This window comes from Schistocerca piceifrons, chromosome 3 (genome assembly GCF_021461385.2).
Source record: "Schistocerca piceifrons isolate TAMUIC-IGC-003096 chromosome 3, iqSchPice1.1, whole genome shotgun sequence".
NCBI lineage: Eukaryota > Metazoa > Arthropoda > Insecta > Orthoptera > Acrididae > Schistocerca > Schistocerca piceifrons.
The window spans coordinates 285,344,610-285,921,325 of NC_060140.1; the positions used below are offsets into that span (position 1 = coordinate 285,344,610).

General features: G+C 42.5%; 1 protein-coding gene and 3 non-coding genes across 4 annotated transcripts; 1 reads left to right on the forward strand and 3 right to left on the reverse strand.

Annotated features, from left to right (window-relative positions):
* Window positions 1-50,591: 50,591 nt before the first annotated feature.
* On the reverse strand, window positions 50,592-446,323 carry LOC124788203 (ABC transporter G family member 20). Its single transcript, XM_047255380.1, has 17 exons — window positions 446,139-446,323; window positions 262,434-262,619; window positions 171,566-171,725; window positions 151,097-151,251; window positions 142,644-142,751; window positions 126,097-126,190; window positions 89,971-90,138; window positions 84,978-85,109; window positions 81,441-81,589; window positions 77,659-77,869; window positions 74,207-74,384; window positions 73,967-74,082; window positions 59,212-59,282; window positions 57,462-57,550; window positions 55,582-55,758; window positions 55,380-55,466; window positions 50,592-51,920 (listed from the first exon to the last, which is right to left on the reverse strand). Exons 1-17 carry the CDS (start codon window positions 446,147-446,149, stop codon window positions 51,706-51,708), a joined length of 2,307 nt encoding a protein of 768 aa, XP_047111336.1. The 5' UTR covers window positions 446,150-446,323; the 3' UTR covers window positions 50,592-51,705.
* Window positions 446,324-510,577: 64,254 nt separating this feature from the next.
* Window positions 510,578-510,649, reverse strand: Trnat-agu. The gene has a single exon. It is a non-coding gene; the product is annotated as a tRNA-Thr (tRNA).
* A 161-nt stretch (window positions 510,650-510,810) lies between these two features.
* Window positions 510,811-510,884, forward strand: Trnat-ggu. Its single transcript has one exon. It is a non-coding gene; the product is annotated as a tRNA-Thr (tRNA).
* A 15,657-nt stretch (window positions 510,885-526,541) lies between these two features.
* Trnat-ugu lies at window positions 526,542-526,616 on the reverse strand. The gene has a single exon. It is a non-coding gene; the product is annotated as a tRNA-Thr (tRNA).
* Window positions 526,617-576,716: the final 50,100 nt, after the last annotated feature.

A 576,716-nucleotide genomic window follows, 5' to 3' on the forward strand; every position in this document is an offset into this window, starting at 1 on the left:
CATCACACTTAGAAGACAGTACTCTAATTTACCACTGAATGTACCACAAGACTATGTCGTTGTACGACCCGCAATTCAGGTGAAATGACGTCAGAAATATTTAATTGTAAGGTACGTAAAAAGCTGTTTCCTTCGAATGGAGCGCAAATTACTCAGACTGTATTTATCACTCTGACTTCCAACGGACTTTAAGCATAACTTCAAACCTTTTCTCGTTTACATGATTAATGTAAAAAAATCCAACACATTGTCTTACACGTTTTAAATTGTTTAATATGTTTTATAAATCGCTATTCGATTCTTTAAAGAAAAGGGGGTGAACTGGTACTTGCTGCCCTCTCGGCACTCGCTCATCCATTTTTACCCGCTCGTGCCGCTAGAGGCGCTCTCAGTCCGCACGCTCCCTATACTCGTATATTGCACTGTTTTAAACATCAACTCGACGAATCAGTGCATGAAATCAAATGTTACAACAGCGTTCAATAAAATATTGAAGAGGCAGCCATTATTCAAATATTATTTCTATATTGTCTGCAGTTGACAATGAAGTAATTTTTTCTTTATATATTTTATTTATTGTTGTGTCGCTCAAAAGTAATATTTTAATTAATACAATAAAAATTCAGTTTTTTATTTAGACCTTGCGATTTCCAAAGTGGAATATGAAAACCGAAGCAAGAAAAAGAAGCTCAGAAAGAAGATTCTGACGAAGAATCATTTTTGGGATTGATTGAAATACGTGCAAAAGCTGTATCCTCAAATGATAGTACAATTTTAGAAAAATAACATTCAGATCATATTTCATTAAGAGACTGTAGATAACAATGTTATGCTAATGCTGCCGTGATGTCATGTCACATATCTGGCGTTAACCAAAGAATTATGGAAAAAAATAATGGAGCGTTGTTTGTAAATCGTGATAACCACTCCTTAAATTTAGCAAAGTTACTGCAGCTAAGCAAGATCCAGTCGTTGAAACATGTTTTGGAGTAACTGATAACATACACCTCTTTCCCTCGCTTTCAACATTACGATGGGAATTATTAACAAAACGCTTTAAATAAAATTATTAGATGTGAATTTGAAGCTCAATGGAGCGCCAGGGCACAAGCGGTTAGTGTTGTTGTCGACGGGCTGGACTATTATAAAAATTAGCGAAGGACGGCAGCACCACAAATAACACTAGAAATGAAGCTAAAGTTTTATCGCAAAATACACTGAATTTCAATTTCATAACTTTAGTCCAATTCTGGAATGAAATCTTGAGGAGAACCGATCGCATGCAGCTCAGATTACAAGATCCTAAAACTAATTTTAGAGAAACATTCCATGATCTTGAATCATTAACGACTGAACTTGCACAAATTCGAGACGAGGTTTGTGAAGAGGCAATAGAAAAGGCTAAGTCTCTCTGTGAAAAATGGAATATTGATACAACAATCCGTGTTATAAGACACCGAAAAATTTCAGGAGCATTGGCACTTGATGTTGACCTTCCCGCAAAAAGTAAAATTTCTCGCGTTTTGAAAAGCGTTCTTGATCTTCTGCAGCAAGTAATAAGTACATAATTTAAACAAAAATATGATCTTAATTCCATGTCTGGATATTTACTGGACGTTGAAAATTTATTAAACGAGGCAAATAATGATGATGGCCTGAAAAGCACTGTAAAAATTTGGGTGAATCTTATAAAACATATCTTAATGGAACACAGCTCTATATCGAAATATGTGACTGCAATATGTTACTCCGCAGCAAAAAGGCACTGAACCTAAAACTCCATCGGAGCCTCTTACTTTTATAACGTCATATGAAGAGTCGCACTTCAAATACTCCTTAATGTGACAAGATTGCCTATGTGACCTAGCATTTTTAAGTATATGGGAAAGAGAAAAGTGTGAAATGATCGCCTTTGATGCAGTAATTGATAGTTTTATTTCATCAAATGCAAGAAAAATGGATAATAGTAATTATTTGTATTAATGTACAGGGTGATTCAAAAAGAATACCACAACTTTAGGAATTTGAAACTCTGCAACGACAAAAGGCAGAGCTAAGCACTAACTGTCGGCGAATTAAGGGAGCTATAAAGTTTCATTTAGTTGTACATTTGTTCGCCATTTCAGCCAATAAAGTTTTTGGTCCCTTTTTCTTCGAAGGTGCTACTGTAACTGGACTACAGTATCTGGAGATGTTAGAGAATTGGCTGTTCCTTCAGCTCGAACAAGAAGCACAACAATTCATATTTCAGCAGGATGGAGCGCCACCACATTGGCACTTATCTGTCCGTAACTACCTGAACGTCAACTACCCGAGGCGATGGATCGGCCGCCAGGCAGCCCGTGACAGAGCACTTCATCACTGGCCTCCAAGAAGCCCTGATCTTACCCCCTGCGATTTTTTCTTATGGGGGTATGTTAAGGATATGGTGTTTCGGCCACCTCTCCCAGCCACCATTGATGATTTGAAACGAGAAATAACAGCAGCTATCCAAACTGTTACGCCTGATATGCTACAGAGAGTGTGGAACGAGTTGGAGTATCGGGTTGATATTGCTCGTGTGTCTGGAGGGGGCCATATTGAACATCTCTGAACTTGAAACTTCCTGGCAGATTAAAACTGTGTGCCCGACCGAGACTCGAACTCGTTCGAGGAGAGCTTCTGTAAAGTTTGGAAGGTAGGAGACGACGTACTGGCAGAAGTAAAGCTGTGAGTACCGGGCATGAGTCGTGCTTCGGTAGCTCGGTTGGTAGAGCACTTGCCCGCGAAAGGCAAAGGTCCCGAGTTCGAGTCTCGGTCGGGCACACAGTTTTAATCTGCCAGGAAGTGAAGTATCAGCGCACACTCCGCTGCAGAGTGAAAATCTCAATCTCTGAACTTGTTTTTGAGTGAAAAAAAACCTTTTTAAATACTCTTTGTAATGATGTATAACAGAAGGTTATATTATGTTTCTTTCATTAAATACACATTTTTAAAGTTGTGGTATTATTTTTGAATCACCCTGTATTATGACATTATACTGTTATTATTATACTGGTACATATATTTTCTTTTTTGTTGTTTAAAACTGTGTGTTTGTAAAACAGTTATGTAAGTATGTAAAATGAATGTTAAACATGTTGAGGATTGCATAAACATTGTATTCCAGCTGTTATCCACAGCTGCTCTTGTGTATCAGTAAAATGAAATGAGATGTGCGTATGCCTTTATTGGCCAGGACACCCGCGTTGGTATGTCCGGGAGCTTGGTGCAAGTCTTTTCACTTGACGCCACTTCGATGACTTGCATATTGATGGTGGTAAAGTAATGCTGAGGACAGCGCACACATCCAGACGCGAAGAGAAAAAAACCGGCCGCGGCTGGAATCGACCCCAGGCACCTGTCATCGTGAAACAGCAGTGCTAACCACATCACCAGAAGCTGTTCGCACAGATTTGACTACAATATTGAAATTATAAGGGAAGAATAACGCTACAGCGTCCAAAATGTGACGTACTTGCGACTGATATTAGCAGGGATGTATCGATTAGACATGTAGAGGTTTGTATAAGAATTTATTAACTATGTTGAACCATGTTATGTAGAACATACCAAACAACAACAGCGTCTTCATAAATATGATGAAGTTCCAAAGTCAACGAGTAATCAATGTTCCATATTTCGCGTTATGTTCTTCAAATCAGAAATATATTGTACAGGGTGATTCAAAAAGAATACCACAACTTTAGGAATTTAAAACTCTGCAACGACAAAAGGCAGAGCTAAGCACTATCTGTCGGCGAATTAAGGGAGCTATAAAGTTTCATTTAGTTGTACATTTGTTCGCTTGAGGCGCTGTTGGCTAGGCGTCAGCGTCAGTTGATGCTAAGATGGCGACCGCTCAACAGAAAGCTTTTTGTGTTATTGAGTACGGCAGAAGTGAATCGACGACAGTTGTTCAGCGTGCATTTCGAACGAAGTAGGGTGTTAAACCTCCTGATAGGTGGTGTATTAAACGTTGGTATAAACAGTTTACAGAGAATGGGTGTTTGTGCAAAGGGAAAAGTTCTGGACGGCCGAGAACGAGTGATGAAAATGTAGCAAGCATTTGTTCGCAGCCCAGGAAAATCGACTCACAGAGCTAGCAGAGAGCTGCAAATTCCACAATCAACTGTATGGAGAGTCCTACGAAAAAGGTTAGTTATGAAACCTTATCGTCTGAAATTGGATCAAGCACTGTCTGCAGCTGATAAGATTAAAAGAATCGATTTCTGTGATTTTATCCTTGTTCAAATGAAAACAGATGAATCTTTCATTTCAAAGATTGTGTTTAGTGATGAAGCAACTTCCCACACTAACGGGAAAGTCAACCGTCACAATGTCTGTATATGGGGCACTTTTCCTTCGAAGGTGCTACTGTAACTGGACTACAGTATCTGGAGATGTTAGGGAATTGGCTGTTCCCTCAGCTCGAACAAGAAGCACAACAATTCATATTTCAGCAGGATGGAGCGCCACCATATTGGCACTTATCTGTCCGTAACTACCTGAACGTCAACTACCCGAGGCGATGGATCGGCCGCCAGGCAGCCCGTGACAGAGCACTTCATCACTGGCCTCCAAGAAGCCCTGATCTTACCCCCTGCGATTTTTTCTTATGGGGGTATGTTAAGGATATGGTGTTTCGGCCACCTCTCCCAGCCACCATTGATGATTTGAAACGAGAAATAACAGCAGCTATCCAAACTGTTACGCCTGATATGCTACAGAAAGTGCGGAACGAGTTGGAGTATCGGGTTGATATTGCTCTAGTGTCTGGAGGGGGCCATATTGAACATCTCTGAACTTGTTTTTGAGTGAAAAAAAAACCTTTTTAAATACTCTTTGTAATGATATATAACAGAAGGTTATATTATGTTTCTTTCATTAAATACACATTTTTAATGTTGTGGTATTCTTTTTGAATCACCCTGTACTACACACTTTCTACAGTAGCCTATGTTTTTCCTCAGCGTTCGCTATCTCCACATCAAATTTTATCAAAATCTGTTCAGCAGTTTAGTCGTGAAACAGACACAGCTACTTTCACATTTATAATATTAGTATGGAAGTATGGATTATTTGAATTTATTTTTTTGGACTTCATTTTTTAAGACGTATATGCTATATTCTTTAATCTCTTCTGTGTGGTGGGCGATGCATCACGAGGTCTGCAGTGCATATACAAATCTATTGAGCTGACGGATGGCAAAGTTGTTTAATTTTCCTCGTAGGTTGTGAACTGAAATAATTGATCTGAAGATTTCAGGCTCTAGTGAGCTTCACCATAAGGTTGCTAAATTATAACCACTCTACACATATTAAACAGTTCACTTAACATGTATAATACTTTCTTGAGGTGATAAAGCCTTTTTAAGTACAGAAATGATAATATTTTCTATGTATAATTATCCCTGCATGTTATTTTATTGAATCCAATTTCACAAAATGATGTGCTGATAACAACGCCCCTTCAGGTATAGATCAAACACAAGCTATCCTATCCGAGTCCCGTATCAGAGCGAATAATACCTATCACTCAGCAGCAAGAAGCACTGTAACAACTGGCTGTTGGCAGTGGTGAAATAACGTTCTGCCTGTGCCTTTTGCCTGCTGCCTACAAACAATAGCTACAAGGGCGGCCATACCAATGGGGAAGGGTGGCGGGGGGGGGAGGGTGAACGCCCCACTCCCATCTCACAGCGAAAGGGAAAAATGTACAGTCGTCAGATGTTTTCCTTTCAAGAACGTGATGAAAAAGTTGATATTGCGCATGTTTTTAACATGGTCGGGACTGCAACCTTTTTACGACTTCTTACAGGTTGCTATTCATCTCCCAAATTTTAAAAATACTCCATATACCTACCTCACAAACCGTTGTATGGGCGCCCCTGAATAGATACTCTGAAACACTAGCACGTAGTGACTAACTTTCTTTTGAGGTACTTACTACAGGGTGAGTCAAAAAGGACTTTACAAATTTGGAATGATACAGAAATTTATTGAGACAACTTACAGAATCGGCGGATGTGTTTTTTTGTAGCAAGCAAGTTTCACATAAAAGTGGCAAGTGTAATTTTTATTCGATTTCACTATCATTTGCGATGCAGCAAATATCCCACAAGTAACCAATTTCTTCCCATACTCATTACAGCAAATTGGGCGTAACTTGTGCGATGACAGCGTAGATTCTGTTTTCCAGCTCGGCTAAATTATTTGGTTGAGGGGGAACAAACACACTGTCTTTAAGGAAACCCAAGAGAAAAACATCCAGTGGAGTCAAGTCTGGGGAGCAAGGTAGCCATGCTATTGGCCCCTCAGGGCCAGTTCACCGACCTGGGAAGCGATTATTGAGGAAACCTAGAACTTTTGTGAGGAAATGAGGTGGTGCACCGTCTTGCTGGTAGTAAACCAACCTATTTCGGTCATCTTCATCGATCTGTGGAATTAAAAAGTTTTCAAGCATAGTCCGTTCTTTTCATGAAACCATAATACACAGCACCAGTGACACCAGGGACGAGCAAGAAATCACATATGTTACAAATCACAGTGATTGTGAAGTCACAGATACTCAATAAAAACTTTACGGAATCAGGCAGCGATTTCAGTCACCACTATGAGTTGCAAGTAGCATTTAACATTCAACGCTGTGTGCCATCTGTTGGCCGAATTGCGTACTTCTTTCTGTGAACCTTTGTCAAGCTACCGAGTGTAGCTACGATTTCAGTGACGAGCGGCTCACTGGTTTTTTTTTTTTTGTTGTTTTTTTTTTTCTTTATTGTATTTCAATTCCCCATCGGGGCGGGCTGGCAGCAGCATATGCGCTGCTCTTCAGCCGAAAGACATAGAACAAACAATAGAAGACATTTAAAAATAACAAAGGAGAGAATACCGTGAACATAGATATAAAGAAGGAGGAACATCGTGGAAGGCAATAGACAAAAAAAGGGGTGACTGTAAAATGGAGATAAAAAAGTTCAAAAGTAGCACACACAAAAAGCCACACACTGCGACGATTAAAAGAACACAAGGCACAGTATGACTGGAGCATAAACGGTATCGACGGATGGGTAGCACAGAACAAACACCGACGGCGAATCACAAGGCAGTACACAATTAAAATCACACCTCTTGACGCACAGGAGAAACAGCACTAAACACAACACTGATGTGGCAAACCGACGATGATCAAAACGGAGGATCTGCCAGGCGCAAGGAGATGAGGGAGGCCGGAAGAAGGGAGGGAGGGGAAGAGGTGGGGGAGATGAGAGGGGGGCGCGCTGAAGAGGGCCAGGTAGGGAGGGATGTGGGAAGGAAAGAGGCAAGTATGGGGTGCAGGGTCTCAGGGGAGGGGGGGAGGAGGAAAATCCGCTCTGGGAGAAGGAGATGGAGGGTGTGGAGGTGGAGAGAGGGAGGGATACAGCGATAGAGGCGCGGCAATGGGCAGGGGGTGGAGAGGAAGGAGGAAACCAGAGGGTGGGGGGGATCAAGCCTGCAGACAATGTAAAGGATGCGGAGATGTTGGAGGAACAGGAGGAGGTGGGGGAAGGGGATCAGGTCATACAGGAGCCGTGTGGGGGAAGGAAGGCAGAGCGCATGGCGTTCAAGGATGTGGAGGGCCTTGTAAAAGCGGGTGGGGGCGGAGATCCAGGCAACGCTGGCATAGCGGAGGAGGCTCACTGGTGACAGGTCGTAAGCAGTAACTAAAAAGCACAGTTAACATGCAACGCCGTGTGCCATCTGATGGCCGTACTACTGTTTTTCTTTGCGGCTTGCTGTCGAGTCTAACTGTGATTTCTGTGACAAGTCGCAACTAGGAGTCGCAAGTAGCAACTAAAGAGCACAGTTAACATTAGATGCCGTGTGCCACCTGCTGACCAGTGTCCTTACTGTACTTCATTCTCAGACGTATTATACACTTCTGGTCGAAGAAATGAACCAAGAAGCTAATTTGCTCTAACAGTTACAAAAATTTTATACTCGGTTGAGAATTGGTGCAGCCGACGAATGTGAATGCCAAGTAAAAGTAGTGCCGATGGTTCTTCTTGGCCTGTTTGGGTGAAGTTTTCTTTAGTTTTTAGATAGATGTATACCGTATCCCGGAATTATCATGACATAGTTACACACACTTTTCATTCTAAAAGCTAAAACTGCAGGGTAATTTCAGAAAACATATTAGATAATGGACCAGGCTCCGATACGTATTTTGATATGTACCGGTATTACACACATACGAGTATTGTAAATAAACTACCAAAAATGCAATCTAGTGTCAGCTATGTAACTTTTACCAAATGTTTAACAACTGTATATGCTAGACATAACTTTTTCGGACACTACAACACACAGTTAAACTTCTCTCTGTATTTTCAAATATTGCATTAATACTATTCACGATGTCAACTTTTAAATGTAAGATCAGTGTTTTCACTTGCACATCATCAACCTTAAAACACGCAACCTTCCTAAACCTAGACCTTGGGCTATGCATGGGTCACGCTCTCATCACAGCCAAATTTCAAGGTGGGAGGGATGGATGGATAAATACCACACTCTGCCATGTCTTTGCCACTAACTACGTGTCAGAAAATTTTGGCTTATGGGTTGACTTAAACAAGGTGAGAATGGAATTTTCATTATTTGTTCACAGTGTAGTTTACATTTGTCCCTTTCAAATCACATTATGGCTTCAATTCCAAACTGTACCAGTACTTATTCTGCACACTTAAGCTATCAATTGTGGCCCTTTTAAAGTGCGAGTTCTTCAAGAGCCGTCTTGAATTTTCACGATTATTTCACCTATATGTGGAATGGAAAAACTGGTAGAAGCTGACCTCGGGGAAGATCAGTTTGGAACACGTGAGCCAATACTGACCACACGACTTATCTTAGAAAATAGATTAAGAAAAGGCAGACCTGCGTTTCTAGCATTTATACACTTAGAGAAAGATTTTGACAATGTTGACTGGAATATTCTCTTTCAAATTCTGGAGGTGGTAGGGGTCAAATACATGGAGCGAAACGCTATTTACAATCTGTACAGAAACCAGATGGCAGTTATAAGAGTCGAGGGGCATGAAAGGGAAGCAGTGGTTGACAAGGGAGTGAGACAAGGTTGTATCCTATCCCCGATGTTATTCAAGCTGTGTATTGAGCAAGCAGTAAAGGAAACAAAGGAAAACTTTGGAATAGGAATTAAAATCCATGTAGAAGAAATAAAAACTTTGAAGTATGTCGACGACATTGTAATTCTGTCACTGTTGACTGGCTATGGAAAGGAAAGCGTTTCTGACGAAGAGAAAGTTTTTAACATCGAGTATAGATTTAAGTATCAGGAAGTCGTTTCTGAAAGTATTTGTATGGACTGTAGCCATGTATGGAAGTGAAACATGGACGACAAATAGTTTGGACAAGAAGCGAATAAAAGTTTTCGAAATGTGGTGCTACAGAAGAATGCTGAAGTTTATATAGGTACATCACATAACTAATGAGGAGGTATTGAATAGAACCGGGGAGAAGAGAAATTTGTGGCGTAACTTGACTATAAGAAGGGATTGGTTGGTAGGACATGTTCTGAGGCATCAAGGGATCACCAATTTGGTAGTGGAAGTCAGCGTGGAGGGTAAAAATCGCACAGGGAGAGCAAGAGATGAATACACTAATCAGATTTAGAAGGATGTAGGTTGCAGTAGGTACTGGGAGATGAAGAAGCTTGCACAGGATAGAGTAGTATGGAGAGCTGCATCAAACCAGTTTTTGCACTGAAGACCACAATAACAACACGTGGGAGGGTACATAGAGCACCCAGTAATCAATATGAGAAATGCGTCTGGAAAATCACGAGGATTATTATACTTCTGTACTGTTACTGATTACTAGCAACATATTCACGTTATACAACTGCTGATATTTCTGGTAATGGAAGCAATTAAGGTGGGCGAGGTTTTGCATTCTGCGTTAACGGTGTCACTAAGTTCCTTCACAAACTTCGAAACTAACCTACTCTTGACGAAGACCGTGTAAAGACGCTGTGGCAACTTCTCCAGTTCTGCTGTCAATGATATTTTTGTTTTAATTATGGCTATATCAGCCGGCCGTTGTAACCGAGCGGTTTTAAGCGCTTCAGTCTGAAACCGCGCGACCGCTACGGTCGTAGGTTCGAATCATGCCTCAGGCTTGGAGGTGTGTGATGTCATTAGGTTAGTTATGTTTAAGTAGTTCAAAGTTCTAGGGGACTGACGACCTCAGATGTTAAGTCCCATAGTGCTCAGAGCCATTTGAACCATTTTTTATCGCTATATCGACTGACTGAAAATATGGTTCAGATACCCGTGAACATAAAAATGTGATTAGAATCCGTATTCTGAACATTAACTATTACGGTAGTGAGTGGTAATTTGTGTTATGATTCTCAACATCACACTTTGACACTTGTTCCTTTAATACAAAATTAAGGCCAAAGGAAGAACAACTGAAACATACTACTGACTGTTTTGTTGAGATGAAATTTTCTTTATGGGCAAGCGTATCTTTCGTATATCATGTAACAACCAAGGAAGAATCGTTAAAAATGTTAATAAAGCTATTTCACGCAACTTTTTGCCAGTTGGGTTACTGAAACGTTAACCTTGGTTCCTGACACGTAATCGCCTATACAGACGAGAACATATTTCTTGATTGTATTGGCACAGTTAACTTATTACATGCGATTAATGACAGTGTAATATCTACAGTGCTAGATCGCGTAAAGCGCCGAAATCGCGTAAGTCGCAGAAATCGCGTCAATCGGAGAAGTAGCATAAATCGTAGAAATCGCGTTGGTGACGTGTGGAGGGATATAAGTTATGAATTCGCTAACTGCAACAAATCGCAGTTAAGAATCACAGTTACCTAAATGTAGCGTTCACAGAAATCAATGATATCGGAAAATCGCTGTTTAGCCCACCCACAGACATGTCTATGACCCATCCCTAAATTTCAACTGTGCACTACGCTGGCGCTACTGGTGGCGGAATGGGGTACTGATGCACTAGGTGAATCAAACATGAGAGTGTTTGCTACAAAATGAAACAGCTACCAATTCTGTAAGTTATCTCAATAAATTTCTACATCATTCCAAAGTTGTCAAGTTCTTTTTGACTCACACTGCATAACAGGCAACCAATGACTTCAACTTAGAAGAAATTTTTATTCAGTTGTCATATGTACATTTTTTCCATACCTCAACTTGACATATAGTTTTTTTGACTAAAATAATTATTAACATTTTCATGGTGTTTCGTAACATCTTCTTTGAAGTAATCTTCATTTGTTTCACTTCCTTCCCATGGTGTTAGAAAATACATATTACAACTATCAACAACAGCTGAACTATACACTTCTAACAATCTAAAGTTAAAAATTGAACACACTGTAACAAAATGAATTACTTTGCGTAACAGTCTGCTGTCATTGAAGTCCAACCCCATTCGTGAAAAAAATACCCTTACTTACATTCTCGGGTACATGTTAAACTTTCTAGCATGTGTTCCCAGAGATTCAAACAAAGCTGTGAATATAATCTTACTTCTTATTTCTCGTTTATCTGTCTTTTTTTCCTTACAGCTGCAATAAAGACTACGACCGCCACTTCTGCGTTCATCTCACTGCACATTGAAAGTGAAAGCCCAGATTTTTTGCTCCCAACTTTCCATCTAGTTGTGCCTACTTTCGATTGCTGGTAACCATGTTTGCCAGCGACTGATCAACAATGATAACAGGTCTAACGGCATGCGTTCACTGGACACGTAGCAAGAGCTCTAAGAATCGCATTGTCGTGATCTCTAAGCAATTAATGAATGGAAAGGATAAAACCACAACAGTTCTAACAAATACATTTTAACAATTCCTGGAAAAACTGGTGCCTACACCTCCGAATACTTTGTGTTATCCAACAATGGTAGTTTTGAAACTCAAGTGGATAAGTGACTATCTCCAGGAGAACGATAAGTAATCTGTACAACTTAATACTGAATCTTACCATTCGTGATATACTCAGACGAGTATACAACGAAGACACAGCCGCTAGAGAGTCGTTTATGAATTTCAGAGATCACCGAGGCCTTGACAGACACAGTAAATCCGCAGTCTTCTCTGTCTCGGCAGCAATGTGTAGCCGGAAAAAACAAAACCACAGTAATAGCAATAGTATGGAGTGAAAACATTTTAACAATTCGTAGAAAATCAACGCCTACACCTTCGAATACTTTCTCTATTAGCCAGCAAGCACGGGGAACGGGAAAGGTCCAGTATTTGACAGCCCCCCGTCCCACACTCTTTTCCATGTCTCCATAAAATCTAGCGCCAACACTTCGCACAGTTATCGTCTTTCAAGAGCCATAAATTGCCACATAGCTCCGGGCACCGAGCTCAACGGAAACGAGAATTCTAAGCGAAAGCTAAAGTATAGTTGCAACATATAATTTTACGTCCCAATTATTGTGCTTAACGGCGGTAAAAGGAGAAAATACATTTTCACGGACCGGAGTAGGGGCACAATAAGCCCCCAGCTGCGGTTATTCGAATACTTAATGCGATCCAAGCCGTAAAAGCATGTGTCCTAACTGCGTGTTCATACAAGAAGTAGACACATTTACCTTATTTAGTAATTTAACGCTAATAAAGGCACGATAAATAACTGAACTATTACTTTTCGAAAAAGGGAAAAATTCAAGGAATTGCTATAAAAAAGTGAAGAGAAATCTACGTTTATATCTACGTCCGTACTCTCCGAACCACTGTTAATTCCATAGCATATTTTCTTCGTGCTCGCTGTAAGAGCGATCCAGCGTTGCCAACCTTTCAGCGTTACTGGATCACATAATCGCATCGAAATTGTACATGTCGTTAAGGTATCCTACAGATCTACAATCTACAGTATAAAATCCGGTTTTGGGTGTCTGTCCTGGACTTTTTGCTGCAATGGCCTATCTAACGGCTTCCAGGGGCAACAAAAAGTTCGTTTTCAATATTTCGCCTAATTACTGGTCGAATTTAAAAATTTAACATGCTATATAATCCACTCACTAAGAGTAAGTTAACACGTTAAGCATTACAATCACAAACTAAGTATTTGTCTTGCAGGTGATGCGCTCAAATATTCCAACTTCGATTATCCATTATTCGAAAATAACACTTAACGACTTCCAACAAACCTCACATACAATTTCAAACCTTTATAAAAGTTTTTCTCGCTGACAGCCCCCGCAAAATCATGAAAGGAAAAAGGCTTAGCGCTTACAGCATTTCCGCTGTTCATGTGGTCAAAGTTCAGCATCTGCCATGAATTTATAATTTTTTACTTATTAGCTACTAATGCTATTTGTAACACACTTTGCAGATAGTATCTACATATATCACTTGAGTGCACCTGCAAAATTATGTCACTGTACGGCAAATAGTTCGGGGGGGGGGGGGGGGGGGTCATGACGCGATAGGCACTTCCGCGTGTCAAACATCTACATCTACGTGTTTACTCTGCTATTCACCATAAAGTGCCTGGCAGAGGGTTCAATGAATCACCTTCAAGCTGTCTCTCTACTGTTCCACTCTCGAACGGCACGCGGGAAAAACAAGCACTTAAATTTTTCTGTGCAAGCCCTAGTTTCTCTTATTTTATCGTGATGATCATTTCTTCCTATGTAGGTGGGTGCCAAGAGAATGTTCTTCTTAAGCTTCTGCTTATATTGACATGCAGTAAAACTTCAACATCAGGCATGATGTTTTAATTTATCACTTCTTTACTGTTAATGCCAGTCGCTACGCATTTTGCTTATAGTATCTACATATATCACTGAATGCGCCTGCAACATAATATCACTGCACTGTTAATAGTTCAGGAGCTATGACGTCAGAAATAATGAGACGCTCAAAAACGCGCTTCTGCTTAAACTGGAGCCAAATTACCTATCCTATAATAGTCGAATGTTTCATAACGAAGACACTATAAAGCTACTGCCAACAAACTTTAAGTATAATTTTAACCCTTTTCTAAACTTTTTCTCGCTTACTTGCTTATCGTCAAGAATAACGGAATTAGAGCGCTATAATGGTTGTTTCAGGCATTGGGAAAAACTCATGCTCGTCCGCGACCGTACCATGTAAAAATAGGGTGTGTCCAATGAGCAGGAGAACTGCAAAAGGATGACCACGAATATTACTTAGATTTCTTAATGCTACTGAGCATATTTTCAGTGGGAACAGAGTTTTCGCATGAGCAGCTGCTTCTCACACACTGGCTGGCAAGCAAACATTCTTGCCTGTGGACGTAATGAGCCTATTCCTATTTTTCATTTTCATAAGATTCATCTCACTAAAAACTATTGCGTAGTCAGCATTTGAATGTGGAAGGGATTAACATGACACTGCGAGCTCTGATAGGTCTGGGAATTCTCTCTCGACAAATAAAGTTTTTATGTCAGGTATGTTCACCCAAAATATGTCAACTTCTGCACTGTTCTCAATATTTTCCTCTATTTTTACGACAAGAAGTTTCCTCCAGTCATTTGTTGCAGATGTTTATCACCATCTAGAGAGACTTCTTCGTAATTTTGACATAAGAGGCATAAGAGAGGGAGTTTCTTCTCTTTCATTGTTTGAGAAAGGCCTTTTCGGCGTCAAAACTGCAAGCAGTGGCAAAAATCTTCATCAAAGTTATATCTGTTTTTTTTTTTTTTTTTTTTAATCTGAACATCCCATCTGCATGAAATCCCTACATCTGCAGTAAAAGTCTTTCACGGCATCCCATTCACTTTATATTCCTGGTTTCTGAATTGCCTTCAGAACTTCAACTCTTAAATACACTTGGCTGTCAGGAAGAAACTTCGACCTTCTGTAGCTCGAAACCCAAAGGCAGGTAGTGTCAGTACATGAATGAATCTCCGAAGAACAAAACTGGAAGCTTTGTGTATGCCAGGATGTGTCATAGACCCTCCCTATTTCTTTTTTACGTAAATGATATAGATAGTAACAACCACTGATGCAACCGCACTTTTTGCCATAGGAAAAACTGCTGCACAAACTCCACTAGCAACAGATGTTCTCTTTGAAAGCATCAAAGAGTGGTTCATTCTCCCAAACTGCAGGGCTTCGTGACTGTCAGTGAGCTATCAATGTGTGCTTGTGTGTGGTGTGATTTCCAAGTGCTCCCATCTGATATACCTCATGAAGAGAATGTTAACTGCCAACTGTCTGGAACACAAGATAATTTTCCTGTTATCGTTCTAAAAATGTCAACACACTACCTCAAGAAGAGCAATGTTCATAATGACAGAAGTGATACAACAAAATAATATTGTTTTTCTATTATATATACGTCCTTGTTGTGAACAATTTTCTTTGTATGTTATATGACAAATTGCAAACAACTTACTAATGGTAAATAATGTAACTTTGATGCAATTGCTGCAGCAATGACTTGTAAATGATGCAGATCTAGTAAGAAAGTTATATTAGTGTTTCTTTCAGAGAAGATTCTTTATAGTGTCCTAGCATACATGCAACTGGCCTTGACTTCGCCATTTATTGTATTTTTATAGTTTTCTTCGAATGGCCCTGCATTAATTACACTAAAATTATGTTCTGATTAATGTTGCAGACACATACTTTGCAAATACTATTTGCATATGTTAAAATGCTTGATTTTGGGTAGAGTGAATAGGTTGTAGAAGAACATACTCTAGTTTCAGTATATTCATTTTTCAAATTCGAATACTCTTAGGATAAATTGCATAAATCTGGCCATTTAATTTCATTTCTTTCCCCTGCTGCATATCACATCTCCCATGCTTATTAAAACTCTGCCTGTTCATGACTTGGATAAAAATTCCATACTAAATCAATTACTTCAAGTTTTAGTTTTGTCCCACTTTTCAGGCTAGGTTCTGCAACATAACATCATTCTTTAAAAAGATTTGTGCTTGCTATACCAAGCTGAGTAATCAGGAACTTCACAAAAATTTTGTCAAGGCCATTTCATTGATACTGGGATAGTCACAAATGAATTTGTCTCACATTTGTAACTCTTTCTTATGTGGTCAGGTGGGAAATCTGTATTGACAGCTACAGTATTGTGTAATATAGTATCATTCCATTGCACTTCACCACCTAATGAAACTTTTAATTTTTTGCTCTCTGATTTTTGAAGTTTAAATTTAACATAGTCCTTTTTACAGTCCTCATTAAATGCATGCAATCTCCTGTTTCTGTGAAAGTGGCATTTAAAGAGTTTGTAAATCAGAAAACATGGCTACCAACCAGCAAATGTTGGCTTTTTCCCCTCTTGGTATCCAAACAAAATATTACCTAAAAAGGTTGATGATACTGAAAACGTGTAGTTCTAAATAATTATTTTTACAATAGAAATTTTATGAAGCTACTAATTAAAAAAATTGAACTGAAATTTCCATTTTAGCAGGAAGAACACCCTAGAGGAATGCTTTGGGCTTTGGGGATGGTAAAAATATTTTGGTCATTATCTCATTCCATTTACTTGATTTTTAATGTAATGCTGTGCTATGTTTTCTACAGAATCAAAAAAGAAAAAAAATAAGTATACATTTTTTCCTTTCTTGGTAAACTTGCTAAATAGGGTTAAGTGGTTTTGTTTACAATCATTACACTTCAGACTATATAATCTTCAAATAACAAATGCATTGGATGATAAGTGACACAACTGTCATTTTGCACTATTGTAGTGTTGAAAACACCAAAACTTCCAAACTTCATGCGTAAAATAAACTTTGCTATGGTTATTTTCTCTCAAGGGTGAGCAAAGAAGTCAGGTTCAAACAAAGTCAGAGATACTTTTAGTTGAAATGACATGAAATGACTTACAGGTCGGTTGAGTGTAGAATATCACTTTCTAGGTGAGTGTAGGATTTTGGGTGGGGTTTCCCTCATTTCAGGGCACAGCAATAAGTAGTCACAGTCAAGTATTTATTTAGTTTGTCAAGGCCTGCATGATATTGTGTGATAACAGAAGCAGTGGATGACAACTAGTTTACTTAAGTGACAAGATTTGTTGTGGTGATTATGTAATTATGTATAAGGCCTTTCTTTGCAGGATATTGTTTGTCTAAAAACCAGTGGCAGTCAGTTATCATGCGCTAATGTGCTACAGCACACTGTAAATATGACACAAAACTTATGCCATTTCTCTTCGAATGTGAGCCAGATATCGCACTAAAATTACACCATTCCTCTCTGAATACAAATTATAAATTGCACTAAAATTATGCCATTTCTCTTCGAATGAGTGCTAGTATGCAAATAAAATGGACAAAAACAAGTTTTGTAGGACACTCTCCACAATAACACAAAACTAATATGGAGTGCTCAAATAATGGTCAGCTGTGTTACAATCAACTCAGAGAAGAGAAGCAGCTGTCTCTTTACAGTTGTACATGCTATGATGTGACTTCATCCCTTCCAACACTAAGAATGCTATATTGTTCACAGTACCAGGTCAGTATTATCCTTTGAAACTGCGTGTACACTACTGTGCAAGCATAAAGTAAGGGGAATTTTTGAGAAGCCCTTGTTATAACAGTGGAATCGCCAAATGGTCTAGTGTAGTAATTGGCAGTTCGTCAGTTTTGGTTCAGTTCCTGCTGTTGATTTTTTTTTCTCCCCCTTGCAGTGTAAAACTGTTAATTACAAAATTAAAAAACCATAAAATAGTCCAATTTATATTTGTAAAATCAATATATTCAATTTAATTATGATTACTACTGTTGTAAGCCAAGTACATGAGGAAATTTTGCATGAAAGTGTTTTCTGTAGATGAAATGTGTGGATGATCTGCTAAGACTATACTAAACAGAAGAAACAACACTGGAGAGTAATTTAGCTCAATATCAAGGTGGTTCTAGGATGGGCAGATCTTTTTCAGAACATGTGTATCATCTGCAGTCAAATAATTTGCCACAGACTAATGAATTCAAAAGATATTTGTTGATTTTCAAAAGGCCATTTATTCAGTTGTCAGAGCCTATAGGTAATATAAAACTATGTGAGTAGAAGAGGTTGACGTGCCTTTCAAGTTCATAGAATATTTTGCCTGAATGGGTCATAAGTAAAGGTAGAACACTCCCTAAAGATTTATGCACAAAGTATGAGGTATTTATGAGCAGCAGTTCAAATAACAGTGTGGTAGTGCAGTGGTTAAGCACAGTGATTGGTAACATGTTGGCTCAGGTTTGATTTCCGATGCTGCCATAATAATAATAATTTCTTTTTCTTCGCAATGTTAAATGATTAATTATAAAATTTAAATATATTTAAACAGTTAAATTTATACGTGTAAAATTAATATATTCAGTTTAGTTATGATTACTGCCCTTGTTAGTCAAAAAGGGTATAGGCCAACACATTGTAATACATTGTTAAAATTTTGCATGAGCCACCACTCAAAAAACTGTGGCAAGGTTATCTGCATATTTGGGCACACCTGCACACTTTAGTGAGTGCAGTGTTCATACTTATCAAGTTTCTTCCTGGGTGACAAATGTCAAAGTTTAGGATCTCTTGGTGGCCACGAATTTGGTACAAAAACAAATTTTTACAGAACCGTGAGAGATGTGGAGATCAATGTAGATTGGTCATTCATCTGAGAAGAACCACATAGCACAGAAAGGAGAATTAGGTGTTAAAGAAATCAGGTATATTATTATTAAACAATGTTTTATGCATGCCATGGGTAGTATATGATCATTGTGGTGAGTAAATAGCAGTATGGGATGAAAATAAAGAGACAGAACCAGAACATCCATACTACAAAATGTGTTCAGTGCAATCAACTGCAACCATTACAATCAAATGCTACAGGTGATATGAGACAGTTTTTAATGCATGATTATGAAGAAATGTTTATTTACATATTTACTCTACAAGCCACTAACAAGGCTTGGTGAAGGTTCTTCTCCTCCTAGTGATTATCCATTTGAGATGTTGGTGACCATCATCTCTACATCACTACCACTTGTTCAATAAAGTTCCTTGGTAGGGTGTTAAGTCTATGTCCTTAAGGTCCCGAGCCAAGATGTACTTCTTCTTTCTCATGTTCTTTAACCAGGTATCTTTTCTTGAATAATGTTGGAGGAGTTTATACCTGTTTTCATTCTTCATTACATGGCCAAGATTGTAGTTTTCTGCATGTTACTGTATTTAGGACTTATTTTTCTTTCTTCATTTTGTGGAGAATGACATTGTCAGTAATTTTACATGTTCATGGCACTCTTGTCCACCCCTTGTGGTCTCGCGGTAGCGTTCTCGCTTCCCGAGCACGGGGTCCCGGGTTCGATTCCCAGCGGGGTCAGGAATTTTTCCTGCCTCGAGATGACTGGGTGTTATTGTGTCGTCTTCATCATTATCATTCATCCCCATTACGGTCGGAGGAAGGAAATGGCAAACCACCTCCACTAGGACCTTGCCTAGTAAGGCGGCGCGGTTCTCTCGAGTCGCTCCCCTACACTCTGTAAAAGAAGTATGGGACTCATCATCATCATGGCACTCTTAGCATTCTCCTGTGTGGCCATGTCTCAAATACCACAAGCAGTTTTCCTGTTGTCTCAGTAAAGCTTCAAGCCTCAGCTCCATAGAAAAGAATGAAAAATATGTATCAATGTAGAAGTCTTAATTTTGTTTTGATTGAGTGGTGACAGCACTTTAGCACATTAGTCATTTTGCAAGATGTTGCTCTGACTCTCTCAGAACAAACATTAATTTCTTGAAAGTTATCCTATTCGTAGTCAGTGTTATTTCCAAGATATGTGTATTTGTTTATTTGTTCAAACAATGGAAACTTCATGATGGAATGAATCAACATTGTGAAAGGGAAAGTTGCCACTCACCATATAGCAGAGATGCTGAGTTGCAGTTAGGTACAACAAAAAGACAGTTTCCTGAGACCGTGTGTAAGCTATATTAGTGAAAGTCTTTTTGTTGTACCTATCTGTGACTCAGCATCTCCACTATATAGTGAGGCAACTTTCCTTTTCACAGTATTGTTCATTTGTCCAGTAAGTTTACCATTAAAAATTAGATAATGATCTGGTATGTCTTTATTGCTGATGACCATCAATTTTGTTTTCCTCATGTTGATTTCTAGGCCTTAACATTGCTACTTCCATTGATTCGGCATACAAGATGTTGAAGGCTGTTCAGGCTGTCAGGAAATATTGCAATATCATCAGCATAGGAGAAATTTTTCAGCTTCTCTCCTTTTGAAATGATTTCTTCTTAGACATTTCCAAGGGCTTCTCTGAAGATACATTCCGAACAAAGACTAAATATCAGTGGTAACAAAATAAAGCCTAGTCTCACTCCTCAGCATATCTTTAACATGTTACATTTCTCATTTTCTAGGCTCACAGTAAAAAATTGAGTCCAGTATAGGTTAATTGTAAGATTAAAAACTCAGACACATTTTTGGGGAATTTTATTGAATAGTTTTGTTGGCCATTGTATCTGATCTACTTGAGGAATTTGGAATATGTCCTATCTGGTCCTGCTGTTTTCTCATTTTTCATTGCCCTTACTGCTTATTTCATTTCTTCTGCTATAACATCTGGTCCTGTTTCTCCATCAGCTTCATGTGAATCTGACCCATCGTCATGAAAATGTTCCTCCACACAGTTCTTCTTACATTTTTGTTTACTAGCAGCTTACCATTATCAGCTTACCATTATTACATACTAATGTAGGTCACAGTCTTGTGTAGAAGTTCCCAGTCATTTATTTTAGTTTCTTATGAACATTGAAGTTGATATATCTACTTCGTAAAGTTTCAATCTCAGAGCAGTTTTGCTTCAGCTCTTTTTACTTTGCTTCTCTGAGTTCTCCTTGATAATTTTTTTCATTCTTCTGTATTCACTTGGGTTTGCTTTGTAGCTTCTTTGTGGTCCATTAGTTGTAACATTTTGTCAGATATCCATGACTCCCTTTTTCTTGATTCAGGCTGTAACATTACTTTTTTGATGGCTTTACTCCTTCACATAAATAGGTTTCATTTCTTCTGTCATTGTAACATGAGATGGTGCTTTGAGATTTTCATTCAGTTTGACTTTCACCTCACTTTTTACCAATGGTTCTTTCAGTTCTCTTAGAGCATATTTTACTGTCACTTCCCTGTGATTCGTTTTAATTTAACCCTGAAAGCTCCAGTCTGAGGGAGGCGGATTACTGTATGTCAATTCCAAGACACGTTTTGACAAAAGTCAAACTGTTCCTTTATCATATATTTATTATCATGTAGTCAATCTGGGTTCAGATTATGTTATCAGGGCTATTTCCAGACTTACCATCTTCTTGGTTGAAGTTCGAAATATGTGTTTATATTGCAAGCTTATCTTCAGCAGCAAAATTACTTTGTTACTATGTTCATTTCTTTCAACAAGCTGATGAGGACATATGTTGTTACCAAGATGGACTTTTCCTACTTTGGCATTAATATCTCCCAGTATTATCAAAATGTCTTGTTTTGGTAATTTATGTACAACATATGAAATCTGATAAATTAATCCTATTTTTCCTCACTATGGGTAGTATTAGGTACATATACTTGTACAATATTAACACTATTCTCTCTGGCACCGGTACAAAATTAGTAATGCATTATGCAACCAATTTGGTGCAAAAACAAAGGATATATTTTATTTTTTGTTTGTATTAGTAAGAGATTGGTTTGTAATTGGAAACCAAAGATACTGTCTGTTATCTGTTTTAAGAGAATGCACTTTACTTTGTTCTTTTTTAATCCATTTGTTATTCTTCTTCTTCTGGCCATTGTATAACTATACATAAGTTTCATAAGCTGTACACTATCCATTCAATAATAATGTTGTTACATCCAAGGGATTGTGTAACTTTCTTAGAAATGATTACATTCCATCCCTGCCATGGTCAGACATTACCAAGCGATGATACCAGCTGACACTGAACAATGGCCCAATGCAATAATGTAATTGTGGCAGATATTTAATTAACATTCTTTATTTGAAGGAATCCCCATAATTTGAAAAATATTCAAATGAAAAATTATTGTTTTTCTGTTCCTTTGCCATTGGAATGTTTCATTTGGATGCGACAATTCACTATTACAATCAAGTCATTCTCATTTGTTTGGTCGCTGAAAAATCTTGCATGAAAATATCACAAGAATTATAGAAGGATGTGTTTCATCCCCGATGAGATAGTCCATCAGGCGTTCCTGAGTAGTAAACTCTCTGTTCAGCAGGGTCACAAAAGTTATAGCTACGCCATCTGTTCTAATTTATGTCCGCCTCGATAGCTGAGTGGTCTGCGTGGCCAAATTCTGTGCAAGTGGGCCTGGGTTTGATTCCTGGCTGGGTCACAGATTTTCTCCACTCGGGGACTGGGTGTTGTGCTATCTTCATCATCATATCATCCCCGTCGACACGCAAGTCACCAAAGTGGGGGCAGCTCAAAAGACTTGGACCAGGCAGCCAGTCTCCCTGATGGCAGGCCCTAGCCACATGACATTTCATTTCATCTAATTTATGTCCATGATCTTAAATTTCATCCTTTTCAGTTCTTTGAGGGCACTGTATATTTTCCCACTTTGTGCTGTTGTCTGTGCATTCCACATGTGCATCCTAGTGTCTGGATCAGGTAGTTTCTTTTTCCCTGAGAGAGGGTACTGTGCACCAAGTTAACCATTCTCTTTCTTGTCTTATTTCTCTGAGGAAACACATACTACCTGTATACCTTGGTAAGTACATTAAACCCATACCCATTAATGTCTATTGTATGATTTTTCATATGAAGGACCAACCTAATTTAAAAATTATATATCATGGAAATTTTTAGATTTCCAAACTTGCTTGTTCTGAGTGTCCTTGGGTCTTTTACAACTTAGGTGACAAGAAGGGATTCATTTGGTGTTAGTTTCTTAAATGAGAGACAGCTAATTATTTTGGGATCTGTACATTCCTACCATCATGGCATGGAAGCAAGTAATGAAAATAATTAAGTGCTCTTAAATGTTAGACAAATAAATCACAGTTTTATTCCTAATTGATTGACAATAATATTTCTTTAATAACTTACTTTAATTTGTTTTAAAACTGAGAAAACAGTAATTTATGATGTATCAAAGTGTGGGGATTATTGTGAAGTTCACTGTATTTTATAGTTATCATCCAGAAAATGTTTTGAAGTGGCTACCAGAAGGGGTGGTGGAAGAATATGCTGATATGTTTTAGGAAATTGATGCCCAGCAGTGGAGTTGAAGTTTTTCTGGTTCTGCCAGCAGACAGACAAGACAATAGCAGAGATGATGCTAACAGTGACAAAGGAATAGATTTCACCAAATCAGGCTATGGAGTGCTGTCTTAAAAAGCTGAACTCAGGACATAATAACCAATAATATATCATGAACATTTGTGACAAAAGTATATAAAATACAAACAAGAAGAACAAATACTGTATATGACTCAGCACCAAGTCCATCAAAGCAGAGATCAGTCAGTCATAGAAATATGAAAGGTAAAAGCAGAACATTTACAGATGAATTCACTTGGCAGTAAAATCATGTGCAGAAAGCTAATTCAATGGGACCTTTGAATTTAAATAGAGCAAACATCAACATTTCTCCAAAAACTGCAGAAAAACAATGCCACATCAATCATTTTATTCAGGATGATTTTTGACAATGACATATTGACTCATATTTGTAAAGAAAAATGTCAAGCATTCTCCTGTGAAAAGCTACACAAATTTTGAACCTTCAGTACTTTGGGATTCTCCTATTGTCTGGATATCAACCTTCTCCTCCAAAAGTGAAATTATTTTGTTGAGGCTGACATACACAGGAAGAAACAATCATCATTATAAAATATGGGAAATCAAAGCTTGCACAGAAAGATAAAGATGTTCTTTTTTATCTGCGTACTGTTCAAAATTGGAATAATAGAGAATTAGTGTGAAGCTGGTTCAATGAACCCTCCACCAGGTACTTAAGGGTGAGTTGCAGAGTATCCATGTAGATGAATATGTACCTTGTACTGCCATTTTGAATACTTGACTGGGAAAATAAAGAGGATACTAATAACTGTCTTGCCTCTACTGACACTGTGAGGAACAGATTTGAAGCTACACGTAGATGGTGAAATGTATTTGCATTTTGTGACTTTGTTATACAAGAGCTATACATTTCAACAGGAACATATGAAAATCTGTACTGTATCAGGACTCTAACCTGGATTTCTTGCATGGTGTGAGAGGTTGCCTTAATCACTTCGGCTGTGTGAAATGCTTCCAGGACTGAGCAAAACTCCATATGTCCCAGTGTCTACATTGTATAGTGGTCACACGAATTGTCATTCCTGCACAGGGAAACACTTATTTAGTTTTCTCATCCAGTTGCCTTCACTTTAGCATAAAATACATTAGCACAATATCTGTATTTTACAGTGCCTGTATTGTTTGATACAATGTTCCTCCAGACAATAGCTTTGTTCTTTCTTCATTGTCAGCTTACAATTATCTTTAGTGTTGGCAATCATGTATTCCAGTTAGAATTCTATATTATTTGTTTTAAAATTTCATTGTTACCATTTCCATTGTAAGAAATTTTAGCATATAGAAGCCCCATCAGCAACTGTGATAGACTAATATTTTGAGGAATCAGCCTCAGTTGCACAAATTTTCTGGTCTTTACGAGGTTTCAGTTAAATTAAGCTAGCCTTCTTCAGAAGCTCTGTCACACCTTAATTAATACACTTGACATATGTCTGTCAGTACTAGTTAAGTGCGATGACAGGGGCATTGTACACCCAGTTACACCCTAGTTATATTATAGATAATGATTAAGGTTCTAAATAAGTGAGACAAGTAAGGTCCACGCTATTAGGCATGTTCAATGGGGATACTTTACATGATGACCATATGTGCTTAAAGTCATAAAGATTATTCTTAAACTTTATATACCAAACCAAGTAAATTTCTTACCATTTAATACAATTTGCATATAGTTAATACACATAGGGACTTCATCTACATAAGGCCTAGTTTGCTTACAATTACGGTTATCAGTTACTAACACATGATATACAGACAGCCAACGATATACACCTTGACTCTCCTTATGCGCACGCGCACGAGTTGCTATATGCTCAGTGCAAGTCCACGTGCAATGGTCAGTGCCAACGTTAGTTGCCGCTGCCAACCGACCATGTGGTGAAGAGATGCCAGGGCTGGACTTCAGCCGAAGTAGTTTTCTTCGACATGGTACAATGGTACTACAGGTTTTAATTTTAATGGTCACTGTGCCTTACTCTGACATGTTATAGTAATTTTATGCTTCTGAAGAAGGCTAGATTAATTTAGCCAAAACCTGGTAAAGACCAGAAAATTTGTGCAACTGAGGCTGATTCCTCAAAATATTAAAATATCATTCCCATTGTGTTTGTGATGGTCTGTATTGTAGGAAGTTCTTTGACAATACCAACAGAGAATGTTGATGTGGAGTAAGTATTGTTTTATTAAGAACTTTGTTTTTCCAGGTAAAAGTGTTTGCAGTAAATCTAAGTGTGTTTATTGAGAGTTTCACTTGAGAAAACTTGATATCCATCAGTTCACCTCTTCATGAAGTGAGTATTTCAGTCATGTCCATATAGATATGTCAAGCTGTTATAGGGTCAAAAATGATTTCATTTATTTTTCTCTTTTATTTCATAATGACCCATAACAGACTCTTTACAACCAAGTTTGGCTATGCAGGTTGTCTTGGACATCCTGTTTAAGGAAACAAATGCTCCTCAGGCTGATGGAATTTACATAGCATCCTCTGATCCAGCAGTTTTCACAGATGAGGATTGGTGGAATACTAGACAATCTTAACCCTTGACAACTCCATTTTGAAGCTGAAATAAGATTGTAGATATGCAATAAGAAAAAGATTTCAGAAATTCAGTTTACACGAACAGAAATGAAAAGAAAATCTGGGTTCAAAGTGCACTAATTTGAAATTTGCAACCTTTTCCTGATTCAATCTTTTCGTATATGTTAAGTGTGCTGCAGAAATTTTTGAGTTATTCTTTGATTTAGATCTCATATGATTCTAGTTTATGAGTCAAACAACTATTTCTGTTCTTAAGAACTTCCTGAACCCAACATAACTTGTGAAGAAATTAGATATTTCCTTGGCATCCTCGTTCTACATAGTTACAACCCTCTTCCCAATAAGAGGCTATATGGGGGTTCAAATTTGGACACACATTGCATCCAACACCATGAGAAGCAGCGTTGTTCTTATGATGACTAAATGGTAAAATATTTTGCAAGGCATTCTTGTAAGCAATTTATCAAGGGAAAACAACACATTTTTTTTTAGCATGAAGCACAGATCAAGGAAAATCACCAAATGCAAACAGAGCACATGAAGAAGAGTTTGATAAGGTCACTGCCACACTCGTTCAGAAGACAGCTAAATTAACACTGGAAGTAAAGCAATTACTGCTCCTGTTCTTCTTTGACAACCTCCTTATAGGATTTGCTGTTCTGTCTTTCCTAAGAGAGGAAGGTTATTAAGGAACAGGCACTATTAGAGGAAATGGAGCTCCCAAATCTGATCTCATTTCTTCAAAGCAAGAGCTAGTTAAAAAGGAAAGGGTATATTTTGAATCTTCACTTTGCAAAGATGGTGGTATTATTGTCACAAAATGGGTGGACAATTAAGTAGTTTCTGTTACATCTACCTGTGAAGGAGTAGAACCTGTATTATCTTTAGAAAGATCCTCTGCAAAGGAAAAGAAGAGAGTGAAGTAAATGTCTTCAAATTATGGCAGCTTATAATATATGCATGGAAGGAGTGGATAGGATGGATGGAAATATTGCCATGTGCAGAATAAATATTCAAAACTAAAACTGGTATTGGGCTTTACTTTCTTGAGTGATTGAAATATCTATAGATAATGCCTGGCAGCTGAAGAAAGGAACAAGAGCTATGACTACTCAGCTTGAATTCGGGAGAGAAATTGTACAAGTTTGCTTAAAGGGATATATGAATCTCGTAAATGGAGCAGGCATGCCTTCTACCAGTCCTATATGCTCATACAAATCACATGCTCAGAGTGATGTTAGATATAATGGTAAAAAAAAGTAAATAAAAAAACTGAGAAAAAGAGAAGATGTGTAGGTTTATACTGCAAACAGAAGTCGTCAGTAGTTTGCATGAAATGTGGGAAATGTGAGATGGATTGTGTATAGAATGTTTTGAAGATTGCCACAAAAATCATAAAATGAAATGCTAGTGATTAAACTTTGTGCCTGTTGTCACAAATTTGCTTAAAAGAATTACTTTATTCAAATTTTTCCTTATTTGTCTTTAAATCTGGTTAATAACAATATCTGTAATTGAATTTCAATGTCACAGAAAAAATTAAAAATATGTGCCTAAGTTCCCAGCATGTCCATATGAACATGTAATGTCACAGACATACTAAGACAGAGAAATGTCAAATAATAGCTTATATCCATTATTTAGATGTATAAGAAGTCAATACATTTAAAAAAAGTAAAATATCCAGTCTTGAAAAATTTGGGCAATTAAGGGTTGAACTCTACAGACATTGCAAAATGCAGACACTGCACTAGTGTATACATATATTTCCAAATCTCAATACTAATTCAGAAACTGATTCATCTGATAAAGTGTATATAGTAAGACCACTGACTGATGATTTAAATAAGAAGTTAAAAGAATTTTGTAAATCTGTAGGTCCACTTTCTCTCCAAATGAGGCCATGGAACCATACTATGGACAGCATTCACTGAAGCATCATATTATGGGGGAAACTATCACATATGGTTTAAATTTCCCTGCCTTTCAAAGCCTAATGACAACCTATACAGGAAAAGATGATATTTCTGAGAGCAAAATGTTAATGTACTTCAGTCACTGAAAAGATTTGGTAAAATTTTGTTGCGCCAGAAAGATGCATTTTTCTTGACACCTACTTTAGTTCTTTGCTTCCATTGCATTTTATGTTGGAGCATAACTTATTTGTTATTGGTACAATGAGGCAAGATCACCCAAGAAATGCTTCACTTAGAAACCTAGCTAAATACAAATGGGAGAACCGTTGCATTACAAACTTCAGAGAAAAATATTAATCTTCAGTGATGGAATGATAACAGCAAGATGAGGTACAGACATGCACCAGAAAATACTGTAATTCTAACTCACCAGTGATGTAGTGGAAAATGTTGAAAGTGGATCAGCATTGTGCAGCCAACTATTGTTCAACATAAAAACATTAGTGTGGGAGGGATAGATATCTTCAATCAGCATCAAGGCCTCTACAGAGTCCAGATCATGTCAAAAAAATGCTGGTGGCTCTACTTCAGATTCCGCCACATGGTGCAACCATATGCATGTTGTTATTGTACAGGAACTGCTCACAAGATATTTCCTACTTATATAGTAATTCATCTGAAGATTAACACTGGCATTATTGACAGCTCTGAGGATTGGAACACCAAGTCTTGTAATCCCAAGAAGACTGGTGCCCAATGTCCATTATGATGGCTTGAACCACTTTGTTGAAAAACATTTACTCAGTGTTGTGGCACATTGTGTCATAAATGGGTTAAATTCCATTGTGTGAAGCACAATGAAGGGGTTACATCCTGAAAAATGTTTTGTGAACTACCATAGTTCAAATTAGACCTAAATTAAGAAAACACAGTCTTAAACAAAAAATCTGGTTACTGAATTGTATGTAGTTTATCAGTTTCTCTATTTACCATTTCTTACATGTTCATGACTGTGCTATACATTACTGCCTGTTGTATATAATATATTATTTGTAATGGTAAAGGGCCTAAATGAAATGCAACGTATTTACCATTTCTTTCATGTTCACTACTGTGCAATATGTTACTGCCTGTTGTATATAATATATTATTTGTAATGGTAAATGGCCTAAATGAAATGCAATTTTCAAAATAAGAATGAGTACCACATTAATGCACCAAAAAAGTTACAAAATAAAAGATTACTCAAAATCAGGAAAAAATATGTGTAGCCATTAATGGATTAATCTTTTCATCCCTACATGTGACATGCAAAGAGACAGCAGGTCTGTAAATCTGAACAACAGAATTTTGTGGAAACATCACCATATTTCCTCCCACAATTTTCAGTTAGGTTGCCTGACCACATCTGATGTATTTTTTGTATTGACTACAGCAGTCTGTTACAACTGTGTCTCTGAAGTATCTTGAGATCTGCTGTCAGATATTTTTAATAAGGTGTGTTGAAGCAAACTGGGATCTTTTTTCTTCCCCTTTTGTTTTGCCATCTGCCTCCTTAAATTCATTTTTTTCATTTCTGACTAATTATCATTAACATATGTGAGTATAATCTGCATTTTTTATAAAAGAGAAAGGTTGGCCCTCAGTTTTAATGAATAGAACACCAGATCTAATTTTGTGCTTAGTTTTGTGTATGTAATTAATTTCCTGGTACGAATATAATAGAAAGAAACATTCCACGTGGGAAAAATATTTAAAAAAAAGATGCTGTGACTTACCAAACGGGAAAGCGCAGGTAGATAGACGCAATAAAAAACACACAAACGCACACACAAATATCAAGCTTTTGCAACCCATGGTTGCTTCATCAGGAAAGAGGGAAGGAGAGGGAAAGACAAAAGGATGTGGGTTTTAAGGGAGAGGGTAAGGAATCATTCCAATCCCGGGAGCGGAAAGACTTACCTTAGGGGGAAAAAGGGACAGGTATACTGTCGCGCGCGCGCACGCGCGCGCGCGCGCCCACACACACACACACACACACACACACACACACACACACACACACACACAACACACACACAACCACACATATACAGACACAAGCAGACATATGTAAAGTTTTCTGGGAGTGGGGCTGAAGGTGAGGCCTTTGGATAGGACAGAGGTTTCGAATTGGGAGAGAGGTTTGGAGGAAAGGTTAACTACTGAATTGGGGTGTTGTGGTTCCAGATTGTGTTGACTAGAATTTAGAGGTTTTGGGGGGAGTGGAGCTGGAAGTGGAAGATTGAGTAGATGGGAGAGACTGGGTCTGTGTGCAATGAGAGGAGGTTGAGGTTTGTTGGAAAGGTTGTGGAGGGTGAGTGAGTTGCCTTTCCGGTGGTGGGAAACCAGGAGATTGGATAGTTTTTTGAGGTGGAGGGTGGCATGCTGTTCTAATTTGCGGTTGGCCTATAGGAGGATGCTCTGAACAGCCGGTGTGGACGCGGGAGAGGAAAGACTGAGGACTTTGATTAGGGATAGGAGTTGACGGGTGTGTTCATAGGCTGAGTTGATGTGTAGGTGAAGGATTAGGCAGGCGAGGGCTATGGACTGTTCAGTTTGGAACTGGTATAGGAACTGATGGAAAGAGGGTTGCAGCCATAGATGGGAACTTTAAGTGTGAGGCCTTTGGGGGTAGTGCCAAATGTCAGACAAGGCTGAGTGAATAAAATATGGGAGTGTAATCTGGCTAGGGTGAAGGAATGTTTGTGGAGGGAATGTAAATAAAACTTAGTGGGGCCGTTGTGGGGATGATGTGAGGGTGACATGGTATTAGAAGGAGGAAAGTGTAACATGAGGCTAAAGTGAAAATAAAAATATATGGGGAGAGGTAAAGGTGAAGTAGAAAGCAACTGGAGTTGTGGTGCGAAAAAAGTCGAAAAAGTGTTGGTTTAAGCTGAGCTATGTTGATCCTGTGGTGAACTTAGGTTGGTAAACAACTATGTGTACAAAGGTTAGGTAGTTGTGTTGCCTCCAAAACATGTTAAAGGGTGGAGAAATACATATGTCTGCTTGTGTCTGTATATGTGCGGATGGATATGTGTGTGTGTGTGTGTGTGTGTGTGTGTGTGTGTGCGACAGTATACCTTTTTCCCCCTAAGGTAAGTCTTTCCGCTCCCGGGATTGGAATGATTCCTTACCCTCTCCCTTAAAACCCACATCCTTTCGTCTTTCCCTCTACTTCCCTCTTTCCTGATGAAACAACCGTGGGTTGCTTGATATTTGTGTGTGTGTTTGTGTGTTTTTTAGTGTGTCTATCTACCTGCGCTTTCCCGTTTGGTAAGTCACAGCATCTTTTTTTTAATATAATTAATTTCCTGATTTGTTTTGACTACTCCTAGTTAATATCTTTTGTTATAGGGGGAAATCAGTAATTGTTCTGTGACTTAGCTTCTATTGTTGGCTTATAAAGAAATATAAATTCTGTAACAATGATAAACATTTGGAAAAAGAATCACTAGGATTCTTTAAGTATTTATTTCCTCTATTCAAAAACATATTAGCAAAACCAACTCTTATCAATTCCAAAGTAATTAACAGTTTTGTCAGAAGTATTGTTTGCATAACTATATCTGTTAATTTCATCATCTAAACAAATAATTTGGTCTAACCCTCATTGTAGAAGATACCATTAAAAAGATCCAATTTTTTTATTTAATTGTAATTTCTGTAAATTAAACATCAAGCAATGTATAGTTTCCATACCTATTATTGTGATGATATATAAAGGTCCAATTTTTGGTCCCAAGGCAGTCAATCCATGCCGAGTTTTAGACAAGAAACCCATATTGGTTAGATCAACAACAATGCATCAACTTAACTGTGAAATAGGTGTAACACAAATAAGACATGTGCTAAAACAATGGGTGTCTGATCAATACATACCGTATTATTCTGCAAGAACTGTGAACTGTGTGGTTCAGTATTTACTGCTCATAGAGATTCAGTAAACTAGTGTAGCAGTATGCTGACATATGCCTGCAAACTATTAATGAGGCTTAGCAAAATTTGCCTATAGTTCGCTGGCCATATAACTGTGTATTATTGGGGTGGGGGGGGATGTGGCGGGGGGGGGGGGGGGGGGGGGGTTTGAACAGTGGATGTAAAGAACTATGAAACGCAACTGTGCAACTTTCAGCTACATCATTTAAAGTGTTGAACTTCCACCTCCCTATTTTTCAGCCAGTGCAACAACGCAGTACATCGACACTGAGGACCATCAATGAAGAAATATAGCTGTTGAAGATCACATATGACACCCCTGGGTGGGCGATTATTTTATGTGGGGACAATAAACTAGGACTTGCAAACTTTGAACAGCGAACTCAAGTGCAGTTTACAGTGCAGTGATTTTAATGAAGGAAGTGCAACAGCCAATCAGTGATCGGGTTTCATGGCCACAGCAGGACAGCAGCTAACAAGTGATGGGTTCTATGGAAGCAGTCATTGAGTACATGAGCAGCCAATCAGTACAGCCAACTGGGATAAAAAAGATGCCTCATTGAGGAAATTACAACTTGCAGCAGCTGTGCAGATGACAAATCCAGATGACAGCTACAGCAGCAGCAGTAGACAAGTGAATAAGAGTAAGGTAATTTCATAGTAAAAGCTGTTTTATATTAAGTGATACATAATGACTCACCTTAACGAACAAGGCAGTGTGATAGGAGAGAAGGGACAACAGGGGACTGGTTCCATAGATGATAGTGGTTTTAAATCAGACATGAATGTAACTTTGAATGATGGGCATGAAAGTCCTATTGTTGATGAAATGATAAAAGTGCCATCTACATTTTATGGTGAGATGAGCAAAATAGATGAAAACAGTACTGGAGTGGATGAAATCATTAAGATTAAGGGGAAGGAATCTAGTAGCGAAAGCCAGCAAGGGCAACAGTTTATGACAGATGGAAAATTGGAAGCAATGTTAAGGCAAATTACGAGTAGTATGTGTATGAAAGAAGACATTAGTAGTATGAAAAAATACATTATCAGGGTGGAATAGAATTCAGATAGTATTAGAATTGATATGGTTAGCTTGAAGGATGAACTGAAGAAAGAAACTAAAAAGGAGACTAAGGTAGTCAGCTCCAGTGTTTCAGAATTAAATAAGAGGGTTGAGGCAGTAGTTAGAGAGTATGATGAGAAGATAAAGAAAGTAGACCAGAATACCAATGAGAAATTAACATTAATGAGTAGTAAATGTGCAGAAGAGAGACAGAATCTTTGTGATGACTATAGTAGGAGGGTGGAGGCTTCTGAAAATCAGTGTAAAGATGAAGGCAAAGCAACCAGCAAAATTTTGTGCTGAAAACAGAGTTAAACTTGAGAAACAAATCAATCAGGTTAAAAATGATTTTGAAATGGAAGTAGAAACCAAGTGTGCAGTAGCGGTAGAGAAAACGTGGCAAAAGTAAATAAAAATGTAGATTCAAAATTGGCTGAAATAGAGAAAAAGATGGAAGAGGAACAAAATCTAAAGCATAGAATATGTAGGGTTCCAAACAGTCTTTCATCAAACAGTCTTTCATTTGTTCGTGGTAAGAAATTTAATAATTTTGAACCATGTGGGGAAGTGCTTCCACTGGATTTCATTAGAAAATTTAATGATTTGCCTGCAACACGGAATGACAAAGAGAAAATGTCATTTTTGGGAGGTTTTTTGAAAGGGGATGCTTATGGATGGGCAGCTCAGGTAGCCAATAGCTGTACTTTGTGGCAAAGCTTTGAGAAAACATTTTTAGATGAATATTGGTGCAAAGAGAAAGCAGAGAATTTTGACTGAATTTTTGGGTGGAGAGAGATTTGACTCTAGGAAGGGTACTGTGAAAGGTTTCTGTCAGCTTTGGACAAACAAACTGAAATATTTGGACAAAGATCTAGGTAGTGAATCAATAATTATGGGTTTAGAAACTAAGTTGCCTCTGAAAGTTAGAGAATTGCTTTTATCTTCCACTAGAGGTAATATTAGTGATTTTTTGAATTATTTTGATGAAGTGGAGAGGATGAAGTCCTCAGTGAAAGATTGTAGGAGGAATTTTGATGACAATAATCAATCAGGGAGAAATTTTCAGGTAAATAGGATGAACAGGACTAATATAGTAAAATATTCAAGGAATGGTGGAGGATAGCAACAATGGGAACAGAAATGGTAGGAGAAATTCGAGTAACAGAAATGGAGGAGATGATTTTAATTCTGGATCAAACCATTTAAACTAGATAATGCTCCAGTTTTGGCTCACACTAGAGCAGGTAGTGGTGAAGAGCCACTTTTATACAAATGTGTTGTAGGGTAAGGTAATGTAAATAATAGTAACAGGGTAATGTAAATAATAGTAAAAAAACAAGTGTAAATTCTAATTCTACTGAGATGTTGAATGATGGTGTGAGTACCAATGTTTATCCCATAAAAGGAAAGGAGGGACCTACTATAATGTGCATTGAACCAGAAGTAAGTCCTACAAACAAGTAGGGGGTTCAACATTCTGTTTTGGATCATTATGTGGCAATAGTGCTTACTCCAGCTGTCTGTCTCATTTTTCGTGATTCCTGAGGCAGTCAGACTCTTCTCCTATCCTATCTGTAGTTTATAAGTGAATCACAAACATTCTGTCTTTGACTATTATTTGATTTTGTACAGCAGGATACTTAAGTATAGAAATATTTTAGAAAAGATTACTCCAGTGTTATTTATGTACATATTTTATTATGTTATGTTTGTAATGGTTCAAACGGCTCTGAGCACTATGGGACTTAACAGCTGAGGTCATCAGTCCCCTAGAACTTAGAACTACTTAAACCTAACTAACCTGAGGATGACACACACAACCATGCCCGAGACAGGATTCGAACCTGTGACCGTAGCTGTTGCACGGTTCCAGACTGAAGTGCCTAGAACTGCTCGTCCACTCCAGCTGGCTATGTTTGTAACAAGTAAGGGAGTAAGAGTATGGAAGAAAGTAAGTTGGTACCATTGTTAAAGAATTTCTGTCAAACAAAGAGTTAAGGTAAACTGAAAATGAGAAGTGTCAGCATATGTGGCGGAGAATGTGCAGATTATCTGAAAACTATAATTAACATCTGAAGTAATCAGCTCATGGGTGCAGCAACAGATGCAATATGCAGTAAAAACCATCTTGAATACTAGGTCTAAATATTAATTACAGTATATTAGGAGTGTTTGTGGTCAGTGCAATCAGTATATGAATATCTGTGTCATGGTACAGCTTTTTCTAACATCAAGAAAATAAAAATTTAAACATTGTTGCCTGGAGTTATGTGTGGAATGTATAAGCAAGAGTTGTATGTATATCACACTTCAGGCTAGAATCTCAAGCGATTTGATGGAATACAGTGAAATAATAGCTTTCTTAAGTGATAATTTTGTCTGATCGGTAATGAGAGTTAAGTTTGCCTTAGCATAAGGATCTGATAACTGTGGAGTGTTTTTCAGTAGACTCAATTTTGCGTTAGATAAGCAGAGCAGGTGCTTATTTATTAGATAATGAAACAATAATGAAATAATAAAATAATAAATAAAGTTAGGGAGCCTGTCTCTGCAGTGGGGATATTTTTTGAGAGTGCACTCCACTAGCTAATGAGGTAAGAAAGATAAGTAAAATAATGGAGCTGACAGACATGATTGAGTAATGAAAAAGATAACGGTATACAAACAGATGTGGTGTAACTGTACTGATGGTTTAATTTAGAACTAGGCAACATTAGGTACTGTGTATAAGAGCTGGAACTTAAATAGTGGCAACTATTTATTCACAATCGATACAAAAGAGTTACATGTTTACACCGGTTACTGTCCTTCAAAGTAGTCACCAGCAATGTGTAGAACCTGTTGCCAGTGTTGTGGAAGGCATAGATGCCATTAGCAGAGCCTGTTCTGTTGATGGTGCAAATGGAGCAGTCTACTACCTGTCAAATCTCTGGAACAGTTCTGAAGCAAATGCCATGAAATGGTTCCTTCATCTTTGGAATCAAATCAAAGTCACAAAGACTTAAGTCATATTACTGTTTGTTTTAGGAGCATCACCTGTGACCAGCTTTGTGAAAGAAGCGGCAACACTTTCTGCACAACACACACATCATTTCGCATGACAATGTGCAGGTGCATACAGTGCAAGCTGTGGCTACTCTGTTTGATCAGTGGGACTGGAAAGTACTGTACCAACCACCATACTCCCTGAACTTAAGTCCCTGTGACTTTGATTTGATTCCACAGATGAAGGAACCACTTCATGGCATTCACTTCAGAACTGTTCCAGAGATTCGACAGGCAGTAGACTGCTCCATTCGCACCATCAAGAGAACAGGCTCTGCTAAAGGTATATTACACCTTCCACATTGCTGGCAACAGGTTCTACACAATGCTGGTGACTACTTTGAAGGACAGTAACAGGTGCAAACATGTAACTCTTTTGTATCTGTTGTGAATAAATAGTTGCCACTATTTAAGTTCCAACCCTCATATATAGTGCAATTCATGACACTGCAGTTGGGAATGAGAGCTTAACATAAAGAGCAATACTTTAGTGAGGTAAAAGTCATATAATGCTGCATTATTGGATCTATAGGTTATCTGAAAACTTCTATTTTTGTTCTGAGGAATTATGAGCTTAAAGTGGTAATACTGGAACAAAGAAAAGTAATTTTTCTGATTAACTGTTAACTGTGGTGTTAGAGTGATGTGAGTATTTCTGACAGGTCAACTGTTTGGTATCATTTTTTGATATTGTGAAGATTTAATTTTCGGATTGAATGAGGGTAGTGCTCAGAGTTGAGTAGAGAAGTGGTGCAATGATTTAGTGCAACTTCCATCCCCTTAATTTTGATTTGAGTGGTAATTAATTTATGTGATGATGACTCCATTCTTTTTTCATAACATAATGATTAGTAAATCTATACTACTGCCAATCTCGAGTTTTGCTATTCTGAAAATGGGAAAGAGACCCAAATCTTTCAAGTGTAACCAGTTTATTCCACGGATGAATAAATAAATAAATAAATAAAATAAAAGTTATGATGTAGAGTAATCTTCGAAGTGTAATGTGCATTTGATTTTAAATTTTTACTAGACCCCACCTTTCGTACTACAGTCAATGTAAGTGCTGATTACTGTGATGTTATGAGGACTATGTAATGTATTTGTTTATGAAGTAATTACCATTATTTGACATTACTGTTAAACATTTTTTCTTATATTTAGAAGTATAAGTAAGTGTACTAAAGTAGCGTATTTTGTATAATTTTTTCATGTACTGTGGCGGAGGAGAACCACCTCCAAGGGAACTACGAGGGCGGTTCAGAAAGTAACCTCCGATTGGTCACAGTGCGCGTTGTGGGGGGAGTAGTGATGCCATCTGTGCGTTCACGCAGTCAACAGGTCAGTCGGCATCAAGCCGTGGTCGAGTGAACGTCGTACCTGCGCTAGTTTAGTTTTTGTGGCAGTTTGAAATGTGTGCTGCAATAGAAAACCCCGCCAAATGTGAAGTGCGTGCTGTCATAAGGTTTTTTACAGCCAAAGGATATTCTGCAGCAGCTATTCATCGTGAGCTTTGTGCCGTGTACGGACCAAGAGTTATGAGTGAAGGAGTTGTCCGTGAATGGGTATGTTTATTTAAAAGTGGACGAGAAAACGTTCATGATGAAGAGAGGAGTGGTAGACCATCATTGGTGACTGACGAACTCGTTCAGACAGTTGATGCAAAAGTTCGTGAAAATCGACGTTTCTCAATGTCGGAGTTGTCTACTGGTTTTCCACAGATTTCTAAGACTCTCTTGTACGAGATAGTGACAGCAAGATTGGGTTACCATTAAGTTCTGTGCACGATGGGTGCCCAAAATTCTTACCGACCACCACAAAACTCAAAGAATGGCCTCTGCATTAGACTTTCTGTCACGTTATGAGGACGAAGGAGAACCATTGTTAAACAGAATCGTGACCGGTGACAAAACCTGGATTAAGTACGTGAACCCTGAGACAAAAGAACAATCAAAGATGTGGGCACATTCAAATTCGCCTACCAAATCAAGAAAAGCCTCGCAAGATTTTTCTGCCAGAAAACTGATGGCAACGGTGTTTTGGGATGCCAAAGGGGTGTTGTTGGTTGAATTCATGGAACGTGGTATGACCATTAATCAAGACGTGTACTGTGAAACAATAAAAAAGTTATGACGGGCTATACAGAATAAACGCCGTGGTATGCTGACTTCCGGTATCGTTTTTTTGCACGATAACGCCCGTCCTCACTCTGCTCGCAGAACAACGGCCCTTCTTGAGTCCTTCAAGTGGGACGTTATCAACCATCCACCTTACAGCCCAGACCTGGTGCCAAGTGATTATCACCTCTTCGTGCATTTGAAGAAATGGCTCGGGTCACAGCGGTTTGATGACGACGAAGAGCTCAAAGATGTGGTCACAGGCTGGCTCCAGGCACAAGCGGGTAATTTTTATGCAGAAGGAATTTCAAAGCTTGTGAAGAGATACGATAAGTGCCTCAATCGCTATGGAGACTATGTAGAAAAATAGTGCAAAGATGTAGTTGTAAGATGTATATATTAAAATATTTTTATTTAACTTGGTGTATTTTTTTAAATCAACCGGAGGTTACTTTCTGAACGGCCCTCGTAATAGCAGTGCATTTCCCTACTAACTGCCACTTGAACATGTTGAAGGCATGGACAACTTGGTGAGAAAATGTGTAAAAGTTCATTAGAAGTGTGAAAGGGCTTGTGAAAAATACTAAACATTCAGCAAGTCAAATTTTCTGTCCTAAAAGTGAACAGCAATGCACAGTGTAATTTAACTTTTTGAAACCCATGAGAATTTTTTTTAAGCAAGACAGGGCTTGTATAAAGTGATATGTATCTTAGAATTTAATCCTTGTTTACCCAAAAAGGACATCACTTATGATGAAGATGCTCTAATCTTTATTAAGAATACAACTTGTGGATATTTTGTGCCATTGTACAATACAATGCATGTAAATATTTTGTATGGGAATTTTCATATGGCCAGTTCATATAAGTATAAATTTGAAAAAAACATATATACTGTAGTTTTGATTAGATTTTGTATGTAATATTTTTTTGTGTAGATTGTTAATCCAATTTCTGTCATGATTTGTGGTCACTGAATTGCCCAGTTAGCTATTTACAATATCTGTCTGGTCAGTCCAATGAAGGGATAATGCGATGAAGCAAGCTGGGATCTTTTCTCTTCCCCTCTTGTGCCATTTGCCTCCTTTAATTCATTTTTCATTTCTGACTAATTACCATTAACATACGTGAATACACAAACAGCTGCTAGCATGAGTTTTTTAGAAGTAGATACCTTAGGGGTTGTGAAGCAACTCAAATCGCTTGATACGGGCAAGTCTTCAGGTCCAGATTGTATACCGATTAGGTTCCTTTCAGATTACACTGATACAATAGCTCCCTACTTAGCAATCATATACAACCACTCGCTCACTGATAGATCTGTACCTAAAAAGTGGAAAATTGCGCAGGTCGCACCAGTGTTTAAGAAGGATAGTAGGAGTAATCCATCGAACTACAGACCTATATCATTGACGTCGGTTTGCAGTAGGGTTTTGGAGCATATACTGTATTCAAACATTATGAATCACTTCAAAGGGAACGATCTATTGATACGTAATCAGCATGGTTTCAGAAAACATTGTTGTTGTGCAACACAGCTAGCTCTTTATTCACATGAAGTAATGGCTGCTATCGACAGGGGATCTCAAGTTGATTCTGTATTTCTAGATTTCCGGAAAGCTTTTGACACCATTCCTCACAAGCAACTTCTAATCAAGCTGCGGGCCTACGGGGTATCGTCTCAGTTGTGTGACTGGATTCGTGATTTCCTGTCAGGAAGGTCGCAGTTCCTAGTAATAGATGGCAAATCATCGAGTAAAACTGAAGTGATATCAGGTGTTCCCCAGGGAAGCATCCTGGGACCTCTGCTGTTCCTGATCTACATAAATGACTTGGGTGACAATCTGAGCAGTTCCCTTACGTTGTTCACAGATAATTCTGTAATTGACCGTCTAGTAAGGTCATCCGAAAACCAGTATCAGTTGCAAAGCGATTTAGAAAAGATTGCTGTATGGTGTGGCAGGTGGCAGTTGATGCTAAATAACGAAAAGTGTGAGGTGATCCACATGAGTTCCAAAAGGGAATTCTATTACTCAATAAATAGTACAACTCTCAAGGCTGTCAATTCAACTAAGTACCTGGGTGTTAAAATTACGAACAACTTCAGTTGGAAAGACCACATAGATAATATTGTGGGGAAGGCAAGCCAAAGGTTGCGTTTCATTGGCAGGACACTTAGAAGATGCAACAAGTCCACTAAAGAGACAGCTTACACTACACTCATTCGTCCTCTTTTAAAATATTGCTGCGTGGTGTGGGATCCTTACCAGGTGGGATTGACGGAGGACATCGAAAGGATGCGAAAAAGGGCAGCTCGTTTTGTATTATCATGTAATAGGGGAGAGAGTGTGGCAGATATGATACGCGAATTGGGATGGAAGTCATTACAGCAAAAACTTTTTCAGCGCGGCAAGATCTATTTACGAAATTTCAGTCACCAACTTTCTCTTCCGAATGCGAAAATATTTTGTTGAGCCCAACCTACATAGGTAGGAATGATCATCAAAATAAAATAAGAGAAATCAGAGCTCGAACAGAAAGGTTTAGGTGTTCGTTTTTCCCGCGCGCTGTTTGTGAGTGCAATGATAGAGAGGTAGTATGATTGTGGTTCAATGAACCCTCTGCCAAGCACTTAAATATGAATTGCAGAGTAGTCATGTAGATGTAGATGTAGATGTAGATCTAATTTTGTGCTTAGTTTTGTGTATGTAATTAATTTCCTGATTTATTTTGACTATTCCTTGTTAATACCTTCTGTTATAGGGTGAAATAAATAATTGTTAGATTCTATTGTTGGCTTATAAACAAATATAAATTCTGTAATAACGATGAACATTTGGAAAAAGAATCACCATGTTTCTTTAAGTATTTATTTGGCTCTATTCAAAAACATCTTAGCAATGCCAGCCCTTAATTAATTCCAAAATAGTTACCAGTTTTGTCAGAAGGATTTTTTCATAACTATATCTGTTAATTTCATCACATAAACAAATAATTTAGCCTAACCCTCATTGTAGAAAATACCATTAAAAAGAACCAATTTTTAATGTATTCAGTTAATTTTATGAGTTATGCTTTAATTGTAACTTCTGTAAATTAAACATCAAACAATGTATACTTTTTCGGTCCCAAGACAGTCAGTCCACAGCCAAGTTTCAGACAAGGATCCCATAATGGTTAGATCAACAACAAGTCATCAACTTAACTGTGAAATAAGTGTAACACAAATAGGTTGTGTGTTAAAACAATGACAGTGTCTGTTCAATACGTACCGTACTATTCAGCAAGAACTGTGAACTGTGTGGTTCGGTTTTTACTGCACATAGATATTCAACAGTAAACTATTGTAGCAATATGGTGACATATGCCTGCAAACTATTAATGAGGCTTAGCAAAATTTGCCTATAATTAACTGGCCATATAACTGTGTATTATTGGGTGGAGGGTTGTGAACAGTGGATGTAAAGGACTATGAAATGCAACTGTGCAACTTTCGGCTACATCATTGAAAGTATTCAGCGTTGAACTTGCACCCCCCCTATTTTTCAGCCAGTATAACAACACAGTACATCGACACCAATGACCATCAATGAAGAAATAAAGCAGGCGAACTTCACAAAGGGCCCAAAATGTCGAGCACTAACTTAGAATAGTTTGCACTAGACATTTGTGTGGTTACCTTAACAGGTGATCAAAACATACTTTGTAGCCTCCTAACCACCTATGGCAAGCTAAAGTACACCCACAAGCAACAAAGTCAGCAAACCCCTGCATATCAGCAACATTGACTGGATATGCCAACTACTATTAAAGCTGAACAACAGGCTACAGCAGGGAACCTTCACACAATGACGCACAAACAAACTACCGACATCACCCTACACTGTGAATCTGATATATGACCTATCAGATACAAAACGATGATGAACCCAACTGTTACAGGTATGCTGATGCTGGCTGAGAAATCAACACCAGTACCCAGCGGCCGCCGCTGAGTAACACCCCCGCGCTACGTCAAAGGTATCGATCTGCATGATACCCACTATTAAAAAAGCCTACCCTTGCATGACCTGTTGCAGGCAGCAAGAAAACCACTACTGCTTGTACAACCCGATACAACTATTGCAGAGGCTTATTTCCCTTGGCTATTGCCTTGGCACTTTTTTCTCTCTGCCCTTCAAACTGCTACCCTTCATTCAACTTTGAACCCAATCTTTCTTCAGATGAGCACATATTAATGTTCAACCTTAACCAGATGTACACATCGTACATGACCTCACTTTAGTGAAAACTAACCCTTATGCAGAGATGGCAGTAGACCTTTTGTGTTGGCCATCATGCAGGTGTGGGTGAGGAGGGCCTCACCTCTTGAAAAAAACCTAACAAATCTAAACCTTTCACTTTCCTTACCTCCTACTGATTTCAAGTGTTTATTCCATTTCATTTCAGGTTGCCTTATTAATATTAAGTATTTAAATGCTGCAACAGTTCTCATAAGTCCACCATGAATGTTGCAGTGAGATACTATCAGACACTTTCTCTTGTAAATCAGCATTTCCTACATTTATCTAACATTTGAAGAAAGCTTCCAGTCAATATACCAACTGAAAACACTGTCTAAGTTATTCTACATTTACTATTATCCAGCACAGACACTTCCCTGTAGCCATTAACATCGCCAGTTCATTCATTCATTAACCCATTCATTCCCACAATTTTCTGTGAAGCCCATCACAGAGGAGAATCTTCAGGAGATATGGAACAAGTCGCATCATACATTAACAAGCAGAAGCAATCCTGCATGCAGTCTACTTCTGTAAAGTATACTAACAACAAATTATTGCTAGATACAATCTGTCCACATCGACAATAATAGAAATTACTTCTAGATTATTAGGTGCAAAAACATTGCTTTGACAGAAAGAAAGGAAGAAAGAAAGATGAAAAACCTCACCACTGTCGTTCCTCTTCAATCCTACACTTATCTAATACATCAGACCAAGTACTGTATTCACCCGAGTGTAAGACGACACTGAATGTAAGACAATCCCTCTTTTTTTGAGAGACTCCATGGGAAAAATTTATTTTTAACCTATTCTGACTAACTAAAATTACAAATTGTTTTATTGACATAAAATACCTGCCAAAAAACTAACCTTATACTTATTCTGAACTTAAGCCATTTGTTGATGGTCTACAGTTTGATAATACTAGCAGAAATAAAATAAAATAAAATAAATTACATTGACTTTTAGACTGTTTCTTTCCTACTATTTTTAGCCTACTAACCCTGTAGTCTATGGTATTACCGATTTTTAATCATTAGCCTCATCATCATGATAGCACAGATGTGAAATTTATATGTTCTTTGTCAGAAATATGTGTCTGTTTTTTTCCGAATATGTTGCTATTTTTGAGTCTGTCATTATGGTGGGACCTGAGAACACAGCTGTTTTTTTTTCTGTATAGATATCACATTTCACTTTGAAACTGACATGAGAGTGTAATGTCTCTTCCTTCCAAACGTACTGCCTGCCCACCACTCCCTTATTGGCTGTCCAGAACTAGCTGACGCAGCCTCTTACATTTCGTCATATGTCATGAACAGTGTCAACAACACTGCACCAAGAAACACATTAAGTACACTATTGGCCCTGTAGAAATGAATGCTATTGTTGAGTATTTGTCTAGTTTTAAAGTCAGTTCAGTTCCAATTACAAATGGATTCAGGTGAACTGTAGCTTAAATGTGGTAGATGTTCATAAAAAGCCAAAGTATGTGGTATAGTTCCCCATGTTTGGCAACATGATGAAATTTGTTGCTCACTCACTGCTCCCCCCTCCATAATCATCTTAGCTCTCAACCAAGCTGGTGTCACTGATCCCCTTCCAACCCTTCCATAGCAAAGACCTTTAAGTGCACTGGGCATATGTAACAACATCAATTCAGATAAAAGATTGCAATCCTGATTCAGTCCTATTCTTGATCTTTTGCTTATCCTGCAATGTTGTGATGTCTGTTTGTACTATCTCCACAATGAATCTTGCTGCTGTAATTTATCCTCATGATAACAATTACAGTCAATTTAGTATGATTTATTTCCTTTGTTTGACATCTCATTCTGGGTTAATTTTCCTTCTAGTTTCAACTGAATGTCACCATCATGTTTTGAAGCTGAATAAAAGCTGGCAAAGTTTCTACTCAGTATTCTAATACACGAACAGTGACTGAATTTCTCATTCGCAATCCACTTGGTGAATCACTGCAGTCTCTCATAGCCAAATAAAATATTGGTCTGGGTTCTGAATCAACTAATGTTTTGTGAAGGACAACATTTTCTTTTTCTAATGTTTCATTTATGTAAAAAAAAAAATCAGCATTAATGTTTGTGTAAGGTTTCCATACATGTATGTGAATGTTTATTACAAACCTGTTCAGCTACAACAAAAGTTTGTAAGATGATAGAATTTAATACTACTTCCTCCTGTGTTTCACAAAATTGTCAAATTTTAATCAGAGCAATAAGCTGTTGTGACTAGTTCATATTTTCTTGTGTATCTCTTGTGCTACTGCCTTGCAAGTCAGTGTCCTGTGACTGAGTACCATTGATACTGTATCAAGCACTTCAGGTTATCTGGACATCTCAATCCTGTTGGAACTCGAGTATCATTTACCAAGCCTTCCCCTTCCAAATTCTTCTAAATAAATTTGCTTGTGGCCTCAATAGCCAATGCTCCTTCTCTAAATATAAGATGATGTCTATGCACTGAAGAGCCAAAACATTATTACCACTGTCCAGTGTGATGTTGGATGCTGCCTGGTGGCATAACAGGTGTGGTAACAAAAGTATACAAGGAGAGTAGACATGAATGGGGCATCATCATTGCCAAGAAATTGGCTGCAAATGAGGAAACCTATCAAAATAAGTGACTTTGACAAAGCACAGATTGTTATTACACAGAACTTGTGAATGAGTACCTCAAAAACAGTGAAGCTGGTCAAATTTTCACATGCTACTATTGTGAGCATCTACAGAAAAAGGTAGAAGAACAGTGAAACTACCACTAGGCGATAAGTGGTTGGACATCCACAACTCTTCACAGAGCATGGGGTCTGGGTGCTTGTCTGCTCCATAAAGTAGGAGAGATGGTGGTCATAATACGAGGTCTGGCTACAAAGTATCCGACCTTTGATTTTCTCACGCTAAATAAAGATGATAGTACGGCACCATTGTACATAGTAAAGGAAGAGACCTTTATGCGCATGTGTGAATTTTGCCCCCGCCTTACAGCGTGTCAGTTGCTGCCTGTTGGTTACTGAGTAAGGTGCTACACAATGTGTTCGTCGGATTACCAATTCTCTCAAGATGACTGAACATGCTGAGTAAAGATACTGCATTGAATTTTGCCAAAAGCTTGGTGATTCTCAAAGTGAAACAGTTTGTAACATTCAGAAGTGTTTGGAGAAGATGCAATGGGTGTAACACAAATTAAGGACTGGTTCATCCAATTCAAAAATGACCGCACATCAGCAGAGAGTGACCAGCATTCTGGCAGGCCCCAAACTGCACAGAGTGCAGCTGTTGTTGAGAGGGTGCAAAATTTGGTGAGCGCAGATCATCATTTGATCATGCAGGAGATTGTCCAAGAGATTGGGGTGAGTAAAGATTCTGCACATGCAATTTTTCATGATGATCTGAACAGACACAGAGTGGCTGCGAAATTTGTGCCCAAGTTGTTATCGCTGGAAAAAAATACCTCCATTTTGACATTTCACAGGACCTTCCGGACACCACCAACACTGATCCTGGGTTTCTGAACACCATGATAACTGGAGATGAGTCATGGATGTACAGGTATGACCCAGAAAAAAAAGACAGTCGTTGCAATGGAAGCATCCCGAGTCTCCAAGGTCGAAGAAAATGCGGAAGGTATGAAGCAAAATCAAGCTGATGCTGATTGTCTTCTCTGATGTCCATGAAATTGTGCATCATGAATACACACCAGAAGGACAAACAGTGACAAAGGTGTACTATCAAGGTGTTCTGTGGCGATTCCATGACACAGTTCGGCGCAAAAGACCAGACATGTAGATGGCGAAAAACTGGCAACTGCATCACAACAACGCCCCCACATATTCATCCCACTTGATCCAAAATTTCTTGGTCAAACATGGAATTACAGCTGTTCACCAGCCTCCCTACTCTCCAGACATGGTTCCATGTGACTTCTGACTGTTTGCAAAATTGAAGACGTGACTGTAAGGATCCCATTTTGACAATAGGGAAGAGATAATATGAAACATGACGCCAGAGCTGAACACCATTCCAGAAGAAGACTTCCAGAGGGGTTTACAGCATTGGAAGGATCGGTGGGCTAAGTGTGTGCAAGCACAAGGGGCCTATTTTGAAGGGGATTAGGGTTCAAACCCTGTCAGGTATTTGAAATATTTTTTCTGGCCAAAGGTCGGATACTTTTTAGACAGGCCTCACATTCTGGTTCATCAGTGCAAATGTAAAACTACCCCTATTACTCTGCTAAATAATGTAAAAATATTGACATCAGTAGCAACAGTTTAATCTTCAAATATAAGATGACAGTGTTTTTTCCAATGACGAATTTGAGAAAAAAACCTCATCTTATAATCGGGTAAATACGGTGATTATTTAACATCAGCAGTTTATATACTGGAGAAGTCGGCATCTGTGTAATGCAAGCAATTATATCCCCTAACACCAAAATTTTAAGAAATTGTAGGGGTGGATGACTGCCTTGAGTGATCATTTAAATTAAGATAGTGGATTAGCAGGTGATCACCAGTACTTGGTGACAAGGAATGTAAATAAGTCAATTGGAGAAAAATTCTGTGGTGGTACATTTTGTCAACATCTGTGTCAAGTGACATACACATGCAGCTCATGGGTGCCCCATAGTCAACTTTCAGTGGAGTGACTAGTGAGCTATTTTGTTATTTTGTTCTTGAATATCTAGTTTGCTCTCTGTCTACCAGCAACTTGTTAAAGACTTTTTGCAGAATGTGAAACTCCACTCTGTACACTAAAGGGGGATGCATAGTCTGTATGGAAATTAAATGAGACTGCTGTGACCCTGTCTGAGTAATGTGTGTTAGAGGACATAACAACCCCATTATGCTTCCTTGGGACATGCTTAATGCTGCTTTTGTCTCTGATGAACATTTTCCATCCAATACTAGATTGTATCAAGCAAAAAAGTTTTTGATCCATGACCAGTTTGAGAAAATAGTCACTGTGTGCAGAAGCAAGCAGTAAAGGAAGTCAAATAAAAATTTGGAATAGGAATTAACGTTCAGGGAGAAGAAATAAAAATTTTGAAGTTTGCCAATGACATGTATTTCTGTCAGAGACAGCAAAGGACTTGGAAGTGCAGTTGAAAGGAAGGTGTAAGATGAACATTAAGGAAAGAAAAACAAGGATAACGAAATTAAACCAAGTGAGGCTGAGGGAATTAGATTAGGAAATGGGAAACTAAAAGTAGTTATGGGTTTTGCTAATTGGGAAGTAGAATAACATATGATGGGCAAACTAGAGTGGATGTAAAATGTAGAATGGGAAAGGCAAGAAAAGCATTTCTAAAGAACAGAAATTTGTTAATATCAAATACAAATTTAAATATTAGGAAGTTTTTTCTGAAATCATTTGTCTGGAATGTATCCTTGTATGGAAGTGAAACAGTAGAGAACAAAAGCCTTTGACATGTGATGCTACAGAAGAATGATGAAGATTAGATGGGTAGATCATGTAACTAATGACAAGGTACTGAACAGAATTGGGAGAAAAGAAATTTGTCACATAATTTGACTAAAAGAAGGGATCAGTGGATAGGACACATTCTGAGACATTAGTTATTTGGGAATGAAGAGGCTTGCACAGGACAGTGCAGTATGGAGAGATGCATCAAACCAGTCGTCAGACTACCGTAACGACCACTACAGTTATACCAACAGTTTGATACAGTGTTAAGACATCTTCCAGAGGAAGATGGAAGATATCTATTTGCAAGTGTCTGTTATTTGCAAGAGATCTCTTTGGAGAAAGCAAAAAAAGTTTCAGACAACGTGTATTTCATCTGTTGTGATTCTTTGAGAGAAATTTCTCTTCCTCATGAAATGTCATTATACTCTCCTGTAACAAACAGTTGTTGAGGATATTCATATGTTATATTGTACATACATTCTTCTACTATTGTTAAAAATATGAAAAACTTGTGTTCTTTTATTGTCAATCAGGCATGTTTGTGGCATGGGAGATTCCTGGTAAATTTGAGCTAAGAAAGGGGGTTAGTACCACTGTGCATCCAATGCAATTTCTGCCAGCATTTCTTTTAGAGCCTGTAGTTTGCTTTGCTTTGAGTAACTAATTTTTTCCAGAGTAGAAGGGCTTCCTCCAGTAGCATTCATGTATGAGTTCATACAGTGATCTGAGGGTAGTACAGCAATGCAATCCCCTTGATTGAATGCGCTCCTAATTATTGTCTGTTGCCTACCTTTGTGTATCCAACTGATCTACAAATGACTAGATGAAAGGTTTCAGTGCATTTGTAGATTTTAGATAGGACCATAACTTACAAAGACCTTTTTAAAAGCTTTTTGCTGGCATCAGAATTTGGAGAATTCTATATATATAAGATGAATATATGTTACAATATATCTTATTGGTGAGCTTTTTACTATGAAATTTTCTCTGTGGAATTTTCTACTCTCTCTTTTCAAGCAGAAGTGTAGCTTTTTTGCAAAATTCTTCAAATAAGGCCTCTAAATGAATAACCTTGATATTTTCTATTTATCTCCATGCAGTTATATGGATGAATGAGCTTTGACCATAACTGTGCTGTACTTTTCGTATTTGAAATAGATTTCTTATTTTCAGTTTTGAGTAGGAAATTGGTGACTGTAGCTTCTACCAAGCACAAATATTTCCTTAGTGTTGTTAATAGCTTTCTACCTTTCATGACAACAGACTAGTTGTTTGGGGAAGTTCAGCATTGTTTCATAAGACTTCTTGATTCAATACTAGGCAATTTTAGTAACCTTTGCCATTACCACATTGGTGGTATATTTCCGTGTTATGGGATTTAGACCATGCCCAAATGATCAAGTATAGTTTCTGAATCTGGGGTGGGGCAGGGAGGGGGAGGGGGTGGAGGGTGGTTGGGGGTGGGGGATAGGAGACGAATCAAGTTATTACCCCTTACTATTGAACATAGGACATGTTCAAATGAACATCTACATCTACATGGTTACTCTGCACTTCACACTTAAGTGCCTGGCAAAGGGTTCATCGAACCATTTTCATACTACTTCCCTACCATTCCACTCTCGAATGGCATGTGGGAAAAAGGAACACATAAATCTTTCCGTCTGAGCTCTGATTTCTCTTATTTTATTATGATGATCATTCCTCCCTACATAGGTGGATGTCAACAAAATGTTTACACATTCAGAAGAAAAAGTTGGTGATTGAAATTTCGTAAATAGATCTCCCCGAAAAGAAAACCACCTTTGTTTCAGTGACTGCCACCCCTACTCACATATCATACCAGTGACACTCTCACCCCTATTGCATGATAACACATAAGGAGCTGCCCTTCTCTGCACTTTTTCGATGTCCTCCGTCAATCCTACCTGGTAAGGATCCCCTACTGCACAACAATATTCCAGCAGAGAATGGACAAGTGTAATGCAGGTTGTCTCTTTAGTGGGTTTGTCACATCTTCTAAGTGTTCTGCCAACAAAGCGCAATCTTTGTTTCCCCTGAGTTATTGCTCTAAGTCCAGCTACACCAGAAACTGAAATTTTGTGGCAGATTAAAAATGTGGCTTACCAGGACATGGACCTGGGACCCTGGCCTTTTGTGGGAAAGTGCTCTACTGACTGAGCTATCCAATAATTACTCATGATCTGCCTTCCAGGCTTACTTCTGCCAGTACCTGATTTCCTACCTTCTGAGCAGGAAAGAAGTTCTCCTGCCTACCTGGTGTGTAGTGGGATTAATATTCCTGGAAAAAGGATATTGTGGAAACATGGTTTATTGACAGCCTTAGGGTTCCAGGATGAATTTTCACTCTGTAGTAGATTATGCACTGATGTGGAGCTATCTGGTAGATTAAAACTGTATGCCAGCACACATATTTGTGCACTAGGTTAGTTTGGCCGAAAGCCAGCAAAGACTATTCACAGTGATTAAGGAAGAACTAGTCAAATTATGCTTTCATTGTATCAGATCTTAGTGAAAAGCCTTCCCCTAATGACTAAGCACTGTAATAGTAGCAAGGTCATATTAGTTGGATGGCCCCACTTCTGTGAAATCAGCAGGAAAGGTGTCTGGAGACTAGGTCACATTGAAGATAATATTGAGTTCAATTGGAACTTGAGTTATTTAAAAATTATTTAGTTGGCTAGGATTTCATTTCATCTGTCTATAACAGAATTTAAAAATACTTTTGTCATTGTAGTATAACAAATATATTTATTGTTTCTGAGGTACAGTATGTAATGTTTGGATTCAGATAGAACAAACAATGTTAAGTACAACAGTATCAAGTATTCTCATATTTAAAGCAGTCACTGCTTAAAAGTAAATCACAGACTAAATATGAATAATGGTATTTATAAAAAATTAACAAAATGTTCTGTGAGAAGGAGCTGTTCCAAAGCTCATTTCCACAAAACAAAATTGTATCTGTTCTGAAAGCACATGGAAACAATTGGAACTGTATCTGCAGACCATATTGAGGATTTCACTTTTTAAAAAAAATATTACATAAAGTGCAATTTAAATTGACATAACATTTAAAATTGACTGCCTCCAGAGATATGTCAGAAAAAAAATATATCTACTGTGGGCCACATACAAATAGGGCAGAGGCCTCTGCAGCAATTACTGAATGAAGTACCATAGAATATCCATAAAAAATTCAGGTTTTTTGATAAAGTCTTTCTGGTGCAGTGGTATTTAATAATTTCAGAAATTTTTTGTAAACATTGTTTCATAAATATTTATTAAAATGCACCTTATACATTATATCCCACCTTTAGTTGCTCCTGATGGATACAGATTTTTACTCATATTCCCATAGTATGTAGGCTACCAAAAATGTAAAAGTCAAGTTTGTTCCTTTCCTTCCAATCCTGACAAAGTGAAATTAATTTTCATACAAATATGATGTGTGTAAATCCTTGCCATTTTTTCCAATGCCTAAATAAAAGTGGGATTTAAATGCTTCATATGAACTTTAAAATTATTATAAAACTGAAAAACAATATGGATGAATGATAGTAAATGGTCATACATTTGGCCATTCAGAACCAACACAATATATTGCAGTGATTGTTTCACTGCCACAAAGCACACAAAATATACACCATTAACACAGCCACACACTCACAGTCAGTGAGACTGTATCTTTAGTTTTGCAGTTTCACTATACCACACAGACAGTAAAACTGAGGAATCTTCGGCACACTTGTTGCTGTAGCAGTCTTTATTCTGTCCAGCAGCTGTTCAAATTTCTTTCATGTGTTTGTCATTCCACATCACTGGCACATTTGACAGACCAACAAGGAATGTGATGCTCATGGAGCAACACAAATATTAAGACTCCTACAAGGCTCCTTCTATACTGATTAACCTCTCTTCACTTTGAGGACAATCAAACTGATTGTGAGGAAGAGAACAATCCAGGTGATGGTGGCAATGAAACCATTGTAAACTTCTGGCTGAGTTATCGTCCAGCCTCTACTCAGCATACTTCTGAGGCCAGTGGTGGCCATGGTTAGAGGTAAACCCAGACTGATGTATTGCAGGACAATTGGCATGCCTTCAACTGGCCATATCACACCTGAAGTGAAAGATAATGAGAGTTAAATAGTTGATTCTTCTTGTTACACCACCTTTATACAACAGAGCACAATAAATATATTAATGTTATAATGATAGAAGTATCCTCAACATTTAGATTTTTTTAATTTTTTGGAGAATTAAAATTGTTTAGATATTATTGACATATAGCTTATTTAATTACTATCTAAGGAAATTTTTATGTGTCTTTACACACAAAGAAGCTAAATTATTCCCAATATATTATTACAGTTGTAGAAAAAAGATCCTAACAGTATGACACAAATCATATCAGGTTATAGAAAACAAAGAATGAACAGGATATTTGATCTATTGTATTTTGATATTTGATCTATTATATTTCAGACAACACCAACTGTCATTAAACCAGGACCTTCCATTTTAAACTCCAATGTGAGTTACTCATAGCAAAAGTAAGTAATTCTAATGCTCTACCAATTAGATCACGTTAAGTTTCATAGATTGATTTTATAAAGCAAATATCAAGTGATAAATGAAGAACTGTGACAGCTAACATAAAAGTTAAAATTTGCCTTGATTTATTTTTTGTTATATGGTTAAGTTATGAATTTCTTTTGTTTTTCACCTAATCTGCCGAGACTTTGTTATAACAGTGTATTTATTATAGATAATTAGTTGATAATGTTGAAATAACTCGTTAGTAGATAATGTTGAAATAACTCGTGAAAGACAAACCCAAATTATTGCTAGACAAAAATAAAGGAGATGAATGTACAGTTAGAAAAATTAAAAATCCATAGCCAAAATTTAACTTAGATTGATTGAGGAACAAAACCTGTATGTGTTGAAAACAATGAAAAATATTTTCAATGTTAAATGAAATGATGATATGACATTATTGGCTGGGAGACCCCATCTAGGATTGTTCAACTGCCTGGTGCAAGTCTTTCTGTTTGACACCACTTAGGTGACTTTCATGTCAGTGAAGATGAGATGAAATGATTAGAACAACGCAAAACACTCAGCTCCTGGTTGAAGAAAATCTCAGACATGGCAAAGGTTGAACAGAGGACCCTGTGATTCAGAGACAATGATGCTAACCACTAGACCACAAGCTATGGAGTTTTCAGTAGTGATAAATATGGACTGAATTCAGAAATTTCAAAATTGGATCAGCTGACCTAGCAGAACCATTGACAAATGTAGTGAGTACATGCATAATATAAGCTCAGTTCCCAAGGGCTGTGAAGTATGTAAAAGCTACTCCAGTTCATAGAAAACGAAGATTTTCAAGTTATAACAATTACAGTGCTACAAAAGTAATTGAAGCTATACTGAATAAACAGATTTGAATTATTTGGAAGAAAACAAGATGTTCAGTGACTGTCAGCTTAGTTTCAGTTGATGTGTTATTACAATTGAAGCTGCTGCATCATTTCTGAAATAATCCATTACACAAGTAGATAGCAAATCATTGGCTCAAAGTAGACATTGATTTATCAGTGCTTCTGACACAGCATCCCATAAAATATTAAATAAATTGTGTTTCTATGGCAGTATAGAGAAAGTTGATGAATTAGTGAAATCATATTTCAGTTGTACAATGCAGAAAATGATTATTAATACTGCACAGTCCAGGTCTTGTGGGCATTCCTCAAGGCTTGGTACTGGGTCCAATCTTATTTATAATTTACATTAATGACTTGCCAAATAATGTAATGGGAACATGCAGTTATGTCCTTGCTGATGATCTAGTGGTCTGTATAATGCTGGAGTCAATAGAAATGTTGAAATATGAAAGATATTTGACCACAGACAATGTTGTAGCTTTCCTTAATACAGACTCCCTCTGTAGTGATCAGGATAAAGTAAAATACCTTTATAATTATGTGGAATCATAACACACAACTGGAACAGGAATTAAGTGCCGCTAATTTCCTTGGGATAAAAATTGATTTGAAACTATCTTGGGATAAAAGAGAGGTAGTATGTAGATTAGTAAAGGTATATTTGCCCCAAGGTAGTACAATTTTGTGATGGTATTCCAGTGCTGAAAATTGTCTATTATTCCTTAAAACATTTTCAAGCAGTGTATGGCACCATTCTGTGGGCAACCACAAAAATATAACCAATGTGTTGAAATCACAAAAGAAAGCAGTGAGGATAACATGCAGCACAGCACCCAGAGTTGATCGTAGGCCTAGCAACAAGAACACTTAAAGAGACTTCAGTCTTAAAATTTTTCTTGCTATTGTAGTTAGTAACATAACACATTAAGAAAACTTCTTCATTTACTCTAGAGAATTAAAACACAGCAAAGTGAGACAAAATTTATATAAGCTCAGTGTAAACAGTAATATAAAGCACATTTTTCCAAAAGTTCAAAATGAGGTATAATTAATAATTTCTTGTATATGTAGCTCTTTTGACCCTTGTAATACCTCTGAGGTCTCTACAACAATAAAATTAATTCAGTTCAGTACAGAATGTGTGTGCGCATCACCCTTCCTGTCCTTTCCCCTGTCCTCCCTCACCCTTTCACACACACACACACACACACACACACACACACACACACACACACACACACACACCAGTAGCAGCATTTTTATTTTTACATATATCAATTGCAAATTTCTCAGCTAACTTTTGGAGAATAAAGCAGCATAAAACTAAGAGTCTCAAAAATTTTATATGCATGGTGAGCACATCTTATGATTTTTTGTTTTAATGTTTTGAAAGAACTGTAGACACTTATATCAGTTTTGATTTATCTAATGGAATCTATTACATGGAGAGAAATTCAGAGAGTACGCAATGACCTTGTGTTAATATTTTCTTGTCTTTTTAATAAATTTGTATTTCATTCCCACATGTTGAAACATGATGATACTGGTAGCTATCCCACAGTATAAGTAATGGAGGGAAGTGCAAGAGGTAAAAACTAGTAAGAGATACCAAGGCTTAAACACAGAAAGCTGGTTCAAATAGATGTAGACTGCAATAGTTACAAAGGGATAAGCAGACTGTCAGAGGAAAGACTAGTGAGGATACTTGTGTCAAACCAGTTTTTGCATTGAAGACTACAACAACAATGAAGTGTACAGTTAATTATTTTCTGACAAGTGCTTTCTTGGTTATCTTTCTGTGTGTTCTATTTCTGGGGCTTGTCCTCAGTGTAATCTTTGGAAGATGATGAATGAATGTGATTTATAGAATAAATATTATAATAATGTATTGCAGAACTTGTTGTGGATTGTAAATATGATATGTATTATACTGGCTCCAACTCTTTTTTTATAACTACACATCTGTTTTTGATGTGTATGTGAGAATTTTTTTATGAAGGACTTGAACAATAGAAGTAGTGGAAAAATAACAAGGTAAGGTGTAATTACACTAAAAATGTCAAAAGCTATCATAATGTCTTAAATAAGTGATTGCTGATTGTAATTAAAGAGTTTTTTTTTTAACTTACCACTGAGTAGTAGGGTGGGATAGAAACTACCCAGGGCCAGCTGAATAGCATTTCTTTCCAGTTCGCAAATTGCAGAAATAACAAATCCTGGAAACACAAGTAATTAAAGTTAAATTATTGCCTGGGTATTAATGTTACACAAACCAAATGCTTAATTCAGTTTAAATAGAATAGCAAAACCACAGTGCTATAGCCTACTTACCAAAACACATGCCACAGAGACCTTGCAGAATTGTCAGAACTACCACCCAACCAATGTCTCCTTTGCACTGAACACCAAATACTACAATCATAAATATTAGTACTAGAGCTGTTTGACCACACATCACCACAAACTGTGTTATTACATGTGAGAACAGTACTTCAAATGGTGTTACACCTGTAAAAGAAAATTAAAATCAACTTCAAAAATTAAGGAATAAATTAACAGTGTAAGAGCTATAATAGTTTTACAATCAACTAGCACTGATTTGTTAAAACTGTTTTGTTGTTGTTGACAAAAGTCTATTTGAAATTTTCAGTTACCGGACTTCTCAAGTCTTATGTATGGAAAAGTTTATCATCAAACCTTCCAGTTTGTGATACCATGGATTTTATCATAAGGAGTATGAAAATGTGAACCATCCAGTGAAGATGCCACATACTCATGTGTGAAGAATGGTTATCAGCAACTGACAGAGTCAGAAAGAGGCCTCACTGTGGATCTCCTTTTGGTCAACTGGTTGTATCATGCAATATCAAGATTTGTGGGGTTGTCTGTATGTGACAGTGATCCCATGTTGAGCAGCATGGGAATGTGAGGACAGGCATACTCCTCATTAATGCTCCACTTGATCACATTTGACTGCCACAAGGGAGGATCATTGTATTGTGCACCAAGCACATCTCAACCCCTTCACATCTTCACCTGCACTTAAACAAGTAATGGACTCCCTGTGACATTCTGTGGAATCCTAGATCATTCACTGGAGACTAGTAACAGAGAGACTATGGGGTTACTCTCCCATGTGTAGGCTGCTGTTAACACTAGAACACAAATTGCTGTGTTTGGAGTGGTGTCATGACTGGGAATTATGGACTTCTGATGAATGGCATCACATTGTGTTCAGCAATTAATCATAGTTCTGCACCATCCTGGATGCCAGTGAGCTGGTGAGAATGGTGGCAACCATGGGAGAATTCTCTTTCTTCCAATGTTCCAGAGAGGCACTGTGGCATTAACTTCTGAGATCATTGTGTTGGGAGCCATTGAGTATGACTTCAGGTCACAGTTGCTTGTGACTGAGGGAACTCTTATGGCACAACAGTGTTTCATGGACATCCTACATCCCCATATGACAGTACTGTGGTGCCTATTTTTGAAAGGACAGTGCTGACCCACACATGGCATGTGTTTCTGTGAACTGTCTGCATGATACTGAGGTACCCTTGTGTCCAGCAAGAAACACCCAGACCTGTCCCCATTAGTAAATGTATGGGACCAGCTTTGAGGTCAACTTGGTCGGAGTGCCAGTATCCAGGATATCAAAATCAGCTTGTGAGTCAGATTACTTCATAGAGGCTACATTGGCTTTATTTAACTCCTTGAAACTGCATCAGCTTCTGCAGCCAGGCCAGAGTAAATGTCATACTGATGAGTGAGCTAATATTGCCAAATTCTTTGTGTATTTTACTTGCGTTTGTAATCACTGAAATAACATCACCCATGAAGTCTCATTTTGTTTCCTCCTTGCCTTCTGGATACTTCACTTTTTTGTCCAGCACTGTATTTATGAGTAGCACAGCACCTTTTTCAATAAAATGGAACTACAATATATATATTGATTACAATGCAGCAACACTTTCATGGATTAGAGTAAAATGTAAAATCTCTATACTAAAAATCAGTCTAATTCTCTACTAGTGTCAAATTTTAAGGATTTTTTCATTTTTCCAGTGGACATCTACAGAACAACAAAATCCAGTGAAAAAAGGATTAAGCTTGTTTATTATGAAGCAACATTATGACAAACAGTGTTGGTTTTCCTGTCTGGTGCATGAAAAATAAAGTAACAGCAATCAAGTGACTGCTGTGCAGGTTACCTGCTACCCAGCTCCTGTCAAGAAGACCCTCCATTCGCTCAATAATAAGAACTGATGAGGTCAGAGCCACAGCCAAGAAAAACACAATCCTGAAATTAAAAAAAGAAAGATTGATCATTAATGTTCAACTCACTCAAGAAACCAGATGAGATAGATAAGGTGTAGATATTTATTGATTTTTCTTATATTCTGATCTAAATACTATTTTTTCGTTTGTATTGTTTTGTTCCATATATCTGGAAGAGTGAAAATCTGGAAGACTTCAGGCTATTAGCAAATGCCAACAGACAATTTTAGAACTGCATGCAGTATTCAATTAGTCACATAGTGAATGTTGTGCTGCACTGACAGTTTGTTTATGTACTTATTTCAAAATGAGTGAGGGAGTAATTCTTGGTCCTTCACACACACTGCCTTATACAAACTACATATTTATTCCCAGAACTGCATGAAATTTGAAGATTTTGTTCTCATGTCCTGCCCACCCTCCCCTCTGTGCATACTGTTCATACTTATGCAGCAGACTGCATACTGGGTGGAACTTGCTTCCTATGCTCGCTCCACACCTTCCATTACAGATAAAGAAAAGTTGAACAAATAATACATAAATTATCATATTGGAATTTTAAGCTCTGTTCCTGAGTCTGCCTTTTTCCAAGTACACAGTTATTGTTTTGCTTTAATGCCCAAACATGTTTCACTACAGTTGTGGCATCCTCAGTGTATTTTTTTTTTATTTTTCCTGAAACACATACATACAGTTTCAGTCACAGAATATGTTAAAGCTACTACAATGGGCAGTGAAAAGTGACATGTTTGCAAGTAATTAAATATTTAGTGCAGGTAGTTTCAACAAAATAAGCACTTTCCTTATAGCTACACACATTACCCTGCTCCCTCCCTACTGCTCGTTGTCCTCAATACCTGCCCCCTTCCTGCCCATTCCCTCTATATTTTCTCCATATCTATCTCATTTTTTCTGAGAAACATTACTCTCTCTAAACCTTTCAAATCCTTTCCACTAATATTACAATATCTTACACAATTCCCCTGTTGCATTTCTCACAATATTTTTTTTTTTTTTTTTTTCGTCATGTCCTCTATTATTCTGAAAAGTATGCAGAAAATGGAAATAACTTATGTCACAACTTTTGGCATACACTATGGAAAGAACAAGTAGGAGTCAGCTAAGTCAGTGAAAATTTTCATTAATATTTTAATCCACAGTGAAACACCAAAGGAAATTAGGTCTTACATGTTCAACACATAATTACATCTATGATTCCTAAAATTTTACAGATTGTATAACTGTCATTAGCTAAATGCAATTTTAGGACTCTTTCCATTAATTAAAAGAGCACAAACTGTATCCAATTAAAAAATAACTGGCAGTGTATTTTAAGAGGAACATATTAAAAACAACTTGAAATGGCAGTTACAAAGTTCACTTAATATCATATCCACAAAACAAGCACAAAAATGTAATCTGTAATGTTCTGAATGACTTTCATGTAGCTAGAAATTATTTTCATGATGTTTTCCATTGTTAAGACCATTTCAGTGACTATGGTAGTAGACTACTGTTCACAAGTTTTGAATGAAGGATGTAAATTGCTTTTGCTGTATTTAAATAAATGTACATAATTTGAATAAAAGATAACATTTGATATACTCACTTGCTATTTTATTCTTAATGGGGAACTATTCTGTATAAGTACAGTGAATGTTAACAATGCTAGAAAAGACTTACGTGAGTATAACACCAGGTGCTACAAAATCAGTGAAGCTTGGATCATTTGTGCCATAGACAGGTTCTTGGAACTGGAAAAGATAAGAAAATGCATTTATGAAAATAGATTCACAAAGAGAAAGCCAAAAAAGCAGGCTTTATTTATGACACAGAGATTTCAGTTACGTTCACTACATATTTGGGCTTACTATTTACATTTCCTTTATTTCTGTTCATTTGAAAATTAATAGGTAATCTTTCCAGCTATTCAAATACATAACTTATGTATTAAGTTATTCAGTTCATGAAATAAAAGAATTATTGTGAAGTTAGATGCAAGATTTGTTGTAGTGCTTGCAGAAAATTTTAATGTTTCACAATGATTTGTGCACCAATTTGAAATTCTAGATTCACATATTTTACTTTTTGCATCACTTCTGCTAATCTTAGCATTTGGCACCCCTCTTCTCCCCCTTCCCTCCCCCCTCCCCTCCACTTTTCTGGCATACATTTCACATGTATCAGGTTTTGCTTCTAAGTGGGATACAAATGTAAAAAAAATCTTGCACTTGGAGATCACTAGCACCCCACACAGCTTGGTACCCAAGGCACCACTACTGATAGTTTTATGTTCTGTATGGAAATTTTGCCTCTGTTGTGCCTCTGGTGGCCCTTGGAGCTTGGTGCCAGGGTGGCTTGTGTCTCTCGGGTCTTAAACCAGTCATTAATACTCATTTGTATTGTGATATATTGTGAAATTTTAACCATTTGCAAAAACCATGATAAACTCGTACTGTTATCATCAATCGTAAGCTTAAACTTATTTGTGCTCTTTAAAATGTTTGAGAACTGCAGGCCTATCCTCATTCAAAACAGCTGTTCTCTAATTTCATTGTATAATTACTTGAGGAATTGCTTATTTTTGAGAATTTTTGAGGTTACAAAATTATATTTTTGAAAATTTTACACTTAGTTTTCCGTTTCAAGAGCAGTATATATTATTCACATTTATTGTAAATTAACTCCTTTTTTGAAGTTTGTTAGTGACTATAATTAACCTCAAAAAGTTTTAGGAAACTAGTAATCTTTACCTCAGGTTTTTCAGTTGCCCCAATAAAAATCTCACTTTTTTTGGATTTGCTTCAATTCTTATATGGAATTAGTAATTTTTTTAACTCAACAGATAAAAAGATATTCAGCAAGCTTAGTTTAAAATTGCTTGTTCACTGTCCTTGTTATGCCAATCACAGTGGAGCCCCATTGTGAATGTAGTTCACAAACACGGGACGAGCTAGTCAACATTTATGAGTAACTGGAAATTGCCCTGACAAATGATTGGCAGATGCTGCAAATTGGTGCATTGGAAGAGTTCATGAGAGTCATGTAGCTGTGATACCAAAGGTGGCTCAAGCACTGTTCTTTCCTGCAGATCCTTTCTCCTCTGCAGGAAGTATGGATTATTCATCATTCATCATTATTCATCCACTTGACTATGAGCAGCATGTCAATGGTAGATCTAGGCATCCTGTAAGGGGTGTACAGGGGCCAGGGATACTAAGTGTGTGAGCTGCTGTAGGAAAGGTAGTTCAGGGGTTTTGTGCAGCTGTTGTGACAGGTGGTTTCATTGGGGAAATTGTAGCAGTGTGGGAATTGGGGAACCAAACGAGACTCTTCCATTCTTTTGTAGGGTTTGCTCAAGAGATAGGATTATAGCTGAACAGGAGGAGAAAATTAGATCCCCTTCAGGCTGATTTGGACAGAGCGAGGGAGGAACTGAAGAGGTTAAGTGGGGAGGAGGGTAAACAGCGGTGGAAAGTGGTAGCTGGGAACAGGGGCCACAGAAAGAGGACAGTGTCTGACAGTTTCCCAATTGGCACAACCAATAGATTTGCCTTGCTACCACAGTTAAGTAAGGAAGAGGCTCCAGTAGAAGTAGATGTAGTTAAGATGCAACAGAATCTCACTAGGAAACCAACTGTTTCAAAAAAAGTAGAAAGTAAGAGGAAAGTTCTATTGCTATGTAGCAGCCATGGAAGAGGTGTGGGCCAGATTTTGAAGGAAAAATTGGGTGACAGGTACCAGGTCACAAACTTTTTCAAGCCAAGTGCAGGTGGTAGAGGATATAGGTTCCTTGTGGAAGGGTTTCACAAAGCAGGATCATGTGATGATAGTGGGTGGAGTGGGAAGCAGTATCGACAGGGATCAGGGCTACAGTATTGAGTGTGACCTGGTGAAACCCATACCAATGTTGGGCTGGTGCCTGCTTTCTTGTGGCATGATCAGCCCCAGTTGAACCGCTCTGTCAGGAGGGTAAATATGGAATTGGATCAGTTGCGTAGGACGGCCACTCTGTCGAGGCTATTGATAGGGGGGATTTCACAGGGCATGGCCTACACCTCAATAGGAAAAGGAAGGGTAAACTGGCCAGGTTGTTAGTGAAATCCACAAGGGGGGACACTACTACTCATGGATGTACCTCTTTTTTAGACTAACATCAGTGTCCATTGAGAAGTTCAGGCAGGCAGGTGCTAAAGAGGTCCAAAACTCACAAAATTCTCACAACAGGAAAGTAAGTAATAATGTTACCATATTTAAACAAAATATTGGTGGATTAAAGAAAAAAGTAGATTCTCACAAAAGTAAAGTAAAAAATAATGTTACCATTTTTCACCAAAATATTCCGGGATTGAAGAATAAAGTAGATGAGCTCCTGGTTTGTTTAGATGACATTGAATCTGATAACATAATAGATATACTATGCCTGTCTGAGCATCACATTGTGTCTGATATGGAAAAGGTAAATATCAGTGGTTATAAACTAGCTGCACATATGAGTAGAGAGAATAAGGTGAGAGGAGGAGTTGCCATATATGTCAAAAGTTATCACTGTGTAGAAAGCTTAGATACAAAAAAGTTTTGTCTAGAGCAACATATAGAAGCAAGTGACTGTCAACTTAAACTGAAGGAGGGCTCTTTTATAATTGTAACAGTATATAGGTCCCCTTCACGAAACTTTCATTTATTCCTGGAAAACTTGGATGCCTTGTTGTGCTATCTGTCAGATAGGGGAAAGCAAATTATTATTTGTGGGGACTTCAATGTTGATTCACTGAAAGAGTGTAATAGGAAGAATGACCTGGAAGTCTTGCTCGGTTCATTCAATTTGACATCTGTCATTAATTTTCCTACTCGGGTGATGATGATGGCATGTGACGGGGGCCTCCCGTCGGGTAGACCGCTTGCCTGGTGTAAGTCTTTCGATTTGACGCCACTTCGGCAACTTGCGTTTCAATAGGTATGAAATGATGATGATTAGGACAACACAACACCCAGCCCCTGGGGAATCAAACCCGGGCCCTTAGGATTGACAGTCTGTCGCGCTGACCACTCAGCTACCGGAGGTGGACTCCTACCCGGGTAGTAAAGGACAACAGTACCTTGATAGATAAAATTTTTATAGATCAAGATAGGTTTTAAAAAAACATAAATTTTTGTCCTGTTGAGAATGGGCTTTCTGATCATGTTGCTGAGCTAGTTACAGTATATGACATAGCTCCATTCAGTAATTCAAAACTACCCTCCAAAGTTGTGCATTCAATTAATGACTCAACAATTAGAAATTTCAGAGAAAATCTTCAGCAGTTAGACTGGGATGAGGTGTACAAGGAACCCAATGCTAATTTAAAATATAACTTATTTCACGATACACTTGTAAGAGAATTTGAAAACTGTTTCCCCAAGAAAGTAGTTAAATCTAATTATAAGAAACCATGCAAAAAGCATTGGCTTACTAAAGGAATAAAAATATCCTGTAACCACAAAAGGGAACTGTATCTAACAACAAGAAAGAGTAATAACCCAGAAACAGCCAAATATTACAAAATCTACTGTGCTACGTTAAGAAAGGTTATTAAAAAGTCCAGAAGCATGTGCATCATGTCTGAGATTAATACCTCTGATAACAAAATCAAAGCAATTTGGAATATTATTACAAGGGAGACAGGGCAACCAAGATTACAGGATTATGGCATCACCATCAAAGCGAATGGAACCTTGATAAACAACAACCCGGAAGTCAGAAACATTTTGAATAATCATTTTTTAAATGTTGTAGAGAAAATAGGATCTAAATGTTCATTAGAAGAAGCAAGGCAGTTAATGGAAGAGGCCTTACCCACACCATTTGATACAATTGAAATTCCACCCACCTCTCCTTCTGAAATTAAGAAGGTAATAAACTCCCTCAAGAATAAAAGCTCACATGGAATTGATGGCATTTTCAGCAGGATAATAAAAGCTTGTTCCCAGGAAATAAGTGGGATTCTTAGCCACATATGTAATAGCTCTCTGAAGCAGGGTATTTTTCCAGATAGACTGAAGTATGACATTGTTAAACCACTGCATAAAAAAGGGGATACATCTGAAGTCAACAACTACTGCCCAATCTCTCTTCTGACTGCCTTATCCAAAATTCTTGAAAAAGTAATGTATTGTGGAGTATCTTCACACCTTTGTAAAAATAAAGTTTTAACAAAATGTCAGTTTGGTTTCCAGAAGGGTTTTTCAACAGAAAATGCTGTATATACTTTCACTAATGAAATATTAAATGCTCTGAGTAACCGGAAGTCACCCGTTGGGATTTTTTGTGATCTATCAAAGGCATTTGATTGTGTAAATCATGGAATACTTCTAGATAAGCTTAAGTACTGTGGTATTAATGGAACAGTGCTCAAATGGTTTAAATCATACCTAACTGGAAGAGTGCAGAAAGCTGAAATAAGCAGTTCACATAATATGCAAAAAACTGGTGATTTCTCAAACTGGGGAACAATCAAGGATGGGGTGCCACAAGGTTTGGTCTTGGGTCCTCTGCTGTTCTTAATATATATTAATGACGTGCCATTCTATATTCACGAAGATGCAAAGCTGGTACTTTTTGCTGATGATACAAGTATAGCTATCACACCCAACAGACAAGAATTAGCTGGTGAAATTGTAAACGATGTTTTTCAGAAAATCATTAAGTGGTTCTCTGCAAAGAGGTTCTCATTAAACTTTGACAAAATGCAGTATATACAGTTCCACACAGTAAATGGAATAACACCATTAATAAATATAGACTTCAATCAGAAATCGGTAACTAAGGTAGTATATCCAAAATTTCTAGGTGTATGCATTGATGAGGGGTTGAACCGGAAAAAACACACTGAGGATCTGCTGAAACATTTGAGTTCATCTACTTATGCTATTAGGGTCATTGCAAATTTTGGTGATATGCATCTGAGTAAATTAACTTACTACACCTATTTTCATTCTCTGCTTTCGTATGGCATCATATTCTGGCGTAACTCATCGTTGAGTAAAAGAGTGTTCATTGCACAAAAGCGCGTAATCAGAATAATTGCTGGAGCTCATCCAAGATCATCCTGCAGACACTTATTTAAAGAGCTAGAGATCTTCACTGTAGCCTCACAATATGTATATTCACTTACGAAATTTGTTATTAATAATCCGAACGAATTCAAAAGTAATAGCAGTGTACATGGCTACAACACTAGGAGAAAGGATGATCTTCACTACTCAAGGTTAAATCTAACTTTGGCTCAGAAGGGGGTAAATTATGCTGCCACAGAAGTCTTTGGTCACTTACCTAATAGCATCAAAAGTCTGGCAGATAGCCATATAGCATTTAAAAGAAAATTAAAAGAATTTCTTCATGGCAACTCCTTCTACTCATTAGATGAATTTTTGGATATAGTAAGTGGGTAATTTCCCCAACCCCCCTACAAAAAAAAAAAAAAAAAAAAAAAAAAAAAAATTACAAATATTAAGTGTCATGTAATATTTTGTGTAATGTAGTATCTTGTATGGACACCTTTTATGAACCTGACATGTTCCACATCATTACAAAATGTTGTATTCATGATCTATGGAACAAGTACTAATCTAATCTAATCTAATCTAATCTACCAATCCCCCTAACCAAACCATTTGAGGTGTCTTTCACTGAAACTGAAATTGAGCCAGTGGGGCTCACGTCGCCTCTTTTGGGGAAACCTGCTTTGTCCCACGTCAAGAGGAAGAAAATGCAAAAGGATAGGGCCTATTGATGGCCAGCAGTTCAAATGTATGGTGAATAATGGTACCGCTTAGGGAAATGGCCACTAAGACAGGGTGGAACACCAGGGTCACTCAGGGTGTATGCCTGGGAGACTCATTCAACATGTTGAAGAGTCTGTTCCAGCAGACACTGAGGGAACAGGGTGCAACCAACTACAGATTGTGGTGCACATGGGGGTGAATGCCTGTTGTCTGGTCTTCAAGGTCATACCTGGATCATTCCTGAGACTGGCAGAAAAGGTTGAGAAGACTAGCCTTGTGCATAGAGTTTCAACAAAGCTTGCAGTTTGCAGCATTGTCTCCAGAACTGATCATGGACTCCTAGTTGTGAGTCGAGTGGAAGGACTGAACTTTGAAGGTTCTGTGACTAGCTAGGCTGTGAAATTCTGGACTTGTGCTGTGAGGTTGAGAACTGTAGGACACCCCTAAAGGGTCAGGTGAGCACTAAAAATCAGAGGCTGATAAGCAGGTACATGACTCTGTGTGTGGGATGGACACAAGGGTGTTTTAGACTAGGCAACATGGCAGCTGCAGGAGACTGCGAGGTATAAGGCCCAAAAGAATGCCCCACAGAGATGAAAATATTAATAGCCTAGTAGTTTAACTGCTGAAACATTCACAACAAAGTGCCTGAGATCAAACAACTCCTGAAAAGCACTGAATCTCACATGATGTTAAGTACAGAAAGTTGATTAGAATCTGAAATTGGCAACAGTTAGATTTTTGGGGAGAATTTAAGTGTTTATAGAAAGGATAGGCTAATGGGAAATGGAGGGTATATGTCTGTCGCAGTAGTCAAGAAACTCAAATCCACCAAGACAAAAATTGAAGCTGAATGCCAGATTGTTTGGGGATGACTCAGTATCAGGGGTGGGCATAAAATGGTAACTGGATCCTTCTGTTGCCCACCTGACACACCTCCTATAGTAACTGAAAATTTTAGAGAACTTCTCAGTTTGGTAGTATGTAAGTTTCCCACTCATACAGTAATCATCAGTGGAGACTTAAATCATCCAAACATCAACTGGGAAAATTATACTTTTGATAGTGGTGGGTGTGACAAGACATCCCATGAAACATCAGTAAATGCCTTCTCTGAAAACTACCTAGAACAAATAGTTTGGAACCCTACTCATGATGGGAATATATGAGATCTAATGGCAATAAGTAAACCTGGTATGTTTGAGTGTGTCCACATCAAAACAGGTATCAGTGACCACAGTGCAGTTTTGGCACAATGATTACTAGAGTACAAAGGACAACTAAAACAAGTAGAATGATACAGATGTTCAATAAACTAGATCAGAAAGCAATAGTGTCACACCTCAATGAGGAACTTGAAATTTTCAGCACAGGACAGGAGCATGTAGATGACCTATGGCTCAGGTTAAAAAAAGTTGACCACACACTGGATTGATATGCATGTAGTATAATAGTTCCATGGTGTAGAGTCATTGTAAAGAATCTTAAAGAAACAGAGACTACTGCTTAATAGGTGTGAAACAAAGCATAGGGCTATAGATAGAGAGATGCTGAATGAAAAGCATCCAGCTGTCAAGAGAGCAGTATGTGGAGCCTTCAGTAACTACCATCACAGAATATTGTCAAATCATCTTTCACAAAACCTAAAGAACTTCTGCTCATATGTAAAGGTTGTTCAGTGGCACCTGATGTTAGTGTACAGTCACTTACGAATGAAGCAAGAACTGAAATTGAGGATAGAAAAACTGAAATACTCAACTCCCTTTTCAAACGTTCCTTTACAAAGAAAAATCCAGGAGAAAATGTCGCAATTAAATCCTTGTACCACTGGAAAGATGAGTGAAAAAAGTGTTACGGTCAGTAGTGTTGAGAAACAGCTAAAATGAAGGAAGCTTCAGGGTCCAATGGAAACCCTATCAGATTCTATATTGAATTTGCAGTTGAGTTTGCCACTCTAACTGTAATCTGTCACAGATACCTCAAACAAAAAACTGTATGCAGTTGCCGGAAGAAAGCACAGATCACACACATTTACAGCAAAGGTAGTAGAAGTGATCCACAAAACTACTGTCCAATATCCATTACATCAATTTGTTGAACATATTCTGGGCTAAAACATAATGAGTTATCTTGAACAGAATAACCTCCTCCATGGCAACCAGCATGGATTCCAGAAACACTGATCATGTGAAACGCAACTCACACTTTTCTCACATAACGTACTGAAAGCTTTGGATGAAGGTAATCAAGTAGATGCAGTATTTCTTATCAAAAAGCATTTGACTCAGTGGCATGTCTACACTTCTTGTCAAAAGTATGATCATATGAGGTTCAAGAAAAAAATTTTGTCTCGACTGAGGATTCTTTGACAGAGATGATGCAGCAGTTTATCCTGGATGGAGAGTTATTGTCAGATGTAGGATTAACTTTGAGTATGCCCCACAGAAATTTGTTGGGATCCTTGCTGTTCATTTTGTATATTAATGATTTTGTGGAGAATATTAATAGTAACCTCATACTACTTGCAGTTGACACAGTTATCTATAGTGAATCACTGCTGAAAAAACTGCATAAATATTCAGTCAAGTCTTGATAAGATTTCAAGGTGCTGCAAAGTTGGGCAACTTGCTTTAAATATTCAGAAATGTAAAATTTTGTACTTCACAAAATGAAGAAATGAAGTATCATATGACTATAACATCAACAAGTCACAGATGGAATCAGCCAATGCCTACAAGTACCTGGATATAACATTTTGTAGGAATATGAAATAGAATAACACATGGCTCACTCATGGGTGAAGCAGGTGGTAAACCTCAGTTTATTGCCAGAATACTGGGAAACTGCAATCGGTCTGCAAAAGAGATTGCTTACAAGGCACTCATCTGACTCATTCTGGAGTATTTCTCAAATGTATGGGATCTGTACCAAACAGGATTAACAGCAGATGTCGAACATGTACCGAGAAGGGCAGCACAAGTGTTGACCTAAGGGAGAGTGTCACAGAGATGATGAAGAACCTGAACTGAAAGACTCTCGAAGATAGATATAAACTATCATGAGACAACCTATTTACTAAGTTCCAAGAACTGCCTTTAAATGATGATATTAGGAATATGCCACAACCTCCTACTTATTACTCACAAAGAGGTCATGAGGGAAAGATTAGAGTAATTACAGCACACAAAGAGGCATTTAAACAAACATTCTTCCCATGCTCCATGTGTGAATGGAACCAGTAGGACCCCTAACAATTGGTACAATGAGATGCATCATATATCATTAAAATCCTGAGCTGGTTGTAGGGCCGAGCGAGGTGGCGCAGTGGTTAGCACACTGGACTCGCATTCGGGAGGACGTCGGTTCAATCCCATCTCCAGCCATCCTGATTTAGGTTTTGCGTGATTTCCCTAAATTGCTTCAGGCAAATGCTGGGATGGTTCCTTTGAAAGGGCACAGCCGATTTCCTTCCTCATCCTTCCCTCACCCAAGCTTGCGCTCCGTCTCTAATGACCTCGTTGTTGACGGGATGTTAAACACTAATTTCCTCCTCCTGGTTGTAGGGCCCTGCCCATAATACTCCAAACATTTTCAATTGGGAGAGATCTGGTGATCTTCCTGGCCAAAGTAGGGTTTGGCAAGCATGAAGACAAGCTGTAGAAACTCTTGCCATCTGCAGGTGAGCATTATCCTACTGAAATGTAAGCCCAGGATGGCCTTCAATTAAGGGCAACAGAACAAGGCATAGAATATTGTTGATGTACCACTGTGCTGTAAAGGTGCCATGGGAGGTTCTGCTATGAAAATAAATGGTAACCCAGACTATTGCTCCTGGTTATCTGGCTATATGGCAAGTGACAGTTAAGTTAGTATCCCACTATTGTGTCTCCAGGAATGTGTTCAGCTTTGAATCTCATTGACTGGAGTAGAATTTTCTTCAGTGATGAGCCCCACTTTGAACTGAGCCCTGATGACCAGTGAAGATGTCTCTGGAGAAGTCCTGGACAGCAGTGGAATACCAACCTGAGTGTTTCTTGCCATACAGTCTGGCAATGAGGGGCAATAGTCTGGGGTGCCATTTCTTTTCATAACAGGACCCTTTTGATTGTCATATCCTTATAGCACAGTGGTGGTAGTGGTAGTAGTAGTAGTAGTAGTAATAGTAGTAGTAGTATGTTAATCTGCATTACAGCTGGTCTTGTCATGGGTTAAGCATCTTCCACTTTTGTCTGTCCATAGCCAGTCTTTCCATTTCTGAATAATTGTCTCCATTGATATTGTCCAGCTTTTGATATCTTCTTTTTCCTCTTCCCCTTTTTCCCTCCACCATTTCTTCTATTCCTTCCTTCAATAAACAGACCCTCCTCAAACACTGTCCAATACAGTTCCATTTTCTCTTTCTGATGACTTTCAGCATGTTTATTTCTTCTCCAACTATTCTTAATACTTCTTCATTCCTTACTCAGTCTTTCCATTTCACTTTTTCCATTCCTCTCCATACCCACATCTCTAGCACCTCCAATCTTCTTTCATCTTCCTTCCTCAAAGTCCAGGTCTCCGCACCACACAGTGAAACACTCCAGATGTAACATTTGGCCAGTCTTTTCCTCAGATCTTTGTTTAGTAGTCTGCAAAGTGGTACATCAATCATATTAAACCCTCCCCCCCCCTTTTGTTGTTGTCCATGTTGAGCCAACTTGGACTTACATTTCAGCAAGATGATGCCTGCGCACACACAGCTAGACTTTCTACTGCTTGTCTTTGTGTTTGCAAAACCCTTCTTTGGCCAGCAAGGTTGCTGAATCTCTTCTCAGTGGAGAACATTTGATGCTTTAACATGCCAGTTGGACAGATTGTGGCATGATATTCCTCTGGACATCCAACAACACTGTCAATCAACAATTTTAGTGTACTGTATAAACATGTCCTAGCAGTGCTCGTCACGCCACTTTTATGCTATACAATGGACACCATAAGTTGTTCAAGAACCTGAGCAATATTTTGAAACCATGATGCTTGAGACAGTGAACTCCTGTGTTTTGCCTCTACTTTTGATGTAAATATGCCATTCTCACATGTTGATAATATTTGTTGTTTAGATAATGATTTAAGATGGAAGCTGGTTAAAAATAACAATTGGAAATTATACAAATTATTACTGTAATAGCTTTTGGTGATTTTAAGATGCATTTCCTGAACTGTCAGGAAATGTTTTTAACTTAAACAGGTTGTTAGAGAAATGTAATTTGGCAGTGTTGTGGGAGATAGAGGGATCAGAGTTATCAAGAAAGTACTGCATGTTAATGTTTTGTAATTTGTAGCAACAGAATTTCAGTTTCAACTGCATAAAATTATGTAAATGATTGTTACTTCCATGTGTCACCCATGCTTTCAGGGAGACACTTTGGCCTGTTTGTTTCATATCATGCTTGCCTCATGAGAATCATGTGTGGTGTAGGCAGTGTTTACAGCTTGCATTTCTCCCCTCTGTCTGTCTTATGTATTGGCACTATGATTACATTATTTCATCCTTCTGGTAACTTCTTTGTCCTCCAAATAAGGTAGGTAATGTTGATTGTGTTGTCTACCACCATTTTGCCTCCTCACATCAGTTACTGACTCATTGTCTCCATTTCTGTTATTATTATAGATGTCACTTATAGCCTGTGCAACCTCATCTTACTTGGAAGTTGTGACTGTTTTTGTTCTATGTTAAATCCTTTTCCAGTTTGCCTTCAGGTTGTTTACAAATCAGCAGACCACAAAAATACTTTGCAAGTATTCTGAAGTTCTCCTTTTCACTACTGGTCAGATCCTCTTTATTGTCTCATAAACAGCTCTCTGCCCACATATCCAGCGAGAATCTTTTGCAATTCCCAAAAAGATTCTACAGTTGTTTTTCCTAAGATTTCCCCAAGCATCATCCAGTTCTTGCTTCATCCTGTTATCTTGTTCATTTTGTTATTGTGGCCACTTTCTTGTTCATTGTAAGTACAAAATTGAATATTCCAGGCTATTCTTGTTGCTCCAGTCTCTTCAGACTTTCCTGCAGTTCTCTACTGTTTCATCACAGTCCTTGTTCTGATATCAGTGTTTCTTTTTCTTTTCTTTGTTTCCCTACACTTTAGCCTGCTTACCCTTTCATGTTTCCCTTTCATAGTAATTTCAATTCCCTTCTCACATTTGTCCTGATTACATATTAATTTGTGCGTCTTGGTGTTTCTGGTTGTTCTGTACAACTGCAGCTGCCTAATTCTGTTTGGAATCCAATGACAATAGACTTCTTTGAGATAATGATCAAATTCTATTTGCTTATTCTTGATCATAATGTTTATGATCCATTTAGTGTTTATTTGTCTGATTGCTACACAGTAAATACGGGATTCCTCAATACAGATGAATGGGCTTTCCCATGCCTTTCCATTACTGAGTTTGCTTCTTATTTGTGTTATCAATGCTCTCATTTTGTGCTCTCATCATAGTTCACTCAACCTTTCTCCACTTTCATTTCTTGTTAAATTTGCTTGGCACTCCCCTGTTATTCCCATATGTTGTTACTCTCTTGCCATCTGTGCATTATAATCATTGGCAAGTGTCCTCACTTGTCTATGTGGTATGCTTCTCAGTCCATCATCTAGTCTCTCCAAAAAATTCACTCCCAGTTTTGGGGTCTTTCCTGTTCTTGTCATTAGTTAGTGCATGTCTGTTAGTTTTCTATACTATTTGTTCCCTGCTTGGAAAGTGAGTGGTGATAGCCTCTTTGACTCAGACTTCACTTTAATTATGCTGTCCAAATATATCAAAGCATATAATTGTGTTGAAACTTCCTGGCAGATTAAAACTGTGTGCCTGACCGAGACTCGAACTCGGGACCTTTGCCTTCCGCGGGCAAGTGCTCTACCATCTGAACTACCAAAGCACGACTCACGCCTGGTACTCACAGCTTTACTTCTGCCAGTATCTCGTCTCCTACCTTCCAAACTTTACAGAAGCTCTCCTGCGAACCTTGCAGAACTAGCACTCCTGAAAGAAAGGATACTGCGGAGACATGGCTTAGCCACAGCCTGGAGGATGTTTCCAGAATGAGATTTTCACTCTGCAGTGGAGTGTGCGCTGACATGAAACTTCCTGGCAAGGTAGGAGGTAGGAGGTGGAAGGTAGGAGACGAGATACTGGCAGAAGTAAAGCTGTGAGTACCGGGCGTGAGTCGTGCTTCGGTAGCTCAGATGGTAGAGCACTTGCCCGCGAAAGGCAAAGGTCCCAAGTTCAAGTCTCGGTCGGGCACACAGTTTTAATCTGCCAGGAAGTTTCATGTCAGTGCACACTCCGCTGCAGAGTGAAAATCTCATTCTGGCATATAATTGTGTGTTTTTTTTCCCCCATTTTGTTTTCTAGTTTTCCTTCAGCACTATATAGCCTTCCAACCTCATTGTATCTTCTTCCCTGTAACTTGTATTTGCAAGGCTAGTATCCCAACGCTGCACTCTTTCATCTTGTGTCTTACTTGTTCAAGTTTACTGTCTTGGTTATTGTCTGTATGCATCTGGTTCCCATTCTAAAAATCCTTTTAACTTTAATCGTTTTTGATTCCAACACATGCTTCTCAGCTAGATCTTCAGAATCTTAAGGCTTGCTTGTATTGTCTTCATCAATACCAGACTGACCTCCTTGAGTAATCTTGATTAGACTGTGTGCTCCATCCCATGAGCTAACGAGGAATATTTGTTGGATGGTTTGTGGTTGTCAGTTAATGACTGAGACTGGTAGCACCAAAAGTTGAATTCAGGCTGACTGCTCATGGCATGGGGAACTGTTACCTTTGGTAGCCACCAGCCTGATATTTTTTGACGGCTCTTCCACAGCCTCTGCCCATTGGAAGTCCAATTTCTCTTTCAGCTTTGAGACTGTTAGCTAATCTTCACCTGTAATTCTAGACAGAGGTTCTTACTGGGTGCTATCATAGGAAGCTAGTCAGACACAAGTTTATTCATTTATTATTGTGAGGCTATCTGCTGATATGGAACTGCGAAAAATATATTATAACAGTTGGAAGTGTTTCATTTACATGAGAGTAATCCAGAGTAAAGTGCAAACACACACGTACACACATTCCACTTTCCTTCTCCATCACTTGTGAGTTGGGGCTCCTTATTTCCAATACATTAAAACAAGTAATCTAAAAGAAATTCCCTAGTTAACAATGTGTCTACATTGGTTGTGATTATGTTAGTTGTCAGTATTCATTTCAGATGTAAACTACAATGGCTGCTTCTGCCTGTTAAAATGTAAATTGCCCAATTCACATTCCTGAAGGCTCTGCTTTGTCATGGGATTTACACAACTTGATGAGTGAAAAAATCAATGAATGATTCAAATGTTGCTTCTTGTAACAACAAAATTTACAATGTTTTTCCTGACAAATTTTTGATTCAAACACATCAATAATACTGTGTTGTTTTGCTTGTTTTTGTTCAACAGCATATTGCAGAAAGGCACTTTACATTGCCTAAGACACTAGAAGTTACATTTCAACTATAAATGTACAAGTCGAAAGTGTCAGAATGGTTTGAGAAAGTTGTAACATTCAATAACATATCTGAAGCATAAAATAAACTTCACTTTTATGCAACATAAGTTTGAAAAAGAAACTGAACTTATGTAGGATATATATTACCTGAATGGGAACATCAGCTAGTTTAGGATTTTCTCCACAAGCTGTCAACAGATCCTTGGCAAAGTCTCTGTAAGCAAACTGTAAGTCTCTGTTTAGCATCAGTCCAATCTGCTGATCTGGAATTGCCAAAAATATATTACAACAGTTGGAAGTGTTTCATTTATATGAGAATAATGTTGAATAAATCACACACACACACACACACACACACACACAGGTTGATCTGTATTTTGTACTTACTGGACATGTCAAGCCATACATGTATTTCACTCTGATCTAATGTCTCCTCATCTGCAAGACGGCCTAAGCCCATCCTTGCAACAAGGGCATCAGTGAAGTTCTCAGTGAAATAAAGAGCACCCCACGCATCTCCATTTTTCACTGCATTAACAGCACTTTGCGGATCAGGATAATAATCCTGTAAAATGAATGAAACTATTAGACTGTGTTTTATCATGTCATAATTACTGATCTTATTTTATTATTATACATTAGTTATAAGTTTAAAAAACTCACTATTTGTACTTGTTTTCAAAAGTTTGTTTAAGTTTGATGATTCAGATATGGCTAAAATTTTAAATAAGAAGGGTTGTAACAAAATAACAGCTTTCATTATAGTTAGAATAGTTGGATTTATACGAGTATCACTGGCAGTATCAAATACTTAATATTAATAGCATAATTTTCTCACATGCAGTTGGGAAGTGTTCATCTTCTTGAGGATCGAACAGGTCAAGGCAGAAATAAAAAGTGACTCACGGGATTTTGTCATATGGAAGTACAGATGACAAAGGTGATGCACAGTGAACCACGTGAATTTTCTAACAAAACAGCAAGAAAGCTTTTAAAATAAATACCTTATTCCAAAATAACTAATACAGTGACAGACCTGATTGAAACGTGATTTGCAAACGACAGCAATAGTGGGATTTAACCTAGTATTTTTAAAACCTGACAGCCTACAAAACACAGGTGTGCGTAAATGAAGAAACACATTCAGTATCCCGTCCACACCCCAACCTTCTCTCACAACCCCCCCCCCCCCCCCCCCACTTTCCCAAAAAAAGAACATACATGTGTGTACAGGCCACATTACCCACAAGCTGGCAAAAGTCTTTCAACTAGATGCTAGTTGAATGTCTTGCATATCAGTATTTGTCTTTCTTTATTCTCACAGTCTCTGTGTTGATTTTCTGAGGCTCAGCTGGCTGTTGCAATTACTATTCACAGGTTGCAGAATGACAAAGTTTATCTCTTAAACTCACATCCAATAACTCCTAAACTCCTATTCAGTAAGTTACAATGCTAACCACTATGCAATGAAGATTGGAATATTGTGATGGAATTATAATGAGATTAAAATTTTATTGACAGATGAACTGCAGTGTGTTATTGTGATGGAAGTTTCAGCATCAAGCACAAAGTAAAGGAGTGTGTTCACTTCAGAACAACATATTAGACCACTACTGTTGACATCACAAGTTTGAAGCTGATGTTAGGTGTAACCTCAAAGTTTTCAGATATGGTGGGATCCAAAGAAAATGTCATGCATAACTAATCTGATCTTGAAAAAGATTTCAGTTTGTAGCAGGGTCTGAGAACAAGCTCTAAATGTAAACATGTGGGCAGCTACTCTCTTCATTAAATGTAAAAATTCAGTAAAGTTTTACTATAAAATTAATAAGCTACAACTGAAGGAAGTCACACTAATAAAATAATAAGTAACATACAGATAGTAGTTTTTTACATAATTTGTCAGAAACCCTTTTCCAGTGCATCTGGTAAATGGCTTAAAATTAGTTTTTCTTACAATTTAACTTAAAAACCTGTTCACAACCCTCTGTCCAACCTCCCAACTAGGTCCTGTTTCCTTGCAGAAAAAAGAACAGTGGCTTGGAAAGGCAGAAGTGTTATTATCTTTTTTACATATTTCTGTAAGTAGTAGTGTGACTTGAAGCTCCTGAAAGCAAATACTTTCTCTTTGTCAACTTTAAAGTTTTATCAACAGATTTTTTTCTTTTTACACAAGCAGTTTACATACAGTTTTAGGAACAATAGAGTGGAATTAATATATCACAGAGAAGAATATTTGAAGAGGTATATGATTGGATAAAGGAAGGAGACAGATGAAGCACAACCTCAGATTACAAGGATGGAAAGCAGTTGTGCCCTTCAACCAACACTCTCTTGAATGCAAGTCCAGTGTGCTGACTACTGCACCAACTCACTTGGTATGTACACACACACACACACACACACACACACACACACACACACACACACAACACACACACACACACACACACACACACACACACACACAGAGAGAGAGAGAGAGAGAGAGAGAGAGAGAGAGAGAGAGAGAGAGAGAGAGAAAGAGATGGAGAGAGAGAGAGAGAGAGTGTTTGGAAATCCAGTCCTTGGATTCATAACGTATAAGTAGTATTTGCACTTTTCTTGTGTGCAATAGTGTCTTTACAACATTTATAATGGTATAAAGAAGCCATTTGGACAGCACTTTGCAAGATAGACTACTTGGATACCTCAAAGCAGGTTAGGGACATACTGCGTTCTCTGTAGCTTAGAATGTACTACAAAGTATCACTTCAAGACTTTTGGAGTGATTCTGAGGAACAGAAATTGTTTGTTTTAGGTAAGTACTTGTTCCACCACAAGTAATCACTTCACTATGGGATCAACATGTAACCTCAACTGCATGATAATATTCAGTGCATATAAGACACTAGCCAATAGAGCAGAAATCTACTTCATAGGTTGCTGCTCCCTAACAGTTCTCCAGAGGCTTGAAGCAGTTATTTTGTATGCTACACATACTAAAATATTTGCACGCCACTGAAAAGACAAGTCCCTATATTGTAGAATTTGCATCATCAAGACTGGTCTATGAATGAATGCTCTCTTCATATATGAATCAAAATTCAATCTGCAAAAATATTCATTTAATTTTGTTGAGAGTATGGCATTTTGCTAATAATTTTTTGGAATTTCTAGAGAGATAGGAAGAGTGTTTCAATTGTTTGGATAGTTTTGGTTGTTGTTTTTGCTGTGAAGTATATTTGAATCATTTACACACTTTGGGGCATTATTCTCACTGGGAACTGGGAACTGTTTACACACTTTGGGCCTTTATTTTTTATTGTCATGCTGTAACCAATTGTGCACATGCATTCTGCTGGATCATTTGGTTTTTTTTTTTAAAAAAAATCACATTTAGACCTGGTAAACAGCTTTAGATATTTCTTGAAATGTCTATTTCTTTTATTTTTAAGATAAGTGATGCATTACCTCAGAATATTAACAACTAGCAGAAGACTTTTTGATTCTACATTTTCCTCTTCATTTCACATATACAACCACTGCAAACACTGTTTTTTACAACATAATTATAGCTTTTAGTCACATTAATATTACTCACTTGTGCACTTAACACCATCTTTAAATAACAAAATACTTAATTATACATTTTGGACACTGTTGTAGTATACTGAATTTCTTGTGGCTAAGCCTTATCTTGTTCTGCAACCCTTCTGATATTCTTTCTAAGAACTATGCTATTGTTCTTTGATTATCCTTAACTTTTAGAGAGGCATATGATTCCACATTTATCAGTATGTTATTAGAAGATGTATGCTCATGTCTTGCTCACATATCTATGAAAGATTCTCATTTACCTTTATTATAGTGTCTGATTTTAAATGCTTGAGATAACGACAACCTAGGTTGGAAACACTGCAGTTTCCATCAACAGGACAGTCTTCAACATTTGAAAAATTCATCTCATGGTTTACAATGGCCAAATGGAGACCAACAGGATCTCTACCAATGGCAAGACAGAAGAGAATAACTTGCATCACCGGCAGTGCAAAAATGAACAGCATTACCCTGCAACACAAATTATTGGTATCATTATAAAACAATAATTGCATCTAGCTTATTTTAAACTAATGACTCCATTAATTTCTTATTTTAATGTATACCATATAATTCAGTTGCTTTTAAATTAGTGTAAAAGAAATCAATGAAATACAATGTGGATAAAATTATTTTGTGTACTGGGGCATGTACAGCAAAATAAACAGAAATCAATAAAATACAATTTGAATATAATTATTTTGTGTACTGGGCCACTTACTGCAAAATAAGGCAAGATTTACAAAACAAAACTTTATTTTGTGCCATCTTGCAGCATCCCCCTCCATCATTCTCACCGCAAGTTTTGGCTTTTGTTTTGTAATCTGTATTTAATTTTCCACAAAGAGATTTCAATCAGGTTTGTAAGAGCTACAGAAGCCTATACACTTAAATAAAATTCACTGTATTCATAAACATTAATTGATAACAACAGGCAGAAACTTTTTACTGTATTGAAATGATTTAATACACTTTTAAAAAATATAAGCAATAGTTATGATGTCCCATAGTACTCATATGGAACTGGCCAGTCACATTATCAAATAAAAAGGTACATACAATTTCAACCTAAAAAGAAAGTTAGCAACCATTTGTGAAGAACCCAGAATTGAGTATCTAGTTTTTAGAAAAATTACTAGGAGAAAGTAAGAGATAGGAAATATCAAACAATGGAAAATCCAGGTAATAATTATAATATCAAAAATGTAGAAAAAGACGCATTGCTACTTATGACAAAGAAGAAACATCAAGCTGCAGACCATCACAATTAACAAACATTTGCATAAACTTTCATCCATAGTCTTCATCAGTAAAAGAGAGACACACACTATTCACACACACAAGCAAGCACACCGCATACACACACGACTGTCAACTGGAGCTGCAGATGCTGCTAGATGCTGGAGATGGCGATTGTGTGTGAGTCTATATCTAAGCTGGAGAGAAGCTTAATAAATAAGAAAATGATGAATAATATTGTATTGGAAATTGTGGTACAAAAAGCAGAAACCAGATATCATCATTATGATCCAGAACATCAGTTGACTGTGTGTGTATTTTGTGCAGGGACTGAATTGAAAAATGGATGAAGAATGTATCACTAGCTTTTCACATTTATAAATGTGTCTATACAGTCATAAATGTTGTGAAATTAGTGAACAGTGTTTCACAAGCTTTTTGTACAAGGTGCACAACTTTGTTTCCCCGTTTGCCGATAGGTGGTGACAACAGTAAGTAGCGGTCGAAAGAAACAGATTGCAGACATCAGGCAGGTAGCTTGGACCTCGGTCAACATAACCTCATTCAAACATTAGTCGATTTGTGTCTGCATCATAAAGTTGTTCTTTATTGAAAATGTCAGTTTACGAGCCTAATTCTTGTCATTTGCAGGAGGTGTTACTGTTTTGTTTCAATATGAAGAAAACAGTGGCTGAGTCTCATCAAATGCTCTCAAGTACATATGGTAAGAATGCTTTTAGTGAAAGAACATATCATGAGTGGTTTCAACACTTCAAGAATGGTGATTTTAATGTCATAGATGAGCATAGTAGTGGAAGAGAGAATGTTTTCAAAGATGCAGAATTGGAGACATTGTTGAGTGAAGACTCATGTCAAACTCAAGAAGAATTGGCATGATTAGTGGGAGTGACACAGCAAGCCATTTCAAAATGTCTCAAGGCTGTGGGCATGATCCAGAAAGAAGGAACTTGGGTCCCGTGTGAGCTGAAACCAAGAGACGTTGAATGGGGTTTGTGTGTTTGTGAACAGTTGCTTCAGAGGCAAAAATGGAAGGGATTTCTGCATCGCATTGTGACCAGGGATGAAAAATGGGTTCATTATGATAACTCTAAATGCAAAAAATCATGGGGATATCCTAGCCATGCCTCCACATCCAAGGCCAAATCAAATATTCGCAGCTCCAAGATCATGCTTTGCATTTGGTGGGACCAGATCAGTGTCATATACTATGAGGTGTTAAAACCAAGTGACACAATCACAGGTGCTCATTATCGAATGCAGTTAAGGCATTCGAGCACAGCATTAAAAGACAAACAACCACAATACAGCGATAGGCATGATAAAGTGACTTTGCAGCACAACAACGCTCGGCCCCAAGTTGCAAAAGAGGTCAAAACGGAAACATTAAAATGGGAAGTCCTACCCCACCCACCATATTCTCCAGACATTGCTCCCTCTGACTATCACCTGTTTAGCTCAATGGCGCATAGCCTGGCTGACCAACACTTCTAATCTCATGAAGAAGTTGCAAATTGGATCGATTCGTGGATTGCTTCAAAAGATTAACAATTTTTTTGACACAGGAGTTGAATGATACATGTGTAACCAATTTGTTTCATTAAAGCCTCAGATGTTGGGGAAAAAATGGTGGAAGCAAAGTTGTACACCTTGTATTATGAAATAATTGTAGTGTTAGAATGTACAAACAAAATGTATTGTACATTAGATGGGCATCCACAGGAATTTATCCAAGAGAGTGTACAATTCTAATATTACCTCTTTTCATTTAACTGTTTTCGCAAGAGAATGTGTTTTGCTCAACAACTAATTTGACAGGAAGTATAGAAGGCATATTGTATGTCGAACAATATTGGTAGTTTCAGTTCAATTACTTTGAAGATAGAGTATCTGGATACCTAAAATGTGAGCATATTTCATTATGCACATTATATTTTTCTGGTATTATCAATATGAGGCCACCAATTTAGTTCTGGAGAGCAGCGAGGAGGATAAAAATCATAGAGGAAGACCATGAGATGAATACACTAAGCAGATTCAGAAGGATGTAGGTTGCAGTACGTACTGGGAGATGAAGAAGCTTGCACAGGATAGCGCAGCACAGAGAGCTGCATCAAACCAGTCTCTGGACTGAAGACCACAACAACAACAACAACAACAACATCAATATGAAATGAGTTCCAACTCTTTAATTTAACAAAATTAAACTGCAGTTCCATAATATTAATCCAGTGTGTCCAATGTGTTGGGAAATAAAGCTACAAAATCTTAAAAAAGAAAGATTTTTTCTTCATAAACCAATAATGTTAGACTGAACCTGAAAATTAAAAACCTGAAGTAGAAAAAATTTGAACACTAAGGGAATCCTGTTGGTATTAACTAAAATAGCCAGCAAAAATGACGCTGATTACTTCTCCTCAAGCTGTATGCATTGGAAATAAAATGTAGCATTTGGGTAGATGAGGGCTGTAATTCCCATCTAGCCATCCTAATTTTTTCTGTCATTTTCCTAAAATGTTGCAGGCAAATTCCAGAATTGTTCCTATTATAAGGCCACAACTGACTACATATCCCATCATTGTTAAACTAGATTTGTAATAGTGTTATATTAATTATGCTTTTTGTTCTTAAACTTTAATGTTGTGATATGTTCAGTATCCTTGTAAAAGTGATCCACAGATGAGTAAACCTACTACTACTGCTGATGCTAAACATTTAGGGAATTTATGCACACACAGAAGGGGAAGGCAGAGAGAAAGGAAGTAATGAGTAATGTGAGCCATACCCAACATTTCGCCACATCCGTAAGAAATTCTTTTGTAAAAGAGCTCTCATCTTGCCTCTCGTTGTCAGGTTTCCACAATTAGAACAATCACCACAATCATCACAGTCAACTGCTGTGGTACTTCCCATGGCTTTGGTGCCACCATTCATCTGAAAATAAAAATAATAGTTGGCATGAGCACTCATCATTCACCTGACATTTAAAACATTCACATTCAGGATTAACATTACTCTAAAGAATCAAAATGAAATAAACCATAAAATGTAACTTCAACACAAACCATTTTTCCATTATTTATAAAAAGTATACCACCATCGCTCTTTTGCAGGACATGAAAGTTTATCTATCTGATATGTCAGTGGACTTCTGTATCCCATTAATTTAACACTATAAAGTTCAAACCAAAGGACCATAAGCTTTAATACAAACCTAGTATAAGGTTCTCAAATGTATAGTTGACCAAGAAATTTATTTCAACAAATACCTTACACAATTTTTTTCTGGTTAAAAGGGTGTAATTTGGTGAGAAAATTACTGGAGTGCTGAGGGTGGTTACTGGATAACATAGAGACAGAACCCTTAACCTTTGCCTTTGGTAAACTGTGGGCCAATGGAGGTAGCATTTTACCTGGCCTTTGCCAACACTTGTTCCTTACTTACAGCACATGGGGAGCATTGATGTAGGAGCAGATGATTTCAGGCTAGGGAGTTTCATGTAAGGACTTAGAATGAAAGAAATCTCAACCTTCTCTGGAAACATTTCTAGAGATATGCACTCCACACCCTAGTACCAATTATCAAAATGTTAAAAAATATTCGCACATGTTACCACAATAACAATTCTTAATGTAGTAAATATGTTTTAATTCCTTTTACAAAAGACTTTTCCTCTAATTTTGTGTGACATGGTTAAAGTGTCTTTCATAGGGTGTGCTCTTTTAACTGGGTTGTTCTGTAACACAAACCTGTATGAATGAATCTGTTTGCAGGATCAGTGTTGCTGTCTGAAATTGTAGAAATCTACAGGTTATCCCTAATGTTTAGGGTCTAAATTATACTAAATTGAGTAATTTGAAATAAGGAATGAATGATCAGGAATTACCACCACCACCACCATCATCATTATTGTTATTATTATTATTATTATTATTATTATTCTATCAACACAAAGTGCAAGATGGAATAACAGCAATATGAAAAGGATATATTGCTACTCACCACAGTCACAGACAGGTATAATGAAAAATACTGTTAAAATATTAAGCTTTCAGACAAAATCCTTTTCCAATACAGAAAAGACACAGGCATTCAACCAAGCAGCACTCACACAAACATGGCCGCTGTCTCCGGGAACTGGTGTCTGACTTCAACTGTGTCTGTCATGAACAGCAGTCTACTTGGGTGGGCGATAGAGGTAATGAGGAGGCCTGGTATGGGGAAGGGGAGACATAGAAGGTTAGGTGCAGGGGAAGATGCTGTGCAGCCTGTGAAAGTATGCAGAGATATGTTGGGGGCAGAACAGTGTCTCTAGATGCAGTGTTGGGAGGCTGTGCTTCTGTAGGCAAAGGAGGAGGGAGGGAGGGGGGGGATAACACGGAGGGGAAAAGACTAGTAGCTGAATTTGTGAGATAGAAGCTGTGTGTATTGCTGGTGTGGGACCAGGGAAAGAGACAGATATGTGGAGGATAGGGACTAGGGAAGGTGGAGGTCGGGATGACTAGGGGATATGCTGCTGTGAAATTTCACATCTATGCAATTAAAAAAATCTGATGTTGGCAGGAATCCAGATGGTGCAGGCTGTGAAACAGTCAGTAAAGAGAAGCATATTGTGTTAGGTAGAATATTCAACAACAAGGTGGTTCAGTTTTCTCTTGGCCAAAGGTTAGTTGTGACCATTCTTGCAAACAGACAGCTAACAAGTCATTATGCTCACATAGATAGCAGCACAGTGGTTGCAGTTTAGTTCATAGATCACATTCCTGCTTCTGCCCCCCCCCCCCCCCTCTCCGTTCTCCCAGCATAGCCTCCCAACCCAGCCGTGTCCTGTGCCCACCACATTCCTGCGTGTTCACACAGTCAGCAGAGCATCTTTCCCCAGTCCTACTGTACTATCCCTTCCTTTCCTTACCCCATGCCACCTGTTTACCCACAAGCATCCGCCCCACCAGATTGCTGGCTCATGTCAGATGCAGTCGCAGTTGAGCTGCAGTGGCCATGTGTGGCTGAGCTGCGCTTCTGTGAATGTGTTTGTGTTTTCTATTTTGGAAGACTGAAAGCTTAATATTTTAGCAGTCTTTCTTCATGCCCATCTGTGTCTCAACACCTCCTCTATGCAGTGAGTAGCACTCTATTCTTTCTATATTGCTAAACAATGGAAAATACAGGATGGAATAATGACAATATTATGGAAATGATAGTTGCTACTCAGCATATAGCGGAGATGCTGAGTGCAGATAGGCACAACAAAAAGACTGTCAAACATTGCTTCCAGCCAAACAGGCCTTCATCATAATTAGACAACACACACACACACACACACACACACACACACACACACACACACACACACACACACACAGCTCACATAAATATGACCACAGTCCCTGTCTTCCAAGACCAGAGTCTGACCTTGGCAGTCAGAGACTGTGGTAATGTGTGTGTAAATTGCATTTGTGTGTGTGTGTGTGTGTGTGTGTGTGTGTGTATTTTACCTAATTCTGGTGAAGGCCTGTTTGGGCAAAAGTTTTGTTTGACAGTCATTTCATTGTGCCTTTCTGTAATTCAGTTTCCCACACTGTTGTTATTTAGTTTTTTTATACTAACATAAACAAGTTATACCACATTCCAACAACTTACATTCATAGTAACAGTTCAAGATGACGCATCCATTGCGATAGCACTTAAAATTTTCCCTCATCCTGACAAATACCCCTGTTGTTTGTTGTACAAAGAGAAATACTTCTAGGATCCTTCCAACAAGTTCCTCTTCACTTTCATAAGCCAAAAAGTTTACATAATAGCAGAAGAAACGCTCCAACCTGGGTGCATCACAGATAATCAATTATTGTTTTCCAGGGTAGGGCCTTTCAATGCTGTAGCAAGTTATGAACACATGTATCACACATATAGCTCATTCATCATCGGTGCTGCCTGAAATATTCATTTCTGGCCATGGGTTCCTCAAACACTCATTTTAATATCCTTTGTCGCCTATATAATTTTGACCTCTAAGTTTTAGGAAGTTGATTAAGAAATGCAACTGCTTGGATTCAAATTTAAGGCCAACACACATTCCTAGTTCAGTGGATAAAATCAACACTGGAAATGTTACACCAAGAGTAAAAATCATGTCTGAATTTGTATTTGTTTATAAACTATGTACAGCATTAGGAAAAATATGTTTGGATACTATTTGTTCACCATTTCAGCTCATTATAAAGTAGCATGAAAGCTGTTTATAATTGGAAAGAATGTATTTAGTTTACAAAAGAAGGTATTGCCTACAAATGTTAAATCATCATACATATATTTTCTCACCTCATGATATCCAACGCCATTGCTTGTATCTTGAATGAGTACTTCTTTTGACTGGTGGAAGTTCAGTCCAACAACTCCACTTTCTTCTGTCACATACACTGGCCCATCTTTCTTTCCCCAGTGAAGAGATGCCTGCAATTTAATCAGTAGGATTACATGAAATCCCTCTTTTAAATCAGGTGTAATAAATAAGAAACATATACATATTGCATGTAAATTGAAGGTGGAGGTGAGGAGAAAGAAAGGAAAGGGATTACTGATGTCAGCTGCATTGGAACATTGTGCAAAATCAGTGGCAATGAGTGAAAATGTGTACTGGACGAGGATTCAACCCAGGATCTCCTGCTTACTAGGCAGGTGCGTTAAACAGTGTGTCATCTGGAACATATTGTCATTGCAACTGTGTGGACTATTTTGGCAAGCCTCATAGCCAATCTACTTTTCCATCTCGTGTGGTCTATCCCCAATCCCTGCCCATTTCTTCCATGCTCCCTCCTCTGAAATTCCTGCAGCAGGTCAGACATACTTGTGCATCTGTGCTGAAGAAGATGGATCCATTGCCCATCAAGATGAATCAATCATATGAAAGTGTGGTGTCTTTTCTTTCATATGTACAATATATTTATATATTCATATAAATATTTTCTTATTTATTCATTGCACAATTCACGGATTAAATTGTTATTAATGTAACTATTATTTAATACTATTTCATTTCATGTTCCTTAACACATTGTCTGAAAGGATATTCATAACTTTTCATATTAATATAGCAAGTAAGAAAGTCTGTTGGGTGTTATATTTGTCTTTAACAGGAATGGCATTTGTTTTACAAACAGTTTTATTCTACAAGTAGTCGGTAGAATAAATATTTGGCTGATACAGATACAGGCCAAGCTTCCAAATACACTTTATGTTTTATTGGGTTTCATTGTTTTCCTAGCTGTTCGAATGTGGTACATTTACATCGACAGTGTCACTAGGGTTCTCAGCAATGAGTGTGCAACAGTTAGTCAGTTCTGCAGTGTGAGAGTGTTCAATATTTAAATATTGATGTACATTGTATTTTATTGGAAAAAGTGTGTTTTGTGAAACTGGACACAGCTGACATTGGGGTTACAGTGTGTGATGGAGTGAGCTATGGGAACTGGAAAAGGCTAATGGAAAACTATCTGAAAATGAAGAAATTATATACAGTGTCACCAAGAACAAAAATGAATACTGAAGATGTAGGTACTTGGAATGAAAACAATCTGTCTGCAATGAGCTACATATGGAGCAATTTCCAAAAAGCAGATGGAGTTTGTGAGTGATACAGAAACTGTGTTTGAGAAAATGAAAAGTTTGATGAATTATACTTGAAGGAATTGACAACATTGCAAATTGTTTGCAGAAACAAGTTGGACGAACTGAGGTTAAGAGACTATAGAGACAAGGCAACATTCTTCATAATTTTTGTAAAACAGTGAATAAATTAAAATTAGCTGGCACAAAAGTGATAGATCAGCGGAAGCTAAACTATATATTGAGAACCTTGCCAGAGTCTTTGAGCTATATCAAGGACTTGGTTGATATTTTGAAAGAAGATCAGGCACATATGTTAAAAGTAAAATTCAAATGACGCAATTAAAAGACAAGGATGAAAGTGAAGGCATAAAATCCATGAAGGCATAAAATCCAATGCATTTCATGCTGAAAAGAAAACCAGTGTGAACTACAAATATGGCAAACTGGGACATTTCAAGATGGTCTGTTGCAGGTTAGAAACAAGTAGAGTTTTATGTACATGTGTTGGACATCACCAAGGAAGTGGTCATGGCAGTTGGCAATGTGGGCAAAATAATCTGCATAGCAGTAACAATGGGTTAAGTGGTCAAAATATGCAGTATGGCAAGAGGCACTGGCATGAGACTAAATCTAGATATTTTGAACGTTTTTGATGCAAAGTCTGACACGCCCATTAAAGTATCCAAAGATGACTCACAGGCAGTTAGTTTTGCTACATATTGTTGTGTCAGCAAAAATTCAAAGTATATTGAAGTACAGTGCCATTTTCTGAATGAATATTACACAAATGGACTTACAGACATTTGTGAAGTAGACTGAGAACAGGATTCAGCAGACATTTTTACTAAATCTTTGTAAACTTTAAAGAAATATTTAATGTAACTATTTAAGCTTTGTTATTGTAATTTGATTGTAATATGAATGAATGTAGGTCTGCTGGAATGTGGTATACATATATTGACAGTGTTGAGAGGGTTCTAAACAATGAGTGTATTTATGTTTATAGCACAACAGTCAGCCAGTGCCATGCCATTAGTGTTTTCACAAAGTAAATAATGAAGTATGTTGTATTTATTTTGTGAATAAATACATTAGTGCCATTGTTTGCAACATTATAATCATTGTCAGCAGTATTAACTTTTTCTTCATCACAATCAAATCATAATGTTATTTTTCCTCCAGTGGCAACAAAGTTTCTTGTCGTGTAGATCTTGAATGTCAGGCTACAACTGATAGCTCTTTGGATTGGTGGCCCAGTGAATTAATGTGAGACTAAACTTTAGAACTTGATCCCTGGTTGCTCAAAGATTTTATTCTCGAATTTAACTTGCATTTTACTTCTTTCTGTACTTGATGTAGGTGAACAGTCCCAATTTCATTCTGTGAGTTGAATGCTGCGTTTAACAGTAAGTCTGTCCATAACTGGTTGTGTGTTAGTCTTCAGATCATAAAAATAATATGCCATTAACACTTTCAGACTGTTGATGCCTTTACTTATGATACACAGATGGTAAATAAGATTGGTTCTAATTCATGGTATTTGAATAACTTGAAATGGACCATTTGTAATTCTGCACCCTACTGCTCTTTGAGAGGTTTATCTCTATCCAGCAACATGTGCTTCAGAAAATAATGCAGTAACACAATGCCCAGAACACCTCAATATATATTTGTGACCAAAATCTGGCTAACATACTGATGACACTAACCAACATAGTCACAGTTTTTCTTCAATCAAAAGTTGACCATAGACTTTTTCTGTATTCCATTCACTTGCCCACTTTATGTAACATGAAAAACGGCTCACAAGATGTTGCAACACAAATAATTATGAAGCTCATAAATAATTTAGTAGTAAAGGAGACCAATCATCAGAATATTTAAAGTGCTGAGTCACTGATAGGCACATAAAAAGTAATGGAAAGTTGTTACCTTTAGGATAAATCTTTTTAACAAGCTTGAGAACACACACACACACACACACACACACACACACACACACACACACACACACACGCGCATAGCTACATTGTGCCAGCTGTACACACAATGCACTTGCACAGTGTGTATCTTTGTATGTGTGTGTGGATGTGTGGTCTGTGTGTGTGTGTGTGTGTGTGTGTGTGTGTGTGTGTGTGTGTGTGTGTGTGTTCTCTAATTTGTCCAAAAGCTAGCAAGTTTTCAATCTTTATTGTGTGCTTGTTCACAACTAAATGCTTTTACTGTTCAGTGTGTCATCTCCTTTACTCCAAAATTATTTATATTCCACCACAAGTTTCCTTAACAGGATTATGAAGTTCCCTGACTTCATTGTGTCAGCATAACTATCACTTTCCGTAATCCTGTCCTGTGCTCTTGGTTTTCTGTGGAGGCCATCCTCACTTGTTCTGCACATATTCATATTAAGTATCTTTTAACTTTCTTAATGAATTACACAATTACACATTCCGTGTGTCAAGTCACACATTCTGTGTGTTTCTATACACACACACACACACACACACACACACACACACACCACACAGTCACACAGAGGGATGGAGGGAGGGAGGGAGGGAGGGAGGGAGGGAGGGAGGGAGAGAGGGAGAGAGAGAGGGAGAGAGAGAGAGAGAGAGAGAGAGAAGGAGAGAGAGACAGAGAGAGAGGTATAAGTGCAAATCAGTGTCTTGGCTGTTTTGTTTTTTCTGTGCACCAAACAGTCTTATCGTTGTGAACCAATAAGTGGACTATGCCTGCCAGTACCTATTAACTGTTTTGCATCCACATATCCACACTTCAACATCTAACATGCTACCCAGGGGTCACATGTACATGGAGATACTAAGCAACCTAAAAACATACAACTTGTAATGGCTGTAATTATTAGTCCAGAAATTATGTAAAAACTCATGTAATATTGTTCAGTACACTGTCCTCAGTCACCAACAGAAATATCTGCACTTATAGCCTTTACACCCTGTATACTTCAGTGTAAGTTATGTGGTAGATCTCAAATGCTAGCAAATGGGAAATAGGACAAAATTGAGGCATGTTGGTAGAAAGCATTTATTTCTTTATGATACTTATCAATTTAGTGGCAAAATGTATTTTATCTAGTTGTAAATCCTTTCTGTGCATACACAGTTTCTAGTACTGCTTATCTATAATGGTTTCCAATTTTGTCTCTACTCCTATATGAATCATATCTCTATTTTTGGATTAACTGATCATCCCTTTTAATTCTTACACCATTCCTTATGACACGTAATGGTGGTATATTTTTCTTGAAATGCCTTAGTATCCCTGCAATTTAAAATTTCTAGAGTTCTCTGAGTCCTACTATCAATTGTATGAACTTTCTGCTCATTGCAAAACGATGCACCTCAGAAAGAACACATGGAACGTTTCTTGTTGCTCAAGTTCTCTTTCCCAGCATGGGAAGGCAAAAGCCACTATCTAGCCATTCTTACTTTGATACAACATTTCACATGTGTTTAGCAAGCACTGATGCATGTCCGTGGCTGTGACATATGTATAACACACTCACACACACACACACACACACACACACACACACACATACACGAGCGCGCGCACGCACACAAGGGGGGGGGGGGGGGAGGCAGGCCTTTTGCTGTTGGTAGACTCATGCAGGTCCAATAAGGTGTAATGTGAAATGCACAAAAATTGCACTACAACAGCAATGTATAAGTTTTACTTCACTCACCAGTGATATGTTATTGGAGATGTTGAGGTTATCAGAGCCATTGGCACCATTGCCCTGGCGACGACTGAGCTTGAGGAAGACCTCCTCCAAAGACTGGCAGCCATACATGGACAGCAGCACATGTGGAGACTCCTCTGCTAGCAGGTGTCCACTTCTCATCAGCCCAATCTGTACAACAACAAATCAAGAATTACATCAGCAGAAAATATCCTAAACTGACTTTGTTACATTCTGGGGCAGAGAAGGGAGCATACTATCTCCACAATGCACTTTTAACTCTAAAAAGAAGTATGCTACAGTGAAACTTCTGACAGATCAGAACTAGTTTTCAGACTGGGCCTGAGACAATAGATCTTCATTCTTTGTGGGTAATGCTCTGCCAACTGGGCCACATGAGGATGCCTAAAAGACTAACACAAGCTGTTATCTGCCAGGTACTTCCCTGCTATTTTCCAAATGCCACAAGACTTTCCTACATGTGTTGTTGCTCTAGTACTCCAATGAGGAAGGGAGTGACAGACATTGTGGTAACTATGAAATTGGTAAAATAGAAGAGAGAGGAACTAATGGATCAAGTCCTTGTAGTCTGTGCTACATATTGTAGTGGTGACATTCTGTACGATTTTCCCCCTCTGCAGCTAGCACCATAATCAAACTACCTCAGTAGATGCCTCGGGCTCTAGCTCCCATTTTCATTTCCAAATACATTTTGTTCCTCTGTCCAAAGCCTTTTCATTCTCCACTTCTTAAGTCCAATTATCTTTCAGCATTATTCTATATAACCAGAATTCAGATCCACCCTTTTTTCCTTTTTCTCCAGTTTTCTTACTTTTCACAATTCTCCTTCTTACTTCAAACATAGTGTTTCAGAAACTAATTCTTTAATACTAAGTAGATGTTCGCAGTCAATAGATCTTGTTGAGTAAGGTAGCGCATTCCAGACACTGACACAATATTGAATATTTTCACAGAGTTGATTGTTGTGAGAAGTCATAAATGACACAAGACCACAGCTAGACTGAATTTTACGTAATGCAGTCGTAAAGTCTGAAAGCTTATAAGGAAACTTGCTGTAAATCCACACAAACGAAGAATAAGCTCACATGTAAATGTTAATGCAGATGCTGCCAGACTAATAAAAGTATGGAGAGAAGGCCTGATGCTCGAGATTGTTGTAATTCCATGTTAGAAGCTAACAAGTTTACTCAACAACATTCTTTCTGGTAGAACGTTTTTAGTTTTTCTGAACAGAAAAGCTAGCAGATGGAAAACCCTGAAAATGGTCAGCTCTGACTTCCATTCTGTTGCATTATTATGTCCATGACACACCAGCTACTAACTCCTGAGTTCCAGTTTGCAGATGATAAGTAGCACCGTTCTACTACAGATGGGTTAGTTGGGCCCGACCAACCGCCATGTCATCCATAAGCCAATGGCGTCATGGGCATGCGATGTGGAGGGATACGGGTGTGCACATTGCACTTCCAGCTGTTGTTGAGTTAGTAGGCTTGGTGCTGCTACCACTCGGTCAAGCAGCTGCTCAGATGGCTTCATGTGGCTGACTACACACTGTTCTGACCCTCCTGCCAAGGACAAATCCCTGACAGTAGCAGGAATTAAACCCAGGTCCTCCACATGGCAGTCAATCACGCTGGTGGTCACAATATGCAGATGAGCTGGCATTAATTTGTTTGAAGAAAGATATCAAGCATTGTGAGAATGCACTCTGAAGTGACCTCACTGTATTAAATGAATTTCAAATGAGGACTGCAGCCAGATTAAAGTAATACAGGGCCCACTGTTGCATCTCCATGATAAAGAGGCACACAGGAAGTTACACTTGTTATTTGACTGAGTCGAAGTTTTCCATAACTTCGTCCTTAAATATCTTGGTGTCACCCAAAATGCATAAAGCAGACAAAGAAGCTTGGCTCAAATATAAATCTAATCCGCAAAAAGCAAGAAACTTGTGGGGAGCAAATGGAAACAAATTAATACGCAACTTCACTTGAACTCAGAATCTGAATATTGTGCCTATGTATATGAAAGCTGCATGTAAACACACAACAATGGGTCTAAATGCGCTGTCACATTACTCCCATTCAGTTTGTACTTCTTTTATCAACTATTGCTCCTCTGGGTCTCAGAATAAAAGCTGCCAGGTGGAAATTCTTAAGAACGCAATTCTAACTAGCACTTTCCAGAATTCTCCAACTATATGTAAAGTAACACAAGCTACATTGGGTCATCTTCAGGTCACAGACGTATTCGACGAAACAAAGAAGTGGGAAGGTCGTTGGAGTGAATATCCACTCCAGAACACACACCTAATTCAAAACCGAACGACGAAGGTTGCATGGTCTGATCCCTTCCATTGAGACTGATTGAGACTCAATCGCATCCGAAAGTGACATGGGAGACGTGGCCACATTTTGAAGAAACTGAGTTATTCTGAACGTGTTGCACATGACTGGTGTGGAAGAATAGACAATATAGAGTATATTGCGGAGAACTGCCCGCTCAACGAGCGATGCTACATGTTGCCGGCGAGTACCAACACGACCACCTTTGGTTCGATTAGCCGATGATCTCGACATCAGGTTTTATATTAGTAGCATGGTAAGCCTTTAGGTCTCAACGACGTTACAAGGGGTACTCAAAAATATGGAAACACCGAAAACATTAGAATGCCTAATATGGTGTAGGAAAACTGTTGGCGTTCAAAATGAATAAAAACTGGCCCTGTATGGTTTTCAGGAGACTCTTATACCACATGTCCTGCAAAATAGTGGCGTGTTCAGGCAATTATGACAGAGGTGGATAGCGATCACGCTCTGTTCTCTCCAAAGTAGACCACAAAGGCTCACTAACATTCAGATCTGATGACTCTGGGCAGGGATATATGATAATTCACCCTCATGCTCACAAAACCAGTCCTGTATGGTTGCATTGTATTATATGTTAACCGGGGGCCTAGCAACGACAGAGAGGCTCCGTCCCCGCCACAGCCAGCGTGGCCCTCAACCTCACGACGACGACCGCAGTCCACTTATCCCTTTGCCGCCCCACACCGAACCACTCTTTCAGGGTTACGTGTACATGGAGAACTTGTTTACGCAGCAATCGCCGACGTAGTGTAGCTGAGGCAGAATAGGCGGAACCAGCCCGCATTCGCTGAGGCAGATGGAAAACCGCCAAAAAACATCCACAGACTGGTCAGCTCACCGGACCTCGACCCAAGTCCACAGGGCGGATTCGTGCCGGGGACCAGGCGCTCCTTCCCACTCCGGAAAGCCGTGCGTTGGACCGCTCGGCTAACCGGGCGGGCTCCTGTATGATACGAGATGTGTGAACTGGGGCCCTATGGTTCTGGAACACAGGATCACGAATGATGAAGAAGCTTTGTGCTATGGGATAGGTCTTAATCAGCCAAATTGTCACATAATCCGTGGCAGTAATGCGACCTTAGAGTGTAACCGTGTGACCTATGGAATACCACAATATGGATACTCAAATCATCAACGAACCCCCACCATTTTTCACTTTTGGGATGTAAACTTGGCTAGTAGTTGGAAACAATGTGAAACAAGCCTCACCCGACCACAAGACTTCCTTCCATTACTCGATCGTCTAAGTTCTATAACTTTCGCACCACGTTTTCCTGTTACGGGTATTTGAATCACTGACGAATGGCACTGAAATTGCAGCTCGCCCTGCAGTTCCTAGCGTATGGAGCTACCTTACTGTTGTTTTGGAGCTGGCAGGTTCGCGAGAGCGACATTCAGTTCTCAGTACTTTTGCAACTGTCCTCCTCCTGCTTTTCACCATAATCCCTTTCAATGACCGTGCTCCACGATCACTTAACACACATTTTCGTCCGTGTTGTGACTTACCGGATTATGTTTGTCCCTTTGCCTGTATGCGGTGTAAGTATTCGATACACTGCCACTTGAAACACCAAAATCTTCGTCTCCCTTGGTTGCGGAGGCAACCCCCCCTCCCACCTCCTTACACGAACACCAGCAATTTGTCCATGTTCGAATTCACATAGCTACGCCATAATCCACTCACAACTACGCATAACACTGTTCTGACCACGACTGGCAATGTGTTGAGGGCGTAGCACAGGTGCCGTGTGTGGTCAAATATAACAACAAAACCTGTAGCCTTAACATTCTCTGCGTTTATGCTCAAGCACGCAATTTTTCGCGGTTTACCATGTACTTGTCCAGCCCTTGTATGTATGTATGTTCTTATGATAATAACACATTGAAGAGCCAAAGAATCTGGTACATACATGCGTATTGAAATACAGAGATACAGAAACAGGTAAAATACGGCGCTGCGGTCGGCAACGCCTATATAAGACAACAAGAGTGTGGCGCCGTTGTTAGGTCGTTAACTGCTGATACAATGGCAAGTTATCTAAATTTAAGTGAGTATGAACGTGGTGTTATATTCGGCACACGAGCGATAGCATCTCCGAGGTAGCAATGAAGTGGGGAGTTTCCCTTACGACAATTTCACGAGTGTACCGTGAATATCAGGAACCCGGTAAAACATCAAATGTCTGACATCGCTGCGGCCAGAAAAAGACCCTGCAAGAACGGGACCAAAGACGACTGAACAAAACCGTTCAACGTGGCAGAAGAGCAATCTTTCCGCAAATTGCTGCAGATTTCAGTGCTGGGCCATCAACAAGTGTCAACGTGCGAACCATTCAACGAAGCATCATCTGTATGGGCTTTCAAAGCCGAAGGCCCACTCGTGTACCCTTGATGACAGCACGACACAAAGCCTTACGCCTCTCCTGGGCCCGTCAACACCGACAATGGACTGATGATGACTGGAAACTTGTTGCCTGGTCGAACGAGCCATGTTTCAGATTTTATCGAGCGGATGGACGTGTACAGATATGGAGACAACACCACGCATACATGGACCCAAGTCCATTGTGCATTCCGACGGACTTGAGCAATTCTAGCAGGACAATGCCACACCCCACACGTCCAGAATTGCTACATAGTGGCTTCAGGAACACTCTTCTGAGTTTAAACACTTCCGCTGGCCACCATACTCCCCAGACATGAACATTATTGAGCATATTTGGGATGCCTTGCAACGTGCTATTCAGAAGAAATCTCCACCACCTCGTACTCTTACGGATTTATGGGCAGCCCTGCAGGATTCATGGTGTCAACTCCCTCCAGCACTACTTCAGACATTCGTCGCGTCCATGCCATGTCATGTAGCGGCACTTCTTCGTGCTCGCGGGGGCCCTAAACGATATTAGACAGGTATACCTGTTTCTTTGGCTCTTGACTGTAGTAATCTCTACAGTTAGCTGATAGTCTGCGCCAAGCATTGTCTCTCTTACCTCACAGAGTAACAATTATCTAATGACCTGACGCACCCGTGTACAACTTTTAGAGAAACCCACATAATTCGTTCCGTTCTAAAAAACTTTTGCATTTATGCGAACCCCGTAGTCTCTGTACGGACAGCTTCAGGGCTCTCCGAAGGCCGAGGTCTAAAAGCAGAGGCCACGGGGGGAGAGGTGAAGAGCGGCTGTTCAGCGCCCAGCGGCGACAAGGCCCAAGGGGCCATTAGCGCGGGGACCACGTGCCACTGACTATGAGAGAGGGGCAGCCGATAACTGCTGCGACGTGACCGGGAGGCTGCCGCGTGGAATAACAAGGCTCCCGGCTGCAAAACAGCACACCATCGACACGGGCGCCAACTAACGGCGCTGAACCTGGGACCGACCACAGGCATCCTTCGGATACAGAGTCCGTCTTCCGAACCATACAACTGTACGAACCCGCCATGCACAGCCCCTCCCCGCTGGATTATATCCGCTGTTTTTCTTTCTACTAGGAATTAAACGTCTCATTGATGTATCCGTATTGAAAAGCCTGACCAAAAACGTGTACACAGCAGACAATGTCGTACTATCATCCTATAGACCATTGCCTCGTATTCTACGGTGTAATTGGGTAATATTAGGATACTTCCTGGCAGATTAAAACTGTGTGCCGCACCGAGACTCGAACTCGGGAGTCTCGAGTTCGAGTCTCGGTCCGGCACACAGTTTTAATCTGCCAGGGAGTTTCATATCAGAGCACACTCCGCTGCAGCGTGAAAATCTCATTCCGAAAACATCCCCCAGGCTGTGGCTAAGCCATGTCTCCGCAATATCCTTTCTTTCAGGAGTGCTAGTTCTGCAAGGTTCGCAGGAGAACTTCTGTTAAGTTTGGAAAGTAGAAGGCGAGGTACTGGCAGAAGTAAAGTTGTGAGGACGGGGCGTGAGTCGTGCTTGGGTAGCTCAGATGGTAGAGCACTTGCTGCGAAGGGCAGTAGGTCCCGAGTTCGAGTCTCGGTCCGGCACACAGTTTTAATCTGCCAGGGAGTTTCATATCAGAGCACACTCCGCTGCAGCGTGAAAATCTCATTCCGGAAACATCCCCCAGGCTGTGGCTAAGCCATGTCTCCGCAATATCCTTTCTTTCAAGAGTGCTAGTTCTGCAAGGTTCGCAGGAGAACTTCTGTTAAGTTTGGAAAGTAGAAGGCGAGGTACTGGCAGAAGTAAAGTTGTGAGGACGGGGCGTGAGTCGTGCTTGGGTAGCTCAGATGGTAGAGCACTTGCTGCGAAGGGCAGTAGGTCCCAAGTTCGAGTCTCGGTCCGGCACACAGTTTTAATCTGCCAGGGAGTTTCATACCAGCGCACACTCCACTGCAGAGTGAAAATCTCATTCTGTAAACATCCCCCAGGCTGTGGCTAAGCCATGTCTCCGCAATATCCTTTCTTTCAAGAGTGCTAGTTCTGCAAGGTTCGCAGGAGAGCTTCTGTAAAGTTTGGAAGGTAAGAGGCGAGGTACTGGCAGAAGTAAAGTTGTGAGGACGGAGCGTGAGTAGTGCTTGGGTAGCTCAGATTGTAGAGCACTTGCCCGCGAAAGGCAATAGGTCCCGAGTTCGAGTCTCGGTCCGTCACACAGTTTTAATCTGCCAGGAAGTTTCATATCAGCGCACACTCCGCTGCAGAGTGAAAATCCCATTCTGATATTAGGATACCTCTAAAATTTTATTGTTAAAAGAGACATTTTTCCTTCTTACAAAACTCCCGTTGCTTCTGTCATGAACACTAAGTTTGATTTCATGCACGTCTCCAATGATCTCGCTTCCAGCAACCGCCGCCTTCATTTCGAAACAATTGCAGCATCCCACTTCGTCATCTACCTCACACACTCATATCTCTGCCTGCTCCTGTGATTCTTTCCAACGGTCTACGAACTACAGTTGTCAGCAACGACTTATGTAATGCTTATTCAACCATTGTAACTCTTCATTTCATTACGTTTGTCAAAAGTGCAAGATTAGAAAATGGTTTCAGATCCCTGGCGTGTGTAGTAATATGAAAAGAAATTTGACTGGAATAGCTAGGAGCATCCGCTTTCGCCACTGAGCGACTCGCTACACGTAGCCCCTCTGTTCGATTTGGGTTTTGCCTAAGATTTTGCCTTGAAGTAGCAGCTTAGACTCAGCAAACCAACGTTAATGGTTGGGAGAGCAGTGTACCAGGCACAAGTTCCTCCGACATTGCCTCCCTTAGCTCCCTCTGAACCAGTAACACCTAAAAAAGAAGAAGAACCGGAGGCAAATACGCTGCTAATGCACAATAGAGCTGTAGCGCCAAAGAGCTCAATTTAGTACTAACAGAGACAGTGTAAAAGGATAGCTTTTATATATATATATTTTGGGGTGGTGTTCCATGCACAGGAGGAGGTCGGCATAGTGTACATAAGCCTAATTCACAATTACTGCGTAATCCGGTTTATCACTGAAGACAAACCCAGAAATAATTCTAGCTAGCATCGTCGGGCCACTGTACAAGCCACTGGGGGTTTGAAATAATAAGCTAAAGTAGCAAAGACAGGTAGCGTGACTGGCAAGCATAAAAACTTAAAAGTAATTGCGTTACGGAGTGGCTGTTCAGGAATCAGCCACTTAGCGATATTTAAGACGTCCTTCGGTTTTGTTTATCTCTCAAATCTGGAACTTCTTTAGGCAGTTATTCCAGTTTATACTGGTTGTGTTTGTCTCTCTTTCATTTCCTCGGTGACCTTCGCCCTGATTGCCACCTTGCGTGCATGTGCTCAAGTTTGCACAGGAAGCTATAAAGATTTCAGCTTGATAGCTGGGAGAGACGCCGATTCTCTGAGGGCACACTAAGCTACATTCATCTGAAAAATGTGACAGGCAAGAGAAGGGAAGCTGAAGCCCAGCACTTAATAGATTTCTCTCCAACACGGTAATAGCAGAACCAAGGTAATGGAAGTCCAATGCACAGGCTCCGATAGATCGTTCAGTGTTTACGAACTTCAGTTTGTGATTTTTAATGTATTAATGGGCATTCTTGCTTTTACGAAAAAAAAACCTTCACCTGTTCTGATACTGCCCTTTCCTGACGTCTGAAAGCACAAGAAAAGACTCCACGATTCGCTACTTTAGAAAGATTACGCTTCAAAGCTAAACAAAGCCATTTCGTGGAACAAATTCAAATTTACGAACGGTTTACTTCGCTTTTGGGAATACAAAAGTCTGTCGTGGTACAAGGAGTGGACAGTAAGGTGGGTGCAGAAGTCTCTCGATTCGGTACAAGAAATCCTTGCGTTTTTCATCCTTTTAGATCACGCCTTGTCATTACGGAGAAAGATCGCATAAGGCACGTATTTGCCTGCCTTCATCCGATTATTTCGAAATGTAACTATGTACCCAGGGAGAGGGTACTATTTCTGCAAAAAAGTTGCCGCTCTCCACATCTTTTTGACATCTGTAGAAATTATACACGAAACATACAAACAAATCAACCAGGACTGTTGTGGTATCCCAAATCATGGGGTCGTATATTTGTGTTTGAAACCGAATCCGGCTCTTTGATATCTCCGAAGTGAAGTCATGTAATCGTCATCTCACCGGTGAAATGCAAATAAGGGAAGTTAGTAATTGAACGTGAAAAATTACATTATTTAAAGCTGATTTTAGACTGATTTGGTTACAGTTGAAGGGAAGATAGGCAACTGAACCAGTGATGGAAGACCACACTTCTGCATGTTGACGTTTACGTTTATGGAGCTATTTGAGAGATGGTCTGAAATAGGCGTCATTGCCCTAAATGTTTCGTAAGTTAAACAATAACACAATAACTGTATAAAAAGTTTTTAATTCTTTCTTACTCCAGAAGAAACCGTGAATCATTTGTTAGCTGTTAAACGTGGACTGTACAAAGAATTGTCCGAAATCAGAAATACGTAAACAATTATAAGAAGGAAATAAAAAAATACAACGACGTTATCATTATTTTAGTCACGAAAGCTTGACAACTGAGCGACGGTTGGGAGTTTTAACATGAGATCAACGGTACAGTCTGTCATACTTTTGTCAAGTTCAAAAAGTTCAAATGGCTCTGAGCACTATGGGACTTAACTTCTAAGGTAATCAGTCCCCTAGAACTTAGAACCACTTAAACCTAACTAACCTAAGGACATCACACACATCCATGCCCGAGGCAGGATTCGAACCTGCGACCGTAGCGGTCGCGCAGTTCCAGACTGTAGCGCCTAGAACCGCTCGGCCACCCAGGCCGGCTTTTGTCAAGTGAACAATTTGGCTCTGATGGCTCTGAACACTATGGGACTTAACGCAAGTGAACAATTTATTTGTAGGTCTTCGACCTTGGTCAGTCTAGGTGAACCACATATATTATTCTAATAGTAACTAATACATTTCTCATTCTGTTACGTACAAATCAAAGCGCTTAATAGTTTGTTCATAACAGAGGCGAGAAAAGGAAATAGCACATAAAGTGAACGTGACCATAAGGATAAGAGCATAGGTCAAAAGACTGCCCATTCCACTAAACCTTGACTGGCTGCATCGTTTTCCTCATTGCTATTACGCAGGGAACTCCTCGGCGAGAAGCCGATCTGGCAAAGCACGCTTCGTTTTGCACACAAAGCACACGATTTAGCAACCAGGCTGTTGGAGGTGAGAGAACGACGTGCACAAAATTCTTGATAATTTCGTCTCGTTCGCTCAAACTCTCTGTAATAAAGCATTTTTTAGTTTTTTTGTTGAAAAGTAATTAAATTCCTTTCCGTAAACTGTAATAAATGGACAGCGATAAATAGTAGACGACTTGTGAAGTTCGCCAGACGTCAACAATCAGCTATTGTAATTTTGTTTCCAATGGGTCCGCAGCTTGATATAAGTCGTGTAAAGACATTATGAATTAAGTCCAAAAAGCTGCTTCTTTTTTTGAGATGTTTATTTAATCACGACAGGCCTTTTTCAGCACTATTGCCATCATCAGGCGACCTGAAAGTAATGGTTTTATTATATACTATTTTCTAGGGCAGACGGTAGCCTACTTATCGTATATGAGATTGTCAACCACACTTTTATGAAATTCTTAACTTACCTATAACATCGCTGGTTAGTCACCTAAGCGGTTTTATTACATCTTTTAAAGTTATTTTGTGACGTAGATTTCATAGGCTATATTTGTTGGAAGTTATAGCCTGAATTTTATTTGTTGTGTGTGACAACTTTTTGTTTGACGTTTAACCAACGATGTTATAAGTTTACATCAGAACAGTTACCTATCGATTTCCCTTAGTTACCGTGTTGTTTATTTTTATCTGTGAATGTGTAATTGGTTTGGCTTAGCTTATGTCTTTGGTTACAAGCACAGTAGTTTCACAGTAACAAAGCTGGATAAACAAAACTATTCAATTGTTAATTTTCCGTTAAAATTTTTAAAAAATGTGAAGTACAATTTACACAAATGTGAGTTTAACAATTTGTAAGAGCACGGCTACGTCGGTGTCATAATAGCACAGTCAATGAAAACAAACAAAAAGATCTAATATGGGAAATAATTCATGCAGTCGCCATCGACAACATACTAAAAATCTTGACCGATGGGGGGCTGAGTGTACATTTGAAGATCACTTTTGTATGTTTCTCTTGAACAGCTCGAAACCACAGTCTCTAGCGCAAACGTGTCTCAGTATAAAACGGAATTATGGTTCAAATGGCTCTGAGCACTATGGGACTTAACTTCTAAGGTAATCAGTCCCCTAGAACATAGAACTACATAAACCTAACTAACCTAAGCGCATCACACACATCCATGCCCGAGGCAGGATTCGAACCTGCGACCGTAGCAGTCACGCGGTTCCGGATTGAAGCGCCTAAAACCGCAAGGCCACCGCGGCCGGAAAAGCAGAAGTACATTAGCTTTCTATATAAAAAAAGACCTAGTCATTCTTCTCTATTATTATGAGTTAGCGTGAAGAGAGTGAGATAATATCGAAAATCTCTCGCGACCAGTAGGTTACGTGGTTTTGTAGGTAATTTTGAGGTTGTTTCCCGACACGATCGATCACAAGTTTTCTATATCGAGTTGTTTGTCTCGATTTCCTCTGCACCACCATCGTACGCTTTAAACAGTTATCATTTACACCCTATATATGCATTCCGACCATTTCACAGAGGGTCAATGAAATTAAACAGCTGTCTCTGAAAATTTAATTCTTGTGTGAAACAGATATTCTGTATTATGTTGTGTTCCACGTCCACGAGTATTTCCCCACTATGGATCTATGAAATGAACGTCATATTTAATCTAAGTAATATGAACGTACTTTCGTAGTGGGCGTCAGTGTGTAACTAATGGAAGACCTATCGAAAATATAGAAACACCGAATAGGATAGTTTATTTCCTTCTGTGGCTTTCAGGATATTGTCTAGGAAGAGCCTGATTTGGGTTTTGCTTGATTAAGGTTTTCGGTTCAAAATGGTTCAAGTGGCTCTGAGCACTATGGGACTTAACTTCTGAGGTCAACAGTCCCCTAGAACTTAGAACTACGTAAACTGAACTAACCTAAGGACATCGCACACCTCCATGCCCGAGGCAGGATTCGAACCTGCGACCGTAGCGGTCACGCGGTTCCAGACTGAAGCGCCTAGAACCGCTCGGCCACTCCGGCCGGCGGGGTTTTCGGTATCTGACCTCTCCTCAGCCTAATTAGAGGGTTACCATCACCTCGACACAGAAGAGGGTGTACTGCCACCAAAGGACCTTATCAGCACGCCTTTCTCCCCACATGAGAACAGTAGGACTCTTTAAGTGGAGAAAAGTGTCAGTCGCGTGCCCTTACGGATAGCGAAACGCCGCACACACGCCCCGCTCGGAGACGCTTTCTGCGGCCAGACACGCACTGGCTTCTCCGATTTCGCAAGCCTTGGGCAACGCACCGCCCGAGGCACCGACTATGGTGACGCGTTGCCCAACAGACGTGGTCGCCTCACCCGGCCAGACACAACACATCTCGTGCCCCTGACTCGCGCTCTCGCCGTTGTTTCCTACTGCGCATGCGCCCGAGTCTTCAGTGGACAACCGACCGTCCCACATATCCGCAACAGCATCATCCTCTGACATTTAGGATAAGATTACCCGCTCAAGTGTCGGTAGCTCCCCACAATGGCCATTGTCTGCAAGGCAAGGTATTGTTAACTTAATCTCGCTCTGAACGCGGCAGGTTAGGTCCCACCGGTGGAGCAAACTGTCTTTCCTGTACTTCGATTAGCCCACAGAAAGGGTAATATGTCTAGTCTTAAATGCTAACGCAATAGCAGTTAATTATACGAGAACTGTGAAAGTAACTTTTTAGTATTCCCGTGCTCCTGCAAAAATCAGGAACATCTACAAGACAATTGTTTGGGTCACTCGCTTTGTATTCTTTCACGAGACATCGGCATTTCTTTCCGTTTACAACTGTAACATCATATAACACGAGACCCTCTTGCACGGTCGACTATATGTAGTTCTGAAGTTAAGGTTTCTCGTACTGTATGGTGAGCTGCGTTATATCAAGTAGGTCTATAGTCCCTGTAAATTAGGGCATTGGTGTGTCTTATATCGCAACTATCGGGATATACGAAGGGACTTCAGAAAGAAAGAGAAGTACACTGAGGTGACAAAAGTCATGGGATAGCGATATGTATACACACAAGGTATAAAAGGGCAGTCGAGCTGACATTTGTACTCAGATAATTCATGTGAAAGAGTTTCCGCCGTGATTAATCGGCTCTCGATGAGAATTAACAGACTTAAAAAGTGGTATGGTATTTGGAGCTAGACGCTTGGGACATTCCGTTTCGGAAATAGTTAGGAAATTCAATATTCCGAGGTCCACAATGTCAACAGTGTGCCGACAATACCAAATTTCGGTATTACCTCTTACTACGGACAAGGCTGTGACCAACGGTCTTCACTTAAGGGGGGTAGGACGTCAAACGGGCCGACTTAGAGCAGGAGAGGCACCACATGACATTTTATTTTCTACTGTGTATACTTTTACAAATAAATTCATAAACCTTTGTGAGCATGACCAAGAAGGTTTCAGGATTCACACTCATGGCAGTGGAAGTGCAAAATCATAACAAAATAAATTTTTTTTAGATATGAAATTTCATCTTTTTCCATTTACTGTTGACTGCATTTCTTGCTATAGGTACATTTTTGTTCACAAGTAAGAGAGATTCTTTGACGAATTTTGCACAGCATACAAACCATACTTACAGGTGTATGAAACTCTAGAATTTTCCAAATCTATTAAAAACTGTGGTAAAAATTGTGGTAATTAACTACAAAATTTTATTTTTTCCTAAACATAAAGTTTAAAACGCAAAAGCTCATTCATTTTTTCATAAATTAAATAGATTCTAGAGTTCAGACACCTGTAAGTATGGTTTGTATGCAGCGCAAAATTCATCGAACAGTCTCTCTTACTTATGAAGAAAAGTGTACCTATAGCAACAAATGCAGCCAATAGCATGTGAAAAATGATGAAATTTCACATGTAAAAAAATTATTTTGTTATGTTTTTGAACTTCCACTGCTACAAGTGCGAATCCTGAATCCTTCCTGGTCATGCTGACAGTTTTATGAATTTACTTGTAAAAGTATAGACAGTGCAAATTAAAATGTCCTGTGGTGCCTCTCCTGCCCCAAGTCGGCCCGTTTGACGTCCAACCCCCTTTAACGACCGAGAACAGGGGCGTTTGCGTAGAGTTGTTGTTGCTAACAGGCAAGAAACACTGCGTGAAATGGCAGCAGAAATCAATGTGGAACGGACGACGATTGTATCCATTAGGACAGTGCGGCGACATTAGGCGTTAATGAGTTATGGCAGCAGTCTACCGACGCGAGTGCCTTTGCTAACAGCACGACACCGCCTGCAGCACTTCTCCTGGGCTCGTGGCTACATCGGTTGGACTCTAGATGACTGGAAACCCTTGGCCTGGTCACATGAGTTTTGATTTCAGTTGGTAAGAGTTGACTGTAGGGTTGGAGTGTTGCGCAGATACCATGTAGCCATGGATCCAAGTTGTCAGCAAGGCACTCTGCAAGCTGATGGTCCCTCCATAACGGTGTTAGCTGTGTTTACATAGAATAGGCTAGGTCCTCTGACGCAACTGCAGCGTTCATTGACGGGAAACGGCTGTTTTCCGCTACTTGGGGACCATTTTCAGCCATTCATGAACTTCATGTTCCCAAACAACGATCGAATTTTTGTGGATGGTACTGCGTCGTATCATCGGGTGGCAATTGTTCGCGATTGGTTTGAAGAACATTCTGGACAATTCGAGCGAATGATCTGGTCTCCCAGATAGCCGAACATGAACCCCATATAACATTAATGGGACACCTGTCGATAAACTTATTTCAGTATCTTGAATTCTCTATGAAATGGTATGAGCATCTATGTTACTTTGTATATAATGTTATTTTTTCAAGAGTCCTTAGTCATGTCAGAGAGTGAAATTGGGATCTAACGGTATTAGCCCTGGTCCCACAAGCGGGCCGCTAGAAATGTAATTTTTTTCTCATACTTTTTAGATTCAGCACATACTGTGTTGACAGAAGTCATGGGATACCGGTATGCACATATACAGGGTTATTACAAATGATTGAAGCGATTTCACAGCTCTACAATAACTTTATTATTTGAGATATTTTCACAATGCTTAGCACACACATACAAAAACTCAAAAAGTTTTTTTAGGCATTCACAAATGTTCGATATGTGCCCCTTTAGTGATTCGGCAGACATCAAGCCGATAATCAAGTTCCTCCTACACTGGGCGCAGCATGTGCCCATCAATGAGTTCGAAAGCATCGTTGATGCGAGCTCGCGGTTCTGGCACGTTCTTGGTAGAGGAGGTTTAAACACTGAATCTTTCACATAACCCCACAGAAAGAAATCGCATGGGGTTAAGTCGGGAGAGCGTGGAGGCCATGACATAAATTGCTGATCATGATCTCCACCACGACCGATCCACCGGTTTTCCAGTCTCCTGTTTAAGAAATGCCGAACATCATGATGGAAGTGCGGTGGAGCAGCATCCTGTTGAAAGATGAAGTCGGCGCTGTCGGTCTCCAGTTGTGGCATGAGCCAATTTTCCAGCATGTCCAGATATACGTGTCCTGTAACGTTTTTTACGCAGAAGAAAAAGGGGCCTTAAACTTTAAACCGTGAGATTGCACAAAACACGTTAACTTTTAGTGAATTGCGAATTTGCTGCACGAATGCGTGAGGATTCTCTACCGCCCAGATTCGCACATTGTGTCTGTTCACTTCACCATTAAGAAAAAATGTTGCTTCATCACTGAAAACAAGTTTCGCACTGAACGCATCCTCTTCCATGAGCTGTTGCAACCGCGCCGAAAATTCAAAGCGTTTGACTTTGTCATCGGGTGTCAGGGCTTCTAGCAATTGTAAACAGTAAGGCTTCTGCTTTAGCCTTTTTCGTAAGATTTTCCAAACCGTCGGCTGTGGTACGTTTAGCTCCCTGCTTGCTTTATTCGTCGACTTCCGCGGGCTACGCGTGAAACTTGCCCGCACGCGTTCAACCGTTTCTTCGCTCACTGCAGGCCGACCCGTTGATTTCCCCTTGCAGAGGCATCCAGAAGCTTTCAACTGCGCATACCATCGCCGAATGGCGTTAGCAATTGGTGGATCTTTGTTGAACTTCGTCCTGAAGTGTCGTTGCACTGTTATGACTGACTGATGTGAGTGCATTTCAAGCACGACATACGCTTTCTCGGCTCCTGTCTCCATTTTGTCTCACTGTGCTCTCGAGCGCTCTGGCGGCAGAAACCTGAAGTGCGGCTTCAGCCGAACAAAACTTTATGAGTTTTTCTACGTATCTGTAGTGTGTCGTGACCATATGTCAATGAATGGAGCTACAGTGAATTTATGAAATCGCTTCAATCATTTGTGATAGTCCTGTACAGAAGTGGCAGTGTGGCGTACACAAGGTATGAAAGGCAGTGCATTGGCAGAGCTGTCGTTTGTACTCAGGTAATTCATGTGAAAATGTGTCCGACGTGATTATGGTCGCACGAGGGGAATTAACAGATTTTGAACGCGGAATGGTATTTGGAGCCATCCGCATGGGATATTCCATTTCTGAAATAGTTAGGGAATTCAATATTTCGCGATCTACAGTGCCATAGAGTACCAAATTGCAGGCATTACGTGTCACCACGGACAACGCGGTGCCCAACAGCCTTCACTTAACGACCGAGAGCAGCTGCGTTTGCATAGGGTTTTAGTCCTAACAAACAAACAACATTGATTGAAGTAACTAAAGAAACCGATTTATCATTAAAGACATAGTAGCGAAATGTGGCGCTAATGGGCTGTGGCAGCAGAGGAATGACGCGAATGCTTTTGCTAACAGCACGATATCGCCTGGGCTCGTGACTATATCGGTCGGATCCTAGACGACTGGGAAACCGGGACCTCGTCAGATGAGTCCCAGTGTCAGTTGATAAGAGCTGATGATAGGGTTCGAGTGTGACACAGACCCGCGAAGCCATGGATCCAGGGTGTCACCGAGGCACTGTACAGCTCCATAATGGTGTGGGCTGTGTTTACATGGAATTGACTGGGTCCTCTCGTCTAACTGGACCGATCTTTGATTGGAAATGGATATGTTCAACTAATTGGCGACCATTTGCAATCATTTATGGGTTTCATGTTCCCAAACAGTTTTTACGGAGATATTGCGCCATGTCAGCGTGTCACGATTGTTGGCGACTGGATCTGAAGAACATTTTGAACAATTCAAGCTAATGTTTTGGCCACCCAATTCGCCCGACATGAATCCCATCGAATATTTATCAGACATAATCGAGATGTCGGATTGTGTACAGAATCCTGCACCGCCAACATTTTCGCAATTATAGACAGCTATAGAGGCATGGCTGCATAATTCTGCAGGGGACTTCCAACGACTTGTTGAGTCCATGTCACGTCGAGTTGCTGCGCTGCGCCGGGCAAAAGAAGATCCGAGACGATATTTGGACGTACACCACAACATCTGTCGTCTCAGTGTATTTAGTGACTTGTGTAAGCTTGTGCTGGGTACCTGTCATACCATTCCGATTACTTGCACCAGAGCAAAATAACTGATGATGGTCGAAGTAGAGAGGATACAAAATGTAGACTGTAAATGGCAAGGAAAGCATTTCTGAAGAAGAGAAATTTGTTAACATCGAGTATAGATTTAAGTGTCAGGAAGTCGTTTCTGAAAGCATTTGTACGGAGTGTAGCCACGTATGGAAGTGAAACACGGACGATAAATAGTTTGGACAAGAAGAGACTAGAAGCTTTCGAAATGTGGTGCTACAGAAGAATGCTGAAGATTAGATGGGTAGATCACATAACTAATGAGGAGGTATTGAATAGAATTGGAGAGAAGAGAAATTTGTGGCATAACTTGACGAGAAGAAGGGATCGGTTCGTAGGACATGTTCTGAGGCATCAAGGGATCACCAGTTTAGTATTGGAGGGCAGCATGGAGGGTAAAAATCGTAGAAGGAGACCAACAGATGAATACATTAAGCAGATTCAGAAGGATGTAGGTTGCAATAGGTACTGGGAGATGAAGACGCTTGCACAGGATAGAGTAGCATGGAGAGCTGCATCTAACCAGTCTCTGGACTGAAGACCACAACAACAACAGGGTTAGATATGGGGTCTCTAACGAGTTATTTAACTTATTAACTTGGTGGCGTAACTTAAAGATTTCGCATTTCATTCATTTTATATTGTTTTTTCTCTGTGTCTCTTTATGCTGCCTGTAATATAACGATGGTTATGGTTTCATGTCTGTCTTCTAATGTTACTTATTCCCGTATGGTAAACTAATTTACAAACAACACATGAGTTACTGAGGGAAATCAGTTTCGTACAGGGTGAATATTAAGTAAGAGAACGAGCTTTACAAAGTGATTACTGACAGGAAAAAGAACAAAAAAGTTCATATCAGCATAGGAAACGGACGGTGGGTCTCTTCTACACTTCAAAGAGTTCAAATAGCTTACGGGTCTGCTGCCGGGTGACGTCGTCGACCACCGCCGATATTTAGACAGGAGCAACCCTGCCCTGCATAGAGAATGGCAGGGTGTGCTTCTGCCGAAATATCGCCGGTGGTCGACGACGTCATGCGGCAGCAAACCCGTGATCTATTTGAACATTCAATTCGTCGGGAAAAGTTAAGGTTTCAAAAAAATTTCCCAACAATATAAATATGACGAGGGGGCCCTTGTGCCTGACCACCTCGACCACCGGACTTGCACCTTCTTGATTTCTACTTGAGGGAACCTTAGAGAAAGAGTTGTGCATGCTGAACCAGTTGCTAATGCATAGATCTTGAACAGAGTGAGACTATTCGGCTATGGCCTGGAATATTCGAAAGAGCGAGGTAAGTTATGATTGCGACGTGCGAAAGTTTGAAATGCTGAGGCAATCACAAGCAGTCCACGTTGGGGACAGAGTCTACGTTGCTGGCAGTCGCTCTCGGTGTGCTGGAAAATAACCCAAGTGTAAATGGCGGCCTGGTGTTGTTGACACTCCTGATAAAGTTGGAATCTTCGTAAGGCTGTTAGATCCGAATCTCTGGTCAGCTGCTTCTTCAGGTTTCTTATTCTAGTGGTGTGGTTGAGTGAAACTTACATTTGTGCCTCCCGTCTTGGTTTGGTGGTGCTATTGACCTCACTTTATTCTGTCACCTGGTTTCGCTCCTTTCCATACATTCCTCTGGGCGGTCAACTGGAACAGCTGCCAGTGTATCAGTCTACTGCCTTGCCTGCAATCAATGTAACCTGCGTTCAAAGGCGCGTATTTTCAGGTTCTGCTGCCGTGGAAGGAGCAGGCGGTTGTCTGCAATCTCTGGGTGAGCGGGCGGGCCTTTTGCCAGCCGGCGTGGCTCCTCTGAGGGGAAGTCCCATGCCAAGTGTAGAGAGAAGCGATGAGACGTGGAGCGCCATGTGTTTCATTGTCGTGCATTTACCGCTTTCGTTCTGTTTGGGTGATTCTTGAGTAACAATTTTCAGATTTTTGAGTAATGTCGGTAGTATTCTGGTCACATGAACTGCATCGGTCTTTGCTGTATGTAACATTGTTTACTCATATCAATATTCAATAATACCTACGTTCGAGGCGGCGTAAGGAGGCCGCAAGTGAAAACAATAGTCGTCTATAGAACTGTGACAATATTGAGGCGTTGCCATAGAGACGATTACAGAATCGCCTTACGTTATTGATTGAGGTTGGCGCGCGAAGCTGCCGCACCCAGCCCACTGCAACTGTCAGGATCAACTTAACGTCGACTCAAGCAGAGCTGGCCTTATGATCTTTTGATGTAAGTTCTGCAGTGAGGACAAAAGGTGTAAGTGGTACATACCCTGCGTGATCTTGGGAACCTAAGGTAGGAAAGGCGTACCCACCGAGGGACTACTGTCAGTAGTACAGTACATAACACGCCATCAACGATGCAGATGATAAGAGGGTGGAAATCAGTCGGTTCTGTGTGGTCTTAGTGTGTGAGTATGTGCCTTTACTGCAGGTAGTAAGCAGCACCATTACTGATAGTGCGTGTTGTGTGCAAAAGCCATGACTGCGATAATTCTACGAGGGAAACAGTTATCATGAGATGAAAAGGCGGAAATAGTGTGTGCAAGGAAATAGGGCTCTCCAATTGTACAGTCGCCAAGAAGTTCAATCGTTAGAGTGCAGTGATTGACAATTTCGTTAGATTGGGAGCGCTACATGGACAGAACGAAAAATATGGGATATGTAGAAAATTATCTGAGGCATCGAAACAGTTCCTTTTGCGCAAAACAGGGGCCACAAAGCATTATTCTTCTCGATTTGTTGCTGCTTTACAGTTATCAGTAACAGCCAGACGTATACGACAAATTTTGTCTAATGACAACCATATTGCATTCAAGAAACGACTGAATAAACTTGCTCTAACAGCCAAATATATGGAGGCAAGGTTGGAATTTGCTGAAAAACATTTGTCGGACTTCAGATTGGGATAAAGTGATCTTAAGTGATGAGAAGAAATTTAATGTAGATGGGGCGGACGGCCGGCCGCTGAGACCGAACGGTTCTAGGCGCTTCAGTCCGGAACCGCGCTGCTGCTACCGTCGCAGGTTCGAATCCTGCCTCGGGCATGGCTTTGTGTGATGTCCTTAGGTTAGTTAGGTTTAAGTAGTTCTAAGTTCTAGGGGACTGATGACCTCAGATGTTAAGTCGCTTAGTGCTTAGAGCCATTTGAACCATTTTGGGCCGGATGGATTTCAATGCTAGAAGCACGATCTGAGAACAGAGCAGCAGGTGAGAGTGAGCGGAAATGTTGGCAGTGAAAGTGTTATGATTTGGACAGCCTTTTGCCCTAAAGGTAAATCACGCATTGCATGGCCGAACGCTAAATGAATTCTAACATGTACACTGAACTGCTAGAGACAGAACTGATGAGGGCCTAGGGGACGAAAGTCTAATGTCTCAACATGATGACGCATCTGTGCATATTTCTGCTACAACGAAAAAGTCGTTTGAAGATAAATATATCGATGTCTTGCCCTGGCCTGCACTTAGCCCGAATTTGAACCCCGTGGAAAATCTTTTGGGAATACTTGCAATACGTTTTTATCGCAATGGAAGGCAATTTGAGGCTGTATGTGGGCTTATAAGAGCCCTACGAGAAGAGTGGGCGACAATTTTACTGCAAGAACTACGAACGCTAAGAAAAGCGCTGCCGAAGAGAATTTTTGAGGTAATTAGGAGGTTGGACGAAGTACTAACAATGCGATAACCAAACAGGACAATGAGTGCTTTGACACCACTTTCCACCCAGGAAACGCAAACGTCTTATTTTGTTACTCGTGTTATGAAAGAAACTACGTAATTCCGTCATTATTGTTTATGTTTATATGTATCTACTACAGTACTTTCATAACAAATTCGATACAGTATGCTACAGACATTGTACAGGGTGATTCAAAAAGAATACCACAACTTTAGGAATTTAAAACTCTGCAACGACAAAAGGCAGAGCTAAGCACTATCTGTCGGCGAATTAAGGGAGATATAAAGTTTCATTTAGTTGTACATTTGTTCGCTTGAGGCGCTGTTGACTAGGCGTCAGCGTCAGTTGATGCTAAGATGGCGACCGCTCAACAGAAAGCTTTTTGTGTTATTGAGTACGGCAGAAGTGAATCGACGACAGTTGTTCAGCGTGCATTTCGAACGAAGTATGGTGTTAAACCTCTTGATAAGTGGTGTATTAAACGTTGGTATAAACAGTTTACAGAGAATGGGTGTTTGTGTAAAGGGAAAAGTTCTGGACGGCCGAGAACGAGTGATGAAAATGTAGCACGCATCCAGCAAGCATTTGTTCGCAGCCCAGGAAAATCGACTCGCAGAGCTAGCAGAGAGCTGCAAATTCCACAATCAACTGTTTGGAGAGTCCTACGAAAAAAGTTAGTTATATACCTGAACGTCAACTACCCGAGGCGATGGATCGGCCGCCAGGCAGCTCGTGACAGAGCACTTCATCACTGGCCTCCAAGAAGCCCTGATCTTACCCCCTGCGATTTTTTCTTATGGGGGTATGTTAAGGATATGGTGTTTCGGCCACCTCTCCCAGCCACCATTGATGATTTGAAATGAGAAATAACAGCAGCTATCCAAACTGTTACACCTGATATGCTACAGAGAGTGTGGAACGAGTTGGAGTATCGGGTTGATATTGCTCGTGTGTCTGGAGGGGGCCATATTGAACATCTCTGAACTTGCTTTTGAGTGAAAAAAAACCTTTTTAAATACGCTTTGTAATGATGTATAACAGAAGGTTATATTATGTTTCTTTCATTAAATACACATTTTTAAAGTTGTGGTATTCTTTTTGAATCACCCTGTATTATTAATTTCGTAGGAACCCTGCCTTTATACTGATTTCCACTATAGTATTATTACTCCGCTAAGAGCCACAGGAGACCGCGGTTCCCTTATATTAAACTACTCAGAAAATATCCCCAATCAACCTCTGTAAATTTATAGGTGGAATTCGAGTTCACCCGGTAGAGAGGAGCGGTTTAAGACCCAAGCCACACAAGTTATCGTGTGGGGCGCCAAGCTGAAAGGGGCGCAAAGACGTCACAACTGTAACATCTCTATAAAGGACTTATCCAAGTGCACGATTTACATAAAACGTGTGTCACAATTAGTAGCGGAAACTGACATGGCCGAAAGTGCACGTGGGGAAACAGGGGCTCCACATGATAATCGCTTGTGCAAAAATCTTCTCGAACCGGCCGGCCTGTAGATGTTTGTTTGTGCATACTTGGTACACTCTTTAAATCTTCCTTGACTTCTCATATAACTATGTTATCCAGTCTGCTGTATACTCAAATGGCTGCATTATGTTATTTGTTCCACAAACAGGATGAACATTAATAAAATGGACAAACTGGAAGAATGGTTTCCTGACTGGTAATGGAGGGGAAAAGGTCCTGTGATGGACGGTATGCATGCAACGACAACAAATCGTCCCAGAACACATACAGAGGTGCATCTCATCAACGTCACAACAGATGTTCCAAGTGGCCTCCACGGAATTACAGGTGATATGGATGGTGACGGTTTATGTGCGAGATTATATAATCGTACTTTGGTTTACACCATGTTGGCGGGCTACTTACCTGGAGCTTATTCTGGGGTTTGTGTCAATATCCTTTGGTTTTATTAATGTTCACCCTGTGTAAGAGAAGGTCTTTTTATCCTCTTATAGTTCTTTTCCCTTTGAGGCCTTCAGAAAACCACCTGCCAATTGCAAGTCTCCGTCTTTTACTTTCCTTCATCATTTAGCTATGTTTCAGTTTTCTCACTCCTTGTTTTAGTTACAACCTATTTTACATCCATTTTTGCCTTTAAATACTTTAATAGGTGACTCTTTTGTCCTTGAAACCGATTTGTCATCGGCTTATTTTGGCTAAGGGATATGAAAATCTATTTGCTTAATCTCTTACCATCACTTCTATAGAAATGGTCAAAGAATGTTAACTCCTCTTCCTTTTCTGTTTATTTGTGGCATTTCAATAGTACTCTACCTTCAAGGGCCTGTTGGCTTTAGTCGAAAAAGTGTTTTCCTTATAATTCTCTTTTCCAAAACCACTAAGTTATCTGAATAGTCATTAGAAGCTAGGCATTCAGTATGACAAATCATAACTTTTAAATCAAATATTTTGCATTATTATTATTATTATTATTATTGTCAATTAATGGTTTGCCTGAATCATTAATTTTCAAACACATCGAAGGTGAAACCCTGTCAGCCTGATGTGATTTGTTTACGTCCTAACAGAAAGACGATATGAGTTGGAAATAGTTCCTCGCGACTAGCACTGCCGATTTACGAATATTTTTAGAAAATAAATGTATGACAAGTTGCCTGTTGGCTTCTGTTTCGGGTTCTTCGGCCGACTCGTCTTTGATGATTTTTCTGACGTTTCGCCAGAACAAGCGGCTGGCATTGTCAAAGCTTCAGCCTCAGTTGCTGTTGGTGGATAAGTGATTACTAATTTGATGACAAACGAGATATTACAGACTGAAAAAAAATGGTCAGCTACGACTGCACAGCAGGGCAGTGTTTCAGCTCTCGTCTTCAGCCGTCCTAGGAAAGATACAGAAAACTCAGTTTCTGTGTACAGTCTCGTTAGCCTTGCATACTATATACGCAGAACCGTGGCGTCATCTGTATTCTCAATAACAGGGATTGTCCCACCGAGGTCAGGTCATTGGGAATTCTGTGACAGCTCTCTGCGGATTCTTCTGTGCGCGCTCCCAACGCGATGCTTATGCACTGCTGTTGGCACGAGTTTCCCTACTGCCTATAAATTTCACCATTTCACTGCCCTTACTGTAAGATACGAGTGTTTGACATTAATACCATGCAGCCAGCATCTGTACTCACTAAAACTACTCAAAGCCGGGACAGAGGGTATTTTTCATCGCACCATATAGTTATATTTAGGTATCTTCCAGTTCCTTTCATGGATAGAGCGTAAGAAGAATGACTGCTTGGTTTGTCTTTCTGTGAGTGTATATTTGTCTAATTTTATCTGCACCGTCTCTTCGGAATAGATATCAAGCTCAATGAAGAATATACGTAGTTTCTGCCTTTAAAGCGTGCTCTGAATGTTTTCTAACAATGATCTTGCGGAAAGAGCAGCGCCTTTCTTCGAGTGTCGCCCTGATAACATTTTTCAATATGGGTCCAATACACCGTACCAGTATCCAAGTGTTCTCAGTACAAATGTTTCGTATACAACCTTTCTCCATAAAATGTAATTTCCTAGTACCCAACCAAGGGATTTCCATGTGCTTTCCCTCCAACTGAGACTATGCGGTTCGTATCTCCGCACACTGCTACTCGCAATAGCAGGCTGTTAAAAAAAAGTCAAACATTCCTATAGCTCGAAAGTAGAAGAGAGTTAATATGATTAAATGTCTGGAAACCAATGCCTGTTGAAATATGGACCAATGTGTCATCTCATTCCAGTCTGCCTGTTGCGTAGAAGTAGACATTGTAGGCAGTGATGCATGTTGTTGTCACGTATCCTGACACATGCTTCAGCCATTCTTCGCAGCAAGTCGCACACTCTTTCAAATACACTTGGATCCAGTCGGATTACGCCTGCTCATCGTCGATGGCTTGCGCGTACACCAACGGCTTTAAATATCACCACAGCCAGAAATGCGAAGTGTTCAGGTACGCCTCATCGTCGATGGGTTGCGCGTACACCAACGGCTTTAAATATCACCACAGCCAGAAATGCGAAGTGTTCAGGTACGCTGAATGGGGAGGTCATACTCTGAAGCTCTTCGAACGACCCATCACCCATGAAACGTTTCGGTAAGGTACTGTTGCACGGTCCCCCGTCGTGCATAAATCACTGTCGTTTCTTTCATTGCGCAGAAACCGACGATACACAGCACTTGTGTGGCCGTATGGGTCTGTCGCCTACATTAATTACTGGCCTTACGTTGACACTGAAGCAACCCTGATGCCTCACCTCCACGACTCATCGAGGATTTACGGCAGCCCACACATGCATATTGTGGTAATTTTCTGTGACATTCAGACACGCGCAGTGAACGCCAGCCGTAAGACGGTCCTATACCAGCGATTACTACCCATAATTAGTCACAAATAAAACCGCTCCTAGCTTATCACGTATTGGTTTTGATCAATACTACCTCCTGTAGGGGTAGGCAACTCATTTTTTTAACACCCCGAATTTGCGCGATATTACCGACTCGTATTGTGAGTCATTACGTCATTAACCTGCAGTCAAAGAATGCCGCACTTTCACGCGTCTTTAGGTGCACAACTTCGTATTTGTCTACATTAAGGACTAGTTGACAGTCTCTGCACCATTCTGATTTTTGTCGAGATCTGTCTGGATATTGCGCAATTTTTATCACATAGAATTTCGTCACAGATAACTGAATGATCTTCGGAAAGTCTAAGATTGCAAAAAAATACTAGCCGTAAGTCATTAATGTATGAAAGTCACTTGTGTTCTTTGTGATGAGAAGATGCCTATCCGTCTAAAATCAAAGAGATTATATATATGTATATACAGGGTGAGTCACCTAACGTTACCGCTGGATATATTTCGTAAACCACATCAAATACTGACGAATCGATTCCACAGACCGAACGTGAGGAGAGGGGCTAGTGTAATTGTTTAATACAAACCATACAAAAATGCACGGAAGTATGTTTTTTAACACAAACCTACGTTTTTTTAAAATGGAACCACGTTAGTTTTGTTAGCACATCTGAACATATAAACAAATACGTAATCAGTGCCGTTTGTTACATTGTAAAATGTTAATTACATCCGGAGATATTGTAACCTAAAGTTGACGCTTGAAACCTCCGACGTTCAGTTGCGTGTTGTAGCAAACACTTCATTGCAGGGGCCCAAACAGCTGCAACATACATCGCATTTCTACAGAATGATCTGCCAACGTTGCTCGAAAATGTCCCACTGGAAACGCGTCGACGTATGTGGTATCAGCATGATGGTGCACCTGCCCATTCCGCAATTAACACTAGGCTGACCCTTGACAGGATGTTCGACGGGCGTTTCATAGGACGTGGAGGACGCATAAATTGGCCAGCCCGTTCTCCTGATCTTACACCTCTGGACTTCTTTCTGTGGGGTACTTTAAAGGAGAATGTGTACCGTGATGTGCCTACAACCCCAGAGGATATGAAACATCGTATTGTGGCAGCCTGCGGCGACATTACATCAGATGTACCGCGGCGTGTACGACATTCATTACGCCAGAGATTGCAATTGTGTGCAGCAAATGATGGCCACCACATTGAACATCTATTGGCCTGACATGTCGGGACACACTCTATTCCACTCCGTAACTGAAAACGGAAACCAGGTGTGTACGTGTACCTCACCCCTCATGGTAATGTACATGTGCGTCAGTGAAAAAGACCAATAAAAAAGTGTTAGCATGTGGGCGTAATGTGCTGTTCCAGTCTCTTCTGTACCTAAGGTCCATCACCGTTCCCATTGGATCCCTACGTAATTCGGTGCTTTCCGATACACACGATCGAACAGCGGAGGAGTGGTGCTCAAGCGTCAACTTTAGGTTACAATATCTCCGGATGTAATTAACATTTTACAATGCAACAAACGGCACTGATTACGTATTTGTTTATATGTTCAGATGTGCTAACAAAACTAATGGGGTTCCATTTAAAAAAAACGTAGGTTTGTGTTAAAAATCATACTTCCGTGCATTTTTGTATGGTTTGTATTAACCAATTACACTAGCCCCTCTCCTCACGTTCGGTCTGTGGAATCGATTCGTCAGTATTTGATGTGGTTTACGAAATATATCCAGCGGTAATGTTAGGTGACTCACCCTGTATATGTGCCACATAATGGTGAGGTAATAGCGTTACGTGGTACCAAGTATAGGTCCGCACGTCGAAGCGCTGAACACTCACTACAGGTGGCGGAAATGCGGACAGTGAGAAAATCATTAGGCACTTCTCGCTCGACTGTATCAACAAGACAACGATTCGACAACGTGCTGAAACGGCTCCATGCAATGAGAAGATGGAAGTAAGGAGACTTGGCTGGAATCAACACATCGTACGGGCATCGCGCAGCTCAGTCGTCATCTCAGACCATCATCTCATTATAAGCTCAACCCAACATCGCCATTGTCAAAGGCCAGAGACAGCGTGGAAGGCCTAAATTACGGTGGCTGTATACTATAAATGCACATCATAAGTCTAGACCGTTTGATCGTAAGAAATGGCATGCACAGACCTGAGAAAGAGGACCCTGTTACAACGGCGCAGGGAAGAAGAAAAATCATTAATGCATAAAAATTAACAGTAACGGTCCTTTTACACTCTCCCGGGGCACAGTAGGCCTTACGTAAGCTACTGTAGATGACTCTCAATCCAGGATAACATGCTCCGTCTCGCCTGTAAAAAAATTTAGATCCAGGCGCAAATCGTGGCACTGCACTGACTTTACTATCGTACAATAAAGTGAAAGTGTCGCACTTGCAAGGCACAAATAATATCAGAAGGAATACCAAGTCATCCGTTTAAAAATGCACGGACGTATACCCAACAGAAAAGGACAGGAAGAAGAGGTTGTAATGCTACATTTACGAGGGTTGGAACTTTAGAAGTGGCAACTATTTATTTACAGCTCGTACAAAATAGATAAGTGTTCAAAATTTTACTGACCTTCAAAGTAGTCACCAGCATTGTGTATAACCCGTTGCGAGCGATGTGGAAGGCGTAGGATACACTTAGTAGTGCCAGTTGTGTTGACAGTTCGAGCGACGTGATCTACTGCCCGACTAATTTGTACCAGTTCTGAAGCGAATGCCGTAGTGTGTTTCCTTCAGTTTAGAAATCGAGTTGACCTCACGAGGGCTTATGGCTGGTGAGTGCAGTAGTTGGTATAGCACTTAGCAGCCCCATCAGCCAAACAAATCAGTAACAGCTTGCACTGTACGTGCTTCAGCATTGTCCTGCAAAATGATGGTCAGGTCCTGCAGAACGTTTCATGCTGTTATTTTTGGAACACAACCTACGACCAGCTTAGAAGTGATGACACTTTCTGCAGGACCTGGCCGTCATTTTGCAGGACAATGCTCAAGCACGTACAGTGCAAGCTGTTACTGCTCTGTTTGACTGATAGGGCTGCTAAGTGCTATACCACCTACTGCTCTCCCCTGACTTAAACCCTCGTGAGTTCAACTCGATTTCTAAACTGAAGGGAACACTTCACGGCATTCGCTTCAGAACTGCTACAAATTCGTCGGACAATAGACCGCGCCGCTGGAACTGTCAATACAACTGGCACTGCTAAGAGTATCCTACGACTTCTACATCGCTGGCAACAGGTTATACACAATGCTGGTGACTACTTTGAAGGTCAGTAAAACTTTGAAACACGTATCAGTAAATAAATAAATTATAATTAAAAAACCTAAGGATCCCAGAGCCGAGAGTGAGACGGAAATTATTTGATCATTTTCCTTCTGCAGAGGAGCAAATTTTGAGTCAAATTAATTTTAAGGCAACGACTTCCAAACTATAGTTACTGGTGGTCACCAAGAGGGTGGTGACAGAGAAGCTCCTTGGTTTGAAGAAGGATTCCAAGAGTGCAGGGATTCATTGCTGCGAGGTGGTTGTCTGTTAGGAACAGACAGGTAACGATAACCTAACAGATGTGGCAAAATTCACAGCCTTCTTTGTAGGAACAGTCGTTTAGGGTGGCAATAGGAAACAGTTCCTACTTCTACAGTATGTGTTTTCTTGCTTTTGTCGGCGTCCTGAGCAGTCAGTGTGTAATTTCCATGTCCATCACAGAGGACTTCGTGTACAACCGCCAGCCCCCATCGACAGAACACGGCGAGATGCTACGGCCAACTGCAGGGGTAGTCAATCTGTTACTTACCGCCCACTTTTGTGTCTCTGTTGGTAGTAAAATTTTCTAACCGCCCACCGGCTCTTCAGTAACGCTGCGACATGTAAAGTAGGGAAATAATTTTATTTTATAATATTTTTAAAGCAGTGTCACAGCAAGTTAAAGCATATAACAACAATTACTCACCAAATATTTCATGTCAAAAATTACAAAAACCTAACCAAAATGTTTTTAAGACACCTACCGCCTACCCGCCCACCATAAAAGCTGAAACGTTCACTATACTCCGATTAAAATTACTTTGCGAGTGACAGATTGCACTGGCGGGAGGCTGTGTTTCTAGCCAGCAGTCAGCTACGCTCCACAAGACGGTACATGTAAGCTACGAAACGGGCAACCCACCAAGCACGTGGTGCTCGAGAAAGAACTACGATTGGCTGGTGGCTTTCCCCTACCACTCGACTTGCTGAAATATCAATCATAAAGTAATTTTAAAAAGAGTGTAGAGGACGGAAGGGGCCAGGTTGAGTGCTACTGGCCTACAGGCTATGTAACGCGCCGTAATGATCCATTGTTGCTCCGCATTGCTAGCCATTCTCTCTCTACCTCGTCCTCAGTCTTACAGGGTTTTATTTGATTGCATGTTTCAAATGACGCTCGACAACATGTCAGCTTGATATTGAACACTAATGCATTCTTTCTTCCCGACTTCAGCGCTTAATATTCGTTCTATGTTGCTTTCTAAATCTTGATTTCAGGATATATCTCATTTCGGTTCTTCCTATTTTACGATTGTGGTATTGCGCCTCCAATTCACCTACATCTGATGGTCAGCTTCGATTAATTAACGATCAAAGTAACTGTCTGATCCACATCTCCAACTAGGTTCGAGTCAGATACTTTCAAGGTCACGTGGTATGGCATCGCCTTCGCTGTACTAGTCACGAGATGTTTAATACTACAAGGTCTCCTTCCACAGGGGAAAAGGGAAACGAGTCCCTAATATGCATCTTTTCTCTTAACAAGAAATGTGTCTGTACGTTATCCGAAGCTTTGGGTTTTTCGAGAATAAAGAAGTTGTCGTCATCCATCTGATGAAATGGCCAGTAAAAAGTGCTTAATTTAATCTACAAGCGTATTTGCTCGCTTCGTTTAAATATTTCGTTATCTATTGAAGTTTACAGCTATGAGTACAAATCACTTAATGACAAGCTGTCAAGTTGACAAATGGAAAAACATTTAGCCCTTAGGTCAGCAAACTCGTGCTAGAACGACGTTCTTCGCTGCTACGCAAACCATGCTACAGGCAAGCTTAACCCCGTGTGATAGTGTAATTGTCTGACAGCCTTCTCTCTCTGCGATTATTCGCGTCACCAACTAGAAGATTGTCGGAGTTTCTTCCTCAATAGTCTGTCTCTCTCCAAACTCTTATTCCAGTTCCGAAGCTCAAATCAGAAACACACTTTCCACTTCGAGCACACTAAAACATCACTAAATGTCCACACAAGAAAGCGGTCCAGCTTGTAGTAGGAGTGGGGTTATACGGCTTAACTTTTCACAGTAAAGAAATTCGTTAACAAGTTGAGAAGCAAAATTTTCCAGCACCTTCCCGATACTCTTAGTGCAAAAGTGTGCTATCGATTAGTGAGAAATTTGCGTGACGTCATTAGGTTTCTCTCACGCTGTCCTTGCGGCAAGTTACGATGCTGGTCGCCTTGTACTGCGCGACCCTACAACTACGTCACGAAGGCTTCACTCAGCTTGTCAGCTGGCCTTATGAAAGATCGTAGTTCTGTGAGGAGCCACGCCAACTGGAATTTCCTGTTTGATGCATGAGATGCAAATAGATTTGTAAAGCGATCCTCATCTTTCCGTCAGTTGCACGTTCTGCTGGGCTGCGAACAAGGCGCATGGTATATGCTTCTCAAACATTATCCGTTTTATTCTTGATAGTGCTCAATTACAAACAACGACTTTAATTGGAAACAACAGTGAAGGTGCACACTGTGAATTTTTAATAAATAAAGAAGTTACCGAAGGCGAAAATATAGAGACAGTAATTCACGACAGTGTCACATCGTTTGTCCGAAAAAGGAAGGTTACAGTTTAACTTGTCGTCGATGCTAGGTCATTGGATAAAGAGGATTATCACATACGAGGGTGAAGAAACGAATCGGTCGTGTCTTGTTTGAATATATGGTTTAGACGCAACCCACTAATTTTCTAGCATGCAGCCGTGTGAATTTCAACTCGGCCGAGTATATTTCATTTGTCTTTGGAGTGAGCCAGGAGGCTCGTTCTGTTGACTCACTCAGAGGTTAGTCGGAATTCACGCGCCCGAGATATCAGCGGAGGAGTTGAAATTTGCGTGGCTGCACGCAGGAAATTAATGGATTATCAGTTGAGACATGAAAAACTGAAAATGCACATCCTGGGGCACTCGGTTGAAATGATGAACAACGACATCAATACTCTTCAAGTCATTATGCGATATGTGGCGGAGTGACATAGTGCACTAACATCCCCAATACCACACTTTTCTGTCCCATTGGCGAATGGATCGCGTATGCTATCAAAACACATGGATTTCTTTAATATTTATTTCAAGACAATTACACAAAATGTAAGTTAAAGGGAATAATTTTTTTCTTGATTCATATCGAAAAGTATATTGTCAGCAATTGTCTCTGCGATGTGCTGGACCTTCCCTGCAGCGCATCCCGCTTGAGTTTGTTCAATTTTCCTGTGACAATATAACAAGTGAAATAGTGACAAACCAAATAACTCTCCTTTAAGTCTTTTCCACATATTTCACCTGGTGAGAATAACGCAGCGTCGTGCAATATTCAAGAAATGTCCGAACACGAGTTTTATTATGACGTCTTTCACGTGTGAATTTTAATTCGTTACGATTTTTTGCGAAATCCAGCCTCTGCCTTTCTCACTGTTAGATTTATGTGGTCGATATACTTGTAGATACTACACTGTCGTAATTGATTCCTGGGATGCACTTAAACAAGCTCGTGTCTTTGCAGGGCTTACATTACATAATTACTTATGTTGAGACACAGCTGCTAGTTTTGGTAGCGAGTGCATCAAATCTTGAATTTCGTAACAACATATACAACTTCATCTGTCGTGTCCAAACAAGCCATTTACACTGAAGCGCCTAAGAAACTGGTATAAGCATGCGTATTCAAATACAGTTATTTGTAAACAGTCAGAATATGGCGCTGCGGTCGGCAACGCTCATATAACACAAGTGTCTGGCGCAGTTGTTAGAGCTGTTACTGCTGCTACAATGGCAGGTTATCAAGATTTAAGTAAGTTTGAACGTGGAATTATAGTCGGCGAGCGAGCGATGGTGCACAGCATCTCCGAGGTAGCCATGAAGTGGGGATTTTCCCATACTACCATTCCACGTGAATATCAGGAATCCGGTAAATCATCACATCTGAGGCCGGAAAAATATCGTGCAAGAACGGGACCAGAGACGACCGAAGAGAATTGTTCAACGTGACAGAAGTGCAACCCTTCCACAAATTTCTGTAGATTTCAGTGCTGAGCTATCAACAAGTGTCAACGTGCGAACCATTCAACGAAACATCACCGATATGGGCTTTCGGGGCCGAAGGCCCACTCGAGCACCCTTGATGACTGCACGACACATAGCTTTACCCCTCTCCTGGCCCCATGAGCACCGATATTGGACTATTAGTGAGTGGAAACTTGTTGCCTGGTCGCACGAGTCTCGTTTCAAATTATATCAAGCGGATGAACATGTACAGGTATGGAGACAACGTTATGAATTCATGGGCTCTGTATGTCAGCAGGGGACTGTTCAAGCTGGTGGAGGCTCTGTAATGGTGTGGGGCGCATGCAGTTGAACTGATATGGGACCCTTGTACATCTAGGTACGACTCTGACAGGTGTCACGTACGTAAGCATCCTTTCTGATCACCTGCATCCATTCATGTCCATTGTGCGTTCCGACGGACTTGGGCAATGCCAGCAGGACAATGCGACACCCCAAGTGTCCAGAATTGTTACTGAGTGACTCCAGGAACACTCTTCTGAGTTTAAACACTTCCGATGGCCACCAAACTCCCCAGACATGAACATTATTGATCATATCTGGAATGCCTTGCAGTTGCTGTTCATGAACGATCTCCACCCGCTCATACTGCTATGGATTTGTGGACAGCCCTGCTGGATTCATGGTGTCAGTTCCCTCCAGCACTACTTCAGACGTTAGTCGAATCCATGCCACGTCGTGTTGCGGCACTTCTGCGTGCTCGCGGGAGCCTTACACGATATTACACAGGTGTACCAGTTTCTTTGGCTCTTCAGGGTATATACTTCGTAGACAAACTGGACAATAACAGTCCCATCTCATTTTCTTGAGGCATAGTGGACTTCAGTTTCAATTCTCACGAATCCTGCACTTTAAGATCTAATAACTAGAATCTGTTTACAAGGAAGTCTTCTGCCCATCGCATATCTGTTCTGATACTCCTTAATCACGTATTTTGTTTACTAGGCGATCTTGTGGAACTGTGTCGGAGATTTCCGAAAGTCAAGAAAGAAGACTTCTACTGTCGTCAGCCTACTGGACATCATCGGATTGCATACGGAATCTGCATCGATTCCCAAACATGATTTTACTTGCCAGTTGATCATTTAGTGCTGAAAAATGATGGAAGAACTGCCAGAATTTCTCGAAGATACTGACAGCTCAGCATGACATGGATAACCGAATGCGCTACATGTTTCAGATGGTACGGTGGCAAAACACTGAACTCTCATTCAGTATACGAGGGATTTAAGTCGCCGTTCGAAGACATTGATTCTAAGACGTTAATTTAGGTTTTCCGTGGTTTCCGTAAACAAGCTAAAGTGACTGCAAGGCTGGTTCCTCTAAAAAAAGGCAAACCATTTCTCTGGCAATCTTGTCCATTTTTAAGGCCGCATTTCATCTCTTGCGATCTCTCGGTTCGAAGAAGATAGATACTAATTTTCTTTCCTTCGCTCCTTTCAAGAATAGTTCTACGATCTCTGGCGAGAACTTAACCATCGACGCGTTCCTGTATGAAGGGCATACAATGTTCTTTGAACGAGATGTGGCAACCTCCCTCGGAAGATTCGTTTCCGGTGCACATACGACAAGTTTCTACCTTCATCTGCATACGAAAACGGTGAAGAAAGTACGGTGCAATTACCCTTTGACAGAGGGCAACAAAATCACTTTTCTAGCGCTATGCTTTCAATTGATTAAGATGATATGTTTATTTAGGCTTAATGAATCGCCTTCTCCTAACGTTGCAATATTTCACTTTTCCGATTTTTACTACGTTCCATTGTTGCCGGTTCCGAACAACGGTTGCAGTAATCGCATACGAGTGCGCTGCATTGAAGAAAGCGTGTATGCTGAAAATTATGCCTAGCTTATGCAGAATTTGTCGCTTACCATCATCATCAGACGTGAAAATTCGTAATGAATGGAATAAAAATTCACTAAATAATACGCTATGATCACGTCCCATCTTGTACTGGCTACGCCATCCATAGCAGGGTACTGAGAACACTACTGAATGCTCACTGGTTGCCAGAGAAGCGTGACGTAGAGGCGCAGAACAAGCCTAAACTCAAACGGCATCATTCGTAACTCCAGCTATAATACACCAAAATGAAAGTGTCCCAAAAATTTTGAATTTCAAGCTATGACGTGCAATAAATTAGCAATTTATCACACTAAAATGTATTTCGGAAAGGAAATTCTTCTGCTTTCACTTTGTGGTACAGTCTTTTTAATCCTTTTTCAACCTCAGACGAACCAAAATGTTAATTGGACATGATTATTTTCTGTGTTCATAGGTACTAGTACCACAGTTTTCTACTGTAGTCGCTTTCAAATTAGCCCAATGGCTTAGAGAGATTCATTTAATGGTGCAGTTAAAAAAGCTCAAATGTGTTTAATTCAATGTACACACTCCTGCATTTTTGTAGCCTTTGTATGGTAAACAGATGACATACTGTCGTATAACTTATCTCTGCGGTATTCTGCCGAGCGCTGTTGGCAAGTGGGGTGCACTCAGCCCTTGTGAGGCAAACTGAGGAGGTACTTGTTTGGGGACGAGCGGCTCCGGTCTTGTAAACTGACATACGGCCGGGAGAGCGGTGTGCTGAGCATATACCCCTCTGTATCCGCATCCAGTGACGCCTGTGCGCTGAGGATGACACGGCGGCCGGTCGGTACCGCTGGCCCTTCCAAGGCCTATTCGGACGGAGTTAAGCTTTTTTTTTTAATTGGACCTTTATTATACTGCGCCTAGATATTTTTAATGCCTCTTACTAACACAATAACCACAATTAGGCCTTTATGTTACTCACCTATGAAAAACCAATTTTCCTTCTATCTCTTTGCAGCCGTAGCAGCAACAATTATTCACCATTGCTGCTGATAATACATAAATTTGTAGAAAAATGGGAAATTCATGTAACATTAAAGTTTCCCTCTTAGCACGTAACGCAAGCAAACAGCATTGTAGGAAAGTAAAGTAAAAATCTCAATTTGACGTTTGGCAAAGAGCACATTTCACTGTGCTCAGTCTATAGATAGTCGTACTTTATTTCACTGACGCAGACTGCATACTAGACGGAGCCGCTAGGCCACATTTTGTCTGAGACCAAGGGCTTCTTTCAGTACGTACCACGTGCGCTTGCCGAGCCTCTTCTATGTAGTGCGTCGTGATGATGACCGTCTTGTTGCCGTCCTTGGTGATGTTCACCAGATGATTCCAGATACTGCAACATACACATACAAACGTCACTCAACCACCTGCAACAAAAAGTAATGACAAAAATGACTGCTAGCGAAAGATCCTCCGAATTCTCTATGTGAATTCTCTTAAAGCTTTTTCAATAAAACGAACGTTGTTAACATTCTACATATCTTTCATGTCTACATATTTACACTCATGCTCATAAATTAAGGATAATTGCAGAATGTGGTGCCACACAACGTGGCATTACACAAAACTGGCGCCAGTAGCGTAGGCACATAGGGAACAAACACGACATAGATCTGTAAGTCCACTGTATTGGTGATAAGTTGAGAAAACCGTACCGAAACACATTTGCTACAAAACGCTACTGTTTCCTGCCCATGTACCCCCACATCAATATGGGATATGATCACCATGCACACGTACACAGCCCGCACAACGGGTTGGCGTTCTCTGGATCAGGTGGTCGAGCAGCTGCTGGGGTATAGCCTCCCATTCTTGCACCAGTGCCTGTCGGAGCTTCTGAAGCGTAGTAGGGATTTGAAGACGTGCAGCGATACGTCAACCGAGAGCATCCCCGACGTGCTCGATGGGGTTTAGGTCTGGAGAACAGGCAGGCCACTCCAGTCGCCAGATATCTTCTGTTTCAAGGTACCCCTCCTCGATGACAGCTCGGTGGGGCCTTGCGTTATCATCCATCAGGAGGAAAGTGAGACCCACTGCAGCCCTGAAAAGGCGGACATACTGGTGGAAAATGACGTCCCGATACACCTGACCTGTTACAGTCCCTCAGTCAAAGACATGCAGGGGAGTACGTGCACCACCCCACACCATCAAACCACGTCCTCAGGCCCCTTTCAAGGACATCAAAGGGTTGGTCAGATGAAAACTCAGTGGGAATCACTGTTCAGACTATACCTGGACTCGTCCGTGAACGTAACATGGGACCACTGTTCCAGTAACCATGTACTGTGTTCTTGACACTAGGCTTTACGGGCTCTCCTGTGAGCAGGGGTCAGTGTAATGCACCTTGCAGGTCTCCGGTAGACTGTTTGTCTGGAGACAACTATTCCAGTGGCTGCGGTAAGGTCCCGAGCCAGGCTATCTGCAGTACTCCCTGGCTGTCTGCGGGCACTGATGGTGAGATATCGGTCTTCTTGTGGTGTTGTACACTGTGGACGTCCCGTACTGTAGCGCCTGGACACGTTTCCTGTCTGCTGGAATCGTTGCCATAATCTTTGTGGCACTCGGAGGGCCCGTGCTACGACCTGCTGTTTTTGACCATCCTCCAGTCGCCCCAGTATTCTACCCCTCATAACGTCATCAATATGTGTTCTTTGAGCCATTTTCAACACACAGTCACCATTAGCACGTCTGAAAACGTCTACACATTTACTCGCTGCACCGTATTCTGACATGCACCAACACACTCTCCCTATGTGGACTGCTGCCAGCGCCGCCATGCGACGACTGCACGTCATATGCACCACATGTTCACACCCCGAGGTAATTTAAACCCGCAAACCACCCACTAGAGCGTTGTTTCACCATGTATCAGCATTATCCTTAATTTATGAGCATGAGTGTATTTCTCATCTTAGTCACCCTGATGACGAACATATTTCTCCTAACGAGAGACCAGTTTGTCTATAGCGTCCTGTAGAATATTTGATTTTGTTGACGGAGCCACAACTTCACGTCTGCTTATACTGCTTCATTGCCATCAAAGTGATGTACTCGAAGATGTTCTTCGTTTTTGGGAACGGATGAAAATCGGATGGGGCCAAGTCAAAAGCTTATGGAGCATGATGGATGACAGGAACCCAAGACGTAGAATTGTCGCAGCGCTCGTGTGTGGACTGGCATTGTTATCCTGAAGGCGTGGGTGCTCCGTGTGTGGACGAACCCTTCCAAGTCGAAACTCGATTATAGCACGCTGCTCCGCATGCACCGACACACTTGTGATACACACCGCCATATTACAAGCTACAATTAGGAGCCAGCTAGCGGCAGAGGGCTGTAAATACGTGGATACGAAGAAGAAAGAGGTAGAATGTTAAACAAGTTTGTTTACTTTAAAATGGTTTATGAGTTTTCACATAAAAAATCAGAGGCATTACTTTTCAGTACCCCCTAAATATACTAAACAGCTAACCCGCCGCACAATATCAATTGCAGGTTGCCTACCTAACGTCTTTTAGGGGCTACAAAAGTTTGATTTTCTATATTTCATTCAGTCATAACCCAAATTAAAAATTTAAAATGCTGTTATGACCTACTCTGAAATAGCTACAATCTTATCTTAAAGCTTTAACACAATAATTATTACAGTTAGAAACTGTGTATATTCTAAGTCTTGAGGTAGCATAACCCAAACTATATCCATCCAGTACTTGAGAATGAGAGGATTTACCGACTTCCGACAAACTTCACGCATACTTTCAAGCCTTTAAGAAACTTTTTCTCGTTGACATCCCCCACAAAAAGGTGAAAAGGGAAACGTTTACCCTAACCACATTTTCCATGTTCATGTAGTAAAAGTGCAGCATCAAGCATGACGTTTTAATTTATTACTTCTTCACAACACATCTTGCAGACGGTATTCACATATGCTACTCATGTAACTGCAAAATTATTCCGTCTTACGGCACATAGTTCGGGAGATATGACGTTTCATGTACGGCAGTTCGGTTTCTTTAAAGCCTTAGGGGTGCCGGTTTACTTGCATAGTCTAACCCACGCAGCAAACAGGGGCATTCCTACCAGACGAGGCAATTTTTATTCGACATACTAATGCTGTTGGAAAAATATCCCTGTTCTATTCTATTCTTTTGATACATTGGATGTTTTCTTGACCACGATACAGACTTTCAGTAGTATGGAGGAAGGGATCCACACAACTTTGAGGTAAGAAGCCCTGTTCGGAAACGACTGAGTCTCGGAAGCTTTGAAGAGAATCGTGTGCCAAGGAAGTACAATTATTTACGAATTGTTGCTTCTACAATACAACAAACCGATTTATTATGCAGATAGTTGCTAAGATTGTAAGGGAGGTAACCTGACCAACAAGCAGACGTACATCATAAATAGTGGGGATGAGGCGTTCACGGTTTGAGCGGTATTGATAACGTACTGTCACGAAAGACAGGGATCAATGATCGAATCCAGGTCTGATACAAATTTTTAACTTTTTCATGTGTAATCGAAGCAATAAAAATACTGTACACAGAAAGAAGAATTTACGAAGCGCAGAGGACATTACTGGAGAAAAAGATAAAATGCTGCGTCGTAACGTAAATGTTGTCGTACCCTTTGCTCTTGCAATGCAATTCGTAATTTTTCGGTATAAGTATAGTCCAAACGATCTGTTCTTACTATTATAATCACTTTGCTCCTGTGCGAGTTAAAGAAAATAGTCAGCTGCGAAACACATACTGCTGCATGCGTCGAAATTATACGCTGTTCGGAGTGGATTAGATTGTGCCTGATAGTGTAGTGTGGATTAGCAGAAAAATAAACATGTGCATATATGTAATATTGGATACCAGGATTGATAGCAAATTTGTAAAAGCTGTAAGTGTACAACGTCCAGCTGAGCACTGCGGCCACCAACTTAACCATTTTTTCTATTCGGGATAGTAATTAAAAAAGACATTTTAAAGAGAGAGGAAATTCAGTAGCAGTATTTTTTACCTGATTAATTTTTTTACCTGATTAGACATCTTTTGTTACTGCCTGAAAATTGAAGAAGCCGACGTTGCGAATGTGAATATTTTCCTTTTCACCTCAAATATGAAAACTGTTGGCTTTTCAGATACTATGCAGAGCAGTTGAAACGTAGAAATTGTAAAAGAGAGATCAGTTGCAAGAGCGAAACACTGTATGGAGGCGGATTTATGTAGGTATAAATATGCAGCCCGCCGCTTTTTGAATTTTATATGATTTATTTTGCCATTAACTAGTTTTCTATACACTGCAGGCACATCGTTAGATGGAGCTGTTACAGTAACATTAGTTTCTGTACAATGTACAGCTAAACGCTAGATTTGCGGTGTTGTATGAAATAACGGAAATTTGTGCAAAAGTTTCCGAAATGCTTACGAAACGAAATGGTATCCACGACAAATTCATTCCTATTGCGTACAATTTATTCAGCTAAAACACACACACACACACACACACACAGACATACATACACACATACACTCAGTATTTAGGTGGACTTGGTTTCAAAGTAAACAAACACTGAACGTTAGTACAAGTAGTATGTAACATGTTAGATGTCTCTCTTTGCTACGTTGCAATGATGATAATTACAGAATAAAACATTTACAACCATAAGTAAGGGACGCAAGTAAACATTACAAGCGGCAAGTGTTTCCATGAGTTGACAGTATGGATATGATTTAAAAGTTTGATTTAAGTAATTAGAATGAGATATTTATTATATAATTAAAGGGTAAATGAGCTGTTGGTGTAAGTGACAGGCAGAAACGACCATGTAGAGCCGCAGGTGTGTCTACGAATAGTGAAGAACAAGCAGTGACAGGTAAATAGACTGAAATAGTTATTACTTGAATAAACGACTAAAGTAATTCGAAACATACGTGGCAGACACAAACGAAAATAAGCAGATGTAGGAGTTTATGTGAACTGAATTACTGGTTCTGTAATGGTAGAATAATCGGTGATGCAGGAAGATTCATACATCTAATTACTGTTGTTTTTAAAGGTTTTTGGTGCCAGGTCTTCTTGAAAATTCTGGTAGGAAAATAATCTGTTTTGATTCAGTTTTCTCGTTAAATATTTTTTGAGTTAATTTTCGCCAGTTTAAATTAGATTTGTAATTCGTCATACACAACGGATGTAGTGAATTACATGATCTTGTTTCAGCGAAAGAAATATAGATGTAAGTATCAGCGCGCGTTGTTAATTTTAGACTGGAGGGGAAATTAAAACGGAGGGGTTCCTTACTAACGCTAGACTATGTAGTTCCTACAACAGCAGACGCAAACTGAAAAATCCGTGGGTTATCGCGTGTACAGAAAGGCAACCAGTAGCTGAAAGGCGATGGTGGTCAGATGTTGGAAGAAGACTGCTTGCTAAACGAGAAACAGAACGTCCACGGTTATACGTATTTCTGTTTTAAACAGGAAACCATTCTGCCAGCGGGTAACGAAAGATCTCTTTACGACTTTATCGTGCTTTCATCTACACTAAGGCAACTCCAACAGACATTTCAAAGAAAATAGTTTTCAACGTATTCCTTGCCTTCATTTCGACGCCAACTGGGAGTAACGAATGATGGGAGCTTCTGGTGTCTTCTGAGGCGGCAGAACTGCATTACCGAGCTGAGACTTAACGACGTCCATTAGGTGGATAACGGCAACCGTAAGGATCTCACACATCAGAACTCGCGCTGAGCTCACTCGGTTTGTAGCAGTGGCACGGCCAGTAATGAACTGTAGCGTTCACTTACCAAGGCTTTAATTTTTTCTGGTCTAAGAAGCCCGATGGAAATATATGCTTCTAAGATACGTAACGAAGAGGATCAAATAAAAATGCAATAAAATCTTCAGGGACACCTTGCCGCACTAGATCGCAGTAAGAGCGCCGCTTTTATTTCCATTTTCTGGCGAAGTGTCAGTATATCACAGTCCGTCTCCGAATAAATATAGGTGTCGGCGACTGGAATTTTAATCTCACAACTGCCGCTCCACAACAGTTCAACGGCCCGGTTGAGTGTTTACGTAGATATTAACTTGGGTCCGCTGTCCACCACTGCGATGCAGACAGTTTGTGGCAACTCCCTTTCAAAGGCAGGTTGCCAAGCTGCTCTGGGGCAATAACCTTACCTCGATTAACAAGATTCGCTGACACTCGTGTCCCGATTGCGTCCTTAGTAATGCTGTCCTGGAATCCATTGACTGAGCAGATTGAGAGGCGTCGTTTCGAAATCGATCATATGCTTTCCGTTGCAGATCTATTTTCAGAATGTTTTCACTCTGCAGCGGGGTGTAAGCTGATCTGAAACTTTGGTGGTGATTGTAAGTTCATATGGGACCAAACTGCCGATGTCGCCGGTCCCCAGGCTTACACGCTACTTAATCTAACTTAAACTAACTTAATCCAAGGACAACACACACACACACACACACACACACACACACACACACACGCCCAATGGAGGACGGAGGACTCGAACATCCGGCGGATGGAGCCGCGCTAACCGTGCCAAGGCGCGATTACCCCGCGCGGCAGATTTGAAACTTTCCTGGTAAATGTGAGGGCAGGTTATGTGCCGTGCTTGGATAGCATAGTTAGTGGTGCAAATGCCAGCGAAAGACAAAGTTCCCAGGTTCGGGTCCCAGAGCGACCTACTTCCCCTACTAGGAGAATTTCAGATTTCTTTTCCTTTCACAGTCTACGTTACGTATGATCAGTGCAACACTGCACTTGTCCGACGTGAAATTTTCCACATTTGTACGGAATGTGATACACACCAAATATATGAAGTCCGAGATTTTCTTTTATGATGACCAGAAGGTTCCTTATTTTTGCAGGTTGTGAAATACCAGTTGATTCAAAAAGAAAGAACAGGTTTCAGTTGTTTATTACAGACAAACATATAAGATAGATGCACATTCCGCATGTCACTGGATAGAGGAAGATTCAAATTTCTAACACAGCTGCGCTGTCGTTTGTTTTTCTATCAAAAAGGCAACAACACCACAACAGATACCTTTTGTTTGTTGGGATCTGCGCGAAGTCAGTCCATTGTTCAAGTGCAGTGTGAATTCCGCCGTCGATTCAGCAACAAGCCGCCTCTACACAAGCAGATTTATGATTGACATAATTAATTCTTGGAAGCTGGTTCCATTTGCAAAGGAAGGAGGACTGGTCTGCCACGCACGTCTCACGAAAATGTCGTCAATATTCGAGATGCGTTCACACGGAATCCTCTCGGAAGCCCGCAAGACGGACAAGCCATTCACTATTTCCTCAAAGAACTGTGTGGCGTGTTCTGAAACGACGCCTGCTTACGAAGATCTACAAGCTGCAGTTACGGCAGCAATTGTGTCCCGGCGATCATTACAGAAGGTACGAATTTTGCATTTCAGTTCTCCAGGATCTGACAGAGAACACTGTTTCCGAACATCTTTTCGGATGAATCGACGTTTCATCTATCGGGTAAAGTAAACCGCTATAATGTAATAAACTGGGGGGTCATAAAATCCTGGGGTTGTTGTCGAACGTGAAAAAGCCTCTCCGAAACTGAATGCGTTTTGCGTCGTTTCTGTCCACAAAGTTTATGAATCTTTCTGATTTGCGGAGGAATTTGGGACAGGAGTGTCATACTTGGACTTGCTGCAAAATTGGTCGTTTCCGTAACTTCACGAAGATTCCATTGATTTCATTTGTATGCATGACGACGCCCAACCTCACTTTCGCCTTGAGGTGTGGCGTTATCTTAGCAAGACCATCGCACAGCATTGGAATGGAAAGGTCTGCAAGGTTTTGTTCATGGCTTTTGGCCTCTGATGTTAATAGACCTCACAACTTGTGATTTTTTTCTGTGGGGATACGTAACAGACAGAGTTTTTGTCCCATCTATGGCTACTCTTCAAGATCTGAGAAAACGAAGCGTTGACTCCGTCGATTAAATAAACAGGAACGCATTGATTCGTATGTGCAATGAAATGGAATACCGATTCGATGTTTCTCGAGCAACGCATGGTACTCATGTGTAGTGTAGGGTCTAGAGGCTGTGAAACATAAAACTCTGAAACTGCCTGTATCCAGTGAAATGCGCCATGTGTTTCTCTCTGTCGTAGTTTGTCTGAAATAAACAACTGAAATCTGTTCTTCGTTTTCGAACTGCCTTGTACGTGCTTGATAATTTTCTTGAGACAATAAGACGGTAGAGAAGCAGTCTGCTTCGATTAGGCAGCTATGGACGATGGACCCGAGTCGCCAGCTAGGCATAGCATTAAGGGGTCCGCCGGCTCCCATCTGATAATCCAATCATCCCATCTCTCATGACACCCATCACATACTCTCATTACATAAGACACGGTTTGGAAGTAAATTCAGGACACAGGTGCAAAGCTTAATGTCTTGGAACTTTTCGTCGTCAGCTCTCCTCCCTTTGTCGGCCAAATACTGGCAATCAAACTTTCTTCCGATACCAGGACTCGAACCGGCTATCCCGGCTCGTTCGCCACCTCACAGTTCACTACCGTTGTTCACACTGAGCGAGGTGGCGAAGTGGGTTGCGCACTGGACTTGCATTCGGGTGGACAGCGGTTTAAATCCCGCTCGGCCATGCAGGCTAGATTTTCCATTGTTTTCCTAAATCGTTGAAGATCGTTGAAGGCAAATGGCGAAATGTTTTCTGCGAAAAGGACACGGTCGATTTCCATCCACAGTCTTTTCCAGTCCAAGCTTGTACTTCATTTTTAATGATCTTTTCAACAACGAGAAATTAAAATTTACTCATTTTTTCCTTCTTTCAGTAAATTTTTCTGTAAATTGATCCATATTATTTCAGATAAGGGCAGTGTCTAAAATTTATTTTTCGTCTTTGCTTAAACAGTGCTGATGACTCATTAATGAAACTGTAATCTCCCCACGGAAAATTACCCTCTACCACGCAATAATTAATAATTATCAATCAAATCATCCACATTTATTCGCTTTTGGAAAGTATCTGATCGGATTTTCTAGTAATATATGCGCCAACAGCTCGTCGACGCCAAGGTATTTTTCTAGTACGTTTATTCTTTGGAAGAACAGAGATACATATATGTATTCTCCATGGTTGTTAGGGACGGATAACTAGGACAGCTTCGGAAGTATCTGTTGGAAGATTGTCGGGTTGCTAAAAGAGACATATTTGCTCTTCTTCTCGCTAAAGCGAGCTATTAACGTTTGTGCCACTAGCGGGTTATTTGAAGAGAGAGAAAAACTGTAAACGCAAATTAAGTAAGACTTGGAATCAACAGAAAACGGAACATATAATGGAGATGGATTGAATATACAATTTTCCTCAGAAATAAGGTTTGTGACCCTTTTATTCTAGAGTGAATGACGAATGAGTTCTCTGTCTGAATCATTGATGATTGTCTTGGCCCTGTAATTAGTGGGGAAGTTTCAGTTGTGACGAAGAGAGCCTGCAATCACCGAGATTTTATAAAATCGTCCAAAAAGGCTTCGGACACATCTGAAATTCTAAATCTGTCGTAAAATGAACGAATTGTTCAAACGATCGATTTTCCCAACTGAATGCAGCGCTTAACAATAATAATTGATATAAAGATCTTTTACAGCAAGCCAGCCGCTGAATATTAAGACGAAGGGCTCCACCAGAGATTCTATTGGGCTGAGTTCACGTAATGAAATATTATATTTAAAACTGTATATAGATAAAGGACAGAGAGAGAGAGAGAGAGAGAGAGAGAGAGAGAGAGAGAGAGAGAGAGAGCGAATGAAATTAGAGAAAATACGCAGAATCCTCCATTAGTATAATTGTTTGCCTGTCTTATCACGTATCAGCCTAAAGATAAAACAGGAGGCCCTTACTTTACTGTACAGGTTTATGTGTGAGAGACATTACACCAAGTTAGCGGCAAGCTGCATTCACATACTTTCATCATTTACAGTAGAATCCATTATAAAACTACTAACAAAAATAAATAGTGGACCAGTGAGACACTAGAGTAATACCGTGGTAATTACATGAATATCATTGATAGCCTGGAATGTGCAGTCGAAAGTCATTCCTCACACAGGAAATGTGAATACGAGATAGAAGAAAGAAATGAACTTCTCTAAGATAAACTTCGTACGGCAGGGGAATCTATTTATTCAGAAACTAGCAACGAAAGAATATATCGAATGTCAAAGTAACTGCGAAGGTGCATGCCGTTTTTAAAAGGAGTATCTCTAAGTAATGAAAAGTGTGAGGTTATCAACATGAGTAATAAAATGGTTCCGTTAAATTTCGGTTCCTCGATAAATAACGTGAATGTAAAGGCTGTGAACTTAACTAAATATTATAAAGACTTCAGTTACGAACAGCTTAAGTAGATAATGTTGTGGGGAAGGCGAACCAAAGACTACGTTTCACTGACAGTAAGCTTAGAACCGCGTTTCTCAATCTTTTTGTCCTTTGTGGCACACCACAGTTCGTTTCAAGTTTTCGTGACACCCGTACACGTGATATTTTTCCTAGAAGCAAAAAAGCAAACACATAAAGCACATACGTTTTTTGTTATTCGTGTAATCACGTATAATGATAACCAATCTCTTGCAAATTGCTTGTCTATTTCAATTTTTATGACCTAGATATTTTATCTGTGGAAGATTACGAGACACTAAAAATCTCGCGACAAACCTGAAATGTATTCACAACACATCAGTGTACCGCGACACGGTGTCCGAGAAACGCTGGCTTGTAACATACAACTGTCCAAAAAAAAAAACTACCTACACTACGCTTCTGCGTGCTCTGTTACTGTATTGCTGTGCAATATGGGATCCTTACCAGATAGGATTGACGGAGGACACCAAGAAAGCCAAAAGAAAGGCAGTTCATTTCGTATTATCACGAAACAGGGGAGAAGGTGTCACGGATGTGATACACGAGCCGGTGAGGGAGTCGTTAAAACAAGTGCGTTTTTCGTTGCGGTGAGATCTTTTCACGACTTTGCAATCACCTGCCTTCTCCTCCGAATTCAAAATTATTTTGCTGACGCACACGTACATAGGCAGAAATAATGATCGTAATGAAATAATAGAAATCAAAGATCATACAGAGAGATTTGAGTATTCATTTTTCCCGCGCGCTGTTAGACAATGGTAGAGATGTAGTTTGAAGATGGCTCAGCGAACCATCTGCCAGGCACTTAAGTGTGAATTACGAAGCAGTCTTGTAAATGTGAAAGGAAACGGCAAAGCTGTTCCGAAACAAAAGTGTGTTGATAGTGTTGTGACGAAGATCTTCAATTAGAAGATCATACTGACGCTGTGTAAAGCGCACATTTCTAAACGGACATTTTCCGAGCCGTTGGCAGGGCTCTAGAAGTATAACGTCAAGCAGGAACGACGAGTCAATGTTGAGTTTTTTGCTCAAACTGTCAATGTAATACGTATTCCTCATTGTAAGACAGTGGAATAAAGTGACAGCGAGATGACTGGCACGCACCATATGATTTGAACGAGGACTGTAAGGACGGCATCACTAATGTGACAGATTCTTCGCATCCGGTTCCAGCATCCGTGACAGGCACGGAAGATAACAATACCACCGTGAAGAATGTTATCTGAGAAGGCAGACACATTACTACTATGGATACAGCGTCTCTGTTACCAGCTCTGTTACGTACTTCAATCTGCTAAACCGATTTTCCGAAATATGCGTGACATATTAGTACCTAAATACGACTTTTGCAATAAGAATACACGTCTGTAGAATGAATTTTACACTTTGTAGCGGAATGTTCATTGTTTTGAAAGTTTCTGGCAGATTAAAACAGTGTATTGGGATCAAGTTTCGCTCCAGCGAACAGTTTTAATCTGCCAGGAAATTTCAGTACTCATGTTGATTATAATTAATTGGTTTGTCGTGTCCTCCAGTAATACTGTTCGCAGAATAATGATAGAGGTAATATCCACCTGTTCATGAAACAACAGAAAATTTCCAGTCTTCCTCCTCCACTTATACAAACAATTTGCCACACATATGTGTCATCATCAATGAGTCTTTACTTCAATCTGAAATTTTAAATGAAAAGCACAATATTGTCGATATTCTACAGTATTAATCTCTTTCATTTACTGGTTTTTGGCTGGCGAGGCCATCATCATACTTTAACTTACTATCCTCATCAAAGATGGTACAATGCTGGTGAAAAACATGGAAAAAGTATCATACATAGAGAGTGAGTTACAAACACAAATGTTATTGGCTAATGTTGTCCTCCTCCCTTCCACTTACCTGCGCACACACACACGAACGTAATGGTATTTTCGAGTTTTAGTTTCAATGTTTTTCTTTCTGATCTGTTCTCTTTATAGTTATTTGCTGTCGATTATTAACAGTTACTTTACTACTACACTATCAAAGATAACATTTACTCTACGTTTACACCTCACTCTGCGTTACACTCTTCTCAGTGTTGTTCATTAGTACTATACCCAAAATAACGACAGTTAGTTAAAGTTTGATGACGGCTTTGTGAGCAGAAAGCCGATTAACTAAATAAGTTAATACTATAGATCACCTACCATTTTGTGCTTTTCAGTTATACTTATGAAGTTATTCAACCAAGAAGTGATCGAAGACTCATTTAACATTATACTTGAAAGTTAAAAAATTATTGTTGAATTGTAATAATTTTAACTGTTAAAACATACTGCATTATATTCAACACTGTTACACAACTTATATTTTGGTTCAAGCCCTATACATTCGATGTGTGTTTCATTATTTTAGGTTTCATTTATAAACGGCCTATAAAGCCGAAAATGACCACTCTTGATAAGAAAATAAAATTTTGGCAAAAACCCTACTGCTCGGAGAGAACCGTGGTGTAACCTCTAACAGCTTCATACCTACTGTGGAATCAAATGTTGAACAATATTATTTATTTGTTCCAAGAGGATTGCTGAAGGCATTACTCTCTCACCTCAGGTAAATATTCTTGTTTCTTCTACGTCTTCTTCTCCTTCCTCCTTCCTTCTAGTTTTAGGCCTTTGCCTGTCATGTCCTATTATTCAGTGCCTCTATTATCTGAAGTTAGATTCTGTTTCATCTCTTTATCTCTTTCTTGGTCTACCTAATGATTTTTCCCTATTGACCGATAGTTCATTTTATTTTGGGAATTCTATTTTCATCTACTCTCTTTATACGGTTTCTCCATTTGTTTCTATACTCTCTGATCTGTTCATTTGTGCTTCTAAATCTATTTCTTGCCTGATTTTTGTGTTCCTTACCATATCAAACAATCTTGAGCCAGTTGTTCTTATCAAAAGCCTCGGTTTTGCAGATTCTATTCTTAGTTCAATTACGCCTATTATTAGTAAAGCCCAACATCTTCAGGAATGGAGAAAGCGGTCTTTATGTAAGTTATTAAAATTTAAAAACTGTGACAAAAAATCTTTTAACATCTAGACAGCTGTTGTGTCCACGTCTCACTGCCGTAAAACATATCTGACATTGCCATTACTTAGTAGAACGTTCTTAGCGCTTGTTCTCTCAACCTTTTATTCAGCGTTTTGCATATTGTCTCACTAATGCAACTGAATTTGCCAGTTTTTTGGTATATCTTTGTAGTTTGTGAAGAACGTTGAATTTATTCCACTCGCCCTATTTTTTGCAACGGCCTTGCAGCAGTGGATACACCGGTTCCCATGAGATCACCGAAGTTAACCGCTGTCGGGCGTGGCTGGCAATTGGATTGGTGGCCACCCGGCCCGCCATGCGCTGTTGCCATTTTCTGGGTGCACTCAGCCTCGTGATGCCAATTGAGGAGCTACTCGGCCGAATAGTAGCTGTCCGGTCAAAGAAAACCATCATAACGACCGGGAGAGCGGTGTGTTCATCACACGCCCCCTCTTATCCGCATCCTCAGCTGAGTATGACACGGCGGTCGGATGGGCCCAATGAGCCACTTGTAGCCTGCAGACGGAGTGCTTCCCTATTTTCTGGTAGTTTATTGCAAGTTGCATGGGACCGGATCTTGACCTTTAAACGCCATAATTTGTTTCTTTGGCTCGAGGCTCTTAAGTTATAGCTATTAGCGTTTACATTTAATTTATAAATGGATTTTTGAAGCGTGTCCTCAGTGTCAGCCATAAGAAGTTGGTCATTAGCAAAGAGTGTTCTTACTAAGTAATTTCTTTAATCAATGTTATGGGTGTAAAACTCTATTCTTTTAGCCATTGTCTCACCATATCATCAATATATGCTGTCCGTCCATTATGTTCCGAGATTGATTTTTTTTCGTAGCATGTAAGTGACCTCAGGGAAGTAACTACCATCGCAGCCTGAACTAATAATTGCAAACAACAAATGTACGTGCAGATAGTGAGCTATGAGCAGACGGTGTTAAGTAGTGGACGTGCGGCCGTTGTTGTCTTTCAAGTGTTCAAGAATTCTCCGGAATGTTTTGAAGAAGAGAAAAATGTGTGTGAAGTATTTCGTGCATACATTGACTGCAGACCAAAGACAACAACACCTGGACGCGTACCGGGACTTAAATGAACAGCAAAACACGTACAGTTCTGTTCGGTAAAAAATCATCACGGGTGACGACAAAGTGCAGGAATTTACAGGAAGGGACAATGCTCTGATGACATACCTCACATTCGAGCCAATGTGACATGCGATTTGAACAACATTCCAAAAAAGACTTTTCACAAAGTTTCACATGTCTGTCTGAATATACTGTGTGTTGTACTCAAGCAGGGGGGGGGGGGGGGGGGGGGGAGAGACTACGCAGAACACCTGTAGCATTAATCCATCACCTTAACGTTTCCTTGTGTTCTATTAATCCAGTCTCAGAACTTTTTGGACTGACGGGGATAGATACTGAAAAGTATCGAAAAAAACTGCCTACATTTGTTGTTGTATTCTGTTCTCCACCTACGGCAATTTCTGAGTCTGGATACAGTTATTGGGTTACTTTTAAGAAATGGTGTAGTATGCCTCTCCCATTTATTATTTCCCACCAGTTCTCCTGTCTACATTGTCAAAGGCTGACATTTAGTGAATAAAGAGCATGTGTGCTTCTGTATTAAATTTCACATACTTTTCAATTATTTGACACATGACGAATGTGTTGTCTGAGCAGGACTTACCGTTCCTGAACCCAGTTTCCTTCTCCAACAATATAGAGTCTTTGCGTTATTATCTCCGAAAATATTTTATATCCATCAAAAAAGAGGACGTAAGAGGAGAACTCCTAACAATTTAAAAAGGAAGAAACAGAAGAAGAAGAAGTAACAAAGCTATCTGCCTGAAGATGAGGGAGCAACAGCTTCCAAAATCTCTTGTTTCATTACTTAAACGTGGACGATGTGGACTTACGGAGTTCTTGGGGAGTGTGTGTTTTTTGCATATTACTAGAAATACAATTAACAGCTATGGTTCATGTACATGAAAACCATTAACTACACTAATGCTACCTGTTGCTTATTTACATTTCATATCACTATTAATATTACGAGGCGTGGTTTTTAAGAAAGTACCGATTTGAAATTAAAAAAAAGACGTGCTAAGATATCTCAATAATTTTATTTTTTACATGAAAGCCTGTACCTTAATCTACGCACTGATGCCATTACAGTCTGGTTCTTCCTTGTTTACGTTGTGTACTGAGTGTTTAAGATCCCTCCGATAATCGTGAGTCCCGTCGACTGTGAAGTACGGGCTGTTATAAGATTTCTTAGTGCTAAAGGCCTAAAAGCGATCGATATTCATCGTGAGATCTGTGCAGTTTACGGAGAAAACATTATAAGTGATGGAATGGTAAGAAAGTGGGTGAGAGCATTTAAAGATTGCCGTACAAATGTGCATGATGAACAACGGAATGGGCGTCCTTCGGTCGTTAATGAAAGTTTGGTGCAGGAAGTGGACAATAAGGTGAGAGAAAACAGACGCTTTACGATTTCCTCCTTGCGGGATGACTTTCCTAATGTTTTTCGTAGTGTTTTGTATGGCATTGTGACCGAGCACTTGAATTACCGCAAATTGTGCCCACGTGGGTACCGAAAATGTTGACGGGTGTGCACAAAACCAAACGTTTAGACAGTGCATTGACCTTCCTTGAGCGGTACCAAAACGACGGTGATGATTTCTTAAGCCAAATTGTTACGGGCGATGAAACATGGGTGGCCTACGTCACACCAGAATCAAAGCAACAGTCCATGGAAGTTGAGCAAGGGCATCGTTTTGCTGCAAGACAATGCCCGTCCGCATGTGGCGAATCAGACCAAAGATCTCATAACATATTTTCGATGGGAAACTCTAGATCATCCTCCGTACAGCCACGATCTTGCGGCCAGTGACTACCGTCTGTTCCTGCACTTGAAGAAACACCTGGGCGGTCAGCGTCTTCAAGACGATGACGAAGTCAAAACAGTGGTGATGCAGTGGTTAACAAGTCACGCGGCAGACTTCTATGAGGAGGGTATTCAAAAACTGGTACAACGTTATGGCAAGTGCCTCAATATTGACGGAAATTATGTAGAAAAGTAGATTAAGGTACAGGCTTTCATGTAAAATTAAAATTATTGAGATATCTTAGCGCGTCTTTTTTTTAATTTCAAAACGGTACTTACTTAAAAAAACATGCCACGTACAACATATAATTAATGTTCATGACGGCTGAGGTTTTGCATTGATTGCTCTAGAACTGTTGGTTGTTTGCGTGTACTAAATGGCAGAGAATGTCGCTGTTGACACTGACCTCTGTCGCAGCAGAGGGTCGACGCCGACCGTGGGCTCGTCCAGGATGAGCAGCTCCGGGTCGTGCATGAGCGCCACGGCGAACGACACCCGCCGCTGCTGACCGCCGCTGAAACAACACAAATGGCTCTGAGCACTATGGGACTTAACTTCTGAGGTCATCAGTCCTGAAACAACACAAAACGCCACGCTGCCGTCACACGAACTCTCTTGAAAGCGTTTTAATTTTCTCGTAATTTGATCTCAACAGAGCAGAACTCTCAGGCCCTCTCCTATACTTCACCAGAAACATTACAGTCTAGAATACAGGCACATATCCGTGAAGAACTGTATTCCTGGCAGCTTAAAACTACAGTTTAACACATACAGTGGTGACACATTTGCTACAGGAGCGGGCCAAGCGGACGTTAAGGTACAGTGTTAAATGCGATATTCGATGAATGCGAACATTACGCTATCGTTTATATTTATTTGTAACACGGTTTGTGCAAACGGAAGGGTGTACAGTGCAGTAAATTGGAGCAATAACTAAAAGAAGACACCGAAGTTGTCATTCCTTAGGTTTCCTAATGGACCACAAGAAGTACGAAACTGTACACTACAGGACTATTTATTTACAATTTTCTTGTGACCTATAAACATTTACTGGAGAACAATGTTGATGAGACGAGGTGATGTTTCACGTTTACGAACAAGCTACCTGTTGGCAAGCAGTGGGCACATTCTCGCTTGGAGAATGTTAACATGGGATGAAATGGGGCTCCGGATACGTCATCCACCATCTCTCATCCGCGGCTGCTACAGGAACCAACTGTCTGTTCATGTGTATCAGTTTGTTCTCCTACAGCAGCGGCGTAACTAGGATGCATCAGACGTGTCGTGTGCCGTGGATGCCGTTTCCGTCGCAGTTCTGTGACTTGCGTAAAAAATGGGGAGGAGCAAAATGAACGATCAAGACGGAACGCGAAGTAGGGGGGGGGGGAGGGGGAAGGGACGGAGAGAAGAGGAAGGGAATGGACAGAAAGGCACTAAAATGGAAAGCGGGCGGGAAAGTATGAGAGGCGATCTTGACTAGATTTGGACTGGGTCGTATTAAGAAACAGTTCCATACGACCTACCTTGCCCAGGTAGAGAGGCGCTAATTTTCGGTTACTAGATGCAGCCACTCTCGTTATACTAAGTGAGCCAAAACAACGAAAGTGTAAACATTACGTTTAGCGTCCTTTTTGTTTTGTTTGTTACGACTTTTGTATTGACTGGCTCTCTCTCTCTCTTTCTCTCTTTCTCTCTCTCACTGTGTATGTATATGTATGTGTGTGTGCATGTGTGTGTGTGTGTGTGTGTGTGTGTGTGCATGTGTGTGTGTGTGTGTGTGTGTGTGTGCTTGAACGTTGTACTAACGACGCAGGTACTTTCTGTTTGCAGCCTATCCCATTTGTTTACATATGTTGACACCTTAAGTAAGCTGCCTCTTGCGTAGGATTTTGTTTGAGTGCCGCCCATCTCTTGATGGTAGCTAATAGCATGAGGGCAAAGGTTCTGCGGAGTGTCTGAAATATCCTGTCAAATATAATAGTGTCGTTGATTTCTCGCGGACCTCCAAGATCGAGTTACTGTCATTCCGCGATCCATAACCAGCGACCAAGCCATCCTAGAAAGAAAATATGAAATACGATCCGTGGTTGCTGATTGTACCTCCATTATTACCAGATACGATGAGCAATCATATTGAGAGCTTTACTCTTATGTCGAGTTCTAAAATCGTTAGAAGAAGTCAGCAACGCTTGGCGAAATACACTGAAGAACCAAAGACACTGGTACACCTGTCTAATATCGTGTAGGGTCCTGTCGAACACGCAGAAATTCACAAACACGACGTAGCATGGATTCAACTAATGTCTGACGTAGTGCTGGAGGTAATTAACATCATGAATCCTGCAGGGCTGTCCGTAAATACGCAAGAGTACGAGGGAGTGGAGATCTCTTCTGAACAGAACGTTGCAAGGCATCCCAGATATGCTAAGTGATGTTCATGTCTGGGGAGTTTGGAATTTGAAATGGACATGAAAGGATGCAGGTGATCAGACAAGATGCTTACGTACGTGTCACCTGTCAGAGTCGTCCATAGACGTATCAGGGGCCCATATTACTCCAACTGCACACGCCCCACACCATTACAGAGCCTCCACCACCTTGAACAGTCACCTGCTGACACGCAGTGTCGATGTAGCCATGAGGTTTCTCCATACCCGTACATGTCCATCCGCTCGATACAATTTGGAACGGGACTCTTCCGACTACGCAATATGTTTCCAGTCAACAGCAGTCCAATGTCGGTGTTGATGGGGGCAGGCGAGACGTAAGGCTTTGTGTCGTGCAGCCATCAAGAGTACACGAGCTGGCATTCGGTCCCGAAACCCCTCATCGATTATGTTTCTTTGAATGGTGTGCACGCTGACACTTGTTCATGACCCAGCAATGAAATCTGCAGCAATTCGCGGAAGGGTTGCTCTTCTGTCACGCTGAACGATTCTCTTCAGTCGTCGTTGGTCCCATTCTTGCAGGATCTTTTTTTCCAGCCGCAGCGATGTGGGAGATTTGATGTTTTATCGGATTCCTGATATTGAAGTTACACTCGAGACATGGCCGTACGGGAAAGTCCCCACTTCATCGCTACGTCGGAGATACTGTGTCGCATCGCTCCTGCGCCGACTATAACACCACGTTCATACTCACTTCAATCTTGATAACCTGCCACTGTAACAGCAGTGACCGATCCAAATTCTTGTCTTATATACCGTTGCCGATCACAGCGCCGTATTCTGCCTGCTTACATATCTCCATATTTGAATACGCATGCCTATACCAGTTTCTTTGGCGCTTCAGTGTATATTTGCTTTAAATGATCTGTTGTTGTGGGATATCCAGTACAGTTCCCAGAAAACTGATTAAGTGTCGCATTATTTGCATACTGAAAAAGTTGTAACCAGATAAAGTGAACTAGCGATAAAAATTACTTTTCTTGACTGGAGTACGTCCACCTCCATAGCTTAGTTTTCAGCGCGTCAGAATGCCATGCGAAGGGGCCCGGGTTCGATTCCCGGCCGGGTCTGAGATTTTCTCCGCTCTGGCACTGTATGTTGTGTTGCCTTCATCATCATTTCATGTTCATATGACACGCAAGTCACCGAAGTGGCGTCCGCGAAAATGACTTGTACCATGGGGCCGGGCTCCTCGCAGGTGGAGCTCCCGGCCTAACGACACGCATAATCATTACATGCAGTGGAGTGTACGTTGAAGGAAATTAATTGTTCCCTGTTTCCTTTCATTTGCAGGTGTACGTGGATATAGTTTTGGCCATTCCCGTGGAATTTGTAACTGGCTGAGGAAATCGTAAAAATGGCGGCCAACTGATGCGTCGTTGTGGCACTGCTGCCACAGAATGATGGCAAGCTACTAGGTAGAAAACAGTGTGTTTACGTCTGTCTACATCACAACTTTACGATGCACTTCAGCCATAGAGAACTGGAGCTGCTGCTGAATGCTATTAAATGGCAAACATAGTTGGCTGTCGCAGCTGGCTGGAAAGCGATGTTCCGCCAAGGTTCTTGGAAGTTACCATCGTGTGCTATTGCTAGCCTTCCTTGTCGCTAGTACGTAATGAGAGCACTTACACACGATTTGTAATTACGACCTACTTTCAAAATCAGCAAAGCACTTTGAAGTCCTTGATATCGCCGCGTTTTACTGTTGCCCTTTTAGCTCACTGTCCGATCCACAGACTCTTTTAAGATAGCGACGAGCATAATTCTTTAGCAAACGATTAAAACCAAGGCCTCAGTGTCCATTAGTGATATGTAAAAGCCTTTACTGGGAAAATACTCGAACCGGATCCTGTAGCGGGTGCCTGGATACAAATTGTAGCTCAAAAATAGTTCAAATGGCTCTGAGCACTATGGGACTAACCATCTGAGATCATTAGTCCCCGAGAATTAGAACTACTTAAACCTAACTAACCTAAGGACATCACACACATCCATGCCCGAGGCAGGATTCGAACCTGCGACCGTAGCACCAGCGCGGTTCCGGACTGAAGCGCCTAGAACCGCTCGGCCACAATGGCCGGCAACAAATTGTAGTATCGGAGTATGTGTCAAGCATCGAAGTAGAGACTCAACTCGGCTCTAGATCCTCCGAGATCCAAGGAATGGAAAATGGGCTTTAGCGTCCCATTCACGGCGCGGTTTTTAGCGACGAAGTACAAGAACAAAAGCTGTGTGCTATTCAAGGGAAACTATCCCGACATTTGGCTTCATGAGTGAAAGAAAATTACGCAAAACTTAAATGAGAATGGTCAGAAGGAATTTGACCGTTGCTCTGCGTAAATCTGATTCCACTGCCAGGCGCTATCTCGATCAGTTGTGCCGTACGAATTCGTAACTTGTCACAGAGCAGTGTTTCAAACATTCCAGTTGACTATTTCACATAGTTTGTGCTTTTACATACCGGTTTCCTAAGATTTTATATTTGTACCATTGTAGAAGCAACACGTATGAAGGTGGATGTCCAGTCTCAAAAAGGTGGGTTCAAAATGGTTCAAATGGCTCTGAGCACTATGGGACTTAACATCTATAGTCATCAGCCCCCTCGAACTTAGAATTACTTAAACCTAACTAACCTAAGGACATCACACAACACCCAGTCATCACGAGGCAGAGAAAATCCCTGACCCCGCTGGGAATCGAACCCGGGAACGCGGGCGTGGGAAGCGAGAACGCTACCGCACGACCACGAGCTGCGGACGAAAAGGTGGGTTCAACATGTAAATTAAATTGTAAATTCTAATGTGATATTGAAAGTTACGGTTAGAACCGAAAGCCGTGCTCGGATGACGGAACTGGAAGTGCGCTGTTTGCGAATTACGGATTCAAGGGCGCAGACAAATATGAAATAGCAACAACGCAGCACATTACCATACCCGATAAAACGTGAGAAAACCGACGGTAGGCTATTTAAAAAAAGCTTCCAGTCGTCTCGGAAAGGATAAATGAAGGTCCTGTATGATTCTGAAGGGAATTTTATGCCATTCTTCCTGCAAAATAGTGGCAAGTTCCCGTAACGGTGATAGGGGTGCATAGCGATGAAGCACACTTCTCTCCAAAGTAGACCAGAGAGACTCAGTAATACTGAGATCTGGTAACTCTGGTGGTCAGGGGAGATGTGACAATTATCCTCGTGCTCACAAAACAAGTCGTGGACGATGCAAGCGTTATGAAAAGGGGTACTGTCGCCTTGGACCACAGCCTCACTGTCGGGGAACACACATTGTAGCATAGGATGAACCTGACCAACCAGACTGGTCACATTATCCTTCTCAGTAATGCGACCTTCCCGAGTAACCCTAGGGCCTACGGAATATCACGATATGGCTGCCCAAATAATCACCGAACTCCCGCCATGTTTGGCTCTTGGGACGTAAATCGGCCAGGAACTGGAACAGAGGGAAACAAGACTCACCCGATCAAATCACTTTCTTCCATTGCTCCATAGCCCAGGTTTTATGGCTTCAGCACCACATTCCCCCATTATTGGTGTATGCATCGCTGATGAGTGGTTCTGGAAGTCCACCTCGCCCTGGAATTCCATGCTTATGGAACTCCCTTCGTGTTGTTTTGCCGCTGACAGGGTTCGCGAGCGCGACATTCAGTTCTGCAGCGACTTTTGCAGCTGGCGTCCCCTTACTTTCCGTCACAATCCTTTTCAATGACCGTCCGACAGGATCGCTCAACGCTTTCGTCAGCGTTGTGACTTGGCGGACGACGTTTTTCCACTTTACCTGTAGGGGGTATAAATCTTCGATGTGGTGTCCTTTGAAACAGCAAATACTTCGTCTGTCTTGGCTACGGGACCATCCACCATAAGGGCACCAGCAATTTGCCTACATTCGATTTCATTTAGCTTCGACATAATGCACTCTCCCCTACACAGGATCCTGTTCTGACCACTACTGACACTTGCAACGTACTGAGCACACTGCACATGTGCCGTTCGTGATCAGATACAACAATGGAACCTGCAGGCTTGGGTAGCGTCTGCATTTATGTTCCAGCACACATTTCTCGCAATGTTTGCATATTTTTATCCGGCCCGTGAATCTAGATTCAGTTCGATACCCGTGCCTGCTAATACTGCTATTACAGAATTATCTCTGTGAACACAGCGTCACTGAATGAAGAAAAGAATCCAGATGAACTTCCTGATCGCGCGTATGAATCGGATAGGAACTTGTGAACACTCGACGGATGCTAATTGCTTTTGTTGTTTTTATTTTTAACATTTTTCACTGTCAACTGTCCTTCCCGGTTCTACATCTACATCCACATATACATACATACTCCGCAATCCACCATACGGTGCGTGGCGGAGGGTACCTCGTACCACAACTAGCATCTTCTCTCCCTGTTCCACTCCCAAACAGAACGAGGGAAAAATGACTGCCTATATGCCTCTGTACGAGTCCTAATCTCCCTTATCTTATCTTTATGGTCTTTCCGCGAAATGTAAGTTGGTGGCAGTAAAATTGTACTCCAGTCAGCCTCAAATGCTGGTTCTCTAAATTTACTCAGTAGCGATTCACGAAAAGAACGCCTCCTTTCCTCGAGAGACTCCCACCCGAGTTCCTGAAGCATTTGCGTAACACTCGCGTGATGGTCAAACCTACCAGTAACAAATCTAGCAGCCCGCCTCTGAATTGCTTCCATGTCCTCCCTCAATACGACCTGATAGGAATCCCAAACGCTCGAGCAGTACTCAAGAGTAGGTCGTATTAGTGTTTTATAAGCGGTCTCCTTTACAGATGAACCACATCTTCCCAAAAGTCTACCAATGAACCGAAGACGACTATCCGCCTTCCCCACAACTGCCATTACATGCTTGTCCCACTTCATATCGCTCTGCAATGTTACGCCTAAATATTTAATCAATGTGACTGTGTCAAGCGCTACACTACTAATGCAGTATTCAAACATTACGGGATTCTTTTTCCTATTCATCTGCATTAATTTACATTTATCTATATATAGAGTTAGCTGCCATTCTTTACACCAATCACAAATCCCGTCCAAAACATCTTGTATCCTCCTACAGTGACTCAATGACGACACCTTCCCGTACACCACAGCATCATTAGCAAACAACCGCACATTGCTATCCACCCTATCCAAAAGATCATTTATGTAGATAGAAAACAACAGCGGACCTACCACACTTCCCTGGGGCACTCCAGATGATACCCTCATCTGTGTATCTAGCAAGAGGTACACAACAAATACGGTGAAAGCCTACCACCACTCGCCTGGCATCTCTCAGTTACATGTAGCAGCCTCCAGATGGCACTCACAAACACGGTCGTCTCCCTGTTTCCAAGTCCTTCCTTCAGCGTGTCGTGTACAGCCAGTATGGGACGCTGTCAACTGCTGGCTACTTTCTTTCCGCCTCTCACTTGGGCACATGGAATTATTGCGCAGATAGGCACCAAAACATGACGCACGCAGGACACTCTGCCAGTTCCACACCAGCAGTTAGGCGTTTCAGATTTATTCCTGCAATTAGCTCAGTACAGTACTCCGAAGATTACCTTAGGATTTAGCAGCCGCTGTTTATGGAGAACTTTAATCAACCCAGACTGTCTCCAATATTATATCCAGTTATAGCGATAAGACCAAAGACGGCCAAGAGAAAGCAAAGTTATTTATACATCATTGTATTAGGTTCAAGAAAAATGAAATGATCGTATGGCATTGTTGGCCCGGAAGGCCCATTCGGGGGGCCGCCAAATGCAAGTCTTATTTCAGTCGACGCCACATTTGGGAGACTTTCGTGGCAATGAGAAGAAAGAAATTAGGACAACACAACACCCAGTCCACGAGCGGAGAAAATCTCTAACCCGGACGAGAATCGAGCCCGAGCAAGCTACATGGGAGGCATGCACGTTACCACTCAGCTAAGCAGGCGGTCTAGGTTTAGGAAATCAGGTGTCACAAATCAAACAGTACCAACGCTAAGTACCATTTTGCAACATGCTCTTAATAAATATTTTTTGCTATTTATTATTGTGTTGCAACATCTTTGTTACAGTGCCGCCCCATCAGACAATTGTTTATTTGCAAGTGTGCAAAGTAGCCACCATTAAAGAACTGTAGCAGTAAAAGAGTTTTGTGCTACCCTGGACGTTTGGATTTAATAGTAGCATTCAGTTATTATTGTATGTTCACAACACTCCCTCTCGCAATTGGTAACGTGGATTTTGTGTAGCAGGCAATTCCGATAAGACAAAATTATGGGTCTGTTATTGGACTCCAATGCTTTTCTTGCATCTCGTTGTAGTAAGGGATTTAGTGCTACTATAGGCCAACTTGTAGACGGTACCATTGGGGTTAAGCGATAGCGGCTCACCTGAGGTTCTTGACGAGCCGATTCTGGCTGGGTAGGTCCAGAAAGTCCAGCAGGAAGCGCAGCCGCTCGTGGATCTCGGAGGTGCTCATGCCGAAGATCCAGCCGAAGTACATCATCGTCTCCTTGATGGAGAACTCGCCGAACAGCGCGATCTCCTGCAAACCATTCAAAATAATTCTTTTACGGATACAGCACAGCACTGTCAATTGAGCGTTTTCACTGCATGCTATAAGATTAAAGTCAATAAATCGCGACAGTATGTGGTTGCTCGCAGTGACAACAGTGCAGAAAGGGCGAGAAAGTGAACAGTATAGCAGATCTCTGATCATATGTAAATGGAAGATGAAAGGGGGAGAAAGGAAAGGGACCATCGATTCAGTTGCATCCGGACTTTACACGGAATCAAGAGCGACGCGTAATAATGTGTGCCGGACCGGGATTCAAACTCCGAATCTCCTGCTTACTAGGCAATTGCGTTAACCCCTGCGGAACCCGGACACGGTACTTATCGCAACTTCGCTGACTATTTCGGCACGCTTCACACATTCCCACCCAGCGTCTCCTATCTGCAGTCTCTGTCCATATCCTCCACGCTCTCCAGTGTGATACACCGCAGGAGGTCAGGCATAAATGAGCATCCGCACTGTAGATGGTGGATCCATTGCCCATCAAGGCGAATCAGTTATATAAGATGAGGAAATAATAGACACCACACATTCATACACACATCAAAAAAAGTTTTGCATCGCCTCGGTTCCGGGAGTTCCGGAACCTGTACAGAAAATAGGAATAGAGATCAACATAAACATCATTTCCGAGCTTTTTACTGCTCATGAAAACCACACATTGAATGTTGTACCACCATACAGTGAGACCTTCAGAGGTGGTGGTCCAGATTGCTCTACACACCGATACCTCTAATACTCATACCCATAATACATCCTCTTGCATTGATGCATGCCTGTATTCGTCGTGGCATACTATTCACAAGCTGATCAAGGCACTTTTGGTCCAGATTGTCTCACTCATCAACGGCGATTCTGGTCAGATCCATCAGAGTGGTTGGTGGGTCACTTCGTCCATAAACAGCCCTTTTTAGTCTATCCCAGGCATGTTCGATAGGGTTCATGTCTGGAGAACATGCTGGCCATTCTAGTCGAGCGATGTCGTTATCCTGAAGAAAGTCATTCACAAGATGTGCAAGATGGGGGCGCGAATTGTCGTCCATGAAGACGAATGCGTCGACAATATGCTGCCGATATGGTTGCACTATCGGTCGGAGAAGGGCATTCACGTATCGTACAGGCGTTACGGTGCCTTCCATGACCACCAGCGGCATACGTCGGCCCCCTCATAATGCCACCCCAAAACAGCAGGGAACCTCTACCTTGACCTTGCTTCATTGGCTGGACAGTATGTCTAAGACGTTCAGCCTGACCGGGTTGCCTCCAAACACATCTCTGGTGATTGTCGGTTGAAGGCATATGCGACACGTGATGACAATCCTGAGCTGTCCATTCGTCATGTTGTTCGGCCCATCTGTACCGCGCTGCATAGGATCGTGCTTGCAAAGATGGACCTCACCATGGACGTCGGGAGTGAAGTTGCGCAGTATGCAGGCTATTGTGCACAGATTGAGTCGTAACACGACGTCCTGTGGTTGCACGAAAAGCAGTATTCAACATGGTGACATATGCTGTCAGGGTTCCTCCGAACCATAATCCGTAGGTAGGCGTCTTGCTGACTTTTATGTTAGGTCCTAGACTCGCTTTAGGGAATACAACAATATGTTTTGGGTAGACAGTAACAGAATGCCAGATACAGCTTTTCATCATCCGTGCCGATCTCTTTTCTGAAGGTAAACAAAGATAAAGGTATTCTGGGTATACTGAACCACAAGACGTTCCAAAATCCCCTGCTAGGTCCCCAGCACTATTGTGACGAGACGACAGATGGAAATGAGGCAAGTTGTTACAGCAACAAGCGAGAGTGGTCTGCCAGCCCGCGAGGAACGCACCGTGGGCGTACCAACAGCACAGCTCGGTGTCTCATTTTCGCGTATCGGGGCCGCTTTCCCCGGCAGCGGTTGCATACCGCTGCTGCGACGCACCGACCCTTCGCTTCGCGCAGTATACAATGATTCTGAGCGGGCGTCACCAGAGACCTGTGACCTCACACTTCGAGGCAGCGCGTGATTCACCTGCTCCACATCTATCGCTAGCACAGTCTTCCTTTTCCTCGCACTAACAGCCATTATTTTAGCCAAACGTTTGAGCGGAGCGACAGCAAAACTTCCTATACTCCGTAGAGAGAGAGAGAGAGAAAAAAAAATAGTGCACCTACCTATTATCGTGTAGGGCACCGCGAGCACGCTGTGGCATGAACTCGACTAACGTCTGAAGTAGTGCTTCAGGGAATTGAACCCAGAATCCAGTAGGGCTGTCCATAAATCTGTAAGAGTACGAACGGGTGGAGATGTCTTCTGTACAGCACGTTGCAAGGTATCCCAGATATGCTCAATAATATTCATGCCTGGGTAATCTGGTGGCCGGAAGAAGTGTTTAAACTCAGAAGATTGTTCCTGTAGTCACTCTGTAGCAATTCTAGACGTGTGGGGTGTCGCATTTTCCTGCTGGAGTTGCGTAAGTTCGTCGGAATGCACAATCCACACGAATAGATGCAGGTGATCAGACAGGACGCTTACGTACGTGTCACCTGTCAGAGTCGTACCTAGACGTATCAGGGGTCACATATCACTCCCAGGCCCCACACCATTACAGAGCCTCCACCAGCTTGAACAGCTCCTGCTGATATGCAGGGTCCATGGATTCATGAGGTTTTCTCCTTACCCGTACACGTCCATCCGCTCGATACAATTTGAAACGAGACTTGTCCGATCACATAACATGTTTCCAGTCATCAACAGTCCAATGTCGGTGTTGATGGGCCCAGGCGAGGCGTAGAGCTTTGTGTCATGCAATTATCAAGGGTACGCGGTTAGGCCTACGGCTCCGAAAGCCCGTATCGATGATGTTTCGTTGAATGGTTCGAAGGATGCCACATGTTGATGGCCCAGAATTGAAATCTGCAGTAATTTGCGGAAGAGTCGCATTGTTCTCACGCTGAACGATTCTCTTCAGTCGTCGTTCGTCCCGTTCTTGTAGGACCTTTCTTAGGCCGCAGCTATGTCGGAGATTTGATGTTTTATCGGATTCCTGATATTCGCGGAACACTCGTGAAATGGTCGTACGGGAAAGTCCCCACTTCATCGCTACCTCGGAGATGCTGTCCCATCGCTCGTGCGCCGTCTATAATACCACGTTCCAACTCATTTAAATCTTAACAACCCGCCATTGCAGCAATAGTGACCTATCTACCAACTGCGCCAGACATTTGTTGTCTTACATAGGCGTTGCCGACCGCAGCGCCGTGTTCTGCCTGTTTACATATCTCTGTATTTGAATACGCATGCCTATAGAAGTTTCTTTGGCGCTTCAGTGTATTACGCATTGTCCGAATTTTCATAGCCAAACGAAGAGTCGGAAATGGACAAATGGGGTGTTGAAATGAACAGAGTGAGGTCTACTTTCGTAAAAAAATATGTAATTTGTTTAGGAGAATTAGGTTATATGGAAAACTCAATTATTGGATTAAGGGAAAATTGAAGTATTACACGAATAGTTGCTGCTAGCTACGTAAATGAAGTGTCAAAAAGTTCATCTTTTCAAGATTAAGTGCAATTTTCAGCTTAAAAAGTTACATTGTTGCGATAATCAAGTGTCAAATTGTTCCTTAGAATCGAGTACTAAATGCAAGACACCTTGAGAACAGAAGAAGCTTGGAAAACAAATGTTTCATAGAGATAATACTTTCTGAACAAAACCCGACAATTAAAAAAAAATTCAGAGAAAGACCGTCAAATGTTTTATGAAATGATGTGTGTAAAAGTAAGAAATAAAACAGATTATAAAAACATCTGATGCGCGGTTGAATGATACTCCAAATCACGTACAACAAATGACGTGTCGACTGGAAATCTAAAGTTCAGTGTTTGACTTAGAATTTTAAAGAGTTCTAGAGAATTACATAGGCTGTGCAGTCTGCAGCAACGGGGCACTGAGAAGCTATTGCTATGTGAACTTAAACACTGAAGTTTAAATTCTGAATTGACACCTCATCTGCTGTCTACAATTTCGAGGATAGTTCAGATGTTTCTCTAATTTGTTTTATTTATTTACTTTTAGACAAATCAGTTCACAATAAATTTGACCAATGTTTTTTATTACGTAATGACATCGGTAGGAGCCACACTGGCCAACTATGGAATAACTCAAGATATTTCTGTACGTGTTCGGGAGTTGTAGGTGGGTCAGCTTTGCACCACTAGTGCCCATCGTTACTGTGTGACGCAAGTCGGGGAATTGGGCAGAGTGAAACAGGACGTTGTTCTTACAGGGACGAAATTGACAGATGTAATAAGACCGTTACTGTTTATAACACAAGGTGTCCTATTTATCGTGATCACTTCCAATAACTTTTTTGACGAAAAGTAAAATAAAAATGTATTAAGCAAATGTTGTTTAGCTGACAAAAGGACATCAACCAGAGCATTCGTTTTAATAATCCAAACGCCTTTTTCTCGTTGCTGTCTATTTCATTTGTTCCAGATGTGTTTCAACTTTTATCCTAACTGCAGCTTCAGTGGGTTTGATTTGGAATAATACAGTTTTGATTTTATATACAGTGTTAACAGATTAGGAAACAATTTACGTCATAATTTTTACATAACTAAATTACTACTTACTGTTGCTATAAAATGATAGAATAATAGCCCAAAAGATGATCGTCAGAATAGTTCCACAGAACCTTTTCCCCTTACTCTTGCAACTTCCCTTCCAAATAAGCTCTGAACCAAAAATCTAATCACCAGAACACCTACAACTTTTTACTAACTCTCTGTGAGCTATGAGATACAATGTCAACTTCCTACAACACACTTCCTGACTAGCCACAATTTCACTCTCCCAGATGTGTTAACGTAATAGTAACCTAAACAAATAAGAAAAGAGACATCAAATGACCACACAGTTACGACAAAAATTAAGAAAAATCTGCTGCTAGTGCAAGACCAGAAGTAGTGCTCCATAGCAGTTGGCTTACAAAAACTACAAAACAAAAAGATCGTGACATGGAAATGTGACCATATATTATAAATGAAGGGACAGTGCGACCTTTAACCTATGACCAAACATGAGGAGACGCAGATTTTGGGCGGAAAAACTAATGTCCGTAAGAAGCAATTTATTTGTGTTGTAATTATGACGTGATCTCTGTTGATCCACTTCCTCTCCTCAAGGTGAAATGGTTCAAATGGCTCTGAGCACTATGGGACTTAACATCTGAGGTCATCAGTCCCCTAGAACTTAGAACTACGTACACTGAACTAACCTAAGGACATCGCACACCTCCATGCCCGAGGCAGGATTCGAACCTGCGACCGTAGCGGTCACGCGGTTCCAGACTGAAGCGCCTAGAACCGCTCGGTCACACCGGCCGGCCTCCTCAAGGTCAGTTCAAAAACTTTATCACTTGTTCACCTATACAAAAAATTCTACTAAGAAACAAAAATGGGGATTCTTAATACCATTCTGCAGTACTGTAATCCGTCGTAGGCCAAAAAAGGATAGAACATTCAAAGGTACTCAAAGTGGGGATCGTGCACAGTGATCCACTGGTCCACATGTTGGATGAAAGAATTCATCGCTGCTTCCAGTGTTGCCCGCTAAAATGAATTAAAGCAAGCACAATACGTTCCTGTATGTTACCTGGAATTGTTGAAATATCGTGATAAACTACATTCTTTACGCATCCTCAAAGAAAAAAGTCCAGAAACTATAAGTCAGGAGACAGAACAGGCCAATCCACCGCTCCTCCGGGACCAATCCAATCCTTGTGAAAGTATACCTTCGGTTCAGAACACGACAGGCAGAGAGAGAGAGAGAGAGAGAGAGAGAGAGAGAGAGAGAGAGAGACAGGTGGAGGGAAGGGAGTGCGGCAACCTGTTGAAAAGTGTGTTTAGAGGATCCATCACTACTGTACTGGACACTACATTTTTGATACTTGTGAAGTCCTCTACACAAGTAGCAAACATGTAGTGTCCAGTACAGTGCCAATGAGTCACAAGTCGAGTCAGTCAAATCCCTAGGTAGAAAAATTTGTAGAAACATAAAAAGGAAAGAGTATGTACGCTCAGCCAAAGGTAAACCAATCGCTTACTATGATTCCTTCGTACGATACTGAGATAATTTAGTGAATCTACAAGTGAAATTACTCACACTCGGACGACCCATCGTTACTGCTCAAGTGTGTGGAACCCAAACAAACAACATTAACAGTAATATCGGACGTAAGCTGCAAAAATTGAACTGATAGAAGCTTGAAGATATACGTGTAGTACTTCGCGAAAGCATAAACCATTATTAATTTAGCATCTTAAGACTGCACTACAGCACCCAACGTATATCTTTCCGAGGGACTATGAAGACAAGATTAGTCTAATGGAATGGGAAACTCCCTTAATATGTAGTACAGTGGGCAGTACCGTAGATGCGCAGCGTTGAGTGAACTGGCACAGTATAAATGGAGCTAGTCGGAAACACACAGGGAAAGAAAACTTGGAATAAAGCTGTTTCCAGGAAAAAACGAACCCAGAATAAACTTCACATGAAGTATCTCCGTTGGTTTGTTAAAACTGCACTGCAGCTAAAAGTCCGAAGTTGATGCAGTCGATTACTGGAACATTTTGACGTAGCTGCTGCAAAATTCGTGCAATTGACGTAAAAGCGTCACGTTGCTCATAAAATGAAGACATTGGAAAGTTCCGTTGTCTGCAATTGTAACTGCCTAAGAGAGGCTGGAAATAAACAACAGATTCTTATGTACTTTCTATTTTCTTGCCATGTTTACAACACGAAGATGTGCAAAACATGAAATTTAATCGGTTGCATTCAAAACCTGAGAGGTAGTAGCACAGTGTTTGGATTAACAGTTGTTAACATTGCAAGCGGGTCAAAATTAGCGTTAAATACACGTCTTAGGTTATACAAATACATTTGAGTAGCAATAAATGTGAATACAATGTCGAGGTATTCGAATGGCACACAGAATCTGAACTGTGAACCTAAAAATCGTGACCCTGCTTATAACGCAAAAAACCGATAACTAAGTCCGTATTCTTTATTAAATGACTTTGTTGTCGACAGAACCTTAAGGAGTCAGGAAGGAAATAGTGTGCCAACAAGATTATTGATGATAATATCGTTAAGGCGAAATACCCACAGACTTCAAGAAGAATATAATAATTCCAATCCCAAAGAAAGCAGGTGTTGACAGATGTGAAAATTACCGAACTATCCGTTTAATAAGTCACAGCTGCAAAATACTAACGCGAATTCTTTACAGACGAATGGAAAAACTGGTAGAAGCGGACCTCGGGGAAGATCAGTTTGGATTCCGTAGAAATGTTGGAACACGTGAGGCAATACTGACCCTACAACTTATCTTAGAAGAAAGACTAAGGAAAGACAAACCTACGTTTCTAGCATTTGTAGACTTAGAGAAAGCTTTTGACAATGTTGACTGGAACATTCTCTTTCAAATTCTGAAGGTGGCAGGAGTAAAATACAGGGAGCGAAAGGCTGTTTACAATTTGTACAGAAACCAGATGGCAGTTATAAGAGTCGAGGGGCATGAAAGGGAAGCAGTGGTTGGGAAAGGAGTGAGACAGGGTTGTAGCCTCTCCCCGATGTTATTCAATCTGTATATTGAGCAACCAGTAAAGGAAACAAAAGAAAAATTCGGAGTAGGTATTAAAATCCATGGAGAAGAAATAAAAACTTTGAGGTTCGCCGATGACATTGTAATTCTGTCAGAGACAGCAAAGGACTTGGAAGAGCAGTTGCACGGAATGGACAGTGTCTTGAAAGGAGGATATAAGATGAACATCAACAAAAGCAAAACGAGGATAATGGAATGTAGTCAAATTAAATCGGGTGATGCTGAGGGGATTAGATTAGGAAATGAGACACTTAAAGTAGTAAAGGAGTTTTGCTATTTAGGGAGTAAAATAACTGATGATGGTCGAAGTAGAGAGGATATAAAATGTAGACTGGCAATGGCAAGGAAATCGTTTCTGAAGAAGAGAAATTTGTTAACATAGAGTATAGGTTTAAGTGTCAGGAAGTCGTTTCTGAAAGTATTTGTATGGAGTGTAGCCATGTATGGAAGTGAAACGTGGACGATAACCAGTTTGGACAAGAAGAGAATAGAAGCTTTCGAAATGTGGTGCTACAGAAGAATGCTGAAGATAAGGTGGGTAGATCACGTAACTAATGAGGAGGTATTGAATAGGATTGGGGAGAAGAGAAGTTTGTGGCACAACTTGACTAGAAGAAGGGATCGGTTGGTAGGACATGTTTTGAGGCATCAAGGGATCACAAATTTAGCATTGGAGGGCAGTGTGGAGGGTAAAAATCGTAGAGGGAGACCAAGAGATCAATACACTAAGCAGATTCCGAAGGATGTAGGTTGCAGTAGGTACTGGGAGATGAAGAAGCTTGCACAGGATAGAGTAGCATGGAGAGCTGCATCAAACCAGGCTCAGGACTGAAGACCACAACAACAACAACATCGTTAAGTAATTGTCAACATGAATGTAACAACTAATTAAAGTTTAGTTGTGGAAGTACGTACTACGCTAAACCCAAATCAGTATTAACTATTTGTGTGGTATTTCGTTTGCCCTAAAGAAACTGTTTGGCAGATAAATACCTCGAGAATATTCATGAGTACATACGACTGTCAGAATAAAAGCAAGTGAGAGAAGTCGAAAAAAGAGGAAATAAGAACAAGTACAAATAGGTATATGGCCGCTATGGGTGTTATTACGATGAAGACGTGGCTGCCCGTTACACAGCGAGGTCATCGACCGCGTCCACAGTGAGAAAGCGATAATGCGATGCATGACGTGCAATACTCAGGGGAAAACCTCTCCAAGTAAACAGTAAACTGTATCTAGAACACAAACACTTTGCGTCCTTGCATGCCAAGGGAACAGGAAGGCTCGTGCCAGTGATGGCTTCCCTACGGCAAAGTTCTCACAACAGTGTAGAAATGCTGCTAACGCTGATGCAAAGGTGCCGATAGACACAGAAAGAATTCCAGAGATTGTCACTGGATATAAACTCACATAAGGAAATTTTGTGTACTGATAACGTAAAATTACTCTCGGGGCAGGGATTTCCTTGAGTTATACGGACGATGCCTTCGAAAGATAGCCCAAAGAAATGAATTTGTTAAACACAATTTTTTTAACATGAAAAACTTTTACTGCCTGGACTGTAGTTTTCAGAATACAATTACAGTACGATGATTAGTTTCGACTGGTCTCTACAACCGTCTTCAGATCGTTCAATTCGTAAAAAATCTACTAACATACATTGAAAAGGATCATTAGCTGTAGTCACGCAGTGACATGCATTTGTATTAGGGACTAATACGACTATGACAGTATGTAGTTAAAAAATGCATCATGAGTGAGCCAGGTTGCAAACCATAATCTCGCACAAATGTTAATAAAAAACGAAAATGGCCTGTTGCATTGGTGAAAATTGCTTCCCATCCCCATGATTTGCAATTATACAGCAGCTATTTTTGCAAATTATGGACATTTGATGCAATTTTCACTACTGCAACTGTCCATTTTCCTTCTTTATTACCGTCAGGTTGCGCAGTTATGGTATACAACCCGTCTGAAGTCTTTAACTGCGTACTGCCAGTCATGTTGGTCCATAATACAAATACATGTCATTGCGTGACTACAGCTAATGATGACTTTTTCGCTGCATGCTCACCTTTCTTTAACAATTTGAACGAACTGAAGGTGATTGTAAAAAACTACGGAAACTAGTCATCCTGCTTTAGTAGTGTACTGAAAATTGCAGTCTAGGCATTAAAAGTTTTTCATATTAAAAATTTTTGCTTAATAATTACATTAAGACCGACATCTCCTTCGTGACAATGTCAGGCTCCATCTCCGAATAACTACTGCAAACTACGTACGTCTGAACCAGCTTACTGTATTCATCTCTCAGTCACACATATTTTGATACTCGCAAACTCAGTCATCAAAACGTACAAAGTACTTCTCGTTGGCATAGAACCATGAAATTTGCTAGGACAAACAAAGGCAAATAATCCCAAAATTATTAATCTATAATTATATCATATCACATTTTTCATTTATTATCAGACTGTATGTCTGTCCGTCTGTTAAGAACCCTTTTTCTTAGGTACGGGTGAACGTATCAAGTTGAAATTTAGGTCACTTACTGAGATCTATAGCCTTTTGGCGCTGTAAAAATGTTTAGCTTCTAAGTCAATCGAGTCAAAATATACGGCCATTTATGTCATATATTTTGATGCTTGCAAACTCACTCATTAAAACCCATAGGTTTGGCAAGAAGAAGGGCTTCACAATACAAGTAAAGGAAAAATTGGGTAACTGTTAATTTGAAATTATATCATACTAAAAAAATTTTCTTTGTTACGCGACCACAAAAATTGAAATTAGAACACTCTCGAAAATCTTGGAGCCGGCCGCGGTGGTCTAGCGGTTCTAGGCGCTTAGTCCGGAACGGCGCGACTGCTACGGTCGCAGGTTCGAATCCTGCCTCGGGCATGGATGTGTGTGATGTCCTTAGGTTAGTTAGGTTTAAGTAGTTCTAAGTTCTAGGGGACTGATGACCAGAGATGTTAAGTCCCATAGTGCTCAGAGCCATTTTTTTTGAAAATCTTGGAATCCCTGGGACCGATATCCTGCCAGTATCAATGTCGATAAAAGGAAAAAATCGTCTAGATCTTCGATTCTCGGAATGGATGAAGTGTCTATATACACTACTGGCCATTAAAATTGCTACACCACGAATACGACGTGCTACAGATGCGAAATTTAGCCGACAGCAAGAAGATGCTGTGATATGCAATAATTAGCTTTTCAGAGCATTCACACAAGGTTGGCGCCGGTGGCGGCGCCTACAACGTGCTGACAAGAGGAAAGTTTTCAACCGATTTCTCATACACAAACAGCAGTTGACCGGCGTTGCCTGGTGAAACGTTGTTGTGACGCCTCGTGTAAGGAGGAGAAATGCGTACCATCACGTTTCCGACTTTGATAAAGGTCGGATTGTAGCCTATCGCGATTGCGGTTTATCGTATCGTGACATTGCTGCTCGCGTTTGTCGAGATTCAATGACTGTTAGCAGAATATGGAATCGGTGGGTTAAGGGGGGTAACACGGAACGCCGTGCTGGATCCCAACGGCCTCGTATCACTAGCAGTCGAGATGGCTCTGAGCACTATGGGACTCAACTGCTGTGGTCATTAGTCCCTAGAACTTAGAACTACTTAAACCTAACTAACCTAAGGACATCACACACACCCATGCCCGAGGCATGATTCGAACCTGCGACCGTAGCAGCAGCGCGGCTCCGGACTGGAGCGCCTAGAACCGCACGGCCACCGCGGCCGGCAGCAGTCGAGATGACAGGCATCTTATCCGCACGGCTGTAACGGATCGTGCAGCCACGTCTCGATCCCAGAGTCAACAGATGGGGACGCTTGCAACACAACAACCATCTGCACGAACAGTTCGACGGCGTTTGCAGAAGGATGGACTATCAGCTCGGAGACCATGGCTGCGGTTACCCTTGACGCAGCATCACAGACAGGAGCGCCTGCGATGGTGTACTCAACGACGAACCTGGGTGCACTTACGGCAAAACGTCATTTTTTCGGATGAATCCAGATTCTGTTTACAGCATCATGATGGTCGCATCCGTGTTTGGCGACATCGCGGTGAACGCTCATTGGAAGCGTGTATTCGTCATCGTCATACTGGTGTATCACTCGGCGCGATGGTATGGGGCGCCATTGGTTACACGTCTCCGTCACCTCTTGTTCGCATTGACGGCACTTTTAACAGTGACGTTACATTTCAGATGTGTTACGACCCCTGGCTCTACCCTTCATTCGATCCCTCCAAAACCCTACATTTCAGTTGGATAATGCACGACCGCATGTTGCAGGTCCTGTATGGGCCTTTCTGGATACAGCGAATAGTGCAATGACGCAATTCCGCATTACATAGCGGTGTCCGAATACTTTTGACTAGATAGTGCATAATTACAGGTGATAGCAGAAAAAGGTAAGATATGAGAAGAAGAAATGGAAATGCAACGCTAGCTTTTTTCAGTGAAAGAGCTGGTACCAGATACTGACGGAAACTAGGAAGACGTTCCTTTAATTATACGTCAGCAGCACTGTCTTGTGTCGGAGTGTAACGTGGGCGATTGGAGATGTCGGGGTGTAACGTGGACGTTTGGAAATCCAGAAAAACAAAAACTGGAAACAACTGAAATATGATGCTATCGACGAATGTCGAAAACTAAGTTGACGAAGAAGTACAAAATTAGGAAATAAGAGAATACATGAGGAAAGATGTATATCGAAAACCACCACCAGAAGAGAGCCAGTTTAGTGGTAGATCTGTTGCGTATTTCTGGATAGTAGCTTACCTGCAACGTTAGCCATGAGTGGATAACATGATGCTCGGAGCAGGGGAAAATAATAGCGGCAGGCTAAGAATTAGAATGTGTTAAAGTCATTATTGAAGATAAAGCAGTTATATAGGGAAGAAAATCTTATTTTTGGATTCTTCTGTTGCTTCTTGGTAGAACAATTCCATATTTCCGGTTAAATAACAAATACACCTTTTGTTCTATCGATTAAAATATTTGCCCTGGACAGGAGGATTCCTTCAAACCAATAACATTGACGAGTTTAGAAAATACACTCTTTGTTGGAATATAAACAAATACGAGTTTGAGACAGACTTCCTCGTGATGTCATTCTGTTAGATCTCACACCAATGTATAGGTAATGATTCTACGTTTCAGTCACTAGTAAGCTCAATTTCCCGCGAATATGTAAAGACTCCTTGATCCGCAAGTAAATCAAACAAAAAGAAGGAAGGTTTGTGGCTGAGATCTCGTCAACGTCGAGGTCAGAACAGTTGTTCATACAAGGACACGGGTGGAATTTGCGGGGGGGGGGGGGGGGGGGCGGGAGGAAGCGGGAGTTTATGGCCATGGATCGATCAAGGAACTACTGTGGCATTCACCAGTAGTGATTTAGGGACATGAAGAAAGCGATAAACGTCATCCCAAGGACTGGTTGGGCCTGCTCACAACGATATGAATGATCCTTCACACATCGAACGACGTAGAGCAATGGCTGACATACTGGCCTCGTAGTTAGGGAGGACGACGGTTTAGATCCAAGTCCGACCATCCAGATTTTGGTCTTCAGTGATTCCCCTCAGTCGCTCCAGACAAATGCTTGGACGGTGTCATTGAATATTCAGATATTCGTAAACCCTAGAACATCCTGAAGAAGGTCCACGCAGAAGGGTGGAAACATCGATCGTCTAGAAGAAACTGAAAAGGGACATGTCGCGGCCTCAACAAACTAGAAGATCTTACCTTCAGGTTTATTTTGTTTACAGAATTTCTAACAAAGATGCTAGAGTCTGTTTGTAGAGGTACAGAAGTAGTAGAGCCGTTAAAGTAAGCCTCATTATGTGTGTATATAAACAGTAGTGACATGTGTACGCTATACGCGAAGAATTCCTCAGCAGCGATCAAGGACAAGGTCACGCGTAGCATAGCATCACGACTGCTGCAGCGGCGCCGTCTTGTCCTGCGTAAGGAAGCGGAAAAGATTGACGCCGGGCGTCCGCATTGTGAAACAAGGACGATGACGCCTCCAGATAGACACCGCAGCCATGCGCCGATCGCTTGCGTGCGATACATCGGAATCGAGACAGCTACCCGAGGATGAAGCATACACTTCCTTCCTCGCAATGACTGATTTCCGTCGAAGGCCACGAGGAAGCAACGGGACCGAATGTAGACAAGGAATATGTAAGAATGCGAGAACTATGCGCTGGTTCCGTGTCACAGAATATCTCCCCCCCCCCCCTCCCCCCAGATTCCACCCACTACTTTAGACTGGAATGTTTACAGGTTCTCACGTCAAAAAGTGGGAGGCGGCGGTGTCAACGGGGTTACTGATACGGCTCAAATGGCTCTGATTACTATGGGACTTAACTTCTGAGGTCATCAGTCCCTTAGAACTTAGAAATACTTAAACCTAACTAATCTAAGGACATCACACACATCCATGCCCAAGGCAGGATTCGAGCCTGCGACCGTTGCAGTCACGCGTTTCCGGACTGAAGTGCCTAGAACCGCATGGCCACCCCGGCCGGCGGTTACCGATACGAACTCACCGTCAAAGAACTAACCGTAGCTCAGTAACTGTGGAAGATAGAGACCGGTGAGCGTTATACTTACTGAGTTTCATAAAAATGACTCAGAGTATAAATAACTAACGATTATTAAGGATTGTTGACGGAGAGATAACTAGCCACAAATAATTAAAAAAATATTTGCGCTATTGACACTATCAATTTCAGGTTAAGAACCCCATCTTCAGATGGCTACGCCTGTTTTACTACAAAATTTTATTCGTCAGCTGCATGCAGTAAAACTAATGTAGCGATCTGGAGATAAGCTTGATATCACAAACAGGTAACGAAAATAAATTAAAGTTTTTTTTTTAAAGGTATTTTGTAGTGGGTTGCGTCTCCATTAATAATCCTGAATATAGCAACAGCCTCGAACTTCACAAGATACGGCATGGATAAAATACAAACAACAATCAAAGAGTAGGTCGAGCAACTAGAGAACACTGCAAAGAATATAACAAGCCTAAGATCAGCAGTGAGAAAGTTACGGGGACTAAGCAATCTGAAGTTCCAAGTGAAGATATAGATGAGGGTCGTAGACGTGGGTAGCAAACTTGCTTCGTGGACGCAAACGGAAAATGAAGACTGCAGAGTAATACCGCTCCCCACGAAAGTCACGATTTTTAAAAAACGACGCTAGTCCCCACCATCCGGATTCTTGAAAGAATCGAACACACATACATAAAAGAGATTCATTATCAAATACTGCATTAGTATAGTGTAGGTAATTTGCTCTTGTTTTTAAGATAAGCTAGTGTTTCACTCCTGTCAATGTTTATGACGTCTTACCTCCTGAACTATATGTTGTAAAATGATTCACTTTTTTACTAAATTCAGTGTTATATAAGGATACCGTCTGAAAAATATGTTACGAATAGAGTTAGTAGGCAAGAAGTAATAAATTCAAAATTCACGCCAGATGCTGCAGTTTTGTTACATGAACAGCGAAAATATAGTAAGCGATAAACTTTTTTTCTTTTATCATTCTGTGGAGCGTGTCAACGAGAAAAAGTTTCGCGGAGATTTTTAAATTATGTGTAAACGTCGTTGGAAGTATTTAACTGCTCTCATTCTGAAGTATTAGATGGACATAGTATGAGTATTTCCGCGTCACGAGTTATTCTGCTAACTTTAGTACACCTTGCTAACTTTAATACACTCTAAGGTAAGAAAGAAACCCGAACCACAAAGGAATTATCCGGATGGGACGGAATCGGTACATGTGAAGCAAACGTTCAGGAAAACTCAAGAGTAAGAGCTTCAGAAATTGAGCAAGTCAATAACGCGTTGGTCCATCTGTGGCCCTAATGCAAGCATTTATTCGGCTTGGCACTGATTGATGAGGTTACTGGATGTCCTACTGAGGGAGGGAGATTGTGCCAAATTCTGTCCGATTGGCGCGTTTGAGCGTCAAAATTACAAAATGGCCGTAGTGCTGGAAAAGTTCTCAACTAAGGGGGGGGGGGGGGGGGTTGGGGGGAGAGGTTCGGTGACCTTCCCTGTCAAGTTAGGCTTTGGCAAGGACGAAGACCAGCAGTAGAATCTCTCTCCGTGTGAGGACGGGCATTATCTTGCTGAAATGTAAGCCCAGGAAGGCCTGGCATGAAGAGCAACAAAACGGGGCGTGGAATATCGTCGACGTACCGCTGTGCCGTCAGACACCACGGATGACAGCCAAAGAGGTCCTACTATGAAATAAAATGAAACCCCAGATCATCACTGCTGCTTCGAACTGAGTCCCGATGACTAGTAAAGACATTGGACGATGGTAATCAAGCACAGAAAGACTTGGACATTATTTCCACTAGTGTAATGAATGGCAGATCTGGTTTAATGTGGACAAATGCTAGACGATGTCTGGAACAAAGCGAAAGAAATCGAACGTTTCTGATTAAAATTTCAGTGGCGAAAATCTGTACCTCGTCACACCGTTTTAATATTTAGGGTTAATACTAGAAAGCGAAATGAAATGGGACGATCATGTAAAATCAGTTTTAGGACAGGTGGAGGAAAAATTAGATTTGTCGGACGGGTTCTAGGAAACTGTAAGGCGTATGTAGAGAAAATAGTGTACAAGACGCTAATGCGAGCAGTTCTAAAGTAATTTGGAAGTCGTTATCAAACGGAGATCGTCAAATTGAAAAACGTGCTACTAGGATCGTAACCGGTTGGTGCAGTGCATGCGAAAGTTTAACTCACACACTCAGAAACTAAAACGGTAATCTTTGGAAGAAAGTTGAGATCCCGCGAAACCCTGTTAAATAACTTTACAGAACCGGTATCCAAAAAACGGTATGTGTCTCCTTCGTATGCCTCGTGTATAGGGACCATGCAAATAACACGAGAGAGAGATTAGGGTGCGTCCAGAGTTATAGAGAGTCATTTTTCCCCACTCAGTACACGAATGGAATAGGGCAGAACACACTAGTACTAGTACTACGTAACCACTGCGATGCACTGAAAAATGGTTTGGTGAGTATGTATTTTGATTCTGCGCTGACATGTTAACTAGTTCTTGTGTCCCAGCATATTCTTTCGACTCGGTTCAGTTTTGTGGAAAAAGTTATGCCAGTCATTTTTCCTTCTAATTTTTCATTTCACACTCTATCTACTATTATAATTCGTAACAATCACACAAAAAATGTTCTCAGCTTCTAGTTAACCAAAATGCCTTAGTCGGTGTTTCACTTCTACTTGGTGCCATCCTCCAAACATGTAATGATCTCCTTCATTAGCTCAGAGTCACTTTATAAGGATAAACTGATGTGAAGAGGTATGAGGGAAGGCCTCTGGATGCCCTGTGAGATAGAGACGGTAACGAGACTCCGATTTAGTTGCACATTTTCTCTGCAAGAAAAGTAACACAGACGTGTGCTCCCTTTCATTCACACAGAAGTCCCTTGTAAACTGAGGCTTCCTGCCAGAATTTTCTGCATATTTATTTTCAGCAGGTGCTGAAAAAACCTGCCTTCTTGGAACAGTCACTATCTCTTACAGAAGGTCAGAAGGCTCCAATGACAGCCCACTTTAAATTTAAATTTTTGCTGTTAGGACATCCACAACTGCTCGTGATTTAAACATCCGTAAAGACTTCAGTCAATAAATAGGTACACAAATATAGGGAATGTTTTAATCATGAGCAACTTTAAATTGTTGAGGCAGAGGTCGGTGCATCAGATCCAGTCTAGCCACACACCAAATCTACCGAAAGACTGCTCGTGAGTCACTAGCGGTAAAGGACCGTGCAGCGTGGCCGGAAGTCATACGTTACAGGGTAAAGGAAAGAAATATTATTATTTAATATCCTGTCGATGTTGAGGTCTCGTAGAAGCTGGAAGAAGCTCCGATTGGACCCGGCCGGGAAAGGACATCAATCTTGCCCGTTTCAGAAAAGCACCCGGCAATTGCATTAGCCGCTTTATGAAGAAACTAAATCAAGACTGCCGGCCGGGATATTGAACCTCGCTCCCCGAGGGTGCAAGTCCAGTGCGTTTACCACCAGGCACCTCACTCGTTAACAACCTGCAATGAAAACAAGTATGGAAATAGCTACGTGTGGAGGCACAAGGCAGGACCCTTGGCCTGTTGCACAAGGTCTCGCTTGCGTGATTACAGAGGCGGGGACAGTGCGTCATGCAGAGAAATCCCTGTTGCCCAACAGGTGGTTACGATACAATGCAGACTAATGATCACTACCTACTGTGCATCTCAAACTGTAGCTGTCTGACCGTGTCGGCCAAAGGTGGCCATGTTGCTGTAATACAAGAACTGAAATGCCACTACAGCGCAGAAGGAAGTACGTTTTCAATGTAAACCCACATGAGTACAAATCACTGAATGTTCAAGATTTTTGGCGAAGAACAAAATGAACTGATTTAAAACCACTGCAGAAAACGGTAACAGATCTGCTCTATCGTTTCAAAACTAGAGTGTGATCCGAATACCGAGAGGCTGGTCAGAAAAACTTATTCTACATAATTTTCATTTATGCTGTAATCATTCATTTCAGTGTCATGCAAAGCAACGACTTGAGGTGCAGTGTAAATTGATGAGTTAGCCATACTTATATAAGTAGGTACACTTAGCAAAACTACGCAACCAGAACTGTGCATGTATCTCTTGAACTGAGCTGATGGTTCAAATGGCTCTGAGCACTATGGGACTTAACTTCTGAGATCATCAGTCCCCTAGAACTTAGAACTACTGAAACCTAACTAACCTAAGGACAGGCCAGCCGGAGTGGCCGACCGGTTCTAGGCGCTACAGTCTGGAACCGCGCAACCGCTACGGTCGCAAGTTCGAATCCTGCCTCGGGCATGGATGTGTGTGTTGTCCTTAGGTTAGTTAGGTTTAAGTAGTTCTAAGTTCTAGGGGACTGAAGATCTCAGAAGTTAAGTCCCATAGTGCTCAGAGCCATTTGAACCATCAGCTCAGTTCAAGAGATACTTGCACAGTTCTGGTTGCGTAGTTTTGCGAAGTGTACCTACTTATATAAGTATGGCTAACTCATCAATTTACACTGCACCTCAAGTCGTTGCTTTGCATGACAGTGAAATGAATGAGTACAGCATAAATGGAATTTATGTAGAATAAGTCCCATAGTGCTCAGAGCCATCTGAAACATTTTGATTTTAACTTAAGGACATCACACACATCTATGCCCGAGGCAGGATTCGAACCTGCGGCCATAGCGGTCGCGCGGGAACTGAGTTGAGAGCGAATGTATAGTGTTGAAACGTCCCCTTAGAAAAATTATAAATGACTGTGCTTAAACTGACACAATATTTTTAGCGCAACGCAATCTGACTTTCAAAAATCCCTACAAAAGAATGGCCCTGGCTAACAACAATCTATACCTTTCATGAATCACTTACCTCACAAAAATCTTCGTTACTCAAACTACTGCAATACAGCGTGCGCCAATACTGCCAGCTAAATGAAAGATTCTAACTACTGAAGGCACTAACTACTGATAGGCATAGTTAGCAAATGAAAGATTTTGATAGAGAACAAACAATGTATTTACCTTAATAGTGTTCAAAAGTCATATATATCAGTTCATGACATCCAGTCTTACAAATTTACTGTCTCTGATGGACACACGTCCAGATCATCCGCTCTCAAAACTCCGCCATCTCTCTCCCCACATCCACCACTGCTGGCGGCTCACCTCCAACTGCGCAAAGCTACGCGCTGTTAATAGCCAACTGCCCAACACTACAATAGCAAATTACAACAATGCAAACCAGCCACAGACTGCACACAGCACAGTCAGTGATTTTCATATAGAGCGCTACGTGGTGTTACCAACATAAAAACCTAAACAGCCTGCTTACAGTGTGTCATTACCGACGATAAAAATGTAAATACTCGTTATGTAGAAATCGATATCAACATGTGCGAAGATCACTACTAACCTATCTAAAATGAAATACATTTCATCCGACATTACATATTTCCTTATTTTCGTATCATATCGCGAACTTCCGCAAAAGACAGCAATCGGTTTCATGTTCAGAACTAGCAAATCGTAAGTTCTAAATATTGCAATTACTCCAAAAATAATAGCGGATTTTGAAGAGTGAAACTGCTTTTAATTCGTCTCTTATGTAGCTACGGTGCTACTCAGCGACTTCAGAAAGTTGGTTTAACATGACGTCCCACCCTAAGACGCATTGTCAGAAATGGTATTGTTCCGGGTTTTCTGCACTGACTGTTCTGCGAAAGCGCAGATAGCATCTGAACTCTTACGGTAATAAGGATTTGCGAATAGTGAGTATAATGGAGGAGGTGCACTGCAATGCATTGTGCCATGAAAATCTGAGTGGGGCAGGGGCCGTGACCGGATGGCCGAAGCGGTTAAGGCAACCGCTCGTGAGGAGCCGTAAATTTTCAACTTTCACCATTGCGTTACCCCAATGCCCCGTCCGGCTAGGCGTCACAGTGTTTCGCCCATTCTTTACCTTTCCTTCCCCTTCTTACGTTTCGTGTTTACAAGCAAAGGAAAAGAGAGGGAGAGAGAGAGGCTACAGGTGGTGACTGACCTGTGGCATGTAGCCGACACGCCGGCCAGGCACTCCGCTGCCCTTGGAGCCGGGCCGGCCGCCCAGCACCCAGATCTCGCCCGTGTTGAGTCGCCGCCGGCCCACGATGCAGCTCAGCAGCGTCGTCTTGCCGCAGCCGCTGGCGCCCAGCAGGCCGTAGCTGCAACCACAAGACGCACCCTGTCATGGCACATGTCTCCCAAAAGGGTTCAACTGGTTCTAAGCACTATGGGACTTAACATCTGAGGTCATCAGTCCACTAGACTTAGAACTACTTAAACCTAACTAACCTAAGGACATCACGCACATCCATGCCCGAGGCAGGATTCGAACCTGCGACCGTAGCGGTCGCGTGGTTCCACACTGAAGCGCTTAGAACAACTCGGCCACAACGGCCCCCTGTGACCATATTGATCATAATCCAAAATCCGCACCGAACTCAGTACTGGCTTGGCGTCTTCTGCTCTTCAACAAGGTCTACAAAAAAAGTGTCACAGCTCCACAGAACACGAAGCATGTGATTTATAAAACTGGTTCTATTGGCTAGTGCGCTAGACGAAAACGGATCATTTTGGAAATAAATAACTAGAAACATTTCACTTTGGAAATCAATCTCGTGATACCTGTAGGATAACACCGCTCCAAAAAGGAAACAACTGATTTGACAGGAAAACATCTAACACCACTGTTTTGGCCCTACAAGCTGAATATTGAACTGAAATGCTAATATCTCAGTCTAGAAATTCGATCTTTAATGGTTGGTAACCAACGACCAAATAACCGCTTCCAGCTGCTAATTTTCACATGTACAGTATTACAGCAGTGAATTGAAACAGCTAACTTGGTTACTGGTTATCCAATATTTTGATTCTGTCTAAGATGTCCTAATAAAAATCGTTATTACCTGATCTTTATTTTTCCAAAACCATTTTCTGTTTCGAATTTGTTAGTGCGGATCAAAACAACTCGAAAAATAAATGAAATAAAAAGCAACCAGTCACTATTTCACATTCTTGAATGGAATTTTTGGAGCATTTCCGTGGTAACACGGTGTTGCAAATGTGATTCAGAATTATCTTTTACGCATACCCGTCAGGGTTTCCCGTTGCTCGCCAGTCTTCCAGCAGAGTACTATCTCTCTCGCTTTCCCACCTCAAGCAGTTATTTGTCTTTGTCGGAAACACTTGCAAGACACAGCTGAACACTTGCATTGGGACAAATTGAACTTGTCGAATAATGAGTAGATTACTAACGCCCCGAAGTCTAATAATATTCCTAACGGAGTGAGGCTACCTGTCGGATTTCCATTGTGACGGTGTTTGCTTTGTTACTTTCTAGTTAATTACCACTTTCAACCGGTTTCTTGTAATGCATAGTGCTTACGAGATCACGGCGTCGTTACTGCTTGGCATGAATGCGCCTTTGTAACGGAAGCGGTTTAATCTAACAACGAAGCAAGTGAGCCAGGTGAGGTGTCTAATCGAAGTATCGCATAGTATACAGTCTTAAAGATCTTGGATTTTTCTCTATATTACAAATTGGGAACATTAAAAGAGTGCCTGTAGTTTTGCTTGATAAGTATAACGTTTCAGTCAAACTCAGTGGTCAAATATACTCGTATGTGGATAAATTTGTCGTGGATGAAAATCTAAAAAATGGCTCTGAGCACTATGGGACTTAATTTCTGACGTCATCAGTCCCCTAGAACTTAGAACTACTTAAACCTAACTGCCCGAGGCAGGATTCGAACCTGCGACCGTAGCGGTCGCGCGGTTCCAGACTGAAGCGCCTAGAACCGCTCGGCCACTCCGGCCGGCACGAAAATCTAAGCTCAGTCCCTTCCAGATACGTATTTGACGCTCTAAACTAAAATCTTTGTAGGCCTCCTCTGAGTTCAATTAATTACCCTTCATGGTAATAAACGCCGAGTCAGTCAGGAGTGAGAAGTGAAGGAGGGCACAGAGAAATAAGCGCCAACGGAAAAGTGTAATAATCATGAGGAAATTATCTTTTTTCAGAAATTATCCTACAGCAAATAATAATCTGAGAGAACTGTGATTGAAAACGCCATACCTAGAAGGGTGCATCGATAAGAAAAATTCTCTCCGCATCCATATGGCGTTCGCAGGTGTCTTATCCGCATCTGTAACCGCCAGTCTCTTATCCCTATTCATATCCATGGATATTAAAGCACTGCAAACCTCCTAAGCCCGTTCGACAAGCCGGTACTCCGATGTGGGCTCGCGCCTGGCCGGAATTTTTGTCTGTTGAAGTCGGGCCTCGTCATATAGGGTATTAGGGGCATAAGTGCAGATAGTTCTAATGATGACCGAGAACAGCGTACTGAACAAAGATATATTAGAATTTGCTTCATTTGCAGACTAACAATTATAGATGTTACGAGTAGTACGTTTTTAGTTTGGCTTGTACCTCTAAGAACATGTGGCACAAGAAAGCAATTGAAGTTTATTTTCCGCCGGGCAGCAGATCGGGTGTTAAACTATGGACACGTGTACTCCATGGCGTAGTGTACTCCATGGCGCAGATACGATCATGCAGAAAACATTAGGTAGTAAATTAAATGATAATTTGGCGGGAAGACTGTTAGATGCAGAGAAAAAACAACTAATACATTTTAGTGGATACATATTAAGGTACGAATTATTAAAATATCTTTATGTAAAATGCTGTATATATTCCATAACTAAAAGCATAATGGCCAATCACGACCACGTTTTCATACAAAATAGCCTGCCATGTTCTTGATTCGTTCCGTAAGTCAGCTCTCTCGAAAAATTTTCATGCAGAAGATTATCGGTTTCCTTTAAATTTATCGAAAAGGTAGATGAATGAAACAGGATTTTCTTAGAACTCAGCATCTTTCTTCGCTGCAGCATGATAACCATCTCCACATACAACGTCTGAAAGAGAAAATAAAAATCTCCACTAACAAGGCAGATGTGTTTGTTTTATGGCGCTGCACCTTGATAGTCGGGAAAACTTCAAGAATGTTGACATTTCTATTAGTGTTAAACTAATTATACTATTTCGTCCGTCCTCACACTTTTGTTTTAACATTTTTGAGTTCCCATTTTTGTGTCTGCTGTGAGAACAGAGTTTTCTGTACGAAAAACTACGAACTACAACTCCTTTCCATCAAAAAAGTAGCCAAATTTTTGTCAAACCGTCAATTCTCATTTGGGCTTTCGTATTACCTTATAGTCATCTTGTTTCATCTTAAAGGTAGATATGCCCGTGTTGTCGATGTTATTAACACATTCCCAGTAGTCGTAACTCCGATGCCTTCTCTAGCTCTTTATCAAACTCGTACTTCGTAGGTTGTCAGCGGACAGGGATGTCTCCAGGACACACTTCTTAAATTCCACGAAAAAAGAGGCCTCCCGAGCAAGTCATTCTCCATTTTGTTTACTGAGTCATTAGTCTTCTCACTCCTTATATGCGAATTCCATTAATGTGCCAACCTCTTCGTCCCAGAGTAACACATTCACCCTCAATTATTTGTTGGATGTGTTCCAATCTGTGTCATCTTCTATAGTTTTTACCCTCTGTAACTCATTCAAGTAACATGAAAGTTATTTCTTGATGTCATAACAAACGTCCTGCCATCCTGTCCCATCCTCTTCTTAGTGTTTTCCACATTTTCCTCTACTCGCCGGTTCTGAGGAGAACCTCCACATTCCTTACCTTATCAGTCCATCTAATTTTCAGCACGCAAAGGGCGGTCTTCGTCACAGCAGGTATTTGCTCCCTCAAGGATTTTTCTTCCGACTGTTGCTGTACGGACCATTCGGGCGGCTTCGCGGCTGGGTCTGTGGAGACGTGGAAACTGTCCCGGAGGCAGTGCGAAGAGCGAGTCGTACGCCAGGAACCGGTTCGGGGCAACGTAATAAACGCCTACCATTATACGTACCGCCGCAGAGGAGATAAAATACTTTTTTTCCTTTTTCACCGTTGCACAGGCAGGTTCGTAGTTACCACCCGCCCAGGGCTGGTTTAATTTGTCTCTCGAACGCAGCTGCGTGTAGTTAGCGCAGCACTTCGTTGCTGCCTGTGTTCCTCGTCTCCATACAGAGGAGGAAGACCACGTTGGACGAGTCGCAGTGGGCGTTTTCGCAAGATTATTACCAAATCCAATAACACTTTGAATTACTGCTGTACCAAAGGAGAAACGAAGACCAACGCAGTACCTTGCAATTCGGCGAAAATAATAAATGCCATGATTCTAGTAGATCCACAACGCGATACCGTCATGATCAGCAGAAAAATACAGTATGTTTCAAAAAGACTCATCAGCTTTCACAAATCTATGCTTTGTGACGCATTACCTATCGGCTTTTGTCGCCGGGTCTTCAACCGCCGTTTGAATAATGATTTCTTTTTTTCTGACGTTTCGCCAGCACGAGAGGCTGCCGTCTGTAGTATACATATTAGAAAATGGATAAAAATCAGCCACTCTCATTTGCAGGTTGCCTATCTAACGGCTTCCAGGGGCAAAAAATTTGTTCATTTGATAAGTGAGTAAATTAAGAAATTTAAAGTGCTGTCATAATCTGCTTATTAAGAGGTATAGTCTTAAGTTGGAGGTTGAACACAGTAAGTCACGTATTAAAAAAAAAGGCTCTGGGCACTATGGGACTTAACATCTGAGGTCATCAGTCCCCTAGAACTTAGAACTACTTAAACCTAACTAACCTCAGGTCATCACACACATCCATGCCCGAGGCAGGATTCGAACCTGCGGTCACAGCGGTCGCGCAATTCCAGACTGTAGTGCCTAGAACCGCTCGGCCACCACGGCCGGCCACGTATTAAAGCTAGAAACAGTGTTCAGGTAGCATAACGCAAAGGCGCTGAGATTACCCGGATTGTATTCGTCCAGTATTTCAGAAGGAGAGTGGTTTGAGAGTTCCCACAAACTTTATAGTAATTTAAAATCTTTTGGAAATAATTTTTACCACTGTTACTCCACCGCCTTCCCCCTCCTCCCCTCCCCCCCCACCCACCCACCCCAAACCCCACAAAATTATGAAATGAAGGAAGTTTATCTGTTCAAATCAGATGGTTCAAATGGCTCTGAGCACTATGGGACTTAACATCTGAGGTAATCAGTCCCGTAGAACTTAGCACTACTTAAACCTAACTAACCTAAGGACATCACACACATCCATGCCCGAGGCAGGATTCGAACCTGCGACCGTAGCGGTCACGCGGTTCCAGACTGAAGCGCCTAGAACCGCTCGGCCACAGTGGCCGGCAAAGTTTATCTGTAACATTTTCGCTGTTTGTGCAGTAACACGTATGCTTCAGCCTTGACGTTTGAATTTATTACTTCCTTACTACTGATTCTAATCGCAATACATTTTTGCAGACGGTATCCACACATACCAAACGAGTATAAAGGTTGAATGGAGATCAACTAGAAGAAGACCGAGACAGAGAGGGAAGCCACGAAATCGGTGGCCAGACCATGTGGAGGATGCCGAAGAACCACGCTAGGGAGAGGGCAGATTGGGGGAAATTTGTTGAAGAAGCTGAGACCCAAAGGTGTTGTAAGGTCTCGAGAAGAAGAAGAAGAAGAATAAGAAGAAGAAGATCCACAGATAGCACTGAATGCAAATGCAAAATTATATCACTGTACGGCACATTATTCAGGATATACGACGTCATAAGCGTGAAAAAGTGTCTCTTCTTAAAAATGCAGATTTCCTTGGCTACACTCATGCAGTGTTTGACATTTTATACATCGCACTTTTTGAACGTAATCTGATGATGCACTAAGAGAGGGAAACGCGTTATTAATAAGCGTTGCATCAGAAATTTGTATTGAGATAGGAGTTTCAGACTTAGACAAAGTACAACTATCTGAAACTTCGTAGCCTCTGGTGAACTAGTCAGCATTAGGAGACTGTAGTGGTACTTGAATTACGTAACCATTACGGCACCTCACCTCAACCTCTCGATACCAGCAATAGTGTGTTTCTGTAAAGTAGTTAATATATTTCTGAGACAACATTCCGATTTGATTTCATTAATGTAGAAGTACTTTGATACATCGATATGTTTATATTGCAATGATATTATTCTTATGTGTATTCTTTCTTTTGTCACTATGATCTTTGTCGTACTTGTAACTCTGATTTTTGGGAGCGTAGCGGTTATTAGAGAGTCAAGTCTTGGTCGTCATGTTGAAAAGACGCAAATTGTAGTCAGTTTATGTAATGTGAACTTTAACAGTGAGGAAGATATTTGCAAGTATGTTTTATATTGTGAAGTGATGTTTTGTGTGTTACGTGATATTGCAACAAAAGTAATAAAAAAGAAGTGTAACTTAATTTCGGAGTGCTGATTACTTCTTTACATCACCATTGTGCTAACTTGCAAAAGTTTAATCTTCAAGAATGGTTTATGAAACACAATTATAAAACTTTTGAATATCGCAGAATAATACCTAGGCCTCTTTGCATCCGAGCTTGGAATCATCACCACCTAGATTTTGAGTCATGAGTTCACAACGAGACCAGCGTGGGAAACACGAAAAGATGAGTGCCTAGTTTATCCATTATTTCACGAGATGACTTTATTAACTTTGTTCTAATGACAGCTGCCACGTAATATGACGTTGTTGTTGCCCGAAAATGCAATATTTAGTAGCGTGAGCAACACTACAATCATAATTAATTTTGTACCTTTGTTGTGGTAGGGTTGTTAGAAGACGAAACATTAAGCAAAGAAATTAGCCTTAAACCACGCGCAAATAATCATTAAAAAATAATGACCAAGGCCGCAATAGCGGCCGTGAAAGCCTACATTTTAATACTCTTTCGTCTATTGGACTCATGATGTCAGTTTCCAACCGTAACAAATCTAAAATTGGCACTATCCAACACAGATACATTACTGTGAGTCACGGGATGAACGAGACGTCTAGGGAAATACTCGCCTTACTCGTAAACTCGTGGGCACTTCCTGGAGGAGCAGTAAACACAGGACGTAAATACGAGGCGATGACGCGGCTAAGTATGGGCGGGTTGCGTGGAAGCCGGCAGCTGCCTCGTGTACTTTTTCTTCTTCATTGGCGGCTGGAATGGAGATCGAGGCCGGACGGTGGAAAACTCCATGACCCCGGCGCAGCGGGCTCTCCGCAGAACAGGTTGCGGGCCGCGGAAATCCCGACAGTCTCCCAACATGCGGGCCAAGATTCCGTGTCGTCTTTCCTGGAGGTGCGCAACAGGCGATCTCCACATCACCGCCCTCTGACTCTGCCGCTATACGGTCTTCTGTCCGCTGCCGTTAGTTTCCTCCAAATACAGAACGAATTTTGCTGCCTACAGCGTCAAAGCGCTAACCCATTAATCACAACACATTCCTGGGCAGAAACTTTACTCCAGTACGGTGTGCGGACATTTGCCACGGCGGACATTTGCCACGATTTTAGCTGCTCCTAAGGGTTGGGTCCCTTGTCTCCCCCTCCTCCTGCTCCCCCTCCTCCCTCGCCGCCCGACCCTCGGTAAAGGTACTTACTGAGCCTTTCCGCTGCTTTTCTTAACATAGGACCAGAATCTCTATGGATTTTTCGCCACATTTTTAGAGAGAGCTTCGTTGTGGAAATCATTAAAAGCATCTCGCATTGAAATCCGCACAAAATTTCGAGCCACAGTAAAACTTCACCAATCTTGGAGATTTTGAGCTCGTCTAAATTATACATGCCTTTTTCGGTGCTCCTGCAGCAGCTTTCTGTCGTGTTTTGTGTATCATGTGGGATCAGTTCCGTCTGATATTAATTTATTTGGTATGAATCTCTCGAGTGCTGTTGATACTATTTCTTTGAACTTAAGCCACATATGGTCTTCACGTACATAGTTTGGAAGGATTGAAGACTCTCCCTTAGAAAGACGTCAACCGAATTTTTTATAAATATACATATTTTGCGTTTAGTTTTGGTGAATTTCTTTGTAACGGAATTGAGCCTCGCTACGGCCGTGTGTTCACTAATTCCTGTACCCGTCGTGATGCTCAGGATTATTTGTGGCTAAGAGGTCAAGTGTGTTTTCGTAACCATTTACAATTTGAATGGCCTCGTGAACTAATTGTTCAAAATAATTTTAAAAAAATATTTAGAACAATTATGGAAGTTGTCTTCTATCTATAGTAGGGTCTGAAAATGTATTTTTGTCAACATACGGAAGGTAGACTGAAGTCACTGCCAACTATAATTGTATGAGTAGGGTACCTATTTGCGATGAGACTCGAGTTTTCTTTGAAATGTTCAGCAACTGTTTCATCTGAGACCGGGGGTCGGTAAAAAGAGCAAGTTATTAATTTATTCTGTTTGTCGAATATAACCTCTGCCCATACTAACAAGGGAACCTCCCCATCGCACCCCCCTCAGATTTAGTTATAAGTTGGCACAGTGGATAGGCTTTGGAAAACTGAACACAGATCAATCGAGAAAACAGGAAGAAGATGTGTGGAACTATGAAAAAAATAAGCAAAATATACAAACTGAGTAGTCCAACATAGGCAACACAAGGAAAAAGTGAGCTGAGGAGCGCGGTGGTCCTGTGGTTAGCGTGAGCAGCTGCGGAACGAAAGGTCGTAGGTTCAAGTCTTCCCCCGAGTGAAAAGTTTAATTTCTTTATTTTCGCAAAGTTATGATCTGTCCGTTCGTTCATTGACGTCTCTGTTCACTGTAATAAGTTTAGTGTCTGTGTTTTGCGACCGCACCGCAAAACCGTGCGATTAGTACACGAAAGGAGGTGCCTCTCCAATGGGAACCGAAAACATTTGATCGCAAGGTCATAGGTCAAACGATTCATCCACGGGAAAACACGTCTGATATATTCTATACGACACTGCTTACGGCATGTGCGTCACATGACAGGACCATGTCGTCGACCCACCTAACTTGTACACTTGGCGAATGGCTAAAAAGATTCTTCTACCTTGCCCGATTTAGGTTTTCTTGTGGATGTAATAATCACTCCCAAAAAAGTGATGAAAACAAGAGTTTGTCACATGAACTGCAACAAATGACTGCAACAGTTTCACAGTCGCACAGTTTTCCCTGTGCTCTGTCAAAACATATGTTTTTAACGTTTTCAAATTTTTCCGTGTGTAGACTGTCAAATCCTGCATGTGTCCAAGCAAATCTGAACATGTCCTGGAATTTTGGAGAGCGAAGTTGATTATGTGTGAGTGCCTGAACTTTGATAATTGACACGGACGGACAGATAATAATTGTCTGAAAATAAAAAATTAAACTTTTCACTCGAGGGAAGACTTAAACCAAGGCCCTCTCGTTCCGCATCTCCTCACGCTAACCACAGAACCACGGCGCTCCTGAGTTCACGTTATCCTTGATGTTTCCTATCTTGCGCATGGACTACTCAGTTCGTATATTTTGCTTATTTTTTTCATAGTTCCACACAATTTCTTCCTGTTTTCTCGATTGATCTATGTTCAGTTTTTCAAGGCCTATCCACTGTGCCAACTTATAACTAAATCTGAGGGGAGTGCGATGGGGAGGTTCCGTTGTAAGTCACAGGAACTACCTGCATCAATGTCGCTTGTGAGCTAGAATACACATAACATTATTTTTCCTTAAGTTGTGCTTCTTGTTTCTGTTGTAGTAGAGATCATTACAATTACGCCTTCTCCCTCCAAAACCTAGGATGCTTTCTCTGTGACCCTGTAAATACCAGAGCTAAACAATGTAGAACAACAACGTACATTACAAGCATAGCATTCTGTATTACTTCATTTCCTTATTTCTAACATTTTAAAATTGTACGTCGACTTTATATGACATGTCAATCATAGTTGTTCTTATCTCTGTTTATGAACGTACTTCCAATCATGTTTTGAACATTGTCCCGCTACACTTTATTAACTAATGTTTCGCCGGAAGGAATATCGGATTTTAGAGAGTAAATTAATATGTCGTTCTTCTTTTCAAACCTTCGCATACCCATTTCTTCTTTCCTTATTGTCTTTTGGGCATGCAGTTGTAGTAATTAAAGTAGGCACAAATGCAGCGATCAAAAAGAAATGATTAGCGTACATTCGCATTCTCTTTACTGCATTCCTTTCTTGTTGCTCCCATGGCGATAGACTCTTTCTATCGCAATCAGTAAGCGTGAAAGGAAGCTACCGTACAGACAGAGGGATCTATATTTATACTTGGCAGAACTAATTACATACTGACATAATCGTCGGAATTGCTTTCGTTTCCCAAAAGATATAAATATTTCGATTTCGGAAAAGAAGCTCTGTATTTTGCCAAGATGTCGAAGAAGAAGGTCCCTTACTTACTAGTTGTATCGAGTAAGATGTGGAGACGGCGGTTTGAAAGCGGACGGAAGAAGTACGAGGAAGGGCGTCCCTTACCCGAGGGATCGCTACCTGGCGAAGGGGCAAGTGTGGCAAATGTCCGGCGTGGCAAATGTCCGGCATTCCTCCAGTACACGCTTGAACTGTTCAGTTAGATACTACGGTACCACTACTGTATAGCATCGCACACCAGCCTGACGACGGTTTTACGCCTTGTAGCAATAGACTCCACGAGACACTGAAGGCGCTGGAGAACCATTCTGAGCAGTGGCTGCTAACCAAGATACTATCATACGGAATGTCTTCAGAAACGTATGAATATTTCACTAGTAGAGCCCAGAACGTTATACTGCACGGCAAATGTTGTATAGAAACGAAACTTGCAACGGTTGCGCCCCAAGGAAGCGTTATAGAATGATGTAACATTTCTCTGTGTCATTATCACATTATTAGTTGCAATTAGAAATTACTTTTTATTATGAATAATTACAAAGTGCTCAATGTCACGTTAGCTAACTTTCCATCTTATAATCTCTTGCAATTTCAAACAACCTCTCACGCGTGCAGTGACTGTTGTCGCTTTCAGTAACTACTACATAATAAATCAAACACTTTCTGCCTGAGTCACTTGTTTATTTTGCCACTACGCCTTCCGATGGTTCACACATCATCTTCAAGTGGAAAACTTCTTATTTACATTGCTGGTGTTCGTGAACAGTACAGCCCTCTTTTCACAGTCGCAGACCAAGGACTGTGTAGGTTATTTAGCGCCTTTTGCTTTCTAAATAAACAATTTTTATCATTAGCAAAAGACGTCAAATAAATTACACTGCACTTGGTCTGCGACTGTGAAAAGACGTTTGTACTCTTCACCAACACCGGCCATGTAAATAAATAATTCCTCACCTGATGATTGTGTGAACCACTGAAACGCGTAGTGGCAAAATGAACAAGTGACTGACGCAGAAATTGTTTTATACGTATTCATCAATTGTTGCAGCCCTCATAATGCCTCCTTTATGGACGAAATATTCAACCGTTACATAAATTCAAAATTTAACTTTTGTTCTCAAAGGGACCGGAAACTGTATTATTTCAACTACAGCTTTGCTAAATTTCAGTTCATAATCAATAACACGTTCGTTAACTAATTAAAATTCGTAAAAAATTACAAATATTATAGTTTTTCTATAATTATTAGTGAATCTGCGGTCTGACGGCACAAATTCTTCGGAATTGATGCCTTTTCTGGAAACTGCACACATTAGGTTCACGGGCCGTTGATTACCGGAGAGTGTGGGTAGGTTACAATAGGAGCTACAATGTTTTCATTATATATGAAAGAAAAAAAACGATTTCTCACATACTCACAGCTTCAGGGATACAGGAAGACAAGCCTTCCCCAGATTGAACGCGTCTCGCGGATTAACGAGAATGTCTGGAGAGACGGCAACCCTGGATGTGGGTTTCAGGTGGTTCCCCACATCCAGTGGGCTAGTACACACGTCCCGCCTCTTATATACGCTATGCGAACATTTAAAATTGCTCTTAATTTGGAACAGAATTCAGAGTCACGCCGATAGGACTGTTATGGGCCGGAGTAGCTCATACGAAAGTGATAGCAGAAATATTTGGAGAATTTAAATGGCAGTTCTTAGAAGAAATACTACATAATTCGCTCCAAACTGTTGGATAGATTTAGAATACAGGTATTCGGAGAAGAGTGTGTGAGGGCTATGTTGTCACCGTCCTTTATTTCCCGCAGGGACCGTGGGAATAAGAGATTAGGGCGCTTACGTACACATTAGGACAGCCATATTTCTCTCACTCAGTAGCGAATAAAGGAGGACAGAAAATACTATGTATTTATCAGACGTATAAAGACGATCTGGCAAGTGCTAACCCAATTCGGGCTCCGAAGCCAGAATAGTAGCCAGTTGCAAGCACGCCCGCCCGCCCGCACACACACACACACACACACACACACACACACACACACACACACACACACACACACATAAACACGCCAAAACGTTGCAAAACTGTGTTCACGTATACCTTTCACCAGTCGACACACGTCGAACGATTCCGGGCGCTTGGCCGATGTTGACGTGTTTCGCTGCCAAGTCACTAGAGCGTAACCACGACTTGTTCCACAACGTGTGGGTGAGGTTCACAGTTATAAGGGGCAGCGCTCCTTAGTGTTTCAACTTGGACCAAGCGCTGCAGAACGTTCAGCTGATGTACTTTTTGAAAACCTTAAAAAAATCAAAAAGCTCACTTTAAGCATGTCCTCCTACGTAGTGCTTCTGGCTGCTATATGGAAGATCCGGGTTCGATTCTCGGTACTGCTAGTGTTTTACTTGGTGGGAAGATTGGAACGAAGTGCAGTCAGCCTAGTGATGCCAACTGAGGACCTGCTTGAGTGAAAAATTGCTGCTACTACGCCCAGAAAGCCGACAACGGCTGAGAGAATGGTGTACAGATCTCAAACCCTCCAAACTGCATCCATATGACGCCATGCGGTAGAAGATGGCACGCAGTAGGTCGGTCCCTATTGGGGAATAGATGCGAATGCTAATGTACCGCACGATGTAGCCCTTATTGCCGGACGGGAGAAAGAGTTACTGATTTTACCATAAGAATAAAAAAGCAAAGGTGAAAAGTAGTACTAGAAAGGAGAGTAGCCGCTTGTATAACATCCAAATTGAGAACAAAATAGTTGTGCAGAAGTGCTGCTGTCTAGGAAGGAAGATTACACATGTTGAATGATGCAAGGAAGGTATTAGAAGTGAGCTAGCACAGGCGAAGAAAGCTTTCTTCAATATAAGAACTGTACTGAAATAATGATATCGATATGGGACAGAGGAGGAATTTTCTGAAAATGCATGAAGAGAGCACATCAATGTATGGAAGTGAAACGAGACTGTCGGAAATTCAGAGGAAAAAGTAGAATCATTTGAAATGTGGTATTAACAAAAAATCTAAAAAATGAGTGAAGAGGTAAAGAGAGGGCATGTTAGTGTGTCCCCTTTTATGGCATCCAGGAATAACTGGCATGGCGGTGGGATGAGCAGAGATGGAAAGCTTAGCGCAAGATAGGAAATGAAAGAGGACAGTATGAAATCAGTCAAAATTTCAGTAAAAAACATCTTGCTCCCTCGAGTGTAATTATTATTTATTTTGCACTGTTGACCAGTTTCGGCTCTCATACAGTTTTCAAACGGTAGCTGATGTACATTAGCACAAGCCGCCACGCTGTCGAGCAACTGGCAAAGAACGGCTAAGCGTAAAACTTAGGGCAATCAGTTATCCGTAAAATTGCTGCAAAAGCACAAAGGCACTTTACCAGTAATACAAGTACACTGCCCACTACGATTCAACTGTAGTAAAATGTACTGGCGTAGGACCGTGCAGCAAAACGTAAACAACGTCTCAATGTGCTCTTGCCTGTTGATGTTACTTCCTTTTAGGCAACTGTTGGTGGTATGAAAAAGTTTATTTTGTTTTTTTACAACTGATGTGCGCTGGTCCGTGTTCTCTTTTCAGCTACTAGGCCCACTTTTAAATTCTTTTCATACGAACTGTACACATAACTACTTACTTAAGTTTTATGTTTCCCCTCCATATGCTGGTGGCTGGACAGCTTGATACCTTTTGCTGATATTGTCAGATACCGCCTGAAAACGGTGTAATAGCTAATCGTAGAAGTAAAGAATAATAGCTAAACAGCCGTCAAAGGCGGAAAATGTTGTCATTTAAGAAATTTTATACAACTGTGGCTCCTGCCAGGACGAAAGTAATCGTCAATAATACACTTTAAGACGAAGAAAACGAAGCAGCACGAAGGAGATATGCAGACTGGTTAGAAATTGAATTTCACACAGGTATCGACGGAAAATATACGGTGAACTTTGGCGGTCGACGACGCTGCAACGCAATTTCACCGCACAGCTGGGAAGAGTGATAAACAGAAGACTTTTCGATACAGAGCATAAAGTCTTCGCGAATTTCATTCCGTGCACTCAGTTGGACAACAACTATGCCTCGCAGACAAAATACGCGGACGTCAGTGCTAGAGACGTGAAGTTGGGCTCAAAGAAGCCGGATGGAGTAAACGGTGAATCGCTCGATATCTGAGTAGGAGCGATGCCACTATTCAACGATGTTGGCAGGAGAGGGTGAACCATGGCCGAGTACAGGATCAAGAAGGAAGCGGTCGACCTAGAGAGACGACAGAATGTGAGTACCGACGAACGGTCATAGTCCCATATATTCATCATTATCACCGATTCGACGTTCAACTGGTGCTTCAGTACATTTCAGCAAGATAATGTCCACTAGGACACGGCGAAAATTATTACTACGTGTTTTCGTGCTTGTTCAACCGAACCTTGGCCAGCACGGTCGCTGGATCTCTAACCAGCTGAGAACGTTAGGACTATTAGGGACAGGGATCTCCAGTGAGCTTGGGATTTTGACGATCTAAGCGACAGGTGGATATAATTAGGCAGGATATCCCTAAGGAGGATATCCAACAAATCTATCAATCAACGCGAAGCCGAATAACTCCTTGCATGAGGGTCAGAGATGGACCAGTGCACTATTGACTTGCTCAGTTTGTGAAGCACTTTCTCTAGAATAGACCATCCAATTATTTCTGATATTGTAGTCATCTGTTTGTCTTAACGTGTGCATCTACGGATAATTCCTTCGTGGTGTGTATTTTTTTGTTGTTATTGTGTACTGTCCACTAATTCCAATCCCAAAGAAAGCAGGTGTTGACAGATGTGAAAATTATCGAACTATCAGTTTAATAAGCCACGGCTGCAAAATACTAACACGAAATATTTACAGACGAATTAAAAAACTGGTAGAAGCCGACCTCGGAGAAGATCAGTTTGGATTTCGTAGAAATGTTGGAAACGTGAGGCAATACTTACCCTACGGCTTATCTTACAGAATAGATTATGGAAAGGCAAACCTACGTTTCTAGCATTTGTAGACTTAGAAAAAGCTTTTGACAATGTTGACTGGAATACTCTCTTTCAAATTCTGAAGGAGACAGGGGTAAAATACAGGGAGCGAAAGGGTATTTACAAATTGTACAGAAACCAGATGGCAGTTATAAGAGTACAGGGCATGTAAGGGAAGCAGTGGTTGGGAAGGGGGTGAGACAGGGTTGTAGTCTATCCCCGATGTTATTCAGTTTGTATATTGAGCAAGCAGTAAAGGAAACAAAAGAAAAATTCGGAGTTGGAATTAAAACCCATGGAGAAGAAATAAAAACTTTGAGGTTTGCCGATGACATTGTAATTCTGTCAGAGACAGCAAAGGACCTGGAAGAGCAGCTGAACGGATGGGCAGTGTTTTGAAAGGAAGATATAAGATGAACATCAATAAAAGCAAAACGAGAATAATGGGATGTAATCGAATTAAATCGGGTGATGCTGCGGTAATTAGAGTAAGAAATGAGACGCTTGAAGTAGTAAACGAGTTTTGCTATCTGGGGAGCAACATAACTGATGATGGTCGAAATAGAGAGGATATAAAATGTAGACTGTCAATGGCAAGGAAAGCGTTTCTGAAGAAAAAAAATTTGTTAACATAGAGTACAGATTTAAGTGTCAGGATGTCTTTTCTGAAAGTATTTGTATGGAGTGTAGCCATGTATGGAAGTGAAACGTGGACGATAGATAATTTAGACAAGAAGAGAATAGAAGTTTTCGAAATGTGGTGCTACAGAAGAATGCTGAAGATTAGATGGGTAGATCACATAACTAATGAGGAAGTATTGAACAGGTTTGGGGAGAAGAGAAGTTTGTGGCACAACTTGACCAGAAGACGGGATCGGTTGGTAGGACATGTACTGAGGCATCAAGGGATCACTAATTTAGTATTGGAGGGCAGCGTGGAGGGTAAAAATCGTAGAGGGAGACCAAGAGATGAATACACTAAACAGATTCAGAAGGATGTAGATTGCAGTAGGTACTGGGAGATGAAGAACCTTGAACAGGATAGAGTAGCATGGAGAGCTTCATCAAACCAGTCTCAGGACTGAAGACCACAACAACAACAGTGTACTGTCCTGTGCTTGACCCAGTGACTCATTAAGAATTAAGAGTTAAATGTAGCTAGTAAACGACTACTGGGCTGTGAGTCCATTTGATGGAAACTTGTGCGTATAGGGACAGGTGTGTACTCCATCCATTATTGTTTGAGCGTTTGTGAACCAGTCTGAGTAGCTCTGGTTGCTAAAGCACAGCATTGCTGAAGTGTTCGGCCCGGTAGGGCCCAGATCGAGATCGAGGCCTGGTGATGGAGTGAATTTTCATCACTTTGTGCCTGAAGTAGCTATTTCATGACGCATTTTAATTCTCGTCTCAACGAGCATTTCGCGCCAGTGTTGGTCAGGCGCTCCTTTCGCGCCAGAAGCCGCTGATATCGGTGAGTAGCGCACGCAGCGCCAAGCTGAGGTTACCTGTGACAGTGCAACACACAAAAAACAGTTGCACGACCAAAATGGAATCGGACGCATCTTCTGGCAGCCAACATCGAGTCGCCGTGGAGAGCGAGGGACAATTCTGCGGTGTATCGCTGGGGACCGGGCAACATAGTGAGGACCGAGCTTGTTCGCTTTCGGCGGGGCAGGTGTAGGATGTTGTGATATCCGTAAGGTTACGTGTAGCGAAGAAAAGGCGACCACCGGTGAGTGTGAGACGGACACCGTGGACCGGGAGTTGGACGTATGGGCCTGGAGTGGCAACTTGAACCGAGAGCCAGCAGCAGGCTGTGAGCACAACGGACAAGGCTTCGGTGCGGCGTCAGGGGCCTTGGCCGGTGCGCCGGCCAAACTCGTTTTGCGTCGGCATGGCAGGTCCATGCGGTTGTAACGGAATCTCAACAGTGCCACCTGAGTAGGAGCGGATAGTGTAGAGTCAGAAAGGCAGTACGATGAGGGACTGTCAACAGTGGATGTGACTTGCTGTTAATGAGAGGCATCGTCTGGTTGGAGTAGCAGACTGGGTTTGCCTCCGTACGTCCTGAGGATACAGCAGCTGGGAGCCAAGAAGCGTATGCAGAAGAAATGTTTCCGTTACACGGACTGGAAGGCCGTGCATCAGACTGACTGCTGTCGTTTTAATTGAAATAACCAGCAAGCAGTTGCATAAAGTATTTTATTTCCTTTACCAGTTTCAGGCAGCTAGTGCCCTTCTTCAGAAGGTTATAATTATCGCATTATTTGCGAGTGTCAAAAATAAAGTGCATGCAGAATGTTGCTGTGGTCCTAAAAAATACAAGAACAAAATTTAATACAATGATGAATCTGTTATTGCAAAAATACTTGTAAATGCTTACAAGTGGCACTAAGAACCACGTGTAAGCGTTTATTAACTTTTTGCCGTAACGGTTCATTATTGTATTAAATATTGTGGTATTTTTTAGGACCACAGCAGTATGCTGCCTGCATCTTATTTTTGACGCTCGCAAATAATGAGATAGTTATAACTTTACGAAGAAGGGCACAAGCTGCCTCTAACCGGTGAAGGAAGTTAAGTTTCTTTTGTGTAACTGGTTGCTAATTATTTCGAATAACAGAATTACAGTTGCTGAAGATGGATGAAACGCTATTCTGTCGTTTTGTTATACTGCCCTTTGAGTCTGTGGTGGCAGTAATGTACTGCCAAGATTTTGATGAACCGGCGGCGCTGGTATGGGGCTTGTAAATTGAAGAGCAGAACCTTCTTCATAAGTGTATTGTATTTTGATGAACCACGGTGAGGCTGTGTGAAACAGGGAGTTATCTGAGGAATTCTATTTTAATGATAAGCTTTTAGTGCTTCAAGTTGCCTTTCTGTGTGCCTTGATAGATAATGCGCACTGGGTTACTGAGTCGCTGTAAATTAGTGGTGTATCATTGCGCCAACTTCTTCACAAGTAGGTATTATTGTAGGTTATATTTAATGCCCCATTCATATAGTTAATCTAAATGTGGCGAAGTTTTATATTGGATGACTCCTAAGTATATTAGATTAAGTTTTTCTGATTGTATATTCGTTTGTGTCCCCTTAAGGTTTATTATTTTTGTGGGACAAGAGCTTATTTTCCATAATTTTTATTTTATTGAAAGTCATTTGGAAGATCGAGCGCGATGTTCTGGTGCTTTAAGAATGCGTCCCGGTACTGTTACTTAACTGAAATTACAATTGGTTGCGAGTCCACCCTTGCACAACACCCAGCCAAACTCCACTCCCACCAAAATCCAGAGCCACAACCTGCATACGACGAAAAGATGACGAGGGAGCATTTTGCGCACTCCCACTATGCTCGGATGTCCTGTATTTAACCCCAACCCCTCTACTGACGGCGGCGGTTTGTGGTACAGCTGGAGGGGTGTAGGCCATCCGTCGGCAGGCGACGTAACTTTCGCACCCATTGGTGCTAATCGAGAAGAGTGGATGTGATAGACGCTAGGTTTCATCCTCTTCCTGTTTTTCATTGCCATAGTCAATCGTAACAACACTACACTGCACACCTACCACAGTGGTTCACAACTTACAGGTGTATGCTGGACATACGGTACTGAAGAATGGAGAGGAAAGGTATTTCAGCATATTCGACAACATCCTGCAAACTTTATCAAATGTGACCTAATGGCAGGGTCAAGAGTGGGCATTACATTCCAAAAGACTTCTACTTGTGACGTCGTATGACATGAATCCCTATTGCCTTCCACTTACGTGCGAACCACCAGTTTTACCGTTATCCTGGTAGCCGAGGGCATCACTTTGCAGTTTCTCAGAAAGTTATAACAGATCCTGCCAGTAACAGTTGTACTTGCACGCTTGGTGGGCATGAGCGTATCCCCGCCGTTTCATAAGCGGTCTTGGAGTGACGTAACCTCTCCGTTGAAAGCAGCAGTGAATTGCTCTGGTCTATCCAGCTGCCGTCTACGTACCGAGTTAGCAAACTGGGCTTACAACATCGTTTTTGGTTACTTTTATGGCAGCCGGTAGGAAGGGCTTGTAAACTTTGCACCAGTGTCCGTCTACGGACGAAACCTAGTTGCTCCTTTTACGATATCGTGAATTGAAGGTGTTGGTACGGTAGGGGATAATTCTCGCAGACAACACGCAGCCCCAGATTTTCTTTTTACCTGCGGTCAGTGAACTTCGACAACAAAGTATATGGAAGGGGAGACCATAAGGGTTTCAGAAAAGGTAGAAATTCTTGAGCCTGCTCCGGATAGTGATCTACACTGGCCATGGAAGCCTTACATTTTTGTTACTGCTCTCCTCCTCTAGAGAACACTTGTCTCACAGTTGCATCCTCTGAACTTGAGTCAGACAGTGTCCTAAATCTTGAAGGTGTAGTTTTCAACTGTTAATAATTTCTGCGCCTTGTTCATGACCTGACTATTATTTTAATTTTTAATAAAAAACCCTCAGCTCTAGTATTATACATTTATTGTATTACAACCTTTGACACTCGTTGAACATCTTCAGGTTTCCTGCTGTTGAACAGAACGGGAAATTAGGCTACAGTTACAGCATCCTAACGAATAAACTAGAAAACTCACACTGATAACAGCCTTATACTAAATCCCCACCGAGTATTTCTAAAATCGTGACATAAATGGGCTGGTTGTCCTAGTATTTAGTCTCCGACCCTGACGAGTATGTTAGCCGACTGAATGGTCACAGTCGTTACAAGCAATGCAAAACCTTAAGTACAGAACTGGTATTATAGAGTACACAGTGAATCCGAACGATTGAAAAGTGGAAATGAACAGAATTTAACAGCACAATTATGCACAACAACAAAAGAACAGGTGACAGAGTTTACACTAAGCTAAATCGTCATTTAACAGCTATGCTAGTAAGTGAATAATGATTAAGTACATTTTCAAAACAGTTATGTAAAACACATCAGAAACGGTAATTATAATCTCACAGAAAGATCATTAGTCATTCATAACGCAGTTATAAGTGCTGTATTGTCTTTGAATATGTAAAAGAGCTAAAGGAATCAGACTAGTGGTTATCGTATATTGTTGATAAGAATACAAGAGAGATGTGTTCAGCTATCCACAGTTATTTTCAACAGAGGAGAACAAACACCATTGGTTATACAAATCTGTATCATAATTAGGCTGATAATGTCATACGACTTATTATACAATCGATTCTAAAGTAATTACAAGTAATACAACAGAACCCGACCTGTAATTGTGATCACACAAGTGATCCTGACTACAGAATAAAAGCAGTTACAACAAACGATGTCTTGTCATTGAACGTATAAAAGAACTGATAATAACTGCTTTATTAGCGACTTATGACCGTTGTGTGAAAACGTAATTCTCATTTCTGATATATTTTACATAAATATTTTCCAGTTGTACTTTGTGATTATTGCCGGGCGCGGTGGTCTCGTTGTTCTAGGCGCTCAGTCCGGAACCGCGCGACTGCTACGGTCGCAGGTTTGAATCCTGCCTCGGGCACGGATGTATGTGATGTCCTTAGGTTAGTTAGGTTTAAGTAGTTCTAAGTTCTAGGGGACATGTACTTTGCAGTGAGCACTGACACCTGTTCCATTGTTATTGTGCATAACTGTGTTAACTTTTGTGCGGCTCTCCTTTTCAACTGTTTGATTTAATTGTGCATTCTTTAACATCAGTTCTGAACTTAAGGTTTCGTCATTGCTTCTAACGATTGTGACGATGGCACTCGACGGGGCCAAGTACTACGTTTACATGTTTATGTCTGCCGTGCAGCAGATGGCCAATTTACTGTGACTAGCATGCCGTGTCTGTTCACGATAATTCCGACGGCGGTTGGCAGAATGTTTATGATTAGTGTTTACGGATTTGCTTTTCAACATTACCTGCTAAAAGCAGACCATTTTACGTCATGACTTCAGCACAACTGGGTGACGATTTGGTATGAGGCTGTTATCAGTGAGAGTTGCCCATTTTATTTGTTAAGATACTGTAGCTTTAGCCGAATTTCCTCTTTTGGTTACCTGCAGGCAACCTGAAGACGTTCAGCGAACGAAACGGGTCGTAGCACATTAAATGTGTAAAAATAGAGCTGACGTGATATTTATTTATTAATTAACATTAGTGTCAGTTGTGGTGCTCATCATGATCAAGATTACTTCATTCTTAATTGATGCATCTTTCTTATCGATCTGCTGATAGTACATTAATTTAGTGTTTTTATAATTATAACGATTTATTTAGTACAGCCAAAGTTGCGATTTTTCCTATTGTACCTAATCTAAGTATTTTCTTTCCCAGTTCTCATGTTCAGTTTTATAAAAATTGTTAGTTTCTCTCAAGGCTTCACAAGTCGTAAGGCCAGACATAATTTCTGTCGAGTGTCTAGCGGCTGCCGTTGTTATGTTACTGTACCTGATAGTCTGATGCCTTTTAATACTTACTCTATTAAATCGTTCTGTTTGTTAATGTAAACTTATCTACACCAAAAGCAAGCGGTACAAGTGTTTCAGACCTGCTACATTAACATGTTGTCCTTGATCGTTCTTCCACTTTTAAGATCGGAAATTTTCTTCTACCGCTGCTGAGAAAGGGTGTGGTGAAATGAAATTGTTTCGAAACTGTTCTTTCGGTTCTGAATTTCCATATTATTATTCTTATCAATTCTGGTGAGAAGTGGGATATTCTCTCTCTCTCTCTCTCTCTCTCTCTCTCTCTCTCCCTCTCTCACTCACTCACTCACTCTCGCTCTCATAAACACACACACACACATACACACACACACACACACACACACACACACACACACAATGGTCCCACGGCTCTCGCTAGCCGTCCACACGGATATGGGACTTTCGTCGACGAGGATGTCATTAGAAGTGGAATATTTCAGCTGGGAGTAAACAAGGTAAAACAACGTCCCAGACCAGTAAGCCTAGAGCAGCCTTCGTCTACACCTGTTCTAAGAACTCTGGAGAAAACTGTGGTCACTGAATTTGTATCGAAAAGATTTCGTATAACAACTGCAGGCGTGCTTAGAAGTAGGAGTATTTCAGAGCAGCGGGCTGTAATGATGTTTTCATCCATTTGTATCACTGAAAAATGTTCTGATTTAGGTGCCTTTTCATATCAGTGCACGTGGCGGCTCATTCCACTACCAAGTAGCTTTGTATGCGATAGACAGACAAATCAAAATAAGAAAAACTTAAGTCAATAACGTAAAATAATAGGATTAGATTCCCTTCGGAGTGTGTCGATGAAATAGCTTCATTTCTAAGTCATCCTAACCAGTTTCTCGACGAACGACTGGAAAGTTGCACAGGTCACACTTGCGTGCAGAAAAGGAAATAGATCTAATCCGTTGAATTATACACCCATACCACTGACACTGATTTTTAGTGAGATCTTGGAACATATATTATGTATCAGCATTATGAAATATCTCAAAGATATCTAACTATTGGCCGGCCGAAATGGCCGAGCGGTTCTACATATTTATGTATTTCGAGAAGACTTTCGTAACCGTTCCTTACAAGTGGCTTCTAATCATATTACGTGCTTATTGAGTCAGAAAGGTCATAGTTTTTAATAGCTGACCGTAAGTGATCAGTAGAAACAGGAGTAGCAACTTATGTTTCCGAAGAAAGTGTTATAGCCCCCCCCCCCCCCCCCTACTCTTAATCTACATAAACGATATGGAAGACTGTTTACAAATTGTTTGCCGATCCGATAATGTTGTCGTTTACCCTCTGTTACAGCTCTCAATAAATTAAAAAGAAAAAACAACAAAATAATTTCGACAGGGTATGTACATGATACGAACAGTGGCTATTGACCCTAAAAAAAATAAAAAAAAAGTTGAAGTCCTTCACACGAGTACTAAAAATTTTCTGTTAAATTTCTGTCACACAATAAATCACACAGATTTAAAGTCTGTCAATTTAATATCTGGAAATTATCATTGCCAACAACTTCAATTTGAACAAAGGTGTAGAACAATAATCGTTAAAGGTCACAATAGAAGGTTATTTTACTCAATGCACGGCCGGTTTCGGGCTTGTGCCCATCTTCAGGTGGTTGCACATTCAGTTGCACGTTTCAGTGTTCAGTGTTGGAGATCAGCACAGGCTGGAGTATCGACGTTTTCTCCATTATATTCATCACATTCTTCATGTAAAACATCTCCATTTTTTACAGTTTTACTGTGCATTATATTGTACATCATGGTAAATATTGGCACTTACATGTTATGCCTTTGATACAATAGATGTTATTAACTTCAGAAGCACACACATTCACAACATCTAATGATAGATATCACAATCAGGTCTTCGATGGAAGCACTTGGGATATGGTTTAGAATTCAAGACATCCAGGAACGTATGACCCAGTATGCCAATATCGTAATTTTTCAGAGGTGCATACGGGGCCTGAAGATGGCATAATGGAGTGCCGAAACTGGTAGTAAAAGTAAAATTAAATAGCATCTCAACTGCAGGGCTGTTGGAGAATTTCATTGTTAAATATCTAACGTTAGACGAACATGAATAACACTATACCCAGGCACTTGGGGAATACTTATTCCGTCCAAAGGGAGGACGGGGGTGGTGGTAATTGGGAGGCAACAGGTTCAAATGGCCCTGAGCACTAAGGGACTTAACTTCTGAGGTCGTCAGTCCCCTAGAACTTAGAACTACTTAAACCTAACTAACCTAAGGACATCACGCACACCCATGCCCGAGGCAGGATTCGAACCTGCGACCATAGCGGTCGCGCGTTTCCAGACTGTAGCGCCTAGAACCGCTCGGCTACCCCGGCAGGCGGAGGCAACACGAAGAGTATCCGGCCACCCCTTAAACTAAGCATAAAAATATTGGTTGCTTAATCGTACCGACCTTGCGCCGATGCGGGACGAAGGTACGAGAAAAACAAGAAAAATAAAATTATTTCTTCTGAAAAACTGGTTGAATATCCTGAATTTAAGTATAACGAAAGATGTAAATTCAGATCTCTGAATGTAACTGACGGTATTCATATTAATGATATATTCTTTGCATACACTAATGAAATATTACTTACTGTTTTGGTGTCGAAATACCTTACCTAAGCCGGCCGGAGTGGCCGTGCGGTTCTAGTCGCTACAGTCTGGAACCGGGCGAACGCTACGGTCGCAGGTTCGAATCCTGCCTCGGGCATGGATGTGTGTGATGTCCTTAGGTTAGTTAGGTTTAATTAGTTCTAAGTTCTAGGCGACTGATGACTTCAGAAGTTAAGTCGCATAGTGCTAAGAGCCATTTGAACCACCATTCGAACCTTACCTAAAAACATTGACTTATACGTGTCACTCCTTTGAGACACGATATTTTGTGTGATTCCGTCAAGTTTGGTTGTATACCTTCCCATGCTTACTAAACCAGACATATAGAAAACGACAATAAGAATCTTGACCCCTTCTGGATTAATTCCTGCGGACGCCCATGACTACTGTTGGTCGTTTTTACTACGCCCCATTCACGGGGAAGGGGGGAAACGGTAGTGGTACGCAGTGACCCCTCAGCTACACTCCGTAAGATGGATTGCGAGGCACGCAAGTAATCGGTGGAGAAGGCGGGTTGTTCACTTGTGACATTAATTATATAAACTCCTCGAAAATCTTTCGTTACGTCACCGTAAGCTTCGCATTTTAGGCAAGGTGGCAGTGAACGTCCTTAGTGGCAGGTTTCACCAAAAGAACAAGAAAAACTAGAATGAAACCGCGGCATGTTGCAGCTTCGCTGGTTACCTGAAATAAACAATTTTTTTAAACGCGTTCCGTGTGACGGAAAAATAATTACAGAGCCTCTCTAAGTGGCGAGAAGTCACGGCGGAAACTGCTTGGCTTCACTCACATGTTTTTGCGAGCAGCAACAGCAGGTTTGCTTGTTAAACACGTATACACCTGCCCAACATAAATACAGCCAGTCATCCCACAAGCATCTCACGTACTTGTAAGTAAGAGAGAGGTTTGAGAAGTAAACATTCTTCTGTCAGGGAATTCTTTGTTCTACATCTAATTCTATAGAAGTTTCCTGAAAGAGCGCTTCTGGTACAGTGTACCCTTTGTTTCAGAGTGAAAATCTCTTTCATAATCTATATACGAGGGGTGTTTGGAAATTAAGGCCAGATCGAGTGCGAAATAGAAACCGCAATGAAAATCTGATGAAATTTTGCACAGATGTGTTGGATACTGCCTCTAGTATGCCTGTAGATCGCGTCACGTCACGTCACTCTTTGCAGTTCTGAACGCACAGTGAGCATGTGAAGGTGCCTAGAAAATGATATCCCCGCGTAGTATGGGTGCCTGCAGTGAGATTTCGCCTGATTTCATGCAACCCACACAACATAGGTGTCATGCATTTCCTTCTTCATGACAATTCTCGGCAGCACACTGCAGGGGCAATGAAGACGCTCCAGCAGCGTTTACTTTGGGAAGTGTTTCATCGCCCATCTACAGTCCGGATGTGGCTCCTTCTGATTTTCGTCTTTGCTCAAATGAGCCGCTGGCTATGAAGAAAATATTTTGGTACAGACAACCAGCGACAGATCAGCATAGAGAATTGGCGGAAAGTTGGTACAACGCTACGAAAAATGTGTAAGTCGGTGCGGTGACTATGTAGAGAAGTATGTGCAAAGTGTAGCCAACTTTTGCAAATAAAATATTTTTGATTTTCACTGCGGATTCCATACTTTCCTTATAGCTCTCGTATCATTAATGTCACACGTAAACGCAAAAAAGCACTAGTATTAGTAGTAGAACGTTTGTAGTACCAGGTTCATTTGCTCTTTAATATTACATTTGTTAGTAATGAGAAAGAATTTACAAATGGTTACTTGTGTTTCACTAGTTTCGTGGACGTCGTTTAATGTTAGTCAGTGTTGTTAAAAATTTTCACTATGCTTCGAATACTCCAACAGTCTCGTTCAGCAAACCTGTTGCCCATCACGCAGATCTTCTCTGAGATTTTTATGTATTTCTTCTTGCTTCAGATTGGAACAGACGGTTGGAGGACAAGAACTGATGTAGGGAGTATTTTATAAGGAATCATTGGTCTTTTGTATCGAGATGGCCACCCACCTCCCATAACCCTGGTAATTTCCTACTGCTGATATCGTTGTTACTTGTTGTGAAAACATCTCAATGGCAAATTCGACTCTGGAGGTGTTAAGAGTTTCTAGTTTTCTAATGCTGTTCGCAGTTGATGCATCTGAATACAGTTTGGTCGCGTTGTGACAAAACAGTTATGAAATGTAGAGAGACCTGATGGTCAACAGTCGTTGTAAAGTCTGGCAACTGAGCATCTACATGAAGAGGAAGGAAGATTTCGAGTTCAACGTCCCACCGATAGCGCGCTCATTACAGAAAGAGCCAAAGCTCCGATTACTAACGAATGGGAAAGGAAATCGGCAGTACCCTTTTTAAAGGAACTTCCCGGCATATACTTCGAGCGATTTAGGAAACTCACGGAAAACCTGAATTTGGATGGCTGGACGGGAATTTGAGTCGTCGACTTCCAGGGTCGCAGGTTCGAATCCTGCCTCGGGCATGGATGCGATGTGATGTCCTTAGGTTAGTTAGGTTTAAGTAGTTCTAAGTTCTAGGGGACTGATGACCCCATAGTGCTCAGAGCCGTCGACTTCCAGAATGCGAGTACAGTGTGCTAACATAAGCGTCACCTCGCTCGGCCAATCCATATAAATGAAATGTGAGTAAATGTGCGAAATGGGCTGAAATCGTTTGATTACATCATGGACGATCAAATGTGTGTATTCCTAAGGGACCAAACTGCTGAGATCATCGGTCACTAGACTTACACACTACTTAAACTAAGTTAAACTAACTTATGCTAAGAAGAACACATACACCCAAGCCCGAGGGAGGACTCGAACCTCCGGCGGGAGGGGCCGCGCAATCCGTGACATGGCATGGATGATCAGATCAGTCAGTGGCATTGTTTACATTCGTCACAGTACTTAGACTTGACGGGAGCGTTTAAGGGTGGAACAGTCACGTAAACCTATCCCTAGGGCAGACAAACATCAGATTAATATTTACCACAAGAATCTTATTAAAGCTTAATTCACTTGTAAGCGAAGTCACTTGAAAACCAACATTCGACGAATTCTTGAGTATTGTTCGTCGGAATGGAACCACACCAAGTTGAATTAAATTGATAGGAAAGAGCTATATCTTTCGTCGCTCGTTTATATGTAGTCAGTACGAGAGCGCCACAGAAATGCTAATTCCAACGCGAGAAGTTATATGAATGTCATAGTACATCTCTGGAAGCCTTATTCCAAAATTTTAAAGGGCGCACGAATCAATGGCTGTTAGGACACGTATTACTTCTCTTAAAGCGCATCGCTCATAAAGGCCATGTGAGTAAAGTCTGGAAATTTATGGTGTATGAATGAGGTAAATGTAAATGTCGTGTGACTAGAACCTCCCGTCGGGTACACCGGTCGCCGGGTGCAAGTCTTCCGATTTGACGCCACTTCGGCGAATTGCGCGTCGATGGGGATGAAACGATGATGATTAAGACAACACAACACCCAGACCCTGAGCGGAGAAAAATCTCCGACCCAGCCGGGAATCGAACCCGGGCATTTAGTATTGACATTCTGTCGCGCTGACCAGTCAGCTACCGAGGGTGGAATATAAATGAGGTAAGGACAGCCTCTATTCTAGCGCAGCATCTCCAAACGAAACAGGGAGATTGGAAAATAGTTCTTCCTGTACCACATGCCTTCTGCTACCATTGTAGAGTGGCTTGACTGTGAACAGATGTGAATTTGTCTCTCGCAATAAGATAAACATGTAAGATATCAATGGCAAACGAGACTTATTCGAGTGAGGCGTAGGAAGTCGTTACAGAGGAGGATGAATCGGAGAAGTTACCCTTCTCTCACGTGAGTGTAGTAAATAAATGGATTGGAGAGCATGAGAACAAAGTATGGAGTTAGAATGTAGGTATGGTTGTGAGTGAATCAAAAACGTGAAGCACTGTATAATTTTCCCAGTCACATAGTTGTATGTGAGTTCACAACAGCCTGTCTTTTTTGGTAAGTTTCAGTTGGGTTCGGATTGCTGAGTATGCCTAATACAACATAATATGAGCACGAGTGAACACCACACTCACCGAAATTTAATGGCTGACGTGATAGTCGACGATGACAGTTGGTACTGTGATTGATCCTAGCGGTTTTAGGTCGTACGTTAAACAAATTTCGTTAAGTTATTATTATTTGTTCCCAGTGACGCAGTTTTCACAATTTCTTATTTCAGAATCTTCAACGATCGTGAAAAATGCTTTGATAAAAGGGAGTCCTCATTACTGTACGTAACCTTAGGTGTTCAGTGTTATCTGATCTGTGATGACATCTCTAACACATTGGTGACGCTTTGCACTTATCAGTGCATATTGTAAAGCAAAATAATGCATGGGCAGGTGGTACATTACAAACTGTGAGAACAATGAGGCCCACGGGACTTTGATTTTGTGGATAAATGGGTCTGCACACATTCAATATTTATTGACAATGTTAGTTTATCAAACCTTCAATATACTGAAGTACTCCTTACACCATCACTTGGCAGCGTGATTAGACAAGACTAAGATCTCAGACACTCAAAAGAAAGCGTAGGGCGGAGTTATATTTGCTGTAACTGACAAGAAGCAATAGAAAAAAAAAAAAGAAAAGAGGAAATGTCCGAGAATGGCTGAAAAAAGGAGCGACTCGTCGCTTGTTAATTTACTGTCTTACCAAGAACCACGAACCCGAAATATTTTATAAACTATTTTTGGACGAGTCTTGCATCGTACGACAAATTATTAATGTCAATACGATATAAAATGGGGGAGCGAAATACGTTAATGAGAAAGGCAGTCGCTATCAATGAGAGATAAGGAGTGCTTTGACCTTATTGGCGACAAGTTGGCCACTCGAATGCTTGAAGCTTAATGCTGTAACAACAACAAACACAATGTCAACGGCCTTACCGAGGTGGAAACACCGGTTGCCATGAGATCGCCGAACTTGAATACCGTCGGGCGTGGCCAGTACTTGGATGGGTGACCCCCTGGTAGGTCACACGCTACTGACAATTTTCCCTTTGCCTTTAAGGGAGAACGGCAGGAGGGTTGGTAGCGTAAAGGCCGTGTTCACCTGTTTTTGCGCCAATGTCCTGGATTGGATTCCAAACCTTTCCGCAGTATTTCCTCAAGTGAGGGCATGCGACGATGTTAATGGCGATCCGCCCGTCGGATGGGGACGTTCAGCTTGGTGGCTTCCTTGGTGATACTGGAGAGCTTTAGGCTACGTACCACCACTGGGCTTCATCCTGTCCCCCCTCTCATCACCTCCAACCGAAAATGACGGCTGCACTACACACACACACACACACATCACAGTCACCCACACTTAGTTCGCCCCTAGTAGCTGAGTGGTCAGCGCGAGGGAATTTCGTACCTAACGGCTAGCGTTCGATTCCCGGCTGGGTCAGAGATATTCTCCGCTCAGGGACTGGATGTTGTCCTTATCATCATCGTTTCATTCCCATCGATACGCAAGTCTCTGAAGTGGCGTCAACTCTAAAGACTTGCACCAGGCGAGCGGTCTACCGGACAGGAGGCCCTAGCCACATGGCATTTCCATTTACCTACACTTAACAAATACACTTCCCCAGACGATTATAATACTTCACGGAGGCGTCTGCGGGCGCTAACGATAGGAGAAATCTTTCCAATTAGGCAGCTGAACATGCCCTTCGGTCTCCGAGCCGAATATGCCATACGACTTCACTTGACTTTACTTTAGCAAACACAACTGGCAAAATGGTTCTGGGAACCTGTCGAGTAATTACAATTGCTCTGTAAAGATATATCCAGGAAATTAACGTAAAACATATTTTACAGTCTATGATGATTTGGTGAGATTGACATTTATTTCGAAGACCTCTTACTAGTAATTGCGTATATGACGTACTTTTCGAAGCAGAAGTGTTTTTCCGCACGGTTGCATAATTCAAAAAGCTAATACTATTTTTTTCTAACCAATAATGAGAGGAATGCAGAGAGAAGCTTCCACAGACCGTCCTAAAGTGGTAAGTGCAATGACTATACCTGCATCTACATCAGCCTGTCATCGTCGGTCTACGTATTAAGACTGTTTCGTGTTAAAAGGCTACTTGAAAAATTGAATCTCGCATGTACGATATGCACAAAGACGAACTGAAAACACAAAAAGCTCTGTCAAGATCTGAATGGCAAGTATTGTTAAACTGCCATATTCGAGTTCATACACTCCTTACTTATTGGGAATACTGAGAATATTCTTGGGGGCTATCAACAGTGGTCGACAGTATTTCTAGTACTGACAACATGTCAATACGAGCCCTCATGCAGCCATTTTATAGACAGTTTGACAATATTATTGACCGTTTGAGGGCCGACAAAGCTGAAGCGGCTTCATAAGCGGGCCACGTGAAGAGGAACTGTAGAGACGTGTGGCACCTGCTCGGGAGGAATGAGTGCCTTTCGTAACGGTCGAGATGCTCTGGTAGGGCTGTTGCCGCGTGATGCAACAGGTGCTGGCTGCAAGTGCTGTGTCAGCCGGGGCAGTGGGTTACCGCTGCGAGAGCCCAGCCCCTGGAATGGGCCAGCGGGCAGCTAGCACACTAACGCTACCTGCCGCGCACTCACGTCGATGGGTACAGAATTTTTTGTACTGCGTCCGGTAATGACGGTACGATGTGGGGTGGGATGTCATCACGACCGTCACCAATCAACAGTCTCTGATGCCTTTGGGTATGACGCTAACAGCAGTCTTTTACCACTTTTATCTTTGTCACCGTTACCACGCCCATGCGTAAGGGTTCTAACTCTATCTTACCACCGATAGTTTTTACTCACGGTAGCTGGTTGTGTAAAACTGTTCTGAGTGATAACAATCTGCAGCATTGGCTTTTGGGCTGGTGTGGCCGAGCAGTTCTAGGCGATTCAGTCTGGAACCGCGCGACCGCTACGGTCGCAGGTTCGAATCCTGCCTCGGGCATGGATGTGTGTGATGTCCTTAGGTTAGTAAGGTTTAACTAGTTCTAAGTTCTAGGGGACTAATGACCTCAGCAGTTGAGTCCCATAGTGCTCAGAACCATTTGAACCATTTGATGTCCTTAGGTTAGTTAGGTTTAAGTAGTTCTAAGTTCTAGGGGACTGGTGACCTCACATGTTAAGTCCCATAGTGCTCAGAGCCATTTGAACCATTTTTGAACCATTGGCTTTTGTTTGATTAAAATCTCCTTATAACTATGAAGTCTTTTGCTGTTCTCGTAATTCAAAAAGCTAATACTATTTTTTTCTAATCAATAATGTGAGGAATGCCAGAGTGACGACTCCACTGACCGTCGTAAAGAGATAACTACAATGACTATCGCTGCATACACATCAGCACAAGTACACTTGCCGCTTTTCGACATAATCCACTATTGTATTTAATTCAAATGACCGTTGAAGAAGTAAAGGTATCTCTCAGCTGCAGAAGTGCCCAATGCGATTAAAGATCATATCGAAGCTAAAGATGAAACTCCACTCGCAGCGCATTCGTATCGATCATGACGTAAAATTCTCATGACACTAAGTGTTTTGACACTGACAGTTTCCTATAGGACTATACAGCATTTATTGTAGAACAGTGGTGCTAATCTACTCACAATGTTAATAATGACAATTTTTTCTAAATTACTTCTTCAATGTGCTATAAATAAGGATATTATGCAAAGTCTACATCAATATTATAAATTTTATTGCTCAGGTAGTGAACTTTACACTCACTTGTATCTCTGACCACAAATAGAGTACATTCATTGGCAAGGCAGTGTAGAAACCCTCAAGGTCCCTGAAGAAGGTTCTTGAAAATATTCAGTTATCAAATTTATACAGGGTGAGCCACTAAATATTACCACCAAGAATAGCTCCGAAAGTATGATTGGAGCTGAAAAGTTTGTGGTGCAAAAGGTGCATGGGACAATGGGGGCCATAATATGACCTTTTTTTTTTTTTTTTTTTTGCTAGGTGGGGCCGGCCGGTGTGGCCGAGCGGTTCTAGGCGCTTGAGTCTGGTACCGCGCGACCGCTACGGTAGCAGGTTCGAATCCTGCCTCGGGCATGAATGTGTGTCATATTCCTAGGTTAGTTAGGTTTAAGTAGTTCTAAGTTCTGGGAGACTGTTGACCTCAGGTGTTTAAGTTATTTTCTGATAACGACTGTCGAACCGAATTCGATGATGTGCAACCGTAAGGTCTTTATAGGTCAACGAAGGTCACAAAGGTGCTATGAACGTTTACAGAACGTGTTTGAAGTCATGACTATTGGTATCAATGCAGTGCTGAAATCTTCTTGTCATGGACTGAGTGGTATTCCTTATTACATCGGCACTTATCAAAGCACATACTCTGACAGCTATCTCTCGCATATCTTCATGTGTACTTGAACGTCTTTATAAACAATGTCTTTCACGAATCCCCACAAGAAAAAATCCAGAGGCGTCAAGTCTGGCCGAACAAGCCGGCCACGACACATCACCTTCACGTCCAATCCAACGATTTGGGAATTGTCTCTGCAACTCATTTCTAGCTATTAGCGAAAAATGTGCCGTACACCCATCATGTTGATACCACATTCTGTTCCTTGTTCTTAAAGGTATTACTTCCAATAACAGACCTAATGTTCCTTGCAGGAATGTGGTGTACTTCCGATCATTAAGATTTCCTTCGATGAAGTAGGGGCCTATAATTCTGTCCTACAGAATCCCACACCATACATTCACCGGCCACGGTTTGGTGTGCAACTTGCCGTAGCCAACATGGATTTTCAGTTGCCCAATAATGCATGTTATGCAAATTAACATTTACATGGTTCGTGAATGTAGCCTCGTCAGTAAATAAAATCACATTAATAAATGTGTCATCCCTCTGAATCTGAAGTGGAGCCCATCGGCAGAATTTAATGCGACGCATAAAATCCGTACCAGTTAATTCTTGGTGGAGACTGGTATTGCAAGGCTGATATTTATGGCGATGTAGAACACGGACTACTCTGGCTCATGTCAGATTACCTTGCCATTTGACGCGAACTAACACAAGGACCTCGAACCACAGTGGCAAGAGTACCAACTTCCTTTTCCTCATTAGTAACTTTCCTTCGCCGGATATGTTTCAGATGCGTAGAAGATCCATTTGTTCTCAATTTATCATACACATATTTAAATGTACGACGTGTAGGGTGAGTACGTTAAGGACATATTTCAGCGTATGTCTCTAGGTCTCACTGAATTTCGTTGGCATTCTTTGTAAATGAGAAGCATGTCGACTTGCTCTTCGAAGGAATACATCATTCACATTTGCTTGATTCGACGATACTAGTCTTACCGTTCCTATTAGTGTTGTACTGCGAAACCGTCGAATGGTGTTTACATGTGAATGGCACGTTAGACTGATACGTCGTATTTGGCGTATTTGCACGATTTACCTGACAGAATTGTCAGAGTATGTGCTTCGGTAAGTGCCAAAGTGATAAGTAATTCTACTCAATCCATGGTAAGCAGATTGCAGCACTGCACTGATACCAATGGTCATCACTTCGAAGACTTTCTGTAAACGGACGTTCATGCCACCTTTTTGACCTTCTTGACCTTCAAAGACCTTACTGTTACACATCACTGGATTCGTCTCAATAGCAATCAGAAAATAAGTACCGAACTATAGCATCCCATTAAAAAAAATAGTTGACCTTCATATCTCTGACGCGACCCGACCTAGCAACAAAAACCCAACGTCCTATTATGACCCCCGTTGTCCCACGCAACATTTGTCCCACAAACGTTTCAGCTACTATCATACTTTCGGAGTTTTCTAGGTGGCAATATTTAGTGACTCACCCTCTATAACATTCTTACTGCGCGCTGCTGTAGGACAAATTCTTTTTCACCTAGCTTTATTGTCACAGATTATTATGCTATAGGACAGTATGGTATGCAAAGCACCGTAGCTGTTACGACTGCAAGTCAACACAACGAGAGGCGGAGTTCAGCTTTTGGTTAACATATCTACGAGCTGGTGTCACCTCAGTTTATTATCTACTTGGCTGCCTACGAATTTAGTGTGCGCCCGCTGGTCTGTATATCTGGTGCATGTGCCTAATTTTTATTCGTCTATGATTTAAAAAAAGAGCTTTTATAAGATTAAGAGGTGTAAAATCAGTTTTAGGCGCTATTCTCCTGGTTCTCTCTCTTACGGGCCATAAATCAGTATTCTCGTATAATTAGCAAACAAGATATTTTTTTGTAAAATTGCCAGAGGTCCTTGGTAACCTTTTTATGTCAGGAAAAGAATTGGATTAAGTATTGAACCTTGCGGGACACCATACATAAGGATTCTTCACAACCAAATTAGTTTTATTCCTGTAGCGTCATGTTAACATTCCCGTTACAAACTTCTAGGACTTGTAGAAGGCAATGAGTACATAATATTTTCAATAGGAGCCCATGTCCAGAAACGTCGTCCAGTGGTGCCACGAAGCGTCAAAGTTACAGGTGACGGCCGCTGCAAATGTATGTATGTACAGTGATTCCGTGATGATGTCACAAAATTTCGAGGTAACTGAGAAGGATAAATGTATCAATTTAAGCTATGGGTCCCTGTACCGGAAACGAACGAGTTGAAAGTTATAAAAGGTATGTATTTTAAAGCCAATGTTTACTGGATATTTTGTTCTTGTTTTGGTCCATGCTAACACCTCTGAAAGTTGCCTACCCTACAGTCTTAGCAACAACAGTACCAGTACTTGTACTCCACTGCCAGATGTATCAGAATGGTTTTAGCTTCTTGCTTTCGACTCGTTTGTTTCAGGGACAGGTACACTTATCTCTGATACGTTTATCGTTCTCCATCATCCTAGAAAGTTTGTAACATCATCACGAAATCTCCCTGTATACACATAAATTTATAGCCACTGGAGCCTATAACTTTGATGGTATGTAGCGTCGATTGATGACATTTCCGGTCATGAGTCCCAATGTAAAATATTATGTACTAATTGCCCTCTACAAGTCCTAGAAGTTTGTAATGGGAATCTGGGAACATTCTGTATGTGGATCGAGAAAACTACAACCGGTATTGACTGTTACAGTACGAAAAGGTGAACTACGTGCTGTTACGTAGTTGTTGATAGCTCGGTATTTTGAACTACCGACGAGTTACGTAGTAATGTGAGGCAGTGACCAACAGTTGGTGCTGGAAGGAAGCCTACGTCTCAGTATCGATCACGGCGGGGACGACTGCTGGAGGCGCGTCTCCTTCTCCGCGCAGTGAAACGCCGGTCGCTGCTTGTTTGCAGTTCCCGCTTGCGCTGTCCGCCGAATTGCCGCCAGGGAGTGGCCCCTATTTGCGAAACGCGCCGTCTCACGTGTCTTGTCCGTGGACTAACACAGCCGCACGTACAAGCACGAAGGCGGAGTTTCTCCACTCACCTACCGAGTCACGGGGACGGTCCGTAACGTTTCTTTATCATTTCAGTGACGGATCTTCGGCACAGTTAATAAGTTTTCACTTTGAAAAACACTCGAGAACTTTGTATTAACGAAACTGACAACGCAAAAAGTATGATACTTTCTTTGAAGCATTAAATACACAAGCTTTTCTCCACCTCGTCATAGGATATCACAGCCTCTGCTCGATGAAACACTCAATAAAACTACAATATATCCATCACTTTTCGGTCATTTTCTCGGGACGTCCGTAACTTCATTTCCGGTATATCGCCTGAGAACCAAAACCCTATGACTCAAAATTATATGAAGTTGCGGACTGCCGTCTGATGAACAAAGTATCTGATGATCAAAATACCACCCACTGAATATCAGACCAGGCCTGCAGTTCGACAGACGGCGTGCTTGCAATATCACCGCTGCGCGTGCGCCTGCGCGCCCTAGATTGACCTATATTCGACAGGAGCGCAAAATTCGACAGAGGGACCATATAGCGATAGCTGATTCGCATCCGCCACCGGGCCAATTTTCGTTATAAACTCAGCAACGTTGGCCAGCAATCTCTAGTTGTTTTGCCAGGTCCAAAATAGAAAACACGGATTACCTTGTTTAAATGAAGATAGTCAGCTGGGAATGTTCAGTTGTTTATTTACAGTCAATTACAGTCACTTTATTTGTGCGATCAACCTTAAGTGTACTTCTAGTAAAAAACCATCGGTTAACAGTCTTATAATTTGGCAGTTGTGATAGCGACTCAGTGCGCAGCCTGCTTCCTAAGGTAACCTTACGTCAAAAGATACTAAAAGTCCTTCATGAAACAAACTAAACAATTATCTGTTCTTATCGGACGGAAAACGAATACATACGCAGTGACTTCCGTGATTTCAATTACAGTTACAAAGAAAAAACAGTAACGCGTTGTTGAGTACCATATTAATATTTTTCTTTTGAATACGCTTTAACAGAAACGTTATTTGTCTTTTACATAATTTCATAGAACTCTTGACAGGATATATTTAAATTACACAACAAAATCATTTTTGTAACTATCCGCCCCTGGCAGCTGAGTGGTCAGCGCTCAGCGCGACGGAATGTTGTACCTAACGGCCCGGGTTCGATTCCCGGCTGGGTCGGAGATTTTCTCCGCTCAAAGACTGGGTGTTGTGTTGTCCTAATCATCATCATTTCATCCCCATCGACAAGCAAGTCGCCAAAGTGGCGTCTAATCGAAAGACTTGCACCAGGCGAACAGTCTACCCGACGGGAGGCCCTAGCCACACGGCATTTCCGTTTTTGTAACTGTATCGGTTTGCAATTTATTGCGTTGCTTTGTCCACTGGGCGTTTATGAAAGAGAACACCCTTTCGACGTATGCATGACGGCCTGGAATTGAAAAGCAACATTTTGGCAACTTCAGTTATTCCGAAGAAAATTCTTCATTATGATATAATTTGAAACGTCTACTTTTCATGTGCCAAAAGCTTTTTAAAGACAGACTCGTTTTTTCTGTTGCATGAATTTCGTGAAATTTTGCCGTTGATCAAAGAATTTGCTATAAACCAACTGTTCTTTCTTTTCTGCAATAGCACTGGTTGTTGTACCTATATATCTTTATGGTATATTCCTAATCCCTCCTTATACCAATTCCTCGCGTTTACGCCATTACCTTGGAAGTGCCCTTAGTTGTGCGTTCTCTGTATCATGGCGCGAAAATCCTAACAAAAGCTGGACATGCTGGACTTGTATATTTTGGCAGGACACGACGGAAAGAAGCTGGACATGTCCGGCTGAAACCGGACACCTTTCAGCCTTATCTGCAGTGTCTACTCACCTGGAGATGGCTGAATGGTTGTCGGCAGAAATATCACGGAGTATCGGACCACCTCTGTGATAAATAACCTAATAGATAACAAAAAAAAGCGCCATGAGGCTATCACGGATGACCCTGTTGTGTATAGGGAAGTCAGATCGCTAGAAAATTGTAACTAAATGCAGAAACACCTGTATCGATGCTTGATGCAGAGATCTGCAGTTGACTCTTACCATAAACCAATGTAAATTGTTGCGCATAAGTAGGAGGAAGCGCCCGCTATTGTAAGTTTACACAATTCCCGAATAAGCTCTGGAACAGATACAACCATTAAATATTTGGCTGTATGCGAATGCACGACTTAAAGCAAAACCGTCACATCAAACTAACAGTAGGAAAGGAAATGTAGTCAACCCACGAAGAAAATAATTACAAAATGACCGGCACTCGGGTCTCTCTTCTCAGCCAAGCAACCTAACCCTGTAGGATTGATAGATACAGAAAAGAACTGCACGCATCGTCGCGATTCGTTTAATTAGTGCGAAAGCGTCACAGAAATGCTGAAGTGTTACTTCATTACAATGGCATAGCATCATGTTATACTGTTCTTACTCAGGAGTATCTCGAGATAATATTCTGACAAAAATGGACAGCTCGAAATGGATCAGACACTTTCGTGGTATAGTGCAGAGACCCCTTTAGATTTTTCTTGTGAGACTACTACGTGATCGGTGCTTACGGGAGCTCAAAATTGGGCCTAAGCACTATGGGACTTGAACATCTGAGGTCATCAGTCCCCTAGACTTAGAACTACTAAACCTATCTAACATAAGGACATCACACACATCCATGCTCGAGGCAGGATTCGAACCTGCGACCATAGCAGCAGCGCGGTTCCGGACTGAAGAGCCTACAACCGCTCGGGCATAGCGGTCGGCCTTACGGGAGCCATAAACAGAGGAAGACCTGTTACCAGCGGTGTAAATGTAGTCACTGAAATTACTATAGGTAACTAAATCAGATAATCGAATGACACGGACGTAATGTACTGTATCGATCATTCCAAGTATGCGAGAGGACGGACATGTCCTAAGAAAAACTGCGTTTCCCTCGAATAAGGTTTACTTACACATGGAACATTCAACAAACAGTGTTCACCTAACTACATACATCAGAAGATCCTAAAGAATATACAAGCAGAACGGTCGAAACGTCGATCGTGTAGAAGCAATGAAAAGGAATACGACGTTGCCTAACATGCTACAAGATTTCACCATCAACAAACAATGTTCACACCTGAGTCTGAAGAGATCCACATTCTCCCACACGCCTTATGGGAAATGACATTGCCCTTTACGACTCGGACGAGCGGTTCTAGGCGCTACAGTGTGGAACCGCGCGACCGCTACGGTCGCAGGTTCGGATCCTGCCTCGGCCATGGATGTGTATGATGTGCTTAGGTTAGTTAGGTTTAAGTAGTTCTAAGTTCTAGGGGACTGATGACGTCAGAATTTAAGTCTCGTAGTTCTCAGAGCCATTTTCTATGACTCGGAGACGTGGAAGTAGGGGAAACAGAACAGAAAAGACTACGGGTTTCTGAGGCGTGGTGTTGGAGAAGGGTCCTAAATATTTCGTGGGCAGAGAGAAAGATCAATGAAGAAGTCGTGAACAACATAGCACAGAAAAGATGCTTCAGGCAACGGAGCGACCGATAGCCGTGCGGTATTAGCTGAGCGGTCTTAGGCGCTGCAGTCATGGACTGTGCGGCTGGTTCCGGCGGAGGTTCGAGTCCTCCCTCGGGCATGGGTGTGTGTGTTTGTCCATAGGATAATTTAGCTTAAGTAGTGTGTAAGCTTAGGGACTGATGACCTTAGCAGTTAACTCCCATAAGATTTCACACGTATTTGAATATTTTTGAGCGACCGATAGGCATGAGTGTGTGTGTTTGTCCTTAGGATAATTTAGGTTAAGTAGTGTGTAAGCTTAGGGACTGATGACCTTAGCAGTTAACTCCCATAAGATTTCACACATATCTGAACATTTTTGAGCGACTGATAGGCATGGGTGTGTGTGTTTGTTCTTAGGATAATTTAGGTTAAGTAGTGTGTGAGCTTAGGGACTGATGACCTTAGCAGTTAAGTCCCATAACATTTCACACACATTTGAACATTTTTGAGCGACCGATAGACCGCACACATAAACAGACATTGTCCACATATTGTGAAATTAAAAGAAGGAACAATGCCAGAGACAGACCAAGGTTTCAGTATATCAGGCAGATAAGACCTGAAACTGAAAACATATTCGATACTGAAAAGATGCGCTCATGATAAACGTTACGTGCAATCAGAAGTTTCTTACTTTCAGAAGACACAGACAAGAGGAAAAATTTACCTTGCCTAAAAATGTCTGTATTTGTCACCTCCACCTCTATTAGTAGACCATGAAACGACGTCTTTTTTCCAGCAAGAATCTAAGCGTTGGCTCCTTGAAATAAGACAGATATTTCCATTTTGTTGCCATGATAGATGTGGTTGATTACCTCATCTTCTCCACGTCTTCCCTCCCCCTTTCCCAGACCTTGCAATCTTGGAGCTTCTTCTCTAAGGTTAACAACTACCTTTACCAAACTCACATCTTAGATATCGGTTAGCTGAAGTGCAAAACCAGACGAGCAGTGGCCAAATGTGAAAGTGAGCCACAGAGAAATTCTCGCTGAGATGGGGCACCAGATGGGGGAGAAGTGGTTCTCCTCTGGGAGAAGACCAGTGGGCACGGCGTACGACACGGTGAAGACGATCGGGACACAGTTGTAAACATCGGACGGAGTACCATATGTGGGTAGTGCCCAGCCCCGCTCTCGGGGAGCAAAAGTGGTGAATGGGAGGGAGCGGCCGGCTGCACCAAAGCCGGAGGCTGCACTTCCTTCCCATTGAGCGCCGCGGTTGCGGAAACCGGCTGAATGGGCGAGCGTGTCGCGAGGAGGGCGCTTTCGATCCGCCGCTGCCTCGCCTCGGCTGGCCGCTGCCAGGTTAGGTAACGGCAGCCTCAGCCACAGCCTTCCACTTTCTCCGTGTGGCTGGCGCGCCCACCAGCCGTCGCGCTCACGTGTTCCTCCGCGTTACAACAAAGGAAAGCACGTCTGCCACGGAACACACTGGCCGTGACCTCAAACAACAGCTCACATTCCACTGCTACCCTAACAGACACACTATCTGACCGAAAGTCTCCAGATAGCCCTATATAATACGGAATTGACCTCAAGATGTAACGATATGCAAACGCCAGTGTAAAAGGAAACCGGGAAACAACACAATGGGCACAATGGGTCACTCAGGAGAGATCACTTACTTGCGATCACAGACTACTAATTGGATGTCAACAGACCACTAGTCCGTCCCGATAGCTGAGTGGTCAGCGTGACGGATTGCCGACCTAAGGGCCCGGGAATTTGCCAACTACTCACGATTATTTTTAAATGATCTCCTTTACTATGTGCCCTACAAAATTTATATTGTTTACTCACACTTTCCTCTCTGCTTCTCTTATATAATATGACATAATTTTCTCTCTTTTTGCCGCGCGGGATTAGCCGAGTGGTCTAGGGCGCTGCAGTCATGGACTGCGCGGCTGGTCCCGGCGGAGGTTCGAGTCCTCCCTCGGGCATGGGTGTACGTGTTTGTCCTTAGGATAATTTAGCAGTTAAGTCCCATAAGATTTCGCACACATTTGAAAATTTTGAACATTTTTCTCTTTTTCAATTTACGTATAATCTGTAGTATATGTAAAAAAGTTTCTTCCACCTCTGCTCCATCTATCATGCTGATGTTTCCCTCATACTGTCCCACCTAACAGTGCAAACTAGACGAAGAGATCAAACCAGAATGCACAATGTGCCTGTGGAATCACAAGTGCATGACATACAGAAACATGAACTCAAAATCGATCCTACATATAAATTATTATGCCTGTCCTGCAATTTTTTACCCAGAAAAAAGATGACAAATGGACATGTTAAAGGCTTCAAGGAACAACAATTAGAGAAAACGAAGAAGAAAAGAATATACAAACGAAAACCAATAAATAAAAAATGTTCAAATGTGTGTGGAATCTTATGGGACTTAACTACTAAGGTCATCAGTTCCTAAGATTACACACTACTTGACATAAATTATCCTAAGGACAAACACACACACCCATGCCCGAGGGAGGACTCGAGCCTCCGCCGGGACCAGCCGCACAGTCCATGACTGCAGCGCCTTAGACCGCTCGGCTAACCTATAAAATAACAGTAATGTTAACTAACACTACGAATATAATAGGTTAATAGAATAAATTATTTTAAAATGTATCCTTGTTAATATACTTACATAAATATATATGGTTAAAAAAAAGGTTCGATTCCCAGCTGGGTCAGAGACTTTCTCCGCTCAGGGACTGGGTGTTGTGCTATCTTCATCATCATTTCATCCCCATCCGGCGCGCAGGTCGCCCAATGTGGCGTCGAATGTAATAAGACCTGCACCAAGGCGGCCGGACCTGTCCCGCAAGGGACGCCAGACGTTCATTTCCATTTTTTACCTGAGTAATAAAGCCACCATGGACGTTTCTACCCCTCCCATTCTCGTGTAACAGAATATTTTCTTTATTATAGTTTAGACCAGATGATGGAATTTTGAGTGCTGCGAAATCGGACGTGTACACAATAAAAGAGAGTAGATTAAGCAACTGTTGTGAGGTTTCTTCATTTTACAAAATCAGATGAGGCCACTTATTGTATCCGACGCATGTATGTTGATTTGTAAATTATTTTGGTGCACAAAAAATACTGTGTACATGAACAATGTTGACTTTTCTGCTGTATGAATATATATGTATTACGATGTACGCCATACGGTAAGCAAATAAAATAACGACTTTTCAAAATGCATTTTAAGTTGTTAGATTCTTGACAGAGGCTGCCTTCTTGTTCTTTCAAAATTATTTCATGTGTTTCCTACATTATTTCTTCCTTTCGTCCGACAATTTACTACCACCTTTGTTTTTAACATTATGTTTCAATATATCCTTCACTGTCAATGTTCGAAGGTTGGATAGTATCTTATCAATTCTCTTGTGATATTCACTTCTTGTAGCTCTTCCAGTGTTTATTCTAGTCAGTGTTGACCTTTACTGATTTATTGCCGGCCAGAGTGGCCGGGCGGATCTAGGCGCTACAGTCTGGAACCGCGCGACCGCTACGGTCGCACGTTCGAATCCTGCCTCGGGAATGGATGTGTGTGATGTCCTTAGGTTAGTTAGGTTTAAGTAGTTCTAAGTTCTAGAGGACTGATGACCTCAGATGTTAAGTACCATAGTGCTCAGAGCCATTTTTTGTTTCTGATGCGTATAACGCATGTATCTTCTCGCACTTACTTTATTGTTGTACTAACGATATTGATTACAAAAGTTATGATCATCTTGGCGCTATTCCACTATGAAGGGCAAGGAGGACGTTCAAATGCTGAACACAGTCCATCAAAGCATACAGGTATATGCGGCATTTCTTGATGTTGAAAAGCATTTGACTCAAGTCCACACCAACAATTATTATCGAAAATACGAACCTACGGAGGGTTGAATGTTGCGACGTTCAGTCCGAAAACTTGTCTGATTCAGCTCTTCAAGCTACATCCAGTGCAAGCCTCTGTATCTCTGCATGACTTCTACAGCCTTATATTCATATGAACCTGCCTACTGTAGTCAAGCTTGACTTACCCCCCCCCCCCCCACCGCCCACACACACTCAGGGAAGTAGTGGAGAATGGAGAGGTGGGGGTAGTTCCCCGCACCCTCTACTACTTCCATCAGTTAGCAAATTGACGAATCTTTTATCTTGATTGAGTTGTCTACGTGACAGCTGAATTAGTTAAGCGAATGTCTGAACTTTACTTGTCTAATTAAATCAGTAAACAGTTTCTTGCGCTGCCCTCGTATACGGGAAAATATGCTCTGCCTTCCTTCTAACTTCGCTCTATATAGAGACGTTCTGTTAGAGTGTGGTGACTTTCTACAATCTCCAACTGAGACAGCCAGGGAGGACTGCAGCCTCGGCCTGCGGTGGCCGGTATTTCGGGGTGTCGGCGCCGTCTCTAGAAAGCTCGGCGAGCGTGCTAAGTGGGTCAGCGCGCGGCTAAAGGTATCGCGAAACCACCGGTGCGCCTAGCCCGAGTGCAAGTCGATGGCGCCGACTGCGACGTCGAAAGCTCCGGTACTGCAGGGCACCTCAGACGAACGCCTGCGAGGAGTGAAGAGGCGACACTAGGGGCAGACATGGCTTTCCAACACTCCCGTCCGCCCCTGACTACAAATGGTCCGTGTTACTGGTCGTCCGGGAAACTCTGCCTTACCAGTAAACTTCAAAAAATGGCTCTGAGCACTATGGGACTTAACTTCTGAGGCCATCAGTCCCCTAGAACTTAGAAGTACTTAAACCTATCTAACCTAAAGACATCACACACACCCATACCCGAGGCAGGATCCGAACCTGCGACGCAGCGGTCGTGCGGTTCCAGACTGTAGCGCCTAGAACCGCTCGGCCACCCCGTCCGGCAGTAAACTTCATTGTGAGTCTTACTTTGCTTTATTGTTCATCGTTTACGGTCGCCCATCTTTTATTTCTAATGTACCGCACCAATGCCAAAGAGGAAAATTCCAATGAAACGTGCATACAGATACCACATCCTCATTGTAAACAAGAAAGAGACGAGAAAACTCTGTCACTGGTTAACACAATAAAACTAAACCCTGGCGAGATACTTTTCCGGACTCCTCAATTGCCCTGAACCTTCTTCAAGATTCCATCAAGAAACTGCTGTCTACACAAATCCAGAATCCCCACCACCTACACTAGAGGAGATCCAAAGACATATTCATAGACTGAAAAACAACAAGGCATCCGGAGAAGATAATATCACTGCAGAACTACTTAAAAATCTTGGACCGAATTCCCTCAAAGAACTCACTCAAATCATCACAGACATTTGGCAGACAGAAAAACTACCAGAAGATTGGAAATGCGCCCTAATTCATCCACTGCATAAAAAGGGAGACATGGCAGACATAAACAACTATCGAGGAATCTCCCTTCTCCAAGTCACTTATAAAATCCTCTCAGCTTGTCTTCTTCAACGAACACAAGAACAACTCGAACACAGTATTGGTGAATACCAAGCTGGCTTTCGCCCTCACCGATCCTGTGCAGAACAAATTTTCAATTTGAAGACAACACTAAAATACAAAGCAGTCAGAAACAGTCCGATCATTTGTTCCTTTGTTGATTTCGCAAAGGCTTATGATTCAATCGATAGGCAATCTCTCTTTATTATCCTTGAGGAGCTAGGACTCGATCCGAAAACCCTAAACCTTATCAAAGAAACGCTCACAAACACAACTTCTAAGATAAAATTCCTGGGTGAAATATCAGAGCCCTTCCTGATCAAAACCGACGTCAGACAAGGTGACGGCTTGTCTCCACTCCTCTTCAACCTTGTCTTAGACAAAGTCATCCGAGAATGGGAAAAAGAACTCAAGAATCAAAATTACTGGAAGCCTATACAACTAGGAAGATCGAAAGATGGTATTAAAATTTCATGCTTTGCAATTGCAGATGACGTGGCCATTCTAGCAGAAGACGAGACCACAGCAATTAAACAGATAGACATTCTTAAAGAATGCGCCGAAAAAGTTGGGCTACAAATTTCCTTCCAAAAAACCAAATTCATCTGCTCAAAATTTGAAACTCAAAAACTGACTACAAAATATGGACAAATTGAGAGAGTTCCATTCTTTAAATACTTAGGCGAGGTCCTAGAACCCAAAGGGGGAGAGAAAACTGCACAAAAAGTTCGACTGCAAAAACTGAAAAGAGCATACTGGAAAACCCACAACATCTACAATAAAAAGTGTCTCTCCATTCACTCAAAAATACGACACTACAATACAGTAATCAAGCCCGAAGCACTATATGCCAGCGAAACACTCACACTCCATAGAAAAGGCGACCTGGAAGGCATCCTGAAAGAGGAACGCAAAATTATCAGAAAGATTCTTGGCCCAAAAAGAACTGAAGATGGATACAGGTTACAGTCTCGGAAAACTACAGAAAAATTATCTAACCTCGCCGCAGACATCCGGAAAAGAAGACTAAAATTTTACGGTCATATCCACAGACTCCCAACACCCAGACCCTCCCACAAAATTTTAATATACATTGAAAAATTGAAAACCATACCCTGGATAAAAGAAACCAAAACAGATCTAGCAAATGCACAAATAAATTCTTCAGAAGTTATAAACAGAAATGTATACAGGCAAAAAATCAATAGTTGGAAAGTACAACCCGAGAATGAAGTTTGCAAGAGACAGGGGACAAAATGGACAGAGGACAGAAAGAGAATTCATGGGGAAAGAATGAGAGAAGTTTGGAGAATTAAAAAATTGAATCGGAAAAGCTTTGCGTGATCCGTATGGGTCCAATCGCACATAATAATAATAATAATAATAATAATAATAATAATAATAAATCCTTCATCTTAACTCCTCGATATTTTTGAAGGAATGCTGAATCGCATACCAGAATACTTCAAATTCATTCCCTTACAGAGACTTTTCGTACTCATCTTCGTTTGGTTTGGAAGCTTTAAAAGGAGTCGTGTTTTTAGACGAAATTATGAGGAGTCTGCTCATTATGCAAATGATTAATCTTTTCAACTCTCAAACTTGTTTCGGCGGATTTGTGCCATTATCAGTGAATACTTTTATCCGCTCTTAGAATTGCGGACGTCAGACTGCGGCCCGAACCAAATATTCTCGCAGCTCGCGCTTCTCAACCGTATTTTATAATAATACACGCCTAGCAACTGACAGCCGAATTAAAAAAAGTCAACTAACATTAAGAGCTTCTTAACAGTGTAGTTTCCCAGATCAAATGGTTCAAATGGCTCTGAGCACTATGGGACTTAATATATGAGGCCATCAGTCCCCTAGAAATTTTTTTTTTTTTTGGTCATCAGTCTACTGACTGGTTTGATGCGGTCCGCCACGAATTCCTTTCCTGTGCTAACCTCTTCATCTCAGAGTAGTACTTGCAACCTACGTCCTCAATTATTTGCTTGGCGTATTCCAATCTCTGTCTTCCTCTACAGGTTTTGCCCTCTACAGCTCCCTCTAGTACCATAGAAGTCATTCCCTAATGTCTTAGCAGATGGCCTATCATCCTGTCCCTTCTCCTTATCATTGTTTTCCACATATTCCTGTCCTCTCCGATTCTGCGTAGATCCTCCTCATTCCTTACCTTATCAGTCCACCTAATTTTCAACATTCGTCTATAGCACCACATCTCAAATGCTTCGATTCTCTTCTGTTCCGGTTTTCCCACAGTCCATGTTTCACTACCATACAATGCTGTACTCCAGACGTACATCCTCAGAAATTTCTTCCTCAAATTAAGGGCGGTATTTGATATTAGTAGACTTCTCTTGGCCAGAAATGCCTTTTTTGCCATAGCGAGTCTGCTTTTGATGTCCTCCTCGCTCCGTCCGTCATTGGTTATTTTACTGCCTAGGTAGGAGAATTCCTTAACTTCATTGACTTCGTGACCATCAATCCTGATGTTAAGTTTCTCGCTGTTCTCATTTCTACTGCTTCTCATTACCTTCGTTTTTCTCCGATTTACTCTCAAACCATACTGTGTACTCATTAGACTGTTCATTCCGTTCAGCAGATCATTTAATTGTTCTTCACTTTCACTCAGGATAGCAATGTCATCAGCGAATCGTATCATTGATATCCTTTCACCTTGTATTTTAATTCCACTCCTGAACCTTTCTTTTATTTCCATCATTGCTTCCTCGATGTACAGATTGAAGAGTAGGGGCGAAAGGCTACAGCCTTGTCTTACACCCTTCTTAATACGAGCACTTCGTTCTTGATCGTCCACTCTTATTATTCCCTCTTGGTTGTTGTACATATTGTATATGACCCGTCTCTCCCTATAGCTTACCCCTACTTTTTCTGAATCTCGAACAGCTTGCACCATTTTATATCGTCGAACGCTTTTTCCAGGACGACAAATCCTATGAAAGTGTCTTGATTTTTCTTTAGCCTTGCTTCCATTATTAGCCGTAACGTCAGAATTGCCTCTCTCGTCTCTTTACTTTTCCTAAAGCCAAACTGATCGTCACCTAGCGCATTCTCAATTTTCTTTTCCATTCTTCTGTATATTATTCTTGTAAGCAGCTTCGATGCATGAGCTGTTAAGCTGATTGTGCGATAATTCTCGCACTTGTCAGCTCTTGCCATCTTCGGAATTGTGTGGATGATGCTTTTCCTAAAGTCAGATGGTATGTCGCCAGACTCATATATTCTACACACCAACGTGAATAGTCGTTTTGTTGCCACTTACCCCAATGATTTTAGAAATTCTGATGGAATGTTATCAATCCCGTCTGCCTTATTTGACCATAAGTCCTCCAAAACTCTTTTAAATTCCGATTGTAATACTGGATCCCCTATCTCTTCTAAATCGACTCCTGTTTCTTCTTCTATCACATCAGACAAATCTTCACCCTTATAGAGGCTTTCAATGTATTCTTTCCACCTATCTGCTCTCTCCTCTGCATTTAACAGTGGAATTCCCGTTGCACTCTTAATGTTACCACCGTTGCTTTTAATGTCACCAAAGGTTGTTTTGACTTTCCTGTATGCTGAGTCTGTCCTTCCGACGATCATATCTTTTTCAATGTCTTCACATTTTTCCTGCAGCCATTTCGTCTTAGCTTCCCTGCACTTCCTATTTATTTCATTCCTCAGCGACTTGTATTTCTGTATTCCTGATTTTCCCGCAACATGTTTGTACTTCCTCCTTTCATCAATCAACTGAAGTATTTCTTCTGTTACCCATGGTTTCTTCGCAGCTACCTTCTTTGTACCTATGTTTTCCTTCCCAACTTCTGTGATGGCCCTTTTTAGAGATGTCCATTCTTCTTCAACTGTACTGCCTACTGCGCTATTCCTTATTGCTGTATCTATAGCGTTAGAGAACTTCAAACGTATCTCGTCATTCCTTAGTACTTTCGTATCCCACTTCTTTGCGTATTGATTCTTCCTGACTAATGTCTTGAACTTCAGCCTACTCTTCATCACTACTATATTGTGATCTGAGTCTATATCTGCTCCTGGGTACGCCTTACAATCCAGTATCTGATTTCGGAATCTCTGTCTGACCATGATGTAATCTAATTGAAATCTTCCCGTATCTCCCGGCCTTTTCCAAGTATACCGCCTCCTCTTGTGAATCTTGAACAGGGTATTCGCTATTACTAGCTGAAACTTGTTACAGAACTCAATTAGTCTTTCTCCTCTTTCATTCCTAGTCCCAAGCCCATATTCTCCTGTAACCTTTTCTTCTACTCCTTCCCCTACAACTGCATTCCAGTCGCCCATGACTATTAGATTTTCGTCCCCCTTTACATACTGCATTACCCTTTCAATATCCTCATACGCTTTCTCTATCTGTTCATCTTCAGCTTGCGACGTCGGCATGTATACCTGAACTATCGTTGTCGGTGTTGGTCTGCTGTCGATTCTGGTTAGAACAACCCGGTCACCGAACTGTTCACAGTAACACACCCTCTGCCCTACCTTCCTATTCATAACGAATCCTACACCTGTTATACCATTTTCTGCTGCTGTTGGTATTACCCGATACTCATCTGACCAGAAATCCTTGTCTTCCTTCCACTTCACTTCACTGACCCGTACTATATCTAGATTGAGCCTTTGCATTTCCCTTTTCAGATTTTCTAGTTTCCCTACCACGTTCAAGCTTGTGACATTCCACGCCCCGACTCGTAGAACGTGGACTGCTGTGGCCGAGCGGTTCTAGGCGCTTCAGTCTGGAACCGCCCGATAGCTACGGTCACAGGTTCGAATCCTGACTCGGGCGTGGATATGTATGATGTCCTTAGGTTAGTTAGGTTTAAGTAGTTCTAAGTTTTAGGGGGCTGATGACGTCAGATGTTGTCCGCCCCCGGTAGCTGAGTGGTCAGCGTGACAGACTGTCAATCCTAAGGGCCCGGGTTCGATTCCCGGTTGAGTTGGAGATTTTCTACGCTCACGGACTGGGTGTTGTGTTGTACTAATCATCATCATTTCATCCCCATCGACGCGCAAGTCGCCGAAGTGGCGTCGAATCGAAAGACTTGCACCCGGTGAACGGTCTACCCGACGGGAGGCCGTAGTCACACGACATTTACATTATTTATTTACTTCAGATGTTAAGTCCCATAGTGCTCAGAGCTATTTGAACCTCGCTGTCGACGGGACGTTAAACACTAGACTCCTCCTCATCCTCAAAAGCGGTACATACTTGTAATAAGGACTATCAAATTAAATTAAGGCTATCATAACACAACGCAATGACTGGAAGAAAAGTCACATTCAAAACAATTATTAAATATTTGTTATTGTGTCTCTTATTTATAATGCTTTTACGAGGATTAGAACTTTAATAGTGGTAACTATTTATTTACAGCTCGTACAAAAGAGATACGTGTTTCAAAGTTTTACTGACCTTCAAAGTTGCTACCATCACTGTGTATAACCCGCTGCCAGCGATGTGGAAGTCGTAGCAGTGCCAGTTGTGTTGACAGTTCGAGCGGCCCGGTCAATTGCCAGATGAATTTGTAGCTGTTCTGAAGCGAATTCCGTGAAGTGTTACCTTCAGTTTAGAAATCGAGTAGACCTCACGAGGGCTTATGTCAGGGGAGTGCAGTAGGTGGTATAGCACTTAGCAACCCCATCAGTCAAACAAATCAGTTACAGCTCGCACTGTACGTACTTCCGCATTGTCCTGCAAAATGATGGCCAGGTCCTGCAGAAAGTGTCACCACTTCTGTTTCTAAGCTGGTCGCAGGTTGTGTTCAAAAATGATCAGCATAGAGACAGAAGTGATGACACTTTCTGCAGGACCTGACCATCATTTTGTAGGACAATGCCCAAGCACGTACAGTGCAAGCTGTAACTGATTTGTTTGACTGATGGGGCTGCTAAGTGCTATACCACCTACTGCTCTCCCCTGAGGTCCTCGTGAGGTCAACTCGATTTCTAAACTGAAGGAAACACTTCACGGAATTCGCTTTAGACTTGTTACAAATTAGTCGGGCAATAGATCGCGCCGTTCGAACTGTCAACACAACTGGCACTGCTAAGAGTATCCAACGACTTCCACATCGCTGGCAACGGGTTGTACACTGCTGGTGACTACTTTGAAGGTCAGTAAAACTTTGAAACACGTATCCATTTTGTACGAGCTGTACATAAATATTTGCCGCTATTAAAGTTCCAACCCTCGTACATATAAGTACAGTTACTGTTGTTAATTAATTAATCATACGCTGGTACTGACACCACAAGAACACTTCGTAAGCAGTTACAGAATAGTAACTTGGCGGTCGCTGTGGATGGCCGCAGTGTGAAACGGAGAACAGCCGAAACAAAGTGTTCCAAATGGCGTCGACTTAGCGATCAGTACTGGGGGCAGGCGGCCAACTTAACGCGCATTCGGTATAACTTTTCTATTTGGGGCTCACAACATACTAATTTATGTAGGTTACCATTTAATAATAAGATCTGTATACATGTGGCCCGAGGTGTTACCTCAGTGTCAGTGTTGGCTCTTGAGCAAAAAAGATTCACGACCTCTAGAATTTTAGTAGTAGGGCATTCTGTAAACCATTATATAGTTTGTTGGATTCAATTACTAGCATTTGGTGATACCACGGTCTGTGGACTGATTAAGAGACCTATATTTTGTTGTGTTTGTTTAGTAATGTATTGTTTCATACAGGGTGTTTCAAAAATGACCGGTATATTTGAAACGGCAATAAAAACTAAACGAGCAGCTATAGAAATACTCCGATTGTTGCAATATGCTTGGGACAACAGTACATTTTCAGGCGGACAAACTTTCGAAATTACAGTAGTTACAATTTACAACAACAGATGGCGCTGCAAGTGATGTGAAAGATATAGAAGACAGCGCAGTCTGTGGGTGCGCCATTCTGTACGTCGTCTTTCTGCTGTAAGCGTGTGCTGTTCACAACGTGCAAGTGTGCTGTAGAAACATGGTTTATTCCTTAGAACAGAGGATTTTTCTGGTGTTGGAATTCCACCTCCTAGAACACAGAGTTGTTGCAACAAGACGAAGTTTTCAACGGAGGTTTAATGTAACCAAAGGACCGAAAAACGATACAATGAAGGATCTGTTTGAAAAATTTCAACGGACTGGGAACGTGACGGATGAACGTGCTGGAAAGGTAGGGCGACCGCATACAGCAACCACAGAGGGCAACGCGCAGCTAGTGCAGCAAGTGATCCAACAACGGCCTCGGGTTTCCGTTCGCCGTGTTGCAGCTGCGGTCCAAATGGCGCCAACGTCCACGTATCGTCTCATGCGCCAGAGTTTACACCTCTATCCATACAAAATTCAAACGCGGCAACCCCTCGGCGCCGCTACCATTGCTGCACGAGAGACATTCGCTAACGATATAGTGCACAGGATTGATGACGGCGATATGCATGTGGGCAGCATTTGGTTTACTGACGAAGCTTATTTTTACCTGGACGGCTTCGTCAATAAACAGAACTGGCGCATATGGGGAACCGAAAAGCCCCATGTTGCAGTCCCATCGTCCCTGCATCCTCATAAATAACTGGTCTGGGCCGCCATTTCTTCCAAAGGAATCATTGGCCCATTTTTCAGATCCGAAACCATTACTGCATCACGCTATCTGGACATTCCTCGTGAATTTGTGGCGGTACAAACTGCCTTAGACGACACTGCGAACACCTCGTGGTTTATGCAAGATGGTGCCCGGCCACATCGCACGGCCGACGACTTTAATTTCCTGAATGTATATTTCGATGATCGTGTGATTGCTTTGGGCTATCCAAAACATACAGGAGGCGGCGTGGATTGGCCTCCCTATTCGCCAGACATGAACCCCTGTGACTTCTTTCTGTGGGGACACTTGAAAGATCAGGTGTACCGCCAGAATCCAGAAACAATTGAACAGCTGAAGCAGCACATCTCATCTGCATGTGAAGCCATTCCGCCAGACACGTTGTCAAAGGTTTCGGGTAATTTCATTCAGAGACTACGCCATATTATTGCTACGCATGGTGGATATGTGGAAAATATCGTACTACAGAGTTTCCCAGACCGCAGGGTCATCTGTTGTTGAAAATTGTAACTACTGTAATTTCGAAAGTTTGTCTGCCTGAAAATGTACCGTTGTCCTAAGCATATTGCAACAAACGGTGTATTTCTATCGCTGCTCGTTTAGTTTTTATTGCCGTTTCAAATATACCTGTCATTTTTGAAACACCCTGTATATATTTAGCCATTTGTGTATGAAGTCATTATATGTCAATGTAAAATAATCATGTAAGCCATAACGATAATAACAGCTTGTGACAGGTATTTTCGCGTTATCTGTCACCATCTGCATGCACATCTGTAATAGAAATACGCACGGAAACACGGTACGGTGCAGCTATACAAACTTCATGTTTTGTGATGTTCGAAGATGTACCTTTCGAGTGCGGTTCATTAAAAATATGTAGCGTGTTTTTAAGTGCATTTTAAAACAGACACACAAGCAGATGAGGACAAGAACCGCGAAAATAATTATGACAAGGTATATAATAATGTCAAGAAGGAATTTAGATAGGAGATCTAATTGAAAATTTACAAGTGATTTTGTTATTCAATGCGTCTAAACGACTATGGACTTAAACCTACACAGAAAGTAATGTATGACACACAAAGAAGTTACAAACCTACGTCTTTCCTGTATCTGTACACCAAAAATATTCATATCAGATTACACTGACGACAGAAGTTGACGGTGTTCCGTAAATGTCAAGGTGCGCCGACGTTGCAAACTACGTGCCAAGAAATATGTTTGTCCGTAACTTAGCGTGTGAGACTTTTATGATTTTCACTTCTTCTCGCTTATGGATTTTTTGCGGCCTGGTTAAAAGTTCACGTACCCTACAGTTACATCTGCTGTTAAAATACGCTGGACCAGCAGCGCAATAGTGGAACTTTTTATTAATAACATTGCAGGTTTCATCCCTGCCTAGCTTTAGAGTAATTAGAAGTACTCACATAAACGTTCGTCTTAGATCTTGTCTAGTGCTCCCGCGACTCTCAGAACAGGACGTTAAATTCTTTACGGTTGATAATTAACTGCAGCATAACGGCACAGTTTAAGCGAGGATGTTACCTTAACACTATCATTTCAGAAACATAACTAGAAGGCGGAAGACTTTGATAAATATTTATTCCAAAATGAATCGTTTGTTGAGTTGTTCCTGGCAGTATAAAAAACTGTGTCCCAGACATGACCATGAAATTATTTCCTTGACAAGGGTGAGTGAGCAATAAGAAAGAAATTGAGTCATTCCGTGTGACCTACTCGGGTGACACATGACAAAATTTTCCCCGGAGGCACTTATTAATACATTAATATGTGTCTAAGAGCGCTGCTTTTTGCATCAGTTGACATGGACACAGAGCCGCTTTCCCAGTCTCACATACATGCTGTACGATCATTTAAAGCTGAAGAAGAAGCATAGAGAGAGAAGGAGAGGGAAGGAGGGAGGGAGAGAGAGAGAGAGAGAGAGAGAGAGAGAGAGAGAGAGCGGCGAGGCGGGGGGAGGGAGAGAGATGGAGAGATTAATTTACACAAACTTATCTTCTGTTAAAGCAATTCTCAAGTCCAGCCGGCCGGGGTGGCCGAGCTGTTTAGGCGGTACAGTCTGGAACTGCGCGACCACTACGGTCGCAGGTTCGAATCCTGCCTCGGGCATGGATCTGTGTGATGTCCTTAGGTTAGTTAGGTTTAAGTAGTTCTAAGTTCTAGAGGACTGATGACCTCAGAAGTTAAGTCCCATAGCGCTCAGAGCCATTTTTGAAGTCCAGACAGAGTACCGTGGTATTTTATTTGGGTACGGCCTTGAATAGGGTGAGACTTGGTACCTAAGCATAGCTGCCCACAATAATAAAGAAGAGATAACGTATATCAAATTTGCACTAGAATAAAAGTTTCTCCCTGCCTGCTACATATTTCGTGGCAGGTGAAAAGTGGTTTAGTATCCTTAAAGGGTGTAATACCTTCTTGCGACATACAGCACAATAGTTGATTTCGTAATCATGATTCTCCTCAGATGCTGCTCCATCGGCTCTGCGTTATGTGGTTAATATATGCAGCTCTTCTTCTTCAATTGCTGCTTCAGTGCCGTGTATCCTGTAAATAATACTAACTACTAAACTTGCTAACAGTTTAAAAGTGAATGTGTGACCCAAACTCGGGACCTCTGCTTTCGCAGGCAAATGCTCCTACACAGTAAGCCATCCTTTCAAGACTCACGACCGGTCTCCCATCTTTACTTCCACCCGTATCCATCTCCTAACCTCCAAGCCTCACAAAAACTCCTCTGTATGGCTGGCTGGACTAACACTTCCGGAAGAAAGAATATTGCGCAGGAATGCTTAGCCACAGGCGTTCACTCACCAGCGGATTGTGCTCTGTTTTGAAAAGAGATGGCGAAAGCTTTTGAACTAACTCACTGGCTCTTTTTGGGACTCCTTCATCTTCACTCATTCAGTGTTACTTTTTTTTGAAACATGTTTCATACCGTATATCTGTATAAAATTTTAATTTAGTTGTATATGAATAGTAATAAAAATATAAATTGTTATATATTATTGAAAATTGTAATTCAGAACTCGTTAACTCAAATTAATGTTTCTCAATATTTGGATTTTAATGGTTCAAATGGCTCTGAGCACTATGGGACTTAACTTCTGAGGTCATCAGACCCCTAGAACTTAGAATTACTGAAACCTAACTAACCTAAGGACATCACACACGTCCATCCCGAGGCAGGATTCGAACCTGCGATCATAGCGGTCGCGCGGTTCCAGACTGTATCGCCTAGAACCGCTCGGCCACCCCAGCCAGCCATTTGGATTTTAAATAAAAGTAAAAAAAAGTATTACCGTTAGTGAGATTCGAACCAGCGACTTCACAGTAATAAAAATTCTTCGTTACACACTTTTTTTTTTTTTTTTTTACACGCACACCCACGTCAGCTACTGGCGACTACGCTGATGAGCACCAATTATATTGTACAACAAAAAAATGGCTCTGAGCACTATGGGACTTAACTTCTGAGGTCATCAGTCCCCTAGAACTTAGAACTACTTAAACCTAGCTAACCTAAGAACATCACACACATCCATGCCCGGGGCAGGATTCGAACCTGCGACCGTAGTGTTCGCGCGGTTCCAGACTGTAGCGCCCAGAACCACTCCGCCACTCCGGCCGTCTAACCATTTGAACCTTTACCAGTCCTTCCACCAAGGAAAACTCCCTGGCAGTACCGGGAATTGACCCAAGTCCTGTGCATGGCAGTCATGTTAGCTGACAATTCAGTTCCGGTGGCGGACGTACGCAGGAGAAATGGAAGATAGATGAGAGGCATGTCGGACGTAAAGTTTTGAAGACAGGGAATAAATCGGGTAGTTTAATGAATGCAAAAGCAAGAGCCTGAGTTGGAATCCCGATCAAGTACAAAGTTTTAATCTTCCGGGAAGTTTCAAAACAGCTCACATTCTACTGCAGAATAAAAGATTCATTCCAGAATGAGTAACTATTCCTTATATCTTACGGACTGAGTTTTTTAATTATTTCCTTTTGTACTCTACTGAAGATGTCTAATATCTGAAACATGTTTGGTTAAGAAGCAAAATAAAATTTAGATTCAAAAGACGACTAATAATTATCCTAATAGGATACACAGCTTCCTATAGTTTCCTCAGTTTTACTCGCATCTCTGTGATTTCCAAATACACATATTTAAAAAAACTTTTGCATCACACCGGTTCCCAGAACTCCTGAAGATACACGTTGACTGTGGATATTGTATCACACACACAGTCTCTTTGACTGTTCATAGATGTCACTAAACCCGCACAAAGATGTAAACAACCATGTATCAGCGGCGCCTATTAGACGGAGGAGGTCCGACTGCCGATCGGTTCCAGTCATTCCACCAAGAAGGAGGTACACGGCTCGTGTTGTCTGTGGTTCAACCGTCCGCATTTACTTTGTATCAGGAAGGGCTATCAACAAGGGAAGTGTCCAGGCGTCTCGGAGAGAACCAAAACGACGTTGTTCGGACATGGAGGAGATAAAGAGAGACGGGAGCTGTCGATGTCATGCCTCGCTCAGTCCGCCCAAGAGCTATTACTGCAGTGGATGACCACTACCTACGGATTATGGCTCTGAGGAACCCTGACATCAACGCCACCATCTCGTATAATGCTTTTCGTGCAGCCACAGAACGTTGTGTTACGACTCAAACTGTGGCAATTGGCTGATGATGTGCAACTTCACTCCCGATGTCCATAGCGAGGTCACCACGACACCACGCAGCGTCGTACAGATGGGCCCAACAACTTGCCCAATGGACCGCTCAAGATTGGCATCACGCTCTCTTCACCGATGAGCGTCGCATAATCTTTCAACTAGACAATCGTCGGAGACGTGTTTAGAGGCAACCCTGTCAGGCTGAACGCCTTAGACACACTGTCCAGCGAGTGCAGCAAAGTGGAGGTTCCCTGCTGTTTTTGGGTGGCATTATGTCGGACCGAGGTACGCCACTGGTGGTCATGGAACGCCTCGTAACGGCTGTACGGTACGTGAATGCCATCCTCCGACCGAAAGTGCAACCATATCGGCAGCATATTGGCGAGGAATTCGTCTTCATGGACGACAATTCGCGCCTCCATCGTGAACATCTTGTGAACGACTTTCTTCAGGATAACAACATCGCTCGACCAGAGTGGCCAGCATGTTCTCCAGACATGAACCCTATCGAACATGCCTGGGATAGATTTGAAAGGGCTGTTTATGGACGACATGACCAACCATCCACTCTGAGGGATCTACGCCGAATCGCCGTTGAGGAGTGGGACAATCTGGACCAACAGTGCCTTGATGAACTAGTGGATAGTATGCCATGACGAATACAGGCATGCAGCAATGCAAGGGGACGTGCTACTGAGTATAAGAGGTACCTCTGTGTACAGCAATCTGGACCGCCACCTCTGAAGGTCTCGCTGTATGTTGGTGCAACATGCAATTTGTGGTTTTCATGAGCAATAAAAAGGGGAGAAATGATGTTTATCTTGATCTTTATTCACGTTCAGGCACTCCTGGAACCGAGGTGGTGCAAAACCATTTTTGATGTGTGTAGCTCTAGAGAATGTAGGGATGCTTCTTGAATATCTTGATGCATGATGTATGCAATCATAGTCCGACCTGTGGAAGTGGGCATTGCCTAATGAGAGTTTGTAACGGGGTGGACAGAAACAGGTGTAAAGGAAGGGTACAGTGGCCGTGTCCGGCTCGCGAGATACGTCCGAATCGAGCTGCCTCAGGGACAGTCATCCCACATATGCGCGAGGAGGAGTTCGTACCCAGCACGGCAGAGCAAGTTGCGCAATCACCGGATGCACGCTAGTCCGACCTGGCGCCCGAGACACAAACTGCCCCCACAGGCGCCTCCTCTTCATTCAGTCATAACGAATTTGATGGATCGAACTCCTGGGGCTGCCCTTTAGCTGCACTGAAAAATTTCTATTTCTAGAATTTATTTCCCATATTAACAGAAAGTGATATAATTAAAATTTACATATTTTTCTATGTATAGATTCTTTGGTGTGTCACTCGATGTAATCATAAGAAACTATTATCACAACTCTTTTTGACAATGTAGTATAATCTCGTTTCGTCGGGCTGCTAAGTGATAAACTCGAACGGAAATGTTATGTCGCAGTTGCTGTGTACAGAATGTACCTGTTCGCCGCATCTACTAACCTAACAATCAAATATCAAAGGAACTGGCTACCCGACATCTCCGTGCTCGAAGACAGCAATACGAAGGGTCGTCCGGACCGTAATCGTGTGTGATTGGTCTAAAATTTTCGCCAAAACTGCCTGCAGGAATACAACCATGGCCATTGCCGATACGTAATGCGTTAATGAAATCCATAAACCCGTCCGTTACCTCGGAAATGTGTTTCTAATTTATGAGAATGTTTCCCCATCAAGGAGACGCCCGTTTCCTCTCTCCGGCGACCTCTAGTTCAGTGGAGCTTATATTTCGGACTTCCCTTTTTCATTAATCTGCAACAAAGGGAAAAATATTACGTTGTAAAGAGGAGGAGAAGGCATCGGTTGTGTAAACGTGGCCGCGGCGAAAGCACGATTGAAGACGGCGGTCAGAGATTTATGTGCGGTTGTTTCCTCAGATAAAGAGAAATATGTTTTATTCACACTCCAGCATATCGTCGTGAAGATTCATGTATAGTTCTGAGAAGCGTTTGAAGTCATGTTGCGACATCAGGTGCGAACTCTCCGGTAAACTAATGGCAATCATGTGCACAGCATGCTTCTTAAATACTCTTCAAAGATGTTAAGATTGATACCTCTCGCCAAATATTTGACTATTTTGCTACCTCTGTTCGCGATTACGATGAGACCTTCTCGATACTACATGGTAAAACGCGATAGCTCTTTAAACACTTTTCTTCATGATATGCATTACAAAGACCTTGAAGGAAAAGAAAGACGAAACCATTCGAAGCTTTTCAGTATCTGCTAGGTGTTTCTCCTCCCAGCTCCCTACTATTAAATTTGAATCACAGTAATATAGCTACACAATCACCTGACATGCGCTCTTCTTCTTATAGCATCTAATAGAGGGCGTTTCAAAGGATTGTCGCAAATGTATAGGAGTGATATATCACGTCGGGGAGAACAACTTTTGTTAGAGAAAAAATGTTCGCTGACGCTTCCATGCAAAAACAGGCGCCCTTTAGTATTCGCTGGCCCTGGGACGACGACATTTCACCGAAATAGTACTCTACTAACCAGGTGTGTAGCGTACTACCTATGGAAGTTTATGGAAAAACTTGACTGAAAGAAGGGATGAGTTGATACGACTTACCATGATGCATCTAGGAATTGCCAATTTGATAACGGAGGGAAGTATCGACGGTAAGATTCGTAGAGGAAGATCAAGGTTAGGATAAATTAATCAAGTTAAGCGAATATAGGTTGCAATAGTTCTGCCGAGATGAGGACGCTTGCACGGGACAGACTCCTATGGTAAGCAGCATCAAAAAACCAGTCTTCAGACTGAAGCCCATAACAATAACAAAAACTAATTTCGCATTTTTTTTCGGACACTTCTGGTACGTTAGAAATGTCGTCTGTAGAAATGACGCAAAGTCTCGTCCTCGATTTTTGCTAGTTGACAGCTTCCTGCCGCTTCCGGTTGCTGGACCAATTGCCCCCAGACGCAGTGTTACTGCAACTAGGCAGCATCGATCTCAGATCCGAGTAATCTCACGCAGCAGTGATTGAGTCCCTTCCTGCTACTGACTTTCGATAGCTCTCGTCGCAGTAGTCGTAGAGTGCTCAATGTTCCTCTTTACGGAGAGCGGCGTAACAAGAGACGTCGGTGGTGGTGTGTGTGGTGACCCGCCAACGACCCACAGTCCCCAGCAAGGCCGCACCTGCTGCTGCCCGGGGGGACGGATGCTGGCGACGCCGCAGCCGCTGGTGACCCACTTGGGGGACGGCCGTTGCGCAACGGGTGTAGGGCTGCCGCCGCCGCGGAAGGAGCAGGAAATTCTCCGGATGACTGGTGGAAAGCGGCGGCCGCTTCTTACACAATCCGTAGAAAGGTAAAAGCGAAAGTGATCTGCCCACGTGGGTTCGGCCTGGAGAGCCGCTGGAGCTGCAGCCTGGATCTCCAGAGGCGTGCGAGAGTGGCCGCGAACACTCCAGAACTGAAGAGTTGCCGTGTACTTTCTTGTGTGACCCATTTTAACAAATGGATTTTGGCTGTTCAACTGTACTTATTCACACCGAAGAGCCGAAGAAACTGGTACACCTGCCTAATATAGTGTAGGCACCTCGCTGGCAAGCAGAAATACCGCAGCACGATGTGGCATGGACTCTACTAACGTCTGAAGTGGTGCTGGAGGGAACTGACACCATGAATCCTGAATCCTGCAGGGCTGTCCATAAATCCGTAAGAGTACGAGAGAGAACTCTTTTGAACAGCACGTCACAAGGCATCCCAGAAATGCTCAATAATGTTCATATCTGGGGAGTTTGGTGGCCAACGGAAGTGTTTAAAATCACAAGAGTGTTCCTGAAGCCACTTTGTAGCAATTCTGGACGTGTAGGGTGTCGCATTGTCCTGCTGGAATTTCCCAAGTCCATCGGAATGCCGGCCGAAGTGGCCGCGCGGTTTTGGCGCTGCAGTCTGGAACCGCGAGACCGCTACGGTCGCAGGTTCGAATCCTGCCTCGGGCATGGATGTGTGTGATGTCCTTAGGTTAGTTAGGTTTAACTAGTTATAAGTTCTAGGGGACTAATAACCTCAGCAGTTGAGTCCCATAGTGCTCAGAGCCATTTGAACCATTCCATCGGAATGCGCAATGGACATGAATGGATAAAGGTGATCAGACAGGATGCTTACGTGCGTGTCGCCGGTCAAAGTCGTATCTAGACATATCAAGGGTCCCATATCATTGCAACTGCAAACATCTCACACCATTACAGAGCTTCCACCAGCTTGAACAATCCCCTGCTAACATGCAGTGTCCATGGATTCACGAAGTTGTCTCCATACCCGTACACGTCCATCCGCTCGATACAATTCTAAACGACAATCCTCCGACCAGGCAACACGTTTCCAGTCATCAACAGTTCAATGTCGGTGTTGATAGGACCAGGCGAGGCGTAAAGCATTGTGTCAAGCAGTCAACAAGGGTACATGAGTGGGGCTTCGTCTCCGAAAGCCGATATCGATGATGTTTCAAAATGGTTGAAGTGGCTCTGAGCACTATGGGACTTTGTAGCAGCTGTAATAGATCTGAGGTCATCAGTACCCTAGAACTTAGAACTACTTAAAGCTAACTAACCTAAGGACATGACACACATCCATACCCGAGGCAGGATTCGAACTTGCGACGGTAGCGGTCGCGCAGTTCCACACTGAAGCGCCTAGAACTGCTCGGCCACAGCGGCCGGCGATGATTTTTCATTGAATGGTTTGCACGCTGACACTTGTTGATGGCCCAGCATTGAAATCTGCATCAATTAGTGGAAGGGCTGCAGTTCTGTCACGTTGAACGATTCTCTTCAATCGTCGCTGGTCTCGTTCTTGCAGGACCTTTTTCCGGCCGCAATTATGTCGGAGATTTGATGTTTTACCGGATACCTGATATTCACGGTACACTCGCTAAATGGTCGTACGGGAAAATCCCCACTTCATCGCTACCTCGGAGATGCTGTGTTTCATCGCTCGTGTGCCGACTAATAGCACCAAGTTCAAACTCACTTAAATCTTGATAACCTGCCTTTGTAGCAGCAGTAACAGATCTAACAACTGCTCCCTACACTTGATGTCTTACATAGGCGTTGCCGACCGCAGCGCCGTATTCTGCCTGTTTACATATCTCTGTATTTGAATACGCATGGCCGGTCGGAGTGGCCGAGCGGTTCTAGGCGCTACAGTCTGGAACCGCGCGACCGCTATGGTCGCTGGTTCGAATCCTGCCTCGGGTATGGATGTGTGTGATGTCCTTAGGTTAGTTAGGTTTAAGTAGTTCTAAGTTCTAGGGGACTGACGACCACAGCAGTTAAGTCCCATAGTGCTCAGAGCCATTTGAACCATTTGAATACGCATGCCTATACCAATTTCTTTGGCGCTCTAGCGTACCTGATATACGTTTGAAATGCTCCAGTTAGTTTTTTTATACTGAGGCGTAACAAAAATGCATCGCCAAACTTCCCAGAAACACTCCTCACACATGTTGGAATAACGTGTTTTACGGACGTGAGTGCAGAACTGCTTCATTTCCTTGTTAGAGTTCATTTTCTGCTTCTCTTCATAATCACATTAATAATGCAAATTCATGCAGGAACAGAACGCACCAAATTACATGAAACTTTTCCTTACATTAGATGCTCAAAATATGCCACATGTTACGTTTGGATGGATGTACAGTACGTTGTGATTTCTAAGTTCACCGGAAGTAATGTTGACAGGTGAGTCACTTCATTGCTCTTGCTGACTTGTGACTAATTTCGTTGATCTCCTGGCATCAGACACTCAGCGTCAACTGTTTAGTGTTCATCATGTGTAGTAGCAGACTTGAACATCGCATGCTCCCTAAGACGACGATCATTTACTTTGAACGTCGTCCTGTTGAAGCACCGCCGCTCAACAGACCTCTACCGATGCAAACTTTGAGCGCCACTGGCATTACCATCTGCTAATTCGTACAGCAAATGAGCTTTTCCCAACTCCACATGAGAGTACACTTCCGCTGAACTGCATCGGAAATCAAGTCCGTTTTGAACACTGAACAGTTCATGCTACGTGCTTGAACAGCCCATGATCAGCGCTAAACAGCTACGTGGCTAAGTTAGGAGAGCAGTGATGTTTTTCGTATCTCAAAAAATGGTTCAAATGGCTCTGATCACTATGGGACGAAACTTCTGAGGTCATCAGTCCCCTAGAACTTAGAACTACTTAAACCTAACTAACCTAAGGACATCGCAAACATCCATGCCCGAAGCAGGATTCGAACCTGCAACCGTAGCGGTCGCGAGGTTCCTGACTGTAGCACCTAGAACCGCTCGGCCACTCCAGCCGGCTATTCGCATATCAATTCGAGCGCTGAAGTGAGTCACATGTCAGCATTACCTTCATTCCATTGTAACAATAAACACTGGCGATGAAACTACGAATTAAAACTTACTGTACATTCTAATCAAACGTAACCAAGAGCGTATTTTGAACATTTCTTATCATATAATGCTGGTACTTTCTGTTTGTGTGTGTTTCTCACAGTGAATGTGATTTGAAGAGAAGTAGAAAATGAGATCTATTATGGAAATAAAGCATTTTCAGACCCATGTTCACAAGAAAATCATTTCTTTTTTCCTCTGTACCTGAGGAATGTTTCCTGAAAGTTTGTCCATACCTTTTTTTCCATCCTGTATAATTCCATCCGCAGATGTCTGTCTACGTCTGACTGTCGAAATCAGTCGACATAGAGTACAGAAAGCAAATCATGCTGCGTATACATAGAAGATATATTACGTGCGCGAATATCAGAAACACGTTCGAGCAGTACGCATAAAATTTTAACTATCACCGTGTAAAGCATCAGAGAATAAGCTAAATTTCATACATTAATATACGATACCGAACATAAACTGTACAACGTTATACACTTTGGATAAGTTTTCCTTAGATGTTTATGTCGCAATTTACCCTATACATTTGATATAATAGTGAAACAAAAATTATTTGAAATTGTCAGCAATTAACACGAGCATTGCATTCAGCTATGATTTTGCACGGTACGTAATCATAGTACTTCTCAAACAAAGTTCGTTACTATCATTTCATTTGAAATAAACAAAAGCAATAAAAGGGTAGAGTTGCAATGTGTGTGCAAGAATAGTGGGTTTCTTTTTGAACGCGCTGCCAAATATGTTGTATTCTTTGTTTTTTGGTCTCTCTTTCCCGCACTTGCACATATACAAGTTGTATAGGTTAATTGCCGTCTTTAGTACCTGTAATAAAAGTCTTATTTATAAGAGACATGTTTTGCGTCTGGTCTTAATTTTTATTACAGTTACTAAAGATGGAAATTGTGTTATACAACTAAATATGTTATTTGGAACACGCTAGTTTAAGAGATTATAAAATTTTATTTAATAAGTTTTACTTGAAAATTTATTGGACATGATGCACTTTTCACTTCACTGAATACAATACATTATGTTTCTTGAAAAACAATTTATCTAAAGAAATATTAATGAAAATCAATAGCCAAATGAATTACGGAACAATTACACAAAATAAAATGTTGTAAATATTAATGATCACATAAAAATTTGAAAATTATCATTATCTTCTTGTAATCAAACGTTTTATTTTGTCAAAAATTAATTTATTCGGAAGCAACTGTCCTTTGAAATTGATATTTTCTAGAAGATTCTAATCCAAAAATTCAACGTTTAAGACATTTAATGTCACTGTTCAACATCTCTAATTTTTCTGTTTATAAAAATATATACTGTTATTGTAGTTATGTTCTTAATTGTAGTAACACGAAAAAAAACTGTTCGAAGACATTAGCGAGTGGAACCGTGAATTTGCAATAGGCGGAAACCGCGCCAACACTACTCTTAAGTAGCTCAGTAGTTTGTGTAGAGACAGCCCTGCGGCATTTCCTGGAAACCACTGTCATTTATTTCTGCGGATTTTTTAAAAAAATTTTTTTATTATTTTTTTTAAGGAGCCATAGACATCGAAATTAAAAAAGTTTCTGTAAACTTGCTTCGAGTCGCCAACAGAGAAGCTAGGCACCAAAACGGAATGCTGTTTATGAATTTCACTTTCACAAAGAAATATTAATTGCTCATATAGCTGTAATTTATTCTAAAGTGGGACGTAAAAGTGATCATATGACATGGTTTCTGAAATACTGATTAACTAAGTGAAATCACTTGTAGGACCGAGCGAGGTGGCGCAGTGGCTAGCACACTGGACTCGCATTCGGGAGGACGACGGTTCAATCCCGTCTCCGGCCATCCTGATTTAGGTTTTCCGTGATTTCCCTAAATCGTTTCAGGCAAATGCCGGGATGGTTCCTTTGAAAGGGCACGGCCGATTTCCTTCCCAATCCTTCCCTAACCCGAGCTTGCGCTCCGTCTCTAATGACCTCGTTGTCGACGAGACGTTGAACACTAACCACCACCACCATCACTTGTAGGTTATGCAGAAGTAGCCTTTACAATGTATTTAACGTATGCGGGAAGTGGAGTCATGCTGCGACCATAAAACATTGCGATGGTTTAGTGCTTCTCTACGTATTCACCGTTCAGCGCGACACGTTTTTTTCAGTGGTGGTTGACTTGGCGCGTAGACCACGGATGTGGCAGTAGCTGAGGGTGGGTTCCAGATGTTGCCGAATTTGATGAATACGACGGATATTCCAGCAATTTGTTCCTCAAATCCTTAACTCTTCCTGTTGACTCTATATCTATGTGTGAAAGTGCATTACCCTGCTAAAAGACTGCATTTTTTAAAATCTTTATTTGACAGCTGTTTTGCTGTTTACGACGTAATCAATAATAATATACCGTTTTGCATCCCACAAAACACCCTCAGTAGCCTAAGTTGCTAACGCATGCTTGTGAGGTGACTGTCTGTAGTAGCTGGTTAGAAAGCTGGTGGCGTGACAATTTTCACCAGCAATGTTTGACCGCACTCGGATGAAAGATGCTGGCGCAAAGTTACGGATCACCATACTTTACACAGTTTTCTGGATTAAATTCCAAATCTTCACACAGTCTCTCATGAATTGAGGACGTATGCCACTGCTGGTCATGATCCGTTTGTCGGATGCAGATGTTAAGAACCAACACCTCCTTAGATGGTGGTGCGTTAATCTCGGCGTACCCCTGATGCTCTTCGAGAGAGATAACGTATGTGTCGGTACCGGATTTCACCATCTCCATTCTTTCATCACACAGAAAAAACGTGACACCACACACCCATTAGTCACCTGCACTCAACAGATACACGTAAACCGCAATATTCGTACATCGCGTGGAAAATGGACATTGTGCTCGAAGGAGGATAACTTTTTTGATTACGCGGCTTAACAATACCTCAGGGTCCACCACTGAAGAATGTCATACAATTCTTTAAAGTTAAGCTTTCATCAACAGGAAAAGTTTCTCTTCATCAATAACGAAAAAACAGTCGCTATGCTAAATCAGTTAAAATCTTCACAGATTAATTTCATTTTATCAAATATTAGCCGATAAAAGTGCTCTGACAGATCTGTAAGTGCGTTCACAAATTTTTACTGCTTACAAGTTCGAATATAAGCAAATATTTAAGGTACGACATGAAGTTGCGTCGGAAGCAAGCGACCATAAAGAGAACTTGAAACTGGAAAGGTCGCTAAATCATTATTCACTTTGATGACCAGAAATGATTTATTGAAGCGTTTCCGAGTTAAGTTTCGATACAGAACAGCAAAGTGAATAATTATTTGGTGACCTAACCAGCAGTGGATAAAGTTTCTAGAAGCAAATATTACTTAATGGTGTAACCACACCTTATTACGTTTTAGCTCTAGTGTAAAATAAAAGACGTCCCTTCCTCCCGCCCCCCCCCCCCCCCCGTCTCTCTCTCTCTCTCTCTCTCATTCTCGTTTCTTTCTCCCTACGTTTCTCCATAATCTATAGCTCCCTGACTGGTATCCTAAATGCTACACAATTTTTGTGGTGTTCTATGACATTTCAGTTTCCTGTAAATCTTCCTTTATTTGATCTAGTCATTGAATAATGACGGAGTTTGTAACGATTGTCTTAATATTTTGGTGACCCTGTTGTAAAGAAGCCTACTTCGATACACTCTTACGGTTTTTGTTTAGATTCTGGCGTACGTTGATGGACTCTCGTAACAAATGGATGCACAGAATCCGTTGGTTTACTTTTAAATGGTCGAAACATTGCTGAGAAACAGATTACCCCATTAGCTCCTCGTCAGAATTTAAATACACCTGCACTATTAGAAAATTAAGATTAAAAATATTTTTAGCTTCAGTCCAGAACGCGAATGCCAGCTTATAGAATGATTTCCAAATGTGCGTCGCCTCAGTAACGTAGAACGTCTGTATAGAGGTGTGGCTCTCAGCACACGAAACATATTATGGAGCAAAGAACACAGTTTTGACTGAATGCGAAGGCTTTCATTTTAAATTTCTAATAAAATTGTTTGTTGAATTGGAACTTAACTGCGGAGCTTCAGCACAGATCGATCCTTTCGCTATGATCCGTCGAGCGCGTGACACTGGAAAGGAAGCAAGTGGAAAATTTTGAAAGTGGTGCTACAGAGTGATGTTAGGTATTATGGGCAGAGGTAAGTACAGAATGAAGTGCTTCAAGAGCGAATTCTGTGAAAAACTCGTATGAAAGGGAAGGATACGATGTAGCACATGTACTGAGGTGAACTTTGTATTGGAAGAAGTCGTGGAGGAGAAAAAGAATTGTTGAGGCAAACACTCATTAAAGTAATTTTAACAGATTGTGGAAAATGCTGGGTGTAGCAGACGTAAGAAGGTAGAAGGATTAGCAAAGGATAATAGCAGCATGAAATAGAGTCGACAATCTGACAAAAACAGAAACTAATGTAATCGCAATTACACGGTTCCCAAGCGCACAAACAAGCATTAGGTGCGGTTTCAGTGAGGCATGGCCTTCCATTGTTCATTCCCAAAAAGAAAGACAACACACTCCTTTCTCTCAGTCGCGAACGAAATGGACTTCTTCGTCTCTGCTAGTCTAATACAGTCAGAAGAAGCCGAGAGTGAAAGTAAACTCACAATGGAAAAGAAAGCACGCAAATATTCAGTTTAGGCATCTGGTCTGCTTTTACAGCTGCATAGAATTCGTTTTTCCTAATGTTTTATGGACGACAACAACAATTTATTTCCCTTTACATATTTGTCGTTTCAGGGAGAAGGCACTATCATTATAAACAGCACAGCATCTTATCTGTCCCCCACAAAAATACTTTGAAACTGCGTACCCATAAAGACACTTTCCTAGCCCAAAGATTTCGGAACTGGTATGATCAAATATTTTTCTTGTTCAGAACTGCAAGCATAGTGCTATGTGCAACAAGAAAGCGAAACAGGATAGTATGTCTTAGGTTGAGTACGCACACGGATTAGTTATCACGAAGGTATTCTTTGTAGAAATAATACAGCCTATCGTAGGAAAAAAATGGTGAAATTTGAGACCACCGCATCCGAAACATATGAGAATAGCAGCCAATACGTGCTGCCACGAAAAATTTATGATTATATTCAATTTCATTATGACAGTGGATGAAAAATGTTAACAAAATGCCTAGTTACAACGGTGAAATGAAAAATGATTGATAATGAACCTACGAGACTAACTGCAGGGAAGGAACAGCTAAAAAGCTTTTCTCGTAGGAAGGACGATGGGAAGACGTCGCGAATTTGCGAACGACAACGCTTACCCAGCTTCTGTTCTATCCACAGGCGAATATTGTGACACTAAATCTAATATCAATATAGTCTCAAAGAGGACATAGAACGAATTTCAATATAAAAGTTTGTGTATTTATCGTATTGAGTCTGTGCTTTTATAACTATAAATGCACTTGCTGCTATCAGTCGTGATAACTCAACTGCGTTCTTTGGGTTATTGTTTTCTGAAAATACAATGATACTTCACTGACTTATTTACAGTTGTTTCGCCCTAAATCAGTTTTGATGTCAACTGTACTTGCCCGAAAAAATTAGTGACTTATACCCTCAAAAGACATTGCTTCTCTTTTATCTACCGACCATAATCACATTCTCGCGTGATAACTGATCTGGAACGAAGCGTTATACTAATCTGCAGAACGTAAACGATGACTTTTTATGATATACCACATGATACAGGAGAAGTTGAAACGAATAGTTTAATATGAGACACCTGTGCTCTCTGAAGCTGAGAAACAACCTCAAATTGGCGTACGAAAGCCACCTAAACTGCGGCGCATGCTCACAGCGCGAGATGTTGAATATCTTCTTGTGCTCTTTTGCCACTGGCTTTCGTTAGCATTACTGAGGTAACATTCCCTGTGACGTTGATGAAAGAAAATGACTTCTGAACATGTTATGCGAAAACAAATTGGTTTCCAGTTTAATCTAAACTTAGCCGTTACAAGAACAGTTGTCTCGTAGTAGGAAGGCCAGAGAGACAAAATTGTTTAATTGTTAATATCACGCCGTTAAAAGTGACAAAGTTGTCAGATAAAATTTAAACAAAAGTCAATTTCACAATTCGTAAGAGCACGATTACGCCGGTGGCATGAATAGACTAGAGGATGTTCCAAATTCTTGCACAACGCGCATGCGTTGTGGCTTGGATGGCTTTTGAAGGCCACTTTGAGGTAAATGTAAATGACGTGTGACTAGGGCCTCCCGTCGAGTAGACCGTTCGTCGGGTGCAAGTCTTTCGATTTGACGCCACTTCGGCTACTTGCGCGTCGAGTTTGATGTTATTTCCGGACTGGTAGATCACAAGTGGCCCATATCAACTTGTTCGCCTTTCCTTCCCCTACACCACTGTGGTATACGTTGTAAGCAGTTATCGCTTACACCCTGCATAGTAACGTATTATGACCAACGCCTGTCCCTCTCCGTGAGTCGTTTGGTATCCACGAAACATCCAGTGTTCCTTTCCAAGCTGTTTCTTCGTTCCTCTCGCATTTCCTTTTCAACAGATCGGTTCCACGAGTATCTACGTCTTTCACACTCTGCCACGTGTTTGATTCATCACTACCTTTAATACTATGGCATCTGGTTTTCTTAATACACGGCTAAATAATTCTTAAATAATGAAATAATAAGCAACCAGCTGCATAAAAGAAATTTAATTTCTTTACCAGTTTCTAGCACTTAGTGCCCTTCTTCAAGAGGTTAAATCTATCGCATTATTTGCGCCAAGAACAAGATGCATAGAACAAAATGCCACGATCCCAAAAAACATACAGGAACAATAAGTAATACAATTACTGTGTATTGTATTACTTATAACTCCTGCATATTTTCTAGGACCATGTTCTTTTGCTGTATGCATCTTATTGTTTACACTAGCAAATAATGCGATAGATTTAAACTTCTGAACAAGGGCACTAAATTCCCGAAACGGGTAAAGAAATTAAATTTCTTTTACGCAGCTGGTTGCTTATTATTTCATTATATACGACTACAGCTGCTAAGGCTGGATAAAATACTAAGTAATTCTTATTCGATTTTGATAAGATAGTTTTTCATAGTCACTCACTTTGGCTGACAATAATGTTTCGCTTAAGTCAACTACTTATGAGAGCGTGGACTTGGCTTGTGAGGCTTTGAAGTTGATGGATTATATGTTGACGTTCCCTGTTTCACAACGATAGACTATGGAGTTGACAGTGGGCCTTCTGATGTACTTTTGCGTAGTTCAGCGAGATAATCTCTATAAAGGAAATATCTCTTATAAACAGAAATGAATCGAACAATATTGCGTATGTCTTTCGGTTGCTGAGTTAAAAGACACACAGATATAAGGAAGTGACCGCAGATCTTACCTTTGCCACGAGATTTTGTACTATTCGCTACTGATACGAATCATCAATGTTTAGTGAGGGCACAAAACTGAACAAGATGATATTTGCTTGTGTGAGTGTGTGTGTGTGTGTGTGTGTTGGTTGGTTGGTTGGTTGGTTTGGGGAAGGCGACCAGACAGCGAGGTCATCGGTCTCATCGGATTAGGGAAGGACGGGGAAGGAAGTCGGCCGTGCCCTTTGAAAGGAACCATCCCGGCATTTGCCTGGAGCGATTTAGGGAAATCACGGAAAACCTAAATCAGGATGGCCGGACGCGGGATTGAACCGTCGCCCTCCCGAATGCGAGTCCAGTGTCTAACCACTGCGCCACCTCGCTCGGTGTGTGTGTGTGTGTGTGTGTGTGTGTGTGTGTGTGTGTGTGATGGTTGCTATTTCAGAGTACTAAAAAGCAAGGTCGTCAGCGTCCTGTATGTTTGAAGATCGAAGCTTTGTACCAGCTGTACCAGTGTCGAGCTGAACATTCAGATATCAATTTTAACGTTAATTTTCTATACAAATCTACGGCACCCTGCCTACACATATACTCAGCAAACCACTGTATAGTGCACGGCGGAGGGTACAGCGTAACCTCATTATCGATTTTATTTCCGATTCCATTTGCGCAGTGAGAGATGGGAAAACGACTGCTTATAAATGCTTCTGCACGCACGTTAACCTGACTCTCACAAGCCAAAATTAGATGCAGGAACAGACATGTAACGTTACAAGTTCGATGAATGCCCGTTTAACTTCCTCATTCATTTGTTTTCATAGCTGTTCTCCCTTCATTCAAAGGCTGTTACCTCTCACCAGGAGTGACACCGAAAAGGGAACATTAACTAAATTGATCAGATACCGCATTGAAAAGAACGGATTAAGAAGGTAGATATTTAAGACGCAGCTGTGTGGCACTGATCTATTCCACTGTGAACAACAATGCGTGGAAGTAAGTGTGACGCAGGCGAAACAAGTTTTTATCAGATAAACATGACGCACAAAATCACAAGAGCCAAGGTAACATCTCGAAAGAAACACTACAACGCACGATGTTGGACTGACCTCTGGAAAGAACAAAGTTTTTATTTCTTGTGTAGAAATATACAGTGGCGCACGTGCAGCTGTTAGGATACTCTGCTTTAAGTGCTGCAGTGACTTGCACATTTTATAATTATCGGCAGTGGTATCAGCGCAATGATGGAAATATCTGCAGTGATTCTGCGCTTTTTTCACTGACAGATGAACCTGTAGACGTAATAAGCCTTTTAACAGCGTCACCTTATTTTACGTAATTCGTTTTACGCAAATGGCAGAAGCTATCAAACCTCAACCGTGAAGTGTTTTGGTTCAAAATGGTTCAGATGGCTCTGAGCACTATGGGACTTAACATCTGAAGTCATCAGTCCCCTAGAACTTAGAACTACTTAAACCTAACTAACCTAAGGACATCACACACATCCATGCCCGAGGCAGGATTCGAACCTGCGACCGTAGCAGTTGCGCGGTTCCAGACTGAAGCGCCTAGAACCGCTCGGCCACCGCGGCCGGCTGAAGTGTTTTGTCAGAATTTATTATGTTCTTGCACTTCTCTGAACGATTCCTCTTATTCAGTTTCTTTTTATAGAAATGTGTATCAGAATCTACCATGACTAATACGAACGTGAGATAGTGTCATTGTGAGTCTTCTATAACATTCTTCTAGACTGCAGAGCGCATCATACTGTGAAACGGTGCACTGTCTTTGCACCTACTGCTGCTAGCAGCCTTGGTCAGGGCGTTGGATACGATGAATGTCCAGGCATATTTTGTGCGTACAAAAATAGTCTCTAATATACTGACAGCTTAGAAGCACGTTACTGTCACCATCGCTGTAAACGACGTCTTCTGTAGAGAAAACGTGGGCCGGCCACTGTGGCCGAGCGGTTCTAGGCGCTTCAGTCTGGAACCGCGGGAAACCGCCCGACCGCTACGGCCGCAGGTTTGGCTCCTGCCTCGGGCATGGATGTGTGAGATGTACTTAGGTTAGTTAGGTTTAAGTAGTTCTAAGTTCTAGGGGACTGATGACAACAGCAGTTAAGTCCCATAGTGCTCAGAGCCATTTGAACCATTTTAGAAAACGATGCAAGGAATCTCGAGTTTGCACCTTACGCCTTGAGCACAAAATTTGAAAAGATGCACAGAAATAAACTGTACTTAAAAATCGTAGATCTCAGATTATATCTGGCCTGTTTGTACTCGTATAACCAATTTCATTACATCCAGAATGGATCTTTCACTGCGCAGCAGATCGTGCGGTGATTGCAACTTTATGACAGTTAAAACTGTGTGCCGCGCCCTGACTCGGGCTCGATCCAGAAACCTCGCTTTTGGCTGTCTGTGCTCTTACTGACTAAGCTACCCGCCCTCACAGTTTTACTTTCGCCAACACCTCCCCGCTACCTTCGGAACTTCAAACAAACGTTCTCGTGCACATACCTCGTGGCACTAGCGCTAGGTTCCCAGTTGAAATCCCGGTCCAGCATACAGTTTTAATCTGCCAGGAAGTTTCATATCAGCGCAAAGAGAGAGTTTAGTTCTGGAAACAATCCTCCAAACTGTTCAAATGGGTCAAATGGCTCTGAGCACTATGGGACTTAAGTACTGAGGTCATCAGTCCCCTAGAACTTAGAACTACTTAAACCTAACCTAAGGACATCACACACATCCATGCCCGAGGCAGAATTCGAACCTGCGACCGTAGCGATCACGCGGTTCCAAACTGACGCGCTTAGAACCGCACGGCCACACCGGCCGGCCCTCCAAACTGTGGCTGAGAAATATCTCCGCAATATTCTGACTTGCAGGAGTGTTAGTGGCACAAGGTATGCAAGAGAACTTCTGTGAAATATACGAGGGGCGTTCAGTAAGTAATGAAATATATTTTTTTCTGAAATCCGGTTAGTTTTATTCCAATAGTCCATATTAATCTCCACTCTTTTAGCTACAAAACCCTATTTTTCGAAGTAACCTCCGTTCAATGCCAGGGTCTTCCACCACCTTTCTGGGAGGACCTGTTTGCTCCCATGGTACCACTCTACTGGTCTACGTCGGAACCAACGTCCTGCTGCATCGATAACCTTCCCACCATACACGTATTGCTCCAACGTCTTGCTGCATCAATCCTTCTGACTTCCCACCATACACGTATTGCTTCCCGCGGAGTGCATTCTCATTGGGCCAGACGGAAGGTGCGTGATCCGAGCTGTAGGGTGGATGAAGAACCCAGCGGGACCACACCTTTCAGTACCCAAACTGGTGGACGAGTGTGCCAGCACTACCAACAAAGACGTCCAATTGGGAAGCGAGGTGTTTGATTGCGATCCGACAATGGTTATATTCGGCTACTTGGAGACCATTTTCAGTCACTCATGGACTTCATGTTCCCAAACAACGAACGGATTTTTATGGATGACAATGCGTCATATCATCAGTCCACAATTAATCGCGACCGGTTTGAGGAATGAGAGTATCCGAACGTTCCAACACTGGAGGAGTCACAGCTGTATGCGACCAGCTGGCACGCGGGAAATCGGAGAGCTTTACGCGACCTTGTTGCGATGATAACACACGCCTCGCCCAATGGCTCACCGTGCTTTTGTTTACTGGCAGGTCTCCTTCGTTACTCTTTATGCTCTTCTGACAGGTCGCGCGGAAACCAGTGAGCACACACCTTTCAGTACCCCAACTGGTGGACGAGAGTGTTAGAACTACCAACAGAGAAGTCCAGTTGCGTAGCGATGTGTTTGTGACCCGTTGACCACCTCGAAAAGCAGAGCCCGCACGTTCCAACATTGCAGGGATCACACCTGTGTGTGACCGGCCGGCGCGTCGAAGATTGGACGGATTTGGGCGCTTTGCTACGGTGATAACAGACTCCTCACCGTGCTTTTGTTGACAGCTAAGTCTCTGTAGACATCCTACAAGCGCCTATGAATATCTGCGATGCTCCGTTTTTCCACCAAAAGAAACTCAATGGCAGCTGTCTGCTTAGAACACTCCTTGTTACAGATGCCATTTTGAAGGCTACGTATAGCGCCGCCACCTATCGGAACTTCGTGAAACTAAAGGGGATGAACTGGCAATATTCCACGATGCCCCAAACAAATTCAGCATTTTTCAACCAAAGTTTGCCAAGAAAAGAAATGTGTTGCATTACTTACTGAACGCACCTCGTAAAAGGTAGAGGTGAAGTAAACCTGTGACTGCGAGTCGCATTCCGCACCTGGCCAGCACAGTCGGCAAAAGTATTGGCTACCAAAGACAAGTTACGAGTGCGAGTCCTGATCCGACATACAGTTTTAATCTGCCAGGATGTTTCAGTTTTTTATAAACAATTCCAGACATTGCAGATCTACCATACAATAATGTTTGCAAGCCGGCCGGTGTGGCCGTGTGGTTCTAGGCGTTTCAGTCTGGAACCGCGTGACCGCTACGGTCGCAGGTTCGAATCCTGCCTCGAGCATGAATGTGTGTGATGTCTTTAGGTCAGTTAGGTTTAAGTAGTTCTAAGCTCAAGGCGACTGATGACCTCATAAGTTAAGTCGCATAGTGCTCAGAGCCATTTTAGAATGTCTGCAAACTATAAACATGTATTGGTTCAAATGGCTCTGAGCACTATGGAACTTAACTTCTGAGGTCATCAGTCACCTAGAACTTAGAACTACTTAAACCTAACTAACCTAAGGACATCACGCACATCCATGCCCGAGGCAGGATTCGAACATGCGACTGTAGCGGTCGCGCGGTTCCAGACTGTAGCGCCTAGAGCCGCTCGGTCACTCCGGCCTGCAGATATGTATTTTAACTGTCATTAAGTTAGCGTCCCGATAATATAAATGCTACAGTTTGCTGTTGTAGAGCCTGTAAAAGAATGGTAACTTTCCTGAGACACAGTTAATATAGGCAAGAGCACTCATAATGCACATTGTAAGCAATCGTGGCCAGTCAGTTCCTTTTACATCGTTGTGGAATGTATATCTTCACGTATTGTAAAATGATAAATCAAAGTACAGCCATTATTGTAACAGTCCTCCATGACGGCATTTAATTTCAATATTTACTTCAAGTCCTCATGGAAACAGACGACAATCTTCGGAATCGAAGTAGAACCCTCGAACGTTGACCATGAACGTGTCTTCCGGCATTTCGTGGCGATGTTATATCGACACGGGCTCCCCGTAAATTGCCTCGTGTGGTGTCACCGCCAGACACCACACTTGCTAGGTGGTAGCCTTTAAATCGGCCGCGGTCCATTAGTATACGTCGGACCCGCGTGTCGCCACTGTCAGTGATCGCAGACCGAGCGCCACCACACGGCAGGTCTAGAGAGACGTACTAGCACTCGCCCCAGTTGTACAGCCGACGTCCATAGCAAAGGTTCACTGACAAATACGCTCTCATTTGCCGAGACGATAGTTAGCATAGCCTTCAGCTACATTTGCTACGACCTAGCAAGGCGCCGTATTCAATTGATATTTATTATGTGAAGCATGTATCATCAAGAGAGATGTTCTACAATTGTGGATTAAAGTTAAGTATTATATCAACTACGTACTTTATTTGCAATTCTCAAGATATTGTCCTGTTCCAGACCTCACGCCAGTCATCGTGTAATTAAACGCGTGCATTTCGGCCTCCTGTAGCGCCTGCACACTTACTGAGAGAGTCGCTTATGACGCATGAGCGCGTGCAGAGGGCGGCCAACTGAGCAGAGCAGGTGTGTGGCCGGGTTATTGCAGTGCTGCGGGATGCCTATCCCTTTGGGGCCGGTCAGTTCGTTCACCCACGACCCACACCAAGTCCGTCCCAGGACGCATCCGCAGGGGACACAGCACAGCTGGCGCGGAGGTTCTTGGCGGCCGACTCGCTACTGCCAACATCTTGCTGCGAGTGCATCTGACAGGCACTTTGCCAAAAGATAGGCGTCCCTGCAAGAATGCAGCAATTATTCAGTCGTGCGCGTTTCGAAGATGCCGTCCTACATCTCTTACTACAATTATGCCTACCTTTACACTCGTACCGAATCTCCTCCATAATCCTTTCTGCATATTCTAAAATTTATTTATACATACTTTATTAACTCTCTACTGTTCGTTTCAGTTCAATGGCGTACCCACCGAGGGCCAAGTGAGGACATTTATGCCCCCCCTCCCCTCAATCCCTTCCGAATAAGAAAATCTTAGCAAACCCAAATTGCTTCATATCCCACCGAAAAGACAGACGAATTAATTAATTCAGTATTGGTCTGAAGAAAGTTGGAACACGTAATGAATACTGACTAGTAGCAAATGATGTAGAGCAATTTGTGATGAAATCTCAAGACCATTAGGTCATTCGCTGCGAAAATTTTTCAGTCCTGAGTTAACGATGCTTCTACACCTTAGCATACATGGAAAATAATGCCCTCTCCCTGACTCTCTTACTGCTTGTACGGCTTTTCAACAAATTTCGTAGCTTGCCTGTAATTTTAACTGTGTTCATACTTTAGCTGTTCACGTGATTTTGAAAACCTCCTGTTCCACCACATTTCAAATGCTTCTGGGTCTCATTTCACTGCTGAGCATTATGTGCTGTAAACGTAAATAACCTTCTTCCTCAGTCCTGCGTGAATAATCTTCTATTAAAGAAAACATTCCTCGTTTGTGCCGTTTTCGACGTTCGCTTACCTTCAGGCAGCTTGTATAATCTTGCTCTCTAGACAGCTAACATTTCTGTTCTTCCGCTGTGTGTGTTCTTCGCTTTTAACAAGAGCGTGTGTTCTTCGCTTTAAACAAGACACTACTCTCATTCTAATATTCATCACTTTGCTTTGCTTACCGTTGATCTAAATTCTTTAACTTTGGTGTCCATACCACTCAAAAATTCTTCCCAGTCTTCATAATTTACGATTAATAGTACACGATTGTGTTCCTTTTCACTTTCATTTCTGTTTTGAGGTGTTCTGTCACTTTACTCATACCGCATACACTTTCTGATCAAAAGTATATGGACCCTTCTCCTTTATGACGGCTCGAACTCTGCTGGAGGTACTTCTAATCAAATGTCTCAATGTCTGTGAAGGAATGGCACCCCATTCTTCCTCAGGAGCCGAAACTAGAGAAGGTAATGATGCTTGACGCTCAGGTCTGGAGCGAAGTCGACGTTTTAACACATCTCAAAGATGCTTCACTGGGTTCAGGGCCGCCTCTGCATAAATTATGTATCCTGTTTAGTTATTATTCAAATATTGACACATAGCTTTCTGAATTGTATCTTAACTTTTCCATTCAACTTCCGAAATATAATATACATGTCCGGATCTCCAGTACGCACTAGACAGAGTTGAGTATTACATATTCATTACTAAGTAATGCACGATACTGAGACACGTGTCAGACCCTCCAGAGAGGCCAAAACAGAGTTACGGGGTCCGGCCCTCCAGAATTCCCGAAACAGAGATGTGTGTCCGACTCTCCAGAACGCCCGAAACATAATAACTGTCACAGCTGAAGGACTTCGTCTCCCAGGCATGCCAAAACGACCCGAGGGTGTCCGAAGCACTTCGGCTGTAATATCGTTACTCTTATGTTTCTCAAAACTAGTGAAATTTAATAAACAAAAAGACAGACTCGTAGGGTAACCATGAGAGATTGTTGTACTCAAAATTGGGTTAAATACAATGGAAAATGTATAAATAATTAATAATTAAGTTAGGGGTTTTGACTCCTAGCACCCGAACGTGCCGACAAATCAGAAGCACGTTCAGTACAGTTGGCGGACTCTCCCACGGGACTGGTACATACTGATACATCTGTCGCTTGTACCTCACTCCACTTTTGTACGATATGCTACTTCACGTGTATGAAGCTGCATTAAGGCGAGCTTCTAGCGAAATAAAACTTTGTCGTCCACGGCCAGGGACATCACACCTTGGCAGGCCATCCATTTCGGGATGTTATTGCCCACAAAGCGCCGTCTCACAGGTGCTGCTTTATGACAGGGTGCAAGGTCATGCTGATACAGTCATCTTATGCGAACGATTACTTTTCTATCCTCTTCCATATACAGTACATAATGTTATCAAATGTGTCCATACCCTCCCGCAGTTTGCACTTTCTTCAGCGCAATGAAGGGTCAACATCCTAACCGTGAAAAACACCCCTGTATTGTAACACCACCTCCGTACTTCAGTGATGACACTACACATTGGCCGGTAACGTTCTCCAGGCATTCGCCAAACCCAAACGCTTCCGTCGTCATGCCGCAGGACATAGCGGATTCATTACTGCGAATCCCTCGATTCCAATCATCCATTGCCTAGTGCCGTCGCTCTTTAGTGTGTGGGCATACAAGGTGAGGATGTGGGTCTCGCGGGAGGCGTGCGCGAGAAGGCGTGCGCGAGATAGTTCCTGGCTGTCGCACTATCCTCTGTGTCCTGGGTTCAAGTCAGACCCTGTATAAATTACGTATCCTGTTTGGTTATTATTCCTGCTCTGCCATGTAAGCAGGAGATCCCGGGTTCGAGTCCCAGTCGGGGCGCACATTTTCACCTGTCCCCGTTGATATATATCAACGCCCGTCAGCAGCTGAAGGTATTAATATGTAGTTCTAATTTCGTTCTAGACGGCTGCAGGTCACCATGTTCGACATGTCCGAAAGAACAGACACCATATCCATATATGTCCCAAAAATGTTCGATGGGATTCATATCGGACGATCTGGGTGGCCAAATCATTCATTCGAACTGTCCAGAATGTTCCTCAAACCGATGGCGATTAATTGTGGACTGATGGCGTGACGCATTGTCATCCATAAAAATCCGTTCGTTGTTTGGGAACATGAAGTCCATGAATGACCGAAAATGGTCTCCAAGTAGCCGAATATAGCCAATTTTAATCAGTGATCTGTTCAGCTGGACCAGAGAAACGTATCCACTCCATATAAACACAGCCCACACCTTTATGGAGCCACAGCCAGCTTAAATGGTGACTCGTAGACAACTTGGGTCCATGGCTTCGTGGGATCTGCGCCAACCTCGAACCCTGTCATCAGCTCTTACCAACTGAAACCGGGACTGATCTTACAGACCACGGGTTTCTAGTCATCTAGGGACCAAACGATATGGTCACGATCCCAGGAGAAGCGCAGCATGCGGCGTCGTGCTGTTGGCAAAGGCACCCGCGTCGGTCGTTCTGTGCCATATCCCATTAACCGCAAATTTTGCGGCACTGTCCTAACGGATACGTTCGTCGTACGTCCCACATTGATTTCTGCGGTTATTTCACGCAGTGTTGCTTGTCTGTTATCACTGACAAATCTACGCAAACGATGCAGCAATTGGTCGTTAAGTGAAGATCGTCGGCCACTGCGTTGTCTGTGGTCAGAGGTAGCGCCTGAAATTTTATACTCTCGGTACAGTCTTGAAACTGTGGATTTCGGAATATTGAATTCCCTAACGATTTTCGTAATGGAATGTCCCATGACTTTAGCTCCGACTACATTCACCGTCAAAGCCTATTAATTCCCGTCGTGTGGTCACAATCACGTCGGAAGACTTTTCACGTGTATCTCCTGATTAAAAATGACTGCTCCGCCAATGCACTGCTCTTTTTATGCCTTGTGTACGAGGTCGAACCGCCATCTGTATACGTGCATACCGCTATCCGATGAATTTTTGTCAACTATGTTCTTGTAAACTCTATTTGAGATGCACTTCTTTTTATTTCTTTTTATTTCCTCCACTGGTCGTGTAATATTATTGGCTTCGATCGGTTTGTATTACCTGGGTTCACAAATTAGCGGGTTATTAGTAGGAGGCCGCAAGCTGTGATCCATTTACAAAGATATTCGTCTCCGAAGGTGAATACTAATGTAGAGTACTTATTCCCTCATGCGATCATGGAGTGTGTTATGGATGTTCGTGATGAGTGCATGCGGAGGTCTTTATTAGATTGTTTTGTTTCTGTAGATTGTTACGTAATGAAGAGTAAGCTACAAAGCACCAGACACTCACAAAGGCAGTTTGATCGAGTGTTTCTATAAATATTGTAAACTAAAATCCCCAGCTCGTATTTCCTTCTGTATGTCAAGGCGAAACTCAGCAACTACTGTAGGGATTTTGATATGTTTTTCACTAATGGACCGATTCACGAGAAAGGAGTATATATTTTATTACCACTCCGACAAACAAGTTGTCCGGCTGTAGAAACTTGGTCGTACAAGTGCGAAGCCGAGGCAGGTCGCTAATGAAACACTATACATCCACTTAACGTAGTTGAATGAAATTTAAGCCGAGAAATTTCATTTGCCTAGCGGCCGTAGGACAGTCTGCTCAGTGAATCGCCGATTCATAAAGAAAATTGGAAAGTGGATTGGTCTATCTCTTTCGTGTACAAAAATATCCGCTGGAAGTAAAACCTTATACAAGGACTTGTTTTTGGCACCCGAGAAGCGCGGTTTGTATGTGATGCATGTGGTTTAAGGAGAGATTGGGGACCTGTGCCAGCCAGATTCACAGTATAGATATCTCCAAAAATGGCTCTGAGCACTATGGGACTTAACATCCGAGGTCATCAGTCTCCTAGAACTTAGAACTACTTAAACCTAACTAAGGACATCACACACATCCATGCCCGAGGCAGGATTCGAATCTGCGACCGTAGCAGTCGCGCGGTTCCGGACTGAAGTATAGAACTCTCACATTTTATGGCTAGGAAGGGGCAAAGATTACATTCAGTTGAATTCCGCGCTGCCTATGCCTACGGTGGAATCCAGCACCGTGGTCACTGTCTCCAGTAAGATACCTTAAACGCGGGTCACGTTTGACACCGAGGTCGCTAGGCAGTAGAGGTGGTGGGGGGCAGGGGGGAGCATTAGCGGAGCCGGTCTGGTAATCTGGTCACGTGGCCTGGAGTACCTTAGCCTGGCCTAGCCCAGCCCAGCCTTCCTGGTCGACGGCACTGGCGAAGCGAGCCGGGAGGACAACACGTGACTGCACTGCTGACTCACAACAACAGTGTTTCAACTGTGAGTCAGCAAGCGCCGTACCAGGATACCTGGAGTTTCTGACCCATCGCAAAAATTTCATTAAAATGTCTACTTTCAAATTTATCATTTCCTTCGCGAGCTCTGAGTCGCAAGTACGTTGCAAAGACATCCTGTACTAGGTGATCGATTACTTAATGTATCACAGTGTTTAACTGCCTATGGTGGCAGTATGATGCTATCGAGAACTCCCTGGCTTTCCACAAGTCCTGCTGTAGTAACCGAAGGCACCATGATAGCTACGGACTATAGCTCCAAGTTTCAAACGTCTGTGATGTATGTATGCAGCATGAAGCGAAAAATGAAAACATGTGCGAAGCCCAGGATTCGAACCCGGGTCTCCTGCTCACAAGGCAGATGCGACCACTGCACCACTCCGTCAGAGGGGCTTTACACAGTTCACGGACTACCCTAGCAAGCCTCCCTCGTCAATTCAAATTCCCATTCATGCCTCGGCCCACTTGGTATTACCGCTAAACTCTAACGCCACTGCAGAGGCTCTTCAAATGTATTAGCCCTAGCACCAAACGAAACCGAAGATTGAAACCCAAGCATAGATTCTTTTTAATAAAATGAAACTATATGGTCTTGCGGTAGCCTTCTAGCGTCCCGCGCACGGGGTCCCGGGTTCGATTCCCGGCGGGGTTGTTGTGTCGTCTTCATCATCATCATCATTCATCCCCATTACGGTCGGAGGAAGGCAATGGCAAACCACCTCCGCTAGGACCTTGCCTAGTACAGCGGTGCGGATCTCCCGCATCGTCCCCAACGCTCCTCGGAGTATGGACCTCATCATCATCATCATGGTTCCAGAGACCTCTTCCAGTCTCAAGCATCTATGATATATACATAATACATGTTTGAGACTCGGAAAGGTCTCTGGAGCCACATAATTTCATTATTACATTGCAGAGCCAAAGTAACTTGTATACCTGCCTAATATCATGTAGAGCCCCCGCGAGCACGCAGAAGTGCCGAAACGCAACGTGGCATGGACTCGATTAATGTGTGAAGTAGTGCTTGAGGGAACTGACACCATTAATCCTGCAGGGCTCTCCATAAATCCGTAAGAGTATGAGGGGCTGGAGATCTCTTCTGAACAGCACGTTGCAAGGCATTCCAGATTTCCTCAATAATGTTCACGTCTGGGGAGTTTGGTGGCCAGCAGAAGTGTTTGAACACAGAAGAATGTTCCTGGAGCAACTCTGTAGCAATTATGGACGTGTAGCGTGTCGCACTGTCCTCATGGAATTGCCCAAGTCAGTCGGAATGCGCAATGGACATGAATGGATAAAGGTGATCAGAATTCTTACGTACGTGTCCCCTGTCAGAGACGTATCTAGTCGTATGAGTCCCATATCACTCCAATTGCACAGCCTCACACCATTACAGAGCCTCCACCAGCTTGAACAGTTCCTTGCTGACATGGAGCGTCATGGGTTCATAAGGCTGTCTCCATATCCATACGCGTCGATCCGCTCGATGCAATTTCTAACGAGACTCGTCCGACCAGGAAACGTGTTCCCAGGCATCAACAGTCCAGTGTCGGTGCTGACGGGCCCAGGCGAGACGTCAAGCTTTGTGTCGTGAAGTCATCAATGGGAAACGAGTGGGCCTTCTGCTCCGAGAGCCCATATCGATGATGTTTCGTTGAATGGCTCTGGCTCTGAGCACTAGGGGACTCAACTGCTGAGGTCATTAGGCCCCTAGAACTTAGAACTAGCTAAACCTAACTAACCTAAGGACATCACAAACATCCATGCCCGAGGCAGGATTCGAACCTGCGACCGTAGCGGTCTTGCGGTTCCAGACTGCAGCGCCTTTAACCGCACGGCCACTTCGGCCGGCGTGTTTCGTTGAATGGTTCGCACGCTGACGTTGATACTCCAGCATTGAAATCTGGAGCAATTAGCGGAAGGGTCGCACTTCTGTCACGTTTAACGATTCTCTTCAGTCGGCATTGATCCCGTTCTTGCAGGGACTTTTTCTGGTCAAAGCAATGTCGAAGATTTGTTGTTTTACCGGATTCCCGATATTCATGGTACACTCGTGAAATGGTTGTACGGCAAAATCCCCACTTCATCGCTACCTAGGAGAGGCTGTGTCCAATCGCTCGTGCGCCGACTATAACACCACGTTCAAACTCACTTAAATCTTGACAACCTGCCATTTTAGAAGCAGTAACCGATCTAACAACTGCGCCAGACACTTATCTTATGTAGGCGTTGCAGACCGCAGCGCGTATTTTGCCTGTTTACATATCTCTGTATTTGAATACGCATGCCTATACCAGTTTATTTGGCTCTTCAGTGTACATAAAGATGTTTGGGTACTTGAAAAGGTCTCTGGAGCATACAGTTTCGTATGATTAAAATCACTTATGCCTGTGTTTCAGGCAGCATCGCCCGTTTCGTTCGATGGTGAGGTGCTATTCCACTGCAGTTGGAGAGCCTCTGCAATGCTGTTCAAGTTTAACGGTTAATACCAAGTGGGCTGAGGCGTGAATGGTAATTTGGATTGAGTAGGAAGCCGTGCTAGGGTAGTCCTTGCAGTCTTACAAAGCCACTATGGCGGGATACGTAGTCGTTAACGCGTCTGCCTACGGAGCAGGACGCCTGGGTTCGAATCACAGCCTTGGTGCAAATTTTCATCCATCGCTTCAGTCAGCACATACGCATCACAGTTGTTTGCTGTTTCCAGATGTCTACGGAACCACATAGCTTCATTTTATTAAAAAGAAATACTGATTCGTTTTGGGCCACGTCGCATCGTAACTGCTCTTTATCTTATCCTTCGAGGAAGGAAGTGACACTGTATCGAAGTCTATCTTAAATATTAGTTCTCCATGTTTAACCAACAGCAGATGGCTCTGAGCACTATGGGACTTAACATCCGAGGTCATCAGTCCCCTAGAACTTCGAACTACTTAAACCTAACTAACCTAAGGACATCACACACATCCATGTCCGAGGCAGGATTCGAACCTGCGACCGTAGCGGTCTCGCGGTTCCAGACTGAAGCGCCTAGAACCGCTTGGCCACTCCGGCCGGCATAACCAACAGCATTTCATACTTATAATACACTACTCGCCATTAAAATTGCTACACCACGAAGATGACGTGCTACAGACGCGAAGTTTAACAGGCAGGAAGAGGATGCTGTAATAAGCAAATGATTAGCTTTTCAGAGCATTCACTCAAGGTTGGCGCCGGTGGCGACACCTACAACGTGCTGACATGAGGAAAGTTTCCAACCGATTTCTCATACACAAACAGCAGTTGACCGGCGTTGTCTGGTGAAACGTTGTGATGCCTCGTGTAAGGAGGAGAAATGCGTACCATCACGTTTTCGACTTTGATAAAGGTCTGATTGTAGCCTATGCGATTGCGGTTTATCGTATCGCGACATTGCTGCTCGCGTTGGTCGAGATCCAATGACTGTTAGGAGAATATGGAATCGGTTGGTTCAGGAGGTTAATAAGGAACGCCGTGTTGGATCCCAACGGCCTCGTATCACTAGCAGTCGAGATGGCAGGCATCTTATCCGCATAGCTGTAACGGATCGTGCAGCCACTTCTCGTTCCCTGAGTCAACAGATGGAGACGTATGCAAGACAACAACCATCTGCACGAACAGTTCGACGACGTTTGCAGCAGCATGGACTATCAGCTCGGAGACCTTGGCTGCGGTTACTCTTGACGCTGCATCATAGACAGGAGCGCCTGCGATGGTGTACTCAACGACGAGCCTGGGTGCACGAATGGCAAAACGTCATTTTTTCGGATGAATCCAGATTCTGTTTACAGCATCATGATGGTAACATCCGTGTTTGGCGACATCACGGTGAACGTACATTGGAAGCGTGAATTCGTCATCGCCAAACTGGCGTATCACCCAGCGTAGTGTCCGCCCTGGTAGCTGAGTGGTCTGCGTGACAGACTGTCAATCCTAAGGGCCCGGGTTCGATTCCCGGCTGGGTCGGAAATTTTCTCCGCTCAGGGACTGGGTGTTGTGTTGTCCTAATCATCATCATTACATCCCCATCGACACGCAGGTCGCCGAACTGGCGTCAAATCGAAAGACCTGCACCAGGTGAACGGTCTACCCGACGGGAGGCCCTAGCCACACGACATTTCCATTTACCCAGCGTAGTGGTATGGGGTGACATTGGTTACACGTCTCGGTCACCTCTTATTCGCATTGACAGCACTTTGAACAGTGTGCATTACATTTCAGAGGTGTTACGACCCGTGGCTCTACCCTTCATTCGATCCCTGCGAAACCCTACATTTCAGCAGGATAATGCACGACCACATATTGCAGGTCCTGTACGGGACTTTCTGGATACAGAAAATGTTCGACTGCTGCCCTGTCCAGCACATTCTCCAGATCTCTCACCAACTGAAAATGTCTTGTCAATGGTGGCTGAGCAACTGGCTCGTCACAATATGCCAGTCTCTACTCTTAATGAACTGTGGTATTGTGTTGAAGCTGCATGGGCAGATGTACCTGTACACGCCATCCAAGCTCTGTTTGACTCAATGCCCATGCGTTTGAAGGCCGTTATTACGGCCAGAGGTGGTTGTTCTGGGTACTGATCTCTCACGATCTATGCACCCAAATTGCGTGAAAATGTAATCACATGTCAGTTATAGTATAATATATTTGTCCAATGAATACCCGTTTATCATCTGCATTTCTTCTTGGTGTAGCAATTTTAATGGCCAGTAGTGTATCTAGTTTACGTTCAGGCTATCATAGCCGGAGCTACGTTTAGGTTACACAGGTAGTTGAGAAGGAATCGACAGTGGACTTGTCGGAACAATCAGCACAGTACTTGATCAAGCTAATGGATGGAGATACAGACGTGCTAAATCAATTTCGAGACGTGGAATTGAACCCCGCTCCTCTTAAATGCGAGATTCGTGTCCCAACCAGTTTGTTGCCTCACTCAGTAGATCACAGGTAGAGCTTTCTTAATATCTCAGTGTGCGAGGGATTTCAGTTCTCGTCCAGAACGCTGATGTGGGTAATCGCCGCAGTCTGCTGGCGCTCTATCACCAGCCTGTGAAGCGCCAAGACTCGGCGACGACCGCACACGTCGCTAGCTGCGCCTTCTGGAAGCTTCGGCGTCCTTGGCCGGAGGCAGAATTCTTAAGGAGGCCACCGTGCGGCTGAAGGACGCTACCAGGTCGTCTGTTAGCATCTGTTAACACTGCAGTGGCTCGGGTATTCCTGTTCTTGCGGCGGCGCTGGACCAGCAATATTTCGACCCATATTTCCATCACGCCAGTCCACTGTTTCTCGACTGAGTACTGCCTTGTATGCCCCCTTCGAGAGGCTTACACTGAATGATGTAACCGGTAGTTTCGACTGGATACTCGTAATCGACATTACTGACTACAAGAGTATGGGAAACTGGTCAGGTAACTACCGAAGCATTTTCATAATAGTTTACGTGCCTCCTCTGAAGGTACGAGAGAACGCAAAAGTAATTTAAGTTCTCGTACGTGGAAGAGCAACATTTATTCCTTCAGGAAATTCTTTCTTAGACATTTTTCACACTTTCGCAAGTGTGGAAACTACCATTTATTGATATATAAAGATAGTATAGAATTTCCGATGCATTACCAACAATGGCTAGTATTACAGTCACTGATATGCACCGAGTCGAGATGCAGCTCAGTTTTATTGACAATAAGCGTCAACACCACATCTTCAACCCCAAAAAGCGTAACAATATGAAGTGTGCCGTAAAATAATGTAACTGATAATACAGTGTTTAGAGCATTAGCGAATACCATGAACCCATTTGGTAAGTCTATTGAGATATTACAGATTTCGGACTACCAACAATCCACCTTCACTTTCAGTAACGGTAAAATAAACCACTGAGATACACAACCCTGGTAAGTTGACTTGATGTAAAAGTTAAACATAACGATCCTTGTATCAAATTCAGATCTGAACATTAAAAAGTGCAAGCAAGAATCGCAAATAAGAAATTTTTACTTGTTATGCGTACGCAGTAGAGCAGAAAGAGTATATGAATAAGTTTGTAGGTGGTTTCGGATTATAAATGGTGCGAAATTTTGTAAACGGAGCTGCCGCCTCTGGCAGTGGTTGGGTATTGAGTCCAACTGAACATAGATGACAGATTGTCATTCCATGGTGCTTCAGCTCTGTTCCACATCGAACTGGCTTGTGAATCGTGACGTGACAGTCTCTTGACAAACCACTGCTCAGTGTTTTCAGTGGGTAAGAGATCTGGAGAAAGACTTGGCCATAAGATCACTAGAACACTCACTACACGAAGATAGTCCAGGACAGCATATGCAACAAGTGGTCTTGCGTTATCTTGTTGAAAGATGAGGTCATGCAAACTTTGAAGATGAGCCATAGCAACCGATGCAACACATTAGAAACGTAACAGATGCTGTCCAGTTACGGGCTATGCGAGCCAAAGGATATCGTTTACGGTATGTTGATAGTTTTTACTTTGAATGAAGCACAATTTTTGTGCCCTAAGAGTTTCGCGTTTATTCCTTGCGACGCATCTTCAGTGCCCTGTAATACATACACAGATTTATTTATACTGTTGTTTACATTTCGGACGTTGTATATATTGGTTAAAAATATTTCTGACACTTTTTTGTTTTTCTGTGATGAGGCAATAATTTAAAATTCAACTTGCAGATTTCCCGGATGTTAATCCATATGTAGTGCTCTTGTTCCTGTGTTACCACTGTTCTTCTTCTTCTAACTACCATTTCAAAATTCGTTTCAGATTTCACAGCAGAAGGGTCTTAACACTCGTTTTGTTGTTATGTTTTGGTTGGTGTTGCCGACTGTCGAATGGTATTTCGAACTATCGAATATTATTGCCAAGTATTGACCGTATTTTTGTGATATCTGTGATCTGTTTGTGTTTTGTGCGTGCGCGCGCGCGCGCGTGTGTGTGTGTGTGTGTGAGAGAGAGAGAGAGAGAGAGAGAGAGAGAGGAAAGAGAGAGAGAGAGAGAGAGAGAGAATATGAAGGGCTTATTTCAATAGTGGGTCAAGTCCATTTTGTTCATTCTGAGATACAGAGTCCTAAAGTTAAATGAGCGCTGAAAAATTTGCAGTTGAGATACCAGAAATATTTAAGTATATATACTTGCAGTATGTATACTTGAATATTTCTGGCGTCTCAACTGCAGATTTTTCAGCGCTCATTTAACTTTAGGACTCTGTATCTCAGAATGAACAAAAATTGACTTGTACCACTATTGAAGTAAGCCCTTCATATGTGTGCATGTACAGGTGGAATGGTTTCCTTCGTTAATTTTGATAGAGAGCCTGTGTTGATGTGTGTGTGTCTGCTCGTTTATCACATGTTTGTCCTCTGCAATCGCTTTCTGGATGTGATAGTTTTCATACATTTGTATAAGGTATTTGTTGTGGTTGTTTATTCTGATTAATTGTTTTCATATCTTGTTCCGTATTTATAGAATGTTGGTTGTGATGTTTTAATTGCTCTGCAAATGTGGAATGGTTTGTTTCATACTTAGAAAGCGTAATGAGTTCTTTGTTCCGCGTTTCAAAACTTCCTGCCTGTCATGCCTTTCACACGGTCCGGAACTAAATGTTATTAACATACCATAATATCTCTCTGACGCTAGTCGCGTGGAGCCACTGAGATTCCACATGGCGCTGTGTGTGGTCCTCCTGAAACCATCGATTCCATATTGGCAGGAGGCGACCGATCCCCACCAAAGCGAGCAGCAGAATCGCAGAACCATAAACCACAGTCTCGACTGGGCACGATCCTGCTGCTGTCGAATATTGAGAAGTGCAAGTAGACTTTTCTTGATTTTACACAACGTTAACACGGTCTTGTCACAAACAATCCATATTCAGATGCGTTCTGTGTGTGAGAAACCAGCTATATAATTTAGTTTCCTGCCTACTTTATGCAGCTGCGCTGAAATGCTAATAATTTACATATCCACTTGTATACTATACTTCACGCCAGTTAGACATTTCTTGAGTACAACATTTCGTTGATGGGCAACACCAACTTTATTTAAATTCCTTAAAGTTTCTATTAATGGTTCTGTCAACAGTTGTAGTATTCATTAGACGACTAGTTTATAACCTTACAAGTACCTTTTCATGCCTGATCTACTGAGGTTGCACTGACAGTGCCTGATCTTAATAATGAACATTGAGTGGTAACACATGCTCTATAAATGTTTGCAAGATGACTGCCACAATCCACACATACTTGTTACCAAGCCAAAATCAAACCGGAGGTCAGCATAGCCAACAGCACCAAGAAACTTTCGATGATTGGTGCTGTTATGTTGACCTCCAATTTGATTTTGACGTGGGAACAGGCACGTGTGGATTGAAGCATTCATCCTACAAACATTTACACAGAATGTGTTGCCACCCAATGTTTGTTATTAAGATCAGGCACTGTCAGTGCAGCCTCCGTAGATCAATGAATCTGTAAGGTTCGAATCTAGTCGCCTAATAAATACAGGAAATGTTGACAGGACCATTAATAAACGCTTTAAAGAATTAGACGTTTGCTGCATACTTCCTCTGTGGGGTTGCCATTTTAACGGGCGCTAGAGTATGAGCCACTTGGCAGTGAGGAGAGGGGTAGTGTTTCGGGTGGTACTCACATGGTGCCCTTGGCGACGGTCATGTTGAGGTTGGTGAGCACGTGGTTGGGGTTCTTGTTGGAGCCGTAGTGCTTGAAGGCGTGCCGCACGCAGACCGCCTGCTGCCGGCGCGCCCACACACTCGACTGCTGCGACATCAGCTGCGGCCGCGCCGGCGGGCCCGCCTCCGCGCTGCTGTTCACCTCCCTGCGGGCACAGGCAGAAGGAACCACACCGTTAGGATCGTATTACAGCGGCTGTACTCACCACACACTTGTACTCTACTTCTGAAAGCGTGCAGTCTCCATGGTACATGATGGAAGGTGTACGAAATTTTGAGGAAGGTAAGGGTAAGCTTTACCGAAAGGCACGTAATACCGGATGATCAAAAAGTCAGTATAAATTTGAAAACTGAATAAATCACGGAATAATGTAGATAGAGAGGTACAAATTTACACACATGCTTGGAATGACATGTTATTAAGTTTTCAAGTTTATATTGACTTTTTGATCACCCGGTATACAATATGTACGAGAACCAAGACTTGGAAACCAAGAACGAAGTGCGCGAACTAAAAAGTGTGTAAGATATGGATGTAGTCCTTCTCCCCTACTGTTCATTCTATGACAGAAATAAAAGAAATGTTCAAGAGTGTGATTCAAATTCAAGATGAAAGGATACAAATGGTAGGATTCGCTGGTGACATTGCTATCCTCAGTTAAAATGAAGAAGGCTTACAGGATCTGTTGAATGTGACGAACAGTCTAATGAATACAGATTACGGATTGATTGTACATTGAAAAAAAACGAAAGTAATGAGAAACAGTAGATATGAGAACAGCGAAAAATCTAACATCAGGATTGGTAATCACGAAAAGGATGAAGTTAACGAATTCTGCTACATAGGTAGTAAAAGAACCCATTTTGGGTGGAGCAAGGACGAAATAAACACCAGACTAGCACTGAGCGTTCCTGGTCAAGGGAAGCTTACTAGCATCAGTCATAGGTCTTAATTTGAGGAAGAAATTTCTGAGACTGTATGTTTGGAGCACAGCATTCTGAGGTAGTGAAATACGAACTGTGGGAAAACCGTAACGGAAGGGAATCGAACCATTTGATACGTGGTGCTACAGAAAACGTTGAAAATTAGGTCGACTGACAAAGCAAGGAATGAGGAAGCGCTCCGCAAAATTAGTGAGGAAAGGAATATACGGAAAATGCTAACAAAAAGAAGGGACAAGGTGATAGGACATGTTTTAAGACATCGGGGATAACATCATCAGTAGTACTAGATGGAGCTGCAGAGGGTAGAAACTATAGAGGAATATAGATATTAGAGTACGTCCAGCATATAATTGAGGACGTAAGCTATAAATGCTACTCTGAAATGAAACGTTTGACATAGGAGAGGGATATGTGGCTGGCTGCATCAAACCAGTCAGAAGACTGACAAGTCAAAAAAAAAAAGAAAACGTTACATTTTGGAGGGCACTGACTTTCTGTTGGAAGAATGCTGTTTACAACATTCTCTTACTTTGGTGATAGTAGTCTCCAGAACAAAAATGTCTGAGAAGTAGCAGAGTAGGTTTTTACCTCACCTAGAATCATTTCTTCTTGACAAATCTTATTCCATAAATGAATTTTTATTCAAAACCAGTAGCTTGTAAAAGAAGCATATTTCTGTATATAGTTGCAGGAATAAGGCTGAAAGACATATGTGTCCTTTATGTCAAATGGATCTGTAAACTAAGTCGTTTCACATCATTTCATATATATATATATATATATATATATATATATATATATATATATATATATATATATATATATATATATATATATATATATCTGCGAACATGTAACAGCCATGTAAGGTTCGTGTATACCTACACGTAATACATGCATTTTGTATTATTTGCTCTTTCATTTTTATATTTTTATTGGCATTTTTTCATTCAGAGTCTGTCTGGCTATCGATGGCAGATCAAATGATATTTAGTTGACTACAGAACAAGTCACGTATACTGCTGATCGTCATAGGTGTATTGTTAGAGCTTCCTGCATTCATAGTTCGTGGCAGGCCACGATAAGTAGTGGCTGTGAAAGAAGGTTGTGTTGTTATGATTTGGTCAGCTGAACAGAGCATGAGAGAATCGAATAGCAAAAGTTCGCGAAGGCAAAAGATACGCTATCTAGAATGTCACGGTGACAAATTTTAGTTGTACTACATATGGTGATGGATGACAAATAATCAAATAAAAGAATGTACATGATCCTCAATATCAGAGTTCTTATATTAGACCCTTCTTTATTTAATTCACCATGGAACAACCTTTTCTATGTATGTATGTATTTATTTATTTATTTAGTAGGGGTAGGAATACTATTAAAAATACCCTGAAGACACTGGGAGCAGTGATTGACAGGAGTAGCTGCATACATAGAAGTCTGTACCATCACTGTATTTAGAGCGTCTACGTACTCGTAAAGGAGAGCAGACGTAACACGTGGACTTGGAGTTCACAGAAATGATGCATGTAATTTAATTTGAAACAGTTCATTTTTATTCATATATTTAAAGAAGATGTTGTTTGCTTATAGCACTGAAAGCTATGGCTGGTAGCGGCTAGAAACAAGTGAACATCGGAATGAAGTCATATGCCGACTTCTGTAGAAACAGCTATTTCAACCAGCCATCTTGCCGAGAGTGAATGATTATACTGTGGATCTAAAGGGATATCGTAACTCCTTGTGAAACACATAGACAAAGTACAATAAAGGATAATTATCACTTACCAGTGGACAGACGTTAAAGGAAATTTGAAACATACGTGAAGAAAAGAGGAACTGGCTACGACTAAATAACCTAAAAGAAAAGTGAGTGGAGTGACGCTCTATTCGAGTATCGTTTTGTAATGCTGCTATAAGTAAGAGCAATTTACGTAATGCGATAAACTATATGCCTCGTAAAGAATAAAATTTGTCTCTAAAGATAGTCATATATACTGCTAACTCGAACATAACTGTAGTAGAAAACTACAATACAATAGGAATTAATCCAGTAGTTGACTATCACACAAAACAAGCCGTGTGAACTTCTCCATGACTATGAAAACAAGCGAAATCATATCAGTTTCAAAATTTAGTGGAAATCTTACTTTATTTCTGTTTTCAGGATCTAGTCTTCAATCCTTTTGCTTTAAATGTGGATATAAAGATATAAACCCGGACCGGAAGTCAAGTTAAAGCAGAACTGCAAGTACCGTGGTTTACAATAAGACTTAATCTGTATTTTACATGAAGTTCTTGGAAGTAAATGAGCCAGGCAGCCGGAAGAAATCCACTCTACATTGGATTATTTTAGATCACGGAAGAGAAGAAGCGAAATCTGTTAGATAAAATTTGTAACTGCCTAAAACCGGAGACTTATGGGATTCACCCTCCAGTCATTCAGTTTACTTTGCACGGTTCAAAAGAGGAATGAAGAGTGAGGGACGACGCTCAGAAATGCTCTCCATAATGCACTCTGCAGTGGGTTGTGGAATATTTGTACAGATGCCGATGACAGACGTGTAAGGAAGAAACATTACAGATGGAACACGCACTAGAAAAATAATAACATCATGGAACATTGTAATTTAACATTTTGAAAAGTGGTAGTCGCTTATGAATTTGACAACGAAAGAAAATCATCGTAATAATTTGTTGCAGCGCACGTCCTCAGTGTTTACTGTGCGCAGCGACCGCGAACACAGATAAACTGCACGTATGTAATTGCTTAAATGCTCCGCTACTAAAGAAACACGAGAGTAGATTGTCAACAGTCGCAGTAAGTATAATTGAAGCCGTACACATAGATCATATCTCTGAAATACCTTGTGAATTAATGCCACCAACGCAATAATTTCCTTGCGGTAATCAAAGAAACGGTAGGGATCAGATCTATACATATGTGTCAATTTTAGTTGGCACTTGAAAATGAATCTACAGGTATGCAAATTCATTGTGCTCTAATAAAAAGTATTTTTATCTCTAAATATCGTAGTAAATACTAGTATCATTGTTAAAATTAAATTTCCGAAGTTCTGTGAAGCTTTAAATAATCTAGTCCTATGGCAATAGATTATATGTCATTGCGTCTGTAGGTAATCATAAAGTTTGTGTAAAGATATGAAAAACTAACAGATTGCTTCACATAAAACTGTAATACGCCGCTCTCAGGTTGTACATTAACCTCACTTCTTCCTCATTTGTCCGTTTGATGGTACGCGTCAGCTTTCAGATTACCCATTTACCATGAGCACACAAGCATCCTATAACTCTGGACATGGGAGTCCTGTACCCTAGACACAGTTAGGTAAAGAGCGCTCTCTGTTCAGTGTAGTCTCCGTTAGTCAACAATCATAAAGCAATTATCCCCGTTTTCATTTCTCTGGTACAAATTAATGGTCCAGGCTTTACTTCCACTCTGTCACAAAAACATAGTACACGATGTCTAAGCAGACATATGCAACTAAGCACTATCAATCCAAAAAAATCCGAGTACAGTGGTGTTTGAAACTTAACACCAACCCTATATTAAAAGCAGAAATTTCGTGTTGTGTGGAGAGGAATACTTGTACGCCAATTTACCTTCCTTCTAATATCTCATGGGGAGATCTGAAACATTTATCTTGTTGGTACATGTATTCATGGCAGAATTTGGTGCTCAACCTGACAACATTGCTACTACTTTTCCTCTTGCCTCGTACGGGACAGAAGCATAATATCTGTCTCTTTCCCACCATACTGAAGCTACAAAACATTCTGTAAATACTGCAGCTGTAGTGTTATCCGTAAAATATTAATCGTATAGCCAACTAGCAAGCGAGAGACCACGATCTCTTGAAAGTAAGTGCGAGGCAAACGGTATTTATTGTTACATGTGTGCAAACGCCTACACGAGTAACGGTGCTGGTAAACACCAGAAATCATGTGGTTACTGGGAAGTAAACTGTCGTTTCGAAGTGAAGGTGGTGATTCATTCGAGAAAATTGGACTAAGATCTCAAGTCGAGCATATGCAGTATTTTACATACATCGTTTATTAAATTCATATACAGGGTGGGCAAAGTGATAGTGATCCGGAAAATATTTCATGCAACTTAAGACAGACAGCTTACATTGTCCTCCTCGGGGGAGTGAAATATGTAAATTGTGTTGCCTGCCTTAAAATGCATGAAATATTTTCCAGGCCGGTATCACTTGGCCCACCCTGTATATACCCCAACGCTGTGGAAGCCTTTTCCCCGCCGTATCCTTTCTTCAAGAAGTGCTAGTCCTGCAAGGTATGTGCAGCTTTCGCGAAGCTTGGGATGTAAGATATGAGGCATTAGCGGAACTGAAGTTGAGAGGGAGGCTTACGAGTCGTGTCTGAATAGCTCATCCACTTAGGGCAGTGACCGGGAAAGGATAGCTTTCCCGTTAAAATACCGATCTGATACACAGTTTTAAACTGGCAGTAAATTTCATAACATCTCACCCTCGCTGCAGAGTGAAACATTCCCAGATTACAACCCCCCCCCCCCCCCCAGCTTTAATTTGCCAGGAAGTTTCACTTGCACTGTATTTCTTTTTAAAGAAATAAGGATCGAAAAAAATATTTATCCTTCTCACGTGATTCAAGATAAGAAGTTGACAGCTATTCGATTATTCTCACTAGTACTGTACAATATTATGGTAAACCGTAAAAACTGAAACCCATAGATCCATGAGGGTGGCTTCACTCTGTGACTTCACATTTCTGCAATATCCAAAGATAATTTCTAAATAAATTTTTTAGAGTGTCGGTAGCCACATGTTTCACGGTTGCCTGTAGGCGCTCGTCTGTGGGTCATCCATCGACGCTCATTCAGTGATTTCTCTGAAGTTTCGTCTGCACAAGTGGCTACCATTGCCAAGGAGTCGCCCTTCGTTGCTGGTGGCGTACCGGAGTCGAGACTGGGGCCGGAGAATGTGCGTTTTTGGGCACCATCGTCTGAGGACATTACCTTTGTAATGTTGTCGTTCTCGAACTGCTACCTACAATGCCCGTCAGCCTCTGTGGGGGAATCGAGGCTCCATTTATCTTTACACTTTCACCATTTTCGTTCAAACAATTGTCTTATTATTGATTTTTAAAAAAATGTACAAAATGTGTGTGAAATCTTATGGGACTTAACTGCTAATGTCATCAGTCCCTAAGCTTACACACTACTCAACCTAAATTATCCCAAGGACAAACAGACGACCGCGCGACTACTACGGTCGCAGGTTCGAATCCTGCCTCGGGCATGGATGTGTGTGATGTCCTTAGGTTAGTTAGGTTTAAGTAGTTCTAAGTTCTAGGGGACTGATGACCACAGATGTTTAGTCCCATAGTGCTCAGAACCATTTGAACCATTTTTGACAAACAGACACACCCATGCTCGAGGGAGGACTCGAACCTCTGCCGGGACCAGCCACACAGACTGTAGCGCCTTAGACCGCTCGGCTAATCCCTCGCGGCTATTATTGATTTCAAGAGCTTCGATGAACTAGCGGGGGTGGTATTTTTCTCCACAGTGAGACCCTGTGTGCCAGCGAATTTCATTACATGGTCGTGCTCATATAGTGTGTGCTCCACCACAGTCGTTTTCTCCACCTGTTTCAAACACTGATTTGTACGATAGTCCAGATGTTGGTTTTTAATCTTGTAGTTCCATCATAGCCATTTCCAGATGTAAACGGTATCCACTATACTCCTGTCTGGCTTTCGCCGATCTGCGGCAGTCTCTAATCTTCTGGTCGGTTTGTACATATTCTGTACGCAATACACGACGTTATGCAATAAGCAACCGATTCAGTCCGTCACCCCGGGCATTTGTAGTAACAAGGCAGTGCCTGGCATTTCTCCTTACGTGTCATCTGGCTCCTCTGCACAAAGCTTTCTGCGCGTGGTTGGCGGGTACATGTTCGGAGGTTGTACCGATTCACACATTAACTGTGCAAAGCATACGGTTATGTCATACATTTACGCGGGTGATATTCTCACATCTGATTGTACACGTGAGAGTCACCACACGCTCTAAGCTAGCAATGGAGTGTTTCACAAATTAGCCATTTAATCTAACACACTGGTGTGGATGTCGCAATTGTTTATACACTAAAGCGCCAAAGAAACAGTTACAGGCATGCGTATTCAAATACAGAGATATGTAAACGGGCAGAATACGGCGTTGCAGTTGGCAACGTCTATATAAGACTACGAGTATCTGGCGCAGTTGTTAAATCTGTTACTGCTGCTACGATGGCAGGTTATAAAGATTTAAGTGAGTTTGAACTTGGTGTTATAGTCGGCGCACGAACGATGGGACACAGCGTCTCCGAGATAGCGATGAAGTGGGCATTTTCCCGTACGACCATTTCACGAGTGTACCGTGAATATCAGGAATCCAGTAAAACGTCAAATCTCAGATATCGCTGCGGCCGGAAAAAGATTCTGCGAGAAAGGGACCAATGACGACTGAAGAGAATTGTTCAACGTGACAGAAGTGGAACCCTTCGGCAAACTGCTGCAGTTTCATAGTTGGGCCATCTACAAGTGTCAGCGTGCGAACCATTCAACGAAACATCATCGACATGGGCTTTCGGAGCCGAAGAGCCAATCGTGTACCCTTGTTGACTGCACGACACAAAGCTTTACGCCTCGCTTGGGCCCTTCAACACCGACACTGGACTGGAAACATGTCGCCTGGTCGGACCAGTCACGTTTCAAATTGTATCAAGCAGATGGACGTGAACGGGCATGGGGACACTCATGAATCCATGGACCCTGCGTGTCAGCAGAGGACTGTTCAAGCTGGTGGAGGCTCTGTAATGGTGTGGGACGTGTGCAGTTGGAGTTAAATGGGACCCCTGATATGTCGGGATACAACTCTGACAGGTGACGCGTACGTAAGCATCCTGTCTGATCATCTCTATGCATTCATGTCCATTGTGCATTCCAACGGACTTGGAAATTTTAGCAGGACAATGCGACACACCACACGCCTCTGGACATCAAACTCTCCAGACATGAACATTATCGTGCATCTTGGATGACTTGCAACGTGTTGTTCAGAACAGATCTCCAACCCCTCGTACTCTTACGGGTTTATGGATAGCCCTCCAGGATTCGTGGTGTCATCTCCCTCCAGCACTACTTACGACATTAGTAAAGTCCATGCCACGTCCTGTTGTGGCACTTCTGCGTGATCGTGGGGGCCCTACACGATATTAGGCAGGTGTACCCGTTTCTTTGGCTCTTCAGTGTCTTAATCGCGGCTGTGGTGCCTAACCAGTAGATCTCAAACGTTATGAGTACCGCGAAAGATATTACACTTACTATCCAGTTTCTCCCTGGTACCCATTAAAAGACAACAAATTGAAAAAGAAAAACAGATTCGGTGAGTCGGCTGCGCGAGCCGTTTTCGGGTTTCCACCTACTGCGGCCCTTGCAGTGTTACGCGCGCGGCCGACTTCCAAGGCGCTGGTGACAGCACTTTCACTCGGCATGTAGTCGCGCCATTCGGCGACTGATACCGCCGCCTTCTTTCTACACCCTGCGCCGCAGAGAGAGAGAAAAGAGATCAGCAAACCACAGAGCCGGGAGGTCTGCGCGCAAGTACGGCCTGAGGACTAAACACTACAAATATCTGGTTTCCATTTCACTACAACCCAGAACGCTGCTCACCCTCTCTCATCATATCGCGAATAGCATGGAGAGAATTTTTAATAGGGGCCCAATGACATGATAGTAGAAGTCCCAGTTAGTAACCAAATTTGGTTGGCAGTAGATACGTTGAAGTTGTGTCAGGCCAATCCTGATGATGTCATTAGCCGCCTAATGACTGTAGACGAGAGCTGACTATCACCATGACGCCGAGGCAGAGGAGAAAAATTAATGGCGGAGAAATGTGGATTCACACCACCGAAGGATCATGGGGAACGTAGCACTGAGTATATTTTGGGACTATCATGGTGTAGTGTAAACTGCCGAAGTCTCCTAACGAGGTTACAGGAGGCAGTCAAGATGTAACACTGCAAGATGCTGACCAAGGTGATGATTTTGCTACACGAAAACTGCCTAGCGCCTCTCTCTCTCTCTCTCTCTCTCTCTCTCTCTCTCTCTCTCTCTCTCTCTCTCTCTTTGCTACGTATTCTTCTTACATGGCATCCAGTCACACCTTCCTTGGATGAAAAACTGTTGCGAATGGGCAGGCATATACAGAATAACAACGAGGAGATTTTCCAGGTGGACGGTTCCTGAATAACCAAAATTGTGGTCTGCCGCAAATCAATCATCGCGCGGAAAAGGTGTCGCATTGACTTGTGAATCGGTACGCATGCGTACGCATGCGACAGCATGCGCTACCAAATATGTTTCAAAACGCCGCCCTTAATATCGGGATTCTTTAGAGGCTCATATCTCGGATGCTATTGGAGACAGAATGGTAGGGTCAAGAAATTTGGACTAGAGACGATTTGTACACTTAACAGAAGGATCATCTTAAAGTCACTATCCTACGGTACAGGGTCAAAGTATGAATGTTACACATATCCTCCTGCTTAGGGAAATGTGGTAAATCAATTGATTCTTTCTGCATTTGAGGTGATCTACGGTGGGTCTTGAGGGGCTTATGGAGGCACTATTATCTCATGGGAAGTTCCTTAGCAAACCCGAAAAGGATTTTTAACATTTCTCCGTACCAGAAACAAAAAAGCGGATTCCAACACGGCTGTTCACAGTAAATACCAAAAAGTTTTACGATATATTCCTAAGATGCGATCTCGAACAACCTTCAGAATTTTCTGGATATTTTTATTAGTTTCCTAGGTGCAAAGGTTCAAAATTGCCTTCTTTGTATACGTGTAGTACGTACTTAAATCCGGTGTGAGGCGGAAACTTAGTTTATAAAGTGACATATCACGGAGGAAAATGCTGTAACCTGTCTCCGTTATCATCAGAAGGGCTCTGGAAATCCAATGTTGTAGTACTAAAGCACATGTAAATTTTTTGTGCACGTAAAATCTGGTGAGACAGATAAAATTAGTTTTGCGTTATTTAAATTGTGACATACGTAAATTACCAAAATTTTTCTGACCTACAACGTTCTTTTTATACGACACACACTGCTGTGGAAGGGTAAAAAAGGGAACCAGCGGAAAAATGCTACTATCCTATACTTATGTTTAATAGACTGACTGAGAAGTCGATTGCCTGCTGCCTCGTTCTACCTTCCTCAGCATTTAAAAAAAAAATCCAAAAAACTGTGGCCTGCGAAGATATCCGAGCTGTTTTTATGACGAGAGAGACGGAAACAGTGGCTGTGGGAAAGAGAGGGAAAAGTAATGAACGGTCGAAAATAGTAGACATGGTTGTGCTATAGAAAGCACAAAGGAGACTTTGGCAGTGTGAGAAAAAGAGGGAGACAGTGGCAGAGGAACGTAGTTGACAGCGACAGAACAGTGCTAGGAAAAGAGTGAAGGGGACAGTAAAAGTGGGAGAGAATGAAGAGAAGGAGAAAGTGGAACTGGGTGGGAGCCAGTGATAATGACAGACAGAGTCTATGACAATGACATCGAAGAAGACAGAGGTAGTGACAAAGAGCAGAGACAGCAACAGAAGGAAGAAATGAATCAGGTAGCAGCAGTAAGAGAGAATAAGAGGGACACTGACAACGAGAGAAGACCGTACAAGTAGGAAGGAGGGAAGGAGACTGTCGCTGTGAGAGAGGAAACAGTGGCAGAGGCACAAAGAGATAATGAGTTGAGCTGAATGAGTAAGTGAGAATAGGTAAGTAGGAGTACATGGGCGTGAGCGACTAGTGGGTGTAAGTGAATCATAGTTAGGAAAGCTTGTGGGAGTGAGAGTTGAATTGCATATTAAAAGAAGTGCGAACAAGCTGGCAAGCCAAAACTTTTGGGGACATTTTAAAGGTGCTGAGGAAGGTACAATCAGGCAGCTGGTACCCCACTTTTCAGCCAGTCTTTTAAACAGTATTATATTCCCATTTTTGAGCTCCGATAGGACCACTTTTCCGCAGGTACATAGAGATGCTCTAACAAGTTCCACAGTCGCTGCTTGATTTTTTTATTTATTTGAGGTGATAATTCAATGTTCATGGCTACTGCTCGTATCTGCTGCACGAATCTTACCACATTCGCGAAATAAACGACTGCTACAGATAGTTCCCTTAGATAGTTATTTCATTAGATAGTTACGTTAGTGATTTCAGTGATAGACAGTCCACATAGTCGCTCAGCTATTTTACTAAACTACCATTTTTTCAGTGTTTGTTTTGCGATAAGCACCATTCGCGACTGAAAGCGTGAAAGAAACATTATAACTGTTGCCTGTTTCTCTTTGTTCATACGTTGACGTATCTCAGCGGCGCCCCATGAGTCTCGAGGTCTTTCTTCTTTTGTCACACCAACAATCCGTTTTGTTGGCACGCTGCAGTACCAGAAAAAGAAAATCCTTCAGTCTAACAACGACTATTGCGAAATACCATTGTTCATGTCTTTTTTTTCTCACCAGCACTTTTCCAGCACAGGTCACGAGCTGTGACATTTTGCCCTGCTGGGCATTCCCTGATCCCACAAAGAATGACGCAGTCATACAGCACACGGGAGAGGTGTACTTTCTCCGTTCAGAAAGAAACGCCTACAGGTTTTGCTAGTTGTGAGCCCTGCCGCTGCCACTGTGCGCCTTGGGAGAACCCAGACCGCCAAGCAAGACGATGCCCGCCTTGCAGCAGTGGAATTTATTTGTCACTGCTACAACCACTTCGCTGTGACGGTTTCTTCCAACTCTCTCTGCAGAGGACTGCAGGTAACTTTACTTCGCTTGCAACAGGGAGCTGATTCATTCAAAATAATATAAAAGTGGTTCTTTTCTTTTGAATTACAAAAATGATCCGCGAAGACTACAATTCTGATATTACCATATACACTCAAATACGACTTTTTTTCGCCTCAGCACGAGAATAATCTCACCGCACAAAACATTAGTCACCCCTTTAATGGGACAGACTGGTCGCATAGGAAACGTGTAGACGGGATGAAACTGGTTGTACGTTGCCATGCGACTATCCAACGCTATCTTAAGCCGTGGCAGTGGTGTGTGTATAAGCCAATCGGTTGTATGGGATCAGCGCAGTAAGATGCGTAGGAGTGAAAGAGAGGCAGAATCGAAGAAAGGAGCTCTAATCTGTGGACTTGCCCAAGATCACACCGTGAATTAAGTTACTCGATATGTTGGAGTATGAACGTGGAATGTACTAGTCGTCTGCCACTCGGAGCCGTGTAAGACAGTTGTCACGCCTTGTTGGTGACAACTGGTTTAAAACCCGACAAGCATAGTTGTCGTGTGTGAATGCAGATCCATCTCAAACAGTTTCCGAGCGAACATTGCGAAGGAAACTGCGTATAACCAACATTTGAAGTTGAATACCCCACAAAGAGTGATGAGAAGCACCGGAAATGAGAACAGCGAGACACTTAACATCGGAATTCGTGACTACGAAGTATATGAAGTTAACGAAATCTGCTACCTAGAGCCAGCAAAATAACCCACGGCAGACGCAACGAGGAGACCATAAAAAGCAGACTAGCACTGGCGAAATGAGCACTCCGGGCCACGAGAAGTCTACTAATATCAAACATAAGCCTTCATTTGAGAAAGAACCTGGTGCCCAGGGCTACACAGATACATTCCTTGTTTTACGAATACTTAAAATTGAATTTTTAAATTTGTGGTAAGGTCTTATGGGACCAAACTGCTGAGGTCATCGGTCCCCAGCTTACACACTACTTAACCTAACTTAAACTAACTTACACTAAGAACGACACACACACACATGCCCGATGGAGGACTCGAACCTCCGACGGGGGGAGCCGCGAGGACCGTGACAAAATGCCCTAGACGAATACTCCGAGACTTAATTGCACCTCAACTGGCACACTAAACTACCCCACACTAATTCCACAAATAAATGTTTGTGTCTATTTGGTACAGAAGTTGAAAAAACATATCAGTCATCACCCCGGTAACGGGGTAGCTCAACAAGATCTAATCATCAATGGGAGGCTTAAGCTGCCTTCCTTTGGTCACTGAACTGACTTATCCAAGCAATTAGAGGGGGACCAACAGTTTAAAGAGTATTACGAACATCGGTGCAACTTTGAATTTTTTAAATACACAATTCCTTGCAACGGTGGAAAGAGGCGATAAGTGACATAAAAAAGTCCTAGGAGCCGCTGATATCTGAATCCCGGATATTTGTCCCGGCTGTTTATAATGGGAGTGCAGCTTCTCACGGAGATTCAGTGTCGGCTGTAATAATCGTATGGCAGCGAAACTTGGTGGACATGCTAATGCATTGTAAAACATAAGTTCCCGTTTTGGCCACCGGGTACAAATCTAGCGCAGTACAGCATCTCGTCGACGTTCCTGTGGTAATACTGAACGAATTCCGTAAGCGGTGGTTAGTAATAAAATCAACATTTTACCTTTCCAACTTGTTTGACCTTTTCTGCTCACGTCCCGTTCTTAATCCATTACATATGGAAACATTTCTATACGTCTTTCTTGCATTCACAGTGCCAGATTTGCACCTGGTGGCCAAAATTGGAATTAATTTTTCTCCACCGTAAGTCGACCGGCATTAACGCATTAGATATCTACCAAGTTTCGTTGTCACACGGCCTACACTGGACCTCTGTGAGTAACTGCACTTTCATTATACTTACAGTCTGACATTTGCCTAGCCACCTAAATACACGACCAAACAAAATTGTTGCTTACCACCAGCAAAGTTAAAAAACTCAAAATCCTATCAAATAGAGCACAGCACATGCTTTCACTTGTGTTAAGGTATACAAGCTAGTTACAAAATGACATGATGCTACTCCTCGCAGATACACACATCAAAAAAAGTTTTGCACCACCCCGGTTCCCAGAACTCCTGAAGATAGACGTTTGCTGTGGTTATTGTATCACAGACACAGTCCCTTTGAAAAAAGATGTCACTACACCCGCCCAAAGATGTAAACAACCATGCACGAGCAGCGCCTTTTAGACGGAGGGGGTCCGACTGCCGATCGGTTCCAGTCATTCCACCAAGAAGGAATTATTAGAGGTATCAATAGGTACAGCAATCTGGACCACCACCTCTGCAGGTCTCGCTGTATGGTGGCACAACATGCAATGTATGGTTTTCATGAGCAATAAAAAGGGCGGAAATAACGTTTATGTTGATCTCTATTCCAATTTTCTGTACAGGTTCTGGAACTCTGGGAACCCAAGCGATCCATTTTTTTTCTTATGTGTATATTAAGCGAAATGTAAAACTGCAGCAGCTGTGCTGGAAATGTCTACAAGAACGTTCTTTGTATATCGGGAATTAATAAATCCTGGAGCAAGCTCTTGAAATTCTGTGTGTACCTCTTGTATCACAAAGGAAAAAGCAGAAATTTTGCATTTTTAGATATTTTACTCTTTCCTCTAGCCTTAAAGTTATAACACGGACAGCCGCGCAGGATTAGCCAAGCGGTCTAGGGCGCTGCAGTCATGGACTGTGCGGCTGGTCCCGGCGGAGGTTCGAATCCTCCCTCGGGCATGGCCGTGTGAGTTTGTCCTTAGGATGATTTAGGTTAAGTAGTGTGTAAGCTTAGGGACAGATGACCTTAGCAGTTGAGTCCCATAAGATTACACACACAATTGAAATTTTTTTTTTATAACACGCACTTACAACGAAGTAACATGTTGTTGTGTTGCATTGCAGAAAATTTACTTGTTCGAATCACCGCAATGTACAGTCGCGACTCACATGCCTAGTTTTGTGAACATACGCTAAAATAACTTTTTGTATGGAATTCATCCCAAATCTCTCGAGCAAGGATGAAATGAAATACGAAATCAGACGTGTCGAAAGCTTCTCTCCTATCTAGCATTGTTCTCGTTTTCAGAGGCCGTACATGATGCGTACTCGACTATCGTGTATTTTGAAATTACTCCACTTCTGTTGCTACACTGATTTCAATTACAATTATTTCTTCTAGTCTAAGATTGAATGGAAAATGTTGTATGTCATTTACTGGATATGACAAAGGAGTTAATTTTGTTTTCTACGCTTTCGTGTTTCAGCTTTTTGGCTCTTCAGAGAAGCATCCACTCACGCTGTCGGAAACTGATACCATTCCCAGGCTGACCAGTGTACCACATGAACCGTTGTTAATGCGATCCGTGGAATCTGTTGAGGTGTAGTCCAGAAACAGCGTTTTACGCGTTGCGCTGCTATGCGACCAGGTCGAAGAATTAAACTTCGTTAGTATGCTTTCTGGGGCCCTCGGTTTCATATATGCTTTGACTATGAACTGTTTCTACCTTCGATCGTACTGGATAAGTCTTTCTAACTATTTGGCTGACGACACATTCGACTGACTCATCACTGGTGGTAAAAACAGCATTTCGCCTATTTACGTGGTAAGCAGTGTATATGTTTAAGTTAAGGGTGAGCCGCCATTCTTTGCGCCAAGTGTTTATCATATTGCTGCATTTTGCAATGACAAAGGTAGGAAGAGACAAGAAAGCAAGTTTCCGTCTTCAAGGAAAAGCTTCTTACAGCAACGGTACTTAGCTTCCGGTGAGAAAGTGCCTACAGTTGAAACGATGCTCATTATTGATGTGTAACGGTTGTTCTCTTCTGTCAGTAATGACACACTGCAGGTTACCACACGAGAAAGTCGCCAGTCTGTGTTATCAAATCACAATATATGACCACACACTTGAGATAAGATACTTTCTATTTCAGCCTTCCCCTTCACCATTAACAATCTAAAAGAAACACTTCTCTATGCACACACTCACAGCCGTCTGCAGGAAAACACATCTAAGATGCCAGAGTTGCAAGTCGCATAGGTGCCAAATGTGTGGAGAACTAAGACGCCCTCTTCAGATTGGAGGGTGCACATCCCCTGACTCCCGACTCACCATCTCACTGACTCTTGCTCAACATCTCTTCTTGCGTTGTACAGGGCGATTCAGCTACCTCTACAAATGTCGTTTTTTGTACCCCGCAATTCTATACCTGGCCCTCAAAAACCACGTGCGAGATTTTTATATTCTATCGTTCGCTAGGTGCAGAAAAATGAACAGGATCTTTTTGCATGGAATCTAATTTAGTTAAATCTTACATTACGATACTTTTCGTTGGAGGCTACGGTTTTCGAGTTACTCAAGAAAAACGTATAAAAGTGACCCTCAGACGCATCTCCGCCCCCACACTCATCCCTCACCAGTCAGGATTTCTAGTATGTTGCTGGTGGCAATGTCTCCTGCCACTCTAAAAAAAAATTCCGACTACACGAACTATTCCCGATATTCGAACTTTTTTGGTCCCAACTGACTGAGATATTACACCATCAACATAGCTGGCTATTTCGTTAACATTGTTAATTTAAACGTGGCTGTAAGTGTAATGAAAGAAAGATGACTTTTGTAAACGTTACACTAAAATTAGTGATACTGACAATTCGGTCCAAACTTAATCCTTACAAGGGCAGTAGTTTCGTATTTAGAAGGCGTGGCGAATACAGCGATGTAATGTTATGTAAAATTTACACAAGTACCAATTTTACAATTTGTTAGTGCTCGATTAAGCTGGTGGCGTAATGAGACAGGTCACGAAGACCAAAAAGGTGAAAAGAATGTGGAAAGGTCGAATGTGGGAAGTAATACATGAAGTCTCAATTTTTTTTTTTTTACAATGGTAGGAAGCAGAGTCATGAACAACATACTAGAAATACTGACCGGTGGAGGCTGCGTGTGCGAATGGGGGTGAAAATTAAGCTTACTTTGGCACGTTCTTCTCGAATAAATAAAAAACAACGGCCTCTAGCGAAAATGTATCCCAGTGACAAACTGTGCATAAAATTTCATACAAAAAGTTTCTGGTTTTTTTTTTCTGTAGAACTAAAAGTTTGCGTGCAGCGAGCGAAAGAATACGAGATTCTTGCGCGTGGTTTTTGAAGGCTCGATATAGAATTGCGGGTCGTATTAAACTCCATCTATAGGGGCAGCTGCATGACGCTTTGTGTCAGATAAACAATGCCGACTGTCCCTGTGCGTGGACACCACCTCACTTTGAGCACCTTGCGGCAAACAGTGACTGCTGCGACCGATATTTCGTTCCCTTGGCGCGACAGTCAGCCTCTATGGCGTCCCACAACTAACCAAAGTCGTTCGCTGTCAGAGGCAGTCTCAGGAGAAATACGTTGTATTTATGAAACATTTCAGATAAATGGTCAAGAAGAACATAGCAAATGCTACAGTAAGCGAAAGGCAAACTCAATTGACGCCCGAACAACAGGGAAATAACATGCATCGAGATTAAAAAATAGTGCATTGGCTAGGCACTAACCGAAATCTGGATTTGCGTAATAAAACCTGCAAAAAAATAAAAAGGGTGACTCATTGATGCGCTCTATCATTTATAAATTCAATAAGAGATTAATTACCAGTTTCCAGGAACGCGGGTCAGTTACATACAAGAAGAGAACTGCGAGGCCGTCCATTTTGACTAACGCTAAACTGGTTGGGGTGAGAAATGTGATATTGCATTCGCCTTCAGAAAATTTGAGGCTATTGTCTGTCCAATCTCAAATTTCGTATGGTAGTGCTCAGAAAGCGATGCAGAAGCTGAAATTTCGTGCTTATCATGTTCGTAGTGTGCAGCAATTGAAGATGCTGGAACTAGACAGACGTCTAACGTACGACATATGGCACGTTGATATCCATGCGATCGCAGGACTGGATCGTGTTTTCTTCACTGACGAAATGTGGTTTCACCTTGACGGATACCTAAGTCATAAAAACACAAGAATTTGGTCAACCGACCGTCCTCATATCATGCACTCTGAGAAAATTGGAGCGTCGGCTCTCTACTTTCTTCGAAGTTATAGTGAACAGTTTTGTGTACCAAGACATCATCACAAACTTTATTTTCCTTCTTCAGGCAGTTTGGTTTCAGCTAGGTGGTGCCACTTGCCACACATCTAATGAAACAAATCATTTTTTATGAGAATTATCTGGTGATCAAATCATCTTCAAAGGATTATGATGTCCACTTTTGCCCGATTTAATATCTCCAGACTTCTTCCTGTGCATCTACCTTAAAGAGACGGTATATACAGTCCGCACCCATTGGCCTCACCATGTTTAGTCTGCTATCACCTAGCGGCAGTTTTGTCTTCCTATCCCCGTTTTGTAGTCTCATGTGGTAACGCTCTTGTACTTGTGCTATCTTTGCACTTGGGTAGGTACGAATGGATCGTGTTTGCAGTTATGTTTAATGTTGTTTAGTTATTGCTTTCTAAAATAATTATTGTAATGCATTTTTGTACACCAGTCACATTGTTATATTTCTGTTTCAGATTACTCAAGATGGAAGTAATTTCGAAACGCTCCATCTATACTTTGTGATCAATGAAGTCATTCTTCACGCTGAACTGCAGATCTACGCATATTTAGTAGAACGGCCGCTAGTCTCCTACGTGACTTCAGGTCACACCTTTATTACTAATGTTTAAAGCAACAAGAGATATTAACAACATCAGTGCCCAAGTGCTCCACAAAGTGACCTCAAACGAGGTAAAACGTGTTCGTGTGTCCATTACTAAACAGGGCAACCAGTCTGAGCATGTGTTATAATGTGTAACATTTTATCAGATAAAATACATATTACAAACACATATATATTTGATTACCTTGTGATTTTCGCGACTTTTCGATCACTCAGTATTATCGTATATTTTCACCTGTATCAGCTTCCGCTCTTAACTGTCATACACTCTATATAAACCCTACTCCCATAATCTTGCCCCAGACAACTCCTACGCCTGATGCAACGTACATTGAATCACACTGTAGCGCCATCAATCTGAGAAGCTCCTTCCTGAATGTAAACTTGGGGGCGGTGGCAGAGTTTTTCCCGGGACGCCCCGCGCGGACAGGTAGCTTACATAGCCGCGCATCGACTACGCATGCGCTTGCGCCAGCGACCGGCTGGCCAGTTGAGTGGGCAGTTTCCAGTCGCCGAGCTCGCGAGTCGCCAACGACCTCCTTCCACCGCTTGCCCAACGCGCAGCGCGCATTGTTTGTTTACAAGCGCGGCGCGCGCAGCGCACAGCATTGCTTGTCCAGCGGCGAGAGGTGTCTACAGTGCCCGTCATCCGACTCCGCACTCACTGTAGCCCTCTGATGCCAATGTGCCATTGTGCCCATTTATTATTTTACACCTTAATGTTATGACCCCGTTTTCAGGAGTGCTTCTCATTTTCTGTACGTTGTGTGTCAAATTTAGCATCCTTGTCGTGAGGACAGCCGGTGAGTGCTTGCGTAGTGTCAGCGTGTGTGACAGCTGTCACTGACATAGGTGTATCCACACTTCGAAGACAAAAATGAGGTAATGACTGGCGGAATAAGCATGAAACCATAGTGGACAAGAGCGTTACTGCAAGTGTGACCTCTTGGAGAATTCTGCTGTTACATAAACACTACGATGATCAGGATTTTTTTTCCAGATGGAAGCCTCTTGAAGGAGTAAGAGAGATACGCACGTTGCGACGTTTTGATCCGTCAGTCTTCTCTTGGGCCAACGACTGTCTTTTCTTCCTTTTGGGAGGTAACGTGGCATACTTCTCGTTATTTTTACTACCTAATTCGACATCTTCAGGTGACAGGTGTATTGGACCTTGTCGAGTGCTTCGGTACACACTGAACGTACCCCCGTAGTGAAGAAATATTTCTTAACAGCAGCTGACGTGGTGACCGACATATACCAAAGAGTATTATCAGCTGTTGCATCAATATGGCGAAAACGCGTAACATTACTGCTCATACAGTCTAAAGATGCAATAGGTTACGATCAAGAGGCCGGACAGGCCATTAAAGAGAGTTTATTTAGAGTAGCAAAGGTGTTGTCCAAAGCCGAACATCCGACTGCTGGGAAGTCCCTATTATATGGTACGGCGAATAGTTAACAGCACATTTTCAATTATAACGGAAGAACTGTTTGGATCAAAATGGAGTGAGAAGCCATCAGGTATGACTGTCATGGTTGATAGCGATTGAGGAAACTCTGAGGTACAATGGTATGTCACGAACATCCTGCATCCTGAAACTTCCTGGCAGATTAAAACTGTGTGCCGGACCGAGACTCGAACTCGGGACGGGAAGGTACGAGACGACGTACTGACAGAAGCAATGCTGTGAGGACGGGCCGTGAGTCGTGCTTGGGTAGCTCAGATGGTAGAGCGCTTTCTCGCGAAAGGCAAAGGTCCCGAGTTCGAGTCTCAGTCCGGCACACAGTTTTAATCTGCCAGGATGTTTCATAACAGCGCACACTTCGCTGCAGAGTGAAAATCTCACCCTGCATCCTATGTACTACGTTTCATGCAACAGGACCGTGGTGCCAGTTTTCAACATGATAACGCTTATCCAAAATCGTAAATGTCTCTATCAACTATCTGCATTATGTTGAGGTACTCCCGTGTCCATCAACATCCTCATACCTGACCCTGATACAACATGTGTGACATGGGATTCCCAGTGCCAGTATCCAAGATATCAAGGACCAGCTACAACAGTTGCGGGCCACCTTGCCTCAGGAGAAGGTAGTAACTATTTTATGACAGCCTTCCCTAACGAAGGAGGACATGCATGCAGACCGTACGGTGTTTAACACGCTATGATCAAAACTAGGATCATACTGCAAAGTTCTCTGTAAATCTGACGCGTTACTGTAATCACTGAAATCAACTCGCATTCACTCTTAACTCGTGAAGTTTCATTTACTTTCCTCCTTAGTCTGGGTGCTTCAGACTTTTTTATCACAGAGTGTATGATGATTTTTACATTCACTTGACTCTTCCACTTCGGCAGTATCGTTCTGTAAATAGCTGAGGAGTTTCGAACATTATTCTCGTTTGAGTATACTATACTAGTAGTCATGCACTGTAGAGCCAAAAAACGTGGTACACCTGCCTAATATCGTGGAGGGCCCCCGCAGGCACGCAGAAGTGCCGCAACACGACGTGGCACCGATTCGACATCTGAAGTAGTGCTGGAGGAAACTGACACCATGAATCCTGCAGAGCTGTCCATAAATCCGTAAGAGTACGAGGGGGAGGAGATCTCTTCTGAACACCACGTTGCAAGGGATCCCAAATATGCTCAATCATGTCCTGGTGTGGGGAGTTTGGTGGCCAACGGAAGTGTTTAAACTCATAAGAGTGTTCCTGGAACCACTTTAACAATTCTGGACGTGTGGTGTGTCGCATTATCCTGCTGGAATTACCCAGATCCGTCGGAATGCACAATGGGCATGAAAAGATGCAGGAATCAGAAAGGATGCTCACGTACGTGTCACCTGTCAGTGTGTATCTAGAAGTATCTGGGGCTTATTATCACTCCAATTGCACACAGCCCATATCATTACAGAGCCTCCACAAGCTTGAACAGTTCCCCGCTAACATGCAGGGTCCATGGATTTAACAGGTTATCTGCGTACCGGTACACGGCCATCTGGTCGATACAATAAGAAACGAGATTCGTCCAACCAGGCAGCATGTTTCCAATCATCAACGGGCCCAGGCGAGGTGTAAAGCTTTGTAACGTGTACTCATCAAGCTCATATCGATGATGTTTCACTGAATGGTTTTCACGCTGACACTTGTTGATGACCCAGCTTTGAAATCTGTCGCAATTTGCGGGAGGGTCGCACTTCTGTCACGTTGAACGTTTATCTTCAGTTGTCATTGGTTCTGTTCTTGCAGGATCTTTTTCCGGCCACACCGATGTTGGAGATTTGATGATTTACCGGATTTCTGATATTCGCGTTACACTTGTGAAATGGTCGTACGAGAAAATCCCCGCTTCATCGCTACCTCGGAGATGCTTTCCCATCGCTCGTGCGCCGACTATAATACCACGTTCAAACTCACTTAAACCTTGATAACCTGCCAGTATAGCAGTAGTAACGGATCAAACAACTGCACTAGACACTTGTTGTCTTATATAGACGTTGCCGACCGCAGCGCCGTATTCTGCCTGTTTACATATCTCTGTAATCGATGCCTATACCAGTTTCTTTGGCGCTTCAGATCAAAATGATTCAAATGGCTCTGAGCACTATGGGACTTAACATCTGAGGTCATCAGTCCACTAGAACTTAGAACTACTTAAACCTAACTAACCTAAGGACATCACACTGACTGAAGCGCCTAGAACCGCTCGGCCACACTGGCCGGTGGCGCTTCAGTGTATATTAAAATAACAGCCGACAAATGGTGACTTTATAAAATTAGGAGGATGTGATTAAGCACGCAAAAAATGCACATTGCCGAAATCAGCTGACTGTTTGAGGTAAATGACTGTAATCATAGTACAGCCCCGGATGGAATATAAAATAGTTCTCAACAAATGTGTGGCAATGGTATCCGATATAAAAAAGTCTTTGATTTTTAGATAAGTTAGCGTTAATGAAGACTAAGTACGTCGTAAAACTTAAGTTCTGTGCCTCCGGCTTCCAGGATAGAACAGTGGAGATCTCTCGTATGGTTGACAGTGTGACTGTGAAAGTGGTCCTGACTACAGGCGAGCTCAGCTGTCTTGAATTCCAAGCGAACCGCAGCTGCCAATCCACTTCGCATCATCCGACCGCAGAGAAAACAAACTGAACGTCGAAATTCGTGAGGGCAATAAGCAACGAAAGTCACTGACGGTTGATGACAGCAGACGGACCAGACGCGGGCGTGAGACGGAGGAAATACAGCAGAGCGGCCGTTACGTAATCAGGTGACCTGGCAGAGACAGGGGACGAGCCAAAGAGGCCAAGGTCGCCTGGTTGACCACAGCGTCTCACTGACAGAGGCCGCGGAGTGTTCCCCGTAACACTGCGTGACGGGAAATCGGAGGTGCTGGGGGTAAAACACAATAGCAGAGGCATCAGGTTACAACGGAGTAATTCTATTCTGATGCTGCCTCAAAATTGCCCTCTTATAACTTGTCTCGTCATTCGAGCGCGATGTAAAGGATTTTTCTCTCCTTAGTAACCTACCACTGAAAGTAAGCAAACCAAACATAAAATTAGTCACATCCAGAAGTAGTCAGGGTGACCCGCCCGGAGAGCCGAGTGAGCTAATATATCGCTCCTAGTTTGGAGAATCTGAGCCTGCCCATGTACATGAGTTTTACTCTAGACGCAGACAGATGGGGTACACAAATACCCTTTCTGGTGTAGTAGTGGCGTTAGGAACAGCACCCAACTGCCAAGTGACACTATAATTGCCTCAAACCGTATAACTATGCCCACGCTGCAGGGAACTGGTACAGTTAAGAAAGAAGAGGAGACTTCGGGATGATTATAATACCATCTCTAGAACTAATAATGCTTCAGTTCGGCGAAGAAGAGAATCTGCAAGTTTCTTCATATGTGGAATATCCAGCTAAATGGTTAGATACCAAAATATGGTTATTGAGGATATGAAGAGGAGCAAGTAGTTAATTTACCGTACATTTTTGTAACTATTCCATCGAGACATTTGAGCAATTATATTTCCTTTTTTTCTTTTAATGAAGTAAATTCTATAGTCTTTAGCCTTTGCAGTTAAACTAAAACTGAGGGCAATGTATTGATAGGAGCACAGACATGTTGTATTTACGAGGCACTAGAGATGAAATTAATTTATGCAGTCAATGTTGTATTGAAAATAACGAGGTATTGAACTGCTTTCTGACTTATAAAGGGATCTTAACAACCCATTCCATCTACGAAAAATGTGTGACGTCGACCGTGGCGTAATTTCACCGCGTCATTTATTTCACACCGTCAGTATTACGTATACATCGATGGCTATAAAGATGAGCATAAGCCCTTCAGATGAAGCCTACGCGTATAACATATCGGCCATAATTCGAAGAAGAAATTTCTGAAAACGTTTGTTCGGAGCACAGCACTGTATGGTGATGAATCGTGGACTGTCGGAAAACCAGAAATCGAAGGGTTTGAGATATAGTTCTAAACAAGAATGTTCAAATTAGGTGGACCGATAAGGAATGAGCTTTTTGCCATTCCCACTGAACCACTTTCTGTGTTTATCCTGTTCCTGGTCCATCTGCCATTCTTTCATGCCCCGGTATTGTACATTACGCTGCTGTAGCAGGAAGAAATTTTATTGATCCTCTTGTACAGCATTCAGTATGTATTTCTAGGCAAAGCCTGGGTTTTACTGTTTGAATACAATCTTGTTGCTCATTCTGAACCTGTGGCTGTTAGTTTCGTAAAGTTAGACTGGGGTATCGCTAGCTGCCTGCTTTAGGGTGTATTTACGCCACCTTTTCCTACTGCCCGGTGTTGACTGGAAAGTCGCCCAACAATTGGTCGCGTGCTGAGTGGAAAATTGTCGGGCACTCACGTTCCGCCTTAATGTGGCTCGTGAAGGCCCGGAGGATAAATAAGGAAACACCGGTTTTGTGGCCACCCAGGACTGCCAACGCACTGCGCCGAGGGGTTACCAGTGCGCATCGCTACTCGGCGGGTGCGGTGCTTGGGATGGCGTGATGGAGTGCGTGCCACTGGGTCACGGACACCGCTTGACACGAAAGCGGCGAGGACGCTTGCAACAGGTGATGGCTGGACCACGGGCCGCCATGCTTGCCAACACCTGCGATCCCAGTGGCCTTGAGGACTCAACGTCTCCAGCAAACCCGCGTTATTCAACATGCTACTGTGCACTTGATGCAGGCCGACCTCATCTTCAACAACAGAACACCACAAGCACTTCGGTTTGGCTGGACCATCTTATAAGATCGAAATTAAACTATTGCTTAAGGCTTATTCTTCTCGTACACCCTATTTTCCACTCTAAAAGCCACACTAACGTTAGTTAGTTCTCAGACGTCAATTAAATATGATGTCACGGTGTGCATCAGGCTAAGGGAAAATCACAGATAACTGCTCAATTGAGAGATGTGTTGTTAAGAGGGAAAACTCGCTTTCGGCCAGTAAAAGGTGTTTTAGATGTCTTCGAGAAACTGTAAAACCAAACGTAACTGCTGTTTGCTAGACAAGAGTGGAATTGTCTACCGGAATTTTTTTCCACTGTGAAATATTTGGTGGCACTGCCTTATCTTCAAAGCGTTCACCCGACTCCACCAGTTTTGACTTCTTCAAATCGTGAATGTTACGTATACTGTGTAATTCTCTTGTATTCATGTGGTATTTTTTTTATGTTCCGCTTGATAATGCCCCTGTCACCGTCAACTCGATGTTCCATCCAGTGCTCTGTTTTCCGCTCGGATGAGCACCTGTCGTATGACGTGCCTGCCCAGATTTTTTATCAGACCACATCAAAATGGTTACAGAGCTGTTCGTAATGCTACCTCAGGAATGCAAAGAAGTACATGTAGACACTACCAAATTGGAACGAGATGTCGTAATACCTGCAAGTGGTGGAACCTACGCATACAGGCAGCACATGTTACTGTAAACTTACAACGCGCTTCTGAAGCTCTTCCTGGTGTGGTATCTGTAACAAAAACCTTGAAGGTAGAAGTGGTCTTGCGGTAGCGTTCTCACTTTCCGCGCACCGGGTCCCGAGTTCGAGTCCCGGCGGGGTCAGGAATTTTCTCTGCCGCGAGATGACTGGGTGTTGTGTGTGTCCTTTATCAACATTGACTCGCAAGTCACCGAAGTGGTGTCAAATAAAAATGACTTGCAATACGGCAGCCGACCTCTCCGGCATGGGGCCTCCCGGACGACAATGCCATACAATCATTTCATTCAGGCAAAGGGAAACCTAAGATTACTTTGTCTCAGCTTGTAATTTGGTGTTATTATTAAGTCGTTTGCTATGTCAAATATAATCGTGAAATCTGGGCTGTTCCGTTGCCGACAACAGTGCAGCTGTTTGGATGATTCAGGGCGAAAACAGATTGTTTAAGTGTACAAATTTACATATGTAGAAAGCGATTTGTGTATTCCGTAGAAATTACCGAGGCATAGTTTGAAAATACGTACGCCAGATATACAACATATTTTCTCCTTTGCGTATATAGAGTCACATCTTGCAGTCATAACTGGATTACGAATCGACGTCGGGAAGCCAATTCACCAATAACAATAGGCAACTTAATGAGAATGCAGACTTTTTCGACAAATTTCATTGTAGAAATCTTCTTTGTACGTCAGTTAAGTAAGAATATCGTCTTGAAAGAACGTGTCGACAAATACTATACATTTATCAGGAGAAGGCACCGTTGGAATATAAAGAAAACTCTTAATTTTCCAACATATAGTCGCAAATGGGAACTACGTTTTCTTTATAGCGCGTGACTCTTAGTGTTGTTATCGATGTGAGACACTTCACGATGATATCTCTGGTGAAGCCCATCATTCTATTATGTATCTGTTACAGTCAAATTCTCTGTAGGAGAAGGCTACAGCTTAACGTTGTACCTTCGACGAGATTATTAGAGAAATGCGTAAGCTCGGATTGGACAACGATAAATATGAAAGTTAGCTTAGTAAAGGAACCAACCTCGTCTTAACCAACAGTTACAGTTGGAAAACGACGCAAATTGTAAATTAATATGGATGGAACGAAATGTAAAGTACAGTGCTGTCGAATATGAGTCCATCTGCAAACGATCCTTAACGAATGCCAAAATCCTTTTCTTCCCTCTCCTTAATAGGCTTTTCTCAGTGATACTGAACATATCGTTATCATGGCACCAACATCCTCCTGGCTCATACTCAGATCCCATCGAACCATTTAAGGCAGTTTTTGCATGGCTTTGGCAACTCACTTCGGGCCAATAATGATGATTATGTCCCATACTAGTTGTCAGAGCGTAAGGGAACGATGCGGGAGACTCGCACCGTCGTACTAGGCAAGGTTCTGGTAGAGGTGGTTTGCCATTGCCTTCCTGCGACCATAATGGGGATGAATGATGATGATGTAGACGACACAACAACACCCAGTCATCACGAGGCAGGTGAAAATCCCTGATCCAGCCGGGAATCGAACCCGGGACCCCATGCTCAGGAAGCGAGAACGCTACCGCGAGACCACGAGTTGCTGACTCAGACCAATAGCAGGAAGGTTAATTCGTTACGACTACTGTCGATTCAGTACCATATCGCCGTACTCGATCTAGGCAACAAGCTCGTAGAAGCTAACCATTCGCCGTTCGATAGAATCGGATAGGGTGTAAATCGAGCAAGTGAAGAATAAACTGAATACACAAACATTTGAGAAATTCCATTTTTAATGTTCGTATTGGCAGAATGCCGACAGCACGACTCGGAGGCAAGCAATAGTGTGAATATCATGGACGACGAATTCCAGGAAGCCTCTAAGTGAACCTGCAGTGGCACTTTATAGCTGCGACCAGAAAATGGTGAAGGAGAGAGAGGCGTTGGTTACGCCAACTCGATGCGGTATGCAATAGTTAGATGTTCGTAATTGATTCTGAGCAAATTTTCGACACTGAGGTTCATGGCAATGGACTAAATAACTTGAAGAAATACAGCAAGCAGGCACTTTAGACGATTGCTGTATTTCTTAAAGTTTTTTCACACAAAACATGGCGTAATCCAGATCCAACCAAACTTTCTCAAGTTGTTCTGTATTTTATTTTCATTAATTTCGCCTATTTATCGAGTTCCTCTAGTTTTGCTGTCGCAAAAGTCATCAGTCCTACTCCAGTGATGAGCTTGGTAGTTTCCCGTGGAATACCCAGGCTGCTACACAACAGCACAAGTCGTCGCTCGCTGGGTTTCTCTGTCTGGGAGAAATTCGGAAAGCTCGTATCGCAGAAGACTGTGTTTTCCGTTATGTGTTACAGCCAGACTGTGATTAATACCCGACGCGTGAAAGTAAACCAAGAGTATCAGCGACTGGTTATGTCGCAAGGAAGCGGTGCTGGAAGGCCAACGTAGGCAAAGGCTGCATCCAGGAGGGAGAGTGTGTTTTTGACGTGTAGTTTTGTGGACCAATAACGCGATGAAACTGATCCGTCCAAGCAATGCAACACGCTGAGTGTCAGTATGGGAAAAAGGCAGGAGGAATGGATCCGGATCGAAAATACGCACGGGACTAACCGCCTTCGACATTACGTTGTAGTCATTTGGTAAGTCGTTTTTAAATGGATCTCCGAATCTATTAAGTGAAACTCTTGCTTGGCTCGCATCAGATACACTGAATAGAAAAGCACAAATGATAAGATATGATAACCAACACAAATTCATAAACCCCTTGTCTCTAAGATTACGTTTAAATTGGGGGGGGGGGGGAGGGGGGCACCGACCATCAAAGACTCTCTCTCAGCTCTTGAAATACCTCAGAGACCATTCGTGTCATGTTTGGCACCAGCCGTAACTCCTACTACGTGGAAGAAACCTTGTTGTTATATTACATATCTTTGAAATTTGTTTGTTTAGTGAGAGAACTTCTGCTAACAACATCTCTTTGGACAATGATGTAACGCCTTGCAGTTGTTCTGTGACCCTATGGTACCTTTTTTTTACGCTCGGCCACTACTATATTAATAATTATTCTTCTTCTGTCATGCGTTAGCCCTTGGTCGGCACGTTGCAGCCACATTTGGTCCTTCCGTGCCTTAGGTGGCCTGTCAGTGCATCTGATACCTTGCGGAATATATTGCCAAAAATATAGAGGTAATCTTGATTCCTCCATTCACAACAGATGGGATATCCATTTTTGCCTAGTTGCTACAAGCTTTTAATTTATATAAAAGATTTTCAATCCCTATCACCTCTACGAAAATGGTAGTTGCTCTCACCATATAGTGGAGACGCTGACTCGCAGACTGACTGCCGGAAAATGAGCTTTCCGCCAACAAGGCCTTTGTCGAAAATGGACAACATGCGCACACATACATTCTCAGAAATTTATTCCTCAAATTACGGCCGATGTTTGATAGGATTCTCTTTGCCTGTAGTTGGTTCAAATGGCTCTAAGCACTATGGGACTTAATATCTGAGGTCACCAGTTGCCTAGAATTAGAACTACTCAAACCTAATTAACCTAAGGACATCACACAAGTCCATGCCCGAGGCAGGATTCGAACCTGCGACCGTAGCAGCAGCACGGTTCCGGACTGAAGCGCCTAGAACCGCTCGGTCATAGGGGCCTGCTTTGCCTGTACTAGTCTGCTGTTTATGTCCTCCTTGCTTCATCTGTCATTTGTGATTTTTCTTTCCAAGGAAGCAGAATTCCTTATTTTCTTCTACTTTGTGCTCAGCAATTTCGATTTTAAAGTTTATCAGTAATCTAATTTCAGCTACTCCTCATTACTATCTTTTTTTTTGACCAGTTTACTTTCAATCCCTCTCCGTACACATTAGAATGTTCATCCATTCAACTGTTTTCCTCACTTTCACTGAGGATAGCAATATCATCACCGAATCTTATCACTGATATCCTTTCAGCATGTAAATTCTACCTTTTTCTCATTTTAGTCAATGCTTCGTCGGTGTATAAATTGAAGAATATGGGCAACATCCTTTTTAATCCGAGTACTTTGTTCCTGGTATTCCATTCTTATTGTGTCACCTTGGTTGCTTTGTTACAGTCTATTAAAGATAGTCAACTGCCCTTAAAAGAGTTGTTCGGGCTCAAATGAAGGCTGAAAATGTGTATCTGCTGCAATACACCTTCCTAGAGTTAAGATTGAGTCGCGCTCAGATAGTATTCGTGTCGTACGAGGGATAGTCGGAAAGTAAGGTCCGATCGGTCGGGAAATGGCAACCACTGTGAAAATCAAAAATGTTTTATTTGCAACAGTTAGCTCTACCTTCCAGCAACTTCCCTACGTAGTCGCCGCTCCGTCTTAGACATCTGTCGTAATGTTGTACTAACTTTCCAATATCCTCGTCGTAGAAAGGTAGCCGCCTGTACTTTCCGGCAATTCTCTGCGCTGGTCTATAGCTCATTGTCTGAGCCAAAATGTCTTCATATCCAATGGTTCATATGAGCAGAGACGGAACTCAAGGAGAGGCAATTACGGTCTGTATCCGTGGGTGATTTAACACTTTCCATCGAAAACGCTGCAGGAATATCCTCACTGCCCCTACAGAGCGCGGCAGCGAATTATTATGAAGAAGGAAACGCATGACGTCGTATGTGGGCTGCAAGACATCAGGCGAAATCTCACACCTGACCCTTATACTTGGGGAGAGACATTTTCTAGGCATCTTCAAGTGCTCACTGTGCGCTCAGAAGTGAAGACAACGACTTGACGCGATCGACAACCATACTAGAGACACTGCCCAACTCACCCGTGCAAAGCTTCATTGGATTTTTACTATGGTTTTCATTTGGCACCCGAGCTGCCCTTAGTTCCCGAATGGCCATCGTATCTTAATACTACGTCATAAAAAAAATTATGATAACGCATTCAGTAGCACAGACTATGCAAATGATCTTCCCTTTTTGTAATTTCAAAGTGATGAAAAATATCGTTTTCAGCGAGACCAGTGTTCTAATGAAATTTTCCTGATGGCATAACAGACTTCTCAGTTCAGTGAAGAATGACTCATAATAACGAGCCACCTGCCTCTACCATAATTTGCAATCAGCCCATCCATATGCAGAAAAGAAGACAGTGTTGGCCCAGGCCTTGTCTGCGCTAGCTCATATGTAACGTGCACACACAACTGTAATCCACATGTAGCACTCTGTGATACAAATCTAACAGGCAGGTCAGTCACTCCCAATGACGTCATCCATTAACGTCCATTATCTTGAAGGCAGAATCATTATGTTATGGCGGAGGCTCCATTCAGGTTCGTGATAACATCATCTAGCTCGTACGAATACTTCAGAACGGGATGCAGATTTTGAGAATCGCGCGTGATTATCTACTAAAGATGAGAAACGAATCGCCACTGTTTTCAGAAAGCTGCTTAAAGTAATCTGTATAATCACAGATAGAATCTCAGGCTGACAATAACACAGCGACAGTGGCTATCTGCAAATTTTCGAGTCAGAAACGAATTAGGTCCAAGATTATTGGATAGCATATTGATTAACAACTGTACCTCAGAGGACAAAGAAAATATTAAAAGCATCTGTGAAACAACCCGTTTAAAGACAACCTACAAATATAGGAAATTTCTTTTCAGGCAGTTACATAACAAACTACACCATAACTGTAGGAAATGATGCAATGTTCTAACTTTACCCAGAAAATGGGGACCTGTGGACTTCAGTGGCAAGGATATGTAACTTGCATGTCTGGACAACTTCTAAACAAGTTACGATGGTGGCAAGGCGAACAGGAATACGTTTGGTTCGTAGATTCTGAAAGCAATGAGTCTACGAAGTCGTAATACAGCTAAGACGGATTTAGATGACTCGATGGAATATCACAACTACTTATTACTGGAAGCACATTCTGATGTCGATACGTGACCTGAAAGGGCCACAGATACTGAAATGGCTTAACAAAAATATCATTAATTTTCCTCGTAGTTTTTTTAACTCCTAACAGATGTGCAAGGCGAGAATAATGATGGTAGGCGGTTGAGCGTTGCTTCAAGTCTCATTCTCGAACTATCTATAGGCTGCGGAATGCTATCGTAAACGCTGAAGGGAGAGAGGGGGAAACGGAATAGAAGCAGCCGAAGCAGATATAAGTTGCTCTTCGACAGGACAGAAACACGAAGGAAGAACGCAGGAAAACCACCGGTTACCTTCTGCCTCCAGCAGACCTTGAGACAGAGCAGACACGAGACTTTCGAAAGAGCAAACAAGCAACAGAAAAAGCTGGTCGTGAAGTTGCGTAGCAAGCGTCAGCCACACGGAAGGTTTCGCTACATAATTATACGGCAAAAATGCGCCATTAAACTGAAACGCTCGTAAAATGTAATTGGGCTTAAAACGCACAGTGAGACGAAAACGAGAGTGGCACGTTTCTATACATAACAACACATAACATTCCCATACGATTATGGTGTCTAGAAATGCGTAAATCAGCGGATATATGTTAGAAATTTTCAATGCCTCGTCTAATACAGTGGAAAGATTAATTAACCTTGTTCTCTACATCAATTTACAACGTTCGGAAACAAACTGTCATACACTAAAGTGCCAAAGAAACTGGTATAGACATGCGTATCCAAATACAATGTAAACAAGTGTCTGGCGCAGTTGTTGGAACGGTTACTACTCCTAAAATGGCAGATTTAAGTTATTTTGAACGTGACGTTACAGTCGGCGCACGAACGATGGGACACAGCATTTCCGAGGTAGCGACAAAATTGGGATTTTCCCGTACGACCATTTCACGAGTGTACCGTGAATATCAGGAATATTAAATCTCCGACATCGCTGCGGCCGGAAAAAGATCTTGCAAGAACGGGACCAACGACGACTGAAGACAATCTTTCAACGTAACGGAAGTGCAACCCTCCCGCAAATTGCTGCAGATTTCAATGCCGGGCCATCAACAAGTGTCAGCGTGCGAACCATTCAACGAAACATCATCGATATGGGCTTTCGGGGCCAAAGGCTCACTCGCGTACCCTTGATGACTGCACGACACAAAGCTTTAAGCTTCGCCAGGGCCCGTCAACACCGACATTGGGCTGTTGATGATTGAAAACATGTCGCCTGGTCGGACAAGTCTCGTTTCAAATCGTAGCGGGCTGATGGACGTGTACGGGTATGGAGACAACCTCATGAATCCATGGACCCTGCATGTCAGCAGGGGTTGTTCAATCTGGTGGGACCTCAAAAATGGTTCAAATGGCTCTGAGCACTATGGGACTTAACATCTTAGGTCATCAGTCCCCTAGAACTTAGAACTACTTAAACCTATCTAACCTAAGGACATCACACGCATCCATGCCCGAGGTAGGATTCGAACCTGCGACCGTAGCAGTCGCGCGTTCCGGACTGAGCGCCTAGAACCGCGAGACCACCGCGGCCGGCAGGTGGGAACACTGTAATGGAGTGGGGCGTATGCGGTTGCAGTGATATGGGACCCCTGATACGCCTAGATACGACTCTGACAGGTGACACTGCATAAGCATCCTGTCACCTTTATCCACACATGTCCACTGTGCATTCCGACGGACTTGGGCAAATCCAGTAGGATAATGCGACACCCGACACGTCCAGAATTGCTACAGGAACACTGATTTTAAACACTTCCCCTGGCCACCAAACTCTCCAGACATGAACGTCATTGAGCATATCGGGGCTGCCTTGCAACGTGCTGTTCTGAAGAGAAGGGGTAGCCCTTGTACTCTTACGGATTTATGGAGAGCTCCGCAGGATTAATGGTGTCAGTTCCTTCCAGCACTACTTCAGACATTAGTCGAGTCGATACCACGTCGTGTTGCGGCACTCCCGCGTGCTCGCGGGGGCCCTGCACGATATTAGGCGGGTGTACGAGTTTCTTTGGCTCTTCACTGTAACACACGACAGGTGCGAGAAATACAAAAATCTATGTGATTTGAGCATGAAATTCTTTCACTCCTCGCACATTTCTTTTCTAAATCATTTATCATTCATTAGTATTGATCATTTGTAACAAAGCATGAGTAAAATTGCGAAATGAAGTCAGCAGTTGCGTTTTCCACCGACTGCAGAGAGTGGGGTATCAGTTCAAGCCTGGTGTCCTACACCGTTTAAACACGGCGCACACGACGAACGCAGCGTAACATGACGTGAGTAAAATAATCTCATCTCTGCATGTATGTTGTAACGGTAGCAGTGATGTTCTGTGATGATAGAATGTTCGTTATTTTTTTGGATTTTTTGTAATGTGTTAGTTGGTTTCCCGACTGAACAGTTATGTTCACCACTAATGTTAAGCAACAGTTTGGTTTTGCGTCATCAGTCTTTCGTCCGATTTGATGCTTTTGTCCCATATCTGCTATCTTGAATTAATCTTTTCACCTCTACGTAACATCCTCTCCAACGCTTTTCGCATATTCCAGTGTTTTTCCAAGCCTAGTACACAGAGAACACGTCATTGCTGACGAGAGCAGTCTGCAGGATGCTTGAGAAGAGTTTTTGAAGCCAACTGGAGTTCTCCACAGCAGATACATACGGCACGACGAAAGAAACGAACAGTGGGCATAAGGAATGCAGAGCAAGACACGCAAAGTTTTAAATCTAGGACTTTTCTGCCAAACGTGGGAAGCCTGTCGTCAAAAATAGGACGGATCCTCAGTAAACACAAAGTGAAAGTGATTTTTCGGCATCTGCCAAAGGCAGTAGCACTCCCGGGTTCCGTTAAAGATGATTTGGTGCTTCGGAAGCGTGGGGTTAACAAGATTCCCTGTGAGTGTAAACGTTCATACATCGGATGGACGACATGTACAGTCTATGAGAGATGAACAGAGTATCGTAGGTACACCCGACTCTTACAACCTAATAAATCGGCGCTGACAGAGCACTGTATTGACACTGGGCACTCTGTGGCCGGCCGTGGTAGCCGAGCGGTTCTAGGCGCTACAGTCCGGAGGCGCGCGACCGCTACGGTCGCAGGTTCGAATCCTGCCTCGGGCATGGATGTGTGTGATGTCCTTAGGTTAGTTAGGTTTAAGCAGTTCTAAGTTCTAGGGGACTGATGACCTCAGAAGTTAAGTCCCATAGTGCTCAGAGCCATTGGAACCATTGCCACTCTGTGGTGTACGATAACGTCATTCTTCTGGGACTCAGTAGTGAAAGAAAAGATTGAAATTCGGTTAGCGATGAATTTAATTAATGCAGATAACGGCTTCAACTTGGACAAATCATGAAATGCGGTACTTTCCGTAATAAAGTCACAAAGACGTCGCAACGGTGCAGCTCGCAATGATGCATCGATTTCACGGTGTGTATCGATCGTGCAGCAATAGATCTAATTTCATGCATATGTTGTACCTATTTGCCGCCCATCAACGTCTTTGGCGCCTTGTGTATCCATGCCCACCTACGCAGTAGCGCGGTCCGAGGGTTTAAGAGGACGGAGCCAGTGCTGGAGCGCCAGTCACGCGGCTCGCTCTAGTTGGCTGGACGGTATACAGTCGAAATAGCAGAGGAAGAAGAAGCGAAATGTATGCGGCCCGAAATTTCATGGAACAGTAGAGGAACAGTTCGGAGACGATGACTGTATCAGTATGAGAATGCGCCCTCTCATAAAGCAGCATGTGTGATGCAATGGTTTGTGGATAATAAGATTATTGAAATGGGCTTGTCTGCCCACTTGCACTCTAGCAGTTGGGGACTCTTATACACCAATGTACGACTCTAGTGTCGCAACCGAAGTGCCTTGTCGAATGACGGCCACAAAATTTCATTTTCTAGTCCCATAAGAAGAAAGACGATTTTTAATACAGGACGTACTTAAAACAGTAAACAGTAAATAGGTCAAGTCAGATTTCCCCGTAACAGGAAGAAACGAAGTTCATAATTAAATGTATCGAGAACTGATTGTTTATGAGTTAAGAGGAATTCAGTTGTGGCTACCGAGCCATTTGTATTAGGTCTACAACTTTGATTCCGCCGTTTTGCAATAGATTACAGTAGGGGCATGTGGCGGTGCAGGAGGTAGGTCGTATCATACGATAAGGTTAGGCATCTGTAAACATAGCATCAAAATATTAGTCGGTTTATGGTTGCATCATAAAGCTCAGCTTGATTGAATGTGTCAGCTTACGAGCCCAGTTCTCGTCACTTGCGGCAAGTTTTAATTTTCTGCTTTAACATGAAGAAATCTGCGCCTGAGGCTCACAAAATGCTGGGTAGGACCTATGATGAGGCACCTATTAGTGAAAGAACTTGCAGAGAATGGCTTCAACTCTTCAGGAACGGTGACTTCGATATTGAAGCTTGTCCCGGCGGAGGTTCGAGTCCTCCCTCGGGCATGGGTGTGTATGTATTTGTCCTTAGGATAATTTAGGTTAAGTAGTGTGTAAGCTTAGGGACAGATGAACTTAGCAGTTAAGTCCCATAAGATTTCACACACATTTGAACGTTTGATATTGAAGGCCGGCGTAGCGGAGGACGACAGAAGGCTACTGGAACTGACGGAAATAATCACAGGAGATGCTTATCGAAGTCAACTGATGCGTTTGAACCAAGTACTGAACGACAAACGGATACAATACGGCGACAGACATGAGAAGGTAGTTTTGATGCATGACAACGCTCGACCTCCTGTCGCAAAACCCGTCAAAACATACGTGGAAACGTTGGAATGGGAAAGTCTACCTCTACTCCCCCCTCCCCTACCGTATTCACCAGTCATTGCCCCACGTGAGTGCCTCCCTTTCCGATCAATGGCATACAGACTGGCTGGCCAGCATCTTTGGTCGCATGAACAGGTGCAAAATTGAATCGATTCATGGATCTACTGAGGAGCCACGCAGTTCTTCCGCCGCAGGATTCGTATGTTGCCGGAAAGAAGGGAGGGAACAGTGGCCAGCTATGGCCAACACTTTTAATCGTAACTGGACTGGACTGGGATGGACTTGTTGGGGGAGGAGACCAGACAGCGAGGTCATCGGTCTCATCGAATTAGGGAAGAACTGGGAAGGAAGTCGGCCGTGCCCTTTCAAAGGAACCATCCCGGCATTTGCCTGAAGCGATTTAGGGAAATCACGGAAAACCCAAATCAGGATGGCCGGACGTGAGATTGAACCGTCGTCCTCCCGAATGCGAGTCCAGTGTGCTAGCCACTGCGCCACCTCGCTCGGTAATCGTAACTCTTTTCCAAGTTTTTCAAAATAAAGCCTCGAACTTCGAGAAAAAAATACGGTATAAGCAAAGTTGTAGACCTAATATGTAATATTCAGTTACTTTTGGCCCCTCCGTACCCGCATCCTGAGATGCCAAAAGCGCCGTTCGGCGCCGTTGGGCCTCCATGATCTGTTCGGACGGTTTATATGGCTCTGAGCACTGTGGGACTTAACATCTGAGGTCATCAGTCCCCTAGAACTAACCTAAGGACATCACACACATCCATGCCCGAGGCAGGATTCGAACATGCGACCGTAGCGGTCGCGCGGTTCTCGACTCGGCCACTGCTGGTGGCGTTCGGACGGTGTTTGTTTGTTTGTTTTCTCTTGAAAGTTTCTGATATATGTGCTCATGTTCGCGCAATATGTCGAGGGATGTTCTTAATTAGACATGGCGCTGCTACACACTTTATTATGTGTGTCTTAGCAGAATGCACATAACAGTACTCAACGGATAGCAGCTGTGGACAAATTCCGTGCTCTCCGCGCTCATTTAACGTAGCCCAGTGGAGGGCGACAGATGTTTTTATTTCAGATCGGTGGTTTGCGCAAACATCTGTTAATGATGACTCTCACTGTGGAAACATTATACGCTTTCTGCCAGGTGTATTTCATCGTGTTTGAAACTTACTACGGCGAGGAGCTGAAGGCCGAAGACGTGCCGAAATTGCATGCATAATTAATAGTTTTTTAGGGTTGGTAAAGTATGCATGGGAATCGCATAATTTAAGCTTTCCCGGACTCGGTTTGACAGATACCGTTCTCTTTATTTTTACTCTTAGAATCCGAGCCCCATCTATTTTGGTTTTATGCTCAAATGCGTGAACCCCTACGTAAGGAAAGTGTTGTATGAGCGTACCGTGTGTTAAAAATTGAGGAAAACAAAACTGTAATTCCAATCACATGTGTTTCGGATACCACGTCGACAAGCTCCACTGCCTGGTCAGCTTTTTCTCTGCCCCCATTCAAAGACAATCGCAGTCGTGTTCGGGTCTGCGGCATAGTTCTCATTTGACTCACGACCACTCGATAACGTAACTCGGCCAGCATGTTGACTACGCTAGGACTTCCCTTGATTTTTAAGCAGAACCAATCGTTGACACAGCCCCTTTACTCAAGCGTAGTTTCATCAGTTTCTAGTGTACCTACGAGAAGCAGCATTTGCAATGAGCGTTATCAGCTTCTATTGACAAATCGCCCGTATTTTCCGTGATTCCAAAATGGTTCAAATGGCTCTGAGCACTATGGGACTCAACTGCTGAGGTCATTAGTCCCCTAGAACTTAGAACTAGTTAAACCTAACTGACCTAAGGACAACACAAACATCCATGCCCGAGGCAGGATTCGAACCTGCGACCGTAGCGGTCCGTGATTCCATATCGGTGTCCTTTAGATGAAGTGTGGTATTTCATCAGCAGCACTGTCATTCCTAATTTCTGATTTGTTGGGGTGTAGGTCAACCACGCATTTTCCGGAGCACCTTATGGGGTTCGCCTCTTACACCCAAACCTCCTGATGAAAGACATTCAGATCGGTACGAAACGTTGTGTTGATAGAGTATCAACAAAAACACCGATATGGTTCCTGCTATGTGCAGTCGGCCTATAGAACATGTATAAACAGTAATTAAAAGTAATACCAGAACTACGCAGCACATGAAAAGCTTATCTGTGAGAAACTGTTTTGCAGATTTTGAATGGGTGAGTTGGTAGAGCGTGTCGTTATCATACCAAGGATCATGCATTCAAACCCCGCAAATGACTTCTTTTTTTAACTGTTCACCCGTGAAAGCATTGTATGGGAGAATATTTTCCTTACCTGCAAAAGGACTTTTCGGAGTTTGTGGCAATGTTCTTTTGGCAGTCTGCTTTCGCTTCGTTAGTTGAAACCTATAGAGTGCATTCGTATAAATAGGTGTGGCGTTCTGCCGGACATTTGCGAAATAACACCACACTTATGTATAAGGTTTGCTACTTTCAGCAAACGAAGCGAAAGCAGACTGTCAAAAGAACGTAGCCACAAACTACGGAAAGTCCTTTTACAAGCCAGAAAAATGGTCTCCCATATAACAGTTTAACGAGAAAAAAGTTGAAAAAATGTTTCTCAACAGTGGGGTTTGAACACGGGACCCTTGATACGATGACCAACTCACCCACGTGAAGTGTAGGTAACAGTGTTTCACAGATACGCTTACGGTTTTCCTGTGCTTCGTAGTTCCTGTGTTACCTTTAATTACTGTTTACGAATATTCTATCTAACGAAATTCATAGCACGAACTAAATTGGCGTTTTCGTTGGTACTCTATCGACACACAACGATTGGTACCGACCTGAGCGACTGACGTCTGGAGGCTTGGGTATTAGCAGGAACAATTTCATCATCATTTCAGCTTTATCGTAACTGAAATCACTATACTCTCATTCCTTCAACTATCTTTGCGACTCACTGAAGGATTTATTCCCACCATCGCCGACCAGCTTACGATACTATTAGCAGTGAACGCACAGAATGTGAAACCCTGTACAGTGGAAGAACGTCGTGCAGCATGGAGGGAAGTGGCAAGGCAAGAAGGATTTACGTTCAAACCTTATGTTATATTTCAATATCAGCTTTACAGAATGTAAATAAATGTAAATGTCGTATGACTAGGGCCTCCCGTCGGGTAGACCGTTCGCCGGGTGCAAGTCTTTCGATTTGACGCCACTACGGCGATCTGCGCGTCGATGGGGATGGAATGATGATGATGAGGACAACACAACACCCAGTCCCTGAGCGGAGAAAATCTCCGATCCTACCGGTAATCGAACCCGTGCCCTTAGGATTGACTTTCCGTCGCGCTGACCACTCGGCTACCGGGGGCGGACAGCTTTACACAATTAATTCATGCGAGTTTTGAGTGGAACAGATTCCATGTAGATAAATGCCGTTACCTTTTTATTTTTCGGAACTGTAGTTTCTGTGAGAGTGTTCTGCTGCTGATGTAATTCTCTGTACTCGATGATCCAAATAACTACGCACCGGGGTAGTTACACCGTAATTCCGGTGGCGGAAACAATCATGAATAGTTCATATAAGTTCCCCAAGGGAAGAATTGTGGTGTAGTATTCCCAGAAGCAGTATAAGAGACAATGATTATTTGATAGTCAAGGGTAGTTTTGTAAAGGCAAGATTTGGTTTACTTGCTTCGTCTTATAAATATCTAGTAAACAGAATTGTTACACAAGTTGCGTAAACTGCGACATGAACACGAATAAAAATTTGTGTCTTTTGTTCAAGTCTCTGATCATAATAGAAACTGTCCTCAGACTATCGATTTCGCTCAGTGATGGCCATCTCCAGATCTGTTGTAAACATGTCTTTTATTATATAATGATATGAAACACACTGGTCTGAAGATGGTCATCACTGACCGGAATCGACAGTCTCAAGACAATTTTTCTTTGTGGTCATAGTCTATTATATAAGCAATCACTAACTAGAAATATATGGAATATATAGCCGTTTCCAGTTATCAGCATGACTGGCTGCAACTGTAAAACAATAAACAAAGAAGTAAAACCTCGATCGCCCTTTTCTATATTTTAAAAACATATCGTGCTTTCAGTATCAAAGATGTTTCTCTCTCTCTCTCTCTCTCTCTCTCTCTCTCTCTCTCTGTGTGTGTGTGTGTGTGTGTGTGTGTGTGTGTGTGTGTGTGTGTGTGAGAGAGAGAGAGAGAGAGAGAGAGAGAGAGAGAGAGAGGAGTGGGTGGGGTGGAGGGAGTAACTATAAAGACATAGATACTGGTGAAATAAGAGAAGGAGAGGTAATAGAACGTTATACAGGAAGAAGAGATGGAGAGAAAAATCCAAAGACAGAAAACAGGGAAAATATACACAGTACGCACCGAGGAACAGAGGGGGTTGGGCTGTTTGGGGGGAAGGGACCAAACAGCGAGGTCATCGGTCTCATCGGATTAGGGAAGGACGGGGAAGGAAGTCGGCCGTGTCCTTTCGAAGGAACCATCCCGGCATTTGCCTGGAGCGATTTAGGGAAATCACGGAAAACCTAAATCAGGATGGCCGGACGCGGGATTGAACCGTCGTCCTCCCGAACGCGAGTCCAGTGTGCCAACCAATGCGCCAACTCGCTCGGTGAGAAACAGAGAAGTGTTTGAATATTCTGGTGCAAAATCTTAGCGTCATGTAAAATGCCTCTTGCATATTGTCTATATGAAACACCAAAGTAAGAAATGTTTACCTTCCGTCTACGTCGATAGAAAAAAAAAGTCAAGGAAGAAAGAGCCCATGATATGGATATGATGGATCAAATGTTCAAATGTGTGTGAAATCTTATGGGACTTAACTGCTAAGGTCATCAGTCCCTAAGCTTACACACTACTTAACCTAAATAAATCCTAAGGACAAACACACACACCGATGTCCAAGGGAGCACTCGAACCTCCGCCGGGATGAGCCACACAGTCCATGACTGCAGCGCCATAGACCGCTCGGCTAATCCTGCGCGGCTATGATGGATCAATTAGGGAAAAACAAAAATCAGAGCATCGTTACGACATCAAGAGGATACGCAACAGTTCGAAAGCTGACGCACTGGCCTGTTTTCCAGTTTCCCCTGCGGTGACCGATGACCGATGGCCGGTGGGCGGCGGCCTTGGAATCCCACCCTGATGCACTGTTGACGCTCTTGGCATACTGTACTGAGGTGCGCACAGTGGAGCGGCAGTTGTTTGTTGCTGGGTCTTGTGTCACTCTGCTGACACCACGCTGACGTCTGCGGCGACACTCCGACCCGGCAGCTGGCACGCCGCCCCACTTGGAAACTAGATGCTGGACGTTCCAGCAGCGACCAACTCCATGATTCCTGCTCATAACCGATCTTCTTCCCCATCCTCCCTCCCCCAGTCACAGCTGTACTCGGCTGTGATGGCCTCTTTGTGCGGAACGCTATACCCTGGCCGCTACGGTCGCAGGTTCGAATCCTGCCTCGGGCATGAATGTGTGTGCTGTCCTTAGGTTAGTTAGGTTTAATTAGTTCTAAGTTCTAGGTGACTGATGACCTCAGATGTTAAGTCGCATAGTGCTCAGAGCCATTTCGCTATAACCTCGTTCCTTCGCCAACTCCTTCGAAGTTCTTAGAGAGTAGTGAAGCGACTTAAATCACTTAATAAAAGCAAGTCTTCTGGTCCAGGCTGCATACCAATTAGGTTCCTTTCGGAGTATGCTGATGCATTAGTTCCATACTTAACAATCATATACAAACGTTCGCTCGACGAAAGATCCGTACCCAAAAACTGGAAAGTTGCACAGGTTGGTTCAAATGGCTCTGAGCACTATGGGACTCAACTGCTGTGGTCATTAGTCCCCTAGAACTTATAACTAGTTAAACCTAACAAACCTAAGGACATCACAAACATCCATGCCCGAGGCAGGATTCGAACCTGCGACCGTAGCGGCCGGCAGTTGCACAGGTCACACCAATATTTAAGAAAGGTAGTAGGAGTAATCCACTAAATTACAGGCCCATATCGCTAACGTCGATATGCAGCAGCGTTTTAGAACATATATTGTGTTCGAACATAATGTATAACCTCGAAGAAAACAGTCTATTGAAACACAGTCAACATGGGTTTAGAAAACATCGTTGCTGTGAAATACAACTAGCTCTTTATTCACATGAAGTGGTGAGTGCTATTATCAAGGGATTTCAGATCGATTCCGTATTGCTGGATTTCCAGAACGCTTTTGACACTGTACCACACAAGCGGCTCGTAGTGAAATTGCGTGCTTATGGAATATCGTCTTAGTTATGTGACTGGAACTGTGATTTCCTGTCAGAGAGGTCACAGTTCGTTGTAATTGACGGAAAGTCATCGAGTAAAACAGAAGTGATTTCTGGCGTTGCCCAAGGTAGTGTTATAGGCGCTTTGCTGTTCCTTATCTATATAATCGATTTGGGATATGAGCAGCCGTCTTCGGTTGTTTGCAGATGCCGCTGTCGTTTATCGACTACTAAAGTCATTAGAAGATCAAAACAAACTGCAAAACGATTTAGAAGAAATATCGGAATGGTGCGAAAAGTGGCAGTTGACCTCAAATAACGAAAAGTGTGAGGTCATCCACATGAGTGCTAAAAGGAACGCGCTAAACTTCGGCTACACGATAAATCAGTCTAATCCAAAAGCCGTAAATTCAACTAAATACCTAGGTATTACAATTACGAACAATTTAAATTGAAAGGAACACACAGAAAATGTTGTAGGGAAGGCTAACCAAAGACGGATACTTAGAAAATGTAACAGACCTACTAAGGAGACTGCCTACACTACGCTTGACCGTCCACTTTTAGAATACTGTTGCGCGGTGTGGGATCCTTACGAGATAGGACTGACTGAGTACATCGAAAAAGTTCAAAGAAAGGCAGCACGTTTTTTATTATCGCGAAATATGGGAGAGAGTGTCACAATGATACGGGATTTGGGATGGACATCATTAAAAGAAAGGCGATTTTCGTTGCGACGGAATTTTCTCACGAAATTCCAATCACCAACTTTCTCCTCTGAATGCGAAAATATTTTGTTGATACCAACTTACGTAGGGAGGAACCATCACCATGATAAAATAAGGGAAAGCAGAGCTCGTACGGAAAGATATAGGTGTTCATTCTTCCTGCGCTATACGAGATTGGAATAACAGAGAATTGTGAAGGTGGTTCGATGAACCCTCTGCCAGGCACTTAAATGTGATTTGCAGAGTATCCGTGTAGATGTAGATGTAGATGAGACTAGCTACGTGCTGGCACCTATTCTATCTTCCGCCACATCCGCCCCCACACACATTCTTTATGTTTCCGTAACAATTATGATTCGAAAGAATACAGGGTGTTTATAAACTAGTTATACAAAAGTAATCTTTAACTGTGGAGAGGGCAAATAATTCACAGAAGTGTTTGACACAGCACTGAATGCATCACATCTTCAAGTTTAATTCCCACCTAACACTGGTAATTCCCGATGTTTCCGCTAGGCGGCATGCGCAAATGAGTTACTCCAACAGCCGCCTTGGAGTCGCATAATGGTGGGGAGCGTGCGAAGTGTTGCTTTTGCTTATACGAATCCAAACCCGCTACGGCAGTTCAGAGGAAATTCAGACTAAATATCTGAACTCACCACCTCAAAGGCAAACTGTCATTAATTGGTACAATAGTTTCGCCGAAACTGGCTTTGTATCGCACAGGACACTGGGTCAGGGTCGGCCAGCAGTGTCTGTAACTGTAATTTGCATATCGTATCTTGACATGGTTAAATCCCTCAGTTACAACAGGATAAGGAAACAGAATTTATTTTCCAGGGAGATGGCGCGTCTTCACGTTATCATCGTGAAACTGTCGCGCATCTCCATAGGAATATGCCAGTTTGATTGGATGTGGTGGAACAATATCCTGGTCGTCAAGATCGCCGGATTTAACCTCAACGCACTTCTGCGTATGGGGTTACACTAAGGGCAGATTGTTTGTTCCTCCGCTTCGAGGAAACTAGTTGCGAGAAAATACAATACATGCAGTTGCCACCATACCTCAAGCACAAATTCATAGGGTTTGGCAGGAAACCGATTACAGCTGGGACTTTTCTCCTCTTGCAAAAGGTAGCCACACTGAACGTTTGTAAGTAAAACTTGACGATATACTGCATTCAGTACTGTATCAAACACTTCTGTAAGTTATTTACCTGTTGTACAATTAAAGGTTACTTTTGTATAACTAATGTATAAAAAACCTGTACACAGTCGTGATGTAGCGTCACCATTGTCATCCGTGCGCCAAAACACCACACCTGACACTCTTTGCTAAAAAAAGAAAGAAAGCAAAAAATAGGCCACATCTCAATACGTCAGCCACGTATGCCTAAGTATAGCGGAAGTATAGTGAAAGTAAGGCATAACTGTATGATATGTTGAATGGGATGGAACAATGTACCGAATACACGTGGCGGACTGAGACTAAACACAGGAAAGACGAAATAAAACTAGCAGAAAATGAGATAAGCAATAGTCGTCAAATTGGCGACCACGCAGAAGACAAAGGAAATCAGATACCTTTGAAGGAAAATAGCACGTAACGGACAAAGCAAGGAGGACATAAAAAGCAAACTAGTACAGACAAAGAGGGCATTCCTGGCCAAAAGAAGTTCTACTGGTATCAAACATAGGCCTTAATTTGAAGAAAAAATTTCTGAGAACGTACGCTTGGAGCACAGTATTGTATCCACTATGGGAAAACTGTTAGTAAATGGCGTGGAAGCGTTTGAGATGTGCTGCTATAGAAGGATACTTGAAATTGGGTGGATCGATATGTTAAGAAATGAGGAGATTCTCCTCAAACGATGATAAGAGTACGTGGAAACTGAAGAAAGTGGGGTGTGCTTGAAGACACAGGAATAGCTTCCAGAATGCTAGAGGAAGCTGTAGATGATGATGCAGTGGCTACAATGCATCCAACAAATAATTAAGGACGTTGGGTGCAAATGCTACTCTGAGGTGAATAGGAGAGGATTTTCTCGCCGGTCTGCATCAAAGCAATCTTGGTGTTATCACCAGACGAAATTACAGTCATCCAGCCATAACTGTGGGTTCTTTGATTCCTCTGGCAGATGGCTCATGTGAAGTACAATATATGAAACATAAGTTCACTTCGTTACAAGAATGAATAAAAACATTCACTTACCTTGATACAATCCTTTGCCACAAGAGTGCTTCATAATTTGCAAGTATCATTGGCTGTTAAACCATCCCTTGGTGTGTGCAGCCACAAATTCTTCTTTTGGAGTACAATGTTCAACACTTACAAAAGTAAATTTCCATCTGAGAATTGAATAACTCTTTACTCCTACTCATTGTGAAGTGAGGTCATGAACTTTGAGAGAACGTTTCCAGGATCTGCTTTATAGTGACTTCCATGAGTAGACTCTGCTGTGTCGAGAGAGGGGGCGTGTCTCCCTCGGCCTCTGCCATTCGTCGTGGCGGATTGCAGCGAAACATCACTAATGTCTGTGGTGTCGATGTGCGTTACCGACTTTGATGTGGCTCCATTTTCTTATGACGATACCACAATAAGACTGATGACTCAAAAAAAAAAGTGGTTTAGCTTTCGAAAAAATGTCTAGATAGCCCCCCTCCACCCCCCCCCCCCCCCACCCCCCCCCCCGCCCATCCCCCCATAGACTGCCTCAATTAGATGTTACACACTTCTAAGAGAACACCAGTTCAGGAATAGTTGATTTGCTTATGGAGGAAAATGTACGGGTAAAAATCATAGACAGAGAGGCTAAGGCTTGACTACAATGAGTTCAAATGGATGTACGTTGCGACAGTCATGAAGGAATGACCTTCACAGGATAGACAGAAGTGGAGAGCTGCATCAGACAGTCTGAAGATCACGGCTAGGACATAGCTATCAGGAGAAATGGTCAGGAATTGCGATAACAGAACGCTATTGATAGTGTATTACAGGTTTATGGATCTTGGTCTATCTTCTTAGCTAAACCATCTTGGGCACTTAATACTCTGATTCAATTCCTGCAAGGGCCATAGATTTTTTTCCTTCTTAGGGAGACTGTAACGGCGTGCACTTATTCTCGTAAGGAGAACAACGAGATGAAAAGTAACGTCTGTGGACTAGAGAAGCCAATATAAACGACAGGAAGAGAGGTCTGTTAATCGTATGCAACCACCATCCCTTGCCGGGTTGATATCTAGTGAGAAAATCAGCTTCATGACATTGTCTTTTTCCGGTGGAAGAATTCCAGGAATACTGTAAGAATCAATGACAGTTGTTTTATCCGTCATTAATATTCAATTACAAATAATAAAATACTGTCGCAACGTGGTTGCGAGACTGTAAACATACGTCGACATTGCGTTGCCTGAAGTATCGTGCAGTGAATACCAATTACGAAGCACAAGGGAATGCATTCAAGTCGACAGTCACGTTCGCGTGTGGGAATTACGTCCACTATTTTTTTTTTCTCTCGCGATAGATCAGTTTTTAATTACAGCCACCCATAAGTAACTACTTTGCTATCTTTAGTTTTACTCGAGCTTGCGATTAACTGTTTCCAAGTCTATCACTCTCTTCAACAGTCAATTAAAAGTTGTTATTTTGTGCGTCATTTTAATACCTGTCTCGGTGCGCATGTAATAAAATATTCCGTTTTAATGCGGACATATTTATTGTTTTAAATGTATTCCCTTATTCTCATATTCAAACAATGCTCTTATATTCTACTACAATTATGGGCGAGCCAGCCGTGGTGGCCGAGCGGTTCCAGGCGCTTCAGTCTGGAACCGCGCGACCGCTGCGGTCGCAGGTTCGAATCCTGCCTCGGGCATGGATGTGTGTGCTGTCCTTAGGTTAGCTAGGTTTAAGTAGTTCTAAGTTCTAGGGGACTGATGACCTCAGATGTTAAGTCCCATAGTGTTCAGAACCATTTGAATTATGGGCGATGACGGCAGTGTTTCGGCGCACAGGTTACGACTGGTCAAAGTTTCGGCTGAGTTACGAGACATACAGCGAGGGAATTTACTACGACGCAGCAGGGCCTTCAGCATCATCACTACAGACGTCATAACTATATTAATGGGCGTGTGGCCTCTGGACCTACAATTGGGATAAAAGGCTACCATCTGTTAGCTGAAGAAGACAGAATATGAAAAAATAGATGCTATTCTCGGAGAATCGGCAACCATTCCAGTAGTAATAAAGAATTCATTATTTTCAAAATGGCAGTAGAAAAGAACTCATCAGACACAGGAAGGAAAACGTTTGAATTGCTACCTGATGTAACTGAAAAGATGGACACATTTTGAGCCAAGTAGGTCATTAGTACACTCACTGTCTTTCCGGACACGGGCCACACTATACGTATCTGAATACAATTAACAGAACGGCAACGACCAGCTGTGACTGCGCTAAAAACTGTACACAATATCCTGTCCTAAAGGAATGTCTTCTTCTTGAAGATGTAGAAAAAAGCGCCAGATAGCCTTTAAGAGGTAAAACTGTTTGTGACACAAGAGTAAAATAATACTTTGATACCTTAAATCTTGTAGCTGATGCTATCTTAGAAAAAGCAAGAAGCAGCTACAGACAACGGACACCACAGCAGAGACGAATAAAGCCTATCTACGATCCCAGGGAATGTGAACAAAGCCAACAGCTCAACGATCATTTGGCCCTGTAACAGAGTAAGTGAAGAGAGGTGGTCACAAGCGTACCCAAGTAGACTAAATCATTGAAGTGATACGCTCTGATCCGTCGCAATTCGGTCTGGAGACACCAAAATATTGTCATGGAACGTAGCGAGAAACTACATACATTTCGACAGTACTAAAGTATATGTATGTATATTTGTCCATCTGAGACTCCTTAAAGAGAAATAGTGGTCATTTGTAACATCACATTAGAAATTTATTGAGAGATTAGTGTTACTGTTAACAATAGTAACTTAATTTTCAGTAGTAGTAGTAGCATTTACTGAAAAGAAAAGAAAATTCTTGGTGATGGTAGTATTACTAGAGACTTTTTTGATAAGTGTAATACTTACATTGTTTGTTATTGTATCAGTAGTATATGGTGTTTTGACAGTAGTAATAGCATTAGGTATCATGATAACTATCAACTAATCACGATGATATGAAATGAGCAAAATCCATGGAACTCTTTCTGTCACAGTATAGCAAGACGCGACTGAGGGTGAACAGAGATGCCATAGGAAAACGACAGGAAGCCATCTAACTGTTAGAGCGATAGTAGTACAAAAAATAAAGAACAGAAAAGATAGTATTGTAACAGTGTAGATTTAATTCATGTGCAGAACAGAAAAACGGGATGAGAAAATAAGTAGTTTACCATGTAAATTCACGTAGTTGTTATTCTTTATGTAACGGTTCATTATTTTGACCAAGAAGGCTGACTCTCGTAAATAAATGCTTCAGAATATTTAGCACAATATTATTTTTTTAGGTGTCGCATTTGGTTATGAACATCTCATTAGATAATGCGATAAAATGAAAAGCTTTTAAAAACGTTTAAAAACATTAAAATGCCCAATCAACCACAGAACTACTGTTTACCACAAAAAACACGTGCGCTGAAGGATCGGATGATTCTGCATATTTGTCGATAATCTCACACCTCCGTATGTAACATCACGTCAGAAACAAAACATACGCTGCGCGACAAGAACTTAATTTTTAATGTGAACGATGTATCTTTCTTTTCTCGTGGCCTTACTATCCTGCTTTTTTCCTGAGTGCGCAACTCAGTTCTGGAGAATAAAGCGGAGACAAATATTCCGGGACAGGTTATGTATCCAATCCAGAAATTTGCAAACTTTGCGAATTACAGCTACCCAGCTACATCAAAAGCCATTCTCATCTGTCGCTCAACTTGAAAAGACAGAAAACAGATTTCCTATGAATCTTACGGTGTAGTTTATCGTATACTTGTCCACAAAATCACCAGCCATTTGGGCAATTACCTGAATTCCAACAATTAATCATAAAATCTCCCAAAAGCTATCTTTATAAGTAAGCATTACGAGGGCGGCTCATTTCACTGTTTGCTGATTACACTCTAGGATACGGGAAAACGTCGAGCAGAATGGAGGATAACACAGATAGAATATGTATTTGTTGTGATGAGCGGCAGTTTGATCTCTTCTCCCGCAAAGGCCATGAAGGCCCAAGGGTACCGACCGCCCGCCGTGTCATCCTCAACCACAGGCGCCACTGGATGAGGATATAGAGGGGCATTTGGTCAGCACGCCGTTCTCCCGGCCGTATGTCAGTTTCCGAGACCGAAGCCGCTACTTCTCAATCAAGTAGCTCCTCAGGTTGCCTCACAAGGGCTGAGTGCACCCCGCTTGCCGACAGCACTCGGCAGACCGGATGGTCACCCATTAAAGTGTTAGCCCAGCCCGACAGCGCTTAACTTCGGTGATCTGACGGGAACCGGTGTTACCACTGCGGCAAGGACGTGTGGTAGATTGATCTAACTGTAGAAAAATATCAGTAAACGGAAATGAGTAGGGGAAACAATCCTCTAATAGTCAATACAGTATCAGTAGTGTGCTGCCTGACACAGTCAGATGAAGTCATTTAAATATCTAGACGCAACGTTGCAAAGCGATAGGAAATGGACGAGCACGTAAGGACGGTAGTAGGGAAGGAGAATGGACGACTTCGGTTTGTTGGGAAGATTTCAACAAAGTGTAGCTCTCCATTGGCAAAAGATTCCGGAATAGTCCCCCATTCGGATCTCCGGGAGGGGACTGCCAAGGGGGAGGTTACCATGAGAAAAAGATTGAATAATCAACGAAAGGATAACGTTCTACGAGTCGGGGCGTGGAATGTCAGAAGCTTGAACGTGGTAGGGAAACTAGAAAATCTGAAAAGGGAAAAGATATAGTAGGGGCCAGTGAAGTGAAGTGGAAGGAAGACAAGGATTTCTGGTCAGATGAGTATCGGGTAATATCAACAGCAGCAGAAAATGGTATAACAGGTGTAGGATTCGTTATGAATAGGAAGGTAGGGCGCAGGGTGTGTTGCTGTGAACAGTTCAGTGACCGGGTTGTTCTAATCAGAATCGACAGCAGACCAACACCGACAACGATAGTTCAGGTACACATGCCGACGTCGCAAGCTGAAGATGAACAGATAGAGAAAGTGTATGAGGATATTGAAAGGGTAATGCAGTATGTAAAGGGGGACGAAAATCTAATAGTCATGGGCGACTAATTGAGTTCTGTAACAAGTTTCAGCTAGTAATACCGAATACCCTGTTCAAGAATCACAAGAGGAGGAGGTATACTTGGAAAAGGCCGGGAGATACGGGAAGATTTCAATTAGATTACATCATGGTCAGACAGAGATTCCGAAATCAGATACTGGATTTAAGGCGTACCCAGGAGCAGATATAGACTCAGATCACAATATAGTAGTGATGAAGAGTAGGCTGAAGTTCAAGACATTAGTCGGGAAGAATCAATACGCAAAGAAGTGGGATACGGAAGTACTAAGGAATGACGAGATACGTTTGAAGTTCTCTAACGCTATAGATACAGCAATGAGGAATAGCGCAGTAGGCAGTACAGTTGAAGAGGAATGGGCATCTCTAAAAAGGGCTATCACAGAAGTTGGGAAGGAAAACATAGGTGCAAAGAAGGTAGCTGCGAAGAAATCATGGGTAACAGAAGAAATACTTCAGTTGATTGATGAAAGGAGGAAGTACAAACATATTCCGGGAAAATCAGGAATACAGAAATACAAGTCGCTGAGGAATGAAATAAATAGGAAGTGCAGGGAGCTAAGAGAAATGGCTGCAGGAAAAATGTGAAGACATCGAAAAAGATATGATTGCCTGAAGGACCGACTCAGCATACAGGAAAGTCAAAACAACCTTTGGTGACATTAAAAGCAACGGTGGCAACATTAAGAGTGCAACGGGAATTCCACTGTTAAATGCAGAGGAGAGAGCAGATAGGTGGAAAGAATATATTGAAAGCTTCTATGAGGGTGAATATTTGTCTGATGTGATAGAAGAAGAAACAGGAGTCGATTTAGAAGAGATAGGGGATCCAGTATTAGAATCGGAATTTAAAAGAGTTTTGGAGGACTTATGGTCAAATAAGGCAGACGGGATTGAAAACATTCCATCAGAATTTCTAAAATCATTGGGGGAAGTGGCAACAAAACTATTCACGTTGGTGTGTAGAATATATGAGTCTGGCGACATACCATCTGACTTTCGGAAAAACATCATCCACACAATTCCGAAGACGGCAAGAGCTGACAAGTGCGAGAATTATCGCACAATCAGCTTAACAGCTCATGCATCGAAGCTGCTTACAAGAATAATATACAGAAGAATGGAAAAGAAAATTGAGAATGCGCTAGGTGACGATCAGTTTGGCTTTAGGAAAAGTAAAGGGACGGGAGAGGCAATTCTGACGTTACGGCTAATAATGGAAGCAAGGCTAAAGAAAAATCAAGACACTTTCATAGGATTTGTCGACATGGAAAAAGCGTTCGACAATATAAAATGGCGCAAGCTGTTCGAGATTCTGAAAAAAAGTAGGGGTAAGCTATAGGGAGGGACGGGTCATATACAATATGTACAACAACCAAGAGGGAATAATAAGAGTGGACGATCAAGAACGACGTGCTCGTATTAAGAAGGGTGTAAGACAAGGCTGTAGCCTTTCGCCCCTACTCTTCAATCTATACATCGAGGAAGCAATGATGGAAATAAAAGAAAGGTTTAGGAGTGGAATTAAAATACAAGGTGAAAGGATATCAATGATATGATTCGCTGATGACATTGCTCGTCTATAAAGGAGACCGCGAACAGAACAATGGTGTGCTCCATTCTGGAGTACTGGTCGAGTGTTTGGGATCCGTACCAGGTCAAATTAAAGGAAGATATCGAAGAAGTCCAGAAGTGGGCTGCTAGATTCGTTACCAGTATGCTCGATCACTACGCAAGTACCACGGAGACGCTTCGGGAACTCAAATGGCTAGCATTGGAGGTGAGGCGACGTTCTTTTCGTGGAAAATTATTTAGAAAATTTAGAGAAACGGTATTTTTGCTTGACTGCAGAACCGCGAAGATGAGAGAAATTAGGGCTCATATGGAAGCATACAGACAGTCATTTTTCCGTAGTTCCATTTGCGAATGGTAACATGGAAGGGAATGACTAGTAGTGGTACAACATACACCATGTGGTGGCTTGCGGAGTATGTATGTAGATGTAGAAACATTTTTGCAGCTCATTTTCCATCACACAGCACTATGCGACGAGCCATGGGATTTTCCAGGCGAGTTCCGAAACGGAAATGAGTAACTACCTCACAGGAATTTTGTGAGACATGCATTAAGCAAGAGCGGCAACTGCTCAGCGGAAAATCGAACGTCAGTGTACGCAACGCCTTCCTCTGGCGCACGCCTCACAGACGCGACGCCGTGCTTTTCCACACTCAGTAGCAGACGGACAGCGGTGAATAAACTGGCTTCCGGAAAGGAAGTTCTCGGCAGAAAAAGGCTCCTGATGTCAGCAGACCACGGGGACCTTGGATATATTCCTCACTGATCCTCAAGTTCGCGTTTGATGGTCGCTCTCTTTGGTTAAAGAAATATTCTTCTTTGCTGTGGTACATTTTTCAGTGGTTATCCTGGACTGTGGAATGCTAGAAAGGAACTCATTGTCCCATTTGCAACTAAATGGCTGTTAATACATGTCTCTCGGGTCCGCTATGTTTTGCAAATACCACAATATTTCTTGGAGGCAACTCTTGGACACTGCTGGCAAGTAGGAACCCTGCTGTGGTAGTAAGTGACTGACTTTCGAGTTAACCACATAATGGTGGGAATCCTACTCTTTTTCCGGAGGCGTGTCGAAGGAGTTAGCACAAGCTGCACTGTTTCATATAAGGTATACGCAAAAAGGCGTAGGCTACTTTTTCGAGTCGAAAGAAGCAAGCGTTTATTAGGGATAAGAAAAATGTGCAATTTCTGCTATCGAGCAAGCCAAGCCAACATGTCGACACTCGGTAGAACATGTTGCGTTACAACGGTGGTATGTGGACGAGTGTTATCCTGTTGGAAAACAGCCTGCTTCTAACCAATATACGGCCATCACTGGCACCGAGGCAGAATCAATTTCATCAGAAGACACAACAGACCTCCATCCGCATTCCAATGAACTCTCGCTTGACATGACTGAAGTCGCAAACGGCGGTGACTTGGGGTCAGGAGAATGCACGCTACAGGGCGTCTGGCTCAGAGCTTTCCTTGACGTGACCAATTTCTAACCGTTGTGTCGCTGTGGGCCAATTGCTGCTCGAATTGTTGCTGCAGGTGCAATACGATAGGCCAGAATCATACGCCCAACACGAAGGTCCCCCCCCCCCCCCCCCGGTAATATCACAAGTGCTGGCCGCTGTGGCCGAGCGGTTCTAGGCGCTTCAGTCCGGAACCGCGCTGCTGCTATAAGGTCGCAGGTTCGAATCCGGCCTCGGGCATGGATGTGTGTGATGTCCTTAGGTTAGTTACGTTTAAGTAGTTCTAAGTCTAGTGGACTGATGACCTCAGATGTTAAGTCCCATAGTGCTTAGAGCCATTTGAACCATGAATATCATGTGACCGTCCAGAACCCGATCTTCTTGAGACCGTACATTCTCGTGACAACCGCTGCCAGCAATCACATACAGTGACTACATCCCTGGCAAGTCTGTCTTGAGTATCGCAGAAAGAACATTCAACTTCTCGTAGCCCTAATTCACGACCACGTTCAAACTCAGTGAGGTGTTGATCATACCGCCTTTGTCGCCTTAAAGGCTTTCTTGACTGATATCAACCCACCGCGTCCAGTGTCAAAGGTAACAAATGCTCACGCCCGTATCACAGTGTATTTAAAGCAAACCTGATTTGCATCCTCACAGTGAGTCTACGAAGGCCATTCGTATGCAACTGGCGCGAAATTTAAATGGACGTCATCTTTAAGACGTAGAAACATGTCTACCAACTTTCGTTTATGTCGCACAACTCCTTCTTGGTATAACGATTTTTTTCTGTCAGTGTAGTTTACATCTGAATCTCCTGTTTCTTTTTCTAGCCAGTAATTTATCAAGTTCGTAGAACGTTTGTTCTCGAATTCTAATACATATCTAAATTTTTCCCCATAAACTCTTTTATGACTTTAAAAGTTATCTCTGTTCCTTCCTGAATTTCTTCTAACCTAGAATATTTTGAGATTTTAATTTTGCCTCTTATTTCCTTCACAAAAGTGCTGTTAAACGTCTCCACGTCTGCCTGGGTGTATGTTGCAGCTCTTATAGTCCACATTCCTGAGGAATTTCCGTGAACAACTACTGTCGTATGGTGGATGGTCGAGGCCTGGGATGTGCTGTCCCAACTGTCGAGCAGGCACTGGGGTTTAGCTCGGGAAAAACTGATGCCATATTAGCCAAATGCCGCAGATAACAATGTCTTGTTGAGGGCGGTAGTTGTCAACTATCGTCGAATCGACACAGTGCAGTAACACACTCGGCAGTTTAGAGACGAATAACGCAATCACGAGCAGATGTACCATCTGCTCTCTATGAGATGCAGAAGTAGCAGACGTCACAAGTGTATTCCTGCACACTCGACAATTCAAAGAAATTAGCGTTGACACTAGAACATCATTAGAATCTTAGGAAAACAGGAGTCTGGAATGTTGAGTCACGGTGCGCGTAGACACATCGATGGTGGACTTCGACTGCGACGGAAACCAGAAGAATTGATCGATACCGTTCGTCAAAAGGTAACGGTTAGCACAGGACGAAATGGAGCCGTAGTCTCTTACCTATGAATAATGGACGGACTTGCTGTTCGATAATGTGCATCCTACAGCGCTAGCCGTGTTTGTTTCGGAGGAAGCTCGTCGGCATCTGCCTTAAGCGTCTTCGGGAAATCATGGAAAAATTTAGCTTTCGAGCCCCGTTACGATGCCACCTCGCGTTTCGTAAGAAATCGTGGTAAGTCCATGCTGAACGCTGTTCATTGTTTTTAGTTTCTAAGCTGAGGAGCGAAAGCAGAGATTAAATGTGGTACCTCCTTATAGCCTAGTCTAGAACAGCAGCACAGAATCTTGACTTCATCTTGCGACGTTCTTTTCCTTCACAGCGTAAAATGTAGTGATTAGAAAATTCCTGGCAGATTAAAACTGTGTAGCGGACCGAGACTCGAACTCGGGACCTTTGCCTTTCGCGGGCAAGTGCTCTACCAACTGAGCTACCCAAGCACGACTCACGCCCCGTCCTCACAGCTTTAATTCCGCAAGTATCCCGTTTCCTACCTTCCAAACTTCACAGAAGCTCTCCTGCGAACCTTGTAGAACTAACATTCCTGGAAGAAAGGATACTGCGGAGACATGGCTGCCGGCCGGAGTGGCCGTGTGGTTCTAGGCGCTACAGTCTGGAGCCGAGCAACCGATACGGTCGCAGGTTCGAATCCTGCCTCGGGCATGGATGTGTGTGATGTTCTTAGGTTAGTTAGGTTTAATTAGTTCTAAGTTCTAGGCGGCTGATGACCTCAGAAGTTAAGTCGCATAGTGCTCAGAGCCATTTGAATCATTTTTGAAGACATGGATTAGCCACAGCCTGGAGGATGTTTATAGAATGAAAGAGGTTCGTAAGTTGGTTCAGAACAAAACTAAGTAATGAGAAGAAACTAATGAGACAAATAACATGTTTTATTCGAAGGGATAAATTATTTAAAAAATGATACAGCCATTTTCTGTCCGTCGACCTCCTTCACTCCATTGTCATTGACCAAAATTTTGCACGTCCAAAGGTGTTGAACCGCTGGATTGGACCCTTCTTGTTTCAACAGCGCCACGTCACCAGAAGCTCAACGTTAAACAGTTATCAAAAAGCGGAATGAAATCTATTACGGCTGTTTGTTCCTAAGCAACTGAGCACTCGGATGGTTTGAGGTGCTAAATAGGCACAGAGAGCTACGTAAGAACCTCACGTAAAGATGGACGAAAGCACAACAAATGCTTATCTGTCTTGCTACTTGGCAGTGTACCAACACGTTCGCAAAGAAGTAGTAAGAGCGCTTGCCTTCCAAGCGACTACGCAAGGATGAATGTCGAAAAATAATGAAAACATTACGGTTGCCGATTGCTGATTTCTACTAATGGCTAAGAATGTATAATCCAGCAAGAATTTCAACAGATGTCGAACGATTTCGGTGGCGGTCTTCCAGGATCGAAACAGGTTGGTATAGCCCGTACGGAAAAGAAGAAATGCTCGGGGAACTTAAATGGGAATGCTTAGAGAAAATGCAAAGTAGTTCTCGCGAAATCCTTGAGACCATTACGCTACTACCATCGTGTGAAAATTGGAAATGTCAAATATTCTAAGTGCCCGATTTCAAATTTGTCAGGGGAGTAAGAAAACAACGTGTTTTTTTTTTCGTGCAAACTTTTTCGTGTCAAAGAATTCAGAAAACATTCTGAAAAATTTAAGCTGTTCACCTTATTACTGAAAAAATAATGAGACAATTTGGAAGATAAACGATTTAAGAGCGTTTAGGGTGCGATACCAGGAACTGACTGACTCTGCGTAGCAATAGGGTTTGTTTGGAGTCTGGGCATGCTGCCACCAGATGGCGGATCCGCAGCTGATCAGTATTGAAGAAATTGCATAATACCTTAACTTCATTCGTCTCAGTTGCATTAATATACAGTTCCTTCTCCCGGGGTGTTTGGGTTCTGGCTCACACGCCAATTCTGAAGTCGCACAACTTGTTATTAACAGTACTAGGAACACAATATGCTGCAAGAAGCTATTCGTGCCTTTTGGCACCATATTGTATGACTAGCTACAGTTAATAACAAGGTGTGTCAGCCCAAAACAGGTAACCACTGCAGCAAAAATTGTATGTTAATGCAACTGAAACGGACCAAATAAAAAAAAAAATTCCAGTTTCCTCAAAAATGTTTTTGTTTCGAGTTCCAGTGATACTAAAGCCCTACGTTTTACATGTGATAATGGAAACAGAGAAAAACAACATCAATGTTTAACTATTGAAAGTCAACAAAAACCATTCCTCATGTCTTAATTGTTTACAAGGCCATAACAAAACTGAATTCAAGAAAAAAACTCTTAGTGTTGACTTTTCTTTGTTACACAGCTCCACTTTTTTTTTTTTTTAGATCAGATCTTGCAAAATGTACTGCAAAACTCCCTGTGCTGTTAAGGGAGAAATGCAACATTATCAACAGGTCTTTCTGCAACTGATAAAGATGGCTGCTCTTTCAGAGTACATCAGCCATGGTTTTTTCTCTTTTGAACACACTGACGTTCGTTCATTTTTCTGTTTCAAAGTAAGAGATGACAGTGGCTTTTTGAGATGAATGAATATGAGACGGTTTGAGAATAGTGAATTTGGAGATCTTCCACGCTTGCATTGACAACAACGTTTTGTCTTTTCACTTCTGGAACTTTTTTCACTATTTTGAAACCCAAATTACCTCCTTCCATTACAAAGGTGTTTCACGGACAAAAATAACAACTTACGGGCACTCTGCTTACTCCACAAGCTGTGCGTCAGTTAAAGGAGGAGTTCTTGATGCGTGGCACTTGAACTTAAAAGGGAAGCACTGCTTGGCAGACAGACCATGCGTTATGGATGAAACATTTTTTCCATGATTTGGCACTTTAGACAAGTCTAGGGACATTGAACAGGCAACTGAAAACACAATAGGACTGAAAGAGTGTTTTGTGAAAGAAGCGTAGAATGTTTGAAATATCCTTTCTTCTTTTATTTCACATGGAACATGAGAATGAGATGAGAGATAAGGGCACGTACAGACGCATGCAGACCGTCATTTTCCCCCTCTCAGTTCTGCTCTAATGGAATAAGAAAAGAAAATCGGAAATATCCGTACGATGTAACCTCCGCCATGCACTGTGCAATGGCTGCGCAGTATTTACGCTCGGTAAGTGTGATGTGCATTTTAAAACGTACAAATAGTTACGGTTTCAGAAAAATTGCATGACTTATTGAAGAGAAGAGCTTTACAATTTGAGCAAGTCGAGAAAGCTGTTGGATGTCCTCTTGAGGGATAGTGTGCCAAAATCTGTCCAACTGGTGCCTTAGATCATCAAAAATCCACGCTTGTTGGAGGGCCCTGCCCATAATGCTCCAAACGTTATCAGTCGTGGAGGGACCTGGTGACCTCGCTGACCAAGGCAAGGTTTGGCGAGCACGACGACAAGCTGTACAAACTGTTGCCGTGTGCGGACGGCCTTTATCTTGGACGGCTTGCCTTGAAGGGCAACAAAACGGGACGTAGAACATCGCCGACGTACCTCTGCGCTGGAAGGGTGTCGCGATGACAAAGAAATGGGTCCTGCTATGAAAAGAAATGGCTTCTCAAACCATCATGTCTGACTGTCGGCAGGTTGGCATCCCTCTATTCTATGCAACATCTCCAGACATGTCTTCGCCTGTCATCAGCGGTCAGTTCGAAGCCGGATTCATCTCTACTTCAGTCAACGAGATTTCAGGCCGAATGTGCGAGACACCGCCGCAAACGGCCTTTTTGGTGTACAGATTCAATGATACGAGAGGCGTTTGAAAAGCCCGTGCAAAAATAAAACTACTTACGTGTTTGGGGTAAACCTTTTTTTTTATTTTTCGACGCAGTCTCCTTTTAGACTTATACACTTCGTCCAACGCTGTTCTAATTTGTTGATTCCTTCCAAATAATAGGAACTGTCCAAGTCTGAAAAATAGCTATTGGTTGCTGCGATCACATCCTCGTTTGAATAAAATCTTCGTCCCGCCAGCCATTTCTTCAAATTGGGGAACAAATAGTAGTCCGAGGGAGCCAAGTCTGGAGAACAGGGGGGATGTGAAACGAGTTGGAATCCTATTTCCATTAATTTTGCGACCACAACTGCTGAGGTGCGTGCTGGTGCATTGTCGTGATGGACTTTTTTGCAGTCCAATCGCCGGCGTTTTTCTTGCAGCTCGGTTTTCATACGGTCCTATAACGATGAATAATATTCATCTGTAATAGTTTTACCCTTTTCCAGATAGTCCTTGCGAATCCCAAAGACAGTCGCCATAACCTTTCCGGCCGAAGGAATGGTCTTCACCGTTTTTGGTGCAGATTCTCCCTTGGTTCCATGTCCCATGTTTGTTCTCAGGAGTATAGTAATGTATTCACGTTTCATCCACATTGACGAAACAACGTTTAAACTCCTGCGGATTCTTCCTGAACAGCTGCAAACCATCCTTGCAACACTTCACACGATTCCGGTTTTGGTCAAGCGTGAGCAATCGCGGAACCCATCTTGCGGATACCTTTCTCATGTCCAAATGTTTATGAGAAATATTATGTACCCGTTCATTCGAGATGCCCACAGCACTAGCAATCTGGAGCACCGTAACTCTTCTGCTATCCATCACCATAACATGGATTTTATCAATGATTTCTGGAGTACTAACCTCCACAGGGCATCCAGAACGTTCAGCATCACTTGTGCCCATCTGCCCACTCCGAAAATTTTGAAACCACTTATAAACTGTTCTAACCGAAGGTACAGAGTCACCGTAATGTTTGTAAAGCTTGTCTTTAGTCTCCTGAGGCGTTTTGCCTTTCATAAAGCAATGTTTAATCACCAAACGAAATTCTTTTTCGTCCAGTTTTTGACAATCACTCGACTTCCTTGAGTCGCACGAATGCCAAATACAAAGAAATATGAAACTTCCTGGCAGATTAAAACTGTGCGCTGGACCGAGACTCGAACTCGGGACCTTTGCCTTTCGCGGGCACGTGCTCTAGCAATTGAGCTACCCAAGCACGACTCACGCCCCGTCCTCACAGCTTTACTTCTGCCAGTACCTCGTCTCCTACCTTCCAAACTTTACAGAAGCTCCCCTGTGAACCTTGCAGAAAGTTTGGAAGGTAGGAGACGAGGTACTGCCAGAAGTAAAGCTGTGAGGAGAGGGCGTGAGTCGTGCTTGGGTAGCTCAGTTGGTAGAGCACTTGCCTAAGAAAGACAAAGGTCCCGAGTTCGAGTCTCGGTCCGGCACACAGTTTTAATCTGCCAGGAAGTTTCATATCAGCGCACACTCTGCTTCAGAGTGAAAATATCATTCTGGAAACAAAGAAACAGACCAATATGGCTGAAACTTGGTGTGCGTTCTTTCCAAAGATGCTACTAAGTAAACGTGACCTCGGTACGCACCGGTGGTGCCATCTCTCGGACTTTGCACGCACTTTTCAAACGCCCCTCGTAGTAGGCACAAGGGTAGCAGTGAGCTGAAGCCGCTTTCTGTGAGCCGCCTGTTAATGATGTTTGTGGTCACTGAAGTACCAGTTGCACGTCGGATGGATGAAAATGATGAATCCGGTACTATGAGTACATCTCTGGCTAGTGCTCGATCCCTCACGTTCTGTCGTCTCTCTAGGTCGATCGCTCCTTCTTTGACACTGTGTTCGGGGTGATTTACTCATTGCTGTCAACATCATCGAATAGTGGTGCAGCGCTACAGTCTGGAACCGCGCGACCGCTACGGTCGCAGGTTCGAATTCAGCCTCGGGCATGGATGTGTGTGATGTCCTTAGGTTAATTAGGTTCTAAGGGGACTGATGGCCTCAGAAGTTAAGTCCCATAGTGCTCAGATCCATTTGAATAGTGGTGTAGCTCCTATTCAAATATGAAGCGATTCGCAGACTGCAGCCGGCTCCTTTGAGCCCAACAACACGTCCTCTCTCAAATGCTGAAAGCTGCGTATAACTGTTCATGCGCCTGTCTGTGCGCATAGTTACAGTCCAGCTGAGAACCCGGAATGAAATTCACAAAGAGTTTATGCCCTAGTATCGACGTGTCCCCCTGTTGGGATGTTGACTATCCTTGCCAGCTGCGAGTGGAAATTATGCTGCAGCTTCCCAAACTCATCCATCGTCCGCCAAAGTTTACAATTTTGCATTTTTCATGGACACTGGTATGAATATCAGTTTGTGACCAGTTTACATAACTCCTTCGTGTTGCGTTATTATTTTTTTTTTTTCTTAGAGTGAATGTAGATTTCGATGTAGATTACAATTATCAATGCGTTGCGATTCAAACGGATAGGCCGAGTCCGTCACCGTAAACATTTCCAGCGCTAAGACACGGGCTCCAGGTGCTAACTGGGAGATCGCGTTTCCAGCTGGGGCGCCTGGCAGCGGCCGTGCGTTACGCAAGCGCAGCGCGTGGTGACGATGCACTGCGTTCTGCGACGCGTGCGTAACGCAGGCCTGGTTGGCTCAGCGCGCCGCTCCAGGAATCGGGTCACGACGGCCGACTCACTGGAAGGCGTCTGTCGTGCCCCCTTCCTCACCCCCCCCCCCCTACCGCCCCCCTTACCGGCCCCTCTGTCACCACTCACACGTCCGCTACGACAATGCTTCACCATTGCTCAGCACAATCATTGCGTAAGCGCGTCTTTTCCACAGGTATGGAATCAGAGCGTGTAGTGAGTGGACAACTCTACAACTCTACGTATGTCACGCGGACTGAAGGTCACCGTCCGACGTATTTTTCTCCGCCATCGGTGGCCTGCTTTCACATGAGACTGTTGCGAATAGAGCAGCATTTAACCTAAACAAAAGTATCGCCGAATAGTGATCAAGAATGGCAAGGTGCCACATGCCCGCTGTAGCCGATGACTAAAGTCTACTACAAATGACTAACGTCGTAACAACCATTGACACCTGAATTGTATACACTACAGTTGAGAATGTCACCACAGATTAGCGACTCGGTCGTGGAATACGCCTTGTACACGTTGTCCGTGTTTTGTGGATTCTGTAGCCTAACCGAGAAAAAATTTAAGTGCCGGATGAAACAGGAAATGAAATGGTTAGGAATGTTATCGTGTACCGTCCACCCCGCACCCTATAGTAGCTGGCGGAGTATATAAAGAGATGTAGATGTAAATGTAAAATAGCAAGCGACTTGGGGATGTAGCAAAGATATTAAGTCGAGAAATATTAAATAGAGAATAGAACACCAATTTAAGTATTATTTACGAGGGAGGAGGATTTTATGCAACATTATAGAAATGGGATTCAGGAAAATTTTCATAAATTGATTAGCCTGGAGTGCCGCACGGTACGGTGCCGAAACTTGGACGCAGTTGGAGGATTCTGAAATGCGGACATTGGAAGAAATAAAATGGGTTAGCAGAGTGACAAACAAATAGGTGCTGAGGAGCAGAAAGCAAATAACTGAACGTCACTGAACATAGAAAAATAATAATTGAGAGTAACTCGACGGCTGGATGAAAATCTTTCTATTGGATACCACTTCAGCGGCTTGGGTGTCTCTAATCTGCCACAGTTGTTCAACCTGGAAAGGGAACCTACAGTTTAACGTTGAATCCGAACCGTATTTGGTCCATCGTTCAGAGCTAAAGTTTAGATCAAACGCTGGCTGAAAACTTCCTTGGGATTCGAAACCGCTACTTCTCGTTTCCAGTCACGCTCTTTACCGCTCGACCACCAAGTCCCACAGAACAAAAATACAGAACTCGGCTTACAGAGTATTAAAGAATTTTAAAAACCGGTTTATAATGATACGTGCAGGGAAACAAGAGGTAAAAGCGGAAGAGGAAACTGATCCTTGACCATCATCTTAAATACAACCACTTGAAGAAGTTTGTTACAGACGGCAAACAGGAGAGACATAAATATTCGCTCACTGAGCAGACAACTGATGATGACACTTTGCGAAACGTTCGAGCGTTATTTACATAGAACCGACTTGATGGGGAAAAGAGAAACAAGGTGCCTGAGAAAATGCAGTCTGGCATTTACGCTCCAATTGGAGAGTGACTTGTCGAAAGTGGAACGGAAACTGCCTATGAAATTTTCGATCATTGACTCATACAAAATATTATTATTTATTAATAAGTGGGGCGGTCGTGGATTTTCAAGTTAATGCATGGTATAAAATCAACTAGTAATTCAAATAAAATTTCCCAACAATACACTATCTGATCAAAAGGTATTGGTGGACATTAACATGCGGTGCGTCCCGACTTCGCCTTTATGACGGTGAACTCTGCTGGGGACACTTTCAGTGAGATGTCTGAATGTTGTAGAGTACAGGCAGCCAATTCTTGCTCACGAGCCGAAACCCGACAAAGTACATCTACATGGATACTTTGCAAATCACATTTAAGTGCCTGGCAGAGGGTTCATCGAACCACCTTCACAATTCTGTATTACTCCAATCTCGTATAGCGCGCGGAAAGAACGGACACCTGTCTCTTTCCGTACGAACTCTGATTTCACTTATTTTATAATGGTGATCGTTTCTCCCTATGTAGGTAGGCGTCAACAAAATATTTTCGCATTCGGAGGAGAAAGTTGGTGATCGGAATTTCGTGAGGAGATTCCTCCGCAACTAAAAACGCCTTTGTTTAAATGATGTCCATCCCAAATCCTGTATCATTTCAGTGACCCTCTCCCCCCTAATTCGCGATAATACAAAACGTGTTTCGCTTCTCTGAACTTTTTCGATGTACTCCGTCAATCCTATCTGGTAATGATCCCACATTGCGCAGCAGTATTTTAAAAGAGGACGGACAAGCATAGTGTAGACAGTCTCCTTAGTAGATCTGTTACATTTCCTAAGGGCCCTGCCAATAAAACGCAGTTGTTCGTAAATGTAATTACTAGGTATTTAGTTGAATTTACGGCCTTCAGATTTGACTGATTTTTGTGTAACCGAAGTTTAATGGATTCCTTTTAGCACCCATGTGGATGACCTCACACTTCTCCTTGGGTCAATTGCCAATTTTCGCACCATACATATATCTTTTCTAAATCATTTTTCGATTTGTTTTGGTCTTCTGATGACTTTACTAGTCGATAAACGACAGTGTCATCTGCAAACAACTTAAGATGGCTGCTCAGATTGTCTCCCAAATCGTTTATATAGATAAGGAACAGCAAGGAGCCTGTAACGCTACCATGAGGAACGCCAGAAATCACTCCTGTTTCACTAGATGACTTTCAGTCAATTACTACGAACTGTTACCTCTCTGACAGGAAATCACGAATCCAGTCACACAACTCAGACGACATTCCACAGGCAAGCAATTTCACTACAAGCCGCTTGTGTGGTACAGTCTCAAGAGCCTTCCGGAAATTCAGAAATACGGAATAAATTTGAAATCCCTTGTCGGTAGCACTCAGAACTTCGTTCGAGTAAAGAACTAGTTGTGTTTCACAAGAACGATGTTTACTAAATCCGTGTTGATTGTGTTTCAGTACACCGGTTTCTTAGAAGTAATTCATAACGTTCGAACACAATATATGTTCCAAAAGGTAGTGATCTAGGACGCCGGGGTCTTGAGCGAAGTTAGCATTGTAACTCACCCCGAAGATATTTCACTGAGTTCAGTTCTGCATTCTAGATAGGCCACCCCAATTCAGGGTTGTTATTGCCCGCAAACCATTTTCTTACGATCACCAGATTCATTGTTATGCTAATACAACCATCATTTCCGAACTGTTCCTCTACTGAAGCCATTACATAAAGCTGCAAAATTTGTTAATATCCTTCCGCAATTAGAGTTTTCTTAAACGCAAAAAGGGGACGACAACCTAACCACGAAAAACACTCTCCATATCTCAACACCATCTCCTCCACACTTCAGTGTTGGCACTACACGTGATGACAGGTACAGTTCTCCAAGCGTTCGCCAAACCCAAGCTCTTCCACCGGATTGCCACAGGATATAAGGCGATTCATCACTCCACATCATTAGTTTCCTGTCGTACACTGTCCAGTCGAGTCCCTCTTTACACTACGTCACACTTTGCTTAGCACTGACTATAGAATTCAGCGGCTTAAGAGAAGCTGCTCGATTATTGTGCCCCAATGTCTCCAGCTGAACTGTTGTTAGTACTTTGGAACTAGCGAGCGATCCCTTCCCCTTACTTCATGCTTTTTTTTTTTTAACTACTCCGCAGCGTGGAGTGGCTGTGCGGTTTGAGGCGCCATGCACGGATTGCGCGGCCTCTCCCTCCGGAGGTTCGAGTCCTCCTTGGGGCATGGGTGTGTGTGTGTGTGTGTGTGTGTGTGTGTGTGTTGTCCTTAGCATAAGTTAGTTTAAGCAGTGTGTAAGTCTAGGGACCGATGGCCTCAGTAGTTTGGTCCCTTAGGAATTCACACACATTTGAACACTTGAACAACTATTCCCTATACTCAACGGCCCCTGTCCATCAATACATGGGCTCTGCCCGGTGTTGGTTTAGCTATTGTCATTCCTTCGCGTTTCCACTTCACAATATCTCCAATAGTCGATTTGTGGATTTATTAGATGACATCCAGTGACCTCGTTCGAAGTCACTGATCTCATCTGACTGACACAGTCCGCTGCTGTTGCTACTTCTCTACTGACAACAAAACACTTCGCGCCCACTTTTATACTCACAGGTCCGCGTCTCGTGACATCTAATGGCCAGTTCTGCATTACATGGGAGTGTTCGGATGCATTTGATAACATATTTACTAGAGACTAGATACCAGTATGCTAGATACTGGTCATTTAAAAACCAGTCAACCTTCCGTAGCCGGTGGGTGAGAGGCACAGCAGAGACTTCCGTTTACTGGGTGTCAGGCGCCGCTCACAGAAGTAATTTTCCGAAGGCGCTGCCGTACACTGCCATTAATCTCTCTCTCTCCCTCCCTCTCTCTCTCTCTCTCTCTCTCTCTCTTTCTCTTACAGCTTGATTTGTTCCTCCTGCAACAACTCTGCAGACTTGGTCACACTGCATTAACTGCTAACCGTGCCGTATTACAAGCGACAGCAGTGCACGAATATCATTTACAATCGGAAGCTTAACTCCAAAACATTAAAGCACGCTATTTTCGTGACGACTATGATGCGTAAGTGGGTCGGTACTAGTTAACGGGAAATGTACCGTCCAGATAGACTGAGCCTACTTCTCTAAGTGTTACACTTGCTTAGTCGACTATTACTTATTCCTCAGGTTTTGGCAGAACAGCTGGCGTTTAACGGAACTGTGTGCAAATTAGCTTCACATGCTGACTTGGGGGCTGACTTGAATTAATTTGTTTTTGTAGGCACGAAGATTACGGTTTAACATAGTGTACATGACCATAAGAAACGATCGCAGGATAGTAACTTAGAAGGAGTGGGAAGGGCAAGTGCTTTGCCGTCCCCAGAAGAATGTCCCTTGCGTTTGCCTTAAACGATTCGGTTAACGTAAATAAGGATGGCAAGATGGAGATTTGAACTGCAGTTATCCCAAACGGAAGTTCAATTTCTTACCACTGCGCCACCTCGCTTCGTTGTTACTGTGGAGAAAATTTCTTTACTTTTTAAATATTCTTCGGAGTTTATTTTAGTTCTGCCATCAACTACCACATGGGGAAAAGTCGTGCGCACCAGCTGTGAATTACGTAAACTTAGTTCGGTGTGTCTTGATGTTGTCATTGGCTTTGTTCTGCGCTTTTTATGTGGAGTCAAGGAATCATCCTGGCATTTGCCCAGAGGAGAGTGGGAAAACCACCTAAAAGCCACACTCAGGATAGCCGATGTAAGAGACCAACAATTAGTCAAGGGGATTAAATTTGAGTCTGAACGAGTACGATGCGCGTTAAGTAAGAGGAGTAAGTCTTTTTTTATTCTCTTTTGGATAATGTATTATAGTGCATCTGCCGTGAACAAACAACATAATTATTAGACGTTATGACGTAAGTGTTTGTTGCTGATATAACACCCTGCAAATATGTGGATAGTACTGGTGTTCACATAACGCGTCATTGGATAAATTCACTGTAGGCACAGTGTCTCGTATTAGTGAAAGAGGTGGCTATAATGCAGCATGTTTTGTAGGGTCCAAGGAACCGTACACCGTGCAGTCACAAACAGCCCATTCCAACGCAACCTCATTCGTCCCACAACAGAAATGTCAATTGTTCATCAACTGATTTAGTAACAAACCAGTAAACCCTCTATTGTTTAAAGAATCGACACCCCGTGTATAAAACGACTTGAGACGTCTGGTTACTTTAAAAATGAGTTAAAGTGTTAAATATTAGACATAAGCGAGACAAAATTTGGAAAAGATATGAAATTATGCTTAAAGTTTGTTGGAAGCCACTAAGTGCTCTCATTACGAAACACTGAATGAATGTAGTCTGAGGAAGCTAACTTTTTCACCTCAGTGTTTATTGCCGGCCGGTGTGGCCGAGCGGTTCTAGGCGCTATAGTCTGGAACCGCGCGACCGCTACGGTCGCAGGTTCGAATCCTGCCTCGGGCATGGATGTGTGTGATGCCCTTAGGTTACTTAGGTTTAAGTAGTTCTAAGTTCTAGGGGACTGATGACCTTAGAAGTTAAGTACCATAATGCTCAGAGCCATCAGTGTTTATTACATCATTTCGCCTGAACTATGTCTCGTGCAATATGTAATCTTGCAGGTACATTCAGTAAAACATGTTGAAACGTCTGCAAAGTGCGTTCCGAGTTAAGTCAGTAGTAGAGAAGTAGTAAATTAAAACGACTGACTGATGCTGAATATTTACTGCGCGCCATTTTTAAACAGAAGGTAGTTTTTCACCCATCCAAATGCCTGTCTTCGTGTCTGCTGAACTATTTATGGTAAAAGTGTTATAATTTTGCAGGTAGGGCCTACAGTGAGTGTATACGTGTAAATTAAAATGTCATATCTGACGCTGAAGTTTTCCCCATGAACAGCAAAAATGTACTAAGCGATACATCTTTTCCTCCATTTTGTAGGGTGTATCACGGTCCGCCCCCGGTAGCTGAATGGTCAGCGTGACGGATTGTCAATCCTCTGGGCCCGGGTTAGATTCCCGGCTGGGTCGGTGAACTTTCTCCGGTCAGGGAATGGGTGTTGTGCTGTCCTCACCACCATCCTATCATCCTCGTACGTTGCACTTTTCACAAACAGTAGTGAAGCTCACCAAGTCAGTTATTCGACACTGATGGATGGTACGTGGGGAGAAAGACTGCGGGTAGCCCGGTGGTGAGGAGCTGGTGGAGCCGCCTACGGGGTGTCGCAGCGGCTGTTGGGCAACGCGCGCTGGCAGGGGCCGTCCGTGTCCTCATGCAGGAAGTGCGCGGACGCACTTTCCCTGCTGGCGGCTCCCGCAGCGCGGCCGGTTCTGCACGGCGAGAGCGCGACATCGCTACTGACCACTAATACTGTCCCTCTATCGCATGCACACTCTGTGTGAGGCCACTTGCGTGATATCCGAAAAAGCTAAAAGCTCTCCTAATGGCACGGTGATAACCTCGCAGAGGAATGATTTGTGATCGAAAGCCTTCCAGTAGACTAGTTTTCGTACGATCTTTGTGACTCATGGCTTGCGGTACTTCGACCGTTCAAAATGAACACCTGCAGCTGTCGTTTTAGTATATTGCAACCAGTCTACTCCGTACACCATCTTCAGGCCTTAAGTGACGCTGAGGAAGTTAACTCCAATCCCATCAACATCTATGAACTGGCTTACGGTATCCCACAGAAGCCCGTTCATAAATATTGGCCACTGATAGTATCGTGTATACGATTGTAATTCACCCGCTGAGCGTCAGTGACATCTACATTTAAATGATTATTCTGCTATTCACAATTATGTGCCCGGCAAAGGGTTCATAGAAGCCTGTGCTCAAACTCTCAGTACACATTTGACAGTTCGTGCAGTGCGGTGTTAGACGAAGGTTGTTATGGAACCGAGTAGTGCACATTCCTTGTGCTACGCCAACATGTCTGCCAGACATCATTTGAGCGCTTACGATCGTGAACGAGCGGCTGGATGACTCGAAGGCGGTTTAAATGTCACTACGAGGTGCATTCAAGTTCTAAGGCCTCCGATTTTTTTTCTCCGGACTGGAAAGAGATAGAAACATGCGCATTGTTTTAAAATGAGGCCGCGTTCATTGTCAATACGTCCCAGGGATGGCAACACCGTACGGCAGATGGAATTTTACCGCCAGCGGCGAAAATGAGAACTGTTTTAAATACCCAAAATGGCGACGTTTTCCTTACTTGAACAGCGTGCAATCATTCGTTTTCTGAATATGCGTGGTATGAAACCAATTGAAATTCATCGACAGTTGAAGGAGACATGTGGTGATGGAGTTATGGATGTGTCGAAAGTGCGTTCGTGGGTGCGACAGTTTAATGAAGGCAGAACATCGTGTGACAACAAACCGAAACAACCTCGGGCTCGCACAAGCCGGTCTGACGACATGATCGAGAAAGTGGAGAGAATTGTTTTGGGGGATCGCCGAATGACTGTTGAACAGGTCGCCTCCAGAGTTGGCATTTCTGTGGGTTCTGTGCACACAATCCTGCATGACGACCTGAAAATGCGAAAAGTGTCATCCAGGAGGGTGCCACGAATACTGACGGACGACCACATGGCTGCCCGTGTGGCATGTTGCCGAGCAATGTTGACGCGCAACGACAGCATGAATGGGACTTTCTTTTCGTCGGTTGTGACAATGGATGAGACGTGGATGCCATTTTTCAATCCAGAAACAAAGCGCCAGTCAGCTCAATGGAAGCACACAGATCCACCGCCACCAAAAAAATTTCGGGTAACCGCCAGTGCTGAAAAAATAATGGTGTCCATGTTCTGGGACAACGAGGGCGTAATCCTTACCCATTGCGTTCCAAAGGGCACTACGGTAACAGGTGCATCCTACGAAAATGTTTTGAAGAACAAATTCCTTCCTGCACTGCAACAAAAACGTCCGGGAAGGGCTGCGCGTGTGCTGTTTCACCAGGACAACGCACCCGCACATCGAACTAACGTTACGCAACAGTTTCTTCTTGATAACAACTTTGAAGTGATTCCTCATGCTCCCTACTCACCTGACCTGGCTCCTAGTGACTTTTGGCTTTTTCCAAAAATGAGAGACACTCTCCGCGGCCGCACATTCACCAGCCGTGCTGCTATTGCCTCAGCGATTTTCCAGTGGTCAAAACAGACTCCTAAAGAAGCCTTCGCCGCTGCCATAGAATCATGGCGTCAGCGTTGTGAAAAATGTGTACGTCTGCAGGGCGATTACGTCGAGAAGTAACGCCATTTTCATCGATTTCGGGTGAGTAGTTGATTAGAAAAAAAAATCGGAGGCCTTAGAACTTGAATGCACCTCGTACTGTGGCTACAGTCATGGGTATGCCCAAAAGTGACATCTGACGATTAAAAACGGCCGCTAAAGATGGAAATGCTATGGAAAGCTTGTCTGTGGTCACAGACGGACCACAACACCTCAAAAGGATCGATATGTAGCCCTGATGGCGAAAGGGCACAGATATCTCACTCTTACGCTCACCGCGGCAAGCCTTGCAACGGCTACCGGTAAACGTGTCTCTTACAGAACCTTTTCGCGGCTATTAAATCAGGCTGGTTTCTATGCTCGGAAGCTACTTAAATGCATCCCACATCAACCACGCCGTCGTAGACACAGAATTCGTCGGTGTAGGAAACGTTGGTTGGGGGTCAGGATCAGTGGTCCAGAGTGATGTTCTCCGACGAATCCCGCTTCACTGTGGCAAGTGATTCTAGCGGGTGTGGAGACGGAGAACAACACGTTACACACCACAGAATGTTCATCAACGGAATGGTCTAGGCGTTATGGTGTGGACAGGCGTTATGCACAACGACCGAACATCGGGGCATATTTTTGCACGAGGTACCGTTTCAGCACAGCGGTGTTACGGGGGGATTATTCTGGATCATATCTGTCTCTTTAGGAGTGCGGTAGGTCCCAGCTTTCTGTTTATCGGCGACAATGCCCGCCAACACAGGACTGCTGAGATGTTGGACTACGGAAAGTGAAGGTGTTGAATGTATGGAATGGCCTGCGTAGCCCCACCCCCCACCCCCTGGCCTAAACCCTGCAGACTATGCCTGGGATGCCCGCCCGGCTAGCCGCGCGGTCTAACGCGCTGCTTCCAAAGCGGGAAGGTGTGCCGCTCTCCAGCACGAATCCGTCCGGTGAATTAGTGTCGAGGTCCGGTTGCCGGCCAGCCTGTGGATGGTTTTTAGGGCGGTTTTCCATCTACCTCGGTGAATGCGAGCTGGTTTCCCTTATTCCGCCTCAGTTACACCATGTCGGCGAGTGCTGCGCAAACACTGTAACCACGTAGGCGTACACCATAATTACTCTACTACACAAACATTTGGGGTTACACTCGTCTGGTATGAGACGTTTCCTGGGGCGGGTCCACTGGGGGCCGAACCGCACAATAACCCTGGGTTCGGAGTGGGGCGGCAGTAAGGTGGGTGGACTGCGGTGGCCTGTTGTGGGGTTGTGTACCACTGAGGGATACAGCAGGACGAATCCTCCCGTCTTTTCTAGATCCCCGGTTTACTATACAATACACAATGCCTGGGATGCTCTTGGGAGACGTCGTGTTTCTCAACGATCACCTCCTGCCGGAACCGTGCAAGAACTGAAAATTGCCTTGAGTGAGAAATGGGATAGTATCCCACAAGGAGTCGTCAACAGATTGGTAGATAGCAAGAACAACAGGTGCAAAATGTGCATTAATGAACGACGAGGGCATATTCATTAAAGGGAGGAGGAGGAGGATATTGGTGTTTAACGTCCCGTCGACAACGAGGTCATTAGAGACGGAGCACAAGCTCGGATTAGGGAAGGATGGGGAAGGAAGTCGGCCGTGCCCTTTCAAAGGAACCATCCTGGCATTCGCCTGGAGTGATCTAGGGAAATCACGGAAAACCTAAATCAGGATGGCCGGACGCAGGATTGAACCGTCGTCCTCCCGAATGCGAGTCCAGCGTGCTAACCACTGCGCCACCTCGCTCGGTATTCATTACATGGAGTCCGATATCGACAGTTATGTTGGGAGTCTGACCTGTGTCGAACATGAGCGTTATTTATATCTGTAATCCTGCTTTTCCATGTGGTGAAATCTGTACCATTTTTCGCTACAAATATTCCACTCCACCTCTATTACATATGTACTGTTTTTCAGTCTTTCTTCATTCCCTGTGATTATTCCTGTCCAACAACGTTCCTTATCGAATGTCAAGCAGCGTACAATGTATTCCTTCACTATTGGCTTTTATTCCCTTCATGATCAGAATAGCTTCTTCAGTGAACACATTAAATAAATGCGGGGGTATGGTACATTCTTATCTAACTCCTTTTACACCAAGCAAACGTTAAATAATTAAAAAATTCCAAATACGTTTTTCTGTTGTTATTCTGTTACAGGTACCAGATCGCAAACCTCGACGCAGTCACACTTTGGAAGCGTTTGTGCGCCGACTTGCTCAAGAACTAGTACTCGTTCCTGGACGTTTCTACGTCTTACCATCGTCCACGCACAGCAGGCCTCTGCTGCAGCAGCAGCAGCGCACTCGCTCGCCTTCATTCCGCCGCGGGCTGAACTGCGAACACTTCCGCTTCCTACTGCATGGCCGGAGCCAGCCATCGCACAGTCTCCAGCCGCCTGTTTTTCTTTTACTAGTCAGCGCTCCAGTTCTGTTGCAGTAATGGACACCTGCTCAAACTGACCACCTGTGCCTTCGATTCAACTATGCAGTCATCGTTTTGAACTTCACCTAGCAAGTAAGAAATGAAAAACCGCACCAACTGTTGTAACACAGTAACGAGAGCACTATATTGGAGAATGCGAGAATTATAGTAGTGGGATAGCTATTTCACATCCGCTACTTTTTCTCTATAATAAGCTCTGATTCGAGCCTGTTAATTATATAACATAACAAGATCGGAGGAAAAAGCGTTTATAACAACAAAACTATTCAAATTTGTTCTACCGATAATCGTCGTTTGGATGCTGTGTTTGTAAAGGAAATAGTTGGACAGAAATTCCACTTCGCAAAAGACGCATATTTCACCACTTTATGTGTTATTTTCAGTGGATTTTTCTTTATTATTCTGTCCCACGTAACGCTACCACTTCAAAAAATGTGTGTGAAATCTTATGGGACTTAACTGGTAAGGTCATCAATCCTTAAGCTTACACACTACTTAACCTAAATTATCCTACGGACGAACACACACACCGATGCCCGAGGGAGGACTCGAACCCCCGCCCGGACAAGCCGCACTACCACTTATTAACACTGTTAGTTTCATACGTACCATCCATTGAATAGAGTGTCATGGTTTATTGTGCTGTAGTAATTTGTCCCGTTGTTTTATACCTGTCAAAACATGTATTTTCTTCGTTAGTGACGTTTCTAATCGTTTCTCTCGCATTTTAAACTAAACGTTTCTGCCGTAGGCGCACATCTTATTGTACTTATCAAACCTGAGGGCAATTCTAACTCTCGGACCGACAAATACCTTTAGACACACATCAAAAAAAATTTTGCATCACTTCGATTCCGAGAGTTTTGGAACCTGTACAAAAAATTGGAACAGAGATCAACATAAACATCATTTCCGCCCCTTTTTATTGCTCATGAAAACACATTGCATGTTGTACCAGCATACAGCGAGACTTTCAGAGATGGTGGCCCAGATTGCTGTACACACTGGTACCTCTAATACCCAGTAGCATCTAATACACAGTAACACGTCGTCTTGTGTTGTCCATGCCTGTATTCGTCGTGGCATACTATCCACAAGTTCATCAAGGCCTTGTTGGTCCAGATTTTCCCACTCTTCACCGGCGATTCGGAGAAGATCCGTCAGAGTGGTTGGTGGGTCACGTCGTCCATAAAGAGCCCTTTTCAATCCATCCCAGGCATGTTCGATAGGTTTTGTGTCTGGAGAACATTCTGGCCACTCAATTCGAGCGATGTCGTTATCCTGAAGGAAGTCATTTGCAAGATGTGCACGATGGGAGCGCGAATTGTCGTCCGTGAAGACGAATGCCTCGCCAATATGCTACCAATATGTTTGCACTATCGGTCGGAGGATGGCATTCACGTATCGTACAGCCGTTACGGGGCATTCCATGACCCAGCGGCGTATGTCGGCCCCACATAATGCCATCCCAAGACAGCAGGGAACCTCCACCTTGCTGCACTCGCTGGACAGTGTGTCTAAGGCATTCAGGCTGATCGGGTTGCCTCCAAACACGTCTCCTACGATTGTCTGGTTGAAGGCATAGGCAACACTCATCGGTGAAGAGAACGTGATGCCAATCCTGAGCGGTCCATTCGCCATGTTGTTGTGCCCATCTGTACCGCGCTGCACGGTGTCGTGGTTGCAAATATGGACCTCGCCAAGGACATCGGGAGTGAAGTTGCGCATCATGCAGCCTATTGCCACAGTTAGAGTCGTAACACGATGTCCTGTGGCTGCACGAAAAGCATTATTCAACATGGTGCCGTTGCAGTCAGGGTTCCTTCGAGACTTAATCCGTAGGTAGCGGTCATCTACTGCAGTAAGAGAGCTTGGGCGACCTGAGGGAGGCATGTCATCGACAGTTCCTGTCTCACTGTATCTCCTCCATGTCCGAACAACATCGCTTTGGTTCACTCCGAGACGCCTGGATACTTCCTTTGTTGAGAGCCCTTCGTGGCACAAAAAACAATGCGGACGCGATCAAACCGCGATATTGACCGTCTAGGCATGATTGAACTACAGACAACACGAGCCGTGTACCTCCTACCTGGTGGAATGACTGGAACTGATCGGCTGTCGGACCCCCTCCGTCTAATAGGTGCTGCTCAATCATGGTTGTTCACATCTTTGAGCGGGTTTATTGAAATCTCTGAACAGTCAAAGGGACTGTGACTGTGATACAGTATCCATAGTGAACGTCTATCTTCAGAAGTTCTGGGAACTTGGCTCATGCAAAACCTTTCGTGATGTTTGTACCTGACAAGTTGCCGTAGACAATGGCGGAGTGTATGTTGTTGATAAGTATAAATGTTGATAAGTATAAATGTGTACCGACTTAAATCTTTTGCCACAACGGGAAAAAATAATTGAAAATAATAACAAATTAAAATATGTGAATACATCTTAAGGTAAGTCAGTTACGGGAATCAGTCGTAGGTTGTGTTCCAGCATAGGGACAGAAGAGATGACACTTTCTGCAGGACCTGATCATCATTTTAGCCGGCCGCGGTGGTCTCGCGGTTCTAGGCGCGCAGTCCGGTACCGCGCGACTGCTACGGTTGCAGGTTCGAATCCTGCCTCGGGCATGGATGTGTGTGATGTCCTTAGGTTAGTTAGGTTTAAGTAGTTCTAGGTTCTAGGGTACTGATGACCACAGCTGTTAAGTCCCATAGTGCTCAGAGCCATTTGAACCATTTGAACCATCATTTTGCAGGACAATGCTCACGCACGTACAGTGCAAGCTGATACTGATTTGTTTGACTGATGGGGCTGCTAAGTGCTATACCACCTACTGCACTCCCCTGACATAAGCCCTCGTGAGTTCAACTCGATTTCTAAACTGAAGGAAACACTTCACAGCATTCGCTTCAGAACTGCTACAAATTCGTCGGGCAACAGACCGCACCGCTCGAACTGTCAACACAACTGGCACTGCTAAGAGTATCCTACGACTTCCACATCGCTGGCAGCGGGTTATACACAATGTTGGTGACCACTTTGAACGTCAGTAAAACTTTGAAGCACGTATCTATTTTGTACGAGGCGTAAATAAATAGTTGCCACTATTAAAGTTCCAACCCTCGTATATTAAGCTAAGGATCGATTATTTTCCGGGTCGATCAAGCAAAATTAAAAGTAATAGTCGCCGCAATTGTCAGTTTGAGATTATAAGTATAGTGGTAATTATAATAATAAAACTATTTACATTTGGTCATCACCATACAGTCATCGCGCTGATGAGTTACCTCAGACTCTTATACTCAGGAGTAGAAACGTACAAGATATGTTAGGATAATAAGGAGCTCCTCGTGTAGCCCTTCAAGGCGCAACGGATGTCGAGCGTTCGCCTTGTCATGCTCTGCCTTGCGGCGTGATACGGATGCGGTACGCAAGGGCGTGTGGTCAGCACATCGCTCTGCGGCCATTCTACCGACTTTTCAGACAGTGTAACCGCTACTTTTCATTCAAGTAGCTCGTCAGTTGGCATCAGGAGGTTGAGTGCACCCCATAGCATTCCTCTCACCAAGGAAAAATCCTTGGCAGTACCGCGAGTCGCAGCCATCTACGCTGACCGCTCAGCAACGAACGTGGACTGGTGCGATACTGCTGTTTCTTTCCAAGACGAGAAATAAATGTTGTAGGTAGCTGTCTGAGAAATTCAGTAATGTTTCTTCCCTCTCAAACATTCATCAGTATGAGTGTCCAAAAAATTCGGAGTATTATGTCTACTCAAAAATTCCTATTCTGAAACGCAGCAGACGATCACAAATAATCCGTCAAACATAGGGTTTTATTTCTTTCTTTTAATATTCAATATTTGCTACGATTTACCGTATCCGGCAGCATACTATACTTGAGTTGACGTAAGTTGATCCTTGACATTTGCAGAGATCTGGAAACGGCAGCTTCGCCCGTCTACCCCAACCAATCACGCAACGCGATTCTGTAAACGTCTCTATAGCAACGCATCATTGTTGTCACAGCTCTACTGTAGTCGCCTGCAGCCATTCGCATTTGGCAGTTGAAAGCTGGCAACAGCGCCACTTCTTATGCCGACTCAACTATAGCATAAGTTGCTGTAGTGAAAGAAAGAGGAGCCACATGCGGGTCGAATACGCACTGCGGATTAACCACCGTGACAAGTCCACCGGCCACCCAGAGAGTGGGTTTTAGGCGGTTTCCCACGCTCGTTTAGGCAAATTCTGGACTGGTCTCCAATTTTCACTTTAGAAAATACGAGACACAAACAAAACAGAGTTCGTAGTTTACACAGTTCATAGATCGGTGGTGCACACGACTTCCAAACCTTAGATGTCTACGGTGGTAGAAGACCACAAAGTTAAATAAAATAATCTTGCCAGATTATGAGTACAGCAGATCTCGTACTAGACGGGATTGGTTCAAATGGCTCTGAGCACTATGGGACTTAACATCTGTGGTCATCAGTCCCCTAGAACTTAGAACTACTTAAACCTAACTAACCTAAGGACATCACACACATCCATTTCGAGGCAGGATTCGAACCTGCGACCGTAGCGGTCACGCGGTTCCAGACTGTAGCGCCTAGAACCGCACGGCCACACCGGCCGGCTAGACGGGATTAACTCTCGCAATGTAACCACCTGGTAAAGAGATTTTTTATAATTTTAATACTTATGGGACGTGAAGTTCACGACTCAACCATTAATCCGCCAGAGTAGTTCAATCCAGATCTTAAAAATTCTCGAGAAAATGTCTTAGAACATTTACGAGGAGATTTTTAAGACTCTAAAGTTAAAGCGATTTCCACAACCTGCTACGTTCCTCGGTAGCTTTGGTGAACGGTAATCGGGTAATCAGTGGACAGCTGGTTCGAATCTCGCTGCGGTCTTTTCTTCGTTGTATTTTTTTCTTTCAGTTCGAATACCTACATCACATAACTATAAAACTCATCAAATGTATGCTAACTGACACATATCTGATCATTGTTTTGTATGAAAAACGCACGTCCACTTGTTTCTAATTACATATCATACGTTTTGCAAAAACCGATTCTTAATCATCGGTATTTTATAAAAGACTGTTAGTAAAGATTGTTCAAGCTAAAAAAAAAAATTCTTGATTCTAAGCCAACAGTAAGTACCCCACAGTTTTTGATGAGTGAGTTTGCGAGTATCAAAACCTGTGACTTAAATGACCGTATCTTTTGTCTGCATTGACTTAGAAACTTAATTTTTTGTACACCACCAAGGAATCGTAGACCTCAGTACGTGACATAAATTTGAACTTGATACGTCTACACATTCCTGAGAGAAAGGATTCTTAATAGTCAGATAGACAGGCAAACAAATGGAAAGTGATCCTATAAGGACTCCGTTTTTATCAACTAAGGTGCGGAACCGTAAAAAACATTACAAGTTTATTAATAATTTTTTACCAAATATCGCAAATTAAAAATTTGTATTTGCAATGAAAGCCGGAATTTTGCGTATGGTATATAATTAGAAACAAGAAGACTTGTAGTTTTCATATACATGATGATTTTTAAAAAATCTCTTAATTACCATATATTTGATGAATTTTATATTTAGATGATGTAAGTATTCGAACTGAAAGAAAAAATAAAACGAAAGAAAGATCATAGCAAGATTTAAACCAGTGATCTACTGATTACCCTATTATCATTCGTAAACGCTACCGAGTGAGTCACGCAGCCCGTCCTGAAAATCGCTCTAATTTTAGTAAATTAAAAGTTCGTAGGAGAACTCTGAAGTCAGTTTTCTCGAGAATTTTTGAGAGTTGCATCTAACTGCTTTGGCAGATTTATATTTCAGTTCTGAAGTTCAGGTACCATAAATATAAAAATTTACAAAAATCCTTTTGTCGGGTGATCTCCTTGTCAGCAACAATAAAAAAATAGATAAATAAAAGAATATTTGGTTAAGAGTTCATGGCGAATAGTATCCTAAAAAAATGGTTCAAATGGCTCTGAGCACTATGGGACTTAACATCTGTGGTCATCAGTCCCCTAGAACTTAGAACTACTTAAACCTAATTAACCTAAGGACAACACACACATCCATGCCCGAGGCAGGATTCGAACATCTGTCCAGAAGACTACACTCTTACAGAGATTAAACTGTGTCAGACAAAGCGTTATCGACAGTACTATGTGGACACTAAGTCAGTAACTGCGTCAAAATGGCGGTCCCGTGCCTTCGGCTCGGCTCCCCTATACGCAAACCGGACTGGGTCCAGCTGCTGTCATGGCCGACCACTCGTGACGCAAGTCACAGACGTCAGCACAGGCAGGGCTTTTTTACAGCTCAATATTCCAGCAATTAAACCTGAGAACTCTGTTTTTCGCTACGCCTTCAGTGGCCGTGGCTGCAACCTGCGCAACAAAATTACTCTAGTGGTAGGAGATCATAATGATAATTTCAGATAAACTCGTGAGACAGACAATGGACTCCTAAGCGAGAACTACTACTCTCTGCGGTAAGTGGAAGACAAATAGTGTTTAGACTCACGTTCAGTAAAGAAAACTTCAGAGAATACAGTGTCTGTTAAAAAACTACTTTTGTCTTTTGCTGTAGGTGTAAAGATGATTTATTTGTTATTCATGAGTAGAACCTTTTTGCATCAGCTGACAGAATGTTTACTATAGTCTACGGGGCGACCAAAAATTTTCCATTCGCAGGCTACACTAATCCCTTGCCTCCCAGTCGCACTTCCATTTTATCAATAAAAGAAGGAACAGAAGTTAGGATTTAACGTCTAGCGACGAAATTTTTAGAGGCGGAGCATTAATTCCTTTTCCAAGGAATCATGGCGGTATTTGTCTTAAGCAGTTAAGGAAAAGAACGGAACACTTCGATCTGGATAACCGTAAGGAGATGCGAATCACCGCCCTCCAAATTAGAAGTCCGTTGTCTTAACAATGCCTCGTCTCGCCTGCTTTTACTAATAATACGAGGGCTATCCACAAAGTACATTACGTTTTGGAATTAAAAATAAATAAAGTATTGGAATTTTTTTTATTATATACAGATGAAAGCCACACTTAAATACTACTTTTCTATATAGTTTCCATTTAAATTAAGGCACTTATCGTAGCGATGGACGAGCTTGGAAATTCCTTCGTCGTAAAATTCGGCCGCCTGCGCCTTCAACCACGTGGTTACCTCTTCTTGAAGCTGTGCGTCGTCATCAAAACGCTGCATAGCCAACCACTTCTTCATTGCTAGGAATAAGTGGAAGTCACTTCGGTGCCAGGTCGGGACTGTACGGCGGATGAGGAAACAACTCCCACTTAAAAGATTCGAGAACTTCACGAGTGCCATTTGCCGTGTGGGCCCGGGCGTTGTCGTGAATCAGCAAGGTCTTTGAGCCCAACTTTCCCCTGCGCTTGTTTTGTATTGCTCTTCTGAGGTTGTGCAGAGTTTGGCAATACCTTTGAGAGTTTATTGTAGTGCCTCTTTCCAGGAAATCCACAAAATCACACCTTTTCTGTCCCAAAAGACAGTCGCCACGTGGTTGAAGGCGCAGGCGGACGAATTTTACGACGAAGGATTTTCCAAGCTCGTCCATCGCTACGATAAGTGCCTTAATTTAAATAGCAACTATGTAGAAAAGTAGTATTTAAGTGTGGCTTTCATCTGTATATAATTAAAAAAAATTCCAATACTTTATTTATTTTTAATTCCAAAACGTAATGTACTTTGTGGATAGCCCTCGTATCTACTTCTGAAACATGACTGCACTTCACATTTATAGAAACTATTTCAGCTTGCGTAATTACATGAAACCAGTTTTCCACTTTCAAAACCTCGTTCAACAACATTTTATGAAATTTCAAGATTTTTAATTTATCTACTGTCGGCGATATTAACTTTACAAATCAAATACTAATACAATGCCACATTTTAGATAAAACTGATTTTCTTAAAATAATAGTTACACATCATGCAAGCCCTGGAACAGCCCATGATATTTGTGCGAATTTCATTTGCAACATGTAATTATTTGACTGTGTCAGTGCTTCGTACGCCAGTTTAGGATGGTTGGGTCAGACTAGTTAAGTGATTATCAGACGCTGTCTCCTTCATCGACTGCTCTGTGATTATACATCCCAACACCTCGTATCAGTGTTAAAGTACTTGTCATCCTCTTCTCAGCTGTTACTGTCTGCCTCTGGAAGAAGCCATCCTGTTGGATTTGAGAAAAAGTTGAACTACTTCCTTCTATCAACCTGATAACTTTTCCCTTAAATCAATTAACTTACATAGTGTGTTTCCTCCAATCAACCATCTTCTTTTTAGTTTCGTTTCCCAGTCTTTCAACTTACTTCCTCTTCCCCTCTCTTCATTACTTGTGTTCTAACACCCCCTCTTTCTCTCTCTCTCTCTCTCTCTCTCTCTCTCTCTCTCTCTCTCTCTCTTACTCTTTTCTCATGTCTTCCTCTAATTTGTCTTCGTTGTTCTACTTTTTTTCCTACTACTATTTCCATTTTTATGTCATACTAGGCCGGCAGTTGTGGCCGAGCGGTCCTAGGCGTTTCATTATGGAACTGCGCGATCGCTACGGTCGCAGGTTCGAATCCTGCTTCGGGCATGGATGTATGTGATGTCCTTAGGTTAGTTAGGTTTAAGTAGTTCTAAGTTCTAGGGAACTGATGACCTCAGATGTTAAGTCCCATAGTACTCAGAGCCATTGGAACCATTTTTGTTCATACTAGCTGTTTCCATGCGGCTTCGCACGGTCCAGTCACATTCATTTGGCCACCTGTTAAAAGCCTGAATAACAGTTTTCTTCAGCACGGACGTGCAGGAAGAGAGTCATTGAGGTAGTGGCAGGTACTGACAGGGATATGGAGCCATACCGACTTCAGTGCCACAGCCAGTTGTGCTAGGTTTCTCAGTTGGATACTGTGGTGTGCGTACTGTAAGACCTTCAGTACACACACCATCAGATTATTTGACTTGTCGCTCTAACGAAGTAGGTGAGTGTCAGCAATATGTCTCGTGAGCTTATCGTGGCTTGTTTATCTTCTGCCGTTAGGTCAGACGATAGAAATGCCACTTGCACGCTTAGAGTAGCAGATTGACAGTGACCAACTTTAAACAGAACTTGATTAATTTTCACACACATTTATTAAAATAATAACAAGCACAAAAATTACTTAACTTGGTTCTGGATGCTATTTACAATTGACAATCGGAAGTTCCTTTTGTATTGGTACGTTAATCTTATTCGCACATATATCTCTGATACTTGACAAAAGTGCCTATACATTTATCTTCATGGATATGTACAGGAATATGGTAATCTTATTAGGCGCAGACTGAAACTTGACTATAGACTGGTACAGACAAATGTAGAACTCGTACAGACTGCTACAAATCCAGACTGGTACAGACTGGTGCAGACAGACTGACTAATCAGAGGTCTGTACACTCGTTGTAATACCTCGCACGTACATGTATCACTGCGCGAGTGTGATCTGCAATGAGAAAAGGTTCTACGTTAGCAGCAATCTCATTGGCTGCGTTACATATTAATACGCGGATCGGCGGAAGCAGAATTTGGTCTGTGTCTATGGCAGCGCCATCTCGTAGTGCGGAGACGGACGAGCGCTGTGCCTGCGCTGTTGTGCTTAGCGTGGCGTGCTCTATTGGGAAAGTTGTGTACGCGCTGACTACGTGGAACTATGTACACAACAGATATCCGTGGCGCAAAGAGCCCGGTCAAAGTGTTCCCACAGATTCTGAATTGGGTTTAAATCCTTAGGGATTTGGTCTCCAGGGGAGTAAGATAAAGTCATCTTGGTGCTCTTCGAGTCACGGACGTACACTGCGAGCTGTATGACACGTTGCATTGTCCTGCTGGTAGATGCCATCGTGCCGAGGAAAAACAGGTGCATGTAGGGGTAGACATGATCCCCAAGGATAGATACATGCTTGTGATGATCCATTCTGCCTTCCAAAATGATGATTCAGGGTACGCCATGAAAACAGTCCCCAGACCATAATGCTTCCTCCTCCGCCCTGGACCCTTCGGCTAATTATTGCAGGGTCATACACGCCAACGGACATTTGTCCGATGGAACACAAAAGGCCACCTGTTGCCACTCAGTGAACTCCAATTGCTATATTGGCGTGCACATTCCACGCTTCGTCGCCAATGAACAGCACCCAGAATGAGTGGTTGAACCAGGCACCAGCTGCGGAAGCTCATACGCAGCAACGTTCGCTGAACGGTCATTGATGAGACTTTTTGGTAGGCCCTTCGTTGATCTGGGCAGTTAGTTGCTCAACATTTACATGTCAATTCGCCAGCAGACATCTCTGGAGCCGTCATTTACCCCAGTTCTCTACGGCCCGTGGTGCAACACGGGTGCCTCGTCGCCAGTTTTAGATAGCGCCATTTTGCCATGCACGGTATACATTAACCACTGAGGCAAGCGAACAATTTCCAAACTTAGCCGTTTAGGATATGCTTCCAGTACTTGCCCGAAAGCCAATGACAGTGCCCTTTTGGACGTCAGATAAATCGCTCTGTTTCTGCATTATGACAACCGCTGCACTATTTTCCAAAACCCTTCTTTCTCGTCCTTCCCCCTCCGCGACACGCTTTTTATAGCCTCCACTGCTAATGCTGCCATCTGCCGTCCGTGAGTCCTTACAGCACGTTGACGTCAAACGTAGGAGGCAGTCACATTAATCAGTCACATTAATACCTCTGGACAGCGTATTTCACACATATATAAATGTTACTTACAGTACAACGAACTAGTTGCACCACGATTTTACTTTAATCTGGTTTCAACACCGATCTTGGGTCTCTTCATCAGGAAATCTAAGCAATTACATGCAGTAACATATGAATACATTTAATAGCGAAATGCTGTACTTCAGAAGAACTTATTATTTAAACTATATAAAATTACAGATGTTGGAACATAAAGCTAGCAATTGTCAGTAAAAAAATAACTGTAAGAGGAAACACACATACATACATACATAATACATATTTGTGCATATATTCATCTGAAACTGCAGTGAACTTCGGCTTTCTCTTGTAGTTGAATCATGAAGAAACTGTCCCATTCTCTGTTATAACAACATGCGTCTCCAGAGAGGACGTTAAATATACACTCCTGGAAATTGAAATAAGAACACCGTGAATTCATTGTCCCAGGAAGGGGAAACTTTATTGACACATTCCTGGGGTCAGATACATCACATGATCACACTGACAGAACCACAGGCACATAGACACAGGCAACAGAGCATGCACAATGTCGGCACTAGTACAGTGTATATCCACCTTTCGCAGCAATGCAGGCTGCTATTCTCCCATGGAGACGATCGTAGAGATGCTGGATGTAGTCCTGTAAAACGGCTTGCCATGCCATTTCCACCTGGCGTCTCAGTTGGACCAGCGTTCGTGCTGGACGTGCAGACCGCGTGAGACGACGCTTCATCCAGTCCCAAACATGCTCAATGGGGGACAGATCCGGAGATCTTGCTGGCCAGGGTAGTTGACTTACACCTTCTAGAGCACGTTGGGTGGCACGGGATACATGCGGACGTGCATTGTCCTGTTGGAACAGCAAGTTCCCTTGCCGGTCTAGGAATGGTAGAACGATGGGTTCGATGACGGTTTGGATGTACCGTGCACTATTCAGTGTCCCCTCGACGATCACCAGTGGTGTGCGGCCATTGTAGGAGATCGCTCCCCACACCATGATGCCGGGTGTTGGCCCTGTGTGCCTCGGTCGTATGCAGTCCTGATTGTGGCGCTCACCTGCACGGCGCCAAACACGCATACGACCATCATTGGCACCAAGGCAGAAGCGACTCTCATCGCTGAAGACGACACGTCTCCATTCGTCCCTCCATTCACGCCTGTCGCGACACCACTGGAGGCGGGCTGCACGATGTTGGGGCGTGAGCGGAAGACGGCCTAACGGTGTGCGGGACCGTAGCCCAGCTTCATGGAGACGGTTGCGAATGGTCCTCGCCGATACCCCAGGAGCAACAGTGTCCCTAATTTGCTGGGAAGTGGCGGTGCGGTCCCCTACGACACTGCGTAGGATCCTACGGTCTTGGCGTGCATCCGTGCGTCGCTGCGGTCCGGTCCCAGGTCGACGGGCACGTGCACCTTCCGCCGACCACTGGCAACAACATCGATGTACTGTGGAGACCTCACGCCCCACGTGTTGAGCAATTCGTCGGTACGTCCACCCGGCCTCCCGCATGCCCACTATACGCCCTCGCTCAAAGTCCGTCAACTGCACATACGGTTCACGTCCACGCTGTCGCGGCATGCTACCAGTGTTAAAGACTGCGATGGAGCTCCGTATGCCACGGCAAACTGGCTGACACTGACGGCGGCGGTGCACAAATGCTACGCAGCTAGCGCCATTCGACGGCCAACACCGCGGTTCCTGGTGTGTCCGCTGTGCCGTGCGTGTGATCATTGCTTGTACAGCCCTCTCGCAGTGTCCGGAGCAAGTGTGGTGGGTCTGACACACCAGTGTCAATGTGTTCCTTTTTCCATTTCCAGGAGTGTATTTATCGTAACCAGCATTGTGGCATGACCTTTGATCCCGAAACATTCAGACAGAATTATTGACTCACTGCTGTCGTCATTCTAGTGGCTTGGCTGACGTCGAACAACACAAATAACAGACAGATTGCACTTCATGCTTTCGAAACGTAGGAAATAAATACTAATAGCGCATCTTCGAACATTTTCACATTTCACACTTTTCGTACCCTTGCCAAACTGTGGGTGTAGCAGCAGTATCTTACTCCCACAGTATTTTATTCATTTTAGTCATGTACTCACCAAATTTGGTTGAAATTGCCATAGGCGTTCCTAAGTTATGGTTGTATGTCACCACCTCTTCGCCCCTACCCAAATACCCATGGGAAGGAGATGCTTCTTACCACATAGTGTTATTTTTCCGATAGTAAATGATACGTGAATCAAGTTGGTACAGGTCGATCGAGTAACTTAGGAGGATACCGGAACATACGCACCTAGGTGCATACATTTTTATAATATGCAGGGTGAAGCAGAATTACTCAGGCAAATTTTCAGATGTTGTTGAAGGATATCTACTCAATATTTTGGTATAAGGGGACCCATGATTCCGACGGTTAGTTAAGAGTAATAATTTAATTACGATTTTTTATCAGTTTGTTACATCTGTTACCTTCATTTCTGTGGAAATACCGTCGCGACAATGAAAAATTACAGTCACAATTACGAGCGACTTAAATTGGAAAGACCACATAGATAATATTGTGGGGAAGGCGGATCAAAGACTGCGCTTTGTTGGCAGAACACTTAGAAGATGCGACAAACCTACCAAAGAGACATCCTACACTACACTTGTCCGTCCTCTGCTGGAATATTGCTGCGTAATATGGGATCCTTACTAGGTAGGACTGACGGAGGTCATCGAAAAAGTGCAAAGAAGGGCAGCTCGTTTCGTGTTATCACGCAGTAGGGGTAAGAGTGTCACTGATATGATACGCGAGTTGGGGTGGCAGTCACTGAAACAAAGGCGGTTTTCTTTGCGGAGAGACCTATTTACGAAATTTCAATCACCAACTTTCTCTTCCGAAGGCGAAAATATTTTGGTGACACCCACCTACGTCACCTACGTAGTGAGAAATGATCATCATAATAAAATAAGAGAAATCAGAGCTCGAACGGAAAGATTTAGGTGTTCCTTTTTCCCACGCGCCATTCGAGAGTGGAGTGGTAGACAAGTAGTATGAAAATTGTTCGATGAACCCTCTGCAGGCACTTAAGTGTGAATTGCAGAGTAACCATGTAGATGTAGAAAAAACTGTAATACGCAACCACAAAACTGTGCAAAACATCCAGTTTCTCGCAGAAGCCTGTGATGTGGTTGTCGTCGCTGTTGCTGAACATATCGTTGTTTTGTTGGTCTTCCACTGTATTCAATGAACGCATACGTGAAGTGAATATCGGTCAACTCTTCATCAGCAAACCTTTAAATACTGCTAGGTGTCACTGTTAACGTACAGCTAACATTGCCGGAAAAACAGGCCCAAGACAGCACCGAGCAGGACTGAATGCAAGACTGCACACGAAGAGTAAAGCGAGCACTACTGTTGCCAGCAAGAACCGCAAGTGAGTGGAACAGTTTCTTTCTTTTGAAAGCATACAGCCGAATACGTTTCCATGCTTCCACAATCCGAATCTGTGCTCCGTCTCTAATTACAGTACGTAAAGCCCAAAATTTCCTTTCTTTATCTCATCTATGGTCTCAGGTGCGACGTAACTGCGTCTACCATTAAGAAGTGGTGAAAGGTCGAGTCAACGCTGCTGCCATCGCTGAGAGGCGTCAGCTACCAGCACTGCTCGGAGGAGGCTGTAAGAAACGGGACATACCAGTCGGTGACCTCGCAGGATCCCGACGTTGCAAGGCCCTTAGGAGCAAGGACTTCCTCCCCAGGGACGATGTCTCTTACACGTGCGCCCGAGCAACACGTGGCGCGACCAGACGTGGTAGCTTGGACGTTTCTTGGCAAGTGTACGCTGGCCCTGCATAGAGACATGAGACCGCTGTTGTGGTCTCTACGCCCGCGTCCCTAGCGCGTCTGACAGCCATGTAATGGATCAACGTTCAATTTCTGTTACTTCTAGAATGAGAGGACTGGAGAGCAATGCATTCAGCCACGTGTGCCAATTGAGGAGCTATCTGAGTGGCAAATAGGGCACAGGATTCTGAAAGTCGACAACAGCCGAGACGGCGGTGTACTGCACCATGTCTTCGCACACCCCATCAAAATGTCGTCATAAGACAAAGTCTGAGACAGCCGCTGGTCAACCTTTGTCACGAAATTGGGTCATGCACCTACCTCTGTCAGATATCGGAGAATACGATACTCACATTAAATTCATAGCACGACTCAACGGAATCAAAACTGTAATTTTGTATTTGTTGTTTGTGAACAATGTAAATCGCTTATGTTTTATAAACAGAAATAAAACATGGGAAATTGACGTCAGATTTACTTTCAGAATACATAACTAGTTTTCATATTTCCAGTTCAATTTGAAATTGTGATTATATTCGTAATTATTGTCGTTATTCCTGTTTTTAAAATTTATTCTGAAAGTATTTGTAAAAGAAGTAAATCAATTGTGTATGAAACTGCTTGTATGTAAAAGACAGATACTTCGTAAAATCGTCGAGCTGAGATTTTGTATTATCTCTGTTCTTCTTCGAGTCAGTAGCAGCAGTTTTGAGGGCGTGTCATGGTGTTCTTCTTGTCATGAAGTTAATATGAAACTGATACGTACAAATGAATGGATGCTATCAGAATGCAAACCGATGTGTGACATTTTATTGAAATATGAGGTGAAGAAAGTAAAAGTAATTATGAAGAAAATAAAAACCTGCAACGTTCAAATTTTAAGAGCAAACGCGATCGTACCACCTAGACGTTAATTGTTTCCAACGAGTCATATTTTCGACGAAGATGCACGAGATCCAGATGGTTTCATTTTAGTTTTAAGTATTGTTTCTACGTAACTTCTTTCTCCCTTCAAATGGCTGCACCGACTGAGAGATATTATTCCTAAAGAAGTGAGCACCACTAATTGACGACTTTTAGAAAGAACAGAGAGAAGTTCGTAATACCGTGGATGTTCCTTTAGGGTAAAGACACGGAGCCGGTACTATAATACCTAAGATATTCCAAGCATAAGGCGTAACACATCTTTCATTCCGTGAGTGGTTAAGGTATCCATACGTGGTTTCGGCAATCGAGATATTGAAGTCGTTATTAGAGCTTTCAAATGCCACTAGAAGGTACGTCATCTTTCTGTTTATATTTGTTACTGTCCTGCATTGAGTACAGGCTTGTTTTACAGCTTCCTATTACGTAAGTGCTAACTGACATCTCTCGCCTGCAGCAAAACTGACCAGTAACATCAAATCCTATTTCATAATTCCGCAAATATCGATTAGCTCTCCCCTGAAATTAGCTGTATTAGATATATTGTATGATGTGAACTTGCTAGTGCGGGTAATCTATTATGCCATCGGTACGTCACAAATTGCTCAATTTTATCCGATGGTGCTGGCAACCATCCATGACAATTTACTGCATACTGTTCCTTTTATATTTATATTTTGTGTAAACTTTGTCGTTATGATTACTTGGTGTATATGACGTTGATGTTACATTTCTTTTGTTAATTCCACTTTAAACAAAAGCGTAATCGTGTTACCATAGTTGTACTTGACGTCAGGCAGTGGTGGTACCTCTCAGCAGTAGCTTCCGCTATACTCCAAACCCAGTCGTCAGTTATTATGTCGCAGCCAACATGGCTTTGTACCACGCAGCGGCAATATGTGGCACGTATCTGTCTTGCTCGTGCCTCAAAAATGTTTGCACTTTACGATACAACATCTGGCACGTCATTGCAAGGTCTCGATTTTTATGGTATGTTTTTTATTTGAATATTTCTGCCATAATCGACGGAATTATGAGGGCTGCGAGTGTTGATAAATACAAATAAAACATAGATTGCAACGATCAGTCGTCCTTTTTAAATTTTATTGTGCAGATCTATATTTCGGCTAGCAGCTAGCCATTCTCATTGTACTATTATTTTCGCTCAATGCATGTACTGCCTGTTGGTCGGGCTTCATCCACAGTTCTTTGAGTATTCAATGAACTATGGATGAAGTCCGACCAACAGGCATTATATGCATTGATCGAAAATAATAGTGCATTGAGAAGGGCTAGATTCTAGCCGAAATATAGATCTGCAAAATAAAATTTTAAAAGGACGATTGATCGCTGCAATCTATAATTTACAAGTCAATATAGCAGTCGCCGGCCGGTGTGGCCGTGCGGTTCTAGGCGCTTCAGTCTGGAACCGCATGACCGCTACGGTCGCAGGTTCGAATCCTGCCTCGGGCATGGATGTGTGTGATGTCCTTAGGTTAGTTAGGTTTCAGTAGTTCTAAGTTCTACGGCACTGATGACCACAGACGTTAAGTCCCATAGTGCTCAGCGCCATTTGAACCATTTGAATATAGCAGTCGCTGAGTGCAACAGCTTTTTGAATTGAAGGTAACCTGACAAATGAAACGTTTTCTGCGTCAGTCACTTGTTTATTTTGCCACTGCGCGTTTCGATGGGTCACACTATTATCTTCAGGTGGAGAATTGCTTATTTACATGGCTGGTGATGGTGAAGAGTACAGAAATCTTTTCAGTCTTAAACCAAGGTCAGCGTAGGCAATTTTTCGTCTTTTGAGGGAAAGTAGTGTTGTAAAAGGCCTGCATACTGTTGCTTGATGTACGTCCTTTCCACTGCCCTTGGTCTGCAACTGTGGAAGGACGTCTGTACGCCTCACCAACACCAGCCTTGTTAGTAAACACTTCATCAACTGAGGATGGTGGTGTGAACCATCTAAACGCAAAGCTGCAAAATAAACAAGTGACTGACAAAAAGCCGGCCTTGATGACCGAGCGGTTCTAGGCGCTACAGTCTGGAACCGCGCGACCGCTACGGTCGCAGGTTGGAATGCTGCCTCGGGTATGGATGTGTGTGATGTCCTCAGTAAGGTTTAAGTAGTTCTAAGTTCTAGGGGACTGATGACCTCAGAAGTTAAGTCCCATAGTGCTCAGAGCCATTTCAACCATTTTCAACTGACGGAAACAGTTTTGTTTGTATGTTCTTATTTAAAAAAAAAAACTTAATAGACGTATTCATTATTAAATATTGACTTTAGATTGTATCCGTCCATATGAGCAGAATTTTATGAGAGTTGTTATTTTGCGGGATACTGTATAGTCCTTATGTGAAAGAGTGGTGTAAGCTTTTATTTAATAATGAATACTAATAATAAGTAATTTTTAATAAAAACATACAACTAAAAAAGTTTTTGTGTCAGTCATTTATTTATTTTGCCACTACGCCTTTCGATGGTTCTCACTATCGTCTGCAGGTAGATAATTGTTTATTTTATGGCTGGTGTTGGTGAAGATTAAAGTCGCTAATCAAGGGCAGTGGAGAGGACGTACATCAAGCAACGCTATGCAGTCCTTTTACAACAAGACCGTCCCTCAAAAGACTGCCCGATTTTACGGGTACGTAATCTTTGTCACTGAGCTGTCGTGTGTGGGCTACTCCGTGCTATTGCAGCTCACACAGGTTATCAACAAATTACTGAGTAATGAAAACTGAATGTTGGAATCATCAACACGGCCACATTAAAGCATTAATTACTTCATCAACATTTATCACAGAAAAATTTTTATCCCGTATACAGCCACTGCATACAAAATGCAAGTGATTTATTTTTAAAAGTCACCATTATCGGATGTCACCTGCACCGACCTCATGCCTTTCTCTTTGTCATTATACAACAAATCAGTGTGGGACTACGAAAGTAGAATAAAGTAGTTTGGAGTCAGTTTTACATGATAACATGCATGAGGACATCAGAGATGTAGTGAACGGGCCTGCACTGGAAGAGACGACTTGCTTCCAGATGACGGCTTCATTTGCGCTCCCTCATGGTCCCGAACAGAACGGACTTCCTGGTCCGCTACCACGAGACGGGCGGTCGGGTGTCTACGTATCCTGGTGCGTGTCCTGCTCCTCTAACGACCTGCATTCTGCGCCTCAGACACATCAGCTGTGATTACTCTTTGTGACTAACTGATTTGGTAACACCGTGGCCTTGTACCTCTTCTTCCCTATTCGTTAATTTTTCTTTCCTGAATTTGTTTTCCACATACACGCTACATACTCCTCTCATCGTCAGACTGTTAACATTGGCTGACAAAAACAGTGAAACTCCCATAATGGGAGGAGGAAGTGAAATGAAACTTTCCAGGCTGAGAGGGCACGCCGTGTTAATTAACTCTTTCAGCCTATTAATACAAAAAAAACTTAAAATTTTAAATTTTTTCACAAACTTTACCTTTTATGATTATGGCAAGCAACGAATACAAGTAGTGATTGGTAAAAAGTAAATAGCCAGGTATTTTAAGGAGGTAGTTTCACTTTGGAATATAATTTTAAGTTATTTCACAAAATTGTGCTTTATCGTCGTAGCAGGGAGAAAGAAAACTGGCGTTCTACGGATCGGAGCGTGGAATGTCAGATCCCTTAATCGGGCAGGTAGATTAGAAAATTTAAAAAGAGAAATGGATAGGTTAAACTTAGATATAGTGGGAATTAGTGAAGTTCGGTGGCAGTAGGAACAACACTTTCGGTCAGGTGAATACAGGGCTATAAATACAAAATCAAATAGGGGTAATGCAGGAGTAGGTTTAATAATGAATAAAAAAATAGCAATGCGGGTAAGCTACTACAAACAGCACAGCGAACGCATTGTTGTGGCCAAGATAGACACGAAGCCCACGCCTACGACAGTAGTACAAGTTTATATGCCAACTAGCTCTGCAGATAACGAAGAAATTGAAGAAATTTATGATGAGATAATTGATTGGAATATTCTCTTTCAAATTCTGAGGGTGGTAGGGGTAAATACAGGGAGCGAAAGGCTATTTACAATTTGTACAGAAACCAGATGGCCGTTGTAATAGTCGAGGGACATGAAAGGGAAGCAGTGGTTGGGAAAGGAGTGAGACAGGGTTGTAGCCTCTCCCCGATGTTATTCAATCTGTATATTGAGCAAGCAGTAAAGGAAACAAAAGAAAAATTCGGAATAGGTATTAAAATCCATGGAGAAGAAATAAAAACTTCAAGTTTCGATGACATTGTAATTCTGTCAGAGACAGCAAAGGACTCTGGAAGAGCAGTTGAACGGAATGGACAGTGCCTTGAAAGGAGGGCATAAGATGAACATCAACACAAGCAAAACGAGGATAATGGAATGTAATGATGCTGAGGGAATTACATTAGGAAATGAGACACTTAAAGTAGTAAAGGAGTTTTGCTATTTGGGGAGCAAAATAACTGATGATGGTCGAAGTAGAGAGGATATAAAATGTAGACTGGCAATGGCAAGGAAAGCGTCTCTGAAGAAGAGAAATTTGTTAACATCGAGTATAGATTTAAGTGTCAGGAAGTCGTTTCTGAAAGTATTTGTATGGAGTGTAGCCATGTATGGAAGCGAAACATGGACGATAAATAGTTTGGACAAGAAGAGAATAGAAGCTTTCGAAATGTGGTGCTACAGAAGAATGCTGAAGATTATATGGGTAGACCACATAACTAATGAGGAGGTACTGAATAGGATTGGGGAGAAGAGAAGTTTGTGGCACAACTTGACTAGAAGAAGGGATCGGTTGGTAGGACATGTTTTGAGGCATCAAGGGATCACAAATTTAGCATTGGAGGGCAGCGTGGAGGGTAAAAATCGTAGAGGGAGACCAAGAGATGAATACACTAAGCAGATTCAGAAGGATGTAGGCTGCAGTATGTACTGGGAGATGAAGAAGCTTGCACAGGATAGAGTAGCAAGGAGAGCTGCATCAAATCAGTCTCAGGACTGAAGACCAGAACAACAACAACGTCGTAGTAAGCAACGAACACCAGTAGAAATCGGCAAAATGTAAACAATCAGTTGTTTCAAGGAAGTAGTTTCACTTTGGAGCCACTGGGACAGCCGGCCGAGGTGGCCGAGCGGTCCTAGGCGCTACAGTCTGGAACCGAGCGACCGCTACGGTCGCAGGTTCGAATCCTGCCTCGAGCATGGATGTGTGTGATGTCCTTAGGTTAGTTAGGTTTAAGTAGTTCTAAGGTATAGGGGACTGATGACCTTAGAAGTTAAGTCCCATAGTGCTCTGAGCCATTTGAACCATCTGAACCACTGGGACACACACAGTTTTCAACCACCCATCATTTCATGACGTATAAGGAATGTGTGAGATGAATACACCAAGCAGATTCAGAAGGATGTAGGCTGTAGTAGGTACTGGGAGATGAAGCAGCTTGTATAGGAAAGAGTAGCATGTAGAGCTGCATCAAACCAGTCTCAGGACTGAAGACCACAACAACAACAATGGAATATGTTCGCAGCTGCGAGTGTGGACTATCATCAGCTGTGCAATGGAATGACGACAACGACAATTTGTGCCCCACCGGGGCTCAGACCCAGATTTCCCGCTTATCGCGAGAGCTCGCCTTATCAATAGGCTATCCGAGCACAACTCCCGGACAGAGCCAAACTTCCATAAGGCGTCAACTATGTGTCCACAACCTCCTATATCCATTACCTATATTCCCGCACAGATTAGACATTTTACTTGGAAGTCGCTTGCCCCGATTTCGGCGGATAAAGACGATATTGTAGTGCCTGTGTTGTTCAGATGCACGACGCAATGTTCCTTCGGACAGGCATGCATGTCCAAAGAAACATTGCATCGTACATCTGAAAATGCACGCATGTTCGAAGGAGCATTGCCTCGTTCTTCTGAACAACACACTGTAATGAACTCATAATCCCTGAAACAAATTATAGTGCTAAATAATAAGCAAAAATAGGCCTAAAATTAAAAATATGGGACTTAACCGCTAATGTCATTAGTCCCTAAGCTTACGCACTACTTAACCTAAATTATCCTAAGGACAAACACCCATGCCCGAAGGAGGACTCGAATCTCCGCCGGAACGAACCGCACAGTCCATGACTACAGCGTCTTAGACCGCTCGGCTAATCCCGCGCGGCACTTCTTTATTCATTAGCATCGGTTAATTACACTGGTTCTCAAATTCGACGAAATTTTAATTTTCCTATGTTTCAGACAACATATTATGTGAATCGGGTGGATACGTCACTTCTTGATACCGATCAGAACTGAAGAACACTGAGACCGGTTGTTGCAATATATTTCCGCAATAAATTTTTTGCCTTATCGTCTCATCGCAACATGTGATATATATGTACATATTGATCCAGTGGTTTCATTTCGAACATTTCGAAAACACTCATAAAAGCAAAGGAGGAAACTCAGCTTTATTTTACAATATATACACTTACTTTCACTGTCAGTTATCTCCTCAATATGATCGCTCAAAAAAACAGGTCATAATCTCCTACAATCACGTAGCACGCTCTCCGCACCGACTGATATTTTGAACGACAAGTAATGCACCATATTCGCAGAGGTACCTCAGTATATGACTAGATGTCTCTGTTTCGCAGTAGCACTTGTATTGCGAAAGGCACAGGTAATTAAAAAAATTAATAAAACAGTTGTTTCAGGCAGAAACCACTGGGAACAAAGGGATAAGTGATTACAAAATCGAGCCAAATGTACAAAGAACTTGGCGGTATTAGCTCAGTTATTAGTATGACATTCCCTCTGGCCTGCATATGTACACTGATTCGGTTCGGAAGCGAGTCATAAAGCCACTGTACACTTTCCTGAGGCAAGCTCGCCCACAACTGGTCCTTAATATTCTGTGTACTGGCACTGGGGAAGAGAGTACCTGCGAACTGGACCCACGCATATTCTATCGGAGGCGGAGCTAAGGATCTGGCTGGCCACGGGAGAACCTTTGTATCGCACGGACAGTCCGTACACACACGTGTCATGCGTGGACAGGCATTTTCTTGCTGCGAAGGCACCATCATACTGTCGTGCAAAAGCTAACACATCGGGATACAGGATACTCGCAGCGCACCGTCGATTTGTTCAAAATGTTCAAATGTGCGTGAAATCTTATGCTTTCTCTGCCTCGTGATGACTGGGTGTTGTGTGATGTCCTTAGGTTAGTTAGGCTTAAGTAGTTCTAAGTTCTAGGGGACTGATGACCATAGATGTTAAGTCCCATAGTGCTCAGAGCCATTTGAACCAAATCTTATGGAACTTAACTGCTAAGGTCATCAGTCCCTAAGCTTACACACTACTTAACCTAAATGATCCTAAGGACAAACACACACATCCATGCCCGATGGAGGACTCGAACCTCCTCCGGGACCAGCCGCACAGTCCATGACTGCAGCGCCTAAGACCGCTCGGCTAATCCCCCGCGGCGCACCGTCGATTTCAAACGAAATGTAGCGAGTAAATTTATCTGTAAAACACTGTACGATTTCTTATTTATCCATCACAGCTTTTGAAATCACGGCTATTCACTAGTGGCTACCCCAAAAGGGAATGCTGCATTGCTCTGCAACTGAATTATTCGAAATCCGCGTCACGACTCTGGCAAAACGTGCCTGCACTAGCATGCAGTGTTCCCTGTACAAATACGAGGGAAACAAAAACTCATGCAGCTTTATTGAAATCTAGTAGCCCAGTTAAGTAGGTAAACCTGAAAGTGACGCAAGAATTGTACATTTTTTTCTGGCTCAACATTGTTACAGAGAAATACTTTGTTCTTGTTTATGTATTCCTAAAGATCACCTCCATTAGCTGGGAATGCATTATTTCAGTTGACTATCCAACAAACGAATGTGATGCCGACATGTATACGCAATAAAAAAAATTTAGAGCTCTTTCACTTGAAGCACAGTGTGAGTATCGTATTATTTTATAATGTAATTGCCATTCGCAGGACTTGCATCGATTCTAAGGTGGCCTTGAGTGTTTCTAATGCTTGTGTTCGTGCTTGCCGAACCCTAACTTGGCCAGCAAGGTCGCCGGATCTCTCCCCAATCGCGAACGTTTGGAGCATTATCGGCAAGGCCTTCGAGAGAGCTCGGGCCTTGGCGATCAAACGCGCTATCTGGGCAGCATTTGGCACGATATCCCTCATGAGTGCTACCAACAAGTCTACCAAACAATGGTTGCATAAGGGTCAGAGGTGGGCCAATGCGTTACTGACTTGTTCAATTTATGTCCTTTCTCTTGAATAACTCATCCAATTTTTCTGAAATTGTAACCATTTGTTTGTCTGTACCTCTACATCACATCTACCGGTTTCCGTCCCATTCAGAGACTTCCATCGTGGTTCGCCGTATTATTTTATTTTGTGTTACATTTTATTGTCAACACCTGACGGAATAAAGCTGTTTGAACTGTGACTCTGTACGTAACTTCCTCCTTCCACTCCTACGACGTGCACAATCGTTGCGTGGACCCCTTGACAGGAAGCGTCCGAGCATCATCCCGTGCAACGACGGGGAACTCCCCGCCTCTGGCTGAGTCTCCAGGGCTCGTTTCGTTACATAAACTCGCTCTCAAATTGAGCTCGTGAGCAAGCAACAAGCACGAACACGCCAATACCAGACACAACAAAGGCACCCGCGCCGCGCTCGACTGCCCTTCCCACAGAAATACCTCCACATCGCCTCCGTCGCGTCCCCTTTCCCACGTAACGTTTACTCTCCCCCAGCTTGCCAGCAAGTTATTACCCGGTCATAAATCCCTCTATCGTCCTTTCCCGACTGCGGACTTTTCTGTAGTTTTATCTTACTGAAGGCTGTCAATTACTGCATGAAAATGGACTCACACTCAGTCAATTTTTCACCCTTTGCGATGAGACGATCAGGCAAAAAATTTGTCGCGGTAATATATTGGAAGAACCGGTCTCAGTGTTCTTCAGTTCTGATCTTTATCAAGAAGTGACGTATCCATCCGATTCACATAATGGGTTGTCTGAAACCTCTTTATAGGAAAATTAAAATTTCGTCGAATTTCAGAACCAGTATAATTAGCCAATGCTAACAAATAAAGAAGTTGCACAGTGGTCTGTAGCCCATACACTTTTATTCTACATACATACTGACTCTGTAATACCTCAAGAATATACAAACTACAGGCGACCTATAAGCATTCAAGCAAATGACTTTCCTCAACTACAATTCGCTGGTTATACTGCCTCACTGCCGGATACTGAAGTTGACGACTGTAGTGAATGATGGCATATCAGTCTACACAGCATATGATATTGGTCTGTTTAAATGAAGAAACAGAACGATAAACAATGCCGCCTGACAAAAAGTGACGCTTGAATTTTCTCATTTTGAGAATACTTAAGGGCGAGCTGTTTTAATTGTAAAAAGCCACTCAACAGCCAAAATCGCATAAAATATGTCTTTATTTAAGACAACCGCTTTAGAGAGACCGTGCTGTGATCTTCAGATCTAAAATCTTTTGGTTGTATCATATGTTCATTTTTCACTGAACCTCACGCAAAAAATGTCAAGTGGATAAAAAACATTACATAACAAAAACGAAGACAAACCTGAACAAAAACGAAGACAAACCTGTTATTGTGTGCTGTTCTTTAGCCACTTGACATTTTTTGCGTGACGTTCAGTGTAAAATGAGTATATGATACAACAAAACCATTTTAAGACCTGGAGATGACCGCGCCCCCATCGTGCACATCTTGTGACTGACTTCCTTCCGGAGAACGACATCCCACGACTAGAGTGACCAGCACGTTCTCCAGGCATGAACCCTATCGAACATGCCTGGGATGGATTGAAAAGGGCTGTTCATGGACGACGTGACTCACCAACCACTCTGTGGGATCTGTGCCGAATCGCCGTTGAGGAGTGGGACAATCTGGACTAACAGTGCCTTGATGAACTTGTGGATAGTATGCCACGACGAATACAGGCATGCGTCAATGCAAGACGGCGTGCTACAGGGTATTAGAGGTACCGGTGTGTACAGCAATCTCGACCACCACCTCTGAAGGTTTCGCTGTATGGTGGTACAACATGCAATGTGTGGTTTTCATGAGCAATAAAAAGGGCGGAAATAATGTTTATGTTGTTCTCTATTCCAATTTCCTGTACAGGTTCTGGAACTCTCGGAACCGAGGTGATGCAAAACACTTTTTGATGTGTATTTTATGCGATCTTGGCTGCTGAATGTTTCTTTTTCTACAAAAAGGGAAGCTCCCAAAACGGAAGGATGAAACGGAAAAGTCGACTTGTGTGTATGACGATGCGCTCTCTGTGAACTGCATGCATCCACTCATTAGGCTCGGGATGGCATCATAAAGCCGTTGTAGCCTGTTCTGAGACAACCTGACACACAACAGTTCTAACAGGTCACTGCATTTCTGGATACTGGCATTGGGACGGACTTGACGTTTAGGCTGGTCCCACACATGTTGTTTCGGGGACTGATCTGGAGACCGTGCTAGTCACGGGAGTTCACAGAGACACTTGTAATGTGTGGACGAGCATTGTCCTCCTCTCGAGAAATGGTTCCACGATACTGCTGCATGACAAGTCACATGTGAAGATGCACGATGTTTGTGATGCACGGTTCTGCCGCCAGAGTTCTCTCAACCACTACCAGCCGTGACCTGAAGTCGTACCCAATGCCTCCCCACTCCAGGATTCTAGAAGTAACATGGCCTCTGTTGAGCACTGGAAGAGCTGGACCTCATTCCAGGTCGCCATGATACTCGCCACGGTGGTCATCCGGGGTAGTGCAGAACTGCGATTCATTGCTGAGCGCAATGCGAAGCCATTCTTCAGCAAAAAAATGGTTCAAATGGCTCTGAGCACTATGGGACAACATCTGAGGTCATCAGTCCCCTAGGACTTAGAACTACTTAAACCTAATCAACCTAAGGACATCACACACATCCATTCCCGAGGTAGGATTCGAACCTGCGACCTTAGCGGTCGCGCAGTTTCAGTCTGAAGCGTCTAGAACCGCTCGGACACAGCGGCCGGCCATTCTTCAGCAGTCCATGCTTCCCTGTCACTGCACCTCTCCAGACACAGCCCTTTGTGTTGTGGTTGTGGTGTTTATGACAACGTACAGTAATTCTCCAGTCTAGCTTCTGCTAGTCTCCGAATACTGGTGCACGATGACGGAGAATGCTGCGGGATGACATAAAATCTTGCAAGGGTCTATTACTTGTCTTCGAATGACAGACGCGGATGTGAAAAGTTTGCGATGGGCTTGGTGCACAGTGTGCCGACCCTCTGTTGAGGAGAAGCACAATGAGGTCTCTGTCAGTTGCTGATAACGTTGTCTCGTCTGAGTACGGTGCATGTCTGTGTCATTGACAATGATCTCTCAACATCTGATAACGTTCAAGCCCTTTATACTACCCTACAGGACTAGTAACAATACTAAACATGGACATCATTAATACGCCCTGCTGGCCATTCTACCTGTCACAAAGAATTGCAACTCGAACGATTTACATACCCGCCAATGGTGTGTACGTATATTTAGTTACGACCTTTTACCCGAAAATCGGAAGTTGAGACATTTGGAAGTTTGTCCTAGGCTTACAGTAAGTTTGTAAAGGAAGGTACCGGCCGGTGTGGTCAAGCGATTCTATGAGCTTCAGTCTGGAACCACGCTACCGCTACGGTCGCAGGTTCGAATCCTGCCTCGAGCATAGGTGTGTGTGATGCCCTTAGGTTAGTTAGATTTGAGTAGTTGTAAGTTCTAGGGGACTGATGACCTCAGATGTTAAGTCCCATAGTACTCAGAGCCATTTGAACCATTTGTTAAAGGAAGGTGATAGATTTTTGAGACGGAGCGTCACCAGCGACGAAACGTGGGTCCACCACTACACTACCGAATCCATACGAGCTAGTAAGGAGTGGAGGGGGAAAAGGGAGGGAGATTCAGTGAAGATCAGGACTCAACTGTCAGCTGGCAAAGTTCTTTCAACCATTTTTCGACCGGCGAGGCATTTTGCTCATTGATATTTGAATGAGCAACGGGCAATTAATGCTGTGTACTACTGCGAGCTGTTGAGCAACGTGAAGGATGTATATCGCCGCAAAAGACTAGTGCAACCGATCGACGATGCCAGGACCCGTACTGGAGCTCTAACGGTCTCCAAACTATAGGAAATCCACAGGACTCAACCTGATCATCCTTCTTAAAGCCCGGACCTATCGCCCCGCCATTTCCATTTGTTTGGACCGCTTGAAGCAGCTCTACGAGGGCGTGAAGGAATTCGTGCGCAGTTGGCTCCTGACGCAACGAGATTCCTTCTACGATGTTCGCTTGGAAAAATGTTTATCTGTACAGGGAAACTACGTGGATAGGTAAACTGTTACTTCTTTTTGTATTTCAATTTTTTTAAATAAATTTGGTTCATCCTCGTACGATGGCTTCCGGCCATTATTATGTGTGACTCACTTTTTTTTTTTTGTTGGGCAGTGTATTTAACAAAAACAGAAGAGCTCCTTTATAGATCACAGGCGTTTTGTTTTTTTATTCGACACAACAGACACTTTTGTATAATGGAGAAATTCTGAAGACGCCAATCTGTCCATAGATTACCGCAAAGTTTGTGTAATTCACCGAACTTAATCGACGTCTCAGGCATAATGCGATACACTGGCTGACAAATGAACGTATCGTCAGGTTGTTACTGAAAGTTAACTCACGCCATGTTTTTTCAACAAACGGTTCTTTTTTTTCCCGTTGTCGTCCTTTTCTTGCGAACATTCGCGGTATGTAATTGTTTTGTCCCATACATGGTGATATCATTAGATCATTAGGCGAGACAAAAATACATTGCTGAAGAAGGTTGTCACTTTCGACATTACTTGGAGGAACAGGCGGTACTTACTTGTGATACAAAAAAATGTTCAAATGTGTGTGAAATCTTATGGGACTTAACTGCTAAGGTCATCAGTCCCTAAGCTTACAGACTACTTAACCTAAATTATCCTAAGGACAAACACACACACACCCATGCCCGAGGGAGGACTCGAACCTACGCCGGGACCAGCCCCACAGTCCATGACTGCAGCGCCTTAGACCGCACGGCTAATCCCAAGCTTCGTTTTTTTATATTTTTATTATGATTACAATAGTTCGCACCTATCAAATGAGTACAGGTCTTCCAGCTTCTGACACTATGATTACTGCTAATCGTTCCACTGTAGTAGGGACTGATGAAACAGGAGCAACATCTCCTCCTTTAATAATTCATGTCGTTCGTCTTCTAATTCTTCCACGAAGACAACTATCGCAATAACTAAGATAAAGGAGCCACATCCGGAAGCAACAGGCATGAGAGAACGGTGCACCCCTCCTCGTTTAACTTCTCTGTTATTCTGTAGGGAGCATATCGTAGAACAAACTATCTGAATATAAAAATCTTCCGTCATATTAACACTGCTGTGAATCATTCCTGACCACGTCGTACTCTCAGAAAGAATTAAATGTAAGCACAGCGTTTTAATGCTCGACAGCCTTCGCCTCTACCAGGACGCGACGGAGACAGCAGTGGCGGATTGCGACGTACGCGGCCTAACTTTCACGAGACGGTTAACCGCAAGCACCAACAGCCGGCAGTAAACGAAAGCTCGTGAGGCCTCGAGCAAAGAGCGTCTACAACCTCGCAACAAACGTTCTTCAGAGGGGGACTTCCTGGCAGCGACTGTTGGAACAACAGCTCCAGTGGCATCTCATCTATTTCTTGTTAGATCATGAGTGCTCCCGACGTCATGTAAGGCCTTTATCAAATACGATTCCTGCTCCGGGAACATGTAGCTCAACTTCATTCCTAAATGCTATGAGAATTACTGAAATAGGAGTCCCTCCCCGTTGTGTGCTAGATAGACTGATTTTACCCATAATGGATATGAGAGTGTGGTTGTAAAAGTCAGGGGTAAAATTTCAGTTCAGTCACCTGTTTACAGTGTAAAAAAAAATACTACACTACTGGCCATTAAAATTGCTACACCAAGAAGAAATGCAGATGATAAAAGAGTATTCATTGGACATATATATTATACTAGAACTGACATGTGATTACATTTTCACGCAGTTTGGGTGCATAGATCCTGAGAAATCAGTACCCAGAACAACCACCTCTGGCGTAATAACTGCCTTCATACGCCTGGGCATTGAGTCAAACAGAGCTTGGATGGAGTGTATAGGTACAGCTGCCCATGCAGCTTCAACACCATACAACAGTTCATCAAGAGTAGTGACTGGCGTATTGTGGCGAGCCAGTTGCTTGGCCACCATTGACCAGACTTTTTCAATTGGTGAGTGATCTGGAGAACGTGCTGGCCAGAGCAGCAGTCGAACATTTTCCGTATTCAGAAACGCCCGTACAGGACCTGCAACATGCGGTCGTGCATTACCCTGCTGAAATGCAGGGTTTCGCAGGCATCTAATGAAGGGTAGAGCCACGGGTCGTAAAACATCTGAAATGCAACGTCCACTGTTCAAAGTGCCGTCAATGTGAACAAGAGGTGACCGAGACGTGTAACCAATGGCACCCCATACCATCACGCCAGGTGATACGCCAGTATGGCGATGACGAATACACGCTTCCAATGTGCGTTCACCGCAATGTCGCCAAACACGGATGCCGCCCATCATGATGCTGTAAACAGAACCTGGATTCATCCGAAAAATTGACGTTTTGCCATTCGTGCAACCAGGTTCGTCGTTGAGTACACCATCTCGAGCAACGCGAGCAGCAATGTCGCGATACGATAAGCCGCAATCGCGATAGGCTACAATCCGACCTTTATCAAAGTCGGAAACGTGATGGTACGCATTTCTCCTCGTTACACGAGGCATCACAACAACGTTTCACCACGCAACGCCGGTCAACTGCTGTTTGTGTATGAGAAATCGGTTGGAAACTTTCCTCATGTCAGCACGTTTTAGTTGTCGCTACCGGCGCCAACCTTGTGTGAATCCTCTGAAAAGCTAATCATTTGCATATCATAGCATATTCTTCCTGTCGGTTAAATTTCGCGTCTGTAGCACGTCATCTTCGTGGTGTAACAATTTTAATGGTCAGTAGTGTAGAATTTGAGCGTTTCGAGAGTCAAGCATTCATTATCAGAACAACTACTTACAAGAACCTCTAAAATCAACCAGTATAAAACAACAGTAATGAGAATAAAATAACGTGGCTATTTTCCTTGCAGCTGTTTGTTGTTAAGATATGTTTTATCAGTTGACAGCGTTGTGGATGATCATCTTAAGGAGACACAACTGGAAGGGAAGCAGCCACGTTACTCTACTTTTATTGTTTTGTTCATGTTTTATATTGGTTGCTTTTAGACGTCCTTGTACTGTAATTACTCGGATGATGAAGAGGCTTGACCTTCGAAACCCTTGAATTCGTGTTTTTTACATTTTAAACACGTGTATGAGCTGACATTTTAACGTCGTGGTAGACAGCACCACATTTTCAATATAGTGTACTGGGAAGGTACATTCATAACCTGCAGTCTAAAATATTACACCATCCTTGTGACATGATCTTGTAGTTGTGTGTTGTGAATTCTCGAATGAGTGCTTAATTTCTTCGGTGGTTACTTGTTTGATTACGAGAAAATATGACTAACAGCTTTGGAACAGTAACACTGAAAAATAGGTTTCGCACCAGAAACCCAAATCGTAACGATGAAAATTTGCGTAACATAGTGTGATGTAATTCAGCTCGTTGCGCTTTTTATAAATCCAAGATCGACAGCGACTAATCGACATACTGCAAATTGCTGCTTGAGATGAAAACTGCATTGATCGTCAGAATCTAAATTCTACGTAATGAAAGTTATTTTCTGATATAACATCGCAGACACTTTCGATCACTACACAAAATTGCTTGAAATTTTACGTCCCTTACTATATCGCTGTTTTATTATATTTATCAGCTTTCTTCATGTGTTTCAAGTTTTCATATTTGGTTTGTCTTTCAGAAATTATCATCAGCTGTATTAACAGGCATCGGAAGTCAGGACCACTTCTCATTCGCAAGATGTGGTAGATGGCTCACGTGAACTAATCGTAGAAAGCCTGTTACGAGAACACTGCTCATGTTACTTTTGACACTTATTTAAAAAAACCTTCTGGAGTAACTGATGTTCAGTTGAACCCGGAAGTGAAAATACCTCGTTTCTACAACTATTTTCACTCGAAAGACAATGTTTTGATTATTGTTAATTAATTAAAACATCGATAGAGAAATATCAGTAAGTTTCACAATACTCTGTCTCGATAAGAACCAATTACTGTGTTGCAATCTTCTGATCAAACGTAATGTACATGATGGTAACATTCTGCTTGAATATTTTGGCATTTTATAGTGATTTTTGTTTTTGTACACTTATAGGCCTTTCCAGTCCTGGTTTTCGATAGTGCTTTATTTCACTTACTGATTATTGGTTTGTAGCAGAATAATAATGCAACAGATAGACAAACATTATACTGAGAAGATGTTCTAAATTGCGACTTTTTTAAATTCATATAGAGTATTTGTTCCTAGGTACATGACCATTTTTTATCTTGAAACAATTTTTCACGTTTGTGAAAACTTTTCTTTTATAGAAAAATTCTTGTAATTTCAGAAAAAGACTGCAGCAAAGTGAATACTGTCATTTAAAAACGGAGTGAGAAAGTAAGTAAAACCTCTACTGCAGGACTTGCTAGAAGCGAAAGTCTGAAAGTGTTCGAAGATATAATACTCTTCCGTATTATACAAACATAATCTGAATTCAGGCAGAACCGGCAATTTTTGAGGGACTTTCAATACCGTTGGGATACAGTGAACTATCTGTATTATTAGCCATCATCACAACTCAAATTTATACAATAATTAGTTTTGTAATTCCGACATAGGTCTTGCCCGACACCGTGACACCGTGAGGATGACGGCTGTAGCCAGTAGAATAATAATAATAATAAAAGCCTTAGCTGAAGGAGTCAGTCACCATAAACAGTCCAGAGAAAATTCCAGACGACATACCATAGACAGCCATGATACGGTAAAATCGTCAAGATGTGGTATGGGAAGTTTAAGGAAATAGGCAGCGTCTGTGATTTCGCTAGAGCAGACAGGCCTGGACCGTGTGCACAAACAATGCATAGTGAGACAGTGAGAGGCGCCCAGCAAGAAATCCCAAGAAGTCAGTCCGCAGAACCTCTCAGTAGTTACAGATTCCGAAGACATCACTGCACTGCATCCTACATAACAATTTCTTCTCCGTGCGTACAAAGTCCAGATCGTGCAGTCCCTCCAACCGAAGAATTACAGTGCCCATTATGACTTTCCTGATGCTAAGCTGGCTGAGATCGAGGAAGATGATGATTAGCTGGAACATGTCTTTTTCTCAGATGAGGCCATATTTCATTTGAAGGTGTTGTCAACAGACACAGTGCTAACATCTGAGGTCCGAAAATCACCACTCTGTATTTGAGACTGTCAGAGACAGACCTAAGGTGAAAGTGTGGTACTGTCTTATGCACCTCAAAATCACAGGACCTTTTTCCTTCAGTGAAACGAAAAAAAAATGGTTCAAATGGCTCTGAGCACTATGGGACTTAACATCTGTGGTCATCAGTCCCCTAGAACTTAGAACTACCTAAACCTAACTAACCTAAGGACATCACACACATCCATGCCCGAGGCAGGATTCGAACCTGCGACCGTAGCAGTCGCGCGGTTCCGGACTGCGCGCCTAGAACCGCGAGACCACCGCGACCGGCGTGAAACGAAAATCACAGCCAATAACTATCTTGATTAGTTGCACTTATTCGTTGAGCCACAGATTCAGGACATTCCGTCCGCAGCTCGTGGTCGTGCGGTAGCGTTCTCGCTTCCCACGCCCGGGTTCCCGGGTTCGATTCCCGGCGGGCTCAGGGATTTTCTCTGCCTCGTGATGACTGGGTGTTGTGTGATGTCCTCAGGTTAGTTAGGTTTAAGTAGTTCTAGGGGACTGATGACCATAGATGTTAAGTCCCATAGTGCTCAGAGCCATTTGAACCATTTTTTTTTTCAGGACATTCCACACTTAATCTTTCGACAAGACTGTGTGCCACCCCATTGGGTTTAGATGTTCGCGAATATTTGGATACAACACTTCCGGGGAGATGGATCGGGCGTGGTGGGCCCATCAGCTGGCCTCCGCGATCGCCGGACATCAAGGACCAGGTTTACCAAACACCAGTGTACAACAACGCAGCATTACGGCGTAGAATTACTGACACCAAATAACATCCATCCTTCAAGAAATGTTGACCTACATGTTTTTCGAATTGAAATATCGCCAGGATATTCTCTGGGGAACGAAAAGAGCACAAGTCGAAATTTTTTAATTGTGTGTGTGTGTGTGTGTGTGTGTGTGTGTGTGTGTACAGAAGAACTTAAATATGTTACCTGCACTTCAAGATAAAGAATATGTGCCTGTGTGTCATATTTTCTGCCTTATGCATATTTGTAATGAGGGAAAGACTTCTAGGACGCACTGTATACAGGGTGTTACAAAAAGGTACGGCCAAACTTTCAGGAAACATTCCTCACACACAAATAAAGAAAAGATGTTATGTGGACATGTGTCCGGAAACGCTTAATTTCCATGTTAGAGCTCATTTTAGTTTCGTCAGTATGTACTGTACTTCCTCGATTCCCCGCCAGTTGGCTCAATTGAAGGAAGGTAATGTTGACTTCGGTGCTAGTGTTGACATGCGACTCATTGCTCTACAGTACTAGCATCAAGCACATCAGTACATAGCATCAACAGGTTAGTGTTCATCACGAACGTGGTTTTGCAGTCAGTGCAATGTTTACAAATGCGGAGTTGGCAGATGCCCATTTGATGTATGGATTAGCACGGGGCAAAAGCCGTGGCGCGGTGCGATTGTATCGAGACAGATTTCCAGAACGTATGTGTCCCGACAGGAAGACGTTCGAAGCAATTGATCGGCGTCTTAGGGAGCACGGAGCATTCCAGCCTATGACTCGTGACTGGGGAAGACCTAGAACGACGAGGACACCTGCAATGGACGAGGCAATTCTTCGTGCAGTTGACGATAAGGTAACGTTGACCACGTCACTGTATGGAGAGTGCTACGGGAGAACCAGTTGTTTCCGTACCATGTACAGCGTGTGCAGGCACCATCAGCAGCTGATTGGCCTCCACGGGTACACTTCTGCGAATGGTTCCTCCAACAATGTGTCAATCCTCATTTCAGTGCGAATGTTTTCTTTACGGATGAGGCTTCATTCCAACGTGATCAAATTGTAAATTTTCACAATCAACATGTGTGGGCTGACGAGAATCCGCACGCAATTGTGCAATCACGTCATCAACACAGATTCTCTGTGAACGTTTGGGCAGGCGTTCTTGGTGATGTCTTGATTGGGCCCCATGTTCTTCCACCTACGCTCAATGGAGCGCGTTATCATCGTTTCATACGGGATACTCTACGTGTGCTGCTAGAACATCTGCCTTTTCAAGTACGACACAACATGTGGTTCATGCACGATGGAGCTCCTGCACATTTCAGTCGAAGTGTTCGTACGCTTCTCAACAACAGATTCGGTGACCGATGGATTGGTAGAGGCGGGCCAATTCCATGGCCTCCACGCTCTCCTGACCTCAACCCTCTTGACTTTCATTTATGGGGGCATTTGAAAGCTCTTGTCTACGCAGCCCCGGTACCAAATGTAGAGACTCTTCGTGCTCGTATTGTGGACGGCTGTGATACAATACGCCATTCTCCAGGGATGCATCAGCGCATCAGGGATTCCATGCGACGGAGGGTGGATGCATGTATCCTCACTAACGGAGGACATTTTGAACATTTCCTGTAACAAAGTGTTTGAAGTCACGCTGGTACTTTCTGTTGCTGTGTGTTTCCATTCCATGATTAATGTGATTTGAAGAGAAGTAATAAAATGAGCTCTAACATGGAAAGTAAGCGTTTCCGGACACATGTCCACATAACATATTTTCTTTCTTTGTGTGTGAGGAATGTTTCCTGAAAGTTTGGCCGTACCTTTTTGTAACACCCTGTTTATGCACAGGAGTTGTGGATTTTGGAATCTACGTTATTATTGGAGGCTCGAGTTAATACCGGTTAACATAAACTGTAAGTATATCCCATTAGCCAGGAATGTGTCAATTCGAATGTAATAATGAAATCATTAAATTACGATCTCCCTTTGATAAACGATCTTGACACATATCCAGCACCTTCACAAAGATGTTTGTTCGTCTTACACTTTGCAAAGAGTTTTAATGGTTTACCCCACATATTCCAGTTCAGAGGGCATTGGTGTCTTACCCCATGAGGAACGTAGTGCATTTTATTTGAAAGTTACACTTATTAGATAGCGAAACATGCAGCTTTCTTACCGTGAAAGATTTTCATATAACCGCATCGTTTATCTTGAATCCGATGTTTATTTGTTAGTGCTGAATGATGATCATTCACTTACCTGAAAAACAAAGAAAAGTAAATTAGTGAAGGCGATAACAGCGTTTGACAAAATAAACTATCATATTCAGAACATTTTTCAGAAAACAAGAATCTGATGCTCTATGTACAAATACTGGCGAGGACAGGTTGTTAATACAGACGGATGTATGAATGAACAGAGACGACATCATTAGGTTGCTGGAGTAGCCATATCCCGCAGCAGGTTCATAAACTGCCGTGCAGAACGTGGATGGGTTTTTGATTATTATAAACGAGCACACAGGCATTTTATTCTCGCCTCGAAAAAGACTTTTCTTTTTTACTGTGGTGTATTAAAAGGAACTTCGTAAAATTCTTTGTTCCATGCAGCTTCTCACAGCTATCAGTTCATTTTTCCTTGACCGTCACAACCCATTACGCTGTTATTGGACATTCAGGAGTTCCCATGTTATGACAGCAATTATAGCAACAAATAATGGATCGTCGCAAGCGAACAGCAAATTGTTCACGTTCGAGATATCAACTTGTTTCATCGATATTTCGAGAAGTACATAGAGTGTCGAATATTTATGTTCGGATCTTTTAACACTTCTGTTGTTATACAACCGGCGCCATGACATCCAGATTTGAGTCAATTTGTCAGGGAGCTACATATATACGAAAGTAACTTAAATCCAATCGTACCTCAACTTTACATACTCACTAAATCCTCAAACCGCATTCTACAAGCCATATTAATTGATTACAGTTCGCCTTTCGTCTGTGGAACTATATTTAGTACAGATTCTTGAGTTACTCATTTTTGTACCTCCTTCTGCGCCCCTTTGATAAACACTTTGTCACACATGTTCTTCTGCAGCGCTACATGTTTTGCAAATTTTAATCTTAATCCAGTTCCCACTTCGTCTGAGCGAACTAATATTTCATTTCTGAATTGTCGCTGTTGCTGATAATTACAGCTGCGACGACATGCACAGACAGACGCACAAAAAACAGCAGCCTGCTTTTCGAATGATTTGTTGTCTTGTGCTAGACTTTTCACCTCTAAGTAGCTATTGCATCCAATGTCTCGTCTGTTTTATTTTGCATATATTAATCTTGATCTACCCTACAATTTTTTTCCTTTACTGCTTTTTCCAGTGCCTGGTTATTTATTTCGATACCTGTCTTTTGTTCTCGACTTTCTTCCATAGATTTATTTCCTCACCGATTCCTTCATTTCGAATATTATATGTCCGCTTAATTTACACCATTCCGTACATAGAGTGAAATTTTTCATTAAAATAACAAAACAAAAGATTTCATTGACACCCATTTCATTTTTACTAATGTATTTCATAGTGAAAACCAAGTCCTTACAGACCGCTACATTTTTACAATTGTTATTTTTAATAGTTTTAGAAATTTCACACACACGCACACCTTACTTTTCTTGAGTCACATTACGTAGTTTCATTATTTTATTCTACACAATGTTTTCCATCTTATTTAACTCCTGTAGATAGTGACATTGCTGTCTTCAGCGGAAATGAAGAAGAATTAAACGATATTTTGACTGGGATGAACAGTCTAATGAGTACAGAATAAGAACTGAGAGTAAACTCAAGAAAGACGAAAATAGTTAGAAGTAACAGGAACGAGACCGGCGAGAAAGGATCAGAACTGGGGATCAGGAAGCAGACGGAGTTAAGATGTTCTGGTATCTAGGCAGCAAAATAATTTAGGATGGACAGAGCAAGAATGATAAAAAGGCAGACTAGTACCGGCAAAAAAGGTCATCTCTGGCCAAGAGAAATTTACTAGTACCAAACATAGGCCTTACTTTGAAGAAAAAATTTCTGAGAATGTCCGTTTGGAGCAGAGCATTGCATGGTCGTGAAACATGGACTGTGGAAAAACAGAAGAGAATCGAAGCGTTTGAGATGTGATGCTACAGAAGAATGTTGAAAATCATATGAACTGGTAAGATAAGGAATGAGGAGGTTCTCCGGAGAAACGGGAAAGAAGAAACATGTGAAAAACACTGCAGGAAGATGGGCAGAGTGATAAATAATAAGCTCCAGGGTACTGGAGGGGATTGTAGAGGGTAAAAACTATAGGTGAAGATAGAAATTTGGATACATACAACAAATAATTGAATACTCAGTTTGCAAGTGCTACTCTGAGATGAGGAGGTTAGCGCAGGTGAGCTGTTCGTGGCTGGCCGCATCAAACCAGTCAGAAGATCCAGCCGTAAAATCTCATGTGTGCTTATAACCATTGAAACCTACACTGTCAAAGATTTTTTTGTCTCCGCTTTCAAGTGGGTGTACTTCTCTAGGACCGCATTTCCGGCCCTATGTCCATAAACCTCTTCTTCTCCCTATATTCTTAGGGTTCGTTTCCTTCATTTTGTTCTCATTTAGCAAAATCGCTCTTAGAAAGAAAATATTGTTACTATTTAGTAACAAAACGCTCAGCTGTACCGTAACGCGAAGGATAGAGACATCAACAGAATTGCAATGACTTTGTTAACATAACAGCTCAAGGTTATCGAGAGGGAAACCAGCAACAAGTGACGGTCAATTTATTTTCTTGGAAATCGGGAGCGTATGCTAGGGAAACAACGGAAACTGTTAGCAATTAACGAAGGCCTTTCGCGATAAGTAGCAGTTCAGAGAATGTTCCTGACGGTCTAAACAAACTAGTTGATCAGCACGCACACGATAATCCGGAATAGTAACGCAAATTGTGAGAAGACGTAAGGGTTACCCAACATTACATCCTCTGCAGTGCTGGCTTTCAGGTGGAAAAATATTAACGACCAATGTACTTGCTAGTTGTCCTCAGCTACAACGACTTCCTGGATACTACTATGAACTAAGACTGCTATCTCGGACAGTGCAGAGAGAACGGGCCCCACATTTAGAGGGACAGATGAGGAACAGAATGAAAAGGCGAAGTTAACGTCGCGGGTACGACGAGATCATTAGACAAAAACCATCTTCAAATTACCATCTTCAATTTACAATTCACAGGTGTTCAGTGTAGCGGCAGCGAGTGTCGAAAGCTGGAGTTTACTTTATTCACGTCATATCATTGGATTTATTGGCACATAACATGTTAGCACAGGTTAGTTACATGTTGCACAATCATTTGAACGATTCTTTTATCAAAATGATTTGGAACGAGTCAGTTTACAGGTATACATGATTCATGATTAGTGTTAATATTACTGAAGACAGTGTTAGTCCTACACATGCCACTACACCATGAAACTAGCTTTCTTTGGAGGATGCCATTTTTGGAAAAGAAATTCGTCCATGGAATGGGAGGAGTTGCCCAAGAGAAATGATTTTAGGTCAGATTTGAAACTTGCTTTTGTACCTATCAAACATTTTATGATATTGAACAAATGATCAAAAAATTTTGTTGCTGCATACTGAACTCGTTTCTGAGCCACAGACAGCTATAGTAATGGGTAATAATTGCCATTTTCTTATAGTACTGAAGGTATGGATATAACTATTCTTTCCAAACTGTGACGGATTATGTACGAATATATGTATTGTTTTGGTGCAGTGAAAAGTGATCAACTCCTTGAAGATGTACCTGCGTGACACCGCTGGTGAAAACTATATACTATTGTTATTGCTCGCTTTTGTGCAATCAATACTTTCTTTCTAAGTTACGAGTTACCACAGAAAATTATTCCATAAGAAGAGATCGGTGAGTGGAAATATGCAAAATATTTCAAGAGGTTCATTCGTTTGTTTCCAAGGTTAGCAATTACACAAAGACCAAAAGCAGCCAAGTTAATTGTTTGGGAAACTCAGTATTATGTTTCTACCAGTTCACGTTTTTATCAACATGTACTCCGAAAAATTTGGAGCATTCTGTTTACTGACTGCTGTTCATGTGCTACATAAACTGTTCGTATAACTCTTCTTTGTTGAACAGAACTGAAAAAAGTGTTTCTCGCAATTTGAGGATAGTCCATTCTGAGAGAAACACTTGATAATTCTTTGTGAAACATGAGTAACAATTTCTTCTGTTGCTTTCTCTCTTATGGGATTTTTTATAGTACTAACATCGTCCGCAAAAAGTAGCATCTCTGGTTTTGGACCGTTGAGTGGAACGTCATTCACTTATATAATGGACTGGAGTGGACCCAAAATTGAACCCTACAAGAGTATGCTTGTAATTTCTCCCCAGTCACTAAAATTTTCTACCTTCACAACATTGTAATAGTTATTTATCACAACTTTTTGCATTTTGTTTGCTAAGTATGATTCAAACAAGTTGTGTGTAATATCATATGCCCTTCCTCCGTACACACACACACACACACACACACACACACACACACACACTGAGAGAGAGAGAGAGAGAGAGAGAGAGAGAGAGAGAGACATACACACACTCGCCATTGAAAAATAAATGGATGCATACGGCTGGTCGCAAGGACTCGTTTCTTTGTCTCTAGGCAGACTTAACTGGACATGTAAGTGAATACTATGAATACGTTCGAACACCTTCACCAGTCGTTCGTGCTTATTTGCGGCTGCAGCCGGTTCCGGCCCGTTGGCCAGTTTGGCGGTCTAGAGCACAAATCAGGACACAAGTTAAGTAGACAAATACTACAGAGCAGCCAGAAAAAGATGTTCACGTTTATAAAATGAAGTCGTCAGATATTGACCGAAGGTCGATATTGCGCGTTCCAGTGGAACTGGAGATGGAGTTAGTTAGTTGCCTTAATATTGCGATATCTCGTCTAATCGACTGACTGTGTTCACCAGCGTACCACGACAGCGCGTAGCCGACTGGTTGAACTGGTTCAGCAGGTGCATACAAGGCAACACAGCACGACCTTCGTGAGGACCAAGCCGTAGGAAGGCATTTTGTGGCGTTTTTTCACTGCTGCAACATATGGAGACCGCGCCCGTGGATGATAAACATAGGCAGTATTTTTATGACACGACGATGGAATTTGTTTTCCAGGCGCTGGCTTACGTAAAGTGCCGTTAGCGTGAGCCAGGCGGTATCTGACCATTAGCAACACGAGCGGAGAAGTATACCTGGGCAGTGGCTACACACTATCTGACCGGCGAAGCACTAGGGTGGGGGGGGGGGGGGGGCGCTGAAGTGTTCCTCATAAACAGTCTTCCATAAATCAAGGGAAAAAACACAACCCGTAAAGCTATGTTTTAGATTTGATGAAAGTCAGCATAGGGATCAAAATTCACTGTGAAAAGATGTCAATGACAAGATTCACTGATGACATTGCTGGTCTCATCGAAAGCAAGGAATAGTTAAAGGGTTAAAGATATGTTGGATGGAATGAACAATGTGGAGGACGTGGCATGGACTCGACTAATGTCTGAAGTAGTGCTGGAGGGAAATGACACCATGAATCGTGCAGGGCTGTCCATAAATCCATAAGATTGCAAGGGGTGGAGGTACCAGATATGCTCAAAAATGTTCATGTCTGGAGAGTTTGGTGGCCAGCAAAGTATTTAAACTCAGAAGAGCGTTCCTGGAGTAACTCCGTAGCAACTCTGGATGTGTGGGGTGTCGCATTGTCCAGCTGGAATTGTCCAAGTCCGTCGGAATGCAAAATGGGCATGAATGGATGCAGGTGATCAGATAAGATGCTTACGTACGTGTCACCTGTTAGAGTCGTATCTAGACGTATCAGAGATCCCAGATACTCCAACTGCACACGCCTCACACCATTACAGAGCCTCCATCAGTTTGAACAGTCCACTGCTGACATGCAGGTTCAATGGATTCGGGAGGTTGTTTCCACGCCCGTACACGTTCGTCCTCTCGAAACGAGACTGGTCCGAGCAGGCAACATGTTTCCTGTCATCAACAGCCGAAAGTCGGTGTTGACGTGCCCAGGCGAGCTGCAAGGGTACACGAGTGGGTCTTCGGCTCCGGAAGACCAAATCGATGATATTTCGTTTAATGGTTCACACGATGACACTTGCAGATGGCCCAGCATTGAAATCTGCAGCAATTTGCGAAAGGGTTGCGCCACTGTCACGTTGAACGATTCTCCTCAGTTGTCGTTGGTCCCGTTCTTGGAGGATCTTTTTCCAGCCCCAGCGATGTCGGAGGTTTCATGTTTCACCGGATTCCTAATATTCACGGTGCACTCGTGAAATGGTCGTAGCCGCGGAGGGTAGCAGCATGGTATTGGGCGCCTTGCCACGGTTCGAGCGGCTCTCCCCATCGGAGGTTCAAGCCCTCCCTCGGGCATGGATGTGTGTGTTGTCCTTAGCGTAAGTCAGTTTAAGTTAGATTAAGCAGTGTGCACGCCTAGGGACCGATGACATCAGCAGTTTGGTCCCATAAGACCTTACCACAAATTTCCAAATTTCCCAGTGACGTAGCCGTTTTCAGAAGCTAGTATCATGCTTCCTGCATGTGGTAAGACGTGCCTGTTTGCGACCACTTTCTACTATGACATCTTACAACAGCGTCTAGTTGGTATAAGCAGATACCGATTAATTCTCTGAACTGAAACTCCTACCATGGAGCAGCTGCCCGGAGCATTTGCAGTTCGCACCCCTTGAGCCTGCCCTCTGCATTCTGTCTCTGGTTTCCTGTCTTGGAGTGCCTTAGGTAGCTTTCTTCAGCCTCAAGCTAAAAAATACAATAGTCAAGTACATGACACGGAATACGGCTGAGAATAAATTAAAGAAAGACGAATGTAATGAGGAAGAGAAGAAATAAAGTTACCGATCATGTGACTGCGTAGGTTTTCCCGGGCTAGTGATTCGTGGCGCGTTTGTCAGGTTTGCAGCCGGATAAAAAGCCAAACTAGCAAAATCTAGCAGAAACATTTATCAAACAATGGATAGCAGATGACTGGAGTAAATAACATAATGGTCATGGTGCTGATGCTGTTGACGATGATGAACTTAATAATGGCAGCGTCATCAAATATGATTCACTTTTATCGATGATACCTAAAGAAACTGTAACTTTTTTTTTCCAGAGCCAACCATGGCTGTTTTATGCACACATGTAAGAAATGTGTTTAGTTCGTCTCTCCACTGACAACGAATGAATCTTAGCGTCAGAAAACAACATGTTAATATAGAAGGCTAGTGACACTTTTTGCTCTTTTCAAGAGCGCGTATGTTTTGTGGCTGTGTGATGCAAGGCACAACAAACAGGTAATATTCCGCGGGTCCTGTCCTTGGCTGAGGACAGCCGCTGCGGTAGACATGACGTCCACGCCGCCATGTCAAAGATGAAGGACTGTGCTCTCCGTAGTGTGTTTTAACACGGCTTCGGAGTGTCGACACTTCTGTTTAACTTAGCGAAAGTTTGATTGTTGTCAAGCCTTTTGATTCTCTAAGTATAGAAAGCAAGACCTGTGCTCGTATCTGTTGTGTCTGCTTTTACAACAGCTTGCTTTATATCGCTGTCAACTCTCGTCCGTTTGTATACAAAGTACAACAAAAATGTTTCAGGGAACACTCCTCGCACGGAGAGAAAGAAAATATGTTACACGGACAGGGGTTCGAAAGTGCTTTATTTCTATATTATACAGCTCCGTTTCTGCAACTGTCCAACATGTTACTCATTTACTTTTAAACGAAGCCTCATCCGTGAGCAGCAAATCTGCTCAAGTGAGGGGTGACGCATTGTTGAATGACACATTCGCAGAATAGTACCCGTTCAAGAAAATCAGCTGCTGATAGTGCCTGCACACGCTGTATATGCTGCGATAAAGCAGGTTCTCATGTAGCACTCTCCAGACAGTACATTGTCACTAGGGTTGTCGTCAACTATACGAAGAAGCTCTTCCTCCATATGTGATGTCTTCGTCCCTCTAGGCCTCTCCCAGTTGCGAGTAGTAGGCGTAAACGTCCCAGTTTTTGCTTAAAACATCCTCCTGTCGAGGCACTGACGTTCGAAATCTCTCCCGATACAAACGTTGAGAGTAACTGCCATTACCATCTGGTAACCCATACAGCAAATGGGTATGTACTAGATGCCAATTTAAGCACACTTCTATTGGACTGTACCGGAAACCAAGTCCGTGATGAATAGTAAACAATTGATACTACGGGCTTGATGCTAATAAAGCAATGAAGTTAGCTGCTTGTCAACACAAACAGCGAAGTGAGTCACACTTCAACATTACTTTCGTTCAATTGGAGCAAAGAGCACTAGGAGTGAACCTAAGAATTACAACTGTACCTTCAAACCATAGGAAACTAAGGGGGTATTTTGAATATTCCATGTATGTACGAAAACGTTTCATGTAATGCTGGAACCGTTTGCAGACCCATGTTTCTCCTGTGAACGTGTACGAGTTAAGCAGGTCTTGGACTCACACACGCCCATCTAGAAAATATTTACTGAGGTTAACGAAGGCCATGTTGGCCTGATGTACTCGACGATGCCCTTTAGCTAAACTGTCTAAAGGATCGTCCTAAGAAATACAAAATTAAAGATTGTCCTGAAGATGCCTAAATAAGGTGAAACGCGTAGTTGATAAATAAAAAAACTGAAACTGGAACCAAGACTGTTTTCAACTAATACTTCAAGTTTATGATCGTCATAAACTGTAGAGATTACCAAATATTGTAAGAGCCAAGGCAGATCCAAGTTGTAGTGTAGTGCCACTGCGCTGATACGTACGTCACCAGTGTCCAGCTTTCCCTGAAATGATGGTGGTTTTATAAACCGAAACAGGTAGAAGAATAAAGTTCTGCTGGTACATCTCATGGTTTGCAAGCCATTATTTCAGAAGCAAAAATATGGGTTACGTCAACTACAGAACTTACGGAGCACGAACATAGATATATTGAATGGTAGATATGACAAAACTGTGAAACGCAAACTAAACGTGACAACAAGGCGGGTAGGAAAACGTATGTGGACTGTTTACAAGTCATAGCGCGGAAAGGTAGACAATTCTGTCTATTTACTGATTGAAATTTATTCAGCTATTTCGTTGAATTTTAAAACGGTGTCGCTCTCTTACGAAGATGGACTTGATGCCATTTGAGCCACTGATTGAACGTCACCATTCGCTACACATTTTAATGCCGACTGGCATACACGAAGCTATCCCTCGTCGGCAGGTGTGTTTAAATTTTTTACTAAGTACGTTGAATACAAAGTTCTTTCCTTATCACGGTGTACAGAGTGTTTTAAATAAAGTTTCCGATGTTCCAACAAGCAATAATATTAGTGAAAACAACATCATTGCTTCTGAATCCCCCCATAACCACATCCAACTGAACGTTCGCTCCATGCTATAGACCTTCTCGACCAATCCATCGATTACTACACTTTTCGGTTAGATACTGCCATCCAAGACATAGGAAATGCAGCAGATCACGAAAGCGAGGCATTAGGTTCGCTTCCGTCATTGTATATTTGCTCCTACACACACTACTAAAGTCCCACGCCAAGTTCGTCTGTCTGTATGTGGAAGCTAATCTCAGGAACTGATGTAGGAGTTTTCATACGGTTTTCACTAATAGATAGACTGGCTGAAGAGAAAGGTTTGTGTACGTAAGTTATTGCCGCTGTAGATACAGTATCTGGAGTTTCCTAATATCTGTTGGCGCACATTATCACGGGATGTGTCCTCCCCTTGCCTATATGACTGCTTGAATTCTGCTGGGGACACTTTCAATGAGGCGTATGAATATCTGTGGACGAAAGGCGACCTCGACCAAACGAAATATGGGTAGCTGAACACAGTGATTTCTGGGGAAGCTTGTAAGAAGCCCCTCCACTGAACAGTCGACCAAAAAGTGGCTGATAGTAATAAAGCCTTCATAAATTTGTCACCTTTCGAAACGTGTCATTGTATGGGGTAGTTAGCCGCCATTTGAGGCAACATATAATGCCAAGGCAACATAACATTGAGCATGTTGTTCGCACAATCCTCCAGCGCAGCCGTTTATAATCTTGTGAGCTATCTGCATGCTCAAGTTTCGAAATTGCTGTGTTCACTGTTCGTAAATATATCATTTGTTAAATATTTCACTTGAGAGTCAAAGCCAAGAACGTAAATATTTGATGCAAGCCTGATCAGTAATCATAACGGACCACTTGTCACGACCTTGAAAACAAAGGAGGAGTAACGAAATATCATGGCTACCGAACTGACAAAACAGAAGCTAATGAGTTCTGATGGGAATGCTCTCCTTGGAGCATCGCACGATTATATCTCTCTCTATTTAAGGGGCCCAGTTCAAGACAACGTCTGTTATCTGCAAGAGAATCATGGGGCTTGCAACATATCCGGTTAGGTATCCCGTGGAAAAGTATCTTTTTCTTTAACCGGAAAAGAGGGAATGATAAGTTACACAAGTTAAGGTACCGAAGGCATTACCTACGTAAATGCCACAGCATTCATAACGTCTGATGAGAGACACTGAGGCCAGTTTTTGAAGACTGGCGAGTTGGATCTTATTTATTATTACGAAGGAATTTGTCCCCTTCGAGAAAGCTTCTTATTTTCAATCTCAAACGCACATCCGAAATTCAGCAATATTTCGGCGCTATCGTCCGACAGTTATGTCGCTTTAATCTTCAGTGCAAAGAAATCACATGACGCTATTATTCAGTGTTCAAGTCAAATCTGCTGCTTCTATGTGATGCTGTGATACTTACTAAGCTTTAGTTATTCGTTTTCTACAGGAACAGTTCATATTACGTGGTTCTGTGGTAAAAAATATATTGAATTCATAGATCTTCTCTCCCAAGAAAGCTGTAATATCTCAGTTGTATGTGACCATAAAGGAAGAGCAGTTATTTTCTGTGTAGCCATGTACACTACTACACTGAATGTGGTGTGGATATGCAGAGTATCTGGCTGAGTAAATGCGACGTCATAAACAATTACATGTTACTAACAGTGATACAAAAGAATAATTCAAGGATGATACGAACACAATCAATATTCTGCAAGCTAACATCGGCTGTACTGATAACTGCCTAATGCCGCAGATCGAATCTAAGAAGTATGTTTAACAAGATATTACTTGCAGGTAACCACGCTCGAATTTCGTATGTACTTATTACTGGATACTTACAGACGGGCTGAAAGAGGTATGTTTCCTGTATGAGTAAACAGTGTGTCTAATTGGATGTTCTGGGAGCTAACATCGTATTCAATGAGAAATGCCAAAGGCCACAAAACGAATCGAAGAAGTATGATTTTACGAGATATTGCTTGGAAATATTCATGCTGAAATTTTATAGGTACTTATTACTGGGTACTTACAGACTGGCTGAAAGAGCTACGTTTCGTACATGAGTAAAGAGCGTGGGTAATGGATAAGCTAGGAAGAAACGGAAAAAGGTTGAATATTTCGGCTAATGTATGATATCATGTTTTGTTGTTGGAAGAAGTCACATGCAGTGCACTGCAAAATTTTATATTTTTCCTTTCATGATTTTGGAGTTATAGTGGATGCAATTATATGGTTAATGTGGCTCTGAGCGCTATGGGATTTAACATCTGAGGTCATCAGTCCCCTAAAACTTAGAACTACTTAAACCTAACTAACCTAAGGACATCACACACATCCATGATTCGAACCTGCGACCGTACCGGTAGCGCAGTTCCATACAGAAGCGCCTAGAACCGCTCGGCCACCCCGGCCGGCTAGTGGATGCCACTATCAGAGTCCACAATTCGTTTACAGTCAACCTCTCTCCACCCTATTACTTGAGTTGTTAACTTAATCTTTTATCACTACATAAATATATATTAAAAACAGATGTAACAAAACACCTGAGAGCGCAGTGCTGCCCTTAGGAAAGCGTGCATGTACCATAGACCACTATTCAGTGCATATGCATTCAATGCATTACATGTTCTATGTATAGACCTGAACGGCCACATATGGAGTCATCAAGTATACTGTATAATATTCCAGCGTCAAATTACTAAAGTCTTCATTCCCTTCATCGCGCAATGAGCTTTTGGAGATATTGTTGGACGCGCCGGATTTGAACCAGTAAAATGGACTAGATTGTGATCCACTATAGGCAAGAAGATTAGCAGCGTATGAGGGTGCAGGGACAAAGTCGATACTACTGTTAATTTTACATAAGGCTGCACACACTTTAGACGACAATGAGTTGAACACAGCATCGCAGTTTCACGTATGATAGTGCAGAAACCATTTGTTACTGTAAGCGAAACCGTTTGAAGTAAGTTGATTTCCCTACAACAACCGCTAACACAAGAACGCGGTGGACACCAAAGTCTTATCTTTCATCTGGCACAGTTGCTGAACTCATTTAATTTTCCCAGATGCTTCGTCTGAATGCCTTTTTGTTTACGTTGAAAAGCCCACGACCTGTTCCTTCGCTCCATCCTTTGTAATTATCTTATTGTCTACATTAAGCCAAATTCTTGCCTTCGATGCTGGTTCATATTCCAACTTGGAAGCAGGTTGGTTGTATTCAGAACTCCAATTTACAGTTTTATTCCCCACTCTACAGGCTACAACACCCTCTTTTCCAACATGACCGCCATTCTAAGCGACGACTTTATGTCACCTTACTGGGAGGGCCTATATGCCCGCATGGTACCACTCCACCGGTCGACGTCAGAGCCAACGTCTTGCTACATCAATTACTTGCCCATCATCCACGTACTGCTTCTTGCGGTGTGCATCCTTCGTAGGGGCAAATAGATGGAAGTCGGAAGGTGCGAGATTCGGAGAAAGAGCAATCTAATGAAATTTGTGAGCTCCTCTCGACCTCACACAGTTGTGTGAGACCTTGAACTGTCATGAAGACGGAGAAGTTCGTTTGCATTTTGGTGACAACGAACATGCTGAAGTCGTTTCTTCAGGTTCCTGAGGATAACACACTTCCGAGTTGATCATTGGACCATGAGGGAGGACATCAAATAGAATAACCCCTTCAAAGTCCGAGAAAGACCGTCGCCATTACTTTACCAGCTATGGACGCGGAGGAAAGGTGGTGTGGTGTCACTCCATGGACTGACGTACTGTCACCGGTTCTATGTGATCTGCTCATGTTTCATCGCCTGTGGTGATGTTCGACGAAAATTGGCACGATCAGCCTCGTAACGCACAAGCAATTGCGCACAGATGGTCCTTTCTTGCTCTTTATGGTCTTCCATTAGGCGGCGAGGAACCCAGCAGGAGCACACCTTTAAGTACCCGGACTATCGGCACTACCAACAGAGACGTCCAGTCGTACAGCGAGATTTTTGATTGTGATCGGACGATCTCCTCCTATGAGAGTGTCCACACGTTTCAACACTCCAGGAGTCACAGCTGCATGCGGCCGGCCGACTCGGTCAGGTTTGTTGCAGTGATGACAAACATCCGGCCCAACGACTCACCGTGCTTTCGTTCAATGCCAGGTCTCCGCAGACATTTTACAAGCTCCCATGAATATCTGAGATGCTCTGGTTTTCCCCCAAAATAAATTCACTGACAGTTCTCTGCTTGGAACGCACATCCGTTACAGGTGCCATTTTGAAGGCTACGTATAGCGCCACTACCAACTGGAAGTTCATGACACCATAGGGGCTGAACCGGGATTATTCCGTGATGTCCCGCAACAAATTCCGCATTTTTTTTTTTTCAAACGAAACTGGCCGAGAAAAAAAAGTGTTGCATTACTCTTTGAGTGACCCTCGTCCAGCTTTGCTGCTCAGGCGCTTCTTTCTTCTTACTTGTTACGAGATGGAAACGATTACGATATGGTTAGTCATCTATAGGCCAATGATGACTTTCATGATGATACTAATCTATTTGCGCGACACAGTGAACGAAATACTGAAAGAAGTCCACATCCTGTGTGGTATGTGTCTACAACAAGCTAGCTTTGCATATGTGGTATGTGTCTACAACAAGCTAGCTTTGCATATGTGGTATGTGTCTACAACAAGCTAGCTTTGCATGTGTGGTATGTGTCTACAACAAGCTAGCTTTGCATATGTGGTATGTGTCTACAACAAGCTAGCTTTGCATATGTGGTATGTGTCTACAACAAGCTAGCTTTGCATATGTGGTATGTATCTACAACAAGCTAGCTTTGCATATGTGGTATGTGTCTACAACAAGCTAGCTTTGCATATGTGGTATGTGTCTACAACAAGCTAGCTTTGCAGCTACTGAGTGTGACCAGTAATGGCGTTGTTTTGGTCAGGAACTGTAATCGTTTCTTAGTGGCTCCATTAGTCGTATATCGCGCAGAGCTGATGCCATCCTGGCGATTAGTACGCTGAAATGTAACTTAGTCAGCCATATATATTGAAATATGCGATACATGGGACAAATGTCCCTGTGTATTTCATGATCAAGAGCTTGTGTTTTAGAGAATTTAGTATTTTAATGTTGTGTTGAGGAGTAGGATAACATTTTCGAGTGTACATAAGAGGAGGCTTTCACGACCGGATGTTTCAGCTGCCGAGAATTCTTCCGGGTTGTACGGCAGTGGTTCGTGGAATTCTTCTATCCCTGACGTTTTGTCCAAAGCTACGTTGGACATCTTCGGAGGTGCTCCTGGTTGTACCGAGTCGGCGAGATGTCCAACGTAGCTTTGTACGAAGCTTCAGGGATAGAAGAATTCCATGGACCACGGCCGTACAACCCGGAAAAATTCTCTACAGCTGTAAATAATAGAGTTTTACTTTATTTTGAAATTTCATTGACGTAAATGTGCAAGTTAATATTGCAAGACAAAAATACGCACTTACTGGGCATTTCATTGTTAACGGAACATAAATCTTCAGTTTCAGTCTAAAACAGGGACTACCGGAAGAAAACTAAAATCTTACCCAACTAATTGTAATATATAAGCAATGCAAATGTGTGCGTGAGTATTAAGGATAGATGTGAAATATAGTAACCATCTCGTGGCAGTGGCCCTAGAGTACATACAGTCTTTGGTGATTTTGATGTTGTATGAAGGTCTCTGCCATAATTTTGGTTGGCTGGATGTCATGAATTAAAGCACGCCTGTGATAACAAAAGTGATTTACCAATTCGAAATTTGAGAACCTGCGACGTACTATTTAGCGCACGTATTTTTTTTAAAAAAATTTACGTTGTAATGAGATGCACTCCCAAGTATGCATGTGTTACAACTCACATTTCGCAATTGTAGCGAAACAAAAAGTACCAAGACAGATTTAACAATTAATGCATTATAAGCTGTAGGCACATTTCAACGAGATACCTTTTTCATGCAGTGAAATAAAAGCAGGTACCCAAAAGATAGAGCGCCAAATCATGAAAAGTACTTGTAATGCAAATGACTCGCACACTTTGTCCACATAAACGTGGGAAATGTCTATTGACGCGGCATGGAACGTGACAGTGTCATGTGGCGGCGTATCCCAATAAATACACTCTGAGACAACAAAAAACGACGCACCACAAAATTTTCCAAATGGAACGGAAACTGATAGATGAGACGTACATGCACAGACAAACAGATGATTACAATTAAAAATTGGAAGATTTTTTGAAGAGAAAATTTTTCACAAATTGAGAAAATCCATAACGCTTGCTACGCTCCTGGCGCTTATGCAAGTAGTTATTCGGCTTGGAAATGACTAACATATTTGATGGATGTCCTCCTGAGGGATATAGTGCCAAATACTGTCGAATTGGAATGCTAGTTCGTCAAAATCTCTAGATGGTTTTAGGTCCCTGCCCATATTGCTCAAAACATTCTCAACTGGAGAGAGATCGGACGACCTTGCTGGTCAAGGTAGGATTTGGCGAGCACGAAGACAAGAAGTAGAAACTCTCGCCGTGTGCGAGCGGGCATTACCTTGCTGAATGTAAGCCCAGAATTCCTTGCCATGAAGGTCAACAAAACGGGCCGTAGAATATCGTCGACGTACCGTTGTGCTGTAACGGTGTCGCAGATGACAACCAAAGTGGTCGTACTATGAACAGAAATGGCATTCAGACCGTCACTCATGGTTGTCTTTGACCTGGAAGCTCACTAAATGGAGTAGAATTGTCTTCAGTGAAGAGTCCCTTTTCGAATGGAGCCCCGATGAGCAGCGAAGATATGTCTAGCCACGTTCCGTCATACGACCTGACACCAGGATTGATGGTCTGGGTCTTTTCATAGCAGGACCCTTTTGGTTGTCACCGGCGCACTTTTATAGCACAGCGCTACGACATTATACACCCTGTGCTGTTACCCTTCATGACAACCAATCCCGCGCTTCCATTTCAGCGAGATAATTCCCTCCAGCACACGACGAAAGTTTCTACAGCTTGTCTTCGTGGTTGGCAAACCCTACCTTCGCCATCAAGGTCTCCGAATCTTTCCCAACTGCCGATTGCGGTGGCCGAGCGGTTCTAGGTGCTTCAGTCCGGAACCGCGCGACTGCTACGGTCGCAGGTTCGAATCCTGCCCCGGACATGGATGTGTGTGATGTCCTTAGGTTGGTTAGGTTTAACTAGTTCTAAGTTCTAGGGAGCTGATGACCTCAGATGTTAAGTCTCATAGTGCTCAGAGCCATTTGAACTATTTTCTTTCCCAATTGAGAACGTTTGGGGCAATATGGGTAGGGCCCTGAAACCATCCAAGGGCTCTGAGGATCTAACGCGTCGATTGAAAGAATTTGGCATGATGTCCCTCAAGAGGACATCCAACAACTCTTTCACTCAGTGCCAAGCCGAATAACTGCTTGCTTCAAGACCAGTGGTGGAGCAAGCGTTATCGACTTCTCAATTTGTGAAGGTCTTTCTCTTGACTAAATCATCCTTTTTTTATTTGAGATTGTAATCATTTTTTTTCCTTACATGTATATCACATCTACCTATTCCAGTTTCTTTCGGATACTTCTTGCGTCGTGTGTCTTTCTTTGTCTCTTTCTCCTCAGAGTATATTTTTATTTATGGCGAAGATCACTTCATTTTTTTTTTCATTTAGTGGAAAACAACTGGACGTGACGGATGCGAAGCGACAGAGTGACATGACAATGACATTCGACTCCCGCTGACGTAGCAGCCTGTTGTTCCTTCGCCCGTCCTTAACCGTGCGCAACAAAAAGTTTCAGGTGTCACGGCTCTGAAAAAGGACCAGCTAGACCTACACCTAATCAAGGCTCGGCGCCGCACGCAACAGCCAATCACCGCGCGGAACAGCACTTTAATTAGCGTTGCTGCATACTCTTTGTACTCGCCTCCCATAACGATCCGTGAAGTGGCGAACAGCAATCAACGTATGATTCGCCATTGAAAGCTTGCTCATTAGGCGACCGACGCTAGAATCTTTGGAGGTGAGGAGCAATACAAAGTTAATTCCGTGTTCTGACAAATCAGTTTAGCGCCGCTGTGCGAAAGCTTGTCGTGTTTGAAAGTGTCGCTTTCGTACTAGTTACGGTTTCTTCCAATCCATATGTAGCATACAGCAAACCAGTGCTTAACATTACTGGTTAAAAACAGTCTGAGTTGCAATTTTATTTTTTTATTTTTCATCGACGCGTTTTGCCTTATGTAGGCATCTTCAGCTTATTTTACTTTGGCATTTCTTAGGATAATCCGTTGCTCAGTGTAGCCAAAGGGCATCGTCGAATATATCAGGCCAACATCGCCTTCGTTAAACTCAGACGGCCTGATATATTCCACGATGCCCTTAGGCTACACTGACTAAAGAGTTCTTCTAAGAAATACCAAATTAAGATAACCTGAAGACGCCTAAGTAAGGCGAAACGCGTCGTTGAAAAATAAAAAAATAAAATTGCAAGAAAGACTGTTTTTAACCAATATAGTTACGTTTCTCTGGCGCTTTCCTCAAAATTGTAATGTTAACAAGCAGACTACATCTGACAAGTCAGCTGAAGCGCTATACTTAGTCTCAACACGTAATGAAATTAAGTACAAATATTGATCTCTCAATTTTTCTCAGAGCAGTTGATAAATAACAACTCAGCTAAACACCCGGAAGCGCACAGTTGAGTAAAAATACCGTAGCAACAAAATAACGAAAATGCAGTGGTGTTCTTACTTCGCCCCATTATACGCAAGAAAAAGAAATGAATAAGACAACTTATCATGGCGGAACTCCCCTGAAATATTACGTATAAGAAGCTATATATTTTTCGTTGAGGCGCACCTACAAATCCCATATTGTGAAACGGTCCTTACGGTTTCTCGTTATGCTCTCACATACGAAGCAGAGTTGTTGAAAAGTTTGATAACCGGCTGATTATCGTCATTCCAATAACACCAGAATAAAAATAGTCTTGGTTGCGAAATTATTTAATATCCAATGACGCGTTTCACCCTGTTGGGTTATCATCAGATAGTGTAAAACTTATTTTCTCTAGCGTATTACTCCTTTCTTTCAATACTTCACCCCTATCAAATGTAGAATCAGGAGTATCTTTTCAGCTGTGCTTTCGCAAACCACAAATGTCGCATAGTTAAAATTTCTTCATTATTCTTGATACTACTAACAGAAAAAATGGTTCAAATGGCTCTGAGCACTATGTGACTTAACAGCTGAGGTCATCAGTCCCCTAGAACTTAGAACTACTTAAACCTAACTAACCTAAGGACATCACACACGTCCATGCCCGAGGCAGGATTCGAACCTGCCCCCGTAGCGGTCGCGCGGTTCCAGACTGAAGCGCCTAGAGCCGCTCGGCCACTCCGGCCGGCAACAGAAAAACTAAAGATTGTTCCTCTCTTACTTTCACAATTACCCGAAGGTTACTTCCGTGTTATTTTCGTGATTTACGAAACATCACTATGAACCGTTAGAGAACAAAGGTTTATATTTAAATCGTAAATGAAATGTAGAATCAAATGCGTCGGTTCTTAACTGCAAAAACAGGCACACTTCATATCTGTCGATTACAGCGCCATCTACCACGAATGGAAAACAATGGTCTGAGTAAACCATACGTATTTGTGGTGTACGATCCTAATATGTAATGAAATGGGGGGGGGGGGGGTCCCATTTGAAAATCCAAAGCTGACCCCCAACCATGCAGGAGATATTGTCAGGAGATGGACAGATGAAGCACAGACAGGTGTTCCTATAATAATATCATCTTTTCACCCAGAACATTTACTTCGTACGATGCGTGGTTTTCGAGATCTTTAGCTGTCGCAAGTTAAAGTTAGCGTCCTGTATCCGTTTGGTTTTGTTATTCAGTAAAGCAGTCAGCGTCGCAGCAGAGAAATATGCTTGAGAAAGCCGTGACAAAAGACGTTAACAGCAAATCAAAGACGGGGCAATTCGCTTGTGAACTTCACTGAAAGAAGGTGTTCGTAGTGAAATTCGTAAGGTGGTAGCAGCTAATAAACAACGCCTTTATCGGAAACACGCGCTTCTTTTCCTTAGCTTGTGAATTACACTATTTAAAGAGTTTCATCACTGACTGAAAACGTCAAGTTCTTTGTTTTGTTGGTGGAGATAAGACGTATGTAGGATAGGTAAAGTTCCGCGTTCTCGTCCTAGACGGGCCAATAGGATCCAGCCGACCACCGCACTGGGTTTTGTCAATGACGTCTTTGGACGTGGTTCGAAGGGTCATGTGGTCACCACACCGCTGTCCCCGTCGATGTCGTGTTTCTCGACGTTGGAACCGCTACCAATAGGTCGAGTAGCGGCTCAGTTGGCCTACGAGGCTGAGTGCTTCCCTCTCCAGTCCTCTCACCAAAGAAAAATCCTTGGCAGTAGTGGGAATCGCACCCGTGTCTCCTACATGGCAGTCAGCGGCGCTGACCACCAAGGTACGGTGGCAAATGATGGTTAGAGGTAATTCCATTAAGTAGTAACTGCAGTGAAACTTACTGGCAGATTAAAAATGTGTACCAGACCGAGACCTTTGCCTTTCGCAGACAAGTGTTGCTGTACCATCTGAGCTACTCAAGCACGACTCACGACCCGTCCTCACAGCCTTACTTGTGCCAATATCTCGTCTCCTACCTTCCAAACGCCATCTGGATATAACTGCAGTTTCTGGAACGTCTCAGGTTTGAAACAACACTTACGCACTGAAAATTATCGCTTGCCACCAACGACATAAACTAAATATAATTTCCATGACGCCATCCTTCAACACACACTCTTCTCATTTCATATGAACATGTTTAACGCGGAGCATTCAACAATTAATGCAACACACTTTTTTTCTAAAAACCGGTTGGTTTTAACCAGGATTCAAATACCCCATATTATTCCCCACTCTTTTGGCTACAAGACTTTATTTTTCAGTATAATCTCCGTTCAATGTGACAGCCTAATGCCACCGGAAGGTCTGTGTGAGCGCACGTTACCACTCCTCTGGTCGACGTCCGAGCCAACGTCATGCTGCATCAATAACTTCCCCGTCATCTACGTACAGCTTCCTTCGGAGTGCATCCTTCATTGGGCAAAAAAAAAAATGGAAGCCGGAAGCTGCGAGATCCGGGCTGTGGGGTGGATGAGGAAGGAAAGTCCAGTCAAGTTTTGTGAGCTCCTCTCGGGCGCGCAGACTTGTATGAGGCCTTGCGTTGTCATGAAGAAGGATAAGTTCGTTTGCATTTTTTGTGGCGACAAATATGCTGAAGCTGTTTCTTCAGTTTCCCCGCGTTAGTGCAATATACTTCACAGTTGATCGTCAAACAGAATAATCCCTCCAGAGTCCCAGAAGACCGTCGCCATGACTTTACCCGCTGAGGGAGAGTTTGTGGGGCGCTACTCCATGGATTACCGTTTTGTTCCCGGTTCTAAGCCATAAACCCATTTGCTTAGCCTGTGACGACGTTCGACGAAAAATGTTCAGTGTCAGGCTGTTAACGCACAAGCTATCCTGCACAGATGGTCCTACTTTGCTCTAAAGGGTCTCTGGAGTTAAGAGGCAAGGAATCTAGCGGGTACATACCTTAGAGTACCCCAACTGATGGACTAGTGTGTCAGCACTACGGACAGAGACGTCCAGTTGTGCAGTGAGCTGTTTGATTACCTTGAATGAGAGAGTCCGTATGTTCCAACATTGCAGGAATCACAGCTGTGTGCGGTCGGCCGGCACGCGGGAGAATTAACAGGTTTGCGCGACCTGATGACAGATGCCTCGCCCAACGACTCACGGAGCTATTGTTCACTCCTAGGCCTCCATAGACATCCTGCAAGCTCTATCTTCCCAAGCATTTATCCCGACTATTGGGGTCTACTGGTTAATCGGATGTGGCATGTTAATTTTAAGGGGTGGCTGGATGCCCTTCCGGTCATCACCCCGTACCCCCCCCCCCCCCCCCCCCACGAAGGAATTAGTGTAGCCCAAATGTCTGTGTCTAGTGCAATCCATGAAATACTGTGAATGTGTTCAGATGTCTGCAAGCTGTGTAACTGAGGCGGAACGTGGGAACCAGCCCGGTATTCACCTAGCAGGATGTGGAAAACCGCCTAAAAACCACATCCAGGCTGGCCGGCACGCCGGCTCTCGTCGTTTATCCGCCGGGCGGATTCGATCCGGGGCTGGCGCGCCTACCCAAGTCCAGGAAGCAGCGCGTTAGCGCTCTCGGCTACCCTGGCACGTGCAGGCATTTTGCAAAGCGTCTACGAATATTTGCGATGCTCCGACTTTCAGCCATAAGAAAATGACAACTGTCTGCTTGGAACACACGTCCGTTACAGACGCCATTTTGAAGACTACGTAAAGCAGCAGCACCTGCCGGAACTTTAAAAACTATAGGGACTGATGCGAGAATATTCTCCATTTGTCCCACAACAAATTCTGCATTTTTTCAACCGAAATTAGCCGAGCAAAAAACTGTTGCATTACTTCTTGAACGCCACTGGTACTGTTTTACTGCTTAGACGCATCTTCCTTCATACATGTTACGAGATGGAAACGATTGCGATATGGTTAGTCATCTACAGGCCAAGATGCCTACAAACAGGTAGCCAGAACTAGTTTTATTGTTTTTCTTCCCACACATTTCCTAACGTGTGGAGCACCTGCCACCACGCACCTGTGTTAGTGACCTTTCTAACATGCCACGCCAGTGACGACACCTCAGATTACAAGCGCAAGTACCGCTCTATAGGGAAACCACAGTGTGCGCTATGAATCATATACTGTCCGCAGAGGTCCGTTATTGCGCTGGTCATATGCATATTAAGGCGGCCACAATGCTAAAAATAAAATTCGCAATAAGCGTACCGGTTTCTCCAGTGGCTGACCTCTTGGTATGCTCATGCAGAATTCCGCTATGTTTGATGACACAACGGACAGCCTTACCTAATAGTCGATAGCACTACTCGCTCCACTGCTCAGCTGCTTTCACCGTGGACAGAAGTGTGAGTTTTTCTTGTTGAGCCGTTTTAGTTCCGCATTCTGGAGGAAGAAGCTTTTAAAATAGGTTCCAATGTAGTTAGTTAGAAAAAGCATTAATTTACATAGTGGTGACGTTTGTCCTTTAAGTAAAAATAGTAAAATGCATATGGGCTCCAAAGCTATATTATCGTGGCTGGAGCGATGGCACAACCCAGTATGGGTAGGCTTCACGTGGTTCTGATATTTTTAAAATAGGTGATTGTTTGTAGGAACTGGCGGAACGAAAGAGATGTTTTTCATTATTGTTCCATGTTTTGGAGAACAAGTAAGTACATGGCAGTGTGGCCAACAGTTGTACGTTCTAATGTGTGGGAATATTCAACTGACACATTAACGCACACAGTTGGTGTGACGTAATAAAAGTGTTCATTCAGTATGATGCTACTAGCTCAGAAGCTTATGATTAAGCACATGCTCCAATTTAAATCTGTTTTCTGGCGTAGCTATTTGTAACACCAATTCATGAACTAAGTTGCTTTCAAAGTCGTTCGAAACTAATGTATAGAACTATACGGAACTCTCAATAAAGTGTTAAAATCAAATTAGAATGAATATTAATGTTACATAATGTTACTGGTAATATTTATATAGGTGCTGATCGATTAAACCCTATTAAGTGCAGCGCGGGGTAACCGCGCGGTCTCGGGCGCCTTACCACAGTTCCCGCTGCTCCCCCCGCCGAAGGTTCGAGTCCTGCCTCGGTCATGGGTGTGTGTGTGTGTGTGTGTGTGTGTGTGTGTGTGTGTGTGTGTTTGTGTGTGTGTGCTGTCCTTAGCGTAAGTTAGTTTAAGTTAGATTAACTAGTAAGTAAGCCTAGGGACCGATGACCGCAGCAGTTTGCTCCCATAGGAACTTACCACCACCTTTATTAAACAAACATGAGAGCACGTGGTGCTCCTACACGCGTGCTTTAAGAAGATTTTCGGAGAGACGACCGGCGTACGAGGCTAAATCGATATAAATCGATTGATGTCGATGTCGATGAAAGTAAAATCGACATGCAAAAATACTTGTCTATGTTATTCTTACTTTTACGTTATGTTTATTTATTGACATATTAGGTGCATTGAAGTCTGCTTTCTCTGATATTTAAAACTGGTAGAGGCCGAGAAGCGTTCAATCCCTTCAATGTACTTCGATTAGTAATGCGGCAGCTACTCGCATCTGCCATCACGCAGACAGTCTTCTTAGAATGCGATTATAGCGCACACTACTAGATATCAGTCCCTAATTCATGTGCTGGTAAGTATATATTTTTTTGGGGATAAAACAAAAACTTCAGCAGCTGGTGATATGTGCATCCATGGGACATTTGGAGAACAACAACACTGTTGTTATGTATGAATTTCATGTAATATCTCCACCAAATCTTGGAAATGCTACAATTACCAGATATATCATAGATAATATTTCTTCAAACAAATGGTTACTGGTTGACAAGTGGTTCAAATGGCTCTGAGCACTATGGGACTTAACATCTATGGTCATCAGTCCCCTAGAACTTAGAACTACTTAAACCTAACTAACTTAAGGACATCACACAACACCCAGTCATCACGAGGCAGAGAAAATCCCTGACCCCGCCGGGAATCGAACCCGGGAACCCGGGCGCGGGAAGCGAAAACGCTACCGCACGACCACGAGCTGCGGTCTACTGGTTGACAAACGCATGCATAAACAGTCGACTTGCTTATCATATCGATGGTCAGTTAAAAGTTTGTTCAAATAGATGAGATGTTTGACAAACATATCAAACAAAGCAGCACACACACTAATAATTTGAGAAACACACGAAGTTTGACAAGTTGTTTGATCATCTACGGAGACTTTACCCGTGTGTTAAACCGAGCTCATGTAACACTGTGCCTCAACTGCTGAAAAATATGGATGTTCATGGGATACTATCCACAGTAAATTTTCAGTAACAAAACACCGTGGTGTTCAGATCACTGTCACAATCCCTGTTTTATGCAAGTCAAATGTGAATGTAATAAATTTGCTTGCTAATCGACCGTTGTTTTCCTTATAGCCGTCACGAGACGTCATCGTTTCTCCGACTTAACAGCTCACAAGAAATTCGTCAAGGCAAAGACAAGCGCCGCGTCATACTCATACACATGAAACCACGCTGGGCGTGCGCTACCGTGTCTGTGGGTTGAAACAGAAAGAGCAGAGACTAGAAAGGTGGGAGAAGGAAGCAGAAGAGCACGAGGACGGGGAAGAACAGCCGGAGGAGGACACATGGCTATCGACGGCCAAGTATCGGTTAACTGCTCGCGGCACGTGAGTGGATTCACAACCGTGGGTGCGAGACTCGACGCACACACTCAAGCAGACAACTGGCAGACGACGTCGCACACTTGCTCATTAAACGACTCTCTTTCCACTTTTTTTAATCTTATGTTATGAGACTTTTATCAGAAATTCATATCCTACTTGTTGGCAAAAGAAAACATGGAATCAAGAAGACGAATACAGGCTACAGACGGAATGGAATTTTTTTTTTTTTTATTCTTAGTGTGATGTTCTCCACGCAAATGGAAAAGTAAGGTAGTCCCTTTAAGGAAAGCAGATTAGTCAGTACTGATCGGATGATTCAACATGCCAGATTCAAGATAGAAGTAAGTCACCACTGGTATTTACGTAGTTTGAATACTGAAGAGGCAAAAGAGGAAGTAAAGGGCCATCTAGAAGTTGGGGTCCTTTGTCAAAGGACAGAAAAGTAGCGAGGTGCTGTTAACTGATGACGTAGGGTGCTGTATGGAGGTATGCATAACATTCAACTGAGCGCCCGTGGGACTCGTGTTAAAAGACACTATAACAGCTGTGGATTACGTGAATATTATTGTGGACCATTTCCATCCCTATATTGTTGATGTCTTCCCAAGACTGATGGTGATGATGACGATCTTCCAGGAGGATAACTGTCCACGTCACGGTGCAAAAATCGGCCAGCTTTTGAGTACTTTCCGTCGATGTCTGACACTTACTAAGTTGGATTAATGGAAGAGTTAGAGAAGACTGACAGAAGAGCGCCAACATTAGTTTCAAGTACGTACAATAAACGTAAAGTGTGTCACAGGAATGGTTAGCAAACTCTAGTGAGTGAAGTTGCAACGAAAACGTTGTATATCGTAGACATCCTTACTCACATCTTACGTTTCTAACCTTGCCAGTAACCACAGCGATTCCTCCAGTACAATCTTGCTTAATGATCATGACGCTAAATTTAAAAGAATTGATGATCATTCAGATATTCCAGGGTTCGAGCCAAGAACAACTGTCAACAGTAGTAACTTAGAAGTAGATAGGCTCGGTGTAGCAAAGCAGCTTAAGTCACTTAATATTAGAAAGCCTCTGGCCTTAACTGTATATCGGCAAGATTCCTTTCAGACTATGCTGATACAATAGCTCCATATTTTGAAATCATGTACACAGATAAAAAAAAGTTATGCATTACCTCGGTTCCAATAGTTCCGAAACCTGTACAGAAAATTGGAATAGAGATCAACATAAACATCACTTCCGCCCTTTTTATTTCTCATGTACACCACACATTGCATGTGCGAGCTTCAGAGATGGTGGTCCGCTGCACACACCGGTACCTGTAATACCCAGTAGCACGTCCTCTTGCATTGATGCATGCCTGTATTCGTCGTGGCATACTATCCACAAGTTCGCCGGCCGCAGTGGCCGAGCGGTTCTTGGCGCTACATTCTGGAACCGCACGACCGCTACGGTCGCAGGTTCGAATCCTGTCTCGGGCATGGATGTGTGTGATGTCCTTAGGTTAGTTAGGTTTAAGTAGTTCTAAGTTAAGTCCCGTAGTGCTCAGAGCCATTTGAACCATATCCACAAGATCATCAAGTCACTATCGGTCCAGATTGTCCCACTCCTCAACGGCGATTCGGAATAGATCCCTCAGAGTAGTTGGTGGGCCACGTCGTCCATAAACAGCCCTTTTCAGTCTATCCCAGGCTCGTGCGGTAGGATTCATGTCTGGAGAACATGCTGCCACGCTAGTCGAGCGATGTCGTTAACCTGAAGGAAGTTCAAAAAATGGCTCTGAGCACTATGGGACTTAACATCTATGGTCATCAGTCCCCTAACACTTAGAACTACTTAAACCTAACTAACCTAAGGACAGCACACAACACCCAGGCATGACGAGGCAGAGAAAATCCCTGACCCCGCCGGGAATCGAACCCGGGAACCCGGGCGTGGGAAGCGAGAACGCTACCGCACGACCCCTGAAGGAAGTCATTCACAACATGTGCACGATGGGGGCGCAAATTGTCGTCCATGAAGACGAGTGCCTCGCCAATATGCTGCCGATATGGTTGAACTACCGGTCGGAGGATGGCATTCTGGTATCGCACAGCCGTTACGGCGCCATCCATGACCACCAGCGGCATAAGTCGGCCCCACATAATGCCATCCCAAAACATCAGGGAATCTCCACCTTGCTGCACTCGCTGGACAGTGTGTTTAAGGCATTCAACCTGACCGGGATGCCTCCAAACACGTCTCCGACGATTGTCTGGTTGAAGGCATGTGCGACACTCATCGGTGAAGAGAACGTGATACCAGTCCTGAGGGGTTGGGCCAGTCTGTACCGCACTGCATGGTGTCGCGCTTGCAAACATGGACCTCGCCATGGACGTCGGGAGTGAAGTCGCGCATCATGCAGCGTATTGCGCACAGTTTGAGTCGTAACATGACGTCCTGTGGCTGCACGAAAAGCGTTATTGAACATGGTGGCGTTGCTGTCAGCGTTCCTCCGAGCCATAATCCGTAGGTAACGGTCATCCACTGCAATAGTAGCCCTTGGGCGGCCTGAGCGAGGCATATAATCGACTGTTTCTGTCTCTCTGTATCTCCTCCACGTCCGAACAACATCGCTTTGGTTCACTCCGAAATGCCTGGAATCTTCCCTTGTTGAGAGCCCTTTCTGGCACAAAGTAACAATGCGGACGCTATCGAACAGCGGTAGTGACCGTCTTGGCATGGTTGAACTACTGACAACACGAGCCGTGTACCTCCTTCCTGGTGGAATGACTGGAACTGATCGGCTGTCGGACCCCCTCGGTCTAATAGGCGCTGCTCATGCATGGTTGCTTACATCTCTGGGCGGGTTTAGTGGTATCTCTGAACAGTCAAAGAAACTGTGTCTGTGATACAATATCCACAGTCAACGTGTATCTTCAGGAGTTCTGGGAACCGGGTAGATGCAAAACCTCTTTTGATGTGCTTACAACGGATCGCTCGTTCAGTGATTCGTACCTAAAGACTGAAAAGTTGCACAAGTCACACCAACACTCAGGAAGGTAGATAGGGCTAATCCGCTAAATCAGAGAAACATATCGCTAACGTCGCTTTACAATGGAATTTTAGTACACACACTGTGTTCGAACATTATAAGTTATCGTATGAAAGGTGGCAATTCACTCTAAGTAATGAAAAGTGTGAAGTCGTCAATATAAATACCAAAAGAAAACTGCTAAATTTCGGTTACACGATCAACACACAAAGGTCAAAGCTGTAAATTCAACTAAATACTTTACCGCTAGAACGCCAGGCTCGAGATTATAGCGCTGAATCGCGGGTAATTGAAACAGTCATCGCGTTCTAACCCCGTTAAACGCGGGAATAATGACAGAGGAAGAGAATCAGATGCATGATCAGTCGGAAACCATCATTTGCATTTATATTGTCTGTGCACTTCCGGAGTGGAGCTTTGGAAGTTAGCCATAGTTATCACGATCACGAGATTGTATACGAAAGAACTGGCCTTTATGAAGAAAGTGCCTGGAAACTATTATGGCTGATAATTGCAGTTATGTGTCGCTGATTACAGCCGGGGGAATGATACACGGTTACCGTGTTGTTAAGGAACCCCTTAAATCTTGTACAAAAGGCGTAGAGAGGTATTGGTACATTGGTCCTAAAATTTTCGTGTATAATAAGTAGTATGAACATTATTTTCTTGTATGATGTATGGTGATGTATGATACAATATCATAAATTAGCTCAAGTGCCGTATTATATTCGGAATACGAGAAGGCAGCAACTGATATCTTAAAGACGTATTTGTTACATAACATGAGCGTACTCACTACATGACGCAAACTTTCCATCGAAATGGCAACCTATTTCTGAGTTACTCTCCGAAGCAGTGAGGCGAACAGATGCTTTGAGAGGAGAATTCCGTTGTAATTAAGCTTCCTCACCCTCCGCTCCCAGTTAGTATAATTACACTCTCAAGCTGCCTCAATCGTTTCCAGTTCTCTTTGGAATTACCTTGAGCAACGGGGCATCTACGTCGACGACCAGTTTCATCGTTTTACGAGAGGTGCTTTCTTGAAGAGGTTACTCTTCCTAGGGACCGTTCCACACGGTATGTCGCAGGGTACCAGGCTTTGTGTGACTCTGAGAAGACGAATTCAGCATTTCACGCACTTTACGCAACACACTCACTGAAGCAATAAGGTTTGGACATGCAACTCAATTGGCATGAGGCGTAATACAGAGGTGATGATCTTCCCCTCGTGAGGGGCCACAGTCATACAGAGTTTTTTGAAAAAAATTCCGCAATTTTGCTGTTAATTGTTCATTTGTTGTACACAATCATAACTGTGTACTATAAACAAGTAATTAACAGTCGAATGGCGGAATTTTTTTTTAAAAAAAGAAAGTAAGACAGAGCACTAACGACATTCACAGGTAACTGCATAGATACACTGACGGATGGCGCCTTCTGCTACGGAATAATGACGCTGTATAGTCAGTTCGCATCCGAAATTTCCTTACACTGACCTCTGACCCGTAAGCGAAATATATGCCGGAAAACAGAGTGAGGGATTCCTGATCGTAAAGGCGTTGTGCGGTATCTGATATTTAAGGCTTTGAGATCCGAAGTCCACAGTTTGCTTGTCATAACCTGAAAACGAGGGCGTTATTGGTTTTCGCTTGTGGCAGAACCTTATGTGAACGGCTGTCCAGCAATTTGAAGCCTCCCTCTAACAAATGGATATGTAAGTGAGGAGAGAAAGTTCCTCGGTCATGGCATGTAGCTTGCTGCCAACGATTTCTGCGACCATGACACTTTTCTGCTGAGTGTCTCGTACGTGTACTGCGACGTTAGGCAACAAGAAGTGAGTTTCAACATGTGTGTAATGAGGCGTCACGATGTGACTGTATCTGCCATGTATGGGTACTCCGCATTGGTCAGAAATTACCTAGTCCAATAGCGTTTCTCAGCCCTGTGTTGTGGTACGCTTGTTACCTGAATTACACTTAATTTCACGTTACGGTGCTAGACATCGACGTGGTACGTAAGTGAAACGAGAAGCTTGATTTAATATGTACAAGGAGAGTGAGTGGATGAAGAGCACTGATTTGGACAGTATTTTTATTTCCATGCACCTTGCGGCACAGCAAACTGACCGCGACATGGAGAAGCCGTGCTCGATTTCTAGAACTGTAAATGATCTTCCTTGGTAGGAGGATTAGCATTCGGAGTTCCAATCACATGAGGACACTAAATTCTATGCCATTGTACCTGTGGCTCATCCATTTTTTGCATTGAGTTCCTCCTTATTGCTAGGGTATTTGAATAGTAACCAAAACGTCCTGCGGTCCTGGTTCGCCCAGCCGCTGCATAAATTTACAATAACAGTTATTATCAACGCCGACCGAAGACTTCTGCTATACGGAGTCACCCTCGTTCTGCCATGGGCCTTGTCAAAAACCGGCGGAGAAGCGGATAGTGTTTCGAGGCAACCTCTAACCCTTGGTATACATTTATGACATTGTGCCAGAATGGAGGCATTCTGCAATGTAATAAATTCAGAAGACACACTTCAAAAAGCCAAGATCGCCAGTAAAGCATTTATTTCGATAGCCGGTTTCGGTAAGACTACGTTACCATCTTCGAATCTTATGGTCTACTGGAGATTGTGTGGATTTATAGAACATAAGATCCGGAAATGCTACCGTAGTCTTACGGAAACCGGTTATCGAAATAAATGCTTCACTAGCGATCTTGGCTTTTTGAAGATTTTCTTCCCTTGGTTTTGGAAACTACCAAAAAAACGGACGAAACAGCAATGATCAACGCCATGACGATTCAGAAGGCAATGGAAACAATTGCATTGAAGACACGTATTGTGTATCCACAGGACTTGTGGTCTGTAAGTGAATCCCAGATGAGTCCTCTTTCTGATCTTCGAGAAGAAACTGCTAAGGATGAGGTGGTCATGGAAAAAAATTGAATAACCAAGAAAACAATCTACCAGCTGGGAACATCAAATGTCATGTTTAAAAGTAGGTACTGAAGCTAGAAAATCTGAAAAGGAAATGCAAAGTTTCAATCTACAATACGATTAAATATAGTGAAATAGAGAGAAGATAAGGATTTCTGTTCAGACGAGTGTCGGGAAATGACACTAGCACCAGAAAATGGTACAACGGTATTACGAAGGTAGGACAGAGAGTTAGTTACTACAAACAGATCAGTGATAGTGTAGCTCTCATCACAGCCGACAGCAAACGAACACCAAGAATAATAGCTCAGGTATAAATGCTAACGTCACAAGCGGAAGGTGTACAGAAGGCATATGAGGATATTGAACCGGTAATTCGGTATGTGAAGGGAAATGGTAATCTAATAATCTGGGGGATTTTAGAGTGGTGCCAGGTGTGGAATTACGTGGGAATATGGGCTTGGTAGTAGGAATGAAGGAGGAGCTATAATAATTAAGTTGTGTAATAAATTTCAGGTGGTAATAGTGAAAACACTACCCAAAAATCAAAGAGGAGGAAGTAGACCTGGAAAAAACCGGGAGATACGGGAAGATTCCAATTGAATTATGTCATGGAGAGAGAGAGAGAGAGAGAGAGAGAGAGAGAGAGAGAGAGAGAGAGAGAGAGAGAGTCTGAAATCAGACAGTGAATTGTAATACGTACCAAGGAGCAAACATAGCTTGATGTCATAATTTAGTAATGGTAAAGAGTAGGCTGTGGCTTAAGAGAAACTCCCGAAAGAATCACTGTGCAAAGAAGTGGATTATCGATACACTGAAAAGTAGTGAAACGCCGTAAAAGTTCTCTAAGGCTGAAGATAGGTTGGTTGGTTTGTGGGGTTGAAGGGACCAGACCACAAAGGTCATCTGTCCCGGCTGAAGATACTATGATAATGAAAATTTAACCCTTTCAGACCCTCTGGCTACAATTGTGTATATTAACTTTTACTGCGTCTTAGCTGCAACATAAGTACTTTTTCCCAATGAAAATGTGGGGTACACATTTATGAATGTTCAACCTTTTCATCATGCGTAAGTGCTACCAACTGTTGGGCATCACTATGAAAATATCAGCAGTGCGCAGCAGCTGGTGACCAACAGAATACACGGGTGTGGTTGTTTCGCTATATTCCACTGTATATTTCAGTACTGGATCACCAATTTAGTATTAGAGGGCAGCGTGGAGGGTAAAAATCGTAGACCAAGAGATGAATACACTAAGCAGATTCAGAAGGATGTAGGTTGCAGTAGGTACTGGGAGGTGAAGAAAGCTTGCACAGGATAGAGTAGCATGGAGAGCTGCGTCGAACCAGTCTCTGGACTGAAGATGACAACAACAACAACAATTCTATACTGTTATTATTATTGTGCATGGTAATAATGATCATTTTACTATCTATTACAACAGAGAATATTTCGTAGTTATTTTAGTCCACAAAGTGAAGCCAAGTGTAGAAACTATGTTTTAAAAACGGGTACATATTTTTGAATAAATCTTGCATCTAATATCATTAAAAAATCGTCTAAGAGCATTTCCACACAAATAAAAATGTTCCTTCTCCCAGAAAAAATTCAGGCCTGAAAGGGTTAAAGAACGTCATGATTGCCACCAATAGCTAATTATAAAATTTCTTTATTTTACAACCAGTTTCGGTCACAGACCATCATCATGTTAAAAGAAAGAATATACAACATCGTATTACGCGATATAAAATCATTGGCGTCAAATAATAAAATCCATTTGTCACATAGAAATATAAATTACATCGTCAATAAGTATGTCCAGACATTGCACTCATTCACGTTATATCAACAGACAGCCATAACGCCAAATATGTGCTAACAGTGACAGTTGTCGTGCGTTTGGAGTGTATACGTTGAATAAATTGAAGTCCACGGTATCCACATCCATATATATAACACCATTCTTTATGCTGCAGTGTTTTGATGCCTCCACTTATTTGCGCGTAGAGGGCTGAAGATGGCGCTAATGAAGCTCGAAACTAGTTGCTTAGTAACAAATTACTTAGGAAGAACTACGGCTCCTGGTATCCTTTATCTACGTCTTGCTGCTGTGGATGAGAGAGAGAGAGGGGACAGGGGGTTGTATGGTTGAAGAGGTGCGTACCGCCACATAAAATTTTAGAAATCAGGCGCTGGAATAATGTATGTACGCGCTCTGCCCTCATCCTTCAACAGAGTACAATTTAAAAAACGTTATATCGTGGTCGCCACTGCCTGGCTGTTGATATCCACCGTGGCATGCGAACGGACATAAAAATTGTTTGTTTCAGCGCGCAGGCAACGGCCGGAAATGATATCGCTGAGGACATCAGTTTTTCAGTTTTTATGAGAGCATAACTCATCTATCCACCAGCTCATTCTGTAAAGCACTTTGGACTACAGCTTTTCTACAGCTAGCGAAGAGAATTTTATTGGAATTAAGTTCGCGGGTAAATTTAAATGTCTAGGTCGTAAATTTAAACGTCTAGGTCGTACACTGAGTGGGCTTTTTTTTTTTTTTGTTTTGTTCTATCCTATGACCTCTCAAAATATGGAATACTTTTTTTAACAACCTGTACAGGTGAAGAGCAAAGGTAAGTGTTTATGTTTCTAAACTACCGTACGTTGGTTTTGAGATTTTCGTTATGTTTGAGAATCCCAGAAAGCACTGGGGCGGTCAAAAGCTAGCGACGGGCGAGGTAGTGGGAACGCTAGTAAGTGAGCGTCTTCGATACCGACCGCTGTTCACTGCTGGTCGAGGCCTTCAGAAAGGGTCACCCTTTAAAGGGAGTCGTTAGATGAACCAGGAAATAACGAAATTACTTTCGTGAAAAATTAAAGAGCTATCGTAAACGTGTTCTTGAGTTGCAACTGAGTTGAAATCGATGAGGAAATTTCTTGTCTGTTACAAGAATATTGGCTTTTTAATAAACTGTCATTTAACTAATGATTGTCCGTTTACTCCTAGTAAAAGAGAGCGAAAAATTTTTACATGTGAATTTATTTTACTGAAGTCAAGTACAGCTAAGGGAGGGATACATAGAAGCATAACCGTTAACGAGTTAGGTGACACATTCCAGAGGACTCTATCGACAATAACGTGATAACTGAGTAAGAGACGACAGCTATTTAAACAAATGGAAAGAATGGGAATACGATAGTTAGTCATTACCTCGAAAACATAATGTTACATTATTAATTTCGATTTTGGCAAATCGCTGATGATGATTTCGATTTCAAATGAATGATGACGGACAATAAGTGATCTCAAAATATTGATGGTGCTGGATATCGGGGAATTTATAGAATCACGAAAAACATAACACACCAATACATGTAACTTCGCCTTTACTAATCAATAAACATTGTATCTCCCTCAATTTTTTTTACTGTTGTCAGTAACAATAGCATTTTTGCTTCACCTAGCCTTGTTTTGAGAACATACACAGCTAAATTATTTAAGTCCCCATTTTGTGGCTCTGGATAGGTAGTTCCAGTGATCACATTCCACACTTATGCCTTGATCAAGACATGGAACAAGATACGCAGATAATAACTATAGCTGTAGTTCAGTTTATGTTCAGTATTTATGAAGGGTTTTTGTCTTGTGCCATTTTGTTATTTCGCTTCGGGTTAACTAACTACCACGTCAATATAATTATTTATTTCCCTTTTCCTTCATCCGCCTCCAAAATTCTTTCATGTCCTCATCTGACCATTTGACTCAAGGTGTTTTTCTGTTTGTTTTATCTTCCCGGAAACCCCTTGAATTTTCTGGCTTCTAATCTGAACTTTTCTGCGTTGTTTAAGGTCTCTAGCTCAATCTTCATTTCTTAAAAGTCCTTTTTTGTCTTGCCTTGTTATCCTCCTTCTTAGTTCTCCTGTTTTGGCGGAATGTGTGGATCTTCTCCGGTACTCCAACTTCCTTTCTAGATGTCCACAGAAGGTGACAAATCTTCTCTTGATCTCATCTGTTATTATAAGGCAGAATGATTATATTTCCTTATTTGGTCACAAACCCAGTTGTCACACTGTTCTTGACAAGACCTAATATTTTTCTCAATGTTCTTCATGCTTTCTTTTCCAAATCTTGGTTCAAATGGCTCTGAGCACTATGGGACTTAACTTCTGAGGTCAGCAGTCCTCTATAACTTAGAACTACTTAAACCTAACTAACGTAAGGACGTCACACACATCCATGATCTAGGCAGGATTCGAACCTGCGACCGTAGCAGTCGCGCGGAACCGAACTGTAGCGCCTAGAACGGCTCGGCCACTCCGGCCGGCTCCAAATCTTCAAATGCCATTTTGCATCCAGATGAAATTAGTGTTTCCGACCCGTAGAGGACTTCTGATTGTACAACTTCGTTCTAAAGCCTTCCTTTAATATGTTTAGGAAAACAAATTTTTTGTTTGCAGCTTAGGTGTTCATGTATTGTCTTTTCACATGATATTTTGAGACTTGCCTTTCAGCTCTCTCTCTCCTTCAGAAATTCTAGTCTTTTCTTTCCATTCTCTAAGGCCAAACTGCTTCTTTCGATCTGTCCACTGTGAGTTTATTAAACTTTTATTTTTATTCCTCTGTTTCCATTATTTTATAACCAACTTCCATTTTACATGTTGTTCCAGCAAAACAGAAAAAATTTTTAGTTTTCCCACTTTTACATACTTTGCCAACACACTTTCTTCCTCCCTGACTCTCGTTTCAGTAGTCAGAAGCAAATTCATTGGCGGTTGTGATCCTTCTGAAGGTTGGCCGAACCGTTCTGTTACGCGAGATGAGGCCATACTGAGGCGAGCGGACAGCCTGCAGCGTTTCCGATCCTCGCACGCAACAAGCGCCACGCAGCACGCAGTGCGTCCCTGGGCGGGCGGCGAGACGGGCAGAGTCTGGTAACACGAATAACACGACGCGAGTTTCTCCCGCGGCCTCGTCCGGCGGACGGCCTTGGGAAATATTTCTCTCCTCTCTTCTCCTCTGCGAGCTGTCCTCCCTGCACGGGAGCCACGAGCATCCGAGTCTTCCCGAGCCAGTCCTCAAGGTACGACAGTTTACAGGTGCGATAAAAATTACGTATTGCCGACAATATATCCCCACAATGATATCCGACAACACTGCGGCGGCACGAATTGTAGACGCCTGTACTACAACATTATCGGGAATTGTCGCCCGGCAATAGACTTGGCCACTGTTTCTATGTTTCGATACAGTGTATCGATACGTGGAACTGTTTCAGTGTTTCGGAACGGCTGTGGTTCACTGTTTCGAAACAGTGGTGTTTCATTCCGCCCCTGTCTCGGATAACCGCACCAGATTCGATCTCGAGCCAGACACAGAAACTGTATCGTTGTTTCAAAATAAGGCTGTTTCAGTCCACCTGCGCTTGGAACGGACTAATTGTATCGAAACAGTGATGTTTCATTCCGCTCTGTGTCGTACGAGATTCGGGCTCGGCACAGATACTGAAACACAACATAACACTTAATGAAACACTTTCAAGAGTGGTGAAATATTTTTGACAAGCAATAGAATGAAGCTTAGAATATGCGAAAATAAAGCTTCGTTTCTAGCTGACTGTCCTATTACGAAATGGCGTAACACCTGCTTTATAAACACTAACCAAACAATAAAACAACGCATACTATTCACATTCAAAATAATAAATATGTGAAAATCATTCGATTAAATTACACCTTTTTTTAATAACATACGCTTCTCTTTTCATGTACAGTAATCGTATTAAAAAACGTAAGTAAGCCTACAACATTTTGAATAAAAAAAGGCGTAGAGTGACAGTTATTAGACATATACATAAATTTGATGTAGGTATAATCGCAAGCAATCTGTTTGACATATCGCTGATAGTGTAGTGGTGAACGGGAAGGGCTGGGAAACATGGTGACTTTTTAGTGACGGTTCGAAACACTATGAAAGACAAAATTTATTTCTGTTATATTTTGTTATTTATTCGAATTATTTGGCGTTTTGAGAGTCTATAGTCACTGTGCCTATTATCTACAATGATTCCCTTTGTGTGCATGGAAATTAGCAGGATGGGTATATTACCCATACTAACGGAATGTGGGAATCCCAGTAGCATATCCGTTGTTTCTGCAGTTTGCTCCCAGCTCCAGTTCCGTTCGTGGTGATTCTTCTGTCTTCAGCTATGGCTGTCCTCGGCCAATTGAAAAGTATGAAAGTCACACGACACGAAAGCAGCGCATTTGCTGCAGGAAATACGAAACTGCCAAGACGCCCAAGTGATAGATTCATACTTTCTGAGAAATGATTAGCGCTCTCGCACCTCATATGTGTTTATATGGACATACTTATACAGTAGACATTCAAGATGATAAAATGTGTAGGTTTATTAGATTACAAAACACAAACTGTCTCACTGTTTCGAAACAGCGAATCGAAACATTACATTGTAGTGTTTCATTTGTTTCGAAACAGTTAAGTGTTTCAGTTTGCCAACCTCTACCCGGCAACAATACATGTCCGGGTCAGAAGTATTACCACGCGGCGGCACTACTGTCTCAAAATGAACGAACGCGAGCTAGGGTCTCCTGGTTTTACGTCAAACAAGGAATAAAGTTACAGAGAACGAAATAAATCAGGCTTTACGAGTACGTTCTTATTAAACTAAGCGGAATGCTTTGGAAAATCTAACTGGTGAACTTATGCTAGATGCGTATCTGTTACAGAATTTTACCAGAATGTCGAACGACGATTTCGAATATTTCAGACAAGGAGTTTGTCTTAGAACTGCTAAAACCAATACAAATATAAGAGAGCGTCTACCAGTTACAGCCTGAATGGCCATCAGCCTTCATTATTTAGCTGCTACTGATTCGTACAGAAGTTTGATAAAGTTGTTTAAAGCATGCAATGCTGTAATAGAAGGAGTTAAGGTTTACACTAGGTTCGAAATAAGAATAGCATTTTTATTTATATTTCATATTTATTCAACAGTACTCACGTTCTTGCACTATAAATTCTTGCTTCAGGCAATCTCGAGATAGGATAAAAAATCAAGGCATCAAATGCAAAGCGTGTGGATAAAAAGCCATCTGTGCTTTCCCTGTACCTACGCAACTTTCTTGCTCCGCATCTGGCATATGTTCGAAGACTTCGGAATTTTTGGTATGCTTCATCAAGCGCAATCCCGAGCGCTTCGTCGTTTTTAGATGGCGTTCTTTGCAAAAATTAATTTCGATGTACCATACCTCTAGTCGTAGACAAATTGCATTTATGAAGTTCATAGTTTTGAATTAAATGATCCGCACTGCCTGCGAAATATTTTTCTTTAAACGTCACGACCAGTTTCGCATCAACTGGAGATGCATCTTCTGGTGATGTTGATACATTTTAACAAGTCATAGTCAATATAATTTTGGTACACATTTTTAGATACAGTGATCAATAGATTATTATATTTTAAGTAAGGTTCAGTCTTGATCACAACACTTATGTCTCAGTAACATAGGTGACCGGTTTCGGTTATATTTATATAACCATCTTCAGACCCATGGCTTCCTCGGAGGATGGTATGCGGAGCTCTCCTCAGCTGCTACGAAGTCAACTAATCGGTTGATGTTACTGAGACATAAGTGTTGCGATCAAGACTGAACTTTAGTTAAAATATAAGTCATAGTCAATGTTGTTTTGCTGCTGCCGTTTAACCACCTTCCTGCTCGTGGCATGGCGCTCCTATCCCCTTCATTATAACTGCGGATTACCGCTTTTAGTGCGCTGTTTGTTAATAACTTGACGTGAATGATGGAGAACGGCCGTTACATCTCCGCTATGACTTTTTAAAAAGACTATCACCAGAGAATGTGGCTTCAATTTTTGCGAAACCCAACGTCGACTTTTGACAAAAAGTATTTTACAGCCAGTGCGGATTATTCCATTCAAAATGCAGAAATCTGGCTATGCTTGCACGTAGTTTCAAAGAACATGCTCAGAGCTCATAATTATCTCGTTTTTCCACTTCTCCATTGTCGAACACAACAAACTGACAATACAACATATTGACAACAACTAACAAAACAGGTGGCTACATCTGTAAGCGGGAAAACTTTCGAACAAAAGCGAAACGATATTGTTTTCGCTCGGACACGTGACTGCAGCGCTCTCAGTGAGAGAAGCAGGAAACAAAAACGAGAGACGGAAGCATCTCCAGACAAGGAAATAATGTGTGGAAAGAATAACTGGCAGTAAGTCTCCGTATGAACTCATACATCTGTATTTTTATTATCTTGGTGTTTTCGACAAACGTACAAGAGAGGAAGTATTATTGGTTCCTTAAGGCCTCCTAAGGCGGTCAACCAATTTGTCAAACTTTACTATGTTTGTCAAATATTTGACTGCTGTACGAACTGTTCTCCACCCTTGGTGGAAAAGCAGCGTGCAATTTATGCAATGTTGCCAGCAAAATTGCAGTGTATTGTAGCCACATTGAAACAGCATAGACGGCTATGCTACTGCGGCCTAACATTGCCATAAAATATGGCGAGTGTGAACGCACCTTAAAACACTCTGTGCGGCAGCAGCAGCCCCACAGCAGCCAGAGGTGACGCGTGCAGTGGGCGGACAGTTATCATCGTGACCGGAAGCTGGCGGTTGCGGAGTCACCGGCTGTGGGGACACACGAACACAGCCGCTGATAAACCGCAAGCTCAGGAATGCTGTGCCGACCAGGCCACTAGGCGAGTGCTTTTAGGTATCTCAGTTACTTTATCTACGTCCACATCCATAGATGGACTCCGTAAGTCACCTTTCAGTGTCTGGCGGAGGACACTTCAAGTATCACTTTCCCTCTTCCTCCTGCACCATTTGCAAATAGTGTGCGGAAAGAATAACTGCCGGTAAGCTTCCGTATGAAGTCATACATCTCTGTTTTTACTATCACGGTGTTCTCGACAAGCGTACAAGAGAGGAATTCCCCTAAGGCAGTCAAACAATTTGTCAAACTTTACTATGATTGTCAAATATTTGACTGTGTACGGCGCTGTTTGACGTGTTTGTCAAACATTGCACGTGTCTTACGTGTTTGAGAGAAATTTTGACTGACGGAAAATGTGACAGGATGGAGAACACTGCTTGAGCTGATGTTTCGGCGCACATTTCCAGTGAAAAAGAATTTTATTACAATTTATCTCCTATATTGTGAGTTTTCTAGAACTATGGAAACTACGATCAAGCTTAAAAATAAAATACCACTGACAAGTACCAAAATGATAGAAATAGGGTGTCAACTTAAACACCTTTAAGCCGTCTAGTTTCCAACCTTGTTTAATTTGGCAACCAGTTTCAGCGTGATATTTAAAAAATTTTATGGAGGATTTTGAGGAGACAGCACTTGAATCAGCAGCCCACATACCAACCGTTTTTTGGAGGCACGTCGATGATACTTTCGTAGTGTAGCCTCATGGAGAAGACAAATTAATGGAGTTTTTAGATCACCTCAACTCCATTCATGAGAACATTCGGTTTACCATGGAGTTAGAGAAAAATGGTTGCCTTCCTTTCTTGGATGTGCTAGTTAGACGGAAGAGTGATGGCTCTCTGGGGCATTCAGTATATCAGAAGCCCACACATACTGATTTGTATTTAAATTCGTCCAGCTGCCATCACCCATCGCAAACTATGAGTGCACTTAAAACACTTGTACACAGAGCTCATGTAGTGTCAGATGCAGATAGTTTGCCTGAAGAGCTTGCCCAGCGGAAGAGGGTTTTCAAAGAATGGAAATTCTACCCGGCAAATTAGCAAGGCACTTGCAATTAAGCCAAAGAATCAGGGAGTGGAGAAAGAATAGAGTACGCCTACTAAATATTTAGCTTTTCTTCCTTTTGTTGACAACATTTCCTTCAAAAGTGCAAGAATCCTCCACGGTTTCGAAGTGAAAGTGATTTTCCGTCCGCCATCGAAGATTTCCGACCTGCTGGGATCAGTGAAAGACGATCCGGTATTGCGGAAGGCGGAAATTTATAAAATACCTTGTCAGTGTGGCATGTCATATACAGGACAAACATTGCGAACAGTGGAAGAACGTAGTACTGAACATCAACGCTGTACTCGCCTTTTGCAACCTAGCAAGTCTGCAATTGCTGAGCATTGCATTTCCACTGGACACTCCATGGAGTATGACAAGACAACAATATTGGCCACAGCAACATCCTTTTGGGACTCCGTCATGAAAGTATCAGTGGAAATGCGCAAGACAATCTTATGAACCGTGACAGTGGCTACCAGCTAGATAATGCGTGGAACCCCGTCATCTCTAAGATCTGCTTCAGACGAAGACGTCAGAGTACTCCGATGGTCGCGGCAATTAACAACGCCGAAAACAGCTGAGTTATGCAGTTCCACCAGCGAGAGCGCTGCCGGCGGGCGGTGTGGTTCGTCTGTCAATATGATTTTGACGCCTGCGCGGAATACTCGCTGCACGCTATATATATTGCGGAACGGAAGGCGTCTTTGTTCCCCCGAAGTCCTTTTGTATTCCCCTCCTCTGCCTACCCCACTCCCTGTCGTGTCTGCCCCCCACCCCTCTTATGGGTCCTCATCCTCCATCAGCTCCTTTCCCCCCTTTTTTGTTTTCCCATCATCTGTCCAGTTTCCCCCACCTGCTCTCGGCTGTGGTATGTCACATTTGCCAACTTTTTAGTGCAGTATTCCAGTGACTATTCAGTGTTGTTCGTCTTTCTCGTGTTGCGAACAGAAATCATGCTGTCGCTAGGTGTGAATTTTATGTCTTTTGCGAACAGAATCCAGACTGTCGCCGTGTTTTTTATTCGTCTGTCTATTGTTTTACCTGTCTGCTTCGTATGTATTTTATTAGCATCATCATCCCTCTGTTCTTTAAGTTCCACAATTTCTTTTCGCCATGTTACTCTTTAAGTCTCCAATTTTATCGCCTGTTTTTATTATTTATTCTCTTCATCTTTCTCACACAGTCTGTAGGCTGAAGAGCGGCATATTAAGCTGCTGCCAGCCCGCCCCCTTCGGGGGGGGGGGGGGGAATTGAAATTCAATAAAGAAAAAAAAAATAGCGTCTTTGTTCCCCCTCCCGGGTGATGCCCTCTCTCCCTCCATTTATCCCTCATATCAACTCTGATCCTCACTCCCCCTCCCTTCCTCTGTCCCTTTCCCGGGCTCCCTCCCCCCCTTCCATCCCCTTTCTTCCACACCTCCCCTCTCTTTGCCCCCTTCCCTCCCCCGAGTCCCTTTACATTTCCCTCCTCTGCCTCCTCTCATTCCGTCTCGCGTCTGCCCTTCTCCCCCTTTATTAGTTCTCTCCCTCTTTGGTTCCCCCCCCCTTTTCGTTTTTTCCTCTCCTCCCTCCTTGTTTTTCCCCCTACTCCAGGTCCCCCCCCCCCTCTGCCTTCGATCGGGAGTGCCATCTTTGTGCCGCCTTTTCCGTGCAGTGTTTTACAGTGTGTTTTTCCAGTGCATGCTCCATGTTGTGTCTTTTGGGAAGTGTAGCGAACAGCCATCATACTGTCGCTGGGTGTGCTTTTTATCACTTGTGAACAGAAACCAGACTGTCGCCATGTTTTTTAATTATGTGTCCACTATGTTACTAGTCTGATTCCTGTGTATATTATCAACATTGCCGTCCCCTTTTGCTTTCTGTTTTAACTTTCCGCATTTTTACGCCATTTTCCACCTTAAATCACCATTTTATCGCCTGTTTTTTCTTGTTTCTTTCTTCTTCCTTAAAAAAAAGTCTGTAGGCTGTAGAGCAGCGTAGTAAGCTGCTCTCAGCCCGCCTCCTTCGGGGGGAATTGAAAATCAATAAAGAAAAAAAAAGCGTCTTTGTCAGTCTTCGATGGCTCACCTGAGGATGGCTGGCAGTTGTCCAGTCGAAATATCGTGGATGGAAGCTAACGACGACCGGCTGCAAGCGCGAAATCTTTTTGAATAAGCAGTTTCAGTGTTTTACAACGGCACCTTCAGGACCCTGAACGACGTGTAGGAAGATCCTACCTCTGTTGTGGGGGCCAGCAATACTGGTATCTGTCGGTAGAGAGGGCTGAAGTGACCACTATAGCAAAAATCTACAAATACCATTATTGCTGGCCCTGGTTTGATCACAATCGAGGTAGAATCTCCCTACACGTCGGTCAGGTTGCCAAATAAGGTAAGGTTGGAAACTAGAATGCTGAAAGGTGTTTGATTTGACATCTTGTATCGAATAGCCCAATCCCGCAATCATCTCTAAAAAGATGGACATACGGAAAATGGTAGAAATGTCGCACCTTTCCCAGCCATGGGTTATGCAGGAAGAGGTTAAGAAGAAAATCAATCTTCCACGCAGAACATACGGACAGGTCTACAATAAAATAAATTAAAACTCGAAGTTTTGCGGTTGTTTCACGGACTATGTGGGCTATATGTTCCCACGTTGTGGTACATTAATTAGCTGTCATTAGAGGACCAAATACAAGAGAATAAGTTTTCACTTACTTTTGTCTTCTTTTTCAGTGCGAGGGGAAGTAACTGGGAACAAGTTATTAGAAGTTTCACTGTCCATTCGGAGAAGGTTAATTTTCATCAGGTTTCGAATTTAACATTTCCTTTAACAGGTTTTCATGCATATATTTCTCTGTCATTTTAAACCATGCCCTATACCAGTGTATTGTTTTCTTCTTCTTCTTCTTCTTCTTCTTCTTCTTCTTGCTCTTCTTCTTCTTCTTGCTCTTCTTCTTCTCACAGTGCAAGATCAAATGTTAGAAATACTTTATCTGCGCTTGTAGCCGTTCGCACCACCGTCAAAAGTGAGGTTGAATTGGCAAACTTTTTGGAACGCGTTCGGCCTTCTTTGACAAATCCGTGGGTAGGCAAGAGCGACTTTGAAAATTAAGTTTGATCGTGTACGGGGGTCTTTCCTCGCCGTTAAACGTACGCGCTCGAAATTTTATCTGCCTCTGTCTCCGTGGTGAGCAACACATCTCTTATAGCTGGTGTTTCGTGAGCATATCCGTTTAATGAGCATACCCGTAAGGCTCTCGCGCTTACAAAACGATAGTGTGAGGAAACGTGTAACTCTTTTTTGTATCTTCTTCAACCTGCTAAGGGTCTCAGACTACACACAGTACTTCAATTATCGGCCCAGTGTTTTGTAAAGCGGCCTTCACACGCTCAATATCATTGACACAATAAGTATTTTGTCAGTATATATCACGCGAAACCAAGCACCGTATTAATGCGCAATGTCTGTATTCAGAAACCTGCCTTCTTCGCGAAGATGTCGGCACTCGACGATGCGGACGCGAACTGCGATTGAGTTGCTTACGTTACAGAGCACAACCAGAAATTATGCAGGACTGGTGAAGCACATGTGAGGGGCTTTCTGTTTACATTTCAATGAACCAGAGGCTCTTTCATGACAACACAGATTCCTAAAATACAACTATATCCAAACACAAACTGTATAAGTGAACTGTATAATCTATCGAGTACATTTGCTGTTTTGTATTTTTCTACTGTAACAACTGTCCCAAAAATAAATAAATAAAATATTCAGCTCTGCGCAATAAATATTGAGCCCTTGACAGCCCCGTAAGACACTTTATTCGTAGGTAAACTTCATTTTCTCAATATTCTTCTCATGAACCTTAGCCTGGCCTTTGCTTTTGCTACAGTTAGTCTTATGTAGTCATTCCACTAAGACGGCTGCGGACGGTTAGTCCTTAGTGTTTTACGGTTGCTGCTATTTTCGTTGCCGACGGCCTTGGCGCAGTGGTAACACCGTTTCCCGTCAGATCACCGAAGTCAGTCGCCGTTGGGCTTGGCTAGCACTTGTATCATGACCGTATGGGTATGCCGAGCGCTGTTGTCAAGCGACGTGCACTCAGCCCGTGTGAGGCAAACTATGGAGATACTTGAATGAGAAGTAGCGACTCCGGACTTCTAAACTAACACCAGCCGGGAGAATGGTGCGCTAAACACATGCCCCTCCATATCCTCATCCAGTGACGCCTGTGGACTGAGAATGACGCAGCTGTCGGTCGTTACTATTAGGTCTTCAAGGCCTGTTCGGACGGAGAGTACCATTTTAAGTGGTTTGTGGCCAAATCGTAAAAGAATATTCGTAGAATGTAACAATTACTTTTCGAGTAATCTTCCAGTCCCTGCATCGATCACCAATCCTCCGGAGATCTTCCTGCTTCTCGCTACACTCTGGCGTCGCTATCTTCCTGCAGACAACTGCATCGTCTATGAAAAGCCTCATGCAGCTTCCGACGTTATCTCCCGAATCAGTCATACACATGGTGAACTAGAATTTAACCGACAATCTTTCAGAGGAGGTAGTACGCACCAAAACGAAGCTCTAAAATGCATACCCTTAAGAGCTAAGAGCATTTTTTCAGTAGAAGAGACGTGTTTTACCGCAGGGAACATGAAAAAGTGCTCTTACCTCTTAAGGTATTCATTTTACAGCCCATACATTTTGTTCTTGTTTTGGTCCATACAACCAGCTCTGAAAGTCTGTCGCTGGAGTTCTGCTTCAACCTCTATATTGCAAGCAGTAATGACCCTACCGTACTTAGTCGGAATTCTCCCTAAACTATCTATACATCTGTCGATTTTGTTCTATTAAGAGAAACCCCTTCCGTTATATTTTCTAGGAAGTCCTGAAGCTAGTCACAAATCTGGTTCGATATTCGGTAAGCTGGAGTCCAGTCACAAATGCGGGCCGATGATCGGTGACCTGAGACCCAATCAAACCAGGTTCTGTACTCGATAAGCTGTAATCCAGTAACAAACCTAGTCCAGTACTCGGTAAGCTGGAATCCAGTAACGAATGTGGTCTGATACTCGTTAAGCTGGAATCTAGTCACAAGCCGGGTTCGATAATCGGTAAGCTGGAACTACTCTGGAATCCACTAACGAATCTGCTCCGATACTCGGTAAAGCTGGAAACCAGACACAAATGTGATCCAGTACTCAGTAAGCTGGAATCCAGGCACAAATATGGTCCGATACTCGGTAAGCTTTAATCCAGGCTCAAATTTGCTCCGATACTCTGGGATCCAGTCGCAAATCTGGTTCGATTCTTGGTAAGCTGGAACTAGTAACAAATCTGCTCCTATACTCGGTAAGCTAGAATCCAGTTACAAACCTGGTGGGCCGAAAACCGGTAAGCTCGTATTTTGTTCCCTAAATGAGGTACGGGAATGTATCGAAAGCCTTCCAGAAGTCCAGGAACACGGCCTGAATCCGGACACCTTTCCGTACGTGCTCCGGACTTCATGGACGAACACAGCTAGCTGATTTTTTGTAAGATGTTTGAATTCGGATACTTGCTTGTTTTTGTACAGAATATTTTAGTTATTCAAAAACGTCATAATGTGTAAACATAAAAAATGTTCCGTGATTATGCAACAGCCTGACGTCAGCAATATAGGTCTACGATTTGTGTGTCCACCTGATGGTCCTTCTTGAAACCAGGAGTGACTGTATTCGGCCGACCAGTGTGGCCGTGCGGTTTTAGGCGCTTCAGTCTGGAACCGCCTGACCGCTACGGTCGCAGGTTCGAATCATGCCTCGGGCATGGATGTGTGTGATGTCCTTAGGTTAGTTAGGTTTAAGTAGTTCTAAGCTCTAGGGGACTGATGACCACAGATGTCCCATAGTGCTCAGAGCCATTTGAACCATTGTTTGACTGTATTCCAAGCGCTTTATAACCTTTGTTGCTTCAACGGCCTACGGTAAACTAGTACTAGAAAGGAAGCAAGCCCTTTTGCATAAAGAACTTGTATCTCAAGGGGTCCAGATGCCTTTCCGCTGTCGAACGACTGTGGCTGATTTCCTGTTTTGTGATCACTACCTCGATGGGTTTGTTTACGAAACAAGTCTTGATACTGCCAATCACGATTTCCTTTTTACTTATATTTTTAAAGACGCGTTTTTGAAAGTCAGTCCTATTTTCAAGTGCATTTTCCGTGTGCTGTGCCACTCACGATGTGTGAGGTGCTGCACGTTCTGGTACCTTTACTGCAATATACGAAAAAAAGTGCGATTTTTAACTAATGTTCATTCCTTATATAGAGTTAACGGTGAAATTCTACTTACGAAAAAGTTATAAAACTATTTTCACCTTTAGTCAATATCTTTATAAATGTTTTTGTATCTTCGCTGGTTTCATTGTGTACTGTGCAGAGAAAACTGCGTGTGATGTTTAATAAGTGTGAGTTTCTGCATAAAAGGACCACAAGAAAACCTTAAGTAAAATTTTTTTCCCGGATCCGCCATTAACTCCATATGAAGATCGATAATTAATTAAAAATTGCACATAGTTTTTTATATTAAAATAAGGAAAACAAAACAATGCAACACCTCGCATATCGGAAAGAAACGAATAAATGGTGTAGCACACGGAAACCTTCTTAAAAATGAGGATAATTCTTCAAAATGCATCGTGCAAAATCATTAACAAAAATAAAATCGCCATTGGTACCAGAAAAAGTTATTATGATAACATACCCACTGTTTTTACAGTCTCGCGCTTTCACCAGCTTTTTCTAACGCATAAAATCAAAACACTTATCTCAGTATGTGCCATTTCGATGTTATCGCCGGCCCGTGTGGCTGAGTTGTTCTAGGCGCTTCAGTCTGGATCCGTACGACCGCTAAGGTCGCAGGTTCGAATCCTGCCTCGGGCCTGGATGTGTGTGATGTCCTTAGGTTAGTTAGGTTTAAGTAGTTATGAGTTCTAGGGGACTGATGACCTCAGATGTTAAGTCCTATAGTGCTCAGAACCATTTTTCGGTGTTCTTGCGATTTATAACGGAGAAACTGTGGACCACAGTTCCTGATCATCAGCAAAATATGCCATCACTTTACAATACCGTGCGCACTTTTAAGCCGTATATTTGCGCTGCGTATTACCGTGGACTGCGATTTTGTGCGACGAATCTTACGACGGGCGCCGTGGCGCTTCCCCAGGCGTTCCGTACGAAAGTGTGGTCGTGAGTTCCGCGCAGGTATCCGGCCAACCGATACCGTTAGCAGGAACACCGCTATGATTTTCTCTGAGAATCTCACGAAATTCGACGGAAGGCGTTCCCCAGGATCACCGATAACTGCCAACAATATCAGCACTGTGTTTGGGGCGATTGCACTGTTCGTGACGTTTAGAACGCCTAATTGCCGACTTCTAGTTTCCACTGAGCCATTCATTGTAACTCATCACAGTGATTTAATCATTTGTGTTGAATCGGTACTTCCGATATAACAGCAGTAACACTTACTCGCCTTCCTCTTCAAGGATTAGGCTATTGGTCTCTTCCAACTTCAGTTTTCCTGGGTCTTCTGGTGGGAGGATATCTAAGGGCAAGCTTCCGAACTCTATTCCCATACATTTCAAAAATGTGTTTTTCTCAACTTCTTTTGTTCTCGAAATTCTTTCATTCAACAATAATTTCGTTAATCGCTTTCTAATCTCTTAACCACTTTTTTTGTTTTTTTGGGAGTAACCTTTCACTAATTTGCGGAACCGCATTTGATTTCAGACTACTGTATTTTTAATGGCTTTCTATTAGCTATCAACTGTACTATTTACTACAATATACACTACTGCAGTTTCGATCTTAGATCAATTTCATGCGGCTACAGGTGCTGAAAACACATCTGCAGTCGGCATTACTAAAACAAATAAAATCTATGACTACTGTTGTGTTTTCAGCATCTGTAGCCACATGAAATTGACCTAAGGTCGAAATTGCAGTAGTGGATATTGTAATAACGACAAACACGAAGACATCTAAAACATTCTAAGTGACTATAGCCCGACAAGAAATTCAGTTGTGATTTTATTTTGTTTTGGTAATTCGATTTATTCACCCACGTCTCACTTCCGTGCATCAATGTTGACACAGCCTTAGCACGATAAAATTTATGGTGAGTCTCTCCTCTCACCGCCGGCCGCGGTGGTCTCGCGGTTCTAGGCGCGCAGTCCGGAACCGTGCGACTGCTACGGTCGCAGGTTCGAATCCTGCCTCGGGCATGGATGTGTGTGATGTCCTTAGGTTAGTTAGGTTTAAGTAGTTCTAAGTTCTAGGGGACTGATGACCACAGCAGTTGAGTCCCATAGTGCTCAGAGCCATTTGAACCATCTCCTCTCACCTTACAGTTGAATGTTCGTCAATTGTGCCTCACATATAACGAAATCGACGGCACTTTTTCTTCACTTCGTTATCAGAGTTAATAGATAAATTACAACCAAGATAAGTGAAGCTCGAAACTTGTTCTATTGACTGATCATCAATTGATATCTTGTCTATAATTGTGTATTTTCTTTGTCATGGCACAAGTCTTGTTTTTGTATGTTGGGCTCCATAAGGTTCTCTTTCTGTGCAGCGACCGTGGAATATAAAATTATAATGAATGTAGCAACCAGTCGCGGAAATAAAATTTATTTATCATGTTGCAAATCGATTTCGACTGATATCAGTCATCATCGGTGCACGTTTCTAACCGATGAATGCCATAAGTGGAAGTAGTGTCCGTGGCAGATTTCTATTCATAGTAGACAACTAAATTGGCAGAAAATGTTGTAATTTTTGTTTCATTCCATTATACTTCACGCCCTCCACATTCTCTTTATATTCGTCAATGCCCTTCTTAAGATTTTACTTGAACAGCACTTGTGATAAGTTGCATCCCTGGATGGCCTATGTCTAGGCACTTTCAGCGTAATAGCGACCAGATTACTTCCCCAGTCTTTTCCATGTAAGATAGTTCTCTATGCCGACAAAACGTTGAACTTTAACCTTTATTCTTCCCCTCCCTCTTCACATGTAATGTCAACTCTCCCAGCTGCAAATTTCACTGTCGGCAATACACTGCCGTTCAACAGGCTTTCTCCAAGGGCTCACGCTTTCATCGGAACAAAACTCGATGCATCGTGACGCAGCAATGCACAATAATTTTTTTCCATCTGCCTCTTGGCACCCATCAAGCAGCACAGCATCTAATAAAATACTGTTTTCTCAAGTGCTTGGCCATGAGAATCAAATTTCAGTCCTCATGCTGGTACGAGAATATATGTGTCTTTATGGTATCCTTTGGCGACGGCGGAAGAGGAAGAGATAACTGAAGTTGCTATTTGATGTTCAGTGATGGTCACCTGACGTCAAGAATTTCTCTCTCCTCGTTCAAACCATCGGTCGCCTTTTCTCAGATCCAAGAGACGCTAGATGAATCCAGATTACTTCAAATTCTAACGAGTTCATTTCCGTGATCTGACCGCCTTGTGGAACATTACCGTTTTTCCTGAGTGTCCCTCATAACATTGCTTGTAAGCTGTAAGATTATAGATGTTTCAGACCCATAATTAGCACCTTTATGTACTTCTGGCGCTTGAATTGTTCATTTAGTGTGCGTGATAATCTAAAGAAAATAGTTTTTCATTAATCTAATAACGGTTCTTCCTATGTCGCCTCCATTTATTTCGGGGGTTTATGGCTCTTTCTGTAACTTATTGTTAAATTGTGGGGTTCATTATTAAAGTAGATCAAGTCCATTAAAGTCAATGTTGAGATAAAATACAGAGAAGAAAAGTCATTTGAATTAATTAATCACACGATTTAAATCGTTTTCCATGTTTATGTATGTTTGAATGGACTATTATACCATATTATACCCACAAGCAGTTAGGCTTGGGAGCATAATATTTAATGATGTACAAAAGTTGGTTCAGTTCTCTCCAAATCTTACAGGAAACAACACGACATCATACTTGTTACCAGTGTTGGTTTCAAATCAAGATATTCATAAATTTGTTTCCTGTTCTCTCAAAACATAGAACTTTCATATCCTCAGAATGAGATTTTCACTCTGCAGCGGAGTGTGCGCTGATATTAAACTTCCTAGCAGATTAAAACCGTGTGCCGGACCGAGACTCGAACTCGGGACCCTTGCCTTTCGCGGGCAAGTGCTCTACCATCTGAGCTACCGAAGCACGACTCACGCCCGGTCTCACAGCCTTACTTCTGCCAGTCTCTCGTCTCCTACCTTCCAAACTTCCTAGCAGGCTGTGAGACCGGGCGTGAGTCGTGCTTCGGTAGCTCAGATGGTAGAGCACTTGCCCGCGAAAGGCAAAGGTCCCGAGTTCGAGTCTCGGTCGGGCACACAGTTTTAATCTGCTAGGAAGTTTCATATCAGCGCACACTCCGCTGCAGAGTGAAAATCTCATTCTGGAAACATCCGCCAGGCTGTGGCTAAGCCATGTCTCCGCAATATCCTTTCTTTCAGGAGTGCTAGTTCTGCAAGGTTCGCAGGAGAGCTTCTGTAAAGTTTGGAAGGTAGGAGACGAGATACTGGCAGAAGTAAGGCTGTGAGACCGGGCGTGAGTCGTGCTTCGGTAGCTCAGATGGAAGAGCACTTGCCCGCGAAAGGCAAAGGTCTCGAGTTCGAGTCTAGGTCGGGCACACAGTTTTAATCTGCTAGGAAGTTTCATATCCTCAGTTTTCGTTGAATTGCTGATTAAAAAGCCTGTAACATTACTACACTTGTCACAACTGTACCGCTATTTCTTAACTTTTCAGTCGTAAACAAAGTCATCGGCATCCTTATTCTGCGAAGTTATGTCACTGGGGAGTGTGTTCAGCGGTACTAGACTGTTATTGAAGTACGTGTGATGTATTGGTGGCAGCTATTTCATGAGTGATTCCATGTGTTTCTTCTGTGTACTCACTAGTATTCTGATCAGGTAAAGTAAGATAAGATGCTCCATGAATGTGTAAGCTTCATAAGCAAGGCTACTGTGGACTTGGCTATAACTATGAAAGTATTTGCATGTACATCTGAAGGCAACAGATTTACTATCATCTCATGGATGAAACTTTGATTATGAATTTCGTTAGACAGTAAACTTCACAGACGTACTCCCATATACCTTGCGGGACTCCACTGTTGGAAGAAAGGTATGCAAGGGAACTTCTGTAATATTTTGAAGGTAGCAGACGAACTTCCGGGAGCAAATCTGTGAAGACAGGCCGTGCTTAGATAGGTCAGTCGGCAGGGCATTTGGCCTCAAAAAGACAAAGGTCCCAGGACCGGGTCTCGACGCCGCACATAGTTTTAATCTGCCAGGAAGTTTCAAATCAGTACACACTTCACTGAAAAATCTGAAAATTCATTCTTGAGCCTGATTTTCGTTAGAGACAGGTCATCACATTACTCACGGGCCCAGTACTTCCGGAAACATTTCAACTGGTGTCAACCACTGGCTGAAGAATAACCAACATTACCAGAGTATTATCAATGAAATTCGCCAACAGCCGTGTAATTGAAATGTTATTCTATTTTATTTTGACTACCAGTTTCGGTATTCCACTACGCCATCTTCACGCCCCTGTATAACAAAAAGAGTATACTTATAGTGCCGGCCGCGGTGGTCTAGCGGTTCTAGGCGCGCAGTCCGGAACCGCGCGACTGCTACGGTCGCAGGTTCGAATCCTGCCTCGGGCATGGTTGTGTGTGTTGTCCTTAGGTTAGTTAGATTTAAGTAGTTCTAAGTTCTAGGGGACTGATGACCACAGATGTTAAGTCCCATAGTGCTCAGAGCCATTTTTATACTTATAGTGCATATCAAAGTGTACTAAGCAAGCTTTACAGAGAGTAGCGGACAATCATAAAAGCACTAAAAGCTATAAAATGAAAGTAGCGGCGTTAAAACAATTCTCTGTGTACATACAGCACAATAAAATAAAACGTGTACAAGCTTGTTAGTCGTGAAACTATTTAACGTCAGGGATTTGCAAGAAAACGTGCAAAAACATTAAAAAGATCAGAACAAGACGCCTAAAATCAGGAGCTCCGACGAAAAAAGCTTCTCAATTTTTCTTATATGAAAATATTGTATAATTCTTATAAACGAGAAAATTCCTAATATTTATGAGCACCTATCCTCATTTAAAGTAAAATGTCACATTGTAATCTATGAAGTACAATAATGTGCATATTTACGGCCTAGGTACTATCACAACTGGTGATATAATTAGTTGTCACGGCATCAAAAAGGCAATTTGCCGCAAAACGCAACGGCGAACAACACATTAAGAGAAAAACGGAAATGTTCAAATGGCTCTGAGCACTATGGGACTTAACTTCAGAGGTCATCAGTCCCCTAGAACTTAGAACTATTTAAACCTAACCAACCTAAGGACATCACACACATCCATGCCCGAGGCAGGATTCGAACCTGCGACCGTAGCGGTCGCGCGGTTCCAGACTTAGCGCCTAGAAAAACGGAATGCAAAGAGCACGCAAAGAACACTCACAAATACCTTGCAAGCCTACGTTGTACACAAGATCGAAATAAAGTGATGTACTTTGGCGTCCTTCATATCGCTTAACAGGTTGGCACTACCACAGTGAAATAAACCAACAAGGATCTCAGATCCTCCTTAAGTAAGGGTAATCCTCAAAGTTGTCAACCGACAATGTCATCCTAATTCTCTAGGCGTGTAGGGCATTACTCTAACGACCCATCGATAAAATGACGAACCCATCTAAATAGAGACACAGCAAGTTGTGTCGCGATAGGTAATGCGGGTATGGAAAAAGCTAAAACACGGGTGACTGTGCGAAGACCAACATAACACCGAAAGCTTAAGCCCACTAAATAAATTACGTATTTGCGCACCAAAGGGGCACCGATTGTGCGCGAAAAAGAATCGTATTACTCGTGGGGTGAGCAACACTACTCAAAGCATGGCCAGTTTTGGAGTAGCCCAAGGCGATGAAAGAAAGTGTTAGTGCAAGGCTAAATGTGCATAGAGTCTCAAACCGCTTATGTCCCATAATGCTAGTTCTTAAAATCAATAATTTATAACGAACGTCAGGTCGACATCAAACTCCATAAACACAAAAACGTGTATCTGGTATGAGTATCATAATAACCTATAATCTGTTACCGGAGTAATGTTACAACTTCGCTTGGTCTCTTGAGATTTAAAAGTAAAGGCGGGGGTAAAAACACTTATCTTTATCAGCGGACATCAAGGTGTTGTTTATTGTAGCGATGCGGCGCCGCATGACGGCACAGAGACTCGTGAGAGACAAGAGGACGCGTCAGCGAGCTCGCCGCTGGAGGCGGCGGCGGAAGCCGCGGCCGGCAAGTGGACGAGTAGGAGGAGCAGCAGCAGGTTGCGTCTGCTGTGACGTCAGCGACTCAGCGCTGCAGGCGAGCGGCCGCCGGTGTCTCGCGAACCGTCCACAGCAGAGCGGCAAGAGGTCTGCCTCGTCAGTCACCGGTAACTTACCACGTTCGGATCACAGATTTACTTCGACTTTGTACACCTTTAGTAGGCCGTCTAAACAACACTATGTGCACAACGTGTACTACTCTGGCAATTCCGAGAAAATCGCAAGAGGAGTTTTATACGTCTATACTTTGTTCTTTGAACGTGGTTCATATATCGAGTTAAATTCTCTATAATGGCTCCTTGCACTTTATCTGCTGCAACTTTAGACACGCTGAGCTACAGTACCGGCGGCCACTTGGTCACCGTAAACTACCAACGATACCTATGCACAGATACATTAAAGTATATCAACTGATGCATCGGTGCTAAAGCTTATTATACTGCCCAGCTGTTTCCAGTACTGAGAATGATAGTGACGGGAAAAATTTCCAAAATTACCAAGTTCTTGTGAAGACGTGAAGTGTCCAGAGTACGTGCTAAAGTAGCCACTTTAGACTCTAAAAATCGTGGACTAGGATTAACTGATAACGGGTAAAGCCTGTGCAGGGACGAAACCGAAGGATAGATACGTAAAATCAAGGTTTCATTTAAATGTTTACTCATTAGTAAAAAATCTTTGTGGGAACTGGCATGGCTGCTAGTTTGATCGATTAATTTTAAATTTTGATATGAAAAGAAGAAAGTCAACAATTACAACTAAATCAGCAATTGCAAAGTCTTACAAAGACTCCAATATGACACCAATTTAAAATAATTTCAAACTTGTGTGGCCTGCGTACAAAAACTATAGTGAAGAAGAAGTAGCCGTCAATGGAAATAACGTTAGTATTGAGAAGATGTTTAATGTTCGTCGTACTCATAGCTAATCTTGTAAACATTTTAAATAAGTTCTTTTGGGGATTAAAAAACACAATTTCCTCGTGATGTTCCATGGAAACGACATGAAGTCAGCTAAGTGTCTCTTGTAATTTTTAAAATACTCGTTAATGAAGACCGACAAGATTATCTCAAAGGCCATGCCTCTCCTATGGAGTCATCGCGGCATTCCCCTCGACAGGTTCTTAGAATCAAAATCTGTATGGATGGTCACCGAATATAAGATACTTGCCGCGGAAACCAAGAAGTTGACACGCAGCTACATCCGTTCAAACTCCTTTCACAAATGCATTTTGTTTTAATAAGTAAAACACAGTTATTAAACATTATTTTCTTCATGTAGGTTGTTAGAATTCTGTGATTGTTGAAGTAACGAAAGACTGGATATTGCGACAGTTTACTTTTTTCATAGGGCGCTGATGACCTTGCTGTTTAGCGCCCTCCACCATAAATCATCACTATCACTTCCTTCAGAAAATTTATTTAGGCTTTACCCTTATGAACATCGTTGTTACATTCTGGAAGCAATAACTTATGCAAAAATGATATCATTAAAAATGTACCGCCACCCCAATATGGGGAAACAACCCTGAAACTGATGAAGGTAAAATAATAACCGTAAAAAATGTTTCTGGTCAAAGATTTTTCATCCTTTAAACATATAATAAAACAAATTCCCAGAAACACGTGTTGTAGACTATAGTACGCTGACAGAAACAAGCAAACGTCGTCCGAATACATTTTGAAGCCCTACGGCACCGACCGACCGCCATGTCATCCTCAGGTGTTAGACGTCACCGGATGCGAACACGGAGATGCATGTGGTCAGAACACCGCTCTCCCGGCCGTTGTCAGTTTTCGTAACTGGTGCCGCTACTTCTCAGTCAAGTAGCTCCTCAACTGGCGTCACAACCGCTGAGTGCACCCCGCTTGCCAATTGCTATCGGCAGACCCGAACGGTAGTAATGAATGAATGTATTAAACGTTGATGCATGATGCGTTATTTACCACACATGTCAGTGTTTATGTCTTATCTCTTGAACTATAGGTCGTAAAATGACATATCCGTGTAGGTACATTCAGCGGTGTAAGTGGACACTGTCTGCGAAACACGTTGCGAACAGAGTAAGTAGAAAGGAAGTAATTTAAACGTCATGCATAATGCGGCAGTTTTTAACGCATCTCACTGTTTATATCTTTATATCTCCTGAGCTATGTGTGGTACCACGATATAATTTTCTAGGTGCATTTGGTAGCTTACGTGGATACTGTCGGCGAAATTTATTGGGAATAGAGTTAGTAGCACATAGGTAATACATTTAAATGTCTTACATGGTGTGGTAGTTCAAAACGCATTGTTTATGACGTCATATCTCCTGAAATGTGATAGGTAGTTGATTCTTATCACCACAAGCGACTGTTGCCTGACAGTAAAGGATGCGTGTACCAAGTCTGGTTGAAATTGAGCTAGTGATTTGGGAGGAGATGGCTCAAACGGCTCTGAGCACTATGGGACTTACCATCTGAGGTCATCAGTCTCCTAGAACTTAGAACTACTTAAGCCTAACTGACCTAAGCACATCACACACATCCATGCCCGAGGCAGGATTAGAACCTGCAACCGTAGCGGTCCCGCGGTTCCAGACTGTAGCGCCTAGAACCGCTCGGCCACCCCGGCCGGCAGAACATACATCAATACGCACTAACATACATACATACATTTTTATAGTATGTAGAGATTTAACACCAGACAATGAACAGGCAGCAAGTGAAAGCCACTGAAACATAAACATTTGTCAGTGCCTTTTCGGTTTGCCTATCAGAATATTAATGACCTTTTCTATATATGTGCTCAATATGTTATCGATTCATTACCACGCAGTTTAACCCCTTTAATCCATAAACCTAACCAAACACTATGTCATCAGGAAGGCGGCCGGAGTGGCCGAGCGTTTCTAGGCGTTACAGTCTGGAACCGCGCGACCTCTACAGTCGTAAGTTCGAATCCTGCCTCGGGAATGGATGTGTGTGATGTCCTTAGATTAGTTAGGTTTAAGTAGTTCTAAGTTCTAGGGGACTGATTACCTTAGAAGTTAAGTCCCATAGTGCTCCGAGCCATCTGAACCATTTTTTTGTCATCAGCATTTAATATCACCAAAAATTCCAAATGACCGAAATTTTATCTATATTAAACACCACCTACCTTAAAATTAGCGTCATTGATCTTATGACTGTTGACACCATTCAAGAGAGTGTATTGAAATGGAACAACAACAAAAAAAAAATCTGTCTCCACTGTGATTTCTAGCGTAGCACCTCCGTAGGGTGTACGTATAAAATGTATGCAGTGTTGAGCAAACTGCCACCTGACGTTACCTCGAAAAAGGGCGTAGATAACTTTCACATGGGTTTCAATTTCAATCCCGTAGACTGTCTAGGAGGTGCTGGTTCTACAGGCGGAAGTTGGGAGAAAGCTTTCCATCCGTGCGGGCTTCGGCGAAATGAATCGGACGTTTCGCTCGTAGTTCCCCTCCAGTTGACGGAGAGATGGGAAGGCGCCGGTGCGGCTGCAGAACGGAAGTGAGGAAGCTAACACCTGCGCGCTGCTGAAAGCTGTTTTCCTTGTGACAAGGACGCCCACCATGGCAGTGGATTTGCTCGCTTGTGACGAATGGATTGGCCTTAGCGTGATGTGTTAATGTCTTCTCAGAAACAAATAAAATGTCACTTATCAGCGTGTTGTTGTATATTTCCTTATTAGTGTGTTATAGACATCATCGTAGAATCAGCGTGTGTCGGAGGTTGTGGGGACGTGACGCAGTCTTACTGTTTAGAAATAAAGTAGTAGTAACGAAGGTGTGATCACATTCTCCAGTTTAATATTTGCACTACACATACTCATAGAGAATGCAAACATGTTTCTACAGTTTTAGTACTTCTAAAGTGGCAAGTTTCAGTGTTATTGGCACTAGTTAGCTATACCACCTGCTTGTACGTGTCAGGTAAAAAAAAAAAAAAAAAATAGCTGGCGACATCACTGTATAGTAGGGGAAACGGTGGTTAGTGCGGGTCTCTCAAGCCAAAATTGGTATGAAACTATTATTGTTGTTTTAAAATAAGGTGAAACTGCGTAAAACGTTTACTTAAGCTTTTTTTTGGAGAAAATGTCGAAAAAAAGATTTCTAACCACAAGGAAACACAATAAGAAAAATGGTGCAAATGGCTCTGAGCACTATGGGACTTAACATCTGAGGTCATCAGTCCCCTAGAACTTAGAACTACTTAAACCTAACTAACCTAAGGACATCACACACATCCATGCCCGGGGCAGGATTCGAACCTGCGACCATAGCGGTCGCGCGGTTCCAGACTGAAGCGCGTAGTACCGCTAGGCCACACCAGCCGGCCAATAAGAAAAGATATTCTATAAATTACGATTCGAGATATTGAGAAAAGTGTCTGGTATTATGGGTTACAGAATAAAATGTAGGCTTCTAAATATAAAACGTGTTTTTGGGATTCACAAATTGATTTGTCTATACAGTAAAAGTACAAGATAGTAAAAACAGTTAGTTAAAAACATTTTCAACCTGTCGTACACTGTACCTGACACAACACACTAAACGTGTGAAGCGAAGTTTTCTGTATTACAGCCCTGGCTGCGTCTTCGCAAAGTTTTGATAGCAATCTTTACCCGCAAATTTCTTTTCTCTGTTAAAATTGTGAGGCAGTTTTAAATTTACTGCCAAATCGTAAGCCAGCTTTTGAAACCCAAGCTTAGTTAGCGACAGTAACCTAGCATCTAAATCTCTCAAGAGTGTTACAGGTATTTTTTTCGAAATTTTATTCAAATGCTGGTTTGAAAAATCCTACCTGAGGTGTCCTACATGTCTGGTCATATTCTATAGCTGAGTTTAATCTCGTTTTCTGTGTAGTGCAAGAAACACTAAAACGATCGGCAGCAGCCCTTGTGCATGCGTCCGCTGTTTTACGGCAATCTCGAGAAACACCTTGTGGCCCATACTACCCGCCGGCTCACACTAACCACTGTTCCCGCTGACGGTGAGGCTTATGCAAGACATCTGGACTTTTCTTCACTATTTTCTAAGTGGCCCTGCCATAAAAGATGTAAGTACTGCACAGTGGGCGACCAAAGAGCAGTAAAGCACAGCAGTGTGAACACTTCTCTGCCCTCCGTACAAATAGGATAGACGCAGAAGTCTGTTAGAGATTTGTAAATATTCGTTTCCCAACTTGCCAGCATACGCTGTTGACAGCTTTCTGCTGACAACTATAGTAAATGATTGATTTGACGCTTATTGGAACTGGACAAAAAGGAACATCATGAAAAGATACAATGCTTTTACTTCAATTAAGTGCAGCCTTGAAAGACTCAGCCGAGAGAAGTTATTGGGGTCTCAGCGCGGGCTATTACATCTACATCTACATACATACTCCGTAAGCCACTATACGGTGGGTAACGGAGCATACCCTTTACCACCACTAGTCATTTCCTTTCCCGTGCCACTCTCAGATAGAGCGAGGAAAAAACGACTTCTATATGCCTCTGTACGAGTCATAATCTCTCTAATTTTCATGGTCCTTAAGCGAAAATCGAAGCATTTGAGATGTGGTGCTACAGACGAATGTTGAAAATTAGGTGGACTGATGAGATAAGGAACGAGGAGGAGAGGAAATGAATATGTGGAAAACACTGACAAGGAGAAGACAGAATGATAGGACATCTGTTAAGAAAACAGGGAATGTCTTCCATGGTACTAGAGGGAGCTGTACAGCGCAAAAACTGTAGAGGAAGACAGAGATTGGAATACATCCAGCAAATAATTGAGGACGTAGGTTGCAAGTGCTACTCTGAGATGAAGCGGTTGGCACAGGAGAGGAATTCGTGGCGGGCGCATATAACCAGTAAGAAGACTGATGAAAAAAAAAAGATAAAAAACATTAGGCAAATGTACCTTGGCGGCAGTAAAACCGTTCTGCTGTTTCTCTAAATTTTTTCAATACTGCTCCTCGAAGAGGACGTTGCCTTCACTCCGGTGATACCTGTTTGAGTTCCCGAAGCATCTACGCAACACTTGAGTGTTGTTCGAACATACCGGTAACAAATATGGCAGCCCACCTCTGAACTGATTCGATGTCTCCCTTTATTTATTTATTTACATTTTATGGCCTTCATTGGACCACTCTAGCCAACCTTATACAAAGAATTTTCCTGTTTTCTGTCAGCCCAGTACTTCTTCATTCTCTCGGATCTTATCCACACAGGTGTCGCCTGGCCACCAAGAGCTGTTGCATGACAATTTGATTCACGGATCCAGTTATATGGCTCCTTCCGTGTATAGCAATTTTACGACTATGACGTGTGGGGCCTGAAGATGGCACCAATGTAATGCCGAAACTGGTAGCACATAGAAGTTCATAAAACAAAATAAATTTCTACAATACATACAGCTGTTGGTAAATTATTGCATCATGAAGACAAACTGAATAGTTCTGGAAAAGGACGGACGGGGTTCCTGGAATTTTTTTAACGCTCATCAGACGACAGCAAAAAAATGGGTCCGGCTCCAGGGTTTGCCTCGCCTACCTGCCACATCCCGGAGCCACTCCGCCGGTCTGCGGTCTGCGTCTGCAGCGCTCAGGTCTGCCATTCGGTGGGCCTCGCCTCTGCTCAGGCCTAAAAAACACCCGCTGTGTGGTGTGCAAAGGAGGTAGAGGGTGTACCATAACAGCTCGTGGGTTAAGGGGAAAAGTTCCATAATGAGTAGAACGTACGCTAAAGTAGAGGCAGTTATTTCCTCACGACGGTAAGAATCATCCTCAACAACTGTCATCGCTCCCAGTGGTGTTTTGTTTTACTAGGCTGGGTACTACTGGAGGTGGCATATCTTAACTTCATCCGAACTTTGAATCGACCTACCTATCCAGTTGTAAGGTACTCTACAATTTAACCAAGACTCTGAACTGCAGTGTAACTTGACATTTTTCTCTTTTTACAATTCCGTGGTAGCGGTGAAAAACTGATAAGCAGGTCATTAGGGCCTACTGAGGGTTAGTTTGACACCGACTTTCAAAGCAGAAATGGAAATGAGTATATGGCATTGTGGGCCGGGAGTCCCCCGTGCGAGGACTTTCGGTCGCCGACGGCAAGTACTTATTGCATTCGACGTCACACTGGGCGACTTGCCCGTCGGAGATGGCGATGAAATAATGATGAGGACAACACAACACCCAGTCCCTGAGCGGAGGAAATCTCCTGCCCCAGCCGGGAATCGAACCCGCGCCCCTTGGCGTGGCATTCCGCCGCGCTGACCACTCATATAACGGGTCAAAGCAGACTTTTGACATTGTAATGTATATGGCATGACGTATGAACAACAAAATTTTGTGTCCATTAACACATGTTTCGTCGTTAGTGCAGCATAATCAGCGAGACTGTGCCATTTTTCGTTATGCCATCATGTTGCGTGAGGAGAATTGGAAGTCTGGAGCACATATTGCCGGCACCTGCTTCTGGTGTCTGGTAAGTAAAGATTCAGAAATTTATAAAGTGCAAACTTCCCTTTTATACCGACATGAATTTTTCCGTGCACGGTCCAGCGTTAAAAATGCAAGATATGACCATATTTAGAAACTTGCGCTGACGTGGCAGTTACCGTTGTCAGTGATTCAAGTTACACGAGAGATTCATCCTGCTGTGTTAAAACGAGGATGATATTTTATCTTCATCTTTCACACCATATTTTTCATGATTATTTTATTTAGAACTTGGGAGTAGCTGCCCTTGTAAAATATTTTTATGTCTTCACACATCATTAGAATATTGAGGATATAATAACAATGTAGTTCTCTTAAAATTGCACCAGTCACCGTCATTTATGTTACTTTACACAAACTATCTGTTGTCTATATACTATTAAAGTGAAGATTTCTTTAACACAAGTATTAGAGTTATGTGGAATATACACCCCTGAGGCTGTTCTGATAAAATTTAGGACTGACTAATAAAGTATTCTTTCGATTTGTTTCCTACCTGACGCCAACTAAAAACTTTTTAATAGATTTTTCCACCAGGGTATAAAACTCAGTTCTGAATCCTGAAGAGTTAGGCATAGTTTATATGACTTTTCTTCCCCTATGGTATTGTGGTTTAACTTTGCCACAACAATGCATGGAAGTGAAACTTGGAGTACCCAGTGAAAAACAGAGTAGGAAAAAATGGAAGCTTTTGAAATGTAGTTCTATAGTAGGATATTAAGAAATTAAATTGACTGATAAAATACTAAACGAAGAACTTAAAGAAATGGCGATAATCAATGTCCAAAGGAAATAACGACTCCCATTCGAAGAGCAAAACGTGATTTAAAGCTTTATCGGTATTTTTAGCCGTTCAGAGACAGTGGAAAAAAAATCATATAGCTCACAATTGCGACAATGGATCACACCCACGAAAGCGACTAAAAATTTCACGCTTTCGTAATAAGTTTTAAACCCATGATACCGTGAATTTTTCTTATACAACGCGGAACTTCAGAGCTATTGAAACACATAGAACTGTTGAACGTCAATGCTTATAGCAAGAGAACGAATTAATGCAGTGTATTTTTAGGTTACAATGGAAATCAAGACAATGCTGGATATTAGCGTTAACACCACATCGATTTTAAACTGCTGAAGGTACGTCCGTTTAGAACTGCATTGTGTTTTGCAGACAATACTACTCCTCAGTTCAGTTTTGGAAGCTTGGCGGACAAAAAAATTTAGTGACAGTTTTCTTAACGTTGAGAGATGGCAGTATTATTCAGGAATTTCTGCAGTACGTGCCGTTCTCTGTGCACCGCCCTCTGCCTATAACGATCTACTAATAATTTCATATGGGTAACATGGTTTTTCATTTCTTACATAACATGAAATTCACAGATGTTGACGGAAGCCTAGTTAGATTTTACACTGAATACGCTTCGGAAATACCTCCTTTCCTAGCTCATACCCATAATCTCTTTCGCAGCAAATTGTCCTCCGTAAACGGAAAGGAGCACAGGTCACTCTTATTTACAAATAGAATAAAATATCGGCTGCATATATTTAGAGACTGGTGTTAATGATATGAGCCTACTGCAGTTTTCTAGGGAAAACACTAAGATCGAATGTTATGACTTTTCTGTAGTAAAACGAACCTCTGTGTCAAAGAATCAGACAGATTTAAAAAAATCACTCGTGTGCAGCACAGTTTGCTTTGTTCATACAGCATATCTTGCAACACAATAGATACAATTCTGAAAAGCGTTCGATACTGTATCATCCTATCCACTAGTAACCAAAACGCGATCATACGGAGTATCTTCACAGATACTGGACTGTGTCGATGAATATTTGGCAAAAACAGAAGCCAGTACGTTATACGGGAATATTATACAGAAACGGAAATAACATTGGTTGTGCCCTAAGGAAGCATCACAGGACCTCTAACGTTGTCAGTATATGTAAACGATTCATCGGAGAGGATCAGCACCACTACAACATTGCTCCCTGACGATGTAGTTGTGTACAGGGGAGTTGGATTATCGCAAGGAAATGCAGGAAGATTTTGCAAAAACAGACATAATGTCTTATGGGATAACAGCAATCAGTGATTTTATAATGTTACTTAAAATCCGTCTTGATTGCAAATTTTTTTTTATTATTCATATGACCGTGACGTAGCATGTGAAAGTTGCTGGATTTGGACGGGTTACTCCTGTAACTGAAATATCAGATCTGAAGATGGTTCTGAATGAACCGAAACCGGTCATATGAATAATAAAAAAAATTTGCAATCAAGACGGATTTTAAGTAACATTATAATGCAGGAAGACTTGGAAAACATTTCCACTCGTCGTAATGAATGGCTGTTGTTTTTAAAAGTGGATCAATGTAAGATAATGGCCAAGACAAAGAATAAGATCCGTTTAGTATACGATTGGAACACGGCTGGTGAAATCTTCAACACATCAGAGCTTATTAGTATTTAAGGGTGGTACTAATAAAAGATATGAAATGGAAAGGCCACTTAAAATAAGTATCAGAGAAGGTGTTTGGAAGATATGTTGGAAGGGTTCTGGGAATAAGCAGTGCATCTGTAAAGGAGACCCTGTACAAGACGCTGGTGCGACCAGTTCTAGACTATTGTACCAGTGCTTATCAAGTTTCCACTACAAACGTCTTCGGAGACGGGTTACTAGAACCGTAACAGGTCGGAGAGAGTGTAACAGAAATGCTCACGAGATTCAGGTAAGAGAGGCTGGGAGGTGTACAGAGTCATACACACCGTCCATCCGAAAATTTCCGAGACTGATGTTATTCCTGGCGTACGACTATAAGCAGCTGCGGTGGCAGATTGAACTAAGAACTATAAACAGCAGACGTGCGTTCGACCAGACAGTTGTAAGCAGTTAGCATTAAGTAGTGGACGTGCGGCCATTTGTCAACATTGCTGCGTCACAAATCGTGTAGCAGTAACGAACAAAACATCTTTAAATCAAGTGTTCAAGCAATTCTCCAGAAAAAGAGAAAAGCTTGTCTCGCGCACCGTGACAACCTGGACAAACACGACACGTGGGCGCAAGCTACGACTCGCCTGAGATTCAAAACACGGGAAAGCCTTTTCTGGAAAAAAATCATCACGTGTGAAGGGACTTGAAATAGTGAATACGAATCTACCACAAACGACAAAGTGCACAACTGGTCTCTGATCTACTTCTACGTCTAGATACATACTCCGCGAGCCACCTCTCGGTGCGTGGCGGAGGGTACTCTGCACCATAATTAGTCGTTTCCTTTCCTGATCCACTCGCAGATAGCGAGAGGAAACGACTGTCTATATGCCTCCGCATGTTGGCGGCGGTAGGATCGTTCTTCAGTCACGTTCAAATACCGGTTCTCTAAACTTCAGCTGCGTCCTTCGAAAAGAATGTCTTCTTCCCTTCAGGGAATGTGAATGTAAATCTGATGCGAGTTGAACAGCGTCCCAAGGAAGGAAATTTGTGACAGTTTGACATGGTTGTATGAACCATGCATGAAGCATATCCATAACACTTTCGTGCTGATCAAACCTACCAGTGACAAATCTAGCAGCTTGCCTTTGAAATATTTCGTTGTCTTCCTTCAGTCCGATCTGGCACGGATCCCAAACACTCGAGCAGTACTCAAGAATAGGTCCAGCGTCCTATAAGCGGTCTCCTTTACAGATGAACTACACCTTCCTAAAATTCTCCCAACAAACCGAAGTCTTCCCTACTACAGCCCCTACAATGCTCGTTCCATTTCATATCGCTTCGCAACGTTACGCCCAGATATTCAAGCAGGACACTACTAATGCTGTATCCGAACATCACGGGTTTGTTTTTCCCACTCATCCACGTTCGCTAAGACTGAACAAAATGTGAATGTGATGCGCGAGTTGAAGAGCGTCCCAACACTTTTCTGAGAGTTTCACATGGTTGTATGAACCTTCTGTGTGCTGTATTCATGTGAGGAAGGGAATGCAGAGCACCTGAAACATGAAAACCACCATCTGAAATTTTCTCTGTTTTTTCATCTTTATCTAGTCTCGAAATTTTTAAACTGATGGAGGAGACAGTCATGATCACTCAATATGTGAATGAAATAACGCTGGGAATTGATAGTACTGGTACGATGTACCCTCTGCCATTCAATGTAGAGTGGCTTAAGAAAGTTATATGTTGACTACAACAAAATACTAAAACACCTTCCAGAAACACGGCAGTGATTTAATGTGTGTTTGTATATTGACGAAAGGATGCGTCGATTGTGAACTATACAGATTCAGTAGTCTGAGGAATTAAGCAAAACGTGTCTCTGTCACGACAACTGTTTTCAGTAGTCGCTCAGGGCTATTCATAGTGCGAAAAGGCAAAAGGAAAACATACAGATAAATAATACATGAATCAAGTACAATTTGTAAGTCTACAATTTGTCTCAAGAACAGATACCCTTCCACAACTAATGAGAGACCTTAACAGAGCAAGTTTGAAAGTAGTCACGAAAATCGCTTACGGTATGACATACGTTGTCTATAAGGAGCATATCGAAAAGAAATATAAGTCAAATAATCTGCTTATGAATGTTTCGATTTTGGGAAGCTAAAGACAACGACTGAGTACGCAAGTTAAGGTAATACTAAGGAGCTTAATTTTGTACATGTTTATGGAACTGCTTAAGTCTACGATTGTATTTTAAATATAGGAAATAACTTTAACTGATTCAGTCACTTTCTTACTAATATTTATTAGCACGACGTGTTTTGCAGCGTGGTCCCATCATCAGGTTACACAGAGTTAAGAGTCTCTGGAATGATGTAAATTTGAATATGAAAGTGTTGAGGGAATGGGACGTATTTATTACTTTACTCTGTGACTCAGACAAATGAATTTCCTGTAAAAGTGGTTAAGTGACGATACATAACCTTCATGGCACACCCAGCAAATAATACTCGTCTTACTTCAGATTAATTTAATGTAAATATAGCTGTAACGCACCTGATGACAGCAGCATCCTGCCAAAACATGTGCTAAAAATGTTAGTAAAATAATTTCGTTAATACTCTAGCGCGCCACGTGCTTTTAGAAAACTGTATAAGGATGACTGAAAAGGAAAAACTTTCAATAATTATTAATTATGGCCCTCTTAATGCAAGATCGATTGACAAACTAAGGTTCTCTAAGCGATCCGCTGAGAAGTACTTGTTGGAGGATATGACTAGGAGAGACAGAAAAACAAATGGACGTGGAAGACGTAACTACCACCGTAAGGAAAATGGACTCGAAATGAGTGGGATTTGTAGCCATGCCAATGTATAATACAAGGTCCATGCATATTTTGCTATATTCCGAGTGATACTAAAGGACAGAGACGACGAGGTAATGGAAGATGGATAGATGTCACTTGATAACACGATGGAGTAACAGAGAAGAGTATACCTGCAGACTGAAATGTGTAGCAAAATTTGGAGGAGATTCTACTGCAGCATTGGGTGTCGAGTGGTTAACGATGTTTGTTGAGACGAATATTTCTGTTTTCCGTATTTGAATGGGGCCTTTAAATATTAACATACACTCCTGGAAATGGAAAAAAGAACACATTGACACCGGTGTGTCAGACCCACCATACTTGCTCCGGACACTGCGAGAGGGCTGTACAAGCAATGATCACACGCACAGCACAGCGGACACACCAGGAACCGCGGTGTTGGCCGTCGAATGGCGCTAGCTGCGCAGCATTTGTGCACCGCCGCCGTCAGTGTCAGCCAGTTTGCCGTGGCATACGGAGCTCCATCGCAGTCTTTAACACTGGTAGCATGCCGCGACAGCGAGGACGTGAACCGTATGTGCAGTTGACGGACTTTGAGCGAGGGCGTATAGTGGGCATGCGGGAGGCCGGGTGGACGTACCGCCGAATTGCTCAACACGTGGGGCGTGAGGTCTCCACAGTACATCGATGTTGTCGCCAGTGGTCGGCGGAAGGTGCACGTGCCCGTCGACCTGGGACCGGACCGCAGCGACGCACGGATGCACGCCAAGACCGTAGGATCCTACGCAGTGCCGTAGGGGACCGCACCGCCACTTCCCAGCAAATTAGGGACACTGTTGCTCCTGGGGTATCGGCGAGGACCATTCGCAACCGTCTCCATGAAACTGGGCTACGGTCCCGCACACCGTTAGGCCGTCTTCCGCTCACGCCCCAACATCGTGCAGCCTGCCTCCAGTGGTGTCGCGACAGGCGTGAATGGAGGGACGAATGGAGACGCGTCGTCTTCAGCGACGAGAGTCGCTTCTGCCTTGGTGCCAATGATGGTCGTATGCGTGTTTGGCGCCGTGCAGGTGAGCGCCACAATCAGGACTGCATACGACCGAGGCACACAGGGCCAACACCCGGCATCATGGTGTGGGGAGCGATCTCCTACACTGGCCGTACACCACTGGTGATCGTCGAGGGGACACTGAATAGTGCACGGTACATCCAAACCGTCATCGAACCCATCGTTCTACCATTCCTAGACCGGCAAGGGAACTTGCTGTTCCAACAGGACAATGCACGTCCGCATGTATCCCGTGCCACCCAACGTGCTCTAGAAGGTGTAAGTCAACTACCCTGGCCAGCAAGATCTCCGGATCTGTCCCCCATTGAGCATGTTTGGGACTGGATGAAGCGGCGTCTCACGCGGTCTGCACGTCCAGCACGAACGCTGATCCAACTGAGGCGCCAGGTGGAAATGGCATGGCAAGTCGTTCCACAGGACTACATCCGGCATCTCTACGATCGTCTCCATGGGAGAATAGCAGCCTGCATTGCTGCGAAAGGTGGATATACACTGTACTAGTGCCGACATTGTGCATGCTCTGTTGCCTGTGTCTATGTGCCTGTGGTTCTGTCAGTGTGATCATGTGATGTATCTGACCCCAGGAATGTGTCAATAAAGTTTCCCCTTCCTGGGACAATGAATTCACGGTGTTCTTATTTCAATTTCCAGGAGTGTATGTGTGAAACAAATTTTTAGGAGTGGTCTTTTTTTTCTCACAAAACTAATACGTGTGTGAAAGTCTTGCCGGTGACTGTAACACAGCCTGTCGAAATGTCACATAACACTTAGTAACCAGGCATTATCTTTAAACACCCGGTGGTCAAGTGTCAGTTGCGGGCTGCCTGCATATCGGCTTCTAGGGGCAACAAAAAGTTTAATTTTTAGTATTTCGTATAATTATAGACCGAACATAAAAATTTAACATCCTATCATAATCTACGCATTACAGGTACAATCTTACGTTAAATGTTTATCAATAACCCTAGTATTAAATTTAGAAATTGTGTACATGTCTCTCACGGCGCGCAAATTACGCAGACTCTATTCATTCACTATTTTAAGAATGAGAGCGATTAGCGACCTACAACAAACTTTACACATAGTTTCAAACCTTTCCGAAGCTTTTTTTTCACTGACACCCCCTTACAAAATGGCGAAAGGAAAAAAAGTTTACCCACTACTATATTTTCGCTGTTGATGCAGTAAAACTTTGGCATCAAATTTGGTTTTGAATTTTTAGTCACTGTACATGTGAACAATCCGAAACTAATGTTACCAACATAATTCGTGTTTTGTGCCTTCAACCATTAATGTTTTACATGATTAATGTCGAATGTTTAACACATTAACTCATTTGTAAAGTAAATCTACATTTACATGATTTATGTCAGCATGATTACCCAGCAATGCACACTTAAGTCTTTGGTGGGCGGTTCACAGAAATATTTTCAGATTATTTTTGGACCATTACAGTCTCGAATAGCCCGTGGAGAAAATGAACACTTATACAGGGTGTTTTAAAAATGACCGGTATATTTGAAACGGCAACAAAAACTAAACGAGCAGCGATAGAAATACACCGTTTGTTGCAATATACTTGGGACAACAGTACATTTTCAGGCAGACAAACTTTCGAAATTACAGTAGTTACAATTTTCAACAACAGATGGCGCTGCAAGTGATGTGAACGATATAGAAGACAACGCAGTCTGTGGGTGCGCCATTCTGTACGTCGTCTTTCTGCTGTAAGCGTGTGCTGTTCACAACGTGCAAGTGTGATGTAGACAACATGGTTTATTCCTTAGAACAGAGGATTTTTCTGGTGTTGGAATTCCACCACCTAGAACACAGTGTTGTTGCAACAAGACGAAGTTTTCAACGGAGGTTTAATGTAACCAAAGGACCGAAAAGCGATACAATAAAGGATCTGTTTGAAAAATTTCAACGGACTGGGAACGTGACAGATGAACGTGCTGGAAAGGTAGGGCGACCGCGTACGGCAACCACAGAGGGCAACGCGCAGCTAGTGCAGCAGGTGATCCAACAGTGGCCTCGGGATTCCGTTCGCCGTGTTGCAGCTGCGGTCCAAATGACGCCAACGTCCACGTATCGTCTCATGCGCCAGAGTTTGCACCTCTATCCATACAAAATTCAAACGCGGCAACCCCTCAGCGCCGCTACCATTGCTGCATGAGAGACATTCGCTAACGATATAGCGCACAGGATTGATGACGGCGATATGCATGTGGGCAGCATTTGGTTTACTGACGAAGCTTATTTTTACCTGGACGGCTTCGTCAATAAACAGAACTGCCGCATATGGGGAACCGAAAAGCCCATGTTGCAGTCCCATCGTCCCTGCGTCCTCAAAAAGTACTGGTCTGGGCCGCCATTTCTTCCAAAGGAATCATTGGCCCATTTTTCAGATCCGAAACGATTACTACATCACGCTATCTGGACATTCTTCGTGAATTTGTGGCGGTACAAACTGCCTTAGACGACACTGCGAACACCTCGTGGTTTATGCAAGATGGTGCCCGGCCACATCGCAAGGCCGACGTCTTTAATTTCCTGAATGAATATTTTGATGATCGTGTGATTGCTTTGGGCTATCCGAAACATACAGGAGGCGGCGTGGATTGGCCTCCCTATTCGCCAGACATGAACCCCTGTGACTTCTTTCTGTGGGGACACTTGAAAGACCAGGTGTACCGCCAGAATCCAGAAACAATTGAACAGCTGAAGCAGTACATCTCATCTGAATGTGAAGCCATTCCGCCAGACACGTTGTCAAAGGTTTCGGGTAATTTCATTCAGAGACTACGCCATATTATTGCTACGCATGGTGGATATGTGGAAAATATCGTACTATAGAGTTTCCCAGACCGCAGCGCCATCTGTTGTTGAAAATTGTAACTACCGTAATTTCGAAAGTTTGTCTGCCTGAAAATGTACTGTTGTCCCAAGCATATTGCAACAAACGGTGTATTTCTATCGCTGCTCGTTTAGTTTTTATTGCCGTTTCAAATATACCGGTCATTTTTGAAACACCCTGTAGCTTTCCGCGCGTGCTTCCCCTTTATTTCATTACAATGGTGATGATCAACATGTGCGTGGAAGTCAACCAAATATTGCGACACGCGGAGGACAAAGTTGGTGACTGAAATTTCGTGTAAAGATCTAGCTACAACTAAAACCGTGATTGTTTTTATGATTACCGCCCCAACTCGCTCATCATATTCATGCCACAGTCTTCCCTATTCCGCGATAATACAAAACGAACAGAGCTTATTTGAACTTTTTCAGTATCCTCGCTAATCCTATCGGACAATGGTCCAATGTTGTTGATGTGTGGTGGTTTCAGCCCAAAGACTGGCTTGATGCGGCTTTCCACACTAGTCTACCCTGTGCAGGCCGCTTCATTTCCGAATATCTACTGCAAACTATATCCACTTGAACGTACTTACTACATTTAACTTTTTGTCTCCCTCTACGATTTTACCCCCCTCCCCTTCAGCACTGAACTGACGAGTATGAGTCCTTAATGTCTCAGAATGCGTCCCATCAAACAGTTTGAAACCATTTTATACATGGGAGTTCGATTCTCTAAAGAGATTTGGGGGGGGGGGGGGGGTTATTGGTAATTTTTGTTAGCCATAACTCGTTTCGGACCATTTTTACATCTTAAGGTGACAATTGTCATACTAGCTCAAAAGTCCCTGTAAGTTTTTGTCGTTTCAGCTTTGTACTAGGAAGATGGTGGACCGTTGTCGTTGGTATTAACTCACACCGCCATTGACTGCAACTTCAGGAAAAACTACCACGGTTAACATCAAGGGAATTGAAGACCAGTTAATCAACGAGTTACCTCACGCCGCCATCTGACTTCAGGCAAAGACGAGCATACAATTTCTGCGGAGCCAAAAATGTGGAAAGCCAATGAGGGAAGATTCCGTTCAAGCCCCAAAACCGTCACCTCACGTTTTCCATCGCTTTGTGGTCCTGGAACGTCTGTCGTTATGGGAACTCCTTACAGCAGTATACTCAGGAGCTTTATGGGACTCTTGTGAGTAGTGCATATACGTTCGCAGAGGATGTTTGGAATGCAGAAGCAATTCTCGGACGCCCGAGCCATGTAATTGGATAACCCAGCTCGGCACCACCAGCTGCGTAGGCAGCTTCCACGTCCTTGAGGCTGCGTTCTTGGCGCTACCGCCGGCTTATACACATGCCCGACCCGTCGCTGGAACCGCAACCAAAGCGAGAGCTGGAAGGTAAACAGCGCGGGAAGCCTGTTGCGTGGGCTGCTGGACTGCTGCGCCTGGAACTTTGATCTTTTGCAAATTATCTTAGTGCACGCCCTCCGAATCAAGGAGCAGTTTTGTTTGCAATTGGAGCCCGCAGACCCCTGCTATTGTAACTAAAAAACTTTCCAGAATAAAACACATATGCTACTTCGGGCACCATTGAAATTGGTACGGTGAAACTTCCTGGCAGTTTAAAATGTCTGTGCCGGGCCGAGACTCGAACTCGGGACACAAGTGAGAATTTTGTTATGGTACGATGCATTTCGGTGGCACTGCCTTTCGCTGCTAAATTAACTCGTTTGTTTTACCGAAAGTTTTGTCTTTCGGGCTAGGACAAACCTCCCTACGCTTTACAATCTATACAAGGTGTCCTAGGAAAAATAGTTAATATTCAGGCATATGACCGGAAAGATTATTCGAACATAAAGGTCTAGTGAGCATGGGCACTAACATGCATACCTTAAGAGCTGTGAACACTTCATATTCGATACTGCGGAACAAATCTCTTCTACTGGAAGATCTTTGCATTCCATATTTTGTGAGGAGGCAGTATGGACAAAAAAAGAAAAAAAATCTATTAAACGTGGGCTCTAAAACGCATACTTTAAGAGCTATCAGCACTTCTTCGTTAGAAGAAGTGTGTTCTCCAAAAGCAAAGATGAACAGGTGGTCTTTGAATATAGATCTTAAGATAAGCACTTTAGAGCACATGTTTACAGCACATTTTTTTGTTGTTTTTGTCCATACTACCACCGCTCAGAAACAAAAGCAAAGAGCCTGCAGTACAAGAGATTTGTTTCACAGTATCGAAGATGAGGAAGTGCTCATAGCTCTTAAAGTATGCATTTTAGAGCCCATCTTTATCAGATTTTTTTGTTTCGAATGATAGTTCCTGCAAATCCCTGAATACTGACCATTCGTCCTGGAATACCCTGCCTACTAGTGAGATCTAAAGAAAAGTATCCGTCATGAAAATATAATTCATACATTTCACGTAGACACCTGAGGATGGCAGGCGCTGTCGAAACCCATATAACCGTAAGAAGTGGCACAACGGGTAAGACGCTGTGTTTTAACTGAGGAGAACGGCAGTTGAAATTCATTTCGGGTCCATTCAGGATTTGGGTTTCACGACGCGTTTCAGGCAAATTCCGGGATGGTATCTTTGAAATCGTGAGTACCACTGTCCTTCACTCACGCTTGTTCAATCCGAGCTTATGATCCAGCTTTGATGACTCCTTGATGAACTTCCCTTCCGAAATGTATTATGCTCGTTTTTTTGATGGACTGAACATGAGTGAAGCAGTAAATAAACGAAAGTCTGACTTAAGCGTAGGTTTATTATGAACATTTTGCATAAAAAGACGTAGTGACGTATGTCTTCCATACTACTAGAGAGAATTAACGAGTGAAATTAGAACCGTTCTATCAGCCCAGCCTTTATCTTTGGATTATGGACGAAAGTAAAACAGCGACGACAGATCTAGTCCGAGAAAACAAGAGATGTGAACCGTGAGCAAGTTATTACGTCAATGCAGAGTTCGATAATGGTCTGTGTGGTGCAAAAATATGTCCGATCTTGTTGGAAAAGTACGAGAAGGGATACTCTAGACTAGACAAATATTATCGAGCTCTGCTTTTAATTTTGCCAAAGTTCAGAATTTTCTTTGTTTCGAAAAGTCGAGCGGATTTAAAACTGTACCTTTATGTACGAGCACGGGCATAATATCACACTGTATTCCGTAGCAGAGATGTCTGTTTGCACTGTAAACATATTTTTCCTACAACGAGTTAGCACACTGGACTCGCATTCGGGAGGACGACGGTTCAATCCCGTCTCCAGCCATCCTGATTTAGGTTTTCCGTGATTTCCCTAAATCGTTTCAGGCAAATGCCGGGATGGTTCCTTTGAAAGGGCACGGCCGATTTCCTTCCCAATCCTTCCCTAACCTGAGCTTGCGCTCCGTCTCTAATGACCTCGTTGTCGACGGGACGTTAAACACTAACCACCACCACCACCTACAACGAGCCACTGAAAATACAATAGATCGATACATTGTTTCATTTTATTCTCCTCCGTATGTAATATCGTCGGTCCCCTGTAACCGTCCAAAGCAATCCTGAGGAGTCTCAGTGAGACTGGAGAACTGAGTACTAAAAGACAACTTCCTGTAGCTGAGCTCTTGTGAATATTTTCGCATTCGTGCACTTAACATTAAAAAGGTGTGTCAAAATGCAACTTCAATGTGACGTAGTGGTGAAAAGTGTCCTTCGCTGAACATTGATCTGTTCCATGCCGTCGACATTCGCGACACAACTGATGCATAATAGTCAGTTTGGTAACTTCCAACTCTCCTGGTTGGTACCTCTGGCAATACATCATCAGAGTTTTGACCGCCAGGTTGTTCTGAAATCGTTTGCCCGGCTTGGCACTTCCGACTGGGCAGTGCCAAGCTTGGCAAGGAAAGGAAATGTGACGCCACAGCACGTGGTTGACGTGATGAGAATACTAGTTTGCACGTGCGACGCGTTAACGTACGCAACGTACAGGTCTTCCTTAGCAGGGGTCGGATCGCACAGGTATCGCTGAACCAGCGGCGGCGCTCTTATGGATGCTGCATCTGCCGCCAAGCGCCGCCGAAGAAATTTCCATCCGCTAGAGGTAACTTACGTGAGGAGCATCTCGTTCTCTGCTGGGTAATCCTCGGCGGAGAAGTGGCAGTTGCACCAGGCGACGGACTACCGGCCGGCGCTACGACGGTCACAGAACGGGTACTAGCAACAGGTGGCACTCGCGTCCGGCGCACGGTCAGCGATGCGCACAGTATGAAGGCTGGGAAGCGACTGACGCCATGCGCTGCGCCTCCGCGCTGACAGGAGCTGCAGGCGCGCTTTCTCCGCTGGCGGCAGCACCTGCGCCGGCGTCGAGGGTGGGGGGCGCGCCACAGGTGCGCGTAAGTGGAAAAGTGGCAGATGGCGGGGGCAGCGGCGGGTGGTGACGTTCGGCGCCTGGTGGCCGATGGGCCTTACCGCTCCAAGACGTCACGCACATTAATTTCTTACGGCAAATGCGTACGGACAGACGAAGACCGGGCGGATGATGTGTTTTTGCAGCACCTGTGACAATTACCACGGTGACATACGACACAACATACGTATGAGGAAATTCGAATCGGATGTCTTGTCATGTTTATGTTTTACTAGCCCAATCAAATATCCGTTTACCGAGCGTCAGATATTTCACACTATGAGCCGGCCGCTGTGACCGAGCGCTTCTAGGCGCTTCAGTCCGGAACCTGCTACGGTCGCAGGTTGAAATCCTGCATGGCTGTGTGTGATGTCCTTAGTTAGGTTTAACTAGTCTAAGTCTAGGGGACTAATGACCTCAGATGAAGTCCCATAGTGCTTAGAGCCATTTGAACCATTTTGAACCATTTCACACTATGGACATGACTTGCCTGCTGATAGCATGGTCTTGAACTTTTTTGCCGTCGGAAATTCTTTGTAGCGGAACTCCAATGATGCTCCCTTGTTTTCGCGGTCAAAATGGTGACTCCAGATTTCATCACTTGTCACTATACTGTTCAGGAGCCCATCACTCTCACGCTCAAAAGGCCAAAGATATTGTTGAATAAGTGTCCAATCTCCTCCGTTTCGTGTCAAGAATGAGGATTCGAGGCACCATCCGGCACACTGCTTTTTGTATCGCAGTTCTGCAATGATGGCCTGCATACGCTTTCGTGATATGGCACACTGTGTTTGTTTTACCCAACGACTTTCTCTGATGAGTTCATCAGGCTTATTCCGATGAGTCTGGTCGGTTGTCGTACGCGGTCGTTCATCCTGATCCCTGTCGCACACAATGAGGTTAGCACCACCGTTTCCTTCATCACGAGCACGATCAGCCCAACGTCGCACATTTCTGATGCCGAAACAATCATCACCGTACACAGCTCTCATTTCTCTATGGATTTCAACTGGACCTCGGTTGCAGCACGCTGGTTCTCACGCAGCAACGTAGTTACGTTACACAAAGCCATGTTACACGCTACAATTTGTAGCCCTCTAGCGGCAGAGGGTCACAATGTGTGTCAGCGAAGGGGGAAAGTTGACCGATAATATGCATGTCATGTAATACCTCAACAGATATTGAGAACAGAATAAAAACTCGAGCACGCCCTCGTATTTCCATACGGATGACCGTGAGGTCATAATTAGGAGGAGGACGTGAGAAATCTTATGCAAGCCAATTAATGTGTGCGAAAGTTTTTTACAATCACATCCACCTCGATCTCCTGCGTTGTGGTAAAAGGTGCACAGAAATCACTAATGGAACGTTTTCAAAACACTGAGTGGTTAGGACATGCCCAAATGAGTACAGACACATTTATGTACTAATGCACAGAATTAATGACTGATAACAGTCTACAAATTTGTTAACTTCGAGTATTGATTTAAGTGTCAGGAAGTCGTTTCTGAAAGTATTTGTTTGGAGTGTAGCCATGTATGGAGGTGAAACATGGACGATAAATAGTTTAGACAAGAAGAGAATAGAAGCTTTCGAAATGTGGCGTTACAGAAGAATGCTGAAGATTAGATGAGTAGATCACATAACTAATGAGGAAGTATTGGACAGAATTGGGGAGAAGAGGAGTTTGTGGCACAACCTGACTAGAAGTACGGATCGGTTGGTAGGACATGTGCTAAGGGATCAAGGGATCACCAATTTAGTACTGGAGGGCAGCGTGGAGGGTAAAAATCGTAGAGGGAGACCAAGAAATGAATACACTAAGCAGATTCAGAAGGATGTAGGCTGCAGTAGGTACTGGGAGATGAAGAAGCTTGCTCAGGATAGAGTAGCATGGAGAGCTGCATCAAACCAGTCTCAGGACTGAAGACCACAACAACAACAAGAACAACAGTCTACAATAGCATTTTCCAACAGGTTCAAGTCCACTTTGGAGGGGGGCGTCACGTGGGCCACGTCCCCAATAATATTTTAGTAAAAAGTATTTATATTTTTATAAATTAAATTTTAAAAATATCTCAGATAACTTGCTGAGAATGAAACGACATGAATACTTAAGAATATTCAAGATGACAAGGAATTCTAGAAATTACATGCCATGTTTATGGTAGGTACGTTTCCTTCTTCACATGAATGGCCTTGCGTGCTGACCTAGACATGTTCTACATTTATTTTGACGTTCAGTAGGTTATTTCAGGATTTTGCTGATAATGTATCGTCCAACTGGCCAATAAAAGTCATTTAAAGTTATTTAATGAATGGATTAATAAGCTGATATTTATACAATTTATAGAGTGGAAATTCGTTATGGTGTACTTTAGGTGTATTACAATGGAAGTACCTGTTCGTTCTGTATGCATACACATCGCGCTTGTAACATGTTGTAGCCGAAAGGGTACGTATTATTACATCGAAATCAGCTGTCGCTATGCGAAAGTAAAAATTAATGAGGTTTTTGGTTTCACTCGATCTTTGATATAAATTCACCAGAATTGCACTGAAGGGTCACCCTAAATACTCCATAGCTACTCCTGTGCTTAACAATTTTGTTGTCAGTCAGTCTTTTGTTTAAGTGTTCTTAGACTTTCGTACTGTACAGCTGTATATTTTTCTAGAGAGCGAGTATTACCAGCTGTGACCTATTTATGGGTGGAATAACAAAATCTCAGAAACTAGTAACGACTGAGTACGAATTAGGCATCTGTCTGGTACTTCTGCTACCTTACCCATCCAGCTAACGGCAAGGTGAGGCAGGAAACTGGAAGCAGCACAGGGAAAGGACATTAACGTGACTTGCCCACTTACAAGTTTAGAGAACTTTTCCGTTCACCGACCAGTGCATATCAGTAGATGACTCACGGGTTTTACTCGGTGTATTCACCTACACCAGTTGCTTCAATTCTTAGAATTTTACGAGTAATCAGAGACTTTATAATCTGAGTTCCTTAACTGCTCTCTTTAGTTTTTATTTGAGGGATGCGGACGATAACTCACAATAAGTCTAAACTCACTATAGCGTTAACATTCTTAAGCAGGGTTTCGGACGATATCTGGAACAGTGGCATATCCCTCCTAAAGACGGTGGAGCAAACAAAACCGGTTGTGATAAGTAATCAGAATCTTGCCGTAGTGATGTTTTATTTTTCACAGTATTTCTCATTAATTTCTCTGCGACGGGCTTAATTAAAGTGAAAGGAATTTGTTCTGACGCAGGCACACATTCACACCTGCTGTCGAGGATTTTTCAAGACGATATCGGCGAAACTGAAGGAGAGCAACTCGTCTGGCAACCCGGTTTGTCCGCGCAGTGTTGCCACCTTACTGGTCTTCAGTTGCCTATGCTGAGCTTACGAACTGGTTTGGCAAAGAGTTTCTGCGAAATTACCCTAACTGAAATTACACAATGATTAAGATACCTGCAATGAACTGAATGCACGGAATGTACCAAGTTTGATTGAAACCGGTCCAGTGATTTCGGTGGAGCTGTGGAACATACATACATTTTATAACATGTATGAATATCTGTCTTTTCTGCGATCCGATTTTCATGAAATACAACCTGCACGATACCCCTAACTACGTTGAAGGGTCTTTGACGATCATTTTCGTCCATTTTATCTCTTTCTTCCCGCCTCCTCCACCCCCACTCTCTGTCCACCTACCTCTGGCTCTCTCTCTCTGTCCACCTGCTACTCCCCCTCTCGCAGCCCATCTACTCCTCCCCTTATCTGCTTTCAATGTTCATCTCCTCTTCTCCCATCTACAGGTCCATCTCCTCTTTTTTTCTCTCCTCTTCTCCCTCTCTCTCTCCATCTACTTCCCTCATACCTCCTGAACCATGTGTCGTACAGTGATATAATTTTGTAGGTACATTCAACAGCATTTGTGGATACTGTCTGCTAAATATCTTGCGAATACAGGTAGAAGCAAAGAAGAAATAAATGTAAACGTCATGACATCATGCCTGATACGACAGTTTTACTGCAGGAACAGCGAAAAAGAAGTAAGCAATAAACTTTTCTCCTCTCATTATTTTGCGGGGACTGTCAACGAGACAGTGTTTCGTCATGGTTTGAAATTATGTGTAACGTTTGTTGCAAGCCACTAAGTGCGCTCCTTCCCAAATACTGGATGAATAAAATCTGGGTATCCGTGCTTCGTTGCCTACGCTTTTTTCACCTCCACCCGAAGCCCTTTGGATAGCCAGGTGGTCCTTAAACCCACATTGGTTCTTTCCCGAAAGTAAGTGATATGTGCACCAAGTTTGATTGAAATCGGTCCACTGATTTCGGTGGAGATGTGGAAAAATATATATTTTTATAACATGTACGAATATCTGTCTTTTACGCGATCCGATTTTCATGAAATACAATCTGTACGATGACCCTAACTGCGTTGAAATTACCAGGGAAAGCCCCATAAAAATCCGTCGAGTTGTTTTGTAGATTAGCGTGTTCAGACAGACAGACAGATAAGAAAGTCTTAGAAACACTGTAAATCACGGGATTCTTTTTTTTTTTTCGATGATCCGATTTTGACGAATTAATAACCATTACGGTACTCCAAACTACGCTTAAGTTACCTGCGAAAATCCAATGAAAATTTTTTGGTAGTTATTGAGGTTAGCGTGTTCAAATACAAGTAGACAGACACGACTGCGATGTTTTACCAGTGGGAGCTCACTATCTGATGAAACTTCCCTGACTTCATTAGAATCCTGTACGATTTCGAACAAGACGTCCGAAGCAACGTGTAGCATCCCGGAACATGCTGACCAACATGTAATTCTCCTACCGTACATTAGTGATGGTTCTCTTAGATAAACGATACTCCATATCAGGAGTGTTTCTAATAGCAATAACTACATAATTATATAGTTACAACACTACCACTAGTGAGAAGAGCGTTGGTTCTTCTTCTTGTTTAAGAGGCAGAAATTAGAGATCTGAGAAAAGATATGAATGTACTGGAATGGACATGGACGCGACCTTTAGAAAACAGAAAATAGGAGCATTAAAAGAAGGAAGCTGGCATTACCCACCAAGTAAAATACCCCTAGTTGAAACACGAAAAGAATCCGGGTCCTCTGCGTGGCAGTTAGAAACGCTGACCGTATCATGAAAACTAATATGATAATCACATTCTAGAGCTTACTGCAATACTCTACGAGAAAGCAAAACGATATTATGCACAGCGCACGAAAACTATGCATTATATCAAAGCAAATAGCGTGTATGTATAAAATTATCTAATTCTAACAACCATAAATACAAGATTACTATAAATGATTGAAGCGATTTCGTAAATTCACTGTAGTTGCATTGGCATATTGTCACAAAACCTAACAACGTAGAAAAACTCAAAAAGTTTTTATTGCTGCAGCCGCACTTCAGATTACTGCCACGAGAGTGCAGCAGCGAGCAGTTACCCAAGACGACGATAGGCGCCAAGAAAGCGTATTTTGGCTTGAAATGCACTCATATCAGTCTGCCGTAACAGAGCAACGACACTTCAGAATGAAGTTCATCCAAACATCCTCCAACTGACAACTCCATTCTGCGATGGTATGCGCAGTTTAAAGATTCAGGATGCATCTTTGAGGGGAAATCAGCGGTCGACCTCCAGTCAATGAACAAACGGTCGACCGCACGTAGCCCATGGAAGTTGACGAACTGAGCAAGCAGAGCTGAATATACCATAACCGACCATTTGGAAGATCTTAAGGAGTCGACTGAAGCTGAAGCCTTACCTCTTGCAATTTCTACAAGCCCTAACTCCCGATGACGAAGTCTGACGTTCTGAATTTTCGGCTCAGTTCCAACAGCTTATGGAAGCCGACGGATTTTGAGAGAAATCTTCGATGATGAAGAAACATTTTTTTTGCGAATGGTACAGTGAACAGGTACAATGTGCGCAGCTGGGCGAAGAGAATCCCAATTGTATCGTGCAGCACATTCGAGATTAACTAAAAGTTAATGTGTTCTCTGCAGTCTCACAGTTTAAAATTTACGGCCCCTTTTTCTTCTGCGAAAAGACCATTACAGAACATGTGTATCTGTTTTATTCAAAATTCTGTCAAAGTAGCTCATGCCACAACCAGAGACCAACAGTGTGGACTTCATCACCCAGCAGAATGGTTCTCCAGCCAGCTTCCATGATATTCGTGAATTCTTAGATAAGAAATTGAAAAACCGATAGATGAATCGTGATGGGGTTGATCATCAGCAACTGATGTCTTGCCCTTCACATTTTCCGATCCAAGCCCATGCGATGTTTTTGTGTGGGGTTATGTGAAAGATTTAATATCACTGTCAGTGTTTGGTCACAGTATTTACGCCTTATCTATCAACAGCCTACGAGAACTGAGAGCTGTCGGAAGCAGTGCTTTTGAACAGATTTACAGGGATGTGTTGCGCCGAGTGTAGGAAGAAATTGACTATCGACTTGATATCTGCAGAATCAGTATGAACACATGTTAATATGTCAATTAAACTTTTTAAGTTTTTCTAAGTGTGTGCAAAGCCTTGTGACAATATGTTAAATATTATAGTTACATAAAATCTGTGAAATCGCTCTAATCATTTATAATAGTCTTGTATAAATGAAAACGAAATAATTTTTTTTAATTTGACAGAGAAATATGTTGGTATGCGAAAGTTTAGCAGTACCACTACTGCTTGGGGATTCTCGTACCACACTTTTCTCCTCAGAGCTGGATAAATAGACATTCCCAAAATTCACTGACTGCGGACGAATGCGCGAGTTGCTGTTTCGCATCGGGTCGCTGTACAGTTAGCACATGACTTGGCAAAGCGGGCATCACCTAGCAGTAAGTAAGGAGGGATCTTTAAGCAAACACTGATAACACCTCAACTCATTGCACAGTATGCAATAGGACGTACTCACTTCTCTTCAAAAATCTGCGACGAATCGACAACATTAGCCAAAATGAGTAGTTGATTCCCCGAAGAAACTGTTGTGTCTAGGTAGTTCTTCTTCTTCGTTGCGTTGCCTATTGATCACAGAGTTCGATTATTATTTTCTGGTTAGCCATTTAATTTTTTTACGTTGTGGCAGGATGCCTTCCTGCTGCCCCAGTAGTCAGTTAACCTAAAGGGAAAAAAGTCGTGCAAGTGTGCACTTTCTTCTGTGCGTTATCGTATGTTTCGTTTGTGACATCTAGGGTGGAAATTTAGGGCTTACCCAGCATTTGCCTAATCATCCTCGGGAAATCGACCAATTAGAGCACTCGGGGTGACCTGCTTACGAGAACAGGTATCATTAATCCAGTGCGCAGATTCGATGCTTTCAGTACATCTACATCTACAAAAAATGAACTGGAACGGTGAAAAGCATGTACTCAAGTCTGAAATAAACTCAGTGTTTCAAGAATGTAGTAGAGTGTGTCCTGCTTTGAAACTGTCCGGCAAATTAAAACTGTATGTCAGACCGGTGTTCAAGTCAGGAACCTCGAATTTTGCAAGCGACGCCTTTACCTACTGAGCCTTCCAAGCACGACTCAGGACCAGTCCTCACAGCTTTAGTTCTCCTGGTATATCTTCTACTTTCCAAACTTCACAGAAAATCTCCTGCGTACCCAAAGGGTCTAGCACTTCCAGAAGAAATAATATCGCGGAGAAATGTCTTAGCATCAGACAAAGGGACTGTTTCCAAACTTAATCTTTCAGTCCGCAGTGGAGTGCACTACGTTATTAAAAGCATTCGGACACCTATCGGTGGACATGAATGTCGCCTTTATGACGGCTTGAATTCTGCTGGAGACATTTTCAATGAACATATTTGGAAGAATTTCAGCTCGTTCTTTCTCAAGAGGCAGAAACAGAGAAGACATCGGTATTGGACGCTCAGGTCTAGAGAGAAGTCGACGTTCCAAATCATTCCAGAAGTGTTCCACTGGATTTAGGTCGAGGCTCGGTAGGCAGACTGTTCCATTTCAGTAATGCTACTGTCCATAACTATTGCCTCACTTACGCTCCTCTATGACTGGGGGCGTTGTCGTGCTGATACAAACCATCATGCAATACAAAATGCTGTTGAGAGTTTTCGTATTCTTCCACATTATTGGTTTCTTAAGCGGGAATTCCACTGTTAAATGCAGAAGGGAGAGTGGATAGATGGAAAGAATACACGGAAAGCCTCTATGAGGGGGAAGATTTTTCTGATGTGTTACAAGAAGAACCACGAGTCGATTTAGAAGAGGTAGGGGATCCAGTATTAGAATCAGAATTTAAAAGAGCTTTGGAGGACAAGGTCAAAAAAGGCAGAAGGGATAGATAACATTCCATCAGAATTTCTAAAATCATTGGGGGACGTGGCAACAAAGCGTCTATTCACGTTGGTGTCCGCAGCTCGTGGTCGTGCGGTAGAGTTCTCGCTTCCCGCGCCCGGGTTCCCGGGTTCGATTCCCGGCGGGGTCAGGGATTTTCTCTGCCTCGTGATGACTGGGTGTTGTGTGCTGTCCTTAGGTTAGTTAGGTTTAAGTAGTTCTAAGTTCTAGGGGACTGATGACCATAGCTGTTAAGTCCCATAGTGCTCAGAGCCATTTTGAACCATTTGAACCACGTTGGTGTGAGAAAAATATGAGTCTGGCGACATACCATCTCACTTTCGGAAAAGCATCATCCACAAAATTCCGAAGACGGCAAGAGCTGACAAGAGCGGGAATTATCGCGCAATCAGCTTAACAACTCATGCAACCAATCATAGCGTGTAGTTGTGGGAAGGTTTACATTGGAACCACAAAAAGAAGTATCGATACTCGCCTAACTGAACATAAAAGGAACTGTCGACTGGGACACACGGACAAATCGGCTGTAGCGGAACGTGTTTTTGAAACGGGTGACCATGAAATAAAATTTAGTGAGACGAGCGTGCTAGCTAAGACATCGCATTATTATGCACGTATGTATAGAGAGGCTGTACAGATTTTTAAACACCACAATAATTTTAACAGGAAAGAAGAAGGCTTGAAGTTAGATAAGATATGGCGATCGACTTTGTACCAAAGATGTGACAATCGATCACCTTCGATCGAGAGAAATGACGCCAGCCAGAGATAGTTTTACTGTTGACAACACGTGACGAGTGGTGGCGCCCTCTACGCGCTCTATATAAACAGGACCTCCACGGCCTAGCAGCCGGTCGTAGACTCACCTCAGATGATGTTGCCCGCAGCTGGCAACGAGACGTCAGGGAGAAGTATTTCTACTATTGGACCACGGCCTCTTAGCCCGGAAGTTTTAACTACTCATGCAACCAAGTTGCTTACAAGAATAATATACAGAAGAGTGAAAAAAATTGAGGATGCGCTAGATGACGATCAGTTTGGCTTTAGGAAAAGTAAAGGCACGGGAGAGGCAATTCTGACGTTGCGGTTAATAATGGAGGCAAGACTAAAGAAAAATCAAGACACGTTAACAGGATTTGTCGACCTGGAAAAAGCATTCGACAATATAAAATGGTGCAAGATGGTAGAAATTCTGAAAAAAGTTGGGTTAAGCTATAGGGAGAGACGGGTCATATACAATATGTACAACGACTAAGAGGGAATGATGAGAGTGGACGACCAAGAACGAAGTGCTCGTATTAAAAGGGTGTAAGACAAGGATGTAGCCTTTCACCCCTATTGTTCAAACTGTACATCGAGGACGAAAAGATGGAAATAAAAGAAAGGTTCAGGAGTGGAATTAAAATGCAAGGTGGAAGGATATCAATGATACGATTAGCTGATGACATTGCTATCGTGAGTGAAAGTGAAGAAGAATTACATGATCTGCTGAATGGAATGAACAGTCTAATGAGTACAGAGTATGGACTGAGAGTAAAGTGAAGGAAGACGAAGGTAATGAGAAGTAGTAGAAATGGTAACAGCGAGAAACTTAATATCAGGATCGATGGTCAAGAAGTAGATGAAGTTAAGGAATTCTGCTACCTAGTCAGTAAAATAACGAGTGATGGACGGAGCAAGGAGGACATCAAAAGCAGACTAGGTATGGCACAAAAGTTATTCCTGGTCAAGAGAAAACAGTATTAAATATAGGCCTTAATTTGAGAAAGAAATTTCTAAGAATGTACATCTGGAGTACAGCAATGTGTGGTAGTGAAACATGGACTGTGGGAAAACTGGAACAGAAGTGAATCGAAGCACTTGAGATGTGGTGCTACAGACGAAAGCTAAAATTTGGTGGACTGATAAGGTAAGGAATGAGGAGGTTCTACGCAGAATCGGAGAGGAAAGGAATATGTGGAAAAGGCTGGTAAGGAGAAGGGGCAGGATAATAGGACATCTGTTAAGACATGTGGAATGATGCTACTAGAGGGAGCTGTGAGGAAGACAGAGATTGGAATACATCCAGTATATAATTGAGGACGTAGGTTGCAAGTGCTACTCTGATATGAATAGGTTAGCACAGGAGAAGAATTCGTGGCGGGCCGCATCAAACCAGTCGGAAGACCGACGACAAAAAAAAAAGCCTAACAAGAGGACCACCAAAAGCACCGCAATATCTTAACACCATCTCCTCCGTACTTAACTGTTCGCAATACACTTGATGGCAGTTGAGTTTCTCCAGACATTCTCCAAATAAAACCCTCCCATCGGATTGCGACAGAGTATAGCGTGATCCATCACTCCCAATCATTCGTTTCCAGTCATCCACTGACTAATGGTGTCACTCTTTACACCACCTTGAGTGTCGCTTAGCAGTGACTGGAAAAGCTGCTCGATCATTTTAGCCCATTCTTTGATCTATCTACGTACAGTCATTGTGTTGGCTGGACTACTGGTAGCACCCTGGAACTCGCAAGTGACTCCCTCCGCCGACTCTACGCAATTTTTTGTATCCATCCTCCGCAGTGCCCGAAGATCCTTGACAGTAGCTGGCCGTTGTGACCGAGCGGTTCTACGGTCCTACGGTCGCAGGCTGCAATCCTGCCTCGGGCATGGATGTGTGTGACGTCCTTAGGTTACTTAGGTTGAAGTAGTTCTAATTCTTGGGGACTATTGACCTCAGATGTTAAGTCCCATATTGCTTAGAGCCATTTATTGAACCTTGACAGTAAGTACATGAGGTCGGGTTATTCTTTGTTCAGCTATGGTTGTTCCTTCACGGCTCCACTTCACAGTTACCAGTCGATTTCGGCATCCGTAGAAGAACTGAAATGTGCCTGGTGGATTTATTACTCGAGCAACATCCAGTGACTAGCCCACGTTCAAAGTCGCTGGGCTGCCCCGTCTGAAGCTTTCTGTTGTTGCTGCTTCTCTACTGATAACCCAATACTGCCCGTCTTGTTTTGTACTGGTGGATCCGTTTCAGATGATCTCTAAAGGTCAATTCTACATTACATCCGGACACTTTTGATGAGACAGCGTATACTGGGGATGTTCTTTGGTGTCTGGAGGGGGGATCTTGAGGGTGCGTCGTGGGTCGGCGATGGATAGTTCAGTCAGCGAGAGCATTGCCCGCGTAAGGCAACGTTGCAGGTTCGAAACCCCATCCGAAAGAATAACGTCAGAGTGTTGTCTGCTAGCTAAAGCCGGTAACGACCGGAAATGAGTCAATACCAGTCGATGTTGGATTTTTATCAATTCAGCTAATCGCACCAGCCATATCTGCTAGAGTTTTCTCGGAGAATACATCTGTTAGGATTGTATGTCTCACATTCAGCTACGCGAGCACTTCATTGCCACTGTGGCATTCTGGAGTATGAATGACAAATATTATTGCATAAAGAAAGTTGTTTTCTGACGCAGACATGTCAGCTACACTCGTAAGTGGTAAGTAGGACCTTGCTCAAGTCTTAAAACTCCGAGGTATGTTCGTGTTCGATGTTAATTCCTGTAGCTTTCTGTGGCTTCGAGATAGCTTGGAAAGATAGGTGTTCCTCCTCGGACTTCCATGTCCGCTCTAAAGATCATCCAAGGAGATTTCTCTCCCAACTTTTAGCATCCAATGAAAGCGTAAGCGCACCAGTAGAAATCTCTGTACCTTATGCCTGTGGTGAACAGGGATACAGAAGGGTAGCAGCTTGTCCACTATGCACTAAGTACAGGTTTGTCCGTGGCTTGGCAAATCAACCATTGTTTTTCACCAGCGTAGAAGTGGCGACCAATTCGTTTCACTACGGTCCGTCTCACCTCTATTACCTGCTGGTCTCAGCAGGTGACGGGTGGTTTACGTTTTTCCAGCATCGATTTACGACAAATCAGTGACGGTGTAGCATGTGGAAAAATCCAGCGCCTCTGCAGCTTCGTCAGAAAAACAAGCAGGAAAGAAATTAGACACGGTGAGAATCCAGAGGAATACGTCAACCGACTAATCGGCTCTATTCCTCCGAACATAAAGGTCCAAGCTCTGAAAGCAAGTTATGCGTTACATGTATCTACAGCATGACAGTGACTGTAATGTGTGTGTCTATAGTATGGTGTCATATTTGTGTATAATGAAGACAGAAGGAAGAAGGCGAAATCCAGTGTCAGCACACAGCCGACTCCTTTCGAACATCACCTCGGGGCAGCCGAGCATAACGTCTCCACTTGACGGGCTGATCACCGTCATCAATGTTCTCATCTCATGAGACACTACGGAGATACTTGAAGTTTAATCCAGAGCATTGACACAAAGCCTGATGGTCAGGATTTTTACGTCACAACCTCTCCTCCCTTTGCCGGTCAAACATTGTCGGAGAAAGTTTCTTCCAATAGCAGGTTTCGAAAGATTACCTCCGAGTCGAGCCATCGCGCAGGATTGCCTTAGGGACCTCAACTACGGAGGTGTGTCTCGGTTACTGAGATACAAGTGTTAACTCAACAAAAGTTTACAATGAACTCAGATATCTGATCCAAAAACGATAAAAAATCGAAGATCTCATAATTGGACACACTATATCAAAAGTAAAAGAAAGAATGTCGAATTCTGAATTAGAACTGAAGAATCAAAATAATTTCCGTAATACGCAATTTTAGTTAGACACTACTGTCTTTATTCTGGAACTACTACCACAGTTTACATTTTGTACGTTTATATAAACGTTTGGTGGACACAAGTACCAGGTATTATACACTCAAGAGTCAGAAACTGCTTAATGTCGTGTAGGGCCCCCGCGAGCACGCGGAAGTGTCGCAACGCGACGTGGCATGGACTCGACTAATGTATGAAGTAGTTCTGTAGGGAATGAAATCATGAATACTGCAGAGCTGTCCATAAATCCCTAAGAGTACGAGGGGGTGGAGATATCTTCTGAACAGCACGTTGCAAGGCAGATGTGCTCAAAAATGTTCATTTCTGGGGACTTTGCTGGCTATCAGAAGTGTTTAAACTCAAATGAGCGTTCCTGGAGCTACTCTGTAGCAATTCTGGACTTATGGGGTGTCGCATTGTCCTGCTGGAATTGCCCAAGTCCGACGGAATGCACAATGGACATGAATGGATGCAGGTGATCAGACAGGATGCTTATGTACGTGTCACCTGTCAGAACCGTATCTAGACGGATTAGGGGTCCCATATAACTCCAACTGCACATGCCCCACACAATTACAGAGCCTCTACCAACTTCAATAGTCCCCTGCTGACATTCAGGATCCATGGATTCATGAGGTGGCCTCCAGACCCGCACACGTCCATCCGCTCGATACAATTTGAAAAGAGACTCGTCCGACCAGGCAACATGTTTCCAGTCATCAACGGTCCAATGTCGGCGCTGACGGGCCCAGGCGAGCTTCGTGTCCTGCAGTCATCAAGGGTACACGAGTGGGCCTTCGGCTCCGAAAGCCCATATCGATGATGTTTCGTTAAATCGTTCGCAAGCTGACACTTGTTAATGGCCCAGCATTGAAACCTGCAGTAACTTGAAGTAGGGTTGCACTTCTGTCACGTTGAATGATTCTCCTCAGTCGTCATTGGCCTCGTTTTTGCAGGATCTTTCTCCGGCCGCAGCGATGTCGCAGTTTCATGTTTTACCGAATCCTGATATCTACGATACACTCGTGAAATAGTCGTACAGTAAAATCCTCACTTCATCGCTGCCTCTGAGATGCTGTGTCCCATCGTTCAAACTCACTTAAATCTTGATAACCTGCCATTGTAGCAGCAGTAAAAGATCTAACAACTGCATCAGACACTTGCTCTCTTATACAGACGTTGCTGACCGCAGCGGCATATTCTGCCTGCTGTCATACCTCTGTATTTGAATATACATGCCTATACCAGTTTCTTTGACGCTTCAGTGAACATTCTTTCATCAAGGAGGAAAAAAAAAAACACTTTACAGAAAAAGTTTCTTCCTTAATTCAGAATTTGTGGTACGACCGTCATACAATGAAAGGCTGTCTTTGTGTTTAAAACAAGAAGTAAATGGAGATGCGATTGCCACCGTCGCACAAAAACCAAAGCATCTAATACAGATCAAAAAGTAAGAGGAACAAGGGGAGAAGGAAACTAAGAAGATGAATGAGAGTTATAGTAGAATTTTTTCGGGTCAAAGCCTGTACAAGGCCAGGAGACGGCTACACTGCAGCTCTTGCGCCCGACCCTGCGTCAGAAGCCGACTGCACACAGCACCTCTGTTGCCCCAGGCGACATGAGTAGCACCTTCTCAGTGACGTCAGCGTTCCCCACCCAGCGAAAACCAATGTCTGCACGAGGCAAACGGACTATCCTTGGGGGACGCGGCAATATCTCACACAGTTTGCAAGGTTGAGCCAGTTACCGTTACCGTTCAGAGTTCACAGCGTTAACTGAAACCGCAGCACTTTATTTGGGTGCGAATCACTTGCTGACGATTGGCACTACTTTTAAGTTTCCGATAGCTACAATCTGATACTCCGAAAATCTCTAATTATCTTCACGATTTTCTGCAGTTACGATTCATGTCTCTCTCTGTAAAAGATGTACTGTCAACCAGTTTTAAATTTTGACAGAATGTCAGCCAATACGTCCTACATGTCGAGCAAGAATTGAAATCTTTCGTTGAAACTTCGATGACCATCTGTTCCAGACATCACCATTCCCTACAGCGTAAGACACCCACTTTTGCTATACACGTGGTTCTAGGCTCTAAAGAAGACCACAGGGTGTGAAATATTTTGTGACGAAAATTGGTATTCTGGTTTCCTATTCTGGTTTCCCCCATACGATATGAGGGGTACATATACATCAACGCTCCACAAGCCTACTGACAGTATGTGGCCTAGGGTACTTCTGGTACCACTAACTGATTCTCGCCTCCCCGTTCTGCTCGCGAATGGCGCATGGAAAGAATGATTGTCGGTAAGCCTGTGTATTAGCTCTATATCTCGAATTTTCTCGTTGTGGTCGTTTCATGAGAAGCTGTGGGAGCAAGTGATGCGTTGACCGACTCTTCCTGGAAAGTACTCTCTCGAATTTTGAATAGTGAATCTCACCATGATGCACAACGCCTCTCCGGTAGAGCATGCCACTGGAGTTTGTTGACCTTCTCTGTATCGCTCTCGCGCAGACCAAACGATCCCGTGACGAAACGCGCCGCTTTTCGTAGGATCTTCTTCATATATTCTGTCAGTTATATCTGGTAAGAGTCCCTGATTGACGAACAATAATCAAAGAATCTGTCGAACAAGCGCCTTATAAGCCACTTCTTTCTTCGATGAATTACATTTCTTTCATATGAATCTCGGTTTGGCTTCTGCTTTTCCTACTATTTGCTTTGTGTGGTCATTCCACTAATGGTCGGCCTGGATAGTTTCTCCAAGATATTTTGACGGTAGATGCTGTTTCCAGCAATCTGTCAGCAACAGTGTAGTGGTACAGCAATGGATTTAATTTCCTATGTATGCGCAAAATGCATACATTGACGTTCAGGGTAAACTACCAGAGTCTTCACCATTCATCAGTCCTCTGAAGGTCGACACTGTCTTCTGGCGTTGCTGCTTCCTCACAGACAAACGCATCATCTACGAACAGGTTTAAAGGCCATCAAACGCTTTCTGCTGGATCACTATGTATCGACTGTAAACAATAATGACCCTATCATAGTTCCTTGGTGTACTCCGAAAATTACCTCTACACCTGTTGATTTTGTCCGTTAAGAGCGACTTGTTGACTTCAATGTGCAAGGAATTCTTGTATCCAGTCGCAAATCTGACCCGATGCTCGGGAAGCTAGTATTTCTTTCTCTAAACGGCACTGCGGGTCGGCGTCAAATGCCTTCCTGAAGTCTAGGAACACTGCATCAGCCTTACCGCTGGTATCTACAGCACTGTGGATCTCATAGATGAAAACAGCGAGCTGAGTTTCGTAGAACCTCTCTTGGGAAACCCATGTTGATTTTTTTTTTTTTTTTTTTTTTTTGCGGAAATCTTCGTTCTCCGAAAAATCATAAAACATGATCCATTATTCTACAACAGACTGACGTCAACAACACAGGCCTATAATTGTGTGCATCTGTCCTACGAGCCTCCTTGCGAACGGGAACGGCCTGCGTTTTTTCCAGCTGGCAGGTACCCTACATTGCTACGGCGAGCTACGATAAACTGCTGTTAGTAGTGTAGCAAGATCTTTCGCATAATCACAGTAGAACCTTATAGGTATCTCACCTGGTCCTGATGCCTATCCACTACTGAGCGATTGTATTTGCTTTTCTATTTCACGATCGCTTATCTCAGTATCTGCCATTTCATCGTTCGTACGATGGTTGAAGGGAGGGACCGTATGGCTATCTTCCATGGTCCAACATTTTCGGAATACCAATTTCAGTATTACATTCATCGCATTTCAGAAAAACTTTTGTTAAGTTTCACCTTCTACAAAAAGAGGAAACTATTGTGGTTTGCGGAATGGAAATCTCGAAAGTAACTGACACAGTAATTTTGAGACGTTAATCGAAAGACAAAATCCTGACAACCCTGATAAAAGATGGTTGGAAATTTTGAATTTCTTTTGCCAGAAGAACAGATTATGACTTACATGAGTTAGACATTACATATGATTGGAAAACCTGCATTGTGATTTTAAAAAATCATCGATTATGATGATCTAAATATGTATTAGTTACACACCATATGATATAATAGTAATGAAATAAAATGTCAGGATCAGTTGCAGTTTTATTTTTATTTTAAATAGCACGGTAACATAATATGTTACTGGCTTGAAAAAATGGAAAATCTGAATGGAAAGATGCTTGAATACGAAGTGTATCTGATCTACGAGCGATTAATGACATAGCATACGCGAAATGCTCACTTGAAACTCGAGAATGTTTTGGTTCTTGCTCTTAACACATCCGAAAACAGAAAACTTTTAAGGAGTTGCGGTTTGTAGAGGGAGCTGACGTCAGTTCCGGGACGATCTGCAAATGTTTGCGAAAGCAATTTACGCAGACCCTCGTACCGGGAAAGACGAAGCTTGTCATTCTCAGCCAGTGAAAACAGAAAACCATGTTTCATATTATCTTTGAAAGAATATGAACAAGGAGAAGATATTATGGAATATTTTGATAGGTCTGCCGGCCGGTGTGGCCGATCGGTTCTAGGCGCTATAGTCTGGAACCGCGCGACTGCTACTGTCGAAGGTTCGAATCCTGCATCGGGCATGTATGTGTGTGATGTCCTTAGGTTAGTTAGGTTTAAGTAGTTCTAAGTTCTAGGGGACTGACCACCTCAGAAGTTAAGTCCTATAGTCCTCAGAGCCATTTGAACCATTTTGAACCATTTGACAGGTCTGTGAAAATAGTTTGTTGACATAAATTCTACATCTACATATACACTCTGTAAGCCATTGTACAGCGGACGGCGGAGAGTACCAGTATTACCGGTTTTCTTTCCTGTTGCATTCTCACATCGACTGTGTAACTCAGTACGTGTCCTAATTTATCTTATCCAATTTTCATGTTCCCTACAAGATATGCACGAAACTAATCGCATAACCACCGCTCACACTTCTTCGAATACAAGTTATCTATACGTACTCATCACTGTCGCAATAGAAATACGTCATTTTTCCCGGGAAAAATAGACTCAGACTGCAATTAAGTGCTTCTTGTACTATGCCATAACCGATTTAGAGGCATCTAAGCTTATACTCAGACGTACATGATAAATGTAGGGAAGACCGGTATACCTAGAAGATAGAGTACTGTAGCCTACTTAGTATGACATGATGTTTTGGGGTTGGTGTTACAGTGCAGAGATTAATTTTAGAATTCATTGAAAGAATGCGCACTAGAAACCGCCAAAAACAGTTTTCGGCTTTTTCTACTGTGTTTTATTGTTGAGAGGCATGAGGTCGTGTTTTGTGCAGCGTTTGCAAATATTATGAGTTCTACATATTTCAGTGCTGTACATATATAACCTATTTGGATGATATTGTTAATTCCTCAATTCCAGAGTTTTATGGTTAGTAAAATTCTCCACATTTTTAAAACTAGTTACATAACGTATGGGCGGCTGAGGCATACTTCCTCTGTCGTGCGCCGTCTTTTACCTTGAAACGGAAGCAGGTCTTCTACCGGAACACGTGAAATTTGGAAATGAACTGAGTTTCTTTAATATCTTAACCATTTTCCCTGTTTTCAAATGGAAATTTTATTAGTTGCCAATAGCGTCTATTATTTCAAAAAAGGTCATCCACATGAGTACTAAAAGGAACTCGTTAAACTTCGGTTACACGATAAATTAGTCTGATCTAAAAGCCGTAAATTCAACTAAATACCTAGGCATTACAGTTACGAACAACTTAAATTGGAAAGAACACATAGAAAATGTTGTGGGGAAGGCTAACCAAAGGCTGCGTTTTATTGCCAGCACACTTAGAAAATGTAACAGACCTACTAAGCAGACTGCCTGCACTACGCTTGTCCGTCCTCTTTTAGAATAACGCTGCGCGGTGTGGGATCCTTACCAGGTAGGACTGACGCAGTACATCGAAAAAGTTCAAAGAAAGGCAGCACGTTTCGTTTTATAGCGAAATATGGGAGAGAGTGTCACAGAAATGATACGGGCATTGGGCTGGAAATCATTAGAAGGAAGGCGTTTTTCGTTACGACGGAATCTTCTCACGAAATTCCAATCACCAACTTTCTCCTCCGAATGCGAAAATATTTTGTTGACACCGACCTACATAGGGCGGAACGATCACCACGATAAAATAAGGGAAATCAGAGCTCGTACGGAAAGATATAGGTGTTCATTCTTTCCGCGCGCTATACGAGATTGGAATAATAGAGAATTGTGAAGGTGGTTCGATGAACCCTCTGCTAGGCACTTAAATGTGATTTGCAGAGTATCCATGTAGATGGAGATGGAGATGTAGATGTAGATGTAACTTGTAACTGCTTTTTGATAAGACTTCTTCTTCATTTGATTTCACTTACTGGTTATCGATGCGAGTTAGAGTAATAACGTAACACGAGGACCATCAAATACAATATTGAGAAGATTTTCTAGATCAAAACACATTTAGATTTGAATAGAACAAGACCATGTTGTACCTTGGAGCAGTTTTTCACATTTGGAAGAAACCTTACTTTTCCGGTGTAATTATTGTAATTTCAGAAGAAGACCGCAATAGATGTAAGTTACGGCTATCATTTGAAAAGGGAATTAAAAAAATACAACAAACTTGTTCTACAGGGCTGAGTAGAGACGAAAGTCTGAGTTGTGTTCCAAGGAACAACACTCTCCCACACATCGTTTCGATGAGCGGCGTGTTCGTTCTATTATCACGTTTTCCTGGCATGAATGGTCCAAAGTAGTCAGACAGATGCAGTATTTTTCGATTTTCGAAAATTAATTTACTCAGTACCACATCAACGCTTATTTATCAAAGGTACGTCATGTGGAATACAAAGCTAAACTTGTGAGTAGATTGGGGAATTTCGGGTGTGTCCAAGGGAACTGTGTTGGGATTGCTGTTCATGTTGTGCATTAAGGACCTTGAGGACAAAATTGGTAGTAACCTCAAACTTTCCGCGGATGATGCCGTTATTTACAATCGAGTACAGTCTGAGAGAAGCTGCACAAATATTCAGTCAGATCTTAAGAAGATTTAAAAGATGTGCGAAGACTGGCAGTTTGCTTTAAATGTTCAGAAACTGTGCTCTTCAAAAGAGGAAAAATGTAGTAGCCTATGACTGTAATATCAATAAGTCACAGTTGGAATCGGCCAATTTATACAAAAGGCTGAGGGTAACACTTTGTAAGGGCATGAAGTGGAACGATCACATAGGCTCAGCCGTAGGTAAGGCAGATGGTACACTTCGGTTTATTGGTAGAACACTAGGGAAGCGCAGTCAGTCCACAAAGAATGATGGATGTTAAGGTCCCATACTCCGAGGAGCGTAGGGAACGATGCGGGAGTCCCGCACTGCTGTACTAGGCAAGGTCCTAGTGGAGGTGTGTTGCCATTGCCTTCCTCCGACCGTAATGGGGATGAATGATGATGATGATGAAGACGACATAACAACACCCAGTTATCTCGAGGCAGGAAAAATCCCTGACCCCGCCGGGAATCGAACCAGGGACCCCGTGCATGGGAAGCAAGAACGCTACCACAAGACCACGAGCTGTGAAATCAGTCCACAAAAGACATCGCTTACATATATCTCGTGCGGCCCTTCCTAGAATATTGCTCAAGTGCCTGTGGACCTGTCCGAAATAGGACTAAAGTAGGGGACTGAATATATACTGTGGTACCACGTATCGATAGCACCCCACAGGCGTCGCGAAGTCGGCAACAGAACTGCAAGTTTCCTTCAGACGCCAATAGTGGTCGCACAGGATCCGGTAGACTCGTTGGTGTGCGCCTGCTGATCCGTGCCTCTAGCGGCTCCGTACCAAGACTTCTTGCCGTCACCACATAGGACAGCCGACGGCAGCCAATGACCACACTCGCACTTGGAGACTCTTCGCTACATGATGCTACGTAGACGCTGTCTAGTCGTGGCTCTGAATCCATCTGATGTGTCGACAGAAGTGCCGACACAGTGTTATTTTGAGGGGGCCGATATGCACGCTATAAGCTCACGCAGAATATCGTGACGTCTGAAACAGGACGCTCAATGAATGCTATAAAGAAAAGTACGTTGCTTTTGGAATACTTAACTTTAATCCATCCTTGTTGTATACATCGTTCTTGTTGAGACATGCTTTAGACGATAATTATCAATTGCTATGTAAGGCTAATGGCGCCTTGCTAGGTCGTAGCCATGGACTTAGCTGAAGGCTATTCTAACTATCTGCTCGGCTAATGAGCGATGCTTCGTCAGTGTAGTCGCTAGCAATGTCGTCCGTACAACTGGGGCGAGTGCTAGTCCGTATCTCGAGACCTGCCTTGTGGTGGCGCTCGGTCTGCGATCACACAGTGGCGACACGCGGGTCCGACATGTACTAATGGACCGCGGCCGATTTAAAACTACCACCTAGCAAGTGTGGTGTCTGGCGGTGACACCACACCATCGATCGTGCTTTAGTATAGCCAGCCTCTTATTTGTTGTCATAGAGAGCTGGACACTATTTCTTGCTGCGTTATTTATAATTTGTAGTGTTCGTGCGCCTGGAGAAATACAAGTAAATCTTGTGTTTGCTGTGTTATCTTGTTCGCTGATCATTTCTGCTCCCACTCAGCTTTCCTACGACGACAGACCACCTCTCCTGTGTGTGTGTGTGTGTGTGTGTGTGTGTGTGTGTGTCATAGGGATGGAGAAGGTATTGAACTGACGGGCCCCTGAAGACAGAGAAGTACCCTAAGCAAACATACTTACAAAGTCTCAAGAATGGGATTTAAATGATGACTAAGAATATATTACAACCCCCTACTTATCGCTCCCATAGGGATCGTGAGGGCAAAAAAATGGTTCAAATGGCTCTAAGCACTATGGGACTTAACATCTGAGGTCATCAGCCCCCTAGACTTAGAACTACTTAAACCTAACTAACCTAAGGAGATCACACACACCCATGCCCGAGTCAGGATTCGAACCTGCGACCGTAGCAGCGGCGTGGTTCCGGACTGAAGCGCCTAGAACCACTCGGCTCGTGAGGACAGAATCACACTAACTACAATGCGCTGATGAGTTTGAACACTCATTTTTCCCACGCTCCAGACGTGAATGGAACGAGAAAAAGAGCTAATAACTGGTACAATGGAAAATACCCCCATCCACGTTCTTCACAGTATGGATGCAGGTGTAGATGTGAAACGCGCATTGTCAGACTTGTGACTCAAAAGTACCATTCGTAAGGTGACATCCTCAGTGGCTAGCAATGAGGGACAGACAAATGAAAATGATATGGATGAAAAAATGTAAGCAAATTGTTTACTATTTCAAAAGTAATCGCCATAAACGTTAATTCTTCTACCCCACCATAAGGAAAGACGGTCAGAGCCTTCATGGTAAAATTTTTGCGGTTGCCACGAGGCCACGGAATACCCAGGTGTGCACTTCATCGTGCGCAGAGGTATCTTTTAAGGGGTCAAAAATTATGGAAATCGCATTGGGAGAGATCGGTCCTGTATGGAGGACGTGTAAGGGCTTCCCAGCGAAAAATCTGCGGCCTATTCAAAACAACCTTGGACGCGAGTTCGCTGTAGTAGTTTCGCTGGGAAGCACATCTTCGATACAGTCCGGACCTCTCTCCATGCGATATTGTTGGAGCCCTAAAGAAAGACATCCGTGTCCGTCGATTTGCTATAATTGCATAACACAACATTAGTGTTTGCCGCGAGGGGTAGCCGTGCGGTCTAGGACGTCTTCTCACGGTTCGCGCGGCTCTACTCGTCGGAGGTTCGAGTCCTCCATCGGGCATGGGTGTGTGTGATGTCCTTAGGTTAGTTAGGTTTAAGTAGTTCTAAGTTCTAGGGGACTGATGACCTTAGAAGTTCAGTCCCATAGTGCTCAGAGCCATTTGAACCATTTTTGAACAAATTTCTAAATTTCATTGACGTTGACGCTCCCAGTGGTTAGTACAGGTACTCGGGGTAATGGAACACATCCACGTGCTGACGTTGACGGAGGACAAATGTAAACATAAGTAGAATGGACACCCGTCGTTCTGTCAACCATAGTCAGTTGAAGAGTTGTGTGAGCAGAATGTACACCAACGAAGAGAAGGTAGAAATGCTTCTCATCTATGGGGAGTGTAAGTTATCGAACAGTAATTGCAATACTGTTTTCTTATGTACGGGTACATTTAGTGCACTAGTTTAGTCTTTGTAAATACTGTTGTGTAGAGTAGGCATACAGTAAAGGCTGTCCTTCCTACAAACTGCATCGATATGAGGGTTCTTTTGTTGTTGTTGTTGTTGTCGAAGGTAGGTGAAATGGTACGCGGGCAGCGGAACTGTACAGAGAGCGATATCCTGTCAAGAACCCACCTTGCCGAAGGATGTTTTCTCGTCTTGTTGCGACGCTTCAGGAAACTGGAAGGTTCAACCAACGACAGCGCAATCGTAGTAGCACTCGCCAACTCGAAGTTCTTCTCCAATGTTCTATTTGCCGACTAAGGTTCCTTCTCAAACAAAGGACAGGTAAATACAAGGAACATGCATTATTGGTCCAGCTACAGCCCACGATGGCTTCGACAGGTGGAACATCAGCTTCAATGAACGTCTGGTGTGGGATGCTTGGTTCTACAATTATTAGCCCTTATTACAATTAAGGTAGTCTGAACGGCACAGTGTATGCCAACTTCCTCAGACGAATTCTTCCTCCTCTTCTGGATGAAGAGCCGCTAAGAAACAGAATGCTTATGTGGTATCACCACGATGCATGTCCAGCACATAATGCCATGCGTGAACCTCGTGTTCTGAACCGAAGGTAGCCTGCCAGATGGATTGGTCGAGGAGAAACAGTTACTTGGCCTGCTAGGTCTCCTGATTTAAATCCTCTGGACTTTTTTCTTTGTGGATGCATTAAAGACGTTTTCTATGGCAATATTCCAACAACTCCAGAGGACATGCAGGAAAGTATCGTGCTTGCTTGTAATTCTCTTCAGCAGGTAACACTGGAAGCAGTAAATAATTCTTTCATTCAACGAGTGCACTAGTGTATTGGCTTTCAGGTCACTACTTTGAGCACCTTTGAATGTTCTACCCCCGGGCATTGATATAGGAGAGTCAGAGTTAATTTGTTTTCTGACAACTCCAGCGAGTGGACGAGTTTGTGATCCAGGGCTCAAAGTCAGTGTTGTGTTATGTAATTAATAACGTTATGTTTCAGTGAATGGTACCCTGTGATACAATTTTGAATAGGTCTTTAGGAGAGGAAATGAATTACCGAATAAAAAATAAAGGGTGTCATGTAAAAAAGTCATACCGCTGTTCATATCTTTGTAAAAAACAAAGCTACAACGAAGGCAATCATGCTGATTGATGCCCCCTGACGGCTAAAGAACAGTTGCTTCAAACATTTTTTAATTTGCATATGAACGAACAGTTATTTAGGGTGGTCAAGATAAATGGGACACCTTGTGTATAGATGTAGGACGTGCACTGACAAAACATCGAGTCAAAATGCTATTCATCAAGTATTATCCTCGGTGGCTACTTATACTACCACACTTCTCTTTTCAAAAGGATTCGAAAACAACAAATAAGCATACCGTTCGATTTAAACAAATCTACACAAAAATATTACCAATATATCAAATTACTTGCCACTTTGCCCACTAGCATTTGCCGTTTTGATGTTTAGGATCGTTAACTAAATATTCGGGATGTGCAACTTACGTGGTTAACGTTAAATACTTTTTTATTCCACTGTGCTATCACATCGGAATCTATAATTCTTAATCAAAGAACTTGTTCATCAGGATCTGTACACGTACTCCGCGAGCCACGCTCCAGTGCATAGCAGATGGCACTTCGCACCAATATAAGGAACATTCTGTCCTGTTCTACACGTGTTGGAGCGAGGGAAAAACGACTGTCTAGTTGCCGTAAGCGACCTATTCTCTCTTGCCTTAGTCTCATGAACTCAGCGTGAGATATATGATGCAGACAGAGTGGTTGCAGTCTTCCTTGAATACCGGTTCCCTACATTACCACAAGGTTTAGCGGGAACAATGTCGCAATTGTTTCAAAGATTTCCCATTTATGTTCGCCTAGCAACCTGGCTACATTGTCTTGTGGACCATATTGATTTATTAGGGTCATAGCGGATTGCAATTGATGTCTGCTAACACGATCGTATGATAAAGACTAGAAACGCTGCAGCAGTGCTCTGTAATTAGTTGTAACAACGCCTTGTGTGGACTTTCCTTTACTGATGCATCGTGCTTTCCCAGAATGTTTCCTGTAAATGAAATCTTCCGTTCACTTTACGTACGCAAGTTCACTGTTATAACACATACGAAAACTTTTAGAAGAAATAAAGAGAATCGCTATTGCCTCGTTATAATAACCCTTTCAAGTGAGGACCGACAACAGTCTAAAATTTCTTGACTTTGTTGTAACAACTTTTGATTCATAGCATTTCTTTCACAGTTTTAAACGTATCAGACTGCTGTTGGCGATAGTTTCAGTAGATGGACGTGAAACTTTAATGTGCGCCGAGGCCTTTGAAATTTTGAGGGAATCGACTTGGACAAAGTGTGTGATCTTTCAAGATTGCTTGGCGAAATATCGTATAGAGAAAGCATTTCGATTGTACAAAATCTTGTGAAAGATCACCTGTTTTTTTACGATTTCTGTAGAAACAATGAGTGCTCCGTCATATCCAGATTACACCCCTTACGTTTTATGATAATTGAAAATTCTTTATTGTTGCTGAAATATCACTGAAAGATAAAGGAATTATGTTTCGTGGTTTATAAAGAGCCTATATGAAGACAGCTACCACTTCATTCCTTGACAAATTGCAACAAAGGGTCACGGTTGAATGACCACTAATTTGTCTAATAAAACGTTTACAGAAATACAATTTCATTGAATTACTTTCTCGAAATAGTTACCTTAACGTTTAATATTTTGTTTATTTTCTTTGCGGAACTCAGCCAAAGCTAAAGCTGATCTTTAAAGAATTACAGGGCATTGTTTGGGATAAAATCGAAAATAATTAATTTGCGTAATAAAATATGTCAGAGGGAATATTTTTAAGATTAAATTTTATTTATGCAATTCGCATGTCAATATTTGAAAATAATCCTTTTTAATTGAATAGCCCGCCTCTGTGGCCGAGCGGTTCTAGGCGCTTCAGTCCGGCACCGCGCGACTGCTGCGGTCACAGCTTCAAATGCTGCTTTGGGCATGGATGTGTGTGATGTCCTTAGGTTAGTTAGGTTTAAGTAGTTCTAAGTTCTAGGGGACTGATGACCTCAGAAGTTAAGTCCCATAGTGCTCAGAGTCATTTGAACCATTTAATTGAAATGTTTAGTTCTTCACACCGATAGCATCGATTTTCAAACATTACTGAATGACATCCGTATGTAGCATAGTGCTGCAATGCAGTGAAAAGTTCTGACGGACCACAAAGAAATGACATTAACAGCGATCACGTGTTAGACGTGACGAAAATGAGCACAACGCTGAAAAAGTGAAGAAAGTATATAAAGTGCAGAAGCGGCAAAAAAATTTTAACTAAAGAAATGCAAGATAGAAACAAGGGAAGAAGGATTTCAGTTGTGATCTCTGAAGCAGAAAAAGCACTAAACGAAATAAAAGGTAAATCTGCTGGAATGGACATTCTTCCTACAGCATTATTTCAGAGTACGAGTAAAAAAAGGCACGTGAGAAATGATAGCCTTATACCTTGGGGGATGTGATAGTGGTAGATGGCTAAAAATGTGAAAACATTGATGGTTTCAATCACCAATAAATCGGGTACCAAGAACTGCACAGAATACATAACGAGTATTATCTTTCACGTTTCCAGAATCATACTGAGAATACTGAATCATAGACTGGTACTTATAACGGAAGAGGACATAGGGGAAGAGCTATTAGGTTTCAGAAAACGGAGTGGTACAAGAGATACACTATGTGATCAAACGTATCCGGACACCTGGCTGAAAAGACTTACAAGTTCGTGCCGCTCTCCATCGGTAATGCCGAAATTTAATATCGTGTTGGCCTTGACGACAGCTTCCACTCTCGCAGGCATACATTCAATCTGGTGCTGGAAGGTTTCTTGGGGAATGGCACCCCGTACTTCAGGGAGTGCTACACCGAAGAGCGGTATCGATGTCAGTCGGTGAGGCCTGGCTCGAAGTCGGCGTTCCAAAACATCCCAAAGGATTCAGGTCAGGGCTCTGTGCAGGCCAGTCCATTACAGAGATGTTATTGTCGTGTAACCATTCTGCCAGAGCCCATGCATTATGAACAGGTGCTCGAACATGTTGAAAGATGCAATCGTCATCCCTGAATTGCTCTTCAGCAATGGGGAATGAAAAGTTGCTTAGAACATCAGTGTCGGCCTGTACTGTGATAGTGCCACTCAAAACAACAAGGGGGTGCAAGCCCCCTCCATGAAAAAAGCACGATTTTATTGTTGGCTCTTCAAACGGTGACAGATGACGTTTACCGGCGTTCGCCATACCCACACCCTGGCATCGGATCGCCACATTGTATACCGTGACTCGTCACTCCACACAACGTTTTACAACTGTTCAATCGTCCAATGTTTGCACTTCTTACACCAAGCGAGGCGTCGTTTGGCATTTACCGGCGTGATGTGTGGCTTATGAGCAGCCGCTCGGCCATGAAATCCAAGTTTCCTCACCTCCCGTCTAACTGTCATAGCACTTGCAGTGGATCTTGATGCAGTTTGGAATCCCTGTGTGATGGTCTGGATAGATGTCTGCCTATTACACATTACGACGCTCTTGAACTGTTGGCGGTCTCTGTCAGACAACAGACGATGTCGGCCTGTACACTTTTGTGCTGTACGTGTCCCTTCACGTTTCCATTTCACTATCACATCTGAAACAGTGGACCTGGGGATGTTTAGGAGTGTGGAAATCTGGCGTACAGACGTATATACAAGTGACATCCAATCACCTGACCATGTTCGAAGTCCGTGAGTCCCGCGGAGCGCCCCATTCTGCTCTGCCACGATCTCTATTGACTACTGAGGGCGCTGATATGGAGTGACTGGCAGTAGGTGGCAGCACAATAGACCTAATATGAAAAAATATCATCAGGTTACCTTCCATTCAGAAGGCTGTTGCACGCAGAGACTGTGTTATTGAGTTGTAAATAAGAGATTTCGGCTGTCAGTCGTCCTTTTGAAATTTTATCGGCAGATGTAGATTTCAGCTAGAAACTAGCCATTCTCAATGCACTATCATTTTTGATCAACGCATGTAATGCCTGCTGGTCGGGCTTCATCAACATTGAACTGTTCACAGGATTTCTCAACCCCAGTGTGCAGTGGGCGACGAACTTAGCAGTGAACCTGGCATGAAAGCTCAATCTTTGTGACATCTCTTTGTTGATTGCTGGTTGTTGCATCCTGGGCTGTCCCCACAAGCAGCAACGAGATGGTGTGTTGGGAGTCGGCAAAATTTTGCAGCCGTCTCCCTGTATGGTGTTCAACCTTTTAAATGATTATAATTTATAAGTGAAGTGCACAAGCGGCATCTTCTGCCTTGTGGCCGTTAACTGTTACGGTTACCTGCCCTGGTCGTTAGCGAAGTTTTGGCGGCAGTGTGTTTTCCTCGCTATGTTGATGCTGTCCGGCACAGCGTGTAGTTCGACAGCTTGGTGTTGTTCTCTTTTCCTCTTCGAGTGTTTATTGTGCCTTGACTGTGTTTATACGCCAATTATTAAGACATAATCCTGATATTCTTCACGGGTTTGCAGCTGGATCATGTCGTCGTCCTGACACAATATTTCGGCGGACCAGCTGGTCGCCATCTTCAGGTGAGTTAATGGTAGTGCACTGCCTCGCCAGTTCCGGCGAGGCAGTGCACTAGCATTAACTCACCTGAAGATGGCGGTCAGCTGGTCCGCCGAAATATTGTGTCAGGACGACGACATGATCCAGCTGCAAACCCGTGAAGAATATCAGAAGTTATTACGCCGGGAAAGTCTAGGAAACCACAAGACATAATCCTGCTGCGATCCTCGTCTTTGCTGATACCTTTGGTTGTCGTGCAGTTGGTCGAGTGGAAAGGAATTGATTTGGCTGTTGGTTGGTTCGTCAGCCGTCTGTAGGTCGTGCTGCAACCCGATTGTTTAGTGTTACGCTTGGCTGCCTGTCTTACCTAAACTGTGGTTAGAGTTTCCCTTGGAACATTTCTGAGCACCACTGTTCGTTGTTTGTGATTGTTCAAATGGTTCAAATGGCTCTGGGCACTATGGGACTCAACTGCTGAGGTCATTAGTCCCCTAGAACTTAGAACTAGTTAAACCTAACTAACCTAAGGACATCACAAACATCCATGCCCGAGGCAGGATTCGAACCTGCGACCGTAGCGGTCTTGCGGTTCCAGACTGCAGCGCCTTTAACCGCACGGCCACTTCGGCCGGCTGTTTGTGATTTTCATTTTATTTGGTCGCACGTACTGTGCCAGGCCTTCAGCCGTGTATTAATATTCTCTGTTTTATGTTTAGTATATGGCCTTCAGCTAAACTTCATAACAACTTTAAGATTAAGCCTTCAGCCGTGTTTCACTTAAAATTCTTGTTGCTCTGTATTTAGGCCTTCAGCCACGTTTGTTTCAGCATCTGTGGCTTTAATAACCAAATCCTTGTCTGTAACGTTTCTCTTTAATTATCTTGAATTCTTGAAATAGCCTTCAGCCGTGTTCTGTAAATGTTTATCTTAATTATTCTTGAGTAATTGTTTGGGCCTTCAGCCGACAAGATACTTCAAGTCCTCTTAAGATGTTTTTCTGTTGCACTGTGTAAAAGCTTATCTATAAAGCCTCTCTTTTATTATGTAAAGAAAAATTTTTATTGAGCTTTCAGCCGAAGAATTAACTTGAATTTTCCTTAATATGGCCTTTAGCCGAAATTTGTAAGTGCTTGGCTTTTAAAGAATTTTCTTAGCAGATCTGAAATATTATTTCGGCCTTTAGCCGAGAAGATATTGTAATTTTGCTTAAGTAAGGCCTTCAGCCGTTGCTCTAAATCCTGGTGTTAAAAAAGCAATCATTCAAACTTATACTGGAGAAATTACTTGGGCCCACAGCCTTGAATTGATCTTTGTTGTTTTAAAGAGAAAACTGTGCATTGGTTTGAGCAATAAAGTTGTGTGTGTTCTTGTATAACTAACAGTAATTGACCTTGGCTTCTTTCCACAACCTGATCCGCTGTGTTCTGCGAAACCAGATTTCACTGTGTGTCCACTGAAATGCTAGAGACAGAAACGATTGAAGTGTCTGTGGACTTAGGGACGAATATGTAATGTTTCAAGAAGATTATGGATGTGTGTATAGTTCTGATATAACCAAAAAGTGGTTTGAAGATAAAGATATTAATGTTTTACAAAGATCTACACATAGTCTGCGATTGAGTTCCGTGGAAAACCTTTGCGAAGTACTTGCAAGGCGTTTTCGCAATGGAAGGCCATTTGAGGCCGTACGTGAAATGAGAAGAGCGATAATAGAAGAGTACGGGACAATTTCACTGTGAGAACTACAAACCATAACAAAATCAATGTCGAAGAGAATGTTTGAGGTAATTATGAAAACGAAGGTTGGGCAAAGTACTAACAATTCAATAACACAAGAGGACAGTGAATACCTTTATACCAATATCCGTCCAGTAAACGCAAACACCTTGTTTTGTTATTCGTATTATGAAAGAAACTATGTAATTCCGTCTTGATTGTTTATGTCTTACATGTATACTACTTTAACAATAAATTCGATATAATATGCTACAGACATTGTTCTGTTACTTTCGTAGGGACCCTGCCTTTGCATTGATTTCTACTCTGTATTCTAGTGTAGTCATTATATAGAATAACTATTGAGCCAAAGACAATATCCCAAACTATTCGTCTGCACATTTATTTTCATTTTATATATTATTCCAAATTATTCGCTGAATGCAAATTTCAGGACACCACCTGCAGTGGGTATATACGTACTACGCGGTAGTGAACTTTGTGCCAGACCAGGACTCAAACCCACATCTACCACTTATCGCTAGTAATCGCCTTATCCGTTCACACTCCCCGGCCGGATCGAAACCACTACGTCACTGTCCATATCCTTGTCTTGTAGTCTTATGTCATTCTGACTAAGCAGGAATCAAGTAATGTTGCGAGCTTAAACGGAGACGTGCGTAAGAGTACAATGTAAAAAAACATGTCGACAGTGACATATGAAGGTGGGCACAAATATCTAAAGTGGTTAAGGCGACTGATCACGATAAGTAGGAAATAAGAGTCCAATTCCTGGTCCGCCACAAATTTTTCTTTGTCTAGTAATAATTCCATACATATTGCAACTAACGTCATGGAATTCATATTAAGCGAATAAATTGGAATAATATTTCATACAGCTGCTGATCGTCAAATCAAATGTAGGTGCAGTTTATATGCTGTTTGTATGTTTAAATGTTGTAGCTGACGTATTACAAACATAAAATCAGTCATAATGGCGTTAGTGAGAGTATTGTTAAATTTAGCTTATACATTCGTATGGAGACAAATGTTACGCTGAAACTATAGACTGATGGGAACCAGACAAACGAAATTGTTATTAACTCGCCCAGGAGTTACGATTTGTCGAAGAGAGCAGCTTTGTTTCTACACAAAGGCAGTCTGTCCAGTGAGACTAAATGAAACTGCCTGGCTAATTAAAACTATGCGCCGTGCTGATAGTTGAACGTAGCACTGTGCATTACTGGACAGCGCTCGTCCCATCGTTATTGGTGGTAAGTTGGTACGTCTGTTGTCGACAGAAGTCAAAGTACGTAGCATAACAGAATATTTCAAACGTTACACACACTCAGTGCCGTATTTAAGGAGGTGGGGAGCTTCCGGGCTTAAGGTCACAACCACGAAATGTGAAATTTCAGACATGTTTTTCTTACGCACCTCCACACACTATATCGTAAGCGTAGAAAACAAGAACTAGACTGCTGTAGTGTGTGAACAAAGTTTAGTTTCTGTTTTACGTTTTCAATTAATTTTTTAATTATATTATGCTCTTGATATATAAACTGATTACATTTGTCGGTGAACCACAAAAACAGCCTTTTCATTTAAAATCCTACTTTTGTTTTACGGCCCGTACTATCCGACACTTTCATTAACAGCTCGAATTGTAATCTTAGAAAATCTTTCCTTGCTATGTGTCGTTTTGGTCAGAAACCTTTTTCACCATTTACACAAAAACAAATCTTTAAATAGAGGTTTAATGGCAGCCATGACTCTTTTATAAAAAAACAAGCTTTTATCAATTTTCGCTTAAGTGGCCAGTGCTAGCTGCCGTTCCCGTGCTGCCTGAATCTAAAAATTAGCTGTGAGGTAACTGCTTTAATTATTCAAAAGCAATTTTGAAATTGAAATGAACTGAACTCGTAGTTGTTGTTTGTTGTTGTGGTCTTCAGTCCTGAGACTGGTTTGATGCAGCTCTCCATGCTACTCTATCCTGTGCAAGCTTCTTCATCTCCCAGTACCTACCGCAACCTACATCCTTCTGAATCTGCTTAGTGTATTCATCTCTTGGTCTCCCTCTACGATTTTTACCCTCCACACTGCCCTCCAATACTAAATTGGTGATCCCTTGATGCCTCGGAACATGTCCTACCAACCGATCCCTTCTTCTAGTCAAGTTGTGCCACAAACTTCCGTTCTCCCCAATCCTATTCACTACCTCCTTATTAGTTATGTGATTTACCCATTTAATCTTGAGCATTCCTCTGTAGCACCACATTTCGAAAGCTTATATTCTCTTCTTGTCTCAACTATTTATCGTGCATGTTTCACTTCCATACATGGCTACACTCCATACAAATACTTTCAGAAACAACTTCCTGACACTTAAATCTATACTCCATGTTAACAAATTTCTCTTCTTCAGAAATGCCTTCCTTGCCATTGCCAATCTACATTTTATATCCTCTCTACTTCGACTGTCATCAGTTATTTTGCTTCCAAAATAGCAAAACTCCTTTACTACTTTAAGTGCCTCATTTCCTAGTCTAATTCCCTCAGCATCACCCGACTTAATTCGACTACATTCCATTATCCTCGTTTTGCTTTTGTTGATATTCATCTTATATCCTCCTTTCAAGACACTATCCATTCCGTTCAACTGCTCTTCCAAGTCCTTTGCTGTCTCTGACAGAATTACAATGTCATCGGCGAACCTCAAAGTTTTTTTTCTTCTCCATGGATTTTAATACCTACTCCGAATTTTTCTTTTGTTTCCTTCACTGCCTGCTCAATCGGGGAGAGACTACAACCCTGTCTCACTCCCTTCCCAACCACTGCTTCCCTTTCATGTCCCTCGACTCTTATAACTGCCATCTGGGTTCTGTACAAATTGTAAATAGCCTTTCGCTCCCTGTATTTTACCCCTGCCACCCTCAGAATTTGAAAGAGAGTATTCCAGTCAACATTGTCAAAAGCTTTCTCCAAGTTACAAATGCTAGAAATGTGGGTTTGCCCTTCCTTAATCTAATATTCTAAGATAAGTCGTAGGGTCAGTATTGCCTCACGTGTTCCAACATTTCTACGGAATCCAAACTGATCTTCCCCGAGGTCGGCTTCTACTAATTTTTCCATTCGTCTGTAAAGAATTCGCGTTAGTATTTTGCAGCTGTGACTTATTAAACTGATAGTTCGGTAATTTTCACATCTGTCAACACCTGCTTTCTTTGGGATTGGAATTATTAAAATGGTTCAAATGGCTCTGAGCACTATGCGACTTAACTTCTGAGGTCATCAGTCGCCTAGAACTTAGAACTAATTAAACCTAACTAACCTAAGGACATCACCTACATCCATGCCCGAGGCAGGATTCGAACCTGCGACCGTAGCGGTCTTGCGGTTCCAGACTGCAGCGCCTTTAACCGCACGGCCACTCCGGCCGGCCTGGAATTATTATATTCTTCTTGAAGTCTGAGGGTATTTCGCCTGTTTCATACATCTTGCTCATCAGATGGTAGTGTTTTGTCAGGATGGCTCTCCCAAGGCCGTCAGTAGTTTTAATAGAATGTTGTCTACTCCGGGGGCCTTGTTTCGACTCAGATCTTTCAGTGCTCTGTCAAACTCTTCACGCAGTACCTATCTCCCATTTCATCTTCATCTACATCCACTTCCATTTCCAGAATATTGTCCACAAGTACATCGCCCTTGTATAGACCCTCTATATACTCCTTCCACCTTTCTGCTTTCCCTTCTTTGCTTAGAACTGGGTTTCCATCCGAGCTCTTGATGTTCATGCAAGTGGTTCTCTCATCTCCAAAGGTCTCTTTAATTTTCCTGTAGGCAGTATCTATCTTACCCCTAGTGAGATAAGCCTCTACATCCTTACATTTGTCCTCTAGCCATCCCTGCTTAGCCATTTTGCACTTCTTGTCGATCTCATTTTTGAGACGTTGGTATTCCTTTTTGCCTGCTTCATTTACTGCATTTTTATATTTTCTCCTTTCATCAATTAAATTCAATATTTCTCCTGTAACCCAAGGATTTCTAACTAGCCCTCGTTTTTTTACCTACTTGATCCTCTGCTGCCTTCACTACTTCATCCCTCAAGAGTCTTCTTCTACTGTATTTCTTCCCCCATTCCTGTCAATTGCTCCCTTTTGCTCTCCCTAGAACTCTGTACAACCTCTGGTTTAGTCAATTTATCCAGGTCCCATCTCCTCAAATTCCCACCTTTTTGCAGTTTCTTCAGTTTTAATCTACAGATCATAACCAATAGATTGTGGTCAGAGTCCACATCTGGCCCTGGAAATGTCTTACAATTTAAAACCTGGTTCCTAAATCTCTGTCGTACCATTATATAATCTATGTGAAACCTGTCAGTATCTCCAGGCTTCTTCCATGTATACAGCCTTCTTTTACGATTCTTGAACCAAGTGTTAGCTATGATTAAGTTGTGCTCTGTGCAAAATTCTACCAGGCGGCTTCCTCTTTCATTTCTTACCCCCAATCCATATTCACCTACTACGTTTCCCTCTCTCCCTTTTCCTACTGACGAATTCCAGTCACCCATGACTATTAAATTTTCGTCTCCCTTCACCATCTGAATAATTTCTTTTATTTCATCATACATTTCTTCAATTTCTTCGTCATCTGCAGAGCTAGTTGGCATATAAACTTGTACTACTGTCGTAGGCGTGGCTTCGTATCTATCTTGGCCACAATAATGCGTTCACTATGCTGTTTGTAGTAGCTTACCCGCATTCTTATTTTTTTATTCATTATTAAACCTACTCGTGCATTACCCCTATTTGACTTTGTATTTACAACCCTGTATTCGCCTGACCAAAAGTCTTGTTCCTCCTGCCACCGAACTTCACTAATTCCCACTATATCTAACTTTAACCTATCCATTTCCCTTTTTAAATTTTCTAACCTATCTGCCAGATTAAGGGCTCTGACATTCCACGCTCCGATCCGTAGAACACCAGTTTTCTTTCTCCTGATAACGACATCCTCTTGAGTAGTCCCCGCCCGGAGATCCGAATGGGGGACTATTTTACCTCCGGAATATTTTACCCAAGAGGACGCTATCATCATTTAACCATACAGTAAAGCTGCATGCCCTCGGGAACTCGTAGTTAATACTCAAAAATATGATACTAAAGATCAATGCACTAGGTAACTCACTGTCCACAAAACATTTGAGTTAACACAGTATGTTGGAGTCTAAAATACAAGACTGATCCATACATTACAATACTAAATCGCTACTTTGCCTGGAGGCGACACGTGAACAGGTAGTTCGTCGTTGTCGCCGGCAGTACCATGCACGTATTTCTGGCTCTTAATCTTTGCGATATGCCATTGAGATTACGTTTGTTTTACAGCTTCTAGGACGTGAAACTATTCGTTATCCGAGGCCTTTCCCACAACCTTTAGCATCTACAATCGTACATCTGAAAGAGCTGCCTACAGCTTGGAGGTTCCTGTGCGACTGCTCCCAGAGAACTAGATAGGTCCGCTCACTCTTCCCTTTACACGCTCCACCTTTCCTTTCGTACTGTTCTGCCTCCGCACTTCGGTCTTTTCTCTACCTGCTCTAACATTCTTGTTTATCGACCACTGTACATGGATCAGCAATATCCGAATTTACGTCTCATTCGAAACGTTGTGTAATATCTTATGTTCACCATCATGTCAATAAAATTGTCACTATCTATTACAAAGCAATTTTATGGTACATGTTGCTCGCATGGATGCTGAAAGATTCAAGCGCATGCTTCCACTTCGAAAACCTTAAGGTTCCTAGTATTCCATCATTTTGATGATTATCTTCACCCGATCTTCTCTTAGCGAAAAACAGACAGTACGTACAGAAGGCACCGTCTTCTTTGGGAGGGTATGCTAACCAAAAATGTTTCTCCATCCAGCTTCGGTTGAACTTACGATATTGGCCAATTTGTGAAATGAGGAGTAATTTGTAAGTTGAGTCGGACACAAACAGGTTTTGGAAATGTTATAGCTTCAAGTGATCATTAACGTTTTCGTATTAGAAACAATCACTTATGTCAGTCATTCTTACAACCTCTTGGTGGATCGTCAGAGGTTGATGTGTCAATTAAAAATGTTGATTTTGCTTCAAGACCGACAAAGGTGATTTTGACTAGCAATAATGGTTCCATTGTTTGAAACAACAGCGGCGACAACTTTGTTGGATCATGCATTTTTCCCTGGCTGAGAGTTCAAAGTTTCTTCTAATCGTGACGTTATGGATAAGTAGTTCAAAGTGTTTCCACTTTTTGTTTTGCGGTGTGTTGTCTTAGCCCTCGGAGTCAAGAATTCACTATACTGCTCGAATAACACTGGTTTTCTCAATACTCTTTTATAAACAATTTAACAAGTGGTAACCACAGAACCGAGTACGAAACAAAGTAGAACATTCCCAGATCAGCGCATGCTCCGACAATGTGTCCACCACCTCTACAGTGCGCATTATTTCTGTATTCATTATTGTTCATTTACGGGTACTACAATATGCTGAGACTAAACTCATCAACTTCGTATTTAATTCACCATTGACGTTAAACTGATGTGTGTTACTGAAGGAAAACTGGGAAAATGTAATGTTTCTAGAGTGTGTAAACAAATCAGCTTCAACGCTTTTAAAAAACTATGATTACTACTAACCAAACAAGGTACAACCACGCCAGTTATCGGCGATTCTCTTTTTGCGGAGATGCGTTCGGAAACAGTCTCACTTTGGCATGTCGTAGCAACATACAATCCGCTGGACAGGTCTTCGTTGGTCATCGAGGCTCAGCTCGAAGCGGGGCTCATCACTGAAGACAATTATATTCCAGTCAATGATATTCCAGACCGAAGACGCGTCTGGAGACGCCCTGGGTAACGTGGAATGCCAACATGACTGTAGCCCGCCATATGGCCCGACGAATCGGAGTGGTGGTTTAGGGTGCCGTTCCTACGGTTGTCATCCGCGGCACAATAGTATGTCGACGATATTCTACGCCCCGTTTGGTTGTCCTTCATGGCAAGCCATCCTCGGCTCATATTTCAACACACGGCGAGAGAATCTACCGCTTGGCTTCGTGCTTGCCAAACCCTGTCTTGTCCGGCAAGGTTGCCGGACCTCTTCCGCATTAATTATGGGCATGTCCCTCCAACCATCTCGGGATTTTGATGATCTAGTACGCCAATTGGACAGAATTTGACTTGATATCCCTCAGGTCCACACCCAAAACTCTATCAATTAGTGCCAAGCCGAATAACTCCTTTATAAGGGCCAGAGGTGAACCGACGCGTTATTGACTTGCTAAATTTGTGAAGCCCCTTCTCTTGAAGAAACCATCCAATTTTTCTGAAACTGTAAACATTTATTTCTCTGTATACTTGCATCACATCTACCGATTTCCGCCCCATTTGGATAATTCCTCGGTGGTTCGTCGTTTTTATTCCACCAGAATGTATTTTCGTTCTTTCACATAGTGCTAGTCTAATTTTCATAGTCGAAAGCGGAAAAAAATAGAAAAGTTTTCCATAGTACAATGAAATCTCAATGTCTGCTCAAAGTTGACGTGCCCACGCCTCACATATTTCGCACTGAATCCAGTTTTCTTCAAAAATTCCCCATAAACAAAGTTGGTTTGAAAAATCCCATCTGAAGTGTGTCACACATGTCTGCTGATTCTTTGCATCTGATTTTAATCTCCTTTGCAGTGTAGTTCCGGTTATATTAAAATGATCGACAGCAACACTTTCAGTCATTTTGTCTTCAAAACACTTGAAACCGCTTGCTTCGTTGCAGTCTCAACCAATCTTGTTGATCCTCACTGGCAGTCTTCTTGTTGAACCTTGTTCTAATGTCCTAAAACCAAAAGCATATGCTTATGTACTACCAGAATGACATTGTACATTAAGGCATGGCGCAAACAGAAGCTGGAGTAAGTGAACAGCACTTCATTATTGCAATACAGTCTGCACAAGACTACGTAGATATTAATACTTGAATGAAAATATTACTTTTTATCTGTAACACTTCAAACAGATGCTGTAAAGTATGCCGTTAACTAGTTACTACACTCAAAAACAATAATACAAATTCGACACTCCATCCATCAAGTTTAGGAAATGGCTAAGTGACGTCTGTGCTCTTTTCCAAGCAGCGAATGGGTTCGCTGTCTGACGGCACTCGAGAAACACCAAGTGGCCCTTACTTCCCACTGGCCCATACTAAACCGCTATTCTTCTTTCAGCTACTACGACGTGATAATGCGTTTTCATTCCTAAAACAAAGGCAAATACTTACTCATTGTATCATGATGTTTTATAATTGTAAATTTTTGTTCTATAGAGAATGAAAAATAGATAGGTTACTTAAAGGTTGCACGTAACACAGAAAGTGCGCTGAATTATTTTTATCAATAATGGTTGCTGCTGAATTCCGTGACTTTAAAGGGTAATGTTGAAGAAAATCCGCTACCAACCCAAATATCGCAGAAACATGAGAATGAATACCAAGAGTAGTGCATGCACTAACGTGCTGACAGTCTGATTGATATGGAGATGAAAAACCTCTAAGAAAAATTACAGCAACTGATATATGCCACCATTAGATGATAATCTTTGGGGGAGGGGGGTAGGGCTAATGCGGAAGTAGGTCTTAAATTGAAGAGTTATTCTTCAGAGGAAACGCTCCAATATGATACCATGAACGACAGATGTCGTACATAAGTAGAATTTGCCAAGCAGACTGCGTTATCAGAGTATAATTATTGTTTCTTATGAGTTTCTGTAGATGTGTGCCTAATATGTAGAGTACACCTCACGGCGTGTGAAAGGAAGTGAATGTGCTGTTCATTGTTGACTTTCCGTGGATGTATATATTCTCGCAGTCAGAAAACTGATTCAAAATTGTAAATACTAATTTTGAAACAATTCACTCATCTGACTTAATTGCATGTAGAGTGTTTGCGAAAGAGTCATATATTAATCTCCACCATGAGTTTCTGGAGGTATGCTATGCGTTAAAATTAACCAGTGTATGCTTGATAAATGCAGCTTCATGGAGTGAGCCATTGTAATTGTGTGTTATGCTTAACCTTCGTATGGTGTCCAAATTGAAATGCACATATTGCGTATGAATCAGTTAGATCCGCTATTAAAATAAATGTTTTAGGCTTAGGTGGCACTTCAAATTATATTTTGCAGATGGCTTTTTCTGTAGAAAAACTGGAAATTATCAACATTTACCGAACATAATTTCTACAAAATTAAAAATCATTTACAAAATTTTTGTTGAAAAATAAATTATTCTTACATGGTACATAAAATTACTTTTTTGCAGAAAAAGACACATTAGAACTTATGTTTCAACATTAATTGCAGACAATAATTATTATAAAATTTAAATTAAATTACAAAATTTGACTTTGAGGAAGTATATTGAACTCAATTTCTATGTTTATCGCATAACTTATGAAATTCTTGCAGCAAATATCTGCATGCTCTTGGCAGAGGAATGATTGACATGTATTACACTTTTTTTCTTTCGGTCGTTCTTCGATCCACACTCTTTGCACCGCCCTCTTTCTGTTCTTTTGCTCCTGAACTCGTTCGTACAATATTATCCAAACTCACTTTGATCTTGTTAGATTTTTGGTCATTCTTTCCTCTCGAATTGGTTTTGTTAGCTCATATCCAAGTTCTCTTACAAATAGCCGCCTTCTGTACAATTTATTTTGATTATACTCTGGATTAATGTGTACACACAACACAGAGGCGTTTACTGCAGCAATATCTTGTACGTTATAGAGCAAACAAACAGGCCGTCATTTGGTACACATTGTGACCTTGAGCAGGAATAAGTGCTGTCAAGTTTATCTGTTGTGTCAACTTCTCCTTTCCTTTTGATGTAATGCAGTTTTACTTCAGACCTTTTTTTTTTTTTTTTTTTTGCTGCATTTCCGTCGTAAACTCAGCTTTGTTCTTTCTGAGAGTTCCCGCTAATGTTAGATTTTTATTGACAAGGTCTTTGGCCAGGATGTAGTCCGTAAAGATGTGGTGCTGATGTTTCGCCAAGTTTTCTCAATACTTACAGAAAGCCTTAAAACAACATTGATTTGTTTCTCGTGGTCCATTTTCCGGTTTTCCTGCATCACTTCTGCCGTACAAACATCTGCTGCTTTTACGTCAGATAATAACCACAATTTTAATCCATAATTCCCTTTCGATTTTGAAGGTATTGAATACCGGAAGGGACACCTTCCATTGAATGGAACCAGTTGCTCATCCACTGTGACATCTACGTTAGGAACGATATTTTAGGCAACTGTTCCAGAAAGCAGCCAGTTTATCATGACGTCGCCTGGCCGGTCGATCTTCCTTGTCAAATCTGAGAGATCTGCTGACTGTATGGAAACGCTGAAGTGACATCGTTACACAAAAAACTGGCCAACTATTAATGTTGTCCCATAGCTCTTCAAGAGACTCTCCAGCAGATCTGTACACACCAGCTAATATAAGAAGACCGAAATACGCCTTCAGTTCCCGACTTGCAATAGGAGTGAAAGTCGCATCTTTGACTTGTGATACCGAGGTCAATTCTCTGTTGATTTCATTCAGAATCACATCTCTTTAGTTTTGAAAAGTGAAAATGACGACATAGGTAGTGGTGTAGGACGGAGAATGTTTGTAGCCCTAAAATAAAAATGTAAAAATAAAGAAAAATAAACTAAAGTAGAATTAAATACAATGCAATAAAATAAATTACAAAGAAATACAACAAAACCTAAACCAGACAATAAGTAGAAAGTAAACATATGCTGCGTACAAGCTCCAAGGTGAGACGGATGATTGACGATTTCATCTAGACAATCGGCGCACTGAGGGGGTAAAGGGATAATCGTGAGAAAGCCTATTCCAGCGCCGCCTTCCTACCAAAACAATCACCTATGGCTAGACCGAGTTTCGAAGCCAGGACCACAACGGTGACAGCCCAGAGCACTAGTCACTAGACTATGATGCGGTGCAGTAATAATAATAATAGATGCTTATTAAATACAGTTACGTTGAAACGCGTATGTATTTAGTACAGCGATGGCGAGGCATGACAGAATCTCTGACCAGAGAGTTATTTATCGTTGCTAGTCTGCGCTTGACCGCGCGAGAGCTCAGTTGCATGTAGGGAGTCAGTAGTGGCAGTTGCTAGTTGCACTCTGTCAGTGCTAGTAGCGCGCGCGAGACAGTTGGAGTTGTGTGTGAGGGGTCGGCGGGCGTCGACATGGGTCTCTGGTCAAGATTCAGGACGAGGTATATGGTTAAATAAGGTAATGAAGCAGCATTGCGCACATCTGATAATGTAATGTATATTAACTGTAATTAATTTGTCCAAGAAACGCCCCAATAATAATTTTGTTTTCAAACCAAGCATTTATAACGAAGAATCATTTTATTGAAAGAAAATTTCCCATGCATTTCCTTAAAGAAAAAATTTACTTAAGTTCAAAGAATATTTGCGATGCATTTCCTCCAAGCTATGGCGAAAATAAGAGCAGATGCAGTTTTACTGAGGTAAGAATTTGAATTTAATTATTGCACAGGGCCTAAGATCGACATTTCGGTCTATTTGCGTTTTCATTGTCACTGAGATTTCATTATCATTGAATTGTCTTACATTTTTGTGGGAGCTCAACAACATTTGGGTCATTGTTATTCAGTAATCTAGTGGGGAAATAACTTTTGGCACGTTTTCATTATCATAGAAATTTCTTTCATTTTTGTGGGAGGTTACACTAGGTTCTATTTTCATTAACATTTAAATATTGTCTTTCAAATTTCTCTGGGGAGGTTACACTTGTCCACTAACATTAGAATAATAATAATCATTCGAAATTTTGTGGGGAGGTTACAACATACAATATATTTATTATGCTCACTGAGCCATGTGCAGCTCGCGTTGATGCCTTTCATAGCTTGGCGTCTTGTAAAAGCGATAGTGGCTTCTAGTTTCCTTAGTGTGTCCACTGGCGCCACTACGTTTGCTCGCCATGTCTGTCCGTGAGTGGCAGCAGCAGCGCTTATCGATAGTGCGTACTGTGGTACCATCTTTGGAGCGGCCTCTAGTATTTCCGGGTCGTCGTGTGTCCAGTTAGTTGAGTTGGGACGGAGCAGCAGGGAGGTCCGCACCGCCAGTATTCGCCCGACCGCTGGCGACACACACGCACTGTCCGACGGAAGGATGTGGTCGCGAGAGTGCACGACCACACCAAGGACCGGGTTCAGCGAGTTTTAGTTGAATGGACCGCGATATTCGAGTAGTGCAACTTTTACTTGTGTGTGTGTGTGTGTGTGTGTGTGTGTGTGTGTGTGTGTGTGTGTTTCTGCCCATCGATGTTACCTCACGGCAATAAGTTGTCAGTCGACAGTTTATTCTGGGATCTTCCCCGTGCCTGACTTGAGTGGGGACGACCGTTGGTTGGTCGTCGTAGCGGACGACGTGCTTTTAGTCTTCCGACCGCTTATGGCTTCTTTGTGTTTGTGCCGACTTATAATTCGTCTGTGTCGTTTCACAGTGACTGGTTTTAGTACTGTAAGTTGTTGGTGGAATTGTTTTCCCAGGATCCGTGTGTGTCTTGTGGTTTTGAATGAGCAGTTATTTTAATGCTGTCTGCGTACTGGATTTCTTGAGGTGTGGCGAACGGACATGAGGTGCTGCGAGAGCGACGACTTCCTCGCACACCGAACCCTGGACGTTTAAGTTGAGTGGAGAGTTAACTGCTAACGCAACCTCGACTATTCTGAGATCTCGCCTTTGGTCGGCGGGTTGTTGCTCCCAGGAGCACTGAGCCACGCGCCAATGAGTGAAGTCTTTCGAGGCGGTGAAATATTGCAGCCGTCTTCATCTATTTGTTATTCATCATTGAATTTAGTATTATTCTCATTAGTGAAAGGGGAACCGCGCGACCGCTGCGGTCGCAGGTTGGAATCCTGCCTCGGGCATGGATGTGTGTGATGTCCTTTAGGTTAGTTAGGTTTACGTAGTTCTAAGTTCTAGGGGGCTGATGACCCATTGTGCTCAGGGCCATTTGAACCATTTGAAAAGGTGTGGCGAGCGGTTCTAGGCGCTTCAGTCTGGTACCACGCGACCGCTACAGTCGCAGGCTCGAATCCTGCCTCAGGCATGGATGTGTGTGATGTCCTTAGGTTAGTTAGGTTTAAGTAGTTCTAAGTTCTAGGGGACTGATGATCTCAAATGTTAAGTCCCATAGTGCTCAGAGCCATTTGAACCATTTGAACTAATGACGTAGTTGATATACGCTTACCTGTTCTTACAACAATGTGAAATGTCGCCGAAGCATTGTAGACCATAGGACAACAATCTCATTTATTTTAAATAAAATTTTGTTAGAATTCAAATGACAGTTTCTGACTAGGTCTAACTGACCCAGTCACAATAAGTCTGTCGAAGCTGTTGGGCTCCCAAATTATTTTAGATTTTGAAATAAAAACTGGGGACAACATAAATTATTAGAAGTCTGAGAATCATCTAATGTCCTGTTAGAGTACAATTATTAGTCGCGGTTTTATGTTAATTTCAGTAAACGAATTGAGCAGTTTGAATCAGAACAATACAAAATACTTGACAAATACTCTTGTGGATAGACCTTCTTACTAACATTGTAGACCACGTACACTCTTCTACGTATGCGTATTTACTGGTAAGAGTAAAACGGCGACGCAGAAAAACGGAGATTTTTTAAAATACGTAGTGACATCCGTACACATAGTGGCAGCCATTTACAGGGTGACCCAAAAGTCCGTTAACATTTGGAAATTGTCTAAATCAGGGAATGATGTTGGTAAAGAGGTAAAACTTGACACACTTGCGTGAAATGACATGGCGTTTTATTTAAACCAAAAACTGGACAACAGATGGTGCTGGACAGGAACAAATAAGTGACGCCGTATGAGAAGACCCGTAACTGCAGAATTTGGGCCACCAAAAATCCTAGAGCTGTCGTGGAAACCCCATTCCATGACGAGAATGTCGTGGTGTGGAGTGGATTTACCACATCAACCGAGATCGGACCCTTTATCTTCGGGATGCTGCTTTTAAACTGTTGGCGTAACGGGTGCGGGTTGTGTTACAGAATCGCATAATTCCTATCCTGGCTGATAAACACCTGCTGGAAGGTACGACTTTTATGCGGGATGGCACTCTCCTAGATCTCTTACACACATCGTTTGGTGAGGATCGCTTGCTGAGCCGCTAGGTCCGTCATGCTTGGCCTCCCGGGTCATTAGACCTCAATCTGTCGGTTGTTTGGTTGGTTGGTTGATTTGGGGGAGTGAACCAAACAGCGAGGTCATCGGTCCCATCAGATCAGGGAGGGATGGGGAAGCAAGTCGGCCATGCTCTTTCAAAGGAACCATCCCGGCATTTACCTGAAGCGATTTAGGCAAATCATGGAGAACCTAAAACAGGGTGACCGAATTCGTCAACCTTCCGAATGCGAGACCAGCGTGCTACACACTGCGCCACGTCGCCCCGTCCTCAAACTGTGGGATTAGTGATTGTGGTGTTACCTGAAATCGCACGTCTGCGGCGATCGTCCGTCCTCATTGGTGGTGCTAAAAGACGACATCAAATGGCATTTTTTCACCATACAAGTGATACGCTTTGCGTCTCCTTCGACTATAGGTATTGTTGATGAACGATGGCCGACATGTTGGAGATTTGTTATAAAGAACATCTTCCTAGCTAAAAAAAATCAGTTATGCTAACTGCTGCTTTGTGCCATACGGAACGCCATCTTTTTGTCATTTTGTGCACTTTTTTGGTCTCACTGAGACCCCGTGTCATTTCAGTCATGTGTTTCAGTTTTTACCTCTCTGTCTACATTATTCCGTGAAGTATTGTTCCAGCTGTTAGCGAACACGTGGATCCCTCTATACATTTGACAGCACTGTTGGATAGGGACCTTGAGCCGTAAACAGTCTCACTACTCAGTGATCATGGATGAGCGGAATGAAGGACAGCGTGCTTTTGCCATAAAAATGGGTTTCAAAAATGGAGAGTGGGTCACAGTGACTGCCAATTCGGATCGGTATGTCGAGATTTTGCAATCGTGGCATCTCAAGATTCGGTGACATTCCCTGGCTCCCAAGATCACCAGATTTGTCCGTTTGTGGAGCTACCTTAAGGGTCAGGTTCGATGCCTCTCGGCCAAGAACACTGGATGAACCGAATGAATTCTAGACGAACTTGTGGTATCCCTGTTGAGATGTTGCAACAAACAATGGGGAATTGTACGAGCAGATTGTTTGTAAGAATGCACACTGTTTGTCCACGATAAGTTGGCGCTTGGCGCGGTGGCTATCGGGAACGGGCGTGCCCCCCCCCATTAAGGCTGCTTAGGGATGAGGAGCGGCGAGGGGAAGGCAGCATCGGCTGCTTGTAGCAATGCTGGTTTTGCGCTTAACACGGAATCGCAGGCTGCATTTGCGGAATGATTGCCCGCTTGAGTGATACTTCCGTCGGATGAGAAATAACCTAATTTGTTGACGTATTCATGCTTGAGAGCTTGAACAATGAAAAGTGAATGTAGATGAGTGTACGACTTACGGCACTATGAATCGAAAGGTAAAAAACATGTGAAATCCGTTTGCACACTGCATTTATTAAACGCTGACAGCAGTAATGTTTACAAAGTGTTAATTGCGCCAGAAAGAACTGTCAAAAATATGTTCTCTAAAGATAATTGTCAATTATGTTTGTTTCAAGATTATCATGAGGACATTCGCTCGAGAGCACGGTACTGATGATAACTTTATCGATGGCCATCTACATTATACCACCTCGTGTCCAATACTCTCGCTCCAACTGTGCAATATTTCCTTCGACATGTCACCAGCGATATTGTTCTCCCTGAAATTGCGTTTTATCTTGGCCTACGCCAATTCTATCGGATCTAGAGGCCTGTGTTCTCAGCGATTTTATCCAAGACGTACACTTTCATGGCTGATTTGTTTTCCTTCATTTTAGATAACAGTTCAACCTTCCGCACTGAGTCGTAGCAGTTTAAAAAATTAAATGGCTCTGAGCACTATGGGACTCAACTGCTGTGGTCATAAGTCCCCTAGAACTTAGAACTACTTAAACTTAACTAACCTAAGGACATCATACACATCCATGCCCGAGGCAGGATTCGAACCTGCGACCGTAGCGGTCGTGCGCGTAGCAGTTTAGCTGTTTATTTGCCCATCTTGCAATCACAACTATTCGCGACTGGTTTGAAGAACATTCTGGAGAATTCGAGCAATGATTTGGCCACCCAGATCGCCGAGATGAATCAAATGGTTCAAATGGCTCTGAGCACCATGGGACTTAACTTCTGAGGTCATCAGTCCCCTAGAACTTAGAACTACTTAAACCTAATTAACCTAAGAACAGCACACACATCCATGCCCGAGACAGGATTCGAGCCTGCGACCGTAGTGGTCGCGCGCTTCCAGTCTGTAGCGCCTAGAACCGCTCGGCCACCCGGCCGGCCTTGCAATCACACTAACATCGTAATCCTGAAATCATATTTATTAGGTATCCTGTCAAATTTCCTGCTGTGGTACGGCGCATTATCCACACAATCCATACAAAATTATCCCTCCCCCCTCCCATCTATGTCCGGTAGTTTCGTCAAATTCAAGAAGTTCCCAAGCAGTCTCTTTCATGAAACTTCCTGGCATTTTGTAACTGTATGCCAGACCGGGTTCCCAGGTTCAAGTTTCGTTCCGGCACACGCTTGTAAATAGTAAGGAAATTTGAAAGCAGCGCACAACCCCCTGTGGGGTGAAAATTCGTTCTACTTTTTTTTCCCCATCTTGCTGCAAGTGCTTGTCGAATTTGTTTTTTCGCGGAAGTTCATCTCAAATTTACAGAAGTACAGGTGCAAAAGTACCAGTGTCAGAAAGGAAAACGGCACAAAGACAGATGGGAGGAAACAAATGTACCGTTGGATGGTTCAAATGGTTAAAATGGCTCTAAGCACTATGGGACTTAACATCTGAGATCATCAGTCCCCTAGATTTAGAACTACTTAAACCTAACTAACCTAAGGACATCACACACATCCATGCCCGAGGCAAGATTCGAACCTGCGACCATAGCAGCAGCGCGTTTCCGGCCTGAAGCGCCTAGAACCGCTCGGTCACAGCGGCCGGCGTACTGTTGGAACCCCTAAACACATATAATTGGCACAATCAGTCAAGGAATTGGGAAATGAGTTTATCAATCAATTAGTTTCACCAGAAGGCATTTAGAATGGCAGTGCAGACGTCTTCAAATTTTAGCTGATTTTTTTAATGTTACCGTAAACATAAATGCATGACATATGTGATAAAAGTAGTAAACGCTGCTAGCAAATATCGAAGAGTAATTAAAAGGCAGTCTCTTGGTGAAATCCCGCGCCTCATTTTTGTTTCCTGTTATCGAATGCTTGATTACACAATCGACAGAAGATGTTGGAAATTTGCTTACGATATTGTCAAGTTTTAATCTTAGTGAAGTCCTCTGAAATGAAATGATCGTACGACACTGTTGGCCGGGAGACCCCATGCAGGGTGTTCGGCCGCCGAAATTTCAAGTCCTTTTTAGCTGACGCCACTTCGGCGACGTGCGAGTCAATGATGACGAAATGATGATGAAAGACACACAACACCCAGTCATCTCGAGGCAGAGAAAATCTCTGCCCCGCCGGGAATCGAACCCGGGGCCCAGTGCGCGGGAAGCAAGAACGCTACCGCAAGACCACGAGCTGCGGACAGTGAAGTCTTCTGATTTTAATTAACTGAAGCGTTTCTTGGTAACACTAATATGTACTACTCTAATATTTTTTTCTGTTTTTATATTTTACTTTCGTGTTTCGTCACGATTTTTATTCATTAATAATAATGCGTCAACAGTGGCGACTGCGCTGGTGTTTGCGAATTACTTCTAAAACAAGTACTCGCGATCAGTTCCTGAAGTAAGCTTGCCCCAGCGACTTGAAGACGTAAGCTTGAGTAAGTTTTCGTTCTTATATAAACACCTCAGAAAGTGCTTACAAAAGTTATGTGCTGGTGGTCGCAAGCTTTTTGTAACACTTCGCATCTAGGGGCAGCTTGATGTTGGCAGCGCTCGGAGACAAATGAATATCTCTCAAGTAGCGCCGATCTTCTCCGCTTCTGACGGTTCTATCGAAATCAAGTTATCGTAAACAAACTGTACGTGCGGGAGGACGCCATCTACAAGACGTTATTTTCAGACACCGATAATTTGGATTGTTGTCTCCTAAAACCTCAATTTTTTGTGGTTCAGTTGGTATCAATAAAAGTATTGTTGGATTTTTTAAAAAAATTTCATGGGTGTTTCAAATTTTCCAGTGAATCTATGTTAACATATTGCTTGTGAGTAGCATCAACGTGACAGCCAAGCTTCACGCTCCTATCTGGCGGAAATGGTAACGGTAGCAATTATAATAATAATGGCGTGGGACGAGAGCCTCCCGTCGGGTAGACCGCTCGCCTGGTGCAAGTATTTCGATTTGACGCCACGTCGGCGACTTGCACGTCGATAGGGATGAAATGATGATGATTAGGACAACACAACACCCAGTCCCTAAGCGGAGAAAATCTCCGACCCAGCAGGGAATCGAATCCGGGCCCTTAGGATTGACAGTCTGTCGCGCTGACCACTCAGCTACCGGGGGCGGACACTGTAGCAATGAGCTGTAACCTCTCGATGTACTTAAATATGAACCTTGAAATCCGGCACACTTTAATTATCAGGCATTGTGCACCTCTTTTCCGAAATTTTCCAAACAAGGTTATTGACACAGCTTCTTCCGAGAGCTGATTCAAAAAATGGTTCAAATGGCTCTGAGCACTATGGGACTCAACTGCTGAGGTCATTAGTCCCCTAGAACTTAGAACTAGTTAAACCTAACTAACCTAAGGACATCACAAACATCCATGGCCGAGGCAGGATTCGAACCTGCGACCGTGGCGGTCTTGCGGTTCCAGACTGCAGCGCCTTTAACCGCACGGCCACTTCGGCCGGCTTCCGAGAGCTGACTTCCCGCAAGTGGGAACATTAGATAATTCCATATTGCTCAACAGCCTGATGCAAGTCTGTCAGAAGTTATTTCACCTGCTTGAGCATCCTTGAACCAACGGCAACCTGCGAACCAAGGTGGCCACCTATGCAGGTGCTAACCAGACCCAACGAGTACCGGTGTATCCTACGTCGCAAAGCCGTTGGCAGTGAATATTAGAATTATAGCCTTTCATGCACTGGTAACTGATGTGCAGCAGTATTAGTATCTCAAGGGACGGTACAGCCTGGCGCTTGTGCTGTGACAGGAACAGTGATTTCAATGTAATGTGTGCAACCAGATCTCTTTTACGTATGAGCCGCTATGGACTACGGTTATTTCAACAGTTCTCCTCACTTTTCTTCCACATTTCTCGATGTTTTTTTCTTCTGTTGAAGTGGCTCTTCTTGGGGTTTTCATGGAAACCTTTAGAGTCCTGTAATTTCTTCTGAATGGCAGTCATCGCTCAATATTTTTTTTTTCAAATTTCATTTTAAGATACTCAGGGAAATCACGGAAAACCTAAATTTGAATAACCAGACGGATATTGAATCCCAGTATTAGGAAACACGTGGACGGTGCCTTAGCCTATGTTAACCTCAGTCGACTTTCCTGTCAGGATGTAATTTAAAATTAGCTGAGTATTCCACGTAACCAAATTAAAAGTGAAATTAGTTCTAGATGAACACAAGATGTTGAAATGAGCTACAGTTATTATGTCAGTGTTGTTTTTTTCCTTTTCCTCCTTCCTTTTACTCTGCTTTTCGTTTTTCATTTGTTCAAAATAGTTCAAATGGCTCTGAGCACTATGGGACTCAACTGCTGAGGTCATAAGTCCCCTAGAACTTAGAACTACTTAAACCTAACTAACCTAAGGACATCACACACATCCGTGCCCGAGGCAGGATTCGAACCTGCGACCGTAGCGGTCGCGCGGTTCCAGACTGTAGCGCCTAGAACAGCTCGGCCACTCCGGCCGGCTTTTCATTTGTCATCTGGTATTTAAGATACTATACAACCAGCTGTGAGGCTACGAGATGTATTTGACCATTTGTTCTGAGTTCCACCGCCGATACTGAAACTGCATTTTGTGACGACCCATCATTTTGATTAAGGGATTGTGATCAGGATATCTAAAAACCCCAGGAGACGGTGTTTCATGTTACTGTGAGGAATTAGTTCGCAAATATTACTGTGAGTACGTTATCAGCTCCAGACTAAAGATATGAACACAAAATTTGGTATGAGAATCTAGGTAGACAACATATCTGAGTAGTTTTCTTAAACTATTTGTGATTGTTTCCATTTTGATCGTATATTTGCATATCATCTAGGCTCAGTTTTTATCGGAGGTCGAAACCACAAATGGTATTGTGCAAGGCAGTTCAGTAATCTTTGCCAAGTCAGATGCCCTTCAGCTCGCAAACGGAGAGTGTAGGAATTTTTGAAGGATACTGTGAAAGTCGTAGAAACAAAGTTTGGTCAGATAAAATCTTCCTGCGCATGTACAGGGTGTTTCAGAAGTGATGGTCAATACTCAGGGATATGACAGGAATGACCATTCTAAACAGAAAAGTCAAGTAAACATGGGATCTAAAACACATACCTAAAGAGCTATTGGCAATTCTTGATCTTTGATACTGTGAAACAAATCTCTTCTACTGCTCTTTGCTTTCCATATTTTGGGAAGTGGCAGTATGGACCAAAACAAGAAAAAAAAGTCCAGTAATCATGTGCTTTAAAATGCATACTTTACAAGCTGTGAGTACTTTTTCATCTTCGCTACTTTGAAACATAAATCTTCTAATGAACAAATGCTCATAACTTTTAAGATATGCATTTTTTTCAGGGATTACCGTACCTCACAATGGTAATGTGACTGTGCATCGTCTTGCTGAAAAAAAAAACGTTTTCATCTCGATGCAATTGGTGAGCGGCTGATAGAACTCACTCCTGCCACATGTTAACCCGGGGAGATTAACAGCTCGTTCGCCCGGGCAACATGAAGATTATCTCCTGCCCAGTACACGGGCATAGTGATTGATGGTTCCATTCATTTATACGGCGCCTTATCAGACATCAGTCAGCTGTTCATTATCGCAAATCCATTCACAAAATTCGAGGCGCCTATCCAGATTGTCCACATTCATCGCCTTTAGCAGCCTTGGAATGTAGGGCTTCCAGTTTGCTTTGACCTTATTCAAGCACAACTTGCCGTACCAACTTCTTGGGGATCTTGCGAAACTTGCACTACTGCGTCCACCCCTGTTTCGTCCACTACCGATTTCTTCCTGCCACATCGTCCCTTCTTCAGATCTCTCACACTTCATTCCCCCTCAAATTTGTCACGTAATTTAGTTATTATTACAAGTGACGGTGGCGCAGTTTCGAACTCTGCCTGCCATCATCTCTGCACCTCTTTCATGTTTTCACTTTTTCTGTAAGACTTCACAATCCAATTTTTTTGTTCTAAGGACAAGTTTCGAACCATTTTGTTATTTATATGTGGTTACTAGCAACTGATAATTAAAAAAAAAAGCAAATCAACGATTACACACATGAGACAACAAAATAATCTTAACTGGATCAGGTTATCTTTAATACCTCCTCTGAAAGTTCTAAGAGTGTAAACCCCTGTGTGGCACACACTGTACATAAATATCATAAAACTGATCACGATCTCGATAGCATTATGAGCAGAACAAAAATAAAGAACAGAACTGCTAGGAGAACGGTCTAAAAAATGAAATTACCAACACTCGACAATCTCATGTTGTGCACTCCTTCCGTAATAGAGTATAGGGCCTACTAATTGATTTCTTACAGTCGGGCACAACAACCAAAATACATTCCCAGAAGGACATTGGTTCAACAATGGTTGTTCTGCTAGAATACAATAAAAGGAAAATATTTACTGGAACTGAGCAGCCTTTGCAGGAATCTGTGTCGTCCTTAGAGCTAACGAGGGCACCTCACACACTTCTCTGCCTTTGTCAGTTTTCTTCATACTAAGTTGGAATGCGTAGAGCACAAGCCTTGAATTCAGGAGGTCGTTGTTTTGACTTTCGCTAGAAACAATTGTTTTCAACTTTTGTATATCAATTGTGCATTTATTATCTGTTGAAATGTTAATTAACCAATACTGCATCTTATTTTTTAATAAAAGTAAAATCATTTTATTTTTAACTAGTAAATCTGGCAGTGCTCCACCACTGCTAAATATGTATGGGAATTATATATAACTTACGTTCTAATCTAGGATATCCCTGTCAATTGTGTCAGGATGCAAATTTCGGCTTCTCGTTGCGACTTCGCCAACTCCGAAGGCACGGAACTTCAAATTCCAATAAATCATGTAGACTATAAATGAAAATACTCCTTTGTTTTCGCTTTTTGTTTTCATTGTTTCTGAAGTTATTTTTATTTCTTGTACACAACTTTAGATTATTAACATTTGTTGTTTTTTGTGTAGTGTATGGTATGAGCATGAACAGGTTTTCTGAACTACCAGTTCGTGACATACAAGTGACCATGTGAAAAACACACTGATTGTAAATCAATTCCAACGTGTCTCAGAATAGATTTATATTATCACTGTTTTAGTTTCAATATAAATGCTACCCACTTGTCTAATGGGTTAAATACCGTTATCGTAGTAAAATCTGACTCTTTCGCAGTCGGTTTTAGCAGTAACCTTGTATATTATTGTTTAAAAAAGTCTAATGTCTTTATTGATTGTTACAGCAAACATAACCTTGATTGGGAGCTGAAGTCACTTAAAATGAATGAATAATTCGGTTGGGATCATTAGCATACAGTATATGAGAGAGACCTTGTGTAAACGATATCCTTATACGGAGTCGATGCCGCTCCAACTGAGAGAATAAATATATAGTTTGGAATCACTGATGTACGAGGTGTGAGAGGGAGCACTCCAGCTGCCGAATCAGTAAGGATAACAGTTTCAGTGACAGTATTTCGCATAATTATTACCTGAAATTGGGCAGCATTACAAAATTTCGGACGATTCAGATGACGTAGCGGCAGTAGTTTCTCCATGTGCTGATTCCAACGTCTAAAGATAAAAGTACAAACCAGCTGGCTTTAAAGTGTTACGAGTACATAATATCGTTAACATTTTAAGTCCAAAATGGGCCAAATGGCTCTGAGCACTATGGGACTTAACTTCTGAGGTCATCAGTCCCCTAGAACTTAGAACTACTTAAACCTAACCAACCTAAGGACATCACACACATCCATGCCCGAGGCAGGATTCGAACCTGCAACCGTAGCGGTCGCGCGGTTCCAGACTGTAGCGCCTAGAACCTCTCGGCCACCCGGGCCGGTCATTTTAAGTCTATTTGCCTTGTAGTGTAATCTTTTGGACATTGTTTCTCTACAGCATAATCTTTTAGAAACACTTGAAAATGACCTAATTTATATTTATAGAAATAATTACAGATATAAAAAAACAAACACAAGTAAATAAATGAAATTTATATAAAACTGTTAGTGGACTCAAACTGAGGCCGTTTTCCATTACAGTAATGCACGGTAGTATTCTAATCACGAGCAGGTTTGCCTTAAAGACCGACAGTTCAGAATATAACAACAGAATACATTTATATTATCATAGTTTTAGTTTCAATTTAAACGCTACCCACTTGTCTAATGGGTTAAATACCGTTATCATAGTAAAATCTGACTATCTCGAAGTCGGTTATAGCAGTAACCTTGTATATTATTGTTTAAAAAACTATTATGTATTGATAGTAATAGATAGTACGATCTTAAAAGAGCAAAACGTGCAAACTGAGGGTACGTTGTTGAACACCATCATTGAGGTGCATAAGTTATTTGATTTTAACAGTTGGGGGTTTCGCATGTCTGTAACACATTTTATTTTCATGGTTCAGAGATAAATGTAAAAGAATGTTATTTTCATTAAAAACTTGGGACTCAGTATTTGATATTTAACATTTTCATCTCATAAGAAATAAACAATTTTTGATAAAAGTAATAAAATTTCACATAGTCAAAACCGGACCACGGGTGCACGAGTACGATTGTTTGCTACTCTTTTTTTCTTTTTTCCCAATTTACTGCCACTGTATTGTATGCTACAGCACTTGGCAATCGAATTCTCAAAGCGATTTCTTCGAGCGTTTTCTAGAACTACGTTTTATTGTTTTTGGAAATCTATATAGGGCATGACCCTCAAATTACATAAATATTATGAAAACTGGAATTACAAAAACTAAACAGTCCCTTTATCTCAAGTACTCAGTTTGGTATCCTGTACCATCCATATGATTTTGAACCTGAAGGTTTGTAACAGTCTGTACGCTGACTAAAAGTCTCCAGGGTGGCATGGTCGATCCGCATGTCACCTACAGCCACAGCACACCCTCAGAACTGCCTCTTAGAATTATGTATCAGTTCACAGAAACACGATTGTACGTCTTTAGCCTTGTTCTAAACATAAGAGTCATGCATCACTCATGCAGTTCGTGATATGCAGAAGTTCCTTCAGGATACTACGTATCCGTTCAACAGCAGTGCCTACCTATCAATCTTGCCGTCTACAGTCCTTACTGCGACGGTGTATTGTCATTAAAACGAGACTTCCGTCGACTATTTCTTCAGAGCAATCATCAGTCTGGCTTCATCTTGGGCCAGATCTGAAGTGCTGTTAGCCGGCCGATGTGGCCGAGCGGTTCTAGCCGCTACAGTCTGGAGCCGCACGACCGCTACGGTCGCAGGTTCGAATCCTGCCTCGGGCATGGATGTGGGTGATGTCCTTATGTTAGTTAGGTTTAAGTAGTTCTAAGTTCTAGGGGACTGATGACCTTAGAAGTTAAGTTCCACAGTGCTCAGAGCCATTTGAACCATTTTTTTAAAGTGCTGTTACAATTACGGTTACATTCATTTGTCTCATTATAACGCGTCTTGAGTTTTCGCACCTTCTTCATAAACACTCATAGCCCTGATTTAACTTAGAAGCCTCGTTATTTAACCATTTCACTGCTTAAGGCATGTCTGTATGCATCTTTGTGTGCATGACATCGACATCTGACGAACGCCGCCTGAATCCAAATGCTAGTTGTATCTAAACCGATGGAAAATAAATAGCAACACCAAAAAATAATTAATGTAGAGTAATGTAATTTCGGAAATAAATTTGTCCAGGGAATATATATATAAGTGATTAACTATGCAGGATCACAGATTAATGTAAGTGCGACATAAGCCACTCCAAATCTTTAGTACTAGTACATTAATAACTCGCTAGAATGTTGAATACTAACTGATGTCAGTTTGTAGGATGGAGTTCCATGCCTGCTGCGCTTGGTTGGTCGTTACAGGGACGGATAACGCTGACTGAGGATGCACTAGAGTTGTCATCCGATGATAATGTCCCATATGTGCTTGATCAGAGACAGATATAGTGATCGAGCAGGCCAGGGCAACATGTCGACACTCTGAAGGGCATATTAAGTTACAACAACGGTATGTGGACGAGCATTATTCTGTTGGGAGACACCCTCTGGGATGCTGTTCATGAATGGCAGCACAAGAAGTCGAATCACCAGGCTGACATACAAAGTTGCAGCAGTCAGGGTGCACCTGTTGTTATATGAAATCGCACCCCAGACCATAACTAGGTCCAGAGTGTCTCAGGTTGGTTGTTGGTTTGCAGGCCTCCTACTAACCAACAAATGACTGCCGCTGGCACCGAGGCAGAACCAGCGTTCATCAGAAAAAAGTATAAAAATGGCTCTGGGCACTGTGGAACTTAACTTCTGAGGTCGTCAGTCCCCTAGAACTTAGAACTACATAAACCTAACCAACCTAAGGATATCACACACATCCATGCCCGAGGCAGGATTCGAACCTGCGACCGTAGCGGACCCGCGGTTCCAGAGTGTAGCGCCTAGAACCGCTCGGCCACCCCGGCCAGCAAAAACACAGTATACCTCCACCCTATCCTCCAATGAGCTCTCGCTTGACACCACTGAAGTGGCAAATGGCGGTGATTTGGGGTCAATGGAATGCACTGTAGGGCGCCTATCTCGGAGCTGTCCTTGAAGTAACCAATTTGTAACATTTTGTAAATGAACACACCGCCATTTGACTGTAGTCTTGTTTATTTAATTACGACCCAGGTTTCGGCCTCTTATGCCATTTTCAAGTGCTTGAATCTGTGTCATTAACATATATTGCAGGACATCAAGCTCAACAGTTTGTTGTGTCACTGTGGTGTCAACTGCTGCTCAAATTGCTGCTGCAGATGCAGTACGATGCGCCAGAGCCACACCGACCTCGATGGTTTTCTCTGTCAGTAGTGCTAAGTGGTCGTCCGGAGCCCGGTCTTCTTGCGACAGTACGTTCTCGTGCCCATCGCTGTCAGCAATCATGCAGAGAGCCCGCATTCCTGTAATATCGCAGAATGTCATCCAGCTTCTCGCAGCTCTATTACACGACTGCGTTCAAATTCAGTGAGGTGTTGTCGCCCTGAAGGCATTCTTAACTAAAGTCAGCTCCCTACGTCCAACCTCAAAGGCATCTACATTTACATGTACATGGTTACTCTGCAGTTCACACTTAAGTCCCTGGCAGAGGATTCATCGAACCATTTTCATACTACTACTCTACCATTCCACTCTCCAACGGCGCGTGGGAAAAAGGAACACCTACATCTTCCCGTTCGAGCTCTGATTTCTCTTATTTTATTATGATGATCATTCCTCCCTACGTAGGTGTGTGTCAACAAAATATGTTCGCTTTCGGAAGAGAAAGTTGGTGATTGAAATTTCGCAAATAGATCTCACCGCAGAGAAAACAGCCTTTGTTTCAGGGACTGCCACCCCAACTCGCGAATCATATCAGTGACACTCTCACCCCTATTGCGCGATAACACGAAACGAGCTGCCCTTCTTTGCACTTTTTCGATGTCCTCCGTTAGTTCTACCTGGTAAGTATCCCATACTGCGCAACTATATTCCAGCAGAGGACGGACAAGTGTAATGTAGGCAGTCTCTTTAGTGGGTTTGTCGCATCTTCTAAGTGTTCTGCCAACAAAGCGCAGTCTTTGTTTCTCCTGCACTGCAATATTATCTATGTGGTCTTTCCAATTAAAGTTGCTCGTAATTGTAATTCGTAGGTATTTGGTCGAATTGACAGCCCTTAGGTTTGTGCGATTTATCGTATACCAAAAATTTATCGGATTTCTTTTAGTACCCATGTGGATGACCTCGCACTTTTCTTTGTTTAGCGCTAATTGCCACGTTTCGCACCATACAGAAATTCTCTGTAGATCATTTTGTAATTGGAATTTAACGTCTGATGATTTTACTAGACGGTAAATTACAGCGTCATCTGCAAACAATCTGAGGGCCTTCTCAGATTATCACCTAGATCATTTATATAAATCAGGAACAGCAGAGGGCCTATTATACTACCTTGCGGAACGCCAGATATCACTTCTGTTCTACTCGGTGATTTACCGTCTATCACTACGAACTGTGACCTCTCTGAGAGGAAATCACGAATCCAGTCACCCAACTGAGACGATACTCCATATGCACGCAATTTGATTAATAGACGCTTGTGAGGAACGGTATCAGAAGCCTTCTGGAAATCGATCTGAGATCCCTTGTCGACAGCACTCATCACTTCATGGGAATAAAGAGCTAGTTGTGTTGCACAAGAACGATATTTTCTGAATCCGTGTTGGTTATGTATCAATAAGTCATTTTCTTCAAGGTGATTCATAATGTTCGAGTACAGTATATCCTCCAAAATCCTACTGCAAACTGAGGTCAGTGATATGGTTCTGTAATTCAATAGGTTACTTCTATTTTCTTGAACATTGGTGTGGTACTTGCCAGTCTTTAGGAACAGACATTTCGTCAAGTGAGCGGTTGTATATGATTGCTAAGAAAGGCGCTGTTGTGTCTGCATACTCTGAAAAGAACCTGATTGGTAAAGCATCTGTAACGGAAGAGTTGCCTTTCTTAAGTGATTTTAGTTCTTTCGCAACACCTAAGATGTCTATTTTTATATCACTTATGCTAACAGCTGTTCTGGTTTCTAATTCTGGAATATTTACTTCGTCTTCTTTCGTGAAGGAATTACGGAAAACCATATTTAGTAACTCCGCTTTAGTGGCACCATCATTGGTAACATTTCCATCGCTGTCGCGCAGTGACGGTATTGACTGTTTTTTGCCGCTGGTGTACTTTACATATGACCAGAATCTCTTTGAGTTTTCTACCATATTTTGAGACAATGTTTCATTGTGGAAACTATTATAAACATCTAGCATTGACGTCCGCACTAAATTTCGAGCTTCCGTGAAACTTAGCCAGTCTTGGAGATTTTGCGTTCTTCTGAATTTGGCATGCTTTTTTCGCTGCTTCTGCAACTGTGTTATGACGTGTTTTGTCTATCGTGGTGGTTCAGTCCCGTCTCTTATTAACTTATGTGGTATGAATCTATCTATTGCTGTCGATACTGCATCTCTGCATTTGAGCCATATCTGGTCTACACTTACATAATTAGCTTGGAAGGAATGGAGACTCTCTCTTAGGAAGGCATCAAGCGAATTTTTATGTACTGTTTTAAATAGATATATTTTGCGTTTACTTTTAATGGTTTTGGTTGATATGGTTTCGAGCATCGCTACAATTACCTTGTATTCACTAATCTCTCTATTAGATCAGGATTATTTGTGGCTAAGAGGTCAAGTGTGTTTTCGCAACCATTTACAACTCGTGTGGGCTCATGAACTAACGCTCACGACCAATAGAGGGGGCATTTAAAGTAAATTTTATTTACATGCTCACAATGGTGCTATTAGTGCCACTCTTATGCGCCTGGCACGAAATTTGAATAGACATAGGCTTTCAGATGTAGAGATACACCTGCGAATCGTTTATGGCGCACAACTCCTTGGTGTTGCGATTCGTTTTTCCGTCAGTGTATCTGAAAGTCTGAACAAAATCGTTACAAGAAGCAGCCATACCAACTTGTCGTGACTACACCTGTCGTGAGATGGGACACGCCAAGAGGTCTTGTCCTGCAGTCCCTAGCAGATGCACGTGCCGCAACGTCTCGTGCGCTGAGGTCCCGCAAGGTCACTCTCGCACGGAAAACTAGATCGAGTAGGAATGAGCACGTGATGGCCGTCGCTCACTGATGTGCGTCCGAGAACCGTCTTCAGATGTCAGCGGAGCTGCACAGAACGTTGCATTGCCACAGCCCGTGACGTGGACCGCTTTCCCCTGTCGCCTGCTGGGAAAGCCCTGCGGCTGTCTCGCAAGGCCAACGCCAGACCACGGAGGACGCCCGGGAATTAGTGCAAGGAGAGCATCTCGCATACATACCTCAAACTCAGCTGCATCCTGCAGGCTTTATTGGCTGTAAAGTATATTCTGTTCGACACATTTTACAGCAAGTACGGCTGTCGGCGTTCAGGAATAGAATTCGGTTCGTAACATATATTCACATACACTTTGAAACGGTACAGTAGTTTCCGCTCTATAAGCACGTTTCGCTGCTCGCTCGCACCGGGAAATACAAACAGAGGCGGCTCCGCCGCCAATTTTATTGCACGACGCGGCCGACCGCGGTTGCAACACAACCCATGTGGACGGGTGGAAAGAAATGTGTCACGCTTCATAATACGTATTTACACGTGTCGTGTTCAAATGGTTCAAATGGCTCTGAGCACTATGGGACTCAACTACTCTGGTCATAAGTCCCCTAGAACTTAGAGCTACTTAAACCTAACTAACCTAAGGACATCACACACATCCATGCCCGAGGCAGGATTCGAACCTGCGACCGTAGCGGTCGTGCGGTTCCAGACTGTAGCGCCTTTAACCGCTCGGCCACTCTGGCCGGCACGTGTCGTGTATTATGCATTTCTTGTACGTGAATGTGAATCTACACATGAACTTTCCTAATCCTCCTCACACTTTTCCGTAAAGCATGGCCAAATCTTAGTTCGGATGTAGTTCTATCGTATAGTAGCGCCAATCTCACTCCTGGGTAGGGGATCAGAGAGACAGCACAGGCAGGTAAAAGTCAGAGACGTTCCAGTGTCACAAGATTTGGGGTGGAGAGGCTGGTCACGGCCAGGTGGTTCGACTATCCCCTCCACCGGGGCCCAGGAAAACCTTCGGTTGCCCGCCAGGTTCTAGGAGTGTTACAGAAGACGGGTAAGTGAGCAGACGTGCCCTCAGTGCTCAGTGTTCACGCATCGAAGAGAGGTATTTGAATATTTGTACTAATTCTTTTATTGCCAGCTTTGTATTGTGTAAGGAAATGAATGTTCTCGTTTAATTTCGGAAATTTGACCCCCTGATTAATGTATCTGGTCCCCAGTTTTCCCGTTATCCTCCTCACATAGTAGATGTCCTATGTAAAATATTGGGAGACTTTGGTGGTATACATTTGGGCAACGCGATTCCGTCTTGCCCGTAGAAATGTGCGTGCAGATTAGTATATAATATACCCGAGCTATAAGTTGTAAAATGGTAATATCTGTAAGCTGGAACAATTGCTGCAATCGCTGTAAAGTCGAGTGATAATGTTTAAAATAAATAGGTAATCAGTTGCCATCAATCTTTAACATGCCTTAAAAATCACAAAGAAGTCAAGTTAACGGAATTAATTTAAAATAAAAGATACAGAATGCAGGGACCCACACATCAGCGTGTGAGCCCTCCAGTCCCTTGACTAGTATCGTACGCTCTCTAGGCAGCGCTCTCAAGGTCCCCTTCCCCCGTTACCCGTTGCGCAATTTTCATTCAGTGCTTGACGACATCAACTTTCATCTGGCGTCCTTGGCAAGGAGGTTTAACGGTAATCTTTCAGCTTAAATTATGTTCTTTATTTTCCTTACGACGAAATTTACCTGGTCACACGAAACGTGAGATACCCCTTAACAGACTTCCACTCGTCCCTTTGGAGCGCTTGTACCAGGCAGTCGCGTGATCCCCATCGCTGTCGTGAGCCATGACGGTGGAGTGGTGTGTACTGCCGGGCGAATGCAAGGAAATAAAGCAGTAATATGGGTCGACGTGGAGGTAAAATGAATTGATCATTAGACTTATTCGCCGAGAGCTCCGCTTTTGTTCCGTCGTCCGGTGCAATAATACTGTTCAAAACAAGAGTGCATCGAAACGTGTAAATCATTGCAGGCATTGTGGGATTTTAGAGCAACTGAGTTTAACAACAGAAGTGTTATGAATGATGACTCGTATGATTTGTTTCTCAGAAAATGTAGGGAACGACCACGAAGTAAAGAGTTTTTAAAAAAAAATTAATTAAGGCAAAGTTATGAAATAAAGTGTATGTAGACATTTATCAGTGTGCGTTCATCAGTTACCCAAATACAATTATTTTGTGCACGCATTATTGCATGACACGTTTCCATAACTATGTGTCAAATAGCTGTACGGTGCAACTGCAGTTGGAAATTTCAAGTCTTCCAAACAATTGCCAGTAACAAGGAATCATATAATAATAATAAGCTTTCACTTGGTGGATCTGCATCTCTCATTGCATTATTTTGTTTCTTTGATGATGGGGATATGGGCGTCCGCAGGAATTCATTGAGTAGGAGGGAGGGGTGGGAGTGTTGGAAGGAGTGGGGGCGGTTGGGAGGGGTGGGCAAGTAACTATGCATGAGGACGCCAATCTACTAGGAGAACCATTTCTAGTAAAGTATGAAAGGTTTGACTGTTAACACACAAAATGTTATGATTTTTTTTCGAACCTCATTTCCCTCAACAAGTTTTCACGAGTTTTAACGTTCCATGAACCAATTTTTCATCCAATTTATTTCTGCTAGTAACAAAGCAGATAAATTATCACAGCAGCGTCTTTATCGTCCAACATTTCGAAGCACAGGATATAACTGACAATTTTATTACGCATTCTAAAGAGAACATCAATAATATTGCACTATTATTCGTATTAACAGCGCAATATTGTACAATACTACAATATTAAGGACCGTCTACGGGCTGCTTAGTAATGAAAATATGACTTTTTTATTATAGAGAGTGGCCAGCCGCATAACCGAATGTCCTGAGCTATTGCATCGGTATTCACTAGAAGACCAGTGGTTGCCAACCTTTCTGAGACCATTACCCCTGAATGAGATCAGATGTCATCTAATACCCTAAACAAAGCTTGGGAAATAATTAAACATTAGACAATAAAAAAATTAACACTTTTATTATTGAAGTGACAAATTATTTACAACAATTAGTTAATGTTCAAACAACTAATTGCCATTCCCTATCTACTTTTCTCACTAAACCAAAACTAATGAGCCACCGTGGTGTTTGTTTCTACTTTTTTCTAACAATCCTGTTTTTGTATTTGGTTTGGTGACTGTCATTGCACATCAGAAGTCATTTACCAAGTTTAGTCAGTTCTTCACATTCGTTTTCGTTGCTACCGTCACTTGAAGAATACTTTCACATTTGCAAGTTGTGGAGAAAGTAAAATTTCTTCCACTATTAATAGGTATTAACGGAAGACCTTTCGCTAAAACAGTGCCAATGCTATTGTATTAAGATCTGTTTACACAATGTTGCCTTTGCAAGTTCCAGGAAATTGTGCTTTGGCTCGAATTTCACTAATTGAAAATATTCCTTCATCCACTGAAACTGAGCTTGGAACCCAGATTAGTTTTTCCAATCGTAAAAAAGAGTTCCTATTACAATTTATTTTTGCTGGCAAGTGATTACTACCACTGAATGGACAGCAAAAACAAGAAATAGTAAAGCTGTCCTTGGGGTGCTGGCAGTATCCTATATAAATTTCCAGAATTAAGTTTCTTTATTTATATGAGACTGAATGTTAAACAGTTCGTTTAACAGGTTTGACTCACGAAAGTGACAGGTGATCATCTAACACGTAGACCATTCAAAATTTGATGGTAGCTCTTCAGCTATTGGAGAGATGTACTTTCCAAATTACTGGAAGAGACAGGAAAGAAAATAAGTGGTTTAGGGAAGAGATTAGGATGGGAGATGTACTGTGATAGTGATGAAGAAAAGGTGGAAGCGGGCTGGACACTTCCAAGGAGTATGGGTGGTGGTTAGCAGAAGAAAGTTCTTTTCTGGATTGCAAAAAATAATAAAACGCTGCAAAGACTAAATTATGAGGGTAAGTTTGATTATATGACATTCCAAAATATGCAGAACTGACACTGATTTGTATCACTGAAGATCACATTGCATGGAAATATCTGTAGGAGACCTTTCTCCAGCAGGGGAGACCAGATGAAATCTAACTACGTGGTTTCAGAGCCCTTTTTAAGTCTGAAACATCTGTGATTTATATACGCAGACTAAAGCGACGAATGAAGATTTTTACCAATGCTGGGATTCGAACCCAGGCCTCCTGCTCACTAGGTAGATGCGTTAACCACTAAGCCACGCTGGCGAGGTGACTTTGTGCAACTGCACGGTCTACACCAATCTGCCTCCCTCCTCAATTCAAATTCCCATGCTCCTTCGAGTGCATTGGGCGGAGGCGTGAATGAGAATTTGTATTGAGGAAAGAGACATACTAGGGTAGTCCGTGAAGTTGTGCAAAGTCGCTGTGCCATGGTGGCGTAATGGTTAACGCATCTGCCTGGTGAGCAGGAGACTTGGGTTCGAATCCCAACCTTCGTGCAAATTTTCATTCATCACTGCAGTCTGCATGTATAGATCATAGAATATCAGCTGATGATGACGTGTTGTATGTTATAGTCTACCGACATTTGGGCAGCCTACCAGATTACTATTAATAATTCAGTTTAAAGTAGTCTCTAAAGTGGTCCCTCGCTTTGATTTTATTCCTCATAAATTTTAATTCACTGCTGAATAGGTAATTACCTCCAGGCTGGAAAACACTGCGCTAGATTATGAGAAGTGTCAATGGCAGGAAGGAGCTATCGTCGTGCCTATGACCAGACATTGAAGAAGTTGCCCGATTTGTTGATGTATCAGCAAGGCGTGTCCAACGTACCTACAAGAAAAGGCGTACCAGGAGCAGCCACTAACAAGGTGCAGTAATAGTGGTTGCAGAAAGATTTTAACCGACTGGGATCAGAGATAACTCTCGTTCCTTGTCAGTATATTTACCGGGTGATCAAAAAGTCAGTATAAATTTGAAAACTTAATAAACCACGGAATAATGTAGATAAAGAGGTAAAAATTGACACACATGCTTGGAATGACATCGGGTTTTATTAGAACCAAAAAAAAAAAAATTGCTAGACGCGTGAAAGATCTCTTGTGCGCGTCGTTTGGTGATGATCGTGTGCTCAGCCGCCACTTTCTTGATGCTTGGCCTCCCGGGTCCCCAGACCTCAGTCCCTGCGATTATTGGCTTTGGGGTTACCTGAAGTCGCAAGTGTATCGTGATCGACCGTCATCTCTAGGGATGCTGAAAGACAACATCCGACGCCAATGTCTCACCATAAGTCGGGACATGCTTTACAGTGCTGTTCACAACATTATTCATCGACTACAGCTATTGTTGAGGAATGATGGTGGACATATTGAGCATTTCCTGTAAAAAACATCATCTTTGCTTTGTCTTACTTTTGTTATGCCAATTATTGCTATTCTGATCAGATGAAGCGCTATCTGTTGGACATTTTGTGGACTTTTGTATTTTCTTGATTCTAATAAAACCCCATGTCGTTCCAAGCATGTGTGTCAATTTGTACCTCTCTATCTACATTATTCCGTGATTTATTCAGTTTTCAAATTTATACCGACTTTTTGATCAGCCGGTATATACTTGGAGTTTGCAGGACGCCTACGAGTCACTCAATTATATAACGAAAAGGCGAAATCGTGACAACAGGAAAGATGGGCCGAGGACTACGGAAGATTATATGGAGGATGTGTGAAACCCGTAAGAGCGTTTTCGAATAAATCTATACCGGGACGAGCATAAAAGCAATGGACGTTCCACTAACAGTAAGCATACACAATGCCTAATACTAAAGGCACACAATACAAGACCAAGCGTTAGTAACAATGAAAGTCTCGCAAACTTATACAATGAATATACTTGAGGGCTTTGATAAATACACTGAAAATGGATATACCAGGGTTCCCCAGAAAGTAGTGCACAGCATTTTTTTTCTCAGCCGAAAACAATGCTACGAATGCAAAACGTTATGTGTGTATTACTTGAAGTCTCCTGAGTGAGCGCGCCAAGTTTCCGTCGCTTCATACAGATAGCATAGCTGCAAGACAGTTTCAAAGTGCTGTCACTGAATTTCTCACTGCAGAGATAGATACTGTAGGGAATATTCACAAAAGCCTGTGCAAATTCTATGGAGCATCTGCTGTCTACTGAAGTACAGTTAGTCGCTGCGCACGGAGAGTGAGGTCATCAAAAGGCAGTTCTGCGGAGCTCCACGATTTGCAGCAGTCTCGGAGACTATCCACTGCTGTCCCACCTGACATGTTGCAGCGAGCGCATTACGAAGCATTCGCAGAAGACATTTTGAGGATGATGAGGAGGTGTTTCGCACAGTGAATCACTGGCTCCCCCACCGGGAGAACTATTGGTACCAACAGTGCATACACGCCCTTGTTTCGCGCTGGAGGGGGGCCATAGAACGGGTTGGAGACTACGTAGAAAAATAAGGTATGTAAATAAAACACCATTCTTTCGTGTGTGTAATTCTCATTATGTTCGATCAAGAATTGTTAAAGAAAAATAATGCGTTGCATTACTTTCTGGGCTAGAACACTTGTCGAAATATCGATTGGTCGTTGTACACACACTACGACTCGCGAAGAAACTAACTAATGTAAATTAGGCGAAAATAATACGTCAAGAATGTGTCTTCAATATTAACAGATTGCAAAGGGAAACGGAATCATCAAACGCCAATATCGAAAACTGAATATAAGAATGATGAAGATTTTGTTACCCACAGTTGACAAAGGAGTTCATCTGGAGAAGGTCCTTCATGTCTCACAGTTGCTCGCAAAGTGTCACTATCCACCAAAGTCTTCAAGTGTTCAAAAGTCATCGATACAGTCTCTGGCGAACCTACCAAAGACGCAGTATTCTGATGCCGAAAGCGTTTCCAGCTACAGGAATATGGAAAAAGAGACAGCAGGTATTTCATATGCTGAAGGTAGATAAAAGTTTGTGTGATTAATTTGTGCTATCGAACATGGAAGCAACACAGTCATCTTTCAAAGTTACCGGTTTATTCCTGTAGCTCGTTATATACTAACCGCATTTCGTTTGAGCTCTTATCTCCATTTATGCCATTTATGTTTGTATCTGTATCGCACTGAACATATCTGCGCGACAGTTCAAATATCCACGATTTGTGTTGTGTGTCTTGTTCGACAAAAAAACTTGTTCCATCCCGCTCACGGTACTTGCTATTCGTAACAGTAATGCTCACTTTACTCTTCGTCCTCAAGATTGCATTCATTACTGTTCGGTTCTGTCTCGGATTTGTTTTTCCGCCAGTATGAGTCTCACGTTTTGATACAGCGTGTTGCGGATAGGTTAAGTGATGAAGAGTTGGCCGACACACACCTCGTGTACAGATTGGCTACATGAACATCAGAAAAGCTTTGCTTCTATGCACAGGCGTCAACCGGATGCTTCCGCTTTAGAATGGAAGGTACTGGTCGCACCAGGACAGGAAAACATTGAATCTGGAATAACACACGACGGGTGATATCGTGTTACCAGTAGTCGGAGTGTTGCAGTACGTCTGAATACAAGTTGAACAACTGTCTTTAGAATTTTACATAACGACAACTGTTCTCTTATCATCCACAGAAGAGGCACTCCTTGCAGACAACTAACTTCCTGAGTCGAGTTTGTATACCGATTTTTATAGCAATGTGCAGTAAACCACACTTTCCCTGTTTCCGTGTTGTTTACAGACGTGGCCGTATTTATAAGAGAGGGTGTATTCCAACAGTAGCGCAGCCATGTATGGGATGACAACTTATTCTTCTAGTGTCATGTGAAGAGCCTAATTTATGAGACTTCGGTCGATACTCACATGGACATGATTGCTAGAACTATAACAGGTGCGCAGGTATTGCGCCAAAGGCAAGAGAGTCTTGAAGTGTATGAGAGTTTCTGGTGAATCGCCGTACACTTTGCCGTGATCACGTTGGTCATTTTGAGCGGTAGCTGTAAGTATTTGCTGTATGCTGAGCGGAACAGTAAGAGAAAAGACTGGAAGTTTACGTGTCTCGCGTAGTGTGTTTTGGTGATTGTGTATCACAAAACATTCACTGTTGTGAAGGCACACTGCCTGAAAAAAAGGTGAAGCACACAGATGGGAAGGATGAAACGACATGAACTTTCATGAGTTGAGAGGGTATATTATGTAATTACAGTGATTACAAAATCCAGTCAAATGTGCGAAGAGCTTGGCAACAGGACTTAAGGCAGATCAGTGAGGCTTTACATTATCTCTGGCCTGGATGCATGCACTAAAAAAAAAAAAAAAAAAATGTCGTGTGACTAGGGTGCCCCCTCGGGTAGACCGTTCGCCGGGTGCAAGTCTTTCGATTTGACGCCACTTCGCATCGAGATGCATGCACTGATCCAGTCGGAAACGTTGTTAAAGCTATCGTATCCTCTCCTGGAGGGACCCACCCGCATCTGCTGTAACTGGTCCTCGATATTCTGGATATCTGGCGCAGGGACGGATTGGCGAACTTGTTGGCCACGGCAGTATCTCAACGTGTAACAAAACTGGTTATAATGAGATAAATGTAATACCCGATCTTGGATCATGTGAAGTGAACGATACCGCGGTGAAGACGTTAAAAACCAAAAATCTGCTTCTACGAAGCTATGCGAAAATGTTTGAATATCAATGTTTATAAATATTTAACATAATTACGATGATTATGGACTTGTCAAACAAGATAGACAATTAATAGTACTTTATCTATTAAATAAATGTCCGCAGCTCGTGGCCATGCGGTAGCATTCACGCTTCCCACTCCCGGGTTCCCAGGTTCGATTCCCGGCGGGTTCAGGGATTTTCTCTGCCTCGTGATGATTGGGTGTTGTGTGATGTCTTTAGGTTAGTTAAGTTTAAGTAGTTCTAAGTTCTAGGGGACTGATGGGTATAGATGTTAAGTCCCATAGTGCTCAGAGACATTTGAACCATTTTTTAATTAAATGAATGTCCCACAGATTATTTTTCGTAAATAGATCGATATATGACAGTAATTTCTTTGCTACATGTTGTTAGAGGAAAATCTTTGTTCTTTTGTCCAGTACTTTTGTACGAGTTGGAAGTTCGAGGATAGAGAACGAATTATGTGTTTCATTGATTTGTATTGTTAAGTTCAAATGTGTGTTAATTCCTAAGCGACCAAACTGCTGAGGTCATCGGTCCCTAGACTTACACATTGCTTAAACTAACTTATGCTAAGAACAACACACACACGCATGCCTGAGGGAAGACTCGAACCTCCGGTGGAAGTGCCCGCGCAATCGGTGACAGGGTGCCTCAAACTGCGCGGTCACTCCACACGGCTACTGTTAAGTGAAAGGACTGAAAATATATGTGTATTTCTACAGAAAGTCCACCAGGTTTGACGCTGTTATTGAAGTAGTAACCTGATCATCCTCTAAATAGTTATAGAAAGATGAACCACAGACAGGAAGGCAACTACGAGCCATCAACAAACAACAAGAAAGATAAACAAAAAATATGAGTATTTTTATTGTTAACAGAACCGATTATTAAAATTCGACTGTCCCTGTCTCTCACTGCAGTGTGTCACTACCTCAGTGTGGCAAGTGCTGTGAAAATGTGACCAGCCGTCCAAATTACTAACTTACTCCAAACATCATTTAAAACTGGGCAACAAGAGGGTGGGGACAGTCAGAAACGTCAGGCAGAAAGCTCCTAGAGACACTTACCGCGTGTCGACGACATTGTCCAGTTGCAGAATTGTACCACGAAACTGTCGCATGAGAAGTAAGCATGATGTCAGTGATGTACCGCTGTGCTTTCGAAGTTCACTCAGCCACTACCAGCCGTGACTTGAAGTCATGCGTGATTGGTCTCCACACAATTACGCCAGAACAAACGCCCCTGTGCCTAACCAACATAGCGGAAGAATGGGACTTTTCCCAAGTTGCCGCCCTAATCGCCGACGTTGGTGACGCGGGGTAGGGAGGAACCGCCATTCGCCGCTGAACACAATATGGCGCCATTTATCAACAGTGCATGTTTCCCGGTCGTTGCGTCGCTCCAAACGCAGCCTTCTGTGCTAACGGCAGCCCACGCACGGCATGGTGACTCCGAACCGGGGCTGCTGCTAGTCTTTGATCAATGATGCTGAGCGACTCAAACTGTTGCCGAGATTTCATTACTTTTTCTAGGATGGCAGAAGCTCAAACAAAGGGGTTCCCAAGTGCATGGTGCACACTACTGCGATACTCCCTTGTGGTGGTCAGACCGATCGACTGGAACCTTGACAAGTATGCCTGTACTAACATTCCCATGCAGTCCAACATGGGGCAGCCTCACATTACAATGCCCGGTGAATCTGGATATTACATGATTCTAATAATTGACCAAATAAAGACCCACAATTTGGCCACTTGCAAAGAGTATCAGGTGCTGGTAACGCTGCCTCACACGAGTTTTCGGCATCTCTGTGTTCTTCTCAGTGATCAATAGACATGTGACGCTGTGGACGTACCTCATAAATTCTACTAGGCCTTACAACAGCACAAAAAATTAACAATAACAATGCATTCCGGTGACCGCTCTACTTGTCGCAGAGCATTACACGTCTGATTAGTTACATATTTGCTGATGTGGTGTACGTGTACATACATTAAATGACAAAAGTATCCGGAAACTCCCAAAAAATTTATTTTTCATATTAGGTGCATTGTGCTGCCACCTACTGCCAGGTACTCCATATCAGCGACGCCGTAGTCATCAGGCATCGTGAGAGAGCAGAAGGGGACGATCCGCGGAACTCACGGACTTAGAACGTGGTCAGGTGATTGGGTGTCACTTGTGTCATACGTCTGTACGCGACATTTCCGCACTCCTAAACACCTCTAGGTCCACTGTTACCGATGTGATAGTGAAGTGGAAACATGAAGGGACACGTACAGCACAAAAGCATACAGGTCGTTCTCGTCTGTTGACTGACAGAGACCACCGACAGTTGAAGAGGGTCGTAATATGTAATAGGCAGACATCTATCCAGACCATCACACAGGAATTCCAAACTCCATCAGGATCCACTGCCAGTACTGTGACAGTTGGGCGGGAGGTAAGAAAACTCGGATTTCATGGTCGAGAGGCCGTTCATAAGCCACACATCAGGCCGGTAAATGCCAAACGACGCATCGCTTGGTGTAAGGAGCGTAAACATTGAACGATTGAATAGTGCAAAAACGTTGTGTGGAGTGACGAATCGCGGTACACCATGTGGCGATCCGATGGCAGGGTGTGGGTATGGCGAATGTCCGATGAACGTCATCGGCAAGCGTTTGTAGTGCCAACAGTAAAATTCGGAGGCGGTGGTGCTATGGTGTGGTCGTGTTTTTAATGAAGGGGGCTTGAACCCTTTGTTGTTTTGCGTGGCACTATCACAGCACAGGTCTACATTAATGTTTTAAGCACTTTCTTGCTTCCCACTGTTGAGGAGCAATTTGGGGATGGCGACTGCATCTTTCAACACGATCGAGCACCTGTTCATAATGCACGGCCTGTGGCGGAGTGGCTAAACGGCAATAACATCCTTGTAATAGTCTGGTCTGCACAGATTCCTGATCTGAATCCTATAGAACACCTTTGGGATGTTTTGGAACGGCGACTTCGTACTAGGCCTCACCGACCGCCATCGATACCTCTTCTCAGTGTAGCACTCCGTGAAGAATGGGCTGCCATTCCCCCAGAAACCTTCCAGCAGCAGATTGAACGTATGCCTGCGAGAGTGGAACCTGCCATCAGGCTAAGGGCGGGCCAACACCATATTGAATCCCAGCATCACCGATGGAGGACGCCACGAACTTGTAAGTCATTTTCAACCAGGTGTCCGGATACTTTTGATCACATAGTGTAGATACATTGATATGGCCATTAGAAGAAATGATGCTATAACTTTTTTGTCAGGACGTGTATTTTCACAAAAACAAATCCACCTGGGATAGCAAACTGAATAAATCATAATTATTACTGTACGACTAGCCATGAGAGGTATTGGGTCTCTTACACCAAAGTGCTCAGATACCCCTGAAAAGCAGCCGGAATTTTTTCGGTTAAGTTCGGGTTAACCCAGTGTAATGGTTCAAATGGCTCTGAGCACTATGGGACTCAACTGCTGAGGTCATTAGTCCCCTAGAACTTAGAACTAGTTAAACCTAACTAACCTAAGGACATCACAAACATCCATGCCCGAGGCAGGATTCGAACCTGCGACCGTAGCGGTCTTGCGGTTCCAGACTGCAGCGCCTTTAACCGCACGACCACTTCGGCCGGCCAGTGTAATGTATATAGTGTCTGAAGTAGAATCATATGGCGCAACAGTCTGACGTCATACACGACACGCCTTGTAACGGAACAATTTGTACCGTGATCTTCGACCAGTCAGTGCAAAATGCGTTGATACCACGCGCCTGGCCCATCGTGCGCCCGTCTGTCAAGTCCAGGAGCACTACAAAGTTTGGCGGCATCCCAACCACGCGATATGCCTTAAGTAGTCCATTTCCCGTAGTGAGAGGAGCACTCCCTTCTTCAAGCCAGCAGCTGCCTCCAATTCGATTGTTCATGGGTGTAGTTTTCTTTGGTCTTGTCTTTTTATTCGTCTTATTTCTTATCGTGCTTCTCGACGTGTTTCTTTGCAACATTTAATATTTTAATTGGTTGTACTTTAAGTTTCATATATTACTGCCAAGGTTAGAAAATGGCAGCCCAAGTTGGATATAAACTTCACGTTTCGGGGAATTTTCTTTTGCAAATGACTTTCAGTAACCCAGGTGAACTTCAAACATATCTTCCGCAATTTTCTTGAAGTAGCTATCCACTTGTGGGCTTCTGTTGCTCTATGAATACAAATGAGATATCTTGGTTAATAACACCATTCTTAAGAATCACGGTTTACTTTACTGAAAGCTGAACGATTATTATTTTCACCTTTCTCTACTTTTCAAGCATAGTGAGTTTAGTCTTTTTCAAGAACTTTCCGAGATATAAGTAAAATATTTTGATGAAATGTAGTCATACGGGTACTCTCTTGATTTTGTTTGAATTTGTAAGTGCTGCGGAATAAAAACCTTCTACACAGCAAGAAAGATCAGGAAATTTGTATCTTTCGTTAGCTGTCATTTTTCAATTGTTTTGTGTATAAAAATTGATATTTTGTTTGTTTTCCGTCTCATTTTTACTTTTTTTTAGAGTATGGCTAGTTTCCATCACATACTCCGATGTACAGTATCTGCTTATGCAGCTACATCAGCTCTGCAGATGATCACATATGATCGAAACTAGTTATATTTAAAAATAAAAAAAATTGCAACTGAGAAAGAGAAATAAACACTACGTAAATTTTCAAATATCAACGCAGTTGCTGAACTCTCTCGCGACCTATACGTCGGCTATAGCGTTCTATGTGTGTTTCACTTCCTTCCCTTGCAGTCTTCTGATTTCAGTTTACACCCATGGGCAGGCGTACTCGAATAAATGTGTCGCAAGTCTTTGACTGCCATTTTCCAGATGCACGGTTAGATATGCGAACATGTATTAGGCCTAACATTTACTGACTCCGACACAATTTTTATAGCTCTATATCAAAACTATAGCACCGAAAACTGTCTCCTGACTTCTCTCCGCATGGTTCCAAGATATTTTGGAGGTTTTACTTAGTTGTAAGAAACTGCGGGAGCTAAAACCACCTTCTCAAGTGGGAAACTCTTTGTACCAAAATAACGGAGTGGGCTGTCTTGTAAAATATCCCTCTCCACAATATGTGGAATTAAGAAAAAAACGTCAGCGTGAGCTGATACGCTTCAAGTACTTCACAACTGGGTAAACATTGTCAAAGATTCAAATTTTCTGGTTTCTGGTTGGAAATACACTCCTGGAAATGGAAAAAAGAACACATTGACACCGGTGTGTCAGACCCACCATACTTGCTCCGGACACTGCGAGAGGGCTGTACAAGCAATGATCACACGCACGGCACAGCGGACACACCAGGAACCGCGGTGTTGGCCGTCGAATGGCGCTAGCTGCGCAGCATTTGTGCACCGCCGCCGTCAGTGTCAGCCAGTTTGCCGTGGCATACGGAGCTCCATCGCAGTCTTTAACACTGGTAGCATGCCGCGACAGCGTGGACGTGAACCGTATGTGCAGTTGACGGACTTTGAGCGAGGGCGTACAGTGGGCATGCGGGAGGCCGGGTGGACGTACCGCCGAATTGCTCAACACGTGGGGCGTGAGGTCTCCAGAGTACATCGATGTTGTCGCCAGTGGTCGGCGGAAGGTGCACGTGCCCGTCGACCTGGGACCGGACCACAGCGACGCACGGATGCACGCCAAGAACGTAGGATCCTACGCAGTGCCGTAGGGGACCGCACCGCCACTTCCCAGCAAATTAGGGACACTGTTGCTCCTGGGGTATCGGCGAGGACCATTCGCAACTGTCTCCATGAAGCTGGGCTACGGTCCCGCACACCGTTAGGCCGTCTTCCGCTCACGCCCCAACATCGTGCAGCCCGCCTCCAGTGGTGTCGCGACAGGCGTGAATGGAGGGACGAATGGAGACGTGTCGTCTTCAGCGATGAGAGTCGCTTCTGCCTTGGTGCCAATGATGGTCGTATGCGTGTTTGGCACCGTGCAGGTGAGCGCCACAATCAGGACTGCATACGACCGAGGCACACAGAGCCAACACCCGGCATCATGGTGTGGGGAGCGATCTCCTACACTGGCCGTACACCACTGGTGATCGTCGAGGGGACACTGAATAGTGCACGGTACATCCAAACCGTCATCGAACCCATCGTTCTACCATTCCTAGACCGGCAAGGGAACTTGCTGTTCCAACAGGACAATGCACGTCCGCATGTATCCCGTGCCACCCAACGTGCTCTAGAAGGTGTAAGTCAACTACCCTGGCCAGCAAGATCTCCGGATCTGTCCCCCATTGAGCATGTTTGGGACTGGATGAAGCGTCGTCTCACGCGGTCTGCACGTCCAGCACGAACGCTGGTCCAACTGAGGCGCCAGGTGGAAATGGCATGGCAAGCCGTTCCACAGGACTACATCCAGCATCTATACGATCGTCTCCATGGGAGAATAGCAGCCTGCATTGCTGCGAAAGGTGGATATACACTGTACTAGTGCCGACATTGTGCATGCCCTGTTGCCTGTGTCTATGTGCCTGTGGTTCTGTCAGTGTGATCATGTGATGTATCTGACCCCAGGAATGTGTCAATAAAGTTTCCCCTTTCTGGGACAATGAATTCACGGTGTTCTTATTTCAATTTCCAGGAGTGTATAAACAACTCGAAAAATAATTGGTGGCTACTGTGCTTGTAATGACAGCTCTTTCCTTACTCTGGAGAAATGAAGTGCAGTCACTACTGAAGGAACATTTTTGAATACTGAAACTGTAAGCTTATGTAACTGACAACTACTATAAAATTCCTCGCTGTGCGATATATGTAAGTTAATAATAACGGATTGATGACTGAACGCTATTTTAATTATCTCCGTTGCACCTCACGAAATGATTCATGTTTGTATTATGCTAGTTGACAATAAAATAATAGTGCCTGATCAGCAGTACAGTGACCAAGCACTTACTAACAGGACTCTGCGATATGCGTTGCCAGTCTCCCGAGGTGGCTGAAAGCTGCGATTAAGTACTCGCTCGACAACATCAGGAACTAATGGTCTACAGACGGTCAGACCAGCGGCGAATAGCGTTGAGGTATTCCAAGGACAGCTGCGTTTGCCAGAAGCACTAATCGAACAATTTAGAAACCGGGAAAGCGTAGCACGTCATCGTTAACGTGCGTCAGCTTCAAGAATGCTCGGCAACACGCGTAATTGATTTTTCACGTTTAATGGTGGATTAGCTTCCAACTTTCACATTTGAAACGACGTTGAAACTTCGATCCTCAATAGTTATGATTTCATTGGGAGTTTGAAATCAATCTTTTCAATGAAAAAAGCGCACCCATAACTATACAAATGTTGAACAAGATTGGAAAAATCATCAGAAAAAACCGTGACAACAAATACCTCATTCCAATGCTAGAGAACTGCTATACAGTGAGGTGCCAATAGTTCATCACCTTAATTATACACACGTGGTGTGAACGGATTGTGTAGTATAGCCAACTAAAGCCACAGAAGTATGTGACAAACATCGCGTAACTTGTTGACTCCAATAACCGTTGAAATAATGCAGGATTATGTATTACGGCCAATGAGAATCACAAATGTATGTCGAAAACATCGTGTATTCTAATGATTCGAAGAACAGATGAAAGAAGGGGGCTTACAAATGTTCAAATGTGTGTGAAATCTTATGGGACGTAACTGCTAAGGTCATCAGTCCCTAAGCTTACAAACTACTTAACCTAAATTATCCTAAGGACAAACACACACACACCCATGCCCGAGGGAGGACTCGAACCTCCGCCGGGACCAGCCGGGCGGCTTACAGGATAGCGATAGGGACATATACAAATGGCGGTAGTATCGAGTACACAAGGTAAAAAAGGGCTGCGAATTGGTGGAGCTGTCATTTGTACTCAGATGAAAAGGTTTCCGCCGTGATTATGGCCACACGACGGCAATTAATACACTTTGAACGCGGAATGGTAGTTGGTGCTAGACGCGTGGGACGTTTCATTTCGGAAACCGCTAGGGAATTCAATATTCAGAGATCCACTGTGTCAAGAGAGTACCAAGAATAGCAGAGTTCAGGCACTACCTATCACCACGGACAAAGCAGTGGCCGAAGGCCTTCACTTAACGACCGAGAGCAGCGGCATCTGTTTAAAGGTATCAGTGCTAAGAGACAAGCAACACTGCGTGACATAACCACGGAAATTGATGTGGAATGTAAGAAAAACGTATCCCTTAGGACAGTGCGGTGAATTTGGCGTTAACCAGCTATGGCAGCAGACGACCGACGCGAGTGCTTCTGCTAACAGCACGACATCGCCTGCAGCGGCTCTCTTGGGCTCATGACCATGTCCATGACCATGCTAGGCGACTGGAAAACCGTATCCTGCTCAGATGAGTCCCTATTTCAATCGGTAAGAGCTAATGGTAGGGTTCGAGAGTGGTGCAGATCCCAAGAAGCCATGGACCAAGTTGTCAATAAAACACTGTGTATGCTGTTGGTTGCTTCATAATGGCGTGGGCTGTCTGTACATGCAATGGCTTGGCCTTTATCGTCCGACTGAACCGATCATGGACTAGCAATAGTTATGCCCGGCTATTTAGAGAGCATTTTCAACTATTCGTGGACTTTGTTCCCGAAGAACGATGGAATTTTTATGGATGACAATGCGCCATGTCACCGCCCCACAATTGTTCGTGACTGGTTTGAAGAACATTCTGGACAATTCGAGCAATGATTTGGCCACCCAGATGGCCGACATGAATCCCACTAAACATTTATGTGATATAATCGAGAGGCCAGATCGTGCACAAAATACAGCACCGGCAGCTCTTGCGCAGTTTTGGACGGCTGTAGAGGCACCGTGGCCTAATAATTCTGCATTGGACTTCCAACGACTTGTCGACTCCGTGCCGGCCACTGTGACCGGCCGGTTCCAGACGCTTCAGTCCGGAACCGCGCTGCTGCTGCGGTCGCAGGTTCGAATCCTGCATGGATGTGTGTGATGTCCTTAGATTAATTAGGTTTAAGTAGTTCTAAGTCTAGGGGACTGATGACCTCAGATGTTACGTCCCATAGTGCTCGGAGCCATTTGAACAATTTTGTTTACACCGTGCCACGTCGAAATGCTGCACTACGCCGTGCAAAAGGAGGTCCGACACAATATTCGGATGTATCTCAAGACTTTTATCACTACAAACAGAGATGTTCGGTTGAGCAACGAAGTATTTCATTGTGATCTGTTGATCAACTTGACTGAGAATGTCCGCACGTTCCAACATTGTAGGAGACATCACTGCGAGCGGCCAACAGGCATGTGGAAGATTGGACAGGTTTGTGCAACCTTGTTGCGATGTTGACAGACGCCTCTTCCAAAAACTCACCGTGGTTTTTTTCACCACCAGGCCTCCTTAGACATAATACAAGCGCCTATGAATATCTGTGATGCTCCGGTTTTTCACCAAGGAAACTCAATGACAGCTCCCCACTTGGAAATAATTTCCATTAGAGACGCCATATTGAAGGCTACGTATGGCGCGGCCACTGGCTGCTTATGTGGTGTGAAGAAAACAGACTAGCCGGCACCGTCAGCAGACAAGGTGGAACTTGTGTGGGAACCATGTGTCAGGAAGCCGAAGACATTCATTATACGTGCGAGAAGAGAACTGCAGATACCGCCGTCAACTGGCTGGCGTATTCTATACAAATGCATGCGTGTAAAACCATACCAGCCGGCCGCGGTGGTCGAGCGGTTCTAGTCGCTCAGTCCGGAACCGCGCGATTGCTACGGTCGCAGGTTGGAATCCTGCCTCGGGCATGGATGTGTGTGATGTCCTTAGGTTAGTTAGGCTTAAGTAGTTCTAAGTTCTAGGGGACTGATGACCACAGATGTTAAGTCCCATAGTGCTCAGAGCCATAAAACCATACCGCCTGCAGCTGAAACATGTACTGACTACTCGATACAGTGAGCTTCGTTCGGACTTTTGCGATGAAGTGTAGTAGGTACAGGAGGAATACAGTTTTTCCCAGAAGTTGATTGTCAGTGAAGCAACACTTTAGCAAACCGAGGAGCCGGGAGTGGTATAGTGCCAGGCCACAGAAAACGTAACATTTCAGAATAAATAAATTTTGGGAAAAGTTCTCCAAGCTGTTCTTAAAAATTTATTTTAACATGTGAAAGTGAGTAGCTTAGACAAATGCAAGCAATGACGGATAAATACCAAATATTTGAACTTTGACTGTAATTATAAATGGTGTGCTAGTGTAAACTCTGACCTCCCACAGGCCGCATACAGATATAAACACAATACGCAAAAAGGTAAGATTCACAATGTAAAAAGAACAGAACAGCCAAATAAACTTTTTAGATATAACCGTTAAAAAAGAAAACAATCAGCATAGCTTTTAAATCTACCGTAAACCTACAACAACTGATACAATCCTACATCAGACCTCTAATCACCCGCACTCACAGCAACAATCAGCACTCAGATACATGCTTCGTAGACTCAACACATTACCACTCAGCACAGAAAATTACTAAAAAGAACTCGACATCATCACAAAAATAGTAACAAACAATGGGTACAATAGGGATCTAGTCTCCAAATTAAACAAAAGAATTAAAAAACAAATACAGTGAGTGAACACAGCACACAAACACCCACAAAAAATAGTACAACAAAACACTACACAAACAGGCACAAACAGTGACAGAACAATAACGACAAAGAATACAGGAAAACAAGAAATAAAATTTAAGATGGTAAATGACATACAAGCACAAGCTCACACATAAAATAACAAACATTGTCAAAAGACAAGACAATTCAATCCAAAGGCACAAACCAAAAATAACAAAAAAACACAGATATCTACCAAAAAGCAGGAATATACCAACTACAGTGCAACTCATGTGATGGAAGGTATATAGCACAAACCAGCGAACATTTGACACCCGGTACAAAGAACATGTCAGAGTATGGAAATATGGCTCGTTCCAGAACATTTGAGAGAAAATAACCACAAACCTACTACAAGAGACAATGTCATGAAAATAAGAAGAATAAATAATAAAAGACATCTCCTAAAATTACAGGAAAATTATCAAATATACAAAACAAAGGCTGAAAAGAAACAACTACTAAATGACCAAGTAAATATGACTAACAACTCACTGTTTACACTAATTGATCATATAATAAACAGAAATCCCATCAAATGATTACACATCTGATTCCTCTCATAAGTATATACAGGAAAATATAATAATAATAATAATTATTATTATATTATTATTATTATTATTTTTAAGAATAAATAAATGAATAAAAATAGTAATACTAATAAAATAAATAATTTTAATTACAATGAAATGAACACCCCTAACTGCTTACTGGCGTTGACATACGTCAACGAGGACAGATGAAAATATGTGACCAGACCGGGACTCGAACCCGGGATCTCCTGCTTACATGGCAGACGCTCTATCCATCTGAGCCATCGTGGACACGGACGATAGCGCGACTGCAGGGATTTATCTCCGGCACGCCTCCCGCGAAACCCACATTCTCAACGTATTGTTCCGCACTATATTCGTAGTGCCCCCGCCCAGAGACAGGTAGTGCTATTTTCATTCTTTTCTACAAGAAGTGCCTAGCAACCACAGTTTAGTGAATAAACAGCCGCCTTTAGTGAATTAGCAGTCTAGTTAAAGGTTGATTAACTCTCTTCAGTAAATTGATTCCTTAGGATGGATAGGATGTGTGACTGCTGTGTACGGACGCAGGAGGAGCTGGCCACTGCTCGCGAACAGCTGAGCGTGTTGATGGCCGCGGTCAGCCGTCTTCAGGCTGCTGCCTCGGAGTGTAGCGGCAGTGGGGAGTCTGGTGCGTCGCAAGGTACACCCCAGGTGTTACATGCTTCACCCACTGTCCCTGCTGTTGAGATATCTTCGCGTGTACTGGGCGCGGTTGGGCCACCCTTTCCCCAAGGGCAGTGGCGGGTTCAGGGGCGTTCGCGGCGCACGAGGCGGAGGGTCAATGTGGAGGCTGGCCGTGTGGCATCGCCCGCTCTGCCTGTGAGTGGACATGTGGCTGCTCCTTCAGCAAGGTCCGAGCAGGCACATGGGGGGAGGGGTTTATTAGTTATTGGGAGCTCCAACGTTAGGCGGGTGATGGAGCCCCTTAGGAAAATAGCGGGAAGGTCGGGCAAGAAGGCCAGTGTTCACTCTGTCTGCTTGCCGGGGGGTCTCATCCGAGATGTGGAGGAGGCCCTACCGGCGGCGATAGAGAGCACTGGGTGCACCCGACTGCAAATTGTTGCTCATGTCGGCACCAATGACTCCTGCCGTCTGGGTTCAGAGGTCATCCTCAGTTCGTACAGGCGGTTGGCGGAATTGGTGAAGGCGGAAAGCCTCGCTCGCGGGGTGAAATCAGAGCTAACTATTTGTAGTATCGTTCCCAGAACCGATCGCGGTCCTCTGGTTTGGAGCCGAGTGGAAGGTTTAAACCAGAGGCTCAGACGATTCTGCGGAGATCTGGGGTGCAAATTTCTCGACCTCCGCTATCGGGTGGAGAAATGTAGGGTCCCCCTAAATAGGTCAGGCGTGCACTACACGCCGGAAGCGGAGTACGTGTGGAGTGCACATGAGGTTTTTTTAGGTTAGAGAATCCCCTCCCTAGGCCCGACAAGACGCCTCCTGAGACGCAGCAAGGTAGGAGTAGGCAAAATGCAACTGGGAATAACAATATTAATGTGCTAATAGTAAACTGCAGCAGCGTCTACAGAAAGGTCCCAGAACTGCTCTCATTAATAAACGGTCACAACGCTCATATAGTACTAGGGACAGAAAGTTGGCTGAAACCAGACGTAAATAGTAATGAAATCCTAAACTCAGATTGGAATGTATACCGCAGAGACAGGCTGGACAGTGAAGGGGCAGGCGTGTTTATAGAGATAAGAAGTGCAATAGTATCGAAGGAAATTGACGGAGATCCGAAATGTGAAATTATTTGGGTGAAGGTCACGGTTAAAGCAGGTTCAGACATGGTAATTGGATGTCTCTATAGGCCCCCTGGCTCAGCAGCTGTTGTGGCTGAGCACCTGAAGCATAATTTGGAAAATATTTCGAGTAGATTTCCCCAGCATGTTATAGTTCTGGGTGGAGATTTTAATTTGCCGGATATAGACTGGGAGACAGACGTTCATAACGGGTGGCAGGGACAAAGAATCCTGTGAAATTTTTTTAAGTGCTTTATCTGAAAACTACCTTGAGCAGTTAAACAGAGAACCGACTCGTGGCGATAACATATTAGACCATCTGGTGACAAACAGACCTGAACTATTTGAAAAAGTTAACGCAGAACAGGGAATCAGCAATCATAAAGCGGTTACGGCATCGATGATTTCAGCCGTAAATAGGAATATTAAAAAGGGTAGGAAGATTTTTCTATTTAGAAAAAGTGACAAAAAGATTTCAGAGTACCTGTTGGCTCAACACAAAAGTTTTGTCTTAAGTACAGATAGTGTTGAGGATCAGTGGACAAAGTTCAAAAGCGTCGTACATAATGTGTTAGATGAGTATGTGCCAAGCAAGATCGTAAGAGATGGAAAAGAGCCACCGTGGTACAACAACTGAGTTAGAAAACTGCTGCGGAAGCAAAGGGAACTTCACAGCAAACATAAACATAGCCAAAGCCTTGCAGACAAACAAAAATTACGCGAAGCGAAATGTAGTGTGAGGAGGGCTATGCGAGAGGCGTTCAATGAATTCGAAAGTAAAGTTCTATGTACTGACTTGGCAGAAAATCCTAAGAAATTTTGGTCTTATGTCAAAGCGGTAGGTGGATCAAAACAAAATGTCCAGACACTCTGTGTCCAAAATGGTAATGAAACAGAGGATGACAGACTAAAGGCCGAAATACTAAATGTCTTTTTCCAAAGTTGTTTCACAGAGGAAGATTGCACTGTAGTTCCTTCTCTAGATTGTCGCACAGGTGACAAAATGGTAGATATCGAAATAGACGACAGAGGGATAGAGAAACAATTAAAATCGCTCAAAAGAGGAAAGGCCTCTGGACCTGATGGGATACCAGTTCAATTTTACACAGAGTACGCGAAGGAACTTGCCCCCCTTCTTGCAGCGGTGTACCGTACGTCTCTAGAAGAGCGTAGCGTTCCAAAGGATTGGAAAAGGGCACAGGTCATCCCCGTTTTCAAGAAGGGACGTCGAGCAGATGTGCAGAACTATAGACCTATATCTCTAACGTCGATCAGTTGTAGAATTTTGGAACACGTATTGTGTTCGAGTATAATGACTTTCCTGGAGACTAGAAATCTACTCTGTAGGAATCAGCATGGGTTTCGAAAAAGACGGTCATGTGAAACCCAGCTCGCGCTATTCGTCCACGAGACTCAGAGGGCCATAGACACTGGTTCACAGGTAGATGCCGTGTTTCTTGACTTCCACAAGGCGTTCGATACAGTTCCCCACACTCGTTTAATGAACAAAGTAAAAGCATATTGACTATCAGACCAATTGTGTGATTGGATTGAGGAGTTCCTAGATAACAGGACGCAGCATGTTATTCTCAATGGAGAGAAGTCTTCCGAAGTAAGAGTGATTTCAGGTGTGCCGCAGGGGAGTGTCATAGGACCGTTGCTATTCACAATATACATAAATGACCTTGTGGATGACATCGGAAGTTCACTGAGGCTTTTTGCAGATGATGCTGTGGAGTATCGAGAGGTTGTAACAATGGAAAATTGTACTTAAATGCAGGAGGATCTGCAGCGAATTGACGCATGGTGCAGGGAATGGCAATTGAATCTTAATGTAGAAAAGTGTAATGTGCTGCGAATACACAGAAAGATAGATCCCTTATCATTTAGCTACAAAATAGCACGTCAGCAACTGGAAGCAGTTAATACCATAAATTATCTGGGAGTACGCATTAGGAGTGATTTAAAATGGAATGATCATATAATGTTGATCGTCGGTAAAGCAGATGCCAGACTGAGATTCATTGGAAGAATCCTAAGGAAATGCAATCCGAAAACAAAGGAAGTAGGTTACAGTACGCTTGTTCGCCCACTGCTTGAATACTGCTCAGCAGTGTGGGATCCGTACCAGATAGGGTTGATAGAAGATATAGAGAAGATCCAACGGAGAACAGCGCGCTTCGTTACAGGATCATTTAGTAATCGCGAAAGCGTTACGGAGATGATAGATAAACTCCAGTGGAAGACTCTGCAGGAGAGACGCTCAGTAGCTCGGTACGGGCTTTTGTCAAAGTTTCGGGAACATACCTTCACCGAAGAGTCAAGCAGTATATTGTTCCCTCCTACGTATATCTCGCGAAGAGACCATGAGGATAAAATCAGAGAGATTAGAGCCCACACAGAGGCATACCGACAATCCTTCTTTCCACGAATAATACGAGACTGGAATAGAAGGGAGAACCGATAGAGGTACTCAAGGTACCCCCCGCCACACACCGTCAGGTGGCTTGCGGAGTATGGATGTAGATGTAGATTATACTCATTACTATATATTTACTAAGATGGTAGAAGAAGATCCCGGGTTCGAGTCCCGGTCGGGGCACACATTTTCATCTGTCCCCGTTGAGGTATGTCAACGCCGGTAAGCAACTAAGAGTGTCCGAAAGAACAGATACCATCTTAGTAAATAAATAATTTTTATTTTACTAAGGAAAAAATCTCTCTCCCTCCCTAATACACACACACACACACACACACACACACACACACACACACACACACACACACACATTCACAAAACAGTTGAATGCAGAAAACTGAAAATGTTGGTAACAGAAAAACAAATGAAACTCTATATTAAAAAGATGGCAGTTACAGTGATGTGTAACGTAAACAGTGAACTGAAAGTGAACTGTAAGATGTCCACTTGGTTGCCAGATGAGAAAAAACAATTTGCTTAGATTCAATGGATTAGAAGTTACCTGTAAGTACCTTTCCATTTCACAAAAAACCCGTTAAGGAACTGTGGTCAAATCTATAACCTAGATGTGAAACCATAACCTATGTGAAAAATGGACAAATCACGTAATATTTCAGGATACCCACTGAAGACGCCTTGTAAAAAAGGCGAAACGCGTGTGGGTGCATAAATAAAAATAAAAATTTCGATGTGCAGCATGCAAAAAAGGCATTTTCTTTGAAACAACTGCAATTTAAAATGCGAATATTAAAAAAACCATGTAGCAATGTATATAATTTGATTTCAAATTGAGATTAGTCAGCCTAGTTTTAAAAAAAGAAGTATAACTAAACTTTAAACGAGAACGCGCTCAAGGCTTCACTTAAAACAGCAATCAGTAAAATGCGTGATGAGTACCAAAATCAATTTCATGGAGCCAAGAGAAATAATAATCAAATTACGAACCAGGCTCAAACCCGATACAGAAGTATCAGTGGCATAACAAATTTTACTAATAGAAGGTAGCCGGAACGGCAAATCCTTTAAATTGAACTGAGGCTAACTCAAACGTAGTATAGAGAACCCTATGACACAGCGGATAGCTCCGGATAGCAGCCCATAAATTCAACACATAAATGAGCTAAATAAACATGTCCACACGTCTCAGTAGTTCCACTTTGCTGGCGGTTTCTGTAAACACAAAGAACATGTCAAGGCCCAGGGCTGCCATCCACCGAATGTGAGGGACGTGCTTCTAGGGCACATTCGTTGATAGAATATCCACACAGTCTCCTTCTAAGCGACAATCAGTTTCGGCAGCTTCGCATAGTGTCCATGTCCCACATATCTGCCAGCACTTGTTCGCGGATGGCCGTCCTCCACTTACTGGTGGTCAACGAACGCCAGAGAGTTCCCACGGGCAGCCATCAAATCGGCATGGCAGAGAGCTCGCATGTCCCCTGGCGAGACGCGAAACAGTCAGTTGCTTAGCTACAGGCAAATAAGTTATATTCCATATTACATGTCGAAACAGCGCATGAGTCAGTCTGCACAGAACATCAACACGATGTCCGCCTTCGTAAAGTAGCGGTAGCGTTACCGCATACCACGCAGGGGGGCCCGGGTTCAATTCCCGGCAGCGGACTGGGTGTCGTGTATCCATCATCATTTTCATCATCATTGACTTGCAAGTCGCCGAAGTGGCGTCAACTAAAAGGAGCATGCAATACGGCGGCCGAGCTCCCACGAAAGGGGCCTCCCGGCCAACAATACCAACCGATCATTTCATCCACACGATAAGCAATAAGAAACCACGGAAAAGCTGTATTTGGATGGTCAGACGAGAATTTGAACTGCAGTCCTATCGAATACGAGTCATCTGTCGCAACACACTGTAACTGAGAGATTTACAACTGAGGTTTAACCGCAAGACTTTGCGTAGCGCTTGTGTCTCAAGTAAGTTTCAACAAAGCACTGTCTGAATTCAGGCATTACTAGACCACACAGAAAAAATTTCAGTTAACACAATCAAGTGGTAAAAGGAAGACATCAAGAAGGACTAAAAGTTTGCTTAAATTTACAAAGCGGTCACATAGCTTCAAATAAAACATCGGGTAGTAAAATTGGACGCTGTTGTTCGATTGTAAACAAACTATCATTTTTTAGATTTCTGGTTTTCTGTTGCAAATTATGATGGAATGTGTGTAGCATGTCATGCAAAATGGAACCAAGTCCATTCCAATACGTGATGCTCTCTAGAGGGGTCTGAAGCAACTACCAGCTGCTGTATCCATGTGGTAGTGATTGCATTGTGGAACCAAATCATCTTAAGAAGGTCAGAGGTTTTGCTTGTTTACGTGTTGTAGTTGAAACGTAAGTAATTGGCTCAAAAATGGCTCAGAGCACCATGGGACTTAACTTCTGAGGTCATCAGTCCCCTAGAACTTAGAACTACTTAAACCTAACTAACCTAAGGACATCACACATATTAATGCCCGAGGCTGGATTCTAACCTGCGACCGTAGCGGTCTCGCGGTTCCAGACTGTAGCGCCTAGAACCTCTCGGCCAGCAAGGCTGGCACGTAAGTAATTGGTAGTTACGAAAAGAGTATTTTCTTATGTGTTACTGTTTAAAAAGACATACTGTTTTCATAGAGTGTTATCCAGAGAAAGTCCTCGATGTCTTTGTGTTAGGTAGAAAATACGTTTAAGTCACTAATTTTGTGGTCTGGTTCTTGTAGAGGACAGAACACAAACATACAAATGCTTTTGATGTTGAAGACTGCTCTCCAGGAACATCCCAACCTTAAAACGATTACCCTAAAACTTTTTATTTCCGGTCATTCATTCTTAGAGTGGCAGTGACTTTGGTGATACACAAAGTGCGCTAAAATTGCAACAAAGGCTGTATACCCCAGAAGATTACGTCACTGTCATGCAAAGTGATTAAGAAAATGCGTTAAAATTGCAACAAAGGCTATATACCCCAGAAGATTACATCACTGTCATGCAAAAAAACAGAAAAAATACCCTCTTTACAGCCACAGGATGGCAAGGGAAAGCTTTTGGAGTACTTCACCGTAAAAAAAACTCTCAGTCAATAGAAGGCATGACATTCGAAGTAACACCTAACTGGCTGGAACTTCCTCAAATAATTACCAAGGAGAAACGCGTTGTTCTTCAGTTAATAAAGATTATTGTGCAATCTGCGACTGTTTTTTAAATAGCAGCAACAGACAGTTGCTGTACGACCACGTCAAAGACAGAATGGAATAATTTTTATGCAGTATTCATGAACAACAACATCGATGAGAATTTCGTTAAAATAAATATTCAGAGCCGTACTGCAGGCTACCCAAAGTCTTCGCCAGACCCACCAGCATTCTTAGTACCTTTATGTTCAAATGGTAAACCAGGATCACTGCCAAAATTGCAGTAGTTAAAGCATCTCATTCCAGGGGATGCCAGACAGTTTTGTGGAAACTTAAGTTCAGATCCTGACGTTGGGATGATACTGATAGCATTTATGGTACACTTGATTTCACTTTGGAATAGTTTTCAAGCATGCATTGTGTAAAAGAATCATATGAACATAACGAATTTATATGATCAACAATAGTAATAATAATGTTACCTTAAGTGTTGAAGTATTTTCTTTCATTAAACTGTATAAAAAACAATAAAATAGTAGTAAATTCGACATAATGTTTCAACTATTTTTGTATTTACTTCCTCATTTTGCTACTCTTACACTGGAACGGTGAATCACAAATTGCGCAAACATGTATCATGAAGTGTCGACATTTCTGTTATATAAGAGTTGCTTCATTTTCCTTCTTTCCAATACAAAGCACAAAAACCAAATCCCGCTGTTAAATTTTAAGATAACCCATAAGGAACCATCTCCAGTTTCGGCCCCCTGCGCTTGGTGGATCACTAAATGTTGCTACAGTATTAACCTGATGGGGCATTAAAATGTTTATAATGCGACAATTGCTTTTGGGATTATGCCATATTTGAATTTTATATGTAAAGTTGTGCTAAAACATCTCTAGCTCAAAATGGAGATTTTTGGAGTTGGTTCCATATTCCATAACAACGTCCAACTAACCCTGCATACAAAACAAATTACAGAAAACCAGCACTAACAATATTCATAAATTACCAACAGGGCATAAACCTATAAACAGTTTTAGCACTGTGGACTCAGTAAACTCTTTAAATAAAATCGGAGTTAACTGAAACCCACAGTATTAAGAACCTTACACCACAGCAGATAGATTTTTGGTAAAGCTTCGTAGAATCTACGCACTGGCGTGCTTACCAAATAAATCCAACAAGCGCCAATAACTACGGCTCAGTAATCATCAGACGATGCAGAAATCCACTTTGTCTGTGGATTCTGTCGATACCAAATAGCAGGCCAACTTCCAAGGCCAAATTCCGCCGAATCAGAGAGCGCGTGTAAACTGGTAAAATCAAAAATGACATAGCCCGCTCGAGATGATATTTACCTGATAGCACCTCTGCCCCAGATGACTGACAGCACTTGTCTCTGGAACACCATCCTGCAGTTATCGGTGGTAAACAACGGACTGATCTCACGCGCAACGCCGTGTAGTGGGCACGGTACAGAGCCCGCATGCCCCCTGGCGGGACGTGAACGAGGCGACTGCTTAGCTACGAGTACAATGGAAAAGAGATTATAGCACGCTTTAGATTTCATATCAAGGCGCGTACGGATCACATGCCCTCGACCTATCTTCCTATGTCCCTTCTTATCCCTCCCACTTTTTCTCCAACCCTCCCATTTCTAGCTCACTTTCTTTTTTATCCTATAAAATTTGATACGAGCCATTACTAACCTGTATTAGATAAAACGTTTATTAAATGGTTTTGATCATAAAAAATCCACTTCGTGATCGGTTTCGATAATAATTATCTTGATATCGAAACACTAAAAATAAACAATAGCAACTCTCGTTCGAAGGAATTTTACAACATATGTCGAAACATATTTATGGAAACTTTCTGTATTAGTAATTCGTTAGACTTTTGTGCACAATCATGCAAGACAAATGAAACTACACTACTGGCCATTAAAATTGCTACACCAAGAAGAATTGCATATCATAAGCGGGTATTCATTGGACAAATATGTTATACTAGAACTGACATGTGGTTACATTTTCACGCAATTTGGGTGCATAGATCCTGAGAAATCAGTGCCCAGAAGAACCACCTCTGGCCGTAATAACGGCCTTGATACGCCTATGCATTGAGTCAAACAGAGCTTGGATGGCGTGTACAGGGACAGCTGCCCATGCAGCTTCAACACGATACTACAGTTCATCAAGAGTAGTGACTGGCGTATTGTGACGAGCCAGTTGCTCGGCCACCATTGACCAGACGTTGTCAATTGGTGAGAGATCTGGAGAAAGTGCTGGCCAGGGCAGCAGTCGACCATTTTCTGTATCCAGAAAGGCCCGTACAGAACCTGCAACATGCGGTCGTGCATTATCCTGCTGAAAAGTAGGGCTTCGCAGGGAACGAACGACGGGTAGAGCCACGGGCAGTAACACATCCGAACTGTAACGTCCACTGTTCAAAGTGCCGTCAATGCGAACAAGAGGTGACCGAGACGTGTAACCAATGGCACCCCATACCATCAGGCCGAGTGATACGCCAGTATGGCGATGACGAATACACTCTTCCAACGTGCATTCACCGTGATGTCACCAAACACGGATGCGACCATCATGATGCTGTAAACAGAACCTGGATTCATCCGAAAAAATGACGTTTTGCCATTCGTGCACCCTGGTTCGTCATTGTGGTGTGCGTACTGTAAGATCTTCGGTACACACACCATCAGATTATTTGACTTGTCGCTCCAGCGAAGTAGGCGAGTGTCAGCAATATGTCTCGTGGTCTTATCGTGGCGTGTTTATCTTCTGCCGTTAGGTCAGACGATAGAAATGCCACTTACACGCTTAGAGTTGCAGGTTGACGGTGACCAACTTTAAACAGAACTTGATTAATTTTCACACACATTTATTAAAATAATAAAAATCATAGACATTACGTAACTTGATTCTGGATGCTGTTTACAATCTGACGTTCCTTTGCTCTTGGTACGTTAATCTTATTCTCACATATCTCTGATACTTGACAAAGTGTCTATACATTTATCTTCATGGCTATGTACAGGAATATGATAATCTTATTAGGCGCAGACTGAAACTTGACTATAGACTGATGCTGACTGATGCAGACTGGTACAGACTGGTGCAGACAAACGCAGCCTGACTAATCGGAGGTCTTTACACTCGTTATAATACCTCGCGCGTTCAGGTATCACTGCGCAAGTGTGATCCGCAATCTCATTGGCTGCGTTACATATTAATACGCGGGTCAGCGGAAGCAGAATTTGGTCTGTCTCTTAAGGCAGCGCCATCTCGTAGTGCGGAGACGGACGAGCGCTGCGCCTGCGCTGTTGTGCTTAGCGGGGCGCGCTCTAGTGGGAAAGTTGTGTACGCGCTGACTACGCGGAACTATGTACACAACAGTCTTTGAGTACACCATCGCAGGCGCTCCTCTCTGTGATGCAGCGTCAAGGGTAACCGCAGCCATGGTATCCGAGCTGATAGTCCATGCTGCTGCAAACGTCGTCGAACTGTTCATGCAGATGGTTGTTGTCTTGCAAACGCCCCCATCTGTTGACTCAGGGATCGAGACGTGGCTGCACGATCCGTTACAGCCATGCGGATAAGATGCCTGCCATCTCGACTGCTAGTGATACGAGGCCCGTGGGTTCCAGCATCGATTCCATATTCTGCTAACAATCATTGGATCTCGACCAACGAGAGCAGCAATTTCGCGATACGATAAACCGCAGTCGCGATAGGCTACAATCCGACCTTTATCAAAGTGGGAAACGTGATGGTACGCTTTTCTCCTCCTTACACGAGGCATCACAACAACGTTTCACCAGGCAACGCCGGTCACCTGCTGTTTGTGTATGAGAAATCGGTTGGAAACTTTCCTCATGTCAGCACGTTGTAAGTGTCGCCACCGGCGCCAACCTTGTGTGAATACTCTGAAAATCTAATCATTTGCATATCACAGCATCTTCTTCCTGTCGGTTAAATTTCGCGTCTGTAGCACGTCATCTTCGTGGTGTAGCAATTTTAATGGCCAGTAGTGTATATCGCTGCATCCAAGGTACGTGGACATACAGAAACCAATGCCAACAGGTAAAGCATGTTCAATGAGAAGCTAAAAGCACATGTTACTAGGAGGCAGCAAAGCAAAGGACGGAATTTATAGTGAATCTAGTCTCGTAAATTATCACACAGAACATACTGGTCGGTAAACAGAACTATAAACTCACCTGTTATATAATCATAATAAAAGAACAGCTAATGTATCAAACAGTTTAAACTAGTAAAAGAAAGAGCGATCCATAGGAAGACGTGAGCATGACAGCAATGTCAGATGACAACAAGAATAATGTGACTGACGAAAGATACTAAAATAAAACGCTGAAAAGTAGTGTAAAGATCTTCCAGTGTGACTTACAGGACGCACGTCAAGCTCTTGCTTGATGTTGTCGCTCATGGTTCAGCTGAATAGTTTTATGGCCCTGTTTATCGACTAGTACATTCTTATGTGTCTTACTTTGTTATAAAATTGAACTCTCCTTCCTGGGTACTTACTTTTCTTTCCTTTTTGTTATAAAATTGAACTCTCCTTCCTGGATACTTACTTTTCTTCCCTTTTCTAAATTTTTATAGCTGACTACATCTGTGGTACTTGCTAACAGTGGTTACTCTGGTATATGTGACAAATTAAAACGCTCATTCAAGGATTTCATTTCCGTATCTACCGTCCCATCGACACGTTGGAAACAACACGGTAAATACTATATCCGTTTCTTTTAGTTTTCAGTTTATGACAGCCAAAGGCGTAAACATTGTTAATTATGCACATCATGCACACTTATGTAGCACTTGAGTTGTGTTTTTGGCTTAGTCTTAATATATTAAGAGGGTTTTTCATGAATTTCATATCATTCTACGGCAGGTGTATTCAGAAAAATGTTCAGGTGTTGATAGAAAAAATATTGGCACAGCAATGCGGTGTTTACAAAAATGATGCCTCTGAAGGAACATTTGTTGGCTGCAAAACTTGTCGCTCAGAAAACATTTTATGTTTAAGAATAATTGTCCACACCATGAGACAAAAGCCAGTGAATGTATTCGTTGTGTGTATGTGATAGATTTGACGTACTACACTAACGTCGGTTATTAGAGCTACAGAAAATAAAATTTCCTTAGTGCCGCCTAAAGGTATATTACAACGGTGGTAGAGTCCAAGTCCATGACAAGAATAGTGTACAAAAGAACGTAAAAGACACGGAGGATCTACTAACCAACAATCAGGCTGGCCTTAGGAAAGATAAACGCGCCAGAGAAGCAGTTGTTGCGCTTGATGATGGAAGCAGAACTTAAGGAAAATCCAAGACAAATTCATAGTATTTCTCAATCTAGAAAAAGGGGTTCGTCAATTTAATGTGGTGTAATATGTCCGAAATTCTAAGTAAAATAGGAGGAAGCTATAGGGAAATACAGGTAATATACAATATGTACAATAACAATGATGGATAAATAAGAATGGAAGACCAAGAAAGAAGTGCTAGGATTAAAAACGCATTAAAACGGGGATGCAGTCTTAGGCCTCTGTCGTTCAGTCTAAACAGCGAAGAAGCCGTGATGAAAATCGATAGGTTCAGGAGTTGAATTATAACTCAGGGTGAAAGAATACCATTGACGAGATTCGCTTATGACATTGCTGTCCTCAATGAAACTGAGGGAGAATTTTAGACACTGTTGAGGGGAATGAATCTTCTAATGAGTACACGCACACCTCGCATTTGGTGTAAGACGAAGAAAGACAAAAGTAATCAGCAGCAAGAAGCTCACGTTTGGAGCTCAGTACTCGATGAAAGTGAATCATGGATTGCATAAAAACCGGAAAAGAGAACAAAGTGTTTGAGTTAAAATACTGTGGAAGTACGTTGAAAGGTAGGTGGACTCATAAGAAATAAGGAGGTTCTCCACAGAATCAACGAGGAGAGTAACATCTGGAAAACACTGACAAGAAGGAACAAGATATAGATGATTTGTTAGGACATCAAGGAGTGCATCACATGGTACTTGTAGGGATGGTTGCAGAGGGTAAAAACTGTAGGAGAGGGCTTTGGATTATATCCAATGAATAACTGAGTGCGATGTTTGCAAGTGCTATGCTGAGATGTAGCAGTTGGCATAAGAGAAGAATTCGTGACAGGCCTGATAAAAACCAGTCAGAAAACTGATGACAAAAAACAAAAGGCAACGATGGGACTAAAGTTTCTGAATGCAGTGTATTCAGAAAAGTCTTGGAATGGTCTACACACCAATGTGTGTTTGTAGGAACAACAATTTGTTAATTCATTCATAACTTCTAAAGTGTGATTTAAGATGTGCTGGCGTAAGCTGTCTCCAGCACACCAATCCAAAGATGTACCGTGAAGAGCGATAGCAGGCGCTGGATCAAGTTCACCTATCAGGAGTGCTATTTTCAGTGCAGTAAGCGTGGCGTCCGACACGGCACATAGGTGGTATATCTCTCTGACATTACTCCTATGGTTATACATATTTTCTTAAGTTGTTTTACTGAACTTATAAGCCGCAGTCGTTTCTTGACAAATTACAAACGAATAGCCTTTTGTTAAAACTTAATTAAAAATTTAAAAAAAGACTAACAACGCAGTAAAAAGTAAAAAAAGGTATTGCCCCTTTAAGTTTACTGTAAGTGATAGTATTTTGATGCAAGCGTCGTCGCGTCGGGGAACAGCTTAAAAGAAAAAAGTTAACAGCAGCTATCCTTTTCCGAGCACCATACATTCATTGTTAATGGATATAAACCTCTTCTGTCTGGCTTCATCTCTTCCAGTCCTGCGCGTCCCGCATCCATACCTCAAGCTAACTAGTGAAGTAATGATTACTTACTGCGTAAAATATGGAAAAGAATTCGGCCTTAAACGGCCTAACATTGTTAATATCTACCTATCTACACTACCGGCCCATAAAATTGCTCCACCACGAAAATGACGTGCTACAGACGCGAAATTTAACCGACAGGAAGAAGATGCTGTGGTACGCAAATGATCAGCTTTTCAGAGCATTCACACAAGGTTGGCACCGGTGGCGACACTTACAACGTGCTGACATGAGGAAAGTTTCCTACCTATTTCTCATACACAAACAGGAGTTAACCGGCGTTGCCTGGTGAAACGTCGTTGTGATGCCTCGTGGAAGGAGGAGAAATGCTTACTATCACGTTTCCGACTTTGATAGAGGTCGGATTGTAGCCTATCGCGATTGCGGTTTATCGTATCGCGACATTGCTGCTCTCGTTGGTCGAGATCCAATGACTGTTAGCAGAATACGGAATCGGTGGGTTCAGGGGGGTAATACGGAACGCCGTGCTGGATCCCAACGGCGTCGTATCACTAGCTGTCGAGATGACAGGTATCTTATCCGCATGGCTGTAACGGATCGTGCAGCCACGTCTCGATCCCTGAGTCAACAGATGGGGACGTTTGCAAGACAACAACCATCTGCACGAACACTTCGACGACGTTTGCAGCAGCATGGATTATCAGCTCGGAGACCATGGCTGCGGTTACCCTTGACGCTGCATCACAGACAGGAACGCCTGCGATGGTGTACTCAACGACGAACCTGGGTGCACGAAAGGCATTTTTTCGGATGAATCCAGGTTCTGTTTACAGCATCATGATGGTCGCATCCGTGTTTGGCGACATCGCGGTGAACGCACATTGGAAGCATGTATTCGTCATCGCCATATTGGCCTATCACCCGGCGTGATGGGTGCCATTGGTTACAAGTCTCGGTCACCTCTTGTTCGCACTGGCGGCACTTTGAACAGTGGACGTTACATTTCAGATGTGTTACGACCCATGGCTCTCCCCTTCATTCGATCGTTGCGAAACCCTACATTTCAGCAGGATAATGCACGACCGCATGTTGCAGGTCCTGTACGGGCCTTTCTGGATACAGAAAATGTTCGACTGCTGCCCTTGCCAGCACATTCTCCAGATGTCTCACCAATTGAAAACGTCTGGTCAATGGTGGTCAAGCAACTGGCTCGTCACAATACGCCAGTCACTACTCTTAATCAACTGTGGTATCGTGTTGAAGCTGCACGGGCAGCTGTACCTGTACACGCCATCCAAGCTCTGTTTGACTCAATGCCCAGGCGTATCAAGGCCGTTATTACGGCCAGAGGTGGTTGGTCTGGGTACTGATTTCTCAGGATCTATGCACCCAAATTGCGTGAAAATGTAATCACATGTCAGTTCTAGTATAATATATTTGTCCAATGAATACCCGTTTTTCATCTGCATTTCTTCTTGGTGTAGCAATTTTAATGTCCAGTAGTGTATTATATATTGCATTTTTACGTAATTACGTAAATCTTAGTTTCAAGCATTAATCTATCTTGTGACACGTCCTGCAGTGATCTGATGACACCGTACTAATTCAAGATTCATTAAACCGCCAGCGGGTGTCGCGCGTTATGCGGCGCGCGGGACGTGACCATTTGCGGGCGGTCGCGTGGGAGCAGGAGACGTCGACGGTTGTGTCTATACTGTGAACTTCTCGGAGTGAATTGAAACCTAACTCAACGATTTGATACTGTTGTATTGATGTTTAATTATATTATATGGGCAATTTACTTGTATATAGATTACCGATCGATATGGCACGGTGGTTAGCATACTAGACTCACAGTCGGGTGGACTACAAACCCGCGGCCGGCCACCTTGATTTGATGTCGGGAAGTCGTTTTCCTTCCCCCATCCTTCCCTAATCCGTGTTTATGCTCCGTATTCCGGCTGGCCGTTGTGGCTGAGCGGTTCTAGGTGCTTTAGTCCGGAACCGCGCTGCTTCTACGGTCGCAGGTTCGAATCCTGCCTCGGGCACGGATGTGTGTGTCTTTAGGTTAGTTAGGTTTAAGTAGTTCTAAGTCTAGGAAACTGATGACCTCAGATGTTAAGTCTCATAGTGCTCAGAGCCATATGAATCATTTTCTAATCATCCAATCTTTTTCCCTTCCTTCCTGTATTTAAATTTCATACTGTATCATTTTTTGCTGTGTTGTGTTTTCATTTTATGTACCGAGGTCCGCCGACGCGAAGAAGCTTGATTGAAAACATTACTACTTACATTAATCTTAAAGGGGCAGCTTATTTCCTGTTATTTAGTATTTTTGTACCTTAAGTTAAATAAGTCTCCAAGCGGACAGCCGTCTCGCTAGAAACGTCACTCAAACAGAGAATTCATTTTAGTACACATTCACTGCATCACTTCATTTATGATCCAAACTACCCTGGCTATATTGTTGGATTTCCGTTCGTCAACGGTCTGATCAAACATATCTTCAATGCTGGCCTAAGCCAGCACGTTGAACTACCTAGAAATGTATGTTATCCTTCTGGTAAAGTGCCCATAAGAAAGTAAAAGATGGAGGACCTTCGCAAAATCATTCTGTGTGTGAAAGATAGCTGCAGTGAATTTTATGTGGACATTCTGGAGGACGGTTTGGTGGAAGAAAATACAGAATTATAGAACTAATATGAATTTCGTACATATATTTTTAATTTTCTTCTCAAACATAGTTAAAAAGTGAATGTAGAAGCATTAAAAAGCCAATAAAGTAATTATTTTTTAATTTACGAGTTTTTTATTTTTTCAAAATTTGTTAAGAGGGCACAATTCCGGAGTTCTGGAAATACAATAATTCTGCTCAATATAAGATGAATCAGATCAACCATCCTCATTAAGAATGGTAGTACTGTGTTCTGGAACGGAAAATTCAGAGAAAACGTTTGGAATATAGTATTAAATAACTTTTTTTTCACACCAGAGAATTCGTTCTGATGAACATCTACCCATTTAACAAATTATTCAAATATTCATGCGAAGTGATGAACACACTTTATGCTCTAAAATTTTCCTTTAGAAGTGAACATGACTCAAGGGTAAAGCAATATGACCGTTTTATTAACGATAGGAGGAGACCAACTCAGGCTAATCGCAGCGAGGGCGGGTAAGATAGCTCTGATGTAACAAGTGAGTACTGAACAAATACACGAAACTATTAAACAGAGTCTACACAACCTTCAGTTGTCATTGGTACGATTTCTGGTAGGACAAACGTCTTCACCGCATGTTACTTGCTTTGCATAACAGCGTTTAACATTTAGCCTGTGTGGTGAATGATCATGTACACCCAGCGCCCAAAGATCACCGAGTAACTGCATCAAATTCGACTTGCCTTGTCTGCTGAAATAAATACAAGTTCAACGGGGAACGCATGTGCAGTGTAACCCTGAACATACGAGGGTCACTCCAAAAGAAATGCACACTACTTCTTTTAAAATCTATCTTTTATTCTTCATGTTTGAAAGTTTTACAGTGTGTAGATACATCCTTTAGGAACAATATTTTCATTTCTGCACATAATTTCCATCCATCTCAAGTGCCTTACGCCATCTTGGAACCAGTGCCTGTATACCCGCACAGTAAAATTCTGCACCAACCTATTTGGCAGCATGCACAAGGGAGTCATCACCTTCAAACCTTGTTCCACGAAGAGAGTCTTTCAGTTTCCCAGAGAGATGATAGTCACTTGGAGCCAGGTCAGGACTGTAAGGCGGGTGTTTTAGTGTTGTCCATCTCAGTTTTGTGATCGCTTCCATGGTTTTTTAACTGAAATGTGGCCGTGCATTGTCGTGCAACAGCAAAACATCCTGCTTTTGCCCATGTGGTCGAGCACGACTCAAGCGAGCTTGAAGTTTCTTCAGTCTCGTCACATATGCATCAGAATTTATGGTGGTTCCACTTGGCATGATGTCCACAAGCAAGAGTTCTTCGGAATCTAAAAACACCGTAGCCATAGTTTATCCAGCAGAATGTGTGGTTTTGAATTATTTTTTTATTGGGTGAATTTGCATGATGCCACTCCATTGATTGCCTCTTCGTCTCTGGTGAAAAATGATGGAGCCATGTTTCATCACCTGTCACAATACTTCTAAGAAATTCATGTCCACCATTCTCGTACTGTTCCAAAAGTTCGCTGCATAGCGTTTTTCTTGTTTCTTTGTGAGCCACTGTCAACAAACTGGGAACCCACCTGGTACACACCTTTATTAACGCCAACACTTTCAGTATTCTGCAAACAGTTCCTTCCCCTATCCAAACGTAGCGTGACAATTCGTTCACTGTGATGCGTCTGTCAGCAGTCACCAATTCGTTAACTCTCTGCACATTGTCTGGAATGTGTGCAGTACGAGGCTTGCCGCTGCGAGGACAATCCTCAATATTGCCGTGCCCGCTTTCATCACGTAACCTGCTTGCCCACCGACTAACTGTACTGCGATCGACAGCAGCATCTCCATATACCTTTTTCAACCTCTTGTGGGTGTTCCCCACTGTCTCGTTTTCACAGCACAGGAATTCTATGACAGCACGTTGCTTCTGACGAACGTGAAGTGTAGCAGCCATCTTGAAGAAATGCTGTGACGGCGCCACTCACGGGAACAGGTTGAACTAAGTTTGAAAACAAGCGGGAAGAATTTATCTACACACTGTAAAACTTTCACACATGCAGAATGAAAACTGTATTTTTACAAAAATAGTGTGCATTTCTTTTGGAGTGACCCTCGTAAATTCCAACATAAGGAACAGGCCTAACACCCAACGGAAGTGCATGAAAATTTTCATATGACTGCGAAAAGACGCAGCTGAAATTGGTAATATCAGGAAAAGGTGAAAGCTAGTGAATCCTTGAAATATAAGAGAAACAGATATAATATACATTTTATCATTTTATAAGCTATACACCTCAGATGACAAAAGTCATGGGATACCTCCCAATACCTTGCCAGATCTCCTTTTACCCAGCGTAGGAGCAACTCATGGTGGCAAGGACTCAACAAGTCGTTGGAAGTCCCCAGCAGAAATATTGAGCCTTGCTGCCTCTATATCCGTCCAAAATTGCGAAAATGTTGGTGGTGCAGGACTTTGTGCACGAACCTACCTTTCGATTATGTCCCATAAATGTTACATGGGATTCACGTCGGCCGACTTGGATGACCAGATCATTCCCTCTAAATGTCCAGACCGTTCTTCAAACAAGTCGCGAACTATTGTGGCCCGGTGACAGGCCCAAATTGATGGCAAAATGAACGGCTGCAAATAATCTACAGGAAGCCGATCACAGTCAGTGATCGGCTCAGTTGGGAAAGAGGACACATTCCATTCCTTGTAAAGAAAGCCGACACCATTATGGAGCCACCACCTGCTTGCATAGTGCCTTATTGACAACTTTGGTCCATGGCTTCGTGGGGTCTGCGCCACACTGGAAACCTGCCATCAACTCTTACCAACTGAAATTGGGACCCATCTGTTTCCAGTTGTCTGTGGTCCAACCAGTAAGGTCACCAGACGATGAGAGGTTCAAAAATAGTTCAAATGGCTCTGAGCACTATGGGACTCAACTGCTGAGGTCATCAGTCCCCTAGAACTTAGAACTAGTTAAACCTAACTAACCTAAGGCCGTCACACACATCCATGCCCGAGGCAGGATTCGAACCTGCGACCGTAGCGGTCTCGCGGTTCCAGACTGCAGCGCCAAAACCGCGCGGCCACTTCGGCCGGCACGATGAGAGGTGCTGCAGGCGATGTGCTGTTAGCAAAGGCACCCGTGTCGGTCGTCTGCTGCCGTAGCCCATTGAAGCCTAACGGACAAGTCCGTCGTTCGTCCCACACTGATTTCTGAGGTCATTTCACGCAGTGGTGCTTGTCTGTTAGCGCCGACAACTCTACGCAAATTCTGCTGCTTTCGGTCTGCGTTACCACTGGTGAAAGATCATACCTGAAATGTGGTATGCTCGGCACACTTTTGGCAGTGTACAGCTCGGAATGTAGAATTCCATAATGATTTCCGAAATAGACCGTACTTGCGTCTAGCTCCAGTGACAATTCAGCGTTCAGAGTCTGTTAATTCCCGTCGAGCGGGCATAATCACGTCGGAAACCTTTTTACGTGAATCACCTGAGTGTAAATGACAGTTCCACCCAAGCACTGTTCTTTTATGCCTTGTATACGCAATAATACCGCCATCTGTATACGTGCATATCTCTATCCCCTGACTTTGGTCACCACAGCGTACAGTTTCACGATGGTGGCGATGAATAGACATCGAGCAGGAACATCTAATACTCCCTCGAAATTAAATCACAGATTCACGAAAGAACTAATATTAGAGATACCCTGAAAGCTTGGGAATGAGCGTGTTACTTGTAGGTCGCTTCAGTTTAGAGATGTCCGGAGAATTCTGAATCAAGCAGGATGTGAACAAAGTCACAATATCCTGCATATGAAAATGCACAAAAAAACCTCGAGAAAACGCTAGGCCTGACTTTTTAAGACAATCCCCAGTTAACTGAAAGCGGCCGGCCGCGGTGGTCTCGCGGTTCTAGGCGCTCAGTCCGGAACCGCGCGACTGCTACGGTCGCAGGTTCGAATCCTGCCTCGGGCATGGATGTGTGTGATGTCCTTAGGTTAGTTAGGTTTAAGTAGTTCTAAGTTCTAGGGGACTGATGACCACAGATGTTAAGTCCCATAGTGCTCAGAGCCATTTGAACCATTTTTAACTGAAAGCGGTTGTAATGCGTGTCTCAGGTTGCGATCTTAGCAAAATACCAATGTTTTCTGATCAAATACCTCCTTATTCAAACTAGCAAAATCACTGTAAGACTGAGTGTACAGCGTACTGCCCTGGACGAAGAACAAGTAGTCAGCATGTGATGGCTTAAGGGATTGCTGTGTTAAGAAGAAATCTGCGGATGCCAGTCACTGATTTTCTGGCTCCTATTCAGACTAGACCAGAGGTGGGACTCTTCCTACATGTCGGTCAGGGTGCCTGCAGATGTTGTTAATGTAGCGCTGAAACTGATTGCTCAAGTAAAATAACTGCCTGAAATTTTGAATGCTGAAGGCGTTTTGTTTCGCCACTTTGTACTGAACAGCCAAGGTACCAAAACCATCTGTATAAAGATGAACTTACAGAGACAGGTAGGAAGAAACTTCTCTCTTGCGAACCGTGGCGGAAACAAAAAGAAGTTCAAAAAAATGGTTCAAATGGCTCTGAGCACTATGGAACTTAACATCTATGGTCATCAGTCCCCTAGAACTTAGAACTACTTAAACCTAACTAACCTAAGGACATCACACAACACCCAGTAATCACGAGGCAGAGAAAATCCCTGACCCCGCCGGAATCGAACCCGGGCGCGGGAAGCGAGAACGCTACCGCACGTCCACGAGCTGCGGACAAAAAGAAGTTCTGCCGCCTGGAGTAGTCATTGGTCGAGGCTGGACAAAGCCTTAGGTCTCACTACGAGAGTCCTGCACTTTCTCCATTTGGCAACAATGCCTCGTTCTAGCAGGAAGAGTGTGACTGAATGTCGGTGATCAAAACAAGTGACTTACGTCGAGCGTGGAGGAATCGTGGAAAACATGAAAGGCTTTCATTCCAAAAGGTCTTCTTTCAAAATACATTACAGTAGCAGCTTCCGCATGTTGATGTGTACCATGTTCCACATGCCAAGAAGTCTCTCCTTCTTGGTACGTCTAGTGGATCACTATGTGTGATTGTGAAATACGGATGTTGTGTATTACATACAGGATGGTTCAGCTGCCCCTAATGATGTTATTTTATGCAACCCACGACGCTATATCTGGTCTTCAAACACCACGCGCGAGGTTTTCATATTCTCTCGCTCGCTACGAGCAGCCAACACTGAAGAGCCGAAGAGACAGGTGCACCTGCCTAATACCGTGTAGCGCTCCGCGTGCACTACGTGGCGTGGACTTGACTAATGTCTGAAGTAGTGCTGGAGGGAACTGACACCACGAATCCTGCAGGGCTGTCCATAAATCTGTAAGAGTACGAGGATGTGGACATTTCTTCTCAACAGCACGTTGCAAGGCGTCCCAGATATGTTTAATAATGTTCAGGTCTGGGGAGTTTGGTGGTCAGCGGAAGTGTTTAAATTCAGAAGTGTGTTCCTAGAGCCAGTCCGTAGCAATTCTGGACGTGTGGAGTGTCGCATTGTTCTGCTGGAATTGGCCAAGCCCGTAAAAAAATTTGTGGTAAGTTCTTAAGGGACCAAACTGCTGAGGTCATCGGTCCCTACGCTTACACATTATTTAATCTAACTTAAACTAACTTACGCTAAGGACGACACACACACCCATGCTCGAAGGAGAACCTCCAACGGGGGGAGCCGCGAGGACCGTTACAAGACGCCTGAGACCGCGCGCCAGTTTTCCCATTCCGGCTCAGTTTTAAGACGTCGTCCAAGCAACGAGTGCGCTAGTTCCTGTGTCAAAAGCTCGGGTTGATAACCTCAAGGCATTGGCGCCAGGGAGGCGATGGTGAAATTCAGGAGCAGGGCTAATGTGTGAGATAGCACTCCTTGTCCTCTACAGGATTTTATCTACAGTTCAAACAGCTGCTTAAAATTTCCAGAAGCATCCTATTTGCCCGCTGGACCGGGGCCAGCTGCGTTATCGTCAAATTACAAACCGGGCCTAATGCGCAAGTGATTGTCCTCCTGTGGCCTCCGCAAGATACTTACTGAAGCCGGCACAGTTAGCAAGAATTTAACGACACTGTCTCCGCTAGGCAAAGTGGTGTCTCGCCGGATAGCATTGACGTCCAGACATCGTGCGCAGAGTGATGAAGACAGGGAATGCCAGATTCACCTCGGTAACACTTGTTCGTGACGTCGCTATGACGTGTACATGCACTGTCTCGACCGTCGGGGAAGTCTATCGACTTTCGTGGTCGTATCAAGTCTGAGCGAGGGACATCCATGTCGCGTTTACGGAGAGGTGTCACCACTGTGAGCCTGGTCTCATGATTTCACTCCGAAGTTGGATCATCATTGTGTTGATACATACCACCACCTAGGGGACGTTTTTGTAATAGCAGTATATAGATCTGAAATAATGTGACTGGCATCTGTTTTCAATACCTAATTATTTCTAAACATTGAACTAATGTGTGGGTAACAAAGTTCCGTTATTTTCAGAAATTGTGTGCAAGTACACAGTCATTGTTTAAGGTTCAACTGTATTAAAAAGCTGGGACGGATCTATCGGTTGCATACCAGTGGATAAGTCACATCTTCCTCCATTTTATTCGATTTTATCTCTTTACTGACTACGTTTCAACTAATATACTTATTCATTTGAGGACGATAACCCTATACATAACGTAATTTTGATTAGTTACACATACAAAATTTTAAATGCTCTGCACACCAGAATATTAAATACAGTATTACCAGGACCGGTAGCTTTTGAAACAGTAAAAAGATTGTAAACACAGGGTATCGTTGTGACTGTGGTAGCCATTCTTGCTCACGAATCAAAGCAGCAACTATCTCCAGGTTGAACAATCATCGCAATTTTGTAATCTATTCTTGCCTTTTATTTTCTTGAAAGTGAACTTCCCAATTTAATACTCGTTATCTACGTAATATAATTATGTATTACGAAAAGAACTTCCCCAGATGTAAAGGTGTAGTGGTTGTGTGAAGCATGTTCTAATTTGTGGGAAAAATAACAATTCATTGCCAGAAAAGTGAACTTCTTCCTTTGCGCGTTTGAAAGTAACTGAAAAAAAAACTGTTGTAGGGATATTCCTGCAACAGTACCAAAAAAATTTTCAAATGTGTGTGAAATCTTATGTTACTTAACTGCTAAGGTCATCAGTCCCTAAGCTTACACACTGCTTAACCTAAATTATCCGAAGGACAAACACACACACCCATGCCCGAGGGAGGACTCGAACCTCTGCCGGGACCAGCCACACAGTCCATGACTGCAGCGCCTTAGAGCGCTCGGCTAATCCCGCGCCACCAATACCAGAAGACAGTATGTCTGCATACTTATAAGGTGTTCCTCTTTGGAAAAGAATGTCCTAAAATAACTAGTTAGTAAATTTTCTTTCACACTTTATTGACGGCCGAGCTTAAAGTTACGTTTTAATTCTTTATCAAATGTTATCTTTATCTTCTATGCTTTTATTTTGAGTGGTGTTTATTTATTTATTTATTTTTCTTTGTTTTTTTGCCGGCCGGGGTGGCAGAGCGGTTCTAGCCGCTAAAGCCTGGAACCGCGCGACCGCTACGATCGCAGGTTCGAATCCTGCCTCGGGCATAGATGTTTGTGATGTCCTTAGGTTGGTTACGTTTAAGTAGTTCTAAGTTCTAGGAGGACTGATGACCTCAGAACTTAAGTCCCATAGTGCTCTGAGCCATTTGAACCATTTGACAAATTTTGGTATTTATTTTGTTTAACAGATGATAACGTATTTCGAACATTTACTGGCGCTTGCGCGTTTCATGCTTAATTTGTACATTATTGCCAATTACATCTCACTACCGTAAGAGAGCGCTTTTATATGTTCCTAACACAAAATATGACAGAACATACTTTCCTTAATTTAACAAGTCACAGATTCTTTTTAAAAAGCGAAGGAGAAAAAAATTATAAGATGCAGGACGCGAACCGACGCAGCAGCCAGATTCGATCGGAGAACCCCGCACTTCGATGATTTTTATTTTTATTTTTTTTAATCTCATTTTGTTCGGTATTGTTTGTTGCATTTGTTCGGGGCTGATGACTCATGATACCCGTTCGATTTCATCGTTGATCCATTACTCAGTTCTTTTATTAGAGGGCAACTAACCCTCTGACCGAACACGCTGAGCTACCGTGTCGGCAGCTGAAGCCACTGCAGATCCGTGTAACGTGGAATTAGGTCTTAAACGCCGTGAAGATTTCAACAGCTGTTATGATATTACTTTATTTTTAATTATAACAAATCGTACCAAGGGCAACTGATTATGTATTTGTTTATATGTTCAGATGTGCTAACAAAACTAACGTGGTTCCATTTAAAAAAACGTAGGTTTGTGTTAAAAAACATACTTCCGTGCATTTTTGTATGGTTTGTATTAAGCAATTACACTAGCCCCTCTCCCGTTCGGTCTGTGGAATCGGTTCGTCAGTATTTGATGTGGTTTACGAAATATATCCAGCGGTAACGTTAAGTGACTCACCCTGTATATTGGTTTTTAGTTACACTACTGGCCATTAAAATACAACGAGTACATTATGCAACGAATAGTGTGTAAATATGGATTTAACATATTGAAGATTGTGTAATGAACCAAAAATAAAAAATAAAAGTCATAGTGTTATGACAAGACGAAACTACAATCGCCTTTCCATAGCGTGGGTTCTTTGAATGCTCTAACAGATGGCTCATCTTAACTACAGCAGATGAAAAAGATGACACAATCCCTTGCTACAGGAGTGAAAAGAATAGTTACAACTGTCATTAACTATTAAAGCATCACTAGATCCACTACTTAACAGGCTCTTCTCTTGATGTACATTGTTCACTGCTCACAAAAGTACATTTCCACCTGAGACTTGAATGGCTCTTTAGTCCTACTTGATGATGTTGACTGCTTCAGCTGAGGTCACGGACTAGCGCAGAGCGCTTCCATGCTCAACTCTATATTGACCTCTGTGTGAGGGCCCTACTGCTCTGAGAGGGGAGACGTGGTCTTCAGGAGCGCCTTCCATTCTACGTCGCGAATTGCAGCGAGACATCGCTGATGTCTGTGGTATCAACGTGCGTTGCCGACTGTGGTGTGGCACCACGGTCTTTGGACGATATCACATACTCTAAAGAAGCCTATGTTTTTCTTCAAGGCTCAGGCTATCTCCATACCAAAATTCATTAAAATTGGTTCAGCAGGTTAGCCGTGAAAATGTAACAGGAGTTACCTAAGCACTTGTAATATTAGCATACATAAAACTTCCAGTTACGATATTTTTTCCGTGTATCCTAGTTTGATGAAATAAAGCCTATACTGTGCCCAAGAGCTGTTCTGTAGTTACCTGCGAAAACCCCATGAGTATTTGCCTTACAGTTTTGGAGATTAGCGCGTTGAACAGACAAACAGAGACACAAGAAGATTTTACAGATTTATTATTAGTATACACAACGAAAAAGCCCGCAGTGCTGAAGTAAATAATGTGCTTGTTAAGCAACTAAAACATATTTAGATATTAGACCAGATTTTGGGCGTCAAGAATAGTATCCAGCACCCTTACAGAGTGATAGGCAAAGGTATTATACAAGCCACAATATTACCTTCGTGGAATGTAACTCAAATTATTTACGAATGTGCCATGAAAAAGACCGTAGAAAGAAGTAGACGTGACTTGCTAATACACTCCTGGAAATTGAAATAAGAACACCGTGAATTCATTGTCCCAGGAAGGGGAAACTTTATTGACACATTCCTGGGGTCAGATACATCACATGATCACACTGGCAGAACCACAGGCACATAGACACAGGCAACAGAGCATGCACAATGTCGGCACTAGTACAGTGTATATCCACCTTTCGCAGCAATGCAGGCTGCTATTCTCCCATGGAGACGATCGTAGAGATGCTGGATGTAGTCCTGTGGAACGGCTTGCCATGCCATTTCCACCTGGCGCCTCAGTTGGACCAGCGTTCGTGCTGGACGTGCAGACCGCGTGAGACGACGCTTCATCCAGTCCCAAACATGCTCAATGGGGGACAGATCCGGAGATCTTGCTGGCCAGGGTAGTTGACTTACACCTTCTAGAGCACGTTGGGTGGCACGGGATACATGCGGACGTGCATTGTCCTGTTGGAACAGCAAGTTCCCTTGCCGGTCTAGGAATGGTACAACGATGGGTACGATGACAGTTTGGATGTACCGTGCACTATTCAGTGTCCCCTCGACGATCACCAGTGGTGTACGGCCAGTGTAGGAGATCGCTCCCCACACCATGATGCCGGGTGTTGGCCCTGTGTGCCTCGGTCGTATGCAGTCCTGATTGTGGCGCTCACCTGCACGGCGCCAAACACGCGTACGACCATCATTGGCACCAAGGTAGAAGCGACTCTCATCGCTGAAGACGACACGTCTCCATTCGTCCCTCCATTCACGCCTGTCGCGACACCACTGGAGGCGGGCTGCACGATGTTGGGGCGTGAGCGGAAGACGGCCTAACGGTGTGCGGGACCGTAGCCCAGCTTCATGGAGACGGTTGCGAATGGTCCTCGCCGATACCCCAGGAGCAACAGTGTCCCTAATTTGCTGGGAAGTGGCGGTGCGGTCCCCTACGGCACTGCGTAGGATGCTACGGTCTTGGCGTGCATCCGTGCGTCGCTACGGTCCGGTCCCAGGTCGACGGGCACGTGCACCTTCCGCCGACCACTGGCGACAACATCGATGTACTGTGGAGACCTCACGCCCCACGTGTTGAGCAATTCGGCGGTACGTCCACCCGGCCTCCCGCATGCCCACTATACGCCCTCGCTCAAAGTCCGTCAACTGCACATACGGTTCACGTCCACGCTGTCGCAGCATGCTACCAGTGTTAAAGACTGCGATGGAGCTCCGTATGCCACGGCAAACTGGCTGACACTGACGGCGGTGGTGCACAAATGCTGCGCAGCTAGCGCCATTCGACGGCCAACACCGCGGTTCCTGGTGTGTCCGCTGTGCCGTGCGTGTGATTTTGGCTTGTACAGCCCTCTCGCAGTGTCCGGAGCAAGTATGGTGGGTCTGACACACCGGTGTCAATGTGTTCTTTTTTCCATTTCCAGGAGTGTACACAAAAGCATACATTGGGCAAGATAGGCGAGTTGTTAGACATCTCATAATTAAGTTTAAAGTTCCTGGTTCTTTAGAATCATTGAAAAAACTGCCGAATAGGGGATAGCTTAGCAATAGGTTGGTAGAAATACTGCTATCTACGTAGCGTAGACCAGTAATCTTTCTTTAATATCAGAGGAATTTTAAAAAATGTAATCTGTATATTATTAAGAAAATACTTCAAAAATAGATTTTTGTAAAGGTATCCGTACATAATAGTGAAAAATACTGCATTACTTTCGCTACGTAGGTGACAGTACAGTTTTATTTATAGGCACTAAACAGTATTTGGATGAGGTAACCTATAAACTTACTCAGAAAGACGCAAAATCTGCATTTAAGCTTGACCATGAATCCAAAAATAGTATCACTTTCCTCTATGTGTTTGTTAGCAGACTAGAGAGGTACAAATGGCTCTGAGCACTATGCGACTTAACTTCTGAGGTCATCAGTCGCCTAGAACTTAGAACTAATTAAACCTAACTAACCTAAGGACACCACACACATCCATGCCCGAGGCAGGATTCGAACCTGCGACCGTAGCGGTCGCTCGGTTCCAGACTGTAGCGCCTAGAACCGCACGGCCACTCCGGCCGGCAGACTAGAGGGAACACGGGTTTAAGGCCTAGGGAAAGCCTGCATTTTCAGGAACAATTATTGAAAGTATTTCGAATCATCCGACGCAGCATAAAAGCGTATTTCTATTCAGTGTCACAAAAGGTATTTCGGTTGTCCCTTACAGATGGGGAAAGAGGAAAAGAACTACATGCTAATAAAGAGACTGCATTAAGAAACGGTTATCAAGTACGTGATATTAAACTACATCACACTCTTAAGAAAAATGCTAAATGAGCAAACGTTAGACAAGGTGTGGAGACGCAAACGAACGTCACGTTACACTTCCCTGTGAATTTCCCATAAGTGGTTGGATAGTGACAGCTTTACTAGACAGGAGATCAATGTAGCTTTTCTGACTGATAATTTTCTTGGACACGCCTTGAAGCATACAGGGAATATACCCACGTATAAATACAGTGAGCCGGGAATGTAAAAGAAATCAAACGTCGTCATCGCGAAAGCACTTATCGACTACGGATTTAGATGATTAAGTGGGGCCACGTACAGCATAAGAGAAACTCAAGATCCACCCAGCACATAAGGACTCCTTGTTAAATGTGCTAGAGAAACAGGAGATACTTAAGGAAACGACAGGAAACCGGAAAAAATTATTAATTTAAGAAACTGAAGCCACTTTAAACAGATTTTCCGTTTCTCGATGAGTTGTTACAGATTTATGTGTTACAGGTTGTTTCACAATGTTTTGACGATTTCAAATTCGAATCACACGCACTAAAAACAAGATACAGTGACGGTCGCGCCGTCTATTAATAGTACGGAGTATCAAGTTCCATCCCACACAAAGGTCGGTTATTATGTTGTACTGGCTGAAGCAACATCGTGCGATTGCTACGGCAAATCTGTCTCTCGCGTGCGACGCGCCTTTCGTAATGATTTGAAGATTCAGCCGCCATATCCAATTCCTGCTTGTGGAACAATGTTGAATTGGGTAAGAAACTTCCGTGAAACTGCTGGCGCATCGAATTGAAAGTCAGGCCCTCGAAAAACCGTCCGAACTCCCGAGAACATCGAAAGTGTGCGTAACAGTTTGTAGGCAAGCCCTCGTCGTTCGTTACGGTAACATACCCAAACGCTGAACATTTCGTCGGCGTCCAATCATCTCATAAAACGGTGTGAAGTGCATTAAGTAACAACATAATTTCCAGACACACTTGTGGAGAATTACCACCTCGCTCGCCTGATTTAACGGTGCCAGACTTTTACCTATGGGATTATTTGAGGGCAAAACTGTACAAGACTGGCCGAAAACCTTGTAGCTGTTAGAAGGTGGAATTCACGACGAAATTTCCAGAATTCCTCCAGCAGTTACGAAAAATGTGCTCAAAAACTGGGTGAAACACTTTGAGTATTGTGTAGACGCGAGTGGTCGTCATTTTTCAGATGTAATATTTCATAATAAACTTGAATAAGTGTTGTACCTTGTATCGATATGAAGCATGTGATAACCTCTACAGTTGTGCTCTGCTCTGTACCCGATTAATGAGACCACAATAAACAATACAACTTCATCTCCTGCAACTTTGTATTCGTCTGTGGTACCGAACGGTACCATTAACCCATCAGTATTATGCTATTATGCTACCTGAGCAACAATTGTGTATTATGCTACCTGACCAACAATTGTAAGTTACTACACAACTGGCCATTAAAATTGCTACACCAAGAAGAAATGCAGATGATAAACGGGTATTCATTGGACAAATACACTCCTGGAAATTTAAATAAGAACACTGTGAATTCATTGTCCCAGGAAGGGGAAACTTTATTGACACATTCCTGGGGTCAGATACATCACATGATCACACTGACAGAACCACAGGCACATAGACACAGGCAACAGAGCATGCACAATGTCGGCACTAGTACAGTGTATATCCACCTTTCGCAGCAATGCAGGCTGCTATTCTCCCATGGAGACGATCGTAGAGATGCTGGATGTAGTCCTGTGGAACGGCTTGCCATGCCATTTCCACCTGGCGCCTCAGTTGGCCCAGCGTTCGTGCTAGACGTGCAGACCGCGTGAGACGACGCTTCATCCAGCCCCAAACATGCTCAATGGGGGACAGATCCGGAGATCTTGCTGGCCAGGGTAGTTGACTTACACCTTCTAGAGCACGTTGGGTGGCACGGGATACATGCGGACGTGCATTGTCCTGTTGGAACAGCAAGTTCCCTTGCCGGTCTAGGAATGGTAGAACGATGGATTCGATGACGGTTTGGATGTACCGTGCACTATTCAGTGTCCCCTCGACGATCACCAGTGGTGTACGGCCAGTGTAGGAGATCGCTCCCCACACCATGATGCCGGGTGTTGGCCCTGTGTGCCTCGGTCGTATGCAGTCCTGATTGTGGCGCTCACCTGCACGGCGCCAAACACGCATACGACCATCATTGGCACCAAGGCAGAAGGGACTCTCATCGCTGAAGACGACACGTCTCCATTCGTCCCTCCATTCACGCCTGTCGCGACACCACTGGAGGCGGGCTGCACGATGTTGGGGCGTGAGCGGAAGACGGCCTAACGGTGTGCGGGACCGTAGCCCAGCTTCATGGAGACGGTTGCGAATGGTCCTCGCCGATACCCCAGGAGCAACAGTGTCCCTAATTTGCAGGGAAGTGGCGGTGCGGTCCCCTACGGCACTGCGTAGGATCCTACGGTCTTGGCGTTCATCCGTGCGTCGCTGCGGTCCGGTCCCAGGTCGACGGGCACGTGCACCTTCCGCCGACCACTGGCGACTACATCGATGTACTGTGGAGACCTCACGCCCCACGTGTTGAGCAATTCGGCGGTACGTCCACCCGGCCTCCCGCATGCCAATTATACTCCCTCGCTCAAAGTCCGTCAACTGCACATACGGTTCACGTCCACGCTGTCGCGGCATGCTACCAGTGTTAAAGACTGCGATGGAGCTCCGTATGCAACGGGAAACTGGCTGACACTGACGGCGGCGGTGCACAAATGCTGCGCAGCTAGCGCCATTCGACGGCCAACACCACGGTTCCTGGTGTGTCCGCTGTGCCGTGCGTGTGATCATTGCTTGTACAGCCCTCTCGCAGTGTCCGGAGCAAGTATGGTGGGTCTGACACACTGGTGTCAATGTGTTCTTTTTTCCATTTCCAGGAGTGTATATTATACTAGAATTGACATGTGATTACATTTTCACTCAATTTGGTACATCCTGAGAAATCAGTACCCAGAACAACCACCTCTGGCCGTAATAACGGCATGGTTCGTCTGGGCATTGAGTCAAACAGAGCTTGGATGGCGTGTACAGGTACAGCTGCCCATGCAGCTTCAACACGATACCACAGTTCATCAAGAGTAGTGACTGGCGTATTGTGACGAGCCAGTTCCTCGGCCACCATTGACCAGACGTTTTCAATTGGTGAGAGATCTGGAGAATGTGCTGGCCAGGGCAGCAGTCGAACATTTTCTGTATCCAGAAAGGCCCGTACAGGACCTGCAACATGCGGTCGTGTATTATCCTGCTGACATGTAGGGTTTCGCAGGGATCGAATAAACGGTGCAGCCAAGGGTCGTAACACGTCTGAAATGTAACGTCCACTGTTCAAAGTGCCGTCAATGCGAACAAGAAGTGACCGAGACGTGTAACCAATGGCACCCCATACCATCACGCTGGGCGATACGCCAGTATGGCGATGACGAATACACGCTTCCAATGTGCGTTCACCGCGATGTCGCCAAACACGGATGCGACCATCATGATGCTGTAAACAGAACCTGGATTCATCCGAAGAAATGACGTTTTGCCATTCGTGCACCCAGGTTCGTCGTTGAGTACACCATCGCAAGCGCTCCGGTGATGCAGCGTCAAGTGTAACTGCTGCCATGGTCTCCGAGCTGATAATCCATGCTGCTGCAAACGTCGTCGAACTGTTCAAACAGATGGTTGTTGTCTTGCAAACGCCCCCATCTGTTGACTCAGGGATCGAGACGTGGCTGCACGATCCGTTACAGCCATGCGGATAAGATGCCTGTCATCTCGACTGCTAGTGATACGAGGCCCGTGGGTTCCAGCATCGATTCCATATTCTGCTAACAATCGTTGGATTACCCTCCTGAACCCACCGATTCCATATTCTGGTAACAGTCATTGGATCTCGACCAACGAGAGCAGCAATGTCGCGATACGATAATCCGCAATCGCGATGGGCTACAATCCGACCTCTATCAAAGTCGGAAACGTGATGGTACGCATTTCTCCTCCTTACACGAGACATCACAACAACGTTTCACCAGGCAACGCCGGTCAACTGCTGTTTGTGTATGAGAAATCGGTTGGAAACTTTCCTCATGTCAGCACGTTGTAGGTGTCGCCACCGGCGCCAGCCTTGTGTGAATGCTCTGAAAAGCTAATCATTTGCATATCACAACATCTTCTTCCTGTCGGTTAAATTTCGCTTCTGTAGCACGTCATCTTCGTGGTGTAGCAATTTTAATGGGTAGTAGTGTATGTTGTAAGCAGACAGTCATTAGCTTCATGTGATACTGTTGCTAAATACTGTAATTTTCATAGGTCTGATGATGCTCGCATTTGATGGGCGAAACCGCATATACGGTAAAATCAAATTTTCTGTGATCTGCAGCTGTTTCACCTGTATATTATTTAGCGTGGTGGCTGCGTTCCAAACAGGTCATGCCTGTCTTTCCTACGAACAGAATGGCCACAGTGAAGCAGATCACTGATCAGTCTATTGTTGTATGCAGTGGTAAGCAGTCATGGCGTTCAGAACCACTCAGTCACAGCATCAAACGAGTACCTCCACTCACTGCACTTCATTGGGCCTAGGAACTCCTGCAGAGAAAGCGTGGGTAAAGGTCGCATCAACGGCGTCGATGACAGAGTACGATTACATCTTAAACCATATGATGAGACACATCCCGCTTGCCGACACGTCGTTCACTGGTGGTGGAAGTGTCATGACGAAAGGAACGGAGTAGAACTTGGTTGGGCTCCAGACGTCTGTTCATGTGAATCCGTTTGTAACTAAAGCACACTCCCCCCCCCCCACACACCCCTTTCCACCAATATACGATAACGATCTGAGCAACAAGCCAAGGACATGAGGATGAATGTACGCAGCATAAAATCACCCGATCTCATCCATACTAACATCTAGGACGCCTGCGACTAAGTTGTAGGTGCCTTCATGCAGTTCCGATGAACATCTAAGATCTGTAAGCGGATGTTGAGAGGCCATGGTTTCAGAATGGATCCCCAGTGCTTTCGGAGTCTACCGGAGTCTGTGACATGGAGCGTTGACGCCATCATCAGGGCGCAAAGGTATTGTACATCTACATCTACATCTATATCCATACTCCGTAAGCCACCTGACGGTGTGTGGCAGAGGGTACTTTTGAGTACCTTTATCGGTTCTCTCTTCTATTCCAGCCTCGTATTGTTCGTGGAAAGAAAGATTGTCGTTATGCCTTTGTGTGGGCTCTAATCTCTCTGATTTTATCCTCATGGCCTCTTCGCGAGATAGACGTAGGAGGGAGCAATATACTGCTTGACTCCTCGGTGAAGATATGTTCTCGAAACTTCAACAAAAGCCCGTACCGAACTACTGAGCGTCTCTCCTGCAGAGTCTTCCACTGGAGTTTATCAATCATCTCCGTAACGCTTTCGCGATTGCTAAATGATCCTGTAACTAAGCGCACTGCTCTCCGTTGGATCTTCTCTATCTCTTCTAGCAACCCTATCTGGTACGGAACCCACACTGCTGAGCAATATTCAAGTAGTGCGCGAACAAGTGTACTGTAACCTACTTCCTTTGTTTTCGGATTACATTTCCTTAGGCTTCTTCCAATGAATCTCAGTCTGGCATCGCATTTACCGACAATCAACTTTATATGATCATTCCATTTTAAATCACTTCTAGCGCCTACTCCCAGATAATTTATGGAAGTAACTGCTTCCAGTTGCTAAAGTGCTACATTGTAGCTAAATGATAAAGGATCTTTCCTTCTATGTATTTGCAGCACATTACACGTGTCTACATTGAGATTCAATTGCCATTCATTGCACCATGCGTCAATTCGTGCAGATCCACCTGCAGTTCAGTACAATTTTCCATTGTTACAACCTCTTGATATACTACAGCATCATCCGCAAAAAGCCTCAGCGAACTTCCGATGTTATTCACAAGGTCATTTATATATATTGTGAATAGCAACGGTCCTACGACACTCCCCTGCTGCACACCTGAAATCTCTTTTAGTTCGGAAGACTTCTCTCCATTGAGAATGACATGCTGCGTTCTGTTATCTAGGAACTCTTCACGGCAATCACACAATTAGTTTGATAGTCCATATACTCTTCTTGCTAAGAGCATGTACAACAGCATTTATTTCCTTTGAAACGCATTGCAGTGTATGGTACAGAATAGCGAGTAATATTTTCATTTGACTTAGGTTCGTCGTATTACAGACAGCAGAAAGGAGCACTGGCAATACGTCGTTACTCTCCTCTGCGCTGCAGTTCTTCCCATCTGTCGAGAAACTTGATAGCCATATCGCATGTTCATACGGTGTAATAAAGAATGGAATATCTCTTGGACAGCTACAAACTTCAGCAACTGAATTACCTAACCATTAACATTTTACGCAAGAAGGAGCGAAATGTATTGTTTAGCGTCATGTCGACGAATATATTAGAAGCAGAAGACTGGACGGATAATGGTGAGGGGTGGGGATGGGAGTATCGGCGGCCCTTTTCAATGGAATGATGCCAAAATTCGCCTAAATGGAATTTGAGAAATCACTGAAACTTTACCTTTGACGAGCCGGAAGCGAATTTGAATGGGTGTTCAGCGCTTGAATCTCGGAGACGCCTCAGTAAATTTGTAAGAATCTTCTCAAAGGTACCCCGTGAACTTTGTTGCTGAGCTCAGTCATCGTATAGCTTAACAAACTACAAAGAATTAATATCAGTAATTTCTGTATGCTGATATCAGAATTTACAACACGTTGGTCAGTTACGTTACGTTGACGCCGGTGAGTGTTAACCTGAGGTTATCTCCAGCAGCAGAGGAGAAACATCACCAAGAAAAAGTATACACTTTGCGAAATATGCTGCACAAAAGATGAGTAGGTGTCCAGAACTTAACCAATAGGATTCGGTAAACGCGTCTATCAGATAAAATACGAGGGTGAGCAAATGAAAGCCTTAAATTTGTAATAAAAATCGAAATTTAACGCCGTTATCCAGTAAGTTGGTAAGCGTGCTACAAACAGCGTGCAGAATAGCCTGTAGGTGGCAGCATAGTGCAGCTGCACACATACCGTCGCAGTATCAGTGTGAAGATGGCCGCCCCACTTGCGACTTGCACCAGGGAAAAACAGCGTTCTGTTATTCGGTTTTTGCGTAGTGAAGGTGTGAAACCCACTGAAATTCATCGACGAATGAAGTTTTAGTACGGTGATACATGTTCGTCACAGCAGCAAGTCTACGAATGGAGCAGGAAGTTTGCAAATGGTGTGACTTCAGTGGAAGATGCTTCTCGTCCAGATCAGGCACAACGAGTTGTGGATCCACCGAACATTGTAGCAGTTGAAGCCATAGTGAAGGAAAACCGCCGAGTGACACTGAATGACATTTCAGCATGTTTACAGGTTAGTCACAGGTCAGCACACCAAATTGTACATGATGTGCTCCAGTTTCACAAAGTGTCTGCAAGGTGGGTGCCACGGCAGCTGACTCCTGAAATGAGAGACTGACGTGTTGATGCTTGTGAAGAACTTCTTCGGCACTTTGAACGAGAAGGTGATGGCTTCCTTGCAAGAATCGTTACTGGGGACTAAACCTGGGTTCACTTCCACCAACCGGAAACGAAGAGAGCGAGTAAGGAATGGCGCCATTCCTCATCACCAAAACCAAAGAAGTTTCGAACAGAACCATCATCAGAGAAGGTTATGCTGACTCTCTTTTGGGACGAAAAAGGCGTCATTTTGGAGCATTACATGCCTAGAGGGAGCACTGTCACCAGTGCATCATACACAGATCTCCTAAAAAACCGTCTGCGGCCTGCAATCAAATCAAAGCGACGTGAATTGCTGTCAGCAGGTGTCCTTTTGCAACATGACAATGCAAGGACCCACACGGCCCGTACAACACAGACCTGTATTCTGAGTGTCTACCTCATCCACCATACTCACCAGACTTTGCCCCAAGTGATATCCATATGTTTGGACCACTCAAAGACGCAATGGGAGGAGAGAAATACTGTTCTGATGAAGAGATACGCCACGCGGTGCGGGTGGTTGCGCGGACTTCCAGAAGAATTTTTTTCTAAAGAAATTTATGCACTTTGTAAGCGCTGGAGGACTTGCATTGAGCGTGGGGGAGATTATGTTGAAAAGTGATACAGCTTTGTAAAACAATAAATAATATTTAAGAAAATATTTAAGATTTTCATTTGACTCACCCTCCTACAAGAAACGCAGTGAAGATGAAAATAGTGTACTGCACACGACATCAGTATAAGATGCTTAGAGTTAAGGAAACTAGTAAACCAACATAGGAGGGTGATGCAGGTGTGCACTAAATAGATGAAGGATTTGGCGCAGGAACTTTGTTAATAATTCCTATTTAACATATATGATGATCATAAAATCAATTAGCCCAAACACTTTAAGACAACAGATATATTAGAGTCAATTGCAGAAGATATACGAAGTTTTTATCTGTAGAAAATATGAAATCTGATATTATTACTCCATCACGTGATTCAGAAAATTATGAATTTTGAGAAGCAATAAGCTAACGGTGAAAAAGGTGAACCATCCAGAACATAGGTGGGTATATATAAAAAAAAAAAAAAATAGAGTTGCAACTCTGTAACAGGTGAAACGGCCGCCAGATTACATTAGTGTTAATGTTATTACCAAGTCTGGTAGATTATATAGGCCTAAGGGACGAGAATAGCGTGAAATGTTGGGTATTCTCTGCGAAGGACAAGGAGATATCACGTACTCGTGTGAGACAGTGTTATCAGCATCTGGCGGCGTTTCAAATGGGCCTCATTGTAGGTCTCCATTTGACCGGCTGGTCGTATCGTGGAACATTCAGACTTGCAGGACATTCGAAAGTTACGTTACGGTGGCCCAGTGTTGGATTGTATGGCAGCATAACGTCGTCACACTCCTCATCAAGGTGCTGATACATCACATCTGACCATCACAAGAGTGTGTCGCCGTATTGTGCACCAATCACATCCTGACCCTTTCACATCTGCGTCTAACATCCAAGAACTAGAACTGGACTCACTGCAAAATTATGTGTCATCCTGTACCGTTGGTCGGACTAGGCAATTACCGTTGCATGCATAGCCTGGAGTTAACGCTACAACACAGACGGCTGCATTTGGAGTGGTACGGCGACCAGCAGGAGTAGACTGCCGATAAATGGCGCCGCACTGTCCTCAGAGACGAGTCGCTGTTCTGCACTAGTATGACGGCGATCTGGGGATAGGTGTCATTCTTCCAATTTTTTGGAGATGTATAGTCATAATATGACTCCAGGACACGGCTGGTGACAATTGAGGGAACTGTTACGGTACAACGGTTCGTCACGGACATCGTGCTCCCTCACGTGCTACCTCTCGTGCAACTGTATGGTGATGCCATTTTTCAACAGGACAATTCTTGTCCACTTGCCACGTACCACTACGACCCGTCTGCTTGATTTTGGAGTACTCTTGTGGCCAGCAAGCTCCCCATATCTGTCCCCGATATAACGTGTGTGACATTAGCTCGGACGTCAACTCCGACCTGGTGTATCCGCAGCATCAAGTACGAGAAACAGTTAGGCTAGCTTCTCTCAGGAAAGGATACAATGCATTCATTGAGACCTGAGGTGAAACGCTATAGTGCTGCGTTCTTTGTAAATGTGACGCGATTTTGTAATCATCGAAATAACATCACATACTCTCTCAAACTGTAAAGTTTCTCCTTTCCTCCTCCCCCTCTAGGTGTTTCCCTTTTTTGTCAGGCAATATATAAGTATGTAGTGAGTTATAAAGATAAACAAGGGTTTGGCTTATTTAGAAGCTTCCGTTTACGGAGTCTTCTTTGCAGTGCTTGAGCGAGGACGCTTAACTATACGGTAAACAATGGAAGGCTCATGACGGGTTTTAAGTTTCCTTGTTTTGTTTTTAGCGTGACAGAATACATTATGCAGAGAAGATGGCGGCCTCAGGTCCCTGAACCTGCGGCACAGCGCGCGTGCTGCGGCAGGCATTCCCCACGCGGGGACTCCAAGGTCGCGTGACCTGCTACCACGCGCATTACCATGTTTCAGGCGCTAGCCACACCTGTTGGTTAGTTGTGGGTGTAGTACTATAGTGAAGACGTAGCAAACTGCCGTTCGAGTGCAAGGCACAATAAAATTCCTATGTAGTGTCCACCGACGGCTATGATATTGTACTTCCCACTATCTTCTTCAATTCTCAAGCTGTTGCTCCTACTTTACATCATTACATCATGCTGCGGGAATTAGATTACGAAATGAGACGCTTAAAGTAATAAATGAGTTTTGCTATTTGGGGAGCAAAATAACTGATGATGGTCGAAGTAGAGATGATATAAAATGTAGAGTGGCAATGGCAAGGAAAGCGTTTCTGAAGAAGATAAATTTCTTAACTTCGAGTATAGATTTAAGTGTCAGGAAGTCGTTTCTGAAAGTATTTGTATGGAGTGTAGCCATGTATGGAAGTGAAACGTGGACAATAAATAGTTTAGACAAGAAGAGTATAGAAGATTTTTAAATGTGGTGCTACAGAAGAATGTTGAAGATGAAATGCGTAGATCACATAACTAATGAGGAGGTATTGAATAGAATTGGAGAGAAGAGAAATTTGTGGCACAACGTGACTAGAAGAAGGGATCGGTTGGGAGGGTATATTCTAAGGCATCAAGGGGTCGCCAATTTAGTATTGGGGGGGGGGGGGGGCAGCCTGGAGGATAAAAATCGTAGAGGGAGACCAAGAGATGAATACACAAAACAGATTCAGAAGGATGTAGGTTGTAGTAGGTACTGGGAGATGAAGACGCTTGCACAGAATAGAGTAGCATGGAGAGTTGCATCAAACCAGTCTCTGGACTAAAGACCACAACAACAACATGTGAACTTCTTCCCCATTCTTGTCTTATCCATATTAGTACTCCACGCCATCACTAACAGGACGCTAAACTTTACCCTTTCTTCGTTTCAGTAGTTGTATGCAGAACCTATAAAAATTATAAGAAACTAGTGATGACCTTATTACGTATGGCGACAGAAGTAAAATAGTTGGCTTGTATACAATGGAAAAAAAATCAGTAGAAGCCCAGCACAGAATTATGCCAATGAAAATCAAATTCGGGCAGTAAAAGATTCCTGTACTAAAATAGTTCAGTATTGTTCACTGCCTTACCGAATTATCTGAGTGACTACAAACTGCCATGCATGCACGTAGCTGTCGTTCATTATAATATTCAGTTTGATTTCACTGTCTTTAAATCTATGGTAAAGACATTTATTTATTTTAATATACAGTAAATATTCTTTTCCTTTCACTTTAGAGGTATGGTGTAGAGCTCGAGTTTATGTATGCAAAATATTAAATTTTATTTCCAAATACTTCAGCACCCTAAAATCGTAATAAAAGTCTTGTTTTTTTTACCCTTGTGTATTCGATCAGTGTCACTATTATGGATTCTGGACTGATATGTATATGCAGACCATGATTCTGTTAACAGAAAAGAATACCCTGAATTCTTCAGGTGACGATTATTATGGGTAAACTGATTGTCCTCTAAGGTCTTTACGTTTGATTTCAGATTGAATTTTGTAATATCGATGGTATTTTAGGGCACAAATAACGTTCACTGGTGAGCGTTTGCAAGGACTGTTAGGTGGCAGTGCAAGTACAGTCACTTCAACACTGCGTGCAGTATGTCAACAATGGCTAATTGTCTGAATGTTGAAGGTGACCTGCAGGCTGTTAGAGCAGCAGCACCAGAATGCACTAACTGGAGGTTGATGATCAGCCATCAAGCGACGATGGAGGCAGCTCAGCCACACTTCATCTCCGGCTTAAGGCTTCACTTACCATCAGTGTGGGGCTGCAATGCAGCTGCGCCTTCCAACCACACAGCTGGTTTTCGCACAGATGCAACTAACGCGGTGTTACTCACCTGCAACAGGAAAAACACACACAGTTACTAGCGAGAATTTTGTACCTCATTTCATGAAGTACAGCAGCTCACTGACGGGCTCGTAAATATTGAAGTCGAATGTATTGTAATACAAAATGTTCATATAATTTGTCAGACTATTCTTTACCTGTGTCTGCAAGAGGAATGAGGGAAGATAACACTGTGAGCAATGAATGGTGAGAGTTTGGTGGGTAGGGATGCAGGTTATGGATCCACGGATAAAAAAATTATTGACGGATACAAATTGTAGAGTTATTAGAGAGGATAGGAGCACTTTTATTACATTACACGTATGTCACAGGTGTACCGTTTACCTGTTGTGGGTCCCCTGAGAGGTTTCTCACTGGAGATCACTTAGGCCAACACTCGCAGCTGTTCAGACGCTGCGTATGTGACATGTTGACATTACAATCTGATTTGTAACACAGTTACAACTTACTACAACGGAGGGTAAGCTTTTATTACTGCCAGCGGTGCCCACGTCCCATGATGTGAATTTATCCACAATGAGGTAGGCACAACAATTTAAAAAGACGACTGAAATTCAACAGAACCATAACAACACACACCTGCAGAAATTACATACAGCATTAATGTAAATGGTAATACTCGAAAATGGGAATAAATTTCTCAAACGAGTCATGCCGCGAGTGAAAAAACTTTACTGGTACAGTATTTTACTATATAAATCGTTACTAACACAGATACAGACTTTCGAAGACTATAGTTTATGGAGTATTAAATTAAGATAAACATATACAAGTAGCTCCTACATGTTTTCTAATGGTAGCTACCAGCCCCCTTTTATGCCGTCACCTCGATATTCTCTAAACTCTCTGAATCCGGCAGAGCACTCGGCCCATGACCACGCGTAAATGTCACACTTCCCCGCCATTTTATGTGATTACAGTCACAATTGCGTCTCCAATTTCACTTTACCCCTTGCTCAGTTTGTTTATATTCCACTCTCTCCTAACAATTCTCAAAAAGCATGTTTCCCTTTCTTCGAAATAGACGGTATGTTTCACGAAACCAAAGCGTGGTCTCAGTTGGTGTAATAAATGAAAACACTGTCTGCAGCACGCTAGAAATCGTTATGCTACATTGTTACTGACACACTGCATCTTGCAGCATTACACGTGAAAATGGTCTGCTATCTACACTGAAAACCGTCATCGTCAATAAAAGTTAGTGATACAGTTGTTGTTTTTCGTTCATTAAAGCTTTTCTTCATTTGCCTCTAGATATCAGCAGTTTTTGAAAGGTTTACACAGTAAAATTCCATGTCGCAGTGTCAGAAGTGAAAACTCGTAATACACATTGTTTTTAAAATTCTTTCAGAGAGATAGCGGAAACTTATTTTTCAAAAGCTTTTATCACTTAATAAAAAACGATACAGATCGTTTTTATTCTTATGTTTACTCGTTCTGATATATGTGTATATACTGACCAAAAAATGTAGAGTAATAAAATTTTTAGAATACAGTTGTCAAGGTAAAGTGTTTAAGAGATTAACAATAAGAGATCGCAAGTCAATGTAAGCGCCAGATAAGCCATTGAAATGCGATATGCTGGTACATTAATAACCTGTGTAACCGTCAGAATGTTGAACGAAAGCATGCATACGTGCACGCATTGTGCTATACAACTGCCGGAAGTCGGTTTGTGGGATGGAGTTCCATGTCTGTTGCACTTGGTCGGTCAATACAGGAAGGGTTATTGCTGGCTGCAGATGAGGCTAGAGCTGTAGTCCGGTGATGTCCCATATGTGCTCCATTAGATACGGTTCCTGTGCTCGAACAGGCCAAGGCAACATGTTGACACTCTGTAGAACATGTTAGGAGACAATAGCGGTATGTGGGCGAGCGTTATCCTGTTGGAAAATTCCCTTTGGAAAGCTGTTCGTGAATGGTAGAACAACAGATCCAGTCACCAGACGTACAAATTTGAAGTCAGGATGTATGGTATAACCACGAGATTGCTCCTGCTGTCATACCAAATTGCATCCCGGACCATAATTCCAGTATGTCTAGCACACAGACTGGTGGTTCTAATTAACACACCGCAGTCATTGGCACCTAGACAGATCCAGATGTCATCAGAAAACACAACAGAGCTATACCTTGCCTTCCTATCAGCTCTATCTTGACACCACTGAAGTTGCTAAAGGTTGTGTGGTCTGGGATCTGTGGAATGCATGCTAAAGGGTGTCTGCCTCGGAGCTGTTCTTGAATAACCAATTCGTGACAATAGAATGAGATTTTCAGTCTGCAGCAGAGTGTGCGCTGATATGAAACTTCCTGGCAGATTAAAACTGTGTGCCGGGCCGAGACTCGATCTCGGGACCTTTGCCTTTCGCGGGCAAGTGCTCTACCATCTGAGCTACCCAAGCACGACTCACGCCCCGTCCTCACAGCTTCACTTTTGCCAGTACCTCGTCTCCTATCTTCCAAACTTTATAGAAGCTCTCCTTTCTTTCAGGAATGCTAGTTCTGCAAGGTTCCCAGGAGGGCTTCTGTAAAGTTTGGAAGGTAGGAGACGAGGTACTGGCAGAAGTGAAACTGTGAGGACGGGGCGTGAGCCGTGGTTGAGTAGCTGAGATGGTAGAGCACTTGTCCGTGAAAGGCAAAGGTCCCGAGTTCGAGTCTCGGCCCGGCACATAGTTTTAATCTTCCAAGAAGTTTCAATTCGTAACAATATTTTGTATTACTGTTGCCAGCTGCTGCTCAAATCGATGCTGCGGAAGCAGTACGATGTGCCACAGCCATATGCCGAGTACTATGGTCTTCCCTCCCGGTAATGCCACTTTGGCGTCCTGGGCCCGGTCTTCTTGCGACCATACATCCCCTGACCACTGCTGCCAACAATCACGTACAGTGGCTATATTCCCGCCAAGTCTTCCTGCAATACGGCTGCCGCGCGGGATTAGCCGAGCGGTCTATGGCGCTACATTGATAGACTGTGCGGCTGGTGCCGGCGGAGGTTCGAGTCCTCCCTCGGGCATGTGTGTGTGTGTTTGTCCTTAGGATAATTTAGGTTAAGTAGTGTGTAAGCTTAGGGACTGATGACCTTAGCAGCTAAGTCCCATAGGATTTCAAACACATGTGAACATTTTTTTGCAATACGGCTGAAGAAACATCCAGCTTCTCGTAGCCCTACTACATAGTGAACCGTATTTCTTAGTGAGCTATTGATAATTGTGTCTTCGTCGTCTTAAAGGCATTCCTGACTGTCATTACTCACCTCGTCGAGTCTCAAAGCTAACTAACCTTCATGACCGTTACAGCGTGTATTTAAAGCAAACTTGATTTGCATTCTCATAGTGGTGCTATTAGGGCCACTCTTACGAGACTGGCTCGAAATTTGAATAGACATTATCTTTCAGATGTAGAAACACGTCTACCAACTTTCATTTATGTCGTACAACTCCCCCTTAGTGTTGCGATCTTTTTTCCCACAGTGTAGTTTCTAGAGAGGGTAAATAAACATTGTACGTGATGGTTAGCGTATGTGAATTTCTGAGCAATGGAGTAGTCTATTATTTAGACCACTGGTTATGATAACTGAAAACGGAATTTCGCGGAGATATCTAGAGGAGGCGTATATCCTACAGTGGCTGTTAAGTTGCTGCTGCTGCTACTGATAATGATGATGATAAAAGCGTCAGGTTAAACGATAATTTTAAAAGGACATTGATGTTGTTCATATAAACGGGGAAGCTGACAAGAGCTATTTATTCGCTTTAGAGACATACCGCTGTGCTATGTCTTCAAGGACTCTGCTTGCTCAGCAAGCACAAAATTTCGATATAACGGCAAAAAGGAAGATCATGCGAGCAGTTCATACCAGAATACTGTGATGTAATACGCAGAGTCTGAACGCCAACACTGTATGTCACATAATTTCCAGTCACTTGTGGATAATTTTTTGCCTCTACTCTGTGTATATTTAATTACTATTTATGTTTATTTCTGGTTTTGTACAGAACACGAATCATCTCAATACATGTAACGTATTCTGTGAAAATATTATATGATTTATTGGTGAATGTATAAGTTCTATGGCACTGTAATAATAGGATACAAAAAGCTGGAAAGAAGTGCTTCTATGTTAAGGAGGCGAAAGAGCGTCAATGGTAAAGGTGGCGTGCAAGAAGAGAGCGGACCAACTGAGGACGAAGCACCAGTCAGTAGTCGGTTGTCACAGTGAGCACATCTTGGCTTTGCTACAAGGAACTATAGCCTCAGATGGTCACTGGTTCCGCTGGTGAAGATATGGAATATCTAAACAGTGCTCCATGTCATTCATTAATTAGGAGAAGTGCCATGCATGAGCCGTGTAAACGCTGAGGCTAAAACCATGTGATACTCGATGACACCCATGTAGTGCTTCACATCGTCGCCTACGGGTATCGTGTTGCTTGTTTAGTACTGTAAATCACGCGTGTCAGTATTTGTTGCTGGTGTTTTTTCAATATAGTTTAATTTAAGTGTGAATACAGGCTGTTACTGAGCCAAGTCAAGTTACCTGTGACAGGTTCCTGGATTGAATCCTAAAATTCGCTTCACCCAAAACCATCTAGGATATCTTTCCAACGGCTAATATGAGGAACTGATTTTTTGACCAGTGTTTCACAAGAGAGTGCGTAACCAATATTAAAGTTAAACGTTGATTCACAGGTTTATCACACAGTGGTTAATGAAAATAGTTAATTAGTCACTGACATTTTGGGTTTAATTATTACGGGTTCTTTGTTCACTAAAATGTATGTCCAAATTCTACTAGTGACTGCTGCTACATCTCCTAATTACAGTTTCCTATGACCTCACAGAAACGATTTGCAATATGCTTTCTTTTTTACACTGATAAATGTATGTTTTGGATAAAAATGATTATTTTTATTCCGATTGTCTAAATTAACCATCCAAACTATCTATTAGTAATACAATCATGGTCTAAGTTTAATATCATAGCAGCAGACGACTGTCGTGTGTTGTGAGTGCAGAGACGTCAGAAGTCCATAATGAGGCGGGACACAATAGCAGAAAGTGGCTAAAATATTTGGAAGATCGCATGACCACGCCATGATCGAAATTGCCCGGATTGTTGCTTCATGAACGAGAAGTTTCCAACGTATCTACAAGAAGTGGATCTATTATTCGCAGCCAACTAACAGGCCGTAACAATAGTGCTCATAAAATATCGTAATCGACAGCGATCGGTAGATCAGTGTGACGCCTTGTTGGTGACAGCCGGTATCATATCCGACTGAAATTGCAGCTGTCAGTGAAAGTAGGTCCATCCGAAGCGGTATCCGGATGATAATGCGGAAGGGAATTGTGGGTATATCTCAAACAGCATTGCTCAGAGCCACTTATAAATATGCTCGTTTTCGATGGGTCGATAACACAGAAACTTGATTGTAGCTGGAGGTTATCGAAACAAGGCATCGATTACACCGACAGCCCAGTGAGGCGCTTAATCTGTAGTGTTGCAGAGTGTAGTTTGGGCTGGAGATCATTATGGGTTATTTTGGGGATGTTTTGGTACTTCAATTTGGGTATCCTCATCCATGTACCCCGAACATGAAATTCGATGTTTGTTTCAACATTCTCGGCGAAAAGTGTTGCCCTTTCCTTCTTGATCTTCTGTTGATAGTCTCGTTTTCCAAGATGTTAACAGCCCGCGTACGTTCCTGGTCTGAACGACACTCAGGCAGCCTATTATCCGATACTAACCTCTCAAGAAATTTCTGCGATTATTTGCAACAGCGTGTGAAACTTTTGAGGGTCGTCCAGTAAGTAACAACGAATTTTTCTCTGCCAATTTCGGACAAAAAAAATGGAATTTGTTGTGAGACGTGGTGGAATATTCCCAATTCAGCCACTATAGTTTCAAGAAGTTCCGATAGGTGGAGGCGCTATACATAACCTTGAAAATGACGTCTGAAACGAAGATAGTGCGTTCCAAGCAAAGAGCTTTCATTCAATTTCTTTTGACGGAAACCAGAGCATCGCACATATTCATAGGCGCTTACAGAATGGAACGGGGACGCCGGAGTGAACAAAAACAAGGTGAGTCGTTGGGCGAGGCATTATCATCATCGCAAGGTTGCGCAAACCTGGCCGATCTCCTGCGTACCGGTCGGCCGCACAGAGTTGTGACTCTTGCAACGTTGGAACGTGCTGACACTCTCATTCAAGGTGATCGACAGATCACAGCCAGGCACCTCGGTGCTCAACTGGACACCTCTGTTGGTAACACTGACACACTCGTCCACTAGGTGGGTGTAGTATCATTGCCACAGATACTACTACAACGCCGCGCCAACGCAAGGCTGGCAGCCCGTCGTCTGCCGAGCACAGCGGGCTGTGCAGCTCGACGGAACTGGAATGTGACTCGTTCACTTTTTAGCTAGATTTCAACCTGGGAAGACGCACTATCATAATCGGGCCTCAGCCAGATTTGTTTTAGTGATTCTCTGAGGAGGGCTCATCAGGGTTAGTCCCTGAGAATATGTTGTAATGGTTCATTATATTCCATGTTTCGAGCTGCAGTCCTACAAACCACTGAAGATAAGTAATTTTCATTGTACTATGTGTTTCTTGAATAATAATCCGTCTCTGTAACAGTGTGCCGTACCGCATATTATTGCAACCTGGACTCCTTCAGATCCTATCAACTCGGCCTCCTACTTATTTGCATTTAGTAACGAGCTGAAAACACACACGCGTTTTGTGCCTCTAAACAGTGAGACACAATAGTGGGATACTCAAAACTGTCTGCCTGCAGGACTCCTTGTGGCCTAACAAAACACCATAAAGAGCAACGAAGGACTATCTGTGCGGAATTGCCTGCACGTTACGAGGCTAATCGTGAGGACTTTTTGAGGAACATCGTCACAGGCGATGAAATATGGGTTCATCTCTTCGAAGCGGGAGCAAAACGGCAGTCTATGGAGTGGCACCACACCACCTGTTCTCCGAAGAAAGTGTTCAAAGAAAAAGTTCAAAACTGTACCCCTAGTGGATAAGGTCATGGCGACGGCCTTCTGGGACTCTGTACATGTTATTCTGTTTTATGTCCTCCCTCATGGTGCAGTGATCAACTGTGGCGTATATTGTGCTACCGTCAGGAAACTGAAGAAACGACTTCTGCCTGTCCGTCACCACAAAAATGGAAACGAACTTCTCCTCCTCCATGGCCGGCCAGAGTGGCCGAGCGGTTCTGGGCACTGAAGTCTGGAACCGCGCGACCGCTACGGTCGCAGGTTCGAATGCTGCCTCGGGCATGGATGTGTGTGATGTCCTTAGGTTAGTTAGGTTTAAGTAGTTCTAAGTTCTAGGGGACTGATGACCTCATATGTTAAGTCCAATAGTGCTCAGAGCCATTTGAACCATTTGAACCTTCTCCATGAGAACGCAAGACCTCACCCGAGAGACGCTCACGAAACGTCATTGGACTGTTCTTTCTCATCCGCCCTACAGCCTGGATCTCGTACCATGCGACTTCCATCTCTTTGGCCCAGTGAAGGATGCCCTCCGCGAGAAGCAGTACCTGGTCGATGGGGATGTTACTGATGCACAAAGACGTTGGATCCGACGTCGACCAGTTAGAGTGGTAACATTCGGACTACAGGTGTAAGGGGTTCACCACCGTGCTGGAGCAAATGTAATTTCTATGTATTTCTCACGCGCTGCGTGCGACAGAAAATATCTTTGCTGCAGTAGAGTCGCAGGTCAGTGCACTTTCGGCAGTTGTTGCAATCGCTCTCTGCTAAATAGCAGTTGCAGTCGCTCGCTGCTACAGTGCAGTTGTAGTCTTCCGCTGGTGCAGCGCAGTTCATAGCCACATATTGTAAGGTAAATTTTATTGTTTTTACGGGCGTGCCCGTAGTTAAGTCACTTGTCTGAGATGTTAATCTGAATTTGTTTCAATCTTTCTGTGATTAGTCAGCACCAGCATGGATTTGCAATATTCAATTTTTCATGTAATGGATTGCAGATCTTTATCAATAATGTAAAGAATTTTCAGAATATAATTTTTACCAGTCTACAAAAAAAGAGAAGGAATAATTTTTCTTTAAGTAATTACCAGTCCCGATCCAGTCATTTATTTAAATTTAAATATTTCAAAAGTTTTCGCAGATCATAGTCATGTGTTCTTTACTAATCAGACGACCAGGTGCGCAGTTGTGTCAATAAGCAATGCCAGTTTTTCTGATAATTCAGATCTCAGATAAATGTTCTTCGTTATTAGTAGATAGGCCAGCATTGCACTAAGCTGTGCCGTTCACGAGCAGATATATAGACAGCGTTATCCGGCGACACCATCATGAGGTAAGAATTTTTCAGATTGATTTCACAGGGCCATGGCGTAGCGCTGCTTACGTCAAAGTTTATCAGTTTTCATGAGATAATATATCAACAAAAAAATTATCATTTTTACTATTTTTATACGGGGAAAGTTACGCAGGCCCTACTGGTAAGTTGGTATAACATCGTCGCATTGAATGGAGATTACGTTGAAAAATAGAGTTTTACAACCAAAAGTGTGGGGATTAGTATGGTGTATTGGAATCCTGAATAAAACCAACCTGCTTTCAGAAAAAAAATCTTGCATTACTTTTTTAATGCACCTCGTATCAGTTGACATTCTGGTAATTTGGTAGTACTTTTGGATCTAATCACCAATGGTTGGCTTCAACGGATGGCTTACCTCAAGAAACTTTTGTACTATCGCCAAATCGAGGGCACTGTCGAGGCAGTAGACGGTCTGACACATTATTAACCCGGACCACTGCTGTATTCCGGAACAGGGCGGAAGTGTGTCAGCTCTTTCGCACCTCGGGGCTTGGCTCCGCAGCCACTAACGACACTGTTAAGCCATTAGCGGCTGTCGTTTGGTCCGCTGCTCTCGCTCCAACTGCGTTCGTGTTGCGTCTTTGCCTCGTCAGAGAGAGGCGACGGGGCAGTGCGAAATATGAGCATAACGGCGCCGACCGCAGCGCGGGATCGTCGACCGCAGCACAAAGAGGCTCGCGCAGCATCTGGGAGCTTCGCCGACGTCAAACGCATGTCCTACTCTTTGTTGCTTCGTTTGGAAGGAAGGGATTGAGGTCAGGGTTTAGCACCCCGTCGATGACTAGGTTATTAGTGATAAGCTCAGGATCGGATGGTGGGGCTCGCATAGAGTTCACGTACTTTTTTAAGAAAGGGACTCACCTCGCATTTATAATTTGTTTAAGGAAACCACAGAAAAATCTGGATGGTCGGAAGAAGAGCTAAACAATGGTCCTACCAAATACCAGTCTATTACCTAGTAGATTGAGACTGGCTTCTCCTATCGGCATAACTAATAACCGA

Bases quoted from the DNA above. Each gene is read 5' to 3' on its own strand.
- LOC124788203 (XM_047255380.1), bottom strand. The intron at 85,110-89,970 runs GTGAGTGAAGTA...ATTAAATTGCAG, and splicing joins TCTCCAATAACATATCACTG to GCATCTCTTCACTGGGGAAA. The intron at 55,759-57,461 runs GTAACCTGCACA...TTTCTTTTACAG, and splicing joins TGACAGGAGCTGGGTAGCAG to GTGTAACACCATTTGAAGTA.